This window comes from Neofelis nebulosa, chromosome 8 (genome assembly GCF_028018385.1).
Source record: "Neofelis nebulosa isolate mNeoNeb1 chromosome 8, mNeoNeb1.pri, whole genome shotgun sequence".
Classification (NCBI taxonomy): domain Eukaryota; kingdom Metazoa; phylum Chordata; class Mammalia; order Carnivora; family Felidae; genus Neofelis; species Neofelis nebulosa.
The window spans coordinates 132,183,758-132,760,473 of NC_080789.1; the positions used below are offsets into that span (position 1 = coordinate 132,183,758).

The 576,716-nt window shown below is 44.1% G+C and overlaps 3 protein-coding genes, 4 long non-coding RNA genes and 1 other non-coding gene across 29 annotated transcripts in view; 4 read left to right on the forward strand and 4 right to left on the reverse strand.

Annotated features, from left to right (window-relative positions):
• The first annotated feature begins 396 nt into the window (after positions 1-396).
• USP6NL (USP6 N-terminal like) lies at positions 397-231,748 on the forward strand. Of its 9 annotated transcripts, none has more exons than XM_058681929.1 (15): positions 397-415; positions 69,951-70,037; positions 152,775-152,842; positions 154,835-154,917; positions 166,330-166,369; positions 178,986-179,066; positions 186,671-186,778; positions 192,140-192,249; positions 194,406-194,454; positions 195,980-196,100; positions 199,228-199,322; positions 200,190-200,255; positions 200,350-200,449; positions 203,388-203,540; positions 228,347-231,748. In XM_058681929.1, exons 2-15 carry the CDS (start codon positions 70,034-70,036, stop codon positions 229,726-229,728), a joined length of 2,460 nt encoding a protein of 819 aa, XP_058537912.1. In that variant the 5' UTR covers positions 397-415; positions 69,951-70,033; the 3' UTR covers positions 229,729-231,748. The 9 variants fall into 9 exon arrangements, with proteins under 9 accessions (XP_058537912.1, XP_058537911.1, XP_058537913.1 ...); XM_058681928.1 differs by lacking the exon at positions 397-415 and adding an exon at positions 52,174-52,302; XM_058681930.1 differs by lacking the exon at positions 397-415 and adding an exon at positions 52,449-52,561.
• On the reverse strand, positions 51,851-52,423 carry LOC131483918 (uncharacterized). Its single transcript, XM_058682272.1, has one exon. The coding sequence runs from the start codon at positions 52,421-52,423 to the stop codon at positions 51,851-51,853; it is 573 nt and encodes a 190-aa protein (XP_058538255.1).
• Positions 141,246-141,352, reverse strand: LOC131484166 (U6 spliceosomal RNA). Its single transcript, XR_009248075.1, has one exon. It is a non-coding gene; the product is annotated as a U6 spliceosomal RNA (small nuclear RNA).
• LOC131483603 (uncharacterized) lies at positions 161,591-178,054 on the reverse strand. Its single transcript, XR_009247799.1, has 3 exons — positions 177,966-178,054; positions 177,181-177,280; positions 161,591-161,677 (listed from the first exon to the last, which is right to left on the reverse strand). It is a non-coding gene; the product is annotated as an uncharacterized LOC131483603 (long non-coding RNA).
• A 13,004-nt stretch (positions 231,749-244,752) lies between the features above and the next one.
• LOC131483604 (uncharacterized) lies at positions 244,753-249,564 on the forward strand. Its single transcript, XR_009247800.1, has 3 exons — positions 244,753-244,927; positions 247,064-247,498; positions 247,531-249,564. It is a non-coding gene; the product is annotated as an uncharacterized LOC131483604 (long non-coding RNA).
• Positions 249,565-285,538: 35,974 nt separating this feature from the next.
• Positions 285,539-316,067, forward strand: LOC131483605 (uncharacterized). Its single transcript, XR_009247801.1, has 8 exons — positions 285,539-285,804; positions 289,502-289,691; positions 295,486-295,679; positions 297,446-299,773; positions 299,952-300,139; positions 310,736-310,798; positions 314,239-314,425; positions 315,575-316,067. It is a non-coding gene; the product is annotated as an uncharacterized LOC131483605 (long non-coding RNA).
• Positions 316,068-352,530: 36,463 nt separating this feature from the next.
• Positions 352,531-576,716, reverse strand: part of CELF2 (CUGBP Elav-like family member 2) — an 835,088-nt gene continuing 610,902 nt past the window's right edge. For 6 of the 14 annotated variants that reach the window (XM_058682201.1, XM_058682202.1, XM_058682193.1 and 3 more), the window contains 12 exons: positions 516,055-516,251; positions 465,190-465,272; positions 434,117-434,165; positions 425,861-425,995; positions 417,554-417,633; positions 413,304-413,462; positions 409,149-409,212; positions 397,522-397,656; positions 370,293-370,412; positions 362,860-363,057; positions 358,485-358,628; positions 354,845-355,313 (listed from right to left, as the gene is read on the reverse strand). In XM_058682201.1, coding sequence (XP_058538184.1) covers positions 355,186-355,313; positions 358,485-358,628; positions 362,860-363,057; positions 370,293-370,412; positions 397,522-397,656; positions 409,149-409,212; positions 413,304-413,462; positions 417,554-417,633; positions 425,861-425,995; positions 434,117-434,165; positions 465,190-465,272; positions 516,055-516,232 — 1,473 coding nt within the window. In that variant the 5' untranslated portion in view covers positions 516,233-516,251 and the 3' untranslated portion in view covers positions 354,845-355,185. Of the gene's footprint in view, positions 353,739-354,844; positions 355,314-358,484; positions 358,629-362,859; positions 363,058-370,280; positions 370,413-397,521; positions 397,657-409,148; positions 409,213-413,303; positions 413,463-417,553; positions 417,634-425,860; positions 425,996-434,116; positions 434,166-465,189; positions 465,273-516,054; positions 516,252-516,423; positions 516,625-576,716 lie in introns of those variants that run through there. The other 8 variants (XM_058682192.1, XM_058682200.1, XM_058682195.1 and 5 more) reach the window with 8 other exon arrangements.
• LOC131483782 (uncharacterized) lies at positions 518,417-520,058 on the forward strand. Its single transcript, XR_009247924.1, has 3 exons — positions 518,417-518,634; positions 518,786-518,981; positions 519,678-520,058. It is a non-coding gene; the product is annotated as an uncharacterized LOC131483782 (long non-coding RNA).

Below are 576,716 nucleotides of genomic sequence, written 5' to 3' on the forward strand. Positions count from 1 at the left end.
CTGGAGGCGTGGGTGGGGTCATCAGCAACAGCTGCTCTGTGTTTTGTTTCGCTTGCCGGTGTCCTCTCCACAGCCATCCCAGCCTCTCCGCTCTCTGCGAGCCACACCCTTGCTGCCTGCCCTCTGCGCCTCCTGCTCTGGCCCAGCTGCACCCCAACTTCCTCCCGCCTGCCGACGAGCCAACCCCACAGCCTTCGCTGCACTCCGGGAGACTGACCTGGTATCTTCTACAACACGTGGGCAGTGTCTGCAATTGGTCCCTGGAAACCCGACAGCTGCTCACCCCGGACGCTCTTTCCTGGCCCCCTGCCCACAAATGCTCTGACATTGACCGGGACGATGCTTCAGTGTCCAGTCCATGGTATGCTTCCAATTTACCATCTGCTGTTGCGGTGTCCCGAACCTCTTTGTCCAGGTGAGTGCTAACTACCTTTATGTGATAAGGTCTTTGAAAACGGGACAGACAGACAGACAAGTTCAATGCAGTTCTTTTTATACAGTGCTTAGCCCAAAGCTATAAGCAATTAGGTACTTACTAAACGCTTCCTGGTGGTATAATACTACAGGAAGTTATTTCTTTAATTATGTATTTCTTGGACTTCTCTCTTGTATTGGGTGGAAGGTGGGTGGCTGAGGGGTAGAGTGGTGGTAATTATTTCTGAAAACTTTTTCCAGGGATTCAATGTCTCATTTGCATATATTCCTTAGAGGGTCTGATTTCATGCATAGCTCTGGAGATGTAAATCATATTTACAAAGCCAGGTCACATTTAGTCCCACAAGGAGCTGCCGTGCACAGATCTGAACAAACGTGAGTTGTTACTGCTGTTCTGCCTTGCAGACCCGTCGTCCCAAACCAAATAAAATGGGCAGGAGAAGGCGTCTTGGCCCATCCCGTGCCTCTTAGACTCCCTCAAGGAAGTTTTCCGTGGCCAGGAGATCCTGCTTTATGTCCCATTCTTCTTTTTAATGGTAAATTTCTACAATTTAAGGAATTGTTCAAATTGACACAATTTAAAGAATTTTTTGAAAAGTATGACATTTTGGCGGAGAGGATGTGGACATACATATATATTGTTTTATCTGAAGGCTAAATAAATGTTTTAGAGGAGGTAGGTAGGATTTGGAATCAGAGAAAGCTATCAGTTTTTATTTTGGGTTGTTTGCTTTAGTTTATGAAACTGAACCCTCCTGGGCTCCAGACTTGTCACAGCGGAACACATGTGATAACATTTGGAAGGTGTGAGTAGACTCATACACTGCCTCTTGTAGCTGTTTGTTCTTTCTCACGAGGCATTAGCAGAGCACCGCCCGGATACTCTGCGTCTGGGAACTGGGGTGTTATCTTCCCGGTCCAACCCACTGTCTCACTTTGTGACGTGGAGACCATTAATCTCTCTGTGTAAGTGTGAGTTGTAAGACTGGGAACCGTAACACCAGCAAGGATGACGTCTGCCACCCTAGGCAACCCAGAAAAGCGTTGCTGCGTGAGTGCGGAATAGAAAGTGAGCCATGGGGGTGGCTCAGTCGGTTAAGCGTCTGATTTGGGCTCAGGTCATGACCTCATGGTTTGTGGGTTGGTGAGTTCGAACCCCGCGTGGGGCTGTCTGCTGTCAGGGCAGAGCCCAGTTCGGATCCCCTGTCTCCTCCTCTCTGCACCTCCTCTGCCTCATACATGCTCTCTATCTCTCTCAAAAATAGTAAAAAAAAAAAAAAAATATATATATATATATATATATATATATATATACGTATACATATATATATATATATAGTGAGCCCATGTTTAAAGGGTTTGCCCCCAGATGGCTTGGCAGATCTTTAAAAAAAAAAAAAAAAAAAAGAGCCCAGGACTTCCTGCCTCGTGATCTGGTGCCAGGGCCAGAAGTTTGGAGGGAGAGGAAGCGGAGGGAACCAGCTCCAAGCACGTGTGAGCTCTTGAGGCTGCCGACTGGGGGGACACCAAGGGACTTTCCCGGGGCACTTTGTGAAGATGGTTCCTCCTGGCTCTGCCAGTAACCTGGTGAGGACCCCGGCCGCTGCCGCTCGGGAGCTGGGTGCCGGGGGAAGGTCACCAAGGCCTTCGCCTCTGCTGCCCTCGGTGTGTTCCCAAGGCCCGCGCATCCTGGGCTCCTTCATCAGACCGAGGCAGGCTCCCTGGCCAGAACAGCTCTGGGGGACGGGGTGGCGGGGGGAGTCAGCTTCTGCATGGGAGACAGAGGGAGGGGTGTGTGTGTGTGTGTGTGTGTGTGTGTGTGTGTGTGTGTGAAAATAGAAGAGGCCACGAGAAAGAGAGTGGGCTCTCTGGTCTCATGTAACTTAATTTTTATTTCAAAATTCAAAATGCTTTTCCTGCCGCTTTGTTCTCAGCTGTCTCCTTTGCTCTGTCTCGTGATGTTCTGACCCTTCGCTTTGGTGTGCCTGATTCCGTCGTCGTAAGCTCTGCCTTTTGTTTTCCACTTTTGCTGCATTGATCCAGGCTTTTTTTTTTCTTCTTCCCCTCCTGCTGGTTCCTGCAGTTTCCAGAACATGCTTGAGAGACAACACTCCTCTCAGGCATTAGGTGAAAAGTCGTATTTTTTATAAGAGCATATTTTTTCCTTTCTCTAAAACAAACAAACAAACAAACAAACAAACAAACAAAAAACCCTCTCTTTATCTCCCTCTGATTTCTAAAGTCTCATTGTTCATTTCCTCCTACATCGACTTCCTCCTTTACCCCCTTACCCTCACCGTGAGTTGCTTTTCTGGTAACAGCTTTATTGAGATAGAATTCACATACTGTAGACTGCATCCATTTAAAGGGTACAATTCATTGGTTTTTGGTATAGTCATAGAGTTGTATAGGCGCATGATTGAAATCGTTTTCATCACCTCGAAAAGAAATACTGTGTCCATTGACAGTTACTCCCTGTTCCCCTCCCCCAGCCCCTTGGCAACCGCTGTTCTCTTTTCTGTCTCTATGGACTTGCCTGTTCTAGACATTTCACATAAATGGAATCATCATATAGCATTTGTCTATTGTGCCTGGCTTCTTTCACTTAGCCCTTGTTTTTAAGGTTCCTCCACGCTGTGGCATGCACCGGTACCTTGTTTTTATTGCTGACCTCAGAGGTGCCTTGTGTCTGTATGGCACGGGTTAGGGCGGGGCCAAGAATCAGATGTGATGACAGGAACATACATCACGTGGAAAAGAATGCAAAGTGATAGATTATTGAAACCCAGTGTGGACGATTTGCCAGTGCATTGGCAATCATCTTGTGCCAAAATCATATTGAGGACCGTTAAATATGCCCTGGCAGAAGATATGACAAAATCTCTGAAATGGAGGAGGGGCTCGGTCCAGAAAATTCTTTCCATGCAAATCTCAATGCACCCAACACCCTCCGCTTGTTCCTTTCTCCTTTCCTCCCTCTAGTCTTTCTGGGGAAAGGCGCAGCAGTGTCCTGTTTGGAACGATATGCCCATGAGGTTGTAGGCATGCCTGGGGGTCTCCATTCTAGTCTTGGTCAAGAAGGAGGGAGGCAGTTTCTTGAGAATTTGAAAGGGCCCAAATAAGGAAGCATAGCTAGACTCAAAAATAAAAAAGATGCTATCAAGTCAAGAGGAGATGAAAAAAGGCCCAAGACCCTGGAAGGAGAGAGCTGGAGACCAACTGGCATTGAACCCATCTCCGGCAGTGACTGCCAGCTGGGTCGGCACCTGGGAGTCAACTTTGGTAGGTACGTGTGCTGAGGGAGTCGAGGAAAGGGTGTCTTAGATTTCTTTCATTATCCTGGCAGAGGTCAGAAACCTTCCCAGAGCCTCCGGTGTCTCACTCAGAAACAAAAACAGCTGGCCGCGTTTAAAGTCAAGAATTACAAGCCGTTGGCATTAATGTACACCATAAGCTAAGAAAGGAATGTATGAGCAGGATGGGAAAGTTCTCCTCTTGCAAAAGTGTCTCAAAAATTATATTCATAGCGGGGCGCCTGGGTGGCGCAGTCGGTTAAGCGTCCGACTTCAGCCAGGTCACGATCTCGCGGTCCGTGAGTTCGAGCCCCGCGTCGGGCTCTGGGCTGATGGCTCGGAGCCTGGAGCCTGTTTCCGATTCTGTGTCTCCCTCTCTCTCTGCCCCTCCCCCGTTCATGCTCTGTCTCTCTCTGTCCCAAAAAATGAATAAAAAACGTTGAAAAAAAAATTTTAAAAATTATATTCATAGCTACAAAATCCATTAAAGTTAAGTATAATTAACTTGACTGATGTGGCTCCAAAACGTTAATAGAGGAAGAGAGAAAGGCTGTGTGAAAGCTCTGGGATGGCTGAAATCTAAGATATTTTGAGTTTGGATTGGAAAGAAAGAAGAAAAGTCAGAGTATGATTTACCCCGCCTCACCGTCAGGTGATATGCTGCTGTGAATTCTGAAAATCTGACACTCGGGCTCATTCTGGATAGCTCTCATCTGTCTGTCCTTTTCCTGAAGGTGCTATGTGGCGTCGCTTAATGATCCTGGGGTATTACAGAGTTCAGGCCACAGTTAACTTCATTTACAATCTTCTGTGACTCCAGCAAGCATCTGCAGAGCTAGGAAGGAACCGATCATGCTAGCCACACTATTCTGTATTCCGAATTCATTCATTTATTTAAACATATATACTGCCAGGGTGATTAAACAGGGTGCTGGGGATGAATAAAATATTCATAGCCCTGGCTACACACTGAATATATCCCCTCCACACACAGACACAGACACACACACATACACGCACCCCAAATTCATATGTTGAAGTCCTATCCCCTACTGCAATGGTATTTGGAGGTCAGGACTCTGGGGGTGACTAGGTCATGAGAGGGAAGCCCTGTAAATGGGGTTAGTGCCCTTCCAAAAGAGACTCCAGAGAGCTCCTTCACCTCTTCCCCACGTAAGGATGCAGAGAGAAGACACCAGCTGTGAATCAGGAAGCAGGTCTTCACCAGACACTGGTTCTATGGGCATCTTGATCTTGGACTTCCAGCCCTCAGAGCTGTGAGGAATAAATGCCCGTTGTCCATAAGTCACCCAGTCTGTGGTTCTGTTACAGAAGCCTGGACAAACAGAGACAGCCTGCTCGTGGAGGTGTCCATGCAGAGGCATTAAAACATGGTCCGTGGTGGGGCACCTGGGTGGCTCAGTTAGTTAAGCATCTGACTTCAGCTCAGGTCATGATCTCACTATCCATGAGTTCGAGCCCCATGTCGGGCACTGTGCTGACCGCTCAGAGCCTGGAGCCTGCTTCGGATTCTGTCTCCCTCTCTCTGCCTCTACCCCACTTGTGCTCTGTCTCAGTCTCTCTCTCAAAATAAATAAACATTAAAAAAAACAAAAACAAAAAACAACACAGCATCCGTGGTAATTGCAGGAAACGCTGTAAAGACTAAAGGAGAGCACGTATTACCGGGAATCCTACCTGAACTGGAAATCTGCTCTTGCCCCTCACGATGAGTCTGACTGTGTTTCTGGGTCAGGTACCTGGATCTTTCTGCATTTAAACTACATTCTCAGCCAATAAACTTGCAAATAAGCTTCTCTCAGGCTAGCCCACTGTTTTTCCAGACCTGCCCAAGTATATCCCATCATAGGACACGGTCATAGAAGTCAGGCTGAGATCCCTTTGTGTGTGTGACAGGGATTTTAAAAGTTACCTCTTTCTCCTTTTTTTTTTTTTTATCATGGTAGAAAATCTAGATAACATAAAAGTCACCATCTTAACTATTTCCAAGGCTATCTCCAGACCTTTTCCATCTCTCCACACTGAAACTCTGTACCCCTCCCCTCAGCCCCTGGCAACACCATTCTACTTTCTGTCTATTTGACTATTCTCAGTGCCTCGTGTAAGTGGGATCGTAACAGAATTTGTCCTTTTGTGTCTGGCTTATTGCACTTAGTGTAATGTCTTCATGGTTCATCCATGTCGTAGCAGATGTCAAAAACTTGCACGTGTATGTTAAATTCTAAGCACTTACAAGGCCCCTTCCCCACTATATTTTCAGGGTCCCTGCAGGAATGATTTTAGATATTGACATGGATATGGAACAGAATTTAACAAAGGGACCATTTATAAGAGTGTGGGTTTAAGGAAGCCAACCTTGGGTGGTGAAGCCCCTCAGAACGAGCAACAGTGGGGGGCTGTTACCATTCCAAGGCCTTGGAGGGGCCAGGGGAGGCAATGATTGCCAGAACCTGGAGGGAGAATTGTAGCTGGAGATAAGGCCACCAGATAGCTGGAGATAAGCCTTGGGAAGAGAGAAGAATAGACGCCCCCCCCCCACCCCCCATTCCTCAAGCTTTATAGTATGCAGCCCAACCAGGAGCCAGAGGGCAAGATTGACCTTTCTGGGCACAGGTGCCAAAGGCTGGAGATGGGATCTGGAGGAGCAAATGATTTACCCCTGCACACCCACCTTCTGCAAGGGCTTGAGTGGGGGGTGAGCAAGAGGGATGCGAGGCCAGGGAATCTGAGAACAGAAGTGAGCTGGGTTTCTTGAAGAAGAGAAAGGATGTGGCATATACTCAGAGGGAAAATAGGTCTGGAAGGAGTGGGGGAAGGGCGAGAATGAGGAGAAAGTGGAGTCAACAGTTCCCATGAGGAATGCTGGGTAGAAACCTCAGGAACAAGAGATATCTAAGGAGAACTTACTAGGTGATGACCTCAAACTCCCTTCTCAGTGTCCTCAAGGCATCTTCAGTAAAGATAACACTTTACTGTCCAGGCGTTTATAGAATTGTGAATGTAGCGCCATGTTGGGAACAAGGAAGTCCAGTGGTGCTTGGCGGTAGACAGAGTAACTGGCCCCCAAACACGTCCACGTCCCAATCCTGGAACCTGTGAATGTCAGCTTACATGGAAATGGGGGGTTGCGTTTGCAGATGGAATTAAGGTTGCTAGTCCGCTGACCTTGAACTAAGATTATCCTGGTCATCTGGGTGGGCTCAAGAGTCAGTGTCACATGACTCTGAGTTGAGTGGGGTCAGAATGACTCAACCAGCTGCTGCTGGCTTACACAATGCGAGCAGGCCACCAGCCGGGGATTCCAAGCCTCTGGAAGCTGGAGAAGCCCTCGCAAAACCCCGAATTTAAGCCAGTATGACCCCTTTCAGACTTCCTCCCTCTAGAACTGCCAGATAATATACTGGTGCTGTTTAAGCTGCAAAGCGTGTCGTAACTTGTTACAACAGCGATAGGAGACCGATACGCTGGGCTTTATGAGTTTTGGGCAAAGTTAGCTACATTTGGGATAAAAATACGGAGCTGTTGGGGGTTCCTGGGTGGCTCAGCTCATTAAGCGTTTGTGGCTCAGGTCATGATCTCACGGTTCGTGGGTTCAAGCCCTATGTTGGGCTCTTTTGCTGACAGCTCGGAGCCTGGAGCCTGCTTCGGATTCTGTGTTTCCCTCTCTCTCTACCCCTCCCCTACTCTCTCTCTCTCTTAAAAATAAATAAACATTAAAAATTTTTTTTTTACATATGGAGCTGTTTATAATTACCATAAGTACTGTATTGATAGCTGAACTTGTAAACTTTACCAGCAAAGGTTGTCATTCACTACTAGACTCCCTCGTCCTGGCTAAAGCATCACTCCTGCTTCCAATGCTGCAGGACTTGTGTTGTTCTCGTCACCTGGGTTCTGGTGTAGCTGTTCTCAGCCTGATTCGTTAATCAGCGCGGGGTCTGTGGTTTTCATTTTGCACCTTCATCAGTCTCCTTTGAGAGCCCAGGGCTGTGGCCCCCTTCTGAGCCCCACACTTTAGTTTTAGAGCTCTCCCTGTCCGGTCCATCAGGCAGAGGTTTTGCTGGTTTGGGGAGCCCTTTTTTCTGCCCACATGAACTCTCATTGCAATCTGTTAGACATACAAATACAGCAAACTCATGGTGGAAAGGATTAAGAGACTGGCTCTCTGGCAGTAGACAGTACCTGCAGAGTAAACCCTCCGATCTCCCGTTCCTGAAACAGCTATGCTTCTCGACATCAGTGCCTCCACAGCTGACAGAGGCTCTTTCGGGCACTGGTGGCAAGAGTACAGAGCAGATAAACAATTAAAGATGGGAATGGAGCAATATTTAATAAAACAACATCGAATGGGTCTTGCTGGGCTCGAATCAACGTGTCGGCAGGGCTGCATTCCCTCTGGCCCAGCAACCCAGCTGAGATCATTTTATTCTGAAGAAACATGCTGCAGAATACAAAGCAACATATGAAAAAGGGTTACTGACTGTGGGATTTTGTTACAATAGCAAGTATTGAAAACACAACCAGAGCTCCTGTCCATCAGAGACTGGTTGAATCAGTCATGGAACAGCCAAGGGATGGAGTATCACACAGCCATAAAAAAGACTGGGGATTGGGGCGCCTGGGTGGCACAGTCGGTTAAGCGTCCGACTTCAGCCAGGTCACGATCTCGCGGTCCGTGAGTTCGAGCCCCGCGTCGGGCTCTGGGCTGATGGCTCGGAGCCTGGAGCCTGCTTCCAATTCTGTGTCTCCCTCTCTCTCTGCCCCTCCCCCGTTCATGCTCTGTCTCTCTCTGTCCCAAAGATAAATAAAAAACGTTGAAAAGAAAAAAAAAAAAAGACTGGGGACTCTCCGAAGGGATAGAAAAGGATTTCCAAGCTATATATATTTTTTAAAGAGAGAGAACAGGGGAAGGGCATAGAGAGAGAGGGGGACAGAGGATCTGAAGTGGGTTCTGTGCTGTCAGCACAGAGCCCGATGCTGGGCTTGAACTCACGAACTGTGCGATCATGACCTAAGCCAAAGCCGGACACTCAGCCGACTGAACCACTCAGGCAGCCCATCCAAGCTATATTGTTAAGTGAAGAAAGTAAAGTGGAAAAGAATATATAAAGCACGTTACCATTTCTGTACAAAAAGGTCGGGTAAGAATTGTGTGTGCGCTTGCTCGTTTTCACAAGAATCACTGGAAAGATAAACCAGAAACAAGGGGAAATAGCGTGGAAAGAGGAGGGGTGAGAGGGACAGTGACACTCCTCTGAGGATCTTTTTGTGCAGCTTTGAATTTTGAGCCACGGAAATGTTTTAAGTATTTAAAAAATTAAAGAGAATTGGGGGGGAAAGTCGAACATAAACACAAACAAAGGAAGCTAAGTGGTTTGCAGCAAGCTGATGGCATTAACACCCCATAGAGGAGGATTGTCAGTAACTTTTGAACCCTCTGCTCTGACTACTGGGACATACTCGAAGGGAAAAAAGACTTGCAGGAGGCTTATGCATCCCAGTGAGAGCTAGTAGCAACATTAGCATCATCATACTGACGCTCCTCTGTGTGTGTTGTAAGGTACAGCATCTGAGTTAACACACTGTGTGCGGAAGCCTCGGGCTCTCAAGATCCGAGGAAGGAGGTAACGTGCATGGAGAAATGCTCTGCTTCTGGATGAGAACTGGAAGGATCTCTATGAATTCACCATTTCCCACCTCTAGTCACCGCCAAAGACAAAGCGACACGTTAGTTAACGCGGTGAAAGCAGACTTTATTCAGGACTGACAGCAGGGACAGGAACTGAGTTCCGTTCTGATTTGCACAGAGTAACTGGTGTTTTAAAGGGAGAATAAGGCAGGTGGGAGGGGGACAGAGTGGTGCTCAAGCGATAAATTACAAAAGATTGGTCAGTGTCACTTAGGTCAGCTGCGTCTGCTGGCTGGCAGTGGAGGAAGCCAGCTTCCTCCCAGGGAGACTGGGAGACCAAGGTCAGGTCCTTCCTGCTGACTGCCTTCCAAAGGCATGACTTTCAGAGCCCCAGGGAAGGCATTCCTGAGTTTAGGAGGTACATCTACATCTCAAAGGGTCAGAGGAAGGATTCACAATTATATGCCTGTTTTAGTGAAAAGCTCTGAGACAGGGTGGTCAGAAGCCTGACCTGGAGGCTTGAGCTTTCCAGGCAGGCATTTGGGGAGGGGCTGGAGTCCTCGTAGGGACACAGCCTCCTGCTGCTTGAAGCCATGCTGGAGTTTGGGGTCTCTTAGTGTAGAGGTTTGGATGGGGTCATTATGTTCAGCTCTTCCCACTGAAGATGATTTGAAGCAATGCCACTCCAGGATCAAGGGACACATTCGTCCTCAGATCTTGGTTTCTAAATAACCATTCCCTCTACAAGGAACACCTTGGATAAATTGGCTGATTCCAGATTAAGGACAGGGAAAATGCAATGTGTTTGGAACTTCTTGTGCCCGAAAGCAAGAAGGTGCTCCAAGACCAATGGGCAGGACCAGCTACGTAATTTGCAGGGCCCAGTGCAAAATGAAAATTCAGGCCCCTTGTTGAAAAATTACCGGGAATGTCAAAATAGCAATCGCAGAGCAGTGAATCACACAGGTGGCTTTCCTAAGAACAAGGTCTTGTGCAACTGCCCAGGTCACCCGCCTGCGATCCTGAGCCTGATCGTGGAAGATGTGTGAAAAGTTCAGGGGAGCTTGAAGGGGCTCCTGCTGGTTAATTTTGGGACAATGTGAGAACCAAAAACCAATAAAAATGGCAATGGGCTATAAAACACGAAATTAGAAAAGAATCCATGAGTTTATAGTGATACAAAAACTGTATTGCAAGGGAGGGAAAATTTTATGAAGAATGTCCGCTAATGTAGACAGAACTACAGAATTAGGAAAATTACCATTTTTTTGCAGTCACCAATGCAATAATGATGCTAAACCCATTGTGTTTAAGATTGTAGAGGAGAAGGTTATGCAAACAATTGATGTCTGCCTTTATTACTTATTAATTACAAATTGGAAAAGATGTTTTCGCAATAGATCTGGAAGAAAGCACCCTTAACCAAATGACCAACTTTGCATGATTGACAATGAGACAATCTATCACGTGCCTCCTGATACGAAGCAGTGAAAAGTACACCAGGTAGTATTTTGCCCAAGATGTTTAATTTGAATCTGACCATGAGGAAACAAACAGGGCAACTGGCCTGAACCCTTAAAAAATGAAAGAAAGAAAACAAAAACAACAAACCCAGAGCTGTTCTGGATAAAAGGAGGATAAAGGATAAAGAAACATGAGAACCAAGTGAATCGTATGACGTTTGATGACCTAGAAGGAAAAGGAGCCATGGAAAACTTCCAGGGACGACTCTGGGCGTCGGGATTTTGAACTGCAGATAATAATACCATTACCTCAGTGTTAAGTTTCTTGGATGTGATGGTGGTATTGGTTATGGTCATGTAGAAGAACGTCCTTGTTTTTTGATGATACATGCAAAGGATTTTAGGCTGAAATGCCTTGGCATCTTCAACTTAGTTTCAAATGAAAGGGAGGCTGGAGGGAAGGAAGGGGAAAGGAAGAGAGGAAGTGAGAGAGATTCAGAGACAGTGATGGGGAGAGGGATAGAGAGGGCAAATGTGGCAAAATGTTAATAATGGTTTGAATATGGGTGAAGAGTATGTAGCAATTGTACTGTTTTTTCACTTTGCAATAGGATAGACATTATAAAAAATAAGCTAAGGAAAGAGAGGTTTCCTCGCTAAAGTCACATATCAAGGAGGAACACAGTTCCTGGCACATCAGGGGCACAAAGGCTCTCTAGCTTGATTGGCAGTTCCCCTGAAGCAGCAGACCTGCCACCAGGCCCATCAACATAATTCATGTGTGTCCCCGATCTGTGTGCCCGCACGATGAGTCATGGTGAGCAGGACAGAGCTGACGGCAGACGGCAGTGATGGGCACCTGTCTCCTGAGGACTAGCAAGAGCCGAAACTGGAGTTGGTAGACCAGCGAGCCGGGGGCTACGGTTCCTTCTGCGTTCAGGGGCCAGTACAGGCTCAGACAGCCGTTTTGGGTCTTATTTGAACATTGGTGACAATATGCCTGCTCTGTTAACACAACAGAGATTGAAGAAGATAATGTATGAGACAAACGTTCTTATTTCCCAGATCTATTTTGTAGATGATCCCATGTTTTATAGATTTTATTCTGGAAATACAGATTGTTTAGGAGCTGTTACAGATGTTCTTGCTGTTTGTAGTCTTGTAATAATTTGTGTCCTATAAATACAGAATTCATGATCATTCTATTTCATACGATTACCATCAAAAAATGGGGGCAAAAAAAACCAAGGCAGCGTATCTAAAATAGTAAAATCGTCTCTGCTACATTCCTGAGCACTCCTGACAGGAGAGGATTTCTGTTCTGAGCAGGCTTCCAGCTGCACACTTCAAGCTTGTTTTTCTTTCACTACCTGTATCGTTTCAGGGCTGGGTATAATAGGACATGTTCATATCATGACATGCCTTCTGGGTGAATCAGCCTAATGGGCAGCAGGGATATTTCTGGAAGCCAACCCCACCCCGAGATGGCTAGCAATCACCATACACCCAAGTGATTGTGAGCCATGCAGATCTACCCCGCCAAGCCCTGGCATCCCTGACTCAACTTCTCCTTAACCAGAGTCCAAAATGTCGTGGCCATTTCAGTGGTATCTGTGCAAGGGGAGGTGTGATGGAGAGAAAAATCCCAAGAGGAAAGAGACAATGGTATCAACCAATTATAGTTAAAATATCTTAAAAAAAAAAAAAAAAAAGAGGAGAGCAAGAGACAGGGAGAAAGTTCATCAGTGTTTTTTATGTTATATGGGAGGTAGAGATGTCTGAGGGGGCAGTCAGAAATGCAGGTTTAAAGAGCTGATGGATGGCAGTGTAGAGACTATGGAGTCATTCACAATCAATATGGCTGCGTAAGTGGATGAGCTCCCCCCGAAAGAAAGTGTGTAGAAGAAGAGAAGTTAACCAAGGGCAGAATGTTGGGTGATGCCAAATTCTGTTGTCAGGTGTAGGTGAGGAGACCGCTGTAAAGTCTTGGGCCAAAATGCTGTTTGCAGCCAGGATAAGAGGGCTGTGAAAGATGAGCACAACCAGGTCGGTTTGGATTATTGTCATTTACAATGAAAAGGGTTTTTTTTTGTTTTTTAAATGAAAAGATTTTTGATAATATACACATTTAAATATTTAAAAGAAGATGTAAACGTAGGCTGATAGTCTTATACAATTATAAAATCAAAACATACTAGCAAAACTACAAACTCATAAAGTAAAAATTAAAGTTCAGTATGACAGATGGAATTGTCTTGCTGAAATAAAGTCACTGCTAGTGATGGTAATAGTAGAAAAATCTATATGGTTGAAATTTCACTTGTTGGTTTGGTTATTTTGATTTAAAAAAAATATTTATTTTGAAAGAGAGCGAGCAAGCACAGTGGGGGAGGGGCAGAGAGTGAGAATCCCAAGCAGGCTCTGTGCTGTCAGCAAAGAGGTGGACGTGGGACAAACTCACAAACCATGAGATCATGACCTGAGCTGAGATCAAGAGTCCGACACTTAACTGACCGAGCCAGCCAGGTGTCCCCTAGTTATTTTGATTTTGAGCACACTGCCCATCATTGGAGTGACTGTCATGATCTATGTTGATATTTTTTCTCCTTTTAAAATTTATTTTTTATTATCTCCTTAACAAAGTGGGTTTTACATCCCCTACCTATTATTTAGAATGGACAGTCTAGGGGCGCCTGGCTGTCTCGGTTGTTTGAGTGTCTGAGTCTTGATTTTGGCTCAGGTCATGATCCCAGGCTCGTGTGACTGAGCCTGCATTAGGCTCTGACCGCGCTGAGCATGGAGCCTGCCTGGGAGTGTCTCTTTTTTTTCTCTCTCTCACTCTGCCCCTTTCCCTGTTTGTGTGTGTTCTCTGTCTCTCCCTCTCTCAAATAAATAAATAACACAATGCAATATAATACAATAAAGATGGGACAGTCTAACAGTGCCTCTCAAACGTGATGACAATAGTATCATTTACCGAAGTTTATTCATTGATTGTTCACTGTGCACATTAATGATCTGTGGTAAGGCTGGTGTGGGTCCTCATCACCGGATCCTTACTCCACATGGCTCGCCGTGGAGCTGGATACTGGGACCCACACTTCTGGGTTCTGTGTGCTTTTACCATCATGCATATTTTGAGGATTCAATTCTCCCCCCGTTTTTCTCCTTTCAAGCTACTATAATACCTTCATCTCAATCACCTGGCTTCAAATGGCCTGCAAATACTTAACCATATAAATAAAAGAACTAAAGATATATAGTTAACTAAAATTGGGTGGTGGAGGGAAGCAAGGAAGGGGGGAGAGGAAGGATCCACTAATTCACCATTGCTCTAAGGGCGCCTGGCTGGCTCGGTTGGTTGAGCGTCTGACTTTGGCTCAGATCATGACCTCACAGTTTGTGAGTTCCAGCCTCAGTTCAAGCCCAGCATTGGGCTCACTACTGTCAACGCAGAGCCCGCTTTGGATACTCTGTCCCCTTCTCTCTTTGCCCCTCCCCCTCTCGCTCGCTCTCTCAAAAATAAATAAATATTAAAAAAAAAAAAAAGAATGTGTATGCCAATTTTTCCTTGTCAAAGGCTTAGGTGAGCTATTTAATTACTTGGTTTCCTCATCTGTAGAGTCATGTTACAATGATCAAATGATATCTTGTAGCTAACATGCCTAAAGCTGTGCCTGGTACACAATTGTTGTTCAGTGATAGTAATTATCAAGTTTAGACATTTATTTATTTGTTAAAATTTATTTATTTTGAGAGAGAGAGAGAGAGAGCACACACGCAATTGGGGGAGGGGTAAAGGGAGAGGAAGAGAGAATCCCAAGAAGGCTCCACACTGTCAGCTCAGAGCCTGACTCGGGGCTCGAACTCACAACTGTGAGACCATGACCTGAGCCAAAATCAAGAGTCAGATGCTCAACCAACTGAGCCACCCAGGTGCACCTTGAGTTTAGACATTTAGTAAGACTAGAATAAATGTGGAACTCACAATGCTGGCTGATGAGGTAAGACTCAGAGGTATGATGGGCTTGACCATAGAGAGGGCTGTGTCCAGTCAGACCAACTGAGCAAAGGGCGGGTGTTGGCACCTGGATCTACACAGATTTTATGCATCCAGATCATTGCCAGTTCTGATGTTTGACCTGAAGTTAATGTCTCACTGTACTTGTGGCAAGATAGTTGCACCTGTCCCAGATTGTACAAATCCCGGCGTTCACCACATTTTTTAGTAAGTTTATTATCAATTTGGGAAAATCTTTTGTACACAGTCCATTCCTGTGGATTAAAAATGATTATTTCTTTTGTCTTTGAGGGTTACAATGCTTTTGGTCTTCTTTGGAGCTTCTCTTTTTAGTCTTTCTTCAAGAACTAATTTCTATTCTTTTCTGTTTTTGTTAAAGACTTCAGTCCTGATCATGTCGTAGCAAAGGTTCGGTTCAAGCAGACCTGGCTTCCATGCTGGCTGTCACTTAGATATTATTTGATCTTGAGCATGAGCTTCCTAACCTGGCAGATAAGGAAAAATAATACCCACTTCCTCTGGATTGTTAGGATTAAATTAGACGATGGCTTGAAAACTCTGAGCTCAGCAGCAGCACTAGTAACCTTAGTACCATTGTCCACATCCTCCCAACTCCTCCCACTCCAGTTAAAGTGGAATATTTGCAAGATTAGCAGTGCTTTGGCATATTAAAAAATAGTTTATTTTATTTTATTTTATTTTATTTTATTTTATTTTATTTTATTTTATTTATTTTGTAATCTCTATACCCAACGTGGGGTTCAAACTCACAGTCCCAAGAGCAAGAGTCATACACTCTACTGACTGAGCCAGCCAGGCACCCTTCCCTCCTCCCCATAATCTTTAATTCATGTTGGGAAAATATTAAAAACTATAGTACCAGCCTGAGTCTTACCACATTTGAGAAAAATTAGAGTTTCTAACTGTAAGCTTACTTTATCCAAGATGAAGACATATTAAAATTCCCAGGCAAGGGAAAAATATCTGCCATTAACCAAAATATGTGATTATTATCAGAGTTTCCTTTTTCCCGAGGAAAAAGAATACAGCTAAAATACAAATGATTCCCACAGATTACCCAGAAATGCATTTACTGAGAGCAAGAGAGTGCCGGAGAGTTGCTAATGAGCCATACAATCTAAGCAGTCACTGCCTCTACCTTTCTTCTGTTTCCTCACCATAGGTGAGGTGATTATCCTTAGTTGGGGAGGGGAGGGCAGTTGGGAATATATGTAGGACATTTCTGTTGTCACAGCAGCTACCCTATATGGTGGCCATCTTCTAAGATGGCCCCCAGCGATCCTGCTTTGGGTGGTCACGGTTCGTCGTACCTCCCGTACTGCAGCAAAGTTGGTCTGTGTGATCGACAGAATTCCCACAGAAGCGAAGGTCTGCTACTCCCAAGATAAGGTTAGAAAAGGCAGTGCAGCTTCCCTCTTGGACTCCCCCTCTCTCCACTTGTTTGGTGGAAAGCCTCATCATGAGCACCCCTACGGAGATGCCCATGTGGTGAGCAACTGAAGCCTGCTGCAAAGCAGCCGTGTGAGTGAACTTGGAAGCAGACCCTCCATACCCAGTCAGGTCTCAGATGGCAGCAGCCCCAGCTGACACCTGGACTGCAGGCTGGCGAAGACCCCAAGCCTGAACGACCCAGCTAAGCTGCTCCCAGCTTCCCGACCTATAGAAATGGAGATAATAAATGGTCCTTGTTTTAAGATGCTAAGTTTAATAATATTTTTAAAGTTTATTTCTTTATTTTGAGAGAGACAGAGGCAGCGAAAGTAGGGGAGGGGCAGAGAGAGAGGTAGAGAGAATCCCAAGTAGGCTCCGCACTGTCAGCATGGAGCTTGACGCAGAGCTTGAGACCACGAACCACGACATCATGACCTGAGCCAAAATCAAGAGTTGCACGTTTAACCAATTGAGTGCCCCATTAAGATGCTAAGTTTAAAGTAATTTGTTGTATAGCCAGGTTGCTACTGGCTTTTAATAAGCAGAGTCAAAGATGTTAGATGTCTGGCCGTCTCTGGAACAGCCTTGCTCAATGAAGACTTGTCCTACCTTGCTATAGACTGAATGTTTGTGTCACTGACAAAATTCACATGCTGAAACCTAATCCCCAAGGTGATGGTATTTGGAGGTGAGGGCTTTGTGAAGTGATGAGGTCATGAGTGGGAAAGCCCTCATGAATGGGATTAGTGCCCTTTTAAAAGGACCCTAGAGCACTCCCTTGTCCCTTTTGCCATATGAGGGCACAGTGAGAAGATAGCTGTCTGTGGGCCAGGAAATGGGCTTTCACCAGACCCTGAATCTGCCACTGCCTTGATCTTGGAGTTCCTAGCCTCAGAACTGTGAGAAAGAGATGTTCATTGTTCAGTTCACACAGTCTGTGGTATTTTTATGATAGCCACTTGAATGGACTAAGACACACCCTTGATGTGGAAATCAGGCCTATCCTAACACTGGTATGATCCCTCCCAGTTTGAAATGTGTATGATTGTATTAGGGGGGTTAAAAGCAAAAGATCAAAAAGAAAAGGTAACCATAAATTGTTATGTGACTCTATCCAACTTTTAATGTAGGTATCCAATAGCCCCCAAATTGTTCTTTGAATCTATCTTACAGAAACTCGTATGGATGTGGATAAAATTATGTACAAAAATAACTCTTGCCCTTTTGTTAGCAATAACCAAATGCTGCAAATAACTAAATTATTAGAGGACTAGTCAAATAATTATAGTTTATCTGGGATATTATGTCATGACATAAAGTGGACTCTAAAGGATATTGTTAAATGAAAATCTAATCATAGAATAATACAAATGGCATACCATTAGGGTTTCATGCGTGTGTGTGCATGTGTATAAATGCACAGAAATAGAGAAGGTATGGAATGATTCACCTCAAATTTGACTTTTCATTCTCTGTGCCTCTCTGTATTTGAATTTTTTACAATTAGCATTACTTTTGTGGTTACAGAATACTCTAGATTATTATATTCAGTGATAGGGGTAATGTCCTGCTTACTTTTGGTGCCATCGAGGTTGCTCCAATCTCATTTTATACTCCAAGATGGGTGGAAGTTGCTTACGTTTCTGGTTTGGATCAGATGGAGTTCAGGAATGAAGGGATGGTCGGTAGAGGGTAGAGTACCAGAAACGGGGAAATCAGCATGGAACATAATTCCTGACTGGGCCTCAGGCCTTCAGCTCTGTGGGCTCTGCCCTCCTAAAGGACCCATCATTAGCTGGCCTGGGAACATTACAAGTAGCTCTAAATCCAGAAATGGAATTGGAGACACCTGAACCTAGTAGGTTCTGCAGACCCTTGGGTTCCCCTTGGTTCCTTTAAAAAGGAGGTTGTGCTTTCAACTCAAAAGTGAAGTCAGAGATTTCAAGTAAGAACCAGGACTTGAAATTCCTTAGACTGGAATGCATCCGTTCCTGTACTCAAAGCACACCTCCCCTTGTTCATTGGCTGGCTGCCTTTGTTTGTTTGTTTGTTTGTTTGTTTGTTTTTAAGTATGCTCACACCCAACGTGGAGCTTGAACTCACAGCCCTGAGATCAAGACCTGAGGTCAGTGAGATCAAGAGTGGATGCTCCACGGACTGAACCACCCAGGCGCTCCTGCTGGCTGCATTTTTACCTTTGCAGGTCTTTGCCGGATAAAACATATGGTAATAGAATGGGCCCTGTTCATTATCAACCAAGAAAAGCTTGGAGTTATGTCTCCCAAGTCCAAAAATGCACAATGAAGATGAAAACGAGAGTAGTAAATATGTCTAAGGGAAACTGAAAGTTTTGACTTGTGTGTCAGGATAAGGCAACAAAGATAAGCAGTACAGACATCACAGCAGTGAGGGATAAAAGCCAAGTTGAGAGATGTGGAAACAAAGAAAAAAAGGGTGAAGGAAGAACGTTTTTAAAGATTTGGCTGATCACTTTTTGACTGTCATCTTAAGAGAATATAAAATTGTATATTTTGGGTTGTATGAGAACCCAAACTCCCACGATGCCCTTTAGTCTGGGGTTTGTTACAAACAAGGCTTCTTCAAGAGAGTGAGACGTTGTTCCCCCCCCTCCCCCACAGTCCACAAACACCTCACTCAGGACAGGAAATGTACATTCAGCAAATGACTATGTCTAAAACACAATCCATAAGAGAATGGGTAAAACTTACTTTTTTTCTTTTGTGTGGAATTAAATTGTTGGAAGGAAGCCAAGGAAGTGACACATTTCACCTCCTGTTTCTGGTGGAACAACCCTTAAGCCATTGGTGGTTGTTCATCAAATTGTTTGGGGTCTTAGGTACTGTGGGTTACTGAATTTATTTTCCAGGCAACAAATTTTAATTTTTTCGTATTTCCATAAGGAAATGAGATACAGTGCCTTTACATAGATTGCAAATCTATTCTTTTTTTAAAAAATTTAAATTTTATTTATTTTGAGAGGCAAAGTGGGGCAGGGAGGGAGGGAGAGAGAGAGAGAGAGAGAGAGAGAGAGAAGAGGGGAGGGGAGGAGAGAGAATGAATCCCAAGCAGTCTCCATGCTCAGCACGGACGGAGCCTGATGCCCCGCTTGATCTCACGACCCTGAGATCATGACTTGAGCTGAAATCAAGGGTCAGATGCTTTACTTACTAAGCCACCCAGGTGCCCCAATTGTAAATCTACTTTATTAAAAGTAGTGGGAAAATATCCTTTGTATCATCTACTTTGGTTCCCAGTGTGCACAGGGTGGTGGTGGTTTTTCAAATCTTTAAGTAACTTCTCTCCAACTTAGTCAAGGCAGAGAATAAATCTTATTTCTTTTGTGTTTTTCTGAATGTAGTTGACTTCACTGCCTCTCAGAGTCTTAGTTTCCTCGTCTGTAAAATACAGGCATTTACTTTAAAGGGTCACGTGTATACTTTATATGCTTTATATACATATGCATATAGATCAAAGTACTTTGCCAACAGTAAAGAGAAAAACGCTAATTACTTTGTTTCCAATTGAATTTATGGGACTTGAATAGTTTTTCCTAAATCCAAGATAGGAGAAGTTTGTACATTTAAGACAGCATATCAAACCCAAGTCAGGAGAGTGGGAAGTGAAGACAGTTGAATGTGTGGTTCTTAGGCTCAGGTCAGAGGTCTAAGCTGGAGATGACAGACGGGGGAATGAGCAGCCTGTCTGGGGTGGGTGAAGTCAAAGGTGAGGGTTAGGTCCCACAAGGGAAGTGTATGGAACTAAAAAGGGGGGGGATGAGGGCGCCTGGGTGGCTCAGTCGGTTGAACGTCCAACCCTTGGTTTCAGCTCAGGTTGTGATCTCACTGTTCATGGGTTTGAAACCTGCTTCAGGCTCTGTGCTGACAGTGCAGAGCCTGCCTGCTCAGATTCTTGCTTTCCCTCTCTCTCTGCCCCTCCCCCCCCCGCCAATAAAAAATAAATAAACATTAAAAAAAATAAAAGAGGTGAAGATGACCAGTGACTAAACCCAAACAAATACCAGCTGTTGAAGGCAGAGGTCCTTAACTGGGATAAAACACTCCTTGTGAAGACTTTCTAAGACATTTGCGTACATAGTTGGTTTTTTTTTTTTAATGTTTATTTGTTTATTTTGAGAGAGAAAGTGTGAGCAGAAGAGGGGCAGAGAAAGAGGGAGACAGAGAATCCCAAGCAGGGTCCATGCTGTCAACACAGAGCCTGATGTGGGGCTTGACCTCACAAACTCTGAGATCATGATCCGAGCTGGAATCCAGAGTCAGATGCTCAACCAACTGAGCCACCCAGACGCCTCTGTCTGTAGAGGTGTTTTAAGGGAGTCCATTTCTAGATTTTCGGCTTCAATTTCTTTTCTTTTCTTTTCTTTTCTTTTCTTTTCTTTTCTTTTCTTTTCTTTTCTTTTCTTTTCTTTTCTTTTCTTTTCTTTTCTTTTCTTTTCTTTTCTTTTCTTTTCTTTTCTTTCTTTCTTTCTTTCTTTCTTTCTTTCTTTCTTTCTTTCTTTCTTTCTTTCTTTCTTTTTAGGTTTATTTATTTTTGAGAGAGAGCACAAGTAGGGGAGCCACAGAGAGAGGAGTGAGAACAAATCCCAAGCAGGCTCTGCACAGTCAGCACAAAGCCCAATGCAGGGCTTGAACTCATGAATCCTGAGATCACGACCTGAGCCAAAACCAACTGAGCCACACAGGCGCCCCTAGATCCTCAGCTTTGATTTCCTCATTATATATATTTTAATGTTTATTTATTTTTGAGAGAGAAAAAAAATGAATGAGCAGGGGAGGGGAAGAGAGAGAGGGAGACCCAGAATCCGAAGCAGGCTCCAGGCTCTGAGCTGTCAGCACAGAGCCCGACGCGGGGCTCGAACCCACAAACTGGGAGATCATGACCTGAGCTCTATTTCAGAGCTGACCTGGGATGGGACAGAGGATGGGGGACTGTGTCTCCTTTCTAATCCTCTCACGCTTACCTTTCTTCCGCTTTCCAAAAGGAAGACACACCCTTCATCACGCAACTTGCATTATGCTGGAGGGAAAAACCTCCAGGGCAGCAAACAAAGGGGCAGCTGGAAATACTGGTGCTGGTTCTAAGAGAGCACATGGCTCTGGTGGCCAAGGGGCAGGCCTGCCCGCTGGCGGTCTCCAGCTCTGTACGCGACAGAATTGAAGTTGGACCTTGCTGACCTGTCCCCCGGTAAGCCATCACGAGTGGTCTGTGATCATAGATTGCTCTGATTTGGGGCATAACTCAACAAGAGCTCAGATTTGAGAGCCATTGCTCCAAAAACCAAACCAAATCAAACCAAAACAAAATTTCTTCCTTTTCCATCCATTTATTTGTAAGGTTTCTCAAGGCTCACATCTATAAAAATGAAAAATAGGAATAGAATTGATGGTGAACATTGTCTCATTCCACAGACCAGTAATATTTACTAATAGGTGACTAAACTGGGAAATATATGTAGATAGATATCTATATCTACCGATGTATCTATATCTGTATCTATATCCGTATCTGTATCTCCAGAGTCACAAATTAAGAGATGCATTTCTTAGTCAATTCAGGCTGTTTTAACAAAATACCACGCTGGGTGTTTTATAAACACTAGAAATTTATTTCTCACTGTTCTGGGTGTTGGAAAGTCTGAGATCAAGATGTGGGCAGATTCTGGTCTGGGAAGAGCTTGCTTCCTAGTTCATTGATGGCGTCTTTTCCCTGGATCTTCACCTGGTGGAAGGGGCCAGGTGGCTTCTCTTTGTGAGGCCACTAATCCCCTCACAACCTAATCACCCTAAGGGCCGCACCTCCTAATTCTGTCACATGGAGGATTAGGATTTCAGCATATGAATTTGGAGGAGACAGAAAACTTCAGACCACAGCAGTTTCCAATAAATATTTAAGGCAAAGACTATAGTGACAGAAGGCAGATCTGTGGCAGCCTGGAGTCAGGAACAAGAGTTGAGGACCATCTGCAAAGCTCCAAGAGGGAACTTGTGGAGTCAAGGAAATGTTTTATATCTTAATTTTGACTGTGGTGTTGGTTACATAAGTCAACACGATTGTCCAAATTTATCAGCGTGTACACCTAAAGTGGGTGAATGTTTTTTGGATGTAAATTATATCTTATTAAAACCGGGGCAAAGTTTTCCTTTTCTGTTTAATCATTACTTATCAACTTTATAGTATTTACACTGTTTTGATGAATTACATACCAGTGATCATTGTAATGGCAACTCAACACAGAAGAAATTTTTGAACATTTAGAGGCTTATGGGTATGGGAAACACAGCAAATTGTAATTGGTACTTTTTTCCCAGAGAGGAGAGGGATCAATAAAAGGCTACAAAGTATAAAATATATTAAGATTAGGATCATGTGGGTGGCTCAGTCGGTTGAGCCTCCAACTCAGCTCAGGTCATGATCTTGTAGTTCATGAGTTCGAGCCCCATGTCGGGCTCTGTGCTGACAGCTTGGAGACTGGAGCCTGCTTCGGATTCTGTGTCTCCCTCGCTCTCTGCCCCTCCCCGACTCACACTCTGTGTCTCTGTCTCTGAAAAATGAATAAATGTTTAAAAATTTTTTTTAAAAACTTAAAAAAATATATTAAGATTAAATTCTGCAGGAGGGGAAATATGATATCAAAGGGAAAAAGAAATCATATAAAACGCCAAAGGTTAAAAAAGAGGTTGTTCAAATATTTTAAAATATGGATGATAGTGGGTTATAACCATACCATGCTTTATAGATTCCATTAGATTTATTTAAAAGAATGCTAGAACAGTTTCATTTTAAAATAATACGATTTACAATATACTGGAAAATTCATTCTTTGCAACCATTTAGACTTAGGAGAACATGTCAACTTCTCAATGAACAGGTATGTAATCTTAGGGTACATAATCTTTTCAGGTACTTTTAAGAATAAACAAGGAAAGAAAAAGAAAGGAAAACCATTGATTTAGGGATGAGCAGAACAAAGAGAACTAGAAGGAAAATCACAAAGAAGGGAAACTCAGAGAGAATGTACACAGAATTCAAAGGAGAAGAGACTTTCAATGAGGGGAAATTGTTCTCACCTTTAGAGAGGCTCAAGCAAGGTAGGTACCAAAGCATCACCAACTGAGGCTTTGACTCATGAGGCTTTGACTCATGTGTCGATGGGAGATGTTTTCATCTTTCCTTTGCCCCAGTGGGGATCTTGAGTTTGGAGATCAAGGATTCCATTGGTCCCCCAGGGGCTCCTCAATTGCAAAATTGAGGGCAACTGGGGTGCCTCAGTCAGCAAGAGTGTTCTAAAGGGTAGGGGAATGAACCCAGGCTCATGGACTCGGAGAGCAGTGGGGCCCAAGGCCTTTCCCCTTAGGACTCCCAGGCAGATGCAGGTACAGTGTCTACCTAAGAAGAAACCAGATTTTCCAGTCTAGACAGCATCTGCTGTGTCCAGCCATGAACAGAAGGAAGGGAGCCACTTGTCCCCAGGGGAGGTGGACTGGGCGGGACAAGAAGTATGTCGCTCAGGACTCTTATGAACTAAATACCCCATCCCCAGTGTTCTGGGCTGTCTAAAACCCTCTTGACTCTTGTATGACCCAAGACCTGGGAATCTTAATCATGGCCGCGATTGGGTTTCCTCCCTGCCCAGTGGGAAACGGAGCTTAGAAACATTAATTTTTAGAGTCAGAAACATAAATATCACACTTCTTGAAATCCACCTGCTGTTGCATATTAAAAGCCACTCCATAAGGACCAAATAGCGTTGGGTTGGATTTGGCAGCTTAGGAGGTCAAAATCTCAGTTGCTTAACATGGTAATTAAGTTTTATTTTTCATGAAGGTAAAACCCAGTTGGGTATTCCTACTGGGTGGTCATGTTCTCCGGCAGAGATGCAGGGCCCCAAGCTCATTCTTTCCACGTGATCTTGCACACTTGGCTTCCGGAGCTGCCCCGGAGAGGGAAATTAGCGTAGGGAATTGCCAGTGGGAGGCTTATGTGGGCCAGGGCTGGAAACGGTGGACGTCATCTCTACCCACTTTGAGCAGAACTGCCACGTGACCACATTTAACTGCAAAGGGGCTGGAAAATGCAATGTGGCTACGCATGGCATTAGGAGGTGGGTCTGATGAACGTGCACTAGTCTCTGCCACGTGATTCTGCCCATTCGTTACTATGACCTCCTTAGCCTATATCTTAGCCTTTCAGGACCTCACCCTCGGTTTAGACTGGTATCTTGTCTAAGACACTGCTCACACTGCGGTCCCAACCTATTTCCAGTCTGATACATTCAAGTCTCAGAGTTTCTTATAGAGACTGGAAGGGAGTCATCCCTGCTTGTAAATTACACAACCCTTAAATTCTTGGCTTGGGAAGTATCAGAGGGGAAAGATTAGGGAGTTGAGGTGTGATAGGCAGCAGGACCAAACAATCTCCCATGAAACATGGGCATTTCACTTTTCCCTTGGGGTTCTCTGCTGTGATGCCATTGTTAGCATCATGGCCATAGGACTGTCTTCATGAACATCCTACCCCCCAATATAAATGAAACCCATCTTCCTACAGTTGGAACAAGATGACATTTTCAAAACGACTTTGCTAGGGACGCCTGGCTCAGTCGGTTGAGCCTCTTGACTCTTGATTTCAGCTCAGGTCATGATCCCAGGGTCGTGGGATCGAACCCCATGCTGAGTGTGGAGCCTGCTTGGGATTCTCTTTCTCTCCTCTGCCCCTCTTCCTCCACTCACACTCTCTCTTTCAAAAACAAAACAACAAACAAAAAGACTTTCCTATTTTGAAGGGAGGGCAAATGGAAATAAATAAAAGTATTGTGTGTAAACCAGAGGTCCCTGGTCATACATAGTGGCAGGATTACTCACTACCCACCCTCTTTTGTAAGTGCTGCCCCTCTTGACCAGCATAACTTCTCAGTGTGGACTGTTGGGTTTGGCCTGACTCCAGATCCGCCTCTACTCTTTGATATTTGACCCTTGTACATATTACTGATGAATCACCTTGTTAGTTTTGATGCCTAGTATTAATTTAAAATGAAAATATTAAAATTATAATAGTTTAAACTCTTCTGTCTTCTGTTTCATTACACATTTTTTGCTTGTTAAGAATTTACCTGAGGAGACTAACAGCAATGAGATAATTGTTTGGAGAACATAGAACCTGCATGAAGAGAGTTTAAGGGCTTTTCATGATGATTCATCCAGGCTATGATATGATTTGGAAAATCACTTCCACAAGACTATGTGGTATACCCTTTTCTTGCAGAAATGTTCCCAGAGATGTAGTATTTCCCTTTGATGGGAAAGGTTGAATAATTACAAATTCTTGCCATTTGATCTTTTTTTTTCCCAAAGATTCATGCAGACTTCTACCTTTATATTTTGAGCACTTATTTTCTATACAGTATTAAGTTTAGTTAACTTTTTATTGGTTACATTTAGTCCAATTGAGATGTAGGACATACTCTAAATTTCATAATAATGCTTTGGATAAGATATGAATTTTTTCTTTTTAATTTTTTTATTGAGTCATAACTACAAAATATAAAATCCTCTCTTCTAGAGTAAACAACTTGGAGGTTTTTTAGTATAGTCACAACTACTGTCTAATTCTAGAACATTTTCATCACTTCAAAGAGAGACCACATTCAGGGTGTCTGGGTGGCTCAGCAGGTTAAGCATCTGACTTTGGCCCAGGTCATGATCTCACAGTTCATGGGTTCAAGTCCCGTGTCAGGATCTGTGCTGATGCCTCAGAGCCTGGAGCCTGCTTCGGATTCTCTGTCCTCCTTTCTCTCTGCCCCTCTCCTGCTCATGCTCTGTCTCTCAAAAATAAATAAATGCTAAAAAGAGAGAGAGAGAGAGAGAAACTACATTCAATTAGCAGTCAGTCTTCATTCCCCTGCCCCTAGCTTGTGGCAGCCACTTACTTTCTGTCCTTACGGATTTGCCTATTTTGTATATATTTCATATATGGAATGGAATCCTATAATAGGTAGCCTTTTGCACTTGGCTTCTTTCAATTAGCATAATGTTTTAGGTTTATGTATGTTGTAGCATGCATTATTACTTCATTCCTCTTTGTGGCTGGATAATATTCCATTATATGGATATACCACATTTGGATTATTGGCTCAGTAGTTGATGGGCATTTGGGTCGTTTTGACTTCTAGGCTATTATGAACTATGCCGCTATGAACATTCATGTACAAATTTTTGTGTGAACATTTCTCAGCTCTCTTGAGTATATATCTAAGAGTGTAACTGCTGGGTCATATGATAAATCTGTGTTTAACTTTTTGAGGAACCATCAGAATGTTTTCCAAAGTGGCTGCACGATTTCTCATTTCCACCAGCAGTGCACAAAAGTTCCATTTTCTCCATATCTTCACCAACATTTGTTATTTTTGTAGTTTTGATTGTGGTTTTAATGTGTATTTCCCTAGTGGCTGATGATCTTGAGCATCTTTTCATGCACTTTTTGGCCATTTTAACCATAGGACAAATGTCTATCCAAGTCTTTTGCCCATTTTTAAATTGTCTTTAAAAATTTTCTCATTGTAGTTGTAAGAGTTCTTTATATATATATTTATAATATTAAGTCTTCTATTTCCTTGTGGATCTTATGTCTAGTTAATAATTATTAAAAATGGAGTATTGAGGGACACCTGGGTGGCTCAGGCTCAGTGCCTGACTCTTGGTTTTGGCTCAGGTCATGATCTCATGGTTTGTGGGTTTGAGCCCTGTGTCAGGCTCTGTGCTGGTAGCATGGAGCCCACTTGGGATTCTGTATCTGCCCTTCCCCTGCTCACACACATTCTCTCTCAAAACAAATAAATCAACTTAAAAAGGGCATATTGAAGTCTCCAGCTATCATTGTTGAAGTGTCTGTTTCTCTCTGATTTCTGACAGCTTTTGCTTTGTGTATTTTAGGTCTCCATTGTTAGGTGCATATATACTCATAATTATTATCTTTTCTTGATGTCTTGGCACTTTTATCATTATAAAATGTCCTTTACTGCAAGTAGCTATTTTTTCTTTTTTTAGAGGGAGAGTGAGAGAGTGTGCATGTGAATGGGGGAGGGGAAGAGGGACAAGTAGAGAGAGAATCTTAAGTAGGCTCCATGCCCAGTGTGTAGCTGATGCAGGACTTGATCTCAGAACTGTGAGATCATGACCTGAGCTGAAATCAAATCATGATTGACACTAAACTAACTGAGGGACCCAGGTGCCCCACAAATAACAATTTCTGACCTAAAATCTATTTTGTGGAATATCAGGATAGCCACTGTAGCTTTCTTTTGGTGACTATTTGCATGGTATGTTTTCCATTCTTTAAAAAAAAAAAAATTTAATGTTTATTAAAAACTGAGCCACACTGGTGCCCCTGTTTTTCTATTCTTTTACTTGACACCTATTTGTATCTTTGTATCTAAAAGGTGTGTATTGGGGTGCCTGGGTGACTCAGTTAGTTACATGTCCAGCTCTTGATTTCAGCTCAGGTTGTGGGATCAAAACCTGTGTTGAGCTCCGTGCTGAGCATGGAGTCTGTTTAGGATTCTCTCTCTCCCTCTTGCTCTGCCCCTCCCCCTGCTTGTGCTCTGTCTATCTCAAAATAAATAAACATTTAAAAATAAATAGGAGTGCCTGGTGGCTCAGTTGGTTGAGCGTCCTACTTTGGCTTTGGTCATGATCTCGTGGTCTGTGAGTCCAAGCCTCACATCAAGCTCTGTGCTGACAGCTCAGATCCTGGAGCCTGCTTTGAATTCTGTGTCTCCCTCTTTCTCTGCACCTCCCCTGCTCACACTTTGCCTCTCTGTCTTCTCTCTCTCTCAAAAATAAATAAACATTAAAATTTTTTTAATAAATATATAAATAAACAAATAAATAACAGGTATATCTCTCATAGATAGCATATAGTTGGATCATGTGTTTTTGTTCATTCTCCCAGTCTTTGCCACCTTTTAATTGGAATGTTTAATCCATTTACATTTAATGTAATTATTGGTAAGGTAAGATTTATATCTGCCATTTTACTATTTGCTTTCTCTATGTCTTTTGTCTTTTGTGTTCCTCTATTACTGCCCTCTTTTTTTTTTTTTTTTTTAACATTTCTTTATTTTGAGGTGGGGGGCACAAGCAGGGGAGTGGCAGAGAAAGAGGGAGAGAGAATCCTAAACAGGCCCCACACTGAGTGGAGGGGCTCGACAAGGAACTTGATCTCACAATTATGAGATCATGACCTGAGCCAAATTCAAGAGTTAGATGCTTAACCAACTGAACCGCTCAGGTGCCTCTATTACTGCCTTCATTTTTAGGATGTTTTCTAGTGTAGAATTTAAATTCCCTTGTCATTTCTTTTACTATATTTTTTGAGTTATTTTCTTAACGGTTGACTGGTGGATTTTAATTACATTTTTAATTTATAACAAACTAGTTCAAATAAATAGCAAATTAATTTCAATAGTATATAAAACCTTTACTCTTATGTATCTCTTCTATTCCTCCCCCCCCCTTTGTGCTATTATTTTCTTTTTTTGTAGTATTATTTTCATACAAATTATGTCCTTATATTTTCTGTTCCCATCAACACAGATTTAGAATTATTAGTTTATGTAGTTGCCTTTTAGGTTACATAGGAAGAAAAAGAGGTACAAACAAAATACACATTTATGCTGTCCATTTAGTGATTTTTATTGATGTTCTTTTTTTTTTTTTTTTTAATTTACATCCAAGTTAGTTAGCATATAGTGCAACAATGATTTTAGGGGTTGATATTCTTTATTCATGTGGATTTAATTTACTATCTTGTGTCTGTTTCAGCCTTCCTTTAGTATTTCTTGTATTTCAGGTCTGCTAGTAACAGATTCTCTGTTTTTATTTATTTAGTAATGTATTCTTCATTTTTGAAAAATAATTTTCTGGATATAGAATTCTTGGTCGATATTTTTGTCTTTCAACAACTTTGAGTATATCATCCAATTACCTTCTGGCCTCCATGGTTCTGATGAAATTTAGCTGTTAAGATTTTTGAGGATCACTTGTATGTGATTAATTACTTTTCTCTTGCTGCTTTCAAGATCCTCTCTTTGTATTTTCAACAGTTTGATTATATGGTGTCTAGATGGGGATCTCTTTGAATTTATCCTACTTGGACTTCTTGGATAATAATTTCTCGGATATATAGACTAATGTTTTTCTTCACATTTGGGAAGTTTGGGGTCATTATTTCTTCAAATATTCTTCTTCTTTTTGTTCTTTTTCTGTGACTATCATTATAGTATGTTAGTATGCTTGCTGGTGTCTTACAGGTCTCTGAAGTTGTGAATAGATTCAATTCTCTTCATTCTTTTTTCTTTTTCTCAGACTTGATACTCTCAGTTGATCTATCTTCGTTTATTGATTCTTTCTTCCGTCTGATCAAAACTTCTATTGAGCCTGTCCATAGTCAATTATTTTATTTGTTATTGCACTTTCAATTCTAGAACTTCTATTTGCTTCTTCTTTGTAACCTCCTTTTTATTGATATTCTATACTTGGCAAGACATTGTTTTCATGCCTTCCTTTAGTTCTTTAGACACGATTTCCTATGATTTTTGAACATATTTAAAATAGATGATGTAAAGTCTTTGTCTAGTAAGTCCAGTGTATGGATTTCCTCAGTGATAGTTTCTATTTATTGCCTTTTCCCCTGTGTGAGCCATAGTTTCTTAATTATTTGCATGTTTTGCAATTTTTGCTTATAATTGGATAACTATATTAATATTTTAAAATAATATGGCAATTCCAGAAATCAGATTCTCCCCCTTCCTCAGGGTTTGTTGGTGCTGTTTGTTTTTTACTGTTTTTGTTGTTGATTAGTCTAGTGGCCTTTCTGAACTAATTCTAGAAAGTCTATATTCTTTATCGTGTGTGGTCACCAATGTATCTGCTCACTTAGCTTAGTGGTTAGCCAATGATTAGACAGGGATCTCATTAAACTTCTAGAACCAACAAGCCTCCCAGTCTTTCCCAAAGGACTCTGTGTTTTGGGGCACGCCTTTAACATTCAGTGAGGCAATGGACTAATCTGCTTTTGTGTTCATTTCTTTCTTGTGTTGAATCTCAAAATTAACCACAGGTGATTGTTTAGGTCCTCTCAGGTCTTTCTTGAGCGTGCATGCAGGCCCATGCATGCATGTAACCTTCTAGATTCCCATATGTTGAAGCTTTTCAAAGTCCCTATGGACATCTCATTTCCTAGGTTTTCCTTTTAAGCATTCTGTTAGCCTATTGTTTTCTTTTGATATCTTCATCTTCAACTTCTGGAAACTGCAAAGTTAAACAATGGCCTCTAAATGTTTTTGACAAATTGCCTCAGGGAAAGGGCTTTTCTTACTAGGTGAGCTCTCAGTCAGATTGAAGACAGCCTTGGAAGCAGAGTCTTCCAGACAGGTCAAGTAGTGACATTTCTCTGGTAATGAGGCTTTGAAGGATTTCCAACGCTAGACTGCCTGCTCCAGTGGCTCTCTGACTGCTGGTTTTCACTGTGATTGGGGACTGTTGTGTTTTTTTTTTTTTTTTAAGGCTACCACAAAGCTGTAGAGAGGGGGATTGGAATAGGAAAAGTTAAAACACCCAAGGTCCTCTCTTTTTATCTGGATTAAATGATTTTTCTTGAATAAACGCTCTCAGATTGCTGTAAACCTTTGATTAATCTCCAGAGTCCTGGATGACTCTGTCAGTTTTTCCAATTCTCTCATTGAGTTTTGAAGGGGAGAATTTTCATAGGTCTTAACCCACCACTTCTGCTGACATCTCCCTGTATTTATTCTTATTAGTTTCAAGATCTTTGGAATAAAGTCAAATTTTATTTGGAGCTATTACATACTGCACCTACCATATCACTATACTCATTCAGTCACCCATTCATTCATTTAAGAAAAATTGTTGGGTTCCTGATATTCACCCAAATTTTGTGCGAGGTATTGGAGATGCAACAGTGAACAAGGCAGACATAATTCTGCCTCGATGGTGCTTACATTCCAGTGGGGGCAAAAATTGGATGACAGTGAGGGGGATGAGGATAGAGTGAGAAACATGTAATAGAAAATAAGAATACAGTGTGATAAGTGCTATCAGAAGGATGTACTAGGTTCTGTGGGGTCTCATAGGAGAAGCACCCAACTTGAACTTGTCAGGGAAATCTGAGAAAGTTAAGGAAGCCTTCATGGAAGAAGCGACATCTAATGTGAGACCACAAGAATGAGCTCAACTTCGCCATGTGTGAGGAGGAGGAGGAGGAAGTAGGTTTCAGACAGAGGTAAGGTAAGAACGTGGGAAATTACAGCAACTGAATTCCTAGTTTAGTATGGTTACAATATTGAGTGGGTAGAAATAGATAAGATGCTGGAGGTGTAACCAGAGGCCGATCATAATGGGTCTTTATAGCAGTCTTCTTAGGTCAGTGAGAAGTATCTTCTGGGAATTTCACTGTGGTTTTTGTGTCCACTGTCTCTCCCTTGTTCAAGTAACAGCACTCTCCCTTTAGGGGCATTTGTTCTACCCATCCCGCTTCAACTTTATGGCTCTAGTGAAGCTTCAAATCCCAGAACCCAAATTCTGACCACAGACATGAGCTGAGCCAATCTGAGTCCTTTCTGAGAAGTTTTGTTTTTAACTGGAACTATAGAAAAAGGAGGTGCTCTTTTTGAGTTGTGAAGCCGGGAAGAGACAAATCTGGATGTAAGGGTAAGAGTGCCATGGAAGGTGCAAAATTGTACAGGCAGAGCTGTTGAGAGATCTGGCCTTGCACATGGAGCTAGGTCCAGAGCCAAAAGGAACTTGGGTGCTCCCAGGAAATGTTTCGGCATCTCGGGATTAAAGTTTAGATATTAGAAGAGGTGGAATATGATCTGTGCGTCCTGGAGGGGCTACTTAGGACAGGGATCAGAGGCCTATACTTTGAAAATAATCTTATTTTATAATAGTAATTTATTTATGTATTTTTTATCATTGGAAATCTAATGACAAAGCATCACACAATTCCAAATTGAGGGATCTTTCTATAGAATAACAAGCCTAAAATCTCCCAAAATGTCATTGTCACAAAAGGCAAAGGAAGGCAAAGCAACTATTCCAGATTAAGAAGAGTAAGGAGGAGTGCTTGGCTGGGTCAGCTGGCTGAGCATCCGACTCTTGATTTCAGCTCAGGTCATGATTCCAGGGTCATGGGATCGAGCCCCACTACACGTGGAACCTGCTTAGGATTCTCTCTCTCTCTCTTTTTCCCTCCCTCCCTGCTTGTGCATGTGCTCTCTCTCTCAAATTAACAAAATTTTTAAGAAAACAAAATGAAAAGATTCAGGGACACATCTACTATGTGCAGTGTGTGATGATGGACTGAATCTCCAGGTAGGGAAAAATTTTGTTATGAAAGACATTATTGGGATCATCGGCAAAATTTGAATATGAAATGTATATTCATCAGCATGTTAAGTTTCTTGTTTTTGGTAGTTGTGCTGTGGTTATGTTATAGCATGTCCTTATTCTTGGAAAGTACGTGGTTAAACATTTGAAAATAAAGGAGTATGATGTTTACATATTATTCTCAAAAGGTTCAGAATGTGTGTGGGTATGTGTGTGGGAGGGTGGGTGGGTGTGTGTGAGAGAGAGAAAGAGGGAGGGAGGGAGAGAGAGAGCACACATGAGTGCAAATGTAAAATGTCAATAATTTTAAATCTGAGTAAATCGTTGTAGAAGTTCTCTGTACCACATTTGAAATTTTATCAAAACAAAAAGTTAAAAAAATAATTTTTAGAGAGGACCCATGTTATTCCGGAAATTGTTCTAATTATTAAGGTATAATAACCAAAGAAAACCTCTTGCCATCAAGTAGTTTACATCCTAATGGGGGAGACAGAACGAACTACAGAAGTAAATGATATTGTGTATTGGGAGGCGATAAGTAAAATGAAGACAAATAATCACGATAGGAGGATAAGAAATCCCAGAGCGAGATGTTTGCAATTTTAAACAGGTGGTGAGGTCGACGTCTCTTCTGTCCTCAGATCTCTTCGATGCACACTCTGCTCAGGCTGATGCGGGTAGAACTTGGTAGCACCACCTGCCTCTTCTCTCCCATTCTAGGGCTGCTCTGTTAATGACAAGGTGGGGGACACACCTTTCGGTGCCCATACCTGTGCATGCATGACGCAGAAGTGCAGGTTACTTAATGCTCCTTGTTGGTTTGCAAACTCGTCCCCATGCATGCAGGGCAAGAAGAGGCCAAAGGAAGAGGCAAGGCACTCCAGATTGGTGGGTGGCAGGTTTAATAAGTAAGGGAACTTACCTGTGTGGCTGTCTTGGATGGAGGCGAGATGAGTAGATCTCCACACCTGCCTGCCAAATTTTAAGAGCCTACAGAGGCCTTAACTGGGCTCAGTCACATATACCGTCAGACGCTTTCCACAACACCTTACTCTCTCAAGGCTACGTCTTTGGAATAGCTCTGATGGTGGGAACTGTGGGCAGAGTGTATTTTTTAAGGACAGGGGTGGGGGTAAGGAGCCTCTGATTGCCTAGGTCTCGCTTGAGGTTCAACCAGTGGTCATATCCTCTAGATTACTCTCTCCAGCACCCCCTAGGGCTAACATCTGACCCCTGTGGAACAGGAGTTGATGGATACATGCTTCCTCCTTTCCCCTCCCCACATAAATGGAGGATCCCGAAGGACCTGTTGAAAGACTTCTCAGTTGGTCCTATAGGACCAAGTGACCAGTTGCCAACTTTGTATATGTGCTGCCGAAGCGAGCACGCAGTTGCCAACTTTGTAATGCTACTTTGCATCCTTGTGTTGGCTCTCCCATCTGCCCTGCTTTGCCTCCTTCTCTCTCTCTTCTGATCCCTGAAATCACAATCCCCAATAAAGTACACAAAAGCATCTTTCTCAGATTCTGTTTTTTGGGGGGAACCCAAGCTAAGACAGGCAGGGAAGGGCCCACTGACAAGATACCTTCTTAAATGGGAATTTTTTGAACATTTAAAACAAGTCAGTGATAGAGATTCTATTGTTATCATCTCTTATGTCATTGTTGAGGAAACTGAGGCTTGGGGAGGTGATGTAGCTAGCCCAAGGTCACACAGTGGAGAAATGGTAGAACCCACTTAATCTGTCTCCTGCTCACTCTCTGAGCCTTTGTATTCTGCCGCCTCTTTTCTCCCACTGTGTTTATTCATGTTGTTTTGAAAGTTCCAGTGTTTATCAATGAAGTCAACAGGAACCTAAGAAAGTTTTTGTCGATGTTGGGATCTCAGGGTTAAGGGAAAGTTTGTAATGAGGATCAGGGTGTTAGTGATAGCAGTAATCCTACTGGGTTAGGATAGGCTAGACTTTGCTGCACTGAAAAACAATTCCAAAATTTCAGTGGCTAAAAATAAGATTTCATTTTTATTAATGTCATATTTCTATGGCAGGGCAACTAGGGGTTTCTATTCTGCATTTTGTAATGTAGGCTCATGGAGCGGCCACCATCTGGAGCATTGCTGGTTATTGTAGCAGAGGGAAGGATCGCTGGAGGGTCTCACACCAGCAATTAAATGTTCCACACGGAAGTTACATATGCCACATTCTGTTCACAGCTCACTAGCTGGGATGACTGTACCCAACCCAATGGGGCCAGGAAGCAGTCCTACTGTGTGTTCAGCATTAATAGCATTGAACACTGTTAATGACTATCACACTCATTGAGAAAACCCCAGGGGGAAATGAAACTCAGGCGACAGAGGCAAGTTCTCCATTGTTATCATCTTGTCCTCATAGAGAGCATCTTTTCTCTGAGATGAGAGAGACAGCAGTCCCTTAGATTTGTGTTTTAAAAAATGTATATCCTGGGCGGGGGGCCGACTGGCTCTGTCAGTAGAGCACTTGACTCTTGATCTCTGAGGTATGAGTTCAAGCCCCACATTGGGCATCGAGCTTACTTAAAAAAAAAAAGTAGACCTTGCTTATTTAAAAAATTGTATTTTGGGGCACCTAGGTGGCTCAGTCGGTTAAGGGTTCGACTTTGGCTTGGGTCATGATTTCACAGTTCATGAGTCGTGAGTTTGAGCCCCATGTTGGGCTCTCTGTTCTTGGGCAGAACCTGCCTCAAATCCTCTGTCTCCCTCCCTATTTGCCCCTCCCCCACTCATGAGCATGTGTTCTCTTTCTCTCTCTCTCTGTTTCTGTCTCAAAAATAAGCATTAAAAAATGTATTCCAAGTGTTTTGGTTAAAATGCCTTTTCAGATATTTTTTATTATTAATATTTCGAGGAAGGATAGCAATTACTTCAAAGGTCCACAGGCTTCAATACTGCTGAAATAAACGATGACTTTCCTTTTAACCATTGTGCAACATTGGAGAAGGTGGATCTTAACATTTTCTTTGTTAAAAAGAGTATATTTATTATTCTTAGAGAAATGACTTGACGGCATCACATACAAATCTGCAATTAGCTCTCTTTAGCTGAACTGCATCTTCCCAGCTTCTTGATGATAAAATCACATCAGAATCTTTATTGCAGAGAGTAGATTATATAGATTATAACTATTGCTTCCTCCTTATCAGCATAGCCTGCCACCTCATCCTGGAAAGAAATGAAATTGCTATTACATGGCTTGCACTTTTCCACGTTCTGTTAGATGTTCTTCAACCCTTTCTCCCCCCCACCCCTCTTATTTGGAAATGAATTATTTCATAGTTTATCTTAGCATTTTCCCGGTAGCAAGGCTAAATGCATATGTAATTACCAAAGGTATCTTTTATTTTTCCATGTTAAAATTGCCTTGTTCCAATTTTAGGCACTCTGTTATATACACAAAAATTGTTGTGACCTTGTAATGTGTAAAGTGCTCCCTCTTGAACTTCTTGTGGCATAATGAAAATATGAATGAGTAACACGTAACAAAACTTGGGAACACCTGTTTTGAGTCTGTCCAGAGACCAGATGGTATTAGATTATTATAACAAAGGATGATTAGCCCAAAGTTACCCCAGATTGGGAAGGGGGCTGGCAATCTCGTTCCAAGATAAGTCCTCCCTTTATGTGGTAAGTCAGTTAGTCATTTATTGAATATTTACCTTGCATTTTATTTTGAAGCTCAGAATGGGTGAGAGAATGCCATGGCCAGATTTAAATTTTAGGAAAACTGTGCTGTTAACAGTTTGAAGCATGGCTGTGTACAACAGAGTGAGGAGGAGATTAGAAATAAGAGTTGTAGTTACTCAAACACAAAGCGATGAGAGATTGAATTAAAACAGTGGTGGCAGGGGGCGCCTGGGTGGCGCAGTCGGTTAAGCGTCCGACTTCAGCCAGGTCACGATCTCGCGGTCCGTGAGTTTGAGCCCCGCGTCAGGCTCTGGGCTGACGGCTCGGAGCCTGGAGCCTGTTTCCGATTCTGTGTCTCCCTCTCTCTCTGACCCTCCCCCGTTCATGCTCTGTCTCTCTCTGTCCCAAAAAAAAAAAAAAAAGTTGAAAAAAAAAAAAAAACAGTGGTGGCAGGAATAACGAGGAGAGAATGGATTTCGGAGCTCTCCAAAGAGAGAATCTACACTTGTTGACTTGCTGGATGTGGGGAGAGATGAGAAGGAGCACTAAGGTGGGTGCCCAGGTACTGAGCTTGGCAACTAGGAGCATGGTGGTACCAGTCAGTGAGAGTGAACACCAAAGGAAGAATGGTTGTGTGTGTGTGTGTGTGTGTGTGTGTGTGTGTGTGTGTGTGTTAGTAACAGAGGAGTTTCTGAGAGAGATATGATGAGTTAATTATTTGGGTCTAGAAGCCTGGGGAAAGCTTCATCTATTTAATAAATTTCTATTGTGTGCCTGGGCTCTGGCTGTAAGCGTGCGGACTCCATGAAAGTGGTAGTTAAAACCACAGTGTGGATGAAAGCAGTCAGGACTATGGGTGGAATGAGAAGAGCTCCCTCTCCTCTGTCCCACTACTGGATGCTTCTATCAGCAGTGAAATATGCTCTCTCATATTTCCCACCTTGAAAAACCTTCCCTGTACCTGTCATCTCCTCTATTACTTTTCCCCATCCAGCCCTCTCCAGTCTGGCTTGGCCACTGCTCTGAGCCTGATTTTGCTAAGACAGCAGGGATCTCTTTCTAGGCCGCCACAATGTGAGAAGAATGCAAGTGTTGTGGGCTCGCAATGCCAGGATGGGGAAGCATTCCCATAGACCCTCACTGCTCCTTCCTGCTGCCCTGAATTGAGAGTCACTCTTTGTCCTACTCTGTGTCACCTGCCACATACCCTACTTGAGTAATGTAGTGACACTGGTGTTTTTTTTTTTTTTTTTAATGTTTATTCATTTTTGAAAGAGAGAGAACACAAGCAGGGGTGGGGCAGAGGGAAAGGGGAACACAGAATCTGAAGCAGGCTCCAGGCTCTGAGCTGTTAGCACAGAGCCCGATGAGGGCTTGGACTCACAAACCACAAGATCATGACCTGAGCCGAAGTCGGATACTCAACCGACTGAGCCACCCAGGCTCTGTGTCTCACAGTGACTCCTGGGAAAATATTTCTTCATTCCTTGCTTGCAGCCTATCTTGCCATTAGGTTCAGACCTAGTCTGGGGGCCTGAGCTATAGGTTGGACCCTGGTGTCCTCTTCCTCCTCTTTCCGGACCCTTCCGTGAGCTCATCTCCCCCCGACGACAGAGCGGTACACAAACTGCCTTAGAGGCTATGCCTTCAATGAAAATTCCCTTGCAAATAGTTGTAACACATCTGAATGTGTATTTCACAAAATATAAAGGGTTTTAGAGGGGAGGAGATTTTTTTTTTTTTAAATTTTTTTTTTCAACGTTTTTTATTTATTTTTGGACAGAGAGAGACAGACCATGAACGGGGGAGGGGCAGAGAGAGAGGGAGACACAGAATCGGAAACAGGCTCCAGGCTCGGAGCCATCAGCCCAGAGCCTGACACGGGGCTCGAACTCACGGACCACGAGATCGTGACCTGGCTGAAGTCGGACGCTTAACAGACTGCGCCACCCAGGCGCCCCGAGGGGAGGAGATTTTAAAGGTGTAACACATGCTTGCTGTAGAAATCATTCAGAAGGTATAAAAATTTTTATTACAAATAAAAATTTCTAATATAATTTTCCAGAAATCATCACTGTTAACATTTTCAGTAATTTCCTTCCCTCTCTGTATCTCACATTTATTTTATTTAAAAATAAGATTATACTATATTTGTAGGTATTTTTATATATGTAGTTTAAAAAAGTCATTTAAAGGGCACCTGGATGGCTCAGTTGGTTAAGCTTTGGACTCTTGATTTCAGCTCAGGTCATGATCTCATGGTTGGTGAGTTTGAGCCCCGTGTTATCAGTGTGGAGCCTGCTCGGGATTCTCTCCTTCTCCCTCTCTCTCTGCCCCTCCCCTGCTTGTGTATTCATTCTCTCTCTCTCAAAATAAGTAAACATTAAAAAAAGTAATGGTAAAAAAAAAAAAAAAAAAAAAAAAAAAAAAGTAATGGTAAATAAATTAAAAATCAGTTAAAGGTGTGTTTCTGTTACTAACAAATACAGATGAAATGATTTTTAATGGAATTGCACTTTGCAGGGGGGGGGGGGGCGGGGGTTACTCTATTTTAACCAGTCCATTCCTGACAGGTAGTTAGCTTCCAATTCTTTGTACTATAAACTAGGCTATGCTGAATGGCCTTATACATAGATTTCTGTGGGTTTTCTTGGTGTATATGTATGTGAGTTATTTCCTTAGGAAATACTCCTAGAAAGTAAATCACTAGATCAGACTATTTATACTATAAAATCTAATATATATTGCCAAAATTCCCTTTACTTAAATTCTACCAATTTACACGCCCGCCAGCAATGTATGAGAGTGCCCGCATCACCCTATTTTTTACGTATTCTGGGTGGTTTAAAATTTCCACCAATACAGTAGATGAATAACTACATTCTATTGACCTCAATTCAGATTTATTTGGTTATTTATGGGGTTGAACAGGTGTGTATTGATCATCTGTGTTTCTATTTCTCATAAACTTCCTTGCCACGGGCCTTGGCGGTTTCCTAGTTTTCTATCGGAGTGTTCATATTAAGACTCAATACGTCAAAACAGGACAATGGTGGTTACTGTTATTATTTAGAATGAAATCAACTGCTGAATGACTGGTTCTCAAATCTCCTGCACCAGAACCACTTGACGTGCTTGACAAAGTGTGGCATCTGGGCAAATCCTTAATCTCACAGAATTGGAGGCTCTGGGGATGACACCCAGAAACAGCGTTTTTCAAAAGTTTCAGGTGATGATTACTGGATTTGGGGATGTTTTCTCCCAGGGGCTGCGAGGCCTGGACCCTGTAAACTGGTTGGAATTACCTACCCATCAGCAACCTGCTGGAGGAGGCCTGGGGCTCTCGATTGGAACAGAGACTTATATCATACTATCTGGGAAGGGCAACTCACTGAGCACAATGGCTTCATCTGATGAAAGCATTAATGTAAGTTCTGTGAGGGCAGGAACCGTATGTGTCTTGTGCCTTGTTGGTACTATAGGGCGTCATGCAGTGTGGCATATCTGGGGCGTAGTAAGTGTTATTTGCACTAATAAATCCCCCTTTTGTTCATTGCCTTTTAAAACGGACTTTATATGTTAGAGCAGGTTTAAGTCCACAGCAAAGCTGAGTGGACGGTAGAGAGATTTCCTGTATCCCCACCCCCCGCCCCTGCACAGGCACAGCCGCCTTCATTATCAGTATCCCCACCAGAACCCCATCAGGTTCACAACTGATGAACCTAGGCTGTCACATCATTATCATCATCGCCCAAAGCCCAGAGTTGACATTAGGGCTCACTTTCAGGTCATACCTTCCATGGGTTTGAATGTAGAATGGCACGTATCCACACTTGGTAAAAATCCTTTAAAAACCCTATAACTCCTGCATTCTCTACTTATCCCTCCCACTCCCCAACCCCTGGCAACCGCTGATCCTTTACTGTCTGCATTGTTTTGCCTTTTCCAGGATGTCACAGAGCTGGAATCACACGGTGTGTGGTTTTTCATTGTTTTTTATTGTTATTGTTTGTTTTGTTTTGTTTTGTTTTAAGGAGTTTTCCTTTAAGGATAAGCCTGCCTTCTTATTGCCAGGTGTAAGTTAGGCTGTTTCACTTCTCAGACCAATGTGAAACTACATTTTCTGGGTTGGTGATAAGAACTGTTCTCATCTCAAATGCATCCTTCTGAGCTCAGGTAACACAGGGAGGAAAGGAGTGACTCAGAACAAAAGTTATGGACTTGGGCAGGTAAGAGGCTTTATAGCTGTTCTTCTCCAGCCTTGCCTCTTCAAAAGTACAAGGTAGAGGTTTACTAAAAGAATAGGATGGGGGAAGGGGAGGGGGAGGGGGGGAGAGGAAAGAGGGAAACTTCAAGTACAGTACATTAAGGGTAACTTAATTATCTAGTCTCTGCCTTGATTTTAACTTGACAATATTTAGGTCTACAATTGAGGTAAGCAAAAGTCATCCATTTTGAAGATGGGTGTGTTGAGCTTGAGGCAAATAAAATCTTTGGGTGAAAGAGTGACTTCTCTGAAGTGAAGTATGAACTAGACTTGGAAGGTTCAGAAGAGGAACGGATTACATTGCAAGACACACGGAGATTTCCGTCTGGTTTGTAACCCAGGATGCAAAACTTTCCAAAGGCAGATGAGACATTAGAATCTGAGGCCATGATGACATAGATGATAGGCTTTCCATTGGCCTATAACCTTCACAGGGCCAACAACATTACTATTTTTCACGATTGAACCACCAGCTATCACCAGTATAGTGCTGGACACACATTAGGCACTCAATCAGTATTTGCTGATTGAATGAGTGAACGAATGAATTTCCAAAAGTGAATATATCCTATCAAATACCAAGGTCTAGCATTAAAATGAATTCTTCTAAAGTTCTTACATATATACAGGTTTTTAAATTTTATTTTAATTTTTTAGAGAGCGAGAAAGGGGAAGAGAGGGGTAAGGGAGAGAGGGAGAGCCAGGGCAGAGAGAGAGAGAAAGAGAGAGAGAGAGAGAGGGACAGAGAGAGAGAGAGAGAGAGAGAGAGAGAGAGAGAGAGAGAGAATCTTAAGCAGGCTCCATGCTCAGCATGGAGCCCGATGCAGGACTCAATCCCATGACCCTGGGATCATGACCTGAGCTGAAATCAAGTTAGTGGCTCAACGAACTGAGCCACCCAGGCATCTCTCCCCATACAGTTCTAATTAGAGAATGTTTTCTTTTCTTTTTTTTTTTTTTTCTGAGAGTAAGGTCATTTTCTTTTTGTTGCTTGGGGAATTAAGTCTAAACTCATTAGGCATTTGAAGTCCTCCATTATGATACGCTCTCAAGTTAGCCTCCTAGGATTAGGAGCTTTCACCTGACACCAGTGGTCCAGCTAAAATGGACGATTATTCCCTGTTTTAAAAAAATGAGCCTTCACACTGTCCTGGTGTTTGATTCCCCCTGACCAGGTCAAATCCCATCTCTTCTGCTAAGACTTCTCTGAGATTACCTGTGGTGAACATTGTGACGGCCTCCCCATATCCCTTCCTCTTTTCTTTATCACTTGCCCAATTTCCATTTGAGGGCCATATCTTCATGTGGGAAGAAGCCCAACTCCATTACGTGCTAAACAGCAGTGAGAGCAATTAACATAATCATACGTCCTGGCAGTAAATGTTGATTCAGGAAGGGGTATGTGATTCAGTTCATACCAGAGCCTGAGGCAGAGACAGGTGTTAGCTAGGGGTTGCTCATTTTCTTGGACTGAGGTGAGGAGGCATGGAGCCCTGGAGATTGTTGGCAGCCATCTTAGTTGGATGGAGCAGACATGATGGGAGGTAGAGAAAGAAGCTGGTCCTTGACGATATCATTGAATTCTACAAAGCCCATCTTCTAGTTGGCTTTCAGTGACATAAGCCAATAACTCATCTGTATTATTTAATCCAGTTTGAGTTAAAAACATTTTTTTTAAATGTTTATTTATTTTTGAGAGAGAGAGAGAGAAACAGAGCATGAGCAGGGGAGGGGCAGAGAGAGAGGAAGACACAGAATCTGAAGCAGGCTCCAGACTCTGAGCTGTCAGCACAGAGCCCAACGTGGGGCTCGAACCCATGAATCATGAGATGATGATCTGAGCCAAAGTAGGATGCTCAACTGACTGAGCCACCCAGGAACCCATGAGTTTGTTTGTTTGTTTCTTTGTTTGTTTTTGATTTGCAACATATTACTCCTCATAAATGGCAGTCCAGTCTTTCTTAGCACTTCTGTAACCTTCTATTAGTATGTAAGAATAATATACTATACTAAGAAACAATACGTATACTAATAAGTGTGTGTGTATATATATATATATATATATAGTCTACAGTTACATACAATCTAGTAGAGATTTGTTCATAGTCATGGCTAAATAAACCCATTTACTAAAGAAATGAGTCTTTCAAGGGTGAGTAAATTTCAACAGTTATAGAATTAATCTAGGTCAGTGGATTTACCTTATTTCTATGAAAATTTTATACTGTGATTTAAAAATCATGTATAAACATAAAAGCTAAAACATAAAACTCTTAGAAGAAAGCATAGGGCAAATACCCCTGACCTTGGATTTGGCAATGGATTCATAGATATGACACTAAAAGCAGAACAACAGAATTTAAAAAAAAAAAAAAAAAAAAAAAGAAGGTAAATTGGACTTCATCAAGTTGAAAACTTCTGCTTATCAGAGAACATTACCAATAAAGTAAACAGGAAACCTACAGAATGGGAGTAAGTATTTGCAAATCTCTTATCCGAGAAGGGTCAAGCAAGAATACATAAAGAACTCTTACAGTTCCACAATAAGAAGACAAACAACCCAGTTTTTAAAGTGAGCAAAAAGCGTGAATAAACATTTCATGATACACGAATGGCCAATAAACACATGACAAGATGCTCAGCATCATTAGTCATTAACGAAATGCAAATCAAAACCTCGGGACACCACTTCACACCCACAAGGATGGCCATAATCACAAAAAGCAGAAAATAAGTAGTGTTGGCAAGGATATGGAGAAATTGCAACCCTTGTGCACTGCTGGTCGGGAATGGAAAATGGTTCCTCCCTGATGAAAACGGTTTGGTAGTTCCTCAAGAAGTTAAACGTAATCACCATACAATCCCACAATTCCAATCCTAAGCATACTTCCAAAATAACTGGAAAGCAGACACTGAGGCAGATACGTGTACACGCGTGTTCATAGCACTATTCCCGATAGCCTAAAGTTGGAGGCAACCCAGATGTTCATGCATGGATGGATGAGTAACCAAATGTGGTATATCCATTCAATGCAATGTTATTCAGTCCTAAAATGGAATGAAGTACAGGGACATGCTACAATGTGTATGAACTGCAAAAACCTTAGGCTGAGTGAAAGACGGACACAAAATGTCACATATTATATAATTCCATTTACATGAAACATCCAGGGTGAATCTACAGAGGCAGAAAGCAAGATGGTGCCTGCCAGGGGCTGGGGAGAGAGGAAGTAGAAAGTTAACTGGTTACTGGGTATAGAGTTTCTTTTTGGGGAGATGCGTATGTTTTGGGATAACATAGAGGTGGTAGTTGAACAACCTTGTGAATGTATTAAATGCTACTGAATTGTTCACTTTGAAATGGTGTATTGTATATGATGTGAATTTTACTTCTGCATCAAACAAATCTTACCATGAATGAGTCAGTAGGAGCAAAACACACTGATGTATATTTAACACTGAGCTACCAAGTACTTTCCAAAATTGAACTAATAAATCCTCTGATTGTGAGCTCAACTTTCAAAATTGATACGGCAGGTAGCATTGTTACCTGAAGTGTAGGATGTATTTAGAAGGTAAGATGGCTAAGGCTTTAAATAACATTGCCTCACGTAGTGAGAAATTTAATTTCTTTTCAAGGATTTTAGTCATCTTTTAGACCTTGTGAATATATCAATGAGAGAGTTTCAGTTTGGTCTTAGGTGTTTGCTGTTCGTATGTCTGACATCTAACACACCCCAGTCTCCATTTTCAACAGAGAGCAGGCTTCAGGCTCAGTGCCCTCTGTGGGCAATGCTATTGAAGTGGTCTTCATGCTATTGTGTGGTTTTCTGTGTGTTCATTTTTTTTAATGTTTATTTTTGAGAGAGAGAGAAAACTCAAGTGAGGGAGGGGCAGAGAGGGAGACAAAGGATCTGAAGTGGGTTCTGCACTGACAGCAGAGACAGTGAGAGGTTCCAACTCACGAGCTGAGCCACGACGGTCCTGACCTGAGCCCAAGTGGTCGCTAAACCTACTGAGCCACCCAGGCGCCCCCTGTGTGTTCATTTTTACTTTTATCTTCCATTTATGGTACATGACATCTGCTTTCCACTTCAGTGATTTGCATTATACTTTAGATAGCGATGCAAATTTTCCTATTTAAATTGACTTAAGTAGAAATGTGAGCCACCTTAAAGAGAGACAGTACGTAAATAATACAAATGGTATGAGGACTTGGGGGAAAAAATAGGACTCGGATGAGCATTGGAATAAAGCATCACACTCTAGATTTGGAATATGAGCATCCGAGTGTCTCACTACTCAGCCAACTCTGGACACATCACTGAGCTCTCTGTGCTCAGTTCTTGCTTGCCTCGCAGAACCTTATGGCGGATGCTTTACAAATGTAAATCACTATTATTAAATTATTTGTGTTGGGTATCATCTGTATCACAGGGCCTGCGTTTCCCAGAGTCCTTTGCTAGCACCGTTCTGATAAGGTGTTCTGCCAGTGAGAGGCACGCCTGGGATCTGAATGGCATAGGGAGCCTGACATTGTTCCTCTGACAGCAGTGGCTGACATAAGGGTTTGACAGACATGCATATGTGCCGTGAAGCTAGACTCCAGAGAGTACCCCTGGCAGTTACCAGCTTCTAAGCTGCAAGGCAGCTGTGGCATTGGCAATGATTTCGTGTCATTTCCTGTGACTCCAAATTCTGGGTTCAGCAGCTTCCTGACACCGATCGGGTCCACAACTGCTGTGGAATAACTGAGGACTCAGTGCTGGTCCCCTTCCCCCCCCACTCACCCTTTCCCAAGATTTTTTACCTCTGATTCCCTGTGTTAAATCTCTTCCTGCTGGTAATACCTTGAGTAGTTTCTTTTTTTCTCACGGAGCCCCAAGAGAGATATTAGTTTTGTTGAACATGAAAAAAAGCTTATATGTAATAATAACACAATAAGACTTGACATTTGTTGAGTGTTTACTAACTGCTGGTCATTGGGATAAGCCCTTTGCATGTGTGGCCCCATTTAGTTCTCTAAGAACCCTATGAGGTAATTTTTATTACTGTCTTCATTTTGCAGAGGGGAAAACTGAGGCAGGGGGTTTCTCTAGGTGTCAGAGGTGGCAAACAGTGGAGAGGGGATTTGAATTCAGGCTGTCTGAATCGAGTGTTCAATGACCCCACGTTAATATCGCCCCACCCCTGTGCAAAAAAAAAAAAAAAATGTTACTTCGGGTCTTTAATAAAGTCTACTTCAGGTCTGAAGCTAAAACCGTTTTGGAATTCAGAAGTTTCGGTTTCTAGAAGGGTGACATAGCACATACACTGCATATTACTTGAGGGCAGCATAGGTGGGAGCTGGGCCAGGGCCTTGTCATCAACACACTGATGGTTCTGTAATAGGACGAGTGTTCATATCAAATAAAATAAAGACCATAAACAGCCAAAGGAAAGTCCAGTTGCTACCAAATGAACCTAGGTGCCAAACTTAGGTGGAAAAAAAACAACAACAAAACCCTTTTTGTTTCCAGAGCTTTTTAGATTTCATAAGGGCTGATTAGGAATTATGGGCCTGCAATCTTCATAAAGCATTAGCAAATAGAAAAGAGAAGCTGAGTAGATTAAAAAAAATTTTTTTTTTCCATCTATTGTCTCATTTTAATTGAACCTTGAGTCTGGCTACTTGTGACCGCTCCTTTCCTTTTTTAGCCAAAGCATGTGGGTGGGGACTTACTTCATGTCTGTGTAAGTCACATGTAATTGCAAGTGTATTACTTTGCAGACACGGAAAGGTTAAGGTTGTTATGTTGTTTCATGGTGTCCAGAGAGCCACCCCCCACTCAAGGGAAGAAGCCAGACAACATCAGCCAAGAACAGGCCATGGGATACCTCAGGATCCTTTAGATCTCACCTTGTTCTTCTCGAACTTGACCTTCTTATGCAGCATTTCTGTAATTTTGATGAAGTTATTTATTAAAGTCTTAGCTTACATATAGCTAAATATAGCTTTATCAACTTTATATTTATTTATTTTTTATATGTTTGTTTATTTTTGAGAGAGACAGCAGGAGCTGGGGGGGGGGGGGGGTGGGCGGAGAGAGAGGGAGACACAGAATCCAAAACAGGCTCCAGGCTCTGAGCTGTCAGCACAGGGCCTGACATGGGGCTCGAACATCATGAACTGTGAGATCGTGACCTGAGCCGAAGTTGGACGCTTAACCGACTGAGCCACCTAGGTACCTCTAAGCAACTTTAATTTTTTTATTTTTTATTTTATTTTTTAGCAACTTTATTTTTAATCAACGTATCCCAGTTATCAACATGCAGATAACAAAGCAGCCTGTTTCAGTGACTTACAACAACAATTAATGTTTGCTCTTGTGGTTCCATGGGTTGACTGCGCTCACCTAAGACGTCCTCATTTGGGGTTTCTCACAGGGTTGCAGAGTCGGGGGTCAAGGCATCTGAGGGCTCATCTGTGCTGGATGTGCAGGATTGTCTCACCCGCGTGCCTAGCGGTGGAAGCTGGCTATTGGCTGGGGCTCAGTGAACGTTGCCACTATTGTGGCCTCAACATGGAAGCTGAGGGACGCTGGGTGTTTCAGTCGGTGAAGCGTCTGACTTCCGCTCAGGTCATGATCTCATTGTCTTTGAGTTCGAGCCCCACGTCGGGCTCTGTGCAGACAGTTCAGAGCCTGGAGCCTGCTTCGGACTCTGGATCTCCCTCTCTCTGCCCCTCCCTGCTTGCTTGCTCTCTCTCACAAATAAATAAAAACATTAAAAAAATATTTTAAAAAACCCCAAAAAACCCTGGAAGCTGAGTTCTGGGAGGGGGTGTGCTAAGGGTAAGTATTTCAGAGATCCAGACAAAAGCTGTAAGACTTCTCATCATCTGGTCTTAGAAAATATTCAGTGTCACTTATGCCCTATTCTTTTGGCCAGCTCAGATTCAAGAGGAGGACGATATACAAAGATGTGAACACTGGAGTCATGGTTCACTGGGGGACCATCTTTGAAAATTAGCTACCACACAACTTATATAGATTTGTGTACACAAGGGTTTAAAAGTTAATTAGAGGGGCGCCTGGGTGGCGCAGTCGGTTGAGCGTCCGACTTCAGCCAGGTCACGATCTCGCGGTCCGTGAGTTCGAGCCCCGCGTCAGGCTCTGGGCTGATGGCTCGGAGCCTGGAGCCTGTTTCAGATTCTGTGTCTCCCTCTCTGTCTGCCCCTCCCCCGTTCATGCTCTGTCTCTCTCTGTCCCAAAAATAAATAAAAAATGAAAAAAAAAATTAAAAAAAAAAAAGTTAATTAGAAACCCATACATATAGAGGCAATAGTTTTATCACTCTAAATTGGGGACAAAAATGCCTTGCAATCATACCTCATTTATTTCAATATCTTACAGTTCTTTTTTTTTTTTAATTTTTTTTTAAATGTTTATTTATTTTTGAGACAGAGACAGAGCATGAACGGGGGAGGGTCAGACAGAGAGGGAGACACAGAATCTGAAACAGGCTCCAGGCTCTGAGCCATCAGCACAGAGCCCGATGCGGGGCTCGAACTCACAGACCGTGAGATCATGACCTGAGCCGAAGTCGGACGCTCAACTGACTGAGCCACCCAGGCGCCCCTTACAGTTCTTTTTAATACAACTCTGTTTGATGAGATTTAAAAAATAAAGGGCATGACATCTAAGATGTGGTCAAATGGAGACTTTAAAGTTGAGCAGGCAGAAGCAATTCTCTAAAGCTATAAAAACATAATGAGACACTCTCCAAATGGTATGACATCATCGTAGGCTTCTGGCAAACCATGATAACCATTTTGTTCTGTGAGCAGGGTGGCTGGTGAGCAAAAGGGCAGAGGAGATAATGAGAGGTGGCCTTTGTAGTTGAAAACTGGTCTTTCTTACTTACTTGTGTGTATGTGTCACAGACCCTTCTGAGCATATGATGAAAGTTAGAAGACTTCTGCCCAGAGAAAATGGGTATCTGTGTACCTTTGTTCCTTCCTCTCTCCTTCCCTCCTCCTCTTTCTTCATTCCTTCTACAAGTGTTTATAGTGAGCTGGTCTTGTACCAGACACTGATCTGGACCAAGAGATAGAACAGGGAAGAAGACAGATGGGTTCCCCAATCTGTGGCATGGACGTTCTTACGACAGACAGAAACAACCCCCAAGTATACCGATAAACGGACAAGACAACCCCAGATAGTTGTAAGTAACAAATTGTGGACACAACACCTTGCATACAGTTTTATGGGGTTCACAACCCTTCCGTGAACTTTTTCCTTGCTCTGCATCAGTAAGTTACCTTTTGAACCAAAGGATAACTTTTTCGTATGAGCAGCGTGGACGTGGTTGTTGATCCCCCATTGCTTGTGTACTTACACTGGGTGCACAGATACTGACTGGGCTGGTTTTTTCCCCAATAGTGAAGAACAATTATATGCAGTCTCACTGGAGGTGACTTTCCTAACCAATAGGAGAGCATTGCTTCCTTAGCAAATTTCAGAAAGTATTGCTGCTAGTGAGGATGAGAATGTGCACAGCAGAGTTTGCCTCAGCTTTTTTGTCCCCTTCTTCCTCCCGTCCCTCCTTAGGGACTTATCTGTTACCCCTATTAAAAAGAAATTGAATGGATCAAATAGCCACGGATTCACATTTGAATTCTCAACTTACAGGAGACTCAAAGGACCTATACTTTCATCCGCGTTGTAAAGATGGCAGTGAAGGATGATTTGCTTTGGAGAATTTTTTTTTTCTTCTATGTTCTTATGTTCTCACCTCCAATTGTACTTCTGGCTTCCCAGAAGTTATTATGGCATTCCGTGGGTGCACTCTTACCTTTGTCAACATTTTACCTATTCCCACTGTCCTAACTCCTAGCTTTTGAAAAAAACGAAAGGCCAATATCCATCTATCTTATTTCATTATAGTACACAAAATGTAGTTCTAAACCTTTGGTGTTTGTGAAATATTTTAATTGGTAACGTGAACTGATTCCATACTTTTTTTTTTTTTTTACTTTTTGGTGCTTTATTGGTATCGAGCTTTTACCCTTTGTATTTTAATATCTGGCGTTTCACATTGGAGTGAATAGAAAAATGGAGTGCATCTGACAGAATTCTTTAGGGGTCAGCAAAATATGGCCTTGCGGGTCAAATCCACCTATTTCCGTGAGTTTTTAGTGGAACACAGGCACATTCATCCTGTTGAATATTGTCTACTTTTGCCCTGTTTACTACGTTTCCTCTGTATGAAAAAGTTTGTGCATCCCTGGTTTAGAGGAAAAATGACTCTGTCTTTATTTCCTTGACAATCACTGATGTAAATTCCACGTTTATCACATGCCACAGATAAGTGAATCTGCACGCCTACCCCAGTGTGAAGCCCTACACAGGGGATCTAAAGACAAAAATCTGTGTTTGTCGTTTAACAATACCTCCGAGATGCTTAAATATACAAAAAACTATAGCAATTCCCTGAAATTATACCTAAGAACAAATACTAGTTTTATACTGAAGTGACAGAACTCACAGGTGACACTCTGACTTGGGGAAAAATGTGGGGATTTCTGAACTTGAACTGTACTATAGAGTCAGAGGGCTATTATTGAAGCATAAAATTCAATCAGTGGCGCTCATAATTAGGTCCAAAATAAAGTTAAAAGAACTTACCCATATAAGTTGTGGAAAAACCTATCTGAAATTTCCACTTTATTTTGCCAAATAAGCCTGAGGCCAGGGTTGTTCATTCCCAAATCACATTTACTAGTGACGTGGGGTTCCTGTTGATTTGCAGTGATGTCCCTTGAGTAACATCTCTTGTGTATCTCTGTGGTTCCCAAGGTCTCCTTAAATGATGAGCACTCGGCCATAAACATGGCAATTTAATTCAATTTAATTCAATAAATATTTATTGAGGGCCTACCATGTGCAAACTCCTGGTCCAATACGGGCTACAAAGCTATATGAGCGGTGGGGCTCCTGCCTTTCAGAAATTCAGGTATCTCAGTTTGAGTAATCGCTAATCAGAGCATTCCAGAACTTTTGGAGAAGTGTTTGGGTATTGAAAAAGTTTCCTGCATCCTGCCAACTCTTGACCTGTTTTTACTGCAATTCATGTATCAAACTATTTATGCCAGTTTTGGATCAGGCTTATTAAACACCTGTCTTCACAACCCTGGTTTAAGTGAATAGCCAAAGGGAAGTATAAACCTAAAGAGTGTACGAATAAGATCACAATACTTGTAAGCTACAAGGAACCTTGGAGACTATCCAAGACCCGGTCTTACGCACAGTTATTAAAGTCTGCATCCTTCAGCAGAGTCTGTGACCCCACCTCCTCTGTCCATCCCTCTGTTTCCATATTGCACACAGCACCCAGTTTTTTGGTGTCTGTTTTCACCAGCTGGAAAAGAGATAATAACAATGGTGCAGAGTTGCCAGCTTTAGTAATTCTAGTTCCTGGAATCAAGGACAGGAAGCCTTTGTTATTTGCACACCCTAACTCTTCTAGCTTCTATTGAATAAATCATTTAACTGTCAGCTAATTACAGTGTTGGAAAGTTTACATCATTCACCTTTTTATGGCACCTCTTAATGGAAGACTCTGGAGATTAAAACTCTTGACAGTTTCCATGATATAAAAAAGGAAAGCTGACCTAGAGAAAGATGGGACAAAAGATGAACATTTGGGAAGTTTTAAGCAGCAATGGGATCTGAGACAGCAGCCTATTTAAAGCAGTGCTGATCGGAAGACCTAAAGTTCCTGGAAAATGACAGAAATGTGATTTTTGTTAGAAGCAATACCTTTTTATTGAACGATCATTTTGCACTTACTACCAGGCACTTGCTTGTTCCAGGTGATAACCTTACGAGACAGGTACTACGATTCTGTCACTTTACAGATGAAGAAACTGAGGCACAGAGAAAATTAGAGTGCCCTAGCTCTGACAGCTGGTAAGATGGGCCCGAAACGAAACGCGCGGCAATGTGGCAGCAGAGAACGCGCTCTAGGCCACTACTCTACTGACTTCAGCCCTGAGCTCGCCCATCCCTTGACCTTTCCAATTGGACGGCTTAAGTGGGTCGTTTCCGCGCCGTGCCTCGAAGCCTCGCTCCAGGTCCGGGGTCTGCAGTGCGGCGCGGGTCCTCTCTCCCTTGCCGGCCCGGGGTCAGAGGCGCCGCTTCCAGCCCGGGATCCCGGGGAGCTGCGTCCGCACCCCGCAGCCCTGGAAGCGCGCCCCCGCGGCCGGCGGGAACGCGGGAGCGGCGCGCACGTGCCGCCGGGAAAGGGCCGCCCGGCCGCGCCAAGATGGCGGCGGCCGCGGCCGCAGCGGCGACGGTTGGCGGCGGCCCGTGAGGCGGGCGGGGCCGGCGGCGCGGAGGCGGGGTCCCGGGCGAGCCGCCCTGGGAGGCGGGGGCCGTTTCCATAGCGGCGGCAGGAGGTGTCGCGCCGGGGAACTTCCTGGTTCCCGGGCTCGGCTTCGCCGGGAGCCTCTTGGAAGGGAAACAATGGGGCGGAGGGCACTGCGGTAGCCGCCGCCGCCGCGCCGGGACCTGCTCGGCTGCCCCGACTCCCCGCTCTGCGCCCCGCCACAGCCTCCGCCGACGGGACCGTCCGGAGGTAACTTCATTTCTTCATCTCCCACCGCAGGCAGGCGGCCGGCCGGCGGCGGCGGTGCCGGTCTCCGGGGTTTCCTCCGGGCAGGGACTCGGGTTGGCCCCGGGGAGCCGGACGCCGCCATTCCCGGCCCCGGGGAGGTGGACGGAGCTGCGGCTCCCCGCCTCAGCTCTTGGGGGGGTCAGGCTCGGGGAACCTGTGCGGGGCCGTCCGAGTGCCCCCTGGAACCTCGATCGTGGCGCTCTGCGGGAGTGATTGGCAGGTTGGCGGGCGCCGGTTGGGGGGGGGGGCCCTGGGATGCAGGGGGCGTGCGGGGAGGGTCTGCGGCGGACGCCGCGCGAGGGGACCTGGTGGCGGGTGAAGGGGCCCAGTGGAAAGGACCCGGGTCCTCAGATCCTGGGGGAGGGGAGCCCCGCCGCCTCCCCCTCCCCCTCCCCCCCGGAGCAAGCTTCGGTCCCCGGGAGACGTGTCTGTCTCCCCTGCAAGTTTCACTTGCGTCCTGCGGAGCCCAAGTGGGCAGGACTGAGGCGAACTTCGTTCTTTTAAATTACTGCCTTCGTGCCGCGGAACTTTCTTTCGGCTCCGCAAGCGCAGGATGGGGTGAATGAGGGAACCGGAGAGCCTGGAAATCTGTGCGCCTTTGCAAAGTTTGCAAAGTAGTTTGCAGCTAACAGCCGAGTGACGGTGCGGCATATCCAATGCGTGAGAATGGTTGCTCGCAGGTATTTTAATGCCAGGAAATGCGAGGAGTCTGCGAATCCACATTTCTGTAAATTGGAAGACATTTCTATAAATTGAGAATTGCACTCTCCCCGCCTCCTCCCCTTTCCCCGCATTTTAATCCACAGTTGCTTTTTCGTCAGTAGACTTTGATAGGAGTTAAATGGGTCCCTTATGGGACTGGGGAGGATGTTTGAATTGGGGCACTACCCAGTCACGGGAAATAATGTGACACAAATGGGGGGAAAGAGAGTGGGGACACGATCTTAAATATTTTGCTTGCTGGAAGAAAGTGACTTTAATCCTATACTAATCCATTTATAAATGGAATCAAGTCTCTGGGATACACACTGAATATTTTGTAGCTGCGAAAAGTTGGACAGAACTTTAGAGATCACCGTGGCCGACTCCCTCTATGTGTTGAATCTCTGGGAAGTTCTAATGGAGGGAAGTCAGGGTACTTTTTCCTTTTGTAAAGTCATTTTAATAAGAATTCAGTTAGCCAGCATCACATGAACAGTGGTTTATTTACTTGTATTTCTCTATCAGACCCTCAAATTAAGAAAAAATATTTATGAGTTTGCTGTTTCTGATAATAAAGTTTGTAAACATAGTTTAGGTTTTTACTTAGAGTGGATGTAGATCCTGTGTGGGATTCTACACACGCAATTGACATATGTCAAACGTACATAGGTCAAAATATAACAGAAAAAAATTATGCTAATAGAAGCATAAATTAATTTTTAAAGGAAAACAGGTATCCCGAGTTAACAGATTCCTTTGCTGATTAAAGAATTAGTGAGTTGTCTCAAAGGCATTTGAAGAAGCATCGTTTGCCAAACATTAAGAATTTGGGCCCGAGTCTTGGTGTTTGTGCCTACTTACTGTTTTTCGCTAGCGGTCAGACTCCCCGGTGCACTTGTTTCTGATGAGGGTAGCCCATTTCCAGTTATGACAGTGCTTCGACGTGAAATACCTCCTAGTGAGGACAACTGCCACTGGTTATACAAGCCAGTAAGTGGAAGTGTCAGCTTTGCCACCATCTGTCAACTGGCTGGCCATCCTTGGAGTTGTGGGGAACGAAGACAACTTCCTGGCATGGCGGATTCAATCTGGGCCTCCAGTGCCTGGCAGAGGTTGTACCGGTCCGCCGTGGCCGCCACGTGCACATCTATCTCAAGCTCCTGTTACGTTTTGCAGCCGGTGAACGTGACTGAGAAGGAGGCCAGTAAATGAAAGCTAGTGGCAGATTGAAAACACAGTTAACTTCGGTTAACGTGCACTAGGCATGTTAGTTAAGGCAGTTGGAAGCTGGCAGAAGACCTAGCCACAATACTAAAACTTTGGGAATTGGTGCTTCAGTTCGAGAGAAAGAGACAGGTGATTGCATTCTGGTTTATGTTTGCAATTTCACTTTAACCGTGCTTGACATTGTGCAATGACATTGTTATCAACAGTGTTTTGACCGTTTATTCCCAGAAAGTTTCAGTTTGTCCCTTCAGGGTGATTTTTGAAAGGCATATTGGCATTTAGGTGGGATTCGCTGGTATTTAGAGTCTCTCTCCCCTCCGCCCCCCGTTAAAAAGTATCTCACTTTTTACAGTGGAAGTCAACAAAAGTACTACCAATTTGAAAGAAATCTGTCTTCTGGCACATTTCATTATAGTACCTGGGGGTCACAGCATGGGAATTAGAATTGCAGACACTTGGATTCTCAACCGATCTATGCCATTTCCAGGCTATATCATTTCATGCAAATAACTTAATTTTTGAGGGCTGTTTTCTTTGCAAAACTGGGGAGAATGGTAAATTCAGATTTGTTTGTTCATCCAGCAAGTGTTTCTCCAGTGCCTTCCGTGCCTCAGGTTAGCTACCTTGTTTTCAACGATGACAGGGAGATAGGTTCTTTGAAGTACTGGGAGCTGTAAAACCCAGGAGCAAGGAGCCTAACCTGACTTGGGGGTGGTTGGGCAAGCTTCCCTGAGCCAGGGACTCCTAAGACCTGAAGGAATAGGAGGAGATAGCAGGTGCAGAGGGGAGGTGAGCGGGTGGGACGCTGTGAGGATAAGACCAGAGCATGCGCACGGCCACGGCGCCTGAAGAGACTGCTGTGAAGGTTAGAGAAGAACGCTTGGGTAGGAGTTAGCTCCCCACACGGCTCGTGGGCAGCCGCGTTTGGTGTGTGGAGAAGGCTCTTGGCACCGCGTTCGAGTCCCCTGAACGAAGGGCTTAGTCTTGCTCCTCCGCCCTCGTGGAAAGGGAGTCCGTGTCGTTGACTCTAACGCAGTAGACCTGGACATGCCTCTCTGTACGCTTTGGGGTCTCGTTTTTTAATTCTGGTGCTGTTCACTCTCAGTTTTTAAATCTGAAAGGCTGGAATGAAATAAAAAGATTCTTTGATTTCTTTACAGAGAGAGGCTATACGATATGAATATATGAATATAGTATTTTGATATAATTTTGGTAGCATTGTTTCTTTGCGAGAGCTTAGGCTACCTTACTTAAGATACCTACCTCTCACAAAATGGTAGTAGCAATCTACCCTAAAATCAAAAAATATTTATTAAGGGGCGGGTAGTTTCATTTGCCTATAGGAAGGTCAGGAGTTGACTCTGGAGTTTCATATCTCGTTTGCTTAAGTGTTTTTGGCTCGAAATAGATATTTGATTATTCTCTGACAGAGGTACATGTTGCACCTGTGTCTTGCCGACATTGATGTCAGTGTAGAAAAAGTTATAATTTTATGCTGGAATTTTCCTTTCACTAAATTAGCAATGAATTAAAAATATTAGAGTAATGTTTTTCATGAAAGAAGTGAAAAAATATTGTTTTTGAGTTTCTTAATATATTAATTTCAATAACTTTACATAGATCAGTAATGGCAAATTAATCTTTTATTATGGAACTAATGCAGTATTTATAAGCTAGTTAGCTCTCTGAGCTTTTTTGTTCTTGTTTCTTCTTATTTGGTTTTTGGACATTTTAATGCTTGTTATCATATCTGTGGTGAGAAAAGAGAAAGTGAAATAAGATTTCAAAAAGTCAGTCGCAATAGAAAAGATTGGTCAAAATTTATAAAAGTTGGGCATGTGTGCCAGATATTTTTGTGTATTTTGCTGATGACTATCACAAAAATGAATTGGCACTTAATAACTTTACATTGACATAAATATTTAAAAATTAAAAAAATCTACTTGAATTCCTTGTTTTCCATATTTTTTCCCCTCATTCTACCTTTGTTTTGGATTCTCTTTGTAAAAATAATTATTCCATTTACTCCTTTTTTATTAGCGTGGGATCATGTGTTCTTTTGCTGTTCCTTTAGTGTTGGCCTACGAAATTCTGATAATGTTTTCTCAACTTACCAAAGTATAATGTTGAGACTTCCACTCTTTTTCCTGAGATTGTGAAAGGCCTTTAAAAACATTTAAGTTAATTTTCTTTCTTTCTTCTTTTTTAAACCCATTTCGTTGTCACCATGTTTTAAAACGCATATATATTTTAAACCCCAAAGATATATTTCTATTGTGCGAGCTGGGGAGGAACAGAGAGTGAGGGAGACACAGAATCCAAACCAGGCTCCAGGCTCTGAGCTGTCAGCACAGAGCCCGACGCGGGGCTCAAACTCATGGACTCTGAGATCATGACCTAGCCGAAGTCACACGCTTAGCTGACTGAGCCACCCAGGTGCCCCTATTTGGCTTTGTTTCTATTGAGAAGTCAGTCATAGTTTATTGCTTCTGTCTTGGTAATTGGTTTCTTTCTCAGGCTATTTTTAAGATTTTCTTTTTGGATTTCAAAGAATCCTCCCTTTCTTGCTTGGGGAGTATACCTTCCGATGTCTTTCATCAGTTTTGGATAGCTCTCAGCCATCATCTCTTCCAATATTGCTTCTTCCCCATTCTGTTTCTTGATCTTTCTGCGACTTCAGTTCCACAGTGTTAGACTCACCAAATCCTCTGTGCATTTCACTTGCCTTCTGTATTTTCCATTCTTTTATTTCTTTTCTGTGCTGGATATTTGTGTGTGTGTGTGTGTGTGTGTGTGTGTTCTGTCTTCCAGTTTACTAAGTTAGTCTTCATCTAATATGCTCTTTTTTCTAAGTTGATTTATTTTGAGAGAGGGAGTGCGAGGCTGCACGCCCTTAGGAGGAAGGTGGGGCAGAGAGAGAGAATTCCAAGCAGGCTCTGCACCTTCAGCGCAGAGCCCGGTGTTAGGGCTCAGTCTCGTGACCCGTGAGATGATGACCTGAAGCGAAGTCAAGAGTTGGACTCTTAACTGAACCATCCAGGTGCCCCGCTGTCTAGTATGCTCTTAAATGTTATTCTCTGGGTTCTTAATTTTGGTTAATTGTATTTTTCATTCTAGAATTTCAGTTTGGTTCCTTTTAAGAGGTCATGTCACTTTCATAGTTTCTAATTCCCTATCAAAAATTTCAAGCTCTGTACATATCTCTTTGAACAGGGTGAGCATGGCAACTACCCCCTGGTCGTGCAGATTTTTTCTGTAGTCTTTTATTTCTCGAGGGGTCTTATCTCCTAATGTTCCTGCCTGTCTTTGATTGTGTACTGTTCATTCTATTTGAAAAAATAGGTCTAGAAGTAATTACCGATTTAGGTAAGGCTTTTTCTGTTGCTTTTGCCAGGCACTTGGTCTTAACTTTATTCAAATTAAGTTTTTTTGAATCTCTGCAAGGATCGGTTTAGTTTACTTCTGTGTTATACCTTCTGGGATTCAGCCTTATGCGGTCTTATTCCAAAGTAGGGGATGGCTCCCTTGGAGGATCTTGTACTCTGACACTTTGGCTTCTGAGTCTCCAAGGCCGCCTCCATGCAGTTTAGCCTCTCAGGCATCTCTTGATTAGGCAAATGTTTCCAGGAGGGAAGAAACCCCAATGTGCCACGCATGCTCTGCCCTGTCCTCCTGATTCCTTGTTAGTTCTTTGATCACCATCCTTCCCTACTTTTTAAATTAAGGTATAATATACATATAGTAATGTGCACTAATCTTAAATGTATATCCTGAGGAGTTTTTGTAAATGTATAATCATACTCAGATCAATATATAGAACATTTTTGCCACCCCAGAAAGCCCGTGTCACACTCCTTCCCAATCCATACTACCTATCTTCCTTGCCTTGGGTAACAATTACTCAGTTTTCTAGCACCATAGACTAGTTTTACGTTAAAAAAAACTCATTTATTTTGAGAGAGAGAGGGAGTGACCAAGCGGGGGTGGGGGGTGGGGGGGATGGGGAGGGGCAGAGGAAGAGAACGAATCCCAAGCAGATTCCGTGCTGTCAGCACAGAGCCTGACATGGGGCTCCATCCCGTCTCCCGTGAGATCATGACCTGAGGTGAAATCAAGAGTCCTGCACTCAACCGACTTGAGCCACCCAGGTGCCCCTAGTTTTGCATTGCTTGTTTTTTGTTTTTGTCGAAATAGTATCATACAGTGTACATTCCTCTGTGTCTGATCTGGCTTGTTTCATTCAATACTGTAGTCTGTCAACGAGATTCAGCTATGTTGTTGCGTGTGGCGGTAGTGTTTCTTTTTCATTGCCCTGTACTTGTTCTAGTTACTGGGGCACCTAAATAATTGCCTCAAAACTCAGTGACTTAAACAATGACCTTGATTTCCGTACAAAACTGTAATTTGAGCATTGCTTGTTACAGCTGCATTTGGTGTCAAGAAGGGCTGCTTGAAGGCCGGGCCTAATAGTGTTGGAAGTTTTGCCCACGTGTCTGCCGTTTGCGGACCAGCACTTAAATGTGGCCTGAGTGTGCTCACAGCCTCGTGGCAGTGTTCCAAGTGCTAGCGTCCTCCACACACATGCAGTGGGGAGAGCGGTGGAGATCTTGTGAGCCAGACACATGCTGGATGTCCTCTTATGACTTGGCTTGGAAACTTAATGCAGTTTTACTTCCGCTGCATTGTATTCTTTGAGGCAGTTACGAGCCTGCCTAGGTTTGAAGAGCGGGGGAACAGACTCTGCCTCTTGATGGGGAGAGAGAAGATTCTGCCCTTGATCTTAGCCACAAGGCCGAGGAGCAATGGGAGAGATCAGATTCTAGAAGAGCATGTGAGACCAGAAATGTTGTGGTCGCCATTATTGGAAAATATAGTGTGCCATAGTAGCAGCCTCATACACAAGCCTATCACAATGTATTTATCCATTCTTGTAATACACATGTGAATTATTTCCAGTTTTGGGCTATTGTAATAAAGCTGCTGTGGACATTTTTGTGCGTGTACTTTGTTGGGTTTATGCAGTCCTTTCTTTTGGAAATACCCCTGGGCACGGAACTATTGAGTAATATAGGCAGACACATATTTTGCCCTACTAGTTACTACCAATTTTGTCAGTGTGGTTGTACCAATTTATATCCTCTGATATTTTTAAGAATTAAAGAAATACATATGTTTGTCTAGCTTTTTGATTGTATTTAAAACAAGAGGCTTGGTGTGTAATCTGTGGTCTAGTTTTATTGGAAATGTAAGTTGTATTTGAACGTGTATTCAAATTAGTGCTAAGTATAGTTACCATTAGCAGACTACCTGCATTAATTGCTGAAGAGAAATTTCTGAAATTTCTTTTTAGAACTTGCTTTTTGGAAATATTGAGCTCCATCCCTCAATTTATATCACATTTTGTTTCTCATCAATGCTTATCATGAGTTTGAATTCTAAAGCTCATTCACCAGACTTGCTTGGGAAATATTTTTCTATTACAAAATCTCTTTCCTACAAAGCTGGTAATTTGCCGTCACCAGGGATTGCCAGAAGAATGCTCCAGGTTCTTCCCTTAAACTTTCAGCGTTACTCTTTTGATTACTTCACTACTGATAGTCATTTTAACTTTCTTCTAAGTGTCATTTGAATCTGGCCCCCTCCCACACCCCCTTTTTGTAACCAGCATTTTAGACCAGTTTGTTTCAGCTCATACCTGGTTTTCTGCAATAATTTATTGATTGATCCTACTAATAATGCTTGGGAAGTTAGAATTCTCTTACTCATTGAATTAAGATTAGTTTTTAGGTCCTAAATCTAACAGTGCTAGAAAGAGAACTTAAAAATCATTTCAACTTATTTAAAAATAAGACCTGAAAACAACAACAACAACAACCAAAACTGAATCAGTGCTGGAGTATAGAAGATATTTAGATTACCGAAGCATTTTTTCTGGCGTAATCAGTTGACAGTCTTGAGTGGTAGGTGCGTTGAAAAGTTTAACTCTCATTTTACAGGTAAAGAACGTGAGTCTCAGCTGTGCCTCTTGCATCTAGGACTCCTTGTGTGTTGAGTGATCTTCCTTCAGGGCCCACAACCTACCATCAATTTGCTGAATTCCAATCTTATTGACTACATGAATTTTCCTCTCTTCAACTTGATATATTTGCATCTTATGGCCAATACGTTTACTCATTTTCATTCACTGCAGGGCCTTTGCATGAGCTGATAGTACTTTTGTCCTGAATTTGTTTGGTTAGTGGCAGGATGGCTGGGACCAGGTTTGTCTTGATTTTTTATACCAAGCCCCTTGAGAAGTTTTTGCATATTGTCTAGCTGGATAAGTATTTACTGAAGGGATGGATGGATTCTTGTCTTTAGAATCTGGAGTTTTTAGCTGACTTTTAAAATGATGCCAGGCCTCTTAAAGTCAGATGTCTTGTATCCTTCGTTTTAGCTTTGGTCTGCAGAGCTCGCATTAGGTGCACTTCTCTGATAGTATGTATCAAGTGCATTAGGCAAATATAACCTGAACAAATTATAAGCTGCTTTTTTTTTTTTTTAATGTTTTAAATGTTTCTTTATTCTTTTTTTTTTTTTTCAATATATAAAGTTTATTGTCAAATTGGTTTCCATATAAGCTGCTTTTGAAAGGCCCTGCCTCTATAGCTGTAGGTAAAGAAGCTTGGGAAAGGACATTTGTTTTTCTAAATACATAAAAGTTAGCATGTTCACCAGCGTAAAGCTGCTGGAATTCGATAAGTCCTTCTGGAAACCTAACTCAGATTCTACCTGTAGAAGGGGAAATTAGACCTCATTCTTATATGATGCTTCATTAACATACACATGTAAACAAACCGAGGAAATCCAATGATTTCACATTTTGCCCATCTCATTCTCTGACCTTATTAGCAGGAAGTGCTGTGTTGATGTAGTGAATAGTGGGTAGGAGAAATAGACCTTTCACTCTAGCGCTGACGGAAGATTTGCTTCACTTCTCTTGAGCTGGGAAAATATTGAAAGTTGTTCAAATTTAGCATTGTATTTCAGGGGGTATAAATTGCAGAAAGAGCATTCTTTATAGAAAGCCCAAGAGTTAGGAAAGTATAGTGGTGAGACTTCCTGTGTCAATGAATAGTGACTCTAATATTAACTGAAATTGTTTATCTGGAATGAGAAGATATTACCCAGTATGTATATGTGTGCCCAGCATATGTCTTTGAACCAATGAACTATGAATCTGAATTAAGAAAGGAAGGTACTAGAAATCCTTTAATGTAAGTTCCACGGGGCCAGGATCTTTGTTTTGTTCTTGGCTGTGTCTGCAGGGCCTAGAACACTCCCTGGCTCATAATAGCTGCTCAGTAAATATTTATTGAATGGATAGTCAATTTGTATATTATCTGTTTGTTTTAAATTTAAAAGCCCAACATTAATCATTTAAATATTGCTTTATAATCCTTTGGGAAATAAATTGGTTGAGGCATCATTTCTGATAATTCTTGTTGGACATTTGAGTTGTTTATACATTTTTTTGCTGTCATGAATCAAGCTTCAACAAAGGAAATTTTCTTAAGCTCTTTCTTGGGCTGGTAGTTCAACCCATAGCAATGTTGTAAAACAGGCTCTAGGAATTTCTCCTAGAAAATGAACTTGGCTTGTGCAACTCTGAGGGTGAGATCAGAAGCTTTAGTGATCAGACGTCTGAGATCAGGTAGCACCAATGATACAGCTCTGAGTAGGCCTGCTGCTCTTACACATGTGGATAATGTCTAATCCTCAGTCTTTGCACGTGAAAGCTCTCTTGCAATTTGTAGTGGAACTGCCTATCACTTGACTTTGTCTTTTACTTTTAAAGAATGAATGAGTCACTACAAATATTTCTGCCTCTTAATTATAGTTTAAACATTCTAAATGCATTTAACTCCTTCATACGGATGGGTACACATATTCTGTTATTCTCATTTATCATCATTTCACTTCTGAATGGCTTGGGAAAAATTTTGCTCTTTCATATTAAAGTATTATAAAACTTATTCTACAAAAAGCTCTGTGTAATGTGTGTTACATAGGGTCTAATATAATGGTGTCTATAGTGTCCCCTCCCTCAACTTAAGCAATAGAACATTATCAGCATCCCCTTGAATCACATCTCATTGTTCCTCCTCCTCTGTCCATTACTTGTCCGGGGGAACCGTCAGGTTCAACTTTAGGCTCTAACATTCTCTTGCTTTTCTGTATAGTTACATTGCATATGTATATGTCCCTGAACAACTTATTGTGAATTTTACATATTTTGGAACTTTATGTTAATAGTATCATTGTGTGTGTGTGTGTGTGTGTGTGTGTGTATTCACAAATTTAGTGAGTAAAGCTTTTTTTAGTAAAATTAAAACTCACACATTTCATTTGCATTTAAAGTTAATGTCCTTGCTCTCTGCATTAGTCATCTTTTGCAGTAATTATGCTGTGTAACAAACCACTGCAACATTTCAGGGCTGTGAAAGGACAGACATTTATGTCTAGCTCATAGGTTTGGCAGTCTCTGCTGGGTTTGGCTGGGCTTGTCTATAAGCCTTGGGTTGGGTTCAGTTATGTGCTGGGTGTCTACTCATTCTGGGACCGGCAGCTGTTGGGGTACAAGAGACACGCCAAGCTCAGGGCTCTTAAATCCTCCACTTACAAATGGGATAGTGTCGGTTGTGCCCAGAGTCCAACATGTCATGCCATCAGGCCCCCACATCCATGAGGTGGGGAGTATGTTCCACCCTTAGGGAAGTCACAGTGAGAGCAGTGAGTGAAGGAAGGCATGTGAACAAAAGATAGTATCTGCCATATCTTCCTCTTGAATAACAGCATAAGAAACTTGGAATATTTCCTTTCTTATTACTTCCCTTCTAGATTACATGCTATTGTTCAGTACTTTCTCTCTCTCTCTCTCTTTTGTAACTCCTGATTTAGAAATCATACCTCTAATATTTGTTTGTGTTTACTCATGTTTACAACTTTTATCTCACCATTCTTTTCTGTATTTCAGATCTTCTCTTTGGCATCATTTTCCATATTTGTGAACTACAGTTTTGGAAGCATCTTTAATGAGGATCTGTTTATATTCTCGCAGTTTGTGTCTGAAATTTTCATTATTTTGTCATTTTTCTTGAAAAGTTAGTTTTAACTGTGTTGAGTATATAATTATAGTTAACAGTTTCTTTATTTCAGCTTTGAAGACATTATTCTAGTGTCTTCTGGCTCCCATTGTTGCAGTTGGTAAGTCGGATGTCAAGTCTAATTGTTCCTTCTGTGAGCAATCTGCCTTTGGTTTCTGGTTGCTTTTAAGAACTCTCTGTCATTGATGTTTCACAGTTTCACGATGATATCTCTAGGTGTCAGTTTCCATTTTATTTATACTTTGTGGAATTTGCTGAACCTGAGTCTGTACTTTAGTGTCTTTCATCAGTTCAGGAAAATTCTTGGCTATTGTCTTTTTGCAGATTGTCTCTCCCTCATTCTTGATGTTCTCTTTCGAAAACTCCCAATTAGATATATATATATGTAAAATAGATGTTTTAATCTACTTTTCATATCTCTTAATCTTCCTTTATATTTTTTAATCTGTCTTTGTTGCATCCTGGATGATTTCAGATCTGTCATCTGGTTCATTAATTCTCTCTTTAGCAGCATCCACTTTGCTGAACTTGTCTGTTGAGCTTTAATTTTAGTTATCCTGTTTTTCACTTGATTCTTTTCCAAATTTGTTGCCTTCTTTTTTGCTCATATTTTTCATTTCCTGTTGTTTTTCAAAACATTATTGTCCTTTCCTTTTTGATGTATTTGTGATGAGTCTGCTTATTTCTGTCGAATCTTGCTTATGCATAGTTTTAAATTTTGAGCTAATTTTTCCTGTAACTTTCTGGAAATGCTTATGAGACTTGGCTTAAGAGTGCTTTCTCCCAGAGGGAATTTGCAATTGAGGACAATGTCAAACCAGGGCAACTTAATTTCTAGGTTTGAGATTTTTATAATATACAAGTGTATGGATTTGAACTTGAAACCTGGGTGAAGGTTGGTTTTGGTTACAGATTTCCAGTGAATACTCCCCTCCTGCTCCCCAAACACAAATAAACCTAGACTCAGGAGAGAATTTTCCTTCAATCTTCCTTTGGGGTAGATTTTTTTTCCCCCCTTACTTAGTTAATTATTTTTGTTGAAGATGTAGTGTTTCAGGTGCCAGGCTCTCTGTACTTATCTGTAGTCTGACTTTCCATGTTGTATTGTGTAAAGCTCTAGTTTTGGCCCAAGCATGACTGTCAGCACTGAAAGCCCTTCAGCATTGTCTGGTAGAATTTTCGGGGATCATGGAAATGTCACACACCTCTGCTAATACAGCAGCCACTAGCCACATTTAAAATGTATGAGGTATGACAAAGCAATGGAATTTTAAATTTTACATGGTTTTAATTAATTTAAATTTAAATAGCTACGGGCTGGTGGCTGCAGTATTGGACGGTGCAGCGTGGTTATGGGAGATTGGCAATTGCCTGGAAGGCCCGTTGCTGGCATCAGTGCTTACTTATCACCCTCTCTTTGTGCTCCTGTGTGTTTTTTCGGTCTCTGAGGATTTCTCTCAGTTGCTTATGAGCTTTGCTGTGCATTTAATAGGATAATTATTGTATTTTATCAAGTATTTTTGATGTCATGTAGCAAGAGGGTTCACAAGCTCTTTGGGCACAAGAATCTCAGAAACGGAATTAGCTGACAGCTGTATTTTTAGTTGGAGAGATACTTATCTTGAACGGTAAAAATTGGAAAGTTCACAGTGAAGTAGTGGATGTTCTTCGGAAACTGACCACGAAGTTAGAAATTATGAGGAAGAATTAATTAAATACTTTCTTTGCCATCGTTCTTACTCTACAAAACATTGAAGGATGCTAAAAGATAAAAATGGAGCTGTAACTAAAGTTTTTAAAGTCTTAACACATGGTCTTCAGCTGCTTGGTGTGAGTGTTTTACCAATACAAGAGCACTTGAATGAAAAGGTATATGTATTTATTTAGAGAGAAATATTTTGCAGATGGACAGAAAAAACAAAATGAACTTGAGAGATCATAGGGAACTGTGGTGGTGGAGGGACAGGAAAGGACTTTGACATTCAGTGCTGAAAGTATGTGTTTTGCTTCTGGCTTTCACAGGGCCTGTGTTATTTAATTGGAGGGATTTAAAAATATATAAATAATGAGTCCTAGCTATTTCTCAGGTATACGCTTCTTTTTCCTTCAAAGCCAAATATTTTAGAAACGTGTGGTTGGTTTTGGATATTTATTAATAAAAACACTTAAGACACCTTGTAATAAATTTCTGTTACTTTACGATTTGCTTGCTCTTTTGGAGCCTTAGGTACATTGGATTCTTTTTTTGTTACTTGTATTTTTGTATTGTGGTTAAATACACATGAGACCACCATTTTAACCTTTTTTAAGTGTCCAGTTCAGTGGCATTAACTACATTTACATTAATGTAGGACCATCACCATTCATCTCCAGAACTTTTTTCATCCTCCCAAACTGAAACTCTGTCCCCATTAAACATTAACTTCCTGTCCTCCCCCGCCCCGCCCCGCCCCCCAGCTTCTGGTACCCACCATTCTACTTTCTGTCCCTGAATTTGACTTCTCTACGTACTTCATTCATGTAAGTGGAACAATAGGGTGTTTGTCTTATATATGACTTGCTTATTTCACTTACCATAATGTTCTCAAGATTAAATTTAATTTTCTGAAATTGTAATTTGTGCTAAGAGTAAAAGAATGGAAATCCCATCGGCTGGTAGTGGAGATTGGCATTCTCATGTACTTCTTTCCATAGAAGATCATATACAGTGAAGTGAATTACTGTTAATTTGATCTCCTGAAAGAATATTATAAGAAATAATAGAATGTGATACCATATGTTGTGGTTTATAATTCTGTTAAATTTAAGTTTTAAAATCATTAAAATTGGGCCTGCTGAGCTTGTTCTAAAATATATTATCTGGTGTTATAAAACCCAGAAATCCTTTCCAGTACTTCTAGAGGTTTAAACTGTCTAAAAGCATCAGAAATTATTTTAGGCTGCCTAGTGCCTGCAGTAAAAAAGAGGATATGGTGGAGTTTGTTTTACTTTAAAAAAAAAAAAAATTATTTATTTATTTTAAATGTTTATGTACTTTGTGTGCACATGTGGGGGAGGGGCAGAGAGAGCGGGAGAGAGAGAATCCCAAGTAGGCCGTGCGCTGTCAGCGTGGAGCCTGATGCAGGGCTTGATCTCGTGAACTATAAGATCATGACCTGAGCTGAAATCAAGAGTTGGACGCTTAAGCCACCCACGCGCCCTGCGTTTCCCCTGAGTTCCCTGTCAGGATGGGTTATCCGTAGCCCTGCTTACCATTCGTGCAGATCAGGTTTTGTCACAAAAAGTTGGAGGTGTCACTTGAAAGAATCTATATTAGGTTAGTGTGGGTACACATTCCCATGTGGAGGATAAATAGCATAGCTCATGTTACTAGAAAATAACTTTAAAGGCCAGATTTTACAGAAATACCCCAGTATACCTACTATGTGAAACTGTGGATTTAAAACAAATTATTTTTTTTCCCTCTTGGATGGTGTGAAAACCAAAGTTAGATTTTTTTCTTCTCTTTTTTCTGTGTCCATTGGGAGGGGATAGCATTTAGAGGAGGAGAAAGAGAGTGTGCACATTATTTATTTTGAGAGAGAAAGCAGGAGTGTGAGCGGGGTAGGGGCAAAGAGAGAGATTGGGAGGGAGAATCCCTAGCACGCTCTATGCTGTCAGGACAGAGCCTGATGTGGGGCTCGACCTCACTAACCTTGAGATTATGACCTGAAATTATGAGCTGAAATCAAGAGTCAGACACTTAACCAGCTGAGCCACATGGGCTCCCCTGTGCCCATTTTATCTTACATGCTTCTGAACTGCGTTGCTGCTTAAAAGAATTTGCATGCGACCTACTTTGAAAGTAGACAGGAGGGTCTACATTTCAAAGTTGCGATTATGCTAAAGAGTTTGAACCAGTGAGTTCAGTTACGAGTAATTTCCAAGTATGTTTTTCTAAGAACTACTCTGTGACATTTTACAGTAATTCCAATTCATGCATTGTTTCATATTTGTCAAGTATATTTATCACCTTAGATGGTAAGGTCATAAATCCACTGTTGATAAGTTTTATTATCCTGGTATTTTTGAGGTTACTATTTTTAGCAATAAGAAAACTTGATATGTTAGGAAGTTCAGTTCTTGAATAAGTATTTGTTCAGCATTTTACAATTATGGGTAGGAGGTGCTACTTAGTATAAAATGCTTTCATGTTGCCATTTAGGAATTAAAAATTTTTTTTAGAACATTTATTTATTTTTGAGAGACAGAGAGCGTGAGCAGGGGAGGGGCAGAGAGAGAGGGAGACCCAGAATCCGTAGCACGCTCCAGGCTCCGAGCTATCAGCACAGAGCCTGAAGCGGGGCTTGAACTCACGAATTGCGAGATCATGACCTAGGCAGAAGTTCAGATGCTCAACCGACTGAGCCACCCAGGTGCCCCACCATTTAGGAATTTTAAATTTAAGATCAAAAACTTTGTTATAAACAGCAACAAAGAGAAAAGTCCCTGACCAAAGAGACTAGACTCTACCAGCGTAAGTGAACTATGAGTAAACTCCTAGATCATCTGTGAATGTTTAATCTACCCTGTGTATCTGTAACATGGGATTGCCTTCCTGTGTCGTCATTCACCATGCTCCAGGGCTCAGCATGTTTGACCTCCTAGTTCCCTGGGAGGGAAAACAGATCTAATAGCCTGAGTGAAACACCATCAAAAAACTTTATATTTATATTTATAGTGAGAAACTTCTTGTCACATATTCTGAAACTAACATGTAGATTATGTGTTATTTTAGATTTTTCATACAACTTCTCATTTCCTTTGGGATAATTGGGTTATCTGGAAATGAAAATCATAGCATTTACTGTATAGATAAAGAAGAAAGCCTGTGGGATGGGGGTCAGGTGATTACGTGGCAGTACTATGATTATATGCCATTGCTAATTACAGTCTACAAATCATGCTGTGCATACAGATTTTCATTTTGTAAATTTGTATTTCTCATGTATTTTATATGACATGAGTAAAGTATATAAATGAGACCAACATTATTTCTTCAAAAAATGTTACCCTAACTTTAATCTGTTGCAGAGTCAGTGGTCCTTAGTACTATGCTATGTTCTTAATTGATTTAGAAAATAAAGTAACCGTCACTTTCTGTGATTGCAAAAAGTAGTTTATCAGTTTATGAACAAAGCTGTAAATGAGGAAGCACAGTGTAAATGTTATATCAAACCTTAATCTACCTATGGGATTTTATGTGTTAGATTTGGGGAGGCACTGTGCATCCGTAATTATGTTGAAATATAGTGTTAGTATTACTTTATGCCTCATTTTCTTTAATATATTAATCAAGTAAGGCAGATTTAGTTTGTATTTATACTAATGCAGGGTGATGCTTTATGTTATACTGAAGTGAAAAGAACCAAATACAAAATTTTGTATGTAGTATTTATAAAGTATATTTTAATTTTTTTAAATGTGTATTTATTTTTGTGAGACTGAGAGACAGATGTGAGCGGGGGAGGGGCAGAGAGAAGGAGACACAGAATTCAAAGCAGGTTCCAGGCTCTGAGCTGTCAACACAGACATGGGGCTCGAACCCATGAAACACGAGATCATGACCAGAGCCGAAGTTGGATGCTTAACCGACTGAGCCGCCCAGGCACCCTTATAAAGTGTATTTTGAAGAAATACTTACAAAAAAAATCCCTTGAAAGGAACGTGCCCCACGTAATTGGGTAGGTGTAGTGGCATTTTGTGGTAAGAGAATTTTTCTTTCTATTTTGCTGTTGTTTCCAATTTTTTTAAACAATGAAACCATATTTTATAATGAGGAAAATGCCCATTATTAGAGAAAGTCTATAGCAATACCTTTAGTGGTCTTCATTTGATAGTGTATAAATTATTTATGTGTAATCAAAAATCAATTTAGCAGATGCGATATGCTGTCTTTATCCTAGATGGAGTACTTTCTTTCTAGGACTTACTTATTTGGGAAAGGGGGAGGGAATAAGTTTTTAGTAAGTGAAAACCAAGGACACCTGTTTCTGTGTGATAATAAGTTTCTGTGTGATAATTACTTTGTATGTACTATTTGCTTTGGGGGTAACTTCTTATAGACAAAGGAAAATACAAGTGGAATCATGATGTTTTAAAGATTGGTAATTTTTTATATTTTTAGATGAAGGTTTTATATTCAGAAGGTTCTTTTGGAAATAGAAAATTGTTGAAACCAAATTATTTTCATTTCTTTTTAGAAAATTTTATTTTAGGGGCGCCTGGGTGGCTCAGTCGGTTAAGTGTCCGACTTCGGCTCAGGTCATGATCTCACGGTTTGTGAGTTCGAGCCCCGCGTCGGGCCCTGTGCTGACAGCTCAGAGCCTGGAGCCTGATTCAGATTCTGTGTCTCCCTCTCTCTGCCCCTTCCCCACTCGTACTCTGTCTCTGTCTCTCAAAAATAAATAAACGTTAAAAAAAATTTTTTTAAAAATTTTATTTTAAATGCTGACCTTTAAAAAGATGATTTCTTTCTCTCTGTTTTCTTACTAGGACATGTATTCTTCTGAGAAACCTTGGACAGCAGATTTTGGTTTACTATCTGATTGGGACAGCCTACAGAGATATTTCCAGTCATGAGTAAGTGTCCTGTGTTTCATTTCAGAGGCCTGGGCAGCAGTGTACTGAAAAAATAGAAAAAGTTTATTATTGGACAAACTGGAATTATGTTACTTCATCAGAGACTGGATACTCTGGTCAGCCCAGTACTGTGTACCTATCTGTATTTAAACAAGGAGATACTTTTTGATGCTTGGTTTATTCTGAAAAGTTAGATATGGTGAGGAAATCTGTGTCATTAGTTTCTTGGCTGATTTAATTCTGTTACCTAAAATTTTCTGTTGACTACTCATTGGGAAGTGACTTGTGAAAAATATGAAGAGGGAAACACTCAAATATAGAGGATAGTCTAGTGGTTGCCAGAGGAGAAGTGGGTGGGGGGAAAAAAGGAAAAAGAAAGAAATATTAAGAGGGAAAATTTAAATTGATTGTAATTAGCAGAAGTTTAATTGTATGAGGTTTGATCATTGGGTAACATGGGTGAGTATATAAGCAAAAAAAAAAAAAAATCTATTAATGTCTTTGATGGAATGAAAACCACATCTATCCTGTAGACTTTCCAAATTTGATACAGGTTTTATTTTCTCCCGTAGTGGTTCTGTACATAGTATTTTCTGCCATTCCAGTCTGCTTCCGGCTGTGACTAGGAGAGCTGGGTTTTACGACTTTGTATTAACTGTTTATTTTAGGGAGTGAGGAAAGAATTACGAGTTTTGCCTTGACTGTGATCATATAACAATTTTGATGTATTTTTTAAAAAGTACAGATTTTTTGATTATGGGAACTTTGGAATAGAGCGAGCATTTCCTGCTGGAGTATAATGTTAGAGAGTTGAAACATTTTCACATGTAATTCATATTGATTATCTTAATATGGATAGAGTGTTTTTTTAATTTAATTTACTTTTTTAAAAGATTTTTTTTAAGTTTATTTATTTTGAGAGAGAGAGAGAGCATGCGTGTGTGCGTGAGCAGGGGAGGAGCAGAGAGAGAGAGAGAGAGAGAGAGAGAGAGAGAGAGAGAGAGAGAGAGAGAATCTTAAGCAGCCTCCGCAGGGCTCGAATCTTTGAACCTTGAGATCATGACTTGAGCCGCAATCCAGTCAGTCAGATACTTAACTGACTGAGCCACCCAGTCACCCTGGATAGTTTTTCTTACCATTGATTGCAATAATTAAGCAGTGGTTAAATGAAAACAAGGCTGTTGTTGCTGTGAAATCTTTGAGTGCTTTCTACTAAGAATAATATCGCAAGAAGTACGCTTTGATTTTCGAGGGTTTTCAGTGGGGCACTTTTTCAGTGGTGTCCTTTGAGTAAACCAGCATAGTTGCTACACGAGTTCAAATACAGATTCAAGAAGAAGCAGCTTTTATTATTTCGGCTCCATTCAGATGAAATTTTGTGAGAACATTTATCTAATGTAAAGTGCCAACTCTAGTAAAGATGACCATATGAGTTTATGAAAACTAAGAAATGTCCAGCATTTTAACTTAAAAATGCTTACATTTTGGGCAATTTACATTCTGTTCTACTTTGTAATCTTAGTGTTCTGTTAGCGTCCCTGTTACAGAGTTCTTTGAGGACAGGTACCCAGGGGCTTTCATTTTTTTTTTCTTTTTTTAAATATGAAATTTATTGTCAAATTGGTTTCCATACAACACCCAGTGCTCATCCCAACAGGTGCCCTCCTCAATGCCCATCACCCACTTTCCTCTCCCTCCTACCCCCCATCCACCCTCAGTTTGTTCTCAGTTTTTAAGAGTCTCTTATGTTTTGGCTCCCTCCCTCTCTAACCTCTTTTTTAGGGTCTTTCATTTTTGAATCGCAGTGTCTAACAGGGTCTTGTATACCTGCTGCCTCTAAAAATTCAGAGCCCTGTGGGGACAAAGGCAGAGAGGGTGGGGGTACCTTTAGGCAACTAATAATAAATTATCTGAATGACATACAACTTTTTATTTGTGAATTACAGTGGCTATATTTCATTTCTAAGGTTTTTAATTGGTTCTTTTTTTTAATTATAAATTACACTTTATAAAAATGTTTATTTATTAAAAATATTTATTTATTTTTGAGGCGGGGCAGGGGCAAAGAGAGGGAGACACAGAATCCGAAGTAGGCTCCGGGCTCCGAGCTGTGAACACAGAGCCCGACATTGGGCTCAAACTATGAACTGCGAGATCATGACCTGAGCCCAGGTTGGACACTTAATCGACTGAGCCACCCACGTGCCACAAATTGGTTGTTTTTTATGCCCTTTAATTCTTTTCTTATTTCTGCTTGTTTTTATTTTAAAGATTTGATTTATTATTCTTTTATTTCTTTGTGGAACTTCCATGTGCTCATTTTGAAGTGTTTCTCAGATCACTTGATTATTTTTTAATTTTGTCTCCAGTGAATTTATATTGTAGTTGTTGCTGTTGTTGGTGTTTCATCATATTCTGTAGTTTTGCAGGCATACTCTGATAAAAATTCTTTCTCTTTCTCCTATGGCTGCCTCCTTTTGTGATTTTCCTGCTGGTGTAGCAGATTTGCAGTTGTCTCTGCGTGCCTTTGGAGTTCCCAGATCAGAATCAGGTCTTGTGTTAGTGGATCAGAGCACCAGCCGCATGGTGATGTTGGTGATATCACAGATTCTGTCACGGAGTCAGCTGGCATTAGGTCAGCAGCTTCCTAAGCTGTAGCTTCAGCAAGTTAGCAAAGGCCTTTTTCAGTCCCATTTTATCATCAAGGAGGAGTGCCCCCCCTCCCCCGTCCCTGGTTTTAAGCGAGGAGCCTGGCTACTGACCCTGCTTCACATGAACTCTTATATACAGTTCCCCCCTGGGATTTACTTCCTGCTGCCTTTTCCTGCTTTGGGGCCCACAGCCCAGCAGACCTCCTGGTTTTAGTTTGGCTCATACTTTGTGTTCCTGTTAGATTTTGTTTTATTTTTAATGTTTGTCTATTTTCAGACAGAGAGAGAGAGAGAGAGGGAGAGAGAGAGTCCCGAGCAGGCCGTGTGCTCTCGGCGCAAAGCCCAGGGGCTGGATCTCGCAAACCGTGAGATCATGACCTGAGTGGAAGGCAGGAGTCGCCGGCTTAACCAACTGAGCCACCCCGGTGCCCCCCTGTTAGATTTTTAATCTGGAGATGTTTAATATGTTTTGGGGCATAGGTATGGCATTTTAGTGATTTATTTTTATATTTTATCTGTAATTTCTCTGTTTGTTGTGAAGACAAGCAGCCACAAAGAACGAGCATGCCACTGGTATTCCCATAAAGTCCAAACTGACTGTTTCACATTGAAGAAAAGAAAACCAGTTTCTGCTTAGTTCCCTGGTTCCTAGTGTTCCTCTCTTTGCTTTGCTTGCCAGGTGGCCCCGCCACTCAGCTCTTCACCCTTACACCATGTGCTCCGTAAGATCCTTGAGGGCAAAAGTTTTTACTACGTGCTGAGCACTTTTCCTGGCTCCTAATAGGTGTTTGATAAACAGTGTGTGGATGGGGTGTTCCTAAGTAACTTGTTTTAGTATGGAGTAGCTGTTCCGGGAGTTACTACTTTTAGGTGAAATTTAAGCCGATCCTACATGAAGAAAGATTGAGGGTGGGGCAGGGGGGTAGTGTGTACGTGTGGGTGGGGGGGAGTGTGGCATAGGACAGAGCATTCCAAGGCAGTGGAGCAGTGTGAGAAAGGCATGGAGGTGTGAGTACACATAGGTGTTGCCACGTAGTTGAGCATTTGGGAGCATGGAGATGGGGAATGGAGACCGAGAGAGAGGGAAAGCTGGCGGAGACGCTAACGGGGTCTGGGTCCCAGACGCTCCGGGAAGTTTGGACTTCATCCTGTAGGGCTTGAGGAGCTGTTAAAGAAGGGCAGTTAGGGGAGGGGCGCCCGGGTGTCTTGTCTGACTTCGGCTCAGGGCATGATCTTGCAGTTCGTGAGTTCGAACTGCCACATTGGCTCTTTGGTCTCAGTGCAGTCTGCTTGGGATCCTCTGTCTCCCTCTCTCCCTGCCTCTCTGCCCCACGCACGCTCTCTCTCAAATATAAACAAGTAAACATTAAAAAAAAAAAAAAAAAGAAGTTCAGTTAGGGGAGCAACTGAAGATTTCAGTCTGGAAAAATTACTCTGACAAATAGACATTTTTGTTAGATGTAATTGAAAAGAATCAGTTACAGGCAGTATTTGCCTTTTTCTGGCTTTTTTCTTAGTTTTAAGCTCATACTAGGCTTCCTTTGAAATAGACTGTGAATTACGTTTCTTATGCTTGCCAGTTTGGTGATCTTCTCTCCTGATAGATGCCGTTCTTGAGCAGACCACTGTAACCATAAGTTAGAGAGTGTTACAATGTCAGTGTTATGATGCGGTTGCCGGGGGGTTGTAAGTTTTCAAAAAGGTGGGAACTGAGTATATCAGAGTTCCTGTTTTTGAAAAAATAGTGGAGAATCATGGTATAGGTTACAAAATAGGAAGATGTGTCATTAAAGTCTAGATAGAATTCCCAAACCTGGGTTTGGGTGAGAATGATGGGTGACTAAAGTTTTTTTCAGTATGGCTCTAGCGATTAAGAGGAAGGTTGGTACTTGTTACATCTGGGTGGATTTATCTGTGAAGCATTTGCTAACCCTTGCCATGTCATGGACCACGCGGGACGTGGTAGGAGTTGTACAGCATGTGGGGTGAACTGTTGGGGGCTTGGAGGTGACTGGCTCTCACCAGGCTGTTCTTCGTGCCCAGCTGCTGACGGACCGCTTTCGCCGCACAGCCTGGCACACTCGTTGGGGGTTCCCAGCTCCAGAGCCTAGAGAATTTGTTACATGTTTGAGGTGTTTTTCAGCTTTTAGCCTAGATCTTTATATATTCTGTCGAATTCTGAGGTTAGATACGTACCTTGTGGAAAATGTGATGCTTCTGCGATGTGCATTTCATTGTGGATTGTTAACTTTATCACAATCCACAAAAAGCCTTTTGATTTTCAGTACTGAAATTGTTTTTGTTTTTCTGTATTTGCATATTTTGCAATGTTAAACATTTATCAAGATTTTTTCCCCCAAAATTCTGTCCTATCAGATGGTGCCAAAGATGAAATATTTATATGAAAGTCATTATATTTAAACTGTAGCTGTAGTTTGAAATGAACCTCTTAGAGCTTTAAAGGAGATTGTAACAATAGGAGTAGTTCTTGTAAAAAGCATTGCTGAAACTTTCTAAAGATGATGATTTTGGAGGAATGTGTTAAAAAAAATAAGCCAAAAAACATCAAATCCCAGAAGTGATTATTTAGGGTACTACTTAATTTTATTTGCCCATGTTTTATCTTGAAAAAATAAAGCTTATCTACTCTGTTTTTAAAATTTTAGTCTTACATATTTTATTTAACTTTCTTCAGAAAACTTTTGCTCTATAACTAATTATATGTTTTGTTTGTTTGTTTTTTAAGAGAGGATTTCTGTGTTAATTCTCTTCTGACTTGGCAATCCAGGAGTGATTCTATTATGTTGGAGTGTTTGATCCTGCCCTTTGACCTAAATAAAGGAGTGGGGTTTTTGAGATCACTTCTGGATCTGAAACATTTCTCATTTAACTGAGGAAAAAGTAATGTCAGTGAGTAATTTGAGATGTAGTATATATTTATGGCTTTCTAATAGAGCATATATCTTTATTCCTCTGGAGCAGTAGACATAAGAGTTCATGCTGAAGTGAAAACAATTTGTTTTAACATTTGTTGGAACAGGTAATGTTATAAATAAGTGAGTAGATTACTGAGTCCGTCAGTCTTGGCATGAGGATTCTTCCAAGTCTTATTGAATAGGAAAATCATGCAACAGATAATAGAAGGCTTTCCCTAAGTATTGGCTAAAGTTTCTGTCTAGGATAATTATCTAGATACATATATATCCTGTTTTATGGAATAGCTATGTACCTGAGAAGCTGGGTAGAGGTTAAAGAAAAGAAAATTTAAGTTGAATTGTATTTTGAGTAGTGGGTTATCTGCATTTAATGGAATCGTGAAAGAAATCCTTTTGTAAAGTATAACGAGTGTCTATTTGTTATACTAAGACTCATTTATGTTTGATAAGTTTGGATTTTGGAAGTAAAGTTTTAAATGTTAACCATTCTTAAAATGAATACAAGTTGATCCTCAAACAATATGGGTTTGCATGGTGCGAGCCCACTTGAATACATGGATTTTTTTTTGGTAAATACAGTACATTACTGTGTGGTGACAGATGGAAGGTACACTTGTGAGTACAGCACAACGTATAGAGTTATAGGGTTGTCGGATCCCTGTATTGTACACTTGAAACTAATGTAACATTGTGTGTCAACTATACTTTAAAAGAGTACAGTGCAGTACTCTAAATGTAGTTTCCTTATGATTTTTTAATACTTCGTTTCTCTGGTTACTTTATCGTAGGAACACAGCATACGTATGTTGCACATGACATGAAATATGTGTTAATCAACTCTTTATCTGTAAGGCTTCTATTCAAGAGTACATTATTAGTAGTTAAGTTTTGGGGGAGTCTGAAGTTATAGGCGGATTTTCAATTGTGTGGGGGTTTGGTGTCTCTAACTCCCCCCTTGTTCCAGGGTCAACTGTATAATCATTGATTTTTAATTCGGGGGAGGGGGCTGAATTTGGGAGTGTATGGAGACTTTTGGTCGTTCTAGTTACTGGGGAGACCTACTGGCGTTGAGTGGGCAGGGGCCGTGTACGGAGTGCAGTAGACCCTGTTGAGAGATACCGTGTGTCACCTGTCTGACGTGTGGCAGCCGTACAGTATAGGTGAGGTGATGGAGGATGCCAACAAAAATTGCTTCTCAGGAAATTCGTTAGTTCAGTTTCTTGGTTTAAGGTGCTTCATTGTGTTAAGACGAACCATCGAAAATGGAATATACTTTACTTTTAGCAATTTGTCATCTTTTTGACTGCTACAGAAAAGTAATTCTTAGTTTGATACTATGGGACATTGAACATGAGTTTAATGTAGTATTTCTTATAGAGTATATTCAGTTACAGTATTCAAATACAGTAGAAGGGGACGCCTGAATGGCTCTGTCACTGGAGCATCTTGATTTTGGCTCAGGTCATGATGCCAGGGTCGTGGGATTGAGCCACGCGCTAGGCTCTGTGCTGAGTGTGGAGGCTGCTTGGGATTCTCTTTCTCTCTCTCCCTCTGCCCCTCTCCCCCCGTTTATGTGTACGCACGCTCTCTTGCTCACTCTCAAATTAAAAAGAAAAAGAAGTGTAGTAGAAGTACAATATAGTATTAGGTTTTTGTTAGGAGGTGATTTACATTATTTTGTATCTTGTTTTGATATTTTTTCAAACTTGTAACAAGAAACGTTGTAAACATAGAACCCAAATTCTTCATATACCTTTATCTGATGTACCAGTTGTTTACATTTTGTCCATTTGATTCTCTTTCTTGCACTCCCTCTCTCTGTCACACACACACACACACACACACACACACACACACACACACACACACACATCTATACATACATCTATACATACATATATAGAAGAAATTGATTTGTAGTTAAAACATTTTCTGTGAAAATCGTTTCCTTTTATTAAAAGTCATTTAAATTCTTAGCATAAATGTCACTTATTATAATGTTACAATATAATCTCAGTAAAGCTTCTGAATTACTTTTGCTAGTTAAATCTTAAAATTGCAAACCATTTACCAACTGCTGTCACACTCTCATTGTTTAAACACTGCATTATTTACATGGGTTTTGTAACCTGTGTCATTAGGTTAGTGAAGAATGTCATTAATGTTTTTCTTTTAGATCTACAATATACTGCATAATATAGATAACCTTGGTATATAGGTCAACTTGAATGAAAATGCTTCAGTATAGCACAAAGCAGGATGCTCCAAACCACCTCTTTATAATCGTTTTAAGGTACTCTATTCTGAAGAGAAACTCTTTGAAATCCCATTCTGAGAGAGTAAGTTTTCCGGCGGCAGTCTTCTTTCAAGAGTCGCAGAGACCTGGGTTGGCTTTTTGCTGTTGACCCGCCGGCCACTCACGGCGCCTCCATCCTCCCTACCCCTGCCTCCCCTGTGCCCCTGCCCTTTCCTTGTTTGTCAGCGTGGGGACTGCGCTGCGTTGTCTGGAAGCCTTCTAGCTCTGGAATGTATGATTCTATTAGTGAGAAAATGTGCATTTCCACTTTTGCCTGTAGGAAGGTAACTATTGGATAAAATGAGATTTGTGTCTATTAAGCTAAATTAAGACAACGGAAACATGCAGTTTTCAGGGTTTGGGGCTCCTCGTGTTGCTTCATGTTGGCATTTGTGTTCTGGTTATTTCAGGGGTTCTTTTGTTCCAAGTGTAGGCACGTGTTCTCTGTTCATTCTGCTGCTTCTCTAGGCAAGCAGAGACAGAGGGGAATGTATATTTAAAATTAATAGCCTTAAATATTCATCTTGTTACCTCTCATTAATTTCAGAAAATAGATTGATTTATACAGTTTATCCTTGAATCCATGTTATTCGAAGTGATGTACTGGTTCCATATCTTTTTTACATTAACTTCTCTAAAAAGGAATGTCTACCTGAAAATATTATATGTATGACTTAGTATTTCTCATTTGTTAAAAGACACACAGTGGAAAGCACATCTTAGTGATTTTCATTTTTTTTTTTTTTTTTTTGTAAAGTTGTTTATACAAATTCAACAAAGGTAGAACTGCCTCAGGGAAGGTCTAGGAAAACAACACCTTACAACAATGCACTTCTGAAGGCATAACTTTACAGCTAGGAAATGGCTATGTTGTAAACCTTTACTGAGAACTCAGCTCACTTCAAAGGAGAGGAAAAAGGAAAAGAAAGGCTATGTTGGATCATTTATTCTTCTTGACTTGCTGTATAAATTAGATCTGTATAGAATACAAGAGCTCATGCTGGTGCAAAACTCCCCTGAGTGTAAAGGCTGAAGTCTGAATTTTTAAATTTGGAGATACAGGTGAATTCTATATGGAGGAAAGATGGCAAAGTGTCTTACTTTGACTGTAATTAACACAAGCAAGTGATACTTGTTATGTAGTCTGACTAATAAATCTGCATATATTAACATTCAGTTTTTCGGTTTTTTTTTTTTTTTTTTTTTGATAGTGTCTGGACAGCTATGTATTATCACATTTTGGCTCAAACACAAATAGACATTTTCTATTAAGGGAATTTGAGCCTGTCAGTTTGTATGATGGATGTCATTATACAGTTGTCTCCTCATTTTCCACAAGTGTGAAATTGATATTAAAAATTTCCAGGCCTCTATCTTTCTCCCTCAAAATTGATCTAAAATAGTGTTTTAATATTACAATGCCTTTTTCTCTTTTCGAGATGGACAAGGTGACTATGAAAGTAATTCTTTCTAGCCTCTCTTTAAAGCTGTTGGTTAGAAATGGTCAGGAACAGAGTAAGAATATCTTCCCAGTTCTTCCCCTTTCCCCAGTCTCCCCTCTCCTACTTCAAGCACACTGAGTCATAGGTTAGTTATTAAATTCATGTTCAGAGATAGTGGTCATGTGCAGGCACTTGATTGTAGAGTGCTATTTTTTGCCCTGAATTCAGAAGCTGACTTCTGCTGGCATCACCTAGATACCCTGGAATCAGACCGGTTTTCTTTCCCACTCACACATTTGGAATATTCATGTGTTAATTAAGCTTTAAACAATGGAACGTGAAAAGATTTCTGTAAGACACTAATCTACACTCCTACACGTTTGTATTAAATTGTGGAGTATTGGCAGTCACAGTGTCTTTTAAAAAATAGTTGCCTGTCTCAGATTCTAGAAGAATGGAATAGTAATGGAAGTTACAAGGATGTGTCAGTAAAGATTTCAGCACTCTCCAGTAAAGCACTGTGTTTGATGTTCTCCCTGGTTAACCGTGTTATGTTCTCATGCGGAGTGACGTGGAATAGGTTTGATTGATTGTAACTTAAAAGAAATTTGAGAAAACAAACAGGTACGCATTAAGTTTTTATATAAATTCACAGTAATTGGTCTTGTTTATTTTCTTTAGGTAATAACTTTTTGTTATTTTCTTTTTTTTTTAAGTTTCTTTATTTCTGAGAGAGAGAGAGAGGAGAGAGAGAGAGAGAGCGAGCGAGCGCGCGGGCATGAGCGGGGGAGGAGCAGAGAGAGGGAGACACAGAATCCAAAGCAGGCTCCAGGCTCTGAGATGTCAGCAGAGAGCCCGATGCGGGGCTCGAACTTGCAAACTGGGAGATGTGACCTGAGCCCGAAGTCGGATGCTTAACCGACTGAGCCAGTCACCCAGGTGCCCCTGTTATTTTCTTTATGTAGATGAAGTGTGAAGTGTTCTAGATTAGGAAAGGAGGGGCTAGGTCTTACAGCATTGGAGGAACATTGCAGACTTGTTTGCTTGTGACAGTTATGGTACCACAGATTTTGAATTTGATTTTCAAACCTTCAGTTTGTTGCTTTGACTGCATCAACACGGCTTTATATGCTAAATGATTGATACAGGCTGTTAAATCATGATCACTAAGATGCATTTCATTGGCATGCTTTATTATCAAAAATGTTGTTTTTGATGCTACCATCAGAATAGCCTAGAAGCTATTTAAAAGAGGGTTTCTTTACTGCTAACTAAGGGGAAATCTCGCCACTTAGACTCTCCTGAGGAAACATGCTTTTCCATTGCCGTGGTCTTGGTCCAGGTTGCCCCACATGGAGTCAGTAGGGCCACTGTGATTTTGTTTTTGTTTGTTTGTTTTTTGCCCACATCAGCCTTAAACGGTTTATGGGAACTTTGTACTTACATGTACCTGTAGGTGTGTTTACTGATGTGTGTGGGGAATTCTGTCCAGGACAGGAGAAAGACCCTACTCCACCTTTCTCAGTACCCAAACTGACTTTGTTGAGAGGAACTTAGATCTCAAAGGATTCCTTAGTAGAAGTAACTCTGTACTTAAATTACTTTAAAGTGTTTGATTTGTATTACAAAAGTGAAGTCTTTATTCTTTTCCCCTAAAATGTGTTGTCAGAATTGTTAGCCATCAGAGGTTTTGGTCTCACTGAAGAGACGTGCTTTTCTGACTCAGTGCTGAGCTGGATTCTGGTGGAAAATAACAGTGTTGAGATCGGCAAAGTTTTCCTTCTGATTTCTTCCTTTGATTAGCGTGTATATCTTCTCAAGAGGTGAAATTCTACCTCTCCTTCCCGACTAGCCCAACTTTATTTTTTCATTAAGTTCAATCCTCTATTTTTTTTTTTTTTATTTCTGAAAATATGTTTTATAAAATACATATTGCTTGTTTGTTTTGGAACCATTTGAGAGTAGTTGCATGTATCTCACACTCCTCCACACATTTGTCTTCAGTGTGCAGTTGCGAAGAATAAGAATATTTTCTTTCATAACCACAATGAAATTACCAAGTAGGTAAATTATGTTTACTAGTCTAAAGTTCTTGTTCCACGGTTCTGTTTCCCAGTAATGCCCCGGAGTGCAGATTTGCCCCCAGTTGCAGGGTCCATCTAGGTGTTACCCACCAGCTGCGTTCAGTTATCAGGTCTCCGAGGTCTCCTTGAACCGGGGGCCTCAGGTGTTCTTTATCTTTCATGAGATTGGTGTCTTGAAAAACTGCAGCCCCACTGTTTTGTAGAGTAGCCCCCAGATTCAGGTTGTCGGTGGGTTCCAGTAGTGGAGTCCCTCCTAACGGGTGTGGTGGTTTGGGGACATTCCTCCAGGAAGCTTGTCTGGAAGAGAAAGGAAGACTGCATGGTGATCTCTTTACTTTTTCCTATTTAGCTTTTCAACAGGAAAATATCCCGTTTCTTCCTTAATTGAAATAGGATTCATATCTCTTGCATAAGAACAGGATTTATTGCTCTGGTTTACTGGTTTCTGTTTGGCCTTTATTACGTAGGCTTGAGGAAAAAATGGCATGAGATATTTTCTAGAATGAGGTGACCTTGAAAGGAGACAACATTCAGCTTTTATCAGGAGAGATTTCTTTCTGCCCAATTCCCATTTTAAATTATGTTGACAAAATCTCAAGGTGCTGTGGAACAAATGTTTTTAAGGGATAAGGTATAGCACTATTGGATTTGTGTCCTAGCAATCAACCAGCTGTAGCTCTTTATGTATCAGTTGAGATTGCTTCACTAAGGGTTAGCTTTTCTTAAAAGCTGGTGCCTCTTTGTCTTTGTCCTAATAAACTTCTTTTAGCCAAAAATAGAATAAATGAACATATCAAGACGGATTCTTGTTAGGTTTTAGAGATTTATGGGTTTTATTAGATTTTAATGTGAAATGTCAGGATACTTACCATCTATAGTAATGTCTCTTAAAAGTTTAATAATTGCAAGGTGTAGTGAAAGCTAGAAAATTAATTTGGAATATTGCAAAGTATAAGAGACTCAAATCTCACTTTTTAGGCAACTTTGAGACACATGATGCTATAAGTTGATTTCTTCAAGTATTTTAAAAGTTAGGGTGTTTGAATCTGATTGTAAAACAAATTTTAAGGAAGGGAATGTATTATTTTGAATAATCATTATGTCTTTAGTATTAACAGATACTGATGAGTACCTCCAAGTATACTGCTGCTAGGTTGGTCTTTGGGCACATAGATCAGAACAAGACAAGCATGGCCCTTGGCCTCTCGGAGCACAGAACTAGTGGGAAAGACAGATGTAGCAGTGTTTTTAATACACAAAGGGAAATGTGGGAGTCTGCAGGAACAAGGGGACCGAGCTGCTGGGAGGGCAGGAAGACTGCAGTTAGGAAATCACGTTCCAGCTGAGGTCTGGCTAAGTGAAGAGGGGGAGGGAGGGGTTTCTAAACAGAAGGAACAAAATGGATGAAGGCCTGGAGTTGAGAGGTGGAGATTAAGATTAAGAAATGAAGGAAAATTCAGCATTGGTATAAATAAGTGGTGGGAGGAGGTTAAATTTGTAGTTTTAGCTTAGATAAACACCCCAGTGTTGCCTCCATTTTATTTTTTATTTTACCTAATTTCATCAAAACTGGTCTGTCTTTTTAATCTTTCCAGTCCCTTTTTCCTTATTTTTAAAGTATAATCATAACGTTAAAATGCATACATTTTGGAAATGGGGAGAAAAAGTCGTGGTAACCCCATTACATTAAAGCAGCCATTTGCGTTTTTGCATATGACCCTGTACTCTTGTCCACATAATATACATTCTTGGGGCACCTGGCTGGCTCAGTCAGAAGTGTGTGACTCTGATCTCAGGGTTGTGGGTTTAAGCCGCATGTTGGGTGTAGAGATTACTTTAAAAATAAATAAATAAACTTCTAAAAATGTATGTTTTTATATAACTTGATTCATAATGTATATGCAGTTTTATATTTGGATTTCTAACGTTGAGTTGTGTTTAGGCAGTTATCCTATTTCTGTAATTGTTTTTCATAATTCAAATTTATAATTATCATATTCCTTAAAGGTAATGATGCATAGTAACTTATTTAACCATTTTCCTATTTTTAGGATGGTTCAGTTTTTTAAAAACATTTGCAGAATGAATATCACTGGTGAATTTGACCCTTTTCTTTAATAAAGGGAAGTAGAATGAATTCCTTAGGCTAGATTCATAGACTGAAATCTTTTTGCCTATGTCTGCCTATCTTTTTTTTTTTTTTTTTTGCATGAAATTTTTTGTCAAATTGGTTTCCATACAACACCTAGAACTCATCCCAACAGGTGCCCTCCTCAATGCCCATCAGCCCTCAGTTTATTCTCAGTTTTTAAGAGTGTCTTATGGTTTGCCTCCTTCCCTCTCTGTAACCTTTCTTTTCCCCCCTTCCCCTCCCCCATGGTCTTCTGTTAAGTTTCTTGGGATCCACATAAGAGTGAAAACATATGGTATCTGTCTTTCTCTGTAGGACTTACTTCACTTAGCATCACACTCTCCAGTTCCATCCACATGGTCTGCCTGTCTTTCTTAAAAGACTGTACTTAACTAACTTACAGTTACTCTGGTAGTTGGTATACAGGAATATATTTCACTGTGACCAGTTTAGTAGGCTCAAAATAGCATTATAAGTTGCTTTTAGGGGTGCCTGGGTGGCTCAGTTGGTTAAGCATTCGACTTTGGCTCAGGTCACGATCTCACAGTTCGTGGGTTCAAGCCCCCACTTCAGGCTCTGTGCTGACAGCTCAGAGCCTGGAGCCTGCTTCGGATTCTGTGTCTCCCTCTCTCTCTCTGCCCCGCCTCAACTCATGCTCTCTCTCTCTCTCTCTCTCTCTCTCTCTCTCTCTCTCCCTCCCTCTCCCCCCCCCCCAAATAAACATTAAAAAAAGGTTGCTTTTAGTTGCATATATTTAATTTTTTGACAGGATAGCTTTTTCCCCCAGATTGTGGTAAAATACAGATAACGTAAGATTTACCATCCTAAACCATTTTTGAGTGTCCGGTTCAGTAGCTTTAAGTATATGTTCATTGTTATGCAACCAGTCTCCAGAACCTTTATGTTGAAAAATTCACACTCTGTACTTATTAAGCAACTTCTCATTTCTCTTCCTCTAGCCCTGGGCACCCACCACTCTGTTTTCTGCTTCTATGAATTTAACTTCTCTAGGTGCCTCATGTAATTGGGTTCATGCAGTGTTTGTGTATTTGTGACTGGTCCATTTCACTCAGCATAATGTCGTCACAGTTCACCCATGCTCTAGCAAGTGCCAGAATTTCCTTCCTTTAAAAAAAAAAATGTGTATATATACATATATATATAAATATGTATAAAATATAATATATCTGATAATATATAATATATATGATGATATATAATATATGATAATATATAACAATATGTAATTTATATATTTTTAACATTTGTTTAGGTTTGAGAGAGGGAGAGAAAAGGGGACAGCGAGCGAGAGAACGAATGTGAGCAGGGGAGAGCTAGAGAGAGGAGGACAGAGGATCTGAAGCGGGCTCTGCGCTGACAGCAATGAGCCTGACTGGGGCTCAAACTCACGAACTGTGAGATCATGACCTGAGCCAAAATCGGATGTTCAACCAACTGAGCCACCCAGGTGTCCCAGAATTTCCTTTAAAAGACGGAGTACTGTTTCGTTGTTTGGACGGTACTGGCCAGCTTGGGTTGCTGCCACCTTTTGGCCAGGGTGAGCAGTGCTGCTGCGAACACAGGTGTTGGAGTATCTGTCTGAGAGTCACCTTTCGGTTCTCTTGAGTAGATGCCCAGAAGTGGAATTGCTGGATCGTAGGGTTATTCTGTTCTGTGCTTAATCTTCTGAGGAACTGCCTGTGGTTTTCCACAGCGGCTGCACCATTTTACATTGCTCAAGGGCTCCAGTGCCTCCCCACGTCCTGGTTCACACTTGTTGTTTTCTGTTTTGGTGTGTTTTTTTTGTTTTCGTTTTTGTTTTTGTTTTTTTGATAGCAGCTAAGCCATTCTAATGGGTGTTGAGGTGCTATCTCGTTATTAGGGTAACTTTTTTCACTGTTTACATTTTTTCTTGTATCATATCCTTTTAAAATAGTCCTTTCTTCCAAAATGCTTATTGGAAAACCACAGATTTTAACTTTGGATGATGCTTTTGCATCTCCAAAAATGTATTATGAAGGGATGTAGTTTTTTAATGTATATACAGAAATTTTATATGTTTCTTTTGGGACATGGGTCATTTTGTTATGGGTAGCAGAGAGATAATACATAGTATACATAAAAGGCAGAGGGAGAGGGCTCCTGGGTGGCTCAGTCAGTTGAGCGTCTGACTTCGGCTCAGGTTATGATCTCACGGTTCGTGGGTTCAAGCCCTGCGTCGGGCTCTGTGCTGACAGCTCAGAGCCTGGAGCCTGTTTCAGATTCTGTGTCTCTCTCTCTCTCTGCCCCTCCCCCACTTGCACTCTGTCTCTCTCTGTCTCAAAAGTAAATAAACATAAAAAAAAAAAAAGGCAGAGGGAGAAAAAGGTTTCAGAAAGAGGAAGAGTGGAGAATAAAAGGTATCAAAGATCAATTTTGCCTGATATATTAGTCTGTCAGGGACTCTGTTGGTCTTACTTTCTGTTAAAATTAATGTGTTATGGTGAATTACAGATTTTGTATTATGGAAACTCCAGAAAGATCTTTTTGAATGTTAGAGGGACTTACTTCTATGTTTATATACATAAGCACTTTTGTGAATTTTATGGAAATGTCTATGTCTTTATATTTTGTATATATACGTATGTGTGCATATGGACATTTGATCTTAAATGTGAATATCTATTGAATTGTGATTCATCCAAATTGAATTGACTTACTCCAAGATTTAACTGCTTTTTAATGTATTTTTTATGGTAATGAAATTTTAAAAACTAATGTTATCTGACAGCTTTGTTAGATAGAATCTGGAGTGGGTCAGATTGCTTGGATGCTGTGTTTTCTTTGAGTCCTTGATTTTATTTTATTTTTTTTTTTAATTTTTTTTTCAACGTTTTTTATTTATTTTTGGGACAGAGAGAGACAGAGCATGAACGGGGGAGGGGCAGAGAGAGAGGGAGACACAGAATCGGAAACAGGAAACAGGCTCCAGGCTCCAGGCTCCAGGCTCCGAGCCATCAGCCCAGAGCCCGACGCGGGGCTCGAACTCACGGACCGCGAGATCGTGACCTGGCTGAAGTCGGACGCTCAACCGACTGCGCCACCCAGGCGCCCCGAGTCCTTGATTTTAGAAATAGATTCATATTTAAGTTTCCTCATTATGACTAGAAAGTCTCTTTACTTTCTCTTTTTGTGTGTCCATCTGCATGTGGCTTTGGAAAGCCAGAAGAGTCATTTCTCCATAAAGGGAAGCTTTCTTTAAAAATCACACTGTTGGGGCACTGGGTGGCTCAGTTGGTTGAGTATCTGACTTTGGCTCAGGTCATGATCTCACGGTTCATGGGTTCAAGCCCTGCCTCCGGCTTCCTGCTGTCGGCTCAGAGCCAGCTTTGGATCTTCTGTCCCCCGCCTCTCTCTGCCCCTCCTCTGCTCATACTCTCTCTCTTTCTGTCAAAAAAAAAAATAAGTAAAACATTAAAAAAAAAATTCAAAATGTAATTCAGAAATTGGAATACAACGTTCAGTTATAATGTGTTGTGTATAGCCTTTAATTCCTACCATTTTTCCACTTAAGGACACTCTCCTGTCATCCTGTAACTACTTGCAGGGGTTATTTCAGTTGTAATTCAGTAATTAATTGTGTAATTATGTGTTTAATGTTAATTTCTTTTGGTAGAACTGAAGGAGATGATCACTCTTATAATACCAGCACCTGGCATTGTACCTAGTAGAATGTACGAGGTGTTTAATACTCTGTATGGATGAGCAAAATTTTACTGCCTTTAAAGTGAACTTATGATATAAGTCAGTACGTTAAGAATTTCTAGTGTTGTGAAGATAAGCTGGGGTAATGTGTTTTCATTCCCCATGTTTGTGAATTGTACTTTGCACATATTTATGGCAGTTTCTGCTGAGCCACAGAAAGTACAGAAGCTTCCAGCAAGCTACAGAAGTTTCTTGGCTGCCTGTTACAAGCAAAGTGAATTGCCTTTTGATAAAATAGCTTTAAAACTGGGTTTAAAAGAACTGCTAACTTAATTACATCACAGGTACTTCTGTTTGTAAACAATTACTACCATCTACTGTGCTTTGCATTATGTGGAAGAAGGACACATATTCTGTTGGCTCTTTCCACATTCTGCAAATTCAGGACACTTTACCTTTCTGTCTTTTTTATTTTGTCTAACTTTTTTCTGTGAAAGAAATCTGCAAAGATCACTGATGAGCTTGACATTGTTCATTTTTAAATACCCCGTATGAATTATTAGGAATTACTATAAACACCTGAGCACTATTTGGACAGAAAATATTATCAGTATTTGGTACAGGAAAAGGTATGTGGACAAAAGCCAACAACTTTTATTTTTATAATCGACATACATTTTATTCCATATTGATGAGTTTGTTGAGCTTGCTTTTCAAAATTGTAAAACACAGTGTTTATATCCCCTCCGGCCCATAAAATCTAAATAGAATAACAGAGAAGTGAAGTATCTTAAGTTGATTAACCCAAGAGGAGACCAGTCAGAAATGGGTTTATAGTTTAATATTCAGAAGCTGTTTTCTGTTTGTGGCCAGTTGACATCTTGAATATTTACAGATTGTTTTTGTCACAACAAGCGTGGCCTCTCACATGTTTTTTTTTTTTTCTCATTTATCTACATGTTCTGAAAAAACTGACAGTAGCTTTATTCTAAAATATATTTCCAGGAAAGCCAAAACAGTTTTCTGAAAAGTGCATAGAAAAAAATCTAAATCATTGCCAAGAATGAAAAGATGCTGGCCTGTTATTCATATGATCAAAAAAATTTTTGGACAAAGCACAGTACAAATATCCTTGTCTGTATTTATTTTATAAAAAAGTTGTTGATGAAGTATTTTAAAGTGTGTAAACATCTCCATTCCAAAAATGTATGTATGTTACCTCATTTTTGTAAAATCAAAAAAGTGCATGGGTAGGTCTAAAAGGTTGTTAGCAATGCTCATCTCTGTGTGGTAGGCCTAAGATTTTATTTTCTCTCGGCTTATTTTCATATATTTATTTTCTACAGTGACCATGCATTATTTTTGTAATAAGAAAACTATTAAAGATGTATATTGATAAAGGGAAGGAAATAGAGACTTAAGAAAGTTTTTTAATTTTCTTTATTTTTTAAATGTTAATTTATTTTTGAGAGAGAGAGCGTGTGCACGTACGTGAGAGCAGGGGAGGGACAGAGAGCAAGAATCCCAAGCAGGCTCCACGCTGTCATCGCAGAGCCTGATGTGGGGTTCACACTCATGAATTGTGAGATCATGACCTGAGTTTAAATCAAGAGTTGAATGCTTAACTGACTGAGCCACCCAGGTGCCCCTCACTTTGTATTTTGATGTGGAGAAAGGAAAATGGTGTAAACTGGAGTGTCCCAGTAGATGTGCGGTAGAGTGTGACAGCCCATCGCCCTACTTTGGTGTTATCTTGCTCTGTTTTCTCCCAGGCTTCCTCCCTGTGCCGTACTCTGGGAATGCTTGATTGGGAAGTAATGGGGAAGAAGAGTGAGATTAGTGAGTTTGGCCGTTGATAACAAAAATACAAACAAAGAAAACAAGAATAAAGTAAGAATTTTTCTCTTGAAAAGAACTAGCACACAGGTGTGTGCAGGCAGTCCCTTTGTTTTGTTTTGTTTGTTCCATCCACGTAGTTGCAAATGGCAAGATTTCATTCTTTTTGATTACCAAGTAATACTCCATTGTGTGTGTGTGTGTGTGTGTGTGTGTATACATACATACCACATCTTCTTTATCCATTCATCCATCTGGACATTTGGGCTCTTTCCATATTTTAGCTATTGTTGATAGTACTGCTATAAACATTGGGGTGCATGTGCCCTTTTGAAACAGCATACCTGTATCCCTTGGATAAATACCTAGTAGTGCAGTTGCTGGGTCGTAGGGTGGGTCTATTTTTAATTTTTTGAGGAACCTCCATACTGTTTTCCAGAGTGGCTGCACCAGTTTGCATTCCCTCCAGCAGTGCAAAAGAGATCCTCTTTCTCCACATCCTCATGCAGGCAGTCCATTGTAAGGGCACCTGTTCCATTTGTGGTCTACCAAACCACATTGGATCTCCCACATATAGACAATTACTGTTTTTGTTTTAAGCACTCTCTTCAGTTAAACTCTGTACTTTTTGGATTTATTTTTGTATTATTTCTTTAAAAAAAAAATTTTTTTTTCTTAATGTTTTTATTTATTTTTGAGACAGAGAGAGACAGAGCATGAGCAGGGAAGGGGCAGAGAGAGAGGGAGACACAGAATCGGAAGCAGGCTCCAGGCTCTGAGCCATCAGCACAGAGCCCGATATGGGGCTCGAACTCACAGACTGTGAGATCATAACCTGAGCCGAAGTCGGACGCTCAACCGACTGAGCCACCCAGGCACCCCATTTTTGTATTATTTCAGATAAAGTCTAAAGAGTAGGATATAGATGAAGTATATATTAAATATAGATTTTCTTTATTTTAAAAGACTGTCTTCTATTTATTTTTTTAGAGAGAGTGGGAGAGCACGAATGGGTGAGAGGGGCAGATGGGGAGATAGACTCTTAAACAGGTTCCACACTCAGGGGCCTCAATCCCATGACCCCAGGATCATGACCTGAGCCAAAATCAAGAGTCAGATGCTCAACCAGCTGAACCACCCAGGCTTTCCTAAAAGACTCTTTTAGAATACTTTTAGATTTACAGAAAAGTTGAGTGGAAAGTCCTGGGAGTTCCCTTAAGCCCCCTTAGAATACTCCCACCTTCCTGGTTTCCTGTTATTAACATCTTGCATTTTTGTGGTTCACTTACTGCAGTTGTTGAGCCAATATCAATGCATTATTGTTAACCAAAGTTTACATTAAGGATCACTCTTTGTGTTGTACATATTATGGGTTTTGACAAATGTATAATGACATGTATCTACTGTTACAGTAGCGTATAGAGTAGTTTCACTGCCTTAGAAGTTCCCTGTGCGACTGCCTATTCATCCTTCCCCCTCTCTTCTCAAATCAAAGGATTTGAGGCAGCATAGGATCACTCTGCTGTCTCCATAGGTTTGCCTTTTCCAGAATGGCATATGATTAGAATCTTATACTATGTAGCCTTTTCAGATTGGCTTCCTTTACTTAACATTTAAGGTGCCTCCTTTTTTTTTTTTTTTTTTTTTTTTTTTTTGTGGCTTGATATCTCATTTCCTTTTATTGCTGAACAATATTCTGTAACCTGGATCGGAGCAATTTGTCTATCCATTCATGCACTGAAAAACAAAGGATTGCTTCCAGGCTTTGGCAATTGCAAATAAAACTGTAAACGTTCATGTACAGGTTTTTGTAAGTTTTTAACTCATTTGGGTGAATAACAAGGCATAATACAATTGCAGCATAAAATGGTAAGGGCTTGTTTAGTTTTGTAACAAACCACCAGATTGTTTTTTCCAAGATGGCTGTACCATTTTGCATTCCCACCTTGTGTTCCCACTGGCAGTTAATGAGAGTTCCTGTTGCTCCGTCCATACATCCTTGCCAGCATTTGGTGTTGTCAGCGTTCTGCCTTTTAGCCATTCTAATAGGTGTGTAGGGGTGTCTTGTTATCTTAACTTGAAATTGCCTGAGGACATATGATGTTGAACCTCTTTTCACGTGCTAATGTACCATCTGTGTATCCTTTTTGGTGAGGTGATATGGAATATTTAAAAACCAAAATATAATTCTTTTCTTTTCTTTTTTTTTAAATATATGAGTGAGAGTGCACATGCATGTGCACACACATGCACATTGGAAAGGGGCAGAGGGAGGGAGGCAGAGAATCCCAAGAAGCCTCCATGCTCAGTACGGAGCCTGATGCGGGGCTCAATCCCATGACCCTGGGATCATGACCTAATCCAAATCAAGAGTCAGATGCTCAACCTACTGAGCCACCCAGGCGCCCCAATTCCTTTCTTTAAATAGTTAAATGTATTCTCAGAAAAGTATAGCAAAAAGGAGATAATAAAAATTAATATGTAGCGTCACTTTTCAGAGGAAAAATTGCTGGTAACATTTTGATGTTTTTTTCTTTGTGCATATGTCTTTCTCCGTGTGTGTGTGTATGCATGTGATAAACACACTGAAATAGTGGAATCATAATTTTTGTACGTTTCATGTGTACTTGTACACATTAACTTTTCCTAGGTCATTCTTCTATAACAGTGGTCCTTGAATGTTAGGATTGTTTGAGGGAACCTTTAGAATTTGTGATGCTTATGCTACACTCTTGTACAGTGAAGTCCAAATCCCTGTAGATGGACTCAGAAACCAGATTTTTAAAATTTTTTAAAACTTTTATTTATTTTTTTAAATCTTTTTAACGTTTTGTTGATTGATTGATTGATTGATTGATTTAAGAGGCAGAGTGTGAGCAGGGGAGAGGCAGAGAGAGAGAGGGAGGCACAGGATCCAAAGTAGGCTCACGGCTCTGAGCTGTCAGCACAGAGCCTGAGGCAGGTCTCGAACCCATGAATGCAAGATCATGACCTAAGCTGAAGTTGGACACTCAACTGACTGAGCCACCCAGGCACCCCTTTAAAACTTTTAATTTCAATGTATAGTGAAGATTGAGAACCGCTGGTGTCAATATGTAAGAAAAAATATAATTCCGCAAAGATAACACAAAATATGTGATACCCCAAACAGCAACACAAAGATGTGTGGCGTGTGTGTGTGTGTGTGTGTGTGTGTGTGTGTGTGAGAGAGAGAGAGAGAGAGAGAGAGAGAGAGAGAGAGAGAGGTAATGATAGATGGATAGAGAGATATAAAGGAAATCAAGGGAATGGTTAACTACTGGATTCAGGATGTTTGTTAGTTTGGGATGAAGCAGGGGGATGGGTTGGTGGTTGGGGGGGACTGTAGTTAAATGTAGATTATTGTTAAGGCCCTAGTTTTTGTTTGAGTGGTGCTTTGTGGTGTTTATTATTAAAAAGAAATATTGAGTGAATAAATAAAAGTGGGCCATGGCATGGACCAATGATAAGAACTGAGGTCTGTGATGAAAGGAGTCCTTTGTGCCAGGGGCCCAATGAGGACAATTATTAAAGAAAACGATTACATCCCTCTTATAAGTGTATCTAGTGAGGTTTGAATAACACAGTGGTTTGATACCCAAAGTCATCCATTTAAAAAACGAACAGGCTATTCCTGAGTAGCCAGAGATTGTATCTACTTGTTTTTCTGAAATCATACATCCACTCTGCTTTCCTCACAGAGGCTTATCCTGTGCCATTTGTCAAAATAACAGATATATGATAAATTTTGATGAATAATTATTCACTTTAAATGAGTATTTTATTAGAAATTCCTATCTTAATAAGTGGAATGGGCTGATGTTACTTTGCCCTGATTAAAGGAGTTGTTGGGTTGTATTTCTCTGCCATCTCTCATGTTTTTACCCCTTGAGCACTGTGCTGTAGTAAGATGGATCAGGGCGGACCTTGTTTTTATTTTTTGTTTTCTGTTTTGTAAAGTGGGGTAGAGGTGATTGAGTAAAGGGACGCGGAAATGGAGAACCCCTGCTGCAGGCATCTTCTCAAGCAGGTCAGCTTTAGTGCCAAGTACATATGGAAGTTAAGGGTCTGGAAATTAATTCTCTTAAGACTGCCTGTGCCAGAGTAACCCCACAGGTATGTGTACTTTCACAATTTGCGTTCCAGGATTCAGAATGATCTTTGGGGAGAGGAAGCAAATGTGAGAATGCGTATAAATGTGTGTATGTATGTGTACACATACACAGACAACTGGCACACAGCATATTCACAAATGTGGCATTCTTTTTTACATTGTTAGTCTGGTCCTTTAAAATCCTTTGCTTTATGTGATTGAAACATACCTAAGTACCAATACATATATATTCTTTATAAACAAATAAATACACATGTATTGGGCTATGTAGTCAGAATTTTTTTTGTTTATTTATTTTGAGAGAGAGAGAGCGAGCGAGCAGGGGAGAGGCAGAGCCAGAGGGCAAGAGAGAATTCCAGGCAGGCTCCATGCTGAGTGTGGAGCCCAACGGCGGTGGGGAGTGGGGGGCTTGATCTCAGGAACTGTGAGATGATGTCCTGAGCCCGAATCAAGAGTCAGACGCTTAACCAACTGAACCATGCGGGCACCCCTGTGTAGTCAGAATTTAAGTTTATTTTGAAATAATTTCGGACTCAGGAAAGTGTTGCAAGAATAACACAGACAATTCTCATGTTCTTCTACCTGGATTTCCCAAATGCTAGCGTTGTACCACATTTAGTTTCTCATTCTGTATTCATATTTTTTTTTCCCCTGGACCAGTAAAGGGTACAGTGAAGTATTTACCCCTAAATACTTCAGGGTATATTACTAAAATCCAGGGTGTCCTATTATGTAACTGCAGTATAGTGGTCATAGTTAGGAAATTAACACTAATAACCTATAGATGGTGTTGTTCCCAAATATCATGTATTTCCCCTCATCTCTTTCTGGCCCAGTGTGTAACCTGACATCATGCGTTACATTCTAGTTAACCTGACTCTGGGCTCTCCTCTGATCTGTAATATAATAGTTCCTCTGTCTTTCATGATCTTCACATTTTACAGTGCAGCTCCCTTATATATACTATATTGGAGTATGTGGTCTGATAGGTTTACTGATGCAATATGTGATAAAAATGCGAAGAGAATGAGAGAAACAAGAAAAAGCTGTTGGTTGCTTTGCAGAAGTTAAGGACTGACGGTAGTAAGTCAAACTGATTGCTCCGATTTTCATTTTCAAAACCAATACTGTTATCAGTGAGATGGGGGACGATGCAGATTGAATTTTATGGAAACATGAATATAGAAAGTCTTCTCTTCACTGATCAGATATGGAAGATAGAGCTGACTGAAGATAATGCCCTGTAGATCCCCTTCCTTGTATGGAAAGAGAAAAATACTGGGAGAGAGCAAAGCTAACAGCAAGTACCTTTCAAAAACATAATTTTTTTTCCAGAAGAGTGGAAATGGTTTCTCAGGCGCTGGAAATGCAAAGAATTGGAAATAAACTCAGTATATACCTAATACCTATTTTGTGCTCCGAACTGCCCTAGGAAATGGGGCCAGGGATTGAAAGAACTGGGTGGGGGAACTTGATTTGAGGAGTTCGATTTAGATATTGATGTGTCTCTATCAAGTCTTCAGAGGGAATTGTTAAAGGGCACGGTTTTGATGGGAGGTTGAAAACTTGGTCTTTGACTCATCTGAACTTTTTAATTTAGTTTGCAAGTATAGATATTCTCTTTAAAGAGAACAGGTAGTTAGGATAATTGTCATGTTTTGTCCTCCATTTGCAAGTAGTTTCTCGCTGTCATGGATTTGTAACACTAATGTCTTAAATTACCACCCATATGGAGAATACATTATGGGTGGATATATATGCACATGTTATAGCACCTCTTCTCTGAAGAGCTGAAAACTTCACCCTGAATTTTAAAACTATACATTTTTACAGAAAAGGCGTGATGTCAGAGAAACCAGAAGCCTTTGAGTTTTGGATCCTGTGTTTTACTTCCAGCCCTGGTTGATTGTGCACCTTAGTTGTCCAATTGAAAAATGGGAAAGTGACAAATAAGCCTTTAAGTGTGAGGACAAGGGAACTGCCTTTGATTGGCCCTGAGATCCATTATTTAATGATACATCAAGGATATCAAAAGTAACAAATGGGAAAGAAGAAAAACTGAGGGGACAGTTGGGAGGTACAGTAAGGAGAACACATTGCCGGTGGAGAATCACTCAGTAAATACAACGTTTAACCACATTAGCACCAAATGTCAGTTTTCTCTTTTCATTAACTCTGTAGCCCTTTGAAAAGGGGATGTGTATGGTAAATAGAATATGTAACAAAGGTATTCAATATTAATTGGGCGTTGTTGCAGCTTAGGTGTTGAAAACTGTGAGGCAAAAATGGTGGTTATACCTGATTTGCACAGTCTCTGGCTCATGCCTCTTAGTGGTGAGGCCAACGAATTTCAACCCTTCAGGGATTTCTAGCGGGAAGTGTGAATTTAGACTTCTTTTCATGTACCAGGATGTCAGAGGTGTCTGCATGAGGAGGCGGGCAAGGAATTTATAGGATCCTTTTTGGAGGTTCCTATCTGTTATACAGACCTGGGCGCTTGGAGTTTGCAAGAGTATTATTTTTATCCTCATTTTATCTTCTGTGTTTCAAATATGAGATTTTTGAGAAATTGGGAAAAAAAAGTATTAAGGCTTTGCAGTGCAGGGTATTTTGGTTGACTGCTTCTGAGTGTTTTTAAAAACTTGCACATAGCATCTGTGATCCGCTATATGAGAATTTATAGCATAGCACTTTATTTTTCCTGTCATGACTTTTGTGAGAAAATGTTTTCACTGTGCTTAGTGATTTGCAGAAGATTGCCCACATTACGTTTTGTTTTGTTTTGTTTTGTTTATAACTGGTTAATGCTTTGTAAAGTGATACATTTGGACTTTGAGGATGGTGGTTTTCACAAGTGCTGAAGTCACTTTGTATCAAGAAGATACAGCCTATCCTTTCGTTGTTTCTTATTAACTGCTTCGGAGCCTTCCTGGATAGCTAAGCAAAGCATGTATCTCTCTGTAGTTGAACAGTGTTCGTGCCGAGCTTCCTGAAAGCAGAAACAGCAGTGAGCTCTCGGTGATGAAACCTGTTGGATTTCTGGAGGAAGCAGCGTAGTCTCTGGCTTGTTAACTAGCAATGATTCAGGTCTTGCAGATTGTAAAGGATCTGGTGACACCATCGAGGCAAAAAGCAGCCAAAGTCAAGGAAGGTAGGAACATCGTCAGAATGAACAATCGGAGCACGTAGAGGTTTTTTTTTTTTTTTTTTTTAACAAATATCGACCTAAAAGAACAGCTATAAAAAAGGAGTTTTGAGTTATCACATATGCTTTTGCTCTTCTGATAGATTATGGTAACTGAGAAGGATCAGGTAATGGCATAATTGTTAACATGTCTTATTGTTACTGTTTTTAAATGACAAATTAGAAGCATATCATCTTAGGAAAAGGTATGAAGAGTAAGGAGAGGTTATGACATAGCTATTGCAACAGTTTTTTTCACACTGGAAAGATCCTCTTATGTATTTTGGAGATAGCAGAATAATTTATATAATTCTCTTTTAGTTTTAAAATACAAATGTTCATGGCAGAAATCAGAAAGGAACAAGCTAGGATTCTGCCTGTACCAGGGCAGAATAACTAGATGGTTCCTATTTGTATGGCCAGCTGATCAATTAATAGTTACAAATGTGAATTCAGCAACTGAATGGTAGTTTTCTGTCCTTCTTCAGTGATTAATTACTTGTTTCTGTTTGTGATTATATGCTTAATTAATGCTGTTTATATTTAAAATAGTCCTTTATAGTCTGTGTCCATTTCAGATATGTTGAAATACATTTTCAGAATTTTTCTAAATTGCATCCCTGACTTGCAGATCTTAAAATGAACTATGCAGATACACCTTTGAAGAAATATTCGTGTTTTTTGCTTTTTTAAACATTTGAAACCATAAATCTCCAAAATGACATTAAGGAATCGATTAAAAACATGTAAGTTTATAAACTTAGTTTATAATGCTGGCAATGTCATTAATTTAATCTGTGGTTTAAAATCAGTCAGTTGATAAAATTTGTATATCAGCTTTTCACATGTAAGATATCATACAGCATTTATTTTTGTATGATTTGAATAGCATAAATATATTTCAGATGATATAAAATATAGATTATTATGGATTTTTAAAAAACTCGTTCTGATCTCTAAGTAAAGCTTATAAGATTCCTTAAGTTCTGTGCAAAATTATCTAGAGTGGTGATATGAAATAGTATTGTGACACATAGTATATTCAGCCACATATAAAATAGTACAGCTGAAAGAAACCTTAGATTATCTTGTCTGTTCTCATTTTATGGAATAACATGGTATTTAAATGGGCAAAAATGCATGTCAAAAAGCAGAGAAACTATTGTTACTTACCTTTGAAAATGTGATAGTATTTAGGACACTTTACTCACCTCCTTTTTGCTACTTTATTTCCTCTTCTTTTTCTTCTGTAATAAGAAGGACTGAATTCCTATCTCTGGATGGCAGGATTCTAACTAAGAAAAAAATAAAAAGCTTACTGCTTTTACTATTTCAGGAGAATATAAATTAGTTAATTTAATCTCAATCTGTTTGAAAATGTCAGATTCATACAGTTTAACCTTTACAGATGGAATTTTTTTTATTGGAATGTTTCTGCTAGTTTATATGTTTTCAGTCACAATCATAATTACTTGGGATATACCCAGGGAAAAGAGTAGTAATATTTTTCTTGTTTTTTAAAATGCATACATGAAAAAAAAAATTAAAAAAAATAAAATGCATACATGTCCACAGCCTAATCATATTTGACAGGAATGCCATATGAATATAGAAAATATAGTACTAAGAGATTCTGTATACTAAAGTAGTAGAACAGCTTTTCTTCTTTGATTCTTATGATTTTCAGGCAGAATTTTCTATGACCAGGAAAAACAGAGCATCTTGTAGGCACATTGTTTTTCATAGACACTTCTTTTTTTCATACCTAATCTAATAGTGTTTTTAACCATGTAGCTAATATGTTTATTATTAGTTTTATCCTTAAAATATTATTACATTTTACCAATTTATAATATTGATAAACTGAGAAAAAGTTCTATAGATAAATATAAAACAATGACCTGTAAAAAGAATTTTAAAACTCAGTTCTTTAAATATAACATGAATTTGGATGAATGTAGAGAGAGCCACATTCCAAAGTATTATATTCACATTAATTTTAGTAAATTGTATAGAAGAATTGACTTGTGAGGGGAAGTACCAAAGTTGGAGATGAAACCATTATGATAAGTGTTTTGAGAAATTGTCATAACTTAGTTTTCCTGGGTATGAAGCAGTAAGCAAACTTAATATATCTTGTTATAGGTAGGACTCAAGGGTATGGTGAAGGATTATTTTGAGGAAGGAGGGAAATTGTGCAATATTCATAAATATTTTCTTTAAAATTTTCAAAATATCTGCCAAATCACTGCTTTGTCATTTAGTTGAAGTATTAATCAAGTATCCCAACCTACGTAGCACTTGGTGAAATTACTAAGAGTTCATGTTAATGCTTTGCGCGGAACTTAGAATTTTGCAGCGGTTAGCATTGTAAGAAAGGGAGAGAACTAGTGTTATTTGAAGTATGATTTTAGTGGATCTGTATTTTATATTTTAATAATGCAGTGGGGAGCTGATAGAAATGATTGACATTTGTAAGATGGTCAAAATGAATAGGCATAGATGTTTTGTAATACACCCTCGGGCAAAATAAAGGAAGATTAAGCAAAGGATAATTGGTCTTTGGAAAAGTATCCTTGTCTTCTGGGAAAGAGGGTCAGATACACATGTATATGTTCATTTGTCCATTCATCATTCTCCCATTTATTTATACATAAAGCCCTTGTCAAGTGCCCACTATATGCCAGTCACTGTGTTAGTCACTGAGGGTACAAAGATAAGATCCTTGCCAGTGTCTGGGATATAGTAGGCAATCAGCTATTTGTTGAATGAATGAATGAATGAATGAATGAATGAATGAATGAAAGAAAGAAAGCAAAGAAAGAAAATATACATTTGTCAAGGTAAACTAGTCTAAGAGTTAGAGCAATGTGATCTTGTAGACCAAGGAAAGGGATGGAATGAGTGGTTTTATGCTAAATGGAAACACAAACTGTCACAGTTTTCCTCTCGAATATCCTGGTAAGCCTCCGTCTCTAGGGCCAAATCGATGGAGGAGGTTGGGGAGGCTCCACACTGTTGAGCAGACTGGAAGTAAAACTGTACAATCTGTTCACATGTACAGAAGGCACACGTGTAATCACTGTGGCTGTGTGTCACTGAGCAGCCTGGTTTTCTTCTTTAAAAGCTTCATGTTTATTTGGATAACAATATTTAAAAAATAGTACATGTTTCCCTATCTTGTTAAACAGAAGTCTGATAAATATAAATATGATTCAGGTTCTTTATTCAAAATATTTTTTGTAGGTTGCAAAACCTGATGACCATGTTTATTAAAATTATTCTTAAAGTAAGAGTAGATTTAGAGTGAGACCTTGAAAATCCCTCCTGTTAATAAAGCCTATGAGCTTTGGTATCTGTCCTAACCTTTTTATTCCCACTTTTAAGCCTTAACATCTCTCCCCTAGATCATTAAAGTAGCTTCCTCATTTATTTTATTTGATAAACACTCACTGAACATTTGTGACTTCTTAGATGCAGAGTTTCTCAGCGAACACATATGCAGGTGGTAAGAGACAAAAGCTAATAATTACAATAGTATGATAGGTGTTGTAGTAGACAAGGTGTCATGGGAACCCCATGGGGAACTGGCCCCAGTGTGGTAATTAGGAGAGCAAAGGAATTAGACTCGTTGGCGAAGTGACAGATGCTTTCACTTGAGGTGTCAGAGGATGTATAAAAACCTAGCTGGCTGGGGGTGTGGGGGGAGAGTGTGTAAAAGCATCCTAAGCCAAATAAACAGTGGACGGCAGCCAAGTAGCCAAACATGAAGAGACCTACATACCATGAGAAGAAGTTTAGAAACCTTTAGATGATAGTGGGAGAAGGTGAGAAGACTAGTCATGTGACATTCTGTCATTTAACTGTATTCCATCCTTCCGTTGCTCTCTGAGATCACTTTGTGAAGCAGTCTGTCATGCAACCTCGATTGGGATTTAACCTGTGTTTCTAGTGGTGTTACTAGATCTCTCTGTGTGCTGTCTGTGGAGGCTCAGCAGAGTGCTTGCTGTGTCTCAGACGTGCTGCCCCATCAGGATGGCAGGTCCTTCCTCTCATCAGGTCAGTCTCCAGGGAGCAGTGCCAGCCGTCCAGGGAGCGAGCATTCCCTAACTTTCTCCCCTCAGCCTTCGAGGGCAGAATTAGGCATTCCTTTGTATGTCCTCAGCAGTTTACTTTTGCCTGTTACTATGCCTTTAATATTCTGTATATTATGGTTATATTTGTTAAATTGGTCAATAAATGTTAACTGAAATAGTTGGCTCTTGAATAATGTGGGGGTTAAGGGTGCCAATCCCCACACAGTTTAAAATCCATGTATAACTTGACTCCCCCAAACTTTACTAACAACCTACTGTTGAGTGGAAGCCTTACTGATAATATAAACTGTCGATTGAGACATATTTTGTGTGGCGTGTGTATTACATGCTGTGTTCTTACACTAAAGCTAGAGAAAAGAAAATGTTGTGAAGAAAATCATAAGGGAGAGAAAATACATTTACAGGATAGTACTGTATCGACACTGTAAGTGTATGTCATCAGTTTACAAGATGAATAGTCTGTCAGTACCATTATCAGTATTGTCTTACATGATACAAAACATTGTAGCTGTCAAATTTCTTACTAACACTAGACATCAAAAATGAAAAGATAATGTGAAAAAGAAATTCATACCAGGTCTCATGATTCAGGCATTGATAATGAGAAAGCAGCAATAAGATTGCCTTACGGTAGCCTAGTGTAATCAATTCGATGGCTTCACGGGAGCCTAGCCTGTACACTAATGAGTAAATCATATAAAATTTTTATGCTATACAGTGTCACAGTCATATTCATGATAGCGTATAGGAAACACTGTTAAACTTTTTTTGTTTGTTTGTTTTGTTTTAGAAAAGACACTTATTTTGATGATAGGCTGATACAAAGCTCCTCCAAGCATAATGTACGGTGGTGTAATTCTTTGAAAGCGAAGTTATAAACAGTAAGAAAACTAACACATTATTGATTTTATATTAAATGCCACTCACCTTATGCTTATCTGAGGATAGGCTATCTGCTTCCATGTAGGTCTTGCACAGGACGTTCTCCATGACGAATACTTAAGTGACACTGATGACGCAAAAGCATCTGCTACAGTTCATGCCTACAGTTATTAGATGTTTGCACAAAGACACACATGTACGCAGCCAACATGTATTAACTGTGTGGCATGATGATTGTTTACTGTTTATTAAGTGGAAATGGGATCCTCATCCTTGTTGTCTTCACGTTGCCTAGGCTGCAGAGGAGGAGGAAGCGGGGGTGGTGGCGCCTTCTCAGGGGCAGCGGACGTGGAGGAGGAGGAAGGAGAGGCAGGTGAGGCGGGCACAGTAGGTGAAACTCTATGGAAATACATCATGGTTTCTGTCTGACTCTTTTGCTTTTTCATTTTTCCAAAAACATTCCCATACTTTACCAATCCTTCTTCCACCATTTGCTTTAGTTTCAGTGCCTGTACCGTAGAAGGGTCCATGTTGTTAAAGAAGTCAGAAGCAGTTTTGAATGATGGGACCCCTTCCGCCAGATTATCTGATTTCAATTTGTTTTCTGGCTCTGCTGCTTCTGTGTCTTCCTCATCGTCTGGCACTGGTTCGGAAGCGTTCATTTCCATCAGGTCATCTGTTAACTCCTCTCGTGTGGTATCTGTTATCTCTTGAATTTCTCTAAGATCCATATCTTGAAACCCTTCAAGCCCCCCCCCCCCCCCCCCCCGATCTTTTCTTTGCCATATCCACAATCTCTTTCCTGGTTTCCTTGGTTGGCTGTGTTGTAAATCCTATGAAGTCAGGCATAACATCTGGACACGCTTTTCCCCAGCAGGAGTTTATCGTTTTGGCCTTGATGGCTTTCATGACTTTTTCCGTAACAACATGGCATCTTTAGTAGTGTAATATTTTCAGACTTTCAGAATGTTCTCACTGGCAGAGTTCTCTTCTGTAACGTTAAAAATCCTTTCTGTAGAGTGCCAAGTAATGAGCCTTAAAGGTCCTTATGTCCCCAATCCGAAGGCTGAATTAGAGACGTTGTATTTTGGGGCATGTGGGCCACTTTGACGCCTTCAATGTTGAACTCATGGGGCTCTGTGGCCAGGGACACCGTCCAATATCAAAACGACTTTGAAAAGTAGTCTCATACTGGCAAGATACTTCTTGACTTCAGGGACAAAACATTGATGGAGCCGATCCAAGAAAAGGGTCCTGGTTGTCCAGGCCTTCTTGTTGTACAACCAAAAGGCTGACAGCTGGTGTTTATCTTTTCCCTTCAAAGCCCAGGCTTTCCAGATAAGGACAGTCTGGTTATAAACCTGACTGCATTTGCACAAAATGGTAAAGTTAGCCTGTCCCTTCTTGCCTTAAATCCTCCTGCTTATTTCTCTTCCTTACTAATGTCCTTTGTGGCATTCTTTTTTTTTTTTTTTTCTTTTTCCTCCAGAATAGGGCACTTCATCTGCATTAAAAACCTGGTCAGGCAGATACCTTGTTTTAGTGATTTTCTTAATGGCATCTGGGAACTCGTCTGCTGCCTCTTGGCTGGCAGAGGCTGCTTCTCCTGTTATCTTGATGTTTTTTTAAGCCAAACCTCTTTCTAGAATTATCAAACCATCCTGTGCTGACATTAAATTCTCTGGCTTTAGATCCTTCATCCTCTTTTTGCTTTTAGTTGTCACATCATGACTTCGCTTTTTCTCCAATCATACTAGATTCTGTAGGTATTCCTTTCTTACAGCAATCCTGTACCCACATAAGTACAGCATTTTCAACATGAGATAAAAGGTATTTCATGAAAAGTGTAAGGTTTTCACATCTGCTGGCATGGCTGTGGCGATGGCTTCACAGATTGCCTTTCCCCTTCTGGTTAATTTTATACAGTTGTGATTTAATCTCTACCTTTGTTGACATTTGACTGTGAGTGGTGGCATGCATGGTCTGTAAGTGTGTACATAAGTTTTGATACATTTTAACTTTTTATAATAGATTTGTATATATTTTATGGTAACAGGTGATAAAATAGACTAATGTCTACATATATTTTACACATTCATGACAGACCTTTTACTTAATTTTTTTGATATTTCTAGGCTATGCGATTTGCCTGTGAGTTTTTCCAGATTGTCTCAAATCTCCAAAAAGTTTTCCACTGTGTTTACTGAAAAACATCTGTGTAGGACCTGTACAACTCAAACCCATGTCGTTCAAGGGTCAACGGTACCCTTGGCTCTGAACAATTTTGCTTCCATTCTGTCTTTTAGCTGTGCTTTGGAAGAGTTAAGATTGTCAGAAACTGATCTTTAGTTAAATGAAATATTGTAGCTAATAACGTAACAGTGGACAGAGAAAGGTGGGATTCCTTTTGAGATATTTTGTAGTGTCTGATAGATCATGGTTTGCAGCTGAAAGATCATGGTTTTCGGCTTATATTTAAAGTGGATGTATTTTGCTGCACACATTGACTAAGTTTGAGAAACTGAAGTTACAGCAGGTAGTATTCTTGATTTAGTTTGTTTGAAGTTTTTTTTTTATGATTTACAAAAAGTTTCAAGCTTTTTTTTTTTTTTTTTTTTTTTTTTTTAATGTTTCTGTTTATTTTTGAGACAGAGAGAGACAGAGCATGAGCAGGGGAGGGGCAGAGAGAGAGAGAGGGAGACGCAGAATCTGAAGCAGGCTCCAGGCTCCGAGCTGTCAGCACAGAGCCTGACGCGGGGCTCGTCCTCATGGAGTGTGAGATCATAACCTGAGCTGAAGTCGGATGCTCAGCCGACTGAGCCACCCAGGCGCCCCAAAAAGTTTCAAGCTTTTGACCAAAAAAGAACTAACGAGAAGTTGAGAAATGACTCCTTGTGGCATACACCGTTCATTGCCCACCCAGTATCCTATCTCCTTCAAATCTTTACTAATAACAGGATTTTGATTTTGTTTGGAGTGATACTGTTTGTTAAAAAACAAACCAATTAAACGATGTTCTTCTGCGATGGAAGTAAAAGTCAGCTAGAGATTTCCGGGAAGGTTTTGCTTTCTGAGATAGTTGGTCATCTCTGCTTCCTTGTTACGTCTTTTTTTCTTATCTGGAATGTGAATGTAATTCCTGAAGTTGTAGCAGCCATGATGTGACCGTGAGGACAGAAGCGATATGGTGGAAGAGAAATGTAGAAGTCTGGTCTTTGGTGAAAACACTGGGACCAGTGAGCGTTTGCACCACCTCACTTCCCTCTACACTTCTTGGTTTATTACCTATGGTCAAAGCAGTCCTCACTAATGTGTATCCAAAAGTATATCTTTTAAATAGCAGAATCTCTTAGCATGCAACTCAAGCCCTATCACAGTATATTTTGTTATTGTTGGGGTTGGGTAGTCTTAATGAGGAATAGTCTTAAGCCTGAGTTAAAACACAGGTGTGGCTGTTACAATAGGATGGGAGGGACATTGATGGTTAGGGAATCAGAAGACCTGTGATCTGGTTCTACCGTCATGTGGCAAGTCAGTACATCTCTGCGTGTCATGGTGTTCCCATTTGTTCTGCGATGAGGTGTTCTCTAAGATCTCAGCACTGACATTCATATTCGGTTATTTTTCTTAAAGCCATTTTTGTTTTCTTGTGATGACCTCTTAGATTAAAATATCAGATTCTTAATGCTCACCTGGCTGTCTTCGCTGTTTTCTACACACACACATAGTAAATTGGGTTTCCGAAGTCTTAGAAAGTACAAGCTTAAGTATAAAAACTTTCAGAGAGTTTTTACAGTTTACTGCTATGTCGATATACAGTAATGTGACTTAATCAAGAGAAAGGCAGCACAGAAGAGGCTAATTGAAATCGTGGACTATATTCAGGCAGACTGGGGTCTCAACCGTGTATCTGTTTCTCACTTTTTAGCTGTGTGACCTTTGGCGAGTTACTTACGTCCCTGTGCATCAGATTCTTTTCCTGGAGTAGGGATGACCATGGGACGTACTTTGCAAGAGTGTCGTGAGGATTGAGATCAGGCATATAAAGGGCCTGCACGGTGGCTGGCATGTAGTAAGAGCTCAGCGTTAGCTGCTGTTAATGGTTTCCTTGGTTCTGTTATTTTTATTGTTATTGCCACTGATATTGCACTCCTGATATGTTCGATGACTACTAAACTTGCTGATAAGCGTTTGTGTCCAGGAGAGAAGACAGGGCTCTCTGTGCACAGTGGTCAGACTCAGTATAGTGATGGGTAGTCTTTTGAACAGTTTCATTTCACTTACACTTGGAAAACTTTAAGCAGTGCATTTATTCTTTAAATTGAGAAATGTGATATTTGAAATTGTGTATGTGTTATGGGCAAAGATAATTGATGACAGTTTTATCAGAACATTGTGTTAGGGAAGTATATTTCTGTGTATAGATTTTAATTAGCAAGCTGTTTTAAAATACGTTGTTTTAAAGAAAAATGGGTCCATGTTATTTAGCTCATTGGTCCAGTGTGTCATTGTCTCAACTATGATAAAGAATTATGGAAGTAAGGCAGTAAATTTGGCAATCAGTTTTTGCTTGAAAGTCTAAATTCTTTGAAAAGTTTTCTTTGGATTGTATAAACTTAAAATTGAATGCAGTGGACATCCTGAGTAACCTTCCTTTCTTGCTTGTCAGTAAGGTCGTACTCCATGGTAATTAAGAGCATCGTCTGAACTCTGTCCCTCATGGTACACTAGCCACTAACGCATGGTTATTTACACTTAAACAACTTAAAAAAATAAACTTAAGTAACTTAATAACTTAAATAATTAATATTAAGGAAAATGAAACAATTCAGTTCCAGAGCACCTGGGTGGCTCAGTTGGTTAAGCGTCTGACTTTGGCTCAGGTCACCATCTCATGGTTTGTGGGTTCGAGCCCCGCATCGGGCTCTGTGCTGACAGCTCAGAGCCTGGAGCCTGCTCCAGATTGTGTCTCCCTTTCTCTCTGCCCTGCTCGTGCTCTCTCTCTCTCTCTTAAAAATAAATAACCATTAAAAAAAAAAAAGTAAAAAGTTCAGTTTCTTAGTCATACTAGCCACATGGTAAGTGCCCAGCAGCCACGTTGCAGAAAGTTCTGTTGGACCCTACTGGGCAGACTGTCTAGCCAGACTCCCTGGATTCATATCTTGAATCCACAACCATCTAGTCTTGTGAACTTGGGCAAGTTATTTAATTTCTCTGTGCCTCGGTCTCCTCCTATGTACATTTGGATTAATAACAGCACACAGACGTTCTCATAAGGTTGTTAATGGGGATGAAATGAATCAACATTTGTAAAGTGCTTAGAACAGCACCTGGCACATAGTATCTGTGTGTTTGTTAAGTAAACAAATGTGTGTTGTGTGTTCAGATTTATTACACTTTATAGTTAGTAATGTGTAATGATATTTTTGCCTTTCATGTATTTTTCATTGCCCATTTGAGAAAAAAATTTATGTATACCAACCTGTTTGGATGCATTTTTCATTTTTATATTGGCTCACCATTTAGAACAATGTTTCTGTCATACATTTGAGCTTAAAAATTCATTGTGAGTCCTCACTGCTCTCAGGGTGAAGCATGGTCTCCTTTGATGGGCATTTTGGGAGTTCCGTCCTACCCATCCCAACTCACTTTCCACTACCGTCACTTCTAGCCCTTTGTTCCATTTTTTTTTTAAATCACTGCCTTAGTTGTTAAAAATATTTAATGGTGATGGTTTCCCTCTTGAAATGGTGTAGGAGCTCTCCCAGAATGTGTAGTGTTAGGGTGTGTGCATTTAGTAAATGCTCAGAGTATGCTTGATGAATAAAAAAATCTTCAGATTTTGAAATGCAATCAGTATTTCTATTAATATCAAAACACATTTGTTCAAGTAATTTCTGAAGTAAAGGGAATTCAAAACCCATTCTACCATCTGTGATGTCAGTATCAGAAATGTGCCCCATGCCTCAAGACGCTGTCTATATTTGTCTCAGTGGGGAGGATCTGGGTAATAGTTCTTGTCACTGGAGGTCACAACCCTACAACATGGTGACATGTGGAGCACCCTTTGGTGACACATTTGTTGATTTTCTGAATGGTGCATTCTTTTCTTCCTTCCTTCCTTCCTTCCTTCCTTCCTTCCTTCCTTCCTTCCTTCCTTCCTGAGAGAGAGAGAGTGAGGAGAGTGAGACTGAGTGAGTGTGTGGTGGGGGAGGAGGAAAGAGAGAGAGAAGAGAGAGGGAATCCCAAGCAGGCTCCATTTCCTGACACTGAGAGTGAGACTCTATCTCACGACCCTGAGATCATGACCTGAGCCAAAATCAAGAGTCAGACACTTAACTGACTGAGTCACTCAGGGGCTCCTGGATGATACATTCTTAAAGGATGCTGATTTTATCTTGGTTTCCTCACTTCTCTAAATTGTCTTGCACACTCTTTGGTCTGTCGTTTGTTGCTTCTTTCTGTGTTTTTCCTGATTATACTCAAGGATTTATCACATGGATATAACAAAGGGGAAAAAAAGTCAAATCAAAAGGAAAAAAAGTACCACCTAACAGAACAAGTAGGGCACCTGGGTGGCTTAGTTGGTTAAGCGTTCGACTTCTGCTCGGGTCACGATCTTGTGGTTCATGGGTTCGAGCCCCGCGTTGGGCTCTGTGCTGACAGCTCAGAGCCTGGAGCCTACTTCAGATTCTGTGTCTCCTTCTCTCTCTGCCCCTCCCCCACTCGCATTCTGTCTCTCTCTCAAAAATGAGTAAACATTAAAAAAAGCAAAATGTAGTTTTTATTTTTTTATAGTAATGACATCTGGGTATAATTTAGGTTATTTTTCACTTTAAACAAGTTACTGTCTCAATATGAGGAAAAACGTGTAAAAACTTGAGTGTAAACTTCTGTAGATGGTGTGTGCCTGTGGTATAAGATCTTACGGAATCTCTGTTACTACGTTTTGCTTAATGGAAAAGAATAGCAGTGACAGATCCATAATTATCTGTGGACAGCTGCATTTTGGGTTACGTGTCCTGTCACAAATATATGTGGTGCAAGTTACCTTGTATTATATATTATATGATGGAGAAAAGAGTGGGTATTATAAACCGGTAATGTGAGTCAGATTTATACATGGGCTTGCAGTGTAAGTAGGGATCCTCAGACAGCCTCTCTAAGACATTGATCAACATCCTTTCTTGCTTTCTTAGTTTTCTTAGAGATGGCGTGGGGGGATAGTTGGGAACTGGTAGGACAGAGGTGTACTGAGTTCTACCTGACAGTGATTTAGAGTAACGCTTTGCATCGATCTCTGCTTATTCTCCTATAACACATGTACTTATGCTTACTTTTTAAAAGTGTTGTGCCTTTATTAAGCTGTGACCTTCTTGAGGGCAAGGACCTCATTCGCTCATTCATTATTTTGAAGAAAAGTTAATTCTTTTTTTTAATTTTTAATTTTGAAGAAAAGTTAATTCTGAAGAATGCAGTGGTTCATGAGCTTGCCCGGTATTTGTTTCTCCAAACAAATCTCTTTATCAGCAAAGAGATGAATGCACCTGGATAATAGATAATTGGTATATTTAATCAGTTACCTAATGACTGAGAGGATTTGATTCTCACTCTATATTATTTTATTACTGAAACAGACTGCCCAGTAGATTTTATAAACATTCTCTAGAGAACAATTAGGTTTGCAGTGAGTTGTTTTACTTAGAATGCCACTTGGAATTAAATGTTTATTTGTACCCACTATCTTGATATAATTGGAGTGTAATTTAAAAGTACTGCAGTGTCTGTGGTCACAGAACTTGTTGCCTTTTAAAAAACAGGCTACTTGAGTATTGTTTCTCTTCTATTTGGCAGACACAGATGCAGTAGTTAATAAAGGTCATTTTGCTACCTAGTCATGTGAGCTTTTAATGACTGTTACCTGAACACCTGCTAGTTACATCACTATGGTTACCAAAAACATCCAACACAATATAGATGCGGTACTTTGGAAATCTGACTTGGGCTCATCTAAATTGCTATTTCAGAACATTTTAATATTCCTTTACATTTTTTTTTTTTTAATTTTTTTTTTCAACGTTTTTTATTTATTTTTGGGACAGAGAGAGACAGAGCATGAACGGGGGAGGGGCAGAGAGAGAGGGAGACACAGAATCGGAAGCAGGCTCCAGGCTCCGAGCCATCAGCCCAGAGCCCGACGCGGGGCTCGAACTCACGGACCGCGAGATTGTGACCCGAGCCGAAGTCGGACGCCCAACCGACTGCGCCACCCAGGCGCCCCAATATTCCTTTACATTTTAATATATTTTTTTTTTTTTTAAATTTTTTTTTTCAACGTTTTTTATTTATTTTTGGGACAGAGAGAGACAGAGCATGAACGGGGGAGGGGCAGAGAGAGAGGGAGACACAGAATCGGAAACAGGCTCCAGGCTCCGAGCCATCAGCCCAGAGCCTGACGCGGGGCTCGAACTCACGGACCGCGAGATCGTGACCTGGCTGAAGTCGGACGCTTAACCGACTGCGCCACCCAGGCGCCCCACATTTTAAGTAATTGTGGGAAAGCCCTTATCTTTCTCTAAACAATCACACATGTGAATGAAAACCTTTGGAATGGTTATACTTGATAATCTTGGCATCCTGTGGGCTGATTTCTTGGTGTCTAGGAATTAATTGTCTGTGCAGAATTGGGTGGGGGGAAGCAGTGACTTTCTTATGCATTGATTATCCTCTGAAACCTTGATTGGAAATGTGGGGTTTGGAGTAGAGTTGAAAGGAAGGGAAAAGTTCATTCAGATTCTGCTGGGAGAAATTTGAAGAGTGAGAAAGAGTATATTGATTATGGGTTTTCAAATAGGACCAAGTATTTTTTTTTTCAACTTTTTTTTTTTTAATTTATTTTTTTGGGACAGAGAGAGACAGAGCATGAACGGGGGAGGGTCAGAGAGAGAGGGAGACACAGAATCGGAAACAGGCTCCAGGCTCCGAGCCATCAGCCCAGAGCCTGACGCGGGGCTCGAACTCACGGACCGCGAGATCGTGACCTGGCTGAAGTCGGACGCTTAACCGACTGCGCCACCCAGGCGCCCCTAGGACCAAGTATTTTTAAAATTTTGAAACAATTTCAGAGTCACAGCGGGTTGCAAAACATAGTACTGAGAGGTCACGTGTACCCTTCACCAGTTCCCCCTATGGCAACGTGTTACAGAACTATAGTTAAATATGAAAACCAGGATATTGACATATTGGCAACTTACAGACTTTATTCACATTTCACCAGTTTTATATGCAGTGTGTGTGTGTGTGTGTGTGTGTGTGTGTGTGTGTAGTTTATGCAGTTAGCACATGCGTAGGTTTGTGTAACCACTGTGCTTAAAATCAGGCAGAGTGCCTGGAAGTCCAGGGTGGGCACACTCTGTAGGGCAGTTACAGTGGTGGAGTAAGGGCCTTAAGTAAGCCAGTGCTTTGCATTCTTCTCCTCAGTCACATTCAGTCTTTGTCCTGATGTTTGCAAGAGAGCTGCTTTGTCTCCATCTTTAGGTCCAAGAGCCAGGAGGAAAAGGAGAAGGGGAACTCCAGAATGGGTGTCACCTGGATAAAGAAAGCATCAACACTTCCTTAAACCACCAGCCAGAACTGTATCACATGGCTGCAAGGTGGCCTGAGAAGCAAGTATTTTTTAACTTGAAACATTCTTGCTGAAAAACTGGGGTTCTAGCAGTAAGGGAGATGTAGGAATATGGGATCCACAACTAGCAGTGTTTGTTGGAGAATGCAGATATAAACGGTAATGAAATATCATGTGTGCCTAAGACTAGCTAAAATTCAAAAATATGGATAATATTCAGTGTGATGAAAGAGGTACTAACACATTGTTTGGTATGTTTTTTGGTGGGCAGTTTCGTATTCTTTATCAAAATTAAAAGTCGTGTTTTATCTGGCCCATCATTTCAAAGCTGTGATTCTGTTTTGTAGAACACCCTGTTCCTGCTTATGTGCATAAAGGTCTGTGTGCAGTGTTATTCACATATTATGAAACCACCTGAAATTACTTGGATAACCGTCAGTAGGAGAAAGATTAGTACACAGTGATCTGTCCATTCAGTGGAGCACAGTACAGCCGGCCATTAAAGATAATAAGCTTGATTGATGCGAACAGATCTGGAAAACAGCCATGAAATATATGTGAGGAGAAAATTGCAGAACAGTATGCATAGTATGGTTCTCTTTGCTGCCCTCTCGTACATACGTATGTACGTGTGGATATATGTGTTCTTCTGCATGAGTGCGTCTGTGTCTGTATTTGGTGTGATTTTATCTGTTTTGGAATATGCAGATGAAAAAGACTGGATGGAAACACACTGAAGAACAGTTAACACTGGGAAATGGGTTTGGGAAGGCAGTATGGGGGAAAGAGCTTTCACTTCCTTTACACACATCTGTATTGTTTGAATAGTTTACGAGTGTGTGATAACTGTTCAGTTAGGAAATGAAGTATTCTATAATGTAATTTTTTTGGATGCTTGAAGCACAGACTTTGATGTATCAACTTTCTGGATGAAACTACTTAGAATTTTATTTTGTCATTTTATGCCGTACACTATACTAGATACTTTTTTCTGAGTAACTCAGGGCCTAGGGAGATACTTAGCGCTGCTGAATATACTCCAGGTAGATTTAGATTAAATGCTATTTAAATCTTCCTTATAAATTTTTTAACTTTCTGATTCTTTGGGCGGGCAGTTACTTGTACGTTATCAGTGCATCTGCCTCTAATAGTCTTTCCTAGTCTCATTTTTTGCTTTAATATTCTTTGACTTGGAAGTGAAGCAACTATCAACCTGCTTTTTAAACTACATCTAAAAGTAGTTCTGAATAAAGATGGGATAAATTAGTTCCGAATGAAAGTTGTAAGAGATGTTTTAAGAATGTACATGAACTTTATTATTGTTGGCACACTGATTTTTTTAGAGGTCTTTTCTTCTTCTTTGGTTAGCTGTATTTCAGTTATTTGCTGGGGCTTGATGTGTGAAGTTTGCTAAACCTCTAGGGATCTAGATAGGCCGATAGTGTCCTCTTTCTTTTAGAGAAATTTATTACAGTAGTAAAGAGAGGACACAGGATGTTTTAGGGCAGGGTTGTATAAGAAGAAAAAAAAAACAAAAACAATTTTGCTTTTTGTTCTTTGATGATAAGATAGTTCTTGCCTTTGTTGCCAAATTCATGATTAACCATTGTAATGTGTCTAGAGCGGATAAGTGGGACTGGGGTTTGAATCCCGGCACTGTCATGTACTAGCTGAGTGACTTTTCTGATCCTCAGTTTTCTTACATTTAAAAGCCTATTTTGCTTAACATTAGTACATATTTTACAGTTGCCTAGATGACATACTCAGAGGTAGCTGTGAACATCAAGTGGAGATAGTTTATGGGATGTATCTGGCACACAGTGAGAACTCAGATAGTGACTGTTCTTCTGTGGGATAATAGGAAATTTGAGATTTGCATATTTAATACATTGTGCTTTTGGGGAACAAAACAAGACTTTTTATTTTTTTTATTTCATTTTTATAGAATTATTATCCTTCGTGTCCAAGAAAACTTGGACAACACAGAACACTTGGAAAGATTTTTTTGGACGTCCTCTAATTTCCTTAGGAAAGATCTCTGTTACAATTTATTGTCTACCATTCCGGTCTTTTCCCATGTGCAACTGCTACTGGCTTTATAGACTAGATCCGAAATCCTTAAAACAACCTTGCATGGTATGGTGGTATCTCAGTTTTACAAATAAGGGAAATGAAGCTGAGGGAGGTTAAGATCAAATTGCTGATAAGCGGTAGAGCTGCTGTTCACAATCAAGAAGAATTCGTCACGGGAGCGACACGGGGCTCTCCTCCCCACCTAACTGAAAGCCATCATCTCTCTCTGTAATCAGTTTACATAGGTTTGTATTTATAAGATGTTTAGGATGTACTTTATGATTGCTCAAGAAATCAAAGTAGCTTTGAGCTTAATGCATTATTTTTCCATATATTATTGTAATGTTGCTTAGAGGATATGCATATTTGGAGCTCCATAAATGTTAAGCTGTAGTAATGGAGGTAAAAATGAGACTTTGTACTACCGCAAAGTGATTATAACTCTCTAGGCTTAGAAAGTCTTATACTACGTGCTTGGGATGCACTATGTATACACTTTTAGATGTTGAATTACTGAATGGTTTGGAAAATGATCTTTTTCTGATTTATTTTTTTTAAGTTTATTTTGTGAGAGAGCACGTGAGCGTGGAGGAGGAGCAGAGAAAGAGAGAGAGGGAGAGAGAGAGAGAGAGAGAGAGAGAGAGAGAGAGAGAGAGAGAAAGAGAAAGAATCCTCCACGCTGTCACATTGGAACCCAATTCGGGGCTCAATCTCATGAACCATGAGATCATGACCTGAGCTGAAATCAAGAGTTGGACACTTAACCAACTGAGCCACCCAGGTGCCCCTCAAAAATGATTTTAAAATTGATGTTTTATTGTACTCAAAAAAATGACTAAGCTGTATTCTTATTTTTATGTTGTTTTGAATTCCTGATTTTCCTGTTCATGTGTCTTCAAGGTAAGAAGTAGAAATTATTATTTGGACTAGTAAATATTGCCTTTAATTTAAACAGCCTAAAGTATTTGCACACATTTATAATATTCAGAAACCCCGCTAGTTAGTATACTATGTTGTATGTACTGCCTGCATGGTACTTGAGGTGCACACACTCATACACACACAAATCTGCTTCCTTCACTGGGGACTTCCCTTCATTGCTGCGCTTGGACCTTTAGCTTAGAGAATTCGGCAGTCTCTTATTTCCAGTAGTTTGAAGATTGTACTGTCATTATTATAGAAGTATGTGACCAAGCTTGACTTGATGGCTTGCATTGGTTTTTTATGATTTTTTAAATTCAGAAGTAGGTTTTTTGTTTTGTTTTGTTTTTAAATAATGTTGATTGGAATGTGTTCATCTAGGCAATTACAAAACATGAACTAATATTAAACAAAATAAGCTATGGTTAGTTGTAGAAATTATACTTTGAACTTAGATACTGTCACGAAAACTCCAGAAAAAATTGCTGTATTTATTTGTTTTACGTGTGTAGCAGAGGAGGGCTGGATCTGTTTGAGTTCTTTAGGAACTTCAGTTTGATGTGACTTTCAATATGACCAGGATTAAGTGGGTATAGTTTATATAAAGTTAATGAAGTGAGTTAGATCTAATAATCTGTAGAGCTGTGAGGTTGTGAAAGGACGGGCGTGTTTGGGGAGGTGTAGTGTGTCTTGATGGTGGGTTCCGTGGATGGGGGTGTGTGATGTGTGTTGGGAATTCCACAACCACAAACTGGGAGCAGACTGTCAGGGGTTATTTTTGACACCCTGGGATTTATCCTATAGATATCCAGGTGTAGACATCCTGTAAGCAGCAGGATGTGTCTAGCATTCAGGTGGTATAGGGTAGAGGGACACAGATACAGGATTCATCATCTTGGGACTCACTCATGGGGAAGAAACAAGGTGAGAGAACCTGAGGAGACAGATCCTGGACATGACGATGTTCTCCTGTGCAGGGACCTTAGTGCGTATTCTTGTAGAAGGATTGAGTCAAGGGGATTGAGTCAGGGGGCAGGGGGACGTGGGGAAGAAGAGGGCAAGGCTTCAGAGTCTTTTTGGTAGTGAAACGGACTGGGTGCTTTACAACAGGCTCTTGTCAACTTTGCCTCCACTTTGTACCTGTGCAGCTGGTTGTGGCTGGAGAACACATCACAACATTCTGACTAGTTGTAATTTAAATTCATTATCATGAACTTTAGGTGGGCTTTTCCCTTTTCTCAGACCTTCACCATCTCTTCCCCGTACCCAGTTCTCAGCTGGTTATTGTTCTTCTTTACTGAGAAAGTTGAAGCTTATTGCTTCAGAGGACTAACTAACATGGTCAGAGTTACCCACATCCCATCCCCTGGACCCCTGTGCTGTGCCTGTTCCTACTCTAGGTGAACTCTAGCTCCTTTGTAATGGGGCCCCTCTCCTAGTGCGCTGAATTCTCTGCCCTGTCATCTGCCCGGAAACGAAGCTCACTCAGCTGTCTGTTCTTTCTCTGTGTCATCAGTGTCCCTCCTCTGACGGGTCCTTGCCATCGTTGTGCCATGTGTTGTTATTTCTCTTGTCCAATGAAAAATGACTTCATTTGACTTTGCTCCCTTGCCAGCAGCTATTCCATTTCTTTGTTTCCCTTTGCAGTAAAGCTCCTCCAAGGAGTTGTTTGTACTCAGTTTCTCCTCTTCCATTTTCTTTTTATTTATTTATTTATTTATTTTTTAAATGTTTATTTATTTTTGAGAGACAGAGACAGAGAATGAGCATGGGAAGAACAGAGAGAGAGAGAGAGAGAGAGAGAGAGAGAGACAGACAGACAGACAGACAGACAGAGACAGACAGAATCCGAAGCAGGCTCCAGGCTCTAAGCTGTGAGCACAGAGCCTGAGACGGGGCTCGAACCCACGAACCGTGAGATCATGACCTGAGCTGAAGTTGGATGCTCAACCAACTAAGCCACCCAGGCGCCCCAACTTCCATTTTCTTTTAATCCACTTTAGCCAGACTTTCAGCCCCATGACTCCAATTTCACCTTGGTGATAATCCAATTTAAAATTTGCTTTTAAAATCACAAGTCTTCTTTGGACTAGAGCATTCACACCAGTTTAAATTTCTGTGTTAAGGAGAATAAATTTAGGGAAATGTGTAGACTTTACCATCCATGTATGGTTGCTATGGTTGTATCATAAAGAGGGAAAGTGGAAACTAATTTTCATTGCTGTTGTATTGGGATCATACTGTTGGCTTTGTGATATTGGACTCCATATGTCTCTTCTTGTGACTATTCTTTAAATCTTCCTACTACTGAGAAGTTGTCTAGCTTTGACCAAGCAGATGGTTTCAGGTTTCTCTTTAATAATGTTGAATGAAGTTATAAATGAATAACTGAGCTGAGTGAGCATGAAAATAATTAACATGAAGGAGGGTTAGTACAGAAAGCAAAATATTCAGCAAAGTTAATCTGATGTATAATTAATGATATTCATAACTGATAATGAGTTGCATGTTTGGCTTTTAGTCATCTGTTAAAACTCTTTTGAGGATATGGAGTTGTTTTAGAATTCTTCTAAATTCCTCTGGTTATGACTTGAAAGAAAGTAGTCAATGGGCTTTTTTTCTTTCACAAAAGGAATATAAAATATCCAGGTTATCAGTTGGTGGTACCCCTGAAGTTGAGAGCAAGAGTAATTGACTGAAAATATTGAGTGTAGTTGATTTGTTGTTAAGGAGAGATCTAGAGAGGTCTAAGACTCTTCCTGACCTTTCTGGACAGTAAAATTCCCCACTCTGTGAATTGGTCTTTCTTATTAATTCTGCCAATTTTTGCTGTATATATTTTGAACTTATGTTATTAGGTTCATCCTTATGTCTTCCTCATAGATCGGTTCTTTTGTTGCTGTGAAATGTTCCTTTTTATCTGTAGTAATGATTCTTCCTAAGTCTGCTTTGTCAAGTATGCATACAGTGATACTTTCTTTTGATTTGTGTTTGCATGGTATTTCTCTCCCCATTCTTTTTACTTTCAAACTTCCTGCCTCTACATTTAAGATGTGTTTCTCCTAAGTAGTATATATCTATATGTTTTTTTTTTTTTAAATATCTGATTATTTAAATCTTTTAATTGGAATGGCTCAGTCTGTTTACATATATTACTGTCATATTTGGGTCCAAATCTGACTTTCTGTTTTTCCACCTATTTTAAATTATTTTTCTGTCATTTCTTACCATATTTTACATTATTCAAATAAATTTTATTATCAAGTCTGACACCTATTAATTTGTTAGTTATAAATTCTTTTGCTGCTCTTTGGTGTTATTCTAGATTGCATTATTCATCCTTGACTTACTAGAATATATAAGTTACAGCTGTTCCCCAATTCCCAGAAAAATCTAACAACTTTAAAATACTTTAGCTTCATTTATATCTCATCTGCCTTTAGGCATTATTCATGTATATTTTAATTCTCTCTATATATTTAAGCCCTATATTCTTAATATCGATGTATTTACCTTTCCTGTTGCTCTTTATTTCTTCCTTGATGTCTGTTCTTCCACCAGGGCTCATATTTTTCCACTTGAAAAACTCCCTTTATTATTTTAGTATATGTATGCTGATCATTAAGTATGTCTGTTGTTTGTCTGTAAATGTCTTTATTTTTGGATTCAGTTTTGAAGGATGTTTTAAAAACTGCTTGAGATTCTAAGTTGCTGGTTATTTTCTTTCAGAGTTTCAATTTAGAAATTTGCTAAATTTTAAATTATTGCTGCTCCTTTCTTTGAAGGTTATCTGTTTCTTTTTGTCTCTTGCTTCTTTGAAGATTTCATCTTGTCTTTAGATTTCACAGGTTTTACTCTGATATGTCCAGGTGTTTTTTCCTTTGTATGCATTTTGCTTGGAGTTCATGTTGCCTTTTGAATATGTGGGTTACCATTCTTGCTTATTAGCTCTTTAAAACTGTTTCTGCTCCATTATCTATATCTTCCCTTTTGGGACTCCGATGACATGTATGTTAGAACATTTCCTTACGTCTCCAGTGTTTCCCCTGCTCTTTCATGTATTTTCCATTTTTTTTTTTCTCTTTTTGTTTCAGATGATATATTTTCTACTGATTTGTCTTCTAGATGATTAATCCTCTCTTTAGCTATGTCTAATCTACTGTCAAGCCTGTCTGTTGAGTTTTTAATTTCAGTGATTGTATTTTTCAGGCCTAGAATTCTCATGATTCTTAAAAAAAGGAAAAGATTCCAAATCTTTGGCGAAATTCTCCATCTGGTTACCAGTCTTACTGAACATATTAGTTATAGAATTTAAAAAAAAATATGTCTGATACTGCAGTATCTGTCTTATCTTTTAGCCCCCCCCCCCTTTTTAGAGGGGCTACCATTCAGATGCCTGCAAAGTTTTTATTAAGTGGTAGCTATTATATATGAAAAATCTGTAGAGATTTTGGATAAACTTGTAGCTCCTGACAGGCAATTAGAGAAGAGGCAGAGCAACTTAGTCCATCATATTTGAGGTGTTGTAAGTCTGAATTTTAGGAGTTATAAGGCCTTGTCTGTTTCTAGTTCTTCATGAATCCTAGGGTATGGTCATTCAGTGACTTCGTTTGGAAGTCTGGGGTGCCTACCAGGTTCCTGCCTCATCAATGAGTCCTGAACTCCAGTCTTTGTCTTCTTAAGACTTTGAGACTGACAACAGCTGTTTAGCTTTTTAACTGCCGTTGCTACTCTCTGCTTGGCTTCTCACAGTCTGTGCTGCTTATGAATGGACAAATGCATTGAGCAATTAAGCAGCTTAAATTTTAGGTTGACTTCCCTATGTTTTTTTTGTAGGATCTTGGCCCTCAGGCCCTGACTGTCCTAGGTACCCTGAACTCCAGTGTGAGACTGAGAAATGGTGATTTTCTGCCTACTAGCAGTTTTTATTTGGGGCAGGCAGTATTTTTACTCCGTTCCTCCGGTGCACCCTCCTCCCACTACACACCCAGTCCCCTGTCTTCCTTCATTCTTGCTCTCTGTAAGACAAATATGATGTCTGGAGATCCGGCAACTATCTTTGCATCATGAGGTGACTTTGAGGATATAAGCCTTAAAGAGGATATGGAGAAGAAAGATTGAGGAGCCTGAATTCCTGTTGACTCTATGCAGCATCCTCATATCAGACCTAATGACTTAGTTCTAAAGTTCCTAGACATCAGGAGAGAAATCAACATCTCTTGTGTTAGCCTTGTGATTTTAAGTTTTGTGTTCTATGCAGGCCAATCTAATACCAATTAACAGAGCGAGGGTTTCTTGAATCAATATGAGTATATATTCACAGAACGTACTAAGGGTCACCAATTTCCAGCCTTTTATTTAGTTGTGGCATATATAACAAGTGACATGTACCTGAGTGAATACTCTTACGGACACATTCTTCAATATGTCTGGCATACTTGCCCAAATGCTGTCTGTCACTTTAATTCCCATAGCTGGAAACATGAAAATTCAAGTTCGTGCGAGGAATGTTACTATAGAGAAAGACTTGACAAATTCAAGTTTTGTTAGTTATTGTTATTGGCAGGTTACTTATGACATACCTACCACATTATCCCAGTAGACCACACACAGGGATTACAGTACAGTTACTGTCATAGCACAGTGTTTTCTACAATATGGCTGTAGACTAGTGTGACAGTGGGGGAAATGAAGCAAGGGGTGATTGAAAAAATATTCAGAAATTAGCAAGAAATTACATGTAGAGGGTCAAAGAAAAATATGTTAAAAATGATGCTAAGCTTTTGAACTTAAAGTCTGGCATAGTAATGCCATTGGTAGAAATAAGCAAATTAGGGGAGGGTTCCTTGGAAGGAAATAAATGTTTCATTACTTAAAGTTAAGAATATGTTTAATTTAAGAAACAGTTCTTCCTCTTGGTATATGTGAATTCTTTGCATGATGTGGATTGTATTACACCAACATAAAAGAATTTTCTTTATCTTATTCCCACCCTAAAGGACATTGCAGGACTTTACCTAAACCTAAAGTTGCAGCTTTACCCTCATATATTCCAAAGCTGCTTCTATCCACAGACAGTATTTCAGGAACTAGTCTTCCAACCATTTACGGTCTAACTAATGTAAGGGGAAGAACTATGACTTCCTTGAAAACAGGAATTCAGCATAGAGCAGCATTATTTCCCTCTTATGACAGAGATTATAATTAGCATCTTAGGACTTATGGTAGTATCTGTTTGCATTTTTGAGGTATACACTTAAGAATGACTCACTACCCTGACTCACTTGTTGAAGTTCACTGTCATTCAAAAGCTCTTTCATTCTGCTTTTCTTTTTCTGGCTTTTCTTTCTCCCCCAGTGAATAGAATTATTGTAGTAAGTCTCACATTGCTGAATATAACCTTTGTTTTTTCTTAATTGGTGCGTATGTGCCGCGCCTCTAGGCATATTCAAAGCTTTTACTTATGACAGCTGGCATTTTGCTGTTGGGTCTTGGCAGGAAGTGTAAATAGTGAGAGCTAGTAGTGTGTAAGAATAGGGAGACAGCAAGCTCACTCGTTAATAGAACAAATGTATAAACACTCCATAATTTACTGAAAGTATGCATCTCTCGTTTAGGAATGTTTATAAATTTAGTTGTACCCAATTAAAGCCTAGTCCAGAAAGTATCATCAAGCTCAGGAAATATTTCTGTTTCATAATTGAGCTGGCCCAATTGTTTCAAAGAAGATGTGATCAAACAAAATTCCAGGCAAATAATTTGAATAGTCCTTAGAGTTTATGATAGGATCCAACCAATAACTTGATGCTAGGTGAACAGACCTAAATAGGCCACTGTAGAAATTCAGTGAATTCTGCTACACTGCATATACACATTACCACTTGGTTACATGCATGAGATTTGGAGACATAGATGCCTGTTGCGGTACCACTGCTTAATGGCTATACAATTACCCTCTGATATTAACCTCTCCAAGTCTTAGTTTTCTCATCTCTACAAAGGTACTTGTGTCACTAGAGTTGTGATTGGGATTAAATTAGAAAATTCTTATCCGTTCATGTAATCATACAGTAAGTTTACTGAACCACTGTTATGGGTCAGGCACTGTGCCAGACCCTGGTGTAGAGTGGTAAACAATATGATCCAGACTGATTTGTGGGTCCAGTAGAGAAGGCAGAAACCAAACAAGTAAACAAAGAAAATATTACAAATTGTGGTATTTTCTGTGAAGAAGATATCAAGGTACCCTGAAGAGAACTGGAGAAGACCTCCCTGAAGAGGTAGCTCTCAGGTCGAGATGAGAAGAGTGGTGGGAGTCAGCCATATAAAGAGTGGAGAGAATTCCAGACAGAAGGAATAGAATGTGGGATGGCCTGAAAGAAAAGGAAAACGGGATGCAGTGCTGTTAAGAACTATAAATAAGGCTTGTGTGGTTCAAGTATTATTTGCAAATGGTGAAGAGTAGAATGAATAGTTATTTGTGATCTGTGTGGTGCCTAGACCTGGTACTTGATGTTAGTTGTGACCATTCTTACGCTGAATGATTTCTTTCTTTATTTAGAGGTCATTTAAAAACTTGAAGCAAATCGTTTCCAAAGTAGATGCAACAAAGTCAGTGCATTGAAACTTGTGTTTGCTGTTGAGAGAGACCATTAGGCCCACACTCAGAGCCCATTGGTGATTATTTTTCATATTCACGTAAATTTGATTATTTGATTTTTATAACAGCCTAGAAGTGGCAAATTGAGATTCTCCAAAAACAGCGAAACATTTCAATAATAAAAATAAAACTTAAAGTGGTTAGTGATTGTTAAAAACACGAGATTATGAAATATTTTTTTTAAAAGATTTATTGAAGGGGTGCCTTTGTGGTTCACTTGGCTAAGCGTCCAACTCTTGGAGTTGGCTCAGGTCATGATCTCACGGTTTGTGATTTCAAGCACCGCATTGGACTCTACACTGACAGCATGAAGCCTGCTTGGGATGCTCTCCCTCTCTGTCTGCCTCTTCCTCCCTCCCTCTCTCTTTCTCAAAAAAAAAAAAAAAAAAAAAAAATCCAAAAAACCAAAAACATTTATTGAGATATAATTTGCACACAGTGAAATTCATCCATTTGAAGCACTGAGCTTGATGAATTTTGATAGTTTTATAAAGTCACATCATCACTACCACATCTTGATGTAGAAAAGTTCCATCAAGAATCCTAAAAATTCTTGTTTTCTTGTATCTCTTTACCCTGGTCACTGGCCTCAGGCAGCCCCTAACCTGTTTTCTGTCACTATAATTTTGTGTTTTCTACAATTTGATATAAATGGAGTTAGGCATTGTGAGGCTTTTTGTGTTTTATTTATGTTGCTTCATGTATTAGTAAATTTGTTTGTGTTACTGAATGGTATTCAGTGTAGAGATTAAATATTTGTTTATTTGCCAGTTTATGGCCATTTAGGTTTTGTCTTATCTATAATGAACAATACTTACATTAACATTCACATAAAAATCTTTATGAACATGTTTTCATTTTGGGCACCCAGTGTAATAAAGATTTTCTCCTGTATTTTCTTTTAGAAGTTCTATAGTTTTTGCTCATACATACAAATCTCTTGTTAGAGTAGGCACTTAGTTTCTAACAGCCTACCTGGAGGCCACATAGAGGAAGTCTTGGCCAGCTATAAGGAAAGTCAGAGGCCTGTCCTGGTAGCACTCCAAAAGAAGCCTGCTTGCACCAGACAGGCCCAAGATGGCGGGTGCCATGACCACAAACCCCTGGCCAAATAAGAAAGAAAATGATTGGAAACCCATCCTGCCTCCCCTCCCCTGTAATGAATATTCTACTCCCTAGTTAACAACTGTCAATAAAAGATAGAAACCCAGCCCCCAGGGTGTGCAGCTCTTTCTTTCTCCTCCCATCCATCCCCCCCCCCCCCCTTGCCCAGTCTCACATCACAAGGGTATACTTTTCACTTTAATAAACCTTCCTGCTTGTGTCCCTTGTCTTTTGCGTTGCTTGTCTATCCTTGAATTCTGTCTCATGACAAGACCAAGTGCCTTTGGTGACGCCTTCAGGATGAACCCAGTCAAGACCCTAGGGCCCAGGGTCTCGCCCAGTTCACCTGCCAACACTATGACTTATTTCAAATTAATTTTTTTAAGTTTATTTATTTACTTTGAGAGAGAGAGACAGAAAGAGAGAGAGAGGGAGGGAGGGAGGGAGGGAGGGAGGGAGAGGGAACCCATGCAAGTGAGCATGAGCTGGGAAGGGGCAGGGAGAGACAGAATCCCAAGCAGACTCTGTGCTGTCAGCGCACAGCCTGATGGAGGGCCCCATCTCACTGCTGTGAGATCAGACCTGGGCCGAAATGAAGAGTCAGACACTTAACTGACTAAGCCATCCAGGAGCCCCTCAAGCTAAGTTTTGTGTACTGTGTTAGGTAAGGGTCAAAGTTTTTTTTTTCCCCCCTGTGTAGCTAGCTATCTAGTTATTCCAGCATTATTTATTGAAAAGATGTTTTCTCCATGAATTATTTTGAAACCTTGAAACTCTGAGATCTTGCTGTCATTTGTAACCATTTTCTTTCAATAAGAACTTAAGCCTGACAATAGAGCGTATTCAAATATAAAGAAATCCATCTTGTATATGTAAGTATATATTTTAGGAGGCTGTGGGAATGATGAAAAGAACTGCTTTTTAGGGCTAATTCAAGCTAATAAGAAAGTGCTTGTTGGTAAGTTTCAAGTGCTGGTAACTTCTGAGAATTTGTAAAATTCTAAGGGATGAAATTCTGTGCCTAGTTAGTGATACATGATTATCTATAAGATTTCTTTAAGAAAGGGAATTAGAAGAATATTAAAGGGGGACTTCCTTACATTTGCAGACATTTAAAGGAGACCTGGATCAATTAAAAAAACAAGGGGGAGAAAAAGAATTCTACAGTGGCCACTGATTCTAAGAAGAAAGACAAGATAAAGGAATTCAAATTAAATAAATAAAAAAATATATAAAATTAGTGCCTGGGTGGCTCAGTCTTGTTTTGGGCTCAGGTTGTGATCTCGTTGTTCATGGGTTCCAGTCCCACGTTGGGCTCTGTGCTGACAGAGCACAGATTCTCTCCTTCTTCATCTGCCCCTCCCCTGCTTGGGACCTCTGTCACTCTCTCAAAATAAATAAATGAACATTTATATGTATACACATGTACATATACATATTCACATAAAAGCTGTTTAAGATGTCTTTTGAGTTTGAGGGTTTGAATGAAAGGTGTAAGAAAGGACTTGTAACCTATAATGAATGAAAAAGAGTAGTAAGTACTTTTAAAAATAGTGTCAGGAAGAATCAAGAGTAAATGAATTGACATCTGTGAACAGTATAATAAAAACACTTTAAAAGGCATAGCTTGATTCCTGGAAATCAGTAATGATCACATAGGCCTGCCATTCAGAACAGATCATGTAATGCAAACATGAAAGAGAAAGACTGCGTTCCAGACTTTCACTTCTATCTCCTTTTTGCTTGGTTGGTTTTTTTGTTTTTTGTTTTGTTTTTGTCAAATCAGAATTATCTTCAAACAGAAAAGAGAATTAGTCAAAAAGGAGAGGTATTTGAAGCCCAGGGTAGGTTAGGGGATAACACCCTTTAAATTCAGGTCTTTAGGATTAAATGAGTTACAGACTCAGACTTTTTTGGAATAATTGTGAATAGTAAGAGTAGTAAAATACAGAGAATATATCTGAAGACTGGACTCAAAGGAGCAATGGTAGATTCTGGTAACTAGAAACTATTGAATTTCATGATAATTGTAATCAGAATGCTAGCATGGTTTTATTAATAATGGCTCATGAATAGATTTAAAAGGAAATGATGATCTCTAGGAGCTTTTCTGGGTGTAAGAAGAACAAATTAATGTAAATTCCTTGCTGTCACTGAATAGACATCCCAAGGAAATGTTGCAAATAGGTTTTTGTTTTTGGTTTTACATTTCTTCTTCTTTTTTAAAATTATTTTGGGGGAAAAATTGGTATGTAACGTTACGTAAATTTCAGGTGTACCACATTGTAATTTGACATCTTTATGCCCCGCACAGTGATCAACACTAAAACTCTAGTTACCATCTCTCACCATACATATGACCCCTCTCCCCCATTTCACTCACCACCCCTCCATCCTCCTTCTTCTCTGGTGGCTATCAATCTGTCAAGCTGTTCACTATGAGTTTGTGTTTTGTTTTGTTTGTTAATAGATTCCACATATGAGTGCAAATATATGTATTTTTCTTTATCTGACTTACTTCACTTAGCATAATACCTTCAAGAGTCATCCCTATGTTGTTGCAAATGGCAGGATTTTATTCTTTTTAAGGGCTGAGTAGTAGTCCATTGTGTCTGTATGCCACATCTTCTTTATCTGTTTGTCCATTGAAGGACGCTTAGCCTGTTCTCATTTCTCAGCTATTGTAAATAATGCATTGAAATCAGTGGTGCATATATCTTTCTGAATCAGTGTTTTTGTATTCTTCAGATAATCTCCCAGAAGTGGAATAGCTGGATGAATAGCTGGATCGTATGGTAGTTCTTTTCTTAATTTTTTGAGCAAACTCCCTACTGTTTTCCATAGTGGCTGCACCAGTTTACATTGCCATCAGCAGTGGATAAGGGTTCCCTTTTCTACACATCTTCTCTGTTACTTGTTATTTCTTGTCTTTTTGATAATAGCATTCTATCCAGTGTGATCTAATATCTCATTGAGGTTTTGGTTTGTATTTTCCTAATAATTAGTGATGTTGATCATCATCGCATGTATGTATTGGCCATTTGTATGTCTTCTTTGGAAAAATGTCTGTTCAGACCTTCTTCCCATTTTTAAATTGGATTATTTGTGTTTAAGCTATTCAGTTATATGAGTTCTTAATATATTTTGGATATTAATCCCTTATTGGATATCTGATTTGCAAAAATTTTCTCCCATTCAGTAGGTTCCTTTTCATTTTGATGATTGTTTTCTTTTACTGTGCAGAAGCTTTTTAGTTTGAGGTAATTCCATTTGTTTATTATTGCTTTTGTTTCCCTTGCCTTTGGAGTCACCTCCACAAAAATATTGCTAAGACCAGTGCCAAGGAGCTTACTGTTAGTTTTCTTCTAGGAATTTTATGGTTACAGGTCTTGCATTCAAGTCTTTAATTCATTTTGACAGAATTTTTGTGTGTAGTATAAGAGTGGTCTAGTTTATCATTCTTTTGCACGTGGTTGTCCAGTATTCTCAACACCATTTCTTGAAGAGACTGTCCTTTATTCACTGTATGTTCTTGGGTCCTTTGTCGTAAATTAATTGTCCATGTATGTGCAGGTTTAATTTTGGGCTCTCGATTTTGTTCCATTGATCTGTGTATCTGCTTTTATACAAATACCATACTGTTTTGATAACTGTAACTTTGTAGTGTAGTTTGAAATCAGGGAGCATACTTCTAGCTTTGTTCTTCTACGTCAAGATTGTTTGGCTTCAGGTGGCTGCACACAAATTTTAGAATTATTTGATCTAATTCCATGAAAGATGACATTGGAATTTTGAGAGGTGTTGCATTGAACCTGTAGATTGCATTGGGTAGTGTGGATATTTAAACAATATTAACTCTTCTAATCCATGAGCAAGAATATCTTTTCAATTATTTGCGTCTTCTTCAGTTACTTTCATCAGTGCTCATTGTTTTCAATGTACAGGCTAGATTTTACCTCCTGGGACTGATTTTACCTCAGTCGGTTAAGCGTCTGACTTCAGGTCATGATCTCATAGTTTGTGGGTTTGAGCCCCACGTCGAGCTCTGTGCTGACGGCTCAGAGCCTGGAGCCTGCCAGGAGCCTGCTTCGGATTCTGTGTCTCCATCTCTCTGCCCCTCCCCTGCTTGACTCTGTGTGTGTGTGTGTGTGTGTGTGTGTGTGTGTGTGTGTGTGTAAAGTAAATAAATATTAAAAAAAATTTCACCACCTTGGTTAAATTTATTCCTAGGTATTTTTTTCTTTTTGATGCAGTTATAAATGGGATTGTTTTCTTAATATCACTTTCTGATAATTTATTATTAGTGTATAGGAATGCCATAGATTTTTGTATGTTTATTTTGTATCCTGTTACTTTACTGAATTTATTTATTCTGTGAGTTTTTTGATATCACCTTTAGGGTTTTCTATATATAGTCTTAGGTCATCTGAACATAGTGATAGTTGTGCTTCTTCTGTTCCTACTTGGATGCCTTTTATTTCTTTTTCTTGCCTGATTGTTGTGGGTAGGACTTCCAGTACTCTTTTGAGTAAAAGTGGTGAGAGTGGACCTCCTTGTCTTGTTTTTGATTGTAGGGGAAGAGCTTTTAGCTTTTCACCATTGAGCATGATGTTAGCTGTGGGTTTGTCATATATCCTTTATTTTATTGAGGTCCATTCCCTCTATATCCATTTTGTTGAGAGGTGTTTTTGTTTTTGTTTAGCTTTATTCATTTATTTTGTGGGAGAGAGAGCATGAGCAGGGGAGGGGCAGAGGCAGAGGGAGAGGGAGAGAGAGAATCCCAAGCAGGCTCCACCGTGTGGAGCCTGAAGCAGAGCTCTATCCCACAACCCTGACTCATGACCTGAGGCAAAATCAAGAATCAGATGTTCAAGTGACTGAACCACCCAGGCACCCCTGTGAAATCACTGAAGTGATTATATGGTTGTTATACTTCATTTTGTTAAGGTGGTGTATTATGCTGATTGATTTGTAGATGTTAAACCATCCTTGCATCCTTGGAATAAATTCTGCTTGATTATGGTGTATGATCCTTTTAATGTATTGTTGAATTTGATTTGCTCATTTCGTTGTGGATTTTTGCATCAATGTTCATCAATGCTCTTGGCCTGTAATTTTGTTTTGTTGTGTCCTTATCTAGTTTGGGTATCGGGGTAATGGTTGCCTCATAAAATGAGAAAGTATTCCCTTCTCTTCGGTTTTTTTTTTTTTGGAAGAGTTTGAGAAGGATAAGTATTAAATCTTCTTTGAATGTTTGGTAGAATTTACCAGTGAGGCCATCTGGTCTTGGACTTTTGTTTGGTGGGAGGTTTTTGATTACTGATGCAATCTCCTTACTAGTAATTGGTCTGTTTAGGTTTTCTCTTTCTTCAGGATTCAGTCTTGAAAGATTATGTTTCTAGGAATTTATCCATTTCTTCTATAGTGTCCAGTTTGTCTGTATAATTGTTCCAATAGTCTCTTATTGATCCTTTGAGTTTTTGTGGTGTTACTTGTAAGTTCTCTTTCGAACAAACATTTGTTAGAGAGGGCTCTAATTAATTAATTAGTTTCATTGATTCATTAATTTTTTTTTAAGTTTCTCTTGTATTTATTTCTGCTTTAATCCTTATCATTTTATTCCTTTTACTGACTTTGGGCTTTTTCCCCCTACTAGCTCCTTTACGTGTTAAGTTAGGTTGTTAATTTGAGATTTTTCTTGTTTCTTGAGGTAGGTCTGTATCACTACAATCTTCCTTCTTAGAATCACTTTTGTTGCATTCCATATATTTTAGTGTGTCATATTTCTGTTTTAATTTGTCTCTAGGTGTATTTTTTATTTCTTTGATGACCCATTGGTTGTTCATAACATGTTTAATTTCTACATTTTTGTGTTTTTTCCAGTTTTATTTTCGCAATTGATTTCTAATTTTATACCACTGTGGTTGAAGAAGATGCTTGATATGATTTGAGTCTCCTTGAATTTTTGGAGACTTGTTTTGTAGCCCTACATATTGATCTGTTTTGGAGAATGTCCCATGGCACTTGAGAAGAATGTGTATTCTGTTGCTTTGGGAAGGAATGTTCTGTATATGTCTATAAAGTCCATCTGGTCTAATGTGTCACTTAAGACTGATGTTTCTCTTCTAATTTTTTGTTTTGATGTATCCATTAATGTGAGTGAGGTGTTAAAGTTTGCTACTTTATCAGATTGATGTCAATTTCTCCTTTTAGGTCTGTTAATATTTGCTTTATATATCTTGGTTGCATGTATGTGTGTTGCATGCCTACATACTTATATATGGTATGTCTTCTTGTTGGGTTGATTCCTTTATCATTATGTAATGGCCTTCTTTATCTACTATTACAGTCTTTGTTTTAAAGTCTATTTTTTCTGCTATGAATATAGCTACTCCAGCTTTCTTTTCATTTCCATTTGCATGGAATATCCTTCTTTTTCAGTCTGTGTGTGTTCTTCTGATGTGAGTCTCTTGTAGATAGCATATAGATATTTTTTTAATTCACTCAGCCATTCCATGTCTTTTTATTGGAGAGTTTAATCTATTTATATTCAAAGTAATTATTGATAATTTAAAGTAATTATTGATAGAGATATACTTCTTGCCATTTTGTTCACTGTGTTTTGGCTGTTTTCATACCTCTTGTCTGTTCCTTTCTTTTTCTCTTTCTCTCTTGACCTGTGGTTTGATGGCTTTCTTTAGTGTTATGTTTAGATTCCTTTGTTACTTTCTTTTGTGTATTTACCGTAAGTTTTTGCTTTGTGGTTACTGTGAGGTTCACATATATCTTCTTCCGTATATATGATCTGATTTTAGTTAAATTTGAGTACATTCCAAAACTTTACATGGTTTTCTCCATGCCCTGCGCATCTTCTATTTTTTTGTCCTATTTTACATCTTTTTATGTATCTCTTAACTAATTACTGTAGTTTTAGTTGCTTTTGCTATTTTTGTCTTTTAACCTCCGTATTTGCTCTATAAGTTACTGGTCTACTACCTTTACTATATATTTACCTATTCTATTCTAGTAAGGTTTTTACTTTTGGATGTTTTCTTGTTATTAATCAGTGCCATTTCTTTTTGGTTTAGGGAACTCTCTTTAACATTTCTTGTAAGACCAGCTTAGTGGTAATACTCCTTTAGTTTTTGTTTATGTGGAAAATGCGTGATCTCTCCTTCAATTCTGAAGGATAAGTCTTGCTAGGTAGAGAATTCTTGGAAATTGGAAGTTTTTTCATTTTAGCCTTTGAATATGTCATGCCACTCTCTTCTGGCCTTCTGAGTTTCTGCTGAAAAATCTCCTTTAGCCTCATGGGATTTCCTTTGTGTGTAATTAAGATTCTCTCTTTATCTTTTAACTTTTACCATTTTATTTATTTTTTTTTTTATTAAAAAAATTTTTTTTAATGTTTATTTATTTTTGACAGAGAGACAGAGTACAAGTGGGGGAGGGGCATAGAGAGAGGGAGACACAGAATCCCAAGCAGGCTCCAGGCTCTGAGCTGTCAGCACAGAGCCTGACGCGGGGCTCGAACCCACAGACCATGAGATCATGACCTGAGCCAAAGTCGGATGCTCAACTGACTGAGCCACCCGGGCGCCCCTTTATTATTTTTTTTAATTATTATTATTATTTTTTTTGAGAGAGAGAGAGAGAGAGAGAGAGAGAGAGTGAACAGGGGAGGAGTAGAGAGAGAGGGAGATACAGAATCCAATGCTGTCAGCACAGAGCCCAACACCGGCTTGAAACCCACAAACTGTGAGATCATGACCTGAGCTGAAGTTGGACACTTAACCTACTGAGCCACCTAGGCGTCCCTAACTTTTACCATTTTAATTATAATGTGTCTTAATGTAGATCACTTTGTGTTCATCTTTTTTGGAACTCTCTGGGCTTCCTGGACCTGTATGTCTGTATGTCTGTTTCATTCTTCAGATTAGGAAAGTTTTCAGCTATTTCTTGAAATAGGTTTTCTGGCCCTTTTTCTTGCTCCTCTCCTTCTGGGATCTCTATAATGTGATTGTTAGTCTACTTGATGTTGTCACAAAAGTCCCATAAGTTATCTTTGTTTTATAGAAATTCTTTTTCTTCTTGCTGTTCTTTCTGGATGAGTTCTGTTGCTTTGTTTTCTGGCTCACTGACTCGATCTTTGCTCCATCCTGTCTGCTCTTGAATTCCTCTAGTTTTTTTCAGTTCAGTTATTGTATTCTTCAGCTATGTAACTTCTGTTTGGAACTTTATTATATTTTTTATCTCTTTTTTGAGGATCTCACTGTGTTCATCCATTCTTCTCCTGAGTACGGTAAGCATCTTTATGACCATTACTTTGAAATCCTTTTGGGTAGATTGCTTATCTCCATTTCATTAATGTCTTTGCCTGATGTTTTTTTCTTGTTCTTTCTTTGGGATATATTCCTCTGTCTTTTCATTTTGCTTCTTTGTGCTTGTTTTTATGTATTAGACAAATCAACTGCTTTTCCCAGTCTTGAAGGAATGACCTTGTGTAGGAGATTTGATGGTGGAACCCAGAAGCGCGACCCTGTCTCACCAGCCAAGCTGGACACCCAAGGGGTGTTCCCTGTGTGGGCTGCATGCACTCATCTCATGTGGCATAGGGGTGGACACGGCTGGCACCTGGCCCAGCTGTGGTTTGCTGGATGTGCTGTACGGGTGGATGGGTTTTCAATTGGGTGCCTCACCGGCTCTAACAGGTTAGAGAGATAGTTCCAAGATGGAGCCTGCCGGTGCTGACATTAGCAAGGTAGGATGGGGTTGCAAATATGGCACCCACTAGTGTCTCCATCCCTGAAGAAAATCACAGTGGTTTCCTGCCTGTCTGGCAGGTGCTTTAAAATTGACAAGTGGGTCTCCACATATGATTTAGGCACTTTTCAAACTGGTGTGTTTGCACTGGGTCCTGCGGTGAATGAGTCTATATAAGAGCTCCTTAAGAGTGGGTTCTCCATTCCCTATAGTTTTATTGCTTTCCTGGATATAATCCCTGTTGGTTTTCAAAGCCCAGTGATTAGTGTATCTTCTTTCATTCAGGATCTAAGGGTTGAGTGCCTGATGTGGAGCACAAATCCCTCACTTGTCAGGGAAAAGTTCTGTATTCTTGAAATCCCTTCTGAGTGTGGTTTTTCTTTGCTTTGCCCCCTCCCCTCTCCCGCCCCCCTCCCCCTCTCCCTCTTTCTCTCTTCTCCTTTCCTGCCTTTCCAGTCCTTGATGCTGTCATTTTTGTTCTTTGTTGTGAAGGCTCTTTTCATCCAGTTTTCTGGTCTTTATCAGAGGAAATTATTCCATAAGTAGTTATATATTTGCTGTATCCATGGAAGGGAGGGAGTTCAGGATCTTAATATGCTGCTGTCTTGAGCCAGCCTACCAGAAGATAGGTTTTATTTGGGTGTTAGAAATGTATTTGATAAAGTCTTATTTGATGTCCCCACAGACTACAAGAAAAAAATAGGTTTTGTAAGGATTTATATTTGATTGATGGATCATATTTAAATTAATTCATTTATGTCAGAGTCAAGGTCTTTGCTAATATGTCCTAGGATCTTAACTTATTCAGCAGTTTTTCAGTGGCCAGGGTGAAATTTTCATTGTAATCATTGGGTTTGTGAAGGAAGAAAGAGGGTACAATGTTGATAGAGATAGCAAAAGTAAGGTTATGAAATTAAGTTTTGTCAAGATCTTTTGAGGCTAGAATGATAGACCAAAGTGAAGACTAGATTAAAAATGATAAAATGTCATGTTCTACACTGTGATCAAGATAGCCCCTAAGAGAGGACTGAGGGATTTCAGTGAAGTGTGTGCTAAATACAAGTCTATTAAATGGACTACCAGCCAGGAAAGAAAAGTGAATGATTTAGTTGCAGATCAAGAAGGGTAACAGAGCTGTTATTTTCCTCACATCAGACCTGTTCTTGGATATTTGGGTGTCACATTTCAAGGGGGACTTTAATAAAATGTCATGTGTTGAACAGTGTGAATATCTCAGTGGTTTGTATTTATAGGCTTATCATGTGGAAAAGTCTAATTTTTTTTAGAGCTGAAAGGAAGACATTTCTAATAATAATTAGAACATTTCAAGATGGAATGAGCTGACTTGTGAGCTTGGGAGATTTTCGTCTCTGGAGGCATTAAAGGAGAAATTCTGTGACAACTTATTAAGAACGCTATCAAGGGGATGTTAACATTTGTGGGAAGCTGAGCTAGATACCCTTGAAGATCCTTTACAATTCCTTTAATGTGTGTGTTGTTTTTTTTACATAAAATTTTGCTTTGATACCTCCACAGTCAGTTTTTATCAATCTTGTCCTTAAAACTTTATTAATAATAAATACCCTATTTTACATGGCCCTTAAAGTAATGCTTTTTTGAACCCAGTTAAATGTGAGGTTCACAAGAATTCTACGAGTTGGGCAGGAGATGTCTTGCAGTTTTTAAGCAGCTATATCTTAGTGATTGAGTGTGTGGCTTCTGGATCCCCGAGCATCTGGGCTCTGCCACCTGCCATAAGACCTTTGGAAATATGTGCCCCTCTTTCCTCATCTGGGGTTTGGTGATGCATTATTCTATATATATGGTGCCTACACCATAGGGTTGTTTGAGTTTATGATCATATGATCATATGCTTGAGAATATATGCTTAGAACATTATGATATGCTTGGAACAGTATCTGACATGCAGGAGACATTTAGTAAATGTTAGCTAGTCCTCTTGTCATTTTTTCTATTTTACAGGTGAGGAAACTGGTGCTCACGCAGGTTGTAACTTGCCCAAGTTTACGTCAATAATAAGTGGTAGAATTATTAAGAACTCTGTTGGGGGGCACCTAGGTGCTTAACCGACTGAAGCATTTGACTTCGGCCCAGGTCATGATCTTATACGGTTTGTGGGTTTGAGCCCCACATCAGGCTCTGTGCTGATAGCTCGGAGCCTGGAACGTGCTCTGGATTCTGTGTCTCCCTCTCTCTCTCTGCCCCTCCTCCACTTGCACTCTTTCCCTTTCTCTCAAAAATAAATAAACATTTAAAGGAAAGAATTCTGCTGAACTGAATAAAAACAAAATCAGAAATGGAGTAAAATTACCGATATATGGACTAATTTTGTACTAATTTGTGTAACAGTATTGATTTCATTTTAATTTGTTAAATGAATCATCAGACTGTTGTGAATCTATTACTATAGATTTTGGGGAAAGCTCTGGTTTGCATATGTTTACATATATACACACATTCCAGACATAATACAGTAAGAAAATGCTTTCTAAAGCATATTGTAAATAAAGAAAACTACACTTTCCAAAAGATTTATGGTGCTTGATAGCATTTAAAAGGAAATAGTTAACTTTGGTTTGTGTTGGCATTCCAGTATACTTGCTAAGCGATTTGAGCTTCTTATTTCTATATGTGCTGTTAAGATTTCTAGAGGGATATAAGTCAAACTGAAGGCATCTCCTGGAAGAAAAGTCCAAATTGGCTCTTATTTATAGGGTTGAAATAAACAAAAATGATCTCACTAAAACTGTTCTATCTTTAATCACCTCTTATAATAATTTATTAAATGCTCTGTAGTTTTCTAGTCATGTGAGAGACAGTTTACATGGTATAGTAACATAGTTGTCCTCTGCAGATTGTATGATGTGCTTTAAGAAAGATTATCACTTTTGCCTTTCTCTCCTTGGCTGGCAAGGTCCTGTGGGGAACACATCTCTTATGGTAATGATTCTTTTATTCATTTACAAGGTTGTAAACATCTTGAGGGCAGATATTGTGTCTTAATAATCTATGTTTCTCAGTACTTGCGAAGAGCCTTTGTCTATAGTGAGTTTGTGAAATTGTCAAAGCATTGATGGTTTTATTGGAAACCTAAGAACTCATTAGATTGGCTGTATTACAAATAGTCGGTTAAAGTAATATAAGCCATTTGTCAGCAAGTTTATTAAAGTTATGTTCTTGAAAAGAACTGCTGTAGGCAAAACTGCATTTGACAAATCAGTGTCATGTGGAAAATAAGAGTTTAAAGGAAAAAAATACTCTCTAAAAGGCTTTAAAGGCATTCCAAGAACACTGTAAATGAGAGTTCTATGAGACATCTATTTCAAAAACAACCTAGATTTGTCAGCAGTAAAAATCACATTGAGTAAGTAAGTCAATTGATTAGAAAAGTTGTAGTGTGATCTGCTGAGGCAGATTTTCCTGTAAATTTTATTTGGCTTGTATGCTTTTCTTTTCTTTCTTTCTTTCTTCCTTTTTTTTTTTTTTTTTTTTTTTTTTAAGTAAGCTTTCTGCCCAACATAGGGCTTGAACTCATGATCCTGAAATCAAGAGTTGCACACTCGACCAACTTGGGCAGCCCACTCCCTCTTGTATTTATTTTAAAGTGTTTGAACTAGTCTATAACAGCCTAAAATTTAATGACTTTAGCATTCATATTATCCTTTAATTTTTACAGTTCTCAGTAAAATACTGACTCCTTTACAAATCATTGTGATGGTTAAAGACATGTTTCTCTGGACCTGGTTTTCTATTCATATATTGAGAAGGTGGGATATATATTCTTAATTTCCCCTTTCTGCACCATCACAGCCCCTCTGCCTGGATGGCCTGCTAGAGGAGAAAGTGCTAATTGGTTTTCTTGTGATTATGGGAAAGAAATAGTTATACACTTGGCACAGTTTTCATCTCTTTGAATTTACATTCTTCCTTTCCTTTCTTTAGAGCAGTAAAGAAAACTGGAAGAAATGAAGGCATTCATTTTATCGTAAAAGCTGAGGTGGCCTTGTACTTGACTCTCTTCATGTTTCAGGTCCCTGCAGGCTAGAATGAGGGTGTGGTAGAGAAGGGAACTTTTGCTGTCAAGGGAGCTGTGCTGGAGTAGAATTTAATCTTCAGTCTCCTGAGGAGGGGTTTTTCTCCTAACATTAATTATCTTTACAGTTGTTAAGAATTTTATGCCTGTCTGTCTGTCTGTATGCATGTATGTATTTAAAGTTGGGTCTGGAGCCCAATATGGGGCTTGAACTCACAACCCTGAGATCAAGACCCTAGCTGAAATCAAGAGTTGGGCACTTAATTGACTGAGCCACCCAGGTACCCCTCAGATTTTTACTTTTATGTTTTGATAAGGTGGTACATGTACATAGTAAACAATTCAAGATGCACTAAAGGTTATGGATTGAAAAATAAGTGTCCTTTCCATTCACCTACCTAGTTTTAAGTTCCCCAGGGCAGCCACTGTTAATTTTGTGTATTTCTGTGTATCCCTAACCCCCGACAGGGTGTTATATTCACTATTCTGAACCTTGCTTTTTTCCCCCTACTTACAATATATCTTGGAAATGAATCCAAATCAGTGTGTAATTTTGCCATGTGATTTTTAATAGCCAAATTTATGGACATTTATATTGTTTCCAGTCTTTTTTAGTAGATTATGAAGTTGGTCATGCTTATTTACTTGTAAAAGAGGAATTTGGGTTGCTGTTATAAATGTATTCTGTAACTTCAGATGGTATACTCAATGAGTATGAAGGAGACAGTGCTCTCTAAGAAATGTTTTCCTCAATGAGAAGGGTGGCAGGTCCTTTACAATCAGTCTCCTTGGAGAATGGTGATATTTCATGTGGAGATTGGTATAACTCATCAAGTACAGTATTCTTGAAGAGGCTCCCCCCGCCCCCTTACTCATGTCTTTGAGTTTTACTCATTAACTGCTGTATATAAAAAATTCGTATAGAGTCTGATTGAACCTGCCTATAAGTTTTGGGCCAGGCAGTCAAGTGACGTTGGGATGGGGGTGGGATGTTTAGGTTACAGTAAAAACCTAGGTAGGAATTTTCAAGATATCTAGACAAGGTATTATCTGCAGCTCAGCGGCAGCCCATCCCTTTCTTTCTTGGGTCAGTTGCATCTAAGTTACTGTTTTTTAAAAAAATTCTGACTATAATGGTGCTGTTTTCTTTGGAGATCTACATTCCACGGCTATTTTTCTTAAATATATTCTGTTCTGGGAAAATAATGTAGATGGTGGAATATATACATATTGAAGGGATGTGTATTCAGATGTGCTTAGATTTGTTTTTAAAATTGGCTTTTTGAGCAGAATTTGCATCATTAAAAAAAGGTTTACAGTTGCCATTATCTTAGTCACTTAATTCTGAATGACTCAGGTCTTGATGAATGAATACCCAAGTAATGATGTTATGTTAGTAGTATCAGAACGGAAGATACTAATTTGTACTATGTTTATTTTGCTTTCTTATGGCCTCAAACTAATGTCTCCTTTTGTTATTTTCCTGCACACACCTAACTTTTGCCCACGGAGATTGCCTTCTGCTCCAGTTGTGTGGGTGGGATATTATGAAAAAGAAGAAGGAGAAGGAGAAATGATACAAGTTGGAAGACCTGTCTTTTTTACCCCAACAGTGAATGTGACTGTTGAGGTATGTGCTCTTGAAATAGGTGTACCTGGTGCTGTGGACTATGGCTTTTTATTAACATTCCGTGGCTTTCTGTCCTTGTCCAAATGGTAAGTTTCTACCGTTCTTTTGAGGCCTGGCTAAAATGTTGCTTTGTAGGTGAAGTCTTTTTCTGACTTTGCTTTTTTCCTGTTAACGTCTCTGTGGATTTTAAAAAGACATCTATTAAGGGGAGTTTATTACATATTTAACAGTGGATTCTTTATGTGTCTGATCCCCCTAGGGGACTGTGATCTGTATGAAGAATTGCATTTTGTCCCTATTTATATTCACAGTGGCAGTAAATGGCGTTCAGTAATTTTTGAATTAATGAATATAAGAAAACTTAATCCATCTCATTTTTTCTGAGGGAAAGCTGGTCTTTATATTCTTACTCTGACCTTTACTCACTTACATGACTTATTATTTGGTATTCCAAGTGGAAGTTTTACGTGTTCATAGAGATAGGGGAGGATTATTTTGATGGCTAGATAACTTTCTTCAAAAATTGTTTTATAGCTTTCCATCTAAAACCTCATAAGAGAACTGGGGAGCAAGTTTGTTTTCCAGGCATTGTACTATTTTATTAAAAAGCTTAAGATGTGTTTGGGAAAAATGTTTTTTTTAACTTTCTAACTTATTAATGTCCTCTTTACATTAAAAAAGAGTTCTTATGTTAAAAAAATATTTTAGGGTTGCTTGGGTGGCTCAGTTGTTTGAGCGTCTGACTCTTGATTTCAGCTTGGGTCATGTTCTCACAGTCATGGTCTCATGGTTGTGGGATCGAGCCCTGCATCGGGCTCTGTGCTGAGCATGGAGCCTGCTCTCTCTCCCTCTCTTTCTGCCCCTCTCCCACTCTCATGCACATACACATGCATGCACTCTCTCAGAATAAATGAACATTTAAAAAATACATATATATTTTGTAATAAAAGTAACTTAAGCTTTAGTTAATGACCATTCAGAAAAAAATGTAAAAGTATAAGAAGAAAATATAATTATATGCAGTTCCTCCTGTCAGACTCTCAGAAATTAAAATATTTGTTAACATTTGGTGCATTTCGTTATCTTTTTTTTTTTTTTTTTTTTTTTAAGATTTTAGTTTCAGCTGATCTCCACACCCAGTGTAGACACAACCCCAAGGTCAGTAATTGCATGCGCCATCAACCGAGCCAGCCAGGTGCCCCTCATTGTTGTCTTTTTTCTGTTCATGGATTTTTTTGTTTGTTTGTTTAGTTTTTCACGGCAGTTGATGATTTATTGTTTTCTTGTTTGGCATTGAAGTAACTTTAGTCTTCACGTGGCACACTTCTGGTGAAACGAATCATTTAAGACCTCTGTAGATCACATCTGAGGGGTTGATATTGTGTTACCTTAGCAAATCAGAAATGCTTCCAAAATATTACTCGCTTTCTTTTTGAGGCCATTAAATTTTGTGTTTTGCTTTGGTTTTATTTCACTCCCACATAGGGATTTGGTGTTTGTGAAATGACTAGAGAAAAACAAAGCTACTTTGAAAGACACTAGGGAGGCATCTAGGTGCCCTCATTGACTAGGTAACTCACTTTCGTGCACATAGTCCATGACTCAGATTCATGCCTGAGGAAAACTGCCAGTTGTTACATGTGATGGCCCTTGGGCATGTTGAAACTGATGAAACATTAAAATTTTTCAGATGCCAAGGGTGAGAGCTGGAGTGTTTGTACAACATTATATACTACAAGTTGCCCGTAGTAGATGTGTTGAAAATACTGTTTTTTAAAGTTTGATTACTTTAGAATTAATGAATCTTCACTCTGAAGAACTTATGAGTTATATGTAGGAGAAAAAAAGATATGGTCAAAATGGTTTGAAAAATAATAAATGTAGGACCGGGTTATATTGAATAGAGGGTATGGATCAAAGGCAACTAACAAACATTGGTGGGGAGCCCATGTTTCCCTGTCCCCTGCTCGGGTCTGGTGATTGTTACCTAGTAAAGCATTAAAAAAATAGGTTTAATTGTATCAGTATTTTAGCTGCTCCAATGTAACATTTGGAAACTTTTATTTGCTTGCTTATAAGTATAAATCAGTTCCTAGGTAATTACATTTTGGCAGCTTTGTAGTATCGGTGGATTGAAACTTTGGAAACTTGGGTATGTGAAAGTGCACGGAAATAAGTAATTTTGGGAAGTCATCATTTTCGGATCTTGGAAGAGTTTTGTCTTTATTGGAGGAGGAGATTCACTTGTGGAAACACAGCCAACACATGGAGGGCTGATCACACTGACTCCGGTAACCCACTTCCTGGTTATAGTGCGTTAGTTTCTTGGTAGCTTATACCTTATTAATTTACAGATACACAGATATATTCTGTCTCTCTCTTCTCTTTTGTAACATAATGGGCAAGAGACAGGCTTTGGAGCCTTCCAGATGTGGCTTTGATACTTAATGTAGCCTTGGACAAGTTTCATTTTTCTCACCTATAAACTGAACGGTAATAGGGCTATTTGAACATTCATTGAGATATTGTGTGTGCCTAGCACGGTGCCCGATGGGTAATGAGAGCTCAACAGTGTGAGGTCTTAATAAGCAAATTCTTCTTCCTTCCCCAGCAGTCTTGGTTTTCTCCACAGCTTCTGGCCAGTTTTCTCTTCAAAAACACCTCCGTGGCTTCCTGTTGACTGAAGGGCACTTCCTTGGTCTCTTGCCCTGATTTAATGCTACTTTGAGGATCCCTGTTAGCAGAGTCACTTGACAAATCTTTGTTCATTCGCTTGCCATTTGATGTATCCAAAGATTACGTGGAGTGATTAAGAGCGCGCTGGGGCCTTCTTGCCTTGGTCTGAATGCCACTTCTGTAACTTCAGTGCTGTGTGATCTTTTCAAGTTAATTAACCTAACAATTTTCTTGTCTGCTAAACGAACAATAATGATACCTACCTTATAGTTTTGATGTGAGGTCATTCGACAAAATAACATACAGGAGGTGTTTAGATTGTAGAGAATAAATGCTAGCTGTTGTTAATGAGCCAGGCTCTCTGTTGGTACTTAGGTTATTTAGTCTCCTCCTCATCAGTGACTTTCATATGTGTATAGATAGCACTTTTGATATTTGTTAGGTAAAATAAGTCTTACACAAGGCTCCCCAACACAAAATTATTGGCACAATAATGGTAACCACGTGAAGAATGTGTGCTTCATTAAACATACGTACACATGTGAGATACTCTTACATGATGTTCTCAGGAGTTGTCAGGTGAGATGTGGTGAGTGCAGCTATATGATGAGAATTCCATGGTGCTGGGCTTGGAGATTATGGCACTCTTTTTTTTTTTTTTTTTTTGGTTAAATAATTGAATGAATGACAGCTTCAGCATGATATGAACACTTATATTTATTATTTTCCAAGTTGCTGGCTTTCATTGGCCTTATATTCTGATTTGGACCTAAGGGCCATTCAGGGACCAAATAATACTTGCATTGTTAATACTTTTAAAACATGTATTAAGGTAATTCTGTGTGTTACTCTGTTGTTCTAGGTGATACTGAGTTCTTGTTTTTGTATGCCATGCTGGGTTTGGTTTGTTTTTTGCACATCATTTTTGATTTAAATAGTAGAAAAGTTACCATTGGGTCGAGAAGAGGGTTTGCCAAATTATCTGTGGAATTAGTTATGTACTATTAGGGTGGGCATTCTCTGAACCCTCTTCCGTCGCCTTTGTTGGGTATGTGATCTACGAGAATCTGCTGTAATTGCATCATTTCTTGTTAGCTTCCATTGGGCTGAATTCAGCATGAACTTGTAGTGAACATAACTGCATGCTTACAGTTCTGAATGAGCCGGAAGAGTTGTGAAGGTCAAGTAAATGCATTAGATTCAACAGAATTCTTCCCATAAACATGGAAATTAATTGTGAGGGCCTTTGAGTTAGTATCTACGAAACACCTGAAGTATTTTAGCAGAGTTAACTTTAGTATCCACTTGGTGATTCGTCTGTCAAATATTTGTGCAGGTTTTTTCTTTTCTCTTTTGGAACGCTTCATGAGTTTCATGCATCCTTGTGCAGGGGCCATGCTAAATCTTCTCTGTATTGTTCCAACTTTTAGTCTACATGCTGCCAAAGCGAACACTGCATGTTTCTTGATCGTTTCCTATTATTATCCTAAAGCATACAGCTTAAAATATAATAGAGGAGTACAGTTGCTTAGAGGGGTCACAAAGACTGTTCGTATAAGTGGTTCTTGGATTCTCTATATCATTGGACTCCATTTTGCACAAATAGTAGACAAAGTCAGTTTCGTAAGTTTAGAAGGCTACTAGAAAGCAGAAAGCGACTGTTAAGAATCCACAGGAATCACAAATAGATTTGTTTCTAAGAAAATAAATATAAGGACTAGCAGAAATGAGAAGAAACCTAAAGATGATCCATTTGTGCTTTAGCAAAATAGCTTGGTATTAGAAACAAGGCTTTGAAGTCAGACAGCCTGACTTTGAAGTCCTGCTCTGCCACTTACTTCCCATAGGACCAGAATGACTTAACCTCTCCACACATCAGGCTCTCCTTATGTAAACTGAGAACAGACACACAACTATCAGAGTAGGTTGTCGTGAGGATTATATGAGATTACACATAGTGAATGCTCAACACCGGTCTGGCACATAGTAAACGCTCACTAGACAGGTTATAAAGTGTCCACAAACAGGGAGTCATTACCGATGAGTCTGTGTCATCTATTCAAACAATCATATTGCTGGTAAAGCAGCTAAGGTATAATCCTGAATTTGCCAGCAACTGTAGGCGGATTTAAATGAGTAAAGTGACTCATAGGCTTGTCTTGGTTCTAAGTATGTGTTGTTGGCAATTTTGTCACTCAACCCTGCCCCCAAATGTGGGAGTTACACTCATACTCAACAACTAGTAATTATGCTTCTCATCAGTAGTAATGGTATTTAAATACTGTTACATCACTCCATATCCTTTTTCTCTATGAATCACCTTACACATAAACGTAGGAGTTACTAGTGTGATTTGGGGAGTTCTAGGGAACCAATAGTGATACTGTTTCTTCTCCTTGAGAAGTAAGACACAAGAGACTGACAGATGGAGATCAAAATGGCTTCTGTATTGGTTGATCTAAGGATGTGACATTAGATCCATTAGGTCCAATGGGCCTTATCAGCCCATCTTGACTTAGACTTCCCCACTGGGTGACTAGCATAGCTGAGCAACCACAGACCTCCCCTCAGGACAGGTGCCTTCATGCATGGAGAACAGACCAGATGGCTTGCCCCCCAGGGTGGCTGAGAGAGAGAGAGTGAGAGAGAGAGAGAGCGCAAGGAGCTGAGCCGAGCCAACCTCAAAAGTCCTCCTGCCCCTATAAGAGGGGAAGAGTATGGGGAGAGTTCTGGAGTGTTCATACACGGATTTAAAAGCATGATCTAGTACATTCAGCCAAGTGGGCAGGACCTTCCTGTCAAGAATGTGAGACTACGATTTTGGGAGTAGTTTCTGGGAGTAGACAGGTAGCTAAATCAGGAAGATGTGGGGAGAGGAGTGGGCTTCGTCTTTCTTCGCCTTTTTTTTAAAAAAAATTCCTTCCCTCCTCTCCTTCCCTCCTCTCCTCCCTCCCTCCCTCCCTCCCTCCCTCCCTCCCTCCCTCCTTCCCTCCCTTCCTTCCTTCCTTCCTGGATATGAAGTACTTGTAAATATGCAGAAGTGCTAATCAGAAATAGATGGTGACTTCTCATTTCTGAATTTTAGAATCTTAATAAAATTTTAAATGCTACCTTGAAATAGAATTAAAAAAAAACTGGGGCGCCTGGGTGGCGCAGTCGGTTAAGCGTCCGACTTCAGCCAGGTCACGATCTCGCGGTCCGTGAGTTCGAGCCCCGCGTCAGGCTCTGGGCTGATGGCTCGGAGCCTGGAGCCTGTTTCCGATTCTGTGTCTCCCTCTCTCTCTGCCCCTCCCCCGTTCATGCTCTGTCTCTCTCTGTCCCAAAAATAAATAAATAAAAAATTAAAAAAAAAAAAAAAAAGAATTAAAAAAAACTTAGAATCTTTTGTAAAGGTGTACTTTTTGCAGGGAAAGTATTTCTGAAAAATAGCTTAAAATCTAATTGTTAAACATAAATTGATATGTTAAGTGTTGAGCTGGTTGAATAGTTGACAGTAGTAATAATTCTGAGGAATTCGTTTCATCCTTTTAAGAAATACTTGGTGAGCAGCGACCGTGTGCTAGACCCTCTGATTAGATACAGTGACCACAGGGTGAATGAGAGAACTGTGTTTTGTTCATGGAGCTTACAATTAAATAACACGTCAGTAAATCATATGTCAATAAAATGTTACGGGTTCCTGTTTCGAAGAGAACTCAAACAAAAGAAGCAGTGGCTGGTTCTCCCTTTATGCCAGCAGGTATGGGTGGTTCACCTGGAAGCAGACTGTCATTCCTGATTGCATTTGAGAAAAACTTACCTTCTCAATTACAATAAATCTTTGCCAGTAATCGGCTTTAGGACTTTAAATATTATTTTGTTTCTCCTCTTTCTAGAAAATAGGAAGCAAGTAATAGAAGGCTGCCCAGGAATTACTGCTATGACTACAATTTTAAGCATTTTCTTAGTTATGGAAATATTAAATACCTAGCTGATACTGGGTGCTCCGTGTTTAAAATATTAGAGATGTGCCCTGTTCTTGCTTGCTTGGCCAGGATAGCCTTGCAGGTCTCCATGGGTCACGTGGGTCACTTGGAGGAAAGAGGGAGAGCAGGCCAGGGGAACTTTGCCCCCTCTCTCCTCTACCCGACCTGCCTGCCTGGCTTGGCAGTTGGGCTTCTGTATAAGGATTTTCGGGAAGAAATGTGTTCTGCACATTGAATGGCAAATTTAAAAACTATTCATTTAAAGTATGATATATAATAGGAAATATCAATGTCATGCTGATCGTGATAGAATATAAATATTTTGAATGAAAAGATACAAATCCTGTTTGTAAATCCTGAAGAGCATTTAAGCTTACTTATTTTGAATGTTTTTACGGTATCAGACCATGTGGATTAAGCCAGAGAAATATGAACCTATTATGTGGATACTTGTGTGACTGTTTTGAGAGGAAATCTGGGCGTTTCTGGGGACTTTTGGGTTCTTTCATGTAGTTTGCTTTTAGCCTTTGGCTGTCTCTTCCTTGATCACCATTATTTGTCGTAGTTTTCCCAGTGAACATGGGAAAGAGAGAAGGAAACCAATGATTTTTTCTAAGATTATTACTCAGTTGGGGGAGGAAGAAGGAGATTAGTAGGTGTTGGGGGTTGTGCAGTTTTTGAGGACATTGTTTAACATGGAATTGAGTGAGTCAGGAGAGGGGGAAATAGGACAGGGCTGGGGCGCGAGGGAATATTGGATGATAGATGACCTCCCTGTGGAGGGAAGAGACCCTGGGTTAGTCTTCTCCCAGGACCACCAGGTGGTGCTTTTGGCCTAGACTCCCCTGGGATCCTGGCATGCTGTTTCAGAATCAGCTTTATAGGGGCCAGTAGGGGGAGGCAGGCAGGGATATGTACCTTGTAGGTGCCTGCATTTAACATCATCTCATACGAAACACCCAGTTAAAATCCGTGGTATTTCAGGCTCTTTTGTGACTGGTGCACCTGCCTTTATTTTATTTGTTTGTTTTCAGTTGTGTTTTAATGTTGATCTGTTTAACTCTGTGTATTTCTCCTCTGAGCGTTTCTTCCAGCCTTGAATCTAGAACATGAGAAAATAAATGCTGAAGTTTTCAGCAGTGGTGCCTAATTAAGATTTTACCATTAAAAGAACTCTTATTTTTGATATATCTTAGCCCATAGTGCACTAAGAAAGTGATCACAAGTAGCTGAAACCATTGCTTAGGCACCACTGGTACTTGGGGCCTCTTTTGGTTGAAAGATGAGGTTGAATGAAGGAACTCTGATTATAGACCAGAATAACTTATTCAAATTATTTCAAGGAAAAAAAGCATTATTTGTATTGAGCAGGAAGTGTAAGCCACCAGGAGCTGAAGCATGAAGCAGCTTCTGTCTGTGTTCTTTTAGGCTGAAAGGTCTCTACGATGGTGACTCACTCTGCTCTCTCAGGTCCTGCGTTCCTCTTTGCAACAGCTGCTTTTTCTCAGCTTACTGGTCGTTTCTGCTTCCTCTGTTGTTCTGTTGCCTTTGGTCACCACTGCCTAGTAAGCTCTTTACCTTAGGATGTTTTCTCTTTAACTCCCATTAAAAATGGACTCTCGTTTTTATCCTAGTTCACATTCCTTAGAGAAGACTGGTTGAATAAATTATATTAATGTATTAGGTAGGAAGCTTTCCAGCTACGGAAAAGGTTAAGGTAGATCTGTTGATGTATTGGAGCCAGACTGAACTGTCTGTTCCATGACGGCATGTTGTAGTTTGGCGATTAGCCGCCGTGGTGGGAGAAGAAGTGGCATGGAGGTTCGGAGGTGCCACAACCGGGGCTTGGAGCCCCTGCTTCCTCCCTATAAGAATGGGTCGCTAAGCCTTTATTGGCACACCACTGGGTAGGTCTGCAGATGTGGATATGCACAAGCTCCAAGATGCACTGTTAAATGAAAAAGAGTGAGGTGTAGAGCTATTTATAGAACAATTCTAGTTTCTGAGTAGAAAAGGGAGACTGAAATCTGTGTGCATGCATGCATGTAGATTCTTGTATAGTGTGGAGAATGTTTTTTGCAGGTATTGGTGGCTGCTTTTAGGAAGGGTATTTAGGTTTGGAGTGTGGTGTGTGTGTGTGCAGATCAGAGTTCAGTTTTGGACACTTTGTAGTTGATTATGAACACCAAAAGCCAATAAAATTCTTATATAATCAGAATAATGTCGGTATCATATAATCAAAATAGTGTCAGTGTCATTTATCTAAGTCTCGAATATTATGAGGTGTGTAAAAATAAGTATAATAATCCTAATGTTGAAAGTGTCAAGATCACATGGATTCATTTCTCCTACATGCCATACATGTACAAATGGCCTTTGTACATTTCTTCACGTTTGCCTGTGGCTTTATCACTTTCTGCTTTGCTAGTTCTGAGATTTCAAACAGTCCTCTCGCCCTCTTTTTGGAGTCTTTTATGTGTAAGCTTTTACTGTGTCACTGATAAAATCTATTTTCTTCCTGAAGACACCTTGTATTCCCTATTCTAATGTAGGCTGGCTGCTCTCTAGGCAACTACACATTTGGCATCTGGAAATGTCTAATTTTAGCCTTCTGAGATTTCATGGATCCCGTGTCTGCCTTCTTTTTTATTCTGTTACAGAAAAATTATTCTGGCTCTTGTTAAAACGGCAAAGACGTTGTACACGAGAATTGCAGTTGGGGTCAAGACTGTTGGCAGTAGGGGAGAGAGATCAGGCTCCACTCCAAACACAGGAAGGACAGGTGGAGTTCATAGCCACCAGGCAGACTGAAGGTTTCAGTGCATGGCGCAGAGGGGGTGGTCCTTGCTACGCTGACCGAACAGGATTCTGGATAAAGGCACGCCAGGGTGACTAGCTATCAGGGTGTGGGGGCACTCCTGCTAAACTGACTTAGCAGGATTCTTGCTGCGGCTGGGCCAGGCCAGGCTAGGCAGGCCGAAGATAGGACAAGGCTAGGAGGAGCCTGACTGAAGTTTGGAAAAGGAGAGAGTCTTTGTCAGTTCTTTTTATTGTTGTTTCGTTTTTCTGTAGTGTATTCTCATATTCTTTTTAAAAGAAACATTGGGTAGGCAGTGAACTTTGAATCATGTATTGGTTTTCTGTCCCTGCTGTAACGAATTCCACAAACTTAGTGGCTTAAAACAACATAGATTTATTCTTTTATATTTCTGGAGGCCAGAGTCTGAGCTCAGTTTCACTGGACCATAGTCAACGTGTCAGCTTAGTTGGTTCCTTCTGGAGCCGTTTCTTAGCCAGTTCTGACTTCTGGAGACCACCTTTGTTCTTTGCCTGCCAACCCCTTCCTTCCTCACAAGCGCTCCAACCTCTTCCATCGTCATACTTTCTTGTTTCCCTTCTATAAAGTCTCTTACGGGGCGCCTGGGTGGCTCAGTCGGTTAAGCGTCTGACTTCGGCTCAGGTCATGATCTCACGATTCGTGAGTTCTAGCCCCACATTGGGCTCTGTGCTGACAGCTCAGAGCTTAGGGACTGCTTCAGATTCTGTCTGTCTGTCTGTCTGTCTGTCTCTCTCTCTCTGCCCCTTCCCAACTCACACTCCATCTGTCTCAAAAATAAATAAACATTAAACAATTTTATAAGGTGCTTTATGATTCCGTTGAGCCCATCTGCACGATGCAGGATAATCTCCCCATCTCAGGATCCTAACTTACTACATCTGCAGATACCTTTGCCATATAAGGTACACTCACAGGCTCCAGAGATGAGGATGTGGACATCTTTTAGGGGTGAGGGTCATTTCTTGAGCTTTAGCAGACCTGATAATAGCTAAAAATGTTTTTATTTTTTCTCCATGCTTCATTGATAGTCGGGCTTGGTATAGAATTCCAAGTTCATGATCATTTTTTTTCTCAGAACTTTGGAAATAGAGTTTCATTATCTTTTAGCTGGAAAGAAGTTTGATACCAGTCTGATTCTTATTCCTCGGTGTATGACTTGAAATTTTCCCTCTCTCTAAGCTTCTGAGATCTTTTGCTTATATTAAATACTACAAATGGCTTAAACTGAGTGTAAACTTAACGTGTGAAGTGTCCAGTTAAGTGTGATTAATGTCCGCAAGCATGCCTCCAACATGACTGTTAACGTTTGCAAAGTGGTTTCCAAATTGTAGGTCCCTGAAGAGTAGTAAGAAGGAATAAATAGAATAGGACAGAAAATTTCACAGAGCCGTCCTACAGTAGTTATACACATTGTTCCCCAAAACGTGTTTCACTTGTATATGTGTGGTGTGTTAAAACTTTCCAGAACCTTCCAAAATTTAGCTTGTATTCATTTAGTGTCTGAAATAGAGGCTGACGTTCTCACATTAAAAATTATGTTAAGAATGAAATGTGTTTGAGGGGAACATTCCTACCTAGTTTTAGTTTAATGTTTTCAATAACAATTTTCTTTGTTGCTTTATGACAAAATTTAGGGCGAGTAGTAAGCATGTGGTTAACTTTGCGGCAGGAGGTGAAGGCGTGTTCTAAAGCGGCTTGTCTCAAGCCCCTGTTTGTTGTCAGATGGAAATGCCGGGTGTAGGCTGCTGTGGCTCATACTTGGGATCTGGCCTGAAAGACGTGTTTTTACCCTCAACAAACATCATCTTTGTTAGAATATCTGGAGTCCGTGTAGCCACAGAAAGGTCTTTTCTTCTCCCTTAGAAACGTTTTCTTTCTTGTGCTTGTTTCACAAATAGTTTAACGTAGAGCTGCCTTCCACTTTTCTGTTTCAGTTTGTTGCAAGAATGTATGAGGCACCACCTAACTCGCCTGGTGTGCTTGAGAACTGTAAAATAATAATGAAATCTTGGAGTAGATAAGTTTAATCTATGAGGACTGAAGCCGCCGTTAATTCCCAGGGCCGGACTAACTGTCTAACAAATGGTAAAGTACTTCTTAAGTTGGAATAGGTGATTTGTATATAGTAGTCCTGTCAGAATGTACACTAGGAAGAATGTCCGCTTTGAGGTTTGTTCTGTTGGACTGAATTTGAAATTTAATGACTGTGAATGACTTGTTCATTACGACGTGGGGTTAATTGAGTGAGAGATACTGAGCTACATTGCCTGCTTTTAAAAAATGTCTTTCAGGAGGATGCTTGGTTCTTAGAAGTTCTTGTGTTTAAAGGGAATTAGAAGGCTTCTGGAAATGTTAGAGTTGTCACTTTTTGAAATGCTTCATAAGATGCGATAGCTGTCATTATCTTCCACAAATTTGTGCCCAGATAGGTTTTACTGTATACTTGCGTGTTTAATCCAGTGGCTCTCTATTTTTACTGCTTAAAACATGCCTTTTTTCTTTGAAACATTGTTGCCTTAGATGTGAAGTCAATAAAAATAATTTTATTTCATCTGGCTTGAATAATGTAATAGAGGTTTTTTAAATTAAGTAATGACATGTGATGTAGGTGCCGAATAACACAACTGTCATTGTTTAATAGGTGCCTGGAACTTTGTGTACACTTGCACACAGACACAAGGCAGCTGTTGATAACCCTTTGTCTTCAATGTTTTAGGGCAAATTCTTTGTTCTTGCAATGGAATTTCTAAATAAGCTTTCAGAATGAAATCAAAGGGAGGATTCTAGTGCAATTCTTCATAAACTTCTCAACTATAGATCAGACACTATGATGCATAATTTAACTATAGTGAATTCTGCAGAGGGATATTAACTTCCTACTCTAAAGATGGTTACCTCACAAAGTGGATTATTAAATAATGTCTTTGCACTCCATGTTGGGAACAATTGGCATTTACATTTAGTCTCTTCTAGGAAGCAGGTTTGGCTATATTTTATAAAATTAGTATGCCTTTAAATTCACGCTTTTTTTAGAACACATTTGTCAGCATTACAGAATTTTCTCTCCACAAGGAAATACAAGGACAAGAAAGTTCTAAAGGAATTTAAAGATTTAGAACTTACTTTATTTGGTTTAGAGCCAAGTCAACTACTCTAACCATGTTTAAAGTACATGATTTTTCTCTCCTGAAATTAGGATACAATTTCATCCAATTTCAATATGACCTCTATTACGTGGTTAGGTTTTTTCCTTTTTGGAAATCTCTAGACTGGAGATGATCCCTGGAAAGCTTTATATTTTATAATTTGCCACAATGATGGGTTCTTGGGATACTTTGTATCTTCTCAACTCTGTACTGTTTTCAGTTCTTGCCTTTATACTTTTAAGCCTTTCATTGTTAAGTAGGAAAGACGGTTGAGACTCCTATGACTGTAGCAGCAATGAAGGTCTGATATAGAATACATTCAAAGAAAGCACTCATCCATTGAATTTGGCCTGATCACCGTAGATATTCATGCTTCGTTGTTCTGATAATGGAAGTGGAATTTAGTAAGTGGTCAGCTTTCCTAGTTTGAGTTTAATTTTTTTAAATTTGCTTTCCCTACCCTTTTGGAGAAATGTGAGTGTAATGTTGTAAAACTGGGCAACAGAAGAGGGAAAAGGAATTGACAGAGGTCCCTAAGTCTAGACTAGGGTAATGAATATATAATTGAGTTGATTATCGCAGACTTTTGACTGCATTAGTTCACTGTGAAGATCTAGTCTGCATTTTTGTTATTTTATTGAACCATTCTATTATTTATTCCCATTTCCCCCAGAGGAGAGCGTATTGACAGTCTGAGAAAAGCAGTGACATAAACATTTTTTCCCAAATAAAGTTTTAAAAATTGACAAATTCCCATTTTTTTCCAATTTTTCCTATTATATTGATGATCTCATTGGCCTAAATCCCCAGAGGTGAAATTGTTAGGTAAAGGACCTGCCTGTTTTTAAGATTCTGGGGACATATTATCAAATTGCTTTCCAGAAAGGTAAGTCTCCCCCAGAGTAAGCTACTGCAGATTTCCCCACACTCTTTGTCAACATTGAGTAACATCAGTGCATTTTTTGTCAGTCTGAGATAAGTACAAAGATATTTTAAAACTTGTATTTCTTGAGTTTCTAATAAGTTTGATTTTTTTTTCCATTCCTTGGCTTTTAAATTTAGATTTTATTTTTATCAGAGCTATACTTGGTTTAAAGATTCAGCAGTCTGTATGACTTATTTTGAAAAATAGCTGACTTCCATACTCCTCCCTCCCCACAGCCCACCTCACAGAAGTAACCACCTTTCTCTCCCAGGCTGATTCGTTTTCTGTTTTCTTCTATAGTGCTAGAGAGCAAGCCTGGATTGCCACTTCCTGCTTCCACAGTCGCAGGCAGTATGTGTTGGTTTCCTGCTCTGGAGGGCGAAGATGTGCTTTTCTTCCCCACACCTAACCTCTTCTGTACGCGTGCGCATCCCCTTCGGTCTCAGGGAGTTGACTCCTTTCATCATCACCTTTCTTGGGTCCAACCCCACCCTTCCCTCTCCTCAGGAGCCACCATTTGCTGGGCCTTTGAGGGAGGGGGTTTGAAGAATCCCTGTAGAGTCACTTCAGTGTTTCCAGAGGAATGAATATGAAAGTGTGTGTTGTGTGTGCCATCTTTCACTGCAAGTCCTTTCTTGTGTCTTTATTACTATTTTTCTTTCTTGTGTCTTTAGCGGTCATTTTTATAAAATTATCCTTAAAGTTACGGGCTATGGAGTCATGACTGTCTGGATTTGAGTCCCAGTTTTGCTCTTTAGTAGTTTTGTGACCTTAGACAGTGGGCTAAATCTCCAGGCCTCATATGCTACCTATGGTAGGGTGTCGTGGTGAGACATAAACGGGATAAGGGATGTAAAGAGCTTTTCACAGTACTGCTGCCAGGCAGTATCGTCCTGTCTGCCAGGGAGTTAGTGAGAGCACAGATGCGGTTGTGGCTGTTACTGTTACTCTTGTGAATTTCTTGCTCATGGCCATTGCCCACATTTCCAGTGGAGTGCTTGTCTTTTTCTTCGTGAGAAGAGGTTCCTTTGACATAGCCTGTCCCTAGTCTTTTGTTTTTCTTTATGGTACTTGGGCTGTGTCATCATATGCATGCTATTTCATGTCATGATCTCTACCACTCTTTTCAGATTTGTATTTTTCAGGGATACCTGGTGGTGGTAAGAAAAAAGGGTATGTGTGCAGCAGAATTGGAGATTAGCATAGTAATTGGGGCATTTGATGAGGGAGGACCTCAGGGGCCAAATGAAGGAGTGATTATTTTCATCATGTAGGAGAAATAATTTTTCTAACTCCTGAAGTGTATCTTAACACTGTTTATTTATTTATTTATTTATTTAAAAAAAATTTTTTTTTTTTAACGTTTATTTATTTTTGAGACAGAGAGAGACAGAGCTTGAACGGGGAGGGTCAGAGAGAGGGAGACACAGAATCCAAAACAGGCTCCAGGCTCCAAGCTGTCTGCACAGAGCCCGACGCGGGGCTCGAACTCACGGACTGCGAGATCATGACCTGAGCCGAAGTTGGATGCTTAACCGACTGAGCCACCCAGGAGCCCCTTAACACTGTTTATTTTGTGGACAGATTACCTCAATTTGTAAAAGCATTCTTGAATGTTCTTCTCATCATATACCCAGATGGGTTTCATCTGAAAACTCTGAGCTTTCGGTTTGTTTCAACTTCAACACTTGTTTCTCCGAAATTAGATCCAAAATTGATTCTTGAGGGATAAGATTTATCATCTCCTCTAAGTTAATGCCATGTTAATAAATTTACTTTCTTTTGAATATCATATATACTACTGAAATGGTAGATATGTTGATATTTCAAAGCCGTAGTTATAGATAATTAACTCAGCCTTTTAAGTTTATTTGATTTTGCTAGTTTGTCCTTTTAGGCAATATTGATTTATTGTTTATTTTTTGTTTTATCTTAGGTTTCTAATTAATTAACTTTATGGTTTTTTAAATAACAGTTCATCTAAACTTGTTCTCTCCGCAGATTCGGACCAGGATGTAGCCCTCAAACTTGCCCAGGAGCGAGCCGAAATAGTTGCTAAATATGACAGAGTAAGTATTCAGATTTACTCTTTGAGTCTGTTTTATCAGAAAAAACATATAAATAGAAATGGATTTGTTTTTTGGAGAGCTTGAATTACAGAAGCAGTTTGTTTATTTCATGGGACCTTTGAAGTCATCTTTATTCTCTCTTCTTCCCTCTGCTCCACCCGCCCTGGTCTCTTGCTCTTCTCCCTACACACTGAGCTTTGCGCTGGCCATTTTTTCTGCCCAGAACATTGTATCCTAGATAGTCTCAGACCTCATTGCCTCACCTTTTTCCGATCTTTACCCAGATGCTACCTTCTTAGTGAGATCTTCTCTGACCACACTGTGTAATAGCAAATACCCCCTCCTTCCCCAGCTATCTGGGTCCCTGTTCTCTCCTTTCTCTTTCACCACAGCACTTATGTCAGCATACTTTATATTACACTTACTTTGTTTTTCGTCTACTCTCACTCCTAGAATGTAAATGGAGGGTAAGAATACCTTTTGTTTGATTTACTCTTATATTCTAAATATCTAGAATAGTTTCTGACTCATGCTAGGTATTCAATAAATATTTGAATATGTTAGTATATAAAATTAAATACCCATTTTATTTATAATCTATGTGTGGTATTAAAATTTTAACACGGATCTGAAAATTTGAACTTATACATTATATATAATCTCCATTAGCATTTTATCTCTTGGTTAGTTATGAAATCTGGTTTTTGATACTTTAGAAAATCACAGTTGTTGACAGTTCACATGTCTTCTCATTATTACTTTACCTCTTGAGATCTGTAATGGGTTGTAGGCAGTGATTTATAAATGTCATGTTTTATATTTATATCACTTGCATGTAATTTCATATCTGTTGCTTTTGATTATTTGTGAGAATAACAGGAGCATCAAATTATAGAAAGTCATCTGGACTGTGCCCTGCCCCCAGGGAGGCATACAGGCGGTGCTCAACTTAACAGCTATGTTCCCACAGTTCGTTTTTAAATTGGTTGTTTGGAACAACCTGACACAAATTCCCATTATTGTGAATAGATTTTAGTGTGATCTATGAAAAACCCAATTAATTTATTTAACTGCTTAACTAACTTAAAATCAGTAGAACTGTCATTCATTCATGTTTGTATGAATTTTTTTTCCATGCAGTTAATACTTAGTGACTGGGCTAGCCGTTGTACAGTCAGTGATAAAATGTATGCAGATGGAGGGGTCCACAAGACAGTTGGGTATTGAGTCTGAAATGTGATGGGTTGGTGTAGACATTTGGGGTTCCTACTAATCAGTGCTAGTTCACGGCCTCAGAAGTACAGTGAGAAGAGCAGTGGGCTGAGGGCAGGGCTCTGGGCACACTGAGAGGGATCTGTGAAGACCCATCAAAAGAAGAGTTGGATGGTATGGGGAGAGCCAAGAGAGGCTGGTGTCATGGAGGTTGAGGCATGGGGAATGTGCAACACTGACGGGCACACCGAGCAGAGTCCTCTAGATAAGAACCGAGCAGTGTCCACTGGATTGGACAATGGAAGATCATTTTTGACCTTGGCAAGAATCATGTCCAGGCTGATGTATCTATGAAGTAAAGAAGTAGAGAGACAAGGTGGATAGCTTACTGTTCTGAGAAGTTTGGATGAGAAGGCAAGAACGAGTTTTCTTCCAAGATAGGTCGATTCAAAAACATTGAAGTTTGGCAGTTCCTTCCCAAGTGGCTTTCTTGCCCTTCGTTGCTCCCACGTCCCCAGTTGGCTTCTCACAGGAACCCAGGTCTGATAAGTCAGGGCTTAGCTGCATGTCAGCTCTTGCTGACATATGGGACCTTCTGAAGCCTGTACCTAGGAAATGGTGATTCCATTACCAAAAGTCGTTTTTTTTTAAAGTTAATTTAGGGTGATAATGCCTCATTTCTAGCTCTTTATAAAAAATAACTCTTGTGGCCTTTTTATTCTGAATAATTATTCAGTTTTATAAATTCCCAGTAATACCCTTCTTTGTTCCCTATTACAGGGACGAGAAGGTGCAGAGATTGAACCTTGGGAGGATGCTGATTACCTTGTTTACAAAGTCACGGACAGATTTGGCTTTTTACAGTAAGTTGTATCGATTGAAAGTTAACTTTTTATTATGATGTTTCTATGGTGACCCATTATATTGATTTTCTTTATTTTTAATAGCCCTGCTATGAAGGAGATGCCTGGACTGGTCCTGCAGTGTGCTTTTTGTTATTAAATTCCTAGCATTTTTAACCTCTATGATTAAAATTGAACTACAGTTAAGAATACAATTTTTAATATTTGTTGTATTTTAGTAGGGACATAAAGTGCAATAAATGAGTTGTATCAATAATTTAGCAGAATTAAATGGAAATGAATAACACTTTGTATTTCAGAAATAATTACAAAACATTTCATTTTATGTAAATGCGTTTTAAAAATAATTAGCAATTAGAACTTTAGTGTTATGCAGCCTAAATATGAGCAATGAAAAGAAATGCTGTTGATCTTTCCTATAGTTATAAATGTCTCCATGTTATTGCTTCTCAAAATTAATTCCATTTATCCTGAGTATGTTATGTAAACAGTTGAGGGAGGTCTAGACTACTATAAAGTAAAGTGGCTGAAGTGGTTTTGACTCTTGGAAACATCTCGCTAATGATGAGAATCTGCCTGTTCTGGTTCTGGCATTGTTTAGGCAGATTCCTACAGGCTGGAGACTCCTCGTCATCTCTACAGTTTGTTTGGTTCCATCCTATTTAGTGATTAATTTCTCGTTCAAATTTATTTTTTTCCCACTCTGATTTATTATAAAGAGGAAGAGCCAGGGTTTTTCAATTTATGGTACATGATTACATTTTGGAGAAAAAAATGTAATTTCTTGATAGTTCATAGGAGCAACTTGTAGTCCTCAGACTTTGTTTTCTCCTTCTGTTGAGTTTTCTTGCATTTAGAAAGTATTTTTTTTTGTATCATGTTTTTCTTTAGGTTGAGCAAGCAAACAAATTAACAGAAACATTTCTGGGAGTTGGAGAATGTGCCCTTTCTTGTGGCTTTGCTGCTCTCAGATAACACTTAAAAAAATTTTTTTTTTCAACGTTTTTTATTTATTTTTGGGACAGAGAGAGACAGAGCATGAACGGGGGAGGGGCAGAGACAGAGGGAGACACAGAATCGGAAACAGGCTCCAGGCTCCGAGCCATCAGCCCAGAGCCTGACGCGGGGCTCGAACTCACGGATCGCGAGATCGTGACCTGGCTGAAGTCGGACGCTTAACCGACTGCGCCACCCAGGCGCCCCTCTCAGATAACACTTTAGTGCCTCATCTATAAAGCAGAATCAGTAACTGCTCTGCGTACCTAGAGTATAGTTGAAGCTTTGAAGAAGTGAAATGATAGAGTACTATATAAAGGTGTGGACAAATTTAAGGTGTTATTATTATACCTAATGACATTAGCATAACCAGAGTGTTCTCCTGAGTAGTTATAATTAGAAGACTCTGAACTTCAACAGACTGACAGAGCAATGTTTAACTATGATGAAATACTGTTCTCAAATTAAACCCTCACTTCCACCTTTTTTTTTTTTTTTTTTTTAATAAATCAAACTTAGCCACAAATGTGTCAGGAAATGATTGCATGTTTGTGTGGGTTAGTCTGCAGAACCGAGGTATGTGACTGAAGGATAATTTGCACATTTAGCCCTGTCAGGATCAGTAGGTCCCAAAATTGCCTGCACGTTAGAATCAGCTGGGAATTAAAAATAAATAAATTTCTGGGCTCTATCCCAGATTTTGATTCAGAAGGTGAAATATAACTCAGCTGATTTTGACCTCCTTTGTATATTTTACATATTGTATATACAATATATTGGAAGTGAACCACTGTAAGAGATGTTTGTATCATAAAATGGTCTAATGTAATACTAACTACATATGAAAGAAACTGCATTCCAAAAGGATCTAATAATTACCTAAAACCTCATTTCTCATTGCTTGAAACAACATGTTTAGTCAGTCAATAATTTATCTTAATAATATTAGCCAGTATTCACTGAGCACTTACTGTGTGCCAGGCACTGTTTTAAGCCTTTTACTTGGATAACTCTTTGATTCCTTTCAAAAACTCCTTGGAATAGGTGCTCTTATTTATCCTTTTTTTTTTTTTTAATTTTTTTTTTTTTTTTAACGTTTATTTATTTTTGAGACAGAGAGAGACAGAGCATGAACGGGGGAGGGTCAGAGAGAGGGAGACACAGAATCCGAAACAGGCTCCAGGCTCCGAGCTGTCAGCCCAGAGCCCGACGCGGGGCTTGAACTCACGGACCGTGAGATCATGACCTGAGCCGAAGTCGGCTGCTTAACCGACTGAGCCACCCAGGCGCCCCTTATTTATCCTTTTTTTAGATGAAACTGAAGCAGAAAGAAGTCGGCCAACTGGCCCACGTTGTGTTGACAGTAGGTGTCCAATGAGGGATGTAGTTTTGCAGCAGGGCCTGTCTTCCGGATTGTGCATCACCACCCTCCTGTGTGTTCAGTAAGAGAAACACAGAAGTGCCTTGAGATGCCTAGAAAGAAAATCGAAAGGGGAAAAGAAGGGCCTAAAGAGGACACCGTTGAAAGCGACCGCTTGTATGAAGGTATAGTTGGATAGCTCAGTTCACCACTCCTCGGAAAATGAAGCCAACTGGTACCGGTTCTCATACGATCACGCTCACTTTTTAAATTTATACTGTGATGCAGTTTTGAAGCATCCAGCGCAAATGAAAATAATGAAGCATAGAAATGGATTTTAGTGTAATGTTAGGCTTTATTAAATTTCACCAAAGTCATAGATTTTTTGTTACAACGCCTAATTTAAGTAAGACGCTTTCTCTAGAAGTTGCTGCTGGTGCCTTTCATTGCTTATCACTGTAGCCTGAAGAAGTGTTTTTGCACTATTGAATAAAGTCCCTTGGTCTAGGTATTTAGACACTGCGTTCTGTCACACCTTGATCAAAGTGCATTTCTTTCTGCTGTTTTAGTTCTTTGCCATTTTGATTGGTTCTGCGGTGAATTCAGGTTGTGTCAGTGTCAATACAGTACAATAGCCAGAAGTCACTTTGTAATCTTCTTTGAAGGCTGCTGACTTCATATCTAATCACAGTTTTAGTGACTTAAATTACTTGCTATGATATGTGAAGAAGGCATGTATTTGTATTCACAAGTACAGTATAGGACTAACGTGGTTTTATAATAGATTTCACAATAAATATAAAAACTGTGGCCAAACCAGCCTGGCTCGATGCTGCAACAGGAAGGTCTTTGTTTAGTATTCAGAGATGGGGGTTAGCCCTGGTCTGTGTCCCTGCGACAGGGTTACATCCGGAGAATGGAGAAATCAAGCTTAGTGAAGAGTTAGAGAACTTGCAACATTTGTATCAAAAGTAGTCACCACTCGTCTGTTTAGTGAAGAATGCTTGGAATTTGGACATGATAGATCGAGCTTTTAGGTCATAGTTATTAATAGAATTAGAAGGAAATTGTATCAAAAATAAAGATAAAATTAATGTGAAGCTTTAGATTTTTAACTAATCAAAATGTGTATATAAAGTTTAGCAGATTGTCTGTAGTTTACTATGACTACATAAATATTTGGAAACCAAAATAAAGGTGTTTTTGTTTTCATAGGACATCTGTTTTGATGACAAGAGCTTGAGAACTTTTCTACCCGTCCGATCCTTTTGATTAGAGTAAATCTAAATTTAGACAAAATTTACTTCAAAACAAAATTTAGTCAATATATTTAACTTACAGATTTTAACAAGTGTTAAGTTGCCAAATGAAAGTTTATCTCACAGAAATATGCCAAAAATTACAGTCACATACACTCTAGTTAATAATTCTTTTAAGTTTAAAACAGATGAAAATAGATGCAGTTAAGGCCCCTCTCTTTCCAGGGATGACTGTGTTGTTTTTTGTTTGCTGTGTTTCTATGAGGCATAGCTTCTTGCTGTCAGCTTGGTGTTTTCTTTAAGCAACTTCTGTGTGTCTCATTCATAGAGGACAAACCTTTGTTTTGCTTTGTTTTTAAGTTTGTCTACTTATTTTGAGAGAGGGGGAGAGAGAGCACAGGCGAGCAGGGGAGGGGCAGACGGAAAGGGAGAGAGAATTCCAAGCAGGTTACACCCTCTGCGCCCACCGAGATGCCCACCGAGATGCCCACCGAGATGCGGAGTTCAGTCCCATAGCTGTGGGATCACGACCTGAGCTGATACCAAGAGTCAGACGCTCAACTGACTGAGCCAACTAGGTGCCCCCAAACCTTTGTTTTTAAAAATTTTTTTTTCAACGTTTTTTATTTATTTTTGGGACAGAGAGAGACAGAGCATGAACGGGGGAGGGGCAGAGAGAGAGGGAGACACAGAATCGGAAACAGGCTCCAGGCTCCGAGCCGTCAGCCCAGAGCCCGACGCGGGGCTCGAACTCACGGACCGCGAGATCGCGACCTGGCTGAAGTCGGACGCTCAACCGACTGCGCCACCCAGGCGCCCCCAAACCTTTGTTTTTTAAAGTAGGGGTAGGCAAACATTTTCTGTGAGGAGCCAGGTCGTAAATATTTTTGGCTTTGTGGACCGCACGATCTCTGTCATGACTCTTCAACTCTACTGGCGTGGCATGAAAACAACCACAGACAATGCGTGAATGAGCATATGGCGGTGTTCCGCCGAGCCTTTCTTTTCTCACGAGAGCAGGCCGTGGACCAGATTTGGTCCTGGCGCTGTAGTTTGCTGACTGGAGGAATACTCTGCCCTCATGCACATCTTGGTCTTTCTTCTACTTGCTGGATATTTAGGTGCCAGACAAAGATGCACAGATGCGTGCAGCACGGGGTCGCCGTTTGTTCGTACGCTGACTCAGCAGCGTGTAGTGTACTCCTTCCTTACACCTGCCAGCTGCTGTGCCTGAGGCGGGTGCTGTGACTCACGTCTGTATCCTAGACATTGCGTGTAGCTTTCGGTCCGGCAGCAATCCCCTCCTTGCTGTTTCCTTGGAAGGCGGTGAAAATCAATGCTTGCCGTCACAGGGATTTGAAGAGGAAAAGTTCTGTGGAGATCAGGGCTGTGCACCCAGCAGATTTCGTATCAAAAGTGTCAGGTATGGAGTAATAGCGCAAGAAAATCCATTGTAGGAAAACTTGACCACATTCTTGCTCTTTCGTCCATCTAAGGACTTTCAAGACTGTTTTCACAATTCAGCGTACAGCAGGTATGGGGGGAACGGACCTCGTCATAAATAAAGCCACAGATGACAAACCCACAGCTAACATCATACCCGGTGGTTAGAAGCTGAGGCTTTTCCTGCAGAAACAAGACAGAGATGCCCACTTTTGCCACTTTTATTCACATAGTACTGGAAGTTCTAGTGAGCACAGCTAGACGAGAAAGAGAAATAAAAGGCATCCAACCTGGAACAGAAGAAGTAAAGCTATCTCTTTTTGCAGATGATAGGATCTTATATATAGAAAACCTGAGACTCCACCAAAGAATTGTTGAAACCGATAAGTGAATTCAGTAAAGTTGCAGGATACAAAATCAATATATAAATTAGTTGCACTTTTATTTTTATTTAAAAAAAAATTTTTTAACGTTTTATTTATTTTTGAGACAGGGAGAGACAGAGCATGAACAGGGGAGGGTCAGAGACAGGGAGACACAGAATCTGACACAGGCTCCAGGCTCTGAGCCGTCAGCACAGAGCCTGACGCAGGGCTCGAACTCATGGACCGAGAGATCATGACCTGAAGTCGAAGTCGGCCGCTTAACCGACTGAGCCACCCAGGCACCCCTAGTTGCATTTTTATATATGAGTGCCAGATGAATGCAAATGCAACTAGTTTTTATATACCAGTAAAAACTATCAAAAAGAGAAGAAAATAATCGTGTTTATAAGTGCATAAAAAAATAAGATAGAAGATCTAGGAATCAGTTTAACCAAGGAGAAAAAGAATTACACTCTGAAAACTCTAAGATGTTGATGAAAGAAATGGAAGATGACACAAATAAATGGAAAGAAATTCCGTACTCATGGATTGGAAGAATTAATTTTGTTGAAATATCCATACTAACCAAAGCTATCTACAGATTCAGTATACTGTCTGTCAAAATTCCAGTGGCATGTTTCACAGAAATAGTACATGGACAATCCTAAAACGTGTATGGAGCCACAAAAGACCGAAATAGCTAAAGCAGTCTTGAGAAAGAAGAGCGAAGCTGGAGGCATCACACTTCATGATTTCAAAGTATATGACAAAGCTCTAGTAGTCAAAGCATTATGGTATAGCCACAAAAATAGAGACATAGAGCATTGGAACAGACATGAGAGTCCAGAAAGAAACCTACGCGTGTATGGTCATTTAATTTACTACAGTAGGGAAAGGACAATTTCTTTAATACGTGGCAGTGGGGGCACTGGGCAGCCACAGGCAGCAGAATGAGTGGATTAAAGGCTTGAATGTAAGACCTGAAACCATAAAGCTTCTAGAAGAAAACATAGGCACAAAGCTCCTTGACATTGGTTTTGGCTGTGATTTTGTGGATCTGATACAAATAGCAGAGGCAACAAAAGCAAAAATAAACAAATGGGACTACATCACACCAAAAAGCTTTTGTACAGCATATAAAAAGGCAGCGCACCTGGGACGCCTGGGAAGCTCAGTCGGTTGAGCGTCCGACTTTGGCTCAGGTCGTGATCTTGCGGTTGGTGAGTTCGAACCCCGCGTTGGGCTCTGTGCTGACAGCTCGGAGCCTGGCGCCTGCTTCGGATTCTGTGCCTCCCCTCTCTGTCTGCCCCTCCACCGCTCATGGTCTGTCTCTCTCTCTGTCAAAAATAAATAAACCTTAAAAAAAGAATTTAAAAAAAGGCAATGCACCAAATGGGAGAAAGTATTTTCAAATTAGGTATCTGATAAGGGGTTAATATCCAAAATATATAAAGAACTCCTACAACTAAGTATCAAAACACAGTCAAATTAAATAATGGTCAAAGACCCTGAATAGACATCTTCCCAAAGAAGACATACAGATGGCTAACAGGTGCATGAAAAGATGGTTAACATCACCAATCATCAAGGAAATGCAAATTAAAATCACAATGAGATAATGAGATATCACCTCACACCTCACACCTCACACCTCACACCTCAGTTAGAATAGCTATTATCAAAAAGACAAGAAGTAACAAGTGTTGGCAAGGATGTGGAAAAAAAGGGACCCTTGTGTACTGCTGGTAGGAACGTAAATTGGTGCGGCTACTGTGGAAAACAGTAGGGAGGTTCCTCAAAAAATTAAAAATAGAACTACAGTGTGATCCACCAATTCTACTTCTGGGTATTTATACAAAGGGAAATCACAGTCTCAAAAGGATTTTTGTTTCCTGTGTTCACTGAAACATTATTTGCAATAGCCAAAACATGGAAACAACCTTAGTGTTCATTGATAGATGAATGGATAAAGAAAATGTGTGTGTACACACACACACACACACACACACACACACACACACACAGAGGCATATTATTCAGCCACAAAAAAGAATGGAATTTTATCATTTATGATGACATGGATGGACCTTGAGGACATTAAGTGAAATAAATCAGATCGAGAAAGACAAATACTGTATGTTATCATTTATATGTGGAATTTGAAACAAACAAGCAACAAACAAACGAACTTACAAATACAGAGAACAGGTTGGTGGTTGCCAGAGGCCAGATGGGGGATGGTGGCTGTGGGAGGTAGGCAAATGAGTGAATGTGATCGAAAGGTACAAATTTCCAGTTATAAGGTAGGTAAGTCCTGGGAATGTAGTGCACAGCATGGTGAGGATAGTTAATATTTGTATATTTTAGAATTGCTAAGGGAGTAGATCTTAAAAGTTTTCATCACAAGGAAGAAAGCCAAAAACTTGTAACCGTGTGTGGTGATAGATGTTAACTTAATATAGTAATCATTTTGTAATATATGCATATGTCAAATTGTTGTGCATGAGTTCGAGCCCCGCATCAGCCTCTGTGCTTACAACTCAGACCCTGGAGCTGGCTTCAGATTCTGTGTCTCCCGCTCTCTTCTGCCCTTTTCCTACTTGTGTCTGTCTCTCTCGTTCTCAAAAATAAACATTAAAAAAAGAAAATTAAAAAAAAATCACTATGTTGTACACCTAAAACTAGTGTAATGTTATGGTCAGTTATATCTCAAACAAAAAATTTAAGGAATAAATTTTAAAAATGCATATAAATAAAGGCTTGGTTAGTAGGAGTTCAATAACTATTTGGGGATATGATGGAGGTGCTGCATAGACAATCAGATCCTGGTGGGGTTGTGACAGGGCAAAAGGAAACAATGTAAAACATTGAGGTGGAGGGAGATCCTAGACCAAGTGTGTCTACTTTTGGAGTTTGCCTAAGACTTACTTTGGATATATGTATATATATCCAAATGTATATATATACGTATATATATATCCAAATATATATATATATACATGTATTTATATCCACATATATATAATCCAAATATATATGTATATATCCAAATATATATATGTGTATATATCCACATGTGTGTGTGTATATATATATTTGGATTATATATACGTGTGTGTATATCCATGTGTATATATACATATACTTACACACACACACACACACACACACACACACACACACACACATTCATTCCTGCATGTCTCTGTCCCAGGGGTTTCAGTAGTATGGTTTGATGTTAAGATGGAGTGGGATGCTGAGGGCAGTCCTGTCTCATCTTGAATTTCACCAGTGCATTCTGTAGGACCTGCCCAACATAGGCCACGTAGCCTGAGCCCATACATGGTCCACACCATACTGCAGACAAATACAAAACTTGGTTCTGATTCAGTGTTTAGAATAGGCACAGCAAAATATGTGGGTCTTGTTTAGTAAATAGAAGAACGCCACAGAAATGTACCCGGCACCTTCAGAGAACTCGTCCTTTGGTAGGCAGCCGGAGTTGGCACTTCATTTGCAGTCAGGAAGGTTCAAATAGGCAGTTACCAGGATCTGCTCACATCAGCTGCACGAGAAACTGCTGTTGCCCAGGGCAGCCCGCTCGCTCCAGAAACACCTGTCGTGGTGTGCTCAAAGGGTGCCAGACGTTCCTGTGCTTTCGGGACATCTCTGCTGACCCCTTCACCTAAGAAGTAGATTCCAGTGGCGTTGATAAGCCCTTTTCTGCCAACAGTTGAGGAACGGATGGATGCGCTTTTAAACCAGAAGTTACATGCTGTGCCATTCATACCTCAATGGCTGCAGGGATCAGGGACGTGTAGACTGTGAGCACAATGGAAGACATAAAAAACCCAAGGTGTGGACACTTGACACTTTTTTTTTTTTTCCCAACGTTTTTTATTTATTTTTGGGACAGAGAGAGACAGAGCATGAACGGGGGAGGGGCAGAGAGAAGGAGACACAGAATCGGAAACAGGCTCCAGGCTCCGAGCCATCAGCCCAGAGCCTGACGCGGGGCTCGAACTCACGGACCGCGAGATCGTGACCTGGCTGAAGTCGGACGCTGAACCGACTGCGCCACCCAGGCGCCCCCACTTGACACTTTTTTAAAAAAAGACTTTTCTATTAAATCCTCAGAGGTGTTTTTTCTTTTCTCGAGAGTTGGTTTCTCAGCCTCTTCCTCATCTTCTCCTGCATAATCTGAAGGTCTTGTCCATCTTCGTTTGAACCACAGGGTTCGATAGTTTTGAGCATCTCTGTATTAGGCTGAGTGACTGTGACTTAGTGAAAATGCTGGTTTTCTTATCTCTGAAATGAGGGGTTTGGACTGTCTCTCTACCACCTGTTTCAGCTATTACACTTTTCGTCAGTTCCATTGCTACATATTGGTTTGTGGTTCACCTAAGGACTCTTCAGAGTAGCAAGCCTGCCTTTGGAAATACTAGACTCTTGAATACTAATGTGTTGCGCTCTTAAAAATGGGATTTTGTGGTTCAAGAGAAATGAAGACAAGAATCTATGTATCATTGCCAAGACATCAATACTGCTGAGGTAGCAATTGAAAGCACATAACTTTGTTATAGACAGTGCATTGTCTTTATACTTTGGGCAGTTAATACAAGAGTCTTAGCATGTTTTAGGTTAGGGGTGGTATCACAGAATTACAGTATCAGAAAAGTGAATTTGATCTTTTGTTGTACATTTAAAAATCTCATCCCCATTGAAGTTTTGGCAAGTGAAGCTTTCCTGATTTATAGAGTTAGATTTTTCTTTTCATTTAATTTTTTTTTTTTTAATGCTTCTTTATTTTGGTAGAGGGAGACAAAGTGCGAGCGGGGGAGGGTCAGAGAAAGAGGGAGACACAGAATCCGAAGCAGGCTCCAGGCTCTGAGCTGTCAGCACAGAGCCCAACGCAGGGCTGGAACCCTCAAACTGTGAGATCATGACCTGAGCTGAAGTCGGACACTTGACCGACTGAGCCGCCCAGGTGCCCCTAGGTTTTCCTTTTTAATTCATCAATCTATCGGAGGTAGTTTTGTTTCCTTATACCATTTTTTTTTTTTTTTTTTTTTTTTTTTGCCAATCATTTGTTATAGGCCATGGTTTGAACCAGAGAGTTGAGGAGATGGTATAGAGTAGGGGGTCACCTTCAGCTCACTGCCTGTTTCTGTAAACATTTTGCGGGACTAAAACTGCATGCTGTCTTCATATTGTCTATGTCTGCTCGCACGTTACAGCACCAGAGTTTAATAGTCATGAAAAAGACTGTATGGTCTGCAAAGCCTAATATATTTGCCGTTTAAATGGTTACCTTCACAGAAGAAGGTTCCTGCCCTCCTGTCTACAGCAGTGTTGTCCAGTAGGACTTTTTGGCAATTTTAAGACCATTCTTCCTATATACACACTATTCAAAACAGTAGCCTCTGTCAACATGACTGTCTTGCACTTGTACTGTGGCTGAATTTAACATTTAAGATTAAATAGCTACATGTGGCTAGAAATGACTGTCTTGGACAGTGTACGTCTAGAGATTTAAAGAGAGGGGCCATTGTGGTTACAAAATAGCCAGTTGTTTTATATTGAATTTGGTAGAGTGGAAGCTTATGTAGTTTGATCCGTTCTTGTGATGACAGATAAATGGTCGTATATCATAGATACCTGTAGGTATATAATTTTTAAAAAGTTCACTGTGGAGGGTCCTGGGTGGCTCAGTTGGGTAAGTGTCCACTTTGATTTCAGCTTAGTTCACGATCTCACAGTTCATGGGTTCAAGCCCCACATCAGGCTCTGCACTAACAGCATGGAAACTGCTTGGAATTCTCTCTTTGCCTCTCTCTCTGCACCCCCCCCCCCCCACTCCCTGCTCACCCGTGCAAGCACTCTCTCTTGCTCGCTCTCTCTCTCTCAAATAAGCTTAAAAAATAAATAAATAAAAATAAAAAGCTACTGTGATCTCCACTATTTCACATATACTGTTCTTCCTTTGCAGCGAGGAGGAGCTCCCATATCATAATGCGGCTATGGAACGGGTGAGTCCAGCTCCACATTTATTTATCGTTTCTAGTGAGTTATGTTTATCAGAGGGATAAAATCCACCACCTCTGTGATTTTGAGTGCCGGCTTATATGTAAATGGTACAGGCATTGTTCGAATTTGACCCAGAGTATACCACAGTAAGGAAGTAATTAATGGTGAAATAATTTTAGGAGGTTTTTGGAACTTCTGATAGATAGTTGAGAAAAAAAGAAAGGTAGCAGTCATCAGAGACTTGTATGCTAGACAGTTAGCTCTCAGTCTAGGACTCAGTCCACTTCTCATTCATGCTTTGAATGCAGAGCCCTTTCAGAGCACGGTTGCTGGGACCTTCTTCTGTCTGTTAGGTCAGACTCTCTGGGCAGGAACTCAGGGCATCTGCGGAAAGCTTCTGAAGCGATTCTCAGGCACTCTTTGGCTAATAAAGCACCATTCTAGACCCATAGTTTTTTGTTTCAGAACTGTTCCATGAGGCTGTAATCAAATTTCCTACAAACAACAACAACAAAACTTTGCCTTATTCAAGTAAGTCTTTTAGCTTTTAAGGACTTAGAGAAATCTTATGTATAGTAAACCTGTCACTGTTTTTAAGCTTAGTGTTTCTGCCTTTCTTCATTGTACTTGGTTGGCTAGGGAGTTGGTTCCATAGGTGCATGTGCATGAGAACTAGAGATTGAGTGGTTTTTTTCTTTTTAAATTTTTTACTATCTATTTATTTTTGAGAGAGAGAGAGAGAGAGAGAGAGCGAGCAGGGGGAGGGGTGGGGGGGAGGAGGCACAGAATCCAAAGCAGGCTTCAGGCTCTGAACTGTCAGTACAGAGCCCGACATGGGGCTTGACCCCACAAATTGTGAGATCATGACCTGAGCTGAAGTCGACACTTAACCGACTGAGCCACCCAGGTGCCCAAGATTCAGTGTTTTAAGGTTCATCAGATGTTCCCTCCCCTTCTCTGTTTTTTTCTGTACCAAAAAGTGAATTGCAGAATGAAAGGCAGGCTATTTATTGGGATTATCTTCAGTTTGTGTATGTTTGATGTGGGAAGGAGGCTGGGTTTCAGATAATAGAGGTAAAAATATTGTAATGAGAATTTGAAAAATACTTTAGAAAATCTCTCTAAAATCAAAAAATTCTGAAAAAAAATGAAGCAAACCTTTAAGATGTAGACAAAATTGCCATTGATATATATGAAGATCATTAGAGGTACTTCCTGCAGTTGAATTGTCATGTGACTGCCTCATTCTCTCCCAGTACCATAACCTTGATGTTTTAGCAAATGAGTTTCTTAGTAGATACGTTATTGAGTAGCAACTGTGTATCAAGCCCTGGGGTAGGTACTGCCTAGAATACTAGGGTCAGATAAGACATAGTTTCTGCTTTGAGACACTCACTGTCCATCCAATGACTAGAGGAAGGTCAAGTGAGACAATAGATAGGAGATTATTGATGACTTCTATCAGTCCACCTTGAAAAGGGAACCTGAGGGCTTGTTCCCACTCTCTTGTCTAGTGTCCTGACTTCACTGATCCTTGGAGTCCACTGCTAGAACCACTGTGACATTATCTCTCACCATACTCTTGTCTTCATTCCCCTCTCTTCCCAGCTGAAATCCTACTCTAGGTCACTACAGTCACTCGCACATACCTTTCCCCTCCTTGCCTCTCTTGCTTCCTCTGGACTAAACTCCAGGCCACGTTGAGGCCAGCTTTCTGCCTCTGCAGTGCCTGCTCCTGTCTGGCTCAGTGTAACTGGGAAAAGACTCACAACCATGCTGACTGGTTTCACTTTAAAGTCATGATCACAAACTTCAGTCGAACGTTAATGCTGCCTAGAGATCATGCTGTTCCTAGTGAATTTTTGCTCCATTTTAGCCACTGGAACATTCTTTCCTGCTTAGATTTCCAGTACCTCATCCATGCTCTCAGTTCATGTTCTTACTTCTTACAAGAAAATAGAAGCAATCAGAGAAGAACTTCCACAAACGCCCATAACCATACCTACCTACCTACCTGTTTTCATCTATGCTTACGGGCTCTGATCGCTGTTGCTTGTTCAGGGACATCACTCAGTCTCTTCTTCCCTCTCCCACCTGAATTCATTCTCTTTCTGCTTGATGTTTCCCATCAATGTAAAATGTATTATCTCTCTCAGAAAACAACAACAAGACCACCAATCTTCTTTTTCTTTATTTTTTTTTTATATATGAAATTTATTGTCAAATTGGTTTCCATACAACACCCAGTGCTCATCCCAACAGGTGCCCTCCTCAGTACCCATCACCCACTTTCCCCTCCCCCCAACCCTCAGCAACCCTCAGTTTATTCTCAGTATTTAAGAGTCTCTTATGGTTTGCCTCCTTCCCTCTCTGTAACTTCCCGCCCCTTCCCCTCCCCCGTGGTCTTCTGTTTGAGTTTCTCAGGATCCACATATGAGTGAAAACATGGTATCTGTCTTTCTCTGCCTGACTTATTTTACTTAGCATAATACTCTCCATTTCCATCCACGTTGCTACAAATGGCCAGATTTCATTCTTTCTCATTGCCAAGTAGTATTCCGTTGTACATATAAACCACAATTTCTTTATCCATTCGTCAGTTGATGGACATTTAGGCTCTTTCCATAATTTGGCTATTGTTGAAAGTGCTGCTGTCAACATTGGGGTACAAGTGCTCCTATGCATCAGCACTCCTGTATCCCTTGGGTAAATTCCTAGCAGTGCTATTCCTGGGTCATAAGGTAGATCTATTTTTAATTTTTTGAGGAACCTCCACACTGTTTTCCATAGCGGCTGCACCAGTTTGCATTCCCACCAACAGTGCAAGAGGGTTCCTGTTTCTCCGCATCCTCGCCAGCGTCTATAGTCTCCTGATTTGTTCATTTTGGCCACTCTGACTGACGTGAGGTGGTATCTGAGTGTGGTTTTGATTTGTGTTTCCCTGATGAGGAGCGACGTTGAGCATCTTTTCATGTGCCTGTTGGCCATCCGGATGTCTTCTTTAGAGAAGTGTCTATTCATGTTTTCTGCCCATTTCTTCACTGGGTTATTTGTTTTTCGGGTGTGGAGTTTGGTGAGCTATTTATAGATAGATTTGGTGAATCTATTTATAGATTTTGGATACTAGCCTTTTATCTGATATGTCATTTGCAAATATCTTTTCCCATTCCATCGGTTACCTTTTAATTTTGTTGATTGTTTCCTTTGCAGTGCAGAAGCTTTTTATCTTGATGAGGGTTCAATAGTTCATTGTTGCTTTTAATTCCCTTGCCTTTGGAGATGTGTCAAGTAAGAAATTGCTGCGCCTGAGGTCAGAGAGGTTTTTTCCTGCTTTCTTCTTTAGGGTTTTGATGGTTTCCTGTCTCACATTCAGGTCCTTCATCCATTTTGAGTTTATCTTTGTGACTGGGAGTAAGAAAGTGGTCTAGTTTCATCCTTCTGCATGTTGCTGTCCTGTTCTCTCAGCACCATTTGTTAAAGAGACTGACTTTTTTCCACTGGATATTCTTTCCTGCTTTGTCAAAGATTAGTTGGCCATACATTTGAAGACCACCAATCTTCTTTTGCCCCATTTCCTCCTCAGAACCTCCAGAACTGCCCTGATTCTCTTTTGCTCTTAGAGCAACGCTTCTTGAAAGAGGTGTCTCTACTCTTTCTTCTCCATTTCTTTCCTGCATTTCCTTCTTGCATCCATTCCAATCAGATTTTTCGCTTTTCCCCTTATCCCCACCTCCTTCTGGCCTGTATTACGTTCCCTAATTCCCTTTATGCTGTGATGCAGCCGTCAGTTCCCAGTCTGACTCTTGGTCTGCCTGCAGTGTGTGTTTGAAGCGGTAGGCTGCCGCCTCCTTCCTACACGTTCTCTCTTCCTGGCCCTCCAACCCTCATGCGTTCCGCGTGTTCTTTCCTCACTGGCTGCTCTTTCAAAGTTTCTCTGCTTGTACCTTCTCATCTCCTTGATCTCTGTACTTTGATGTGCCCCAGAGCGAGGCCTTGAACTTCTCTTTCCTATCCGTATTTTTTCCTTGGTCATCTCATCTTGTCTTTGGCTCTAAATGCCAACTGTGTGTTGATGACTTGGCTCCCCAAATCCCAGGCTTGTGTACCCTGGTACATTCATTTAAATGTCTACACTTAGGTGTCTAATGAATGTCCAAACTGGAGCTTCTGTTATTCCCTTTAAATCCATTCTGTCAACAGACTTCCCCTTGTCAGTAAATGGGAACTCTACTCTTCTAGTTGTTCAGCTAAAACTTGTAAGTTATCTTTGACTTTCGTTCATACCCCACATTTCGTCTGTCAGCAATCCTATGAGCTCTGCCTTCAAAATGGGTTCAGAATCTGATGACTTATCATCACCACTTTTGCCCCCCTGTCCACTGTTAATGTCTCTTCTGGAGCTTTCTGTCTTCCTGCTTCTGCTGTTGTACCCCTCTCTCCCCACAGTCTTTCTGTTCACCGAAAGAGATAGATTGAGCCTGTCACGTAAGATTGTGACACTCTGATTGGAACATCGTTTTGGCTTTCAGTTGTATCCACAGTAAAAGGATAAGTCCTCAGAGTGACCTTCATTGCCCTTTATGACCTTGTTTCCGTTAAGTCTCTTGTTTCATTTTCAGTGCCTTCTCTTCTTTACTCACTGTGCTCCTTCATGGATCCAGAGCGCGCCTGCCATATTCCTTCTTTGGCTGCTTCCTCTCCTGGGGTGCCTTCCCCCCTTCGTCCCCATAGCTATAGGACCCATTCCGTTTCCTTTCCTATTCACTCAAATGTCACCTTCACCTTCAGAATAAGACCTTCCCTGGCATGATACCTAAAATTGCAAACTCCCTCCCCCCACCACATCCTAATTATCCCCCTCCTTCCTTTATTTTTCTCCTTAACACTTAACACTATTTCACATTCTATAAATATGTTACTTCTTTGTGTGTGTGTGTGTGTGTGTGTGTGTGTGTGTGTGTGTGTGTGTGTGTGTGTTGCTCTCCAGGATGTAATTTGGCGGGGGGATCTACTTTGTCCTGTATCCCCAGAACACAGAGCATTGCACATAGTCTAGGCTGAGCAAGTGGTGGCTGAATGGATAATCAAATGAATGTAATGGCTGCTTTATAACACTAAATACGGTGACTTAAACACTTGAATGTTACAGTGGCCTTTATTTAAAAAATTAGGGAGAGAAGAATTGGAAGGTATCGTTTAACAAAAGATACCCATAATTGGCAGAATAAAATCTGGTAACTCGGTATAGACTTCTGCCTTCAGTGCCCCCACCTCTCTTTTTCTTTGTTATAATTTTCTGGTCCAGAAAGTCCACAAGTCTGGGAACTGGTGATATAGATGATTCAAGAAGGGTGGCAGCGAACGAAAGAAGAAATACAAGACAGAAACTAGTGGAAGATGCATGCTTGAGGGAGGTTGTTTTTACATTTTTATTTTTTCAGAGTCTTGCCTATGCAATAAAAGACCTACCCAGTGCATTTATACTTATAATTAATTGGTTATTTACTTTAAAGTGTTTAATAGGAAGTCACTCAAAAAATCTATGCATACCTTAATAATTTAACATAAGACATAATTTTATATTCATCTGCCAATCTTTTATGAAGCGAGAGGAAGGATACTGAGGCAGCTCATTGAGATACTGAGGCAGAAGTGGTTCTGCCTTTTGTATGCGTTTTCTATAAAACGGCAAGTGTATTGTATGACCTGCCCTTTATACTTTTGGTTTCTTTTTCGTGGAATGAGAACTTCAGACACATGCAGACGAGCAGTCGGGGACGGTAACCTTTTTAGTTTATCAGAATTTCCCGCAGTTTTTCTGGTTTCAGTTCAGTTCAGGTATTCTTAGTGACTGCCTAGTCCTAATGGCCAAGCCCTGCAGTTTCCAGGAAACTACTAAACAATAGTGCACATATGGCTTCATCGAACAACCTCAGTGGAAACAGTACCATGCCGAATTCTGCACATGTGTGTTAATCTTTACAAAGCATACACTCGAAGTGTGCACTTACTGCCCTTTGGGAGACTTGTACACTAATGCATAGTCGTGTAATCATGGTTTTAGTTCCAGCTTTGCCCATGTGTTATTGTACAGGAAGCAGTTCTCTGCTTAAAACAGGGGTAGTAGTAGGCAGTCTCTCTTAAGAGAATTAGTGCTGATATTTGCAGAGTGCTTTGGATTCCCCTGAACAGGCATTTAAACAAATAAACAATCACACTTATTATATTTACTTGGCAGAGAACAATCTTAATAATGGATTATATTGTTTCTTCGAGCTTATTGATGTTTTTAATAAGGAGAAAAGGATATGTAAAGCTATGAATTTTCACGAATTCAGCTGTTTCTTTATGTAACGCAACATTTTGAATAGCTTATGGAATATTGGAATCTATTCGTATCTTTAAAAACTGTATCTTAATTTTATGTGGTGTGAAATCTTACTCAAAATACATGACCAATAGACTTTTCAGTGCCATTATTCTGTCTAAACAGGGCTCTTTCCTCCCTGTACTTCTTGTCCTCTCCTGACCTCTGCTGGTGAGGTCTAGGTGTGTGGGACTCCAGTCCACTATCCTCAGTCACCCATTCCAATACTCAAATAGGAGAGACAGAAAAGCATCTGAAGATTTGAACTTCAGAAGAGTCCCAAGATTTCTTATTCTAGAAGAGAAGTCCATTTAATATCCGTCCATGCACTATGTATATGTAGGGCCATTACTGTCAGAATTGTTAATCATGTTAATCACCTTAAGACAACTGGGCATCAGATTGCAAACTTCAAACGAAAGGTTTAGTCCTTTTCTGAAAACAGCTCACGGGAAGAAAAGTGCACAACACGGATGGTTTTCATAGTCAGTGAGGTAATAGAGAGCTAGTAGTAGACTTAAAGACTTCGGCATTATTTTCCTTTGGACGGATGTCATTTTGAAGTTCTCAGGGGAATATAATTTTCTTATACTAGGGTCTCCTATATGATTTTAGCAGTTACAACGTTGAGCTCACCTAGTACCCGATTTTTAGCTTTTGAAAACCATTCCCCATTAAAAAGAACCACTGTTTCTTAAAGAAGTGGCTGATCTAGGTTTGGGGTAGAAAAAGTATAAAGTAAAATGAACCTGATTATCTTGTGCCAGATAGGGCATGTCTCAAGGATCCATTTGAAGGGGCAGATCTCCAACCAGATAAGAGGCAGTCCTGCCAAATTTGGGACAGTTTGAGCTTCAAAAGAATAATGATGAGAGTGGATTATAACACATAGAATAAAATATTTCTTTGGGGTGCCTGAGTGTCTTAGTCAGTTAAACCTCCGACTCCATATTCGGCTCAGGTCATGACCTCACAGTTCATGAGTTTGAGCCCCACGTCAGGTTCTACCCTGATAGTGTAGAGCCTGCTTGGGATTCTCTCTCTCTCTCTCTCTCTCTCTCTCTCTCTCTGTGCCTCCCCCACACTCTTGTTCTCTCTCTCAAAACAAATATATAAACATTTGAAAAAAAAATAGTTCTTTATACCATAGTGTTATTTCAAAGGGAAGAGGGGCTAGAAGAGAAAGATTTTTAAATAGAAAAGTGTCAATAGTAGAGAAGGAGTCCTAGAAAAAAACCCTCCACATCATTGTAGAACCACCAGAATCAGAATCTGTTCAGGCAGGGGTTATTTGAGGGTAATAAGACCATTGGATAGAATTGTGAAGGAACAGGATGTCCACTCTCCCTCAAAGCCTACCACACAGATTACAGTTGACCATTGACCATACAGTGGGGGCAGGGGTGCTGACCCCTCGTGCAGTCGAAAATCTACATAGAACTTTTGAGTTCCCCTAATCTTAATTACTAGTAGCCTGCTATTGACTAAAAGCCTTACAGATAACGTGAACAGTCAATTAACATATTTTGAATGCTATATGTATTAGATACTGTATTCTTACAATGAAGTAAGCTGGAGAAAAAATGATGTTAAGAAAATTGTAAGAAAGAGAAAATACATTTAGAGTACTATGCTGTATCAGAAAAAAATCCACATATAAGTGGACTCGCACAGTTCAAACCCATATGTCATTTAAGGGTGAGCTGTATAAATACATGGTGCAGTGTTCTAACTTTTTGCGTGCTCAAAATATTTCAGAATAAAAGTTGGGAGAAGTCAGATGTCTGTGTATGAAGTCAAGAGAGCTTCTGGTAGCAATTTTGTGTAGACTTCTAATATCAGTAGTTCTGCCTTTTGGCGATACTTTGAAAGGTGTTGCCAACATGATGGAATGATAACCGTTTTTACCATTATGTAAGAGATACTATTATAATTTATTTCTGGTTATTTCTATATTACAATGATTGAATTACTTTCGGAAGTATTTATGATCTTGGTTCATCCATTCATATTTTTTCTCTTTCATACCCCTCTACCTCTGGTAGAATGCTATTAATTGTTTCACAGTGCTATTCCCTCATTTTTCTGTATATAAATTGTGTTTAACTTAAAAATATTTAACTCTTTAAATATAACAACCACTCTTCTAGGTGATGAAATTAGAACAGGAATATATGACATGGTTCCTATTGTCAAGGAGTTTCTATGGTAATAATAATGATATGATTTGGCCATTTAGGGCAACTAAAACACAGCTGTTTGGTATTATAATAATCCTAATAATTCTTACTTTGTAGACAAGACAACTAAGATACAGAGAGATTAAGAAACTTGCCCCAAATGAAACAGGTAGGAAGGGGCAAAATTCAAATTTAAACCCAGGCCAGCTGGGTCTTCAGTCCATGCCTTAAAATGCTGAGGAAACAGTTAATTTTGCTTGGACCATGAAGGCATTTGAGAAAGGTTCCAGACCTTTGACATTTAACTGAACGGATATATTTTACCAGATGATGTTGGGGAAGAGCATCATAGGCAGACAAATAGCAACCTTTGCTTAAAGAGTCATGAAAATCTCTTATGTGCTGCGAATGACGAATAGTTCAGAGTGGCCAGATCATACAAGTAGCAGGGAGTGAAACTGGAGGGTGAACGGGGCCATGTGGTGAAGAGCCATCCATGTAGAAGTTTGAACTTTATTTGTAGATAGTGGGTAGCCATTGAGGGGCTTTTAACTGTGATGCATTTAAAAAGATGTGGTAGTGGTGGAGGTGGAGTTGAAGACCACCCCAGCTACCAGTGAGGAGTTAGTGCCTTCATCTAGGAGTTAGGATTGCTGAACCAGGACAGGAGACATGATGGAAGCAAGAGACATGGATGGACCGGCAGAATGTGGATTGGGGAGTGGGAAGGAAGGGAACGGTTTTAGTTTGATAGGCTTAGTAGGTAGTGATGCTGTGAATTCATGTTGGAGAAGAGAAGGGGAATAGTGTGGTCAGGGAATAGTTTGGGATATGTTGAGATTGAGTATCTGCTGAGCTTATAGGTCAAGATTCTCACTTGATGTTATATTCTGTCTAGTTTATCTTGGTGTTACTGAGTCCACGGCAAGAATGGTGTTCGTTAGCCTGTTTTTCTGGAGCATTCAGGTTCACATCTGTCACCTGTGGTTTCAGTTACTTCTTATTTCAGAATAAGTTCTGGAATAGTTAGTTGTACCATGTTTGGCGATAGAGTATATTTTATCCACGAGTTGTAGATTCATGAGTGGGGGGAGGACATTCACTGCGTTCAGCTCAGGTGTAGCTGAATTGATGGCATCACGGAGTTAAAATTTAAACGAGATGGAACTACTAATACATAATTTTTAAATCCTGCAGCATGGGAGCTTTTCCCAAGGTGTGTCTTTTTTTTCCCCCCTGTAGGGGAAAGAAAAGCATACTTAATGGTTTTTAAAATTGTGTTTGTGTGTTTTGTCCTTCCGTGTTAGTGTGTAGCATTTAAAATTACATATATGATAAATATGAGAATACAAGGTATGCCTTAAAAAAAGAATAACTACTTCTTAAAGTGATTCATTGATAATTCATAGTCATAAAAATGAAACAGAGCAAGAGACCTGCTAGGTCTCAGCAGGGTTGTTCCTGGCAAAGTGTATGTTATTATACTCTAGGGTTGGCTTGAATTATTTGGTGTTTTCCTGTTGGTGGAGAAAGGGGTTGTGTTTGAAGAAGTCAGGGGAGGAAGTGCCGAAGAACAAAAAAATACTAAACTTCGATCAATCTTAATTTTTCACAGCTTGGCCTTCTCTAAAGTCACATTTAGCAGAAACATTAATTAGATTTCAGTGCCCCACTGAGCTTTAAAATTAAACATATTTCTGGAACCATCTGTAACATTTTATCACTAATAATATAATGAAGAATATGCTCAGTCTTTTGAAAAATGGGAATTATAACAGTACGTTTTGCTCACGAGTGATCATCTTTTATTATGAACAACCCATCACAATTTCTAGTAAGAGTTAAGTAATTAAAGGGTTTTAAATATATGCCTAAAAATAAAATTCTCTAAAAATATTTGCGTTTTTAGAAATTGAGAATCTTTCCCCAAAATCAGGATTTTCTTTGGGATTTTATGCTTCTTTTAAATCTAAAAATATTGATGGTGGGCATATGCCATCTGCCTGTGAGACTGCACTGAAGACCGTCAGGAAGAGCCATTGCTTTCATCTAAACTATAATTACCTGAACCGAGGACACGTGGGAAGCAAGAGACATAGATGTGGTGGCTAAGCATGTAGGTCCTGAAGCCAAGCTGCCCGGCTTTGGACCTCTCTTCAAACTTGACTTTACCAGATGGGGGAATTTGAAAGTCCTTTAACCCCCTGTACCTTATTTGTAAAACAGGGACGATTATACTTACCTCACAGGGTTGTCATAAGCTTACCGTTTAGAGCATAAAGTATGTCTTCGGAACCGTTTTCTTTCCCGTATGGGCTTTCCTTTCCTTTGCTTTTGCTTCATCCACCTATGACACTGACAGAGGCCTCCAGAAAAGAAAATGTGGGGATTGAGGAGAATTGACAAAATGGCGGAATCTCAGCTCACCAGAAAGGATTACTTTGGATTCCTTTCGTGAGAATGAAATAGTTTGGGACCTACTCTGTGTCCGGCACTGTTCTGGGGACTGGGGAGACTGCAGACACGTCTGCCTTCATGGGGTGCGGAGTCGTTAGGGGAGAATGCACGTTAGGTGCGCAGCAGCAGCGGGCTCCCTGACTCTGAAGCCCGGCAGGAGACGGTCTGACCCGGTTACACAAAGAGGTCCCCACAGACTTTTTGGCTGAGGAGGGTATTTTTCTCTGTCTGAAAGGATGGGGTACAAAAGCGCCTTCCACATTTGTGTCAGGCTTCTGAAGAAAAGGGACGGATGAGCTGTACATGCCTAGTTCTTTGTCTAAATTTACTAATCAGGTAAGTCACTTTACCACCTTAGGAGTTGATAAGAGGTTGGACAACAGGCCCAAATAATTAGGAAGAAACGTCCCTTCTCCTGGAGGCCAGAGAAGGAAGGAAGAAGCATTTTCTCTACCACCCTCCCCATCCCCCAGCTTTGCTCCAAATCCCAATTTGGTGTGACAGCTAAGACCCCTGCCTACGTTTTTGGCCTCATCCCCTGATGCTTCTTTCTTTAGCTCTTTAGAACTACTGTCAGGCACCACGGGCTGTTACCTCAGAGCTACATCTATCCATGCTTCTTAGAATATTCATTCCCACGTTGTGCTTGATAAAAATCCTAATAATGTTTCAGTTCTTCATTTAGGGCTTATCTTCTTTAACATCCCTAGGTGGATTTGACTGCCCCTTCCATTGTGACCTTGCTGTCACCTTTTCTGACCTTATGTTGTCACACAAGTCACAGCACTCTCCCATGTCCGTGACAGTTGCCCCGAGCAGACGCTGACCTTCAGGGGAGCAACTTTACTTACTTTTGGACAAATTTTTCCCTGGCATATTGCTAGTTATATGTTAATCTCTCCACACATAAATACCCGGTTCTCCTTTATTATTTTTTTTTTTTTAATTTTTTTTTTTCAACATTTTTTTAATTTTATTTTTGGGACAGAGAGAGACAGAGCATGAACGGGGGAGGGGCAGAGAGAGAGGGAGACACAGAATCAGAAACAGGCTCCAGGCTCCGAGCCATCAGCCCAGAGCCTGACGCGGGGCTCGAACTCACGGACCGCGAGATCGTGACCTGGCTGAAGTCGGACGCTTAACCGACTGCGCCACCCAGGCGCCCCACCCGGTTCTCCTTTAAAGAATCATCTTGGTCACTGAAAACATTAGTTAGAATTCAGTAAAATGTAACAGAGGAGAATTGAATTTTGAAGGTCTTTTTGTTGTAGTTGTTGTTGTGGCTGCATAAAACATATTGCAAAGTAACTAAAAATGTCCTTTTGGTTTAGTTTTGTAGAATACATAGTATTTTCAGCAATTAATTTAAAAGCATTGGAAAATTTAAACGATTCCTTTCTCTTTACCTGTCTTTAGCTATGGGATACTATTGCTACAACTATAATCAATTATCTAACTTCTTAGAGTTAGAAAGTATATTTGCTATCTAAGAGTTTAACTTTTTTGGTAGTTTTTGTCATTGTTAAGCAGCATTTTTTTTATCTTGTAATTTTTTTGGTAATTTGTAAGTACAGAAGCCTTAAACAGTAACATTGGATTTCAATTTCATTTTAGCAAAAACAACTGGAAATTGAAAGAACGACTAAGTGGTTGAAAATGCTAAAAGGATGGGAAAAATATAAGAACACTGAAAAGGTAATTAAAATAATGTTATTTCTATCTGATACTATACAAATTGAATGTGGATTTTCCTAATAAAAGCTTTTCTTAAATGATAGGAGTATTCATATTCTTGTTAAAAATTTCACTGTAACTTAATTTAGTAAATTAGGAGTATTTATGTTGTAACAGAATGTCTAGTTAAGAGAATGTACTGGACAGTGTAGAGGTAGGATGGTTTCAGGAGTGATTTGCTTCAGACTCTCCATTGCGTTGCCTATGACTTAGTTTCTTTCCCTCTCTCTTCTCTGACTTCTGCACTGTCAGCTTTATCTTGAGGTTGGCTCCCCTGTGTGATCAAAATCATTGCAGTAGTTCCAGGCTTCATATCCACATGTCACACTGCTCAGGAAGAGGGCTGGCCTCGCACAGCTTTCCCTGAAGCAGGAGCAATCTCCTTTTCAAAAGCTTCTAGCAAATCTCCCCTGAAATCTTTTTGCCCTGTATGGTTGGTGCTAAGTTTTAAACCAATTAAAACAACACACACATCTATTTAGTATCACCCCCAGTCTCCTCACAAAAGTCTTTATGCATTGGGAAGCTGTGAAATTCATGGTGGTAGAGAAAAGGGCTCTCTGGTTTTTTAATGAGAAAAGGGCTCTCTGGTTAAATAAAGTTGGGAATATCAGAACGAGCCAAAGTTCAGCAAAGTTAAGTCCTTTATTACAGGACTCCTCAGAGTCTTTATTATAACATGTGGTAGGGGGACCACACCTTGAGGGACCTTAAATTGAGTGAAACTTATTAGATGGTGGAAATCTTTTTGTCATAGGGCATCTCACAGGACTAATGTCCCTTTTCTTTTTGAGCATCCTAAATACCCTTACTTAAAGTCTCTTAGACTCTTTTATTATTTTATTTTCATCAGGTGTAAGTTCATTTTGGGATTGTCGATTTTATTAACTGTTGCTTTAGTATTAGGTTGGAACTCAAAGATGTTTTTTGAGAGGAATCAGTTTAGAGTAGAATGTGAGGTATAACATCTGTGCCCTTGTTCCTTATCATGCTGTCGCTCATACTGGCCCAAAGTTGGCACCTACTTTACCTCATGTCCTTGTGGAAAGATTGCTCAAGTGGTGATGACAGGGTACATGTTGACACACGGCACCTGCCTTTCATCTCCCATTCAGTCCTGCAAAATATTTGTAGAATTATACGGCTTAATGTTCTTCTTTAGTATACATATATCTATGAAAGTATGTAAGCCTGTGTAAAAATAAGCAATTCTACTAGGCTATTATTCTGACAGCAACTCTGGCTAATGTAGTTCCCAGGAAGAGAGATTTTAACAGAACTGTTTCCTTTGATGCGTAATTTTAAAGCCCTTTCCCACAGCTATAATGCTGGAACTATTTGATGATATATATGGTCCAATTTGATGTGAAACAAAATGTACCTTCTTAAAAGAATCGCTGCTTTTAGTTCATACCTAGTTTTAAATTGTACTGAGGCAAAAAAAAAAAAAAAAAAAGCACGTATTTTTCTTCTCTTCCAAGAGGAGGTATACGTTTTCTCTCCACAGATTCCTTACTTATGTAATGGTAATACGAAGAAATTTCTAAAAATATCTTGAAGTAAAAATACAGCTGTGAGGGGCGCCTGGGTGGCGCAGTCGGTTAAGCGTCCGACTTCAGCCAGGTCACGATCTCGCAGTCTGTGAGTTCGAGCCCCGCGTCAGGCTCTGGGCTGATGGCTCGGAGCCTGGAGCCTGTTTCCGATTCTGTGTCTCCCTCTCTCTCTGCCCCTCCCCCGTTCATGCTCTGTCTCTCTCTGTCCCAAAAATAAATAAAAAACGTTGAAAAAAAAATACAGCTGTGATAGAGAATATTGGATGGAGTTGTTAAGAATCCAAGCTTTAATGGAAGACTTTCCATTCAGGTTGTTTGTGTTGCTTGTGTGTTCTCAGCGTGAACACTGTCTCTCTGTTTTCACTGTGCCAGTGTTAAATAGTATTGGGTTTTAAAAATATAGTCTACTAAATGCAGTTATCTCTGGTTTGTTGTTTTTTTTTTTAAGTTTATTTGTTTTGAGAGAGAGCAAGTGAGCATGAGCAGGGGAGGGAGAGAGTGAGAGAGAGAGAGAATCCCAAGCTGAGCAGGGAGTCTGACGTGGGGCTCAATCCCACAACCGCAAGATCAGCCCTGAGCCCGTATCAAGAGTCGGACACCGACTGAGCTACCCAGGTGCCCCAAAGTTATCTCTGTTAAGTGGAGACATTACGATGTAATTAGTTGTGATGTAATTGTGTCTAAGTTGTGTCACAGCTGAGTACCTACGAAAGATACACTTGTTATTTTTTTTTAAAGTCAAATAACTGAATGGACCTTACATTAGCATTTTATTGTACAATGGGAAAATGGAGGCACAAAGTTTATAAATAAATTCCTCAAGGTCACACAGCTTGTTAGTCGCAAGCAGGAGATCCCACGTCCAGACTCAACGGTTCATTTGTTGTATCATCTTCTATGTTGGCTTTCCCTATTGGTGTTTGTCAGCAAAAGGTCCGAGGAAGTAGAACACGGTTATAAGATGCAGTAGGGTCTTGTGTATGGTTTAAAGCTGTTTTAGATCCAGGGGCTCCTGGGTGACTCAGTCGTGTAAGCGCTTGACTCTTGATCTCAGCTCGGGTCGTGGTATCACGGATCGCGCTGCACTGACAGCATAGAACCTGCTTCGGGTTCTCTCTCTCCCTCTATCTACCCCTCCCTCTGTCCCTCTCAAAATCAGTGAATAAACTTAAAAGAAAAACAAATAACTTTTTAGATCCGGACCTGAGGGACTCCTGCCTCTCTGGAGGCAGAGATGAAGGCGCTAATGGAGCAGGGAAGCTGAGAGAAAATGGAGAGGCAGTAAAGAGACCAGCAGAGTGAGCTTCGGTTTCATGGTATACACTTGCGGTTTTGCACGTCCCCCAAACTGAGCCGTGTTTGGTGGGCTGAAAAGTTGACTCACTGGCCGCCATGATGATGTGGATCGGCACATTCATCACTATTTTCAAACCACTAAGGTTAGAAAGAAGTATTGAACATGTTAAGTCAGTTGATGGGTTGTTTTTCAGTTGATGGATTTTTAAGAGGATTTGTGTGACTGAAATAGCCTACTTGATTGTGTTGGCAAGGAAACAAAGATACTGGAAGCAAAAGTAGATTTCAGGGAACCTTACTTTATTTTTTCTTTAAGGTTTGATGTATCATATCCATTAAATAAATTTCTAACAGTTCTAAAGGTAGTACTTTTCAAATTGGAATATTAAAATGTTGTTTACATCCAACATATAGACACTCTAAATCGTGGTTGTTAAAACTGTGGTTTCTGAAGTTGGACTAACTGAATTTCAGTTCTTTAGTTGGTTAGTTGATTAGTTTTAGGACTTAGAGTTAGTTACTTTACTTTTCTGCACCTTAATTTTCTCATCCATGAAACGGGGATGATAATAGTATCTCCCTCTTTAGGAACGTGATAATATTTTAAGAAATAAGTTGATATAGAAACACATATGCTGCCTCCTAATAAATAATCTGAAAATCGTAGCGTGACTTTTATTATTAAAGTTGTTATTGTTATTTGATTGATTATACTCCTCCCCGTCATCTCCACCCACATTTCCCCTTCCTGGCACATCTCTGTGTGTCCTTCAGTATTGATCTTCCTAACTCTGTCATGTACAGTTCATGCCTCCCTTCCTCCGTTACGGTATCTCTGATACAGTCTCAAGATGAGAGCCACTGTTGCGGGACCGATAAGAAGTGACCACCACAGCAGATTCACTGCCCTCACCTCAACACCTTTATTCCTAAACTTTTTCTGGTTTTCCCTTTGACATGAGGACTAACCACCCCTGCATGCCTACCGTTCTCCTTTTCCCACCCTGGCCCCCTCTGAGTCTGTCTCTGTCACAACATCTCCCATCAGGGTGTGACAGCTCTGTAGCAAGTACTAGATGTGACTTTATTCGATAATAAAGGAGTGCCGGCTGGTGCTGTAATTATCTGTTTACATAATTATTTTCACTGCTACACGCTGAGTTCCGAGGAACTTTTTCATGTTCATGGCCATAGTACCTAGTGAGTGCTGGCCACAAAGCAGGCAGTCACTACAAAGTTTCTTTTTAGAATGAACGATACTCATTTATGAATTGGAACGCACAGCTATCACCTTGTGCTGAAGTCTACTACTTAATTGAAAGCTGTGATCTCTTGCGAGGCAGTGTGATTTGCCGGAAGTGGCCTGGAGTAGGAGTAAGAAGATGAAGTTCTTTGACCTCAGCACCCATTTCTCTGGGCCCTGGTCTCCCAGCACTTAAAGGGGAGATGCACTTGCTTTGCCTCCTTTACAGACTGTTAGAGCCAGTACGAGATACTAGTTTGCCAGTTAAAAGATTCTCAACAAATGTGAACTGGGCTACCGTTCTGGAGAATAAGCAAATTTTATTAGTAACTGTTGTACTTGATATAATTCCTACTTTGTTTTACAAAATTTCCAAAATTTCTATGATAGTTGAAAATTTGTGATGAAAAAAATATGTTGCCATAATGTCAGTCTGTGATGTAACAGTGCAAGTATTTGAAAAACAATAAGCACAGTTTATTTATTTTAGGGTCTCATAAGGTAATTTTTCCTGATATATGTGACTTTGTTTACATGCTTTACTTCATTACCTCCTAAAGCTTGAATTCCAGATGCATCCCTTTTTATATTTCTTTTGAGCTTTTTAATTGAAGTGTAGCTGACATACAATGTTAGGTTCGTTTCAGGTGTATGACATGGTGAGGTGAGAACTATGTATGTTATGCTTACCTTTTAAGTACAGTTTCACTATCATCATTTTAATGCTTTCTGCTCTTGGATTTCTTTAATATTTTCTGATCCATGTATCTTAGTAAATTCACTTGAGCGGAACGGTGGCTACTAGCTACATGCATTGTGGTCTTGGAAAGATGGTCTTTGTTTTTTATAAAATGTAAAATCATTATCTTTTGCTAAAAGGCGGTGATATCTTGTGTGTGTCTTGGGCATATTATTTATCTTCTTTGTGATTCACTATCACCACCTAGAAAATTGGGATAATAACAGTTGTTGATGTGATTAAATGGGAGAAACATCTATAAATAACTTAAAATAGTTTCCTGGACATAGTAAATGCTCAGTAAAAGTTGTGCCTCGTTTTTCATTTTAATTCTGGAGTAGCATTGGGATCATTAATTTTTTCTTTCTAACCTGAAGTGTCTCTCTTATTTCTTCTTGATATAATCATCCCTTGATTTTTTTTTTTTTTGTTAGCACATCAAATCATGACCAAATGGGGTTTATCTGAGGAATACAAAGTTAGTTTAGCATCTGAACATCAGTTCAAGTAATTCAACATATATTAAAAAACTAAAACAAAAAAAAAAACACTTCATCTGAATAGGTGTAGAAAAGGCATTTAACAAATCAAATATCCATTCCTGATAAAAACTCTCAGTTAAGTCAGAATGCAAGGAAACTTCTCTGACACGATCAAGGGCGTCTACAAAACTGTTGCTGACATCAGACTGTCATGGTGAAAGAGTAAATTTTTTTCCCCCAAGATCAGTAAGAAGACCTGATATTTACTCTCATCCCTTGCTGTTTAGCATTATACTGGAGAATGTGATCAGTACAATAAGAGAGAAAAGCCATCTGTCTTGAAAGGAAGAAATCAAGCTGTCTTTTTTGTTTTAATTTTAGATTTACTGTAAGATGAAAAATGGACATTTATATATAGTTGTTGAATGAAAACAGTAAAATAATGTCTAAAGTCTTTTCAGGTCACGTAGTTTGAGAAATACATGTAGGAACTCTTATTTTTTTATTCATTGAAAACATCAGCCTAATGGAGATTCGAGTCCACCGAAGTTACTGTTTACCTGCCATCATCTTCCACTTGACTATTGAAATTTTCCTTTTCACATTTGCAGTAATTTCCACACCTTCTGATATTCATACCTGATGCTTACAGTACAGCATCTTCACAAATGTAGCAGATAATTTGAAAATACTTTTAGTGGGTGGTACTCCTTTAAAAAGTGTAATAATACATATTACAGCTTTGGAATGAATGTAGATGGCACACTTTCTTTAGGAAAGTAAATCTTAAATTCACTGTTCTTTTAAACCACACCCAGTTTACAATTAATGGTGGTTAATGTTCAGTACCTGGGAAAGCTCCAAGTAGCAGAGTCTAGTTTACACAAAATCTTTCCATATATATATGCTTGCGGTTAGAGTGACTGTGTGAGTTAACACATGGATGATTCTAGTCACTGTCTGCTGAAATTTCACATTTGAGGCGTAGCGTGTTCATACCAGGAGAACAAAGCTGAAATTACATACGGAATTTGCCTAATGAACCAACTTCATAACATTCGCTGTTTCACAATAAAAGTTCTACAGTGTTACTCATTTTAAACCATGCAATCGGTTTCATAAAGCTACATCATGACTTTGTTACTAAAGCATTAGTTTCCCAAAACTAGGTAGTATGTAGTAGGAGTTGAAACTCTGCTTATTAGTTCATAACTTGTCAGCATTTCAGTTAGAACTTACATCTTATTTTCTTAGCCATACTATTAACATAGATTATTTTGATCGTAAAGGTAATTATGTACCTATTCTTACCTTACTCCTTAAGATTTCTGCCACGATTTGTTTAATCATTTCCTTGTTTGGACATTTACTTTAAAGTTTCAGGTTTTATTATGCACAACTTTGTAATGACCACAATAGATTTGTATGTTATTTTGAATAGTTAGCCTTGAGGAAAAAAAAGAGACAATCTCAAGAAGGTGGCGAAGTGTATACAGTCTTAAGATTCGTAGAGTGATAGAAGTGTACAAGGACCCAAAGAGTTGATGAAACTGATGATTTATTCTTCATTTCGTTCAAAGGTGGTGGCAAGGTATTCCTGAAGAGCTACCAAAATTGAAAAGAGGAGAGGGAAAAGGGAGAGGCAGGGAGGGGGGGTGGTGGGTTGGAGGGGAGAGACAGGGAGGCCAGGAGTCAGGGAGAGAACTGAAGATTGAGGGTGGAGTTAGCCGAAGATAACAGGATATGTTATGTTGACACATTCTGGAGAGCCCCAGAGAGGGGTTGCTGCAGGAAAAGATATTGGGGGTTCCAGTATTTACACGCCATGAAAACACTTGTGGGACAAGGCGACCTTTTTGTTATTTGGAGCCTTTTAGACGAACGGGGGAAAAGGAAGAAAGTACATAACTAGTTAATTATATCAACAGGGAATGTGTAAATCGTGCTCACACCTTAAAAAAGAGCACTGATTATGCTTTCATTTTGTATGAGGGGTGCCTTTGTAATGGCATGAAAATACTGAAATGTACTAGTCCTATTACCACCTTCTTACTTGTGACTTCTTTCTGTGTATGTCTCCATCACTATCCAAAGAGGAGAGATGATAGGATCCAAGTGTGCCATGTCAAAATGTATCATTTGTCATGGATACTTTGAAAACAAAGGACTGACAGATATTAATTAGTTTGATTTGAGGGATCAATCTAAGATTTGGTCATTTGTAACCTTCAATTTATGTTTCTTTTAATAAGTTTCATAGGAGAATTTACAAAGGAATCCCACTCCAGCTCAGAGGTGAAGTCTGGGCTCTACTTCTGGAGATCCCTAAAATGAAAGAAGAAACAAGAGACCTTTATCGTGTGAGTATCTACAGCTAACTTGTTTTGAAATTGAAAAGTAAAACCCATTTCCTTTTGCTTTCAAGGTGATGTAAGATATTCATGTCATTTGAAGTTATATTAAAATTACAGTACATTGAGTTTTCTAAGAACATGTTATTTTCTATATCAGTCGGTCAGTATCAAGTGCTTTTCGTGTACTTGAAATGATCAGTGTTGGGGCATATTCGTGAGGAAAACGGACTAACCCCTCATCGCAGCTGCCCTCTGGCAGTGTGGTGTCACTAAAGAGATCTACGGTTCCCCCTCATGGACATGGTGGGAAGACGGCTGTGGGACTACCGTTATTCAACAGCTGCCTGTGTGTGCTTGACTGTTTGCTTCTGGGCATGAGAAAAAAGTTTGCCTCCAAGATTAGTAGGTATTTCCCAGTTTTGTTATTTATTAATAAAAAGTCCAACTTTTGACTCCGTGATGAGTAACACTTCCCTTAAACTAGCTAATGTGTTAAATTTGTCTAGTCATTCCTTCAATACCCTTTCTAAACCTACCTTTTATATCAGTGTTTGAAAGGAATAGGAAACATACCTAAAAATCACTCTGAAATATATTCCTCAGAAAATGTAAATAAATGGAATAAATTAAAGTAGAATACAATGGCTAACAGGAAAATTATTTATAATTTAAACCCAGTACCAATCATAAAGGGAGCTTCGGAATACTCTTGATACTTTCTTTTCTTTTTCATATAGTGTGTGTGTGTGTGTGTGTGTGAAATTTTATCAAGATGAAAGAAAAAAAAATGGTTAATTTTAAAGAGTTACTTATTTTGTGTGTCTGAAACATTTTTTAAATTTGCTATTTGGGCCCTACCCGGACTATGGGTTTATGTCTTAGGATTTTAGAGTTTCAAATTATTTTAGCCTGTTGATAAGATAATTTGCTTTTAGTACCATAGTTTTAGAGCCAGTATTGAAAGTGATGTCTGAGAAAACATACAGAATGTAACCCCAGCCCCTAGAACAGTGTGCCTGGCTACGTAGTAGTGCTCATTAAATTTTGGTTGAGTTAGTGAGAGAACACGGTTCCTCTTCCTTCGCCCGCTCCATTCGTTTCCTTGGGCTGCCACAGAGTGCCACAAACTGAGTGGCTCAGCACAGCGGCAGTGTCTTCTGTCTCACTTCGGGAGGAGAGAAGTCTGACGTCAGGGTGTTGGTGGGCCCAGGGTTTCTCTTCAGGCTCGGGGACACTCCTTCCTGCCCCCTCCTCGCTGCGGGGATTGCCGGTGCCCCCCGGGCACGCCTGGGCCCGCAGCCACATCCCTCGTCTCCACCTCCTCTTCACGTGGCCTTCTCCCTGTGCACATCTGTGTGTCCCACCTGATAAGGACGCCAGGTACTGGAATTGGGGTCCATCCTAATCCAGGATGGTCTCATCTTAACTTGATGACATTTGCAAAGACCCTAGTCCCCAAATCAGGTCACATTTCCAGGTTCTGGATAGGTGTGAATTTGGGGAGGGGGCCCTGTTCGACCCAGCACAGGTACTGGTAGCAGCACGGTGCTTTCAGTGCTTTTAGACGTTTTCTCTGTGGCATAAAATGATCCGGGCACTGGCTCACACGAGAGATCCATTCAGTACGTGCCAGTTGTACGATAGCAACCACAGAGGAAATGACTGGCCCGTCAGTACTTCCATCCCTTTCGAACACTGCCATCAGTTCCTCTTTTGACTCTGAGTGTTCCCGGCATCATTACTTGATCTTCTTCCTTTCCCATTCCTTCCTACTCTCCCTTCTCCAAAGATGGTGTGAACTGCCCTCTTCAGGTTGGAACTTCACTAGGAGTCGAACTGCTGAGATTTTTCTCAGGTGGGTGAGATGGTCCCTGGCTCCTGAGCTGGCGCTCTTGTCTACCACTTCCTCCTATTCTTTCAGTTGCACCTCAGTGTCATCCGCCTCTCTTGTGTCCGTGATCGGTCTCACGGCCGGCGGTTCAGTCCGTCGCGGTTAACTGCCTCACCTAGGGCCTTCTCAGCCTCACCTACAGGCGTCATAATCTTGTTGGCCCAACACACAGGGATATCCCGAGTTTGCACATAAATGCTTTCTGCCGTTCTTCCACCTTCAGGTTTATAGGGTCATTAGATCCGATTTCTTTGAAATGAAACGTGTGTTTTGTATTATTGTTGACACTCCTGGGTCTCAGCCACCCAGTCCCAGAGATAACCAAGAAGCTGCTTTCCCTCCTTGCACTGAGGTAAGAAATATGCTTGATTTCCTGTATTCTGTACTCTTGTGTGTAAACAGGCAATGACATCATCTTTCTGACCCGTTCCTTTTTTTTACTACTTAACTGGGATTTGCTTCTGTCTTGAGGCCTTTTTATGTTGCATTTCCTTGTCCTATAGAGAAAGTAATACTACAGACATATTTGGGTGTTTTTCTGCCTTTGAACTATTTTATCATGTCCTATCAAACATTTCTTTCTGTCTTTAGACTTCTCAGTTTTTGCCAGGAGGCCTGTAGAATGATAATTGAAACCTCTTTACTTGCCCATTACCTTAAAAAAAAATTAAAGAACAAATATAGACAGATTATCATTTTTGAACTAAATTTTGGTATCAACTTTTATCAGTGATAGTATACAATAACATTTTAGTGGTCGTGTGATTCTAATACAGTACTGTAAGTATCTTCCTCTGTATTTAGGACTTTGAAGTAGACCATGGTTACTCATCATGATTTTAAAAGCTACAGAAACTGCCATTCTCCAAGCTCCTGCCTCAGAACCCAAGAGTACACATAGTCATGAAACACTTAACACATACACTCATATTCCGGATAGCCTACTTCTTTCTACTTTTAGCTGAAGTCGAGAATTAGCAGTTGTGTTTTTATATGTGTTCGTTGGAGTTAAGACAGATATAGATAGATATAGATATATACACCAGTACATGGTAAATGAGTCAGTTATAATAGCGTATGTAGATGCTTAATTATACTTAAGCGTGGTTAAGTATAGATTCGTATAAATTTTAATCTCTTATCTAGTTAAACTTGGGAGATTAAATATATTCACGTAGCTCCCTTCCTCCCTGAAATGCCACTAAATTGACAGCAGTTTTTGAAAAAGCAAGCCCGCAAGGAATATGAAAATGGAAGAGAGAATGCTGCCAATTTTTGGAAACCAGAATTCAGACAAACATTTAATAAACTTAGCAGACCCGGGAAAATGAGATCCTAGGCTGGCTGTGGGAGATGGGAGACGCAACCTGATTTATATCTCAGAGTCTCCAGAAGGCTTGGTAGCTGCCCACTCCAGGTACCTCTGGGAGTGGAAGGGAAGCTGAAAACAGTGGAAGCGGTTCAGAGTCCGGTGGCAGAAGCAGTGAGACCCCCGAGGTCCCTCTGCAGCCCTGGCTCAAGGCTGAGGTCTGCTGTTTGGAGAGAGTGAACCAGAGGCCTCTGGACTGGAGAGGACACACACGTTGCGGAGGGTGGGGCCGCTGTGACCAGGGCACGGAAGAGTGCACGTCCTGCACTGGGGGCGTCCCAGCCTCTCCCCCTGTACTCCCTGAACGTTGGCGGCCACGTGCTTGGCTTCCCGGCGGGAGCCCAGAAGACACTTCTCTGGGGGACCTGCCCAGCCCCAGAAAATACACCCAGACGTACTGGCTTCAGGGGGACCCCCCAGTGGAGCTGCCCAGCCACGTCACTCTACAGTGAGGACACGGTGGTGAAGCCCCGCCTCCGCACACAGAGCTTTCCGTCAGCTTCTAGTGTTGTACTTTTAAATAGAAGCAGACGACGAAATACCTCTGTTCGTTTGAGGAAAGGAGCTAACATGAAAGACAGACGAGAACAAACGGAAAAAAAAACTTGTAAGAAACAGACTATACAGCAAGAAGAAAACTTAAAAAAAACAACAACCCATCACAGATATCTTCAGAGGGATTGAAATAGATGTTACATCCGTAAAGCAAGTACAGGATGCATTAAAAGGAACCTTTGAGAACAACAGAGAGTTATTAATTACAAAAAATCAAAATAGAACTGAAAGATTTTAGGGAAGTTTGAGAATAACAATTGAAGGAGTTTTCCAGAAAGATGATAAAGTCAAAGAGATGGAAAGTAATAGAGAAAATATAAGAAAATTGAATGACAGCCCAGGAGATCCCACACTGTGATAGCAAGAGTTCCAGAAAGAGAAAATGGGAATGCGGCAGGAAGGTTTGAGGAAATCGACACAGGAGTTACTGAAGAAATTACTCAGAACTGAGAGATGGGAGTCCGAGTTGTTAAGATTGAAAAGATCTGTCAAGTGCCCAACCCCGTGGATAAAAATAGATACAAATCAAGCACAGAAATGTAAAGTTTCAGAATGTGGAGAGAAAACTGCTTACAAGCTCCTAGAGAGAAAAAGATTTCATACAAAGACACCAGAATTAGAGTTGCAACACCGGAAGCTCTAGAAGACAGTAAAGGCAGTGCCTTTTGAGCAGAAGTAGTTTCCAGCTTAGAATTCTAAAACAGCCAGACAGTTAAGTAAGGAGGTAGAATTATCAGACATTCAGAGTTTCAAAAAAATTTACCTTCCGTACACCCTCCACAGGAGCTACTGGAGGATGTGCCCCTCCAGGACAAGGGAATAAACCAAGAAAGAAGAAGATGTGAGACCCAGGAAACAGGGGACCCAAGCGAAGGATGGCCCAGCTGAGGGTGAAAGGGACACCCCACACCCCGGCTGTGCAGCACATCCTGAGGTCCGGGAGCCCAAGGCTGGAGCTGGACAGGAGGCTGTGGCAGAACACCCGCAGGAAGTGGAAATGGGAGAGAACCTTTTCCCCGGCAACAGCACCAGAGGAGATCAGTGCGGCTTCAAGTGAGTTTGGGATTGGATTAGCAGCAAGCAAACAGAAAATGAAGCAACTCAAGAAAGAAGGCAATGATTAGCTTGAAGGAAAACAAAAACACTGTGCTGGAAAGCAACAAGAACTCATAATGGACTGCGTGGCCCAGCTGTGAAGTGCTTTTACGTAGTCTGAGCAGTGCAAACTCGGAGAAGTTCTTCCTTCAAAATTAAAATCTGTATGGTTAAGATGAATGAGAGAAGATGGTGGGAAGAGGAGAGGATGGGTGTGAGGGAGACCCGAGTCGGGAGAGGGTGGGGGTGGGTGGGTGGGAGGGAAGCTCTTCATTGTGTGCCTTTTCACATTCATTGGTGAGCCATGGGCTTCGTGGGTGAGCCATGGGCGTGGTCTTCCTAAACGAAAACAGCTTTTAAATGAGAATTATGCTTTGATTTATTATTTTAATGAGAATTATTTTCAACAACTGATTTCCATAAAAACATGCTTTCTTCCCCTCTTTTTTCTCTCCAGAAATTAAAGCACAGAGCACGGGGCTGTTCACCTGACATCAGACAAATAGACCTTGACGTCAACCGCACATTTAGGGACCATATTATGTTTAGAGACCGTTATGGTGTTAAGTAAGTAAAGTTTGAAATATAAATGGCATTTATAAATAGTGTTTATTAAAGTCTTCATTAACTTAAAACATGAGTAAATAGAATGTCTTATATGAACTATAATTTTGATGTATGTCCTAAAAGTTTAAGCTCGTTTGGTCTGTGTTGTATGAAACTTAGGATCTAGGTTAACTGAAATTTTTTAACCTTTGATATAGTAGATGCCATACAGTTGGTAAGGAATCATTTTATGATCCAAGAAGGGTTAAAAATACAGTAGCTACTTTTATTACAATCTTAGTAAAGAAATTTGAGATTGTGTTACTTTTTGAGAACCATGTCAGTGACAAATAGATCCCTATAAATCTGACCCCAAAGCATAGCTGAAACAAAAAAAGAGGAATGGATGAATGAATGAGTACTACCGTTTATGAACGAGAGGGATAGTTTTGTTGACCTCAGGATCAGGTAGAGTTCAACAAAAGAAACCGAAACCTGGTGAGAGGTGTGTATTCAGAGATTTATTGAGAGGAGTTGGTTTATACAGTAGCGGGGGCTGGCGAGGCACGTCCCCTGATGGGGAGGCAGGCCATCAGAAAGGACAAGCTGGCACTCGTGAGCACAAGCCGGGCTGCTTTCCACAGAAAGAGCTGCTCCAGGGAAGCCTCACATCGCTCTTAAAACCTTTCAACCGATTGAATCAGGCCCAGCCAGACTATCTAGGACAATTGCCCCTACTTAAAGTCAGCTGATTATAGATTGTAATCGCATCTACCAAATACCTTCTTTCAATAACACCTAGGTTAGCTTTTGAATAACTGGGAGTTGTAGCCTAACCAAGGTGACACATAAAGCTGACTGTGACCGTGTATCCTTGTCGACTCAGTTTCCGAATACAGATAAATACAAGGCCATACTTTTGCCTAACGCGATTTTGCCTAGGACTGAAACTATGCTAGTCCTTACCCCACAAGAGGATGCAAAGTCTTCGGTGATGGTTACTCTTCTGCTTTGATATTCTAAAACCTAAATATCTAATATAGCTAATACATTAGGTGAAAAGGGAAAAGGAAGGAGGAAAACAAAAGTATTTTAAAATGTATATATTTATGTATACACACACACACACACACACACACACACACACACACACACACACTCATGCCAAAATAAGAAATGCTCAGAACAGTGATAACCGTCATTTCTGTGGCTGGGCACGTGGTGGTGGCTGGGTGCCACTACACATTTCATATTCCCTTTGTCCTCTGCAAGTACCTCAGCTGGTAGTGGTTCTCTACCTGGTGGGATGACCTAACTGTTAATTCTGGACCATTAGCCGTCCTGCCTGAATTAGATTGCTGTATTTTTCCATTGACTTCAATCGCAAGGTTTGGTTATACTAAGAGACCCTCTAAGTATTCTCCTGTGTTCTGGACATAGTCTTCCTTACATCCATTATGTAGTAGCAACTCAGTTTCTCCTTAGTAACCAGGATCAACCCCTCCAACCAGTACAGTCAGCCTCCTTCGCCTGGTGATTCAGAGGCTTGAGGAGCCCAAAGTGGCTGGGTGGCAATCTCAACTACCAGTTCATTGGGATCACTCCTAGACCAGCAGCGCGTAAGGCTGATGGGATGGGAAGCAAACATTTTGCTAGTGGGCTACTAGGGATCATAGTGGGTTGAGCCATCCCCATTTCTGCCGCTTGAATCTTGGAACCTAGTTCCTGGCTGTGGGACAGACAGCACCATGTAGTGGGGGCTTATTGAGAGCACATACAGCTTCCCACGTGATGTGGCCCCAGCCCTGCACGGTATTGTACTGAGCTGGCACTGTAACAGGCTTCGCAAGGCCTCCATAGTTCTATGAAGCTGGCTGCTCCCATGTGGTTGATTTTGTAGTGAGAATAGTTCAGTGAAGGATGGCAACAAGTTTGAGAGATTGTGAAGCCCTTTGTGTTTTTTGGTGTCAATTTTATCAGAATGAATGTCCTCTAACCTTGAATTTAGACTGTATAGATTATCGTTCACATTTGAGCTGGGGGTCATTTCTTTATTACAACAGTGATTTCGTCTGGATTATCTGTTTTGAGGCAAACTGTTTATTTGTTTAAGTTTGTGTTTTTAAAAATAGGTGAAATAAGTAAATTGTGTTTAATATAAATTCTCTTTTCTCTAGGCAACAATCCCTATTCCATGTTCTTGCTGCATATTCTATTTATAACACGGTAAGTTGGAGCACACCCACCCACAGCTCTTTGGGCTGTATTCTGAGGAACTGGAGGAACTCTTGGGGCTCTCCCTGCCTCTGTGGGTCTTTTCAAGGCTCCTCTGGTGACCCTGGGGTCTTAGAACAGAGCCACTTTGAAGTGGGAAAAACCACCGCATGCCAGTGAATCTCTCGTTTTCCCCTCTTTCTCTGGATTGTTTTGTTGTTTTGTGATGTTGTTTGTCTTGTTTTTATTTTACACAGTAGCGCTGAGAATGAGCAGGGCTAGAAGTTTAGGGAGTCAGTGGGCAGATTAATTTTTGCTTGACCCTTGAACATTCCTCACCACCCCTGGGACCGAGGTTGCCTTTCAGGGTATGGACCTACTTGCCAAGCCCAGGAGCAGGCTAAAAGTAAACTTTTTGGTAATGGAACATGTTGTTCTTAACGTATTTATAACTCAGGGGAAGATAATAATTTGGGGAAAGATAAATTAGTGTTGAACCTAGTGTGGATGTTAAATAAATGCTTGTTGACTGGGTTCTAAGGAGGACAACCTTGAACCTTGAGTGTGTAATTTCTATTATAGTAAAGCGTTTCAGTTATGAGAAAGTTCAAGCTAGGACAAGTTAAAGAGTTTATTAAAGGCCATTTCATAGAAATGAAGCAATGGTTGGGCCTCATGGAATTTGGAGCTGGACAGGGAGAGTGAGAAGACTTCACTGAGAAAAGAGCTATACTCTCTGTCTTTTCCACTCTGAGGCCATGTGGTAACTCTGATTACCTCTGTAAACTGTTTGTCCCACTGTCTCTGTCCAGATTCCTTTCTTTGCCTACTTTTCACTTTTCCCATGGCTAAAATAGCACCCACAGAATGGTCGACATGACTATTCTTTCAAATTGCATTCCACCCTCTGATTACAGATCTCCTGGAGAGAGTATGGGATTAGTCAGTGCAGCCAATTAACTGTTCCCCTGGGGTCAGGTGACCTCTTCTACTCCAGCAGCTTTGGTTCATGTGGCACAAACATGAAGCCCTAAGGCCCCATCGTAAGCAGGGAGTATGGGGAGAGTAGGCAATTCTCAGAGAAGGGACAGAGACTGGTTGGGTATCCCAAAATGTGTCTATATAAAGGCCTGGAAATCCAGAGGAAAAGAGACAGCAATCTGGAAACTGTAGGAGGAGAGAAATTTGCCAGCATTTGAACAAAGAGGGGGAGTATTGAACTGAGAATCATACATACAAAGGAAAAATAAACCTAGCACTCTTTACAGAAGGTATAATGGTATTGAATAGGAGATAATAAAAATACATGCAGCTTTAGACTTTGTCCACACTTCTACATTCATTCTTGAATACAAATTTATTCTTTTATAGCATATAGTTCAGTGTTGTAAAAATTGTAGGCTTTATCTGTAGAATTGCCGATTCTTTAATGTGTTTAAGCATTTTCTGATTATTTTGTAGGGCAGGTTTTTATATGTGTATATCCATGTGATTTGATCTTAAAACCCCCAGTTTCTTTGTTCTCATTTGTCTTCAGGAAGTTGGATACTGTCAGGGGATGAGCCAGATCACAGCTTTGCTCCTTATGTATATGAATGAAGAAGATGCCTTCTGGGCCCTGGTCAAACTATTCTCAGGCCCCAAACATGCCATGCATGGTAAGAAAACCCCAGAGTTTACACAAAACAATAAACAGGGAAGGGAGAAAAAGGTAAATTAAAACAAAGTCAAACTTTGGGAAATGCTTGTTAGGGTTAAGGACAAAAAATTAATGTCTGGGAGTTTGTTCAGGTGATTAGTGTTTGTGAGTCATTTCTTATTTCCTCCTTCTTTATTGAACTTTGCTAAACATTTCTGTTCACGTTTATCTCTGTTGTGTTTGCCTCAAGGTATACTGTTGGCATTCTGAAATTCTCTCCTCACTTGCCCCCAGTCAGAAGAAGCTAATTTAGGTTTGGAGGAGTTTAGGAAGAGCTGTGTTACCGGGAGAAATAAAAGATGCCTTTTGACCAGAACTTTCAGACTGTCACGCAGTTCTCATTTCAGTGAGATGTGTGCTTTGCTTCTTGTAGCCATAAAATTGATTCCATTTTACAGTAAAAGGCTGCTGATGACATGCTGCGGGTACTTTGTTATTTAATACCTCAAAACTTGCATGAGTTTTTGGTTCTTAGGTTAGAAGACTGTTTTTAATAACCTTTTTCCTAAATCTGCCAAGCATATACAAGAGATTTTGGAGAGTTTGGATTGCAACTTCTCTTGGAAGTAAAAGTGCCATTTGCCCATATAATGCAAAATTATGTTCCCAGTGCCATCCATGATAATACCAAATTAAAAACATTTTTGACATGAATCCCTCTAAGAAATGGATCATCTAAGTTCCATTTGTGAGTAAGCTTGATGTGGTGAGGAACCTGCCACATGTTGAAAGTGATATTTTAACATTTTCAGAATTATGACTATAGCTTATTAAATCTCACGTTCTTACCATGTGGTTTCTATGGAGGTATTTTGTGGTGTGTGTGTGCGCGCGCGCGTGTGCATGCGGCCATCTCCCTCAGTTTTCCTAGGGAATTTTTTTTTTTTTTTTTTTTTTTTTTTTTTTTTAATGACTACTATTACTACTTCTACTGCTGATAACTATTTCTGGACACTTTGTATCCCATCAGTAGACTCCAAAAGTAAGAGGTAAGATACAGCATTTTGAACTGCCATCCAACACACAGTCATTTGAAAAGGCATCTAGAAGAAAAACAACTGTCCCTTATCCATCTTTATTTTGACTGGCGTTGCTCCTCTGTGCTGAAGTGCAGAGGCATGTGCAGAGGCATACTCAGGAGTATGTAATCACGTGGAAGACTGCCCAAGTTCAGGGAAGTCCTTTCTTTCAAACATACCCGATAGCTTACTTTCAGCAGTTGTCACCAGTCTAATCTGTAAAGTAACATTCTTACTATCCTAACGTTTGCATTTATTGTGCAGCTTAGGTCATTATCGTGGGTAAGTTTATACTTAGAGATATTTGCTTCTAGGTCTGCAGATGGAATTTTATAACTAAAGGTTGCCTCGGTTCTTTGCAAATCCTGTATGATAGTGATGTCACTTAGAAATGTATAGAATAAAGTGAGGGCTGAAGAATATGAGATTTTAAAACACCAAATGCGGGATATCACTAATAAGTGAAGAAATGTTAGCTATCTTAGCATCCTTGAGCTAGTGTTTATTGCTGAGGGGCATTGCCTTTTTCAAAATGAGACCTTTTCTTGAAATTCTTCCAATTCCCATTCTTATCAAATTGACCAGGAAAGTGGCACAGATATAGATTTTTTTTTTTTTATGACCTAATTTCCCTGGAAATTGTTACTATGGGAGGTATAGAATCTCTATCCCTGGAAATTTTTACAAATACCTCAGAAAACTGAAAATTAGTTAAGAAATAGTCCTTCCCCAAAGATTATAAAGCAGTGTTTCCCAAAAGCATGTCTCTTGCGTTCTTGGAGGAACACAGTTTTAATTTTTGGAAACAGATGTTCTCTGGGGGGGGAAAAAAAAAGGTGGACTCTAAGATCAACTAAGTCTGGCAGACAGAGCTAAACAAAGTTTCTTTAGTTTATAAAACATGTTAGTAGCATTAGGAAGCTCTTATGTATCATGAATATGCAACAAGGGTTCCTATAACACAAGGTCCTTCCTCTGGATTCTTTTTTAAAAACAGAGCACAGCTATTAACATCCTTCAAAGTTACAGAAAGCCCAGACTGGAAATAACTAATGGGAGAAATGATGCATCTGTTGAGGATACTTCCTTTCTAATGCATTGTGTAGAATATCTGAAAGGAAACTTGTAAATAAACATACATGTAGGGTTCCATGAGATAAATACACAAAATCAGTACTAATTCACCATTTACGATTTGTTACTTCCTAGAAATCTTACAGATTATATTGTATAATCAGATGGGATAAACTACAACGTTAGATAGAATGTTGATCATATAGTGCCAGAATGTCTTAGATGGTGTCAAATATCACTTACAGAAAGGATTAAAAATGATAAAAACTTTGGAAGCACAATATTAATGAAGTTGTTAGAGTAAGACTGAAAAAAGTAATGTTTGTTATGTAGGATATTGACAGTAAAATAAAATGATAAGTCCTTAAGACTAGAATAACCTATAAAAAAATTTGTACATTTAAACCACAAGGGATGCTTAAATCCAGAGAGCAAACTAAGGGTTCCTCGAGGGGTATCGGGTGGTTGATGGGCTATGTGGGTGAGGGGCTGTAATGAGGGCACTTGTTGGGATGAGCACTGGGTGTTGTATGTAAGTGATGAATCACTAAATTCTACTCCTGAAACCGTTGTTACACCATATGTTAACTAACTTGATTTTACGTAAAATTTAAAAAAAAGAAATTTTTAAAAATTTGCACATTTAAGATATGCTTTAAGATACTTTAAGAGAACAGATAATCCTGATAAATGGCTTCAGTTCATTTTTCATCTTTTCTTAATTTCTAACTTTCCCTTTTAATTCAGAAATATTGTCCTCTTTTATATTTTTACAAGGTTATAAGAGATCTCTGGCAAACAACTACTAGACCACAAGTTTCATTACCCAGAGCTCATACACGATTATTTCCTTGGTGGGGAGGACAAATATCTCACTAACTCCTGGATTTTTGTTGTTGCTGACAGTTAAAAATGGAAACAGTGTGTTGTATTTTAAAAGAGGGTTTTTGTTGTTACTGTTTATGAAAAACTGTTTTTATGTTTGTATTCTAGGCTTTTTTGTTCAAGGTTTTCCTAAACTCTTGAGATTTCAAGAACATCATGAAAAAATACTGAATAAATTTCTATCCAAGCTTAAGCAACACTTGGTAGGTAGATATGACTTTGACTTACACCCACTTACACCAGGAATGAAGCTAGAGGAATTGAGTGCAGCCTTTGGTCCCAATTACTTGATTGATTTGCAGTGTTGTCCAGTTCCTTTCCTATGCACTTGTCATTGCCAGGTGTTTGAAGAGCATGAGATTTGTGAAATTTAATTGTTGTTTATGTTTATTTTTGAAGGAGAGAGAGACAGAGTGTGAGTGGGGGAGGGGAAGAAAGAGAGGGAGACCTAGAATCTGAAGCAGGCTCCAAGCTTTCAGCACAGAGCCCGACACAGGCCTTGAACTCACGAGCCACGAGATCATGACCTGAGCCAAAGTCAGACACTCAACTGACTTGAGCCACCCAAACACCCAACATTTGTGAAATTGAGTACTGATGAACCATCACAGCCCTAACTCATAGAATCAAACCACTTCTTTGCAGATGATATATACAAATAATATAGTTTTTAAAGATATATGATTTCTCTGTAACTTTGGAGGCTTTTTACTTTAAGGCTCATACAGACATCCTTAGTGAGCCATATATATACTCTACTATAAAACACGATGAGTTAGTGAAGCAGAGATAGTTCACGGTAAAATGTGTTCTAGAGAATCAAAATGTATTACAATCCTGTATGCGAAGCATTTATTCGTAAGGTGATTTCCAAACGTGAAATTGAGGGAGAAAGAGAAAGCAAGAAGAGAAAAAAACTAGACATACTCTAGCATGAAAAAGATTTGGAATGAAACGGTTTTATGTTTAGTTTTGACAGCTACCTCCCAACAGCCTTCCTAACTTTTAGTATTAGATTGTCATATTTCATTTGCTGCAATCCAGAAATTTGAAGTCTTTGTTTTTTTCAGGATTCTCAAGAAATCTACACAAGTTTTTACACAATGAAATGGTTTTTTCAATGTTTCCTTGATCGTGTGAGTATTTGTTTACAAAACCCAATCATAAAATTATAAATACCAGATGAGGGGTGAGCTGTTAATCTTATCTCTGTTTTGTTTTTAATTATAGACTCCCTTTACACTAAACCTCAGAATATGGGATATCTACATCTTTGAAGGAGAACGAGTTCTTACCGCTATGTCTTATACAATCTTAAAATTACACAAAAGTAAGAAAATGTTTAAGTATAAGGATTTCACGAAAATCAAGGCTTGATTTAACTCTGATTTCTCATTCCCCACCCAGTTTCAAATTCCTTTTCTTTTTGTGGTGGATTAAAACATTTCTTGAAAGTTCATGAAGAAGTCACGTTTGGTTGGTAATTGGCTTTCCTTGGTTCCGTCACATGACTAGTAGCTGATTACATTACAGAGGTCTTTGATTTGTTTTTCTGTTTCAGTTTCATTTTCACACTGAAGCAGTGGAACACAGTGTCCCGATTTCACTATTAATATTATTCCAACCAAGTTTTGTTCCCTTACCCCTTTCATCAGTCTGAATCTCAGGTTTGTAATCAGAGACGAGAGAGACCAAAGAGACCAGGCCCTTAGTTCAAAGGTCTAGAGAGAGGACATTTTCCATCATTGTTTCTTTCATCCAGGAAAAAAGCCTCCAACTCTAAGCTATAGACCAAAGATGGGGAACCTTCTGCTTATCTGTCTACTTGACCACGTTGTCTCTGGGGCAAGTACAGTCACTGTCTCTAGTTGCACACATGCAACAAGGCTTTAAAAAGTCTTCAGTTGCAGTATTTCAAGGGCTGTATAAATTTGGCATGCTATGCCTTACTTTAGAAATCGAGAAATGAGAGTTTTCTTCATGGATATAAAGAACCTTATTCATCTTTAAGCCTCTGTTCAACCTTTATAGTTATAACTCCTCATAGTAACTTCTCTTGTAACTGCAGAGAAGAGAGTCACTGGAAGCTTTAGAACTTCCCAGAGTGCCTCAAGCCTAGGTCTTAAACATGCATAGTTTCACCTGTTTTGGTCCTTCTACCCTCTTAGGTCATTTTTGAAAGATTCATCTGTTCAGCCTCCCACCTAAACTATAAGCTAATTGAGTACTTGGGGTCATGTTTTGTTAAGTTTTTTCCCCCTGTTGTGCTTGGCATTGTTCTAAGTACATGTTAGGTATTTTAATATAAAATTGTTTGATTGCTTACTTGAAAAACATGACTTCGGATTATCCAAAGTTTAGATACAAATGAGAAGTCCCAATGAAATCAAGTTTGTATTGTTTACTCTGAAAGATAGGGATTCAGAAGTGCTGTGGTTCCTTTCCCTTAAACCCAGTCCTCACTCCTCCAGCTCACACACTGCTGCACTGAGAGAACTGTGTCCCGAGACTCAGGGTCTGTCAGAAAGCCACAGGAAATCAGTCTCTCCTACCCCATCCACCCCCTCCCCATCTCATTCCCTCCCCTCCTCTCCTCTCTGTGTCCTTTCTCTCTCTCTGGATCATGAACTAAGATGTGGAACAAAAGTATACTTTTTATTAAAATTTATATGTATTAGTTTAGTGTTCATTAAACAGCAAGAAAATAGAAACATGGTGTTATATTTCTCCATAGCTCTGTTCACCACCTTAAATTATGTTTTATTTGTATGACTTTTTTTTTTTTTAATGTGTGTGTGTTTTTGAGAGAGAGAGAGAGGGAGAGAGCACAAGCAGGCGAGGGGTAGAAAGAGAAAAGGAGATAGAGAATCTGAAGCAGGCTCCAGGCTCCAGGCTCCACGCTGTCAGTGTAGAGCCTGACACGGGGCTTGAATTCACGAACTGTTAAATCGTGACCTGAGCCGATGTCAGACGCTTAGCCAACTGAGCCACCCAGGCGCCTCTTATTTATTTGACTCTTGCTTCATTTTGGCAAGTGAGAAGTTTCTTTACCCTTGGCAAGTAAACTGGAAGCATAATAATTACTTTATATCCTATCCTATCATTGGACTAAATAGCTATTGGAAAAAACGTGTCTGCTGCTTTATAGTTTTTTATTAGTTAGGAAGACAGAAGCTCCAGGATTCATGTGAAGTCGCTTCACCAGAAAACTTCAAAAACTGTGTCTGGGCACCTGAATTCAGTGACAGCTCCCCTGAGATTTTGTTCTTGTTTTTTTCTTGATTTCCTTAATAATATTTAGAGACATTGTTATGGGATTATGGGAGGTTTATCACACAGTGGTTTTAAATAGTAAAAAAAATGTAATAACCTAACTGTCCAGTGTTAGAACACTAATTATATAGTACTTATATCCAATGGACTCAAAAGTATAATCAGTTTTTTAAATTGATACATGTGTATACACATCTGCTTTTAGGGCAGTGGCTCTTGGGATCCTAGCTGATTTTTGCTTTCTACTTTGTATCTGAAATTTGAATTTTTTTTTAACAAAACTGGTTTCTTACATAGAAATACAAATAAGATTAATCATCTGGATTTTTTGGAAATTCTGATATAGTAAAAATAGAGACTTGAAATGGGTTTGTGTATGGTAGGTAGAGCTCCATAACAATAAAACAGAAAGCCCTCATGGCATCCTAGTTGGTCTGTGTCTCTAACGAGTACTTGCTCTGGGTTAATATTAACGTCTAAGGTATGGGTAGTCTTAAATAAACCAATGAAAAGGTATTTAGCAGAATTTACCTTCTGCTGTCTCCCCAGAGTACCTGCTTTTCTCTGTGACTGCTTTAATGTCAGAAAAAGAAAAATGTTTGTTTGTTAGTTAGTTAGTTAGTTTGTTTGTTTGTTTGTTTGTTTATAGAGAAAGAGAGCATGTGTGGGAGCCTGTGAGTAAAGGGAGGGACAGAGGGAGGGAGAGAGAGAATCCCAAACAGGTACTGCACAGAGCCAGATGCAGGGCTTGATCTCATGAACCATGAGATCATTACCTGAGCCAAAATCAGGAGCCAAATGCTTAACTTACTGAGCCACCCAGGTGCCCCAGAAAATATTTTTATCTTACAGAGTTTCAGTGATTGTTACAACGCTATGTATAAGCTGTATGCTGTGCTCTTTTTGAAAACTACAAGCCCAGAATAGAATGCATTATCTTCTCAACCTGAAACAGCTGTTGATGCAGCATTCGTGTTTCTCTCATTCTTTCTTAGAACACCTAATGAAACTGTCCATGGAAGAACTTGTAGAATTTCTTCAGGAAACCCTGGCAAAGGATTTTTTCTTTGAAGATGACTTTGTAATAGAGCAACTTCAGATTTCTATGGTAGAACTGAAGCGCGCCAAATTAGACCTCCCAGAACCTGGTAAGAAATACTCAAAACACTTTATATCTAAATCATAATTAAAGTTGGGAAACACGGCGCAATGAACACAAGCCATTTCTGTTTCCGAACATAAGCATTATGCGTACTTGTGGATGGCAAGCTGCTTATGGCATTATGCTTATTTTAAGAAAAAGCAAACAAACGCATTAATGAAATCCGCCCCTCCTAGTAAAATAACTGTACTGTCCCTAGTTAAATTTAGAAGGTTTGGGTGGCAAATAATACTGATCAAGAGTAGTAATCATGGTGCTTTAACTGAACATAAACAATGACCTTTACTTTCATCACGTCATGTTGTAAAACCATAAGTAATAGCAGAGAAAGTAAAAGATCCATTTTGTAGAAGAGGAAATTGATACTGAAATGCTTATGTACAGAGCTACAGAACCAGCAGATGGCATTATTGACCCTGGAGTCCAAGTTTTCTGACTGCTGATCCAGGATTCCTTGCATTACATTGCTGTGTGGATAATATATTTATTTGCTTCTTTCTTTTTTAATTTTTTACAAGTTTATTTTTATTTATTTTGAGAGAGAGAGACAGCAAGCAGGGGAGGGACAGAGAGAGGGGGAGGCAGAATACCAAGCAGACTCGGCCCTGTCAGTGCAGAGCCCCATGCGGGGCTCTGACTCAGGAACAGTGAGATCATGACCTGAGCCAAAATCAAGAGTCAGACGCTTCACCGACTGAAATGCCCCTTTATTTATTTTTGAGAGCAAGAGAGACTGAGCACAAGTGGGGGAGGGGTAGAGGGGGAGGGAGAGGTAGACACAGAATCCGAAGCAGGCTCCAGGCTCCAGGCTGTCAGCACAGAGCCCAATGCAGGGCTCAAACCCATGCCATGAGATTATGACCTGAGCCGAAGTCAGATGCACAACCGACCGAGCCACCCAGGCTCCCCTTATTTGCTTATTTCAGTACAGCTTTCAGCACCTCCTATTAGATTATCTGCAGGGTGCTGTGGCAGAGACCCAACAACTGAAGAGAAGGACGTGGTCCTTGTGTCAAGGTGCACACAGGAGAGACAGAATTTATATAACTGATAACAAATGAAGTGTAAATAAATAGGATAAGTGGGGAAGGATCAAAGGAAGGATAGGATGGGAGGCAAGAGAAAAGAAAATGTGGAAATAGGATGGCAGCAAGAGTAACTCAGAGTATTACTTGACAGCGAATGATTTCCTGAGAAAAAGGCATTTTCGCCCATTTCCTTTCTTGCCTTTGTTGCACTGGAGGGTGTGGTAAGGGAGGAGGGAAGCTGAAGAGCCTGCGTGAGATTGAGGAGTTAACTGGGGTCAGGGGTTATGCCCTCAGGTAGAGTCAGACGGAACATTTCCCAGTCTCTGGGGCACATATTTTGGGGTCTTCTGGATATGTCTGTACGGATCAGGCAGACATACATTCGTGGAAGGCACATCCTTCTCCGTTTGGTGAAAACCAAGATGCTCTGCTTTTAGTTACTTAATTTTGAGGGTTCCTGTCAGCATTTCTCCAAGGTTCGTTCTGGGTCATCCAGATTCTCTAGAAAACAAAACGTCACAGCAATGACTGATTGTGGTCAGCAGCCTTGTGAAACAATCACCTTTGCTAAGTGAGGTTACCTTGTGTTCAGCACAATAATGTCCATTCCCCACTAATTCTTTACCTGGAACGGCAATGACTAACTGTATTCTTGCCACTTTAACATTTATTTTATTTTGTTAGTTTTTTAATGTTTATTTATTTTGAGAGTGAGAGAGTGAGCAAGAGAGGGGCAGAGAGAGAGAGAGAGAGAGAGGGAGGGAGGGAGGAAGAGAGAGAATCCCAAGCAGGCTCTGCACTATCAGCACAGAGATCAGCTCACAACTCGTTAATTGTGAGATCATGACCTGAACCAGGTCCAAGAGTCAGACGCTTAACCGACTGAACCGCCCAGGAGCCCCTAACATTTATTTTAAAATATCTTGCATTAGGGGTGCCTGGGTGGTTCAGTCGGTTAAGCATCCAACTTGGGCCCAGGTCATGATCTTGCGGTTCATGGGTACGAGCCCTTGTCAGGCCCTGAGCTGACAACTTGGAGCCTGGAGCCTGCTTCAGATTCTATTTCTCCTTCTCTATCTCTGCCCCGCCCCTGCTCATGCCCGCCCTCTCTCTCTCTCTGTCTCTCTCTGTCTCTCTCTCTCTCTCAAAAATAAACATTAAAAAAATTTTTACAATAAAATATCTTGCATTCTTTTAAAAAGAGTTAAGACAAGTTTTAGTAAAAGACATTTTACTGAATTTGTGCCCTGCAGCCTGCCCAGTGTTATCCTCTCGCAATTACTTCAAGCTCTATATGGAGCATGAAGATGGTTCAGTGATCGCTCTGGCAGGAAACTTTAATCTCCTCTCTGTCATCTTAAAAGGACACATGAGCGTGTTATTTCTTGGTGGCTCCTTTTGTGCTGCCTCCATTTGTAAGTTGTTTTCCCAGACCCACACAACATGCAGCATTTAAAATTGTTAGTTTATCTTTCTAGCTGAATAGAGTTTTCCATTGTTTTGACTTGCATTTCTTTAATTTTGATTGTCTTATTTTTATTGGACATTTTAATTTCTTTTTCTGTAAACTTCCCTGCTCATCTTCTGCTCCCTTTTCTATTGGTGTGTTTGTGCAAATTCTTCGTAAGTAAAGGAAATGGGCCAGTTTATTGTTATTGTGGATACTTTTCATATACAATTTTTAAAAATTTAATCAGTCTTTTTCTTTTAACAATTTTTTTAATGTTTATTTATTTTTGAGAGAGAGAGAGAGAGAGAGAGAGAGCGAGAGCGAGAGCGAGCGAGCAGGGAAGGGGCCGAGAGAGAAAGAGAGGCAGAATCCGAAGTGGGTTCCAGGCTCTGAGCTGTCAGCACAGAGCCTGATGTGGGGCTCGAACCCACAAACCGCAAGATCACAACCTGGGCCCAGGTCATGGATGAAACCCGGATGCTTCACCAGCTGAGCCACCAGGTGCCCCATCAGCCCTTTTCTTTATGGCATCCCACTTCTGTGTTCCACATGCTGAATGAAAAGGTTTTTGTTACCTGTATTTTCTCCTGTGACTTTTATGTCTTTATTTTTTTTCTGATTAAATCTTTAGCCCATCTAGAATTACTTGTGGTTTAAAGGAAGAGTTTTAAGGTGTGTTTTTAATTTCCACAGATTTATGAATTTTCCAATTTTGCTTCTGTTAATTGAATTCTTTCTTCATGCTGTTGTGGTCAGATAAGATACTCTGTACAGCATCTGTCTTTTAAAATCTGTTGAGACTTAATTTGTGACGTAGCATACCCTGTCTCCTAGAGAAGGACTCATACACTTGAGAAGAATGTGGATTCTGTAGTTGTTGGGTGGAGTGTTCCGTAAATATCTGTTAGATCTAGTTGGTTTACTGTGTTGTTTTCGTCCCCTGTGTGCTTACCTTCTCTCTGGTTGTTCTGTCTATTATTGTGGGCCACATATTGAAATCTCCAGCTGTTACTGTGCAACTCTTCCTCCCTTCTGTTCTGTCCGTTTGTGTATCATATTTTTTGATGGTCCATTATTAGGTGCATACGTATTTGCAATTATTGGATCTGCTTGCTGTATTGAACCTGTTATTCACATGCAGTGTCCTTTTTTGTCTTTTGTAACCTTTTTTAGATTTATAGTCTATTTTGTCCGATTGAGTATATCTACCCCTATTCCCTTTTGTTACTGTTTGCATGGAGTATGTTTTTGCATCCTTTCACGTTCAATCTGTTGGTGTCTTTTGATCTAAAGTGAAGTCTCCTGAGGGTAACATATACCTGGATCGTGTGTCTTTATCCATTCTGAAGTCTCTGTCTTTTGATTTAGGAGTTTAAACCATTTAATTACTGATAAGGAAGGACTTCTGCCATTTTGCCATTTGTTTTCTGTATACTTTATAGAATTTTGTCCCTCATTTCTTGGATTACTGTCTTACTTCCCATTTGATGGATTTTTTTAATTGTGAAATGTTTAAATTACTTACTTTCTTTTGTGTATGTTCTATAGCTCGTGTGTGCATGCGTGTGTGTTGGGGTGGGGGGGGTGGCAAAGGGATTACATTTACCATCCTGAAGTTATAATGCCTTAATTTGGACTTGGGGCAACTTTAATAACCTACAAAAGCTCTGCTCCTTTGCAGCCCCACCCCCAGCCCTCTGGTCCATCCCCAGCCCTTCCAGTTGACCTTTTCCACATTGCATCTGTATACGCTCTGTGCCGCAAAACGTAAAGTAGTAATTCTTTTAAGTGCATTGGTCTCTTCAGTCATGGAGAAAACAAAATGTGGAGTTACAAACCGAAGTTAAACAATACTAGCTTTTAGACAAACAAATGTGTTTTTTTAAGTATTATGCTCTTAAATTATGTAGAAAAACAGAATGTGGAGTTACAAATGATTTTTACAATGATAGTAGTTTTTATACTTGCCCCTGTATTTGCCTGTATTGAGATCTTGATTTTCTTTCATGGCTTGGAATTTCTGTGTAGTGCCCTTTCGTTTCACCCTGTGCCCTTGAGCATTTCTTTCTGGGCAAGTCCCAGAAAGCGTTCCCTCCACTTTTGCTTATCTGGGAATGTCTTAATTTTTCCCTCACTTTTGAAGGACAGTTTTGCCAGATACAGGACTCCTGGTTGATAGTTTTTTGTTTGTTTTTTGTTTTCCTTTAATGCTTTGAATATATCGGCCTCCTGCCTTCTGGCCTCCAAAGTTTCTGATAAAACACCTGCTTATAACCTTATAGGGATAACTTGTATGTGACAAGTTGCTTCTCTGTTACTGCTTCAAGATTCTCTCTTTGTCTTTTGAAAGTTTGATTGTAACGTGTCTCGGTGCGGGTTTCTTAGAGTTCATTTTATTCGGAGTTCTTTAAGCTTCTTGCTTGTTTATTTTCATGTCTTTACTCAGATTTGGGAAGTTTTCAGCCATTATTTTGTCAAATATTTATTCTGCCCTTGTCTCCCTCTCTTTCTCCCACAATGCATGTTTGTGTGCTTGATGGTCTCCACAGTCCCTTGGACTTCTGTTCCTTAGACTTCATAATTTCCATTGCCCTGTCTTCAAGTTTGTTTTTTTTAAATATTTATTTATTGTTGAGAGAGAGCAAGAGAGAGACAGAGTGCAAGTAGGGGAGGGGCAGAGAGAGAGGGAGACACAGAATCGGAAGCAGGCTCCAGGCTCTGAGCTGTCAGCACAGAGTCCGACATGGGGCTCGAACTCACAAACCGTGAGATCATGACCTGAACCAAAGTCAGATGCTCAACCGACTGAGCCACCCAGGCTCTCCTTTTTGTATTATTATTATTCAACGTTTTTTTTTTATTTATTTTTTTTTTTTTTATTTATTTTTGGGACAGAGAGAGACAGAGCATGAACGGGGGAGGGGCAGAGAGAGAGAGGGAGACACAGAATCGGAAACAGGCTCCAGGCTCCGAGCCATCAGCCCAGAGCCTGACGCGGGGCTCGAACTCACGGACCGCGAGATCGTGACCTGGCTGAAGTCGGACGCTTAACCGACTGCGCCACCCAGGCGCCCCTGTATTATTATTATTATTATTATTATTATTATTATTATTATTATCGTCGTCGTCATCATCATCATCATCATCATCATCATCCTGTCTTCAAGTTTGCTGATTCTTTCTTCTACCTGCTTAAATCTGCCTTTGAATATCTCTGGTGATTATTTCATTTATTGTACTTTTCAGCTTCAGAATTTCTTTCTGATTTCTTTTTATGTATTCTCTTTATTTATATTTCCATTTTGTTCATACATGATTTTCTTGACTTTCTTCACATCTTCCTTTAGTTCTTTGAGTTTCTTTAAGACAAAGTCTTTGTCCATTTTATTTGCCATTGGTCTTTTTCAGGGACATTTTCTGTTGGTTTAGTTGTTTCCTTTGAATAAGCCATATTTTCCTGTTTCTTTGTGTCTCTTGTGATTTTTTCGTTGAAAACTGGGCATTTGAATCTAATAATGTGGTAACTCTGGAGCTTTCTTCCCTTCCCCCAGGGTTTGCTATTGTTGTTGTTTTGGTTGGTTGTTTGTTTTATTGTGTAAGCTATCTCTTTGCTAAGGGTCAGCCAGAAGAGTAAACTTCAGGTCTTTTCAGGTCTTTTCTGAGCCTTTCTCTGGACTTTCTAATTTTGCCCTTAATATGTTGCAGTTTTTGAATATCCTAGTCTTCAATGTCTGGCCTCATAGAAAGGAAAAAATATATAAATAAGGGGAGAAAAAAGGGACTGGCCCTTTAAAGCCCCTGAAAATCACCTCAGGGTGCTTGCAACAGTGGGGTGAGGGGGAGGTGCAAGGAAAGTGGCCTCTCCCTCTTTTCTGCACCTCTCTGATGGAGGCAGCTATCAGCAGTCAGAGCCAGACCTCCAGTATCTGGAGGACACGTTTTCTTGCCCACCCTCGCTCCCTGAGCCTGGTGCAAACTGCTCTAGGAACAAGGTAAAGCTGCCTGCCCTGTGGCCGGGGCGGGGTAGAGTATGGGGTATTTCTGCAGTGCCCAGAACTGAAAGTGAACAACATTCACTGCCGTTACCTTCCCAGCCTTCTCCTGGCAGTTGCAGGCCTGCAGTGGGCACCAGAGTTCCAAGACGGTTCTGTCAGACACGTTCTGCCGGTGCGGTTGTTGTCCAGGTGGGGGGACAGATTCCTGGTGCTTATTCTGTCACCCTCCCAGCAGCTTTTCCTTGTCTCTGTATTTCTAATGTTGTAGAGCAAAATGGATTCCCTCACATTTTCCAAGATTCTAGATACACAGTTATCATCCAATAATAGTATTTTTCTTCCTCTTAAATACTTTTTATTTATTTTTCACCCCAGAGGGTATCACACTATTACTGTTTTTCAAATTAAGAAAAAAAGTAGATGTTGAGGGTTTTTTTTTTTTCTTAATGCGTTTTAGGCACAAATGAACAAATCTCTGTGTTTTTCTCTTTTTAAGACCTTCTTATATGGTGAATTTTATTAATGTATTTTCTAATTGTGAACCATCATTACACTCCTTGGATAAATTTCACTTGGTTGTGATAAATTATCCTGTTAAAGCTCTGATGTTTTATACTTGCTGATATTTTACTTAACTTTTTTGTTGTTATTCCTATGTGGGATTGCATAGCAATGAACTGAAACTTCTTTGTGTTACCAGGTTATGCTAGTATCATAGTATGGAAAGTTTCCTTCTTCCTCTGTGTTTTGGAAAATTTTATGTAGTATTAAAATTGTTCCTTAAGAGCTCAAAATATACTTATGAAACCGTTTTAAAAAGTCCGATATGCTTGTTTTGTGGGGAATCACTCTTTGATAACTTTATGTTTGCCTGGTTTTTGGTTATTGTTTTGTTACTCATTTTGTCTTCTCAGGCCAGTGTGCATCCTTTATATTTTCTTAGAAAATCGTTCACTTCAGTTTCTAAATGTATTTGTGTAAAGTTTCACAAAAGCTTTTCAAACATGTACAAAAGAAAAAGTGCTGAAGACCCTTCCCACCCCCATGTATCTATCACACAGCTTATTGAATAATTTTATTTTAAAGTTTATTATTTATTCTGAGAGAGAGCATGAGCGGGAGAAGGGCAGAGAGAGAGAGAATCCCGAACAGGCTCCGCGTTGTCAGTGCAGAGGCTGACACGGGTCTCAAACTCCCAAACCGTGAGATCATGACCTGAGCTAAAGTCAAGAGTTGGGACGCTTAAACCGACTGAGCTACCCATTCACCCCTGAATAATTTTTTAGTGAAAATAAAGACCTCATGGTATTTCACCCTAAATAGTTTAGTCTCCGTGTCTCAGAAACAAGGACTTTTTCCTGTCTAAGCATAGTGCCATTATCAAATCTAATTAAATTAACAATATAATTCTCAAATATCATCTAATATCAATTCCATATTAAAAGTTTCCAGTTGGCGGCTTAGTCAGTTAAGCGTCAGACTTCGGCTCAGGTCATGATCTCATGGTTCATGAGTTTGAGCCCCACGTTGAGCTCTGTGCTGTCAGCTCAGAGCCTGGAGCCTGCTTCGGTTTCTGTGTCTGCCTCTCTCTCTGCTCCTCCCCTGCTCTCTCTCTCTCTGTCTCTCTCTTTCTCTCTCTCAAAAATAAATAAAAACATTTAAAAAAAAGTTTTTAGTTGTAGGGTACGTGGGTGGCTCAGTCAGTTAAGTGTCCTTGTGCTGAGAACACGGAGTCTCTTTGGGATTCTCTCTCCCTCTCTTTCTCTATCTCCTCTGCTCATGCTGCTCTCTCTCAAAATAAATAAATAAACTTAAAAAAAAAAAAGAATTTTTTTTTAGTTGCAAAAACTTTTTAATTAGCAAGTGATCTGTGGCATAATGTTTTGCAATTATACAGATATCCACTTTCCTTTTGATCTTTCCCCGATGGTTTCAGCTTCCATTAATAATCCTTGCCGAAAACAAATATTTTATTACACGTCGTAAAGTAGGAATTTTCAAATTCCATTCTTTCTTTTATATTTATCAGCAGATTTTCTTCTGTAACAAAGCATTTTTTCTCCTTTATCAGCTGGGGCTCTTTAGTTACCTTAAGATATATTTTCTCCTGAAAAAACAGAATAAATGCTTAGCTGTTTTCTTTTACCAGTTTTCAGAGTTAGGAGTTGATGTTCTTGATTATCTCCAGTGGCAGAAAATGAGCTTTTGTTTTGGCTTTCTCGTTGTGAATCCATGGAATTTGATATATTCTTAATGTTTCAATGAGATATAATTATTATTGTTTTAATGTTCACATTGTTCTCAGTTTGGCCAGTGGGATCTCCCTTAAACTGATCCTGTGTTCTTCTGACTCAACACTATTAGTCTTTGAATACTTCTTTGCTTTTATGTGCAACAAGATATTTCTATCTTACCCTAAAAAATCCCTTATTCCTCAGTTTTATTACCCGATTTACAAATGTATCCTCATAAGAACTCTAGGTAATCTTTGTGGTATATTGAGTGAAGTATGAAGACTTTCCATTACTTCAGTTTGGGGAATATTCAAGTCCTTTTCCTTTGCTTTTACATAAAAAACTTGTGTTTAAAGCGCATATATTTACATAAACGTGCACAGCTTTTTTGTGGCTGTCTTTTATCGTCAGACATTTCCTTCTCTTCCTAATTTGCGGACACCGTTTATCGTGTGTCCTTGTTGGTGCTGTTAGTCTTCATTTGTTATGAGTATTTCAAGCCTTTTACGTCGCTCATCTGCTTTCCGGCCATTTGTGTCCTATCTTATGTTGTTAATTCTATCATGCCTTTCTTGTTGACCACTGCTAGTAGTAAACGTGTATAAAGTAGTTGGAAAGTTTCAGCTCTCCATCCCTTCATGTGAATCAACTCTGAAGACCCAATTTAAATAAAAGTACATTTAGTTGACACAGTACTGAAATGACATGCATCGCTTCTGGCATACCCCATTGGCTTGCCATCTTGAGGTGGAATTATCCCTTGGATCTCCTCAGCTACCTGTCTTCTGTTCGCATTGGCTAGGATTCTCTCACTTAGGGAGGTTGCTCTGGGTGGAAAGCCTGTGTTGATCCACTGTGACTGCCCGTGTGGCCCGGCTATAGCTTATGACCATACGACCTAGAAGAATCAAGAGCACGTTTTTCTTAGAATAATTGAGAGAACCACTTCTATTTTAGGTATCAGAAAACGTGAAACTTAAGGAACCTTTTTAAGAAAGGAAAGCATTTTGTTGCTTTTAGCTGTGGTACATGTCCTTTTCTGTCCTAGGGCAATTTGGATTATTTTGTTTATAGCAAAACTTTGCCAGTTTCAGAATTGCCATTTCTCTTTTGTATGTTATTTTGTAATGGTAATCAAAATTTTGGGCTGGAATGTAGGAAGGAGATGTTTATTTTTCCCATTTCTCCTGTGTATTTCTGATCATGGTAAAACATTCAACTTTACCCCATCTTCTTCTTTTTTTTATTTTTTTTAATGTTTATTTTTGAGAGAGAGAGAGAGAGAGAGAGAGACAGAGTGCGAGTGGGGGAAGGGCAGAGAGAGGGAGACACTGAATCTGAAGCAGGCTCCAGGCTCTGAGCTGTCAGCACAGAGCCCAGCATGGGACTTGAACCCACGAGCTGTGAGATCATGGCCTGAGCCAAAGTCTGACGCTTAACTGACCGAGCCACCTGGGCGCCCTTTACCCCTCTTCCAAAATCTTCTCTGCATTACCCCAGCTTATTAGCAGTCCATTCACTGTCCGTTCAGACACCAAGTTCTGTGTTTCTTTTGATTCCTCGTCTCTCTCTAGCGTCCCCCTCCTCTCCAGCCTCACTAGCAGGGCTGTGTCGCCCGCCCTGGAAGCCCTGACTCCCATGTTGCTCACCTCCTTGTCTTGCCAGAGTGACTTTGTGAAATGGCCAGCTGTTCAGGGGACACTTCCGTGCTGAAGGAAGAAGATCCAGACTCCTTAGTTTGACCCAAGATACTCTCCCAGTCTGCTTGTTTTTCCTACTTCTATCCTTCCTCCCCTCTGTTACCCCCAGACACTTCTGACATAGTAACAACAAGAGCGGACTTTGGAGTCCCACATGATAGACGCCTTGCAGTATGCTTTCTTTACATACACATGTCAAGTTTTTTTCAACAGCCCGTTGCGATAAGGTACTTATTGATGCAAATTTATTAGTATCCTTCAGGATAACTTTTGGTGCACAGAATTATTTAGGTTCCTAAAATTAGTATTTAATTTCTTACAGTTACAAATCCAGAAACCTAGTTCTTCTTTAGTTTGTTAATTCAGCTTACAAAAGTTAGTAGACGTGGGAAAAATTACCATGCTCTCTCTTTTTTTTAATTTTTTTATGTTTATTTATTTTTGAGAGAGAGAGAGAGAGACAGTGTGAGCAGGGGAGGGGAAGAGAGAGAGGGAGACACAGAATCTGAAGCAGGCACCAGGCCTGTCAGCACAGAGCCCGACACGGAGCTTGAACCCACGAACTGTGAGATTGTGACCTGAGCCGACGTCGGACGCTTAACCGACTGAGCCACCCAGGCACCCCAAATTACCATTCTCTTTTAAAGGGAATGTTAATGTTTGGTTAATGTTAATGTTTGGTACAAATAAACTTCTACAAACGTTTTAAATTGCATTTATAAATTTAATATGTACAATCCCTTAAACATGTCAACTTTTAAATTAAAAACAAAATCTTCCCTAGTTCTTAAATAACTTCTACATCTGATAAATTTAAGAATTTGCTGAACCTTGAGTCCCTTAAAAATTTGTTACACTCCTGTTTATACATTTCAAATCGTAAGTTCGAATCAGTGACTTTCAATTGGCATGAAAAGGCAATACTAAATATGAACAGATTCCTTAATGCAAAAATACAGAATTAATCCTGTGTTTAATTCTCTTCAGTTTTTCTATAGTTAGTTCTAGATCTTTGGGAATTAAAAAATGTATGTCAGATAAATTTGGAAGGTACTTTGTTAGTTGGAATGTAAACCAGGACTCCAACTGAATTCTCGTCAGTGACCGAACTCGCAGGCCAAACCACTTTTTCTTATTGCTGGGTCCACACCCATCAGGTCCTTGGCCACGTAGTCCAGACACCGTGGGTGCCCCTTGTGCACAACCTCGTTCTTTCTTCTCCCTGAGGAAGTCTGCCTTTCCACCCAGGAGGATTGGACTTTGCGTTTTTTTGGTCTTTTATTTTCACCTTGTACCTTTCAAAGGTCTCTGAACATGATAGAACCCCCCCTCTGTTCTTTTGGTTTTTATCTGGAAGGGCCATAATTCTTACATTAAGTGGCACTTGTTTTAATTTTGAAAAGCTTTCATGGTCATTCTGGCATCAGTGTCAGTAGTAGTAACCTAGAGGTGAGGAAATGGGCTACGGGGCGAAGTATTGCCCAGGGTCACATAGCTGGTGACCAGCCTGACTCCAAAGCCAGCACCAGACATCACAGCAGACGCTGCCGCTGATAGTCACGCCGCTGTGTTGTGCGCCCACAGTTCTGTGCCTTAGGACGTGCTACTCCCCAAGAACGCCCAGGACGCTTCCCCAGGTCCCTGTGCCCACATCCATTCCGTTCAGTTTTCACGACTTGGCTTAAGCATCGTCTCCTCCAGAAGCCTTCCCAGCTACCCCCAGCCTCCCAAACCGCACAGCCGGATCAGCGGGATTTTGTGCCAGGAGCACCTCCCCGCCCCGCACTCCACCCCCCTGCGTATGCTTGCAGAGCTGTGCTTCTCCTGTTCCTCTGACATGTGTGTTGGACAGCGAGTTCTAGAGGACAGTGACCACGTCTTCGTGTCACCAGCACACATTTCAGTGCCCGGCATATATGTAATAGGCATTTGGCCAATAATTTTTTTTTTCAACGTTTTTTATTTATTTTTGGGACAGAGAGAGACAGAGCATGAACGGGGGAGGGGCAGAGAGAGAGGGAGACACAGAATCGGAAACAGGCTCCAGGCTCCGAGCCATCAGCCCAGAGCCTGACGCAGGGCTCGAACTCACGGACCGCGAGATCGTGACCTGGCTGAAGTCGGACGCTTAACCGACTGCGCCACCCAGGTGCCCCAATGGCCAATAATTTTTAATGAACAAATGAAGCTTCAATCTATTTTTTAGATAATAAAAGCCTGTCATCTACAAAAGGCTAGCATGAGGCAGTTTTTTGAGGTCCTGGAACTATTTCGTATTCTCATTACATAGACATACACAAACAGGTCCAACTGTGTCGTTTGTCAATTAAAAAAGTAAGAAACTCTTTCCCGCTTTTTGAGCGTTTAGATGGGTTTTCACTTTTGTTTATATAATAGAAACTGATATTGCGCCATTTTTTACTGTGTATATATGAATTGAAACACTAGGAAACAAAAATTATTTCACAAAGATCTATGGAATGTGTGTGGCATTAAATACGTTTATAATGACAAATGTGTTTAAGTAATTCTCTGCCTCACCTCTCTTTCAAATTTTGTCTGATGAGAAAAAAAGTCAAGCCTATGAACCTAATTACCATAATTAAAAAAATATTTTTAAAAAAATTCTCAGCTATAAATTAGAAAGCAAAATACAGCAAAACCTTGGTTTGCGAGCATAATTTGCGAAACATGTTTGTAATCCAAAGCACTTGGGTATCAAAGCGAATTTCCCCATAAGAAATAACGGAAACTCAGAGGATTCGTTCCACCACCCCAAAATACTCATATGAAAATGATTACAGTACTGTCATATAATACAAAATAATATAGAACATACAAACTCTAAAGAAAAATAAATGAACCTGCACTTGGAAAACCTTCGTGGCCAGTGTGAGGGGGGCAAGAGAGGAGGGGGATGGCTTCCACTGTCACCAGTGGAGTCCCTGCTCTCGTTGGCTCAGTGGAACCTTTTTCTGCATGGGAGCCATTGTGTGCACTTGCACAGATGCTCCCCACTGCACAGTAGTAACAAGCCTGTCATACACTGTAATGAGTGGAACCGGTAATAAGGCAGCAGAGGCAGGCAGCCTAACCTGGAATGGAGCAAAGCATTCCTGAGCTCACTCTTGTCTGGAAAAGCAAAAGACTGTCCATAGGTGCTTGGAAGTGACAAGAAATATGCTAGTGCCAATTGTGGGCACCTTCCAACATTCTGAAAAATCACTGATTTCTGCCAAATGCTGCAGCCTGAGGCCAAGCATCCAAGCATAGGAGACGACCACCCACAATCCCAGAGAGAGAGAGAGAGAGAGAGAGAACTGTTGGCTCAGCTGTGATCATGTGACATTCAGGGTCATGTACTACTTGTATTGTAAGACATAGCTTACTTATCAAGTTAAAATTTATTAGAAATGTTTGCTTGTCTTGCAAAACACTCACAGAACAAATTACTCGCAATCCAAGGTTTTCCTGTATTTCTTTGGTCACTTATAGAAGGGGGTATAGAAGGGTTGAAGCCTGTAATAAATAATGCTGGAATTGCATATTTTTCTGGCTAAGGGTACATTAAACAGATATAAAGCCATTTGAATTTTCAGGTATATTTTGAAATCACTGATTTTGTGACCATATTTTCAAACTCGGTTGGACTCAATATTGGATCTGGAGAGGAGTAAGATGACTCTTCCCCAGAATAATTTTCCTGACAACAGCCCCTACCATTTCTTACTGAAAACTGTTAGAACAGTCAGACTGCATATATTCTGTTGTTGAAATTTGTAAGTAGGATATTGTTTACAAGAGAGAGAGCACTTGGGTGCATAGGAGCCTATAATGCCTCTTAGACAATTAATCTGTAAGGCTTGTAGTTGAGTGTGGTGTCCACTGGGTGGCGGCACAGACCTGAGTAAAATCAACAGTGAACAAACCTGAGGGTATTTGAGGGACTCTTCTGTATTTTTTTTTTTTTAAGGGATGGCTAGAGTATTCTTTTTACTTACTTTTTTTTTTTTTAAAGAAAAAGTTAAAAAAAAGCAACTAATAAACTTTTTTGCCTTTACTCTGAAATATATCAAGTTGGTACTGGCATGAAAATACCATTTTTGATGAAATGCTGGTGAAAAATGTTATTAATGTGGTATTTTCATAAAGCTGTCTCACTGTTATATATGATAGGAACTGTGGTGCTTTCCTACCCTTTAAGAATAGGGCAGTAATTCTTTTAAACACCTATGTTTTTAAGAAAAGAAGAATTTAAATTCTAGGCAGGCAGCTATAGTGGGATGAGCACACACAGTATTGTGGCTACTGAAAAGAAGTTCAGAACGAAAGTATGGATAATAAATATTAATACATATTGCCTGTGTATAGCCATCTGCGTTGACATCAGTTATGCTTGAATCTTGTAGTTACACTCCATTGTGTAGGGGTGAAAGGAGACAGGTAAACCAAGCAAAGCCAAGTACAGCAGTGTTAGTGCATATGTGTGTGGCAGGGTTCAAGTCGGTTCAGATGGATCTAAGGAGAGCTTGTGCGAGAATGTTTAATGCTTATTTGAATCGACTTTTGTGGGAAAAGGGCAAGCGTATTTATTAGGATATGAAAATATTCTTGGTGATGGCATTTGTCCTTCCTGACGGGTCTACAGAGATATCTTCAGCTCAGTGAAAGTGGAACAGTTCATCTTCAGAAAAGAATTGCCTTTACAGCAGTGTTCAGTAGAGTTTTCTTCCAGACTCCATAATTACCGAGGTCGGGTCGCCCTGGCACAAAGTCCTTGAGTTTTGGCATTGCCGTTGGAATGGAGAGGCCTCTGCCCTGCCCACTTTTTGTGACACACGAGCAAATCCCCGCCCAGACTTGAGCAGCCCCAGGAAGGGAGCCGCTTCTCGGCGCCTCGGTTCCCTGTGGAACCGTCTCCACCTTCTGCCCCTCTGCTCCGCTTCCTTCTCTTTGTGGCCCTCTCCCTAATTCTGCCTCACGGCGCCCCCCCTCCCCCCTCTCTCCTGCTTTCTTTCCCTCTTTTCTTTTCAGTCACTTCTCCCTGCCCCTTCTCATTCCGGCTGCTCTCTTGAGACACAGCCCTACTCCACAGCCAGTGTCGCCCCGAGGGCCAAGGACCTGCACTGAAATGCAGACCGCGTGTGTACATTTGAGCATCGTTGGGTCACTGAGAATTATACACTGGTCAGAGTGTTTGGTCAGTTATGGGAATAACTTGAACGTGGCCCAGTCCCACAGTGTCCTCAGTCAGCAGGTATTTATTATGGAAGGTAGATGTTGATGCCAGGATCGGGCGCCATGTATTACCTCCACCTGTTGGTCTTTCCTGCCCCCAGGTCACAGATCACTACGGCAAGGAGGTGTGACCGGCCACTGTTTTAAATTAAACATATCCTAGCCTGCTGTTGAGCCCGGCACCTGTGAATATCCAGATCTTCCCTGGTCTTGCTTGTGTTATTGTCTTTAAAATTGGAAGGCATTGGGTTTTCCAAGTGCCTACACTTTGGAAGGCTCCTTCTTATATCGTGTACTTCCTCTTTCCCATTGTTGTACCTTCTTCTGTGCTTACTGGAAATCTCCGATCTCTGTAGGGGGCAAAGAGGCTCTGTCCTCTAAATGTCTTTGTACATTCGAAGCATTCACCCTCTACCTGCTACAAGGCCCTAGTACCTATTGAGAAATTACCGCTTAGGAATTAATTAGATACAGTGTCATTTTGTCTGCACCAGATTTTTTTTCTCTCTAAACCCTGCTACGTCTAATTTCTTAGCTGGTAGATCTTGGGTATTAATAACCATTATGTGCACCAAAAACCGTAAAATACCTAGGAATAAACCTAACCAAAGAGGTGAAAAATCTATACACTGAAAACTATAGAAAGCTCATGAAAGAAATTGAAGAAGGCACAAAAAAATGGAAGAATACTCCATGCTCCTGGATAGGAAGAACAAATACTGTTAAAATGTCGATACTACCCAAAGCAATCTACATATTCAGTGCAATCCCTATCAAAATAACACTACCATTCTTCACAGAGCTAGAACAAACAATCCTAACATTTGTATGGAACCAGAAGAGACCCCGAATAGCCAAAGCAATCCTGAAAAAGAAAACCAAAGCTGGAAGTATCACAATCCCGGACTTCAAGATGTATTACAAAGCTGTAATCATCAAGACAGTATGGTACCGGCACAAAAACAGACACTCAGATCAAGGGAACAGAATAGAAAGCCCAGAAATGGACCCACAAACATATGGCCAACTAATCTTGAACAAAGCAGGAAAGAATATCCAATGGAATAAAGAGTCTCTTCAGCAAGTGGTGCTGGGAAAACTGGACAATGACATGCAGAAAAATGAACATGGACCACTTCCTTACACCATACACAAAAATAAACTCAAAGTGGATGAAAGACCTAAACGTAAGACAGGAAACCATCAAAATCCTAGAGGAGAAAGCAGGCAAAGACTTCTTTGACCTCGGCTGTAGCAACTTCTTACTCAACACGTCTCCAGAGGCAAGGGAAACAAAAGCAAAAATGAAGTATTGGGACCTCGTCAAGATAAAAAGGCTTCTGCACGGCAAAGGAAACAATCAGCAAAACTAAAAGGCAACTGATGGACTCGGAGAAGACATTTGCAAATGACATAGCTGATATAGAGCACCCAAAGTCTATAAAGAACTTACCAAGCTCAACTGATAAATTTAGAATGAGTCCTACTCTTTAGATTGGAGGTTGAATAACTCTAGCCCAAAGGACAAATCTGGCCGGCCACCTGCCTTTTTTTTAATTTATTTATTTATTTATTTATTTAATTTTTACTTTTTATTGACATAGTTGGTCCATACCCTGTTTTTTTTTTTGTTGTTGTTACATGAAATTTATTGTCATATTGGTTTCCATACAACACCCAGTGCTCATCCTAACAGGTACCCTCCTCAATGCCCATCACCCACTTTCCCCTCCCTTCCACCCCCCATCACCTGTCTTTTAAATAAAGTTTTATTGGAAGACAAAAAAAAAAAGTGTCTCTAAAGAAGCCTTAACTTGAAAGTACAAGTGGGTAAACCAAAGCCTGGAAGTCAATGTCTATAAGAGGTTAAATTTTGACCTTGAGATGGGGACATTATTCTGAATTATCCAGGTGTACCTTAAATGCAATTACATGTATCCTTGTGAGAAGGAGGCATTAGAAGGTCTGACACACATAGAGGAGGAGGTGATGTGAAGAGATGGCAGAGAGCTGGTGGAAGATGCTGGCCTTGAAGACTGATGTGGCCACAAGTCAATGAATGCCAGTAACCGCCAGAAGTTGGGAGAATCGAAGAACTGGTTCTACTCTAGAGCCTCTGAAGGGAATGTGGCTCTGTCAACACTTGGATTTTGGCCCAGTGATACTGGGTAAGCTCTTCTGGCCTCCAGAACTGTGAGAGAATAAGGTTCTGATGTTTTAAGCCATGAATGAATGAATGAATGAATGTATGAATGAATTAACCATTATGTATCTGTACTATTTATATGAACGGTATGTCATTACTCTAATTCATATTTATTACATATGAATGAATGGACATTTTGTCAACACCTTACTTGTGATTCCCTTACTATCTTAGATACTAGAGGTATGAATACAAAAGGAGAAGTTACTTTAATTAGGTTATTGTCTACTAGGGGAAAGGGAAATGTGTCGTGGGCTACCATGAAAGAACTTAGAGATGCTAGTTTTTTGACATTTTAGAACAGTTGCAGAAGTTTTTCTCCACTGGGTCTCTTGCCCATTCAGGAAGTGGAACATGTTAAAGTTTTCTTTTACTTCTATGATGTGTAGATATGCAGAATATTAATGTCCCTTCCTTAGAAAACTTTCTGTACTGACTTGAATATAAAGTAGTGTTAAATGTAAGGTGAATACTTTTCTTACCCTTTATATTGAAAAAATTAAATCTCCGACGTATGTATGTAAGACACATACCCTTCCATTTTGTTTCATGCAGGAATTACCACCTTGGTCTCCCCCTTACTTTTGTCTCAATCTTCTTATTCCTTCTCCTGAGAAAAACATGCCTTATATCCATGATCCTACATTTTTACTGTGTGTCCTGTTAGTCTTTACCAATATGTGCCTTTTATGTATCTAAAGGATTTCAGAATGAAAGTCTGTAGATAGTAGAATAGCGGACCGCTGTGTGACACTGCCTTATTTCCCCACAGGTGTTCCATTTTCTCTCATAGTCTTTTCTCCCCACTTTCTTCCTTCCACCTCCCCAAGTTTTGTTTGTTTGTTTGTTTTGTTTTGTTTTGTCTTGTTTTGGTTTTTTTGTTTGTTTTTAAATCTTTCCACTGAACTGGTCCCTTATTAACGCCTTTCCACTCCGGTTCAGTTAGTCCAAATCTGGAATCTTGCTTAAATTCTGGTTAGCACATTTACAAAGATGCCCTTTCGTGTCCATGATTGTCCATAAGTCAATATAGCTAAACGTCTATGGAAAATGCTATGGAAGCCAACCCTACATTGACCATCCCTGGTCAATACATTGGTGACCACAAGACATAGAGAATGGCATATGAGAATCTGCAAAGTAATAGAACTCTCATTACCTTTAATGGATCTGTTATTGCCGGTGTCTGCCTTCCACATTTGTTCAGTTGTCTTTTTGACGTGGTTATGTAAAATAAATTTTAATTACTATCATTGGTTTCATTACATTTTGTCGACATTGAAAATATGCTAGGACCATAAAAGCATAATTATAAATTATAATTTCATTATCATGAAATATGTGATTTTTAACTAGCAGAAAAAGGCAATCCATACAATTTGTGTTTAGTACAGCAAGTCAGTTTGGAGATTGAGGATGTAGACTTAAGGGTAGTATCTTAGCTCGGGCTGCTATAATAGAAATACCACAGACAAAGTGGCTTTAACAACAGAGAAATATTTTCTCATAATTCTGGAGGCTGGGAAGTCCAAGGTTAAAGCGTTGGCAAAGTTGGTTTCTTCTCTCCTTGGCTTTCGCTGGGCGTCTTCCTGCATGGTCTTCCCTACACAGTCTCCCTGTCTGTGTCCGTACATCTCTTCTTATAAGGAGGTCAGTCATATTGTTTGAGAGGCCCACTCCAGTGACCTCATTTAACCTTAATTACCTCTATAAAGTCCTTCTATCCAAATGTCACATTCTGAGGGATTTAGGGGTTAGTTCAACACATGAATCTTGAGGGGACACAATTCAGCCCATAGCAGTGAGGTAGCTTCTAGGCACAGACTTTGCTGAAGGCAAGAACAAGCACAGGCCTGTCCTGTGGTCAGTGAAACCTGGCTCGAGTACCTGGTTCACCTCAGGGGACGTGGAGTGTGCAACTCCTCACTGGGGCTGCCGCGTGCCAGGCACTGCCCAGCGCTTCACACGGGAATCAGGGTCGGCCTTTCCCTCCCTCTAAGGGGCACCAGTCTGGTTGTGTTGGGAGGGTGTGATGACAGAGGGAGAAGTGCTGTCCCCTACCTGGTCCGGAGCTCCCCGCCTGACCACTGCTCCTCTAATAGGGTGTACCTCCCCGCTCTGCCAGGGGCCACTCTTCACTGTTGACCACAACTGGGAGGAACCCATGAGCTGCACTCTTTGTGGTGCGATGCGGTTCCTTTCCTTTCAGAAGCCTTTACAGAGGGAGGTGGGGCTAAAAACAGGGCAGATCACACCTCCCTTTGTGGCCCCGTCCACTGCTCTGCTCTGAAGACAGTGGGGGCACTAATCCCATCAGGTCACCCTCATGACCTAATTTCCTCCCAAACCCCATCTCCAAGTACCGTTACACTAGGGGGTTCCAGCATATGAATTCTGGTGGGGCACAAGCATTCAGTCCATAGCAGTTAGCCAACCTTGGAAAGACCTAATTACAAGTGAATTAAGTTTTCCTAGGTTGTGAATTGATACAGATTGAAACACAGAAAGCAGGATGTGAGCATTCCCAGTCCAGGCAAAGAGAAGCGTTTGAAGCTTTCACCCCTAGATTGATGTTCTAGGGCATCCACCTACGTGCACGTTGCAGCCACTGTTCATTTTGAAATGTGGTGATGGTGGTGTTTAACACTGCCATGGAGAATTTTTTAAACATTTTAAATGATTTCATATGAACTGAAATGTTGGTGGCTCTCTCTCTGCAGGCTGCCGGAAGCCACTCAAGTGGTGGAGAAGGGGGCAGCTTAAAGGGCTCAGTGTAAGAGTCTCTACAACTAATCTGCTTTTGTCCCTGTGACAGCACATTTTGCAGGCATGAATTCACCATTCTCTGGGTGTGCGTTTTCCTGTTCCTTTTAGTGGTTATGTTTTTCATCAGGTTCCTACTCACCAACCTGCAAAGGGTGTTGTGATGATTGGCTGATATTTTTTTCTGATGGCATATCAGCCAGCCACCGAATTAGCCATTCAGGTTCCTATGCTGTGCCCTCAGAAAATTGTCAAAGAAGAGTCTTAAGTTCAGTTTTTCAGTTACATAGGTCTATATATCTTCTTAATAATTTGCTTGTTGGTGTTATCTGTCTATAGGGAAGAAGGAATTCCTACATTTATCTGGGACTAAATGGATACCTATTTGTAGAGCGGGTGAAAGCTTTTGGGCGACTCGGATTGATTTTAGTTTTATTTGTATGGTTAGTTTTTAACTCAATAGGCTAAGTAACTACTTGTGAATATTCTTGACTCGGGCTGCATGTGAGTCCCCTCTCTTACCTTGATTCCAGCTAGTTCCTGTGAGACTAGTCAGATGCTGCACTGGAATTGCCTCAGATGCTTTTACATACAGCATTCAAAGACAAGGACAACTTTTGTCATCGACAAGCATTTCACCGTTTGGGTTATCACTTAAAATGCTGTGTCCGTGTACCGTAAAATGTCATTATTATGGTAAAAAGATATGAGAACAATGCCATTTCTGCCTGGGTTTCCTCCTCTACAGTGAGAGGTCAGAGTAGTGACCTTAGTTATACGCCTGTTCCTAAATGCCATATGTCTTTTTTGAGTAGTATCTGGTGCACGTTAAGTGCTTAATGAGTATTAGCTATTGCTGCTACCATCATTAAGTATTACATACTGTAAGTCTAACCCACCAACGTGAACTTGGTAAGATAGTATCAGATGATGTTATCCTCCTACTGAAAAGGCCCCAGGAGTTGGCAGTTGACTCAGAAAGAATTTTAGAGCCTTTACTATAATCTTCAAGGCCCTGTGTGATGTGACTGCTCTTCCTCAGGCCTCGTCCCCAGCTGGTCTCTGCTTGTCTCCTGCTCCAGGCACAGAGTGCCTCTGTCCTCGCCAGAGCTCTGCCCTGCGCGGTCCTGCCCCACCCCCACTCGCTTCCACTGCCTTCTCTGGTGCTGTCTTCCTGGCTCTGCACAACTAGCGTGTGTGCTCCGTGAGGGTGGGAACTTCTTCCTTGGTGTCCTTCCTGGATTGCCAGCTCCCTGGGCAGTGCCTGGGCCATAGTATTTGCTTGATACATATGTATCTGTTGAATGGATAAATGAATGGAACAAACCCTGATTGCCAATTCTAGTGATTTGTGTGCTTTCAAATGTGCAAAATGAAGAGCTTGCACAAGGATTGTCACAGTAGAGTCCGCTGAACCATCCGCAGTGTCTCTGGAGTTTAATGAATGTGCCACAGTGGCAGAAAGCAGTGAGCTGGGCGTGAAAACATGGGGTCCTGGATCCCATTCCGTGTCTGCCATGAGAGTTCGATCACATGGCTTCTCTGAAGCTCTGTTCCCATCTGTCCAGTGCAGGCAGAACTAGACCTTGAACCCTCGGGCTCTGAGCAGCTGCCCAGTTGAGGGAAGAGGAAAAGGGGTGACTTTCCACTTTTATCAGAGCAGCTGTGTTTATATTTTCCTTATATATTGGGGCCTCATATGAAATTTGGTTTGAAGAAAAAGAGCCTGGTCTTAAAACGTTTAAAAACTCCTGGATTCCAAGATCACAAAGGTTATTTTGGGCTTAACTCTTTAAAGGATCTCGTTTCTCTAGCACTCTCTGCTACCTCCCCCCCAAAGAAAAGCTCACTGAATATATTTTTTTAATATCTCAAAAGTCCCATATGTGGGTGAAGAACAAAGTCATCATCACCCGGAGTCTGTGTACTCGCCTCTGGTGACACATTGCTTAGCCCAGAGCAGAGCTCACTCAGTAAGTCTTGTAGATGGATGGGCGGGAAGATACCTGAAGAGCAACCACATATTTGTAAGTGAGAGTATTATTTTTCAATCTGTGAAAATTTTATTTTAAAGATTTTTTTTTAAGTAATCTCTACACCCAACATAGGGGCTCAAAGTTACAACCCCCAGATCAGGAACCCCATGTCCCGCCAACTGAGCCAAACAGGCGCCTCATGAAAGTCACATTTTAAACCATGGAATTTGTACAAGAGAAGTCTGTTGTCTTTTTTTCAAGATGATACTTATTGGATATCTACATTATAATCATTTTTGGTTTTTCATTTTTTTTAATGTTTTATATTTAAGTTTTGTATTTTAGTTCCAGTAGAGTTAACGTAGCGTTAGATTGGTTTCAGGTGTCGAGTATATACATTTCTCCGTGCTCATCAGGATAAGTGTACAGTTGATCCCCTTCACGCAGCCCCCAACCCACATCCCCTCTGGTTACCAACAGTTTGTTTTGGTTTGTCTCTCCTTTTTTTTTTTTTCCCTGTGCTCATTTGTTTTCTTAAATTCCACATAGGAGTGAAATCATGTAGTATTTGTCTTTCTCTGACTTATTTCACTTACCATTGTACTATTTGGCCCCATCCATGTTGTAGCAAATGGCAAGATATCATCCTTTTTTATGGCTGAATGATATCCCATTGTATATGTATAGCACATCTTCTCTATATATCAGTGGACACTTGGGCTGCTTCCATAGTTTGGCTATTTTAAATAATGCTGCTATAAACATATGAGTCCATGTATCCCTTTGAATCAGTGTTTTTATATTGTTTGGGTAAATACCCAGTAGTGCAGTTACTGGATCTTAGGGTAGTTCTACTTTAACTTTTTGAGGAACCTCCGTACTGTTTTCCACAGCGGCTGCACCAGTTTGCATCCCCACCAGTGGTCTGTGAGGGTTCCTTTTTTCCCCAAATTCTAGCCAACACTTACTGCTTGTCGTGTTTCATTTTCACCATGCTGACAGGCGTCAGGTGATATCTCGTTGTGTTGTGATTTGCATTTCCCTGACGATGAGTGACGTTGAGCATTTTTTGATGTGTCTGTTGGCCATCTGTATGTCTTCTTTGGAGAAATGTCTGTTCATGTCTTCTGTCCATTTTTAATGAGATTATTTGGTTTTTTTTGAGTGTTGAGTTGTAGAAGTTGTTTATATATTTTTGGGTACTAACCCTTTATCTGATACGTTATTTGCAAATATTTTTTGTCATTCAGTACATTGCCTTTTAGTTTTGTTGATTTTTTTCCTTCACTGTGCAGAAGCTTTTTGTTTTGATGTAGTCCCAACAGTTATTTTTGCTTTTGTTATTTTGCTTTTGCCTTTTATTTCCTTTTGTTGTCTGGCTGCTGTGGCTGGGACTTCCAGCACTGTGTTGAATAACTGGTGAATAACGGTGGTGAGAGTGGATGTACTAAACTGTTTACTAAATGCCCAATTTATTGCACCTTCCTTTAATTCTTGATTAATTTTTTGGTGTTAATTATGTAAAATAAAAAACTGAAAGTATCCAATATAATTTTCTTTCTTTTTAAATTTTTTTTTTCTCTTTTGCATTTGAAGTAGGATCCTTTTAGAGGTGTTAACTGTGAGATAGAATACTATTTCTTTCTATCATGAAGTTATACTGTGGCAAGTACTTAAGATAATAATGATAGTAAGCTGTTTGGGAACAACTTTGAGACCACGCTTGGTCATCACCTGCCTTTTCAATTTGGTAGACCTGCTGTAAGTTGATAGAAGTTTGACTGAGATTTTGAAACCACTGTAGTTGAGGCTAACTAAAGTGAAAGTAACAGTAGGACTTTGAACTACTGACCTGCATAAGGGTTGTAATAATGAGAATGAGAGTATCAGCTGTGTGTCCTTGAAGACACATAACAGTATAGCTTAAGAAAACATAAGAATCACCTGTTACATAATTGTATCACCCTTCCTCATAAGTTCATAAAATATTCCCACCTGCACATTGTCTAATAAGATTTTGACTTGTGGTATGTTTTAGTATCAGTCTCCCTAAAAACTGCTTCTCCTAAACCCCCCCAGATTCTGTGGTTTATGTGTATGAGTGCTCAGATGAAAAGTATACCGTTGTTCATCATGTGGTTTTATACTTGATGTTATTTACTGCTGTATTTATGTTATTTATGGATCTGTCTTTCCCTTTAGGTAAAGAGGATGAATACCCACGGAAACCTTTGGGACAGCTTCCACCTGAATCTGCTGGCATCAGTCACCTGAGCAACGGACAAAGAAGCATGGGCAGGTCAAGTCCCCCCCTGAACAGCAGAAGAGAGAGCAACTCTTCACCCCACAAAAAGCATGAGCATTCCCCTCACCATCAAGGTCGAGTTGGCACACCAGAAAGAGTAAGGGCGCTGAGAAAGAAATCCGTGGACGAAGACAGTAAAAAGCTTAAAGACGAAGCAGATTTGCAAAGAAAACTTCCGTCGGGCCCACAAGACAGTTCGAGGCAATATAATCACGCAGCTGCTAACCAGAACAGCAATGCCACTTCAGCTGTCAGGAAGGAATTTGTGCCCAAGTGGAATAAACCGTCAGATACTTCAGCTATTGAAAAAACTGCCAAATATGCCATCGAAGGCAAAAGTAGGTCAGCACACCCCTCGCTCACAGCCACCGTCCCGAGTTCTGCTGATACTCGGATGTCGAACGTGAGGCAAAAGATGAAGGTTTGGGATGTCGATGAAGGGAAACGGGGCTCCAATGCATCCCAGTACGATAACGTGCCTGAGAATGATAACAGCGCGTCGATTGAAGAGGCGCTAGAAAGAGCTTACTGTCACAGTCCCAGGAAGCACGTGGAGCCAGGGTCTAGTCCATCAAGAGCCTCAAACAAGTTTACTTTTAAAGTGCAGCCTGCAGGTTACACAAAATACCCGTCTCCGTTAGACGGGGAAGATCGCAGGACAGTGCACCCGCCCTCCTACAGTAACCCCCCTGTGTACCACGGAAGTTCTCCCAAACACATCCCTGCTGCCGACAGCAGCTTTGCATCTCCACAGTTTACCCATGGGACTCCAGGGAATCCTTCCAGGAGACCTTATGGCTCTACTCTTTCAGTCGATATTTCTCCAGAGAAATCTTACAGCCGCCCTCTTCCTCTTGTCCTGCCATCCAGCCGAATAGAAGTTCTTCCTGTGGGGACCGGTGCCGGGGGGTATTCAGGCAATTCAGAGTCACCAAAGAATGGGAAATTCATCATTCCTCCAGTGGATTATCTGCCGGATAACAGAAAATGGTCAGAAGTTAGTTACACATACAGACCTGAGACTCACGGACAGCTGTGGACTCAAGATGCTAACCGTAGCCACTTGAGCAAGTTACCAAAATATTCCGCCTTTCAGCATGTTCCCTTTCAGGACCATAGCCTCCCAGCAGTCTCAGTAGATAGTCCAGTGCGATACAGAACTTCACCAGGTTTAGAAGATGCCGGTTCCTCTGGGTATCAATATTCAGGGCCCTCGCCTCCAGGATATCACTACAGAAATCGGGATGGACTTTCTATTCAAGAATCAGTATTGCTGTGAGAATTTATCTATACTTGGTAAAGACAAGAGAATAGAAACCATTTGAAACCTACATTGCTATGTTTATAATTGCCAAAGCAGTATTTCCTACTACTGTAAACATCTCGCACAATTCCAGTGTATGCTAGTAATAAGAATATGTAGAAACGTTTCATCCCCATGTAGATGCTGCTTAAGATGAGCAGTTTTTAAATTGCATCATCACTGAATCTGCTCAAAAGAATTTAACATGGAAACATAGCAGTGGTGTTGAGGGATGCACACATGATAATAATTCATCACTCAGTTTCATTTATATCTTTCTCCAAAACCTGAGCATTTTTACTCCATTAGCCTATGCTATTTTGAGAAACATTATAAAGCACTGAAAAACTGCATAGAATAGACATTTTGAAGGCTAGATGTAGTGTACGTATCTTTTAATAGATACCAAAAGGCTCCGTGCACACATTTGAACACAAAACTAAAGAAACGTTAAAAAAACTAATTTTAATATATAGCCATGGGATAATTTACTGTTCTTCCTTTCCTTATCTTCCACTCAAGTTCCTCCCCCACCGCCCCCCCAATCTGTTTTTCACCCAGGTCCTAAAGTGATGTAAGGGTCTGCCCCGACTTGATTCAGCTTCTCTGCCATTGCAGCCATTTTCTTTCCATCTGAAAATTAAAGACACTGGAGAGCAAGGCTCACCACTTAATGGTGCTTAAACATCGGGGCACTCAAAGTAAGTTTATGGCCAAAGGTGCGGCCGCGCTGCCCGTTGCATCCACACACCCTGACACCCAGTGTCAGAGCAGCTTTAGTGCGTTTGGCGCCCTTTGTTCTGGTCTGACTCTTGCAAAGCTCAGAGCAGAATGCTCCTTGCCAGACGCAAAGGAAGTGCCGAGGTCCTGCTCTCCAGTGGATGCCAGCACGAGGAGTTAATGACGAGTGCGCGCTCACGTGGGGCAGCAGAGCAGCCTCCTGTGGAGTTCATGCGAAAGCTGGTCAGCAGTATGGTGACTTCTCACTTCTGCCCCTTCGATTCCTGCAGGCCCAGGGCGTTCATTTACACGATCTTTTCCTGGCACTCTTTCTTTAAGGGCCCTAGTGGGTATCACTGCCCTTGGGCCACTACATTATCACTGTGTAAGATTGTAAACAATGGTCCTAATTATTAATAGGAGTCTTAAGATTTTAGTCTTTTTTAAAAACGAGTGTGACTTTCATACTTTCAAAAGTCTCCTTTTTTTCTTTCTCAGTGAAAAAAATTCAGGTTCATGGTTTAAAAATGAGCAATGTCTTTTAAAATACTCTATTACACTACAATTACCAAAATGCTGGCAAAGTTTTGGGCACTCCCAGAAAGTATGACTTTGTGTTTAACGGGAGAGCTCGTTTTCAGCATACTTGCCTGGTGGTTGAGTAATGAAGAGAGTAGGATAAACCTAACGTCCATGGCTCTTCTTGTCCCAAGTTGGAGCTTTAAACTTTCAAGGTACCGAAGTATATCTTTTCAAATGAGAGTAACATTTGTTTAGCTAGTGAATGTGACAATATTTTTTATGTATATAATGAGTCTAATGTAATTTTAATCAACTCAGTAATGATGTTATTAAATGGCAAAACAAATGCAGTGTGTTAGCAGCTAAGCACTACGCTGGAACACAGACAAAACCCTGCTGTCCCTGGGCTCTTGATTCGGATCATGTGGAGGCTTAGAAAGACATGTATATAACGAAATGCAGCTAAGGATATTAGTTCGAATTTTTAAACCATGATTCTGTGACTTGTAATAAACCAAGCTGTACAATTTAGGGTATGACGGCAGCATCTGAGCTGTTCCAAAATATATATGTCAACAGTGGTAAATACTGTAGATTTATATATATATATATATATACACACATATATATATATATGCAGAATATATATATACACTATTTTCTTATGTCATCTATGACATTTTTATCTGTATACTTTTTTTGATGTGATTGTTTTTAACATGCTAAAAGTAATAAGTATATTTTGTTTTGTGTCTTTCACGTGCTTTTTTCATATGATAAAAGTGCTGCGTCTCTGATGCTTCTGAAGCTAATTTTCTTTTCATTGAGGAGATATACTACTCAGTGTTTGCCTACATGACTATATATATATATATGTATATATATATCACAGTCGTATGTTAAATACTTTATTAATTTCCAGGAGTGCTGTATTTAGAACTACATCACCTTTGCTTTACTTTATCTGCCATTATTAATAGCAATAAGGTATTTCCAGTCTTCCCCACTAAAAAATGTAGCTCTCTCTCCATTAGTTTTTCAAGTAGGAAACTTTAATTTGAAGTTATTTTGCTACCGTAGCATTTTAGTCTTTCATATTTATCTTGTCATAAAAGCTAAATAATGGAATAATGATAAAAGATGAAGTAATATTAGTAAAGTGGGTTAAATATAATCGTGAAACTGTATTTGGTGAGGGTCCTCACAGAGCAGAGGCTGATCCTTATAGCTGCACACGCTGTAAATATCTTGCCATTATCCACTCTTTTCCTTATAGCAGTCTTGCCTCACACAATAAGCACTTTGGTATATTGTTTCAATATCTAGTTTGAAAAGTTAAAGAGACTGGACCCGGAGTCTCAAAGGGTTTTAAAACTTTGACTCTTTCAGTTACTTACACTTCTTATTGGAGTTTTAAAAAATAGACAGCTTTTTAAAGCTAAGAGAGATGTGTATACATAAATGTAAAGTCAGATTTCAAAGTACTAAAGGGGAAGAAAAATTATTTTTTCTTCCACCCTGCCGGGTTCTCCAGCCACAGCCTATACCTTGGTCTGACAGAAGCAGATCAACAAGAGAAAAACAGAAGCGTTCTCACAGGTGCATCCTGCATTCACACGGTGCCCAGTCCTGAGTAACTCAACGGAGGGCTGGACTTGGGGTGTGTGCAGCTAACTTAGCAGGGAGAGGGAGGGAAAAAAGATACTCCCGGGAAGACAAGTGGCCCTGAGAGAAGTGATGGGCGATGGGAAGTGCGTGGTGGTGTCGGGGTGTGGTGCTGGAGAGAGCAGAGTGGCCTGGAGATGGGAGTTGTGACAGTTGAGACTTTTGGGGAGACTCTCGGGCAGATAAGCGACTGCAGGAACTGAGATGCCTCTGGCTCAGAGTTGTTCTTTTGCGAGAGTGGTGTCTTTTGGGGTGACGTGTCCTGATCCCCCTCAGTGGCAATGATAGAGTGTCTCCTGAAAGAACGAAAAGAGATAGAACAGGACGTTTCTGGAGAAGAAAAATAGATGGTGGTGTGATTGCTTTCGCCTTTTTCACTTTAAGGAGATTCTAATACTAAAGTTTATGTCATACTCAGTGTAATCTTAACAGCGAGGTTTCCTTTGTGTCATTTCGGGTCTCTCCCTCAGGGCCCATTGAGGTGCGAGCACAGAAACAGTGCCTTTTCAGTACTTTGCTGGGATTGCTTTCTGGAGAAACACATGCTCTGCCCACAAATAGGGATTTATTCACAGAGGACATACAGCTCCGTCTTCTGGGAATGTTATCATTCTAAGTTGTCTTTTGATTCACCCCTTTTAGTATGCATTTGATTGTGGATTAATTATAATTGCAGTTTGGGGATCTTTGTTTGATTGTCCTTTAATGGATTTTATATGTCCCTCTGTAATATGGATATTAATGCTTATTGATCAAGCGGTTTTAATAAGCCAAACTTTATTTTTTCAGTGACCCAAGGTAGTGAGACTAAAAAGAAAGAATTCCACTAAACATTTAGTTATGAATTGTTCTTTCAGAAGGATTTTCATTTATCTGAAAATCTAAGCCTAATTGCCACCATTTTATCCATAAGAGCACTGAGGCATAAAGGAACAAATTTTAGATTTCATAGGAGTGTATCTTGACCCTTGCTACTCTTTAGAATTATCTGGGGGAACTTAACAAAAAAATGTTCTTCTTGGTTTCTATCCTAGGCCACTTCAATCAGAACCTGGGGTGAAACCCAGGGATCAGGTAACGGTATTTTTCACCCGTTCAGTCAGCTAAGCTCTTTTTTTTTTTTTTTTTTTTTTTAATGTTTATTTATTTGTGAGACCGAGGGAAACAGGGCGCGAGTTGGGGAGGGGCAGAGAGAGAGGGAGACACAGAATCTGAAACAGGCTCCAGGCTCTGAGCTGTCAGCACAGAGCCCAATGTGGGGCTCGAACCCATGAACCTTGAGATCATGACCTGAGCCGAAGTCGGGTGCTTAACCGACTGAGCCACCGAGGCACTCCTCAGCTAAGCTCTTAATAAATAAATAAATAAATAAATAAATAAATAAATAAATAAAACTAATAATAAAAATAAATAAAAATCTCTCTAAATTTGATTGTCTTATATTCTCACCATGAACTGTCTCAAAAGTTCTTAACAGATCGGTTTTAGGGTTTAGAAACTCTGATTTCAGGTAAGTTAGGAAAAATTCTGCTGGAAGGATTAACTTTCCAGCCATCTCTGTAAATTTTGATGAACTACTGGCAGTTGTGGAAAGTATAAATGGCTTCAAATGGAAGGCGGCATGACCCTGGACCTTCTCTCATTATACTTTACAGTAGTTCCTCAAAGTAGGTAGAGTCATAGTAAGGTTTCCATTTTCCTGGACAACCTCTGTCATTTTCCTTAAGTGGACATGCTAAAAATAGGCCTAAGCTCCATTTGCAAACCTAAGTGCATTTTCCCTATGTGAGGAGCTGAGAAAATGTGCACAGTCTGGTCATTCGCTTGGCCAGTCAATATTTTATTGAGCGCCTACAGTGTAGTATTGTCCTCGGGACCATGCTAGGCTCACGCTGCAAGGTAGGAGACATGGTTTTTAATCTCTGTGCCTCCATTCAGTGTGGGAGATGTGCACAGGTGATTAATACAGACGTAGAAAGGCCACGCACGGCTCAGGAGGGTCAGGGGAGGCCAATGGGGGTGGGGTTGCCTCCATTGCTGAACCTGAGGACTAGTAGAGTAGACTTTGCAGAGGGGATATGGCATGAGGGTTACGTGGGGGGCGTCTGACGCCTTGGTGATGTGGGGGGTGGGGTGGAGTGTTCCACAGAGAGACCAGATGATGGGGGCCTTCTATGCCATTGAACTGGATCCTGGAAGCCAGTTTTGCCTTGGGCATATTCATATTTCCTGTGTGGTCTCTAGAGGCTACGTGGCAGTGAGCAAGCGAGCCTGGAGAAGGTTAGGAAGACTGCCCCAAATGGTCAGTCTAAAATAAGTACAGTGTAAGACCAGGGAAGCACTTTCAAAGAAAAGGTGATTGATCTGAGAGCTAATTACCAAGTAAAGTTGGCCAGACTTAATAATTGTCTGAATGTAATTATAATAATCGTAAGAAAACTAGCGCACTTTCCTGAACGCTTGCTGTGTGTCTGGCCCTGTGCTTACGAATTTAACCTGTATTAACCTATATACTTCTCACAATAACTCTGTGAAGTGTGTTCCCTCTAAGTCCCTGTTTACAGATGGGAAAATGAAGGCACAGGGAGTTGACGTAACTTTGCTCCAAGTGACAGCTGGTTCAAGTCACAGAGCCAGGACATGAATCCACGCAGACTGAATCTAGAGCCTGTGCGTACCCCAACTGAACAGTTTTAAGAAGGTGTAACTTTTTTTTTTAAGTGTATTTATTTTGAGAGAGAGAGAGAGAGAGAGAGAGCATGTGCGCACATGAATGGGGGAGGAGCAGAGAGAAAGAATCCCAAATGTGGGATTCAAACTCAAGAACTGTTGGCATCATGACATAAGCTGAAATCAAGAGTTGGCCATTCAACTGACCGAGCCACCCAGGTACCCCAAGAAGGTGTATTTTACCTGCCATAGAATTCACCCATATAAATGTACACATCAAAGGGGTTTTTTTTAGTAAATTTACACAGTTACACAACCACTGAAACAAACACAATTTTAGAACATTTCCATTACCTCAAAAAGATCTCTTGTACCCATTTGCAGTCAGTCTCCATTCCTGCCCCCCCCCTCCCGCCCCCCGCCTCAGGCAACCACTAATCCACTTTCTGGTTTGTCATATAAATGGGATCAGACAATATGTGGCTTTTTGCATAATGATGTGGAGTTTCACCCATGTCATAGCATGTATTAGTGATTCCTTTTTATTGCTGAACAGTAGCCCATTGTGTGACTCTATCACATTTTGTTTACTCACCAGGTGTAGACATTTGCATCGTTTTCATATGCTGCTATGAGCATTTGTGTGCAAATCTTTGTGTGAATAAGTTTCCATTTCCCTTGGGAGTGCTATTGCTGACCTTTGTGGCAAATTTATGTTTAACTTTCTAAGAAAGTGCCAGACTCTTTTCCAGAGTGTTTACACCATTTTAGATTAGCATCAGCATTGTGTGAGGGTTCAAATTTCTCCACATCCTCACCAACACTTGTGGTTTTTTTTTGTTTTTGTTTTTTATTGTAGCCATTCTAGTGATATCTCATTGTGGCTTTGATTTGCATTTCTATAATAGCCAATGATGGTGAACACCTTTTCTTGTGCTTCTGGGCCATTCATATATCTTCTTGGGTGGAATGTCTGTCCAGATCTTTTGCTCACTTTTTGATTGGGTTATTTTCATATTATTGAATAGTAGGAATTCTTAATATATTCTGGATACAAGTCCTTTATAAGACATGATTTGCAGTATTTTTTCCCAGTCTGTCTTATGGTGTCTTTTGTGTTACAAATGCTTTTAATTCGAATGAAGTTCCGTTTTTTCTGTTTTTTTTTTCTTTATGAATCATGCTTTTAGAATTTTATCTGTCTGCCTAACCCAAGGTCACAAAGGATTTTCTCCTTTGTTTTATTCTAGAAGTTTTATAGTTTCAGCTTTTGCATGTGAGTGTATGAGCCATTTTGAATTAAGTTTTGAGTATGGTGTGAGGTAAGGAGCTAAATTCATGTGGCTATCCAGTGGTCTTAGCACTACATGTTAAAAAGACTGCTTTCTCCAGCTGAATTGGGGACCTTGGCACCTCTGTTAGAACTCAACTGACTGTGTGTGTGTGTGTGTGTGTGTGTGTGTGTGTGTGTGTGTGTTTAAGTTTTGAAATCAGAAAGTGTACATCCTTCAACTTTGTTCTTTTTCAAATGCTTTTGGCTATCCTGGGTCCTTTGCATTTCTACATATATTTTAAGATCAGCTTGTCAGTGTCTGCAGAAGACACTTGTTTGTTTTTTTTTAAACCTAGGATTTTTGATAGGTGTTACTTTGAATCTACAGATCAGTTTGGGAAGAAATGCCATCTTAACAATGTTGAGTCACCAGTCCATAAACCTAGATCGTCTCTACATTTATTTTGATCTTCTTTAATTTCTCTTTGGTGACATTTTGCACTATTTTTGTTAAAATTTTTCCTACATGTTTTATTTTTCTTGCTCTTGTGAATGGGTTTTCTTCAGACCCTGTGTGTTTCCACCTCATTCTGTACTGTTGAGGGGAGAGCAAGTGAGAAGGTTGATTCTGCAGTGCAGAAATGGGGGGTAGGGTGGCTGGTGGGGCCGCCATCTGATAGAATTCAGAAGCTGGAGCAGGCTTAGGTTGAGTGAGAAAATGACATGTTTTGACATGTAGAATTGGAGGAATCGGGGGTTGACAGATGGTGTTGTCTGACAGACAGCTGACCGTTCCAGAGAGACTTGGGGCTTGCTTGCCAGCACGTAGGAGGTAAAGCTGTGAGAGAGTACTTGTCTAGGGAGAAGATGAGCAAGCGAAGGATGGGGAGACCCGGGGGTCGCTGACATTTAAGGGTTGCCAGCAAGACAGGAGTGCGCGAAGGACTCTGAGCAGCCGTGGTCTGGTTCTGCGGGAGCTGAATGCCCAGGGACTGGCTGTGGAGCTTTGGAGCCGGACTGGCTCGAGTTTGGACTTTGCATCAGAAATTCTGACGTAATGAAGCAACCAAGTCCTCGATGTCGTGGAGCCGCTGTTCCGATCCAGTCCCTCCTCTGTAAATGAAGACTGGTATTTATTTCACGGAGCTGTGAGTTGAATGGGTTGCTTTGTGTAAAGTGATCGATCAGCACGGCCTCGTCACACAGTAATAATTTCGAATGTCCCCTGGACTCACGTGCCACCACTGTGCAAGGTTTAGTGACAGGAGAGCGTGGGCTTTGAGGTCCCGGAGCTGAGAGTTCGGTGAGGAGCTCAGAGGTTACAGGTGACATAGAAGGGGGAACGCACAAAGGGAGGTGTGAGGAACGGCCACAGCTGGGAGCGGGGTTCCCAGAAGGAAACCGTCGGCAGGACGGCCCCGTGATCGGGAATGAAGAGAACTTGGATCTGACACCGAGGAGTTCCCTGCTGTCCCCCTGCTGTCACTCCTGGAGCGGGAATGAGAGGCGATGCGGCTCTCGGCGGAGCTCACATAAGGGAAGGGTGGTTGCTGAATCAGAGCCAGAGGGACTGGTGGGAAAGGTAGGGGCTGGGGGGCAGGGGGAAATGTCTTTACAGGGAAAAAATAAGCTAATTGGAAATAAGTTCTGACCATTCAGACTCACTCCAGTACTTCTCCAAGGCGGCCCTTGGTTTTATTCCAGCTTGCTACGTAATGTGTTCATGCGTATTGAAATCCCAGCCCTTAAACTTCCTGTAACTCAGAGTTGTCACTTGAATTTGGAGGAAAATCAGCATACTCCATATGAGGCAGGCTGTATCGAGAAAGCTCGAGCACTGCCCATGAAGATCGGTGACTTGGTAGAGCTCACGTGTATGTTGCGCTGTGTCGCAACAGGAGACGTGATGCAGGGGTGGGCACCTGCCGAAGATGGAGAGGTTCGCCTCCTTGTAAGCTCAGTGTGAGTCAGCAGTGAACGTGGCTTCTCCAAAACCACGTCACTGTTGAACGGGCTCATAAGCTCTGCCGTAAATTCACGGTGTGGGAAATTTGGGAAGGTCACGGGTCCTCTCTGGGACTTGGTTTTCTGATCTGTAGACCCTGGAGGTAGGGAAGGGGAGTTTGAAAAAGGTCCTGCCCCGAACTCTAAGGGGAGAGTGCCCGACCCAAGGCCCACCTGCCTGCTTCATGCTGGGCACAGTGACAGTGATCAAGGCCCAGAGACCACTACTCACGGAGCCCATGGTCTTGGGGGGAAGACCCCCTGTGTGGCAACGACCAGGAAGGAGACCCCAGTGCACTGAGGGCCTGTGATCACGAAGGCATAAAGATGATGGCCACGAGGAACCGTGGCTTGAGTTGGACACGTGGAGGAACGCCGGCACACTGCCGTGGACCGTGCCCCTGTTCTCGCGGTGCAGCCTGGGAGTAGGGAAAGCGGAGCAGCAAATACTGAAACAGCCACTAACGTGAGGACAGTTTTATCAGCCATGTCTGCACCCATGAATAACACCCTCTGTGGAGTTACCTTTGAGAAGGAGGGACGACGGGGACCCTGTACATTCACAGTGTGGCAGAAAGGACCGGAGGCCACCAAGTCTGCACCGCAGTCTGGGCTTGCTGCTCATCAGCAGCGTGATCTTAGGTGAGTCCTATTCCCTTTCTGGGCCTCGCTTCCCTCAGCTAGAAAATGGGGGCAGGAACGCTAGAAAGGTGAGTGGAGGTGGCCCGAGACGGTGGAGCCCAGCCATGGCCGCACGTAAGAATGACAGGGAAGCTGCAAGAAAATGATGCCCAGGCCCTCCGGCCCAGAGCCATTGCGTCCCAGCCCCAGAGCAGTGTCCGGGCGGGGCCCAGGGCTCAGGGTTGAACGCCTGCAGCTCCACAACACGACTGCCGAGGATACACAACAAGACGTGTGAAGTTTGACCACAGAGAAAGGAGAGCCCACTCCCTCGCCCCGTGTTTCTTCATTCTTCTAGCTCGCATGTCATTCTACTACCGCTACCAGAAAACCCCCCTGAAAATTACATTGAGGCGTTTTTATTTAGAGGCTTTGAATGGTGCGATGGCTCAACAACACATGTGGAGCCGTGTCAGTGTTTCCACCAGCCTTGCTGGACCCGTCTCGTGAGCAAAATAGGAAAAATGAGGCGTTCCCTACAAGGCTGTTCCAAGGAGCCATTCCGATAAGGCACGCGTCACACGGTGCCTGGAACACAGATGCTTTATAATGCTCTGTGATGACTGTAAGCATTAGTATAGGGAAAGGGCTGATACTCTTATTTATAAAGAGCTTTTCTTTCCTTTTAGACTTGTAAAGTAGCCCCAAATGGAATATGGGCAACGAGTATTAAAAGAACACGTACAGATAAAGAAGTCCAAAGCTTGTAAACATGTTCTGTATCCCCATTAATGAGGGAAATCGAACCTGAAAGGGCGATTGGCAAGGACAGCAGGAAGAATGCCCGTGCCCAGCTAGTGACAGGAAAGTTGCAGCCCCCAAATAGGCCGCTTTCCAGTACCTGCATTTCTATGTTGTATTCTTTGGTCCAGCAATACTACTTCTATGAGCAGAAATACAAGTGGAAATCGTATATGTGAAAGGATTTCACGGTATTTGCAATAGAGAAAAATTGGAAATAACTTGAATGTCCATCAATAAGGGAGAGGTTAAATTGTGGTGTCACCATATGAAAGAATGTTGTTCACCCATCTACGGACATAGACAGGCATCTCTGCTGCAGCTTTACATGCATCGACATGGACACGTGTTTATTGCTCATTGAAAAAAGCTACAGTGTTCACGTACCTTGGTTGGCTTTCCAGCTTCTGGCTTCGCCTCAGATCAGCCTGGCGGTGTTGAAGGCCGTGGGTACGTTGGCAGTGGGGGCTGTTCCCTGTCAGTCTAGGACGGTGGGCTCTTTGGGGGGGCCATGGAGGTTTGGTTTGCATGAAGCCTTCGGGGACTTTTAGGACAAACGGAAGAACTAATGAGCAGGCACCTCGGATGTAAGAAATCAGCCACGTGGAAGCAAGACAGGGAGGTGAGGCGGGCAGACACCGCTGAGAGGGGGAGGGGTTCATCCCAGGTAGGTGGGAATAGGAGATGGGAGCAAAGCAGAACATACACTCCCAGCTGGGGTCACCGTTTCCGCCTTCACCAGAAATGAACATGACGGGGCTTTGGGTGGAATATACTAAGTGCCTGTCCTCAACAGAGAGGCTCTCAGACTGCCGATCCTTCCCTTTGAACACTGTGCGCTCCCGTACTGGTCTTTCAGTGGGGGAGGGGTGAGGAAGGGGAGAAGGAGCGGGGAGAAGACAGGTCCCTGGGGGTAGCCCTGAAAGGCACAGGTGGTCCCAGGCCAGGAAGCCTGCAACCAGAACACTAAGTAGAAGCCGCACCCTGACTGGCTGAGGCTGGTATGGCCCGGGGATGAAAGGGCGCCCTCTTGTTTCCACCTTCAAAGCTGAAGTGATGCCCAGTGAGCAAAACGCAGAAATCTTAGAAGTAAGAAGACCTGGAAATAGGGAGAGAGTCAGATGTCTCCTCTCCTCTTCCTGCTGCATAAGCCAATGTTGGGTTTAAAGGCTTCTATTTAAAAGCCCGTCTTTTCATCCCTGATGGAAACCATGGCAAGTGTCTCAGGAGGATGTGGAGAGGGTTTTCAGCCTGGATGTGTCCCATATTTTAAAATATCACTGGATGCTGCATTAGTCCAGGGTAGGCTATTCCTTTGGCTTCCAGGGGATCAGTAAAATCTTCCCCATGATTTGAGGCACTGCCATAGAGTCGTCCATTGTATTTTTCAAATACGTTTATTAAAAACATGTTAATATTGTAACGCACATGATAAAGTATAAACTCAGAAAAAACGACAGTTCTTCACGTTGAATATACTTACCCTTTTAATATATTGACTTTTTTTTTTTTTAACACCTCATTGCAGGCGGGTGAAAACTCAGTGGCTCAGCTCTGGTGCACACATCAGCATTTAAAGGCCACTGAATTAGTGTTTGTTTCAGTCCCAGATGATATGATTAGATTGTGTGGTTGGTAGAAAATTAAATTCTTTAGCCAAACCAGATGCTAAGCTTCTGCCCAGAATCAATATGCTATTAGAAGTCCCGGAAACTAATAAACATACCATAACTATTAATTTATGGATAGGTTGTTGGCAAATAACCTCAGAGAAGGAATCCAGGCTTGAAACAGCTTTGGGAACACCAGATGGAGTATGCAAGTCTAATCAGAGTCCTGAAAAGGGGTCTGCACAGTGTGTTTTAAAAATCCACTGTGATGTAGGAGTTAAGTCTGAGATATGCTGAGAGAAGCATAGAAAAGTAGAACCTAATTGAAGCTGATACCGGAAATTATAACTCATGCAAAGAAAAGCAGGTGTTCTTTTACAATGAAGTATGTTGGTGACAAGCGGGGACAAGGTACCTAGAATCTGGTCACCTGGCAGCTTTACCTGAGCACAAGAGGCCAACAGGAACCTGGCCTCAGCAAGCAGATGTCCCCCATTTTGAGTGACAAGGCTGAACCCCTGTGCCTGTCAGGGCACCTCTCAGGATGATGGACCACCCCAGTGCCCGGGAGGCCTGTTTATCCCCAGCAGGCTCAAGCCAGGCAACCCCTAAAGCTCTTCCTATTTTGCGTTGGGCAGTTTACAGCTGAAGAAACGAGCCCAGAATCGTCCAGTGGTTTGACCTTGGGCAAAAGACCGGAACTCGCCTTTCCCCAATCCAGCTCCGTCCCACAGCAGAGGGAAGCCGGCACCACTCAAAGGTGGGCTGTGCGTGCCTTGCCTGCTGCCAGAGAGGCCTCAGGCCGACCACGAAGAGGAAGGAAACCCAGTCATGTGTAAAACCAACCAACAAGTCTGGGCACAAATATTCAAGGGACGGTATTTTGGCCCATTGAATCTGGGTGAAAAGATCTTAACAACATTTAAAGCTTAACTGCATTACTATGTAGATTGGTCTGTGTAATCATGTCCTAAGTCACTCTACATTCATTCAATACAATGTTATCGGATGCTGCTGTGTGTCCCTTGGAATAAATGAGTGTCCATTAGAATAAAGTTACATTTTGTTTACTGCACTTCCAATTAAAAAAACAAAAACAGTAACACCCTATTTGAAGTCTTCAGTACATTTGACTGGATTATTGTAATAACTGTCTACTCAACCGCACAATCTCAAATGGTATCTTTCAAGCCCACTTGGATTATGTCCTCCTGCTTTAAGAGGCTCCCCATGACCATCGCCCTGAATATGTGTCCCTCAGCCTGGCCTTCACGGTGGTCCATGACGTGCTGTCAGCTTCCTTTCAGCAGGGTTTTCCTGTCTGTGCCTTCTGGAGCCCCAGACATTCCTGGACAGGACTCACACAGTGGTGGGTTTGGGGAAAGCAAAGTTGGATGTTTGTGTGAGAAGAAGCAAGGGGCCTGGTTGGCATAAGATCAGCGAGGAGGTACACAGCCGGGCTCTTAGCTTCGTGGATTGCTGGTTGGTCAATGCGCCAAACTCCACAGCACCCTGTAGTGGGAAGGCCACCTTCCACGGTGCCCATCACCCACCAGGCTATTGGCGAAATTACAAAGCATGGTCTGCCTTTCATGTCCTCCGCACACTTCCTGTCTATTTTCTAGTGCTTTGTACCCCCTTCCCACGTCAAAGACTCTCACCACCTGGTATCACTTCTCCTGCAAACTTTATCGTATTTATGTTCAAATAAGGGTGTCACATCTCTCAGTCATGGGTATCTAGCCGGTGGCTTAGATTTTTCATAGACCTTGCTTTTCTTACAGTTTCAAGTTAGGAACTTTTTAGGAAAGAATTAGTTTTAACTGGAAGTTGGGCCGCACCATCTATTGCCCAAGCCACTGCTTCTTAAATTTTTAATTTTCACGTGCGTAGAAATCACGTAGGAATCTTGCCAAATGCAGACTTGGTTCTACACTTCTGCAATTTGCTCCGAGGTTCTCTATCCCCGGTGAACTCCCGGATGTTGATGCAGCTAGACTGGGGACCACACTGTAAGGATCAAGGCTTGAAAAGCAGTCAGGAAGACGTTCAAGTTCCTGAGCCCCAACACACCCACCCTGGAGGGCCCAGCATTTTCCCGGGACCAGAGGCAGCTGGCCAGTGTGGCTCTTAAAGTACGTAGTCGTTTGCCTCTGAAGAGCTAATGGACGTAAACAAGATGACTTTATGTCTTCTCTGTGCACGTCTTTGCAAACTTCATTCATTTTACAGAGCAAACCCCTTGGAGGTTCTGGTCTGGCTGTTGGAGATGTTGCTTCTCATCAATAGAAGGCAACTCGGCAAGTTCTTGAGGAGAAGGGGGAAACCGTTGCCTCTTGGGGTTTCCTGGAGGAGCTTCCAGCATGTGGAGGAAGTGCCTGTTGACATTTCCTCCCTTCCACATACATTTTCATCCTTTCATACATACAGATAGGCCAGACCATTTGAGCACAAGTTCTTGGGTATGTGGCAGCCACCCCTCACTTCTATACTTGTGTTTCTATGGAAAAGGAAGATGATAAAATTTAGCTAAACTGAGCTATGGTTGCAAGTTCTAACCTACCTAATTCCTTAATTAAGCTATCAATTAAATCTGTGTCTATGCCACCTGCTATGCCTGGGCCTCGTGCCATGTGGTGGATGCCAACTCCGACAGACCCATCCCTACAGAACCCAGAACTCCTGACATGTTCGTTCCCGGTAAATCTTTAGTCGTTGCTCTCCTGCCTTCCCCCATTGCTTTTTCCTGAAGTGGTTTTGGAAGCTCACCTTGAGGTAGGTTGCCCAACCCATTTGTCACGCATATGGGATTGCAGAATGTTGAACTTTGCCAGCAGGTTTCAGCTGGGCCTTTTTTATTTTTTTTATTTTTTTTATTTATTTTTTTTTTTTATTTTTTTTTTTTCAACGTTTATTTATTTTTGGGACAGAGAGAGACAGAGCATGAACGGGGGGGGGACAGAGAGAGAGGGAGACACAGAATCGGAAACAGGCTCCAGGCTCCGAGCCATCAGCCCAGAGCCTGACGCGGGGCTCGAACTCACGGACCGTGAGATCGTGACCCGGCTGAAGTCGGACGCTTAACCGACTGCGCCACCCAGGCGCCCCTCAGCTGGGCCTTTTGAAGGCTATAGCTTCTGCAACCTTTCTGTTGACCCCTTGGCAGGGAGCCAATCACCTTTCTCGCCGTAGAGGCCCTGAGCTTCACCCCAGGGAAAGGGATGGAGAATACAACTCAGGAGGAAAAAAAAAGAGTCAAAGACACAGAGAAAATGAGGGTCCTCTGAAGGTAAGATCCATTGCAAACTTCTGTAACCTTGATAGATGTTAAATAGGCATTTGCTGAGAGAATAAGTGGGTGAAAATAAAAGCAAGAATGAAAAGGCTGTTGTGCATGAAGCACGGTGGTTTTCCTGTTTTCCCACCAGTTACGTGTACGGCTCTTGTCCTAAACAGCAGGGGGCCTCTGAGACACGTGCGGATGTCTCCTCCTGAGAAGGGAACAATCATAGCTCGGTCCATGGGGTCTTGGCAAGTCCCTCAGCTGTAGGGTCTCCTTCAGGTCATAGAGCTTCTGGATCCGGTCCCTATCAGAGCCTGGACTGAAACCCATAAGCTGTGACCCCCAACTCAACACGCTTCCTGATTTATCGATCTGTTGACACACGCAGGAAATGTTTACTCTACCATGAGTAGTAGCAGTCCTTAACTCCGAGACCTTCCACTGATCTGCCAAAGGGCTTCCCTAAGCACTGGCATCCCAGTAGGAAGATCTGACCTCTACCTCTGTTCTTCACCTTGAGTGAACGTCTTTACCTACAGAGGTTAACTCTGCCCCATATGCAAATGAGCATGATGCCTAAGACCAGCAGGAGTGGGAGCCACACACTAATGGTGACTCCACTGTTACCTGCACCAAGTGAAAGATGAAGACAAAGGTACCCAAGGGGCCACCAACTTTCCCTTGCCTACTGAAGAAGTACAAAAGGTCTTTCTATTTCAGTTTAGAAACCACGCGAGGATCCACATGATCCGCTTGGATTTTTTCCTAGATCACTTGAGAAATGGTATGCTGTATTCCCTCCCCACACCTCCTGCATTGAACATTAATTGAGCATTTGCCATGTGTTAGGCGGTGTTTCCAGGTGCTGGGAACGCAGCAGTGCACCACAGACCACACACCCTCCGGGAGCTTACATTCCATCCCAGGAGGGAAACAAGGCAAAGTCAATACATAGTATGGTAGAGAGTGAGGAAGGCTACGGTGAAAATGAAAGCACGGGGGAGGGATAGAGAGCATTGGGAGGGGTTACAATAGTAATCAGGATGGTTGGCAAAGACCTCCGGGAGAAGTTGACTGAAAGAAGCTGAGGAAGGAAGCTACTGAGATATTCTTTAAGAGTCTCAGACAGAAGCAACGGTGAGTTTGTATGTTCTGAAGAAGGAGCGGGCACGGCATGTCTGAGGAACCAAAGGAAGGCCAGTAAAGCCTTCAATGTTGGAGGCTTCAAATCCAACAATGTTGGAGGGGGTGAGAGGTAGATGGGCTAGAGAAGTCCAGAACAGGGGCCAGATAATTATAATTAGATCCTGAGCTTGTTAGGACTTGGTTTTAATCTGAGAATGATCAGAAACCAGTGGATTTTGGGGCGCCTGGGTGGCGCAGTCGGTTAAGCGTCCGACTTCAGCCAGGTCACAATCTCGCGGTCCGTGAGTTCGAGCCCCGCGTCAGGCTCTGGGCTGATGGCTCGGAGCCTGGAGCCTGTTTCCGATTCTGTGTCTCCCTCTCTCTCTGCCCCTCCCCCGTTCATGCTCTGTCTCTGTCTGTCCCAAAAATAAATAAAAAACATTAAAAAAAAAAAAAAAAAAAAAAAAAAAAAAAGAAACCAGTGGATTTTGAGGGGGAAAAAAAGTTGATGTGACGTCTGTTGAAACACGCTTCTCCCTGCAGCTGGTCAAAAAGCCAGTCAGGCGGGTGCTGAGGGGGGTGAGGGGGTGGCAGCACATCTTGGCCATGAACTAAGGGGAGGTGATGAGAGCTTGGATGAGGTAAGAGCATGCAGTGGTGAGAAGTGGTCAGCTGTGAATCTATTTTGGAGATAGAACCAAAATGCACTGCCATTTGGCTGCGTGCGGAATTTGAAAGAAGGAAAGGGGACAGGATGAAACCTGGTGTTTGGGGTTTTTTTTTTTGCCTAAGTTGAAGGACAGTGTGCCATTAAGCCTGATGGGGAAGACGTGGGAGGTGCTGAGGGAGTGTGAAGAGCTCAGTACTGGGCATGTTAAACTCGAGATCATATGTAATGAGAGTAAGAGAAGCCTACATTTATTGAACTCTTCCTGTGTGTCAGGCACTGGGCGAAGCATCTCACACACATGGTCTGGTTTAATCCTTACGACAGCACTATTATCATCTCTATCTTAGAGAGAAGAAAATTGGTAACCGTGCCCATTCACAGCCTTACAAGACCTCGTGCAACCACCACCACAACAAAGCAGATCTTTTCTGTTTATACTTTCCGTCTCAACTGCACGACGTCCTGGTTGGTATCGGCTCATCACCCCGTTAATGAAGATAAGAGTTTTCTCTCCTTGCTTGTACTGAACAGTGAGAGATCATCAGCTTTGTTCTGCTCCTGGAGGCTCGTGGATGCTGCAGAAACACCAGAGTGAGCGAGCAAGGAAGCATGTGGACCCTGTAGGCACCAGCCAGCCACGCCTGGACCGGCCAGTGCTCCTCGCTTGTGCGGGACGGGGTACATCAGTCCAACAGGTGCATGGCAGGCGCATGAGAGAGCGAAGCTTGACGGGTCAGGGGAACATAGTGTTAAAGTTAGCAACCAAGTGACCATAATTACAGGTGTCTCAAGTAGAGAGGCTTCATAATTACAGGTGTCTCAAGTAGAAAATAGGAGTGAGCACTGAGGAGGGGAGCAGCATGAAGAGAGTGTGTGCAGTGGGGAGGAGCAGTTCAAGGCTAAGTCTGTGAGACCAGGTGTGCTCAGATGTTCCTTTGTCCCTGGGCTCCTCCATCTGGGGGAGTCTTCAACAGGCCAACAGTGTGTGGTGCGGAAAGAGAAGTAGAAAGGGCACCGGTTGTGGCCCAGTCGAGGAGTGTGTTAGTTATCTATGGCCGAGTAGCAAATCACCCCAAACTTCATGGCTTAAAACAACCATGAACGTGTATTATCTCACACAGTTTAGGAACCGCTGAGGGCATCTCAGAGGATTCTTCACTCCCACGTGTGGCACAGGGGAGCTCTGTCTCCTCAGGCATTTCTCTATGTGGTCTCCACTCACGGTCTGTCCAGCATGGTGTCTTCCAGTTAGTGGGACTGCCCATGTGGCAGCTCAGGTGTCCCCAGAGACAGGGACAGCCAGGAGGAAGCTGTACCCCTTTTCTGAGCCGTCTCTCCTGCTGCAGTCTGTCAGGAGCGAGTGCCCCCACCTGGCCCTCATTCACAGGGAGGGAGTCGGCATCCACCTTTTGCTGGGAGGCATAGCTAAGAATCTTCTGGCATGTTTCATAACCACGCAGGAGCCTGCGACGTCATCTGGGGTCTTCCCAATCACGCCAGCGTCAACGAGAAGTCTCTTGCTGTGTGCAGTGGCTGGCCGTTCATGTGTGGAGGGGTGATGTGACACGCGGACAGGTGGCTCAATGTTCTGAGACTAAATACTACGCCTGTGTGGTTACCAGGAAGCCTTCCGTGCCTAGAAACACTTTTCTGTGACTCGGGATGGCTTATATGAGAGTAGATGGTAAAGTGGTGATGCCACAGGGGTACAAGACAGCGTTAGGGGAGCAGGAAACTGAAGAGATTGAGCAGGAGACCAGCAAGGGGCCTTGACTTTGGTGTGCCTTTGATGTGTAATGCCACAGCGGAGAAGTCCTGTCTTTGAAAGACGGCGGTCTGGGTACTAGAATGCTGGCCACCAGTTGTCTCTGTGACTGCTAAAACCGATAGCAGTCGAGTCCCGGCACCACCAGACTCTCATGCTACTGACCCCGGTGTGAGTGGCACTTGGGGTTCCGTGTGCGGAAACTGGACTGTAGATAATTGATTTGTTAGAGGGGGGGGGCTGGGAGGCTTAGCGCATTCCAGTGTGTTTCCAAGCGGTGTTCGAAAGCCTCCTGTAAGGACACTGACTGCACCATGCGATGTTTGCCTGATGCCAGCTAATTAGGAAAACCCATCCTGGGCCTAGCTTGAGTGAGCCCAGGGAAGGATAAACAGTGTCGCTGTAGCTGGTGCGTTGCAGGTCCCCAGCGTAACCCGCAGTCCCTTTACACTTGATCGAGCTTATTCTGTGCACAGACTTTCACTAAAGGCCGACCTGTCCCAATGTGTCAGGCAATTTCCAAAGTGCAGTAGCAGTAACAGCCAGGCTTCTTATCTGCCTCCGCTGAACAATTAAGAGGAACCTGAGTTTCACCAAGAGCAATTCGTTGGACAGTTTGGCATCGTTTGCAAATGGGTCCAGACGTCACCACTGTGGAGTCCCCTTGGGCTGAGATAAAGACTTGCTGACCCCTGGGATCTTCCACTTTGGAGTCCGGCATTCCTGACCCACTTGCCCGAGGCTGGGCCGTTGCTGAGGCCGGACCCCCAGGCAAGTATTTCTTCGCGTGTGATTGGTAGGATGTTGTTAGGCAAATATTGCGTGTGTTATGCGAAAATGAGTTAATCGGTAGACAAATAAAAGGAGAGAGAAAGAAAGTAAGCAAATAAACTTGGAAAACTGGGCTCAATGCAAGTTGTTTTTGCTTCTTTTGAAACAGGATAGGGGCACCTGGGTGGCTCAGTCAGTTAAGCATCCGACTCTTGATTTCAGCTCAGGTCACGATCTCAGTTTGTAGGTTTGAGTCTCACATTGGGCTGCACTGACAGTGACCAGGTGGGCCTCTCTCTCTGCCCCTCCCCCTCCCCCACTCAAAATATGTCAATACACATTTAAAAAGAAACAGGATTTCTCAGAGGCTTTAATATGCCCATTGTGACTGTCCAAAAGGAGATGTAGTATTTTCCACACCTTATTTGACCAGTGGAACTGTCTCCCTGAGATCACCTTGGGTGACACAATATTCCAGCGACGACTTTGGGATATGCTGTCCTGGACCAGAGCTGATGAAAGGATGGGCCCGGACTGCAGTAGGGGAAGTACAGAAATTGAGAGCAAGCTTTTAGAAACTTTTATAGCAAGTGCAGTGAGTAATTTTTATTGTCTGTTGAGCCTAATAACAATGTTGTGGGGTTTACTTTTTGCATTTCTTTCTTTTATTAATTTTATGTTCCTACTAGTTCATTTTTAGGGTATTTTACAGAAAATATCAGTCCTTACCCTCATAATCTGAGAGCATCCCTACCAACATCTAGGTCTTTCTAGCATCAGGTCAAGAGCACAAAGGTTAGCCCAGATGGGCTCTGGACTACCTTCTGGCACCCTCTGCCACTGCAGGGTGGCCGTCCCTGCCTGGTATCATTTCCTCACACCCCTGCAATTTTGGAGTCTCAGGCCCAGGTGCCCAGAGTGGTCCATCCACCCCTTGGCCCAGAACAAGGAACCACAGGTTGTGCCTTGTCTGGAGAGAAGTTGAGGGGACAGAAGGCTACAGCCGTCACCCTGCGTGACCCGCCACATGCAGCCCCGCTCACGTGTGTGTCACCCTCCCACCCCGGGAATACTGCTGACAGCTCTTTGAAAACTTAAGAAAGTATGACAGGCTTTCAGGAACAGTGACTTCCCACCATGGAACAGGAGGCATGGGAGGATTTAAGCAGCTGGCTTTAAACAATGTTTGGCTTTTGTTCTCCCTAATCGTGCTGGTCATGTGGGTTTTTTCCACAGCTTTCTGAAGTGTTCTCCGATAGAGGACTCCGGTCTTTTAAAAACAGTAATTTTGGTAACAATGGTAATTACTTTAATTGGAGTTCTTTAAAGGTAGATCCTTCTCGCCCACCTCGTCTTAAGATGTGAGGCACGCTGTCATCCATTGCGTCACTCCAAGTCAACGCGGTATTATTTCCTCTTCAGACCTATTAAAGGGCATGGTGTGGCCGGGGGGGGGGGGGGGGGGGGGGGAGTCAAAGAAACTTCCGAAACTTGCTATTTTTTAGTCTAGAATAATTACAAGTAATTTCTCCTTGTTTCCAGGTAATGGTAGATAATCAGCTTTATGTGTAGAAAAATACACACATTGCATATGGCTGGGCTCCCCTGGTTAGGCCTTTCACAGAAGATTAGAACTCTTAACGCCCCATGGGGCTCCATTTGGTCACAAAAGCCCTCTCCTACTCTACTTGGCTGACATGTTTCCGGAGGCCTTGTGTGGTTATGCAGTGACATTAGTTAGCCCTACGTAGGGACTTTTATCCCCAAATAGCCACATTCTTTAGAATAGTTGTGTGGGCTGCTTGATATGCCCTCAGGAAGCAGGCCAAATATCATACCCTTCCTGTTCTGTAGGAAGCGGGTGAAGGGCAGAGGCACCGTCCTGAAGGAACCCCATGGCTATGGTGACACTAGCAATGTCCAGCTTCCCTCAGGCCTCTTCTGGACGACTTCCCCTGCATAACGCCTTTCCTGTGACCTACCGGACAGGAATGGGCCGACCCTGTGGCTCTCAGACTTCTGGTTCATGTTGCATTGTGACCTCCTGGTTGGTGTTGGGTGCAACTGCTTTGAAATGTCTCCATCACACACACCTGGGGCAGAGGAAGCCCGGGAAGCTTTGAACTCTGCCTCTGCAACTCCTTCTGGATCATGGGGAGCAAAGCAAGTGATTTGCCTTCTGTGGTTTTCATTTGTTTTCATGTCCTTACTTTTCCCCTTGTCCATATTTTAGGCAGATAATAAATATAAATGTTTCCTCCATAATCTCTTCCCTTTATCTCCCTTCCTTCCTTTTTTCTTTCTTTCTTCCTCTTTCTTTCTTTCTTTCTTTCTTTCTTTCTTTCTTTCTTTCTTTTCTTTCTTTCTCTTTTTCATTTTTTTCATTCTTTCTTCCTTTTTTCCTTTCTTTCTTTCTTTCTTTCTTTCTTTCTTTCTTTCTTTCTTTCTCTTTCTTTCTTTTTTCTTTCTTTCTTTTCTTTCCTTCTTTCTATCATCTATCTATCTATCTATCTATCTATCATCTTTCTATGCATCATATACCTATATCAATACGTACCTATTATAGAGGAGGAAGGATTCTCTTCTACCCTCTTTGGGTCTACAGCTGGGTCTGAGATTTAATTTAAGCTTAATTAAATATTTGCATGTATGGGACACCTGGATAGCTTAGTTGGTTGAGTGTGCAACTTTGGCTCAGGTCATGATCTTGCATTTCAGGAGTTTGAGCCCTGCATCGGGCTCTCTCTGTCAGAGCAAAGCCTACTTCAGATCCTCTGTCCTTGTCTCTCTCTGCCCCTCCCCTGCTTGTATGTGTGCTCTCTCAAAAATAAACATTAAAATATATATATTTGCATGTATGTGGGAACCTTCTCAAGGTAATGAAGACCTAAAGATGTGACCAGAACAGGAAGCGTTCATACCTTTTAGACCAAGAGACAATATATTTTTATTTATCGAAAAGACAAAGGGGTTTGGGCTAGGAGTGATAAATTGTGAAGAAGTGTCTAGGAAGATACGGGTCTGTTTAACAATATTTGAGTGTATAGATCTCTTGGCACCCATTTCCCTGTCTCTGGTGATAAGAATGTTTCTTTCCTCCTGGAACAGGGAGAGCACTTTCATGTGGGCGTTTATCTCTTGCTTTGGGGAAGAAAAAGGAGGGTGCAAGTGTCTTTCTTACACCTGCTGTTTCTTCAGTTCTTTTAACTCAAAATAATCAATGTGCCAAAGTGGCCTCCTTTGCAGTGATCATCTCTGAATTCCTTCACCATCAAGCCTCCACCTGCAGCTCTGTCTGCCTATATCCCCACCCATCCCCCATCCATCCATCCATTCACCCACCCAGCCACCCATCTTCTCCACCTGTAGTTCTGTCTGCCTGCCTGTCCGTCCATCCATCCATCCATCCATCCATCCATCCTCTCTACCTGTAGCTCTGTCTGTTTACCTGTCTATCCATCATCTATCCTTTGTCTCATTCATCAAGTCTCACTCTCACAGTCTGTGACCACATTTCAACCACACTTCATCTTTCTATGAATTCCCCAGCTGCTTGTTAATCTTGTGAATTGTTAGCCTTGGGTCCCCTCCGTGCCCAGGGTCTCAGTCTCCTGAGATCTCTCAGAGGTCTGATTCAGCAGTTGTGGTATAGCATTCATGTTTGTCATTGGGCCAGGCCACGGTCTCTCTCCCTCAGGCTGCTGTCCTTACCAGCACACTAGGTTTGGCACTTGGCACTGAATTTCAGGCACAGGACAGGCTTTTCCCTGAAATGCCTACCCATGACCGAAACCATCCTGTGATGACGAGCTAGAGAGAAAGAGGGGGAAGGAGGTACAGCATGGATAAGGGATAAGCCTCCTGGATGTGGCTACCTTTAGAGTCTCTAGGTGGGTCTGTCCTGGGGTCCTTTACAGGGCTCTCGTACATGGCTTCCAAGTGGTCTTCATGGGAAGGAGGGACCACCTCCCTCCCCTAGGAAAGCTTTGGGCATATTTTTAATTCAAGGGCCAGCCCAGCTGCTCAGAGGCCCGGAAAGAATGGCCATCTCTCCCATCAGAGGCTGGCCTCCCTGATCCTTGTTTCCTGTCTCAAGACCAGACTTTTCCCAGGATGACTGACAACAGAAATGGTCCCTAAGTTTGAGGCATACCCCTTTGGCCTCAGGACTGTTCCCTTGCCTTCTGGTCATTGACAAAACTGGTCCATCAGAACATGATTGTCCAACACGATCCCTCACTGGGCCTTAAAATGAAGCTTAGGGTCACAGCATCCCCAAAGGCTACAAGCCCCACCCAGGTTCCCTGCTCTGGACTTTCTTCCTTCCCTTGTGGGGGAATTCTCCAACTTTGTCTGGCCTTCTGCTGAAACATCACCCCATAGGCTGCAGGTACAGTCACTGCAACCCAATTTCTCAGCCCCTTGCTGACCAATTAAATTCTTTTTTCAGGTGCCATTTACTCTACACAGAAAGTGGAGCTTCTTAGCCTCAACCATGCACATTGAGGACAACAGACTCAACAAGAAGCATGGTGAGTATTTGCTTTATATTTAGTCATCAAAGCTTCATGTTCTGGTTTTGTTGCGGGATTGTAGAACTCAATGGTCAAGAAAGAATTTTTGAGACAGTGTTTGGTGCAACTTAGTAGGTTTATTTAAGTAGCACAGGGACGGGACCCATGGGCAGAAAGGGTGGTACTGCTGCTGTGTGAAGCTGGTGGTTATATGCTTAGTGCTTAGGTGAGTCGGTGGGGTGGGGAGGCATATGGGGAGCATTAGATCATAAATATCTTCTTCAAGTTTCTATTCATAAAACTGATTTTGCAAAATTTCTCTGCTTATCATTCAGCTCGACATTAACTATTGGTGAGATTTACAGACAGTCATGAGACTCTTTAAGAAGGTAGCAAGCAGGGGCACCTGGGTGGCTCAGTTGGTTGGGCGTCCGACTTTGGCTCAGGTCATGATCTCACGGTTCATGAGTTTGAGCCCCACGTCAGGCTCTGTGCTGACAGCTCAGAACTTGAAGCCTGCTTTGGATTCTGTGTCTCCCTTTCTCTCTCTGTCTCTCCCCTGCTCGCATTCTGCCTCTCTCTTTCAAAAATAAACATTAAAAAAAAAAAGATTAAAAAAAAAAAGAAGGTAGCAAGCAGTACATATTTGATCCTTATTGAAATTATGCAGGCTATAGGTCAGCCTTCTGGGCTAAAGGTGAACATTTCCCTGCTTCTATCCCCCATCAGTTTAAGGGGGAATTCATTTAAGGAATTCATTGAATGGTTCCTTTCCAAACAAGGAATCTGTCTGCCCCAACGGGGAATTCACATTTCTTCTTTTTATTGGGTAATTACTGCTTGCATGTTTAACATAATTTTCAAAAGTAACAAACAAAACCCAAAGAATCTCACTTAGGGTACTCTGTGGGCATCCTGCCTTTCCTTTCCTTTCTACCTGTTCTTCTGCCTGCCTTTGATCAGCTAACAAGTCATCTCCCCGCCAGAGCCACTTGGAGACAAGCCTCTGTGTATAGCGCCATGTGGCTTACCCGCAGACGCCCTGACCCCATGCCCTTCTCCGACAGTGTGGGCCCTCTTTGCCAGTTCATTCCTGCCCCCTTCCTCAGTTCCTGGCTCACAGATGCTTGTTAAGAAAAAGTATTGAAAACTCGGAAATGAGACCAAAAAGTGACATTTCAGTGTCCAAGTGAGCATCATTTGATAGGTCTGCCCAAGGATTATTTAATTATGTGAGGCGGTGGTTCCCCACCCTGGGTCCCCCAGGGGACATTGCGACGTCTACAGACATGTTGGATTGTTGTGACTGGCAGGGAGCATGGGGGTGTTACTGACAAGTAGCGGAGAGAGACCTGGATGCTGGTAACTGTCCCACCATGTCCAGTCCAGCCTCTCCCAACAAAGAACTACTCCGCTCCCTGTTTTCTGTTGATTAAAGGTCTCAGAAGTTCTATATGGACTTTAGATTTTTGACTGACACAAATGAAAATAATTTATTTGATGGAAAAGATAACCCAAAGGTGACAGTTCCTTACTCTGTAGGACACGAACCAGTTTCGTATTATTTTGTGTTTAAATTTTTTTTAATGTTTATTTATTTTTGACAGAGAGACAGAGCATGAGCGGGGGAGGGGCAGAGAGAGAGGGAGACAGAGAATCTGAAGCAGGCTCCAGCCCCCGAGCTGTCAGCACAGAGCCCAACATGGGGCTCGAACTCACAGACCTCAAGATAATGACCTGAGCCGAAGTTGGACGCTCAATCGACTGAGCCACCCAGGTGCCCCATCGTATTATTTTGTGTTAACCTAGCACTCAGATTCTAGAGGCTCTTCATTAAATTGCCCGTAAGTATCAAGTTCCTCAAATGCTCTTGGAACTATAGTACTGTCTTCATCATTAGTTAATGAATTGAATGAACTGTTTGATGTGTTTATTTCAATCCTGTAATAGTTGTCTGTTGCTGGGTAGCAAACTACCCCACACCTCAGCGGCTTAAACCAGTAATAAGCATTTATTATTCTACATGGTGCCTGTGGGTCAGGGATTAAAGAGCATTTTAGAAGAATCCCGGGGCTTGGGTTCTCTCACAAGGTTGTATTAAAAAAGTCAGGCGGGGCTGCGACTGTCTGAAGGAGGCCACAGGATCTGCTCCACGGGATGGCTCACGTGCAGGCGAGTCCGTGCTCACTGTCAGCATAGCCCTCGGTTCCTCACCAGTGGGGACTTTGCAGAGGCCTGCTCGCGTGTCCTCGTGGTGTGACCGCTGGCTTCCCCCAGAGAATAAGGGGAAAGCCACGAGGTCAGAGGTGCATTGGAAGTTGTGTACTTGAGTTCTGCGGTTTGCTGTTGGTTCCGCGGGTCACTCCGATTCCCTAAGGAAGGACAGCACAAGCCTGAGAATGTCACAGGTGGGATCATTAAGGGTCATCTTGGAGGCTGGGTGCCACAATCCCCCTCTGTCCCACAGCGATTCGTGGCCTGTCCACGTTGCAAAATGCGCCCAGGCTCTCCCAAGGCCCCCGGAGGCTCATCCTAGTCGAGCATCAGTTTATCCAAACGAGGTCCACACTGATGAGCCTCCCTGAGCCCTCAAATCCAGGTCTTTTGGATCTGAAATTTGTGAACCAGAGACACAAGCTATCTGTCCCCTCCCACACTCAACAACAGACAATGACGGGACAAGCATAGGGTAATGCTGTGGCCCCTCCCGTTCAGCAGGGGTGGAAGGTGGGGATGTGCCGAAGTCACTGATTCGGAAGGAGCGCTTCTGAAACAGGCGGTGCCGGTGGATGGTTCCTGCGGAGAATCTTCCCCGGCTCTTGTGGCCTCTCTTTCTACCTCTGAGTCATCCTTCCTTGTCCTGGGGGCCTCCTTTTCTCAGCCCGCTTTCCACCTGTGCAAGGCTCAGGGTCCAAAGGCATCTTTTCAATGTGTGTTCTCTGTCCCTTTCAGCCCAAGCTGGCCATGTTTCTTCCACTGCACTTTTCTGTAAGACTTTGTGGGTATCCTGCAAATCTTTGTGGGGCTCATTCCATCAGAAAAAAAAAAAACAACAGCTCAACTGTAATATCAGCCCTGCGGAAGACAGAGTTGGCTAAGCCACCCCGTCTGTGGTATTTGCTATTTGTTACAGCTCAAACAGAGACCCAATCACACTCCTGGATTCATCTTTAGACCAGATTTTTCTGGCAGAGCCCTGCACTTGTCTTCGGCCTGGAAGAGCCCTTTCTTCATTTTTAAAAAAATGTTTATTTATTTTATTTTATTTTATTTTATTTTTTTTTTTAATTTTTTTTTTTTCAACGTTTTTTATTTATTTTTGGGACAGAGACAGAGACAGAGCATGAACGGGGGAGGGGCAGAGAGAGAGAGGGAGACACAGAATCGGAAACAGGCTCCAGGCTCTGAGCCATCAGCCCAGAGCCTGACGCGGGGCTCGAACTCACGGACCGCGAGATCGTGACCTGGCTGAAGTCGGACGCTTAACCGACTGCGCCACCCAGGCGCCCCATAAAAAAATGTTTATTTATTTTTGAGAGAGAGAGAGAGAGAGAGAGAGAGAGAGAACGTGAGCGTGGGAGGGGTAGAAAGAGAGGGAGACACAGAGTCTGAAGCAGGGTCCGGGCTCTGAGCTGTCAGCACAGAGCCTGACTCGGGGCTCAAACTCACAGACTGTGAGATCATGACCTGAGCGGAAGTCGGACGCTCAACCGGCTGAGCCACCCAGGCGCCTCGCCCTTTCTTCATTTTAACACCATTTGGCATCCGGAGAGGTGGAGAATCTCCCAAACCAGGACATCTGGCTCCCTTTTGTTTAACGGCCCTCCCTTTAGCTCACTCCTCCCTCTCGCCTCTTCCCAGAGCAGCAAGAAGTCAGACAGTTCAGACTGTCTCCTTGGCCGGATGACCCCGTGTGTAAGGTTCACTTTCTACTTTCCCCATTGCTTCAGGCAACAGTGCTGGTGGACTCCTGCCGTTACTGCATAGCTGTTTCCAATGCGGTTTTTCTCTCTCCTGTAAGCCCTTAGCCAAGGCCCCTCAACGTCCTGTTCCACTATCAGGTTCCAAACCACAGCGAACTCTCCTCGAGTGTCCCCAAACCTCTCTGGAACTTCCACACCAAGGGATGAGGGGTCCTTCTTGGAAAACCTGCTCCTACTCTCTCCCTGAACACCCCCTCCCTTCCCTCCCAATACTCTTCTTTTCATTTTTCTCCTCTCCTCTCCTCTCCTCTCCTCTCCTCTCCTCTCCTCTCCTCCCTCTCTCTCTGTCTGTCTGTCTTTCTCCTTCCTTCATAGGGTGGGGGGTGTGATTCGCTTATCAGATACACATTAGCCTTCTTGTCTTACCCAGAGATGACAGCTCTGAAACTTTTGGCCGAACACTGAAGCCACGGCAGGTCCGTGTCTAATGTGGGGGGGGGGGGGGGTGGTCCCTGACGAGGGGGGTGGAGGAGCATTCTCACCCATGAACGCGTCGCACTGTCATTTAGAGCCCCATCATGCTGCGTACCGTTCCAGGTGCAATTCCATTTCGTTGCTTTAGAGCCGCGTGGAGCAGGTTTGCTGATGAGAATACAGAAAGGTCATGTAATTATCTCAGGGTCACACAGCTTGTGGCAGAGCCAAGATTTGAAAACAAGTCTTTCGCAGAAGTCCGGGATGTTTCTAGCACATCAAGCAGCAGGCTGCCTAAGGGGCCTCTCAGTGTCTGACCAGGGGGTGAGTGGGTTTCTCTCAGCCGGCTCTGCCACATGCCCAGGCTCTGTGGTGGAAACCCCAGGGCGGCTTCAGTTAGACACCAGTAAATGCACACTGCGGTCCTCTGCAGGTGCTCATGATGGAGAAGGTCAGCTCAATGCTAGTGACTTATTGGACCCATCAGGTTGACCAGATGTACACTCGGGGCAGAGGCAGGGGCATACAGGAATCAACTCAGGTGTCCCTTCTGTGTTGCCATCAGAGTATCAGTCCAGGCATTTGCAAGCAACCTGTGACACCCAAAATATAGTGGCTGCTGCCGCCCCAGCCCCAGCCACCATCCTTCCAGTCTATCCTGTGGCCCCTGGGAGTCCCACCGAGGGGTCTGGTGCCACCCCATCATGGCCCCTTGCTGGAAACAGCTTCTCCCCCCTCCTCCTCCCCGCCATTGGCAGGAGGGAGCAGCACCCGCTGTCTGGCCCTGTCACTGACGGCAGCCTCGGCCTGAGAATTTTTTCATTGGCACCCTCTGCTCCTGCCACCGTGGATGGAGACGTGACAGTCGATTATCTATCTATCTAACGTTTATCTATTACTGAGAGAGAGACAGAGTATGAGCTGGGAAGGGGCACACATGGGCTTTGGAGTCGACTAGACCGTGGTTCGCTCTGTGACTTTGGGCAGGTGACTTAACCTCTCGGAGCCTCCACATCCTCATCCACCAAATGGGACACCAGCCACTTGGGGGTATCGTGAGGGTTAAATATCAAAGCATGTGGTGTCGTGTTGGACAAACCGGAGGGGTTCAAAAATATGTTTCCTCACATTGGAATAAGGAGAGAGGCTTTTATTTGGGAAAAAGTGGGGTTTACGAGCGTGAAAAAAATTAGCTTGCCTCAGCGTAATGTAGAAAATGATACCGCAGGACCACAAACTTCCATGCCTCCCCGCTGAAGAACAGGAGGGTCCCTCCTGCCCAGCATCATGTGGTCCCCAGATCGTGTTGCTTGCTTGGTCCATGTGGAGGACAGAACGCTTGTGTCCTCCACCAAATTCCTGTCCGAGGTGATGGAAATAGAAGATGGGGCCTTGAGAGGTGAGTGGTTCGTCAGCGGGGAGCCCTCAGGATGGGATGACTGCCCTCACAGAGACACCGGGGAGAGCCGCCCCGCGCCCCTGTCGTGTGAGGCATGAAGGCAGCCGTCTGTGAACCAGGAAGCAGGCCCTGACCAGACAGAGAATCCGCCTGCGACTTGATCTTGGGCTTGGAGCCTGCAGAACCGTGAGGAGTGAAAGCTTGTTGTTTAAGCCCCCAGACTGTGGTATTCTGTTACTGCAGCCCAAACGGACTAGACGGTCCTCGTGAACTCATTTTGAACTCAGGCAAAAATCAGAGATTTCCTAACTTGATATTCCTGTGATTCAGAAGCAGTCACAGCCTTTATGATTTTTGAGGAGGGGAGGACGGCTACATTTAACTCGTCATCTCTGAGCCTCAGTTTCTTTACCCACAAGGCAGAGGATCAGACCTGTCTTCTGGCCTCTCTGAGGATGAGGGTCCATCACTTGTGGTGCAGGCATGTGGTACACGCCCAGGGAAGCTACAGTGACTCTCATAGGTTTACTTCTTTAAAAAAAAATTTAATGTTTATCTATTACTGAGAGAGAGACAGAGTACGAGCAGGGGAGGGGCAGAAAGAGAGGCAGACACAGAGCCCGGAGCGGGGCTGGAACTCACGAAGGGTGAGATGATGACCTGAGCCGAAGTCGGACGCTTCACCGACTGAGCCACCCAGGCGCCTCTCATAGTTCGTGTCTCCTTCTGCCTCATCTTTCTCATGTCCTTCCGCCACCCAGCGCTGCTGAAACTGAGGCAGAGACTCCTGTGTCCTAAACTCTGCCTCCTTCCAGCGGCTTTCATGGAACCTCTATCCGTCCAGCCACCCCCGGGTCTGGTTTGCCCGCACTGTTTCAGTGCATAGAATAAATGTGTATTTGGGCACTTGAGTGGAAAGGTGCGCTTGCGGGTGAAGATAAGACCCCCTCCCCCACTGCCACCACAGGCGCATGCACACACACACATACACACACACACACACACGCACACACACACACACACACACACAGAAACCCCAAACTTCAACTCTAATTCTATCGCAAATCATCCCTGAAGCTTAACCAAGCTTGTAGCCTTGACATGCAGCCCTGGGAAAGCAGCTAAGTGTCTGTGGTCTGGGTTTCAAGTGTCCTGTCGAGATCCAGCAGGAGGAATGAGTCTTGTTAATTCCGTCTGACTTCAAGGGCCTCGTTGCAATTCTTTACAGTCGCCCGCTCACAAGTCCTCAGGGAAAAGAAGGTTTTTTTTTTTTTAAATCGAGGACAAAACCTCAGTGCAAGCAGGCTGCGGGGTCTTTGTAGCTGGTTCTCAATAGAGAAATCCAGCATTCGATGTCAGACTTGCCCCATGGAGAGCACGCCCCACGAACGCCACTGAGAGCAGAGCCCAGACGAGTGGTTCTCTCTGCCTGAAGCACCTTGTCTGGTGGCTGAATGTGAACTGGCTAACTCAGGGCGTTGTGTGCCTCCATCCCCAGCCGCGGGTCCCTGTCTTCTCCCTCCTCGGAGGACAGCGTCTGGGGGCCCGTGAGTCGCTCAGCGGGGTCGCTATTTGGTGACCCACAGATGGCGTTGGTTTTATGCTGCATCCGGTCTTCCGTGCACAGCTGGATGGGAAGGGCAGACCAGAGGTCGCTCAGGGCTTGGGGGAGCCGGTGCTGGGTGGGCGGCTACCCCCCGGTTCAAGTGCATGCTGTCCGGTGGAGCGGTCCCTGTGTCTCTCCTCTCAGAGTCTGTCCATGTACATCCTTCCAGACTCGGCTGTGTCTCAGCGGCAGCTTTGGGTTTTATTTATTCATGTCTGTGTTCTCACAGCCCTGTGCCATTGCCAAGGTCTTTATGGCCTCTTAAAGTTTCGGAGCCCCTGCTTTTATGGGCACTGTTTGTTGAAGAGAAGTGCTATTTGGGGAAATGACCAGTTTGCCTTCTGACTGGCTGATAGATGAAAGATTAGATTTTCCTCTTTTGTGTTCGGCTCTAACAACCTGGACATATGCTTTCCGTGCCACCAACTCTCCGAAATAGTCTTTACTTCGTGCATTGTGCACACTTTCCACGGGATCTACTCTGTGCCAAATTCATCGCTTAGGCATGTGCTACATCCGTGCGATTTATCACGTTGGATCCTGTGGATCAGAATCCCGCAGAGAGGTTCGGAAGCACTGATGCAATTAGGATGCAAATATATACACTTTCCAAGTAGGACTCAAACCGTCTGTAGCCTGGCCTCCTCAAAGCACAGTTAGACTCAATACGGGTCTGTTGTCTGTTCACGGCGGGTGTACTGGGATCGCCGTGGTGAGGAATCCGGGTGGCTGTCGCAAGCGTTCTTAGCTCCAGGGAGCTGGGAACGTGTGGCCCTGTCTTGGCCCCTTCCTGCCCGGCACGTTTCAAAGGACCGTGAGTCATAAGCAGCGGGAGCGAATGGCGAAGCAGGTACCACTTCTGTGGCAGCGGAGTGAGTATCGTCTCCCTGCGCAGCTCAGAGTCGCGAAGCTGGACCGGATTCTGCAGGAGGCCGCAGCCACAATCTTGAGACGTAGAGTATCGTCACCTTCTACCAAGGGCCTCAGGCAGGAGACCAAAGCAAAGCACACCCAGTACCCCATTACATCAGCAAGGGGGAGAAAAGGACATCACCCTGTCCTGCCAGAGACTGAAAAGAAGGGCACCTGGGTCTGAATGAACAGTGACCTGCAGAGGCAGCCCAGCTCCGGGCGGGGGGGTGGGGAGGGGCAAGAATGCATGTCCCTTCTCCCTGGGAGGGGATAGAGGGAGGCGACCCTGCCTCCTCCTTGTTACTCTGCATCTCCGCGTCCTTGCAGAATCAGTGAAGTGAGAAGGCCAGCTCTTGTCCCCGGAAAGAGATCAGAATGGACGTTAATTAAAGCCAAGAACACATACATTAGGCCTCTAACCCACCGGCCCCACTCGGTGTGCAACCGGCCTTTCCGGAGAGAGACTCCACGGCCACCAGAGACCTCGCCAGACGCCGTGCTAGGGACAGCAGAAACCCCTCCCATTTGTGTTTCATCAGAGAAACTAAGACCCAACAAATGCAGTCCGCCTGTACCACGGGGGCTAGACCCTGTGAGCGTCTGTCCTTGGCCGGCTTCGGGAATGCTACCCTTCCAGCAAGTTCCTTTGGAGCCTCTGGCTGCTTTTCCCTCCAGCCTGGTGTCTCTGAAGGAGCCAGGATCCCACCCACGTTCCCTCGTGTCCTTTCTCCCACTGCCACGACTGGTCCCACCCTTGCTTCTGCCCCTTCCAGATCCCCTCGGGTCCTCATTCAGCCTTTCCATCTTTCTAGGAATATTTCTTTCCCATTCAAATAACCAGGGTGGTCTGTTTCTTCTGCCTGGACCTCGACTGATACTTACCCCTTCCTTTACTGCAGAAAAATGAAAGTCCAAAATAAACCCTCCTTTGTTCCTAATGCTTTAAAGAAATGGCATCCTCAAGGAGAGTGTGGCCCCCAAACTTCTCCTCTCTTGCTTATTGGGTGTGTTTGGAGTAAGCTGATTATTTACACCATAGAGGGTGGGGGTTGTGGAGATGGAATTGGACTTGGTCTTCCTGCTGGGGTCCTGAGCTTGGAGCACTCGTGGCTGGGAATGAAGCTAAGGCACAATACAGCCATCACAGACGAGGTGGCACAGGAATGTTCTATTTCAGTCCATCATTCAGCTGAGCCCCCTTCTTCAACTTCACAGTTGGCTACACGAGCCAGTAAATTCCGCCACCCCCCCCGCCTCCCTGTCTCCTCCCTCCCTCTTCCCTTCCTCCTCCCTCCCTCCTCTCTCCCTCTTCCCTCCCTCCTCCCTCCCTCCTCTCTCCCTCTTCCCTTCCTCCTCCCTCCCTCCTCTCTCCCTCTTCCCTTCCTCCTCCCTCCCTCCATTCTGCCTCCCTCTCTCCTCCATCCTCCCTCCTCTCTCCATCCTCCCTCCTTTCCCTCCCTCCTTCCCTCCTCTTCCCTCCTGATTCCCTCCCTCCTCCCTCCTAACTCCCTCTCTCCCTTCTGCCTCCCTTTCTCCCCCTCTTCCTTCCTTCTCTCCCACCTTCCCTCTCTCCCTCCTCTCTCTCCTCCCTCCCTCCTCTCTCTCTTCCCTTCTCTCCCTCCCTCCCTGCCTCCCTCCTCCTTCCCTCCCTCTCTCCTCCCTCCCTCCTTCCCTCCCTCATCCCTCCTTCCCTCCTGACTCCCTCCCTTCTTCCCTCCAGAGGTAATTAAGGTTAAATTCAGTTATTAGAGTGGGCCTTAATCCTATATGACTGGTGTCTTTCTCTGATGTCTACTGGGACCATGTGATACTGAGGATTTTGCCAGAATAATCCACTTGGCCTTATTCAACTGTGTTCTACTTACACAGTGTACTTCTGGCCTGTGACACTGCCCAGCCGATGACCAGGGCCCTCCCATCCCTGTGATGTGGATAACTGATGGAAAGCTGGTCGGGGCTGCATTCCTGGCCCCTGGGAAGATGGCCCCCACCCAGGATGCAGATGTCCCTGCTTGGAATGAGCTGGTCCTTTAACATCTTCTTTGACAGAAAGTCTAATGACTTTCTTTGGATGTTAGTTCCGTCACCCACTTAACCCATCAGTGATAAAAATCCTTGGATCAAACTGGAAAAGTTCACAGTCTCATCTTCCTGGCTTGAGTTTTTATGAGTTAGTCCTCCACAGGAGAGGTAGCAGAGAGTGGAGGAGGGCACAGACTGTCCTGGAGAGAGCAGACTAAGAGAAGTATGCCAAGTGTGGTGTGTCTTACCCAGAACAGGTGAAGCTGCAGGTAACACAACTTAAATGGCTCGAACATGTGTAGGTTTATTGTTCTCACGTAAGCAGAGGTTCAGACGTGGGCACTGGCTGCCCGGTTCTGCTAATCTGTGATGCTGACCCAGCGTCTGTCTTTGCCTCATGGCTACAAGATAGATGCTACAGCCCCGACATCATGTCTGTTCAGGGCGGAGAAAAGGGAGGGAAAATGTAGAACCAGCCATGTCCGCCCCTTTAACGGGAGAAGTAAAAGTTTTCCCAGAAACGTTCTCAACCTACTTGCATTAAGGTCTCGTTGGCCAGATGTGGGTCATGGAACCAGCCCTAGTTGTAAGCAAAACTGGCAAGTCAGGAAACGGGATCGTCATGATTTATTATCTGGTGCCGGGCATGTGGCCACCGTGGATAAAGGCAAAGAAAGAATGAATGTCATGTAGGCAAGTAACAGGTGGCTTTGTCTCAGCTTATTTTTGAGAGTCACATCTCCACGCAGAGTATTTTAGATTTGAGATCAGTTTACGATACCACCTTCACACCAGCTGTCTTGTGTAGACAAAGTCGTTTCTACAAGTGACATTATTAACGTCCCGGCTGAGTGGCCCTGGGGTTTGACCTTCTCTTGCCGGTTTAGAGGAAACTGCTGAATCCTCTATATTTACCAGCTGTCCTGCTCAAAATATTTGAGTATCTAGAAAGGAAATAAAGCAGATGGGGCTGAGGCTTCAGGAGGAAGTTGAAGGTATAAAGGAGGGAAGTCCTTCATTAACAAAGAAAATCTCTTCAATCCCAGAGGCGTTTGTTAGAGAGCCCAGGGATGAGTGGGGTTGCCCACGGTAACCGAGAGGATCTTTCTTCCCCACCGGCTGACGGGTCAAAAAGAAGGTATGGGCCGCCATGCTTCTATGTTGACTTCTTGTTTAATTACACACGTGGGGAGGAATCAAGGGTGGGGATAAGAGCCCATGGCCGAGAGGTTGTCGCAGAGACAGGCTCCACGGAAGTTCTGTTTATTACCACTCAGGGAGGCAACGGGAGGGAGGCTTCTTTCCCTGGAGGCCACCGGACAGAGATCTAGTACAGGCCACAGTTGCTGATATTTCTAATTCCAAAAAAAGTCAGGAAGATTTTTTTTTTAACATTTTTAAAGTTTTTCTTAAACATTTTTGTAAGTTTGTTTATTTATTTTGAGAGAGAGAGAGAGAGAGAGAGAGAGAGACTCCCAAGCAGACTCTGCACTGTCAGGACAGAGCCCGACGTGGGGCTCGGTCCCACGAACTGCGAGATCATGACCTGAGCCCAAGTCGAATGTTCGAGCCACCCAGGCACCCCGAAAGATTTTTAAACCCAAGACAAAGTTAGGGGGTGGTTTAGGAGAAGTAGAGTTTTTAATGAGTGGACACCACATTGTTCTTATATAAAACCTATGGTAAGTTTAAAATAGTATATGTATTTATTTATTTATATTGAAAAAAAAAGAACTTTTCACAGGGTCATAGGTTTTCCAATCTCTCTGCTTTTCTGGATGGAGAAATACTTTTCCTCAGACCCTACAGACCACTGAGCGGCCAGTACCCACTCTGCAGGGTCCCCCAGTAGCTACTTTGTCCCCTAGGGACAATGCCAAGTACACCTCTTTTGTAGTGTCCAGAAAAGACACAGAAGCTGATTTGTTCCTAGGATTCTGATTTTCGTTTTCCTGATTTCGTCCTCCCGACCTGACTAGACACGGATTCGGATTCGCAGTCTCGTAATCATTTAGCGGGGAGGGAGCAAGCGTCTCTCCCCCGTCGCTGAGGGAATGGCGCTCCAGGAGAAGACGGCGACCTGTAGTTCTTACCTCTCACCGGAGCTCTGAAAGGAGCTGAGGAGGATAAAGCACATCCCAAAAGCTGGGCTTGGGGGACTGGGTCAAAGGAAAAGTCTCGGAGCTGCAGAGGGCAGTTTGTAACACAGCCGTGGGGTGAAGGAGGCAGGTGTCCTCCCGTGGGGGCAGGAGAGGGCCTTACTCCCTCCCTGCAAGGACCAGGGGCAAAGTCACAATTAGGCATTTGTGAAGGAAAGAGAAGCCGGTCATGCCAGAAATTCAGCTCAAGGTGGTGGTGCTGTTACTTTAGGAAGCTGACTGGGTCTTTTTCTCTTCCATCCACTTTGCCTTATTTTGGTAGACCAAGAAGGCGGTATTTTCCTCCTGGCCAGTGTGAATCAGGTCACATTTGCTTCTTCGGATGGAATCACTTCAAAGTGATCAGAAGCAGTTTCCCCGCGGTCCCCGGTGCTGGTGGGGCTCACGGTGGCTGCTGGCTCCGTGCAGGCTCAGCCGGGAGGGAGGTGGTTGTGTGACAACAGGCTTCCTGTTCCCTGCCTCTCGCCCCAACCACAGTGCAAAGTCTGCATGTGAACGTGCGTGGGTAAATATAGACAGAAGTGTGTGTGTGTAAAATTTGCTTGTATTTATAAAAAGTAACGGTAAACCAGAAACTGCAGAGGGGCTGGGGACAGGGAGAAGAGCTGGGTCTCCCTGTCGGGGCCGCCGACTCTGGCCTGCTTCCAGCAGCCTGCCCCACTCCACAGGGCTGGGTGAGGAGGAACTGGAACTCTCCTTTATAGATCATGGCACTTGAATTCCCTGCCTCTGTGGCCCCAAGCCCACTTAGAGAACCCCTCCCGCGTCCCCCCTCCTCTGGGCAAACAGCACCTTGGGGATGCACACCCACCACCTGAGGGCCAACCAGGGGCTGGCCCCCCGCACGTGTGGGTGCAAGGCTTCTGTGGGATGGGAGGGCCCGGGGCCTGGGAGCAGTGGGCGGAGGGATGGGGCAGGCTCTCCCTGGGCCATCCAGTTCCAATCCGGAGCTCCTGGGAGCCAAGTTCTGAGTGGGAAACTGGTCTCCATGTCCATGGGAAGAAGCACTTTCTAGGAGGGGAGGACATATTCTATTTAGGAATTTGGTGGCTCAGTCGGTTAAGTGTCCAACTTTGGCTCGGGTCATGATCTCACAGTTTGTAGGTTTGAGCCCCACCTTGGTCTCTGTGCTGATGGCTGGGGGCCTGGAGTCTGCTCCGGATTCTGTGTCTCCCTCTCTCTCTCTGCCCCTCTCCTGCTCACGCTCACTCTCTCTCTCTCTCTCGAAAACAAACATCAAAAAAAAAAAAAAAAAAAAAAAAGAATTTGGTGGCTTGATGTATAACCTGAAATTATCATGGGATATGGACCCTGTTACCTTTGTGCAAGGACCCACGGGTATTAAGGACACTTGACTAAATTCACCTTGTTTTGTACATTTGACTTTGGAATCATGTGGATAATTTACATAATTATGAATTGAAATGAAATTTTATTAATGAAATTCATTTTATTAAGGTGGGACTTATTAAGATGGGACTATTTGGTATGGAAGGAAGGATGTACAGATATGTACTTAATGAGTTAAATAAAAGAGGAAAAGGAAACCAGGGACCTGGACTGGGTATTGAACCGGTGGCATAAACATTCCAGTGACTGTGGAATGTGATCCTGGAACTCTGCCTCCCAAGCTGGGCTGTATTCTGAGAACAAAAGGACCGTAAAACATTTTTTAAAACTACAGTCACCAATTCTCTTGTTTGTGATAGTGTCAGGCATTTTTATTCTGAGCCTATTGTGTGTATACTGTGGAGTAGAGAATATGAGTTGTTTTGTTGGTGTCATTGAGGATGGGACTATTTTTTTTTTAAAGGATTTTATTTATTTTTGAGAAAGAGAGTGCAAGCAGGGGAGAGGCAGTGAGAGGCAGGGAACAGAGGACCTAAAGCTGGCTCCGGTGCTGACAGCTGAGAGCCTGATGCGGGGCTCGAGTTCACAATGAGATCATGACCTGAGCCGAAGTCCGGTGCTTAACCGACTAAGCCACCCAGGCGCCCCGTGGATGGGACTATTTGGTATGGAAGGAAGGATGTACAGATATCCACCTAATGAGTTAAATAAAAACCCCATAGTCCTGAATCAGAGTTGGAAGTGTTAGTGTGAACTCATGTATTTTATCTTTAAAAAGAGACGTATTTCCTGGTTTTGTCCAATAAAGAGGCTTGGAGACGATGAACGCCACTGGAACCCAAATGGAGTGTCTAAATATCTAAAACTAAATCCTGCCAGGAGGAACCAAGACTTCTAAGTTTGGGATGGGATATGTTCAAGGTCGGCTCAGATATCGTGTCATACCCACGAGCGAGGATGTTAGCACAGATGGTGACACACATGCCCAATGATGGGGTTTGTGAGCAAACAGCTAAGAAAGAATTCTTGAGATGTCTTTGGTGCAAAAAGGTGATTTTATTAAAACCCAGGGACAGGTCCCATGGGCACAAAGAGCTGCCCTGGGGCTGCAAGGAGTGGCTGATTATATACCCTTAAGTTGGCGGGGCGGGGTGGGGGGGGGGAGTTTAGGGAGACCGTAAGTCTCTGAGGAATTTGCAAGCAAGGCTTTCAGGACCTTGAGGGCCAGCTGCTGTTAGAATAAGGTTACTTTTAGTCTTTAGTGAAACAGGAAAAGTAAGGCAGCAAGGCAGCTGTGAGTTTCTCCAGGAAGCTCACGATCTGTGCATTCCAGGTGTCTGTCAGTGGGTTACAAGCGGTAAGGAGATTTGGAGATGTAAGATTTCCCTTGTCTCTGTGTTCCTCATCACCCAAGACGCAGTCGTGAGCCAGACTGAGGAGTCTCCCACTGCCACTGCGGGTGGAGGATCTCAGGGCTTCTTTAGGGAACCAATGATGACACTGTTGCCCCCCACCCCAAACTTAATGACCCCCGTATACTTTCAGTCTGTCTGCTTCCGGTTCATTCCACAGGCAAACAGTCTGTTCAAAAGTCTCTCTTGGACACCACCCTTCAGCTCGCCCCTGGATCCTCTTTTATTGAACGATTTACACTGCCTCTCTTCCTCCTTTTAACATGGCTTTCTTTTCTTTTCTTTTTTTTAATTTTTTAAAATGTTTATTTATTTATTTTGAGACAGAGAGAGAGCACGCAGGAGGGACAGAGAGAGAGAGACAGAGAGAGAGAGAGAATCTGAAGCGGGCTCCATGCTATCAGCATAGAGCCTGACATGGGGCTCGATCACAAACCGTGACATTGTGACCCGAGGTGAAGTCAGATGTTCAACCGACTGAGCCGCCCAGGTGCCCCACACCCATTTTAAGAATTGGTTTTCCTAGAACTCCAGGCTGTCTAGGTGCCTGGTCCACTCTCCGAGTTATTGAAGGCAACTGATTTGCCAAGTATTCCGCCACATAAGTAATGCCGCTCCGCGGCTCTCCAGCCTCAATGTGGCTTTCTCCCTGCCTGCCACCCAAGTGCTAACACGGGGCTGCGTGATTCCTTTTTCACTATGGCGGCACACGACTAGTTAGGACACAGGACAGATGCTGTAACACAAGAGCCCAGACAACAGGGGCTCAAGGAAGGTGAAATCGCAGCTGTCTCCCACACAGAAGCCCAGACGGGACACAGGTACTCAGGGAGCTCTGCTCCACAAGGCCATCAGGGGCTCCAGGGCCTCATCCGCCATCGCTCAACCAGTCCCTGAGCTTGCTGTCTGTGACCGAGGGGTCAAATTTGACTCATTCCATGGCCTCTGCCTTCCAGTCCAGACTAAGCCAGAATAGGAGGAAATGGAGGGCAGAGAACTTCTTTATGACAATAACCTGTCACTTGAACAAATAACTTCTGCCCACAGTCTGTTGGCCAAAATTTAACCCTCCGGTCATAACCACGCGCACGAGAACCTGGGAAATGTAATTTCTAACTGGGATGCCATGTGCGCAGCCAAATTCAAGGGGTTCTGTTATTAGAAGGAGGAAGGGGAAAATGGATACTGGGGCAATTAACTTTTCTGCCCCACCTAGCCAACCCTTGGGGTAAGAGCTCACCCCAGGGTATTTTTCCTTAAATTTCTGCTGTCCAAGAAAGAAGACATTTTTTGTGGCTCAAATCTTATTGTGTAGCTCATGGTTTAAGTCAGATCAGGGATAAGGGCATTAGCTGGAGTGATGTCCCTTCTTCTAGATGGCCATTCCAATCCAGATTCCCAATTGCCCTGCGGTTGGTAATGATAGCAATAATAATAGACAACCACCATTATTGAACAGCCATTTTACAGTGGTTATTTTTTTAAGTGACTCGTGTGCATTTTCTCATTTAGTCTTTGCAAAGCCGACAAAGCAGGTGTTCAAATGGCCATGCTCTACACTAGGAAGCTGTGCCCAAGACTGTAATTGAGAGAGCTTTCTCACTAACCTTCTCGACCCCGGGTCCACATCATAGGGGTCCAACACAGACTCCTGAAAGGAAATGAAAAGCTGGCCATGACATGACAAGAACAACCATGGGTGGACCGAGTCTCGTGCAGGATCAGTATAGCTTAGAAACTAGTGATTTCCGAATTGGGACCCTGCATCTTGCGGTGGGGGTGGGGTCAGGATGGCCCATCGGAATGCAGGAAGACAGTGCCGGAATGTTCATCTGCATTTATTTTTACCTCATCCTGTAGGCATTTCTCTTGGGTGCATGTTTGCTAACGTGGGCACCATCATCAGTGCAGTAGTGAATATATTTAACTTATAAGTAAATATACAATATGGAAGTGCTCACCAGGCATTTGCAAATGGCGGGGTGCTTGATCTACAAAGCTTGGAGACCACTGCTCTCCACTGCTGTCCCCCCAGGTCCCAGATATTCCCACAGAGGAGGAGTAGACAGTGGAGGGATGAGCGTTCTGGGGCAATAATGCTTTTATACGGGCCAGAGTGCGACCGACCAATTACAAACACACACAGAGCCCAGAGAAGGTGCAATCCACTCCTCAAAGCTCTCCTTGGCTTCTTTCCCCCATGCACCACGTGCCTTCCCGGGGCTCCTTCTCACTCCTTCCGTCTGCCTCTCAGAAGTTTCCAGCCCCAACCTCACACCATCCTGTGTAGACAACTGGGGAAGTCCCATTTCTGGACCCAGAATTTTCCAACGAGAGCACCAGCAAGGCCAGCACACCCCTTTCTTGCTAATATTGACCCCCCTCATAGCATAAGTCCTTGTGTTCTGTGTAACAGTGGTGATGGGTCCACTGGTGCCCCTTGTGAGGGACTGAATTGTGCCCTAAGTCCTGTGCCAAAGTCCTAGCCGCCGGGGTACCTCAGATTGTGGCCTGATTTGGAGGTAAGATCTTTACAGAGGTCATCAAGTTAATGTGAGGTCATTAGAGTGAGCCCTAATTCTCCATGACTGATGTCCTTATAAGAATGGTAAAATTGGGAGACAGACATGCACTGGGACCACGCAGGTGGGGACCTGCAGGTCAAGTAACCCCGGGGGGTTGCCAGCACACCACCAGAGACTCTTGGACGGGATTCCCTCCCTGCTCGCAGAGGGACCCAGCCCTGCCCACACCTTGATCTTGGCCTTAGGCTTCCAGAACTGTGAGACTGTAGGTTCCGTGATGAAGCTGGTGCTTTGTTATGGCAGCCTCAGCCGACAAATGTGCCCTGGCGCCTGAGGAACCCCTGCCTTGTTCAGCTCAGTCTCGTCTTCATTAGAAAGCGAGGGCTTCTCTCTGTCCATCTGAGGGTGTCCGGGTCTCCACCCGCTGCTCCGTGAGGTTGATATGGCCCCGGGGGGTGGAGTCAGTGGAGGCAGCGGTGGCCTCCATTCTCTGATCTCGCCTTGGTCTCCCCTCTGTTCCTGCTTAATTTCCAGGAGAGTTTTCTCTCCCCTTCCTCCAGGCCCAGCCTTACCTTCTCCAAGCAGAAAAACTAGCCATAGCCAGGGTTTGTCTCTTTTCTGCTAGAAACTGGCCTAGTCACAGAAAAATCGAGTTGCCCCTGGGATACAGCAGGCCATGTCCCCCAAGTCCAGAATGAGGACGTTATTGCTGAGGTGCGAAGGCGTTTACCTGAAGGGTCACGCAAAAGCATAAAGGCTAACTTACATCTGGTCATTCACTTTACAGTATACATTGAAAAGGGTAGAAAAATATAAAATCAAGACTGTCTTTTTTATTTTTTTTATTAAAATTTTTTAATGTTTATTTTTCGAGAGAGACAGAGAGACAGAGTGTGAGTGGGGGAGGGGCAGAGAGAGAGGGGGAACATAGAATCCAAAACAGGCTCCAGGCTCCAAGCCGTCAGCACAGAGCCCAGTGCAGGGCTCGAACCCACGAACTGCGAGATCATGACCTGAGCCGAAGTCAGACACTCAGCTGACTGAGCCACCCAGGTGCCCCTAAAATCAAGACTATCTTAATAATGAGGTTACAGGGTCCCTGTCCTGCACAGAGTGGGCTGCCCCCCATCTCTCTCTCTATCTCTTCAGGGAGAACTGCCACTCCTTATCTGAGTAGAATCGACAAACATGGCCACAGAACTTTCCAGAATCACTATCTTCTCATTTTGCCTCATGGGATCTGTTTCTAAATTCTCTGAGTCTTTCATGTCCTCTGCCCCAAATTCTATTTTTTCTCTCTCTGTTCTGTCTAGAACTCCCGTACTCACAGACAAAGAAAGTCTGAACAATCACATTTGTCCCATCTTGGGCAGCAGGAGGAGTGGGCAGAGGCATATGGCCAGGCGTGAATTCCACACCAGCCGTGGGCCCTGGAGCAGTGACTTCACCCACGTGTGCCTCGTTCTCGCCTGTCACCCTGCCTGCCCACCGGCTGTTGTGACAGTGAGTGAGTTCTCATAACCCAGGGTTAGTAAATGTTCTCTAACCGCCCATGTCTGTGGCCCAGTTGTTCATAGTAGATATAGTAGATCTGCTCAGTACACATTTGCTGTTTGAATAGACACGTCTCTCACACTATCCTTTCCTTGTGCCCAACTGCAAATTAAAATGCTTCAAAAATAGTGCTTAAAGCATGTGCTTGCTGGGTTTCAGTCTGGGTCCAATCAGGAGATAGAAACCACACAATAATTTGAGCAAGGGAAGTTAGTGATAGAAGAGTAAAGATGGAATGAAGAGGGAGCAAAAACTCTCAAGGGTGTCCTAGGGTTGGGGGAGGCGCCCTAAGAAGGGCTTGGAAGGGGGTTCACCTTTCATTGAACAGGTGTGGTTGGGGATCACCGGATGGTACGGAAATCCACTGGTAGCTCCGGTCAGAGCTGGCCCACGTCCCCAGGTCATCCTCCAGGATGCAGGTGAGCAGGGACTTCTAGGTGGGTGCAGAGGGGCCACTGCTGCCCATGTGAGTCCTGGAGCACACTTCCGGGGGGCCTGTGCACCGGGCTGGAACCCGGCTTCACTCGCTGAATGAGGAAGAGAGGCTGACCTCCTTCTGCAGTGTCCCTCTCACGCCCTCTACTGGCAAAGCTTAACATTACCCTGACTACAAAGGGGAAATGCTGGGGTCTGGCCTGTTACCACAGAGCAGGTACTGCAGGGTGTACTGAAGTACTGACTGACAAGAAATCAGTAACGGGCGTACGGGGTAAAGATTGTGGTATTTATCCACAAGGTAAAATTATATGGAGTAATTTAACATTATGTGGTTTTTAATACTGTTTCTTTATTTTTGAGATTGAGAGAGACAGAGTACGAGCAGGGGAGGGGCAGAGAGGGAGACAAAGAATCCGAGGCAGGTTCCAGGCCCTGAGCCGTCAGCAGAGAGCACAATGCGGGGCTTGAACCCACGGACGGTGAGGTCATGACCTGAGCCAAAGTCGGACGCTCAATCGACTGAGCCACCCGAGTGCCCCTAATATTATGTTTTAAAACACTGTTTTAATTCCTTTTTTAAAAAAGTTTTCAGGGGCGCCTGGGTGGCTCAGTCGGTTGAGCGGCCGACTTCGGCTCAGGTCACGATCTCACGGTCCGTGAGTTCAAGCCCTGCGTCGGGCTCTGTGCTGACAGCTCAGAGCCTGGAGCCTGCTTCAGATTCTGTGCCTCCCTCTCTCTCTGACCCTCCCCCATTCATGCTCTGTCTCTCCCTGTCTCAAAAATAAATAAGCGTTAAAAAAAAAAAAAATTTAAAAAAAATAAATAATAAAGTTTTCACAATACCTTAAGTGAAAAAAACAAGTTACAAAAGCAAATGGTACCGTGGTTTTATTAAAGCGGTACCCTAATTTTATTAAAATGGTACCCTGATTTTATTAAAAGAGAGAGAGAGAGAGAGAGAGAGAAAGAGCAAAGGTGTTCGTTTAACAGAAAAAGATTCCTGAACTTCTTCTCCTTCCTCCTCCTGCCTGTCAACCCCCCCTCCTACCCTTTCCCATTGTTTGGTTAGAATAAGAGAGTGAGAAATTGGCGGGGCCGGGATAGTCACCTCACATACCGAGGGCTTTAGCTCCTTCCCTGTCAGCCGCCTCATCCCTCACCCAGGAGGGGCTGGGAAGAAGGTGTAGCGAAGTTACTGCTGAGCTATGTCGAATCACAGCCGACAAATACTCGTCTGCCATTTTCCTCATCCTTTTTGCTCTCAGGATTCCCCCAGTGGTGCTGGACTGGCCTCCCCTCAGACCCAAAAGGATGAGAAAGGATTTGTACACTGGCTTCAGGAAGGGCGTGAGAAAATACGATTCTCCTTATTTCAGCATGTATCGGCGTTCTTGAGAAAAAAAGTGGCCTGTGGTCGACAGTGCTGGTTAGACCGTGTTTAGCAACCATGTTCCTGGTTCTGGGTTTTGGGGGGGGGGGGGGGTTGCCTCCCTGCTTCTCCCGCTGCACTCTGTAGCACGTCCCAGCTTTTATTTTAAATTAAAAAAAAAATTTTTTTTTTACATGTATTTATTTTTGACAGAGTACAAGTGGGGGAGGAGCAGAGAGAGAATGAGACACAGAATCCGAAGCAGGCTCCGGGCTCCGAGCTGTGAGCACAGAGCCCGACCTGGGGCTCGAACTCACAAACCATGAGATCATGACCTGAGCCAAAGTCAGACACCCAAATGACTGAGCCACCCAGGCACCACCCCCCCTAGCTTTTATTTTAATGCATGCATGCATGCATTTGTTTTGTGGAACACAGTTTGGAAATGCTGCAGGTACAAAAATATGAAAAATGTCTACAAACATTTTTGAAACTTTAGATATTAAAATGTATTTGGTCTCATAAGCCTCTTTTTTTATACTGGTGATTGACTTGTTACAAAGTGTTCATAAAAATACCACTGCATGCATATACATATACACACAGACACATCTGTACGCATATGCACAGATGGACACACATGCTTGTATACAGGCATGTGCACACATACCTGTATACACATAAGCGCACATACAAACACGTACATATACACATATATACGCGATACATCATATACAACATAGGTGTATGTATACACACATGTGCACATGCATATACACCCATACGCGTGCTCAGACACATATACACATGTGCACACACTTACACAGGTGTATACCCACCCTGCATACACATGCGTATATACGTATATAGGCATCGACAAATACTGGAGGACTCTGTGCTAAAGTGGGAGCAGCTCTCACCTTTTGGGGTGAAATCCCAGAGGACTGAATCCATCTGTGCGGTTTTCTCCACCATTTCTATGGTTATTTATTCCTTTTGTATTAAGGCAAAAATAACCGTGAGATGCCTTCTTTTGTTTTTTTACCGTGGCATTTAAGACCGTCTGCTGAGCGCCACTCTGAGGGACAGCTCGCACGTGCCCCCGTCAAGGTGACTGCACAGAGGGTGTCTCCCACGTCAGATTTCTGGATGAGGGAGCGTCAACGCAAATGTCAGCGGGGGAGCTCCTCTGACCCGCTAATGGGCTGTGTCCCGATTCGGCCTTCCTTTCGAGGGTCACTCTGGTGTTTTCTCAGCTGGTGAAGCCCTGACCCGCTCTGACAATTATTACTTCATGTCGAAAGGGCGCCGTGCTGAGCTGTCTAAATCTGACAGGAAAAGATAGAGCGGCCCCCATCAAACTCTGGGCCACGAAGCTCCAGCGGAGGGTTAAAGGTTCTGGAATGTTCTGTGGAAAGACATAACAGCCTTTCCTGCGCTGCCTCCTGCTAGCCTCCTAAATAAGATCTCACCAGCCCGCGGCTTCCCTCTGCGTTGGAGCTGATGCCCTCAGACGGTGGCACCATCTCGGGGCCTGGGTCTGTGCGCAGAAAACGGGCCGAGAGACACGGCCCTGGGGTGCCAGCTGACCACCTTCAGGGAGAATAACCCAAATCTCCTGGAATTTGTTCCGAGGGGAAGCGGAGAGGGCGCTCTCTAGTATGATGAGAAACGACCTATTTAAAACACCAGCTGGGCGCCTGGGTGGCTCAGTTGGTTAAGCCTCCAACTTTGGCTCAGGTCATGATATTGCCGTTTCCGAGTTTGAGCCCTGCGTCAGGCTCTGTGCTGACAGCTTGGAGCCTGGAGCCTGTTTCAGATTCTGTGTCTCCCTCTCTCTCTCCTTCTCCCTTGCTTGTGCTCTCTCTGTCTCTCTCAAAAATGAATACACATTTTTTTTTCATTTAAAAAAATTTAAGTGGATTATTTCACTTAAACCATTCTTTCAACACTTATTTGCACACGCCCGAAGTGCCAGCAAGGTTCTAGGTGCTGCGAGATAGCGGTGGACAAAAGAGACAAAGTCCCATGGAGAATCAAAGGGCGATTTATACACGCAGTGCAATATTATTCAGCCTTAAAGAAGAAGGAAACCCTGTCACGTGCTGCCGCATGGATGGATGCTGGGGACAGACGCTAAATGAAATAATCCAGGCACAAACAGACGAACACTGTATGATCCCACTCACGTGAGGCACTGATAGTCACGTTCACAGAGACAGGTGGCTTCCAGGGGCTTGGGGATGGGAGAACACGGAGTTTGTGTTTAATGGGGGCAGAGTTTCAGTGTGGGAAGATGAGAAACTTCTGGAGATAGATGGTGGTGATGGTGGCACAGCAATGGGAATGTAGTTAATGGTGCTGGACTTCAAAACGGTTAAAATAGTAAATTTTATGTTATGAGTATCTAAACACAATTTTTCTTTTCCTTTTTCTTTTCTTTTCTTTTCTTTTTTTTTTCTCTTTTTAAAAAGAGAGACCAAGTGCCTACTCTTGAGGGGTCCATGTTCTAGAGGAGACGTCTCTAGTCCAGCGGCTGCACCGGACTTGGGGTTCAGAGTGATGATCTCATGCTCTGTACAGCCCTCCTTGCTGAGGCTCCCGCATGGATGAGTGAAGTACGCGCCCATGTTCACCTTGGGCGCCAGCCGGGGGTACACGCTGACACCCTGAGGGGTTCTTGAACTATCACACAGGTGCATTTCCCCCTTAGGCATCTCTCCTTGCCCCCCCCCCGCCCTGCTGTCTCCGCATTCCAGCCTGCTCCTGGGCGTCTGAGTCCCACCCTGTCCTCAGGCTCCTCATCAAGAAGCCCAAGACTAGTGCCTCGGAGGTGTCACCTGGGAGTGGGGCTCTTCAGAGGGGCAGTAGCACCTGGGGTCCTGGTGACACAAGAGCTCCACCCCCTGGTCACAGAGCAGCCCCTTTACCTCACCCTTTCCAGCCTCTCACCCTCTCTCTCTCTCTTACACCCCCCACCTTGACCCTGCCTTCTTTAACCTTCTGTGTCCCAGCCCAGAGGCAGGTCTGGCAGAAACCACATGACAGAAGGCCGGGAACAGTGATCCCACAGGGGTGGACAGGACAGGCCGAGGTGGAGGCCCAGCAGACCCTGGACCCACCACTCTCAACCCATCGCCCTTAGGATCACCTGGGGCTTTAAAAACAGTGGTGCCCAGGACCTTCTTTCTGGGTTGTTTAAAAAAAAAAAAAAAAAAAAAAAAAAGCTCCTCGGTAATTCTGTTGGGCAGGTAGGGCTGAGGACCGTTGATTTACATACAACCTTGACCTCACATTTTAATCACTTGGGGAGCTTTTAAAAAGTACAGCTGGTCTGGGTCCCATCCCGAGGTTCTGACATGCTTTGAGTGCCCTTGGGCTGCGGGGTTTCTAATAGCTGCCCAGAACATTCCGTGTGCCGCTTCAGCTGTAAACCAGACGTGGGGTCCCTGAAGCAGGTGCCACCGGTCTGCTGGGGCTGCAGGATCCGTCAGGCTCAGTGTCTGTGATCCAGGACACCTTCAGGGGCCCCGGATAAGGTTTAATTTTCACTTCTTTTAAAATCAGAAGAAACAGATGAACTTTTAGGTTGAAGAAAATGCTGTCATATATGCTATTCCTGTATTCATCTTTGTACCAACAGTCATAAAATATACTTTTTAATATTAATTTAATATAAATTTTAATATTAATCTTTAATTTAATATTAATGACCACGAAGGTCATCGCGAAGCCCCGCCATCTGCTGTGCTCAATGCAGATCCTCGGGGCCCCCTGTCCGGGGCTTTGCACCCAATGGGCACCGAGTGAAAAGGAAAGGGATGTCTATGAGGAAAATAAAATGCTAACGGCGGGGGGGGGGGGGGGGGGGGGGGTGGTTCATGGAACTCATCCCTCTGACGGAGCCTGAAAAACGAGGGGAGATTAGGCTGAAAAAAATAAGAACCAGGAAGAAATAAGGTTGAAGAGAGCTGCCTAAGAATATAAAGGGCGCCTGGTTCTTTCTGGGGTTCTGTGCACCTGCCCCAGGGTGGGCGGCGGGGGGCAGGCAGTGAGCTCCTAACTGTGAGCTCCATTCCCGTGGATAAGTGCAGAGAAGCAATGCGGGGGTGGGGGTGCGGGGAGCTTTGGCACATTTAAAGAGGACTGAAATAAGAAAGCAAGCTGACAATAAAGAGTTTGCGGGCACCCCAGCAGGAGGGCCCTACGCTGCCGGTTCTGAGCTTGGATTTCCCATGCTGACAGCAGGGAGGAGAGCTCTGAGTCCAGAGCCTCTGGGAGGCCTGGCCCAGGGGTGCCCCCGACTCTTCTCAGTGGCCCCCATCGAACAGCCTGTGTAGGGTGAGCCGTGGGGGGAGAGAGCCTGCGCACATGACCTGCTCCAGAAAGCTGCACCAATAAGCACGTTCTATTTATATGTTAGAAATAGCAGTCACAGGAGGTTCGAAAGGCGCATGCGCCAGCCGCGGCCTCAATCAGGCCGTTCCCAGGAGGGTGGGCGCGGGCAAACCTCCCTGCTCCGAGGGGCACACAGAGCTGGGTGCAGGGCCTCTCGGGGGGGCGCTGGCAGCTGGGGCAGGGCCGCATCGTCACGCCCCCAGATGCTGCTGCTGTGAGGAGCCCATGAAGGGAAGGGGGGCTGCATTTTCAAGCCGATGTTTGATGTTCAGATGCAACCTGGTGCTTTGTGCGCTGCTATTAAATGTGATTATGTGATGGCACGTGGTGATTAGCCGAGCCGTGTCCCTCGCTGGGAACCTCCTCCCCCTGCTCTCCACCCCCACAAAGCCCTGGAAGTGGGGTTGAGATCAGAGCGGGGGCGCACATCAGCCGGCTCCAAAGAGCCTTTACCCCCGCGTGGCTTCCGTTAATCAGTGAACACCTGCGAGCCAAAGTCTGCTGCCCCCCCCCCAGATGACCTCACATGCTCCCCCAGAGTACTGTCGGGAGGGTGACACCGTTCCTTTAACACCCCATAAAACAACCTGAGACCCCATTTACACTCAGTTGGTGGAAAGAGCACACCCCATCCACACTCATTCCAAAGGCCACTTTCTTCCAGAATAATTCGGGGTTGTCTCATTTCTGCTCCAGCCATGCTGCAGCCTGCTTCTCCGATGCTGCTGGGCGCAGAGCTACCAGCCCCAGGGATTCTGCCCACTTCCTTCGTCCCCTGGGGGCACATCAGCCCAGGATGTCTTCCTGATGGCTCCCGGACCACAAGAGGTGGGTTCGGTTCAGAGCGGACAGGTGGCCACTTGAAATGTAGCCATTCCTGTGCTGACGGGCCCCTGCCATCGTTCCAGAAGCCGTCTTCCCGTTGGGATGCTGCCCAACCCCTCTTCATAGTTGTCCCTCCTATCACCCGGGGAAATTCCACTTTTAGTGCTTGTAGGGCTCTTGATTTTTAAAGCTGAGCCTTGAACACTGCTTTGGCTAGATCTCTTTTATCTGAGTGATGCCTTCTGAGGGAAGAAGCAGGAGTTTTAGACCCTGAAGACCCAAGAAAGCCCGGGTGGGGTTTTTCCACTTCCCTTGCAGCTCCGTTTTGTCTCCTGCCCCTACACAGCAGTGATTGCCATCTGCCTGTGGGCACCAGCCTGAGACAGACGCTAGGGTCCCGGGAGGAGGTGGACATCACATGTCATGTAGCCCCCTCCGATTTTGTGGCACATTGGGGCAGTTGGGGTAATCCTGCCTGGGGAGCAGAGGCCATCTCGCCAAGTGTCCTGACTCATCACTGCTCTGTAGGATGGCTCTTTCATGGAAAAGTTCTGCACTGAGATCATCTTTGGTTTGGGACCCGGCTGTCAGGTCTGGACAGGGCAACTTTCCCTAGTCATTTATGGCTGTCTTCCATGTTCCGGATGGGGGTCACATCTGGTTCAGAAAACCAAGTCCCCGAGGAGATCATCACTGGATCTCTGTAATCAGGGTCCAGTTGTCCTCCCACGTCCTGGCTGAAGTCTGAGGGTGGGGCAGAGCCTCCGGGACTCTGAGTGATTCTGAGTCAGAGAGGACAGGCCAGGACACTGGCTTCCTGAAGGGTGTTGGTCACATGTGCACACAGGCACGTGTGTGCACATACTCAGACACACATATATGCCTGTGTACACACAAACACGTGTGCACCCATGTACGCATACGCAACTTAGCGTCTTTGCTATGGTCACAGTCACACACATAGATAATGTGCCCAGGGATCTGTGTGCAGACCAGTTTAGCTGTAGAAAGAACCATTCTTGACGTGTATTCTGTCCAAGTCTGTAGGTGGTGGGTGAAAATGGCTATAATAGATGTAGCCCCCCAGTGAGACTCGTGTGGGCAGGCAGCCTTTCAAGGGTTGGGAAGAATGTGAGGTTTGGAGGGGTTGGGGAAGTAGAGGGATCTGAGCTGGGTCTTCACAGACAGGTAGGATTTGAATAAATGAAAGGGCATGGGGGCATTTAAGATACATGGGGCGCCTGGGTGGCTCCGTCGGTTAAGCGGCCGACTTCGTTCAGGTCATGATCTCGCGGTCCATGAGTTCGAGCCCCGCGTCGGGCTCTGTGCTGACAGCTCAGAGCCTGGAGCCTGTTTCAGATTCTGCGTCTCCCTCTCTCTGACTCTCCCCCGTTCATGCTCTGTCTCTCTCTGTCTCAAAAGTAAATAAATGTGAAAAAAATTAAAAAAAAAAAAAAGATACAGGAGGCCGTGTAAATAAAGGTTGAGGGCATTAGTGGCTCTGGTGAGTGGTGACAGCAGGCTGGTGGGACCAGAATGGCAGGTAGTTGGGGAGAACAGTTGCAGCAACAAGGTCTGGCAGATAAGGCGGGTCAGACTGAAGGGGGCTTGAAGGTCTCCACAATGGGGTGGACATTAGAAGCCGTTGATGTTTCTTGAAAAGGACAAGAAGAAACGGAACGGATGTTGACATGCTTTCTAGTCACCAGATTCTGTGCCAGGTACTTTACGTTTATTTACCCTTCACCAGAGTCCTGTAAGGCAAGAAAATATTATTCCTAGTTTTACCAATGAGGCAATGGAGGCTCAGCTAGATGGTATTACCAGCTCAGGGTGGTGCAGCCGGTAACTGATATGGCCAGTTCCAAACTCACTTTCCCCCAGTTCCGAAGCTCCTGTCTGTTCCCTGTAGCACATTGCCTCCCAAGAACAGCAGCAGAGCTAAAATTAATTTAAGGAAAGATTCATCTAGCTGCAGTGAAGACACAGACAGATTGGAGCCTGGGGTCAGGGGACCTTCTATTGAAATAAGCAGGAGTGAGATGAATGTACAAGATGAGCCTGGAACATGTCACACCAGAAAGCAAGGATACCATCAAAGTGGACACAGGAGCCAAAGTGGTTCCTACCGGCCGAAGACGAGACAATGCAAACATCAATTAGGGTAATAACTGCAGGGGATTGATCGCAATGGATTAAAATACATCAGATATGTTGAACTCCAGGCCTTTGTCACAATGCTAAAAGTAAGACACTCACTGGCCACTTTTGGAGGAGTTCATTCTTTGGGAAACGTGTCTAAGAAAGGAAAATATCCAACATTCTCAAGCATTCCTTCTGCTTTTCCCATATGAAGTTTCTCCTTTTAGAAGCCTTCTAGCTAATAACTGAAGAAGGAGCTGTAGAATTAGAACGTCACTGTGTGCCAGCCTCTCACGGATGAGTGGATCTGGCCCCAGTGCCTAATATCCCAAGAACAGCTAACCAGGTAGATAACCATATACCTCCTCGTGGGAAGAACACCGCCACTTTTGGTGTTTCTGGCCAAAAACAACCATGCTTGAATTGGATGAAGCCTCTAGATCTAAATATGAACTCGCAGGAATTTCAAAGGACAGAGAAACATATTAAGGGACATCTTGGGGATGCGATCAACAAAATCCAGACTGCGGGATCACTGACTGGATATCTGATATTCATCGGGAATTGACATCGTTTTTGAAAGGAACGGTTCTGGTTTTGTGGATTTGTGCTCAAAAAACAAACTCTGGTCTTACTGAGAAACCTTCTGGAGTATTTACGGATGAGATGATACGATGGCTGAGGGGGGAGTTTGGAGGGTGGGGGTAGTTGTAGATACAACAAGGGTGCCTATGAGTTGAAAAGTGTTGCATTCAGGTGGTAGAAAGGCATCGTCTTCTCTACTTTGGCATCTATTAAAAATGTGCCTCGGGGGGGATGCCGCTGTTGCTGCGGTGGCGAAGGGAAGGCAGTGTGTAGCGGGGAGGTTTAGAATGAACCAGAGCTGGATCCGGGGCACCGGGGGAGGGCGAGGCATGGATGCGTCTAAGCCCCTGACCCCCATCAGTGTGCTGGCAGCATATGGTCCAACACCACCCAGCTCCTGACTGCAGACAAGCTCTTCTGCCTTGGAAGTGCTGAGAAGTGTTGCCAGCCCAACCCGGAGGACCGTCTGCCAATTGTTAATGATCTGCCAGAATCCCAGCTCCAAGGCCACCTCAGCTGTGCCGTCTTCTGGAGGCAATCATGCCCCCTCCCGGGCTCCCCTGGTCCTCATTCAGACTGGCCCGGATCACAGTCTCACCTGCATTTTGGTAGGTTGTGTTCGGTCCCTTGTCACCCCCGGTGCATGTCCCCCTGGGGCAGGCAGAACTCACCAGGGAATCCAGAGCGGCTCCACACGGGAGGCATGTAGGACCTGCCTATTGGTTATGAAACGAACAGCCCCCTCGTTCCCCACTGGCAGGCGAGGATAGTTAAGCAGAGGGCGGAGGACTGGACAAGAAGGGACAGTCTTGACATTAGCCAGGAGAGGCTCTGCCAGAATCTAGACCCTCAGCTGTTTCCATGGCCCCGTGGGCAGCTGCTTCTGAATTCCTTCCTCAAAGTCAAGCGCATTGAGGACCTAGGACGAGAATGATCCTGAAGGTGCTCCCCATCAGGTCATGCTCTGGGTCCAGGCACCTCATGTGCCCCACGCTCTGCTCTGGGAGTTCAGAAGGTGCCATTATAGGCAGCCTTGCCCTGGGAACCCGGGGAGAGGGTCCAGCAATAGACCTGGAGGGGAGCGTGAGGGGGAAGGCCTGGGTGCCACATCCCAGGCTCTGCGGAAATGTCTGGGATGGGCTGCTGGCGGTGCCCCCTTCTGCTAGTGCTGAGTCCCCGTGGCCTCCGTGGGAGCGCCACGTCTTGGACCCGTTCCAGGCTGAGTAATTACATTCTGCCTGTTAAACTCCCTCTGCGGTCTCAATTGGATACTGTTGTCATTCAGTTGGCTTTCTCCAATCAGCTTTTCAGGGTGACATCTGCAAGGCTGTGCCACTGGGAACTGTCTCACAAGGTGGAGACGCGGAGCAGAACCCCGGGCCTTGCTTCAGGAACTCCGGTCCCTGTCCCTCCCTGCTGGGGTCTGGGACCCCTAGGGGACAGATGTTGGTGGACGGGGTGAGGAGGTGCTGGGGGCCTTCCTGTCCACTTGTCCTGTTTAGCTCACAAAGGGGCAGAGCAAGGGGGCTGCGGTTCTGAGCGACAGATGCACAGTGTGGGTCCCGCTGGGCAGCCCCCCACCCGGGTCCAGCCTGGCTCAGCCCAGCCCGGCCGTGTGATACGGGGCAGGGTGCACTGTCCGAACAGGAGATACCTCTGTGACGTCTTCTGATTTCAACATGAGGCACTTGGGAGTCACAGAAGTGTTTCAGTCGGTGAAATCGGGTCGCCTCCCTCCAGACCAGCCATTGCCCCCTCCCCCAGGCTCTTTTGGCTTCATGGCAGCCGAATGGGGGTAGAATGAGCAGATCAGGGGCCTCCCGCAGGCACGGCACCCCCAACCCCTGGGTCAGAGGGACCTAGAGAGTATCCAGCCTGATAAATGTCAGACATTGCAGAGCCACAGAATCTTCCTGAAACTCGTGTGTAGCAGAGAGCAAAGTGGGGCTGCTTGATTCCTTCCCCTCCCCCACGCTCTCCTTCCCCACCCTTCAGGGCACTGAGTCTCACGCCCGGTGCAGTTCATGCGGGGTCTCCCCGTCCGGGTAGCGGTGCAATGAGGCAGAATCCTGGCACAGCTTGAACCCACCAACCTGGTCCGACCTCCTCATTCTGCAAGTGGGAAACTGAGGCTTGAGGTCACACACTCTTGATGGGCAGAAGCTCTCCTTATGACCTGCCCAGACTTTTCCCACAGCACAAACAGACCCCCCTCTCTCTCCTCCAGCACCCCTGGATGTGTGAGCAGGGAGATAGGGTACCTATCACCTGCAGCATGGCCCCCTGTCTCAGGCTGGGCCACCCCTCGTGTGGCTGTGGGTCTGGAGACCAGGAGAGGTCAGTGCTCATGTCTGGCTATGTGATGGCACACCCAATCAAGAAAGACAGCATCCAAAAGCAGACACTCTAGTAAATAAACGGGAGGAACCCGGCTTGGCTGGAACAATTCTCCAGAATGTCTCTGGATCCCTGAAGAGTGGGTCAGCATCTGGAACCAGGGACAGCTGCTTCCTGCTGACCTAGCTAGGCATGTGGGTGGAGGCCTGGCCATTCATTCTCCCGGAAGGCTTCTTAACAGTCCTCCCCCTCAAATATCATGGTCTAAACCCTCGGTTTCAAAGAAGACGGGAAACCCACCCGCCAAAATGGTAATGGCAAGTACTTCAAAGCACCCGGGGCCCTGGGAAAGGAATCACAAGAAAGAATGAAGTGGGAGATTAGGAGGAGTCCCCTCACACCCCCACCCACCCCAGTGAGCGACAGGGGACGCCCGTGGTAGCCTGGTGAGGGAGGGCGTGAGGGGGTCCACAGAGGTTCTCTTCCTATCTATCTAGGAGCCCTGTGCAGAATCATCAGTAATGGCTAAGACTTCCGGCTAAGCAGTGCCCTCCTCCTGAGTGTCTGACGTCAGCTCTCAAGTGCTCCTGCGAATTGAGACGAAAAAGGTAGGCGTGAAAGCTCAGAGGCCAGATGGCGGGGTTCAAACGTGCCAGCAGCGAGTTGGGACTGCTTGACTTCTCGGAACCTCAGTCTCGTCATCTGCAAGGTGACGGCAGTGCCTAGGTCACTGGGCTTTCTTGGGCATAGAATGAAGTCATCTGGGAAGGAAAGCAGTGCCCGACCCAAAAATGGTGCCCAGCAAATAGTAGCCTTTCCATATTGTCTTACAGATGATTTATCAATCGGTCACTTCCTCTAAGATGAGTGACGGGGCCCAGGGACTTGGGAGAAGAGGGAGTAGGAGGCCACGGGGACACGGACAGTGTGAGTTGGGGGGCCAGGGTGCAGGAGCGGGAAGTCTTTGCAGAGTTTCCTCTTGGTGACCCCCCTTTCCCTGCCTGGTGGGCTGTAAAGGGGTCTGCTGGGGTGTCTCAGTAGGAGAGCTCTCTGAGTCCCGGGGGCCTCCTGAGCCCTACTTGTGTTTCCTCTGGTTTCCGTGGTGATGCTCTGTGTCCCCCAGCGTACAACAGAGCTGGCCAAGGCCATAGGCTGTGAAACTTCCGTGTCCCACTAGCAGCCCCCACACCCCACACATCCCCTTTCCTCCCTGTGCAGGTTTTGTGATGGATGGGACACTAGGAAGGAGGAGACTGAGCTGGGTCATTGCGTTGCTTGTTCCCCAGACAGGAGCCTGTACCTCAGACCCACAGACCTTCAGGGACTAAAGGGGAACTTGCTCTAGGGGGTCCCCATTCCCTTGCTGACATCACCACCTGCACGAAATGATTCCCAGCCTGGTGGGTCGGGAAGGCCCGCAACCGTGGATCTCTTTGTTTCCATTTGTTTTAGTGTGAGTGACTTTCGAGGGACCAGTTAGAGACGATCCGCTTTATGTGTGTAAGGCACTTGATAACACTTCTCGTTTGTGGTAAGAACCTCTCTGCTGCTGTCCTTTCGGGGAAATCTTGCCAGTCCGCATGCAGTTAGGGGCTGCTCATAGCTTTCTTGGGCCTGGAATTTAATTCCTTTGCTTTATCACTTTCTTAAAATCAGCTGATTTCTAAGCCATGAAACATGATTGGAGGGGGCTGGGGCTCAGGGGCAGACTGGTGGACAATAGGGGGTGTTCCGTTTTCTCATGGCCCCTGGCAGAGGTCATGGTGGAGCCCTGGTTAGCGAGTACTCCAAGCCCAGAACATTCACCACTTTCTAGCAGCTGCAGACGCATAGGAGTCTGTTTGGCACACATGGCTGAATGCTCACAGCATCTTGGTGAACGTCTGTACCCCAGTTACACGGTCACTGTCAAATCCTTCCCCGTCCCTGTAGACAGAGTCCTTGCTCGGACCCTGTGGTTCACGTGGGACAAATCAGCACAAACCAGGCTGTGGCGAGCAGTCTTCCCTTTTCCTGACAAGCAGCCCCCACAGCTTCTAAAAGCCTCTTCTGGCTCCATTGATCGCACGTGTCCCCTCCCTACCCATGAGATTAGCCATGGAACCTTCTGGAATGACAAATTCCAGAACTCTGGCTTAGTCACAAGGATGCACAAATGAATGTCTAGTCTGTTTACAATGACCACGCCCTGGCAAATCCATTCTTCATGCTCCAGATCTCCCATGGTCAGGAGAAAGTTCTTCCAAAACACTAAAAACTTTGAGGCTATAGTCAGTGACCTTTTTCTCTCCGTTTCTCTGTAGTGACATCGTAGAGGGGCTGGTTTCTCTCCTTCACTTCTCATGGGCCATTAGTGGGAGGAGATGTTCCATTATCTGAGCTCTAATGAGCCCAGTAACTGGAGAAGAAGGGCCTACGGGGGAGATTTAATTTGAAACTCAATGGTCTAGTTATTCTAGTGGGCTTTATTCTGGACCCCAGAGCCCACAGGGTAGGGGTGTCCCATTGTAGTCAGATCCAGGACCTGCAAGTGGTGTTGAGGGCAGCCCGAGGCAGGGAGGGAAGGGAGGAGAGGGGAAGAGGGAGGAAAGTGGAGGGAGGGTGGAGGGAGGAGAGAAGACCCGCTCCAAGGAAGTCCTGCCTGTTGTTTTTGCTCATGATAGTGGCCTTTAAAATTATCCAGGCCCAGGCGACAGTTCCTACATGCTCTGTGATTTTGCAGCTTTAGGGACCTAGTCAGCCTCCTCCAGCTTTTATAGTTAGTTCAAAATGTTCTGGAGAAAAAGTTTGGCTTGCTTGTGAGCAGCTCAATGGCCTACTTCTATATGCTAAGGGGATGGTTCCTGTCTGCTGGTCTAGAGACCACATGGCCGTGGATGTACATTCCATCAAGTACATCCCTCATGGATTCATCCATTCCACTTACATTCACGACCTGCATGAAATATCCCTCTACTGCATACACCACCTCGCTGGGGGGCCGTCGCTCTGATTAGAGCTTCCGCTTCCTCCCCTTCCTCCTCCTCCTCTTGTGTTAAAACGGGGCAGCTGGATCTTCTCTTCCCCAAATTCAGTGTTCCCTCTGGCTTCCTTGGGGTCCAAAGGTCCTTCTCTACTGGCTCTTTGCCAACATCATTTAAGTGTGTTGAAAGCTTTTGCCACTCAAAGAATTCCACTGGCGGTGGGGGGGCTCCTGGGTGGCTCACTCATTTAAGCGTCCGATTCCGGCTCAGGTCATGATCTCACGGTTCGTGGGTCCGAGACCCGTGTCGGGCTCTGTGCTGACAGCTTGGAGCCCGGAGCCTGCTTTGGATTCTGTGTCTCCCTCTCTCTCTGCCTCTCCCCAGCTCGCACTCTCTCTTTCTCTCAAAAATAAATAAGCATTTAAAAAAATTCCACTGGGCTCCCTAGCCTCCCGTATGTGACTCTGTCCTTTAGCCTGAACAAGCCAGGAGCATTAGAATAACAGAATAACTAATAATTAGAATAACAATAGGTAATCCTATTATTGTTGTAATGAAAGAGGCGGATAGATTTTCCTTCTTTTCTTTTCTCAAGGGTTGGTTTGTTTGGGTGCAACTGCTGACTTGGGTTCTGGATTTCATGGATATAAATTTTGCAAGATTTTTGGTTGAAATATGGTAAATAGCGTTAATGATTACTGATCAGAGTGATAAATCAAGTTGATGTATCTAGTGGTGGCATATCATTAAGGGGAGATTTGAACTTTCAATCTTTAACTTAAAAGGTTAATGCTTATATAGCCTCTTAATGACTTTATAGTAGACATGGTGATCGTTTTTCGAAATATGTGAACGGAACCAGTTCCAGTACAATAGGTTTGAAGCTGCGATTAGAGCCTCAAATCTCTGACCATTGGCTGTAATATAGTCCAGGTCGTGTGCCCATTAGGGTTGTTTGATTAAGTCGGCCTGGAGTGGCATCAGTTTTGAGGCCTAGGGATGGGACGGCTTGTGAATGTAGCACGTCTCCGATGAGATTAATATACGATATACGTCCTCTTCCTGTGGAATCATGCCTCCAGTCCTACCCTCCCTTGCAACTGCTCTGACCCAGGGCACCGTGGCCCCAAGACAGTTAATAATCCCCACAGCTGCCCTCTGCCCCTACCTGTTTGGCCACCCTCCCTTGCTGACCACCCACTCTGGTCCCTCCCCCCCCCTTCCCCCCCCAGATTGCTCTCGACGTCCTGGTTGGCCCTTGCTGACCTCTCTCTGCAGTCCTGCAAGATCAGTGCTTCCCGGGGCTCTGTTCTGCCTCTTCATCTGTATCTTGTCCTTTCAGCTGGCATTCACGTCCTCGCAGCGACCCAAACCTAGAGTCACCTCCATCTGCCGCCTGGACTGCCGGCAGCATCCACCCTTGTTCCTTTAATTCATTTTCCACCACAGACGGGAAGGATCTTTCTAGCACGCCGTTTGTCACGTCCTTCTTCTGCCTGAAACTCTTCCATGATCTCAGCTTTCCCTTTCAGGTAAGGTCTAAAGAAAACACTTAACCTGACATACTGGATCCTTCGTGATCACACTTGCTCTTCTCCAGCTGCGTTCATTCTGGAACACTTTTTCCAGAATTGGGTACCTGGCCAGCAAGTAATAGGCTCTTAGGGGCTGAACCGTGGGCCCTAACTTCCAGAATGTGACTGTATTTGGAGACAGGGCCTTTAAAGAAGTACTTAAGCTAAAATGAGGTTGTTGGGTGGGCCCTAACCCATTATGACTGGTGTCCTCATAAGAAGAGGCGATGAGGACACAGACACAGATAAGGGAAGACCGTGTGAGGACACAGGGAGAAGGCGGTAATCTACAAGCCAAGGGGAGAGGCCTTGGAAGAGAGCTGCCCTGCCAACTTCTCGTGTCCTTGCAAGTCCTCAGGGTTCTCTGACAGTAGAAACTTGTGTTTGTCCTGGGGCGCCTGGGGGGCTCAGTCGGTTGAGTGTCTGACTTTGGCTCAGGTCATGATCTTGAAGCTCGTGGGCTGGAAGCCCCACATCAGATTCTCTGCTGTCAGCACAGAACCCACTTCAGATCCTCTGTTTCCACTCTCTCTCTCTCTCTCTCTCTCTCTCTCTCTGCCCCTCCCCCACTCATGCTCTTTCTCTCTCAAAAATAAATAAACATTAACATTTTTTTTTTAATTTTTTTTTAAAGAAACTTGTGTTTGTCCTGCTCATGGCTGTATTCAGCATCTAGCACACCATCTGGTATCTAGAAGACGTACCAGTTAGTGTGGGTGAAATGACTGGCTGAATAAACAAGAGCACTGGTTTTAAAGTATTGAAGGGGTGATCCTCCGAGTGGAAAACCAGCTGCTTCATGCAAGCTGATGTGAGCAGGTGTGAGGACAGCAGCGCAGAGCCCTGATTCCTTGGTCTTCTATGTCTGTATCTTTTGCACGCTTTGTTCTGGAGTAAGCTAAATGAAAACAAAATTTTAAGATATTATAGGAGAGAATGGTGGTGTGGAGTTGATAATCAGATCCTACTCACCTCTTGGGTGAGGATCCTAGCTGGAAAAGAACAGTTAGGAGGAGAGTGTTGACGGAAGGGAGGTGGACTTCGGGAGAGCAGCCACAGGGCCGCAGGGTGGGCTTGGGAGCCTGGGGTGGGTGTGGGGAGGAGACTGCCGGAAAGGCAGGTTTTTGCCAGGAAGACACTTCACCCATGACTCATTCTTCGTTAGGGTCTCCCTGGAACAAAGAGGGCATCCAACAGGCTGTTCCTGTTCAGTAGCTATTGAGTGAGACAGATGAGGAGGGAGGGATTCCAGAAGGTTTCGTGACACACACCTCAGCACACGTCCGTGTAGAACAAATTTCCCCTTGCGGTATTTTGTCCTTTCAAACTCGGGTTGGGAGAGGCACCAATCTCTGGTCTTCCTTTCTCATTTTCCACAGCACCCCCTCTCCTCACCTTTAGGGTGATCCCTCTAGCCCAGGAGCCCACCCCTCCCTGAAATCCCTCCCCTCTGGGCTTGGGCTCTGGCCCATATGTGCATCATGTAACCCCTTTCTGCTGGCACTGGACTGAGATGGGCCCAGGGGCCTGGCCAGATTCTCAGCCCCGGGATTCAGAGATGGCCAGCTGGCTTCTGCACACAGACGTCCCCGGTGTGTGGGATATCTGCCTACCACAGGTCATGTCCAGCTGCGTGGGCTGAGAGGTGAGGGCACTGAGCTACAGAGAGAGGGGAACAGAGCAGGAGAAGAGGGTGCAGGAGGAGGGGATGGGAGCAGGAAGAAACGGGGAGGCCTTTGTTTCTGGAGATGTTTGAGGTCTTTGTTTCAGAACTTCCCTTAGGCCTGCCCAAGCACATTTATTTCCATGAATCTCACTCTGTCCCTACAGTCTGTCACTCTTTGTCTCTTAGGCTTGTGTTAACTGGTTTCTCTCCTTGTGACCAAAGGCACCTGCGACCTTTTGCTTTTCTCCCTGCTCTTTGCTTTTTTCTCTCTCCCCTGCTGGCCTCTCTTCCCTCCCCTTCCCCTTCCCCTTCCCCTTCCCCATTGCCATCCCCTTCCCCATTCCCTTCCCTTCCCTTCCCTTCCCCTTCCCTTCCCTTCCCTCCCTTTCTCTTCCCTGCCTCTTCGTTTTCCCTCCCCTCCCCTCCCCTCCCCTTCCCTCCCCTCCCCTCCCCTTCCCTTCTCTTCTCTTCCCTCCCCTTCTCTTCCCTGCCTCTTTGTTTTCTCTTCCCCTTCCCTCCCTTCACTGAGCCTAAGAGAAGGGAAGTATTGGGGAGGAACTAAGGCACTGTGGTCAGTTCTTCTGGGCCTCAGCCGTTTGGAGGGGGCTTCCACACTCCTTTTGCTGGCCTCCCCTAACTCACATCCCCAAATCCAGATCTGCTTTCTTTGAGCTAATAAGTATATTTCTCTTGTGTTCCCAAGTTCAAAGCTGCTACCCTAGCAATGGAAATAAGCACTCATTTTTATATAGTTATAGCTGGGGCCATTTTCATTTATATTTTTATATGTGTTGCTTTTCCCCAGCAGATCCTAAAGAAGATATTAGTTCCCAGGGAGGGTCCTATTGTCCTCATCGGGTAGAAGCGACACAGCATGCGTGTGTATATCTATGTTATATATAGAATAGAATCGCAGCGGTGCGATTTTAATGAAAGAGGGAGGAAATAAAACCCTTTAAAACACTTTGCTTGATCAAAATTTCTCAGCCCTCTATTTCATATTTGTTAATCTTTCTGGAAGAAAAGTACTACAGTAATGACTAAGGCATGCTGGGCTTGGCCTCTTTTTATTGAAAATGTTGTGCTTTTTTAAGGAGTTTAATTTGAGCAGCAGTGTTGGTCAGGCTGGCTTTAATCACCGCCTTCCATCTGAGTGGTGAGCGCACGGAGCTCAGAGTCGCGGAATGGAGTGGTGGCTGGGTGCGAGCAGGGGAAGCCTTCTTCCCCTGGGGGGATCTCGATTCCCTTTATCTAGCTTAGTTTTTCTTTTTTAGTGAACGTACATTTAAAATACAGGGCGAAAATAAAATAAAATAAAATGAAATAAAATAAAATAAAATAAAATAAAATAAAATACAGGGCAAACAGGATTTCCAGAGCACTGAGTGGTGTGAAAGCCTACTATTATTTATTTTTCCATGACAAAACTTCCTTTTGAGTCGTTGTCCCATTGGTTTCCTGCCCTCCCGGTGTCCCTGCTGGCTTGTGGGAATCAAAGACCCCCCCCCCCCCCCCCCCCCCCCCCCCGCCCCCTGCATAGTGGCCCCTGGGTGGCTCAGTCGGTTAAGCGGCAGGCTCTTGGTTTTGGCTCAGGTCATGATCTCACTACTTCATGGGTTTGAGCCCCGCATTGGGCTCTGTGCCATCAGTGCAGAGCCTGCTTGGGATTCTCTTTTTCTGCCCTTCTCTGCCCCTTCCCCACTTATGCTGTCTCTTTCTTTCTCAAAATAAATAAATAAACTTAAAGAAAATGAAACAAAAATAAAATTAAAATGTTAAAAAAAAAAGCAGACCCCCACACGGATAGAACGGGGATACAAGCAGGTGCTGGCATTGGTGGTTTATGTCAGTATGCCTTTGGTTTGTGCCAGCCCTGCCCGAAGGATATCCGTGTCTGCCATAACCTCACATCCATCACCCTGTCTCCTCCCAAGGAATGTCTTCAGGGTCCCTTAGGCTATGTCTCGAATGGGTGACTCCATGGCCCACCTACTGGTGCTAGATATCAGCTGTCCCTTGTCCTCTGGCCCCAGCATTTGTGGGAACAGCCTCTACTTCTGTCTTGCACCAACTTGGGAGCAGAACTCAAAGTGTTTATTCATTCCTTCATATGATAGCGGTAGTTTCCATAGTAGGATTTGCAGGCACCCTCGTAGGGGAGATGGGGGTTTACATCACAGCAAACTATCTAAAGACCTTTGAGATGTTTTGTGGCTCTAAACCTTTTCTCTGAGTGCTTTTTTATCTCCCTGTCCCCAGGAGGCACCTGACCTGGGTGGCTGCCCTCTCCTCATTCACGCAGCGCACAGTGGGTTTGCCCCAGCCTCTACTCCCGAACCTGCCCCAAAACCCTCGCTCCAGGTTTCCAAGGTTAACCAGACCCAATTTCTATAAAAGGGGGTTACATGATGGTCTCTGATGATTATGTCACTCTCCATAAGTGACTTCTCAAAACACTGATTTCAAGGAGATTTCTCTGCCTGAGAGAAATAATTGAAAAAATTTTTTTCATCAATGACTTTTCATTTGGTAGTTGTAAATGATGTGTCACATTTAACACTCATTAGACTCTACCCCTTTGGATTCCCATAAATATCATGCTGTCCATTAATGCGTTCAGGAAATTCTTTTTTTTTTTAATGTTTATTTTTGAGAGAGAGAGTGTGAGCAGGGGAGGGGCAGAGAGAGAGAGCGGTAGAGGATCCGAAGCGGGCTCTGAGCTGAGAGCAACGAGCCCGACATGGGGCTCGAACTCATGAACTGTGAGATCATGACCTGAGCTGAAACCAGACTCTCAACTGACTGAGCCACCCACGCACCCCAGAAAATTCTTTTTCAACACCCTCTCTTTGCCAAGCACTGGTCTGGAAAACTGGCTGGGGACAACTTGGAAGAATGGAGGGGAGGCCATGTGGAGGAGTTGGGGTGGCTACCAGCACATGTTGGTTGTCTAACCAATCCACCAGCCTCCTGCCTGGTTTTGAAGTCTTCCCATTGCTGATGAGGAAAAGCTCACAGCTCTTGACCTGGTGTGCGAGGCCCGCGGCAGTCCGGTACCTCCTACCACACTTCCGCACTTTAGCCAGACTGGTTATTCCCATACAATGCCATTAATTGGGTGTTCTTAATGTGGTTCCTTAAATTATCGGTCTCTTGAGTACTTTAGGATCTTTCAACGGTCCGCGACTAGGGCCTGTTCTCCAAGCCCACATTCCGTCTGTGGATGGCAAATCTTTGGGAGCGGCAGGAGTCTATACTGCCTGGCCCTGCTGCCTGAGACCTTCCCCGCTGGCTGGGTTGAGTTGGAAACTGTGGGCATGAATAGCCAAGGTCAGAAGCCACAGTGTCGCTGGATAGAGATGCAACTATGAGTAATGGCTAACACCTGGGAGGGATGAGCATTTGTCCTAATGACCTGGGCCACTTTGCCAGGCCGGGGTGCGACACAACTTCTCTTACCCTTGTGCCACCTCTGGAATTCGTGGCTCAGCACAGTGTGCTTCGCGGGGCATCTATCCTGAACCTGCATCAGGGGCCGGACTCTCTGGAGTCCCGCAGTGGACCCCGGGGCAAGACACTGCTTGGGGATGACCGGAGAGGGGTGTCAGCATGGGATCTGACATCTGGCATAGCGAGGCATGTCTCCCCCTCTCTGATTTGCACCTGTCTCCCCTCTGGTGCCACCAGCCGGGGAGCTGGGCACAGGAGCCATGGGGGAAGCACTGAGCATCACTGAGGCCTGGTCCAACCTGTCCAACCTGTGACCCTAACTTATCTTCTGACTGACTCACATCTTCCCCAACACCAAGCATATTTCTCAGGCTGTATGTGCCCTGCATATACCCCCTTAATACCCTGCTATCCATATCATAGGAAACCAGAATGGGAGGGTGGTGCCCTGAGTCGGGCCTGGCTCCCTGTCCTAAGAGTGGAGTTTGGAGCTCCCCCACCCCCACTCTGTTTGGGGCAGCTGCTGTCCTCTCTCTCTGTGTGCTATTTCTCTTTTAGTCTCTAAGACCTGAGCTTGTAGCATTTCTCTTTCTTTAAAATACCTGCGGCCTGCTCTGTCTCTCCTCCTCTGCCCAGAATGATCTTAAAGACTCTGGAGGACCCTCAGGCAGTTCATGAAGCCCGAGGCTTGTTGTTAACACTGTGACTGTCTCCAGTGAACTCCTGGCTGGGCCCTGCTGACACTCTCTGCCTCCTTTTCACTGCCTTGTCCGGGAGTCTCTCCAGTCTCATCTCTGACTCTGGGCCCTTCACCCCCTTTCTGCCAGCAGGTAAGAAATTTAACTTGGCTTTTCCCAGGACTCTTTTCTCCGACAGACCTGCCTCCCCTCCTGGAAGATATCTTGGCTTGAAAATGTGGGGTCCGAAGAAGAGGCTCACACTCTAGCTCTGTGGGACCCTCAGCGTGATTCCAACACAGTGGGACCTTGAATCAAAGTTTGGAGAGCCAAGATGGCGGCCTCTCCCACACTTCTCATGGCACTCAAGCTCCTTAGCTCCCAGGATATGAAGCAAAGTGTGGCTAGGAGAGGACCCAGAGGACTTGTTATTTTTTTCAGCCATTAACAATGGCTCATGGCCCATGCTCAAGATGATTCTCTTACTTGGGTTGACTGGAGCTGGGACCTACTCCACACCCTCAGCTGTGACCAACTCGGCCACCATCCCTCTAAAGCAAACATATGTGAGTAGGGGGATACCAAGGATGTTCACATAGATCTTAAGGTCTTTGGTGAGAGATCTAAACTTCAGAGGTGGGAATAGAGGAAAAATCAGGTGTTAGATACCCACCCTCACCCCGAATCCTCCACCCTGGTCTAGAATTCCTGTGCCTTATACCATCAAAGAACGTGGCCATCTTGGCCTAGACCTTTGGGATGACCCCTCATAGACGTCCCCTGGGCCACCCTTTCTGCTTTACTGGCTACTTCTTTACTCTCCACACAGTTTTTCTGCCCCTTTAACTCCTTCCTCTTTCTCCAAGACCCCTTATTCTCCTCTGCCCCGCCCCCCCCCTCCGCCTCCATCAGAATTTGAGGAATTTCAAGTTTTTTCCACTGGCTTGTGAGCTTTCACTGCCTATGGATACAGCCATGAGCCACTTACAGCAACCATTCTACTCCTTGGTGGAATGAAAGGGGGTAGCGGTGGTGATCTTCTGCTCCCAGTGACAGCTGTCTTTTCCTTGTATTTACTTGAAGTTCCTAAAGCCAATCAGATTCATCTCAAATTGCAAGGGGTGATTTCTGCCCCAAGTCCTATCGCTTTCACATTTGAGATTCAGAGCCGCTCTGCTGGCGTAAATGAGCTTATTATGCTGTAGAAAGTCTGCACGATGCACCCCCAGCTCTGCCCCCTGACTTTGGGTTACCTTTGTGAAACCTTCTTCCGTTATTTTGGCACTTCTGAAGGGCCCAGGCCCAACCCCTCTCTGGTCATAGGACAGGGTGAGGGTTGGGGTGGGGCACACTTAAAATTGGAAATTACTCAGAGGTGATCTTCTCTGAGACCTGCCATCTTGTAGACAAGAAGCCTGAGGTTCAGAGAAGTTAAGTGACCTGCCAAATCCCATTGTCAACAGACTGCTGGCAGAACTGGGAGTGGAAGCTGTCCCACTCTACTCTACAACCAAGTGCTCTTTCTGTCCCCTCCACCTTATGCACGGGCACAATTTCTGGGCTGGGTTAGCACCGATGACTTCTAATGAGGCAGAGCCCATCCTTCCAAAGCCCCCGGCATTGGTACCCAGCTTCTCCAGCACCCTCATCGGGGAAATGCCATCTCCTGAGGCAGCCCACACACCTTCGATGAAAATGTCTCTTCTTTACCGAACTGAAATTTGTCTTTTTGGTGCTTGCACCTGGTTCCGCCTCGCAGGATTGTACAGAGTCACTCTGATCCCTCCTGCAGTGACCACACATCTCATAGGAAGCCTGCAGTCTGTCCCTTTGTTTTCTCTTCTTCAAGTGAAACAACCCTGTTTCCTGTCTATGATGCTGAAACTAATGTTGATGTATGTGTGTTTCTCTCCCCACAGCGCCAGTTACCTCAGTTCTGGCGTGGTCTGCTTGCAGAGAGAGCCTCGGGTCCCACAGGTTGAGGGCTGGCTCCTTCAAGACCGCCCCTCCCTCCATGCAAGGTTGTTACTCAGCTTTTCTGACTGGCTATATAGGTCAGAGGTTCTAACAACCCCTGCTTTGGGTTCAATGAACTTGCTGGAGGGGCTCGGAGAACTCAGAGAAACAATCTACTGACTAGATTCCCGGTTTATAATGAAGGATATTAAGGGAACAGCCAGATGGGAGAGAGGCACAGGGCAGAGAATGGAGAAAGGGCTCTGTGCTTCCTCTATGCGTTCACCAACCCAAAAGCTCCCTGAACATGTCCTTTTGCGTTTTTATGAAGGCTTCATTACATAGGCATGATTGATTAGGTCACTGGCCTTTGGCAACTGACTCAATCTCCAGCTCCTCTCCCTGACCCAGAGGTCAGTGGAGGGACTGAAAGTTCCAACCGTCCAATCACACGGTTGGCTCCCTTGGTGACCAGCCTCCAACCTTAGGTGAACTTGGTGCTTTCCAAAAGTCGCCTCATTAACATGACAATGACACCTTTATTGCTTTCACCCCCTAGGAATTTCCAAGGGTTTTAGGAGCTCTGTGCCAGGAACAGGGACAAAGACCAAATTTATATTTATCGATAAATCACGACATCACAGTCTTCCATTGTGGGAAACCTCATTCCTAGGGCTCCTCTTTCCTGTCCATGTGGGGCTGAGATCCAGATATTGTCTGGCAGGTCCGGAGTCCCGACGGTCATCTGCTACCCTGGGTGGCCACGCTGTCCTGCTCTCCCCTTTCAGACCACCCCAGGGCAGCTGAGCCGGAGAGGAGGCCACCGTGTTCTTCTGTCACCTGCCCCCGCGGCTTCCCAAGCTATCCCTCTGCTCTGCGTGGCCAGGAGTGGAGACGGCCGAGGAGCAAGACACCAGATGCTGCTGCTAGGGTTTGGCATTGGAGAGGGTGGCTCACCTCGCCTGGCCCCCGGCGGGGGGAGCGCCGGGGAGGGACCTGCTTCTGAAGAACACAGATAGAAAGGTCCAGCGAGGAACACTCTTCACGCAGCAATTAACAGGCCAGAGTGGCACCGAGTGGATGTTGCAGTCTTGTGGCTGGGGCATGGTGCCATCAGGGCTTGGGCTCCAGAAGGGGCCAGCCGCACGTTCCCACAAAAGGTTGAGCAGCTGGCATTACTGGTGGAAAAGCCAGTTTTCGAAGGGTGATTTCTTGGCTCCTCTAATTAATGAGAAGCAGAGATTTCAGGATGGCAAATAGAACTCCCTCTGGCCGGATGCACAGATTTTTGCTCTTTTGCTTCCTTGTTTTTCATGCCTCTAAGTCTTTGCGAAAGACTAAATAATAATCATAATAATCATAAGTCTTTGGGGAGGCTCCAGTTTTCAAATGGAATAGAAACACACAGGGCTGAACGGAGGGGCTCCGAGAGGCTCCCAGGCCCCACGCCTTGCCCTGGAAAGCACGGAGCCCAGACCCTCTCTCCCTTGGCCTCCCTGCTATAATCTTCCTTAAACACAGACTGGATGTTTTCAGTGCTCTCAGAAATTCCTAAAGAGTCTCCACTTCCCTGTGGAGTAGGATCCAAATGCCCCCCACTGGGATCCAAAAGTCCTCTGTGGTTCCCCATTCTTCCAGGTCAAGCTAAGCCCCGTTTCTAAAAAAAAAAAAAAAAAATTTCCTAGGGGTACACGATGTTCTCATCTTCAAACCCTTTGTGGGCCGGGTGGGGACCCAGGGTGCCGTGTCCCTTCTTGTGCCAGAGTGGAGGGCTCAGCCCAGCCCAGCAGGCAGCCTTGCTCTGGAGCCCCTGGCTCTCCTACCAGAGATCTCAGAGTCAAAGAGTGTCAGAGCTTGGTCTAACCTGGCCACTTTATGAAGGAGATAGTGAGGTCCAGAGAGGGCCAGGGGCAAACTCCACATCACCCAGCCAGCTACTGGCTGTGTCTCCCGCTGCCATGCTGGGAGCCTGGGGTTACTCTCCTAAGTTCCCCTTGGTTGATTATTCTCCCCTGGCTGATTATTCTCCACTGTGTCTGACGGTGGCTTGTAAGGGGAAGTGAATTCAGCGTGAACAGGTATTATTGGAAGAGAGATGCATGGAGAATGGGTGATGGGTTGTTGGTTTTTTGGGTTTCTTTTTTGTTATTTTTTTCCATTTCCTTGGTGACCTGTGCCCCATTCGTTCTCACTGTTTGCAGAGGTGGTCCCATCATCATCCCGAGGCCTGGCTGGGGCTGGATGGGCTGGCCTCCCACGGTGGCCCAGACTGCTGCTCCTCGTGATCTCAGGTGATTGTCCCCCCATAAACGTGATGGATGGCCCCTTACCAGACTGTAAATCCCAAAGTAAGCAGTTTGAACTCACCTGCAAATCAGCTCTTCTCTGTCCTGCCCCCCTGACCCTGTGAACGTGTGATGCAGCAGCCACCGTTCCCGGGATTCATGACTTTAATTACGTTTCTTCCAGGGGTCTGAGTTTATTGTGGAGGCTGCTGGGCTGGTGGATTCCTTCTTCCCTGTGCTCACCCCAGAGGAGTTGCCACAAAGTGCTGATCTTCTGGTCTCATTGAAAGTAACACATTCGCGTGAACGGGGCCCCGGGAGAGCATTTCCACGCCCAAGTCGCCGAAGCGTTTGCGGAAAGCTGCGGGCCAGGTGGGAGTATCTAGGACTGCGCTCTAGTCCCAGATCCGCCACCCGGCCTCCTTTGCCACCTGAGGCTGGTCCTGTGACTTCTGGTCTCACCTTTCTCCTTCGTAAACGGTCTGTGCCCCCACTCCCGGCTCTTCGGGAACTGACACAGTGATGGGGGAGCCCTCGGTCCAAACGGTGCAAATGCTTATTAAGCGAGTGCCCACGTGGGCCAGGCCGCTTCACGCTCACAGAACTCAGTATAACCTGCTTAACACAGGACAAATCCAAAGTTCAGAGGGGTTCAGTGATTTCCCCAAGATCACATAGCTGTGGAGTGCACAAGCAGCATGGAAGCCAGGTCTGTCTGTGTCCACAATCAGCATTCTTAACCGTAGGACTGTGCTGCCTCTTAGAACTTAGAACTTCAGCTCCTCGGTCTCCCAGATCAGTAAAATGGGGCAATGATGTCGGTGTCTACCCTCCCTCACATGGATACTATGGGGCTAAGGGAACTTGAAGGCTCTTTGGAGGAAAATTCCAAATCTGCTCAATTTTACCAGCCCCCTACAACGACTATTCCTCCACCAGCAGATTACCTGGCCTGGACAGAGGTCGCCGGCCCGGGAGGCCTGCCTGGGTCTCTCAGTCATCCCTGCACGCTCTGTGCTAATGGAGGGAAACCCTTAAAATCTCCAGCATCAGATCCTCATGTATGAAATCAGAAGCTTTTCGAATATTTCTATGCCCAGGCCCGCCCCCAGACCGATCTGCCGGGCCCGTGAGTGAATCACATGTGCACATGGCTGAGAACCGCCAGCCCCATGGCCTCCAGGGTCCCTGCCAGCTCCAGATTGCTGTGTTTTTATAATTTAGTGAGTGTCTACTATAATTCCAGCGTCAAATTAATTTATGATCTACCCTTGAACTGAATTAAAACCAGCGCCTAGGGAAGTAGCCCGATTATGAGGGCAGGAGCTTGGAATCAGGTGTTCCCAGTTTTGAGCCTGGCCCCATGCCAGCCCAGTTACTATGAAAACGGAGACACCACTTTCCTCTTTCCCTTCCCCACCCCACTTTCTCTTCTGGCAAATAGGGTGTTGCCTCCTCAGCAAAATTTTCGAGAATGTAAAACCCAGGTGGGATGTCTAGCCGGGCAACGAGGACTGATAGATTAAACCAGCTGTCTCTGCACAGACCAACTTCCTCTGCCCTCAGTTTTGTTAGCACCTTATGGTACGTTATTCCAGGCTGAAATGAACTTCGGTTCTGCAGCAGTTGTCGCTGTTAAAAATCATTCGTGACACCCTGTGAGGAAATTGAAGTCCCCCTGGAATGTCACTGAGTCTGTCCCTTTATTTTCAGCAACAAGGCTGGGCCCTTGGTCACATACCCCCCAGTGGAGGCAAACATTTCACAAGTGGGCAGAAGTGAGACAGTCTAGGGCTCTGGGGTCTAGTGGGCTGGGTCCCATTCCACTCTGCTACTCCTTAGCCATGTGACCTTGAGGCCATTGCTTAAACTTCTGGAGCCTCTGTTTTACTCTCTCTAAAATGGGAATTAAACAGTGGCACTTGCAAGGGTTCTGTGTGAAGATAAAATGATACAATTCCATAAAACGTACCCAGCCTTGACTGGCCAGAAGAGGCAGCATGGGCTCAGTGCCAGCCCTGGGGGAAAAGACAGCTCCAGCTGTGACCTGCAGGTATTTCCTCCTCGCTCTGGGGCATCCTTGGGAGGAAGACACAGCAGGTGTCCTGTCTCAGGCTCACCTTCCTCAAACACAAGGGGCAACATCTTGTTCATTCAGTAGAATGGGAGGGACTACTGGATGAAGCAGGATTAGAACAAAAGTCTCCACGTTGTTTTTGGGGGGGAGGGATGATTTTCATTCATGCATGCATTCAACAGATGTTTTTTGAGAAACTACTTGGGTTTTTTGTTTTTTATTTTAATAATTCTTTTAAGTTTATTTATGTATTTTAAGAGAGAGAGGCAGGGCGGGGCAGAGAGAGAGAGAGAGAGAGAGAGAGAATCCCAAGCAGGCTCTGCACTGTCAGCACAGAGCCTGACATGGGGCTCAAACTCATGAACACCAAGACCATGACCTGAGCTGAAATCAAGAGTCAGCCACTTAACCGACTGAGCCACCCAGGTGTCCCTTGAGAACCCACTTTGTACCAGGCACTCCTCTATGTCCAGGGTTGACAAACTTTCTCTGTAAGGGACGAGACAGTCTTTATGGATTGTGTCATGACTACTTTGCCATGTAATTTGAGAGCAGCCATAGATAATCCATGATCAAATGAGCACATTCAACAAAACAGGCTGCAGGCCAGATTTGACCCGGGCCATAGTTTGCTGGAAACTGGCCATGATGAGGGGCTTTACCCCATGGGAAATTACCCCATGGAAATGAGCGGTGGCTGGGAAACCAGTTGTTGACCATTTGCCAGAGCACCAGTGGTATAAGGAATGGAAAGTGCAGGGGTTCAGCGCCTGAAGGACTGGTTATGGGGAGCCCCAGTGACACTTGAGCCAACACTGGAAGGCTATCTGGGGAGAGAGATTTTTGACATTGAGAAAGTAGCTATGGCAGAACCTGTGTGGCATGCTGGAGGACCAGCAAGGAGGTCAAGGTGGCTGCAGGCAGTCAGCAAGAGGGAAGATGGCAGGAGATCGGGTTTGAGATGGGTAGGCAGAGAGGAAGAGATATAGACTGTGGGCAGCACAGTCAGGAGTGGAAGCTACCACAGAACTCCAGGCGGAAAATATGGCAGCTCTGTTCTCGGGTCACAGTGGACGCATGAGAAGACGTAGTGCCACCATGATATGCTGACAAATCAGATGTTGAATCCAAGGCAAAGAGAGGCGGGAGCCAAGTGCTCAGGCTTTTGGGCTGAGTAACTGCAGAGAGGGAGTTGTGATCAACTGAGGGAAGATCAGATAGAGTTTTGACAATAGTTTGAAAGGTCTATTTGAAGTCGTAAGAAAGATGTTGACGAGACAGTTGGATATTCAAGTTTGTAGTTCAGAAGAGAGATCCCGGCTCCAGAGTGAGAGTGAGAGTTGTCCACATATGGCTGGTATTTAACTCGAGGCCAGCAAATGAGTGAGTATAGATGATCCCTAGGAGAGATTAAGTGATCACGTGTTGGGCACCCCAATGTTTGCAACTTGAGGGCGTGTGAAGAAGATGGAAATGAGTGGCCACTAAAGCAGAAAGAAATTATTTTCTTTTCCAAATAAAAAACTCTGGAAATCATAATTCAAAGTCGGCTCAAATTCGCCCTACCCTGGGCATCTTGCAGAAAGAACCACTCCAGCTCAGCGGACTCTCTCCTCCCATGAGCACCACCAGGAGTTCCTGTACAGGTCACCCATTTGACGCCTCTCCCATGCTGTCTTGGGTCCAGCTCGCTGTCCTAACAGGAGGTTTTGCCATCCACCTGGGGTCTAAACCCCTTGAGGGCAGTGACCATGCCCTGGACCTCTGTGTCCCCACATGGTCTGGTGAGCAACTCTGCACACAGATAAATGCACACTAAGTAATTAGCAGATGGGAGAGGTTAGAGATAGTGACAGGACTCAGACTTACTGAGCAATGTTTACTGGGCACCTAGGACATGCGGGCCACAGGGCATGAGCTCCTAGGAGAACCAAATTGTTTTGAAAAAATCTGTCAGAGGGGCTCCTGGGTGGCTCAGTCGGTTGAGCATCCGACTTCAGCTCAGGTCACGATCTCGCGGTCCGTGAGTTTGAGCCCCGCGTCGGGCTCTGGCCTGATGGCTCAGAGCCTGGAGCCTGCTTCCGATTCTGTGTCTCCCTCTCTCTCTGCCCCTCCCCCGTTCATGCTCTGTCTCTCTCTGTCTCAAAAATAAATAAACTTAAAAAAAAATCTATCAGAATGTCAGATCACAGAAGGGTTCTAGGAGAAAAAAGATCAAAAAAGAATGTCTTTGGCTTCTGGAGGGAAAACCTCAGGGAAGACCCGAGGGTTGGCTGACCCCAATGCCATGCAATCCCAGACTTCCAGACAAGATCCATGAGACTACTGTTCGCTTGCTGGGCAAACCTTGGCCTCCCTTATATTCCTCTGGAAATGCAGGAGGTGGTATCCAACTTTCCTGAGAGACTGTGGGGCACTTTAGCACCAGAACCCAAAGAAAGGTGCCACCAAGCACGTGGCCCAGCCAGGTTTGCACTCGGGACCGCCTGCCTGCTGTCCATGGTGCTGCTCAGGCTACCCTTGCCCGCACCCTTCAGATATTCCCAGGCCCGTGGCCCTCATCGCTCACCCTCAAGATAAGCCGGTCACAGATAAGCCTTCTCCAGGCTGCATCACTGTGAGACCCTCTTAATTCTTCCTTCTGGGAACATGAGATTCATCCTCAAAGTGAACCCTGGGGATACCGAGGAAGAGCCTAGTTAAGTGACCTGACACCTACCACTTGATTTTTTTCTTAACCAGAGATGCTGTTCCCTTCTGTTCTTGAGTGGTCATTTTCATGGAGAGTTCTGGCCTAATTTCACTTTTCTTCTGTGTGATCCCTGCAGCCGAGAGTCTCCCCCACCCCCCCAAAAAATGGCCACCGTGTGGTGTTCTTGGTGCATTTTCCTGTCAGCATCTCTGCCTCTTTGCCTCAGATCTCTGCATCGGTTCTTAGAGGGTTGCTGTCTCCTATTTTTCTGCAAATCTGTGCTCTCTGCATGGGAACCAGGTGACTAATTCCTCTTCAAAGCTCCAAGGACCATGTGCTTAAAACTTGTCCTAGAAGCCAGGGCTTAAAACGGTGCTTGCATACAGTTGAACACAATCGCTATCTGAATGAAGGGATCCTTTGAACATGCCCTTTCGTCACCGCTAGCCTCGGCAGAGGAACAGACCTGGTTGACCACAGCCTTTCCTGTGGAAATGATTCTACCTAGCTCGCAGAGGAGGGCTGACTCTGGGGGCTGGCTTCTCTGGTTTCTGCCTCTCTGTGGTCCGGGTTTGTATAATACTCAGCAGTTTAGCCCCTCACCCAATATGGACCAAGGAAGGTCTGTAGTGGAGAGTGCTGGGCGGACCTGGCCATTTCCCTAGCTGTGGCCCCTGTTCTGGGAAGCACCACATTTTAGCCACAGCACAGCAGAGCAGGGTAAACAAGGACACTCGTGGCAGTTCCAGTGTGTGTGTGTGTGTGCGGCCTGGGGCAACCCCTCTCTTCCAGCCTCAGTTTCCTTATTGAAAGTGAGGATAAGAACCATGGCCCATGAGGTCGGTCAGGTAATGAGGTAAACACCTAGCGTGAGGCCTGCACATGGTCGCCATAGTGGGTCCAACCGTGGCACTCCCGAGTTCGTGTCCACCTGAAACCTCAGAATGTGACCTCACTTGGAAATAGGGTCTCTGCAGATGGAAGTAAGTTAAGAATTGAGATGAGATCCTTCTGGGTTAGGGTGGGTCCTAAGTCCAATGAGAGTGTCCTTACAAGGAGACGAAAAAGCACACACGGACACGGGAGAAGGCCATGTGAAGACGAAGCCCTGGAACTCCAGGAGCCTCCAGATGCTGGAAGAGGCGGGAAAGGACTCTGTCCCAGAGTCTTTGGAAGGAGTGTGGCCCTGCCGACTCCTTGACTTTTGGCTTCTGGCCTCCAGGACTGTGAGAGAGAAATTTCTGTTGTTTTAAGCCACTAAGTCTGTGGTGCTTTGTTATGGCTGCTCTAGGAAACGAATCTGATGTGTTCTCCCTAAGGTGCAGCTAGCTGTTACCTTCTTCCTCTTATAGAAAAGACTGGATGTGTGGATGGGCTTCTTGGGGAGAGGAGCAGGGGCATCCCTGGAGGGAGCCCCCAGAATGCTGGTGGGTGATTGGTGGAGGCTCCCTTGGGGTCCAGCAGGGCCTGGTTAAGGGTGGAACGGGTGGGGGGAGTTAATGCTGCAGAAAGGTCAACGTGTCCCCTTCTTCCTTCCTGCTCTCACCCAGGAAGAATGTGACTCACTCTGGGCTGGGGGTGGGGCCCGGAGCTCCCATAGACAGAGCCAACCATCTGTCAGAGAACCCGGGCCCTCCTGAGCCGGGACTGGAAGATCTTTACCAAGCCTGGACCCACAGTGTCCCCAGGAACAGGAGAAGTGCCCACAGAAGAGGAGGGGCGGGGCTGCAGAGGTCAAAACACACCCCCATGACCAGGGGTCCTTGTAGCCGAGCAGACCGCACTGGGACCTCTGTCAACTTGTGCTCTGTTGTGCCTGAGCCCTAGGGCAGCCCCTCCAGACCCCGCTGCTTGGCCCTCGTCTGTGACAGTCAGGCCGTCCTTGGCCCCGCTCAGCCATGTTTCCCGGGGCTACAGCTCCCCAGGAGGCCAGCATTTTGTGCTGGGGGAGGGGGTGTGTGGGCCAGCCCTTGCTCGCCCCTCTGACTGGACTCAGAAACCGCCTGGACCATGTAGTCCCCCTTCTCGCCCTGCTGTCCACCTGCAGGCAGAAACGCCGGGCACACAGCCTCCTGTCTGTCCGTCCTTTGTGCCCACTCTTCCAGCCTCGTTGTCTGAAGAGCCGTGTCTCCACAAAAGCACCCCCTAACCCAAGGGTCCAAGGAAGAGAGGCAGTGAGGGAGCCAGCCCCCGAACCCCGTGTTGCCCTGACCGCGGGCACACTCCTGACAGGCCCTTCATAGAACCAGGGCAGGGTTCTATGAACCAGGACCTGTCGGTAGGTCACGCAGCACCTCTGTACTGAGAACCTATGACAAGATGTCCCAGAAAGAAAGCAGTGAAGAGTCCTCTGCTCGTGGAACTTTCATTCTGGCGTGGGGACATTGACAGAGGTCCTGGTGGGGAGGAGCTGGGAAAGCAAGGAACCCAGTGCTGGGTCGGTTGGAGAGTCAGGAGCCCCTCCAGGTGAGGGGAGTAGAAGAAGGCTCTGAGGGGAGGAGACCGCTCAGGGGGAGACCAGGGAAGCAGGGACACAGGTGTCAGCCGTGCAGGGGTGACAGCTAGTCAGAAGCAGGTCCTTTTAGGGCGGCACTAGATTTCCTGATGGACGGCTTGCAGAGATGAGGGGAAGAGGGAGTGGCAGTGGATTTAGGGTCTGGGCCATCAGGAGATGCAGGGTGAGGGGGTCACAGGCTGTGATGGGGGTGAAGTCGCCTGCCGTCTGGCCCTCTCTTGCCCGTTCTCACTGTGGCCACTGAGCTCTGGACTGGCCCTAAGCCGAGGTTTGTGAGATGGAACCCGATTATGGGCTCAGCCAAGCGCCTGGCCTACTTGGATAGGTGGGCACATCTCAGCTCACACCAGGCAAGACAAGGAAGCCCCACCCCTCTTAGTCTGGGTGCCACAGGGGTAGCCAGACCCCAGTGGGGTCGGGGGGCACGCCAGGGCCCTGCATTTTCTCCTGAAGCCAGTGCTAAGCCAGTGAATGCCAGGCAGGAAGTAATGGCACCAATGGCCTTAAAAAAATTTTTTAAGGGGCTCCTGGGTGGCTCAGTCGGTTAAGCATCTGACTTCGGTTCAGGTCATGATCTCCTGTTTCGTGAGTTCGCGTTGGGCTCTGTGCTGACAGCTCGGAGCCTGAAACCTACTTCGGATTCTGTGTCTCCCTCTCTCTCTCTCTCTGCCCCTCCCCTGCTCACACTCGGTCTCTCTCTCAGAAGTAAATAAACATTAAAAATAATTTAATTAAAACCCTTTTTAAATTAAAAAAACATTTTATGTAAGTTTATTTTGAGAGGGAGAGAGCACGAGTGGGGGAGGAGCAGAGAGAGAGGGAGAGAGAGAATCCCAGGCAGGCTCTGTGTGTCAGTGCAAAGCCCGACGCGGGGCTCCACGGTAGGATCATGACCCGAGCCGAAATTGAGAGTGAGGCACCTAACCGACTGAGCCAGACAGGCGCCCCTGCCTTTTTAGAAGGCGGTCTAAAGGTTGTGTGGAGAATGGACGGGTGGAGGGCAGAGGCAGGAGGCTGGTGAGGGCCGAGTGGGAAGTCCCCTCCCTGGAGGTGCAGAGAGGTGGGGGGCAGGTGAGAGCTGTCCTCAAAGGTGAACAGGGACCAGAGCCTGTGGGCACTAGGAGTTGCCCGGCACAAGGGTCACACACAGGCCTCGTTCGCTTCTAGATATCAGGGCCGCGTGCCCCCACGACGTGGGCGCCCAGTAAATGCTCGCCCCAGTCCCTCCTGGCTCCCCCCAGCCTCACCTGTGCTCTGGCACTTCCTGCCTTCCCCCTCCCGCCCCCCAGCCTGGGTCTGGGGCCCTGCAGCCACCAGGCTCCCTGTCAGACTTTCTCTCCATCTGAAAACAGATGTCACGGACGGGCCACACAAGTGCCGCGACTGTCTAACTCCACCGAATGTGTAATTATAGCAACACAAGCATCACATTACCAGGGACAAGTAGCTGCAAAGTAATTATATGATTCTTTGTTACTTGGAGGGTGGGGGTTTCCCCCACATTTAAAGCCGCTTCCTTTAAAAGCTCCGGTTCAGTGGGCGGGTGGGGAAAGCAGGTGGCAGATGGGCGGGACCAGAGACCGCTAGGGGGTCCCGCATCCTCGGGGGTGCAGGTTGTGGCGGAGTGGCTGGGGTTGAGGTGAGGGAGAGCGGTGCCCTCTCTTTCTCCTCCAGGGCCCTGCTAAGTGGTATCCTTGCACCGTCCTGGAGAAGAAGAGAGCAGGGTGGGGGACGGCGCCTGGCGCCTGGGGCGCAGAAGGGTCAGAGAGATGGGGGAGGAGTCGTGGGGGAGGAGGCAATGGGGGAGATTGTTCCTGGGGTCTGTGGAACCACCGTGAAGTGGGGTGCAGTGCTATGGCACCACAGTATCATCAAGGTGAACCCCCGGCCCCTCTGTCTTCCCCTACCACATGCTTCCCACTGACCCTCCAGCCTCTGCAAAAGCCCCAGAGGCTGACATGAGAAGGGGACCTTCCTAGGTCACCGAGCCCAGGGAACAGACAGAAGGATGCCCAGTCCGGGCTCTGACTGCCTCCCCCAGCGTACCCGAAGGTGGAGAGGCATGATTCCGCTGCAGCCTTCTGCACGGCCTTCCCGGCCCAGCTCTCCCCATCCGCAGGTGCCTGGTGCTGTTTGTGGCACTGTTGTCCCTGCCTAGCTCCCCGGCCGGCCGGGTGACAGCCCCGCTGTGGCCCCTGCTGGGCTCAGAGCCACCCCTGCCCATACATGCACAGGCGCCAAGCTGCCCCCCTGCGTCTGCCAAGCTTTGAGTGGTGCACTCAGTAGGGGGCCCGCTAGTGTGCAGCGGCTGGAGAGTCGGACCGAAGGGTGACTTGGCCCTCAGCAGCAGGAAATCCAGTGGGAGAGGACCGCAGGGACCATGGCGGGAGATCTGGGTCTCTCCCACAGACTCTCATGCCACCCTTGACATGAAGATGTCTCCCACACACCTCTCATCCACTCATCGGCGCTGTTACTCATTTGCACTCACTTGACATAATGCCTCTGAAGGGTTCGGTCAGCTCCCTGCACCAGTGTGCATGTGGAGCCTTCCTCCTGGATCCTTCTCCCTGCGGTGCCCTCCCCTGGGACCACCCCCCACCCCCACCCCCGGTGCCGAGTCGGGGACCCGTTCGCAGGGAACCGTGCCTGTGGACACCCTCGGGCATGCAGGGCAGCCACTGTCGAAGACTCTCTTGCGCTCACACCCATTATGGTTTAGATTACAGAGCAATTATCCTTCTGAGTGGCTGCGTAATTCACAGGTCACATCCATTCAGCTTGCTAAATGGTGTTCAGCAGACCGCACTTGGGAGAGCCCAGGACGTCGGAAACTGGCGGATGCCTTAGTAGCAGGACGCTCCTTGGTGCTGTAGAGGAGTGCTGGGGATCCCTCCATCCAGACTCCTAGACCCGTGGGGAGGAGGTAGGACTGGGGTCCAAGGGGGGTTTCCCCCCAACCTCATGGGTAGCACACTGCCTGAGCCAGACGTGCTGGGGCAAGGGCATTTGGGCTGGATTCAGGTGTTAGAAGCCCAGCTCTTTGACCCAATTGCTTCTTTGGTTGGCTGTGCTAGAACTCCATGTCTAGGTCTCTAGGAGGCAGAAGCACAGAGGGTCATGCCATCAACGTGGCAGTCCCAGTGGGCTCCCTGACCATGAAGCCGGCTGTCTCTCTCTCTCTCTCTGATAGGGGGGTTGACTGGGGTATTTGGAATTCTAGAGTCATAGATATGTAGAGGATGGTCTCCCAAGGCATTTAACTCTGTTCAATTTAACAAGACTGGAACTTAATTACCCAAAGTGAAGGAAGCAAACACCGTAGTTTTCAACTACTTTTCCCCAGAAGCATGGAGGGAAGAGCGAAAGCCCCTTTTCACCCACAACCCAACCCTACTCTCCCACAACCTCAGGAACAAGCATCGTTAACAGTGTATATACTTCTTTTATATATACACTCATAGGTAGGTAAGTAAATAGATATAAAAATCTATGCGAACATAAAATTTTAAAAATCGCATAAATGGATCAATAGTCCGTATTGTTCTGTCGGTTTGTTTTACCTCACAATATCCTGTAAGATCTCTCCCTGTCTCTATGTACGTGTGTGTTTACACAATTTTGTTAACCACGACATAATGTTCCATAGAGTGGATGGCTCACAATTTATGTCACCACTTCCAGGTCAACTGTTCCCATTTTGTGATACTGCAAGTGACACTTCGGTGTCTGGGAATGCATTTTTCTGTAAGTAATAGATTATAAATATCAATATAAATGTAAATATGTTTCTAATGGTTTAAATAAGAGGGGCACCTGGGTGGCTCAGTCAGTTGAGCGTCTGACTCTTGATTTGGGCTCTAGTCATGATGCCAGAGTCGTGGGACTGAGCCCCACATTGGGCTCTATGCTGAGGGTAGAGCCTGCTTGGGATTCTCTTTTTCTCTCTCTCTCTCTCCTTGCCCCTCTTCCCGGCTCACACACTCTCTCTCTCTCTCAAAAGAAAATCAATCTTAAAAAAACAACAACATGGGATTCTTGCTTCCATCCTTGTGTCTTCCTTCCCTCCTTCCCCCCTTTCTTCCTTCCTTTTCTTAAATGTAAGGAGAAGCCTGGAGGCAGGCAGTCCAGGACTGTCTTCCCGTGTGGCTTTGGTCCTCCTGGTGGAAAGAAGCCTGCAGCGCCCGGGTACGTGCCTGTGATTCAGCCAGGAAGGAAGAAAGTGAAGGTGATACCCAAAGCGTTTCTGCTTTTGAGAAGTTGCCTTTCAGGGTGTCTGTGCTGGGGTGCCACAGGGTCACACGTCCGTGTAAATGGCCAGACACTGTCCCATGGCCTCTTAACATTAAGAGGCTGGAAATGGGTGTGTTTTATCAGCTTGCTTGTAAAGGCAGGCAGGAGGGAGAAGGTGGTTGGGACGGCGTGTCAAGCCATCCTCGCATTCACCTGCCGCAGGATATGTGAGTAGAGCTGTTGGAGAGACTCCCAGAACTGGATTCTTGTACAAGCTGTTTGTCGCCTTTTCTGCTACGTGTCCCCTCTGGCTGAGCACAACCAGTTTCCCGGCTTCTCAGCACCAGGCCACCATGTGCTCTATTACACCCCTGTCTTGGACCCCGCTCTCCTGGAAGGCCCGTGCCACTTCTTCCTGGACCCTGTCCTTCTCTGTGACTCAGTTACAGCTTACCTGTTCCCCAAAGTGGCCGTTGGCCAACTCAGCTGGCAAAAGTCTTCTCTTTCCCAAAAGGACAGTCTGTGTGTTTTTGCTGTCAAATCCCTTTCCTAGGATTATTCCCAAGGGTCTGCTGGCCGAGGAAATAAGGAGGAAAAAAGAATCATTGGGGAAGAGAAGGTCATGCCCCCAGGCTCAATGCTGAGTCAGGACCTGCCATTTGGAGATGGGTAGGAAGTATTTTCTTTTTTTTTTTTTTTAATTTTTTTTAATGTTTATTTTTGAGACAGAGAGAGACAGAGCATGAACAGGGGAGGGGCAGAGAGAGAGGGAGACACAGAACCGGAAGCAGGCTCCAGGCTCCGAGCTGTCAGCACAGAGCCCGACGCGGGGCTCGAACCCACGGACCGCGAGATCATGACCTGGGCCGAAGTCGGATGCTCAACTGACTGAGCCACCCAGGCGCCCCAGCATTTTCAAATAAGGATTTTCAAACTTGCACAGGTATTTATTGAGCACATAGTCATTGAGAGGGAAGGTGTCAGACGGGAATCAGATCCTGGCTTCCCCACTTACTAGGTGGCAATGTTGCATGAACAACTTGCCCTCTGTGTCCCTTGGTTGTCTCATGAAACGGGGGATAACGGTGGGACGTTGGCAGGATTAAATGGCTTACTATATACAAAATGCTTGCATTAGTGACTGGCGCATAGTAAGTGGTAAATAACATTAGCTATTATTATTTAGTGTGGCAGGTGTGGCCGTCGTGCTAAGCGGACATAATTGGCATGATCCCCACCATCACGGGGTCTATAGTTAGTGCTACAAGGTATTCCCTCCATTCATTAGCTAGGTGGATTGTGATGACAAAATATCCCTGCTGTAGTGGTGTGCCAAGTGGCTGAATCCTAGGAAATGCAATTGTAAGTTGACCATCACTTAACACATTTCATGTGTGGCTGACAGACACATTACATTAAAAATTTTTTTTTAATATTTATTACTTTTTGAGAGACAAAGAGCTCAAGTGGGGGTGGGGCAGAGACAGAGGGAGACACAGAATCCAAAGCAGGCTCCAGGCTCCGAGCTTTCAGCACAGAGCCTGATGTGGGGCTCAAACCCATGAACTGTGAGATCACGACCTGAGCCAAAGTCGAACGCTATATGACTGAGCCACCCAGGTACCCAACACGTTACAGTTTTAAATTTATTTTTAAATTTTATTTGAGAGAGAAAGAAAGAGTGTGAGCAGGGGAGAGGGGGAGAGAGAGAGAGAGAGAGAGAGAGAGAGAGAATCTTAAGCAGGCTCCATGCCCAGTGTAGAGTTTGATGATGTGGGGCTTGATCTCATGACCCTTGGGATCATGATCTGAGTCGAAATCAAGAGTCCGACACTCAACTAACTGAGCCACCCAGGCACCCCGAGACACGTTACATTTTTTAAATATTTATTTTTGTGAGAGACCGATAGACAGATTGCGAGCGGTGGAGGAACAGAGAGAGAGAGACAGACAGACAGACAGAATCCAAAGCAGGCTCCAGGCTCTGAGCTGTCAGCACAGAGCCTGATGAGCACGAACCATGAGATCATAACCTGAGCCGAAGTTGGACGCCTAACCTACTGAGTCACCTAGGTGCCCCAACACATTACATGTTTTAGTCAATTTTTTATTTTATCAGAGTAAAGCATGCACATTATCAAACAAGTTAGATGATAACTAAAAATTTTAATCAGACAAAAGAGTCTTCTGGCTCCTATTTCCATCCTATTTTCTTCCTTAAAGGAAACTTTTATTTTTTATTTTTTTATGACTTATTTATTTTGAGAGAGACAGAGCACGAGTGGGGGAGGGGCGGCGAGAGAGAGAGAGAGAGAGAAAGAGAGAGAGAAAGAGAATCCCAAGCAGGCTTTACATTGTCAATGTGCAGAGCCCGACGTGGGGCTTGAACTCAGGAAGCCTTGAGATCATGACCTGAGTTGAAGCTGGACACTTAACCAACTGAGCCACCCAGGCTTCCCTAAATCACAACTTGTATTAGCTCTTTCTTCCATGTTTTCTTTTGTGACTCTGTGAATATTGTTTATTGCTGAGTCAAATGATGTTCCATGACAGTATTTTATTTCTTGTTCAACTTTTATTTTTCTTGGAGTTAGTAACTGCATTAGTCTATTGTCTCTTTAGGTTTTTCCTTATCCATCTGCAGATTTTATTTATAGGTAGGTTTTTTCCCTCAAGTTTTATTCTATTGCTTGAAATTTGTATTTTCCCCAAGTTCTGTCGCTCTGTTTGTTTTGGTATCTCTCTTTCACGTTGAAGACATTCCTCCTATGCCTTGTGACCCTTTGCAGTCCATTCACGTTTAAGAGGGACATAGAAGCAATTGATCGGAGCCCTGTGCACACTTGTGGGGCCGCCTGCCTTGGGAGCTGTACTGGGGGTGGAATGGGTAGCCAGAAGGCTTTCTCCTTGGAGACCCCCATGTGTTATTATCTGTGGGTCTGTCTTTTCTCAAGGGTGTATCAGTTCCTCTAGAGAAGGATCGTCTATCCATTGGCTTGGGATTTCCCCATTTGTGGGCGTTCTGGAGCCAGGAAGGAGCAGAGGGCGAGCTGTCTCACCTGTCAGTATGCAAGCCTTCATTCAATTCCCTTACATCCAGTCCTGGACCCTCCACCACCACCTCCTCAATACCTGCCGACTGTGAGTCCCCCTCTCTGGTTCAAGATCCTGGCATTCCTGGGGGGTGGTGGGGCACATCGCTTGCCAGAATGGGTGGACTTTGGGCCTGGGAGTCTAAGTTCTCCTCCCACAGGCTTTCGAACACACTTTCCGCTTTCATTTCCTCACATTTCCCTGCCTTTCACTGTGCCTGTGCCTCGGGTCCTGGGGGCTTTCTGAGCTTCACTGTAAATCTGCTTTCTTCTAAATCCGACACTTTACTATAGGCCCTTTAGGTATGACCTTCCTGCTCCCAGCTTGGTCATTTCCATCTGCTTTTTTTTTTTTTTTCCCTTCACTTTGTGTCATTCTGGTTACAAAAATCCTTTCATCTCACTGAAGATGAAGTCCATATTTCTGGGTTTTTTTTCCTTTACTATTTGGGATGAACGTGAGAAGAAAAGTTAACAGAAATGTCTTTATGTGATATCTGGAAGCTAGTTGGAAACAATTTGAATAAAGATCACTGAAAGGTACGTGGTCCTTCCATACATCTCAATGATCTAAAAGAATTCTTTGAATTTAGCCAGAGCCTTTGAAAGCTACATACCTGAAGCCTAGTATGTTGTGTTCCCAAGTTGCCGAGTTTCATATTGGTATGAAGCCACAGCCTATGATAAGTCCCAAGGAACTCGTTATTGTGTGTCCCAGAAGGAAGCTTTTGAGGACATTGATCAGTACATTAAATGTTCTTCTCTTGCAAGGATCCTCAAGAGAATTTCTTTGTCTTATCCTTGAGTGGTATCTAATTCTTTTTTATTGAAAGGCTGGTTTGCTTTTATTTTTTGGTTCGGGTAAGCTTCCCTTTTCCGATTGGCTTCTCTATAGCTTAGAGCATGTAGAACTGAATTTTGTGTTCTCATCTCATTTCTCTTGACATTTTATCTCTACTTGTTCATCTTTGCCTTTGTTTCTTCTTTCTCATCCACTCTTGGCTCTTGTTCTCTTATCCTATCGTTTTAAATGCTTTCTTTGATCAAAGAGTTATTGAAATGAATAAGTCAAATGTTGACAATAGGAATTGATAGCTGCATACATATTCATAATTTATATTTTTGGTGTATGCCCACTTGACTCACCAGATTTGGTCATTTCTTACGATAGGTCTAATTTAGTCTTTGCCTTTTACAGGTGAAGAAAGTGAGGTCTGGATAAAGTAAGTGATTTATTCAACAGCTCTTCTGAGAAAATTAGTGGCAGAGCAAGGTCATGTGCCCACAACCACTTTTATGATTCTACTTTACCACTTACTTGGATGTTTTGAGGAACAAAAGATCACCTTTGACCCATACCTGGAACCCTGATCTCTGATCTCCTACTTTTGGAATCAACCCACTTCGAGATGCAGAGCCCAGACTTCTTAAAGTTCTGTGGTCTATGGATTCACCATACTCTAAGTGTTGGTTTCCCACTTCTGTCCCTCCTCTCTGGATACTGACTGCCTCTAGATCCAACCTGGGTATGTATATGGGATATATACCATGATGGATCCTGAAGAAATGTGAAGACATGGGAAGTTGGGAGTGTCTCCCTATAAGACAAATGCTCTTGGATGGATCCAACCAGCAGGCATTTGCTGAAGGCTACCTGCACACACAAAGCTAAAATACATGGTGATACCAAATGCTATTTTTGCTGTGAAAGAAATACCTTGGAATTCCATTTTCAGAGAATTCTTGGGGCGGTCAGATCTCTTTTTCTCAAAGCGAGGCCCTTCTTAGGCAGCCCACAAAGAGGAAGGGCCTCAGACCTCTCTGTCATGGGCCAAGGGTAACAGTTCATTCTATGAGGCCAGAGAAGACAGTATTTTGCCTGAGATTCCTTGTGTCTAGTTGCTGTTTTTCCCTCTAAGGTATGCTTCTACTGTGTCCTGTCATCTGATGTTGATGGCCCAGTGGTGCATGGGCTTAGTCACCAGTTTGTCATTCCATTATCATTTTGAATTATATTTAATTTTTATCTCATCCATCTGACCTTCCCTTCCTCACTGAAGGATTTGGGACTTGACAGGAATTTCACCCAGCAAATTCCCAAGCCAGGTGGTCCTATTACCCGTTAAGGATTGTATTAGTTTCCTTTTGCTGAGGTAATAAATTAACACACATTTAATGGCTTAAACAACACAAATTTATTATCATTAAGTTTTGAGGTAAAAAGCCCAAAATAGGGCTCACTGGGCTAAAATCACGGTGTTGGCAGAGTTGTGTTCCTTTGTGAAGGCTCTAGGGGGGAATCTTTCTCTTCCCTTTTCTAATTTCTACAATCAGTGCATTCCCTGGCTTATGCCCTCCTTCTGTCCTCAGAACCAGCAATGACCGGCGAGTATTTCTCACAATGTACTACTCTGAACACTGAGTGTTCTGCCTTCCACTTCCACATTTAAGGACCTTTGTAATTACATTGGGCCCACCTAGATGATCCAACGTAATCTCCCTACTTAAGATCAGTTGATAATCAACCTTAATTCCGTCTGCAACTTTAATTCCCCTTTGCCGTGTGTAATGTAACATATTTGCAGGTTCCAGGAATTAGGACACTGACATCTTTAGGGAGCTATCACCACAAGGATCTAGTATTCAGTTAACACTAAGTGCCAGGCATTCAGCTGACAGTGTATGACCTGGGAGACAGCTCAAAGTTCATTTGTCCCAACTGATCTACTCACCCCCCACTCACTCCTATTCCCACATTTGTTCCTCTTCTTGGATAATTTTTCTACGTTGTTGACATGAAAATCTGCCCAGTTACCTAGGGAAGAAAATTTGGCATTATCTTCACTTCCCCTCGCTTTCCCTCATTGTCTCACCCCGTCCAGCCTGTCTGCCCATTTCCCTAAGTGCATTTGTGCCCACCCTCTCCTCTGCCCCTCTCCTGCCTCAGTTCAGGTTCAAAGGGCTCAGCTGGGCAACTACAACAGCTTCCCAGCTGGATTTCCTGTCCATATACTGCTTCTTCCAAACTGTACCCCGCACAACATCTAGAGTTATCTTTTTTAAAAATAGAGTTTATATTATATTACATTATATTATATTATATTTTAATTTAATTTTATTTATTTTTAAAGTTTATTTATTTATTTTGAGAACGTGAGAGAGGGAGAGGGACAGAGGGAGAGAGAGAATCCCAAGTGGGTTCCACGCTCAGTGTGGAGCCCAGTGTAGGGCTCGATCCCATGATCTTGGGACCACGACCTGAGCAGAAATGAAGAGTTGGTTGTTCAACTGACTGAGCCATCCAGGTGCCCCTAGAGTTGTCTTTTTTTTTTTTAATTATACTTTTCTTTGTTTTGAGATAATTACAGATTCATCTGCAGTTGTAAGTAATAATATAGAAAGATCTGTATCCCCTTTACCCAGTTCCCCCATTGATAATTTCTTTTTTTTTTTTTAAATGTTTATTTATTTTTGAGACAGAGGGAGACAGAGCATGAATGGGGGAGGGTCAGAGAGAGGGAGACACAGAATCCAAAGCAGGCTCCAGGCTCCGAGCCGTCAGCGCAGAGCCCGATGTGGGGCTCGAACTCACGGACTGTGAGACCATGACCTGAGCCAAAGTCGGATGCTTACCCGACTGAGCCACCCAGGCGTCCCGATAATTTCTTACAAAATAATAATACAAGGTCACACCCAGAATACTGACACTGATAAAGTCCAAGATGTGGAACAGCTCCACTATCACAAGGATCCCTGTGTTGCCTATTTAATTTATTTACTTTAAACAATGGAGCCTGGATGACTCAGTCGGTTAAGCATCCAACTTTGGCTCATGTCATGATCTCACAATTGGTGAGTTTGAGCCCCACACCAGGCTCTGTGCTGACAGCTCACAGCCTGGAGCCTGCCTCGGATTCTGTGTCTCCCTCTCTCTCTGCCCCTCCTCCGCTCATGCTCTCTCTCCCAATCTCTCTCTCTCTCTCTCTCTCTCTCAATCTCTCTCAAAAATAAAATAAAATATAACATTAAAAAAATTGTGGTAAAATACACACAGCATAACATCTATACACTCATAACCCATCTTTTCTCTTGTTGATGGAAAATGAGATTGTTTCTAATTTTTTAGATTGTTTTTAGATTGTTAAATAGATTGTTTCTGCTTTTAACAACATTGGAATGAATAGTCTCTGATGCGTTTCCTTGGAGACATGAGCAAAAGTTCTCTACTCAAGAAGGGAATGCCTGGGCCGCAGATCAGGAGAATGTTCAGCCTTGCTGGATCTTGTCAAGTTTTTATCCAAGGAAGATTCTACCACTTTATTCCCCCCGGTAATTTGGAAGTTCCCTTTTCTCCACACAGAAGAATCAGTTTTTTGTCCTGCAAAGACTACTCTGGTTGTAAAGTAAAGAGTGAGTTGGGTGGGGGCGCAACAGGGGCCCAGGCACATGGGAGTTAAGAGCCAGGTCAGCCAAGTTTCCTCAGCTCAAAACTTGCGGTCAAGAACTTTCTGCAAAGGGAGGCCATATTGTCTGTTCACATTCTCCCTGGTGTCATGGGGCTAGCAAGAACGGAATGATGTGCTTCTCAAGTGTTATCCATCAGATGGCGAATTGTGTGGGCAACCAAACTTCTCTTCTTTATAGAAAATTATTATTTATTTTTTTAGTTAACAAAACTCAAGCCTGAGAGCGTGCTCCATTGTGCCCTTCTGTGTTTTGCGCGTTTTCTCTGCTTTGGCTCAGCCCCGGCTGTTTGTTAATGCGTGTGTTGTATTGCAAATGTGGAACAAATGAAGCTGAGATATCAAATTAATACTGTGATCTGTTTTTCTGTTTTGTTGCCATAACAATCTGTGGCTCTTGAAGCAAAGAGAAAATTAGAATTGTATTAAAGGTGTTTACACCATGTACACTCCATCCTGCATTATTATTTATTGCTATAATAAGTGTATTTAACATTTGCTTAAGGAGGGTTAACTGCTACTGGTTTTTGCTAATGGTTTTTCTGCTCACCTTTCCAACCTGGTTTTGCTTTTGACCTTGACTTGTCCTATAGTTCGCAGCAGGAAGGAATAGGGAGTTTTGGTCAGATGCCTAATGACATCATGACTCCTTATGCTTATTCCTCCCCTCTGCTCCCCAATCTTTTTTTTTTTTAACTTTTTAAAAATGTTTTTATTTATTTTTGAGACAGAGAGAGACAGGGCATGAGCAGGGGAGGGGCAGAGAGAGGGGGAGACACAGAATCCGAAGCAGGCTCCAGGCTCTGAGCTGTCAGCACAGAGCCCGACGCGAGGCTCGAACTCACGGACTGTGAGATCATGACCTGAGCTGAAGTCGCACGCTCAACCGACTGAGCCACCTGGGCGCCCTCCCCACCCCCAATCTTTAGAGCAATTTTAAGTCAGGAGTCTTGGTTAGAAACAAAGCAGGACCTGGAATAAATTTTCCTTCTTTTCTTTGGCCCAGTCCTGTCTTTTAAACCTGAATAAGAGGCCCAACATCCTTTGGGAGAGATGAAGAGAAACTGAGAATTGGGGAAAAGAGAGGTGGAAGAATTTATGCCTTAGAAGCAGTTGTGTGGAAATCGATACGACAAATGGAGAATTGGGGTGACGGTCCCCCGAGGTAGTCCTCCATTTTACCCTATTCCCAAGGTTAGATACTCAGAGCCTTCTTTGACTGAAGTCCTTACTGCCCCAGCCATCGCAGGCCACAATCTGCTGAGTCACAAGGTGACTGAAATGGTGAGGCTGGTGTGGGGGAAACCCCTCTCTCCCACTAACTAAATAAACTTACCCACTTGGCTGCCCGTTGGGGCTGTCTGGTGTTGTAAGCTCTTTGAAGGCAGCTGCTGTTCCCGCTCCTTTTCTCAGCCCACAATCCCTAGAAAAATGTAGGGCAAACATGAGAAACTCCAGAACTTCAGTCGTTCATTGTCTGGGTCATTGTAACATATCTAAAGAACATCCTAGTAGTGCGGGAAGATTGTTTAAAAATGTACAACTCTTGGTGGATTGCGCCCATGTTAGAGTGTCCGTGGTTCCAGAGACGATAGAAGGAAAAGAGATATTTCTGACCCTTCTCACAAGAGTCAGCGCTGCAGATGATCTTTGTCTATTTTCTTCTAGGTTGGGGTAGAACGTGTAGGGAACCTCCACCTAGCGACTGTGTAAGAAGATCAGTGCCGTAGAGGCCCTAGTTCATGACAGATTTAAAACATGTCCTGTGGGCACCTGGGTGGCTCAGTCAGTTAAGCATCTGACCCCGGCTCAGGTCATCTCACAGTTTGTGAGTTCAGGCCCTGCATTGGGCTCACTGCTGTCAGTACAGAGCCCACTTTAGGTCCTCTGTCCCCTCCCTCTCCACCCCTCCCTCACTCTCTCTCTTTCTCTCTCTCAAAAATAAATAAACATTACAAAAGATGTCCTCCTGTTGTCCTTTACTGCCCAGGGGGTCTTGAGTCAAGCCTAAAGGTCAGGGCAGGATGAAAGCCCTTTCTTGGGCGAATCTCTTTTTGGGCACAATAGACACAGACCTAGAGTGAGCCTTGGTTATGTCAGCAATACAGGCCAAAAAAAGCCCATTAGTTCTAAGAAAACCAACCTCTCTCTCAAGGCTAAAGTTATCTTCTTCCTCAGATTCTTGTCCTTGGATGTGCACATGTGTGTGCCCACACACACACACACACACACACACACACTTAAAAAGAAAGGATAAAGAGAAAGAAAATGGGTTTGGAGGTCCAGGTTAGCGCGTGAGCGGTCACAGTATTATCACGCAGGAGGCAGCTGCTTGTGACTATGGCAACTTCAATCCCGAGGGAGAAGTGTGAAATGGAAGGAATATTAATCAGGTCGGGGGAAGGAAGATGCATTCGGAAGGGATGGGAGTGGCAGAGGGGCCCAAGAGGGCTGGGTAGGGCCCGCTCTGGTGCATCTTTGGGAAAAGCCATCATGCACTGTTGGTCTCCCTTGTCTTGCCTCGGGCCCCACCTTTCCACCTGGACGCCCCCATCCCGAGTCTAGGGCAGAGGCCGCCTCTGGAACTAGGTACTAAGAAGCATGAGGCAAGGTGCGGACATTCCCGAACACGGCCTTTTTACTTTTAGGAATAACTGGTTTGAAATGTTCCGTCTAGTCTCATTGTCGCTCACTCAGGCATCTCTGAGAAGGGCGAGTAACCACAGTTAATTCCTTTGTCCTGGTGGATCTACTGTCTGTGCCGCCGGAGCGAGCACTGTCTCCGTGGATCTCAGTTGCTTAGAAAGTGTCACATCCACTACTTGAATTCAGTCACCGATTCTGACTATCGGAGTTCATATCATGGTGTGTTTATTCTCGTGCTGGATCCTTCACCGAGGTGCAGACTTGTGAAGTAACTTGTCCAGGCTCACACAAAGAGTGAACACCGCACTTTAGAGCACTTTGCCATTCTGCTCGCTTAAACAAGCGCCAGCGTGTATGTGTGTGACGAGGGGCCACCGGAGCTCTGCTGAATGTTCTTTGGTTGAATTCCCGGGTGACTACATGGTCTGAATGTCAGCGACTAAAACACAGTTACAAGAGAGCAGCTCTCGGTAACCGTGCTTACGGAAACGTGTGCTTCCTACCTTGCATGATACATGACAGTTTCATTTGTTCCAAATAAATTCCTAACACTATCCAACGCCATGGATTCTGCTGATAAAATGCCCCTATTATGGTTTCTTTTAAAAACATTTAGGAAACGTGTGCATTTTTATTTGTGTGGGTGGGTAATATTGTGAAATATTAACATAATCTCGCACCTCTCAAGGACACACACATTTTGCTCCTCAGTGCTACCCTGATGGAGGGCGTCAGCAAACAGGCCTCCGTTTTCCCAGAGTAGGTTAGGCAGACTTAGCAAATACATATCTAGGATGCTCAGTTCACTCCGAATCAGAAAAATGACAAATAATTTTTAGCATAATTATATCCTATGCAATATTTGGGACGTATACTAACAATTTTTTGTCATTTACCTGAAATTCAAACGTAACTGGGTGACTCGTATTTTCTCTGACAACCCAACCCCAAAGGAGGGTGAAATCAAAGAAGAAAAGTTAACAAATGCTTGGCTTTTTTTTTTTTTTTTTTAATTTTTTTTTTACGTTTACTTATTTTTGAGACAGAAACACAGACCGAGGGGCGGGGTGGGCAGAGAGACAGGGAGACACAGAATCTGAAGCAGGCTCCAGTCTCTCAGCTGTCAACACAGAGCCAGACGCAGGGCTCGAACTCAAGGCGCGAGAGATCATGACCTGAGCGGAAGTTCGACGCTCAACTGACTGAGCCACCCAGGCACCCCACAAACGCTTGGCTTTTAATAAAGTTTAAAAACTGTGATTTAGAGTAAAATAAAAACACTAGGAAGACTGCTTGCCGAGTGTTTTTATTTATCTGCATGAGAGAAAAGAACCGTGGCGTGGGTAAAGGGCAGGGGCTGGAGCCAGAAAAGGAAGAGACGGTGCCGGCTGTAACGGTTCCCCTGCTTTCTCCTTGCTCCCCAAAGAACAATACTTTCCCCAATTACCCTGGAGGATCCCAGAGCAGCCGGGCTTGGGAACCGGGACGGAGGCGTGGCTCGCGGTAGCACCACCCACTCCCGCCCCCCAGTCCCAGAGTGCAGTGCGCAAGGAACGTCCCAGGGTTCCTCGCGGCGCCGCAGATCAGCCCCGCCTTTGGGAGGTCACCCCAGGGCGGGGGACCCACAGGGCTTCAGCCAAGGTCAAGAGCTGGGTCAGTGGCCGACTGCCGGGGAAGCCACCGCAGGACCCGAGGACACAGGAAGCGCCTGCCGCGTGGAGCCTCACTATTGGCCTGCCAGCAGGTAAGCCGACCCCCGACGTGTAGAGCGCGACCTAGAAAACCTGAAACTGACTGGGTTCCAGGTGAAAAACTGAGGCCGAGTGAGTTTGTGAGCAGCGGATAAACACTTAGGGTCCTTGCGCGCCTGAATTGTGGTGGGAGACGTTGGGGCCCGCCTCGTGGAGAGCTGCGGGAGCCCCGTTAGTGGCAGGAGGCCACAAGGACGTGGTCATACATGCCGCGAAGGGTTTCAGCCTCGCAGGCGTGTTGAGGCTGGGGTCCGTGACCCTTAGCGCAGGGGTACCAGGTGCGGGGCGCCGGCCAGCCCTTCCCCTGCGCCGGTGCGGGAGCCGCAGGAGCTGCAGGAGCGTGCACTGTCGCTTTGCATTTGACAGCCGACCGTGCCCCGGAAGCCGCCTGGGCACAACCGGGGGGCGGTGGGAATGAACCACACTTGCTCTCCGGATCTAGGCTTTTTAGCACCTGTGCGCCCTGATGGTTACAGGGAAACCACGTAAGGAAACTTGCGGGGCCGTGTGGGCTCAGACTAACACCTGAAACTCCGCTTGCTTACCTGTAATGTGCTAGGAGAGAACGTAGGAGTCCGGCAGAGAGGGAAGGATTAGGGCCTGAGGTTCCTGGGTGGGGGAAAAACACCTGTTTTGGAACGATGCTGGGAGTGTCCGCAGCAAACCCCGCAGGCATAAGGTTCCTCTCAAGAACGTACCAGACCCCACCTACTCCCTCTCGGGTTTCCCCTCAGGAATTTGACCAAAGACCTAAGTATGGCCATAGACCACCCCTTGTACAATGGACAGGAGCCAATCAGGAATGGACAGCCCAGCACTTAGAGCTATCAAGCCAATAAGGGTAGAACCTGAGAAGGAACCAGGGGGAAGGGGATGAGGAGGGCCGAGCAGAGCCTTATCAAACAAGGACCCCTGTCCTCAGGCAGTTCACTTTCCGATGTCCCCTCTCTGTAAAGGGAGGTTCCCCACTGTTCTTCCTGTCTGGTCTTCGCCTGCTGCTCATTTTGTGTCCCCCTCTTCATCCTTCCAAGTGGTGAGGCAACGAACCCCGGGTATTGCGTTAAAAACCCCTGCAACAGTAATACGGAAACGGTGATGCCCCTTCGTTGGGTCACTCTGAGGACGCATTGAGACCATGGATATAGAGCCAGTCCATAGTGCAATGGCTGGCACATAGCCGAGGTGCCGAAGGTCCCTTGTCTTGGGTGGAAGCAGCTCCCTGACCACATCCTCTCTCCTTTCAGGCTTCTGGGAGAAACCGTTGTTTAACTTCTTCAGGAGCATGGCCTTTTATCTCGTTGTGGGGTGCGAGGCTTCCTGACAAGTGGAGCTTGTCAGGAAGGAAGTTTTTAATTAAGAGCAGGGAGCCCTTCCCTGCTGCGGAAATCCTCGTCGATGGCAGGTGCGGCCTGCGAGGCGCCGGGTCGCACAGGGCTGGGCCCTGCCGCTGGCCGGTGGTGATGCTCCAGTGTGTCCAGCAGTGGGCTGGGAGATGCCTGGGTGCTAGGAGCTGGCGGGCAAAACTGCACCCCGTGACCCTGAAAGTCCACAGGGACTTTACGTTCAGGGTCACCCTGCAGCAGCTGTCTGTTCTTGGCTGGGGCGGTTAGCCTGACAGTGGAAAGTCAGCAGGAGGAGAACGGGGGGCCTTCACGGAGGGAGGGACATGACCGACGTACATTCGGTTCAGTTTGGGCTGCAGGAGAGGGAAGGCAGCTGATTAGACGAGGTGGTACCACCTGGGGATTTCAGCTGATCCAAGTGGGGGTAGAAAGAGTCAGAGCTCCACGTAGGAAATTTTGTTGTGGTGGTTTTGAGACAGTCACTTTGACACAGGCATGGCAACAGGGAAAAAAAGAAACTTTTTTGTTACCGAGGAGGGTGCGTATTCAGACGCTGCTGACCCTTAACGCATCCTGAACTTCGTTCTTACTCCTGAGTGAAGTTCAGGGGTGCACGTAAGCCAAGAGAGGGATGAGGATGTGAAGGGAGTCAGGGACGGGGTGGGGGTTTTTGAGCGTAATAAAATAAATATTGAAAATGAAGGGGCACCTGGGTGCCTCAGTCGGTTAAGCATCTGACTTCGGCTCAGGTCATGATCTCACGGTTTGTGGGTTCAAGCCCCGCGTCGGGCTCTGTGCTGACAGCTCGGAGTCTGGAGGCTGCTTCGGATTCTGTGTCTCCTCCTTTCTCTGCCCCTCCCCCGCTCACGCTCTGTCTCTCTGTCAAAAATAAACATAATAAAAATTTCAGAAAATGAAAATGTATAGGCTTATAAATTTCGCTATGAAAGATTCCTGTGTCAAGCAACCATTTCAGACATAGTTTCACGGATGGTGAGTGTGCTGAGGGAGAAGGGACTAAAACGTTACCCACCTGATAGAAATTCCAGGCTTTTGCCATCAAGTGGGGAGGGGAGGAAGGCCCAGGGAGCAAAATGGGAGTTTGAATGGAAGGTGGCTTGGAGATGTTACATCCCAGCTTTCCCGAGTATCCACACTGATCTCTTTTGGGGAAGGGGAGAGAGAAAGCCCCATCCTGCATCTTACTCAGTACAGGTCCTTTTCCCTCCTGTTGACACTCTTGAAGGGTGAGCCCAACCATTCCTGTAACTCTAATGGCCACCCATTACTCCTGTCTCCCAGCGCTGTTCTGTGCCCCCTCCCCGCTGAGATCAAGACCGGGAGACATTTGGCCCTGACGTGAACCCATTTAATTGCCCATCCCCCCTCTCAGAACATGCATCTACTCTTCTTGCATCCATCTCCAGGACACTTGCTACCACCTTGGACCTTCTCATCCCCCACACCTAGTGTCCTTTTTTGTCTTTTTGCCGTGTCTAAACTTTCTCTAAACGCCATACCTGATATTTTGCTACATTTGAAGTGCCTTTAAACCTGTTTTCCTTGGGTTGCCTGGGTGGCTCAGTCGGTTGGGCGGCCGACTTCGGCTCAGGTCATGATCTCGCAGTCCGTGAGTTCGAGCCCCGTGTCGGGCTCTGTGCTGACAGCTCGGAGCCTGGAGCCTGTTTCAGATTCTGTGTCTCCCTCTTTCTGACCCTCCCCCGTTCATGCTCTGTCTCTCTCTGTCTCAAAAAAAAATAAATAAACGTTAAAAAAAAAAACAACAAAAAAAACAAAGACAGCTAGGGGTTCACCTGCTTAGAAATGGGCACTTTCAGCGCCTCGGTAGCTCAGTCCGCTTACCATCCGACTTCGGCTCAGGTCATGATCTCGCAGTCTGTGAGTTTGAGCCCCGTGTCGGGCTCTGTGCTGACAGCTCGGAGCCTGGAGCCTGTTTCAGATTCTGTGTCTCCCTCTCTCTGACCCTCCCCCGTTCATGCTCTGTCTCTGTCTCAAAAAATAAATAAACGTTAAAAAAAAATAAACCTGTTTTCCTTTTCTCTAGTGTGACTGCTCCTTCCTTCTCTGTTTCCCTGAAGTTTTATAATATCCTTGAGCCTCGTCTTGTCTTCTCACTTCCCACATTGATTCTCTGATCCTTCCTTGGTTGACTGGCTGTCTTTAACGTGTGTGCTCCTTCATGCTTGTAGAAGAAATTCCAAGGTCCCCAGTATGGAATACAGGACCTTTAGCAATCTTAACATCAACCTCATTTTCAGGACATCCCCCATTTTGTAACTTCTGCACTCTAATCAAATCAGGCTCCTCACTGTTTTTCATCCAGACCAACTCTGGGCTCCTGTCGTTGTCTCCTTTTTTGCTTGGTGAAATCCTGCCTCTCAGTTGGCTTCTTTCCTGAAACCTCCCTCACTCTTAGAAATATTCCTTCCCTTCTGTGGGCTCCAAAAGTCCTCACCCGCTCCTTGTTCAGGACTTACCATATTGTGTCATAATTACATACCCTCTCTCCAACTAGTCTGTAATCTTCTCTTAGACAGGAGCCCCAGAACACTAAAGGGTTAGTTTCTCTACCAGTATTTGCCAAAGTGTGTCTTACAACAGTCGTTCTGCTGGATGTTCACATTTATAAAGTGCTCATGGTGTTATAAAAATACTGTTATGAATACTTTGCATGTAGGAGGGTATTGTTACCCTATCCATTTTCTAGATGAAGGAAATAATAGCTACTGAAGGGCAGAGCCATGCAGGGTTGAATAGAGGCAGTATTGTCTTCACCATCACACTACAGGTCTATTGCCCCTTGAGTTGATAGGAATTACGTGATACGAAGTTTGAAGTACAAATGCCCAATTTAATAAACACTGGATTAAGCCAAGTTACATGGGTGGATCTTTGCTGCAGGGTACAGAGAGAGGGTACGTTAAAAAAAATTTTTTTTAATGTTTATTTATTTTTGAGACAGAGTGTGAATAGGGGAGGGACAGAGAGAGAGAGGGAGACACAGAATCTGAAACAGGCTCCAGGCTCCGAGCTGTCAGCACAGAGCCCGACATGGGGCTCGAACCCAAGTACTGTGAGATCATGACCTGAGCTGAAGTGGGATGCTTAACTGACTGAGCCACCCAGGCGCCCCTAGACTTCTCAGAGCTTTTTATGTGTTAATGCACATTGTGAATTTCCAAAGGGAGACTATAGTTAACAGCATTCCTTATACTTTCTTGGCTACCAAACCTTATTTTTTTCCCATAGATTATCTTGCAGGTTAATTATTGTGAAATATAATTTGGAAAACAATGCTTTAGATCACTGTTTCCAAATTCATACCACACTGTATTTAATGAATTATCCAAATTTTAAACTGGACAGTCATGTGTGTGTATATTATATATTTATCACATTCAGTTTTATTGAGATATAATTGACATGTCACTTAAAAGTGTAAGGTGTACAGCTTAATGGTTTGACTTAAATATATTGTGAAATGATGCTACAGTAAGTTTAGTTAGCATCCATCATCTCATTTAGATATAATAAAAAGAAAAATCTAAAAAAAAATAAAGAAAAAGCTGAAAAAAAAGATCTTTGTGAGGAGAATTCAGGATTTACTCTTTTAATAACTTCCTGTATATTATACAGCAGTGTTAGCTATGCTCAACACCTTACATCCTTAGTACTTATTTATCTTATAAATGGAAGTTTGTGACCACTTTCCTCCAATTGCCCTAGTCCCCACCTCCAATCCTCCCACCTCTGGTAACCACAAATCTAGTCTCTTCCATCACTTTGGTTTTTTTTTGATTCTACATGTAAGCAAGATCATACAGTATTTGTCTGATTTACTTAGCATAATGCCCTCAAGGTCCATCTGTGTTGTCACAAAAGGCAGGATTTCCTGTGTGTGTGTGTGTGTGTGTGTGTGTGTGTGTGTGTGTGTTTAATGGCTGAGTAATATTCTGTATATATACACTACAACTTCATCCATTTATCCGTTGTTGGATGCTTAGGTTATTTCTGTGTCTCGCCTCTTGTGAATAATGATGCAGTGAACATAAGGATGCAGCTATCTTTTTGAGTCCGTGTTTTCCTTCCTTTGGATACAGACACTTGACCCTTGAACAATGTAGGGGTTGTGGACGCCGACTCCCTGCAGAGTAAAAAAACCTGTGTAAGTTTTGATTCCCCCGGAACTTAATTGCAAATTGTCTATTGCTGACCAGAAGCCTGACTAATAACATAAACTGTTGATTAACGTATATTTTGCACGTTATGTGTATTATATACTGTATTTTTACAGTACAGTAAGCTAGAGAAAAGAAATGTTAAGAATTATAAGGAAGAGTAAATCCATTTACAGTACTGTGCACATATTTATTGAAACAAGTCCACACATATGGGGACTCACACAGTTCACATCCATGTTGTTCAAGAGGCAGCTGTCTTCCTAGAGGTAGAACTGCTGGACCAAGAGTAGTCCAGTTTTTAAGTTTTTGAGGATTCTCCATACTGTTTTCCGTAGCGACTGTACTAGTTTGGAGTCCCAGTGCGGCACACTGGGCTTCCCTTTTCTCCACATCCTCATTATCTATTGTCTGTTTGATGATGGACATCAAACAGCTGTGACGTGATATCTCATCATGGCCTGTTGGCCATTTATATCGACTTTGGAAAAATGTCTGTTCTTCTGCCCACTTTTTTTTTTTTAAATAAATGAAATATAGTTGACCTATAATACTAGTTTCAGGTGTACAACATAATGATTCAACAATTATAAATGTTATGAAATGCTCATCACATTAAGTGTAGTTACCACCTGTCACCATACAGAGTTATTACAGTATTATTGACTATATATCTTATGCTGTACTTTTAATCCTCATGATGTATTTATTTTATAACTGGAAGTTTGTACTTCTTAGTCCCTTTTACCTACCTCTGGCAACCACCAGCTTATTCTCTATACTTTTGGCTCTGTTTCTGTATTTTTGTGGTTGGTTATTTGTTTTGTTTTTTAGATTCCACAGAGAAGTGGACTCACATGGTGTTTGTTTCTGACTGATTTCACTTAGCCTGATACCCTTAGGTTCATCTATATTGTCATAAATGGCAAGATTTTGTTCTTTTTTATGGCTGGGTAATATTCCATCGTATATGTATATGGCACACCTTTATCCATTCGTCTATTCTTGGACACTTGGGTTGCTTCCATATCTTGGCTATTGTAGGTAATGCTGCAGTAAACATAGGAGTGCGTAGATCTTTTTGAATTAGTATTTACATTGTATTTGGATAAATATGCAGAAGTGGAATTACTGGATCCTGTGATATTTCTATTTTTAATTTGTTGAGGAACTTCTGTTTTCCACAGGGGTCTCACCAGTTTGCATTCCCACCAACAGTGCGCAAGGTTTCCCTTTGCTCCACTTCCTCATCAACACTTCGTTTTTTGTCGTTTTGGTACTACTTCTCGTTAACTGGTGTGAGGTGATATCTCATTGTGGTTTTAATTTTATTTCTTTGATGATTAGTGATGTTGAGCATCTTTTTATGTGTTTGCTGGCCATCTGAATGTCTTCTTTGGAAAAATGTCTATTTGGGTCTTCTGCCCATTTTTCAGATTTTTTTTCCTTTTGTGTTGGCATTAAGTTATATAAGGTCTTTGTATATTTTAGATTTTAATCCCTTATTGGATATATCATTCACAAATACTTTTTCCCATTCAGTAGGTTACCTTTCCATTTTGTTTATGGTTTCCTACACTGTGCAAATGCTTTTTATTTTAGCATAGTCCCATTAGTTTATTTTTGCTTTTGTTTACCTTTTCCTCAGGAGACCTATCCATAAATATGTTGCTAAGGCTGCTGTCCAAGCGATTACTGTTGATGTCGTCTTTTAGAAGTTTTATGGTTTGAGGTCTCACATTTAGGTCTTTATGTCATCAATTTGAGTTTATTTTCCAAGAGATTACTGCCTGTGTTTTCTTTTAGAAGTTTTGTGGTTTGAGGGGTCACATCTATGTATTTATTTAATCCGTTTTGAGTTTATTTTTGTGTATGGTATAAGAAAGTGGTCTAGTTTCATTCTTTTATATGTACTTATCCCATTTTCCTAACACTATTTATTACACAGACTGTCTTTTTCCCATTGTGTATTCTTGCCTTTGTTGTAGACAAATTGACCATATAAGTGTGGGCTTATTTCTGGACTCTCTAATCCTGTTGCATTGGTATATGTACCTGTGTTTGTGCCGGTACATACTGTTTTCATTACTGCTGCTTTGTAGTATAACTTGAAATGTGGGACTGTGCTATCTCCAGCTTTGTTCTGCTTTCTCAAGATTGCTTTGGCTATTTAAGGTCTTTTGTGGTTCCAAACAAATTTTAGGATTATTTGTTCTAGTTCTGTGAAAAATGCTATTGTTATTTTGATAGGGATTGCATTGAATCTGTAGATTGCTTTGGGTGCTGTGGACATTTTAATGATAGTAATTTCTCTGAGCCACGAGCATTGTATGCCTTTCCATTTGTTTGTGTAGTCTTCAGTTTCTTTCATCAGTATCTTACAGTGTTCAGAGTACAGGTCTTTCACCTCCTTGGTTAAATTTTTTCCTAGGTATTTTATTTTTTTGGTGCAATTGTGGATGGGATTGTTTTCTTAATTTCTCTTTCTGCTACTTCATTATTAGTGAATAGAAATGCAGCAGTTTCTGTATATTGATTTTTTAACCTGCAAGTTTACTGAATTCATTTATTAGTTCTAATAGTTTTTCGGTGGAGTCTTTAGGGTTTTCTCTATATAGTATGTCATCTGCAAGTAGTGACAGTTTTGCTTTTTCCTTACCAATTTGGCTACTGCTGAACCGGGTCTTGTGCTGAATGAGACTGTATGCTGGCTCTGTAAGAGAAGAGACTTGGTTTCCTATAGCCCTCCAGTTCTTCTGGAGGTAAGCCCTGTTGATTTTTAAACCTCTGGGAGTTAATACGTACTGATTTTCAAAGCCATATGTCATGGGGACTCATCTTCTCAGTGCACCTCCCCAGGGCTGGAGGGGCCCGTTGTGGAACTTGATCCCCTTGCTCCTCCATGCTTGTGATATCCCTTCCGCTTGTGGGTAGCTGCACTGGTGTTTTGGTTCCTGACCATGTTTCTACTTCTGTCCTTTTCAGTGTGCATTTCTCTTAGTGACTTTAGCTGTCGAAGATCTATTCTGCCAGTCTTCAAGTTGTTTTCAAGGTGAGTTGTAATATATGTTGTTGCCTCGGTGTGTCTGGGAGGTGGTGAGCTCAGGATCCTCCTACTCTGCAATCTTTCCTCTTTCTTCCATTTTGCTGTCTTTTAAATTGGATTATTATTATTTTGTTACTGAATTGTATGAATTTTTTATACATTTTGGATATTAGACCCTTATTATCTATATGCTTTGCAAAGATTTTTTCCCATTCTGTAGATAGTCTTTTTACTTTGTTGATTGTTTTGCTGTGTGCTTTGATGTAGTGCCATTTGTTTATTTTTGATTTTATGGTTTGTGCTTTGGGTGTCATATCCACAACATTGCCAAGACCTATGTCAGGGAGCTTTTTTCCTATGTTTTCTTATAGGAATTTTATGGTTTCAGGTCTCCCATTTAAGTCTCTAATCTATTTTGAGTTAATTTTTTTGAGTGGTCTAGTTTTATTCTTTTCCATGCAAATATCCAGTTTTCCCAGCACCATTTATTCTAGAGATCGACTTTTCTCCATTGAGTATTTGTGGCTCTCTTGTCAAATATTGACCATATATGCTTGGGTTTATTTCTGGACTCTTGATTCAGTTCCATTGTGTATTTTTATGACAGCACATCATACTGTTTTGAGGCTGTGCTTGAAACCAGGAAGTGTGATGCCTTCTGTTGTGTTCTTTTTTTTTTTTTTAAAAAATTTTTTTTTCTCAACGTTTTTTATTTATTTTTGGGACAGAGAGAGACAGAGCATGAACGGGGGAGGGGCAGAGAGAGGGAGACACAGAATCGGAAACAGGCTCCAGGCTCCGAGCCATCAGCCCAGAGCCTGATGCGGGGCCATCAGCCCAGAGCCTGATGCGGGGCTCGAACTCACGGACCGCGAGATCGTGACCTGGCTGAAGTCGGACGCTTAACCGACTGCGCCACCCAGGCGCCCCTGTTGTGTTCTTTCTTAGGATAGCTTTGGCTATTTAGGGTCTTTGGTAGTTCCATGTAAATTTTAGGACTGTTTTTTCATACTTCTCTAAAAAATGCTGTTGTCATCTTGATAGGAATTGCATTGAATCATTGGATAGTTTTGGTGGTATTGACAATTTAACAATATTAATTCTTCCAAACCATGAACATGGGATACCTTACCATTTATTCATGTCTTCTGTGATTTCTATCAACCATTGTCTTGTAGTTTTTAAAGTAGGGATCTTTCATCTTCTAGGTTAGGGTAAGTTTATTACTGAGTGTTTTGTTTTTGATGCTATTGTAAATGGGATTGTTTTATTTCCTTTAGATAATTTTTTTTGTAAATATATAGAAATGCTGTTGATTTTTGTATTTTAATTTGGTATCCTTCAATTTTATTGAATTTGTTGATTAGTTATAATGGTTGTGCGTGTGTGTATGTGTGTGTATAGTCTTTAGGATTTTCTATATGTAAAATCATGTCATCTGCAAACAGGCAGTTTTACTTCTTCCTTTCCTTTGGTGCCTTTTATTTTTCTTGTTTGATTATTCTGGGGAGGACTTTTAGTACTATATTGAATAGGAGTAGTGAGAGTGGGCACCCTTCCATTGTTCCTATCTTAGAGGAAGTGCTTTCGACCATTGAGTATGATGTTAGCTGTGGGCTTATCGTATATGGCCTTTATAGTGTTGAGGTATGTTCCTTCTGTACCTAATTTGTTAACAGTTTTTATCATGAACAGATGCTGAATTTTGTCAGATGCCTTCTTCTGCATCTATTGAGATGATCATCTGATTTTTTTTCTTTCATTCTATTAATGAGATGAACCACTTCACTTGATTTGTACATGCTGAATCATCCTTGCACATCTCAGGTGTAAATCCCACTTGATCATGGTGAATGTGAATGACCCTTTTAATGTGCTGCTGCATTCTGTTTGCTAGTATTTTATTGAGAATTATTGCCTCTATATTTATTGAGGATATTGCTTTGTAGCTTTCTTTTCTGGTAGTGTCCTTTTCTGGCTTTGGTAGTAGCGTAATGCTGGCCTTGTAACATGACTTTGGGAGTGTTCCCTCCTCTTTTATTTTTTTCCCAAGAGTTTGATAAGGATTGACCCCAGTTCTTTAAATGTGTGGTAAAATTCACCATCTGGTCCTGGGCTTTGTTTTTTTGTTTTTGTTTTTGTTTTGTTTTGAGGGGAGAGATTTTTTGATTATTGATACAGTCTGGTAGTACTTACTGTGTTCAGGCTTTGTATTTCTTCCTGATTCAGTCTCAGTAGTTTGCCTTTTTCTAAGAATTTTTCACACTCTTCTAGGTTGTCCAATTTGTTGGCATATAGTTGTTCATAGTAGCGTCTTATGGCTGTATTTCTCTGTTATCACTTGTAATGTCTCCTTTTTCACTTATATTTGTTAATTCGGGTCCTCTCTTTTTTTCTTGGTTAATCTGACTAAAGTTTTGTCAATTTTGTTCATCTTTTCAAAGAACCAACTTTTACTTTGGTTAATCTTTTCTGTTGTTTTCCTCTTCTCTGTTTTGTTTCTTTAGGCTTTAATTTTTATTACTTTCTTCCTTTTGCTTATTTTGAGCTCAGTTTACTCTTCTTTCTCCACTTCTTTAAGGTGTAAAGTTAGGTTGTTTTTTGGAATATTTCTTGCTTCTTAATGTAGGTGTTTATAGGCATATCTTTGAGATACTACAGATTTGGTTCCAAGCCACCAAAATAAAGTGAGTATCTCCATAAAGTGATTCAAATTCATTTTTGCTTTCCCAGAACATATCAAAGCTTTGTTTACATGTACAGTACTGCAGGCTTTTAAGTATGCAGTAGCATTATATTTAAAAATGTAATAAAATTGTTATTTTATCATTATGATTATTTTAATTAAAAAATACTTGATTGCTAACACTGCTAACCATCATCTCAGCTTTTAGGAAGTCATAATCTTTTTGCTGGTGGAGAGTCTTGCTTTGATGTTGATGGTTGCTGACTGATCAGGGTGGTGGTTGCTAATGGTTTGGTTGTCTGTGTCAATTTCTTATTTAATTAACTTAATTAAAAGTTTAATTACACTGTAGTTAACATACAGTGTTATATTAGTTTTAGGTATACAATATAGTGATTCAACAATTCCATATACTACTCAGTACTCATCAAGATAAGTGTACTCTTTATTTACTTATTTATTTAAAAACATTTTTTTTAATTTATTTTTTGAGAGAGCGAGAGAATGAGCAGGGGAGAGGCAGAGAGAGAGGGAGAGAGAGAATCCCAAGCAGGCTCCACACTGTCAGCACGGAGCCCATGAGGGCTTGAACTCATGAACTGTGAGATCATGACCTGAGCCAAAACCAAGAGTCAGACACTTAACTGAGCCACCCAGGTGCCCCAAGATAAGTATACTCTTAATCCTCTTCACCTATTTCACCCATCCCAGCATACACCCCACCCCTGCTGGTAACTATCTGTTTGTTCTCTATAGTTAGGCAATTTCTTTCTTTTTTTTTTTTTAATGTTTATTTATTTTGAGAGAGAAAGAGCTCATCTGTGCAAGTGGGGGAGGGGCAGAGAGAGAGGGAGAGCTAAGAATCCCGAGCAGGTCCTACACTGTCAGCCTAGAACCCAAAGTGGGGCTCGAACCCATGGACTATGAGATCATGACCTGAGCTGAAATCAACAGTTGGACGCATAACCAACTGAGCCACCTAGGATCCTTGAGGCAGTTTCTTAAAATAAGGCAACAGTGAAATTTGCTGCATTGATTGACCCTTCCTTTCATGAATGATTTCTCTGTAGCGTGCCATATTGTTTGATAGCATTTTTCTCCAGTAGAATTTTTTTTGCAATTGGAGTCCGTCCTCTCAAACCCTGCCGCTGCTTTATCAACTAAATTTATGTTATATTCTAAATCCTTTTTTGTATTTTCAACATTTTTCATGACATCTTCACCAGGAGTAGATTCCATCTCAAGAAACCACTTTCTTTGCTCATTCAAAGGAAGCTACTCCTCATCCGTTAAAATTTTTTATCATGAGATTGCAGCAGTTCAGTCACATCTTCAGGCTCCCCTTCTAGTTCTGGTTCTTCTGCTCTTTCTACCACACCTACAGTTTCTTGCTTCACTGGAGTCTTGATACCCTCAGAGTCATCCGTGTGGGTTGGAATCAACTTCTTCCAGCCTCCTGTGAATGTTGATATTTCGACCTCTTTCCATGAATCATGAATGTTCTTTATAGGATCTAGAATGGTGAATCCTTTCTAGAAGATTTTCAATTCACTTTGCCCAGATCCATCAGAGAAATCATTATCTATGGTAGATATGGGCATATGAAATGTATTTCTTAAATAGTAAGACTTGAAAGGTGAAATGATTCCTTGTCCCATGGGCTGCAGAGTGGATGTTGTGTCAGCAGGCATGAAAACAACACTGATCTCATCATACATCTCCATCAGCGCTCTTGGGTGATGAGGTGCATTGTCAATGAGCAGTCATATTTTGAAAAGAGTTTTTTTTGTTTTTTTGTTTTTTTTCTGAGAAGTAGGTCTCAACAATGGGCTTAAAATATTTAGTAAATCATGTTGTAAACATGTGCTGTCATCCAGGCTTTCTTGTTCCATTTGTAGAACACAGGTAGAATAGATTTAGCATAATTCTTAAGGGCCCTAGGGTTTGTTGAATGGTCAGTGACCATTGGCTTCAGCTTAAAGTCACCAGCTGCATTAGCCTTTGACAAAAGAGTCAACCTGTCCTTTGAAGCTTTGAAGCCAGGCACTGACTTCTCTTTAGATATGAAAGGCGTAGATGCCATTTTCTTCCAATAGAAGGCTGTTTTATCTGCATTGAAAATCTGTTGTTTAGTGTGGCCACCGTCATTAATTATCTAGGTAGATCTTCTGGATAACTTGTTGCAGCTTCTACATCTGCACTTGCTACTTCACCTTGCACTTTTATGTTCTGGAGATGGTGTCTTCCTTAAATCTCATGAACCAACCTCTGCTCGCTTCATACTTGTGTAGCTTCCTCATCTCTCTCATCCTTCACAGAATTGATGAGAGCTCGCACCTTGCTCTGGATGAGGCTTTGGCTTAAGGGAATGTTGTGGCTGGTTTGATTTTCTATCTAGACCACTAAAACTTTATATCATCAATAAGGATGTTTTGCTTTCTTATCATTTGTGTGTTCACTGGAGTAGTACTTTTAATTTTCTTCAAGAACTTTTACTTTTGCATTCACAACTTTGTTAACTCTTCAGCACAAGAGACCTAGCTTTCAGTCTGTCTCTGCTTTTGACATGCCTTCCTCATTAAGTTTAATCGTTTCTAGCTTTTGATTTAAAGTGAGCAATGTGCAATTCTTCTTTTCACTTGAACACTTAGAGGCTATTGTAGGGTTATCAATTGGCCTCATTTCAATGTGGTTTTGTCTCAAAGTAGGGAGGCCTGAGGACAGGGAGAGAGATGGGGAACAGCTGGTTGTTGGAGCAGTCAGAATTCACATAACTTGTATCGGTTAAGTGTGTCTTCTTATATGGGTGTGGTTTATGGTGCCCCAGAACAATTATAATAGTAGCATCAAAGATCACTGAAGAGCACAACAAATATAATAATGAATGAAAAAGTTTGAGACGTTGTGAGATTTACCAAAATGTGACACAGAGGCATGAAGTGAATAAATGGTGTTGGAAAACTGGCACTGACAGACTTGCCTGATGCAGTGTTGCCACAGCCCTTCATTTTGTAGAATATCCAGTATCTGTGAAGCACAATAAAATGAAGTGCAATAAAATAAGATATGCTTGTATTCTTACCAAGTTCCTTCTGAGAACCTTTTTGCTTGTTCCATCCATTAAGTTCTGGTATGCTTTGTTTTCATTTTTGTTTCTCAAAATACTTTTTAATTTTTCCTTAACTTCTTCTTTGATCCTTTGTTTAGGAGAGTGTGGCTTAATTTGTATGTGTTTGTGAATTTTCCTGTTTTACTCTAGTTATTGAACTCTAGTTTTGTATCATTGTGGTCAGAGAAGTTGCTTCGTATGATTTCAGTCTTCCTGAATTTGCTAAGACTTGTATTGTGGCTAACATGGACTATCCTAGAAATCGTTCCAAGTGCAATTGAGAAGAATGTGGGTTCTACTGTTGTTGAATTGAATGTTCTCTTATGTCTGTAGGACCATTTGGTCTATATTGTTGTTTCGAATCCATGGCTCTTTATTCTCTTTATTGTCTTTATCCTTTGCCTAGATTATCAACCCATTGTTGAGAGGGGTATTAAAGTCCCCAACTATTATTGTACTCCTGTTTATTTCTCCTTTAGCTCTACTAGTTTTTCTTTATGTATATAGGTACTCTGATGTTGGGTGCACAAATATTTAAATTATTATGGTTTCTTGATGTATTGATATTTTTATGGTATAATGACTTTCTTTGTCTCTTTTAAAACCATTTTTAGTTTAAAGTCTATGTTGTCTGATGTAAGGATAGCTACCACAGTTTTTATTTTTGTTTCTGGTTACCATTTGCTTGAAATAATTTTTCCATCCCTTCACTCTCAGTCTGCATTTGTCTTTAAGACTAAAGTGAATCGTTTGTTGGATCTTGTCTTTTTATCCATTTAGTTATTCTTCATCTTTTGATTGGAGAATTTAACCCATTTACATATAAGTAGTTATTGATAAGTAAGGACTTACTATTGCTATTTTGTTACTTTTTTTTCTGTAGCTCCATTGTTCCTTGTTTCTTATCGCGATGCCTTTTTTTGTGTGTTTGGATGTTTTCTAGTGTTACTGTGCTTTGACTTCTCTATCATTCCTTTTTGTGTAATTACTACAGGTTTTTCCCTTGCCACCATGAAGCTTACATAAAATATCTTAAAATTATGACACCGTTTTAAACTAACAACTTAACTTCCGTATAATTTCTGTGCCTTACACCTTTATTTCTTTTCCCTTTGACATTTTAGGTTATTGGTGTCACACTTCTCATATTTTTTATATTGTATAACTAATAATTATTGTGGTTATGGTTATTTTTACTACATTTTTACTTTTAAACTAGAGTTGTAAGTGAATTACATACCACCATTACCATATTACAGAATCTGACTTTGAGTGTATACCTACCATTATGTTTTACACTAGCTTGTTATGTTTTTATGATGTTACGTACCGTCCTTTTGTTTCTGCTCAAACAACTCCCTTGAGCATTTCTTGTAAGGCAAGTCTAATGGTGATGAATTCCCTCAGCTTTTGTTTGTTTGGGAAAGGCTTTATCCCTCAATTTCTGAAAGACAGCTTCACTGACCATAGTGTTCTTAGTTGACCTTTTTTTTTCTTTTAATATTTTGAAAATATATCAGGTGACTAGCTTGGCCTAAGAAGTTTCTTTTTCTTTTTTTCAAGTTTATTTATTTATTTTGAGAGAGAGAGAGCGGGACATGCATGTGAGTGGGGGAGGAGCAGGGAGAGAAGGAGAGAGAGAATCCCAAGCAAGTTCTGCATTGTCAGTGCACAGCCTGATACAGGGCTCAATCTCATGAACTATGAGATCATGACCTGAGCCAAAATCAAGAGCTGGACACTTAACTGCCTGAGCCACCCAGGTGCCCCTGGCCTGAGAAGTTTTTATTGAGAAATCTGTGAATAGTTTTATGGGCATTCGCCTACATGTAACTCCTCTCTTTTGCTGTTTTAAAAATTCTTCCTTTCTCCTTTGACTTTTTTTTTAAATTTTTTTTTTTTTCTTTTTTTTTCAACGTTTTTTTTTTATTTATTTTTGGGACAGAGAGAGACAGAGCATGAACGGGGGAGGGGCAGAGAGAGGGAGACACAGAATTGGAAACAGGCTCCAGGCTCCGAGCTGTCAGCACAGAGCCCGACGCGGGGCTCGAACTCACGGACCGCGAGATCGTGACCTGGCTGAAGTCGGCCGCTTAACCGACTGCGCCACCCAGGTGCCCCGACTTTGTTTTTAAATGTATGTTTATTTATTTAAGGTTTTTTTTTTTTCTTATTTTGGAGGGAGAGAGTATGAGTCGGGGAGGGGCAGAGAGAGAGGTGGACAGAGGATCCAAAGTGGGCTCTCTGCTGAAAGCGGTGAACCTGATGTCGGGCTCGAACTCATGAACCACAAGATCATGCCCAGAGCTGAAGTCAGATGCTCAACTGGCTGAGCCACCCAGGTGCCCCAATGTTTATTTATTTCTGAGAGAGAGAGAGAGAGAGAGAGAGAGAGAGAGAAAGCAGGGGAGGGGCAGAGAGGAAAGGAGACACAGAATCTGAAGTAGGCTCCAGGCTCTGAGCTGTCAGCACAGAGCCTGATGCGGGGCTTGAACTCAAGAACTACAAGATCATAACCTGAACCAAAGTTGGATGCTTAACCGACTGAGCCACCCAGGTGTGCCCCTTTTCCTCCTTTGACTTTTGACAGTTTAATCATAATGTATTTCTCTGCAGCCCTAATGTGGTTTGTGATATTGTGGTTCACTCTTTTTGGGGTCCTTTGGGATCCTTGGATCTGGATGTCTTTTTTTTTCTGCCAGGTTTGGAAGTTTTCAGTCATTGCCTTGAATGTACTTTCTGTTGCTTTCTCTTTTTCTTCTAGAATTCTCATCATGTGAATATTGTTTTCATTGTGTCTCATAAATCTGATAGGCTTTTATCACTCTTTTTCATTCTTTTTAAATTTCTGGTCCTATGACTGAATAATTTCAAATGTCCTATTTTTCAGGTCACTGATTGTTTCTTCTGTATGGTCGAATCTGCTTTTAAAGTTCTGTGTTGAATTCTTCAATTCAGTTATTGTATGTTTAGCTCTAGGTTTTTTTCTTTTATGGTTTCTGTTTCTTTGTGGAATGGTTTCTATGGTTTCTTTGTTTCTTTGTTCATGCATGCATTGCTTTCCTAGTATTATTTACTTTTCTGTGTCTTTTTTTTTTTTTTTTTTTTTTTTTTTTTTGTAGTTCACTAAACTTCTTAAGGTAACTAGTCTGAATTTTTCACAATACATAGATGTCCAGTTTTTTTAGGGTCAGTTATTAGAGCTTTACTAGTTTCTTTTGGTGGTGTCCTATTTACCTCCTTTTTTGTGACCCTTGATTCCTTCCATTGGTTCCGTCCATCTGAGTAAGTGATCTCTAAGATTTTGCAAGTTTGCTTTGGCAGAGGCAGTCTTCACCCATCAGCTCAGTTTGGATTTCTAGGTGTGTCTGCTGTTAATGTCCTTGGGCAGGTTGGGCCGGCTTTTAGGGTCTATTTTTGGGGGAGGGAACTGTTTGGGTTCTGAGGTCAGAATGGAGGATGGGCCCCTTGCTGAGAATGGCTGGATAGGACTTCTGGCTTGGTTTCCTGCCAAAGTGAGGATGCAGGATGGGTTCCTTGGTTGCCTGGATTCATTGGTTGGGCTTTACTAGAAGGTCTGGGCTGCGTACTGTACTCGGCAGTAGGTGGGACTGTGAATTAGCTCTCTGCTGTTTGGGGACCAGGAGTGTGCACTGAATATCCCGGTTAGGTGAGGCCACTGGTTTTGCTGAGCAGACGGGGAAAGCCATCTGCTGTACTCTCCGTCCCAGTGCCACCGAAAGCAGGGCTTTCGGATGGTCTACTTGCTGGTGAGATTCTTTGTCAGGCAGACTGAAGGCCGTATTCAGCAGGAAGTGGTGTTATAAATTAGTTTTCCTGCTTAGGCCTGGCGGGAGATGCAGCTCCCCGGCCACTGAGGCTTTTTGTGGTCTTGACTCAGGCTGACTTGTGCCCCAGGTTCCTTGGCCAAACAAGACCACTGGCTTTGCTCCGGAGGTAATCAGCTCTGCCCACCTGCCTCCTGGCTCAAGCATTGCCAAGTTATGCAGCAGCTTCAAGGTATATGTGCCAGCTCTTCCTGTCAGATGGGGCGGGGGTCCATACTCTGCAGGAGATGGGGCTGTGACTCAGTTCTCCTGCCTGGGTGAGACTGGGAGGGGAACTCCCCAATTTTCCCTCACAGGCTTTCTGGTTGGGAGCGTCTGGGAGCCATGTTTTCCAGCGGGTGAGGCTGACTCAGCATCTCTGCCTGGGGATGGGTAGACCAGGCTCCAGGGCCAGCAGAACTCCTTACGTGAGCACCTGAGTCAGGCTGACCGGGCTCCTCCTGAGTTCTCTGGTCAGACTGTGCCACCAATTTGGTTTTGCCCGTGAGCAAATCCGCTGGCTGGGCATACTGCTTGGGCTCTACAGGTAGGAACTTGGTCTCCCAAGATCTGAGTGCTGGTTGTTGCAGGACCCTCCCTGCTTCTCTATCACAATCAGATTCCTCGTGATCGAGCCCCACAGAATCCCCTGTATGCCCTATGGGGCGAAACCAGAGTAGGGGCTCCCATGAAGTGACCCACAGTGTTGGGGGTGGGGCTGGATGTCATCCCTGGGCTCTCTTTTCCCACTGGAGGAACCCTATGCTCAGGATAGACTTGTCAGCATCGTGCCTGCTGGCCCGGGGGAGTGTGGTCAGTAGGTAGTGTTCCCCTCACCCTTGAGGTGCCGTCTGGCTTGGTCTCTGTGGTGCCGGTGGGTGCTTCAGCCTCACTCCTGTGTTCTGGGATTCTAGTGGCCTCTTGTCCGTGGATTCTAGTGGATTCCAGTGGCGTCTTGTCCGTGGATTCTAGCGGTGTCTTGTCCGTGGATTCTAGTGGATTCCAGTGGCGTCTTGTCCGTGGATTCTAGCGGTGTCTTGTCCGTGGATTCTAGTGGATTCCAGTGGCGTCTTGTCCATGGATTCTAGTGGCGTCTTGTCCGTGAATAGTTGTTAGTGGTTCTTGTGAAGGGGAGTGAAGCCTCCAGCCTCTGCCCGTCTTGGTGATGTCACTCCTATCACATTCTTTAATGACAGAGTCCTCTCAGTATTTCCTTCTTGGTTGTTAGAGCCAACTTGATGAAAGCCCTTCTCACCTTTCATCCCAGGAACAGGGAAGTCGAATTAGAAATCTCTCTAATCTGAAGCCCGCCCTGCAGAGGGTGGGACACCAGGGAAAGCTGGCAGGTGTCACCAACTTTACTGCGTCTGGGCTGAAGCTGATACTAGCGTTGGGGTGGACCTACTTCCATAGGAGAACTCGGTGAGGCTTCTGGATGGTGGAGCACACACTCACGGTGGGATGGGAAGGTGGGCAGAGTGGGTGGGCAGAACTGGGTGCAGAGCTAGCTTGTGGGGCCTGGGACTTCATACAGGTGGACGGTGACTCCACCGTCAGCTCTGCAGGGTGTCTTGTCATGCCAAGGCTCTGTCTCCCCTCACCAGTCCTCTCCCATCTTCCTTGTACTCCATAATGGGAAGGTTCTCCTTTGTTTCGGGTCATATTGTTTAAAGAGATGAACTTAGTGGATGAACACATTCCGTAGACCGGAAGGAATGTGCCACAGTTGGCCAGTTTGGAAACATGACTCTTGAACACACAGAGCCGCTTCGCTCAGCTCTGTCCTTTGTAGAGACTTTGGTGTATAGAAGACTTTAGAGCCAGCTCCTCTACCCCCATCACCCATGTTATTTCATTCTGAGGACAGACCTTTTAGCTCTAGCCAGGGAGACGTTGTGCCTAGTGGTGCTGAGCCCCGCCAAGGACTAAAATATCTGAAAGAACTGTCATCTGGGTGGAACTCCAGTACGAAGCTTCATGTGTGTGATAACACTGTCTGCGGCGCAGACACGATGTTTTTTTGGGACGGTCCACAGGCTCATTTGAAGGGTTTCTCCTTACCTGGCACATTTGCTAACGATGGCAATTTCCCGGAGGCAAGACCACCTATTACTTGTCTTTGCAGTCCCAGCGCCTGCTAGAGGGCCTCGCATGTGGTAGCTGCTTAATACGTATCTTTGGAATAAATGAACCATTAATTGATTATGCAATATTTCTGTGGTAGCTAACACATCACTGGATGCATTTCCTGGATGCCAGGAGCTAAATGGCATCCCGGTAGCAGCATCAACTTTTTGCCTTTTCGAGGCCGTTCTAATGACTGAGTGGTACCATACTGCCTGGGGCTGGTCTGGGCCCCATCCTGGCACATTGAACAGTAGCTGCAAATGGGAGACGAGGCAAATGGGAGTTGACTTGCTGCTCAGGAATGCCGAAGAATCATATGCCTTTATTCATGGTTTTTTTTGGTATTGATTTGTATTCCTTTCTGTAGCTTTTCTGGTCTCTTAGATGTTAAAAATCTTTCTAGGAATAGTCCTTACATATAAAATATTTCTGAGAGGGTGCAAAATTTAGCCTAAAAGAGATGACAGCATACCGAAGGTGGCTTGACCTGATGGTAGGAATGTCCTTCCATTCAGGACTCAGTGGCTGATTGGCCCTGTGGCAGTAAGGAAAAACCTGCATATTTGGGATCCTCAAGCAGGGAGTGTTCTTCTTTGTCCCCACCTATGTCCCAGGCCTCACATCGTGGCTCCTGACTTTTGCCAAGAGGTGTCCAGTTTCCACCATCGTCAACCATAATCCAGACCATAGCATAATCAGAACTCCCTCCACAGATATTTCTTGAGTTGTCCATTTAATATGGAACTCTCTTCTCTGGTCCCAGCAAGATCACCTGTTACATTGATACATCCATCTATCTATCCCCCCATCTACTCTTCTACCCATCCACCCATCCACCCTTTCTTCCTTCCTTCCTTCCTTCCTTCCTTCCTTCCTTCCTTCCTTCCATCCATCCATCCATCCATCAACCCATCCATCCATCCACCCATCCATCCACTCATCTCCCTCTCTCGCCACCCTTCCATCCACCCAACAGTTTTGAACACTGACTATATGGCAGGTACTGTGTGAGGCACCGAATATACAGTGATGAAGGAGAGACAGGCACCTCCAGAGAGCTCATGTTCTAGCTTAAGGAGACAGACATAAGCAACGTGTAAACAGTGCACAGTAAATAGTGAATGTCGTGATGCATCGCAGACAAAGAACTATGAGAATATAGAAGGGTGGAGAGACGAGAGAGGAAAGGAGAGAATGACTCCAAAGGCAATCAGTATTTGTCACAAGGCTTAGGTATTGATGAGCCTCTCTCTCAGTTATGCTCTTCTAAAACAGTGTTTAAGAAATCTTCATGCTTTTAGTAGGAAAATGGTTTTTCTAAATAAAATCCTACATGAGACAACCAGTAAATAAACAAAAGCAGAGTATCTTTGGTTAAATCGGGGATGGGGTGAAGATGGGGCTGGTGGTCTAGAAAGATCTCTGCTTGGCTACATTCAAGCTGCTGAGCCCTGACCTCTGTTCTTCCCAAGGTGGTCAAAGTTGTATTGATTCTGGTTGTTGCTGTGGACACAGCTTTGCCTTGGAAGGGCAGAGAACCTACAGGCTATTAACAGGCAAATCTCTAGGTGATTTTGACACCCACCTAGGACCCATACTGGATAGCTGGGGTTTTCTTTTGTGGAAGAGACACCTAAATATAATACTTAGAGGTAGGAAGGGGCGGATTAGAGCGAGGAATCAGTTACCCCTTTTGGGATGGAGTTAGTTCTTTGTCTCCCTGGCTCCGGGCAGGACTGTGTGGGTGTGCTAGCCTGTAACGTGTGGTGGGCATGCCTCTGGTTTACAGTTTCTCATGACGGGAGGAGCCTCTTCTGGGTCTTGTTAGTGCAGAGATCTGTACCTGAGGAGCTGTGGCATCTGGTCTCGCCTTGTCCGTGTTTGTCTCAAGAACCCAGGGAGAGCTGTGGGGCTCTCTGGGGTTGGCTGAGAGTACACGTGGGAGGAGAGAGTAACAGACCAGGCCCGCGGAGGGGAGCTTGGCTGGCCGTGTCAGTAAATACTGCCACAGCTACATACTGGTTGACTTTACTGAGCGCTCCCGGTGTGGTGGACCCTGCTCTGAGTGTTTTCTGCGTGTTGGCTTAATTAATCCTCATAAGAAGCCCACGTGGAAGGTACTTTTTCATCCCTGTTTTGCCAGTGAGGGTAAGGCACAGAGAGATTCCGTGGATAATTAGTGGTAGAGCTGGCATCCCAACTGAGGCAGCGTGGCTCACCAGAGAATGCTCCGAAGAGTGTTGCGTACCTTTAACGCCAGCTTCACGTAAGAAAGTTCATTCTGTCTCAGAATTGGGGCTGCTTATTTGGGGCTTTAACTGTAAGTGACCAGTCTTTTACATTTATATATTTCATATGTATGGATTTATGTATTCATTTTTCGTTTTCAAAAACATCCCGCAGATGTAGGCAGGTGTAAGTTGATACCTGCTTTGCTGCCCCGTAGAGAAAGGTAAGAAGTGTAGCTTTCCCCTGAAGCACCTCCCGCCTGACAGACCCGCGAGCCTCATTCTGAGCCAGGTCTCCTACGTCTCCTACTGACGTAGGCCCGGGGTGGCGAGTCAGTAGTGGGGGGACCACTGAATTGGGGCTGAGAGGGAGAGGGCACGCGCTGGTTTTCCTTCTTTCCTGATGGAGCCTCAGAGCTCTCCTACCCATTATCGCCTTGGATAGGTTCTCTTTAAAAAAAAAAAAAAAAAAAGATGCTTCCTAGATATGTGACTGATGCTCAGGGCAAGACTATGAAAAAGTACTTCCTAGGGTACCTCCGTGTGTAAGCACCTGTTCAACACTTGAACCCAGGTCGTTTAGAACTATGGTTCTCAAAATGTTAAAAAAAAAAATTTTTTTTTAAACAGAACTTCTTTCCCCTAACCCAAACTCCATGGCTCCAGCAAGCACAGTCTGTCTAGACCCTTTGATTTTACTACCCTTGGCGATTTCTCGGATCCTTCGCTTTCACTAGAAGTTTTTGTTTTTGTTTTTGTGACAAATTGATGAGTAGGATGTGGGAGGAGGCAGAGACTGGAAGAAGAATTTTGGATTGTCTGTGGATTTTCATTAGCCATGCTGTCTCTGTCCCTCATTATCAGGGATTACAAAGATTTGTTTTATAAGGGATTAGGATGCCTGTGCCATTTTTCAAGTAGAAGTTTAGGAGTTCTTCTTAGACTCAAACATTAATCAAGAAAAACAAATGTAACATAAAACCCCAAAGCAAAAAAATCCAAGACAACGCTCCATTCTGTTCAGACTTGTGGCCTGTAGGAAAAATTTCAAAAGTATTTCTTCAAGGGGCCAAGCAGCAGGACTCCCATTTAAGCTTTGCAGCTGTTATAGGATGTCTCTCTCACATATCGTTTTGAAATGTTACCCTTCTCATCCTGAATGATCAAACGCCCTCTCTCGCTCGCTCTCATTTTGCAGTCCTGAATAGAACTGCCATTGCTCTCCAGCAGGGTATAGTTTTTAGAGTCACAGCATTTTGGGAAAGCATTGACGCAAACCAGCATTATTCTCGGATCTTTCTTTTCTGTCCCCTTTCTTCTGGGCCTGAAGAGATCACATTCAGAAAGGCACTTGGGTTTTCTAGTGTAGGGCCAGTTCTAGATGCTTTCCAGGGGTCTCTGGCATGAAGGGATTGCTCTCTTCTGCCACCCATCGTGCCCTGGGTAGAGATTTGCCATGGTCACCAGTAAGGGGATGGTTTTCCAGATAGACATCTGCTAAAATGTACTCGGAAGAACTTCCCCCCACTCCATTTTGTTTCCAAAGAAAATTTATTGAATAGTAAGTCATAAAGCCAGTGATATAATTTTAATGAAAAATATCCTGTATCACTCAAGACTTAAAAGAACAAAGATACCCCTTAGAAACACTGCCTTGAAAAATAATCACATTAACTTTACACACAACAGAGTCCTTTCTTAAGCTTTATTTAAGAAATCGAGTACTATATAGTTCAATATATATAAGACACATCCAGTATTGTGTTCCTGATAGCAAGTGCATAGATTTTGTTAAGATATCATTTCACTCGATATAAACGTTTTATGGTCACATGAAGATAGTATTCCCAGTGATTCTGCCCAAGCATGAGAGGAGAAAACAGAACACAGCAAAAATAGTGAGCTACAACAGAGATGAAAAACAAAACAGCGAATTAGCAGAACAGTCGATTCCTGATAAGTGAATAAGCTGATTGTTTGGTCACAATGTTTTATTCACTTATCAGGAACGATTCACAGTACATTTATGTTCACTGTGTTTCCTAGCCTGCCAGCTAAGAGTCCCAGCCCACGGATTGTTCTAAGTGCTGTGGGCTGGGCAGACGTGTGTGGCTGCCGTCAGCGTGGTAAATGTTGGCAGTTCTGTAGTTTCCCAAGGTGGCCGTGTGTGGCAAACAGATACGCCTCGCTAACTGACACTGCAGTGGTGGTTTACAGAATCAAAATGAGAAGTATGAATTCAAGCAGGGACCCGCTGTACAATCATGAGCACTTAAGGGAACTAGCAGTTTTGTCCCCTTCTTTGGAGAATTCCTGTTTGTGTTGTTTTTCTAAAACAACAACAGAAGAAACTGGCTTTGTCTTCCCCTTCTTTTACTTCTTAGCATGAGTATTTTGCCTTGTGCCAAATGGTGGAGATATATATATATATATATATATATATATATATATATATATAGTTGTATTACTTACAGATTTTAAAAAGAAACACTTGCATCTCGGAAAGAATCACCCTCCTTACCCCCTTCTCCCTCCCTCCCCCATCCACAAAAGAAAACAAAACACACCCTTAGCCATCTTTCCCCACTGAGGTGAGCCGTGGGTTCTCAGGCAGTCTCATGAAGTGTGAGATTTAAAGCGGAAGTATTGGCTGGAAGTCAGCTCCTGTCCGTGCAGGTTTGGAGCTGGCGAAGTCACTTCACCGAGGTGTTCGGCCTATGGGGGGGAAAGAGCCTCCTTTCCTCTGCCTCACCGGGCCCCTCGGTCGTTGAGCCGACCAGAAGAGACAACCTAGGGGGCAGAGGGGCCGCCGAAACCACAGGGCGAAGGGCTTGAGCACCTGCAGGGAAAACCTCACTGGCAGCCAGAGGCACGCTGCCCGGTGCCGGGTGGCCTGAGTCAGACGGAGTTTGTGCGTCTGAGAGGTTGGAAGGAGAGCTAAGACAGAGGGAGCAAACATCAGTGGAATCTTTTAAGAGCACTTGGAGAGCGGTCAGATTCCTGAGCTTGAGAGATGGGCAGAAAAGGGAGAGGGGCTTGGAGCTTCAGTTTCAGAGGGCATACGAGGAAGAGGTTTTTTTCTTTCGTTTTTTTGGTGACGGGTTGGGGGGATAGTGGGGGGCAAGGTTTTAAAAACCAGGTGTTCGTTCGGGAGGGAGTGTGTGGATGCATATGGCATTCCTGGCTTTCACTTGGAGATGGAGGACAGATTATGAGGATGTGAGCATGAGAACCTTTACCTCCTTCCCCTCCCGCCTCCGAGGACAGCTTCTAGATTGAGCACTTGGAGGGATTTCCTTTGTTTTCTGTTATTTTTAATAATGAAAGCTGCCCCTGGATTCAGTTAGCTCTTAAAAATAAATTACCTTTCTATAAGTAGGTAGTGATTAATAGCAACGCATGAACTTAAGTTGAACCCTTTTCCCATCTTCTGTTCACCAGGTCGGTTGGTTGGTTCTTCCCTTACAGCTCACCTCTTTAAAATACGTGATGAGTTTCTAAGCAGGTTTTGCACCCACGTGCCTTTAGCCTTGTGGGGAGGTGGGAGGAGCCCTGGCTCTGCTGCTCGGACGTTTCTTAAGGTGACACAGCAGAGCGGTTGTGAGGGAGTGTGAGGAGCCGCGTACGCGCACCCGCGAGGGGGACAGGGCGAGAGGACAGAGGGTGAAATGTAACACTGTGCTCACAAGACCGGAAAGGGTCTTGGCAGATCCGACACCGGAGGCAGTTATTTGGGTGAACGATAGCAGTAAGTAGTAGCGGTCTTGGAAGCAGTGGTTAAGATGGGCTATTGTTGTACATAAATCGGAGGTGGCTGGTGTGTGGTTTTCTCTTTCCCCAAATCAGATATTCACTTAGGTGGAATCGACTGTATCTTTTTACACAACATAGAGAAAAAAAACAGATACGTGAAACAGTGAGGTGTGTAGATGCATCACCAACACAGAATGACCACCAACAATACAACACGCAGAGAGAGAAACAAGTATTAGGAAAATGGTTTAATATTGGAGACAGAAGCAAAAAACTGCATCACACAATAACATACGTTACAAAAATAAGTTTGACTGTTTCAACTACACGGTTATGTTCACAATGAGGACAGAAGAATCAGAAAAAACTTTGATCTAAACAGCAAAAAAGCAAACCCCTAAAGTTGTAACTAATACATTTATCCACTTAAAGTGACTGAGTACTTCTAAATCTAATTACCTTATTGTGTAACTGCACAATACAGAATAAAAAGTGAAACTTACCGCTGTATTTTAAGACAAAATTCTAATGCTAGATATAAGCAAAGGGAAAAAAGAAATCAAGCCAAAGTTTTTAATTCTCAAAAGAAAAGCAACTTTCTTTCTATCAACCAGAAATCAAACTTGAAATCAGTCATTGTCAGGGGGCCCACTAGAGTAAGCCACAAAAATTTCCATTTTTTTTTTAATCTCCAGTATAAAAAGTTCCACTGGTACAAAATGCGTAAGTACAATCAGTTGTAGAAATAGGAAAGCCTGCGTATTTTTTTTTTTTTTTTTGGCTCAAATTCCATCAAACAACAAAATCCAAATGCATCAATAAAACAAACAATACTCAAATGGTCTTACAGTTTCCACTAGGTTGCATTAACTTTGGCTTTTCTCAGACAATATTTAAAAACTATTTTGTAATTCTAAACAAAATGATATTATTAATCTACAAACAACAATTCTCACAGCACAAAAAAACACAAATACATTTTTTGTATGACATTATTCAAAAAGGTAATGAAACTACAGGTTTTTTTAAAATTTTATTTCTTGTTAATTAGCACTTAAGATAATAAAAACAAACAGTAAAATGAGTCCAGAGTAGCACAAGCCAAAGAACTGTAACCCCTATGGTGAAAGAAAGATGAACTTGTTACGCCTTTGAGGACGGCCATTTTCTCACAATTCTCGAATTTAGTTTAAAAACGACTATTCTCTACACTTGATTTAAAAAAAAAAAAAAAAACAGTTTCCTGTGTGTTTTTTCTTCTGGCACAGGCCCTTTGCACCCTTGCAGCTTTTTTCCTTTTTATATTAAAAGATAAAGTGAGTAAAAGGACAGTTTGTCTCTGAGGGTTAGCTTTAAGAACAATGCAAACATGCAAAAAACCCCAAAAAACAAAAAACCAAAACAAGAGAAACCCCCAAACTTTGCCCTTCAATGTTTGGCTGCCTGCAAAAGAAGAGACACCCAATGCGAAGTGCCCGTCTTGAGCCTGCGGTCACCGTCACCGGCACTCAGGCTCCTCTTGGGGAGATGCAGGCGGGTGAAAGGAGAGGACAGTCTGAAACTCAGATGGTGTTCTCTTGTGTTCTGTGCATCCACAAGCCACCCTGTGCTGTATGTGAGAGACACGTGCGGTAACTTCTGGTATTAAGCTGATTGCTGCAGGAAGTACAAAATAGCCCTCAAAGGATGAAGGAAGGCCCCAGCAGTAGTAAACACGTGTGAGGATAATACAGATCGTTTCGTTGTAAGTGCATGTGCTGGAAGAAGGAAACTTGTTTTGAGTTTGTGGTTTTGTTTTTTGCATCATTAGAGGCTAGTCCTTTCCATCCCAGGGCTATCCCATCCACACGAAACCAAACAGAGTGGTGAGTGGGAAAAAGGAGGAAGGAAAGGGAGCCAGTAGTTTCTGAACTCCTTTAGAGACTAAGAAGCTTCCAGGGCCTCTTTCAAGAAGGCGGGAGTTTGTGTTGGGGCTTGAGGGATGACCTAGGGGTTTGTCAAGACAGAGAGAGAGCTGTTCAACGTGAAGTCGAAGTCCAAGTACTGTGGCACTTGACAAAGTGGCAGGAGGACCTGGTACTAGGTATTTGGTCAGTAACTGAGATAAAGAACAGAGTTTTACTTCCGTGGTCAGTCCCTTGTACATGATTTCAGTTAATAAAGTGAACCCAAAGGGAAAGGGCTATCAGCTTCTAACCCCAGACACCTTGCTTAATCAGAGGTATCTGCTGGGATCAGAGAATGCTCAGCACAACGGCTGATGAGAAACATCATTAACTTTTTAAGCATGTAAGAAACAAAAATTCCTCAAAATTCTACCTCAACACAAAGTCGCTTAATTGGAAGTGGAATGAAAATATTCTGCACTAGAACAGACTCCTAAACCTGATCTCAAAAGCATACATGAGTTAAGGTTAATGTAAGTGCTGAATCTACCTATCATCCATCCCCCTTTAGAAGGTTTAGCCAATAGAGAAGGAATTTCAGGAGCATACTGATTTTTTTTTAAAATGATGAGAAATAATCAAAACGACAACAAACAAAAATGGTGTAGGGTAAAAAAAATCAGAGAGGGTTAAAGTATATTCTTTTTCCTTCAGATTTGCCTTGCAGAGTTTTTTTCTTTTGGGTCTCAACCAATGGACAAAAAAAGTAGGAAAGACAAAAACAAAACCAAAAAAAGATGTATCTGGGGGGATCCAAATTAGAAACACCCCGGAACAAAGAAAAATGATGACAGTATAAAAAGTTACCCACATTCCAGATAGCTCTGGGTAGAAAGGGTTAAAAGTTCAAAACTTTCTCACCTTAGAGGTTTCCATATATTATGAAGAAAATACATTGTGAGGTTGCTGTCACAGCATTGATGTGCAGAGCGGTTAAAAAAGTGAGACATGGGCACTTATACAATGTCTTACAAAAAACATCATAGAGAAATAACAAACAATAACAATTTCAGGCAACAAGACCACAGGATAGCAAGTTAACAAACTTTTTAACCTCTTTTTTTTTGTTTTTTGTTTTTTAAATATTAGGGATTTATACAAAACACATAATAAAATACCCATGTTATCAAATTACTTCTCACAAGAAACACACTGAAGCTCTAGGAAGGAAGTACCTTTGGAATTTGGCACTATATATTTTCACTTTTTTTCTTTAAAAGAAAAAAAAATCACATTTTGCTGAACACAAACACATCTAAATAGTCCACAATAAAAAAAAAAAAATGACATCAATGCTTTACAAGCCAACACAAAACTTATTCTGGAATAGGTTTTTTTTTTTTTTTTTTCCCCTCACATGAAATTTTTTTTTTTAAGCAAACATTTTTTTTTGAAATTCTTTAAGTAAACCAATTCTAAACTTGTCTTATCAACAGAGAACATTAAGACCGTAAGACTCATGATGAAGCCACAACTTAATTCACAGAAGCACCAACGTAACACAGTTTACAGTAACCTTTCTCCTGTACATTGAAACAGTATAAAATATAGGTAATTTCATGTGCATTAAACCATGGATTGTCTAACTGTGAGTCAGTTCAGCAAAAGGTGACACAAATAGGTAGCATTTGCCCCAAAACAGGGTAAATATTTTTCTTATACTAATCTACAAAAAGTGGTTCTATATATATATCTTAATGAGAAAGTGAGCCACCTAAAATGGCCTTATCAAAAAACTTTACACTGCCTGAAAAATGTAAAAACTATTACAGACCTCTAGAGACTTAAAATCAGACAGTTTTTTTCTCAAACTGTTTTTGGAAGTAGTCTGTTAGAAACCAACATTCTGTGTCCCTGGACACATATTGCTATTGTTACCAGTGACCGGGAAGAATGCCAATCCCTGTATAATACTTTCAAGTCTGTTTTATGAAAAGAAAAAAAATAAGAAAGAAACGTTTTTGCCACAGGTTTTTTCTATAATTAATTTGTCTAATAATAAATTTCAGTCTTGCATGAATGCAGCAATGTTTTTCACATTGACTTCCCAGAATTCAATAGCTAGATGAGGTCACATGCAAATTTCAAAGGTCAAACTAGATCAAAGGTCAGTAGGAGAACCAAATGTGATGTGAGGTCAGAAAGACATCAGAAACAATGACGGGACGATGAAACTTTTTTTTTGAGACGCCACAGGGACATGCTAGGCAAACGGTGAACTAACGGGCATGAAGATGTCTAGGGAGAAAACAAGGGAGAGTAAAAAGTTACACAGAATCTACGCAGCAGCAACAAAATCACTCTTAAGGGTGCAGGAGAAAAACTAATGCAAATCTTAGGTCATTAGGGAGTCTACGAGCCATTCGCGTAATTTGCATTTCTTACAATCTTTATCCACAGCACAATGGAACCCCAAGAGAATCCATCCGGAGGAGGAGAGGGGATGGATTCTGGGTGTTTTGGGATGGGGGCTGGCAAGGGACAAGGGGAGAGGATCCAGTTTCAACGGATGTAACATATGGGGAGAGTCAGACGACTGAGCTGTAAACTAGATAATGGAAGTTACGAACAAAATAATCAGACAGATACGAACAACGAGAGGATAAAGCATGAACTGTAGGCCTAGGGTTCAACGGTGAAAAAAAGCCCATTCCTAGAACGATTCCTCTAGAGACTACTTCAAAAGGATCTAGCTAGCACAGAGAACTGCTCTTTAGGTACCCAATAAGTTAACAATAGGCAATAAATAACTTCCATTATTTCTGAGGCAGTAAAAATTTTGTACAAAAATAGAAATGCTTTTTTTACAAATAAAATTTACAGGCCTGTGGCTTTCTTTTTTATTTATGTATTTATGTATTATTTATTTATTATTAAATTTATCTTTCAAGAAACATCAAGTATTTTCACTCATTTTTATTTTATTTTTAAACCCTGTAGCTTTAAGAAACAGATCTCTAAATCTTTTTTTTTTACATTAATCCTTTCTAAAAACTAAAAATAAAACAACGAAATAGACAACCAGTGTAATAATCTGACCAATAAATGTCATGTTTCTTTGAACCCTAAAATAAAATCCTACTTGTTAAAACAGAACCAAATGTAGTGGAAAGACGTTTGTGTTGTTTTAAGTGCTTCTCCTGGCTTCTCTCTTGCGCTAGGCCACCACCTTAACCTCTAAACGGTTGGCGCCCTCCTCGAGGGTGGGCGCGGACAAGGAGGGGTGAATTCTCCAGGCAGTGCTCTGGGGCACCAGGGGTCTCAGAGTTAGAATTGCACATTAGCCTTTGTTTGCCTTTTAAATTCTCAAGATGTCATTTATTTATGTGTGTTTTTCTTAAAAAAAAAAAAAAAAAAAAAAAAAAAAAAGCAAAACCGAAGAAACAAAAAACGAAAACAAAACAAAGGTAAAAGGAGATTCAAATTGCAAAACAAAGGAGAATACAGTGGCACAACTGGAAGAGGAGTTTACTCAATAGAAACAAGGTAGCCCGAGTTTTAATTATGGCGAACGGGGACGGGGGAGTGGGAAGGGGACATGGAGGCCTTATTGTAAAAATAACCGTCTCTCTTGGTAAAAGTTGGCAATGTGGTCCTCCTCTGCCTTTCCTGTTGAGAACAGGCTGGCTTGTGGGACTTACCCTAAGAAAGCTAAAATAAGAGCAGGGAGCCTCTGGGGTTAGGATCAGTAAGGTTTGCTGTCGTTTTTGGAGCGCTTCAGCTGGACCTTCAAGCGTTTCATGCCAATCTGAAAGCCATTCATAGCCTGGATAGCAGCTTGTGCAGACACCGGATTGTCGTAGCTAACAAAACCTGGAAAACACAAGGGGAAGGAGGGTGGGAATCAACATGGAGAGGGAGCAGGGCGTCACGGGGTGGCTGGAGAGTTAGCAGAAAGTGGTAGGTGATGTGCACGTCCTGTGGGCTCCGTGCAGCTCCACTCAGCTCACTGTGTGCCTACCATGTACGGACACGCAGTGTTTATGGGCAGCACTGGAAATCTCCACTGAGAAGCAGGGAGAAAAGCTGATGCATCACGGCAACAGAACCCGTCTGTGAAAAGCTACATCTCCCAACTCCCGGCCTCTTTTGTTTACCGAACCCTTTTGAGAGAGCCCCGGGTTCCCTGAAGTGGTGCTCATGGGAGCATAGGGATACATACTCCAGGGTTCAAACGGCCCCCCAGAGGCTCACAGGTCCCAACCCAGTGAGGTTTAAAGGCAGGGCTGGTGACGGTGCCCTGCAAAGATCCTGACTTTCATTCCAATTCTCCATCTGTATCCACAGAGCCCATACCCGTTCCTCTGTCGGATGGGGTCAGTTAGTGAATTAACTCTGGAGTAATTTATACTTGGTTTCTAACATTGTGGAGTTATTTCTGGGAGGAACCTAGGGACCCAAGGGAAATGCTGGGCCTTTTTTCCATAGCTCAACTTCCATTTTCAAAGCTCCGCTGAGTTCAACAGACTGGAAATCTCTGCCTTGCAACCTCTAAGAATATTAAGAGTGAACAGCTCAGGGCATAAGAACCACCCTAACAGACTTCCTAGCATCTTTCTCTGTACCAACACTCACCACCAAAATGGCAGGGAGGGCAGGCTTCTGACAAAGAACGAGTGATGCTCTGCAAAGACCCAGAAACAATTCTGATCATATGGTTTGTTCAGACACTGGGGGTGGGGGTGGCAGGGTACACGCAAAACTTTCTTTAGTTAATGCTGGTGTAAAGCTGTCGAGCTTGTACTGTCCCTACTTGGGGTTGAAAGGAAGCCATTATACGGAGTGCATCTTCGCTCTGTTAAGAACGTTCTGTATTAGGCTTCTTCAACGATCTACTATTAAAAGTCTAAAGCTAAAGAGAAAATTCCTTTACAAACTAGAGGAGGAAGACAAGGACATAAAATATACCTTCCGCAGAGTTCTCAGCTGATAAAAATGAGCATATGGTGTAATGCAGCAAAGCTTTTCCTAGGCAGGCTGTATTGCAAAATGGGGGTATAGATTTTTGACTAAATCCAATTCCTGGTATGGGTGATCGTGAATCCAAGATTTTTGCTATGATTTTCTCCTTTCCTTCCAGGTCTTTATCCAGAAGTAGCAAGATAGTTAAAGAATGGAAATGGATCAAGGGTGAAATGGGCAACGAAACCTGGCCACGAGGTTAGTTAGCATGGAAGAATGGGGTACCAGCTTATGACAACTCTGGCCTCCCCTCTCCCCGCCACCATTAGGCTGGCTCACTGAGAAACGTAGGTATGGGATGCTGTAGCTTGTGACAAAAATTGAAAACAGTGCGTAGCATTGCATACAATTGTCTGCTGATATTCATAGGCGTAGGTTGATTACACACTGGTTGAATAGTTTGTGGGCTGATATAATCTCTTTTCAAGGCTGTACATATTTTCTTAAATTCAGACCCTGAAGCACAATCCCTTTCCAATCTCCAGATAAGCCCAGGACATTGTTTAGCAATGAGGAGTATAAAAATCTGGTTCAAAACCTTGTGCAGGGAAGCTCCTAACGGTAAGCTACCCAAGTGCACGCTCACCCCCTACGTAACCACTTACTTTCCACTTCACTCGCTCACGAACCATCACAAGGGGGTTTATGTAGCAGATGCCATAGTGTATTGAGTTCAGGCTGACAGCCTTTCCAGTTGGGTAAAAACAGTGACTTTCAGTGGTTGCCATACTAATTCCCCTAAACACAGAGGCTTCAGGCCTTGCTGGTTGATAGCACAGAAATTAGAAAGGTGTTATATGATAATGGGGTTTTAGAAGCCGAAACATTGTCTTTAGATGAGCTGCCCATTACCAGTGAGACGGATCTTAAGTTTGAGTACCACCCCTCCCACCTCGCTGTTTTTGTTGATACCATTCACTTTCATTTGCGTTTCCACTGGTCTGTATCTATTTCGCTTTGTTTTGTACGGCTACAGCCTACTACCCACATGAATTACTAAACTGGAGGAATGATTCAGGCAAATGTTCTATTAAACTGGGCCACGACTTGTCAAGTGAATAATATATACTCTTAACATTCTGGCCTCTAAGCCACTTTGGGGGCCCAGAAGGGTTCAAAAAGTAAAACACGAAATAGATTTAATGAATGCTGTGCTTTTGCTATAAGACATCAGAGCAAGTAGAGAGCGGGCCTTACTCTCTCAGGGAGGAAACACTGCCCAGGAGGCAGAGTCTGGGCACCTTGAGGAAGGAGGTCAAGCCACCGAGGACCTGAGTTTTCCAGCGTTCTCTGATTCCTGTAAGTCCTGTGCTCTGCCTCCACTCATTCAGTCCCTGCAGATCCTGTCATTGCAAATTCTGGCTCCTGAATCTCAGCACAAGCAGCACTTCACGTGACTGTGAAATACCTCCACGGCCTGCCCCGGGGCTCAAGGCGCTGTGGTGTGGTGGGCAGCGTAGCCCCAGGCCTGCCGTGACGGGATGTGCATTCTCGTGAGGGTTCATGTGAGTGTACGTGGTGCTGAACAGGAGCCTCCCAGTACGACATGCTACCCAAAGCCACAGTGTCTGAATCCTACTGGACCCAGAAGGGCCTGGAAACCGTGGCAAAGGGTCTGTAGTGCCCTTCTGTATCAGGGTAGCCTAAACTACACTACAGTCTGCTAAGTGTATTTCCATCTGCTAAAGCTGGCTTCAGACCTTGGGGCTTAAAGAAATTGCTGCTGCTCTATAGTGAAAGATGATTAGATGTATGGAGCAAGACGCTCTAATAGCACAGGATACAGCAATACCTAATGTATAGGCATTTAATTTCCCAGATCCTTTTTATATAGCCCCTACCTCTGCTTTTGATTACACGACTTTGCCCAGTCTGCTTACATGGATCCAGAAAACCGGGAAACGGCACCACCCAGGGAAGGCCCTATCTGGACGTCTAAATGTTTGCCATTTACATTTTCCTTCCCATGACTCCTCACTTGGGAATGAACTGTGATATTCTGGCTTGGTTTCTTTTGCATACCAAAGCACTTGCTCAGATTGGTCTGTTTGTCAATGAAGACTTTAGCAGAGATAACATTTCCAAAAGGCATGAACATCTGCAGAATGTCCTGGTCTCCAAACTCCTGTGGAAGGTGGTAAATAAAGAGGTTTGCACCCTCTGGACCTAAAGAGGAAAAAGAAATCAGAGTAAGGTATTCTTCGCTTCTTAGTTCCCCAGGCCTCTTCTTAGGACTGCTTTAACAACAGGCTAAGCATGTGCCTTCCTCTCATACTAAAGGGAACAAAACAGATATATACATGTCAAGTGCTGGTATGTCTTTCAAGATGGGAATCACCTTTCAGATGTTCCAATTTCCAGAGACAATGGTCTGTGGCTCATATTTGCTTAGGGCACATAGTTTTAGTCTCTTCTTCGTGGGGATGAGGGCGGCTGCCATAGGGTAGAGCTGGGGAGGAGAATGCAGGTGTGGGGTTTTCCCGGGTGGCTGTGTTTTTGTTGTATGTATATACTGTTTCTCGGGAGTTGAGAGTATCCTGTGTTTTCTAAGCAAATTGCAGCAATTTAGAGTAATGGATATAGCAGTAATGTTGCTTGGATTTCTCAATCATTTACCTAATTATCCATCCAGTTTTGATTTGCCAAATCTCTTAACACACAGTCTAATAATCATTTTTATTAGAAATGACTGGCAATGAGTCAAAGCAGGGAAAAATAGGTAGCTAGAGTTTCACAGGCGTGATAGGAATTATACCACTGGGGATTAGCCTTGGAAATGAACGCGCAAGGTGCCGACTCTAGTCAGAGACTGAACTCATCCAAGCTCCTCACGCTCCACTGTCACTTTCCAGAGAAACAAGAAGCAAGGGCAGAGAAGGGAAGGTCTTCCTAGCTATGCTGGTTAGAAAGGTAGGCTCTTCTAAGTGTCTTCCCGTGCACTCTCCCCTCTCTCTATAGCCACCTGCACAAGAACCATCTGAAGGTTAAAAGGAGCAAAAAAGGAAAAGGAGGGAATCTGAATGACCCGGTGGGAGGTACCCATCTTCTAATATATAACCAGCAAGAACACTTTGTAGGCTGAAGGCTGCCTGCTGTGGTTACAGATCTTCCCCCAGCTGGTTCTCAGAGGCCCCGGGGCTAGATCCCTCTAGGATGTTCCAAGTTCTGGGCCTGGTGTCCCCTGGAACCAGCACTGCCTGTGGGGCGGGGACAATATATCAGTCTACGAAAAGTAAAACTGGGGTAAAAGAACTTTGTGAAAATAAGAGAAACATCTTCATAAAGAAGAGTCAAACCAAGTTTCTTCCCACAAAACAGGAGTGTTCTAATGCGTAGGACTTGTCACAAGGAAGTCTTCTTGAGGCAAATGTCTAAAGCCACACAGGTGAAGCCTTTCTTATTTAAGTGCCAACGTGACCACTTTAATTTTCGGTGTCACAAGTTGCACGGACAAAGCCATGTTCCAGTGCAAGGAGGCAGTCTGTATTTAAAGGGACATGCTTGCAGGACTTAGGGCCCCACATGTTTCCTGGTTTAAAAAAATTCTTAAGCAATCCAAACTTAATATGGATAGATGTAAAACCAAAACAGTAGAAATGGGTGGAGTGGTACTATGCCAGGCACATCTTTTGCAATACGTATATTGGGCAAATCTGGTGCCATCCAGATTTCATATTCCTTCTAGATAAAAGATCCAAGTGTACAAATGAGGATTTAGGGGACCCACTTTGATCTGTGAAGTCATCTCCACTCCTGAAGCCTGGGGAGAAATGCAGTTTAATGTGCTCTGACAGATTTACTGGCCATGCCTGGATAATCCTGGCATTCTAGAACGCTGGACATTCTGACTGTATCTGAGCCAGAGACGGGGACCAAGAAAATACAAAATGGTAATCTAAGGAGGTTTTGTCTTCTTATTCACTATTTTCTCGGGTAAAACTGCCACCAGCATCTCCTAGTGTATGACCCCCCCTCCCTCCCCGTTTTTTCTTTACCCAGCAACAGTTTGATTTTGCAAACTGCCAAAACTGTGAACACTAGAACACTTTGAGGGTTCCCCCTTTGTATCCACCTCTACGTTTAGTAAAAACCTGACAAAGCACATATTCCTTGGAGTTTCCTAGTACACATTATTTTTTACTTCCTAGAGTTGCTTACATGGTTGGCCCCAGCTGGGTGGGTGCTCACATTTTGTATTTCTCATGGGGCACTTGGTCTAGCATGGAGTGCTGGGGTATCTGTGTCAGCCAGCCTACGCCCACCAGCTTTTGCTCAGGCATCCAGAGGCTCTGCCTCTGTGTGTGTGTATAAGCGAGAGACTTGCCTCCTGTAAATCAGGGAGGATGGGAAAGTATAGAGAAGGTCCTTTAGGAGGGACAGGAAAGGTGGTTAGTGTTCCTCATCAGCTTTCAGAAGATTTAGCTGGGCGAAATATCAAACCTACTTTAAAAAACAAAGCCAGCCTGGCTCACTTTCCTCTGGGAAAATATACACTAGGATACATGACTAAACACATCAACTTGATTTTCAACTCTCTTGACTAAAGAACAAAACTATGGAGTAGAAAGGCTAAAAATCTATTCAGTAGTGGAATTCATCTTTTTTCTTCTTCTTCCCCTTTCCAGTATAATGTGCCTTGAAAACAACAATTTAGGTAAAACTAATATTAAGATGGTTTAAATTTCTTGAGCACACATCACTGGGTGAGAAGAAGGTGATCAGAGGAGAGGCAGGAGGAAGTGGGAAATGATTTAAAAACACTCAACAAGCCAAAAAACACCACCAACCACAAAAATCAAGCACTGAACCTTGCTACTGGTAGGCCCGATACCTAAATGTCAATAATCCAGTGGGTGGCCATTCTTCATGTTAATCCCCGAGAGTGAGCTACTGCGCAGGCTATCCTGAAAACTCAAGGCATGGACACTGGGGGCAGTGGAGGAAGTGTTTGGGGCCTAGACTTCACCCTTGCACTGTTACATGCTGAGGCCACCGTGACTCAAGTTTTTCAGCGACAAGGGTTATGTGGCTTGCTGGAAGGCCCCGATGGGACAATGGAGAAGTGACCGGCATTCTCTAAAAATCACGTAGGGACCTGGCTTTTATGTTCTTTTCTGAGAACATTCTTATCTCATATACCCCTCCTACCACCCTTATTTGTCACTATTTGGGTAGTTAGACCCTGGACAAAGGGACCTCAGTGCAGGCTTTTCTTGGGGAAACAAGGCATATATGACGTGCAGTCTCCCCACACCTCAGGAGACACAGTGGACTGAACAGTTGTGCAGCTTTTTAAAAACCTACATTAACAGTCACAGCTGAGAGTAAAGAAACTTTCATCTATCTTTCACTTTTAACGATCTCTTAAGATTAGAAAAAAATCTTTTTTTACACATGAGTCTCTTTAAAGCTGTGTCCCTTTTAAGGTTCACTTTATAAAGTAAAACTATTCTGTTTCTTGTAGAACACCAGATTTCAAGTCGAAGTTTGCACACAAGAATAGTTGGGAACTGTAGGGTGAGGATAAAGAAGGGGAAGAAATTAAAATGTCTTCAGTACTTCCCCACCGTAGCTTCTTCCCCCATACTGTAACAGGTCAGAAAGAGAATAAACATAATGTTGCAGATTTTGCTTTAAAGAAACCAAAAGGGAAAAAGACAAGCTATCCCTCTTCTGGACTGGCTCATGAACTATTTTACAGTTAGCTTTAATTCATTCTTAGTATTAACTTCCTGATACTCAATTTGCCTTATTGGCAGAGGAGCAAGACAATCGGTCACTTAGTTACTTGCTCCGAGGACCCCCGATTAAACACGGACCCAGTCGATCCTAATGGTGGATCTGATCATCGCCCTGGAAAGCCTCGCCTACCGAGAGGCAGGCTTCGCGGTCCCAGGGCTACTGGACGCTGAGAAACCCGGGACGTGCCTGAGAGCGCTTTGCCCACAGGAGACTCTCCGTTCACCCCCTGCACTCACGCGGAGTTGAGGTGTAAGGGGAGAAATCGTAGATGGTCCGCGCCGACTCGGGAAAGGGGGTTCCTGCAGCGTTTTGAGGACAGCAATTCCTAAGTGATTGCGTGTAAGGGTGCAGTGGGGGAGAAATCCATATTGGGAGGTAAATTAAAAGAACGAAAAATTCAAAGATAAACGGACAAGGCTGAACAGGAGGGGAGAGAAGATTCAAACCAATGGTTTAGGCCTGTTAAGTTTCTTAAAAGGAAAAAAAAAAACCAAAAAACCCAAAGACCCGCAAAAAAAGAAAACCACCACAAACCCCAGGAAGAACAGAAGTACGCTAACTGCCCTCTCGTGACGCCGGCCCCATCTAGCTTCTCCGAAGCCCGCCGCCACGGTGGGTGCTGCCCGCCGCGCCCAGGCCCGGGCCGGGCACCTACCTTCCTTCTGGCTGCCCGCGGCGCTCTGCTGCTGCAGCAGGCTCTGGCTGTACAGAGTGGGCAGCGCCGCGGCCGCGTACTGCTGGATCCCTGAGTAGGCCTGCGTGAGGGCGTCCATGGTGCCCGCCGTGCCATTCGTCAAGCCCGTGGCGCCAAGTCCTCCGTTCAGAGCCGCCATACCTGAGAGCATTTGAGCAACTTTACAAAAAACCCAACAATAGAGAAGAGAAACAGCACTTTTCATTAGTGCTTTCCAAAGGAAGTTAGAGAATCATTTGACACACGTACAACAGCAAGTGCATGCAGCCGGCACACCAGTGAAACCGACACGGAAGGAAAAACGCAACGATGCAGGAATACATCAGCATGATGGTAAACAGACCACGCCCCCCAAAGCCCCCTGAGCAATGACACCCTCACTCCCTAAGGCCAGCGATCAAAACTCACAGAGGCACTACCGACAGACAACACGTCTCCATTCCATGCGCTGTGCTACTGGCAAGTCCCGCTATCGTTTTGAAATGAAAGCCTTCTCCTTGGAGCTTAGAAGCGTGGAAAAAAACATTAGTGACAGAGGATTGTAACATCTGTACCCTTCAGTCCACCTCCTGGGCCCTCTGAAGGGCCATGGGAAGGCTCACGGGTTGGAGGAGAAAGGGGTAAAACTGGTGTCCCTAGGCCATCTGACCAGACGGTCCTGGAGGCCAGCTCTGTCCTCCGTGAGCCAGCGTGCAGGCAGTGCCCTTCCGGCTCTACGAAACAGCAGAGGGATGGTGTCAAGGAGGAGGACCTCAGGGAGAATACGCAAGCTGATCAAGAATTAAGGCCAGGGATGGGGCGCCTGGGTGGCGCAGTCGGTTAAGCGTCCGACTTCAGCCAGGTCACGATCTCGCGGTCCGGTCCATGAGTTCGAGCCCCGCGTCAGGCTCCGGGCTGATGGCTCGGAGCCTGGAGCCTGTTTCCGATTCTGTGTCTCCCTCTCTCTCTGCCCCTCCCCCGTTCATGCTCTGTCTCTCTCTGTCCCAAAAATAAAAAACGTTGAAGAAAAAAAAAAAAAGAATTAAGGCGAGGGAAAAAAGGTGGACCCTTACTCTAATTGGAGAGAACCAAAGCTGCTTACGTGGTACCAGGGGCTCAAAAAAGAACGGGGCAATTTTTAGCAGCGAGCAGACGAGTGCACGCGTGCAAGGGTTTATCAGTGCCCACGTAACCGGAGTTTCTACCCACGAAGGAGCTCCAGGTCCTGTTTTTCAGTTAACTGAAGGGATACTCGTGTCTGTAAGCGGGATCTTGGCCAGTAACGGATGGGAACTGGATGCTGTCCAGCACCTTTTTCTTGGATCCTGGCTGCTCTTTTGCTCTGTTATGGTTGCTGACTGTGCCACATTTTCCCTGAATACGGAGTCAAAACAAGCAATACTTTTATAGAGTGTTAACTTTCATATGAACTCAGGAAATGGAAGAGGTGACATCATAATTGTTTTTAGTTCCCTTTGCGACTGAGACATTAAAAAGAAAAGGTTTCTGGGAAGAAATTATTGAAAACATTAATGAAACACTTGAACGGATTAGGCCTATTGATTAGGGCTGTTAAAACACCTGAGTTGACTAACTGAAAAAAAGTGGTAAGAAGTCTAATGAGGATAGAGGACTAAGGATGCTTAGAAATTATACAGAGGAATCCAACACTAGAATCATGTCACCATCCATCAGTGCTCCTGCCTGCCATCCACAGGGGACAGAGCAGGTGGGGAATGTTCTTACTCTCGACACGACTCTGTTATTCTGATAACTTCATCTCTTAGGTTAGAAGGACTACATACAAGATAGGAGTCAGACCATGGCCTCACAGCAGAGGAAACGCGTAGCGCCTCAGGCCTGGTATTCTCCGGGGGGGGGGGGGAGGGGGGGCTTGAGGAGACACAGTGGGCCCTGGGAGCAATTACCAAGCACAGTGTCCTCAGTACAGACACGGCACTGGGCTGGGGTGCTGAGGAGAGTCTGAAGCACAGGAGAATGGAATAATAAGCCTGCAGAGAGGAAGTCCTCACAGGCAGATCTAGCAAATTCAAATTAGGCAAAAAAGGTCTTGGCCAGCAGAGGTCCTGGGGACTGTGCTTGAGGTTTCTTATTGTGAAGGAGTCTGTTCTCTTAATTTTTTTCAGTCATGGAAATAAATACTGTTAAAGAGCTTAGAACTAGTGCGGCCTCCTAATTAATCCCTCAAGACACCAGCTAATCCCATTTACCTCACCCAGGCTTCTCTCTTCCACCCCTGCTATTCTTACGGCTGCCGAAGGGCTGGGGGGTGATTTCTCTTTTCTCCTCTGGTCTAATTTTATCCTCACCTCCCAACATTAGTGTGAATGCAAAGAAACATCGGTGTTTCTTTTCTAGAGAGGTGGGAGGGTGTAAAATAACTCCGGAAGAGCTGGGCACAGTGAAGTGCCCTGTGTTTCATTTCTGTCAGGCTGTTAACAGGTGCTAGGGATACAAATGGTTGTATCCCTCTGGCCCAGCCCTCCAGAAAGCCGGATTCCCGTGTAGGGGGAAATTCTAGTAAGAGTGAGTGGTGACCCTGCGCTCTACCTACACCCTGGGGCAAGGGTGCATCACAGCCCGCAGGGCCGCGTGGAGCACAGCCGAAGACCAGCTCGGCTGCCATCCACGTCTCCGAGTCCCCTTGCCGTCACTGGGAACAGAGCGCTGCCACTTGCTGGTACCCGGTCAGCTAAGGGCCTTAAGAGTTTGCCGGCCCTGCCGCGTAAGAGCCTTCGGAGTGCCTTCCTTCGTAGTTTCCGAGGCCCAGCTTCTCCAAGAGGTGCTCCTTCGCTGCAGTGGTCTTTGGTGCCCCTGACTCCCTCCTTCTGTGGCACGGGATTTTTTTTTTTCTTCTTCTTTCTTTTTAGTCATCCAGGTTAGGAGAATTTTCTTCTCTTTCCCCCTTTTCGCCAATTGTTCCCTCCCCTCTTGAAACACAGAAGCAGAATGAACTTCAGTGCTCCTGAAAGACCGGATGGGTTTCAGGACCAGAAATGTTGTGAGGCTTCCGGCACATCGCCGCTGTTCTGCCTACACTTCACAGTGGTTGACTGTGTTTTTCGACTAGATCTCAGGGCAGATCTGCTTTCTGAAGGGTTGGCTTGCTTCAACTGATTCCATGCACGTGGGAGGTAGCCGTGGCTGGCTTGACCTGCCTGAGGTGGGGAGGGAAACGGTATCGGAGGCATCAAGCAAAGGGGGTGTTGATGTCAAAGAGGGGACTGGCAAGGGCTCTCCGGCTTGGGGCTTTCCTTCTTCATGGTAAAACCACCCTTTTGAGCAAAAAATGTCAAAATTCTGACAGGTACAAGTGCAGTGAGAATATTTAAAACCAAAACTATCCTGGAGATTCTGGGGGTATGTGGTTGTCAAAGACAAGGTACAAGAAGTAATTGATTACCTTGTAGAATTTGAAAAAATCACCCAGGGAAGATTTATATTAAATAATTATTCTGTCAAAGATAACACCTGTCAATTCAGCTGCTGGTATCTGATTACATGTAAAAACTGTGGGCAGTAGAAACACAAGTTTGAAGAAAGTTAAATTGAATAAATGCTTCCCCTTAACAGAGTAGGGATTTTCTTTCAAAAAGCCAAAAGGATCGGTCATTTCATCCCATTTAATCTAAATTCCCACGCATGCTGTCTGGATGAGGAACAAAATGACAGTTGTGGCAACCTCAACAAGGGGAGGTCACTGCGAATGGACAGCAAGGTCTGTGCATACCCTGCCTGTGAGATGCTTTAACTCTCCAAAGGTCCTCAACTGAGGGGGACCTGAGGAGCTGTGAGACGCCTGAGTAAATCTCTGCAAATGACACAGAAGGACCCACCAGTATGAGCAGGAGCACTTTTGGTGGCCACTGAATGCCACCATGGTATTGATGGTACTGAAGGCAGAAGTGCCCCCCCCCCCCCCGCCCCCCCCGCAAAAGGGCAAAAGTGAGGAATGTATTAATATATTCCTGTAGATTTATAATCTATTTCCTGGGATGTTTTCCTTGCTGTAGACAAGATATATATCCTCCTAAGCTGCAAGCTGATGATAAGAAGTGTAAAATGTCTAGAACCATGGTAGAGGAGTATGAATATGCACTTAGTGGCATTTATATATGTGTGTGTGTGTGTGTTATTATGGCCACAAGTGTGTATGAAGTTGTATGTGCCTATATATGTATCTACCTATGTACATTTCACATATTCCAAGAATACAGATTAAGAGAGTGATTTTATAATGCATACTTAAGAGTGACAAGCCAGAATAATATGCCCCAAACATCTTTTCTCTCCTTTACATAACATACGGTTGACTCTTGAACAAGTGGGGGTTCAATTGAAAGTCTCTGTGTGTTAATTTTTCTCCCCCAAAACTTAACTACTGATAACCTACTGTTGACCAGAAGCTCTTACCGCTAACATAAATAACACATATTTTGTACATTATATGTATTATACACCGTATTCTTAAAATTTAAGAAAATCATAAGGAAAATGACTACACATTTGTAGTATCCTAAGTTACTGTATTAATTGACAGAATTCTGCATATAAGTGGACTGCACATTTCAAACCTGTGTGTTCCAGGACCAAGTATTTCCACAAACACTATTCATCAGGTACTTGTGCCTGATTATATTCTAACGATCCTAATTTTAAGGGCTGTATGCTAAGCCATTTGGAAGAACGAGGTTGATTGGAACAAGGAAAAATAAGTGTGTCACCTGACATACATTTAAATAGAGCCGGACACAGACTTTTGGGCAGTTGTGTCTACAAAAAAATATCTTCTTCGTCTTAGCTTAGATCTTAATACACAAAACATGCTTGGAGAACCCTCAGATAATCCAGAAGTGAATCACCCACATTCCTTACTTATGATCTTGACAATTTCTGCTTTTAGCTTTAGGGTTCAACTGTACTTTTTTAGCCCCTCCATTCATGAATGTATGGAGCAAGGAAAGGGACATCAAACTTGAACACTTTAATTTAGCTTCTTTTCTTCGACCCCAAACTTTATTTTAGGAGGAGTGAAGTGAAGTGAAAGGAGTAAAATTTATAGGAAGATGAGTTTGGGAATTAATTGGATTCCGTCTACCTACATTCTCCTGGCTCCCTGGTCCCTGGGAAAGAGGACTCTATTCAGACAGCCAGAGAATTCTTTCAGTACCAAGTAACTGTTCCTGGGATGGAGTAGGGTAGGAAACAGCAATGATATGGAAACTGTGGCCAACTATTTCAGAAGCTGCCTCTATTCCGGTACCCATTTCTTGAGTACCTTCTCTGAGAATTTTCCAGTAGGACAGGTAGCATCATCATGTCTGTTTAGGCAGAATGGTCTGAAAGAGGACACTATATATTTTGGGTTTTCCTTGGTATTTGAAAAGAAACAAATATCTGCTCCAAGCCAACGTTGGGATTGTTAAATAGCTCTGTGCTAGTAACACTTACCGGATCAGAAGGAATGTGGTTTTGTTTGTTCATGGTTTTTGGTTTAATTAAACACTTTTCCTGGTTCACACTGTTTGGTAGGGACTGTTCAAAATGAGACACATTTTTAACTCCCCATGAACTATACATACCTGTATTACTCCAATTGCAAACAATTTAAAAAACAAAATTTAATAAGCCTGTTGTCCTTGCCAGAAGCAACATCTGTATGACATAGACCCCACACAAGAACTAGTCATAGTCTTGGCCATTCAACACAGTCCCTCTATAGTCCCTCATGGTAACGATGGGAAAATACCAGCAAAGCACAAGAGACGAGGATGGAGAGAGGTGGACACACGGACCCGAGGACAACACACAGCAGTCATGAGCACGTGCTGAGGAGGACAGCCATTCCCACTGGCCTGTTACTTTGCAGACCAAGGACAGGACAGGCAGGCGATCAAATCAAAGTCCTTGTTTTAGGGGAACTAGGTCCTGGGGCAAGAGAAGCAGCATGAAGGGATGTGTGTAAACACCCATGTCTGCAACCAAGGGGGAGGAAGTGGGTTGGAGCGTCTGCAGAACAAGGTCAGAAACAGGAGTAAACGTGATGAGGGCTCCTGGGCTGCTGGAAGTGGGCAGCTGGAGGCCCTTTTACTGGAATAAGACATTCTGTTGTCACGTGACTGCCACTTCATATGCTATTTGCTAATCAAGAGCTATCATATCTAGAAAGAACGATCCCCCCCACCTTTTTTTTTTGGCCTATGGTCAGATAAAACTCATTCCCAATTTTTGTTTGTTTTTCCCAGAGCATCTGAACAAAAGTGTTTATTAAAACTTGGAAATTTGATGAGGTCTAGATTTTTTGTTATTGTTTTGCTGAAAAAAAATGGTAGTATCTGATCACCCCTTGAAAACTGTTCACTTGTTGAGTCATGGGGTAAACTAACTTGCCAGGGACCCTTTCTTAAAGCTTGAAGCAGGCAGGTGCTGTGTTGCCTGCACTGCATGGAAGATAACTGGGCCCCCAAATCAGAAATCAGATTTGCTCTGGGCTCTCCTGGGCCTGGCTATTCTTGACTCAGGACTGAACTGAGGGAAAGGCAAACGAGATGTCCCTTCTGTGCATGGAGGGTCAGTTCTCCCCAGTGTAGGAGCCAGTGCCGAGCACAAGCTTAAAACATGACTTTATCCCCCACAGCTCTAACGTGGCAGAAATGGGCAGGCTGTGTGGGACGGAACCTGGAGCTCTCCAGGGAGTCCCTAGGTTTTGGGCTGAAGTACTTCTGGAAGCGAGTTGCCTCACTCTGCCTCAACCTGCCATGGTGACATGAGCCTCTTGAGAGATGAACTGCTGTTGAGTGAGCCCTGTCTGTGAGCACTTAAAGACTCCACACGGTACCACTGCCAGCCGGGGCCTTTTTCACTCAGCCTTATTTCCTCCTTTCCAAGGCCTCGTTCTTCTCTATATAGGTCATCAATCTTTAGAGCAAGAGGGTACCAATAAAATCGTCTAATCCAGAACTTCCAGTTTTCAAATGGGACTCTGAAGCCTGGGGTGGGCGGGCAGTGATTTGCTGAGGTTTCTGCAGGTGCCTGCCGGATTTGGAACTGGACCCACATGTCCACTTTTCTATTAAAACACACTGCCTCTCAGAAGAAGAGAACCAAAGCACGCCCCTGTGAAAGCTGCAACTAGCTGTCAGCCACAGAAACCTACGAGTGAACGAACACACGTTCTGCGGATTAGAAAAAAGCCGGGGCAACGAGGGCTGGGTACCTGTGAGGCAAAATGAATGTAGATCGCATGTGCCTGGCGGGGTATGTGCTCCTCCATCCCAAGCTTTAGTTCTCCCTGTTACGTATCCTTTGCGGTTCAGGGCTGGCTGACCATTTTCTGGGGAGAATTTGGGGGAAGGCTGTCCACCAGAGCAGCAAATACTCACTGTTTATGGTACCTGCTAGTGCATTAATATTATTCAGTCCGACAGTGGCTCCCGCCAGCCCTTGCAGAGTCCCAAGAGAGGTCAGAGAATTCATGGCCGCACCAGCACTGGAGTTGGGGGTTGAAGCAGCCACTGAAAAACAAAACAAGACAGGAAAACGGGGAGACAAAACACAACATGAGTGAAGGCCAAGTGGCCCGGAAAGTCATCGTCCTCTCCACAGCAGCTGGAGCCGGGGGCTGAACTGCGAGCCACGCGTAACGCTTCCCATCGGAGAGACACAAGTGGGGCTGTGCTTGGGGGCAATCCTGGCGGTTAGGTTTGGTGATTCAAGTAAGCCATCACAGCTCTGTTCGGCCAGTAAATATGCTCACTGCCCGTTAGTGGGGGTGAATCGGCAAACAGGAGGCCGTCTTCTGGGTAGGCTGCCCCCCCCACCCCCCACCAGCCACAGGAGGGCAGCCTCAGTCCTGCAGGCCGAGGCCTTCTCCTGTTCACCAGTGACTGGCACAGAAGGGGGTAGGGGGTGGGAGTGAATGGCAGTCCTTGGTTTTCTCACTGTTTCTGCTTCAGACTCGGCATTTTCTTTTCTCACTGAAATTCTGGGGAAAAAAAAAATCCTACATCTTCCTGAATTTGACAGAAGACTTCAGGGCCCAGGCAGTGGTGGTAACAGGGTGAAGAGTGGTAGGAGACAAAACCATTTTGCTCCAAACTCTCTCTTACCCCCCAGCCTTTCAGGTAACAGCTTTACTGACAGATCACTCACATGCCATAAAATTTGGCCCTTGAAGCATGCAAGTCAGTGGTTTTTAGTATGTTCGCAGGTATCCAGCCGCACCACCATCTAACAGAATATTCTTACCCCGAAAAGAAAGCCTTCCTTGTTAGCTATCATTCCCTGTTACCCCCACCACTTCCTGTCTCTATGAATTTGCTTAGTCTGGATATTTCATGGAGGTGGAATCACATAATTTGTGATCTTTTGTGACTGCTTCCTTCCCTTAGCAAGACGTTCTCAAGATCCCTCTGTGTAGGACGGGTCAGGATTTCATAGCAGAGTAATACTCTGCTGCATGAAAACACTGCATTTTGTGTATCCATTCATCAGTTGTGGACATTTTGATAGTTTCAACTTTTGGGCTAGTATGAACAATGATGCTATGAACATCTGTAACACAAGCTTTTGCATAGCCATAAACTTTGATTTTCATTTGAGTACACACACACACACACACACACACCCCACACCCAGGAGCAGGGCAGCTGGGTAAGGTGATAACTTCCTGCTTAACATTTGGAGGACCTGCTGGACTGTTCTCCAGAACAGCTGCACTCTCTGTCCCTTTTACACCATTACATAATGGCGTCTGTAAGTAGTATGTCACGTGTCTTACATTTGTATACACTTGTACAGCTTCACACTCCTCTGACTTTTTCCATGGACATCACTTCGCTTTATCCTGGTGATGGAGGTGAAAGCTGAACTAAACTCTGACCAGCGCTAAAAGCAGCACCTGGTCCTTTTCTAGCTGTGAGATCCAAGACGGCCAGGAACTTCATCCATCTCCTGGAATGTTCCTGCTCAGCGGGAGCTCATCCTTCCTCTGCCTTCAGAAACCACAAACAGCACTGCTTGAAAAGCACCTTGCTTGGGATCCCTTTGGGATGAGGCCAGATCAAATGCCTAAAAAATGAATTCCTCACCTTGTCACATTTCAGTCCATGTAGGCCATTAGCTTCTCACACCTCATAATGCATATCTCTTTTTAAGAGAAAATGATATATAATCCAGTGTCTTTAGTCCTTTTGTTATTATGAAACTTTTCAAATACACAAGAGAAAAACATGACAAACTCCCATGAACTCATAGCCACATTCTAGAATATTTGAGAAGCAATTTAATCTTTTTTTTTAATTTTTAAAAACATTTTATTTATTTTTGAGAGAGAGAGAGTACAAGGGGTGGGAGGGGCCGAGAGAGAGGGAGACATAGAATCTGAAGCAGGCTCCAGGCTCTGAGAGTCAGCACAGAGCCTGATGCGGGGCCTGAACTCGTGAACCGTGAGATCATGACCTGAGCCAAAGTCGGATGCTTAACCGACTGAGCCACCCAGGCGCCCCTTCTCAATCTCTATTTTAAAGCCAATTTCAGACCTTCTGTTGTCTCTCCCCTATATACTTCAGTATGCAACTCTAAAAACTGTGGACATTTTTTTAAAAACTCAAAACCAGTATTACACCTCACAAAAATAACAGTAATTCCTTGGTTTTATTATGTAATAATACCTTGTTTAGGATTTTTTTGTCTGTGTACATGAGTATGATTGGCATTTATTTTCCTTCCTGTGTGTCTTTAGTTTTGCTAATAAGCTTTTGCTAACCTCATCAAATGACTCAGGCAGTGTCTATTTTTGCATTTTCTGGGATAAACTGTAAAAGATGGCAATTATTTCTAACTTCAGTGTTTCATAGAATATGCCAGTAAAAATGATGTGGACTTGATATTTCTTCATGGGATGATTACGTTTCCTTAATAACTAAGATTGTTCAACTTTTCTTGTTCTTCTCTAATCAGTTGTATTCAGTTATAGCTTTCTAGGAACTTATGTATTTAAGTTTTCAAGTTTATATTGGCAAAAATTATTCATAACATGCTCTTAAATAAATGTTTAAAATCAGGAACATTTACAATTAAGTCCTATTTCTTTGTCTGCTTGTGCTGTCCGTTACTGAGAGAAGCATGTGAAAATCTCCCACTGTGGTAATTTCAATTTCTCCGGGTAAATATGGACATTTTTTGGAATACATCTTGAAGCTATGTCACTACTTGTGTAGATGTTTGTAAATTATTGTATCTTGTGGTGCAATCAACTTTTTGTGGCAGCTCTTATTTCTAGTTTCTTCTTGAAGTCTGTTTTGTATGATAAAAAATAAAAGCATCAGATATTTTTGGTTATTTGCATGATGTATCTTTTACCATCGTTTTGCTTTTTTGTCTATTTCTGCTCTATCTCTTATAATCAATATGTAAACAGGTTTTAAAAACTACAGCCTAATAATCTAACAGTCTTTCAGTAAGAAATGTTTAAATTTTGTGTTGTATGTCCTGCCTATATTTTTTCCTCTTCTTTCTTGCCTTCCTTCTTAGGACTATTATTTACTTTTTTTTTCCCCATTCCATTTCCCCCTCTACTACTTTGGAGGTAATGTATATTATTTCTATTCTTTTATATATTACCATAACAATTTTAACAAACATAACTTATGAAAATCAAAGGTAATCATTACCTTTATTTCTTGCCAGAACATTTGCGAGAATGTTTCTCCATCTGTGGACTTTTAAGGACAATTTCTAGAGATTTTAAGTGGTTGACTTTTACAGTTTTTACCAGTAATGGTGGTTTCACGGGGTAAAGGGTTCACAGGTATCCTCACATTACCATTCTAGAAGTATTCCCCTGGTGTCACCTAAAATTGTGTGAAAGTTCTTCAGGCTTTTATTACTGGCTTCGAATCAGAACACACATGAGGGATAGTTTTTACCCCTTACTCACTGGCACAACAGTGTGGGAAGGGCTATTACATGGAGACTGACACTAGATTTAAGTCTCTTTTTCCATGGGAAATAGCCCAGAAAGGAGGACTTCTGTTTCTGGCAGTTTATTGGTCTAGGTGACCAGAGAGACTCAGGGGGGCAGTAAACACCAAAAGAGTAACAAGCACTGTAAAATATCTTTTAAATTATTGCTAATCATATCAATAGTAATGTAAGACAGATTAGGACACGGTGCTGAGGTAAATTAACTGTCAACTTAGAACATCCAACAGGGGCGCCTGGGTGGCGCAGTCGGTTAAGCATCCGACTTCAGTCAGGTCACGATCTCGCGGTCTGTGAGTTCGAGCCCCGCGTCGGGCTCTGGGCTGATGGCTCGGAGCCTGGAGCCTGTTTCCGATTCTGTGTCTCCCTCTCTCTCTGCCCCTCCCCCGTTCATGCTCTGTCTCTCTCTGTCCCAAAAATAAATAAAAAACGTTGAAAAAAAATTTAAAAAAAAAAAAAAAAGAACATCCAACAAAAATATATTTCGGAAACTAGGACAAAATAAATAATTGTCACATAAAAGCTAAGACTTTTTAACCAGTGGACCCTCACTAAATGTTCTGTTGGATAGGATTCAAACTAAAGGAGAAATGATCCCAGATGAAAGAAGGAATAATAAAGCAAAGGAAGTAGTAATTATGCAGGCAGATTTAAATAAATGCTATTTATATAAAGTTACAGTGTACTGGGATGAAACACACTGGAGCTAGAACTGCAATACATGACAATGTGAATACACCACACATGGGTTGGGAGAGAGGCTCTTCTGAATTAAACTAGTTTCTTCTTCTTTAGCCTTCCTTCCTTCCTTCCTTCCTTCCTTCCTTCCTTCCTTCCTTCCTTCCTTCCTTCCTTCCTTCCTTCCTTCCTTCCCTCCCTCCCTCCCTCCCTCCCTCCCTCCCTTCCTTTTTGAGAGCAAGTGGGGGAGGGTCAGAGAGAGAGAGAGAGAATCTCAAGCAGGCACCATGCTCAGTGCAGAGCCTGACTTGGGGGCTTGATCTGATGACTGTGAGATCATGACCTGAGCTGAAATCAAGAGTTGGCTGCTTAACTGACTGAGCTACCCAGGTGCCCTTCAGTTAAAGTATTGTAAGGTCCTTGAAAGAAGAAATTCAGGTAAATCTGCAAAATCTCAGAACGAACAGCAAGAGTCTGTGGCATTTGAGCCACAACCTGCTCCCTCCCTTTCAGCCGCTCCTCTCCCACTTCCCCAAGGTCAGTGTATGTAATGGAAGCTCAACTCCAGGTGGTTGTGGCCAAGGAGCTAAGGGCTTCTTCTCCCCACAGGTCCAAACCTAGGGCTATGGTTTCTCCCAGGGAAGGGCAGGCCACTGGCATTTTTAACCACACCCCTGGCTCTGTCTTATGGAAGCTCTGTTCTGGGCCAGGAAGTGTGGGAGTCCTGTCCTCAAAGTAGCCTCTGCTCACTGAGCAGGCACCAGAAACTGTGTTTGAGAGGGTCCAGATACTGTACTTAGCAGACAAAGACATCAAAACAGGTCCTATAAATATGTTCAAAGAACTAAAGGAAAACATGCTTAACGAAAGGTATGACGACAAAGTTGCATCAAGCAAAGAATACCAATAAAAAGGGAGATATTATAAAAATGAACAAAAGGGAAATTCTAGACTTGAAAGGTAAATTACAGAAATGAAAAATTCACTGTGGGGGCTCAACACTAGATTTGAAAAGGCAGAATAACAAATGAGTTTGGAGAATGATGTAGATCATGCAGTCTGAAAATCAGAGAAAACACAATGAATAAAAAGGAACAGAACGTCAGAGGTGTGGCATGCCATGAGATACAAGAGTATACAGATACTGGGGGTACCACGAGCAGAGAAAAGAATAGAAAAAATAACGACACAAGGACTGAAAAGTTCCTAAACGTGACAAAAAGCATTCATCTATATATCCAAGAAAGTCAACAAACTACAGGTAGGATAATAGAAGAAGATCCACACCCAGACATGTGACAGTAAAAATACTGAAAGCCCAAGATGAAGAAAAAAAAATCTTGCAAGGAGAGAGAGGACAACATGACTCATCATGTATAAGGGGATCCCAAGAAGATTAACACCTGGCTTCTCAGCAGAAACAGTGGGCCAGAAGGTGGCATGGCACACTGCAAATGCTGAAAGGAGTAAAACACTATGAAGTAAGAATTTTATATCCAGCCAAACTATCCTCGGTAAACAAGGGAAAAATAACATTTCTAGATGAACAAAAACAGAATGTGTTGCCAGCAGTCATTGTATTACAAGAAATATGAAAGCAAGTTCTACAGGCTGAAAGCAGATAACCCAAGACAATAATTCAAATCCCTACACACATACACACGCATAACACCAATAAAGGTAATTATGTGGATACTTATAAAAGACTGTATAGTTGCATTTTTCTTTTCTTCTCTTAATTGATTAAAAAATCAACTGCCTAAAGCAGTATGTATATTAATTGTATCATTGAGCCTCTAATATACAGAAATATATTTGACATTTTAGGCACAAAGGAAGTGGGTAGGGGGACAAAGTTGTATTACAGTGAGGAAATTATACCAGACAGTAACCACAAGAAGAGATGAAGAGAACTGGAAATGATAAATAAGGAGGTTATAAACAAACTCTACAGATACATGTATATGCTCTCCTTTTTCTTTCAGTTCATTTAAAATATATAAAGTAATAATTATAACTATAGGTTAAGTTTATAACATACAAAGACATAATATGTATATAAACAGTAGAAAAAAGGGGAGGAAAGGAGAGTTATGTATAGGAGGCATGTTTCTGCATCTCATTGGCATTAGGTTAGTACATATCTGAAGTAGGTTCTGATAAGACAGGATATATGTTGTAAACCCTAGAGCAACCACTAAGAAAAGAAAATTCAAAAATATGGAGGAAAATCACTGAAGAAATTCAAACATTATACTAGAAAATATTCACTTAATGCAAAATAAAGCCACAAAGGAGAAACAAAAACAACTGAAATACACAGAAAGTGAAAAGTAAACTTATGTCACATATAAATGCATCCTGATGATATTAAATGTGAATGAAGTAAACAATCCAATCAAAAGGTAGGGATTGTTAGACTGGCTTAAAAAATTATAAAACAAAACCTAGCTGTCTGTATTGCTTATAGGAGGCACACATTAGATTCCAAGACACAAATAGGTTGAAAGTAAAAGGATGGAAAGATATATACCATGCAAACAACAAACTATACGCTATAATGAGACAGAAGAGTTTTGCATCAGTTTCAGAGAGAAAAAGAAAAGTGGGTCAACTGCTTGCATCGAAAGGACCTTGATACACTTCTCTGAACATCTGTGTCTTTGTCCGGATGAAATACAGCTCATAAGAGAACACTACTACCAGTGGGTACGTCAGAAAAGAGTGCTCATTTTATTCAGCACTCTTTTTCTTTATGCCCTCAGACTCTTCACTGAGATCTTTCAGAAGGGAAAGGGATAGAAAGGAATAGGATAAGGAGAGCAGATATTCCTCAGACGGCACAGGAAATGATGGAGATGTGGAAATGAAGCAAACTGGGATAAGGTGTGGAGGGAGTCAGCCGAGTAATGGATCAGAACAGTCTCTCATTCATCTGAGAAACACAAGCTACCGTTATCAGAAAGGCCTCCAACTCCATTGCTGCACACATCACTGATGAAGCAGAGGTGCCAAAGCACTAAGGTCAATGACCTGGAGAAAGTGCCTATGAGTTAGGGACACCAGCACATTCCTAGAAAGACTTATGACACCAGTCGTCATGCTGCTGTGGAGTATTCACTGTTAGTGCTGGAGAGGAAATACATGACCGGACCTTAATACCTCAGTGTCTGCAACTTACATTTTCCAGACCTTGTTTATAGCACAGACCTCATTAGTGTCTAATTCTTTCTGCTGCTCCCTGGCTCATCACCCTGCATCTCGAGATCTCTGGTGGCAGAAGAGGATCATGCAAGTTGGGTTAGCATAGGCATCCCGGGGAAGGACAGGAGAAAGCTTCCAACATGGCCTCACAGACACCACAAAGTGAGACTACTGCTCTAAGCAACAAACCATTACAATCTCATTACCCCCGTTTACAGACAGAAAACCGGAGTCACAATGGGGCTGTCGTTGAGACTGAGTGCTCTGGACTCAACCTTTCCTCTTCTCCATAAGCTTCCATTTCAGCATTCTTAAATGGGAGAAAAAAGAACACCCAACTTAAAAGGTTGTGAAGATTGAGTAGGGTGATCTAGGTAATGAACCTGGCACAATGGTACCATCTGGGGACTTTCAGATCATAGTCCATTACTGGGTACACACCGAACTGAGGGGACAAACCTACGTAGGACATGTCTTGTAAAACAAGGAAGGAGGTAAGCTTCTCTCCAATCTCTGCCTACACAAATTCAGTTACTGATGACTGGATGGCCATTGGTCCTGTTTCTGCTGGCTCACCCTCCTCTTCCTCACCACCAGTCACAGAGAAAAGCCTGTGTGCAGGGCCCAGGCCCCTCTCCCTCTTCAGCAGCCATGTCAGGGACTACGGGCCGTAGATGCAGCCTGCTTGCACTCACCCAGGGAAACCCAGAGCGGCCACGGGCACACTTGTCTGTCACCTACTTCTAGCTGGAGCTTCACAGGGGGCAAGAAGGGGAAGGGGCCGGGCGACATCAGAACTGGCTGACCTCACACTGTGGGTGATCTTTCACACCCTCCATGTCTGTAAGATGGGCTTAAGCCATTCTCTGCTTTGTTTGGGTAATTCTCAATTACGGTGGTGAGCAGCAAGCTGGAGGGAGTGTACCGTAGATGTAGACAGACACAGACAGACAGACACACACACACACACACACACACACACACAGACACACACACGAGCCATGGACGCATAAGGGGCAGGAGTGAGGTGGGGAGGTGGGAAATTCAGCAGGCCCACTTGTCACTGATAATACAAACAGTATACAAGTTAGAGGTCTCTTTAGGTCTTGGTTTGCTATTTATTTAAAACCGCAGGAAGACTGGATACAGTCAAGTGGGCCTCTTAGTATGTGGTTGAGGGCTAGACCCAGTAGAAGGGTGGGGAGTGGGTGAAGGACACGAGGGACAGGGATCGAGTGTGACAGTAAGACGACTGGACTAATGGGGCGCCTGGGTGGTTCAGTCGGTTAAGCGTCCAACTCTTGATCTCAGCTTAGTTCATGATCCTAGGGTTGTGAGAACAAGCCCCTTGTTGGTCTCTGTGCTGACTGTGGTGCCTGCTTAAGATTCCCTCTCTCCCCTCCTCTGCCCCTCTCCCCTGCTTGTGTGCTCTCAAAAAAAAAAAAAAAAAAATTACAGAAAAAATGCTGAGTGAACTAAGTAACTGACCTTGAAACGAGAAGACCCTGTGTGCCCCACAGCTTCAGACAATACTCTGAAAATTCACCCCAGCTGGAGTCTCATTTGGAAAAGATGGCTCAACTGCGATCTAGCCACCTTTAAGAATCTTTTGAATTCTAGCAAATAACCGCTTTAAAGCAAAAAGCCTCAAGTCTGTCACACAGCCAATCTTAATCATGTGCTCCAACACCAAATATTCAGCAGACACACAATAGAGAAAGAGACCCCAGACACGAAAGACAGAGACAAATTCAATGCCAACAACACACATATTTTCCTATTTCTGTGTTGGCCAACTGGCAAGAGGATTCTGCCGGTCTGAAATTCCCTCTGGTCTCCACCAAGAACTGTATCCTTCACTTTCTCCATTAAACTGTTCATGGCATGCCAAAGGCACATTTTGGGAGAAGGGTGGTAAATAAACCTGCACTCTCCATCGTCCGCGGCACCTCTTTTAGTAGAGGGCTGCTCCATACACGGCAAAGCCCAGAGGCACACAGGCCAGGGGAGCAAAGCTCGGCTCTCCTTGCTCACGCAGCGCAGACGTGTCTTGTCAGAGGTCACATCTTCAGCCTGTCTTACTACTGCTTAGAAACTACCGACGAACCCCAAGAGGTTGTGACTGGCCGGCTAACCAGGAACTAAAATGGCCACGCAATAAACACAAGTCCTGTTTTCATTACCTCATACGGCAGCACAGTTCTGTGCCTTCTTAGGAAAGAATGCGGGAAGGGAACAGGGTTAGAGACTGGGGGGTGGGGGAAAGGAAGACTGGTGGTGAGCATCACAGGGCTTCTCTGCTCTTCTGAGGTTAATTCACTGCTGGGAAGACGCCAAGCTCAACAATTCCCATATGCCTCTCCCAATCTAAGTGAGAGGACGGGTTCTTTCTCCTTGAACTGCACTAGGTCTTGGATCAATAATACACTGAGTAGAGTTTCTTGGCCCAAGTCAAAGCTTCGGGTCATGGATGGCATGCCTAGATCACTAGGTTTCCTTGCCATGCCAAGGTGAAAGGAGGAGGGAGAGAAAGAGAGAAAAGAGTGCTAGACGAGCCGGAGGAATATCCACTGTCCAGTGTCTCCAGGAGAGCCGAGTGCTGGCTCACCTACCCTGGCCAGTGATTTGTTTCTCTCCCTTAATCCCCATCGACAGGGACAGACAGCACTGCCTTGCACAGATGTTCCTTCATTTCAACTTGGATCCTCTGAGGCAATGCATGAACTAGACTGAGAGTCTTCTCCACTTAGAAGATGGAAAGCAGAGGCTGAGTGGACCTGCCCAGGACACACAGCGAGCAGTGGTACAGGACGGGGCCGGTGCTGTAGCTCTGTGGGTGAGTCCTCGGTGAGGAGGCCATTGGGATAGCTAACAGCTGTGGGAGAAGGGCTCTTTGGGAAACTTTTTCGCAAAGCAGCCCAAAAAACAAGCAAGCTGAATCTTACCTAAATTAAAAAAAAAATGCTTCATTTGTTTTATATTTATTTGTTCCAGAGATAAATGCTTATTCTTTCTGAGCTTTCCAGAGAGAAAAGGCCCTTGGCTTCATTTCTCAGGAAAAAGTCACCTTCTCTCTGCCGTGTGGATGAGCCGGACTCCCTCCCTTCCAGCCCCCGCCAGCCTTGATCCCCCTAACGGGAAGCAGGTGACGAATGTAGCTGGAGAGACTGGGAAGGATCTAACATCCATGGGGCCGCCAAATTAAAACACAGGACACCAGTGGGTGCTTGATGAAGGCCTTCCTGCTCTCCATTCTCTTTCTGTTCTAACTTCTGCATTACTGGAGAGGGCAGGTAAGTTCATTTGGGTCCCAGGACTACGTTTGCAGAGGGAGACAAGAATTACTACTACATGCTCTATGGCTCCCCCCAAAGATGCTTGTGTTCTGATTCCTGCAGCCTGTGACACAGGCTTACAGGGTTTATAAGCTGCTCTTCAGAGGACCTTGGGATGAGGAGACTGTCCAGGATTATCTGCCTGGGCCCAGTGTAATCTCAGGGGTCCTGTCAATGGCAGAGGGGCTCGCATGAGCCAGGGAGATGGCAGCGCGACAAGGACTTGGAAGGAGGGGCTGTTTGTCGAGGAAGCCAGCAGCCTCCGCAAGTTGGAGGAACAGGGGAGTGGATTCTTCCCTAGGGCTTGCAGAAAGAACTGCACCCTGCTGATACCCCTGACTATGTGGGGTGTCAGCCCAGTGACTATGCTGGACTTCCGGCCTACAGAGTCGGAAGATAATACACGTGTGTGTTGTTTCAAGCTACTACGTGTGTGGTAATTTGTCACAGCAGCAATGGAAAACGAATACATTTTCCAACTCAGCTTCACCAGGGATACAGCTTAATCATGGCGGTCGCTAGCATTTACCCGGGGGCCGGCCTTTGTTCTAAGTACTTTCTGTGCATCAGCTCTTTTGTTTACAGGTAGCCTATGCGGCTAAGTAACTGGTGGAAGGTCCCACACAGCTGTAGGTTGTAGAGCCAGGACTTCACCTAGCTCTGGCTCCAGAATGTTAACACTATGCGCGTATAAGCTTAAATTCCTGTTTTGCATCTTGTGTCTATCTTGGCTGCTGTTGAGATCTACAGAAGCAATGAACTTGTGGTTACTCATATTCACCCTTAATTTTCAGGCCCTGTCCCTTCCCCCTGTAAGACCTTGGGCAATCCCTCAATTTAGCTGAGGCTCCGAATGATGCTTAAAATGGGAATAATGTGACCCACCCTGAGAACTGACATGATAATCAAACAAATGAGGTGGCAATGATGCCTGACACACAGTAGGTGACTGATAAACATTGCTGACGATGTCTATCCGAAGGATGAGAATCTGGTCATCCTGTCCTCAGATTCATGCAGATTCAGTATTTCCCGGTAGGAGAGATGGAAGGAAGTACACAGATGACCGACAATCCCACGGCCTGTACCACTGGTCTGGCCGTCAGGAATCTCGGTCTATGTGTATCGTTCTGAGAGCCAGGAAGAGGGTGACCAGGCCTGCCAGTCACGCCGGTGAGAGAAACCGTTGATGAAAAGGTCAAATTTAGCCCAGAGAGGAGACAACCAAGGGAAGGGCCAGGGTCAGGTGCTGTCGTCAGAAAGACACTCTGTAGCTCAGGAGACCAAAGTGATGGGTCAATGGGTCAAAGCCGTCAGGGGGCAGGCACAGTATGAAGGGCCGGTTGTGGACTGGAAGTGGCCTCAGAAGCATGTCCTCCCTGTCCGTGGAACTATGAAAGCAAAGGCCGTCAGGTGGTCACGTTTCAGGGGGTTTCTGCAGACCCTGACATATGCCTGATGGCTTTGGAGGTCCAACACTCCAACTCCTGAAAAGTTCTTACTGTCTCTACGAGTACCAAACGCAGGCTGGCCGCCTCTCCTGGCAGGGAAAACCAGGACTCAGAGAAGGCAGAATTCTACTGGTTTAAAGGCAGCACTTTGTGAAGGTTCCAATTTTCACTGCTCACGGTGTAACTGAAGAATGTGAGAACCCAGGGTCTATTTAGAGACCGCAGGGATCTACACCGACAGGAGCCCAGCCAAGCTGCAGACACCAACAGCTTCTACCTTCTTTGCTAGAAGAGCCGCCCCACCCAGCACAGCCATCTTGAATCCTAAATGACCCAGTCACAGAGGAAAGGATGTAAGGAGAGACAAGCCAGACTTTGGGGGTGAAAACTCGCTGACCTGCTCTGCGGGCCACGTGGTGAGGGCTCTTCTGTCTGCTGGAGGCAGGGACCACATTACCCTGTGAGGGTGTGGTATCCATACACACATTAGATGGAGCAAAGTCACTTTTTAAAAATTAGAGTCTAGGCGCTCGGGCATCTCATTCGCCTGGAGGTTACCTCGGACCCTCTGAACCAACATCCGTGGCTGCAGGGCCCAGGACTTGCCCTCCTGGCGTGCCTCTCGCTCAGTGAAGTGTGGGAACCACCGGGCTGAGAGGCCTCCAAGCACAGTGGCACCTCACCCTGTCCGGCTGTGTGTGTGGGGAGTCTGGGGCCTAAGAAGGTAAAGGTTATAGGGGAGGGGAGGGGAGGTTTGGTTTGAGATAAAAAGGGGAACAGATGCCGGGGGGGGGGGGGGTTGGGCAGGAAACCAGGAGTAAAATGTTTCCTGAGTTATGGTTCTATCTTCCCGAGGAAAAAAAAAAATCCCCCCAGCAGATAAGCTTATTAATGAGAAGTTCTGCCTCATTTCCTAGAACCTACAGGAGTAACTAAGACGTAACAGGCACCAAATATTTGCTGAGCGGATGAATAAATGAAAATAATACTGAAGGCTGAGGCAGGTACATTGAATGCCGTATCTAGTTTCTCTTAGGATGAGGCCAATCGAAGGCCTTCAGGAGCCGGGTCAAGGGGATCCCATTGCACCTTATGAGGGCCCCTGAGGACACAGCCGAGCTGCTAAAAAAAAAAAAGACTCTCCTCAGACTGTCCCTTTCTGCTCACAGGCCACGAAGAGTGTGGCTATTTTAAAAAATAGAATGGATGGGGGCGCCTGGATGGCTCAGTCCATTAGGTGTCTAACTTTGGCTCAGGTCATGATCTCACGGTTTGCAGGTTCAAGCCCCACTTCGGGCTCTGTGCTGACTTTTCAGAGCCTGGAGCCTGCTTCAGATTCTGTCTGTCTGTCTCTCTCTCTTCCCTTCCCCCACTTGTGCTGTTTCTCAAAAATAAATAAAAGCTGAAAAAAAAAAATAACAGAATGGACAAAGCCACTTGCTGCCTTGTCACCAAGACAAGAGACACCCTTTGGTCCTGGGACAGAACTCTTACACAGAGGGTAGCAGACGCCCACGCTCACTGTCCCAGCTGGCACTCCCGTGGGGAGTGGCGCCTCTGTGGCGGGGGGCAGGCACGGGCCCGGCTCCACGACCGGCCTCGATACCCACCTTCGCCTGCCGCGGGATCAGAGACACACGGGTAAACGGCGGCTCCTTCCCCTTCCGCACGGAAGGCAGGACAAAGATCCAGAGGTGCGGTCTGAGTGAAGTGACTGCTCAGGGGGAACGCTGCCACCTCTCAGTCCTTCCACAGATTCCAGGCCCAGCAAGGGAAGCAGACAGACGGCCATCGGGGGGGGGGGGGGCCTAGGAGTCTCTCATGCGCCTCACTCCCCGCCGGCAACATTCTCCCTCCCCAAAGGCCGCCCCGCCTCCTGGTCTTTGCAGGGGCAGGAGGAACGACCCACCGTGCTCTCTAGGAACCAAAGGCACCCGCTTCCTCGTGTTAAGCACCCCCTCCTCCCCTGGACAGCACGAGGTTTGTCCCCGAGCTACAACAAACCACCACCGAAGACGGGGAGACTGCCTGCGGTGCGCTCACTGAACATCTGCTCGGAGCCATCGGGCGGTGAAAGCACAGTGGCTTTGCGGCTTAGGAAACAGCAAACCGTCTACACTGCACGAACCTACTGAGGATGCCACCCTGCCTCAAAGGAGCTCGGCCGCGGTCTCTGGCTGGCGCAGGGAAGACTGTGAGGAGGCAGAATTAGGCAATGACACAAGCACTAGCCTTATTAGCTAATCACAACCCCAGGGCATTAGTGAGACACGGAGTGACTCTTCTCCCAGGGGACCAATTATTTCACAGTTACGTCTCCTCCCTTAACTTTCAAGATGTGGGGGTGGGGAGGAATGACAGGGTAGGGGGAGGCTGCTGCTATCAGAAAATGGTGTTAAAAGGGTCTGAGGTGGTCCGATGTCACTACCTGATGGTCTGTGATAGCCATATCCTCCGTCCCATTTTCTTCTCCCAGCACATCGCTTCACCTCAGAAGGACAGGTGCGGCTTCGGGCGACACCGGGCCAGACAGGCCACCCTGGTTCTCCTGGTTCTCCGGAAGATGCGCAGGAAGAACTCTCAGTCTAGAGGGCTGGGTGAAGCAAGCCCCTCATCTGGACCCTGACTGGCTTTTGAGGCATTATTCTAGGAAAGTACATGCTGGAAGGTGAGAAAGTGGTGCAGAAATGGAAGCAGAAATGGTTTCCTTCATTTTAATTCTTTTTTGCAAATGCTTGTTGGGAGTCCTCGCTAGTTGACATTTCTTCACTTTATTTGGAGAGGCACCCATAGAAAAAAAATGTGTGTGCCAGCATGGGGAGGGGCGGAGAGAGGGAGAGAGAGAATCTCAAGCAGACTCCACACTGTCAGTGCAGAGCCCGATGTGGGGCTCGATCCCACAAACCGTGAGATCGTGACCTGAGCCAAAATCAAGAGCTGGATGCTTAACCGACGAAGCCACCCAGGTGCCCCTCATTAGCTGACATTTCTAAGGAAGAAACTGGCTTCATTAGTTGTCAGCAAACTTGGGTACCTCCTTGCCTTGCCTTGTTTGTAGTGTCCTCCCTGGTCCCAAGAAGACAGACACTGAAGAATGAAGGTGTAATTTGGGGCTGCGAGTTTGAAAAAGTCCGTTCATGTAAACTCAGTAAATATGGATCTAATAAGAATGGAGCAGAGAGAAAACAACCTGTCTTCCCTTCCGACGATATTCTGCTAACGATTTACGAAAATACAAGTACTTGGATGGCTCCAGATGTTTGTTTTTACAGATGGTCATCAACACAGATTGAAAAAAACAAGTGTGGATTTCCTCACAAGAGTGAGAACATGTAAGTGGAAAAATCCAGAAACACAATTCCAGTTCTCCCAGAGTTCCCGCTTTTGCATGTTTCGCGGTGTGGCAGGATCGTCGGCACACCTGCTGCTGATCGCCTGTGTTTCCTCAGCAAATCATTAACTAACCCTGCGGGCTTCCGTGTGGATCATGCGTGAGGCACCTGGACAGATTATCCTGAAGACTCCTTGTAACAGTAAAACTTGACGATCTGACCAGGCTCTGCACCCTGGGGAGAGGTCACCTCCGTGGTAACCAGCTGTGTGTCGTTGGCAGGTCGCCGAAAACCTGGCTGAGTCTGGTCTTCAGATCTCCTGGAAAGGGGGCAGTTTGCCCAGAGGGATCGAACGCTCCTTTCTAGTGTTTTCCTTTGGATAAGATGGCACGGTTGCCGAGGGTCAAGTGCTCAGCTAGCAGGGTTCTAGACGAAGAGCTGTGGGCCGCAGGCACGGTCTGAGCGTGCACCTTGGCACGGCGGCTGCCTCTGCGAATGGCCCACCACGAGCACAGACTCAGTCATAACCCCCAGCTCTCCAAGGGCCTCAGTGCGTGACCCTCCATGGTGGCCACTACCCAGAAGTCTTGCCCTGTCACGGTTAGCGGGCACTTTTTTTTTTTTTTTTTTAATTTTTTTTTTCAACGTTTTTAATTTATTTTTGGGACAGAGAGAGACAGAGCATGAACGGGGGAGGGGCAGAGAGAGAGGGAGACGCAGAATCGGAAACAGGCTCCAGGCTCCGAGCCATCAGCCCAGAGCCCGACGCGGGGCTCGAACTCACGGACCGCGAGATCGTGACCTGGCTGAAGTCGGACGCTCAACCGACTGCGCCACCCAGGCGCCCCTAGCGGGCACTCTTGAATCCAACAGTGCCACGTCGTCTTTGGTAAGAAGGGTGTGTTGGTTCCATAACCTGGAGTCACACTCGAAGTACGTGGGAAAGTCACTGACAATTTGTTCAGCTGAGCCCCAAAGCAGAAAGAAGGAAGGAGTGGGTCTACTTCTGCATTTATATGCTGGTATTTTTTAGCAAGGGTGGGGGAGATACTCATTTCCAAAGGTAAAAGGTTCAGAGAAAAATATCACTGATCTTATTCTAGTTTTAACCTAGTTTCCTGTTGTCAACAGGGGAATTTAGGATCATTCCAAAATAATGAAATCATCTTTCTCATAAGATAATTTAACGTTGTCTTCAAATAAAAGCAACAGCGTGCTTTCTATGTATGTATTAACCTCAATATTTCAGTAAAGTGAACAACTCCATTTCCCAACTGAGAAAACTAGATAAAGATTAAATTAAATGGCTTGCTCCAAATCAGTCTTCCAATTCTTGGTCAAGATGTCCACATATTCTAGAAAGGAAACGAAACTGTAACTCCCCTGGTACATTCTTCAGTGTACCTCCTTTTTAAACTTCTGCCCCGAGTATGAACTTTTCTGTTTGTAGCGCTAGATATTTAAATCCTTAGCCTACACGTGATGTAAATACCTCTGTGTCTTAAATTCCTCGCGTCCTCCCCAGTCTTGGCCTCTGTGTGCTCGCGTCTCAGAGGCAAAGAAGGCCTTCCCTCTTTCAAGACTATACAGCCCGTTGCCAGCATTTATTATGGGTTTATGCCCCGTCAGGCACACAGTCACACACATACCATGCTGTGGGACAGCAGGGCAGGGCGCGCCGTCCAGGAGCTCGGTGGCAGGGTCCCCCTCCCAGCTCGTCACAGACCCTCACACGCTGCTCCAGTGCCACAGACGGGCATAAAGGAGGGTTTGGTTCCCTTCCTCTGACCGCCTTCCCACTCAGTCCATCAATCTCCTCTCTCATTGGCCTCTTCCTGTTCTCTCTCCTTCTGGCTCCTTCTCTTTAGCTTAGAAGTACTTTTAAGTTTCCCCGTCTTCATCTCTCTCCTGACCTTGCTATTTCTGTAGACTTTTTAAAAACAAAAACCACTCAATTTCATGAAAATGTCACTTATAAAGATACAATTCTCGCCTCCAGTCCCACATTCCTCCTCTCTCATTGCCTCTACAACTGGGACGTTTACTCCGCCAGTGACCTGGCCATGCAGGGGGTGGGAGGTGGGGCTGCCTAAGTGCTGAATTCAAAGGCCCCTTCTCTGCTCTCCTTGTCACCTTCCTGCGTGGTTCCTGGGTACCACGCTACCACCACGTGGTTCCTCCTGTCTGCCCCACAAATACAGCCATCAGCCAGCGCACTGCGCCCGGTCTCCTTCTCTCTCTGTTTGGTGGTTCTAACTTAAAGGCATCACCCACCCCAAGCTGACATCAGTCCACCTCACTTCCGCCGCCAGTTTGCAACCCACTCTTCTAGTTCCGTGACGAACTCCACGGTCAGATGGCCAACCGTGTGCACGGCGGATATATGTACACAAAAGGCCTGTTCATGTGTGCAGCACAAAATCCAATCTTCGTCTACTACAAACTTTCCCTTCTCCTGCCTCCCCTCTACACCAGTGAAAACACTGGGCCAGCTGTCCCCCAGAGGAAATGTGCTTCTGTCACCTTCAACTCCTTCCTTCTATCCTCACATCCAGTCAGCGCTCCAGTCCCATGGTGGACTCTCTTGTTCTCAAAGTCCTCAGATGTTCCTCACTGCCTGCACGAGGAAGTTCTGGGTCCCTAACCACACCTTTCAGGACCCTCTCTGGTCATTATTTTCCATACATCTCATGGCTGTGAAAAGGAGATGAATTTCCATTTGCTCACCAAATCCTTTTTATTTTTTGCACATTTGACACATTTGTTACATCTCCCATTCCATTTCTATGTCTCAAAACCCTACCTAGTCTTAAAATTTGGGCTTAAATGTCAGCTGTTCTATTCAAAATTTCCCCCGTTTCCTCAAGACACAATCTCTCTGACTTTCCGCCCTTCAACTAGGTTGACCGGGTTGGTGCATTCTGTTTGTTTCTTGAATGTGGCCACTGCATCTGGTTTAAGCAGTTCGTGGGATTAAACCACACGTGAACTCAGTGCTCAGACTTTGTGGCTTTCAGGTCTTAAAACACGGACCTTTGGTCATAAACCTCTGGGAAGCTGTGTCTAGCAACATTTGTTAGCAAAAGTTGGTTGCTTTTCCTCCTTAATATATCATTATGTGATTAATATGGGCTTTCCCCCAGTGCTAGCAGTGATAACATGGCTCTATCAGACAGCAACATCGATGATTCAGTGGGAACAGAAGTACACTGAGTGTGTTGTACAGAAAACACACCTGTGAGCTCATACGTGCGCCACAACGGGATCCGATGTGGGTCTGACACAACATAGACCGTATAGAGCACTGTTTACAACGAATCACTAACGCTTGGCACAGCTCCAACTCCAGAGCCGCTAAAAGCAAACGTGCAAAGAATGACAGCCGGTATCTAAACGTATTAAGAAGCGTACCCAAAGCAAGGCAAGAACAAAGCACTGAGTGGTGAGTGACAGCCCCCAGGACAGCAGGACAAACCGTACTCGGGGCACAGGTAGAATCGGCCACATAGACCTGAGTGCAGGCTCCGAGGAGAAGAGAGGTGATCCAAAAATAGCTCTAGCCCCTCAGCCCGGCAGCTTTACGAAGCTTTAAATGAGCTCAGGACCGTTCAGAGACTGTGGCTCTGCTCCACGTCAAGAGCAGCTCGTCTGCGTGGGCTGCCCATATACTATGCAGAGTCGTTCTGATGCCAGGAGTGGAGAACCCTCTGGCAGCTCAGGACAATGGATGACTTAGGGAATGAGCTGCGGTTTGGACTATGTAGCCCAAAAGACATCCATTTTCCTGATGCCAAGTAAAACTTAAGGTGAATTCTGCATTGAAACACCCAGCACGTGCAGGGGCCAGTGAGACTCCTCTGGGAGGTATTTGCATGTCTTTGGTTTGTAAACCCTATGAGTAGGATGATCAATGCCAAACAAATAAAGAACCACTTACCAAAAAGACAGACCACGGCCAATTACCAGCCCCCCCCGCCCCAAATATGTTCTGAATGCCTAAGAACTTTGGAAGTAATTTGGTTTTCATGAAATGCTTTTTTTTTTTTTTTTTTTATTTATTGAGAGAGAGAATGAATCTTAAGCAGGCTCCATGCTCAGAGAGGAGCCCAATGATCCCACAAGCGTGAGATCATGACCTGAGCCAAAATCGAAAGTCAGACACTTAACTGACGGAGTCACCCAGGTGCCCCTTCACGAAATGCTTCTGTTGAGAAGCCACTCACAGAAGTGTGTGCATTCTTCTTGTTTTGACTTTCATCATTAGACTTTCATCATCAAATTTACTAACTAGTGCATACTATTCTTTTTTTTTTTTTTTAATTTTTTTTTTCAACGTTTTTAATTTATTTTTGGGACAGAGAGAGACAGAGCATGAACGGGGGAGGGGCAGAGAGAGAGGGAGACACAGAATCGGAAACAGGCTCCAGGCTCCGAGCCATCGGCCCAGAGCCTGACGCGGGGCTCGAACTCACGGACCACGAGATCGTGACCTGGCTGAAGTCGGACGCTTAACTGACTGCGCCACCCAGGCGCCCCGACTAGTGCATACTATTCTTAGAGTTTTGCTTCATTCAATGTGCAGAGAAACAGCAAGGCTTACAGAAAGGGAAGAAAGTAGAGAAAGAAGATTCCCCCCCCCCCCCCCCCCATTTCCACTTTGGTCTTTCACAAAATTTTAACATAACATAAGCCAAAAAGTTGGTTACGAAAGGGTTATTTTAAAGGGTGTAGAAGTTATAGCTTATATTTCAATGCTCACCAAGTCATTTGATGATAACAGAAATTTAGTAAAATACGTTTTTTAAAGAGCTAATGCTAGAAATATCAACTACATGAGGGCATGGATTTTTCTCTACTTTGTCCACTGATGTGTTTCAAATGCCTAGAATAGTCCCAGGTACATGGAAGATGCTCAGGAAACATTTGTCAAATGAAAAAATATATCCAGAAATTACAGTCACTATGGTGATATTTTATTTACAGGGCTTTTACATCATGTTCAACTCCATTAACATCAATGAAAATAAAGTGAGCCCTGTAAGTCAGCAGCAAGTCAACACACGGAAACCTTCTAGAAAGATAAAATGTTGAAACTCGCAGGAAATGAGCAAAGAATGGCATTGTCAGTTCTCTTTCTGTAGCAATAGGGTATAAACCTGTCTGATTCAACCCCACAAATAAACAGGTAATTTTAACAGCCTTCTCGACAAAAACACTTAAAAGTATAGCTAATGATGGGGAACACTGACGGTTTTGAGAACTTTCTTTGGTAATAAGCAGTGAAAAAAGATGAATGGAGGAAAATAGGAAGGTCAGAGACGCAGTCAAGGTTGAACAGAGTGTAAGTAAAAACACCCTCGACAGTTGGCTGGGTTCTTGCTGTATCTAACCAACGCCGGCGCACTGGGGGCACGTGGCCTTGGTGAGGCACGCATGATTCACGGGAGTTGTCTGAGGATGATCTTTCAAAAGCCCACACTAGAGTAGATGGCGCTTCTGAAAAATGAATGCCCGTATTTGATAGGAGACTCTCACGTCTATATCGTGACAGGAGAACATTTTGAAAGCCAATCTTTGTAATGACTGCAATAAAAACCACTTTATGTGATTCTGTACTAATATAATTAGTATGATTCATTTTTCAGGAAGCTGTCAGACCTGCGTATTCACCTGTAGGGTGTGGCTATTCTGGGATTACTGAGGAACTGGATCATGGTCCGAGGTGGTGAGTGGACCCTATCATATGTCAGCAGGGCAGAGCCAGGTTCCTTCTTAGAGATGTATGCACTGCACTGGGCTGAACAGATGGCTTTGAGACCCCGTCTTAGAGCACTTGGCTATTGGCTGCTTGGCGACTCCGCTGAACTGAAAACCATTTGAGGGCCTGTGATGTACTTTCCAAAAGCAAGGGGGATTATGGGTAAATAAATTTTTCCTACTCTGAAAGAACTTGCCCTCGAGACAGGGAGAAACAGGGCATGTGTCTAAACAACTATCCCGCAGAGAAAATAGGTGAAGCGTTCTAAGAAAAGGATGAAGAATATACTTGGGTAGCCCAGAAGGGTAGGCGGCATTTCTAGAAGCCTCTTGGCTGCTGTACTTTTCTCTCCGTCTCCACTGGCAAAGTGCATCTAAGGGAGCTCCTTATAAAGGAGTCTGCCTTTAACCCAGGTTTAGAGCTAGTTAAGTATTTATGCTAGAAATGTAATGTGGAGGCTCTTAATTCTTTCTAGGGGGCTTTATGGTGGAGGGGGTATTTGCCCTGGTTCTTAGAAGTACTAGAGAATTTAAAGCAATTTGCATCAATTATTAGCAAATGTTTTTTTTTTTTTTTTTTACTGCAGTTTAACTTATGTAGCATAAACTCTATTTTTTATGATGTGCATTAAGAACACTGAATTTATACCTATACGTTAATCTCCCTAAGCACCAACACTGCAATAAATTAGCGGCAGAAGATTTTCACAGGAGGAAACAGGAGAAGGCACTTCAGGCAGAGAAGCCGCAGAAATAAAGGCCGACAGCGTGTCTGGGGAGGATGAAGACCTGCCTGATCCAGCTGCAGGGGGGCGGTGAGGGGGGGGTCGTGCTGGCAGGGAAGCGTGGAGGCAGACCAGGGAGCGCCTCGAATGCCACGCCAATGCCTCCATCTGCCTTCCTCTCGACCGTGCGTGAACCACGCGGAAAGTGTCCGACGGAGCTGTTTTGTGTCGCCGATGGCGTGCAAAATGGACGGAGGGCGAGCGTGAAGCTGAAGGCCGTTCTGACGGCAGGAAGCGGGCAAAATCGCGGCTTCACCCGGGGTAGCGGGACCATACGATGCTCCCGAGAAGGCTCCAGAACGGCCTGGATGCGCGGCTGATGAGACGCACGACGAACCCAGAGGCTGGTTCAAGGCGGCTGGCCGAGGAGAGGGGAGTGGGATGAGGGAGGGCAGGGGGAGGTCTGGACACGTGGATGACACGGACGGGCAGACCCCTGGGGTTGTGGGATCAGGGTGGCAGCCTCGGCAGACGGCCTCTCCTGGCCCCATCGCCTTAATTCCACCTGTGCTCCTGTCCCCTGTGTGTGACAGCTTGGTGGGCGGAGGGGTGGGGCCCAAACCACCAATGTGGGCTAAATCGGCCTGTGAATCGCACCTCCTCACCTGACATGGGTCCCCCAGGGACACGCGCAGGTACACACACGGGGACAGACACCTCTCATCACCCCGAAAGCCTCTGGAGTGACCCCAAGGATAACTCCTCGTCTCCCACTCGGCTTTTCTCCACTGCTGCCCCGGTGACAGGGGTGTGTGACACTGAAGGTCACCATTCACGGGTCCTTCCCACGTGATGACCCCCGGAAGGGAGGCTCACACGGAAAGACTTCCAGGCTCCGTGAACCTCAAACAGTCCACAAGGAGGTGCCACCGTGTCCTGGGGACTTTGTGTCTGTCACAGCCTTCAAGGAGGCGGGTAACGTCTGGAAGACGTGGGGGATAAAATATTGCTAGAATTTAAGGGGAAAACTATTTGAAAAGCCAACGGTGGAAACGGGGGAAAAAAAATCCTCCTTAGCATTTTAAACTGCCTTATCCTATCAAGAGAAATTATCTATTATCCTGAAGTGTGCACCTGATTGAGTGCACTTACAGAAGCATTTGGAGAATGTGAAAACCTCTTAAAAAAAAAAGAAAACAGAAGAAGGTCAGAGGACTAATGTGGCACACCAACGCAGTATTATGTTTTAGACAGAAAGTGCCAAAGACACGTGCCTGTGTGGTAATTATAATGCTGTCTCCCAAGTTCTCAGAATTGCCAGCCCAAACCAACAAATCCACGAGTTGGGGAGAAGACAAATATTATCATCTCTCTTTAAGACCTTGCCGCACACCCTGGAGATAATGTCTTCTTTATACCAACACAGAGACACATTCCTCAAAAACAAGTTCAAAATTTGGAGAAGAAACGACCGAGGAATTAATTAATGAAAGAGGAGAATGAAGTAAACAAAGGAAAAATTATCATATCAAAATAAAAGACAAGAAACACGATTAAATTAGGCTTCAAAAGACCCCATGAGAAACCCATGAAAGGCATAATATGCATTTACCTGGTTTTTATTCTTTCATGATTTAATTTCTAATTTTATTCACTACCATCTGATAATTGCATGAAACACTTATTCTAACCATGGGCAATTTAAACTATTTTAATTTTTATTTCAAGGCCATGAGACAAAGGGAACCTATTTATTGCCTAAGGGGATTTTTTTAACAAAAATTAAAGCTTAATCTTTCATGTTTAAAGCACAGACTGTTTAAAATCATTTATAATAATGCTGTAGGGAGACCGTGCCTGGGTATGCAAAATTAAAATGATAAATTTACAATTATTAAAAAAATTAATAGTTTGGGGGATTGAATTGTCCCTTTCCCTTCGAGATGGATTGGTCGGAAGTGTAGGGGACATCTTTAAAAACGGTAAAACCAGGGTCTGTGTGGGAGCTGAGTGATGGGGCATCAATGCGTTTCACAGTTGGACTGGTCTTGCTAGAGGTACAACGATGGTAAGTCCTATTTTTTATTATTTAAAAGATAAATAATGGCATCGGCCTTGGGAACTACCGTGTACCCCTTTTATTTCACAGGAAATTGCTTTGATGGAGTGGAGGGTCGTGAATTCTACCAACTACATTTTCTGTGACTTTGAAAAAGTCCCTGATGGAAATTAGACAAATAATTTACTTCCACTTAAATGTCAGATTTTTTTTTTAGTTACGCTTAAGAAAAATAATTGAAATGTAGATTTAAATCATTTCGGCTGCTACACTTCAGGATTCTAATGAAATACTTTCAGCTATTATGCAAAGCATTGCTCAACAGAGACGAGAAAAACCACGTTCGGTGGTCTGGCACCTCAGCAGAATTAATGGAAGGGCGGAATGTTTCTTTGAGAGCAAAGGTAAGGACACTCCGCTTTGGAGAGAAGAAGGAAAGCAGATCTCAGGACACAATTTCCCTTTCACTAAGAGCTCAGGAAAAACCTGAAAGTGGTCAAATATGTTTAAAATTTCTTAAGTATGTAGGCCATCTTCCTCGGCTGTCTGAGTAACCCCCCATTTGAAACAGGTTACATTATTTGAGTTTCCGACCCTACTGGCTGGACTGCATGTGGATCCGGGGACACGGCCATCCCCCACCCCTCCCCGCCCAGCAGGTGCCATCTCCCTCCTACCTTCACACTTGCTCCTGCCTCACCGGAATGCCCTTGCCCCGGATACCCCCATGGCCTCCCCCCAACGCCCTTCACTCTCCACCGTACTCTGGTGCGTCCTTACAACACCGCCTGGCACCTACAGGGCACGCGCACTCGCTCGCTATCAGACGCCCTGACCAAGTGGAGGACACGAGGGCAGGGGCAGGTCTGTGCCGCGCCCGGGGCCGGTGCCTGACACCGGACAGCCACTCGGACAGCTGTTAGGTATCAACTCCGTTGTCTACACCGACCAACTTACATCCCACTTGCACTTGACTTCGTAAACTAACCAGTCTTCTTTTTGTTCAAATATTAATTCCGATTCCCTGCGGCCAAGGCACATTCCAGCCCAAATATCACAACGGGAGAACATAGTTCAACAAAGTCAAATGAACCCTCACAAGCAAATAATAGGCCACATACCCTTAACCAAAATGTCCACTTATGATAATGGTCTGTTCATCTCTGGAAAGGCAGGACAATTTTAACGTCATTACAATACTGAATATATCAAAGTTAAAGCCCTGAAAGGCCGGTGGTCCAAGCTGCGGGCTTTGTGGCTCCTTGCCATTTAAGGAAAAGTTTTCTTGTTTTTCCTCCAGTTTACTACCAATGATTTGGTTAGTTTCTGCTAGGAAGACAAGATGAAGGCCAAGGTTGGGAAAACTATAATAATATACTTTTGCTAAATAAAGGTAAAGTGTGTTTTAAAAAACACAGCTATCTTTATTTTTATATAAGCAAATAAAGGAGCATACAGGTTGTAAATGACTTAGTTTTTTTCTCTCCAAATAAGTTATAGTTAAAAACACGAGCTTCTAACTAAACACACAATAAAATGTGTGTATGACAAATACTTTGCGCTGTTTTAACGTAGTCACTTCATTGTCCTCGTGGACAGGAAAAGCATTCTTATTTATGAAAATACTTAAAAAAATTTTTTTAATACTTATTTTTGAGAGAGAGCGTGCGCGCACGAGTAGGGGAGGGGCAGAGAGAGGGAAACACAGAATCGAAGCAAGCTCCAGGGTCCGAGCTGTCAGCACAGAGCCCGACGCGGGGCTCGAACTCACGAACTGCAAGATTACGACCTGAGCCGAAGTCGGACGCTCAACCGACTGAGCCACCCAGGCATCCCAAGAAATTACTTTTCAATCTGATTTATAAAACAGGTAAACTGGTGAGGTCAAATTTTTAATTTGCTTTTAAGAAAAATCACTATTATTTTTACAGGGGGAGTTTCTGTCAAAACGTCTATTGCTTAACAAGGGTCACTTAAGGATTTGTATAAGTAACAGGTTTACGTATTGCATTAGATTTATAACTTAGTTTGTTGGGGAAAAAAGGGCCTCAAGTTGATTTTTCGGAAATGCCATCTATTGCCCCAAATGAGGCCCCCATGGGGTAACGGACACGTTTGAAGGCATTCTAGAAAACGGAGTCCACGCACCCCTGTGCTGCTAGGAGAGCACCGTGCCTGAGGATGCCCTCTCCACCCCCAGCCCCCAACCTCGCCTAAGTGTCTCTGAGGTTCCCTGCAGACGGTCCTCATGGGGAGACAGATTAGACACCCAGCGTTTCAGCAACGAACCACGGGCCGTGGCTTCTGGCTGTCGCACGGGCTCACCGCTTCCTGCCCCCAAAAGCCTTAAGAAAGCCGTGTTTTCATCTTGTGTTTTCCCGAAAGAGAGCCCCGCACGAGCACACGCAAGCTCGGTCACCAAGCAGCTCATCTTTGGGGCACAGGCGGCAGAGGGTATGGGATCTGCAGAGGCGGGGGTGGGGAAGGGAGCTCATCCAGCAAGGTCTCGAAAATTCAGAGGGGAAGAAAAGCCAGCAAAACATTTTTTTAAGACACAAATGCTGGTATCTAAGCAACCGCGTTATGTCTGGCTCGTATGAAAAGGAAAACGGCATCTGCTTTTGAATAAGGCGACAACATTTCCGAGCAGAAAGACTTGAAATTACAGAGCCCGGGACGCGACCGGGAGGCGATGGCAAGGACGGTCCCCTCCGGACCGTGGGTTTTAAGAGCCAGCGGGAAGCATGGAGCTGGTGTGAAACAGAACCCTGGAATCATTAGGGATTTTGAGATTCAACAGAGGACCCTCGAACCGCTAACAAGCAGAGCGAACACCAGGAAGCGAGGGAGGCTCCTCCCACACCCACACCGGGTGCCAGCTTGAGCAGCGTGACCGACAGCACGGCCACCAAGCACGGTGAAGGCCGGAGACCCACCGGCTCGGTGGGTTCTCTCTGGGAAAACCCTCCTCTTTGTCTTCGTGGGAAAATCAAACACACGTGCGTTCGAACTTGGTGTCTTTAAGAAACTCTCCAGGGATCCGGCCCCACCCCGGGCGCCATCCCCACCGCGTCCCGGGAAGGAGAGCAGCCGCCTTACCCGGACTTGTGAGGGCTCCCAGGGCGCTGCTCGTGGTGGACAGAGGGTTTGCATTGGTGGTGGTGGCTGAGGTCTGGGCCGCGGCCGCGGCGGCTGCCAGCGTCGCCAGGTTCTGTAGCTGCAGAGCATTCATGCCTGTGGAGGGAGAGAAACGCCACTTTAGCAAGAGGCCCGCGCGGCCCGGCTCCAAGCGTGAGGGCGGGTGACAGGATCAGAGGCCCCGGGCAGCGGGCCCTGGGATGGCGCGCTCTGTGCCGCTGCCCCGGTGACCCGTGAGTCACCACACCTGCCAGTGGAGCCGCCCGCCGTGTGAGGCGCTGCCTGTCCTAACCCAGGACGTGTCCCAACCACCCTGTCCTGGCGCTTCAGAGAGCTCGAGGAAAGAGCAGGACGGTTCTGTGCAGACTGGCCACACTGGAGCCTTCTACCACGACAGGGCAGCAGTACAGAACTCGTGAGACTGGGGCCCCGTGGCTGGAGGAAGGGCTCCTGGGAAGCCCGTCAGCTGCATGGAGAAGAAGGAATTCCAGAGGAAGCAGTACTTCGCTCCTGCTCTGAACCTGAACTGCTATGATGGCTTCCAGGCTCTGCCACTGTACCAGCCCTGTGACCCTGGGCCAATGACTTACCCTCTTTCTTGCTTGCTAAGTGAGCGGCACCACTAACTGCGCCTTGCCTCCAAGGGCAGTGTGCAGATTTAAAGAGATGATGGATGCAAGCCACTCAGCACAGTGTAAACACCCGATGAGAGTTAGGGACCCTCATGGTGGTTATCGCCACTGACATCCTCTCTCCAGACTTATTTTAAATGTGAAGTCTAAATGGGACCCTAGTAGGGACTCAAATAACATCTCATGAATAAAAAGAAAATGGGTAAATAAAAATGGCATCGTGGTTATAGTTTTATTTGTAATGTGCTTGTATTTGCATTTTAAAGGCATCTATTTTTTAAAGAAGGATCATGTTTACCCAGGACAAATCTCTGGCTACTGAAAATTAAGAAAAGAACAGCAGAGAGAAGTGAAACTTTACAAGAACGTGAGGGTGGGATCGGCTGAGGCCTCTTCCATTTTTATTTCTCAATCCAAGGGTCTCTGAGTCTTTCTCCACTTCACACTAATGTACCTTTAAGAAGCAGGACACAATGGTTCTCTCCCTGTACAGAGAAATTTTATACAGACAAACACTAGAGTTAAGTAATCAGCTTAATTTCACCTTCTTCTCATGTCTCAAATCCAGGTACTTAATAAATGCCTACCGAGCAATTTAATCTGCCTTAGAGAGACTGGCCAGATCACAGCGTCCTTATTCATTGGGGGTGGTGGTGGGTGGAATGGTGAGAGAATGTTCTAGCAACACATCCGTGAAAGCTACCAGCCATGGGTGTGGAGCCCTCCACCTAAGCACCGCTCACAGCATGGCAGCTAGGCTCGCTTATCTGCTCCTCCGTCCTGGCTGCCTCCATCTTCTTTCTGCTCAGAGAAGAGTTCCTGATGCCTCTGCTGCAAGAGGGCTCCTTATTTTGCTGAGAACAATGCTCTGTCCTCTTCCAGGAGATGCCCAGCCTTCTTGGCTGAGGGTGAAAGCCAACCGCCAAACACCTGTTTTTCAAAATCCACTTAGGTCCTGGGGATGCTCTGAGGCAGGACACAAGTACTTGAGGGATCCTGTCAACTTCTGCAAGAAGAGTGTAGACTTTGCAACCTTGTTTTCTCCTGTCAGTGCAACTCGGAACAAGGCTCTCCCTCCTTCCCTCTGAACAAGGGTCAGACAGGGTCCTATCTATAAGAACGTGTGACTTGAGAAAGCACTGGTCTTATTCTTCTGGGGTGCTTGAGGAAAATGGGGGAAGCACAGGAGCTGCACAGCCTCAGTGCAGAGCCACCCGGACACAGCCAGGGGCTCAGCTCTGGACAGGGGCTCGAACGTGCTTCACACCTGAGCGACGCTGAGAGGACTGAGGTACATTTGTTCTGACCCGTCTGTCCTCTCTTGGCCTTCTTGTGACTGACGGTCCCTCTAAAGCTGTAATGATGTAAACCACGTGACCGACTGTGTCACTGACCGAGAGCTGTGCTGACAAGGGGATGGTTTAGGACCGAAACGAAAATCTGCAGCACACGCCTGGCATCAGTTAATGGTGAGCAGAACCACTCTCCCGGTGAGCTCAGGGGGCCCTCCAAGACATCGCCCCTGACCCGCCCCAAGTGTGGGCCACAGCACTGGCACGGAGGAAATTCCAGAGCTGGAGGGAACTTATTAGCTCACTACTAAGTGGTCAGGGACTCAGGTCCTGGGCCGAGGCATCAGGGCAAATGGTGGTGGACTCCCCAAGTCTGGGGCATTGATCCTGCCACACCTCCCAGCCTCCCTCAGAAGAAGACTGAGAGTCTGCCTTCAACACACACCCCTTCTTTGTGTCAGCTGCAAACTCACTTGTCCTGGTGTTTATAACCCCGTGGCAGTCACCACATCTTACCTTGATCTTATGCATATGTATCTCTTACCTTCTGAACTAAATACTGAGCTCTTTGAGGACAAACAGCCTGTCTGATTTTCAAGTCTACCTAAACAGACAGACATACACACTCACAGCTGTACACATGGTGGGTGACGGGTGAATCTACACAGAATGAATGGACGGGGCATCGAACAGGATGAAATTTTCATTAACGGCAGGTAAGAGTACCATCCATAGACCCAACCAAGTCTTCATTTTCTCCGCTGTTAGTCCTTCAGTATTTATAACAGCTTTACCTACTGTTTCCCTCAGTTGTTCATTAATCCATTTTACAAGTATTTATCAGAACTATGCGTGTTCCTGATCTCACCCGCTGGCATTCTTGAGAGCCCAGCTGACAACACTGGGTTCTGTATTTCACTGTCCTCTTTGTTTGGAAACCCAGGGCTGAAGCCTGGTGTGTCCTCCACAGTGTCCCCTCTACCTTTGTTCCCACACATTGCCACCCGAGAGTGTCTGCAATCCTATCTGGCCTTTCCCTGCCTCCATCTGGCAAACTAGAGAGGGGACTGCAGCTCTGGGGCGCCACAGTGTGTGTGGGGCCAACTGTGTTCAATGGTCACACTGCAAGGGAAAGGAAAATATGGGCCAAGGGAAGCAGAGACCAAGAGTGGAAAGGAGTGGTCATGGTGATGGGCAGCATCTGAGGGATTTGGGGAAAAAAGAAGATGAGAAGGATGAGATGGAGAGAGGCAGCAAGCAGGAGGACCTGTGTGTGTCTGCCAGCTCATCCATCTGTCTGTCCGTTCGCCCACGTTCTTGTCATCCATCCATCTATGTATCCATTTATCCATTCATTTGTCCATCCATCCATCATCTGTCCATCCGTCCACCCACCATCTGTCTATCCGTCCCTCTACCCATCCATCTGCCTATCTATCCACCCACCTCCCCACCTATCCAACCATCCACCCATCTGTCTGTCTGTCCGTCGTCCATCCATCTGCCCGTCCACTCACCCACCTATCTATCCACCCACCCATCTATCCAACCATCCATCTATCCATGCAACCATCATCCATCCATCCACTAGGCAGTTATGGAGAGGCCACCTTAGGCCAGACCCTAGGCACAGTAGGAAGGATTACGGGGAAAACCAGACAGCGCCTGCCCCCAGAAAGGCTGCTCTGTATCAGAGCAAGAAGACAGGGACTGGAGGGTGATCTTACTTCATCTGTTTCTGGAAAGAGGCCCAGACTCAGGAGCTCATTCTCCGTAGTCTTTGATGGGGAGGAGCGCCGCACTGGGTAGCTGAGGCGGCAGGGGCTTCCCAGTGGAGGACCACGCCAATCCTTCCACTCTAGGCCTTTTGTGGTCCTGTGTGCTGACCCTGCAAAGCTCTCACGACACCCCCGACCCCTGAGAAATAAGCGCTGAGCATGTGAGCGGTGGCCGACAGGGCAGCTTCCTTGCCAACTTTGTGGAGTGAGGACCAGTTCCCAGCCCTGACCCCCATATTTCTGCTTCTCCTAATGCAGAGGCAGGCATCCCTTCCTTCACCCTGTCCTGTGCTGCTAGGGCTGGGATCACACAGCATCCTCTGCTGGGGACAGGAGCCACATTAGAGCCGGTGCAGGCTGGTCACCGAGAGCGCGGGCCCTGCTCTCAGACCCCTGGGTTTAAATCCTGGCTTCACCCCACCTCCCGACAACCTCTGTCACCTTGAGCAAACTGGCCCAGCTGTATGCTCCTCAGATTCTCTAAGCGTGTGGTGGGACCAAAACACGACACCCCTCTGGAGGGTTGAGAGATTAAAGTCTTCGATACACGCAAAGCTCAGAGAACAATGCCAAGTGCAGAGGAAGCCAACAGCCCAGGCTCTTTTAGCCAGGTACAAAAATGCAGCGACATCGCCTCAGCCCCGATGATGATGGCGCTAAGAATAAAGCATGTGCCAGGCATGTTCCTCACGCTACATGTGCGCCCTTGCTCAGCACTGGTAACAAACGCACGTGACCCAGTCACTACTGACACTGTACACACTGCGCAGAGAGAACGCGGAGGCCCGGAGAGGAGAGGGGCGTCGTGCCTTCTCTCACGGCAAGCCTGGCCTCTGCCTGCCACCCGGCCTCCCCACGCGTGCTCCTTGTTCTTCTGGTTCTACCTGGAGCTCGTCCCTCCTCCTCCTCCTGGTGCTCGGGCTCCGCTTCCCTCAACGTGGCACCCTTAGGTTTAGGGGGATGGGCGAGGGGTGCTGGGCCATACCTGTGTCCTACGTCTTGTTCTCTAAACTACAGACTCGATCCTTTAACTGCTTAACGTGGTTTCCTTTTCCAGCCATTACCAGAATCCCTGACACCACAGACCACTGGTTTCAGTTTCCTCAGGGAACAGATGGGCCGTGACCTCCTTCAAAGCCCCAAGCGTGTCGCACGACTGTGTCCCTCCCGCACGTCCATCACCTTAACTCAGCGTCCCTAACCGCAGGCCACCGGGGGGGACGCACGGGGGCTGCGAACTCCCCAAGATCACGCATGAAGGTGTGTGTGGCCCAGCATGCGCCTGTTTCTGGTGACAGATCCTAGGGACCAAGAACTTCCCGCCTACCACGTGGCAGGTGAGAGGCGGGAGTCTCGGGGGAATAGCGGGTAGGGGGAGGCCCCGGCCCAAGCAGTGGCTATGATGGAGAATCGGAGGAAACCAAGGCATGGGAGTGCCTGCCGGGGAGAGAAACTGAGGACAGAAACAGCTCTAGCTCAAGTGAAGGAAGCCAGAGACTCTCCAAGAACTTCTGGGCTGAGGCAGCAGGACAGCCCCCCCGCCCCCTACCGTGGGTCTCACCGGTCAGGCTGCGGGGCAGCGAGGCACCCGCTCCCCTCCCTGTGACCTTCTGTCCGATGTGGCAGAGGGCCGAGGCTCATCCTCCTGTGCACCCCTCCAGGAAGATAGCCTCCCATGAGCGGCGAGGTCCTTCTAGGTGCTACTGTTGTGCCACCCTGGCCACAGGGCCCGTCCTGGGTGGGTGGAGAGTCCCAGACATTCCCCCAGGACACACGGATCTGGACCCTTCACTGCCCACAGCACACAAGCCTGGAAGCGGATGTATTGGCTCTTCTGGGCCCCGGTGCTCCTGTGACCAGTGTGGACATCCCACGTGTGCTATGTCCTAATGAGGGTAGGGCACCGGGGGCCATGCTGTTCTGGAAAAGGCACCTGCCCCGTTTAGGGAAAGCAACCCAGAAGCTACGTGAGGCCAGCCTTCCTCTCCCTTGGAACCACATGGGACGGTCCGCGGGCTCTCTGACCTCCAGACGCTTGCACACTGGCCTGCTCGGGAGGCGCGGGTCCTCTCCTCCATAGACTTGCTCCCTCCCTGGGCCCAGACAACACTGGCGGCCCCTGCCTGCCAGCCTTCTTTTGGGGCCCTCTGCGTTCCTGTTTGTCCTTTCCGGTCGCTTTCTTGTCTATTTGGGGTATGTGAGCCACCCTGTTCCTTCCTCTCTCCCCTGAGTCATGGACCCTCCTGGTTGTCTGCCTGCGGGTGGCTCTCTCGGTCACACCCACACAGAGATAGGAAGGGGAGACCAGACGGGGCAGCCTCACCATGAAGCGGGCTGGGGCCTGGCACGTGGCGATATCGCAACCATTTTTAACCTCACCTGGCACTCTGCTCAGAGGGGCACCCTGCAAACTAGGGGCAATAATCTGGGTGACTAGAAATAGAAAACGTTTAAATACATTTTATGAAATCCCACAGTGTGCCAGGATCAAGGTGGTAAAAAAAAACAAAAAACAAAAACTGGGGAAATACAGGCATCCAACTTTTCATTCACTACTTGGGAAAAGAAAACTCCTTCCCAAAACGAAGAAATGATGTACGAAACAGATGTGCAATATGCCTACTTGAAATTTAAGATTTAAAAAAATTATTTATAAGGAGAAGGGCATGAAAATTTAATTTAATGTTCACCTTAGGTAATTTTGTGTCTTATTGTTCGTAGCAATTACCATAAATCTGCATATCAATAAGCGAGAACAGATGTCAGTTGTTACAAGTGCTTGCCAATCAGGTCTGTTAAAAAGTGACAGATGGGTGGTTATGGAATGTTCTCATAAGGCCCATTAGCACATTCGCAGGAAGCGTCTGCGGTGAGAGGGTGGGAGGCTCCGCTCCAGGAAGGCCAGGCCATCTTCGCGAATCCAAAATGCGCACCCCACAACTCGGGGGTCCTCCAGCGCGAGCCCCTTGGCCCTCCCGTGTACAGGCCACTACAAAAGTCTCCCTTCTGCTCCCCTCGTCACAGACGGTCTGGGATGGTCTTCTCTGGAGAGAGGATGGCAAACTGATGAAAGGAGACCTGTTTTGTTGTTGGAAGCCAACATTTGCACCGTACAATTTCAGTGTTACTTTATTAAAAAAAATTTTGTTTTGAAGTTTATTTGAAAGAGAGCGCATGCGGATGACAATGGGAGAGGGGCAGAGGAGGAGGGAGAGAGAGAGAGAGAGAGGGTCCCAAGCAGGCTCCACACTGCCAGTGCAGAGACCCACTTGAGGCTCGAACCCATGAACAGTGAGATCGTGACCTGAGCCGACATCAAGAGTCAGATGCTCAAGCTGCTGAGCCGCCCAGGCACCCCCTCATTGTTACTTTTAAAACCGAGATCAGATATTCCGGGAGAGAATTACTGCCAGCTTCACTGAATATGGGAAATACAGCAGTCCTCTCTCGCGTATCAACAGATAAACTCTTCCTTGTAGCTCCGTAGTAAAGTCTCTAACTTCTCTGATAACACTTCCTCACGCTGGGAAAAGGAAACAACTGCCCTAACAAAAAACAGCCCAAGGCTCGTGAAATGCGTTCCAGAATGAAGCGAGGCACTCTTCCTGTTACTGTCTCTGAATCTCTTCCTTTCGCACAGTTCTGGACTGCTCTCTGCATCACTGATCCAGGGCTTGGATTTGTTACTTGGCCTGTTAAACCTTTTGCAGAGGAAAGTCGCCACAGCCCGCGCTGATGCAAATGTATCTGCATTTGCTGAGACACCGAGCGCCGCCGTTTCAGGCTTCTGGGCAGTAGGGAGCTGAGTGAGGGTTTGGATGTATTTGCAATCTGGACCTGCCACTTACTGGCACAGTGACTCTGGGCAAGTTTGTTAATGACCCTCTCAGCCTCGTGCTATCTGGGAACCCATACTATGCCCCTTACTGGACTTGTGGGCCCACGCAGTCATTTAACCTTTACATACTTCATTTTCCCAACTGCAACGTAGTAACAAAGTGCAGGTTTTGTGCTTGGCCCGCTGTGAGGATAAACTACATGATTATTCCAAGGAGCTCTTTTCAAAACAAAATCGTAAAATATTACCCTTGTTTATGTACCACGATGCTCTTTGGAGATGGTAGCTGTTATAAAGAAATGAATGACTGAAAAGTCACTTTTCCCTTGTTCCTTTTTCTTCAGGAAAAAGAAAAAAAAAATCCAGACTCTTAGCTCAAGTTTCTGAGATTACAGAAATTCATGGGACAAAGATTACAGTTGAGGGAGGAATGGGCAAGTTTTTCTGAGAGGTTTTCTTAGAGGGAAAATAGTATCAATCAAGGATGCTTCAAAAGTGTAAGTGAATGCATTCAGCTTCTAAAGATTTGATCCTAATCTAGCTTCTGCTTTTATTTTTAAAAAATTTTTAATGTTTATTTTTTGAGAGAGAGAGAGAGAGAGAGAGAGAGAGAGAGAGAGAGAGAAAGGGAGGGAGGGAGAGAATATGAACAGGCGAGGGGCAGAGACAGGAGGAGACAGAATCCCAAGCAAGCTCCAGGCGTCGAGCTGTCAGCACAGAGTCCAACATGGGGCTCAAACTCACGAACTGTGAGATCATGACCTGGGCCTAACTGACTGAGCCACCTGGGCCGCCCCAGCTTCTGCTTTTCAATTCCATATTCACTAAAGGCCCCCTTCTATAAAATCATGAAACACATGTGAAGTTATTTTTAGCTTGAAAGGAAAATGGGAAATTATTTTGGGGAAAAAAGCATAGTTGATGTCTCATTCGATTCTACTGACACAAATACTTAGTGACTTGTCATCCAAACTTTCTTTTTCTTCTTTTCTTTTCTTTCTTTCTTCTTCTTTTTTTTGGCTTTATTTTCTCCTTAAGCAGACAGTGTTTTAGTCATTGAAATGAGACATTTTAGATTCTAGTGATAAACCTTAATCTCCTGAAGGATAGACCATTCTATTTTGAGAGTTGTTCACAAAAAAATATTATTGGTTTCTGAAATGACGTTTCTTTCTCTTTGGGGACAGCGTTCCAAGCTGGACTGAGTTTTACAAGTGGGTTTATTATGTGGCTCCGTAAGACATAGAGACGGCATGTGAACTGTGGAGGTGCCCAGCTGGGCCGTGCCACATCCTCAGCCCTCCACGAGCATCTTAACCTAGGTGGGATTTGGGATAAATGGGCTCTTGGATTTCTTCGTATCGTTTCTACCGGATGTCACGTCCACGCACTTGGTAACATGTTTGATATTGCACCGACTACTGCCAAATCCTCGCCAGCTCACCCGTGAAGATACTGCCATTAGTTGATATAATGTTTTCTGGGCTCCGGTGTAAGGCTAAAGTCAAATTTCTTAAATTGAAAAAAAACAGGGCATTTAAGTTAAGCTCCCCCGGGAATGTATCCAAAATACAAATGTGCGTTTGTCGATTTATAAATTTATTCACACATCCACTCAGAAATAGTCAGTAGCACGTCTCTGCTGAGTTGGCTGAGTTCCTCAGCCCAGGCCATTCCAGTCTTGGGGCCTGGTGACTTGGAGGTGGGGGAGGAGAGTGAGGAAGGAAGGGGCATTAGGGTGCCCCACCCGCCTGTGGGGAGTCAGGGAAGCCTCCTTCAGAGAGGTACTTCTATTCCCAGCCCCCCAGCTCACTTTAGAATACTGGTCTGGGTCACTGGCAAACACAAAAGTTAAGTCCTACTTCAGGAGAAAACAAAAGAGCAGGAGGCCGTACAACTTGATTTTATATATATACAAAAAACCCTCCAACTACAGAGCTTCAAATACTCAGGAGGATAAGACCTGATTATCCCTATGAAGGGAGAAACCCCCTTTCTGGAATTCACCAAGCAGATGGAGCCTTGACATTTACATCCTTGATACTCTAAACACTCAAGGCGATGTTAAGGCAGCTAATGGACCCCTCAGCATTTGATTTCACAGCCTGTACGGACTAAGTGTGCTGAATTTTCTATGTGGAAGGTTCAAGAAGGTTCAAGAATGGGGTATTCTGGAAGGCCCAGAGCATTTACAGACTGCTTTAAATTAGCCATCTGCTCATGCGCCTTCCAAGGTCACTCCCAGATACCCTTAGTTTTTAAATGAGCACGCAGAGCATGTAAACGCTAACATCCTGACCTGCAGTGGTCAAGGCAGAGGAGCACAGAGTCTAATGACAAATGACAGGGCGCTGTGTCCACCCGGGAAGACGCGCTTGGTAGTAGCCTCAGGACCCAGTGACCTTCTCTGCATAATTCAAGTGCCGCAGTGAAAGAGCCGGAGGCTTCCTCGAAGGAAAGACCCTAATTTCGGATTTGGGTGGGTCCATACTATTAGGAGGAAGAATAAATGTTGCACTGGCTGAAAATATGACAAATCTTCACATTTATTTTAGAGCTTGCAATCTGGAGGTTTTCTCTTCAAAACGCAGAAAACTCCCTGAATATTTTACTTATGACTCTCTGAGACCCTTCACAGAACGAAAAATTAACCCTTGAATGGGATTCCTCGCTCTAAAGCCAGCTTCCCAAACTGTGTTCATAAAGATACTGCTGAATGATTTAATTTACCATTTTAACATATATTTTTTCCTAATAAGTAAAAAGTAGTATTATACAAAAAAAAAACCCCCCACCAAAAAAAAAAAAAAAAAAAAAAAAAAAGCTGGCAGTGCGAGAAGATTTAAAGCCCGATGAGTAAGTCGGCAGTTTTGTATTTTTCCCCCTACAGGTCAATACAGCCCATCAGACAACAGGTTCCCATGAGCCTGTGGGGCCGCAGGGGAAGGCTGGGCTGACGATCACAGAACCCATGTGAGGAGGAAGTCCTTCCAGATCCATTCAAAGTGAAACAAACAAAACCAAGGATATTTATTTGGGGAGCAAAAAAAAAAAAAAAAAGGAAAAAAAACGAGAAAAAAGGAGTTTCGTAGTGACAGCAAAAGAAATCTGGCTTTTATTCTGCACATTCAGGTTTCATTTCATTGACTCAGGGTGTCTGTCCTTCATTAAAAACAAATGGTGCTTGATTCTAATGTGCCAAAAATCTGTTCTTCTCCTTGCCCTCTCTCCCCCATCTTTCTGGAATCAAACAAGGGAAGAGGCTTCTCGCTGTTCCTCACGGCAGGTTAATGGCACCTGTGTTCTGATTTATTGCGTGGGCCGCCTTCCCTGGCCCCGTGTAAGTTAGGATATCAGCCTGGAAGGTGACACGGTAGGAGTGACCTTTCTTCACTAATCACTGCACCTCAGTTACTACTGACACAGCTCATTATAAAAAGAAATCCTTTACGAGCCAGCTTTCAAATCCAGCCCCACTTTGATTTTCTTAAGAACAAAGATTATACTTCCACATAAGCACAAAGCTTCTGATGCACAATTCTGTCAACCGGGGTACTGAAGTAAAAAAAAAAGGCACCCTGTTAATTGGCTGTGGTTATCAAGGGATGGCAAACTGTATCAAAGATAGGCCTGCGATCCTGGCTTTCATTATGGCGGTCAGAATATTTATTGACTGCTTCTTATTGAAATTTTAGAAGGACGTCAATCATGGTGGCTGCCCCCCGGATAGAGGAACCTTGTTGGAGATTCCCCCGCAATCAATCCCATTAAAAACCAAAACCAAAACCAAAACGCAACACTTGAGGATGCTACGCAGGGCTTCTCGGCCTCTCTGGCTCCCACCCACCGCTGGAGAAGCCCAAGGTGGGAGAGTGACTCCCGAGTGACTCCCCAGCGGCGGACTCTCATGTTTACACCCAGGTCAGAAAGTGAACAGGGCTGCTAATCGCTGTCTGTTCGTCTTCCCCGCTGGCGTTCTCTGCCTCTGAACCCACCCCGAATGCAGACAGCAGCATGCTCAACAGCAAAGGCACGTGTCAGGACTTACCAGCCATCTGCTGAATGCCACTGAACGCACCCAGGTTGCTGGAGGAGGTGGCCTGCTGCAGGAGCTGCAGAGAGAAAAGCGGACCGTCAGACCAAGGCAGGGACAGGACAGGGCCACGCCAAGCCACGTGGGGGCCCGCCCGCTCTCCCTCGCGCGGACCCAGCCGCTTGCTGCGACTATTCACGGACAGAAGGCTCCCAGAGTCGGGGCTGTAAATCCATACTAATGTCCAATCTCTATTAAGAAACACAGACACTGGGGAAACTCAGTAACACTGCTGCCTGCCTTAAAACAATCAATTTAGTCTTTTTAACAACCAGGTGTTAAATCTACAGAAACCAACGCGGCGTGACTAATGCTCTCTCTGTAGCCTAGCGGTTACCACCACTCATCTCTGCCAATCAAAGCCCATCCCTCGCTCTCCCACTTGCCTTCCCGGCTCGGTGTCCTTCATGAGAAGCACACGGAACTCAAAGACTCTTGGGCCGACAGAGACATCACCACGGTAACTATGGACATAAACATAGGTAGGCACAGCTACGCCGGTGACCACACGACCAAGACAACGGTCACAATTTTAAGGTGGTCTTCACCGGCAGAGAGGAACATACTAGTTGTCAAAACTTACAAGTATCTGGTGTGATGTGCAATGACGCTGGGCAGATGCGTCGTCATCTTTTAAAGCCCAAGTTAAAATCAGGATCTCTGAGCTTTTCCTTAGAGCTTTCAAAAACACCCCCCTCCCGTCCCACCCTCAGTCAGTGGGTATCACAAGGTAAAGGCAGGTGGCTGCTGTCCTCAAGGGCTCCTTTATCTGTCTGATTCAGCTGAATTATAGATTAACTTCCGTCCTATACCATTAACCTGGATTTACTGATACTCTTTTGGATAAGGTAGATCAACAAAGACATAGGAACAAGCACGTAGTTCTATACGCAAATGTACGTGGATACCAAATTCATCAAATTTATTACTGAGAGATGTGATGATACTATATGCTCAGGAGGAACAGGACCAATTCATGACTTCAAAAACACCTTTCAGAATTTATTTGGAGTGCTGCAGAAGCACACAGCACTGTCCTTGCTCTGGGTAAGGGTAGATTTTTTTTTTCAGTTCAGTGCAAAACCAGGCCTACAATAGGGTAGGATTCAAAACTGAGCATCTCTCCATGGACTTAAAATCACCAAGTGGAGTGGAGTGTCAGTGGCTGATTCAACCCGAGTCTCAATTACAATGATATTACGGGGATTAACAGTGACAGGTAACCAAAAACGCCAGCGATGTTCACTCATCCCTCCTGACTTGTTGAGATAGACTGTCTAGGGGTTACACACAGACCCAGAGACACACACGAGGAGGAAGAAGTTAGAGATGAACCGCTCTGATAGAAATCCTTTATCTTGGTCTGGTATCTTGGGTTTCCCATTCTCTTGCGATTGTGAGCCCTCACTCCCTTTCCTATTAGGTATGCTTAAAAATTAAAGGGAAGTAAAATTGAATTAGCTTTGAGGCCATTTTAAGGAATTAATAATGCCAACCGAGGTGCGTGGAACTCGTGGGAAGTGTCCTTAAACGATTGCCAAGGGTTCCACCCACTGATAACCATCCTCGGGTGGGACAGAGTCGGAATCTACCCCTCAACACAGAAGGAGGGAAGGCCTGAGAGGCCAACGGCCCTTCCGAAGAAACGGGACTTCCAACTGAAAGGGGCAGAACCGATATGGCAGAGAAAGAATGGAAAGCTGTGGCAGAAACACACATAGTTAAGAGCATATGAAAGTGTGTTTTTGCGAGGCTGAGATGAATTCTCTTTCAGGGTACAGAACTAATCTGCAGATGCAATCAAAGAAACGTGCCACAGACTTTTGTAAGCCGCGGGGCATGGGAGATGTGCCAGGAGACCGGGGACAGGCACAGGTGTCTTGGTTTTTAGAAATGACGGAGTAGGAAGCTGGTTTCTTAGGAATCACAAGAAGGGGAGCCTGACATCGATCTCTGATACCAATTCTGGTACATGCAATTAAACAGGTGTCCCGTGAACGACCGAAAAGCACAAGTTCGGGAAAACCGAATCACCGTTAAGCTGGACTCATTTCTTGTTTTGTACGAGTTTAGGTGGCGAGACCAAGAAGACGATGCGGCACGGCATATACGGATCTTGGCAAGACATCTGAGGAGATCTCTCATGGTGCCTTTGTGGCTATGACAGAGAAATGGCTAGAAGGCGCCTAGTCAACTCAGGCCACGCTTTTGTTAACGGCTCAGATGAAGACGGGAGGGGAGCGCGCCTCGCTCGGTGAGCAAACACGTATCGAGTAGCTATCACAGCCAGACCCCGCCGGGCAGCGGGCAGGGTGGGCCGGGAGAGGGCCAAGAGCCACAGCCGCAGCCAGCTGCACAGAGAGCACACGGAGGACTGAGGTGCCACTTGCCCGCCGGCAGCTCAGTCTTGGAAACGCTGCGGAGCCCCTCTGAGCCTCTCCGTCTGCACCGGTACCGGCAGGCTCTTACCTTCCAAGATCACAGGGAGGACTGCTGTACGGGAGTGCACGGGCTGTTACAAGGTGAGGCTAACGGACCACGCGATCCCGAGGGGGACAGTTACCGTGTCAAGTAACAGGATCGGGACAGAACACACGTGGAGCACGCACGCGCACACTCACACCCACACGTGCGCGCTGAGAGAGGCCAGCACACGCCACCCAGACTCAAGAGGGGAAGTTATATTAATCAAGGTGAAGTCCCGCGTTCAGGTGCCAACGTGGAAAAAGGGGCCGGAGCACCATGGTTCGGCAGTAGTTCGAGTAAAAACCAATGACAACCCAGACCAGCGTTAGCCGCCTTCTGCCTCACGTGCGACATGGTTAGTACAAGGGCCGCTGTGAGGCTGCATTAAGACAGTTTCTTTAGAGAACAGTGTGGAGGTTCCTCAAAAAATTAAAAACAGACCTACCCTGTGACCTGAGCACTGCTAGGAATTCACCCAAGGGATACAGGAGTGCTGATGCATAGGGGCACTCGTACCCCAACGTTTATAGCAGCACTCTCAACAATAGCCAAATGATGGAAAGAGCCTAAATGTCCATCCACTGACGAATGGATAAAGAAATTGTGGTTTATATACACAATGGAGTACTACGTGGCAATGAGAAAGAATGAACTATGGCCCTTTGTAGCAACGTGGATGGAACTGGAGAGCGTGATGCTAAGTGAAATAAGCCATACGGAGAAAGACAGATACCATATGTTTTCACTCTTATGTGGATCCTGAGAAACTTAACAGAAACCCATGGGGGAGGGGAGGGAAAAAAAAAAAAGAGGTTCGAGTGGGAGAGAGCCAAAGCATAGGAGACTCTTAACAACTGAGAACAAACTGAGGGTTGATGGGGGGTGGGAGGGAGGGCAGGGTGGGTGATGGGTATTGAGGTGGGCACCTTTTGGGATGAGCACTGGGTGTTGTATGGAAACCAATTTGACGATAAATTTCATATAATAATAATAATAATAATAATAATAATAATAATAATAAAAAGACAGTTTCAAGTCCACACTAGGGGCCACTGCTCTGTGCTGTTTAGATCTCACCGGGGGAATTGTCTTAGATTCTGGTCGCTGTATTTTACTCCAGATATTGACAGAAACGGGGAGCACGAGGAATGGCAGGAAAATGAAAGTTTAAACCGATGTAACCATGGTCGAGGGAACTGGGTTTATTCGTCCTGAAGGAGGATCTAATTTGGGGGTTTCAACTACAGGAAGAAACATCTGATCTTGTCGACACAGCTCCACAGGGAAGAGCCGAGACGGCCGAGTCAAAGCGTGAACGGGGTCCCGCCGGTCCCCACGTGGCCCGCACTAACCTCTCTTCAGCGACACGCCCGCCTCAGTGTCGCCGTGACCGGCAAGCGCGCCGCGCCCCCTTCTCAGGCAAGGCCGCGAGCGGTCTGCCACACGGGTCAGAAATTTCACCCCGTGGGACTCCGCGGCCTGGGCCAGGCCAGAGTTAAACGAGTCACACCCCGAAGCTGATCGATTTAACTTGGAGAAAGGAAGGGCCGTCAGCGCCGGCTTCACTCGCGTCCCGGGACTCGAAGAGCCCCGGACGAGCTCTTTCTGAACTGGGGGGGGGAGCGGCCCGGGCCCAGCACTTACCGCCAGGTACTGCGGGGTGAGCCCGCCCAGGCCCGTCAGGTTCCCCCAGGTGGCAGTGTTGAGCTGCTGCATCTGTTGTGCCAGCTGCTGCTGGAGGCGCCTTTGCTCTTTGTCCTTCTGAGTGTCCGCGAACTTGACGACGATGGGTGAGGAGCAGCCCTGTGGTCAGACACAGCGGAAAGTGAAGAGGGGGTTACCGCCCGGCGGAAGCCTCTCGTGACACTCAGCACCGGGCCCAGCTTTCTCCACTATCGTGGAGCACGCGGAACGGTCTGGAATGGTTCTAAAACGGTTTGCTACTCCTTCTTCTTCTCTGACCAGGACCACCAACAGAAAATTCCAGATACTGTCACTGGTTTCTCTGGGGCTCTGGTGGTCGGTGCGGCCATTTGCTTTCTTGCTCTGATTATTAAACTGCCTCTCCTCCTCTCTCCGTGTGTCTTCCTCCAACCTTTCCGGGACCTCCTCAGAGACAAGACACCTTATCAACGTTCTTTAATTAAGCTTCGTGCTCCGCTCGTCTGACAGACAGAGTCGTCTGTGTGTCTGCCTGTTTCCACACGTGAGCAGGGGACAAAGAAGGAGAGATGCCATAATGGGGACGAAAACGTCCCTCGCTCATGTCTCTTGTTCACTCTTTCCCATTTTCAGTGATGCATTTTTGAACTCAGGAGCGCGGGGAATCTCCCCGACTGGGCACTATCGGTGGGGAGAAGTGGGTTGTTTTAGGAATGTGGATGAGGGAAGGAGAGAGAGAACGCAGGCCCCGACCAACCTAACTGTGGTGTTTGCAGACGGGCCTCCCTTCCTTCTCTGACGCGTCTCCTCTCTCCACCCTGCCTGGGGCTACCACAAACCACCAGCCTCAGAAGCATATTCTAGCAAGAGGAGCTGGATCTGAAATGGCAGGAGGCGCCGACTTGGCTTTTTGTCTCACTGGACATCACCATTCTAGACGCTTTTCAGTTTTCATTGCCTTTAAAAGGCAAGGAGTAGGGGCAGTGCGTGAGGGAATGGCTCAGGGTTCTAGAATAGGATGAATTCATGTCATGTTTGAAGTGGATAAGATCATTTGGGAAAATAATGGCCTCCAGCATGAAGACTTCCTTCCCAGAACACCTCTGAGACTTTGGCCACCATTCTGCAGAGACACGAGCTCCTCCCTCCCTCCCTCTCCCTCTTACCATGGCTTGCCTACACGTCTCCTCACATTAAAGTCCTTTACACTTTGCTGAGATAAAAAGAAATAATTCTACCCAGCTGATTTAAAAAAAAAAAAAACTTTTGTTGAAACTCAGCATGATAACAGACTTCTTTCTCCCCTCTCAGAAATTCTATATTCCCATTTAAACGAGCTCTTTCCCTTTCCTTTGGGTCATTTTTCTCTCTCCTCGAAAACAAACCTGTGTGCCTTCCCCCCCCCCCCCCCTTTATAACCTTGGGTAGTTACTGAGGGTGTAGCTGTGAAGGTGGGAGGCTAGCGGGTCTGGTATTACCAAAACAATGTGAGAAAAAGGAGGTGGCTGTTTCAGTGGTGAACCTCCAGCGAGCGTATCGGTCTTCAGCTCTTGAGCCACGGTCACAGGACACAATGTTAAATGTCAACCACACAAAAATAATATTTCCACCTTAAAAAAAAAATCTATACTTCATATTTCTTCTTCTGCTCCATATTTCAGTACTTCCACTTTAAAGTGAGCAAAATACTCTGAAGATGGAGATTATACAGAGGGAGGGTTTTGTATGGAAAGTGTTGTTACTGCTGTATCAAATTTGTTCCATAACAAATGACAGCATCTCCTCCTAACAGTACATTTACTGTTGTGTTTTTCTTCCTTAAATACAAAAAAAAAATTATATAAAAGCAAAAAATTAGGCTCAAAAGAACTTGTTTAAACCATGAAAAGGAAAAATGGGCTGGGCATAGATCAGAGGAAAGTGGAAAAATAGAAGGTACGATATAAAAATTATTCTTAAGAACATGTTCGTTTACACCTTAACATTCAAATCATTTTGAATTCAAATTTCTTAGGTCACACATCTTTGGTTACAGATGTGAGCCAGAGTCCTGAAAATAACAAAATTAGTTAAAAAAAAAAAAAAACAAAAAACCAAACAAAAAAAACCCCTGATGAACTTCAGTTGGACAACTATAACGTGACTGCATAATATATAATCTTCTATTTCAGTATTTTTCAATTCAACAAGACATTTAAATGTCTGAGGCCCCTCTGTTTGAGCATGGGTGTTCAGAATGAAAAACAAATGTACCAAATTTGATTTTAAATTGTAATAGAGACGTTAATAACCAAAGGATCAAGGATTTCTTAGAAAGAATATGCCCCATTCTCTATAGCAGATTCTTTTCATTCTGAGCCTATTCTTCCTTAGTTTAGGTTCATACCCAGGTCTGAGCTACGTTCCCGAACTTTCTCCCTGTAGGAACACAGGAGAACACAGACCAGCATCCTCTGTAGCTGTACTCAGGGGCCCAGATGAAGGCACTTGGGTTAGAGCTGAAAGAATGTAGGTTAAAAAAATCATCTAAGGTACAAATCACTAAGTTACAGGAAATAAAATAATTATGAATGAAGCACATGTATGGAAGATAATAAATACAGGTGAAGACTTTTTTTTTTCCCTAATGGTACTTTCATTTTTCTCTCCAAACTGAAATGTAGCTGGGATTCAGACTGATCCCCAATAATGGAACAGCCGAAGAGAAAGTGGGGGACAAACACAGCATCAACCTGTGACTGCGTGTCGTACAAGACTGCATCCCTAGGAATTTCAAAGTCCTGCTAATTATCTCCTATTGTGGCCGATTTTCACCTGAGCTTGCCTTCAGGTAGGGGGGTGTGAGTATCTTAAAAATGCATTGCACTGAAAGGAAAACACAGTGATTATATAAAATATGTTAGGAATATCAAAGTCAAAATGAAGCTCGAAAAAGACAATAGGCTTTGCAATGCTGATATCAAAACTCAGAAAAGTACAGTGAACACTTAATGACAAGGCCATGCACACTCTTGCCCCCCTTGTCCACCCACCTTTCGGCTCACTATAAAAAAAGTTGCCCACAAAACATGACGCAGAATGATCACTTAGCTCCCAGCATGCTTTGGGAGATGCAGCATTGCAAAAAACGAACAAAACAAACAAATAAAAAATAACCCCTCCCCCAAAAATGGAGGTAAAAAAGAAGCGCAAACAATCCATAAAGAAATTTTTGCACATTAAATCAAATCGAAAATATTCTGCTTTTCGGAAGGTGAAAACGTAACTTCAGGTAACGCCACAGGGCCACCTCTGGAACAGATCACCCATACACAGAGGCACGGTATACAAGTACGGCAGAACATGCATTCCCAAATGGTTCTATCAGACAATACCGAGTAAGTAACAGCATATCACTCTTGGAATGCTTTTGTGCAAAGTTCTGAAAGGCCAGACTCAAATCACAGGCTAGACAGAGCCGTCTCTCTACGGTTGTGGGTGAACACCCGCATCAGCGTATTTATCTTCCCCCAAAGCCACTATCTCTCATTAGGAGACCAAATTTGAGCCTTTATGTTTCTTTTACTGCACATTTTTTAGTAAAAAGACAAATCTCGTTTTTCAAGGAATTCTCAAACGTTAATATTTTCTGGTTAAACAATGTAGGAGAAGTATTAATTTTCTCCCAACATTCTTGATGCAAAAACACAATTCTGTTGGACTGAAGAGAACTTGACCCCATATTTAAAAAAAGAAAAAAGAAAAAAAAGAGAGAGAGAGGAAAAAAAAAAAGAACCCTGTGACGGACACAGGGCAGGCTGCAATTTGGAGTGAGGGCTGTTAAGGTTTACTCCATACCAACCCTGGACCAGGAACAGATTCGATCCTTTAGAGATCGAGAATGATTCTTGGTTTAAATTGCATCGTGACACTACGTTGCAGGGCCTGGGCCACCGCAATAAAAGGCTCAAAAAATAATGTACAGCAAGTGGAAGGTTTTACTAAATGCATTTCAAGTCATTAGGGGAAAAATTCAGAGAGAGAGAGAAGAGAGCGAGAGAGGATGAGAGCGAGAGAGAGAGAGAGAGAGCGAGAGAGAGAGAGAGAGAGAGAGGATGAATATGAATGAATGAAGAGATAGTGCAAGTGTCAATCCGTGATTGTCACGTGAACAATCCGCGCAGGAGAGAGCTGCTTTATCATTCCCCATCATTTGCACAAAGAAAACAAAGAAAGGGCAGATGATACAGTACCTCCATGGTCTGAGACTGATGCATGGCTTTGATTGCATTCTGTGCCATTGCCCTTGTAGAAAATGTGACAAACGCACAGCCTGTGGGGAACAAGGGGACAGGGAGCAGGAAAGACAAAAAACAACAAGACAAAAGGGTTGGACGCTTGTTAAACCAACACAGTCTACGAGAACTGCCACAGGACGACACTGTTCTCAGTAGTACATAAAAATCAACAACTTCTCTCTTGGCTTTATCTTAGTTGGCTTTTTACTCACAGTGCGGACTTGCTAATCTGACCGAAGCAGAAAGATTTATTTATTGACTAGTTTCTTTTTTAAAATGGAGATGAGGGGAAAGTAGTTAGGTACTTTTATTTTTCCTTTTTTTCTTTCTTTTTTTTTTTTTTTAGCCACGGGGGGCGGGGGGGGCGTTGAAATTAGCAAGATCTAGTTTGCATTTTCTAAAATAAAAAGTTGCTATTTTACATTTTCTCCTTGGCTGATTATCTTTACTTAGGGCATCCACACATTTGGGCTTTGGATTTCAAATTTTAGCGTTGATTTTTAAGCAGCAAATAATAAAATCCTCACACCAAGGGCAAATTAGCAAATAAATTCCAAGAGCTGGAAATGTGAGCAAATAAATAGATCTAATCTCTTCTGGGTTGTTAAAACATATATATGTATACATATACATTGATGCTATTTAAATGCAAAGAAATACACCACATCCTGCACAAACTTGTAATTATTGATTACGAACAAAAACAAATGCTCTATTACTCTGAGTGTATTCAACAGTGCATATAAGGCAAACCTTTATCTGCATTGGGTTTCTGAGTCGTATAAAATCTTTATGACTTTTCCAAGTTGTGATTTCAGAGATGCATCAGAGATCTGGCCTAACGTCTCACGTACACAAGACAACGTACAGTTCTCTGAATGCTTCCTGGGAGACCCATTCAACTTTCCGTGGCTCTTTATTTCTCATGCTGGAAAATAACCAGAATCTATATTGCCTGCTCCTTGTACAAGTGCTGGCCACCATGCAGGTCACTGCTCCAACTACATGGCCCATTGCCCTTTTCACCAATAAAAACACGGCCTTCTGAAATTTACATTTTATTCATCATGCACCCTTGGGCTTCTTCGAGAAAAAGACTGTGAAATTAATGCAGATTCAGGCTGATTTTATAATAATAGCACAGCACACTAAAAGCTTAGCTAAAGCAGTGCAGACTTATTTCACTTATGATCTCTAATGACTTTAAAAGTGCATTGATTTTCAGCTTCTTTAGCTTTGCACAGTTTGAACTTAGGTATCAGAGAATAATTTAGTGTTCCACTCAATTTCTTCAAAACATTATTATTACTACTACTTAAAAGATTTCCAAATGAGGCAGATCTAAACACTGAGTGGCTGAAGCCTGTTGTCATTTCGGAGTGAATGCGCGGGAAGTGGGATTCTGGCTCTTGCCCTGTGGCCAGTAAGCCAAATAGGTTGTTCCGCATCCAAACAGCCAGCGGACCGTTTGGTTTATGTAAGTCAATTTCTGAGCCATCAAATAGATTTTCTTCGTTTGCTCTGCATGTGTACCTGGTGAGATTATCAAGTCAATACTGCATTAGCACCTTTTAATCAAACAGCAATAAGAGAAAGCAACACCTGTCCATTTTCCCCAAAGCACAAAAACATCCAGTCATGAAAATAAGTCAATGCATTTTTTTTTTTGCATCATGCTGTAATTTTTAATACAACAAAACTCTTAATGCATGGGATATTCATCTCTCATTCACCTCCCCGTCCAGCTGGCTTTATGAAGCCTGAAGTCTAGCTTGCTATGAATGCCGAGCTGTTTAATATACTTCTCTGACATTATAGCAGCTAGTGAAACTCACTACTGAAGCACACTGTCTGCACCTCCACTGGCTGTAGCTTGTCATCAGTAAAGCTATCTGGAGCCTTCTCTAAGGCATCTAGAAGATGTGGGTAAGAGTGTGGGACATAGGATACCACCTCTACTTGGCTTCTGTATTCCAACTCAGCTCTACAATTAGCCCCAAATTTACCATCCACCTCAAAGTAATACCCTTTTTCAAGAACATTGTGAATATCACCGACATCATTAACAGAAAGAAGTAACACTAAGAATTTTCTTTTTCCATTTCTTGAGACTACAATGGGGGCAAATGCAATTAATCTAATGGAGAGATTCTGGACATCGTGTGAAGCCTGGGCTAACTCTGCCTTTAACAGTCATGGAGATTGTGTCATTCACTTCGCTTGCTCTTATTATCCAGGAACATGTGCCAAACTGACAGTTTCCAAATGGAGGTTAAGAATGCATAAAAAAAAAAAACCAACACATGTAAAATGTCAACAGAAATCAATAAGGCACAGTTGATGCATTTACCACAATTTCAGAACAAGCAGAACTTTTTAAAGTAACTTAGTGAGAAAGAAATGGCAATTAGCTGGTCTCAGAAGGATTAGCAATAGAACGATAAAATTCCATCTCTATAAACTCGAACCATTGCTCTTTCCTTTCTGAAACCTGCAATTAAAAGCTCGACTGATGCTTCTAATTATACAACCCTTACTGCATCCAGAAAAATGATCTGACAAATCTGATGACTTCTTTAACCTTTTTACTCTATTGGCAGTGGTGCAGTAAGAGAGAACCCGTCTCCTCAGGGGCTCTGTCAACTTTGGTACCGTGTGCTGTGTTCAATTACTTAGGAGAGACAATTACTGTCGTTTATAAAGTGAGAGCACATGTCGAAAATTCCCCTCTCTATGCCATTCTGGATGAAGTTCCACAACTTTAGGACTGAATGTTTCATGGTTTGGTAGCTTGTGAACCTTTGTGGCTTCTGTTAAAACAGGAGGCTGTATTAGTCCTATGGCTGGATTTTAATTTTTCTTTTCTACGTGGCTTTAGGATTAGGCCTCGGATCCGTGGCTTTTCAAGAATATAGGGTCATAGAAGCTCCTTGCATCAAGACTGGCTGCTAGCTTCTTCTACAAGCCAAAGGACTGGCCTTCCACTGGACAAAAGTAACTTAGGTCAACTGGCCCCTTTTTATGAAAAACAAGATTTTGGGTACAATGGAGCCCACTGGGTCTTGACAGAATTAACTGCTCTGACCTTACAGGGCCAGCCCTCCTCTGTTCTAGATTACTGGATGTACTGTCTCAGTAGTAAGTTCTCTGGCTACTGACCAAAATGCAGGAAACACTACAACAGAGAAAAAGACACAGGTACCAAGGAAATGAAGGGTTTTTGTTGTTGTTAGGTAAGATAGCCTGTATATTATTGTCTTAAAGCCTCTCCAAAAACATAATAGCGGGGGGGGGGGGGGGGAAGGAAAAGAAAAATTCCCTCCTTAAATGTGGCCAACCCGTAATTTACCTTACAATTATTTATGCTCTCCACTTTCAGAATGTCACAGATTGCTAACAGAAATGAAAGGAGCTGAACTCCTCCCTGTTCGGTGAGGTTTTGCCTTCTTGCTGCTAAAACAGATAAATGATTGACTGGGGAAAGGTTTCTCCAAGTAATTTCCTCCTACAGACAGGATCTAAGGAAATCACGTGGCCCTGTCACAGAGAAGATTCTGGAACACATCTATTACACTTGTCATCTCAACTGAAAAGCTGTCTTCACTCAGGTGTTCTACCTTTTCTCTCAGCTGCAAGAGAATTTTGAGAGAACTTGATGAATTCTTGGTCTGCAGAAAGAGAGAGAGAACGGGCACTTTTAAGGCACATACAATGCCAGGGCCTCCTGCTTTTCTGCTGCTTCTTTGCAAGGGAAGCAGCAGCCTGCTATGTTTCAACTGAGGGAAGCATAATGTAAAATAACTTGTGCAGCATGAAGGAGCTTTCAGCCTATGGAAAACTTGTTTGTAAATTCCCAAAGAAAGTTCTCAATGCAGCCAATTTTCCTTGCTGTATCTTTTTAGCAGTGGCACGATTTATTAAAGCATACGTTACCAGTATAATAAGAGAGCATCAAAACTAACACTCCAATGCACTGTCCCTGATGTTGGGTTAGTTTATTTAAAATTGGCATGGAGAGATCACTCGTTTATGGCACCTGAGGCTGAGGGCAGAGCAGGACTTAAGAGTTTACAAAATTTCACCCCTAAGATGAGATTTGAAGATTGTATTCAGAATAAGATGACAGAATGCAGTTAATAACCCAGGGGCATTTGATACGAGTTTCCACATATGTGTAGATACTACGTTGTGGGCAAGCCTACAACGTCGTGATCAAAACGGAGTCTGCTCTGTGTACATGTTTTTAAAGTCAAAAGCCCGATCCTAATATTCTGATCAGATATAACAGAAACAAATGAGGATTTAATGGCTACAACCAGTCTGTGCTCGCCAACATCCCCGAAAATATTGCCAATTCATTTGTCAAGGGTTTTGGCAGGAGAATGTTGGAACACCATAAACACAGCTGGAATATTCTTAAACAAGCAGAAAGTTACCTTAAATGGCAGTGAAGATTTGACTATACTTTATGGGAAAGAAAAATGAAATAAACTCTTTCATTGTCTCCAAGTTACAGATAATCGTTGCCATGGTGCAGAAAACCCTGTAGACTGTACCCAAATAGTCCATTCTGACTGTGGGATTATGGGTAAGTGAGAACATGTGTATTTTAGGAAATCAACATGCTAAGGGGACGCTGACAACTAACTGCACTGGCTTGGATGACGTGAGCTTTGCTTCTGAGAGCAAACATCCCATGTGACTTCCCACGCATGGACTCCGTGGCCTCCTGCTCACTTTCTCAAACAAGGTTCATACGGCAAGCCTGGGGGTTGGCCTGCCACTGCAGAGGGATCAGAGTGTTGTGAAGGGGCCTGAAAGCAGCCCAAACCAGGTTTTCCAAATTAGAAGAGATGGCAGAACGGGTCACTGCCCCCCAAAAGGGGAAAATGTGCACTTAGATGCGGGCATACCGTGTCAAGAGAGTCAAGACTCCTGACATCTGCTGAGTGCTGGTCTCAGTGTGCCTGGCAGATGATGGCTGCGGTCCGTGGACAGTCACGACAATTCCTGGGGGGGGGGGGGGTGGAGACATGGCACAAATCTGGACGCTGGGGAGCACTGATGGGACTCTGTAAATAGCCCTTCTTGCCAACATGGAGATGAGGAGTTTTGTTTAAAAGATGGTGATTCTAAGTATCGCAGAGCCGTGGGTCCTGGCTACCCGCACTCCGAATCAGTGGGGCGGAGAAGCTTCCACTTCATAGCCTGCGGGGAGGGGCAGAAACTACTGAAGTAGCAGAGAAGAGATGACAGGAGACACCCGCAGGGGAGCTAGCGCCACTCACTAACTGCCTCTCTTGTCTGCGTTCCCGCAGCCGGACTGGGCAAGGGCAAAGGCAAAGCCAGAGAGGTGAACCACTTCTCTGTCCCTCTCCCTGATGATCGGATGGTTTGATTCGAAAACTTTTTTACTGACTAGTTCAATACTCGGTTTAGTATTAGAAAGTGCTTTTCAGAGCAGCCAAGCTTTCCCTTTCACTTATTTATGTATTTATTTACATCTTCAGTGGCCGAGCCGGCAACAGGCCTTGAGAACAGAAACGCTGAGCCCCCTTTATCTGCAGAGCCACTAACGGGAGACACTTATTAATATTTGATTGAAAACTGCAATTCTTTAATGAAAGCAAAATAGTAGCACGAAAGAGAATTGTTCTTTTAACAAATACACTGATTCAGGAGCAGTCCCCTGTACCCAGGAGTCCCCGGGTCTCGCTAATTGAAAAACCTACCACTGTCTGCCTTTGTATTTCAGAACAAACGGTTATAAATGAGTACTTTCCTTTTTGCCACAGGGAATCCTCATCAGTTCACCAGAAATTACTTTTCTGTTAAGAAGAAGAAGAAGAAGAAGAAAAAGGGCAGGGAGGAGCATCTGACTCTTCACACCGGGCCGGCATCCGCATAAAATACGGATGAGGCTGCTCCCATAACTTGTCTTAGAAATCAAGCTGCTCCGGGTGTCCAATGCTGGCTCATCAACCACACGGCAGATCAAATGAGCCAAGCGCTCTTGTCGAGTACTGCGTCCTGCTCTTTCCTGCGAAAGCTGGGGCTGCTTTAAAATCTTATCTGCAGAAATCCCTCCCGGACGCTGAAGGAGCTCTACACACCGCAGGCACAGCGCTCTTCATTACGGGCTGCGCTGGCCGGACAGAGAGAGTGCGTAGCGTGCCCCCTCCGGCAGAGGGAGAGCAGCGGTCACGGTGTCGCTAGGCCCTGGGGATCGTCCGCTTAGACAGGACATCTCTCACACCTGGGAGCTAGCGACGCCCGAGGAGGTGAGCGGGGCGCGTGTGGTGACTACTGCCATCTGCAAAGGGGGAGACTGAGGGGCGGAGACACGGAAACGAACTGACTCTGGTTACAGTTCATGTCAGAAGTCCTGGGACTGGACGTCGGGGGTCACTGACCTCTAAGCCACTATAAATGTCACTGGGATTTCCTCAGGGGCCTGCCTTTCTGTTCCTTCCCCGCGCTGCATGCCTGGGTGCATGAAAAGCTGCCAACATGGAAGTGTGACGGTGAATAAGGACAGGCGGGGGACGGTGGTTCTGACCGCTACAAGGGCAGCGGGAAAGGACCATGAAAATGCGATCTCGCGTTGCCTCCCTACTTTATTCTGTCTAGCCGCACTGCCGCTCCCCGGGGCCTCTCCCCCCGGCTGGCCCGCCTGAGTGGGCACGAATCTATCACGACTGCGGCACAATCAGATGATCCGACGTGACTGGAAGCTCTCACGGAGTCCACGTGCTGCGGTGGCACAGAGGGCCCCGGGACCGAGGTCCCCCCGCGTCCCCTTGCACCGGAGGTTGTGCGGTCGCTGGCACGGGGCGTGGCTGTGGGTGCCGCCGGCGACAGCGTGGGTGCTATGCTATGGCTCGGCCCCGGGCACCGCATCTGTGCGGGTCCTGTTCAGCTTTCAGAGCGGCACGCGTTTTCCGTGCGGCGAGTGACAACCTTCGGAGCGATCAGGGAACGCTCCAGCCGTCATTCCCAAGCCACCTTCGGAGGAAAGCACAGGGACCGCAGGCTCGTGGCTTCCTCCTCCTGTCCCCCTAGGCTACCTCCTTGTGGGGCTCTGCAGGTGGACGTGGGCGGAAAACTCCGGTTCTCTGCGCCTGCGGTTCCTGCAGCTGACACCGGGAAGTGTCACGTCTCTAAGTCAAAAGAACCAATGTTCTTCCTCACATGGTGCTGAATTTAGCTAAAATGAGGGAGATGGGTGGAAATTAGCGCTTTGGGACTCAAGGGCCAACCTTTGCTTTCAGCATGTGGTTCGAGATGGCAGTGCTGTCCCAGAACCTGAGACCAGGAATGAAAAGAAGTTTCTAATTAGCCCCATGGAAACTGTATCGATAAGCACATTAAGAGAATGAAATGCTCTTTGTCTGCAAACATACGGAGCTCTTAGAAGAACTGGAGGATATGTTTTACAGATACACTCTGACTCAGGCCTCCTGGGCTGTCTCGGGAAACACGGTCAGATGAGGGTGAATGCTGGAGCGCTTGCGAGCGGTGGAGGGAAGGGTCTGTGTGGCGCTGTCCAAGGGGAGGCAAACATGGAAAGAAGACAGTTAGCTCCAGCTGCCGTGGATGGCTGCTGGCAAAAATACTGGTTTTCCTCAATGCTCGAAGCCACAGTGGCCGGTTCTGTCACGGTGACAAAGAGGAACCTGCCATCTCCTGGACCGCGTCATCTCTGCCACTTCATGGACTTCCTGCGCTCAGGCCTCCAGGAGTTCTGCTCTTTGAAATCAAAGCCTGAGACCCCAGGACAGGCCCAGTTATTATTCTGAGTCCCTACCTGCTCTGCGCTACGGGGGACCACTGACGTTTGTCCTCGGTTTCTATCGCCATCAAGCGGCCTGTCCCCTCCCCATTTCTCTCGGGCATGGGCAGAAAGCTGGAGACTCGGGTGAAAACAACAAATATTCTCTCTCCTCCTCCCCATCTCTCCCTCACCCGCCAACATCTACTTCAGTGTGAGATGGAAAGGGATGTGAACGACAGGACAGCCTGTCGGCCTCCGGGCTGGCCGGGACAGCCTGAGCTAATAAGTTGGCATCGAGACCTTGTCGACCTGAGAAATACAAGGTGATCACTTCGACTACGGTGAAAAGTTCAGGTTGGACAACTTGATCACACGGGACGCATTACAGGGTGACCTCTTGCTGTGTGCGGTGGCTACATCTACCTTGATGGTGACACAGAGTTCCAATTAGCACTTGAGGGAAGAGACTTTGCAGACAGCACACTCACCTCGACTCAGCCCGTCGGGTCCCCGGAGAATCCGGCATTCTTCTATCTGGCCAAATGGAGAAAACATCACCCTGATATCATTCTCATTACATTTCTTCGAAACCATTCCTATGAACAATTTTCGGTCTTCCACGGCTAGGAGATAAAAATAATGAATGAGCAAAGGCCATTTTATCCCGTTTCTTGTAATCACGCTTCATTACCACATCAAACCGGGTCCCGGCCATGTGAGACCCAGCGTGGGCCGAAGGCCAGCTCTTTCGCCTTCCAGGCTGCCTTCCCTTCTCTACCTCCCCCTCCCCCCCGCCCACCGTCCTGCCTCTGCTCTCCCTTCCTGAACACTGCCTCTTTCTGGGGATTGTTCTTACCAACATGACATCTTCAGAGGACACGGAACACTGTGAGGTCCTCTCTTCCCAACCCTGTTTGGAAACTCGGTTTTCCCTAATTTGTTCAAGCTCCGTGGAGTTGCTCAAATACCACCATTCCATAGAGATACTTTAGAATACAGGCTAAAAACATTTTTTTTTTTTTGGTAGATATTCTTTTAACTTGAAGAATGGCAGAGAAAGAAAAAGGTCAGGGAAAGAAAGGAACAGAGGGAGTGGGATAGGAAACAGAACTTTTAATAAAGCATTCAGTGGGGAAAACCTTCTCCCCCAACTTCAAATAGCTTTGGATCCATGGATCCAGACAGTAAGAAGAGATAAGGCAGATGCTCATCTCTCTGGAGAGCCAGTAAAGACCTTCCATGGCTGTCTGTCTGTCCGTTGCACTGGCTGTGCAGCTCTAAGCAGGACAACACAGGGTTTGCAAGTGAAGAGGACGGCAATTCCAAGGAAAGAATGGGACTGGGGCTACCTGAGGATCGCACCAGGATGACCCCATCGGGAACCCATAACAAAAAAGAACAAGGAGGGAATAATACTGTTCTACACACCCAGAGGCAGGACTCCTGATGAGCAAAAATACATTTTGGGTATCATGACAACAAGAAACCAATTCCATCCTGGAACCTGCCAGGAGGTACAGACTAGGGAAGGTTTACCTCTTATGACCTGGGAGATTTTCCTCAAAATCTACAAGCTTGTGCTCAGGATAACTGGCCTACATTTAGCCTCAAAGGCACAATTATAACTGATTTCAGGACAGTGTTTGCAGCCCTCTTTAGGAAAGAGAAAAGACAAAAAACAAAAAACAAAACCAAACCTGCCCCTGCCTCCATTTTACAATGAAAACAAAACAGAACAAAACAAAAAACCCACCCTACGTGCCCATGGGGAGTTTTATTTCCCATGTTGCATTTTAACCCATTTCTTGAAATTTAAAGGAAGGACAGCCAGCTGCACCAGCACCTGAGAGGCAGTCCTGGTTTCGGGAGGGGCCCTGCCATCCATCCCTGTGTAGGAACCCTTGCTGTCGTAGCTGTACCATAACCTCATCACTGCCATCTAACTGGCTTTTATCTCTCGGTTATTCTTTCCCTGGAGAGTCAGTGTCTCATTTCCACTTAACCGACAAGACTGTGTTGTAGAATTTCCAGGGCCAGGTGCTTTTGGTGCCTGAGTCAAGCCGGCCCGGGCCCCCGGGGAGCTGGGAGAGAGCCGCTGGTGATGCTGGGGCATCATGACACAGGGAGGTTTGCTCTGGAGCAGAGAGCCTGGGAGGACCCGCCAGGAAGGGAACCGCTCCGTCTCGGATGTCCGCTGCAGTAGCTAAAGCCATGTGAGCACCTGGAACCTGGCTAGTGTGACTGAGGAACTGAACTGTTACTGTGACTTAATTTTAATCTAATTTTAAAAAGCCACATGTGACACTATATTGGATGGAGCAGCTCCGAGGGGCCTCAGTGAGGCAGCTAAATGCTCTCCCCACAGAGCCCCAGACCGGAAGGAAGACACGAAAGACGTGGTTCTCGTTGGCTCTGAAGCGGGGCAGTGAAGGAACTTGCCCCGGGGCCGCACCTGATGCCCTACTCCCAGCCCTTCCCTACGAGAGCAGAGGAGGGTGAGGTGGGCTCCAGAGGAGCGTGGGGCGGGGGCGGGAGACTTGCCTGGTCCCAGCGCTGCCGTCACGCTGATGTGTGACCTTGGGGAGTGAGCGAGTGGACTTCTGTGGACCTCAGTCTTGTCACCCACAGAATGAGGTTTAAAGTCTTCTCTTTCCTCGCTGTCTCTCCTCAGTAACAGAGAGAAGGCGGCCCAGCTGCATGCTTGGGGCAGGAGAACGCCAGAGCCCAGGATCCCACCTGCCAGCCACCCTCTGCACTTGGCAGCTCCTGAGACCCGGCAGGAAAACAAGGGCTCCGAGGGACGCCAGCGGAGACCACGATGCCACAGGACTGTGAGCGGCGGAGCATGCACCAAGAGCTCGAGAAAGGTTTGACGGGCGGAGAACGTGGCATTTAAGGTGGACTTTAAAGAGCTTGGGGAGAGCCTGGCGGAAGGATGGGGGCAGCGATTCCGGCGGCTTCTGCAGGGTGGCTCAAGGTATGAGGGAAGGAAAACTCGGTCCACGGCCGCTGCCTGCGTTGAGCCTCAGCAAGGTGGACGTGGGCAATGGCGTCACTGACTTCCCTCCTGCAGATGAACGATTTCACGCCTCAGAAGCTCTTCTCTCTCCCGTCGGAGCAGGTGAGCCACCAGTGCGGTACTGGGAAGCGGTGCAAGTGCGTTAAGCATCCGTGCTCACCAACACCAGGGTGACCAGGAGTACACCGTGGCCCCAAGGGAACGAGGCATCCCCGCGATGCGCAGGATGGGACTGAAGCCTAGCAGAGCAGGCAGTGGGAAACTTCCAGTCGCAGCCTTAACACCCCCCCCCCCCCCCCGCCCATCTCTAGGACTCCTACTTGAGGAAGCTATGGCTGATAGCTTCTTGAGTGTTAAAAAAAAAACAAACCTCAAAAAACAAATCCTGTTGAATTTCTTCTTGTCCTGAAGAATCCAGCTTTAGTTCTTTCCAACAAAAGCCAATGACAAATCCCCAGTGAGTCCCTGGTTTCACTGGTAAACCTATCACGGTGGTACGCAGCTGAAGCATGTTGCCGGTTTTGAGCTTCGGGGTGACGCCGGAGCAGACTAAATGGGCAGCTCGTGACTAAGCTAAAAAATAATTTTTAACCCAAGATGAAGAGTACAAACTGCTGGAAATCACCAGTAAACAAGCCCCGGCTTCCCGGGCATCACGACGGGCCAAATCTGGGCGGGGTGATGGAGGCGAACTCTTTCTCCACTAACAAGCAGCCGCTGAGGAAATAAAGTGGAAACCTACACGATCCACAGGCTTTCCAAAAAGCGGATTTCCTCCTGCGCATCCGCCGCGTCAGAGAAGCCGGATGTTCACAGTCGTGTTAGCGGAAGTCCTCTGTGGTTTTTAGCAGAGGGCTCCCCGTGCTTTAGTGGCGAATGGGGATAACTACCCAGTGCCAGCTTTAACCTCCTTCAAGTTTTCCCAGTGGAAATTTATTTGTGAGACTCATTCTTGGGATTCCCACTCGGAGGACCCCTAAACAGCTCTGTCACCATTTTACATAAACATAATTATCTTGCCATTTCACTTAACTTTTTTCATCAATTTCTGATGAATTTCTTGGTGGGGCTTTTCGTCAGTACTCCTAGGCAGTCAGTGTCTGTGTTCTATCCCCGGGAATGCAGACTGCTGAAATATACCTACTGTGTTTATAGTATTAAGTGCCTTACGGAAATTAAAAAAAAAAAAAAAAAAAAAAGAAAAGGAAAGGTCTCTGCCTTCCAGGAGGAAAGTCTACTTTCCTTCAGGATAACCCATGAATGAGTAAAGGCAGATACTTTGTGTAGAGAACTCTGTGCAGGTGTCGGGTAAGTGCCATCGCTAACAACCACAGAGCCGAAAAGGTGTTCCATACCGGCGACCGTTGCAAGTTCTCCTCCGGTGGTAGGAGAGAGGGTTAATATTTTAAGTTTTTAAGGGGGGATTTTTCAGTTTGGGGAACAGAAACTTTCATTTAAAAAAAAATCCCTAATTGTAAGTCTGCGCTAACACCCCGGTGTATAATCTGTCAAAGTCACACCTGGATTCAGGGCGGCCTGAATTAATTAACAACTTTTCAATGTGTTAGTGCTAACATATGGCATTTAATTACTGCCTCCAAATCCGTGAGTCTCTCTGCTTTGAATTTCAAAATTATTTCTTCCTCTTCCAGTGAGTCAGAAAGTGACCGGATGGGAACACCCTGTGAATCCCATTTTCACTGGAGGCTTGCAGGCCTGCACCTCCCAGACAACATTTAGTTATCTCGACCCTGCGAGCTCTGAACTTGACACAGGGACACCAGGGGTTTTCGGAGGCCTTGAGAAAAGAGAAAGGGCTGACGTGGCATTTCTGGATGTGAGGTTTAAGGACCCCTGACAAGTTGGGAGGTTGGAGTTAAGGTTAAAGCAGAATAAATTTATGCTCTGTCCACAGAGTGAAAAAAGAAAGAAACAAAACAAAACAAACCCCTCTCAACCAGGAGCACGACAGAAGAGTGAACGCTGGTTGGTCGCTGAGACCCCCAGCACAGAACCAAAGGCAACCTCTACGCTTTTCTTAGCACTTACTGCTAGACAAACTGCAGACCTCGCAACGGCGCTTACCTTTGAATTGTGCGCAGCTGGTACCTTTTTCTGCCTCGCAAAGAGAGCTGGAAAAGCAGCCCTCTCAAGGTAGACAGAATGAAAGACGGTAACTGTGTTTGTGCCAGGGTAAGCTGTGACCTGGAATCCACACCTCCTCAAGCCTCCTCCCCTGCCATGACTCAACCGGATGCAATGGAATAACAAGACAACTTGGATTCTGTGGAAATCTGGGTATTTATTCAATGTGTGTGTTCTTCTTAAAGGCCCCAATATTTTACTGCTGATCCGGAATGGATTTTTTTTTTTTTTTTTTTGACACCTGGCACAGTTAGAAACACCAGGGCAGAAGTATAATGCTGTGAGTTTGCAGAAATGTGCTAGAGGCTGCAGCTTAAATCAGAGCCAATTAAGAGGGCAGGCTATAGGAAGCCTGGAGATTTGGAGAGCCCGTTCATTCGGCAAAATACCGAAGGGCAGGGCAGATCTATGAGCAGCCTAACATTTCTGGGCTCACCATGGCAGTTCCCTTTGTCAGAATCTCTAGATGGACAAAGGCTTCAAAGAGTGATTGCTTTCTGGAATTCATTTGTCCATCACTAATTAATCTGTGATTAGCAGCCCTTTCTTGCTGAGCAAATACAAAGTTTCCGAAAGCCGAACATACTGATAATGAAGACGGTAACTGTCTAACTGTGATGAGTCCTTTGTGCAATCCATAAATGTCAGCAAACTCAATAAAGGTGCAATTAGACCTCGTTATTCTTCTTTCACAACTACTGAGAGCATCTGAGCCAAAGAAATCTTTGTGCTCTAGGAGCTTTGGAAACTATGCTTACCTGTCAAAACTGCCATGTGCAATCAGAAAGGGCTTGTGGCTTTTATCACTTGTTTTCGAAAATGATACATTTCTCCTGACTCCTCAATCAGGTCCAAGGAGAACCCTGAAGCCGGTTCAGTCTATGCAAGGTGAGGCACAGACTTTGCACCTCCATAAAGACACATGATTTAAAAGGAGCTGCTTCAGTCCACTTATATTTTTTGACTTTTTTTTTTTTCCTGAGAACTCAGAAAATGAAGATCAATCTACAAAGCAGAGGAGGAGCTGGCCCAACGAGAAGGTATGCGGGAGTGAATTTTCCCTTGTGTATACAGATCTGTGCTTTGGTATGAAAACCCAAGGCTGGAAGTGCCGGCCTCTGCTGCTCAGAACGCACTAAACCGGCTGCCTCGGGAGGCCACAAATGCGCCGACGACAGAGTGAATACCTTGGCAGGTATTATGCTAAGTTCTTTGTAGATGTTAACTTATGTGCTCCTTGAACAACCCTGTAAGGTGGGCCATACAGGAAGTTTTCAGACTGCAGACCACGGCAGCCTCCTCTTATAGCTGGAGATACGGGGACAGCTGAGGTCACGGGACATGCCCACGGACACAGCTAATGTATGCAGGGTCAGGGGTCAAGTCTGGACTCCCCCAGAGAGCTTTTAACTGCCACCCTGAGTTGCTTCTTGGACAATGGCATTTTTAGGGATGCTCTCGTCTTAGTAAAACGGTGTCTAATCCTGCTTGGCACCTGAGATCGTGCCCTGCTGGGCTCGCCAATGGCACATCCACTCTGTTGCTGTGGTTCTAGACCCAGAGCAAAGATCACCCTCAGTGTCCGGATCTGCCACTGGAAACAAGGGCGACCAGCACTCTGGAGACCTCCAGGTGGCCAGCCTACAGGATGGGTTCTCTAAGTCAGGTCTGTGCCCACACAGCAGCAAATGCTAAAGAAGAAACCCTTTCATGGTCCCACTACTTGGGTATTTCAGGTCAAGTATTTTCAGTTCAATTCTCCAATTCATCTTGTTTTAACAACCGCGACTTAAGGTTCAGAAATAAGACAAACGTTCCTCCGTGGCCCTTGTCCTGACACAGTTGAGAGAATTAGGAGTCCAAAGGAAAGAGAGCATCTCTTGGTGGCCAGAAGCTCCAAGATGACCTTCACGGGCAGCGTTCATCCCAAATACATGAGTCCTCTTTCCACGAGGAATAGAACAGACCAGACTGTAAGTGGGTACTTCTGGAGCAAAAAGGCTCAGGAACCGGCATGGGTACCTGGCCTTCTTCCTGTAGACACTCTCAGTGCAGAGCTCTCTGAGGCCGTGGAAAAATCTGGGTCATAACGATAATCTGCATTTTACAGAAGTGGTGCTCTATCCTTTGCAAAGCATTGTTATGAAGATCCTATATGAATCTAAAAAAAAAAAAAAAAAGCCAACCTACACGAGGCAGCTACATTTATTCCCATTTCATGAACGAGGAGATTAAAGTTCAGTCTTTAAGTGACCACTGGTCGGGAAGTTCCAAGGGTCAGGTCAGTGTCTCTGTGTAGCTGTCGTCATCTTCAGATTCACTGCGGCAGCCCCAGCCCCTGGCAATGCGCCTGGTGCACAGCGGTCACCAATGAGTAACTGCTGAATAAAGGACCCAAGAGACCTGCCCGAGGTCCCGGGGGACTTCAGACCCTCTGACGCTGGATGCCGTGTTCGTGGTTAAGGTAGTAGGGGTAGGGGATGGGAAGACACCCTAGGGCAGGGGTGCGGCAGGTGAGAAGGCAGTGGGCAGGGCGCAGAAGCCTACTCCCTTACAGACAAACTGGGTGCTACTAACGCCACGCTCCCACCTGGCCTTTTCTTCAAAACTTCCTACCTCGTCTGTGAAGAAGCCAGAAAATGGGATGCACTACAATCAGCCAAAAAAACCCAAAAAACAAAAAACAAAACAAAACAAAAAAAAAACCCCTGAGTACCTTGTGGAGAGCCTTAGACCCCAATCATCATTTACATTTGCAGATATGCCGCTCTCCAAGCGCAGGGCTTCTGCCCTGATTACTAATTAATGAGGTGCAGACCTGCTCCTGGAGGCAAACACTGCTGATTGTGTCAGTCTTGTGGGGCGGAGCCGCGCCCAGGTCTGAGAAGGTAGAGGGTTCCTTCAACATGCACTTCAGGAAAGTCAAAGAACAAAACCGGGACAGAGGTGGGTGTAAACGGAAGCAGAAACTTAGGAGAGCGAAATGTGGCTATCAGCCCTCCCCTGTGTCGGAGAGCTAAATCTCAATTACTTCCCGGACCTCATCACATGCATATTTTAGTACTGAGCATCCGTTTATTTAATCAGCCCACTGAATTCTGAATGAATTCGGATGCAAATGCATCGGTACAACTGAGAGAAAAGAGTGCCATTGAGGAACACGCCAGAGGGAGAAAAGAGACAGCCGGCCGATCCACAGCGGGTGAGCCCTTTCCAGCTCATCTGCTCCACACACTGTGAGGTCCCTCCTCCCCATCGGGTGTCCTGGGTTGCTCTGTGCCAGGAGATCAACAAGATGCAAAGGCCACAGAGCCACCACACGGAGCAAGCCTCAAACGGAAGGACCCCGAAAACCACTTCTTGTAACGTCTTCACAGATCTTGACACCAGAGGTGAACTGAGGCAGGGGAGCGGCTCCTGCGGTGCTCCAGCTAAGACACCTGCAGGGCAAGTTCCCTGCAGCAGCTCTCGCCTCCTCCCCCAGAGCCGAAGCAAGTGGGGCTGCCGCCTCCCTCCCCCACCTGACTTCTTAATTGAAAGAAACAGACAGTATTAAATGAGACAGTTGGTCACCACCTACCGTTTGACTTTTCACTATCGGCAGGTTTCATCTGAATGGGATGATGCATCTAAAAATACAAAAGTGAGAAAGTAAAGGCAGATTGAACAAGTGTATGAACGGCCTCAGAAATCCCACGCTGTTCACCTTGAGCACGGATACTGTCATGAGGACACAGAACCAAAAACAGGCTCTCTCCATGAACAGCAGCGCCGTTAGGAGGCAAGCCTGCAGTTACATTCAGGAACAGGATTCTTTGGAGTCACTGGGCATCGAGGCACAGTATTTAAAAGGTTGGGCTTTGCAGTCAGACTGCAGTTTACACCTGGTTTTGCCACTCGGTAAAGAGTTTCTGCCTGTATCTTATAGGTAATTCTCGCTCTGCCGGTCATCATCGCCACTGATCTTGGGCAAGTGTCTCAACTTCTCTGAGCCTCAGTTTCCTTATCTGTGAACCCTGAGTATGAAATAAGGAAACGCACGTGAAGGGCTTAGTTAAGAGGGCACGGGACCTGCTGAGAAAAATGATCTATAGTTACTTTGTAACTCTTACAAATCTAAACACAAGACTGTCTTCGTTTTTCTTGGGGCCATTCTGATGGATTTTCCCTAGATCTCATTGTCATTTGAAGGCCTCTCATCTAGATTGACTTAGGCACCATTATGTAATTTTTATTAAACACAGAGTATGAAATAGGAATGCGGACCCAGGAAAGGAAGGAGGAGAAGGGAACTGGGGAGGGAGGGCGGGAGGCATGGACCTCATGATCCTGTCCCCTCTGTAGGCGTGCAGGAGCGGAAGGAACCCGAGACAGAGTGGGGCCAAGGTCCTGAGCTCCTCTGTGGCTCTTTACACAAAGCCCGTTCACCCCCGTGCGTGGTCCGTAGAGTTCACTCCAAGCGCAAGAACGCTACCACCATTTCCAATTAAAATAAATTCCTCCAACCACTTTCAAAGGTCCTCTGGCTTCGTATTTCAGCATACCCCAAGGAACCTCGGAGCCACAGTGTCGATGGAATCACTGGCCGCGCAAATGCTCTCATTATAATGGGTCCCGTTCTCTCTGAACCTTTAACTCGCCCAGTGGACTTCCATCACTTGCAAGCCACAGCCCTGGGTTTTATCTAATTTAAAGGAGAGGGGAATGGTACTTGGCTCTGGCCCTTAAATGACGGGCAATTATCAGGCAGGCTGGCCCACGTGCAGCTGACGCCTGCCAGGGTCTTCACAAGAGGGATGAGGGAGTGCTATCAGGGGACAAGAGGCTACATAATGCAGAGCTGCTCCGTTTATTCTAAAAGGCAAGGCGCTCTTACTCCCTGAACGTAGACCCTGACGTGTGGGGTCTACTCGGGTCTCCACTCCATTAACATATTCAATTTGTGAAGGAGAGACTAGGAAGAGAGCGGGATGTTCGGGGGTCAGGAAGTAGACCAGTCTTTTTGGAAAAGCCTGGAACACGTCCCTCAAAAAGCAGGCAGAAGTGAACGGTGCAAAGCCCTGGTCTGGGCTAGGAGTGTGGGCTCTCCCCTACAGGTGATGCCTGGGGAAGACGGGCCGAGTCCCTGAGCGGCATGTGAAGCTCCCAATGTGTGCCAGGCTCTGGGCGGAGAGCTGGGGAACAAGGCCAAGTGAAGAAGCTCTGACGCTTCAGGGGCTCACTGTGTATGGGGGGGGGGGCTGACCTGTAAACAGCCCCTCGAGCACGTCAAGTGCCATGGCAGACACGAGGACAGGGTGCGGCAGGACCTGGGCAGAGCAGGCACCTCCTTCTGCCCGGGCAGCAAGGTGAAGGCTTCTTTTTTTTTTTTTTTTTTTTTAATTTTTGGGACAGAGAGAGACAGAGCATGAACGGGGGAGGGGCAGAGAGAGAGGGAGACACAGAATCAGAAACAGGCTCCAGGCTCCGAGCCATCAGCCCAGAGCCTGACGCGGGGCTCGAACTCACGGACCGCGAGATCGTGACCTGGCTGAAGTCGGACGCTTAACCGACTGCGCCACCCAGGCGCCCCAAGGTGAAGGCTTCTTAGCAAAAGGGGCAAGTGGTTCGAGTCCTAAAGGCCAAGCTGGACTTGCTGGCAGGACAGGGAGAAATGGTATCCAAACGACAGAGTGTCCTGGGCCAGGCCCAGTGGTGAGAAGGAGCACACCTGTCCCTGACAAGGAGGCCAGCGCACGTTGCGGGGGAAGGACACCAGGGGAGCTGCGGACGCAGTGGGCGCCTGGGTCTCAGACGATCCTGCACGCTAAGGAACAGAAGTTGTGTCTAACAGTCAAGTTAGGCACAGAAGATTCGAGTAGCAAGGGCCACAAGGTCAAATCTGAATTCTAGAAAAGTCCTTTCTGGCTACAATGTGGTGGATGGATTATACAAGAGGGATATGGAGGGAGACAGCTAAGAGGCTGCAAGCGTCCGTGTGAAACTGCCGAAGGCCTAAACCTCAGAGGCAACTGGCTGGTTGTGGGGGTGAGGGGGAGAGACCACCATTGTGGGACCAGGGCCCCAGTAGAAGAAACACGAGAAAGCAATTTGCGGGGAGACTGATGAGCCCAGGTCTGGATACGCCCCACTCAACGTGACTGGGGCTGGAGAGCAGTTGCGGGAGTGGTTTTCAGGCTGCAGCGACAGCTCTGGGGGGCGCCCCCCGCAGCGGGAGCCACAGGCATGCATGGAACTGTCCAGGAGGGGATGTAAGTGGAAAGAGCCAAGAGCCCAGGAGAGCACCACAGAGAATAGCAAGAAAGAGGAATCTAAGAGGGACAGGGCAGAGGGCGGTCAGAGGCAGGGCCTCATGGGAGAGCTTGAAGAACAAGGCACTTCTAGCCGCGACGATGCAAACGCCCCAGGATCCTTCTGGATTCGACAATAAGATATTCTGGAAACATCTCCAAAGCAGTTTTTGTGGGGCGGTGGGGCCAGAATGCCACACTGTGGGTGGCGGGGGCGTGACAGGGGGGACAGCGGCAGGAGACAGGAGAAATGCACGTGGCTTTCTCAAGATGAGCCACCAGGGTGGGTGGGAATATAAAAAGCTCCGTGGAGTCAGGGCCAGAGGTGGGGAGGTGGAGTCCGTCTTCCCCAGACAGCAAAGACGTACAGGTGAAAGTGCAGAGAAGATTCAGAGGAGAGTCACAGGTCAAGGCAAGGAGAGGGGTATGTGTGCCGACACCACGTACGGACACAAACGCGAACGAATAGCCTTCTGCCCACAGCAAGCTTACGATCCATCACAGTGTTTGGTACGGACACGTATGAAGAAGAATAAACGGTGGTCAACCTGAGAACAGGAGCCCAGACGGAGCGCTGCAGGCGGTGAGACCGACCTCTGAAGTGCAGGAGTTCTGGAAGCTTTCATTCTGCAAGAAAGCCTTCTACTCCAAGGCGGTAAGAGGCCCAGGGAGCATTCAGTCCAATGCTCTCCATTTATCGGTCTGAAGGGAATAAGGACTTCACTAAGGACACACACAATTTTTGCGATCAAACAACCTAAGCTCTCTCTTCTTAATCCAGAGCCGATTCCCCCAGATCACGCTGCTTCTCCACAAAATGCCCAACCTGGGGCCTGGACTTACGAGCCTACGATGAAGGACTACAGGCCCTGCCCACCGAAGCCACTGTAATAACCTGTCAAGTCTGCGCCCACCCCCCCCCCCCCCCCACCAGGCCACTTCATGTAGCTTTATGACAGGCATTACTCTAAGACTTGACTCTTGCTTTCCTGCCACTGCTGAATTAGCTCCGTTTCTGACCTGACACTACCCAGAAGGTTCTGGAATGTAACAGTGGCGGTCAGAACACAGCTACTGCCACTGCAGACCTGAACTCGGTTCTGGTCTTTCCAGGGCCCAGAGAGGCAAAAAGTCAACTTCACGTAGTTGGATGGTCAGAGCACGGCAAATTCTGAACGGGTGGTCGCCCTCCTTCGTGTGTATTCTGGACTGCTCAGATCATGTGTGCACAGCACTGTGACCTTCGGGGAGAGAGGTGTTCCATCAGTCCTGTGTTAAGAATGGCTCATCATCACAAACAGTTCGTTTGAGTTACAAATTTCTGATCAGATATGGGACGTAAATGTCAAGGAAGACAAACAAAAAAAAGGTTTGTAGGAGTTGTTCTCATAGTGTTGTTTTACTGCCTCAAAATCTCATGATTCTTAAGAACTTGGGGAGGTTTGTTGAGTGGAACGGGGAAATTACTGGAAAGGAGAAGGCATTCCAGTGTTGAGTTTCAAGGTGTAATAAAGGGATTCCTTTCCTGTAACAGGAAATGCTTTCAAAGATTTGACCCAGTATGACCAGGACCATATGCATTCATTCACCTATGTCTGTGTTTTCCAGATGCCCTATTAGTTACACGCTAGGAACACACAATGCAAGAGTCTGGTCCCAGTGGAGCTTGTAATGGGACAGTTGCGAGGGACACGCCGGTGCCATGTGCCGTGCTGAGACACGCAGTGTGAGGACCGAGAGGTGGCCAGTACAGACGAAGGGAGGGCAAGCCGGAGAAGGCGTCTCAGCTGGAGCGGTGTTTGAGTTCAATCCTGAAGGAATCCTAACGCTAACCAGGGCCTGAGGGAAGGACATTTCAGAGTAGAGGACACGTTCCAAGGCACAGAGTAAGGAAGAGGCCATGTGCTACTGAAGAATGATGTGACGACCTTCTCACCGAGACAGGAAGCAAGAGAAGTCACTGACGATCATTCACTAAATACGGAATACCTAAAGCACAAGACTGATAGTGAGGGACATGCTCATAGACTGGAGAATTTCAAGATGAAAACAACGCAAATCTACTCAAGCTTGAGTTAAAACTGGGAGCCGGATGGGTGGCCAGCAACAACCACACCCTGACCGCCTCCACGAAAACTAGAGATGAACTCCAGGGTGTCCGAACTGCTGCTTTTAGCTCTAGACTCTGGGGAAGCTGGCTGGACCGCCCCCAGAGCTGGATGGGTGGATGGGGCGGGGAGCCCGTGCTGTGTCTGTACCTGGAGGTCCCAGGTGACAGCAGCAGACCAGAGGAAGGGCCGGGGAACCTGGCAGTCCCTCTTCCAGTTTCCTAACACCTCACCTGTCGCAAGGCCATCTCAGAGTTAAGGCTGAGGCTAGTTCCCTAGGGGAGGGTGATCTTCAAGAATTTTTGCAAGGAGTCTTCATTTGCACTAATGAAGTTGAATCCGCATCTCCCTAAGCATCCAGGGTCAGCTGTGTCTGAAAAAGTCTTGAGTTGGTCTGTACTGTCATGATATGTCTACACTGTTGGAGGAGTCCACGAATGTCATAAACACCAGCCTGTGACATCCACAGGGCGGTTTTCCCCAGGCATGAGGGAAACAGGAGTAGTGAGTCTATTATTGGTGTTCAAGCCAGCTGTCCTTGGAGCAAACCTAACGACAGGGCTCCCTGTTGGCAGAGCGCTTGTCCCGGGGAAATGCCAAGATCAATCGTTTTGGAAATGGATCCTGTTCACGGCAGTGAATGTGACTTAACATATTTCATCAAGTTTGCATTTCTATGAAGAAAGACTTCCAAATCTATTTCCTTGAAGACTTCTTTGCACATGAATTTTTCATTTTATTGTAGAACAACATTTTGCCTCAAGTGACACATCAAGGTGCAGGTCAACTTCTCGGTCTCTATCTAGCCCTGTTTGTTTAAAAACAAATGAATTCCAACAAAAGGGGAAATTTTAAGAGCTCCTTCCCTCCTGGCAGGGGTGGGGGAGAGGATTGGTTAATTTCAGTTCCATCTGCGGATTTAGCGTTCCATCCCACTTAGGAAGGTGGAGACTCCCAGAGAAGAAGACAGTTACTGCGGTTCAGGGGCCATTTCTTGGGGACCTGATCAGGCTTCCAGGGTGTTGGAGCCTCTTGAGGTTCAGGACTGAATCTCATGCCCGATCTGAGCAATGGCGTCAACAGCAACCCAGAGCCGGCTCCCCTCTGACTCAGGGACAGCTGCTATCCCACACCTGCAACTCTCCTGGGAAGCTGTGGGTCGGCGTTGGGGCACGCCAGCCTTGCGATCTAAAGCCTCCCCCTTTATCCCACATCCTAACGAGGGAGCAGCACGTGGCCTTCCCTCCTCTCATCCCCCCACATACACAAAGGGCCCCAGAACTGGGTTTCCCAACCCCCGGTCTTCGGAATTGCAGATCTCTTGATAGGGCCCGACGACCCTCACTCCTGAATGTGCTGACCTTCAAATCGTCACAGGAGTGCCCAGCTGTGGCTCATGAAAATGATAATGAGGACACAACGTTGGAGCAAAGCCATTACGCCAAGTCCGCGGAGGGCGGGGGGGGGGGGGGGGGGGGGTGTCCCTGCACGTACAGGGTCCTGCCATGTCACAGTGGCAGAGATGGGCTGGGCCAGAGCGCACTAGCATTCGTGGGCCGCAATCTCTAGAGCTCCCATTATATCCAAAGTCTGGCGTGATTTCTCCAAACCTCTCTGCCCTGGTCCTGTGATGAGTCACAGGGAGCTTCTGAGTTGCAGCAGCCAATGTTTAACACAGGCCGAGTCTGGGAGCTGGAGGGCCTGGGGGAGAGAGACACTGGGTTCCCGCACAGAGTCAGAACTCGTGTAGAAACTTGTCTAACCCCAGCCATCACCGATTGATGAGTTAACCACCTTTAACACGAGATTCAATAAAACATGCCATTTTTAACCTGAAGTGGGCTTTACAGAGTCACTCTCCTGTATCTCATTATTAAGCCTGTCCTGACCCCTGAGGGAACAGCCGTGATAGTACATATTATAAGCTCACTGCCCATAAAATATTTAAAGGAAGAAAAGGGGAGGGGGGAGACGTGACTTCACACAAAAGCCACGCACCAAATGAGAAAACGACAGGATCCCGGCCCTTCAAGACAAAGCAGAGCTCTCGCGCTCTGTGGCATTGCCGATATAGCTCAAGTGGAGTACCTCCCCTCTCACTGTATAGGAGGCCGTGAAATACCTACAGCACCTGTACTTTCTGCATCTGTCTCGAAAAGCCTTTATAAACGGCAAAAATAAGTTTCAAAAGATTTGCCTCCTCTTGGAGGCATGCCGTGGCCCCAGATGTTAGACTGTGTGTATGGTTAAGGGTCTTCTGTGACAGTTAGGCGCCCCGAAGCCGTGAAGGCTGGCCCGCCTCCCCAGGCAGCAGCTCACTGTGCCATTTCGGTCACGGTTCCACTCGGCGTGAGGGGGGTGGGGAGAAACAAAGGTAGCTTTAGGAATGTGGACTTATCCCCACTGAGTAAGAACTTTAGTAACAGTATGACAGACACCTCTGCAAGAAATCGATGACACAAATCGTGTTGCATCAGCCACAACCAGCCCGTGGCTATACCTGCTAAGTGGAGAATTCAGGCAATTTTGGGGAACTGTTTTTGTGAGAAACAGAGGAAATCTTTTCTTCTCAATATTCCTGTGCCAAATGTTGTTGTATAGGCTCCATACATATCTTAACTGTCCCAGTAACCCTGAGACAGGTCCATACGGGGAGCCAGCGGGGAGAGGGGAGCGAGAGAGGGAGGTGTAAGTAACCTGGGCCAAGCCAGACAGCAAGTCAGTAGTGGAGGAGGGATTCACACTCAGGACTGTCTCACGGGAGCCTAAGTCCCCGACTACTCCTTCCCCTAGCATGTAACCGGACACCTGTTCTGCAAGTGAATTTCGGGTTTCTAAGAACCAATAAAATCACCAGAATTTCCCTTGTCCTTACTAAACACAAAGGTTGTCTAAATTTCTTCCCACTTAGAATCGTGTGCGAATGTGTGCAGTGTGTGTGTGTGTGTGCGCGCGCGCGTGTGCATAGATGTCTGGGACTATGTATATTTCACACGTCCATAAAAACATTTTAAGTGAGCTTCAGAACAAGAGTTACTGTCTGTTTTCACCATGAAAAAGGGCAGGAAAGACAACCCCAAAGGCTGTAATGGAGAGGGGAAAAAAACCGTAGCCTTGTGGCCATGGCGGGGAAGGGCTACCGTGGCCAATGTGCCATTTGACTGTGGAGGGGCTATGCATCCTAATCCAGGGGTTCAGGGCTCATTCTTCCACGACCCCCTCATCAGCCCCTCCTCAACAAGATACACACGACAGAATCAGACTCAGAGGTGTGTTCCATGGGCCAAGCTATCTGAAACGTTCCCCACTTCCATCGATGATAAATGGACTGATGAGGAACAAGATTAGCTACCAGTTATCCTCAGGAAAATAATTTTGAATCCCTGACATTAATTGAGCCTACACTTTGCGTTTTCCTTCCAAACGGATGGGGCAAGAAAGTACACTAGAATCCATAAAATCAGTCTGTGTGGACCACTTGGTTTTTTGTTTAATGTTTACTTATTCTTGAGGGAGAGAACGTGTGCACAAGTGGGGGAGGTGCAGAGAGTGGGGGTGGACAGAATCTGAAGCAGGCTCTGAGCTGTCAGCAGGGCTCCTACCCACGAACCGTGAGATCATGGCCTGAGCTGAAGTCGGACCCTTAACCGACTGGGCCATCCAGGCGCCCTAGCAGTGTGGACCACTTGTTGTTGGAAAAGCCATCATTCACACCAGAAGAGCCTGGCATTTGACTTTCTGTTAACTGACTGGACTGTACGATGCCTGTGTATTTGAATAAGCTTTGGAAATCCTGGAGAAAACAGAGTGCATAACTGCCCTCTGAAGATGGAACTTCTTGGTGGGAAGAGAGTGCGTGGGATTCGTCTACACTTGGGGAGTCCCAGGGCTACTACAAATTGTTGTTGTGCATTCCCACCAGTTAGGTTAACACAAGCAGGTGCGTAGAAAACTTTCAACCAATATTTGCTAACCACAGTTTTTATAAAAGTGATCTCAGCCAAGGAAAAAAGTGGTTTTGAACATGGTAACAGTAAGGAAACCGAAGTTACCTTTTCTCTTCCCATGGCAAATCACAACCAGGGGAGAAAATTCAGAGTGGAAACAACTATTTCTTCCTGACAGTCACTGACTGATACGCGTGAAATGCTTACAGCACTGAGTGCTTAGGCGCTGAAAGAAGTCATCACTACCATTACGATTTTACAAAAGCGTAAGGGTTTCCCTCGAGGGGTGGGGGGGAAGGTCCCATTCAAAAGCCAAGATAACATACTGGAAGGGAACAGCTTCTCTCGCTCACCTGGGAGGTATGCAGCTAGGTTCATTCAACTCTCAGCTTTTTTTTTACAATCCAGTGATGGAGAAAAACCTAGAGAACCCGAATTATAGATCTGCGTTTGGCCCGTTGAGTTGTAGGGAAGCTCGTTTAGCTACAATGGCTTACATTTCTCCTACAATCGTGTGCTATACCAGAGGGGGAAAAACAAGCAATATAGCCATTTAGTCCTGGAAAAAAAATTTTTTTTTAAAAATAAAATCAATAAAACAAAATATGGCGGGAAAATTAGATTACCTTGGGTGGAATTCTAGGAGGGAATGTGGAGTCTGTTATGGTGATTAAGTCATCATTTCTGACAGATTACTCTAATTGGCTGTCAAGTAACATTCCGCAACCCCATCTGTAACTTGGCGTCCTAGTTACTCAGCCAGTGTTACCTTCTGGACATACATAACACATACAAACAAGAGGAGGTACAGCCCGGCACTTACTATACTCATTAGCTGTGATTAGGTTCTGTGTTTTCAGATTAAGTAATAACGCAAGCTTCCGTTGTGCTTTATTTATTCTTAAAATTACAAGAAAAATGCATGGGCTCAAAGTAGGAGGCAGGGGATGTGAATGAAAAAGAATTGTTACACCAACACGGGAGTGTAACGCTCTCCGGAGCACGGCTATTCACGAAGAATGTTCACCTTTTTCATAGTTTGATTTTTCTCGGAGCTCTTACAGTACGTTACCTGGAGAGGTTAACCTAGGTCTCTTTGTAACCCCTCCAGTCCTTCAACTTTGGTACCTCATTAGCTGTTATTTCTGCACAAGGCACTGCTATTGTGTTTCGCAACATTCTCGTGAACAGAAAGCCCTTTCTTTGATAACATTTCAGTCCTCACGTCTCGGTCACTGCATCTTTGGAATATAATGAGCAATTCATCCGATCAGTTGAGCTCCCAAATAAATTTGGTGAAAAGTAGTACAGCAAAATGAGTTACAACTGTAAGGCTGCAGGCACACCTTACTTTTGTCTCGATTCTTGAGATCCATATGCTTTAATGACGAGAAAACTGGAGGGCATAAAAAGTTTCGGAAACAAAGGCAAACGGGAAGACTCAATGTAACAAAAGGCTTGTAGGATTACAGCGCTGTTGAGGCGATACTTGGGACAGCCCCGAGAACCGCAGAAGACCGCACGAGGACTTTGTGTGACAGCTGGGAGTACAATCACCGCTGATTAATGAGCCAAAATTAGCAGAAAGGTAATAATTTGCCCTTATTACTAAATGGGAAATGTACAGATATCCTTTCTAATCATGATTTCCTTTTGATTGTGGAATTGTCTTCCAAAACCAGTGATGGATGCTCCGAGAGTCATTCTTCCAGATGTTACCCAGATGCTAAATTAGACATGCTGCCTAACTGAGCCATGCAAAATACACACTGAAATAATAACGCCTGGCCAGGCCAACCATTAAGGGGTGGTTTAATGACCTGGGTAGTTCATTTATATTTCCAATACTATGACTCCACGTGCCACAAACTCAGCATAATCTCATATTTTCAGACAAATGAGTCTGCTTTAAAAATAAATTGTCCTTTTGACATTAGCCTCTGCCTGTAATGGCCATCTTTGGGCTCGGCTCTGTCAAAGCCTTGGGATAAAGGAGAACCCAGCCTGCCAGGCTCATGGGGGCTCCTTCCCCAACACCAGCTGTTTTGAGGTCATTCGCCACTCCCCACGTGTCATCACCCCATGAACGGGGACGAGCTGGGCCCTGTGCACTGGGGAGTGGATCGCTGTGCCTCCCTTGTTCACCTTCACTCTGTGTGGGGATGCCTGCTGCTTGACCTGGTCCTTGTGCACCTGGTTCACTCTGTGCAAACCCAGCCCCCAGTCCTGGCCAAGCCAGGAGCGCACCTGCCGCCCGGGGCTCGACCCAGTTACTGGCAATCCCTGGTACTGCTTCCCAGAACCCTCTCACTCAGCTGCTTTCAGCCACACCCCTGCCGCATCCCCGCCGGAAACACCCTTTGGACAGTGCAACCTGCCAGCCTGCACTTGAATATCCAACCCCGGCTGGAAACCTGCACGCTGGAAGAGACAGCTGGCGGGTCTGTTTTCCCAGCCCCTCACCGGACCGACGCTCTGGCTTGGGCCTAAATTTGCTGATTTTTCTTCCCCTTCAATTCCCAGTTTAGAATTTCCGCTCAGTTTTTCTTCTCTACACTACCCCTTGCTGTTTCCACTGGTGCTACCTTGTTAGCTCCTGATTCCTGGTCCCTCAGATTCCGGAAGTGGCCCCCTCTCTACTTCTGGTCCTTGCCTTCCAAGCATCTCATACACCGCTGCCTTTTTAATCTGCCTGAAACTCTGCTCTAGTAATTTCTGTCCCTTGCCCCAAAACTTTCCATGATCTGCCAAATTAAATTCCAGCTCTTTGGCCTTTCACGCAACTCCAAGCTTTGACCCCGAATTACCCTTCCAGGCTTCTTTCTCCTGATTGCTCAACACTTGTCTTCAACTCTAGTCAAACTGGACAACTCCCTCTTACTGGGACCTCATCCATATGCTTCTCCACAAAAAGGCACAACGACCTTTCTCACATATAAACACAGTACTTCCTTCACTAATATAACCGCTGTATATGTCACATAGGAACACCTATATGCTATTCGGCTGAATCATGTGAAATTCCCATTTTGTAGATTGTGAATAGCTGAAGGGTGACGATTTCATAGGATACAACCTCGTACACTGCACAGCAACAGAACTGCATTATTTTCTTTTCGGGTGACGTGTGAAAAGCTCCCCGAGTTCAAGTCATGTAGGTTTTTCTCCTTTGTAAGGTTTGGAGAGCTTTCCAGCAATTCGTCTGCAATATTTACCAGGGTATGAGCTCAATTACACGTGAACTTGACGACACAAAGCAAAACCACCCCCTACACCAGGCGCAGAATCGATGGGTGATCCATGTGCAGTGCTGGACTCCCTTCACCCACTCTCTGCGGCTTCAACGCTGCTGAGATTAGTGATGCTTTATCCAGTAATCTCGGGTTTCCTTTCAACTTCAAGGCAGACTAAAGCCCCCACAAGGATACCCCTCTATCAAGCAAATCTTTAAAACCTCTGGTTCAAAACTAACTTGGAAAACTTAAGCCAACCGTATCTTCCCTTGAACCTTCTGACAGGGTACCGACGTCTCATCAAATCCATGGAAAAGCCCCGCTGAATTTCGTATTCTACTGATCCTTCCCTAGCTTAGCGTCAGAGTCCTGACTTGTTTGAGTTGCTTTGCCAGCCACGTTTATTAATTAGTGTCTAACATTTCCATCTCTGCAAGTTGCAACCTCTCATAAAAAATGCATGGTTTGATTGGCTTAGCAATGACAACTTCATTTACAACAGACAAATAAATACCGTACCTCGCACAGTGATCTTTCTCCATTTATTTATTTAGCTACCTCCATGGCCTTTGGGATTTATACTAAGCGAATGAGAGCAGATAACTAGTGTAATTTTCCTCTCTTAATCATATTTAGGCAAAAATGATTAAGTACCTTTTTTTTTTTAAACAAATGAAGCTGGTTTCTAAAAAATTATTCCCTATACTAAAAATAGTCGGCAAGTTTGAAAAAAATATGCCTTAAGGGCGATTTCATATTAGCCATGTTTAAAATGCAAATCCATTAAACATCTGAGCAAGACATCTGATATTGTTTTTAGCAACTCTATTATTCATCTCCTTTTCCACAACAGTACTAAACTTTGGTTGATATTTTGCCAAATGAAGAACTCCCCTCCAGTGCCGCTATTTCTTTATGAGTTCGAGTTTAATTTTACTGTCTCATTTTGATTTCTACCTTCTACTCTCATGTGTGAGATCGTTTACCAACTTTGGAAATTACTTGTTGGCAGAGCTCAGGGAAATTATGACGGTTCAATTGTTCTATAAATACCCTTACCCTGAAGCTCAGTCTTCTAGAGATCGGATTCAGGTTTAGGCCTTCATATACACAGCACTGTCACCAAAATTCAAATGGCAGAGATAAACTCAGATAGGGGATACATTAAGAATACGGGAGACGTTTAGGGTGCCTGGGTGGCTCAGTCGGTTAAGCGTCCGACTCTTGATGTTGGCTCAAATCAGGATCTCACGGTTCGTGAGTTCGAGCCCCTTGGACTCTGCTGACAGTGTGGAGCCTGCCTGGGATATTCTCTCTCTCTCCCCCTCGCTCTTTGCCCCTCCCCTACTCATGCTCTCTCTCTCTCAAAAAATAAATTAAAAAAATGAATATGGGAGACATCTTAAATTAAGGCAATAAGGTAACAACTCTTTATTGACAATGCTTGATCGGCAGTGGCTCATCTATTTTGATGGTTTCTTCTACGAAAGAGGTCTTGGGAAATTTGGCCAGCCTTACTTGTTCTGTAGTGGAAAGAATATCACACTTACAATCACAAGGTCTGGGTTTGAGACTTGGCTTTGCCAACTCCCAGTACTTAACGGTCAAGCCACTTGACCTCTTTAAGCCTTGGTAAGGTCTTAGTTTCTTAACTGACGCAGGTGTTACTAGAGTAGAAAAATGCTTTGTGATCATCCATGCTTGTGTCTCACCTTGTGCTTGTAGTTTGTGGAGGAGGCGTCTAACCTGACTAAAAGGACTGCAATGGAAAATCAAAGTACTGAGGACGCTCTCCCATCTCCCTCTTGCACCCCCCGCCCTCGGTTTGTCAACAACTCTTGAGATATTTTATAGTCAGAGAGTGTCGATGAATAAAAGCTTTTCCTGAGAGCTCATTTATTCAACACACATTTGTTGGGCAGCATCTACGGTATGAGGCTGGGCTCTGAGAACCTTCTCTCTCTTTGAGGCATTTGGAGCTTAACCCAGGAGAGACTAAGAGGTAAATAACCGGGGGGAGTAAAATTCAGCATGACAGGATGAAATCACCACCCCACTACGGTGGATTCACATGAAGGAATATTCGATTCTACCTTCACAGAAGTGAAACAACACCTGTGTGTGATCCTACGGCTGGACTATAGTGTGTGAGCAAGAGTGTCATAGACGCTGGAGAGAAAGTCAGGGACACAGCGTGGAGGTCGAATCTCACCCTTAGGACCCAGCAGGTGTCCATTTTTTTCTGCCACAAGACACAACACAAGCATATTCACACACTCCTGCAGTGCGCTGGGGGTGATGTGCAATTCCAGGGTCCTAATTCCACTCCATCCTCTCCGACTCAAGGGAGCACCTGGGAGATGAGTGAGATCGCAGTTATGACAGGGATAACTTCAAAAATCTCCTAACCCCTTCCGTGCTTTTCCTAGCTGTGGGGACAACCATAGTCCCAAATGATAAAGAGGGCAGAATTCCAGAGATGCTAAGGGAGAACGCAGGATTTCCTCGCTGATCACAAATGGGGTACTGAGATGAGGCAGTAGGGGAGAAGGAAAGGCTGAGGATGACTCCTGGCTTTTGGTCTCGGGTGGTGCACCCGTCCACGTGGACAGGTAACCATACTTGAAGAGGGCCTGGGTACCGGTCAGAAGAGGACTTTAGTATTGCAACTGCCTGGGGACCAACTGCATGCAACTTTGCAGTAACAGCTATCGGACATCTAGGTTTGGGGCCTGGCAGAGAAGTCTGACTTTCAAGATCAAGGTTTGGGAGGCAGCAGGTCCCGGGAGGCAGAGGAAGACAGGAGGATGATTGACAGAAATCGTGCAGTGAGAACGAAGGGGTAAAAACGGAACCCGGGGGTGGGGGGCACATTCGTGGTTAAGGCCTAGTTCTCTGCCCGCCATCCTTATGAGAAACAGCACATTCCTTTTTATTGGGAGAAAAGTCGACTGTCTGTCACTGTGCTGTGTAAGGAAGGCGCCTGGAAGGCTTATGGCCTGAGACGTCTTTAAAGGTTCTCTTTTGCACTTGGCTCTGCTTTAATCCAGTGTCTTCAGCATTTCAAGCTTTAGGCCAGACCCAACCTTCCCTTTCATAAATCAACACCATGCCTAGCCAGCTGGTGTATTTATTCTTTTTCATTATTTGGAATTTTGTTAAAGTCTAAGCTAAATTTTTGTTTTCCCATTAAGGCCTTTGAAAGTTACCATGGGAAATATTTATTGTCCGCATTGCCATAAAACTGAAGGGCATATCATGTTTAGAGAAGAGAGTCAAGATAAAATGCCTACGAACACACCCAAGGAATCCCAACTACGACATCTGTCCAACCAAATGCTGTCAAAGAGACTGAAGGTCATGGTCCATATGAGGCTATTTTGGGAACCAGGCACTGTATACAGATGTCTTTGAGAGACTTGCCTCCCAAGAGGCCCCTGCCTTGCAAGTAAAGTGCTCTTCCATTTTCCTTTTCCCACCCACGAACCTGAGTGGCTACCTTCCGTGAGGCGAATCACATGGAAAAAGAACACGGGTGTGCCCTTAAAAACCAGCACAACACCCTTCTTCTTAGCCAACATCACCAACGCGCCTTCAGGAGGCGTTACCAAAGATGGCCACGCAGACCGAAACATCCTCGCCGTGGCTCACTCCCTCCTTTTCAAGCGGTAACGAGATTTCATGGTTAGTCAACTGGGTTGAGAGCCTAGAGCTCATTTCCACTAACGAGCTGATGTGCTGACCACGGTCACGGCAGCCTGCAATCACTGACTCGTGATTCTTCCCAAGACCAAGGGTGAGGGGCTTGGCACATGTGACTCAGAGGCGCAGTGAGGGAAAAGCACGGTTTGTGCCTCTCCAAAAATGCATAATTAGGAAGGAGAAGCTCCTTTGCAGCCCCGATCTATTAATTCAGCTCTAATCAGTGAAATACAGAAGTGGGGAGGGCGACTTGAAGTCCAAGGACAGCACCTGACATACAGCCCTGCCCTCACGTGTATTTCAGGATCTCCCCCATCAAGAGGTGGAGGCTGGGCTGGGGATTATACCGTGAGCTGACAGAAGCCTGCGAGAGAGGTGTGGCCTGACTTTGAGGTGACGTCAGCAAAGAGCAAGGCTGAGGATGTTTTAGTCCTGGGGGCCGCATGCACTCTGCCGCGGGCTCGTCCTCACGAGTCAGCCAGTCGGTTCTGCTGAGTGAAATAAACACGGGTGTCTGCCTGTAAGTTCCAGGGAAGGCCTGGTAATTTTACTCTTGCCTTCTATGTGCCTTTCCTGGTCCCCTATTCCATGCAGATCTAACCCACCATCAGCAGGTATTACACCCCGAATGTGTCCTCCTCCTGGGACGGGGCACTGATCTCTTGTCCTGCCCCTTTGGCCTCCTTTCCCAGCTGGCTCCTCTGTTCACCTTCTGCTTCCTACTCAGTTAACCAGCCGCAGCTCACGCTTTGATGCTGGTCTGACAGACAACGGTGTGACTCAGGCAAACGGTGGCCATGTAGGTTTTAGTGTTTTTGTGGCAACAAACGACTCTGTGCTTAGAGACTGCTGCCTGGGGTGCCTGTTGTATTTCAAGTGATCGTGAACCACCCAACACGTGAAACACGTCTCCCGATCCACGAGAAGTAGGGATGGAATGCCAGAACCCACTCCAGAGGAATCTCACAACTATTTAGGACAGGTGACATCCTTCTTAGCCCTCCCAAATTAACACACGTATTATATGTGTTTATAAAGTACCTCTTCTCAGGAGGCAGGGCATTCTACCCTCGCATGCCTGTGGCAGTGAAATCTTCTTTGTCAGCCAGAGTCTCTCAAGCGGTGGCTATGGAGAGGGACAGGATAAGAAGTGCTTTGCTTCCCTAGGAAGGAAGCGCAGGTCCGTGGAGGATGAACCAGCAGGGACTCCACACGCCCACCGTTTCTGCAAGGTGGGACCCGGCTGCCGAGTATTACAGATGAACTCTGTGTGGCAGAAAATTGCTCCTCTCTAGAATTAGCTTCTTCTGGCCAGAAAAAAACTGTGCTAAAAATAGCACTAACTCCATTCATCCTCTTACAGCCCGGGACATATTAATTCTACGTAAGTCTCACTCATGTGAGATTTTCTGGCAGGTCTTTGAGAGCTGATGGGACGGAAAACACGCAGTTGCCCACACAAAGATACTGGCGAACAAAAGACCTCCTCATATGCCGTTTGCAGACTTACCTCCCTCCCGACCTGTCCCAGATGCTCAGGTCACCCAGATCCCTTTTAGAATGTCTGCAAGGAAATCTGGGAGGGTGGCAGCGTCTGCAGTGACAGAGGAGCTCCGCCCTCTCGAGCACCGAGGAAGGAAACCTATCGATTCCGCTGCGGGAGGCAGGTGTGCACACACAGGCAGTGTGGTCTTTAAAGAGAACTGTGATCGATTCCCAGGATGGCGGTACTGGTGAGGACTGTTCCCACCAGCACACAGGCATCACACTGTGCTGTGCACGCACAGTCCCCGGGATCTGGTGCAAATCCAGGTACAGGGAGAGGCCCGAGAGTCAGCACGAGGAACACAGTCCTGACGGTTCCGGGGCTGCTAGCCACGGACCAGGCTCTGAACAGCAAGGCTACCTGTACTTGCGGGAGGGTCATCAGCAGCTGCGAGGGCTCCCGCACAGCCAGATGAGCAGGAGGAAACAGGTTAATCGCCACCACCTTACTCTTGGGGCTGATGGCGGTCATTCTCCAATAGTGGTTCTCGAACCTGAACACTGGGATCACCTGGAAAGCTTTAAAAATACCCTGAGAGATTCTTCTTTAATCTGCCTGAGGCATGGCCTGGACACGTGTCATTTCAAAAGCTCCCCAGTCGGGGCTACTAATCACAGAACTAGCTCTAGATGCAAACAGACTCAAACTTAGGACCACTTTGGTTTTTTCTTCATCCCTTCTGTAAAAATTTGTCTGGTTCATGTGTCATTTTAGGTAAATGGCCAGGAAGAATATTATGACTATCAGAGTCTTTTCTCAGAGGGTAGAAATGAGAAAAGGAATCACCACGCTCAGTGGCCTCACATCATACAGTGTAATGTCACCGACAGATGGGTCGTAGGGGCCCTGAACCGCTGCTTCTTTAAGTGACGTGTTTGGAATAATCCCGTACAGAAATCGCGGGGGCCTGAGACACTGGCAAGACCAAGAGGCTGGGAGTCGGCAGATCAATGTTGCTGTTCCATCCCGACCTCGCCACCGAACTGTTCTGGGCTTTTGCTTCCTCATCTGTCATCTGAAGCGCAGCAGGACCGTCTCCAAAAAAAACTTTTAGCTTCCACAGTCCATGACCTCTGATGAAATAGGGTCTATTTTCCTCAGCATGCCCTCCCTTCCTCTGCTGACCCAGAGAACCACATTCAACTAGGCAGAAATCTACTGAGATTAGCCCCAGGATTTCCTAGGTCTGGGACTCTGATCTTCCTTACTGATGATATTTAGTTTTGGTTAATGACCTCCAGGGGTTTTACATTTGGGCAATGCTGACTCAGGGACAGGCTGGGCAACACAGTGATTAGGATTCTCTAATAAATGCCTCAGAGGCACGTAATGACTTTTTGTAGGAGTTGTGATTATAGTTAATGCCTTCCATGAGCTGCCGAAGAAATGTTAAGATACAACTCATCCAAATCTAGGCTGAAGCGCCTCTTCCTATTTAAATGATGGCTTATAAATATTAGTAAACCATCAGACACTCATAACGGAGTAGGATTACAGGGGAAGTTAAGCTGAATTTGAGGGCGGTTGTCTATCACATCTTGTATCTGGATGGAAGAGGCCAATTATTAGCCGTAAGCGACACTCGGTGACTTGTTAGAGAATTTTTCCTCTAATAGCCAAAAGCATGCCCTTAAATTTGGAATGACAGACTTCTCACTGAAAAGGCAACCAGAGTGGGAAAACAAATTATGACTCTCTGTTTTATTATTTATCTAGCCTTTTATTATTTTCTTGAGCTCAGGCGTATATAAAAACCCTTGGCATGGTGCCCAAGACGCAGTAGGTGCTCGGTACACGTTAACTATTACAATTAGTTTTATTAATCAAACATCTATTGCTATTCCGTTAAAGTTATCTAAATTCCAAAAGTCACTGAAAAATACCAGTCACGTAGAGAGACCATTTACGAAACCCAAACTTGCCGGAAAGATACTTCTGGAGTTCTGGAACTACTGTTCCGAATTTACACCCGCCTGCAGTAATATGGGCAATGACAGCAATTGGCTTTCTATTTCCTGGTCTACATGACTTGCTGACAGCCGGTCTGCTTACACTGGACCTCACGTACCACTCAGCACAAAGCATCTGGCACAGTTTCCTGGTTTGCATTTAAATATATGCTTTTCTAGAGAAATTAAAAACCATGTATGTGTGGGCAAGCTCACAAAGCGTGGAATTTGACAGACTGAAACATACCCTAGTGGCCTGCGGTCACCCAAGTTTAGTCTTCAGGGTGGAGGTGAGCTTCCAGGGAACCTGTTCTTCACTTTGACTTGGGCCTTCTGGCCCCTGAGGGAGGACTTGGTGGCCCAGAGATCACAGAACTCTCGGTCTAACCCCACGTGCTGTCACACGGCATCCCGGCTCTTGCTCCCAAGACCAGGCCAGTGGGGGATGGGGGGGATGTACCACCAAGTCTCCACAACATGTCCACATATCTACACTCACATCAACACAGCAATGACAGCACGACGACCGGACAGAATTAACCACATGGTTTACCCTAAATGTCTTAGTCAACACTGAGCCTTTGGTCCTAACTCACCTCCTGACCAAGGGAGAGGACAGAGCAGGTGGGTGGCTGGGGACGGAGAGAGAAGGGCACCCGAGCTCCCAGGACACGAGGAAAAACGCTGCGCTGACCCAGTGTCCTTGCCCCTGACTTTGCCAAGGCAGAGAGCACGTGGCTGAGAGTGCGGCCGTGGGGCTGCTGAGGGGGCCGTGTAGACCCCATGTGTGGCGCTCACTGGTTTCCTGGTGCCCTCGTCTGTGGTGCGGGGTCTGCCCCCCCCCGTCTGCCCCCCCCCCCCCCCCCCCCCAGTTCCAGAAGCAGAGATAAGGGGGTAGGGCTCAGCTGTTCTTGAAAGCCGTCAGGGCTCCTGGGGCAGCAAGGCGCGATGATGGAGGGCGGAGAACTCCTATTTATCTCCCAGTCCTCGTGCCCAGCCACAGCCTGCTGGCTGTCCTGCCGCTTCCTGCTTGGTGTGCTGAGTAACAGGGTTCGTGCCTGATCTTCCAGGATGAGCCGGGCCCCGCTCTGCCCTTCCCCTACGGAAGGACACAGAGCCAAGAGATGGGGGGCGGGGAGGCCAGCTGGACAGAGCGGGGCATTAGGATGCAGATTGGGGACTGGGACCGAAAGCCTGGGGATGCAGATAAAGCAAGGCGCCCTAATAACATGAATGTTAATGAGATGGTGTTGGTAAAGCTGCACTCCTCTGAAGAAAGGTGTTGCATTTATAATCATTTTTGCAAAGCAGTTCCTCTTACAGGAGTGACTGCCTTTGATCTGTAGCTCCTTCCTGGAGAGCCTGGGGCCAGGAGCCTCCAGCCCAAGACAGGAGCAAATGCCTGGCCACACCCGCCCAGCGACGTCAGTGGTCTCCGGCTGGGCAAGAGGGCCGGGCTCCGCATCTCTGGCAAAGCTGCACAGCACAGTGCCCGGGCCCCATGTGGCATCAGGACCGGCTCTGGGCACCAGCTGCCTTCTGGGGAGGCCTGCTTAGCGAAGCACCAGGACCCGGGCGCCCTGCCTCCCGGGTGAGCGCATCGTGAGACGCCGCTAGTTGTAGGAGTAAAAGAGCTGAGGATTTAGATTGATTTCAGGACAGCTCCAAAGGGAGCAAACGTGGGCATCCCGAGCTTAACCATGCGGCGGTGGGAGTGCCGAGAGAGAACACCTGCTCCTGGGGGTCTCCAACGGTGGGGCCCTTGGCGTCTGAGGTCAGACTCACAGTCACCAGCTGTCTGACCCCAGACAGGTCACTCTTGAGTTTTAGTTTCCTCACCAGCCAACAGGGCCATATGACACAGACCTTGTGGAGGTGCTGTGACAATGCAAAGAAATATAGTCACAGAGCCCTCACGTGGTGCCTGATACGTGGGCCATCAATAGACAGTCACTTTTGCAGTGATTTGCATTGTAGTGCTGTGCTGGTGACCCAGGTCCCACTCCCTACCCCCTAAGACGTGGTGAACATCATGCCTGATCCAGGGGCAGGGCCAGGGGCAGGCGGCCATGCTACTGGGGAGTTTTAGCAACGGTGGCTTCTAATTCTAGTGCTGTCACTGTTGGCTAGGGGAGGTCAGAGGAGTTAATTTAATCTCCCGGTGCCCCAGTGTCCTCTGTATAACAAGGTGAACACTGTCAATACAGCACCTGACATATTTCTAGAAGGGACGACAAAGAATACCATAAAGCCATCTACAAACACAGGCGATTCACTCATCCATGTGAACTGGGGACAGGAATCAAACAGATGCAAGAAATCCACCAAAAATCCCGAAACCTCATTAGGTTAGACACCCTTACTTATCAAACCAAGGCTGTAAGCAAGGAATTAGATGGACTTGTTAAGCCTTCATCGCCTCTCCCTCCTTCTTTGTTCCTTGGGGGAAAAAAAAATTACGAGTGCTCAGCTCCCTGTTGGTTCTCAGCCAGAGGGGAGTGGGAAGCAGATGTCCAGAGAACCTCAAAGTGGGAAGCCAAGCCCCGAACGGGCCAGATGAGTCTATGTAAGGTACAGATGGCTCTTGGACAATGCGAGGGTTGGCGTGCTAACCCCTGTGTGGTCAAAAATCTGTATATAACTTTGGACTCCCCCAAAACTTAACTACTAATAGCCTACTGCTGACCAGAAGCCTCACCCATAGCATCAACAGACAGTCCATTAACATATATTTTGTATGTTCTCTGCATTATATGTTATATTCTTACAATCCAGTAAGCTGGAGGGAAAAAAGGGCCAGTGAGAAAATCATAAGGAAGAGAAACTACATGTTACAGTTTTGCTTTTCTAAAAGATAAATCCACCTGTAAGTGGACCCACGCAGTTCAAATCTGTGTTGTTCAAGGGTCAAGTGTAACTCTACTAACAGATACCTGAAGCGAGTCAAGTCCTAGCTGTCTGCCTGGCTACCTACTTGGATAAACAGGCAGAGAGATAGATGTACAGAGAGATGTTTCTCCTTAAACAGGACATTACCGTAGACAACGCACGGGAGGAAGACTGGTCCTACGAGACTGCAAAGGACTCTGAGAACCACTGAGTCCGACCATTTCGTTTTTGCGGATGAAGACAGGAAGGGCTTTCAAGAGTTCTTAATGACAGGTGGGGAAGGGGATGACAGGACAAATCTGCGTTTTGACTACTGGTGGGAAGAAATGACAGTCAGGAACAATAAAAAACGTGAAAGAGAACATCTGTCGTGGTGGTGTCCCTTTTCTGCAATCTCCCACAGGCACTGTTTATTGTTTATCTTTTCATCTTGGAGACTTTGGGTCGGGAGAGCCGTAACGATATGGTCCTGAGGTACCGCTTTATTACCAAAACAACTTTAATAGCTTATGTCACAATACTAATGAGACTTCCTGAGCACCTGTGCACGGTCACAGTCTATGGCTCAAATGAGCGAAGGATACATGAAACTTCTTTCCCTCCTTGCCTCCTGGTGGCCGTGGCCAGCCTGCTTCCCTTGCGCTCACCAACCTAGATGTGGCCCAGGCGGGGTTTCCAAGACTCCCTCTGATCCTCGTGTCCCTTCCCCCAGCTCAGCCATTCTCCGTGTCTTGGTGGGTGGGTAAGGACCTCGGGGCTCCTGGGAGAGCTCTCTCCATACCCACCCTCGTCACATACTTTTTCATGGCCTGGAGCCTGAGACTGAAGAACTGGACAGCCCACCTCTACTGGACACAGTCCCCTAGCTGTGCCCACCCCACATGTGACAGATTCACGGTCTGTCCGGCACAACAGTAATATTTTCAGGTGATGAATTCTCCTGGGGACTGCATACTCTGCGGGCAAAATCTGGACTACTTTCCAACTTTAAAAAAAACACAAAAACATTTCTCCTGGTGTTGTAAGCTCGAGCCCCATGTTGGGTGTAGAGATTACTTAAAAACAAAATCTTTGAAAAAAGTTTTCCCCTTTCATTTGATTGTCACAAGTCCTTTCCTATGCAATTCCATCCAGAACTTTAATCGAATTCATGGATTTTCCCTACAATCTTCTTTTGAAAGCTTATCAACCTCTAATAGAACTGAGATCTAATAAGTGAACTTAATATTCCCAATGTAGTCCTGGGATATCAGAGAGAAATGAGTACCTCTGAAAACCGACTCCTGTTTCTTTCTGCCACTGTGCTATCCTACTGTGGCCCCATACGTTACCAATGAGACCACAGTGCTGCTCAATGACACGGGGCAACTGTGCACCCCTGGCTGGGCCCCTGGGCTATGTAGGTTGCACGTATGCTTTCCTGAGCCCTCACAACAGTCCTGGTAACGAGGTAATGCAGTTGAGCCTCTGCATGGCATTCCACGGAAACCTCATTATCAAAAACTGGTGTAACTGCTCCCTGTTTTAACCCCATGCTACCTGGGCTGCTCAGCTCAGTCACTTTCAACATTTCACCACTAAGGACCCCTCATTAATTTTCTCCCACAGATTTCCTTGTATCGAGCGGGCCCTATTTTAAAAGTCACTGGTTTTGGGGGTGCCTGGGTGGCTCAGTCAGTTGAGCATCTGACTCTCGATCTTGGCTCATGTCGTGATCTCAGGGTTTGTGGGTTCAAGCCCCACCTTGGGCTCTGTGCTGATGACAATGGCACAGAGCCTACTAGGGATTCTGTCTCTCCTTCTCTCTGCCCCTCCCCAACTTGCGCACGTGTTCTCTCTCTCCCTCTCTCTCTCAAAATAAATAAAACTAACTAGCTTTTTATTACAGTTAAAATCAAAGCCATAGGTCAATAACTGCCAATCAAAGCTACTGACCCGACTGGCTGCCAGCCTAAAGCAAAAGAAGCCTTGCTGAGGTGGCATGTAAAATGTTACGGTGGGTGAAACATTACTTCCAGTGGCCTTTTGTGAAATATTAAAATATGCTTTCCCAGACCCCTTGCGATTGGCCTCCGGACTGGGAACCACTGGGCCTGGAGTTTCTTTCACCCTCTGGCTTTCTTTCTTTCTTTTTCATTTTGAGAGAGACAGACAGAGAGTGAGCAGGGGAGGAACAGAGAGAGGGAGACGGAATCCCAAACAGGCTCCACACTGCCAGCACACAGCCCAACGTAGGGTTTGAACTCATGAACCATGAGATCATGACCGAAATTAAGAGTCGGATGCTTCACCGACTGAGCCAGCCAGGCGCCCCTCATCCTCCAACTTTCTGTCTCAGGCCCAAAGCAATGAGCAGCCCAGCACCCCTGCCATGCCTGCCTGAATCCCATGTGGGCCTGATTCTGCAGCTTGAGCACTTCTCCTCCACACTGGCTTAGCTCCAGTTGGTGGCTACAGCCCTGGGGAGCTGCCCTCTAGGCACAACATGGCACTCTCCATCATAGTCCCTTACAAGGTCATCTTAAAAAAAAAAAGTTCTGGGGCATCTGGGTGACTCAGTCGGTTAAGCATCTGACTCCTGATCTCAGCTCAGGTCTTGATCTCAGGGTCGTGAGTTCAAGCTCCGTGTTGGGCTTTGCTCTGGGCATGAAGCCTACTTAAAAAAAAAAGAAAAAGGTCCTCACTTTTTGTTTAGCTTTCATTTCGGCAGGACGTAGTGTTCTGCTAAAATAGCACCAACAGCAGGGGAATAGTTGCTTTGGGAAAGTCCTGGAAGGCCAAACGTTTCAGCCCAGGCCCAGTCCCGCAAATGCAAATCTGAAGAATGCACACCAAATGTCCCGATTTACACACTCCACAGCACACACATTTTATATGTTGGGTTGCGACCCCAGAAGAGTTCACACCTACAGAATCTGTCAAGTAGAAACAATGTCTTCTAAGCACATTTCTTCAGGGGCTCAGAAAGCTTTACATACATTATCTCATTCGGCGCCTACTCTTCTGTTAAGAAGGTGGAAGGCAGGGATTATCACCATTAAATGGTGGTTCTCAAGTACCCTCGCACATGCACTATGAATTAGCCATGATCCTGATTCAAAGCAAAAACCAACAAACAGACAAACATGAGAATTACACAGTTCACGAAGCCCAATATAAGAAAGGTGACTGCAAAGTAGTTAAGAATATGTTGGCAGGCCAAAAAAAAAAGGGGGGGGGGATTTTAAGCTCTATCTTCCTGGTTTTATTTGGCTGAATTAATACTCACATATGGATGTGTGTGAATATATGCCCATCTTAAGTATATAGAGACATACATACGGGTCTGTGTAGAGGATACAAATTCTATCTCTCACACACACACACACACACACACACACACACACACACACACACACGAGTGCACAACACAGCAAATCTACATTCACCCTCTATTTTGGAGTACTTGGAAGACGTGTGGGCAAAGGTGCCATTTTGGGGAACAAAAGTGGACTCCTTGGGAAACACTTTATGAAAGTAGTTCATCTGGGCATGAAATATCCAAGAGCTAGTTATGAAACCTTAACCAAGTACAGGCATGGTGGCTGGCTTTGTTTTTGGGTGATTCAGTTATAAACAGCACGGTTGCTACTGTATTCCCTGGTACCCAGAACGGTTCCTGGCAAACAATAAAAATTCAGTAAATACTGGGACACCTGGGTGGCTCAGTCGGTTAAGTGTCCGACTTCAGCTCAGGTCATGATCTTGCGGTTCATGAATCTGAGCCCCGCATCAGGCTCTGTGCTGACAGCTCGGAGCCTGGAGCCTGCTTCGGATTCTGTGTCTCCCTCTCTCTCTGCCCCTCCTCACTCATACTCTGTCTCTCTCTCTCTCTCTCTCTCAAAAATAAATAAAAACATTTAAAATTAAAAAAATTTCAGTAGATATTTGATGAATGAGTGTATGAATGCTCTGTTCTACATGATAACATGCTTTTGAAGACTTAACTCTGCTTATGTAGACATTTTGGCGGTGTCTTCCTGTTCTAAATAAATGGCATCTGAGAAAAAACTTTATCTAGCCTGGTCTAGTTAGGCTTGGATTCAAATGAGATGGTTTGGTGGGGGGCGCGATTTCCATGATATGATGAGATGGGGTTGGAGGGATTTTACGACAGAAATAATGACGATGATGGTAATGATAAAATAATCATCATGGCTCTGAGCACAAAGGCATTAAATACATATTAATAATTAGAAGAGGTGGTTCAAAGAAAATGAGTACCTCAAAAATGCATTACAATAGGCAAATTGAATTTGGTCCCAGTGAGAGCCAAGCTGTTCTGCTGGCAGAATATTAAACCCCAGCATTCTGCTCTTAAAGGACACAGGGGGACAATTCTATGGAGAATTGTGTGGAAGGCCGCCTGGCAGGAAGGAGAGTGCCTGCCCGCGTAGGTAAATGATCCCTTCCAGGGAAGCCAAGAAGGGGCTCATTCACTTCATGTGGGTGAACACACCCGTCCCAAGAGGCAGTTTTATTCACAGCTCCTTCCTACTGGATCAGCCTCATTTGTTTTTATACCTCCAATCTACGTGGAGCCCTCGCTCACACTCCAAGTGTTCTTATAAAACACCTTTCGGTAAGCCACCGCTGAAATGGAATGCTCTCAACAAATGTTCTCTTAGGGCAGTAACACCTTAATATAGACTGCATTTAATAAAACTGGTAGTGATTCTAAAAAGAAAGGAAGGAGGAAGGCATAGGCAGAGAAAATGTCTGGAAGAAATTTGCAATTAATATTTTACAAGACATTTAGATTCTGATTCCTCCTTGCTGTTGAAATTTAAGAGCTTTTCCAAAACTGTATTCCTCTCTGTTATTACATCCTTAATTAAGTTAATTTATACAGTGAATGCCCTAATGATACTGCTGTAGGTTTTCAATCAGAAAGCCTTACTGCGAGAGTCAGTATGTTTTAAGACCTTGAGAAAAGAACAACGTAAGGCCCAGTGCTGTCACTGGCAGGGGGATATTTGGTCCTGGACATGTGACTATTGAAAAGATCGTGGTAGTTTTTCTGTGTTTCGATTAAGGTCTTCACTTTAGTTTTTAATTAAGCTAAATTAGGTCAGTGAACACAAAATGAATCTCTCAAGTTGCCTCTACAAGGATTTTTCTCTCTGGGCAATACAATGGCAGACGATGACATTTCTATTGACTAACTCTACCAGTTAGGATGTGCCGTCCGAAACAAAAGAAGCTATGGGTTAGCCCGACGTGCCAAACTTGCCAAGGCAGAGGCAACCAAAATCTGTCCGGGAACACCAATGGCTCAGCTGTAGAAAAAGTCAGGCTAACCGTTCTGCAGGAAACACACAGGTTCCCCAAGAAGCTCTGCCTGTGCAGACACACGGAAGGTCTTCTCTTCAGGTGATGAAAGTCTTACTCACTAGGCATCTCAAGGGCTGGCAGACAGGCATGCAGGCATGAACTGCCACAGCTTAGTGCCTGCAGCTTACTGCATACAGTAGGCACTCAATAATTATTAGTGTTTTGTTAATCTAATGAGAGGTCAGGAATAAATAAGGCAGCGTGCCTGAGATGTGATCTGTTGCCTAAGCGTCAAGCCTCCATTTCTAGAGGAGAGCTGGTCACGCCAGGGAAATGCCATCCAGAGGCTCAGTCTTTGCTCCTCCCTGTGCTGAGCTGTTGAATTTGCTCCCTATTCCCAATACTGTATTTCTAGGTTTATGACGAGCATTTCTTCCTTAGTCACATGGCGTGAAAAATGTGTCCTCAGTGACTCTGCACTGTTGAGTAAGACCCTGGTCCTTTAACTCATCACCCGTCCTCTATGGAAAAGGTCTCTACGACCTGTACACGGCACGAAGGAAGGGTGCCTTCCAATAGAAATCTAAGAGCAAACACATTCAACTCAATAACAGATGGTCCCATCAGCACTTTGTCCTCTGCCATACTGAGTTCTTTGTTTCTCTCAAGACCCAAAGATGGTCCCTAAATATCAATCAAGTTTGGTTGCATGATAAAAGTTCCCTATGATACATAACATCAACTGCAGAAGAAAATGAAACAGGAGGGGTGGGGGGGGGGCGCGGAAGCCTCAGTGCTATTTGATCTTGTTTTCAATTGAAAGTTTTGGATACTTTAGAAAAAAAAAAAGGCATCAAGTGCCTTTTTAATGGACTTTATCCGCAGGAAAAATGATTACAACCAGAAAAGCTTTAAAGTGTCAGCTGGTGATGCATTTTTCTTTATCCCTTTTATTTTTATTCAGAGAGAAATTGAAGGCATATGGCAAAGTGCATCATTAATTTCTTATTAATTTCATAATATGAAGGCAACCAGTTAAAATAGTAGTGCTACAACTTTAAATTACCGAACTCACTTGGTATTTAATGAGAGATTTAGCACAGCAGGGTTTCTGTTAAATTAAGTTGTGCCTTCACATCACAGTGGGAAAACAGGTGTATATTGGTTTAGAATTATGGAAATGTTGACTAATTCCAAGGCTTGTAATCAAACAGCAAGGCACCCTGTAATATTTTTTCCCCTAAAATAAGCATTAATCTTTCATGTCTGGTCCCCCTGCCTCCTGTCCACCAAAAGCTCACAGCTGAAAGGAAACTACTTTCAGGTTTTGCCTATAGCTGTTCAGGGTGATGTTTATCAGATAAAGATATACATAAATGCAAGATGTGAAACCCTGTTCCCAGTTACCTAATTTGAAGCGTCAAATGTAGCTACAGTGTGTGCACTGTGAAGGCTATCAGCCCACAAATCAGACCTGTCTTCTCAAAATTTCCACTTAACCCGCCCAAAGTCACTGGGCAAATGAAACTGAACTGGATTAAAGAAAACCAAAACAATCCCCAAACCATCTTTTCCAACTCCAGAGTTCTTGCCCTTAATAACATGTCTCCAGCATCACCAGTCGTGACTTTTGCATGTAGAATTTTTAAGAAGAGAAAAACAGATAGATGCACCAAATTTTTTTTTTTTTTTTTAATACAGAAGATGCTACTTGTTTGCTAAGAAAGGGTCAGAATAAGATGTCCCCAACAGAGGCAGACTTAGTCCCTCGTATGTTTTTCAACATGGCTCACTCATCATATTGACTCTGGGTTTCTTGAGAGTGTCTTCACCCATAAGGATGGCATACAGGTAGCTGTGTAAGTTTCAGTGGAGCAGATGAATTCATATTACCCACGCTTTGCATTAGTTTAAAACAGAATGCGATTTGGCATCAATATACCCTAAATGCTAAATAAATTCATCATCTCAAGTATTTTTTTTAAACATACCTAGAACGGATTTTGTGTACGGATTACTGTAAAGTATTTCTTTTTAAAAGTGGGAATACAAAGTAGCCTTTGGGTTTGATCAGGAGACTGAGAAATTTAAACAAGAATATCCTACAGTTGGCCGAACCAGTCAATATTTGCCTTGGTTGCTTCATTTGAAAATGTGACCAAACACTGTAACCTCCTAGAATTTCCATTGGAGAAAATATTTCCACTTATAAGCAAAATAAATACTTAAATAATAAAATTATTTCAAATAATACTTAGGGGGGCCTGGGTGGCTCAGTTGGTTGAGTGTCTGACTTCAAGCTCAGGTCATGATCTCGCCGTTCACGGGCTTGACAGCTCACAGCCTGGAGCCTGCTTTGGATTCTGTCTCCCTCATGCTATTTCCCTCTCTCTCAAAAATAAACATTTAAAAAGATTTTTTTTTTTTTTAAATAATACTTAAAAGTCATGGAGCAAAGCACTGAGATGTACTAAAAGCTGCCTTACTAAATAAAACCACTTAAAGGGTTTGAGGAAGAAGTCGTGAAACGGGGACAGAGAATTCTGGTATCACATGCTTGCTTTTTTGAATCTTCCACTATTTGATTTGCTCTAAGGAAAAGGGAGAAGCCACAGTGGTGTGACTGAAGACCAGGGTTCATAATTTAGTACTTTCGGGTGACTAATGTTTTGAAAACGTTTTCTTGAGTATCTTGCCGTGACAAATCCCATGAAATTTTCAATGGATCTAAGGTAGCTAAGCAAATGCGTGTGTGTGAGCTTGTGTGTTCGTGTGTGTCTACAGAGACAACAAAACGACAGCTAGAATTATGCCCTGGAAACATCGGGAACACTGGGTTATCTTTCTTTTCTTTTGATCAAAACAGAGTTCAATAAAATCATTGTTCTGCTCACCACACCTTCTTCATTATAACCAACGCACATTGTCATGACATTGAAAGAACTCATCACTGATATTTGGGTCAGTGGGGAAAACACCAAACAGCCCAGGAACTTTATACCAGCATGCGATAAGTAACACTGCCATGAAACCCCAGAAATAATGTATTCTGATGAAGCAGCTAAACACAACATCAGTTCGTTTCTTGTCAATTGTACTAATCGTCCAATATTAGCAGGAAGGAAATGGCAAAAAATTGTGAAGCTTTGTATTTTCCGTTCTCTATCAACACGAACTCACAAATTAGGCATTAAAACATTGACTTTGTTGTTAACCGCCACTGACTGTTGAGAAACCATGAGGAGGTTTAGTATTATGGCCATACAGGGTACATTTTGCCCTTTCAAAGGAAAATCTAAGACTAAATTTCAAAAGGGGTTCCTGGTGAGTAAAAGCTTTTCCTTTTCCATCTGCTTCTGTCGTGTGTATCGGGTTTTTTTTTTTTTTCCCCCTTTTAAAATCTCAGCCCACCCAATACTCTTTGGCAGCCGCTGCTGCGCAGTGGGGTCACTCTGATTTTCTAACCAGGGGACATACTATTTGAGAACTCTTTCCATCAGCATTAATGCCAATGCTCCTTTATGGGTCGGCCAGGTGCTTTGGCTACTGCAGGGGAACAGAAGGGTTAGCACACACTCCTCAAAAGACCAAAGTCATTTTTGCCACTAGAACCTTCAGTTGAAAGGACCATTTTCAAGCAATAAAGTGATTTTGGTACAAAAGTAAACCGACTCACCCCAGGTAAAGTTTTAATATTGTGCAGTGCATTCTGGGCCTCAAGTGCAGCTTTTCTTGTATAAAATGTTACGAAACAACAACCTACAGAGAGAAATGAAAAGGTTTTAGAAATTTCTGTGAGTGCTTTGCTTAGATATAATGGAGACTACAGCGAACAAATAATCTACTTAAAAGGATGCACAATTTAAAAATAATCAAGTGCATGAGAACAGTAATAACATCTAAAGCATTTACCAATGCCTTTCACCCAAACCACATTTATGAGCTTTACCCACGTTGGAGATCAATTCATAACTCTATGCACCAACTACCTGGAACACAGCTCTTCAGGAATGAGGGCAGAAGTGGTGGGTGACGTGTTAATGGGGCGTGTGTAGCGAGTACAGATGGAGAAGTGTTTAAGCACAGTGACAAAGGCAGAAACTTACAGCAACTATAATTTCCTGAAGGGATATTCTAGAACGTCACACTTTTGAAACACTCTCTTAAACCCAATAGTTTAGACCACTGGCTTATAAGGTTCTTAAAAGCTAAAAGAGTGCTTTATTCCTTATCTACACCATGGTATCATAATGCAAAGGTCCATATGAGAGATACTTAGTTTTTGTCGGCCAAAATGAAAGACTATTTTAACCAGTTTGGAAATTTAGTTACAGGACGGTGGTCACGTCTCCAAACATCTGTTTGGACACACTGTCCCATGTATTGTTAGATACGGCTATAGCGCATCAACGGGCAACCTTCTGATTCCTTATTTCCAAGAGCTGATGGGAGTCCAGGCTGAATGCCGCCCCCCGCCCCCCCTCCCCCGGAGAGGCCAGCAAAACCCCTCTTCCTAACCAATGTCCTCTACCAAAGAAAATGGTGTGGAAGCCTTAGACCATCACTTCTGTCTTCTGAAGGATGGCTGACCTCCAACCTGTAGCTAAAGATACTGGTTAAGGTAGCTGCTTAAATCGGATAAAGAAACCAGTTAAGGATCTGTTCATTAGCATACAGTTTCTTGGCACAATTAGGCTCAGGAAAAGGGAGTGGACAAAATCTTTAAAAATTTAACGTGGATGGAACTGGAAGCTGTTATGCTGAGTGAAATGAGTCAGTCAGAGAAAGACAGATACCGTATGTTTTCACTCACAGGTGGAGGGGGGAGGGAAGAGGAAAAAAAAGTTACAGAGAGGGAGGGAGGCAAACCGTAAGAGACTCTTGGATATGGAGAATGGACTGAGGGTGGATGGGGGGTGGGGGAGAGAGGAAAGTGGGTGATGGGCATCGAGGAAGGCACTCGTTGGGATGAGCACTGGGTGCTGTATGGAAACCAGTTTGTCAATAAATCATGTTAAAAAAATAAAAATAAAAATCGAAAGAAAAAAGATGCTGCCTCTGAGCTGTCTTTGTAAGCTGGATGGAGGAAAAAAAAAGTGGGGAGACGCACTCACGAAGACTGTAAATATTTCAGCCTGACTGTACTGAAGGGTCCTCAAGCACGGAGCCACAGAGTTGGGGCGGGCTTTGGGGGGTCCTCGTACACCAAGCAGAGCAAGGAGCATGGAAGAAATGCGTAACTGAGGCATCGACCTCGGTTCTGTTTTGGGGACTGAAGGGGGTATGGCAAGGAGCTGGAAAACATAGCACAGCTGAGAACAGGGGGTTGGCATCATAAGCCAGCAGAAGTGCAGAATCATAAATTGGCATTCTGGTTTTTCAAAATAAAACCTCATTCAAAATGGACAGAAGACATGAATAGACATTTTCGAAAGAAGACATCCAGATGGCTCATAGACACAGGAAAAGATGCTGAACATCACTCCTCATCAGGGAAATCCAAATCAAAACCACAATGAGATACCACCTCACACTGGTCAGAAGGGGTAAAATTAACACCACAAGAAACAACAGGTGTCAGCAAGGATGCAGAGAAAGGGGCACTCCGTTGCACTGTTGGTGGAAATGCAGACTGGTGCAGCCGATCTGGAAAACAGTAAGGAGGTTCCTCAAAAAGTTAAAAACAGAACTACCCTATGATCTGGCAACTGCACTACTAGGTACTTACCCCAACGATACAAAAATACAGATTTGAAGGGGCACATGCACCCTGATGTTTACAACAGCATTGTCAACGATAGTCAAGCTATAGCAAGAGCCTAAATGGTAAATTGACTGATGAATGGATAAAGAAGATGTGGCACACAACGGAAAATTACTCAGCCGTCAAAAAGAATGAGATCTTGCCATTTGCAATGACGTGGACAGAGCTAGAGTGTATTAGGCTAAGCAAGATAAATCAGAGAAAGACAAACACCATATGATTTCACTCATGTGGAATTTAAGGAGCAAAACAGATGGATGTATGGGAGGGGGATAAAAGAGAGAGAGGAGGAAACAAACCATAAGAGACTCTTAACTACAGACTCTTTAAAAGCACAAACTGAGGGTTGATGAGGGGGGGAGGTGGGTGGGGGATGGGCATTAAGGAGGGCACCTGTTGTGAGAGCACTGCATGTTGTATGTAAGGGATGAATCTCTGAATTCCACTCCTGAAACCAATATTGCACTGTATGTTAGCTAGAATTTAAATACAAATTTGAAAAGAAAACTTACTCAAAAACGTAGGGGAAAATAAAGTGCAGTTCCATTCCTTCAGCCTTCCTAAATACATCTATGATGCTTCCTCCTCGTTCGGAAAAGAAATTTGGGAACTTGTTGTAGATTTGATTTTGTTTCAGTCTACTGAGATTAAATATACAAAACCTCACCTTCTAGAGAAAGCAGAAAACAATCATAGCTTCCTGGCACTCATACCACATGCATCCAAGGATTAGGAACTCCTAAAATGTAGGCATTCATTGGCACAATGGAAGAAAGTGAACATTATGCAGTTTCTTGAAAGAATCACAGACAGGGGTGCCTGGGTGGCTCAGCTGGTTAAGTGTCCGACTTCGGCTCAGGTCATGATTTCACAGCTTGTGAGTTCGAGCCCTGCATCGGGCTCTGTGCTGACAGCTCAGAGCCTGGAGCCTCTTCAGACACTGTGTCTGTCTGTCTGTCTGTCTGTCTGTCTCTCTCTCTCTCTCTCTCTCTCTCTGCCCCTCCCCAGCTCACACTCTGTCTCTCTGTCTCTCAAAAATAAACATTAAAAAAATTAAAATCACAGATGGACAGACTGACCATTTTTATTTTTAGCGTGCTTTTCGCTTCAGCTATTCTGACTTCTTTGCCCAGAGTTATGTGACCTGATGGTAGATTTTTTTTTTTTAACAAAACTTTTTCAAATTAATGAGTGGCTTTGGCTTCAGTGGCATAAAGTGAACCCAAGATGAGCTATAGGATGTGCTTAGGATCTAGGAGTAAACTTTTTTTTGTAATTTTTCTTCAATGTTTATTTTTCAGGGCCGGGGAAAGGGGCAGAGAGAGAGAGAGACACAGAATCCGAAGCAGGCTCCAGGCTCTGAGCTGTCAGCACAGAGCCCGACGTGGGGTTCAAACTCATGAATGGTGAGATCATGAACTGAGTGGAAGTCAGATGCTTAACCGACTGAGCCATCCAGGCGCCCTGGATCCAGGAGTAACTTTAAACAGGGAAGTCAAATCCCAGCTTCCAGCAACCCACTATAAACACCCTAAGGAGGAAAAAAAAAAAAATACCAACTATGCTTCACTGGGCTTGCTAGAGTAAGAAAAGCACAGAGAGACATAACCTCTGCTTTCTGAAAGCTCCTAAGAGAACCTCGGTAACGCCTCCCCCTCTCCCTCTCCCCGTCTCACGGGCTTACAACGTTGGCTGCCGGAGAAGGGGCAATGGGGGAGGCCCCTGACTTCAGCCTTGGTCACCAGAGCTTCAAAACTGAGGCAGAGTCTGATGCTCTCAAGCAGACAGGTTTTGGGAGTGGGACACTTAGGAAAAAGACTGAGGGGTAGAGTGGAAGGTGTGAGGCTGTAAGGCTCGCCAGGAAAGAAGGCAATTCACAAGCCGAGGAACACAGGCCAGCGTGGCCAGGCTCAGAGCTGAGAACGGAGTTCATTCTGGCCCACGGGGACCGTGGAAGGGCAGGGGCCCCGAACACAGACAGCTGAAGACAGTAAGATGAAAGCAGCGTGAAGCACGATGATCCAAGTGAGTGAACCCCACGTGTGGGGACAAAGGGAAGAGCTCAGACCAATGCGCGATGGATGCTCTTGGGAATAAAGAAAGCTCTCCTGCCTTTAACCCTGCAACAGAATCCCTACGCCTTCTCACTGCCTGACATCCACCAGGAAGGTGCAGTTCATTTCCTACTTAAGTATTAAAATGCTGCCCTTGGGGATGGAAACATCTAATCGCTCCCAGCTATTTACATGTTAGTATGAATCTGGTTACAGCGCTTTCCTTCTGAACGACGTTCTTAGTGAGCACAAGGTGTTTGTGGGTGTGGGTGTCACTGTGTGTGTAGGAAGGGCAAGTCTGAAGCTGATGTCAGAGTGACGGGAGACAGAGGGGAAAGGAATGGGGAAAGGAGCCTCATGTCCAAAAGGGGAGATGGGAAGACACCCCAGACCTCAAACACTTTCCAATCTCACCCAGGGCCCACCCTGCCTGTACAACTGCTATGGTGAAATCAGGGTCACCTCAACAGACCCCCTTCAAATTGTGCATAGCTCGCGCCTCCCTGACTCTATACCCGTTTAGACGAGAGTTTTTAGAGATTACACCAAGATAAGCTATGCTTCTCGTTGTAACGCACAGAAGAATATTCTGGCTAACATGGTGACATTTCCCGACCCCAACCCAACAGCGCAGGCCCCTCAGACTCCACTAACAGACTTGGCACCTGGGGAAAAGGTATCCCATCTCCAGATGGGCACAGCCCCTTGCCATGGCCCAAGGCCTGGTGAGCGGGGTCCGGGCTGAATTTCTGCCTCTACCTGTGGTCTCAGCTGGGCACCCGCATGCAATGAACAATTTGCACCATCGTGGGGGTTCCGGGGGGAAGACATTAGGATTGGGAATATCATCCTAAGATTCTACTTTTGGTTTCACACATTTGGGTTCCCGAGTGACTTAGACAGAAACATCTTACTTCCTCTGTACCTTAGTTAGTTTCATTACCTCTCAATCAGTGAATAAAAACCAGGTCTGCCTCAACTCCTTCTCAAAACAACATGGCTGTAGAGCCGAAGTGTTCCATTCACAACACATTTTTTTTTTTAAGTCCAAATTATTCTTTGCTTGCACTTCATTCAGCATGCATACTAATTCACTGAATAAAAACAGTGTTTGATTAAAGTTATCTTAAAATTTACGGTATGTGGAACTACAGATTTAAGTAGCCACCTTAGATACAGCAATGTGTGGTTATTCCCCTTAAGAGACACTAGTCTGTATTAATCCAGAGTAGAAACGTGCTTGAAAGACTCTCATTTCTGGGAGTACCCTCCTAGCTAACAACCATAGTCTTTTTTCCTCCATCCACCACTTGACATGCCCACCTGAAATCTTAGATGCATTAACCTGCACAGATTATTTCAACCAAGGAAGGGAGAGATAGATTATTTGCCCCGATGTGGTCATTATCATGGCAAAAGGGCCGGGGGCTACTAAAGATCCCAGGAAATCCATGAAGGTTCAACAGAGTTGGAATTTTCTTTCTTGCCTACCCTAACTGGATGTACAGCTGTTAAGGGAACCACCTGTCTCTTAGATTTCCCTATGCCAGCTGTAACTCAGGTCTGAAATTTACTGGATTCATTTTCAGGTCAGCTGCAGCACCAGATGGCTTAGCAATCCGATTCGGGGGATGGACCTCCCCCCTTTAGCCCATTTCTTTTTCAAACACCCTTGTAAGGTGGGCAGTTAAACACCAACAACGGCCACAGATGCCCTTCAATGGTCAGCGGCTGTGGCAGGCACCAGGGCGGACGACCCCTCAGGGGTCAGCATCACTCTGGAATGCCCCTCTCTCCCTGCCACCGGTGGCGGTACCAAAGGTTCTGTTCCGTTTCAGAGATGGGAAGTGACCTGGCAGGTGCCTCTGGGGGATTAGCAGAGACTAACGCAGTTTGATGAGCCGGGTGCTTTGGCCACGTCTCCGCCCTCCGGCTTCTACTCAACGCCGTTGAGTTGTGCTGTTTCCCACGTTTCTTCCTTGTCCATTTCACACAGTCTCACACACACGTGGACTGTACAACTCTCGCCACCTTTATCCACCCATTCAGGGGGTCTCTGCCCGTAGCAGAAATTTTGAAAAGATAAACATGATGTTCTCCCCATAGATTAATTTATGGTTGTCCCATGGTAACAGGGTTTTTTTTTTTTCTTTTTGACAATTCATTGTATCAGTTAAGAGCTCTGGATTTAAGAGCCCCCCGCCCCCCAAATAATAACCCACTTTCCATGGCTCTATTTATCAACACCTCCCCATTGCTCCTCACCACGGCTTTTTAAATTCACGGCTGCCGATAGGTTCGGTGGTAAAACTTGGGAAGAGGTTCCAGAGCCAAATACCAGCGTGTCAGGCCCACACAGAGCCTAACACGTCCACCATTGAGGACTCCTCTACTGATCGTGAAGAGATGCTGAGGAGTCTGTGCACATCTTGGGGAAGGGTAACGCAGTAAAGCTCACTGGCCACTCACATCTCCCGAGGAATTCACTCTGCTGCTTCACTTTGGAACATCCAGGAAAGCTCCCAGGAAGGCAACATAAGATTAGCTTTGATGGGCGAGAAGGTCTAGAAAGATCTTGGGGTGCCGAGTGCCGTCTATGAAGGGTGACCAGCGCAAACCTCATGGTGAGCCTCTGTGGGTGGTCAGTGAGCCCCAAGTGGACACTGGGCCCCGAAGGAGTGAGTCAGGGGAACTAGGGGCCTTTGGCCGCCCCGATTCCCACAAGTTGACAAGGCTAGCAATCTGATGGCATGTGTTCGACGTGTGAAGCAATGTGCAATCAGCATTATAATTGTGCAATATGATTAGGCATCTTGTCTCGGAAGGTGCGGGAGGCAATTCCCACAGAGGCTAAGTGCATATACTCCAGACAGAGTAGTTGCTGTCTATAACTCTTCACAAATAGTTTCTGCTGTCACCCAGAGTTCCCTCAGGTATATTGCCAGCTTAATTGCAGACTAACTTGAGACACTGTGAGGAGGTTTTTGTTGTTTCCAAAGATAAAGCCCCAAGAAAGACAGGCCAATGGTATCTACACACACACACACACACACACACACACACACACACACACACACACACACGTAGTGTATTTAAAATCATAAAGACACTCAACTCTACTGAAAGACTTTAATTTTAAATGATCAAGTAGATTTATCCTCAAAGAAACCATCTGGATTATCACAAATCTTTTCAAACCACAGCTGTTTCTCTTGAAAATCTTTACTTGGAAACTCTTGGTAATAATACTCACTGGGAAAAAAAAAAATGCATTGCTTATGTAGACATAACCACTTTATATCATGGCTTGCCCTGAGTGAAACAGCACTGTATTTATATTCTTCAGTGTGGAGGGCAGTGTAGACACAGCCCTTGGGGAATGATACCAAAAACCAGATTAAAAAAAATTTTTTAAATTATTTACTTGAGAGAGAGAGAGAGAGAGAGAGAGAGAGAGAGAGAGAGAAAACGTGAGTGGGGGAGGGGGGCACAGAATCCAAAGCAGGCTCCAGGCTCTGAGCTGTCAGACAGAGCCCAATGTGGGGCTCGAACTCACAAACTATGAGATCATGACCTGAGCTAAAGTTGGATGCTTAACCAACTGAGCCACTGAGGTGCCCCCAAAACCAGATTTTAAAACCAGTTCTGCCCTTAGGAAAATCGACAACATACTCACTAAAGAAATTTCCTCTGAGTTTTCTGAACCTTTCCACATGAGGGGGAATGACTAAGGGTTAATGCTGTAGAGATGCCATTTTAAAAAGGCAGCGTTATCTTTTACTCTAAAGTATGGATGATAAGGCAGTTTTTACTATAGAACCCAGGCTTAAAGATGGGAGGTCAGTGACTTGAATGGTCTTCAATTATTGAAATAGTCACTTGTCAACCCTAGGGTTGAAGTCTCAGACCCCAGGCCCACAATTTACACTCACCATGGCACAGGGGCCAGCCCTCTGAGAAGCCCCTCATGACTCTCCTGGAGCCACCAGTCTCCTGGACTGAGGAAAATGCTCCTTGAAAGGCACTCTCATAAATGGGAGAAAGGGCCTTTCTGGAATGTTCTAGTCCTAACTGTTGATTCTTTTTTTGATGCTATTCTTTAGTAACATCTTAATATGGAAAATTGTGGAACATTTTCTGAAATACATAACTCTTTCATATTGTTATTATTACTGAAGAGTGGAATCATGATGGAAGAAAGAAGGCAAGGAAAAAAGTAATTTCCCACAACTCTGGCTAAGCTGATAAAATAAAAGTATTTCATGTGTGGAGCTTAAGGTGTTGTGCACTGAACAACTGTCTCCCCACGTGAACTCCATCCGTGGGGTAAAGAGCAGGGGTTGTCCACACCTCCAAGGCCATTCAACATATCAAACTTACAAAATTTATCTTTCTAAATCTAAGCAAATAAACCCTTGAAGACAACTAGAGAATGATCACCTGATGACTGAACACTATACTTATTTCTTTTAAAAACAAAGTTCACAGTTCTGGCAGACAAATTTAGCTCAAGATATATTCGAATTCAGGACATCGACAAAGCCATCATGTTGTGAATTGAGAACTCTTTTAAAGGCTGCCTTTGAATTCTGAGGTGCCCACAGATCAAGGGACCAAAGGCCCTGGAAGGCTAAATTAGTGAACCCGCTATGTTTTTTTCCCCCTTTCTGTGAATGAAGCTCTCTTTTGTACACACATTTGTAAGCAAAACAGGTGCCCGCTCTACACAAGTCCCCTCAATTGGGATCTTGGCTTCTGGTCAAGTCGGTAGCACACGATCCAGTTTAAGTCAAAAGAGGACATAGTCCCCATACTTGATTCCACGGGTAATCTATTTTCTTCCTCAATTTTAGCTTCTATAGAGAGAATTTAATACTTTTTTTTCAGAGTCCAAAGGTTGTTGATCTAAGTGGTACATTTTGTGCTCAAGTAAGTGTTCCACGTGCAGGAGGTTTAGATTCTCAATCATTGGCCTCACCTTTGCCAAGACCCCCGACTTTCAGTTTCTACAAAGCAGTTAAAGGTTCAAAAAGCCCCATCAAAAATCCCCTGAATTAAAATTTTTAAAACTTAGCAATGACCTTAAAAAAAAAAAGACAGAGAGAGAGAGAGAGAGAGAGAGAAGTAATTTTCCTGTGGCTGGAAGGTTGACATTTCGCATCTTGAGGAAACAGACAATGACAGAATGTCATTCTTCAAACGTAAGCAGACTTGAACCAGTACCCTGGAGAGGCAGGCATGTAGCCCTTTCCTCAGCTGGAAGCCCACCCACCAAGAAACAAGTCCCCAATCAAATGCAACATTGTTAACTCATGGCCTCCAAGGTCCTAGCTGTTTGTTCCCTCTCAGGCCTCAAAATCTGGCTTGCGTTAGGGGAGCTCAAGATAGGACCAAACCATTAATGCTCTAATTTCACCAGCTACGTTGAAAACCCAGCCCCCTCGCCGAGCACGTTTACGTGCTCCTGTGTGCGAATTCCTTATGGCAGCTCTTCTGGACGTGGGTGTTGAACCAGGCTGGCTGCAAGGACAGAATGAGAGACATGAAGTAAAGGAATAAAAAAAGCAGCAATATGGGGCGCCGGGGTGGCTCTGTCGGTTAAGCGTCTGACTTCGGCTCAGGTCATGATCTCGCGGTCCGTGAGTTCGAGCCCCGCGTCGGACTCTGCGCTGACAGCTCGGAGCCTGGAGCCCGCTTCGGATTCTGTGTCTCCCTCTCTGCCCCTCCCCCGCTCATGCTCGATCTCTGTGTCTCAGCAATGAATAAACGTTAAAGAAAAAAATTAAAAAAAAAAAAAAAAAAAAAGCAGCCATCAAAGCAAACATTAGGTAGCTATGGGAAAGACCTGCAAGAAAAGACATGAGTTTTGTTTCGCACTCCCCTCCTTTTCTGCCTTAAACTCAAAACTAAGGGGAAAAAAAATCAGAGGACGTTAAGGGGGCACAGCTTTCTCTGGGCTTCGGTACTGTCTCCTCACGGAACTTTACAACCAGTTAATGCTAGTAACTTCCTCTCCGTCACCCCCAGAGGTAGTTAACAGAGTACCCACAAGGGGCTAAGAGCAAAGGCATAACCATCTCAGTCACTGGGGACTGACCGCACTCTGCGGTGTCCACGCTGATCATCAGGGTATGCCGTCAACCACCTGACGGGCTCTGCCTTCCTCTGAGACCCCCAGAACTGCCGCAGCCCGCTTTCACGGAGCCAGAAATACCTTTTTATAACCTAAACCTTCTGTCTGAAACTTCAGCCAGCCTCCCGAGACCAACTTTTCACCCCCGTCTATCTAAGAGCGGGACTTCCCTAGCTACCCAGCGCAAACGCCACATCCTGTAGCAATCAGCTTTTAACGGAACCGCATCCAATCAGCTTTGCTTTACGGAGTTTGAGCGAACCGGTGCCCTGATGTGGAAAAAAAAGGCTTACCACCTGGCCATTACCTAGGAAGCAGGGGGACACCGCTGCCGTTCTGCTCTCGGGGGGGAGGGGGGGGGACCCTACCGCTTGGATCGCCAGGCGCAATCCCGAGGGAATCCCCTGGGAACCTCAGGGACAAAACGGGGACAAAGCATGGCCGGGTGCCTGGGGCGTGGATTCTGCGTTCCTCCGAGAAGCGAGAAGCGTGACTCACGTCCCCAGCAGGGTTACTTGCCCTACAACAACTCGAGCCGGCCGTTCAACCCGAGGACAGAGAACGTATGTCACCCACTCCGCACAACCCCGCCCCGCTGCCCTCAGACCCTGCACCTGACCCGCCGTGACCACTTTCTGTTAATTGGCCACAAGATCTAGGCCACCCCCAGCCTCCTGCTGTCCTGGGGACCTCACCTGGAGGATCTGTCTCCTGGTACCCCTAGGAGTACTCTCTAAATCTTCTGCCAAGAAAATGGAGGGTTCTACCGCATTTTTAAGCCTTTTGGGAAAACAACTGAGGAATGTGCACAGCTTTGTGTGCATTGCAACGCTTCCTCACCATTATTATGTAAATCCCAGCAAGAGCACTGCAGAGACAGAAAAGACATCAAGGGCAAAGTTTCTGGAATCGGCTCTCTCTCCCTGTCCCCGGGCCTCTGAAAAAAAAAACCCACTTGTGTTAGACCACTTCAAATGTGTAACAGCTGCAAAGGTATCTGAAGAATTTTAATGTCACCTTTCCCCCAGATAGGCCCATCACTGCATTTAGCCGTTTCGCGACCGCTCCCACGCTAGGCAAGGGAAGGCCAGATGCCTCGGTGCACGTGCTTGTCAACGAGCCATGGCGGACAGGGCGGAGCAAGCAAGCAGCTTCCTTTGTGGGAGAATGTCATTAGATCTTGGGGATGCAAGGTAAGAGGCAAACTGCAGATTTGGCTGCGTTTTCATTTTGAAAAGACAAATTCTGGACTTAGAAGGAGGACTGTAATTTTTCTCTGAAGGTAAGAAAAAAATAACTTTAGGTTGAGTCTGATAAGCCAACTGGAAGGCCACGTGGGAGGAGTCTCCCTAAAACCCGTGTGACTGGCCGGGCAGGCCTCCTCAGAGTTTTGAGGCAGCGATGGGTCCCCGTGGGGACGCCGTGGGTCTGTCGTGGGGACGGCAGGAACTGTTCCTTCTCCCGGGGCCCAACGAACAGACGTAACTTCACACGAGGAAGGCATCCCAGGGTTAAATGTGGTAGAAGGTAGTTCTAGCTTGAATCCAATTAAAAAGGATTTAGGTTCTAAAGTACTGAGAGACCTCATTAAAAGGAAGTTTCTAATATAAGTTTATTTCGTAGGATGCATTCTCTGGAGGACAGGATGGCATTGTAATTAGGAGCCTAGTGGCAATGAGAGTAAGTTAGAATCATGTCTGTTTTCCTAGGATTCTTTTTTTTTTTTTTTTAATTTTTTTTTTCAACGTTTTTTATTTATTTTTGGGACAGAGAGAGACAGAGCATGAACGGGGGAGGGGCAGAGAGAGAGGGAGACACAGAATCGGAAACAGGGTCCAGGCTCCAGGCTCCGAGCCATCAGCCCAGAGCCTGACGTGGGGCTCGAACTCACGGACCGCGAGATCGTGACCTGGCTGAAGTCGGACGCTTAACCGACTGCGCCACCCAGGCGCCCCAGTTTTCCTAGGATTCTTGACTCAGCACGCTGGGCTACACGATGCTTTGTGGCCAGACCAGCCTCCCAAGCGTCAGCTGCATGATCCTGCCTCAAGTGCGCTCACGGACACCTCGAGCACAGGCCCCTTGTCGTTAGCCTGAGTCAGATCAAGCGCGGCTCAGTTTAGCACTCATCTGCAACATCGCCGTATCCTAACGTTTCACGGGCCTGTGTGAGGACTTGTCTCAATCTGAGGTAGAACCCAGGTGTTTTGTCTGGAATCGGAATGTGGAGAGTCGTATCTCCTGCCTTACTCTGGTCTTTATGGTCACGTTGAAGTGGAGACGCATAAAACTGCGTGCCGGCTAAAGTGAAGATTTGAAATGATTTTAGTGCTTTCCTGTGGTACAGGACTCTGAAGAGCCGATATTTATGGCCATGATAACTGTCTCTCTCACTCCCATGACAACTGAGTCATCCTTCATGTGCATGGAGATCAGGGAGGGAGATATTTTTACAAATTGCCTCGAACAGCGAAACTCAGAGGAGAAACGCGCTTTTGTGGCCAAGTATAAATTGATGTTCCAGGGATAAAAGGCAAGTATCCTTGGGCCCAGAGTTCTCACAGCAGAGAGAGACTATGTCAGTTTTCAAAGTGACACGGATTTTTCTGTCCTTCATTCATAAAGCTTCCCAGGAAGGGACGCAGTCCCCCCTAAATAGATTTTTCAGACTGACTGGGTGTTTGACAAATGTCTTTAAACCTCTGCTTATTTATAAAATGGGATGAGTTAACAGCAGCTACACGACAGGGCTACTGTATTAAAAAGATAATTTATGAAAATGTGTAACACAGCTCTTGACTTATACCTCAGAGTGCTCAGTAAGTGGTAGAGATTACCACCTTAAATTGGACATGTTCCTCCATAAAGCCCCAAGCCCAGAGAGACAGGGGAGGGACGAGACGGCATCAGCCCAACATTACGCCAGAGGAAACCGAGGTACCGGAAGGCAGCATCGATACACGTGTCAAAATCTCACGCTGCTCCCTGCGGTGTCTGGGTAGAAGGGGGACGAGCGGGCGTCTTCGGTAAGCGATGACCATTCACCCTTTAATAGGGTTTGGAATTGATTTTGTTGTCTTGCTTTCTGAAGTAATTACTTGGAACTAGCCAAGTTCACCCATTTGCATGGCCTTTGAGTCTTGTGAACACCCATTTTGGTGGCCTCTACAGTGCCAATCAATTTTAATGGAATCATTTTGATGACTTACCTATTCAGGGTACGACAGTATTTCTGCCAAGCTGAACACTTGATGGCACTTCCCCAAGAGGCAAAAATTCCCTAAAACAGTTTGTTATTTGAAATAAAACCTGTTGCATCTAATGGGCACGCCCGGGTTTCACTGTTATCAAAGGAGTTTAACCACAGACTTATCACTTCCCTTTATCTCAGCAACAACAGAGGAGGGAAAACAACAGAGACACTAGGCTGCATACAAGGAGGGGGCACTCTAAACGCCCAGGATCAGGGGAGGAAAGGAAGGAAAACGTCAGGAAGAGAATAGGGTACATGTGTCCAGAGCGTGTTTAGGCACCTCCGGAAAAGGGGATCCCAGGGGCTGGACGGCATTTTGAGAGTTACCATTACAACGAAAAGACACGAGAAGAAGATCACTGACCGCCTGATAAACTGTCTCTTATCACAGTCAGGTGTGGCTGCATTATCATGCCACCGGAGGTCCCTCAAAGCTCTAGGAGGGCAGGGGGGACATGTCGTGAATTTCCTCGGTCCCCTTCACAAGGCATAGCACAGTGTCGGGCATCAGGTACTTTTTAAATACTTCTTGATTGATTGTCCTGGGGCCATCTTCCCATCTGCCCGCCCCACAGCAGCATGGCTTCCTTTTAGACTTTGTGTTACGAGCCTTTCCAACTGGGGCAACCTGAGATAAAAACTGTCCATGCAACACTCGGTTCGTTCCGGAGAAAGGACTCTGGTTTAGTTGACCAATGTCTGAGCTGAGATAGGTGTGGTCTACTGGTTGGGTCAGACAGATTTTGTTCTATCCATTTAGCAAGATACTGTCTACAGAGCACATAGAGCTCATGGAAAAAATTAGCGGCTTTTCTTCCTTCTACTGTAGGGTGGCACTGTAGGGGTACCAGGAAGCTTCCTCTACATCTAGGGTGACTGGAAGATCTATCCCAGTGGGGACAGTTTGGAAGGCGGAAGGGGGTAATTTAGGGGTTATCCTGCAACAGCAGAGAAGAACGGGGGCTACCGCAGACACAACTCTCCCCGCTGGCCCTCACTTTCCATCCTGGGGCCTGAATCCAAGGACATACCGATTTGTGTCCAAGACCACCGTGCTTTGTGGTTCTAAATCTCAACCCATACATCTACCAGGCGCGGCCTTCCATTTTTCAGCAAACTAAGTAAGTGTAACAGATTATGGATATAAGAAAAATATAATACAGTCCGTGTACTTGATGTATTTAATATTTAGCTGTGGAGTTAACTGCTCATTCTTTAGCAGGTGGAGAGAAGATTCATCTTCTTTGCCTACAGAATCTCTCCCTAGAAAACCTGAGGGAAATGTGAAATATTTCCCTGGTTTCAAGATTATAGCAAACTACATGCCACACACTGATCAGCAGCCTTTTGGTTTCACTCAAGAAGAACATGCCATCGATCAGCCTTCCCCACGCTGCACACACAGCGAAGTGGTGTTTGATCTAAAAACTTTCATTTCTCTCGATCACTGCCAATGACACTTAAATTCTTCTGCGAAATCTTTAGAGGAAAGAGAAGAGGAATATCCAGCAGCCTCCCATTCCATCCTGAGATGGCTGGATGGAAATGGATTTCCAAGCGTGTAGTTCTTTTGGACCTAAGGGCCCTGCTTGTTTGGATTTTGCACACACTATTATTAAGATGGGGATCCGAGGCAGGGTGTGTTACAAAAGCCCCTGCAGTGAGCTAAAAGGCTCTGGGTACCGTAGATGAGTTACACGGCCAAGCCTCTGCCTTACACTACTGCTTCCTAATTGTGCAGATAATAAATGATAATGATACTTCTTTGCAGTGAGATCTTCTCTCACCACGAAGGGTTGCACTGTTAGTTCTAAATGTGATTCAATCTCCAGGAGATGAAGCATTCAGGAACTCCCTGACAGTGGATATTACAGATATCCTTTGGTTTGTCCTCAAGTGCTTTTTAGGTTAGCCTCTCCAGAGGAAGGGTTACCTTCTTGCGTTTGACTGTCTTGGGCTAATATTAAAGTTGGTCTGAATTTTCTGAGCCCACTCCGATCTGTTGAGAGGGACGTGGTCCACGCAACTGCTGAGTAGCACAGAGAAAGTGGTCCGGGATTCTGGTGTGCCATGGGGGTAACAAACAGAATTCCTCATGTCTCGTGTCATTCTCCTGGCATGTTCAGAAGGCTGGGTGGAGAGCTTTCTGTCCTTCGTGTTTGGACTGAGGTCACTGATAGATAATTCAACCACTCTTCATCTAATACAGTTATGCTTTTAATTCCTATGGTAGTACGTTTCTAAAGGATTCAATGTTATGACAGGAGGGAAAGCGAACACCTAAGATTTTGTTCCTAGTCAATCTTATACACTGGCCTAAGTGTTAAGAGCTGTCCTAAGCAGATATGTTCCAAGTATCTGACATAAACCATAAAATAACCGTATGTCAAGATGACTGCTAAATACGCTCAACTAAATGAAGCAATCAGCTAATTCAAAGAAAAATTCGGGTTTGGACAGATGTAATGGTGTTCCATGTTGGAGTCAGAGCATAACCTTGTCTACACAATGAGGCCTGGAGCCATACTCTGAGGCTAAAGAGAGTTAAGCAAGGGTGCCAGGGTTTAGACTTTGTTCATCTGGTCTACCACCATTCCTTATCACATAGGATTTCCAGCCCAAGACTGCAAAAATGCACAAAATACCTTTTTACAATCTAATTATATCTTGTAACAGTGTTTGTCAAACTTTCCTGAAGATGATCATCACCTGGAGTATGGATATTAAACCAGATTCCTGGAACCAACCCAAGGTCCTATCGGATACGGATGTCCAGGGAAAAGGCCTGGGAATCCGTATAACAGTGTTCCCAGTGATGCTTATCCTCTAAGAAGTCTGGGAAGCACTGCAGGAAAACACACCAGCTGCCTCCCCAAGCCCACCTCCCCCCCCCCCCCTCCCCGAGCCAGGACCGTCCCAGAGCACATGGGCGGAAGCACATTTGCTAGCATCTTGCCATGTGACTCTATGCAGTCTTAGAGAATGTGAGTGGAAGTGATACTTGCTGCTTCAGGGCCAAAGCTTTTAATAGATCAGATAGAACTCTTCCGTATTTTCCTTCCTTTTCTTCTCGATGGATCAGATAGGGGAAAGAAAAGGCCCTGGGGGGAGGTGGGGGAGGCAGGCAGGGGCGGGGGGAGGGAGGCAGAGCGGGAAGAAGAGGGCTGGATCCCTACACCTGCATGCGGAGGAAAGGCGGTTCCACTACCAAGAATTCCTAGAGACGGTTACTGCCATGAGCAAGAAAGAGACTCCTGCTGTGTCTGAAGCCCTCACACATTTTTGTTTCTATCACAGGATCTTAGCGTACCCTGGTTAACTGTAACACATAGTAGAAAAAAAAAAAAATATATATATATATATAGAGAGAGAGAGACAGAAAGGGAGAGGGAGGGAGAGAGAAGAAATAATGACAAACGGGCCACGGATATGGGTATATATATATATATATATATATATATATATATAGAGAGAGAGAGAGAGAGAGAGAGAGAGAGAGAGAGAGGGAGAGAGAGAGGTGGGGAGGGAGGAGAAACAATGACAAACATGTCAGGACACTCCACCCTCACCTTCAGCACATCTGGCAACGTGGCTATGATACAAACACACCAGAAGGTCGAAGTGAGTATGTTTCAGAAAATCAGGAGGTGGAGGATGACTCTAGAGAAATCAGGTAGATGAAGTGCGTTATGCATTGAAATCAGCTTCATGGTTTTTTGTTTTTTTTTTTTGAACAGACCACTTGGTAAAATTGGCTACACTGCGAGGAGGAATGGCATACTGCTATTACATGTCTATTACATGTCTACTATTTCAGTCCTCAGTGATGAGCGATTCTTAATTTCATTCGTTTAAATGGTGACATCTGATCCACAATGAGAACTTCTTCTTTGTCTTCTCCAGTAGCACTTTTTCAAAGCACAAACCCAGTAATTCAGGCTCACCTACGACTCCCCAACCCTAACCCTTTAACCCATCAGCGTTCTCGAGTGGGTGCCATGCCGGTGGGCGTGCCGTGACCTGGAGAGGTCTCAGGGGGTCTGGACCGGGCAAAGGAGAGGGGCATTATCCTGGGCCGTCTTCCTGGGGTGAGATATGAGCTAGCAAGTGGTGTCTTCCAGCCCTTTTAGTACCTAGGTAACGCTGTGGTTGTTTTAAATCCCTCTCAGGAATTCATGAAAAAATCAGCACGTGCCCAAACATAACAGAGATACGAGATATCAAGGTGTATGCTATGAACATCTAGGTAACAGGCACGACAAAAATTTTAATACATCCACCTCTTTTCTTTATCCTCCTTAGTTGGGATTTAATGTACACCTAAGCAACTGGGGGTGCCTGGGTGGCTCAGTTGGTTAAGCATCCGACTTCGGCCCATGTCATGATCTCACAGTTCGTGGGTTAGAGCCCCGCATCGGGCTCTGTGCTGACGGCTCAGAGCCTGGAGCCTGCTTCAGATTCTGTGTCCCTCTCTCTCTGCCCCTCCCCTGCTTGCACTCAGTCTCTCACTCTCTCTCTCAAAAATAAACATTAAAAAAAATTAAAAATAAAAAAAAACAATTGTACAGAAATACTAATAAGTCTTTGCTCTAAGAAGAGGCTTTGAGGCTTTTTGTGTTGTGATACAGGAACAAAGCAAAATGACTATTTTGAAAGGAGGTAAGGGTGAGGTTGAACATGAGACAGATAGCTATGCATAAACGTGACCCCTGAACAAGTTTATAGGCAGAATGGAAATCTAACAGGCTAACTGGTTCTTGCAAACTATCTACAAAGCTCCTTTAGGGGCCCGGGAGAGTAAATCTCCTCCCTCAAACCCCTCACAGGAGCATTTCTTTAATGCTGGAAAGTTTAGGTGAACTGGAACACCGTTCATTCTCTCCAAATGCGACGAGAAATCTGGAAGGCCTGTCAAAATCTGTCGCTGGAAAATCTGCCCTCAAATATATTCTCCGGAACGCACCGCACCTCCCATGACCCAGTTTCGTGACATCCACGCTGGGGCATCTCTGGGTGCTGGCTGCTCCGGAAAGCTCCCAGGTGGGAAATTCAGGCCACGCAATCAGGACACATCTAGGTTACCTGACGCCTGAAGACTCTGATTGGTTTGATCTCATTAGTCTTCATTATGCCCCCTGTTCTATGGTAAGCCTTCCTCAGTACTGCTGTAGGGGTGTAATGAATAGATGTCGTAGAGAGTTTAAAAAAAAAAAAAAAAAAAAAATCTAAGTTTCCAGGCATCAGGGCTAACTTCTTGCCTTTCAGCAGCTTTTAAAATATTGATGGCTTTTTCCTCATAACAGACAAGCTGAGTGGAGTCTGGAGGGCCTGCTCTAAACTGTGACTAGAAATCACATGTAATTGATGACTCCATGTAATTAAATATATATTTCAAGAGAAGGCATGTTCAGAAAGGGGAGTGGGGGGCAGCATCCATCAATCCCCCTTCCTAGGCCCGATGTCTCCCATCCAGACTCTAAACAGTGCAGTAATCTGTACAAAGTAATCACACTATTGTACATCAGACTCCTCCGTGGAGGAGAAACCCTTGTCCATAAGGTAACCTCGGTTGCCCAACAGATAGGCGAGTCTTGGTCCACAAGATGAGAACTGCCTCAGGATAGATTCCATTGTATTCTTCTCTCCTCTGAACAGAAAAACTTACATCCTACTTCCGATTCAAAGACAGGTCGTATAATCTAATCAATAGACCTTTATACAGAAGATTTTATTCCAAGTCTTGGATCTTCCTTGAAACCTCAGTAAGTTGTCTGTGGACTACTCCTAACGTCTTGGTAAACAGAAATAAATATCCCTCGAGACTTCACAGTTTATGGGGAAAAAAACCTCCAAAAAACCTACGGTGCTTTTCCTTCCGATGGGCTTTGTAGAAGAGGCGAGATCTGAAGCAGACCAAACAAATGACCTCTCTCTCAGGTCTTCAATAGCTGGCTGTGAAAGTAGAATGTTAAAGGGTAGATACTGGTCTAGGATCTTTTTTTTCAGATTCCCATAACTTTAGGTATCTTTTGATTGCTTTCAGAACAAAAGAAACCTCTAAGCATTAGCATCCTTACTTCCAAGGGCCCTATCTAGGTCTAGAGGAGGGAATGAAAGTCTAGTCTAATCAAGTTTATCTAAAACAAAAGATCAAAGGTAGGAAAAGACACTGGCAACAGATTAAGTGTTCTGTCCGCCAGGCCTTGCCCTAAGCTTTCAGGCTCCTAGGAGGTCTGACCATCATAACCCACTTGTTCCCTCTAAGAAGATAACAAAACAGAATGACCCAATTCAGGAAAGGACTTGGTGGATGCATTCTTTTCTTTCTTTCTCTTTTCTTTCTTTTTTTTTCTTTTATCAGCTCCCGAATTCGGCTCCCATGTTTTAACTACAGCAGAGTAATTATTTTTGAGATTGTGTGCTGCCATACGGACTAAGCTGTAACACAGGGAGATACCAGGCTGATTACACAGTCATCTTTTGCACATTTCATCAGTCTTAGAACAGCAGATAAACAACTATTTCATGGGTACCAGCAGGTTCCAGATTAACCCCGCAGAGTTAAAAACTGTGGAACCAAATATCAGCTGATTCCAATTTAAAGCAATAAATCACCGGCAATGTTGACATAGTCAGACGGCGTCTGCTTACCAGGTGACAGTTACTGTACGTTTGAGCCCAACTTCTTGTATTAAAAAGGAGGACCCTGCAACCGCCTCCGAGCTGCCACAGCATGTTTTTAAAAGGGTTCTTTTAAAACGTAAAAGAAATATCCCTAATGAAACTGTCAGCATCAAGAGAGATACAGAAGATCCCTCATAAACACGTGAATTAAAATCAGCAGTAAATACAGACCCGTATACGTGGCATGAAGGGACTGGAACGGATGTGGTCTACATGCACCCAAGTATCAGGACACCTTTCGGGAAGGAAGATTTCGGAGGTGTTTCCCTCCTCCCCCTGCCACGGACTCTGCAGGTCAGACAGGAGGGAGAGTCTCTTCAGGGGACGGAGCCCGGCAGTCCGGAGGCCGGTCTGTGTCCCCGCCACCGGGCACCGTTTAACCGAAAGTGGCTCACGGAGAAATGGCCAGTAAACACCACTGCTGCGTTCCATGGAGGAACCCAGACACGGAACTGTATCCTGGAGAGCACGGAAGATGATTTCTGTCTTCTTTTTCCCCAGTTGCAGTTGATAAGGAAGCCTGTGCTCCCCTGGCACCTGCTGATTCTATGGGATGCGAAAGCAGAGATGCCAACGGCGGTGACTGAGGCCAGAGGGCCTTTTAATATATGTGACCAGGTAGGCGAGGACAGGTGTCACTCCACCATGCAAGGGACGACCCTGGGTTTTGCGGTGTCGCCTAGGATAACAGCTAGGGCGCGGGCCCGAGTCCCACGTGGTGGTTTGAGCCCCAAATGTCCTAACGCGGCCAACTCACCGTCCTCCCCTCAACCACAGATCCCTGTTCTGGGTCAAGTGAAGATGTGAACCCCACCCTGCCTCCTCTCAGGGCCGCGATGTGGAAACGCCCTACGACCAGGAGTCTACACAGCTGGGGGTTATTACCAAACAGGCTACCAAAGCTCTCTCGTTTCAGAGCTGAGCAGCTCTGGGCCAAATTACTCTCCATTTCTCCTCTTCCTTTACAAAGAGCCCAGCCTCGCTCGTGTGCTGCACTGGGGGACCAGGAGTGACTGGTCTAAATGCCTCTAAATTACATATTCACAGCGTTATATGATAATACAGCCGCGGACCAATAAAAATAGCCCAATTATGAATTCAAGCTACGTGAATGTGTAAAGAGGAAAGTCATTTTCAAGGGGCTCATTTTTTCTCGCGAGGTGCGGGTGTGCCACAGACATGGACAAAAGAGGTTTAAACTTAAGAAGGTTCTGTTCTGCCATGTTTAAGGAAGAGCATTAATACCTTGTGTGACTGCATCTGTGAATGAAGACATTCAGAAAGCCATTATGTTTTCAACATAGGTTAATAATAAGGCTATTTTTTCCACCCACTCTTTGGCACAGCTGTAATGTGCTTGGCCTCGAGTGGGAGGCAACGTTGAACAAGGAATCAGAAGACAAATGATACACAGCAGAGCAGGGCCAGTTCATATAAAATATTGCCAGGTTGGAAATGGCTGTTTATTATCTTAGTAACTGTGGTTCCCCCCACCCCGCCCCCCTTTCTGGCGAGCACAGGGCTGTGGTGACGAGGTCTGCTGATAGAGGGTATAATGGTACGTTAATTTTTGTCCTCATTCCAGTCAGATGCCAGTCAACACTTTGAACACAACGCATCTTCCGTCTTTTCTCTGGTGATGCTGCTTTCTGCGGAGCCACAGAGGGTGGTATGGGTGAAGGCAGCAGGTGTACAACTGAGTGTGATCATCAGGGAAGAGTAAGAGATAAAAAGAAATGATTTTGAGGCGCCCGGGTGGCTCAGTCGGTGAAGCGTCCGACTTCGGCTCAGGTCATGATCTCGCCGTTCTGGAGTTCAAGCCCTGCATCGGGCTCTGTGCTCACAGCTCGGAGGCTGGAGCCCATTTCGGATTCTGCATCTCCCTCTCTCTCTGTCCCTCCCCTGATCACACTCGGTCTCTCTCTCTCTCTCTCTCTCTCTCTCTCTCAAAAATAAACATTAAGAAAAATTTAAAAAAGAAATGATTCTGAAGCGTGGCTCTCAGACCTGGTGACCCAGCACAGACCGACCGCAGGGGCAGGGGACGCCAGATTTGACTCACTGCTTGGTTGGAACCGCCTACTTAACACACACTAAGTATCCTCTTGGTGTCTGGTGGGTTTCTGTTGTCTCCATGGCAGAAAAATGAGCCAAACAGCAGTTAACACTCTTGGAAAGCGCTCTGGGGATATTCTAGGAAAAGGACAGTAAAAGTGCCAAGTGTGACTTTACTCTGTGGTAACAGAATGAGAAATAGTATCACACCTAGAGGTGTGATAGGAGGTGAGCCTAAGTTCAGAGTGGAACACTGACGATAAGCATCGTGTGTTTCTATAGCTTCCAAAAGGGCACTTCAAAAGCTCCTTCTCAACTACGGGAGGGAAGGACACTGTTGTCCCCCAACTACCCTAGGATGGGACTAGTGCCACAGTAGTCCACTGAAAATGGTAATTCAGACAGAGGCCACTGAGATCAAAGCTCACCTCCATCCCTTCCTGAGATTATGGCTTGTCCGGCATAGAGCCACGAGTATTTTTATAACCAATGTGGCATTATAAAACATGACAGTCTATTGTTTTCTGTAAAACAGACAGCAAATAAAAACGGAGTTGAACTCCTCCACGGCAAGTAATACCTACAGCTGTTTGGAACCATGTAAGTTTCTTCCAGATTCAGAAAGTGACTCTGCATCTACTGAAACTTAACCGTTGTCTTAGAGTTTACTTTACAGATTCAGGTGGCTTCTCTTAATCCAGCCTCCTGTGCTTTTTTCCCCCCTACCCTTCTGTGATCAGTCTTTGGACCTGGAATGTTTCAGGGTACGCTGTGCAGAAAGCTTGATTCTAAAGGCCTGGAAGAATGAATGTCAAAGTGGACTTGAGTTACTAGGTAAACGCCAATTTTCCCACTTCAAAATTTGTGATTTTCTCTTTTTTTCATTTAGAAATGAAAACAATAGAACAATCTTTCCTTTTTTTTTATTTGAGAGAGAGCAAGAGAGCACAAGTGTGGGAGAGGGGCAGAGGGAGGGAGAGAGTGAGAAAAGAAAGAGAGAGAGAGAGAGAGAGAGAGAGAGAGAGAGAGAGAGAGAGAGAAGGAGAGAGAATATATCTCAAGCAGGCTCCACAATCAGCACACAGCCTGACACAAGGCTTGATCCCATGACCATGGGATCATGACCTAAGCAGAAATCAAGAGTTGGACGCTCAACTGACTGAGCCTCCCAGGTGCCCTGAAAAAGCTTTACTTTAAAGCTCAAAGTTTAAAAAAATGTGAAAAGTTATAAAACAGGAAAAGCACCAAACAAGAGCCCTAAGAGCATGAGTCTGGTCCCCAGGGGACCACATCCCTAGCTTTGTGACTGTTATTTAAACTGTAAATTGCCATCTGCTCATCCACAAAATGAGGATGAATCCACTCTCCAGCCTCCTTCCCAGGGTTCCACGGAGAATTCATACCACATCAATCTGTGATGTAGAGCCCCATAAGCACATGTGTTCCAGCTTTTCTTGGGAAAGCTATTCTATTAACGAAGTAATACAAACATGTGTCAAATGACACAGTGCCTTTAAAGATCAGACTTTAGGTTAAGTGGGCATTATTTTTTTTCTCGCAGCGAAAACTGTACTGGACCCTCAGAAGGTGTTCTCTTGTGCTCAAAATCCACTACTGGGAAGGTCTGATTTCACCCTCTCGGTCCTTGCATGGTGCAAACAGGAGGCTGTGCTGAGTGACAGCACCAGTGGGCAGGGCATTAGCAGGAGCAGGGATCTCAACATTAATTCAATTAGACTTCCTGGTAGAAAACCTTTCTTAGTTAATGCAGTCCCTGGTGAAATTTTCTTCTGTAGTCTTTGAAACATAATTGCTGCACTTATCTTGTCATGGTGAAACTTTTGAGTTGTTCTCTCCCTTCACGTAAACCTGTGATTGCTTGCAGACCCTTTAGCTGTAAGATCTGGACACCGAAACTAACTGCCTTATCCATCAGAACCATTTCCCTACCCGGGTACCAGGCACCCTGTCCCCGAAGGAGCGCTACAGGACTCTGGTCAGGACACGATCACTGCTGCCTGGAGCGGCCAGTCTTGCTTCTGAGTCCGTGGTGGGGCCATGTCCCCCCCAGGGAAAGGCTAGTAGGACACTCCAGGGAACGGTCCCGCATGCTTACTGAGAGGCTCATTTGTGCTCGGGGCGGTGAACTACCACGCCTAATTCTCACCAAAAAAAGGCCTGGGGTGGGTGTTGGAAGCAACGTTAAAGAAACAGAACAGAACCAGGTCACGACCACATTACCTTTACATCGGGTTGAAATCCTGGGGATCGCCAGAGTGAAAAATGTGATGACTGGAATGCCCAACTGGATTCAGGCAGCGCCTTCCCCTTCCTCAAACCGTCCCCGCCTCATCTGTCCAGGTCCTTCTCAAGTCTGGCTGCACATCTGAATCACCTGAATTTTTCTGGATGCTGCCTGGCCCCTTCTGCAGAGGAATTCAACCCCAACTCCTGAGGGGTAGGGTCCAGGCACTGGTATTTTTGTTGCTTACATTCTCTAGGTGATTCCAACATACAGACAGACTTACATCTCATCTGAATCTCGTACCATCGTTGTGAAAAGCGCCCTGAGAATGTATACGACCTACTCCAGGCCACACACGAGAGTGTTCTAAGTCTGGATCAGAGCTCAAAGTCCCTGACTCCTCCCAAGTAACACACTCACTTCCGTTATAACAGACTATCACAGGGGTGGTTGTGATGGCGGGGGGGGGGGGCGGGGGGGTGGTGGTCGATGGAACACCAGCTCCTCCAAAATCTAGTCTGTCGGTATTAGCAGCTGACACAGCTTCCCTCTGCCGGTCAGTCACGGCTGTGGGGGCGCATTCTGCCTCTGGGCTACTAGCACGTGAGAAACCGCGTGCCGGTGATCAAGACAGCAGGTGCCCCCTAATGCTACCAGAATAAAGGGGGCAGCGTGGTTGGCACTTCTAAGGACCTGCATCGTGTGCTCTCACTTTCAGTGTCACTGGGACAAAGCGGGGGTCCTCCCTCAGGGGGCAGGGGCGCAGTGGCCATGCGCTGGAGGAGCCCCATCCGAACCACGAAGCAGGCTCTCATATCCTGCTCAGTGCGAGTGGTTTTGGCGAGATCATAGCCCAAGGGGCCACACAGCTGTGCTCGTGGGACAGCTGGCTCCTTAAAATTGACGGATGGGCTTCCACGGAGGCACGTGAGGCCAGAGAGATGAACAGATGACGATTCCTCTCTACTAACTGGCTCCTCTGGGCAAACAGCGGTAACTCATAAAACAGTGCTGCCTCTACACCTCCATGGGAAAATTCACTGGGCGGTCAAGTTTCTCAGTGAAAGCAAAAGAGACTGGGAATCTGCATGTGAGGGCAGGGGTGGAGGGGGGAGGGCAGCAGGATAAACCCGAGAAATAGCATTTGCACACACACACACATCCCCTCCCTCCCTATTTCAGATGTCCCTACATTCAGACTGTGGATAATCACTTTGCTTGGGAATCTAAACACTAATGAAATAACCACTTACTATTTTTTATTTACAAAAGAAGCCTGGTGATTTGGAAAAGATCTAAGCTTTGAAAATGAGGACGCTTGAGGGTATATATTGCTGGGGAGTCCGCACTTAATGAAAAGCAAGGATAGGCAGAGGATGTTAGCTTAGAAGCTCTTATTTCTTCCAGCTGTTCAGGGGCTGCAGATTTTGAGGTGGTGTCCCCATTTCGTGCCCCCCCCCTCCCCCGAAGGGTCATTTTCCTGAGACTACTACGTTGGGAGCTGGTCCCATGGCAAGTCCTGGTCCAGAGGGGACTCCCCTACGATAGCATGAAAAACTGGCACACTTGTGAGAGTCTCCCTGTCTGGGGACACCCCCAGGCTGAACCCAGGGTTCTTGTGGTTCAGCCTCTTATCAACATGAAGACAGTTTGAGCTTAACTAAACCTTGCCCCTTCCCAAGCCACTGGTCTTGCCTCATTTCCTCTGCAAGTTAGAGGTACCTGGGCAGGATTTTTGAAGAAGACATTCACTCTAAAGCTGAACATGGAGGAATACAATGAATGTTTGTGAGTGCCCACTATGTTACAGGCACCTCGAACTCAATACATCAGGCCCCACTTGTAGATGAGAACCCAGATTCAGAGCAGGTAAGCAGCTCGCCCAGTCCTCACACAGCCAGCAAGTACTGGAACTGGACTTTAAACTCAGATTTACCTACTATCTTTCCATAAACATGACCAGGACTTTGATGACATGATTTTTTTATCATGGGAAAATACGTGTAACTTATACTTTACCACTGTAACCATTTTTTAAAGTGTATTTATTTATTTTGAGAGAGAGAGGATGGGAATGTGAGCGGGGGAGGGGCAGACAGAGAGGAAGAGAGAGAATCCCAAGCAGGCCACATGCTGTCAGCACAGAGCCCGACTCAGGGGCTCCCTATCATGAGCCGTGAGATCATGACCTCAGCCGAGACCAAGAGTCAGATGCTCAACCAGCTGAGCCACCCAGCCACCCCTACCACTGTAACCATTTTTAAATGTACTGTTCAGTGGCATTCAGTACATTCACAGTGCTGTGCAACCATCCACCCCCAGGAGTTCTTCATCTTCCCTAACCGAAACTCTGCGCCCATAAACAACCCTTCCTCTTTCCCTCTCCCAGTGCTTGGCGCCCGCCATTTTGCTCTCCCGTTCTCAAAATCTGACTACTCTAGGTACCTCAAAGAAGTGGAATCATTCCAATGGATTTTAAAAGAGAGGCAGAAAATCCGAAGAGTCAGAATTCAGTTTTGTGCTTTCTCCTTTCCTGAATGCTTCCAGTATTTCAGACAGATTTTGGAAGACAAAAAAAGCTCTCCTTCCCACATCCGTGGACCAGTCCACTTTGTGGAATTTTTTTATTTTAAAGAACAATTCTATTGAGAGGACATCCCACTGAGAGTCACTGCTGTGATCAGAGGGCTATTTCCTGAACCAGGTACAGCACTGGGCGGAGGGAAGACAAAGAGAGCAACACAAAAATCCCCACCGTCAGAGACATTCTTTAAAGGGACAATGTCAATGCTCATCTTCAAACTGAGACCCAGGGAAGAAAGAGGAGCGACAGTAGCTCAGGGAGGAGTGGGACTGAAGCATCCTGTAGACAATCAAATCTCCCCGCTTACTTTTTAGCCTAGAATATTCTTTATCAATGGGCTAAAATCTCATCAATACCTTTTCAGAGTTGATTCCAAGTAAGTATGTGTTGACTAGACATGAAAAGATCACTTTACATTGGATACCTCATATATTTCTAAGAGCCTCCGAATGAGACATGAATCCCACCCTCAAACGATTTATAGATACCGAGAGGAGCTAAGAGCTGTGCATAAGTAAGTTAATACACAGTGGAAGGTGACAGTGAATGCAAGAGACACACGTAAGTCTTTAAAGGAGTAGGAGAAAGAGGTTATTTTGAACCCAGAGATTTTATACAACTTTGTTGGAAATGGTAGGTTCTGAAAAAAGGGCAGGCTACGGAGAGAAGGAGCCGGAGTCCAGGCATTCTGTCTTATAAAGAATCGATCTGGAGGAATGAAGATAATGAGGGCAATTAGGAAAAACAGTGGGGGCTACATTAGGGAAGATCTGAAAAACATGGCCAAGGACTCTGGGCTTTACTGACTAGGCAACAGGGTGCCACCAAATGCTCATGTACTGTTACCCATATTGTGACTCCTCTGGATAAAAAGCACTGTGAGAAAAGAATCGGGATGAAGAAATCTAATCCCGAAGAACACACCTCTGCTTCTGGTCTAGACGGATAACCTTCCAGCCTGTTAACAGCTGACTGCTCTACAGAGTTTCCAGGCCACAGAGCAGGGAGCAGAAAGCCAGGCGGAATCTGGGCAGACATCCTGAGTTGAGAATTTGGATTTGAGAGTCTGGGGAGGACAGACACAACTCACAGAAAGAATACTGGAGAGGACAATGCGACACAGACAGAACCCCAGGGATCTGCAGACGGTCCCGCCCGCCGGAGGATTCAGGAGCAGGCCGATCAGTGCACGTGTATCAAGAAACTACCAAAGATGGTGTGTGTGGGGGCACCCAAAAGGATTAAAAACCAAGAATAGTGCCGTTCCCACCAGCCAGGCTAGAAAAAACTACTTCAAGGAACACTGGGTAGAGAACTCAGAAAGGCCTGACCTCAGAAGTAGGAAATCAGGAGCCGTAGGCTGGGTAGATCTGCCTAATACATCCCAAAAGCAAGATTCAAAACAATCAAATTGCTTGTAAGTATCCCAACTGCACTGCAGAACAGAGCTCAACATTTTTTAGAGGAAAACAAAAATACCCAGAACGTAGTAAGGTGAAATTCGTGTCCAGTATCTTGGCAATCCAAGATTTCTAGGCATGCGAAGGAGGAGGAAGACATGGTCCATAGTGACAAAAAGCAACGAACTGAAACCATGCAGAAGTGCTACAGATGTTAGAATTAACAGACAAGGACATTAAAATGACTTTTATATCCCTGGATTTGTAGATTTCAAAAGCTAAGTAGAAACTGGAAAATATCAAAAGGACCCAAAATGGACTTCTGGAGATTAAAAACTATAATGTCTGAGATAAACGAGACAGTGGATGGGATGAAAGGCTGATTAAACATTTAAGAAAAGATTAGCAAACTATGTTTCAAAATGAAATATAGAGAGAAGAATTAAGAAGAGGAAGAGGAGGATGAGCAGATTAGTGAGCCATAGGTGACTTCAAGTGGCCAAATATGTGAGTAACTGGAGTCCCTGAAAGAATGGAGAAAGGGGACAGGAAAAAAATGAACAAAGTAAGGACTGAAAAATTTCCAGTTACAGTGAATACTATAAGCTCCCAGATCCAGGAAGCTCACCAAAGCCCAAGAAATATGAAGAAAACTCAATCAAGACACTTTATAGTGAAATTGCTTCAAAGCAGTAATAAAAAAAAGTCTCAAAAGCAAACTAAAGAAAAAAGAGTCATTAATGGAAAAACAAAGGTAAGGATGACCTCTAATTTCTTGTCAGGAACAATACAAGTGGGAAGACTGTGAATCTTTAGAAACTGAAAGACAAACTCACAGATACAGAGATCAGACTGTGGTTGCCAGAGTCAGGGGCTGGGGGCTGGGGGATGGGGGAAATGGCTGAAGGTGGCCAAAGGTACAAACTGCCAGTTATAAGAGAAGATCTGGGGGCGTAACATACAGCATGGTGACTAAAGTTAACAATACTGTACTTCGTATTCAAAAGTTGTTAAGAAAGGAGATCTTGAAAGTTCTCCTTACAAGAAAAAAAGTTTGTACCTATGTGAAGTGACAGAAGTTCACTAAAGTTTCTGTGGTGATCATTTTGCAATATAGACCTAAACCAAATCATCATGTTGTACACCTAAAACTAACAGCATGCTGCATGTCAATTAATTCTCAAAAGAACTGGAAAGAATAAAAAATAAAACACTGACCGTAAAATACCTGTCAACCTAGAATTCTATACTCAGTGAAAATATGTTTAAAAAAAGAAAAAAGGCAAAATAAATGTGTTTAGACATACAAAAGGTGAAAGAATTTACCAAGAGATGAACTATCCAATAATATGTGTTGACTAAAGTCCTTCATCAAAAGGAAAATGATACCAGAAGGAAATAGGGGTTCACACAAAGGAATGGAAAGAACTAGAAAAAATAACAACATGGGTAAATATATAAGAAATTTTTCTTATTTAAGTCTCTTTAAAAGAAGACTGACTACCTAAATAACTATGTACTGAGAGGTTTATAATGTATGTCAAAGTTACATGTACGATAATAGTATAAAGTCTGGGAGGTAAAAAAAAAAAATGGAAGAAGTATGTTACTCTAAGATTCTCAAATTATATGTCAAGCTGTATACTATCCTTTGAAGGTAAATTGCAATAATGTAAAGATATATATTATAAACCACAAGGCAACTCCTAAAATAACAAAGAGTTTTACAGCTCATAAAGAAGATAAAATAATCTTAAGAGGAGGCAGAAAATGATGAAAGAATAAAGGAGAAATAAAAAGCAAACCATGAAATGGTAGAATGACACCCAATTTTATCAACAATCAAAATTAATGTTCATTAAGCAAATACTTTAATTAAAAGGTAGAACTTGTTACAGATATTAAAAAAAAAAAAAGTAATACCCAACTGTTGGCTATCCACAAGAAATTCACTTTGAATATAAAGATACAAATAGGTTAAAAGCAAAAGAATGAAAAAAGAAAAACCATTACAACATTCATTAAAAGTAAGTGGCTATATTGGTATCTACCAAAGTTGATTTCAAAGCAAAGAAGAATACTAGAAATCAAGATTATTTCAAAATAATAAAGAGGTCAATTCATCAAGAAGACATAAAAATTCTAAACATCTATGCACTGAATAAGAGGACTTGCAAATACATAAAGCAAAAAATGACAGGACTGAAAGGATAAACAAAATATCCACAATAATATTTGGAGATTTCAATAGATTTTTATTATTTGTTATTATTATTTTTTAAGTGTTAATATTTATTTTTTGAGAGAGAGAGACACACACACACACACACACACAGAGTGTGAGCAAGGAAAGGGCAGAGAAAGGGAGACACAGAATCCAAAGCAGGCTCCAGGCTGTAAGCTGTCAGCCCAGAGCCCAACCAGGGCTTGAACCCACGAACTTCAAGATCATGACCTGAGCCGAAGCTGGACGCTCAACAGACTCAGCCAGCCAGCACCCCTCAAAAGCTTTTTAAATTAATTGATAGAATAAAGATACAGAGAGTAAGGATATAGAAGATTTGCACAACAGTATCAACCAAACTGACATTTGTTAGAACATTCAGTCCAATAACAGTATGATATATATTTTCAATCACACATGGAACACGTACCAAGACAGGCCATATTACGGGGCATCAAATAATTCTCAAGAAATTTCTAAGTCTTCAAGCCCTTCAAGGTACGTTAGGTTCTCTGACCACAATGAAGCAATTATAAATCAGTAATAGAATAATCTCTGAAAAATTTTCAAATGTTACCAATTAAATGACATGCTTTGAACAACCACAGGTCAAAGAAGAAATAAAACAGGAAACTAGACATTTAGAAGTGAATGAAAATGAAACCACAATGCATCAAAATTTGTGGGATGTAGGCAGGGCAGTTCTTAGGAGAGAAGTATTAAGTGTTCATTAGAATAGGAGAATGATTTCAAATTTATGACCTCAGCTTCCACCTTAAAAAAACCCCAGAAAAATTAGCAAATTAAACCCAAAGCAAACCAACAAAGAATAAAAATCTAAGTGGAAATCAATAAAATAGAGCAAACACAAAGAAAATCAAGAAAACCAAAGGCTAGTTCTTTGAACAGACAAAATTGAGACACGTTTAGCCAGATGAAGCACAATATATCAATATCAGGAAATGAGAGAGATGACATCACTATAGATTCTACAGATATTAAAGGGATAAAAGAACATTATATTCAGCTTTAGGCCAATAAATTTGACTATTGTGATGAGACAGACATATTCACTGAAGGAGGGAAACTCAACAGGAAACAATCTGAAGAGACTTATAGGTACGTACAAATATATATATACACACAATATACGTACATATACATATATGTGTACATATATATGTTTATGTACATGTATACATACACATTTAGTACATATAGATCTATATACACTAAAGAAATTAAATTTGTACTTAAAAACCTTTTCAAAAAGAAAACCTGAACCCCAGATGACTTTCGCATCAACTCTACCAAACATTTAAGAAGATAATAATACAACTCAACATAAACTTTTCCAGGAAAATGAAAAGGAGGGAATACTTCCCAACTCACTCATGAGACCAGGATTACATCAAACCAAAATCAGCCAAAGAAATTAGAAGGAAACTACTTAATGATATTCCTTCCTGAACACAGATGCAAAAATTCTGAATAAAATTTGAATTTCATAAGGGCTGCACATCACGGTAAAGTGGGGTTTATCTCCCAGCCATGCAAGGTGACTTTAACATCAAAAATCCATCCGTGCGGTTCACCAAATGTATGAACTAAAAAAGAAAGCCACAGGATCAGTTCAACAGACGCAGAAGAAGCATTTGACAAAGCCCAATATCCATTCCTGATAATAGTTTTCAGTGAAATAGGAACAGAGGGAAATGTCCTCAACCTGATAAAGGGCATCTATAAAAAACCTACAGCTCCTATCACCCTTAATGCCAAAAGACAGAATGATATTCTCCTAAGATCAAAAACACGATAATGACGTCCACTCTCACCACTTCTACTCAACTCTGTCCTGGAGATTTTAGCCAGGGCAAGCACGCAAGGAGGAAACAAACAAACAAACAAGACACCTATACTGGAAAAGAAGTACAAGGGATTTTTTTGTGTGTGCATGTAACTGTGAGCTAGATTTTCTTTGACACGAAAGCAAAAGCATAATCAGTAAAGGAACAAATTAATAAGACTTCATCAAAATGAAAAACTTCTGCTTTTAAAAAGAAGCCATTGAGAGATTGGAAAGACAAGTCAGATCGGCAGTACGTATTTGTAAAAACCTGGATCTGGTGAAGGCCTTGGATGGAGAGTTGGTCGGTAATTCTCAAAATTCCACAGTAAGCAAACCCAATTAAAAAGCTGGCAAAACATCTGAATAGACACTTCACCAAGAAGAAATACAAGTGTCCGATGAGCACATGAAGGGATGATTAATGTCTTTAGCCCAATGGAAGCTAAAACACAGTGACATACACCCAACACAATCTATTCAAATGTTTAAAGTTAGAAATACTGATTATACCAAGTGTTGGCAAGGATATGGAAGGGCTGGGACCCCTTTACTACAGGTGAGAATGTAAAACGGTACAAGAGCTTAAGAAAACAGTTTGCTAGTTTCTGGAAAAGTTAGATACACGCCCACTATAGGGTTCAGCCCTTCTACTCCTACATGTTTAGCCAAGATAAACAGGAGCATACAAACACTTGTACATAAGTGTTCGCGGCAGCCGTACTTGTGAATAGTAAAAACCTGGAAACCACCCAACGCCCCTTCACAGGAGAACTCACAAACGGTGGTTTGTCCATTCAACAAAATGCTACTCAGCACTAAGAAGAAATAAAGTACTGACAGACGTGAACTATTGCTACTGAATCTTGAAATAATTATGCTGAGCGAGAGACATCAGGCCAGGAAAAGGCACATGCAGTAGGACTGTAGTTCCATGAAATTCCAGGAAAGAGAAACTTACAAGCTACGGAAAGCATCACTGGCTGCCTGGGGCTGGGGGTGGGGGTAAGGAAGGGATTTCCACAGAAGAGGAAGTTGCTGGGGGCGGTGAACATGTTACTTTCCTTGTGGTGATGGCTTCAGAGGCCCACACACCTTAAAACTTAACCAGATTTTGCCCTTGCAGTCGTGTCAATTTAGTGCCTGTCTATTACGCCTCCAGAAGGCTGTTGGCTGCACACAATACCCCAAGATGGCGGTACAGATGGCAGTGGGGGGAGGAATAGAACAAGCGGCTGGAAGAACACCACAGACTCAGGTTCCCAAGATACGGAGCCTGGCTGATAGGAAGGGAGGTGACACCATCAACAGCAACAGGGACAAACAGCAGAACAGCAGGCAGGTTCAAGCTGCAGGCACGGCGCCTGCCGGTGGGACATTGCATTCCAAAGGAAAGTTTAAAACCTCGGGCCAGAAATCAGAGGCAGGAGACAGCCTTGGGACGCTCCGGGTCCTTTTCTTCACTTCACACCCCTCCCTCATCCCTCCTGGGTGGATATATTTTCTGCTGTGTTATAATCCGAGTCCAGGAGGGAAGAAAACCTCACTTTGGAAGGGTTCCATTTACCTACGTGTGACCCTCAGGGAATTTCTCGGCTCGCAACCAGAAGTAAAACCCACCAGGTCTTCATCTCACAGAGTTCCAGAAACGCACTCAGCCAAGCAGAGCTTTTACGGCCTCCTAAAAGGGCTGGAGGCGTTGGCGAAATGCGAATCAAGTGACGTACGGAAAGGCAAAGGGAGCGGGTGATGTGCATCCCAGGACCTGAGAAACGAGCAACAACGGGTGAGACCTATGAAGTCATTGCTCTGTTTGCTGCCCCACCCCCCGTGACATCAGTCCCTGCCAGAAGGGAATTGCTCCCGAGGACTGCAATGTGGCGCTCCGTGCCGGAGCCAAAGGAAACATCTGTAAGTCTGGCGGGGTTTCAGGTGAGCGAGCCGCTCAGAGGGCTCCCAGCCTGTGCCGGCAGGAGACTCCGGCTCCAGAGTGAACTGCTTTTCTCCTTCCTGATTTTATTTTAAATGTCAAAACTTTTCACACTACGGTGACACCCTAAAATGATTCTCTTACTTCCGTTGCTTCAGTTGAAACAATATTTTTTTCATGCTCCATAGAGTGTCCGCCAGCGGATTCAAAACCAGGGATGTAATGGGGCACTCTATTCCAACGTGCCGTGAGAAAGAAAAAGGAGGGGAAAAAAAGCCAGGTGGAACAGCTGGGGAGAAAAAAGTATCCCTTTCTCTTGAACGTTCCACATTCACTCACTCAACTGATGTCTACGACAGGCATTTTTTTTTTTTTAATGTTTACTTTTGAGAGAGACAGAGAGAGAGAGAGCGCGCGTGAAGGGGAAGGGCAGAGGGAGGAGACACAGAATCTGAAGCAGGCTCCAGGCTCTGAGCTGTCAGCACAGAGCTGGACGCGGGGCTCGAACCCAGGAACTGTAAGATCATGGCCCCAGTTGAAGTCGGGATGCTTAAGCGACTGAGCCACCCAGGCGCCCCTGTCCAGGACAGGTATCAAGGCCCTGTGTGAAGTTCTGCGAGGTTCCATCAGATGCACCAACTGACTAAAGTAACCCCCAACTGCCGGAAGCTTCCAGTTCAAGTAGACCAGTGCACACCCAACTGGAGCATGACACAGAAAGCTATGTGCACGAAGGAGCTTTTATGGATGAAGTGGCACGTCACGAGAAAGGCCAGCATACAAACCATCAGAATTGGAAAGAAGAAAAAGAAGTAACACCTCTAGGTAGAGGCAATGGATGGGACTCAAGGCACGGAGGCCGACATCCAAGGAATGCTATTCGATACCGTTCAACAAACATTAGTAAGCACCTGTTGGTTGCCTGCTGCTGTGCCAAGCGGTAGGCACAGAGAGGCGTCAGAGGCAACGCCACTCCAGAGAAGTATGCGTTTCGAAGTGAAATGGATCATTTCGGCGTCATAACCGATACCAAGAACGGAGACACACACACCCAGGGGCTACAGGAACCCCTGAGGCAGGTGGTTAGGAGCATGGATTCTCAGGATGAACCTCTTAGGTCTGAATTCCTCACCTGCCCCTTCATTAGACGCATTTGTTTTCCTAGTCTCCATTTTCTCAGCTGTAGCATGGGCTCAAGAGAGAGTATTTGCCTCAGGGGAATACTGTGAGGCTGCGCGCTACGGGAAGATACTGCGGTATTAAGCCCTGAGTACAGGACCTGGCACACAGCATGTCCTCTGCAGAGTATCAGCTGTGACTGCTGACCCTACCGAGAACCGATCCTGCTTTTGCAGAAAGGCCGGCGTGTTCCGACTGCCCGCGGGCTGACGCGTCGCTGGCAGAAAAAGGCCGCTGGCTCACCTAACTTCTCTGAACTCGAGTCTTCTCACCTCGAGCCGACGGGGAATGGGAACAGCTCGCTACGCGCCCCCTTGCTCTGAGCGCGCTACACAGATGATCTCAGCGGAGCCGCATCGCAATCGTACCCGCTTTGCAGATGAAGAAACCGAGGCATGGAGCTGTCACGTCACTTGCTCTAGGTCACAAAGTGGACTGCACGGGTGGGTCAGAAACTAGCCCTTGACCACCAGGGCCCCCGTTCTTCATCGCGGCGCCACGCTGCCTTTCCGGCGGTACCCCTGTTCAGTTCCAGCAGGTGTTTGATGGGAAGCTGGCGTTTCATTTGGTAGGAAAAGAAAGGGGAAACAAAGCTACACGTGGCATGGGCGTTAACCTGCGCCAGGGATGGCACACACCTCAACATCACACCTCACGTTTGTACAGAGTTTTACAATTCATGCGACTCTTTCACTGGCTTCTTTTTTTTCCTCCCTTGTGACACTACATTCCTGAGGGCCACCAGGAGCCTAACAAATACAGCCTCGGGTGAGGGACACCTCAGCCCTGTGGTTTTGGGGGTGCTGACAGAGGTGACTTGTGGGGACAGTCACCCCTGGGGCCATGGTGAATGATTTCTGTTTCAGCACCCCTGGGCACCCTGTGGACACGGGCCACACCTCCTGTCTCTGCATCCCCAGGACACTGCACACTGCCTGGTACACAAGGCTCTTAAGACACGTTCTAAGAAAGAATAAAGGCCTCTCTCCGCTTCCCAGGAGCACCTCTGTACAAATGGGTCAAGTTGATATTGGACGGGACGGATGAAGAGTTCGCCTCATTCAATCTGCAGCTAATTCTGAGTGACCATTTCATGCCAGGCACTGAGCCAGGCACAGCGGCTCCAGGGATTAAAAAAAAAGACACAGACTTCTCACAAGCAAATTTAAGCTAGTTGCACGAGAGATACTTATGAAAATAAGTACTGTGCATTCTCAAAGATTTTCAAAGTGTGCCTGGGGCTTTGATTTATACGAAGCAGTATTATGTGCCTATTTTTATTTGAATGAATGCCAGGAAAGTAAATGGGAGACTGAATTGTCTTTTGAACTCCACACAGAATATTAAGGCTTAGATGTGAGGTCATATGGAACGCACACGGTCTAGGTAAGAGAAGCGGCAGCATTATAAAAATTACTCCGAAGGATGTGTTCGATTTTAAGACCAGATCAGCAATTTTCCCAGGCATTATCAGCCTTGCTCAAAATATCGCTTAATCTCCTGTCTCAGGTTCCTCTTTTACAAAATGGGGGTGGATCTGCCTGGGGCAGCGGGAGAAGTGGCTGGAGGGCAAGAGAGGATGCGATAGGGCTTAACGGTTTCCTCACTTTGAAGTGTTCTAAAAATAAAGCGGTTTTGTCGCGAACGCGGAACGGTATATGTGTCAACACGGCATCTCGTGTTGCTAGGGCAGGCCGACCAATGATTTCACAAATCCTTATAGCTCGGCAGCTCACGCAGGCGGCGAGCAAGCCACAGAGGGGCAGGCAGGCCTTTCTCTGACCTTCTGAGCACTGCGGGCCTGGCGTCCTGGAGAGAGGAGGCGGGCCTTCCGACCACGCATCGGTCCAGGTTCAACAAGCAGACTCTGCCACTTGACGCGGACTCTTCCTGTTGCCCCCGAAGCTGTCACAGTTGTCTGTGCCTTGGGGTTTAATCTGTAGCGAAAAAGCCTGACACGTCCCACTTAAGAACTGTTCTCCTAAGTACAGATTAGTCAACAATGAGGTCGCGAGGAAAACCCCAAAGACCTGATTTTTTAAAATGTGGCTTTAATTTATTCATTACCTTTCCTAAGTCTTCCTTCGGAGAGATTAGAGCCAAGCCCGGGCTCCTGGAGGCACTGCGTCAGTAGGGACGCGGGCTCGGTGGCCGGGCCCCCTCCGTTTCCTACCTCCAGGGTGGCGAACCACCCCTATTGGATTTGCAAAACAGCTAAGCCCCGCCACCATCTGGCAGCTGTACGGTGGCCTGTGTAAAATGAACTGGTGGTCACAATCCAGTTCCCATTAGACAGATGTCCACTTCACAAAGAGAGCACCACACTCAGCAGCGGGCTTGGCAGAGAGGAGAGAGGCCTGGGCGTGGAAATGGCATTTCCTGGTTCCGCCGCACGGAAGCGAGCCAGGGGGATGATGGCAGGTAGGATATGGCGGGGGCTCTGGGAAGGCTGCTTGGTGCTCAGTGATCCATCTAACTCCTGAGAAAACACCTCAAAACACTTCTCACTCACCCTACTGAGAAGCGACCTTTTCCAAAACTAGGTTTTGTCTTATTGAGCCGCACAGTGGCTGCGGTCCCCGAGGACCATCACCAGGGTGTATGGACCTCACTCAGGGACTGATGGAGATCCCAACTGCTATGACACTCTGGCCAGCTTCCACCCCTGTCCTAGGGAGACGGTGCGGGGCAGGCCAGGCAGAGAAAGGGCCCTGGTCAACCTTTCCGGGGCTAATCATTAGCATTCTCGCCCCCCCAAATGAACAGGTTTTTGTTGAACCCTAAAGAGAAAGGGCAAAAATAGTGGTCCTTCATCTCAAAAAGTCCCATCTGCCTGGACAGCTGAGACAGCTCATGAACATCTTCCAGAGGACTTAAGAAACTAAAGCTCCGCTTGCTGCTTTGCCGTTGATGTTAACGGTTTAATCTGAAGAGTGAAACTAAGCGGATCTGTTCTCCCTCCACCCCAACCAGCCGAACGGAAGTGGGAGGCGTGAAGGAGAGACAGGTCTCTAGCATGGCAGGAGCGTACAAATTGGGCAATGCTGTTCCCTGATTTTTCTTAACATATGCGAACAGTTTGGTTCACATCCTCTTTGAGTAGCCAAAAATTCTTTACAAGATATTCACACGAACGTAAACAAAAACCACTCAGCTAAAACAAACACCCAACTCACCTGACTTGAAGGAGAATCTTTTTTTCTTTTTAATGTTTATTTTATTTGAGAGAGAGAGAGAGAGAGAGAGAGAGAGAGAGAGACAGAGACAGAGACAGTGGGAGTAGTGAAGGGGCAGAGAGACAGAGGGAGACACAGAATCCGAAACAGCCTCCAGGTTCTGAGCCGTCAGCAGAGTCCGATGTGGGGCTCAAACTCACGAACCGCGAGCTCATGACCTGAGCTGAACTTGGACACTTAACCAACTGAGCCACCCAGGAGCCCCAAAGGACAATCTTTAAGAAACAATCCAGGCAGCGAACAATAAGAGCTTTACCACTCTACCGGGCTGCATTAACTCTGCACTAGGCTAGTGTCGATCACTACAACGTGTCTCAATATTAAACGCAGTCCAATGTGCCGAGCAATGTGACGTAAGGCCTGCAGTCATTATCCAAAGTCCGTGGAAATTTGGGCCAAAGCAAGATAATCAGACACAATTGTTCTGAAAGAGCCTGTTGTCCTTGAGGCCAGGACATGAGGATCAAGAACTGGGAATAATTACTTAGGTTTGGAAATCTATAGGAGGCCCTCTACAGAGTTTCCAATATTTGTTTTGCCAACATTTATAATCTCTCCCCAGAGACCACTGGTTTTTACTGAGGAGCCTGCCCCCCCTCCTCCTCCTACCATGTCCTTCTCCTTCCCCATAAAACGCCGATTTAAATCAGGCATAGTATGTTCTAGCAGACTAGTTGAGAAAGAAGCATTAGGTTTCTTTGCACAAAAAATTACAAAAACAAAAACACATGGCTTACAAAATCTAGACGCCGTGATTTTTTTTTTTCCATCCTCGTCGTCTTCTACTCGACCTACCATACACTACTTACTATCTTTTATTCATATCCCGCCATATGTCAGGCACTGTATAAAGCCACTGACGTTCAATATTCTATGAATAATTTACTCCTCAGAGGTCTACTGTGTAGGCAGGAACACACCCATTTGAAGAAATGGCGTTCAAAGAAATGATCTTTGCATCACCACAAAGTTTAAAACAAACGTGTGTTGTATATGTGTGCAAACACAAGTTCACACACACGACCTACGGAGGATAAGGCTGTTCATGTCTCTTCGGTATCACCTGGATGGTAGGGCCGTCAGGTAGGGCCAGGCATTGTTCTAAAGGGTGTTACACAGAAAGGGGCTACTGAAGGCCTGCCGACGCATCACACATGTCTGCGTGATAGTGCGGGATGGCACCAAACCGCAAACCCTTGCATTTTACGGAGAACCCTCCGAAAGGCTCATTTAGTGAACGCTTTAGCCTCTTCTCGTCCTCAACTCCCTACAGGGAGAGGAGGAAGGAGGAAGGAAACCAAAGATGAAGACAAAGGGGAGAGAGGACATACAGGGTGTGTAGCTGGAAGCCAAAAGGCCTCCCTGTCACGTGACCCTGGGTTCCGCTAACTCTGTCACTTCACCTTTACTATGTGAACAGCACAGGACCACACACGGGGCAACCTCAGGGCAATTTCCAAAAGAAACCACGCACCCATGCACACAATGGACGCTGCTTAACCCCAAGCTGACTCTCCATTTCCAAAGAATGGATGGTCATCCTGTCTTTGACCTGTCCGATTCCTTCTTTCCTTTTGAGGCCAAGACCATGGCCCGTTCTTCGTATTTATACGTATATTCCTAGCACTAAGTATGATGCCTTGCACACAGTAGGCGCCAGTAAATGTTTATGCCCACACGGCGGTACTCAGGTAAACATCTCATTAGCTTTCTGGGCCACCTCTTTATCGTTTTGCTTCTACATGAAAAAGGACCCAGGGCTTTCAAGGCTCCAAATCCCTGCTACAAAAGAGCTGGGCACGAAGCCTCAGGAGACCGCCGGCCAGAGGTCCGCTCCTGGGGGCTGTGAGTTAGCGGGCTCGCCATGTCTGTAACTTTCATCATGTTCTAAGTTCACCACCTCTTCTGGGTCAAAGTTTGGCTCAAACTCTATACTTTGCTGCTGTGCCAACATTTTCAGTCTAAGCAGCGGAATCCAGGGGTTTAGCATTAATTGAAAGAGCTTATCTATATATAGCCTCACTCTGCACGTTAGCATCTTCAAAACTTCAATCATATTCTTTTTTTTTCTTCTCCATTTTTTTTTTTTTTTTTTTTTTTTGAGAGCACAATCCCTCTTTTTATGTTTTGCTACAGGCTTCCTCCCTTTTCATTTTTGTGACTCAATGCTCTCAGGCCTTTTAAGTTAACCTCCTGGACCTTTCCATATGGGCTCACCTTTCCAGACCTCGGTGATTCATGCTGTTCTCCTTTGGAAGGCCTCCACCTCCTTGATGCACCTTCAATAACATTTCCTGATATCGGGCACAGTGGCCTATATAGGAGCGAAAAAACTCTTTGTGCAAAGTGGTGGATTACCTGTTCCTTAACACTTGGTGTCTGCTCTGTTCATTTGTAACGTTTAGGTTTCGGGGGCCATTTTGACCATGAACTTGTCGAAGGCATGGTTTCTTGCACCCCTCACCCTCCCTATCGTGACGCCCCTCTACGTGTCTCTGATACAGTTTCCATTAAACCATAGGAATTTATAAAGCAATTTTTTTTCCACCTAAAACTAAAAAGAAATCAATAAGGGAACAACAATCGATGGGCCTAGCTGGCAAGAGACTCTGAACACTCCAGACGACACTAAAGGTTACTACGGAGAGGCAGGTCTTGAGCCAAATACGTATTCCGCTATGGGACTCGTCCTCCATAGACTTGAGGCCTTAACACACTCCAAAATATTTTATAATGATCAGAATCTGGGTCAATTAAAGAGTGCGATGAGTGGATACTCCCTTTCGATCCTTCAATTCATTTCTCTGATACCAATTCATGATCCTCCTAATGGAAGTGGAGAAATTACGTTTCTTTGTTCTTCAAACTGATCACTGTCCAAAGTATACTTCTCCAACCAGGTTTCTCCAATCTGAATTAACGCCAGAACGTGGAAACTGGATTAGGGGCATCTTTCTCAGTAATTTACATAGAGAGTGAAAGAATATTGATCCTAATAGCTATTCCTGTGGCGTCTCAATTGCCATCCACATTCTCCCAGAGCCATTAGTTTTTACCATTATAACCTGGCCCTGTTCAGAGAACTAGCTCTTTTTTCCATCTACAGCAAAACCTGCTTCTGTGCTGCTACCTACGCGTCTGTCTACGTGACTCAGCGGAAAAGAGGCCTGGAGAAATCCACGTACCTCCCAGTCCATCAGGCCCCATATGCCTTTATTCTGTGCTCCCTTCCCCCCCACATGTGTGCATCAAAGCAGACTGGAAAATAAACTCAAGACATTGGAAGGCCCTAGTTCTTTAATACATATAATTGGTCTAGTTCACTGCAAATTCCTCTAGTGTGATACTTAATGTATCACTGAGGTGCCTAATGTCTGCCTTTCCACCGAATTTCACAGTAGGGGTCAGAACATTTCCAATTCTCTTGACCAGGTGTCCTGAAAGCCAGTGTACCATCATCTGGCATTTCTGTTACCAGAATATAAAAACCCGAATCAATCTGTTGCTAAATCATATTATTTTAGTCTAGCTTCTACTTTTTCCCATTTGGCCAATTCTCTTTTCATCCCTTTTTAGTTTCCAGTGGTTTTGAAGGTCATATGATTGTTGTGCATTTATTCATAGTGGCACATTCTGGCATGCTTATGTCTGAAGGGTCTCGTAAGAGGTTTGGGCTAGCTAGCCAATATGAGAAAAGGAAGCATGTGAATGGATGATCTCAGGATCAGTGAAGTTTGGACAAGGAACAAAGAACCCGAGACCTCATGCCTAAATCTTGTTAGCATCTGGGGCCATATGTCCAAGAAGAAAATTCCGTCTTTTAAGAATCCATGAACACAAGAAAAAGGATAGTCATGGTGCTAAGACCATGGTTGGAATCATTAAAGACCAGAAACTTTCTCACAAGGTATGTAATGACTTTATTTATATTTACAACACTAGCATTCTAAACACTTCTAAATCTAACTCAACTACGGTCAACGGTAAGTTTTCATTAGAAGCAAAGACTGAAGGAGGAAGAGAGAAAACATTTCAACCTGATTGCCTGATCATCTGGGGTCTTTGGAGTGGAAGCAGTAAGGGAGGGCAGGTCGTGCTACGCCACGCCAACTCATAGGCCACGCACGTGTGTGTCAGAGCAACGGGCAGCTCTACCCTACAGGAAGCACTCTCCTTCTGCTTGGGAAACTGGACTTCTCATTTCCAAAGACCGGTTTCATAATGACCCTCGGTATCGTAAACCAGGGTGGTTCACTTGTGTAACTGATGGGAGAGCATTTCTAACATGGAAAAATCTCGTTGGGGGCAAATGAAAAGGCAAATAAGACCTCTGGGCAGGCAAACTATAAATGTACTCAATGGGAAATGCAAATTGTGAGATCTAAATTTAGCTGTTTCAGTAAACCTGTAGACATGTGTGGGAGGGATCCCAACAGACCTAGGCCATGAGGCCCTGGGTTTACTTTTCATGTAAATTTCTGCCAAAAAAAAAAAAAAATCCATTCTCCTTTCATCCATATCCTGTTTCCTTTATTCCTTCGCTACGTTAATTCCAGAAAGGCAAATCGACCAGGGACAAGATGGCTGGGGACCAGCTGATGTCCCAGACAGAGGAGGAGAAAACAAAATGGTCAGTAGCAGCCTTAAGTAATTTATTTTCTTCTTTGATATTGGCTCTGTGTGTCCTCTGCGTTTCCCTCCTTCCTTTTCTTCCTCTTTTTCTCTCCAGAGATATAAGGATCAAAATATGCCCAGGACAGATATTATCTGCCAGGGGAGAAGCTACCCTTTGATAAAAGCAACAGAAATTCAGGGCTGGGCTAGACAGGCACAATCCAGTCTCAGCTCCGGAGTAGGGGGCATTTAACAGGATTCCTTCTCGCTGTAACTTAACAGAGGCTAATTTAACAATTCTCTGATTCATCTCAATCGGTGCTTGTGGATGCAGTCTGTATAAGTCAAAATAGTTTTAAACTCCACGAAAACCATGAATTGTTAAATCTTTAACAGAGCCATATGATAAAACTACTGAACCCACCTCTCCCAGGGATGCGATAAGGATCCCCGCCTGCATGAATATAAAAATTCTGACTGCATTTTACATTTATCCTGCAGGACTCAGTCAGCCAAACAATGAAAAGATGTCACAGGAAGTTACACAGTGATTTCTGTTAACGTAAAATTAATTCAGGATGAGAGATCCTTCCTGTGGGCCACTGAGACAGCACTGTCAAAACTGGGGCTGTCCCAGAAAATCTAGGGCAGCAACCCTGGATTCCAAGAGATTGAGGGCAGAAATCCTATCCCTACTTGCGTGTGTTGAAATGTAAAATTGGTTCATCTTCCTGCATTTTGAATTCTTTCTCAATTATGGATTTCAAGATGCCATCGCTTCAATAAACCGGTTCCACGCCCATTTCTGTTACTTAAGGGAAGCTTCTGACAAGAGTCCTTTCAGGAAGAAAGGAAAGGCGTGAAACATGGAAACGCTCCCACCCCAGTCCTCCAATGGGATTCCTTTAATAAAAAGGTCGAAGGTGTTCTCTGCGAACCTTTCACATTTTAAGGATTATGGGTCAATAAGACAGCACCTCTCTTTGGACTCTTCCAGCAACATATGACGCCGCTCCGTCAGGGCTGAAGACACCGAGACGCGCTCCCTGAACGAGCTGGTGATGACGAAATAGCGCTAAGTCTCTTGTAAGCCCTGGGGCCTGCTCTCCTCCCACCCTACCACGGGAGAATGTTCTGGATGCAGGGCTTCCTCTCGTCAAAGTCTGAAATGAGGAACATTAGGTACTGGTGCCTTGCACCCTTCTCCTAGGGATTAGGACCAACTTAGAGTTTATGAACGAATTCCTGCAGACTAAAGTAGGGGCTTTCAGAAGGGAAGGAGCGACTCCGAGTCCAAGACCGAGCAGGAGGGGACGAGGGTCACATCAGCCATGGCGCGGGCCACCCCAACTGCGGCCGGACCATCAAGAAGATGAAAAGGCGCCGGCACCACAGCCGCTCCAAGAACTGCTCTTTTGAAACGTTAATAACTCTTCCCAGAGGAGCCTTGAATGTACTTTTTGTTCCACCCAGAATGTTCTGGGCTCTAGAACTGGAGGAGCTACAGCTGCAGAGAAGCTCTACCACGACCTGACCTCGGAGCACATTTCAAGAAAAAAGGAAGTTTTGTTCTTCAGGCCTGTGGCACACAGAGAGAGTCTACGCAAGCCACTTCCCGTTTCTAGCTCTCTTTTGGCTGAGAAATCGCAGGGGTGGGGTGGAGGGAGGGAGAGAGACAGGGAGGGAGAGGGAGAGAAATGTGATCACTGAGGCATTAGGTTCGGACCCAGGGCTTGGTCCGATCCTGTACTTTCAAACGTTCAATGATTTCTTTCTAGTTACTTAGCACAGACCCCTCAGTTTTCCTTCCTGTAAAATCAGAACAAGCATGTAACTTAACAAGATTAAATAGGAATATTTAACACCTGAGGTTAGAAAAATGTAACTCGCCTTCATTCTACAGTAGACTTTTTTAGGGTGCTATGGTCCTGGGTTATAATTTTGACAAGAACAGAAATATCGAGAGAGCAAGGATCCAAGGAGCCCAACTTACCAACATGGGGAGGCTCTGGGGGAGTCTGGGTTCCATGAACCCCACGCCCGCACCTGCCACGTCCTCCACGTACGTCCTTTTCAACCACCAACCGGAGGCCAGAGGCCACCCCTCTGCCTTGCCCGGCTTCCCTATCTTAGGTCTCAGAGAACATTCTGACGCACACCCAACACCCTTCCTGACCCTTTCCAGAAACAGGTGATTCCACCTCCCTGCTCGCTCCCAGAAGCACAACTCTCAGCACCCTACTCTCAACAGCCGCACGATCCCAGTGTCAGGAGGAGCCGCCCTGCTCTCCAGCAATCCTGCCCTTCGTTCCCACCAGCTCTTCCAAAGCAGTCGTTTTCGACCTTTTCCGTTCTCCTTATGTCTTCTGCTCCGCCGGCCTCCTCAGGAACGGGCCGTCTCCAGAGAAGACGGAGGGCATCTGTGCTGTCTACTTCCCTCCATTAGACCGAAATTTGATCTGCTGTTACTTCCTTCTAACTCCCTTGCTGTCTCAGATGAGGGCCCCTTGTCCCCTGTTTCATTGTTCTTCGGCCACTCTTTTGTCTCCTCAAAGACCCCGATTCCTGTCTTCCTTATGCTTTCAGTATGTCCGTTGGCTTCAGCTCCTTATTGTTTGCTTAACACAAAAATGGCCAGGCTCCTAGAAAGGGTGGCCTCACATGTAAATCTACACAGTCCGTGACTGCTACCCTTCTCAAATGCTGTCACATACCCCCAAACACCCGAGCCGGTGGCTTTCCTTGGCCCACACACATCCTTGTTGACTCTTCTGTGATACCTCAGACTCAACACACGGTCCAACCTGGACTCCATGTTCCTCCCCTTCCCCTTCTCTTCACTGTCGACTGCTTTTCCACTCCTCCCAGTGAGGCCAAAGTCCTCCTGTTCATCCCTGCCTCGATTTAGTTATCAAGTCCCCTTCTTTCCAACACTCTCAGGTCTGTGTCACTCGGGACCCCCTTGCCCATGGCCACGGCCAGCAGCGTCTCTGATCAGGCCCCACGTGCTTCAGCCTCCTGGTCTCTGTTCCCTGTGCTGACAAAGCCTTCACTGACCCTCAACTATTTAGGCAATAAAATTCTAATATTTAAGCCTGAGAATTAAGGCCTTCTAAGAACTGGCCCTAGCTTCTATTTCCAGATGTCTGACCTCCTCCCCTTCCATTTCATTTCATGGACTTCACGTTTCTTTCCATCTCTGGCAGGATTCACAGTTCCCAGGACCTGCCCTGCATTTCTCACCCCACGCCTACAATCAGGCCAGTCCATCCACTTGCAATGTTCAACACTGTCTTTACTTATTGAAATCCAATTTTTCTTTTTCAGGATTTGGTGAAGTTGCCATGTCTCCCTATCTCCACAGCTGCCAATTATTCATCACCCGCCCCCCGCCTAACACTGAACTTCCAGAGTTCAGATAGGCTCCTCCCCTTCCTGCCCTTATCCCGTGGTCTTCAATAGTTCCATTACCTGTGCACTGGCCTCACTGTCCCTATTAGATTTCAAGTTCTTGGGGACAGTGATGATAATAGCAATTATAACAGTAACCATCACCACACAAGCTCCTACTATCTCCCAGCTTTGGGCAAACAAAGCATGTAACTTCATCTGGGTGACCCTACTGGACAGTCTCCACCCTCAGATGAGATTAAGAAACATGCACAAGGCCGACACCCAGGAAGTGGTCGAGCCAGAAATTGAATTTTGGCTTGTCTGACTTCAAAACCGATGCTCTTAACTACTGGGGGGTATGTCTCAGCACCCACAGACTTGACCGGTAACTACTGAATAAAACATCATCTCCATGAGTCCTAGTAGGTAGGACAGCCAGCTTCCGCAGCTTGCGGACTTTGCCTAGTCAACACATATGCTAATAGGGAGAAGGCACGAACAGCTTAGGCTCTAATTCTTAAAGGATGATTAAAACAAAACAAAACAAAACAAAACAAAACACCCAAAAAACAAAAACAAAGTTTTTATGCCTTGAGACTTAAACAGAACATCAGGTGCAAAGCGAGAGAAAAACCTAATTCACCTGGATTACGGAATAACCGGATTTTGTCTCTGTCCTTGGAACTATCAATGTCATTGAGGCAATGAATCATGGCCACTCCAAAAGCCCTACTTAGACTGTGTTCAGATAGAGCTCCAAAATTCTGATTTCTGAGGATGTGACACCAGCCCGGGAACATACGACAACTATACTCTGCTGACAGGACCAACGTAAATGTGAGGTCCTACTGTACGTGTGCACAGGAAAATACCATAGGGCGCACACAGGCATCGGTGGAAAAGTGGTGGTGGTTGCTCTCTATATGGAAGCGGCTAAGGGCTGTAATCCTCAGAGGGGAATGTCATTATACAGCTCAAATCCCATCACTACAAATACTGTTAAAACAGAGGTATCTGTATAACAAAAATCCTTTCAAGCTTCGGCTGACAGTCCACATACTTCAAGCAATATTTGATGTGAGCCTTGGAGTTCACAGTAATGGGAAATGACCTATATTTCCAAAGGTAAGATTTGAATGATTTCATCTGTAACTGTAAAAAAAAAAAAAAAAAAAAAAAAAAAATTTTTTTTTTTAACATTTATTTATTTTTGAGAGACAGAACGTGAGCAGGGGAGGGGCAGAGAGAGAGGGAGACACAGAGTCAGAAGCAGGCTCCAGGATCCGAGCCGGCAGCACAGAGCCCGACACGGGACTCGAACCCACGAACCGTGAGATCATGACCTGAGCCGAAGTCGGACACTTAACCGACTGAGCCACCCAGGCGCCCCTTCATCTGTAACTTTTATCCCATGATAGAATGGGAATGATGTACAATCTAAACCCATGAGCATCGAAACTAAATAAACACAAAGGCAGGAACCAAATCAACCTTGTTCGTAAAGGGCAGAATTCCCTCCTTTCATTTGGGGGAGCATTTAGGTAAAGGAGAAGGCCCCCGGCCCACACCCTGAAATGGAGCAGAACAAGGTTGGTTTGAGGCCTCATCTGAGTGAAGTGAACACATGGAGGTCAAGTACATGAAGACGGACTGTGCCCAAATTCCTACTCTGCTACTTACTAGCTGGGTCAAATGAGTTTTGCTTCTTTTTTTTTTTTTTTTTTTTTTTTTTTTTTTTTTTTTTTTTACAGAGCCTCGATGTTCTCATCTGTAAAACGTGATGAACAGCGCCTACTTTCAGGATTTTGGCAAGAAGGAAATGAAAGAACTCCTAAAACAGGGCCTGGTGCATAGCGTATGTGCTTAAAAAAGTTTGCTCCTTCATCGCGTCTCCTCCTCCCTCCAAGACTCTGGGCTTATGCAAACTATTTAAAGGAAGTTAGTTGCAAGACATCGTGAATGAAGTTAACAAAATGTATAGTCTCAAATGTAGCCTCTTCAAGACAGTGCTCAGAGGAACACTGAGGAAAAGAGAAAATGGAAGAAAAACTAGACCATGCATACTTTCTTGATGGAAAGAAGGTCTTTTTGGCTAAGGCAAGACATGTGTTAAAGCTAAAATGCAAGTAATCAGACAATAGTAAATGAGGTTTGATCACTATGTCAAAGGTCATTCTGAAAAATGCTGAGAAACTGAAATCTGGAGGCACATTTTCCTGGACAAGGATGAACTCATGGTTACTGTTCTAAAAGACTAGTTTACTGCCCCGGCCTAGTTTTCTGCAGGTGCCGTTCTAGATGGTGGGATGGCCCTTCTGGTGACTCTCTGCTCCAGTCTGGTGCACTGAAGTTTCTTTCCTCAGTAGGATACTATAGAAATTAATAATGAAAACAAATTCTAGTCTTCTACATTTGGGACACATGTGGGTAAATAATTTGGAAATATGATCCACAAACATCTCAACATCGCCCATCTGTGATGTCTTAACTCCTATCGAATTTCAGATATTTGATATTTTTTTCTAATAATGGGACAACCAAATTTGTGGTGAGAAAATTCCCCCTAAGTTATTTTGAAAACACCCTTGGTGTTACATGGTCTGAGACAGAGAACAGGAGTCTTAGGAACTTAATCTGAAGGCACGTCTGCTCGGCTTTATAAAACGAGTATTGGCCTTAACATTCTTTCAAAGGTTTCCGAACGTGCTATCAGACCTCAGCAACTACAGAGAACAAGAAATGGCCCAGCATTTCTCAGAGTCACAGAGCATCAGTCTTAATGATTATTTAGTCCTGTCCCTTCACCTTCATAGTAAGAAAGAGGCTCAGAAAAGTGTGTGCTAACATTCACGGGTTCAACTAAAGTATACATACGAGCCACACAATGAGTTTGCAGGACCTCTCATGAGAGGCGACACAGAAACAAAATAATAGGGCAGACAGAAATTCCAAGGTGCAGAGAAAAAGAAAGAGCAAGATCTACTGAAAGACAGAGGGGCCCTAGTTCGACAGCCCAAGAAATCAAGAACAGAGAAAGAACAAAAATACTAAAGCCAGGTTAAAACATCGACAAAGACCAAAAGGGAGCAGCGCAGAAGGTATTTTAAATTTAGTTTGCATGGAGCTTACAGGGGAGGACCCCAAAACACAGAAGCTTCAACCACCCGGTAAAGAGGTTTCTCGTCTCTATTTTAACAAGCGACACCCCCCGCCCCCCATCACCCTCGTCTTAAAATGGAGGCAGTAAAAACCACCAGGTTGTATACACTTGAATCCTACCACTGGTAAGGGCGGAAACCACAAGCGTTTTGAAGGTGTGCTAACTATTTCAGGCCGCTAGGGTGCTTCTTCCCGCCCGAAAAGGCACATTTCACTCAATGATCCCCGTTTAAACCCCAAGAATTGATGTCCCCCTTAAAAGTGTACCCTTTATTCCTGACCCCAGTGGTATTACAGCAACTGTTCCGAAGGCATTTCAGGGTCCCCACAGGCTACGGAAAAGTAAAATGCCATCGTAATTGCACGGGCAATAACGGGAAGGCAGGGGTAGAAAGAGTTCGCTTAGGAAACGCAAGGCTGAGAAACACGGTTCCTTAGAGAGGCAGCTACTCCACCCCAGAGGAGCCTGCGCTGCCTAGAAAGTGACCTCGGGAGAGCAATCACGCGCCTGCACAGAGGCGCGGCCGCGGGCTCCCGCCGCTCCTCCCTCCCGCCGCTCCTCCCTCCCGCGTCCCGGGCAGGCTCGGTCCACCTGTCCGGCGGGGAGGAGCCCGCCTGGCCGGAGCACCCGGGCGGCGGCGGCGGCTTGCTCCCCCTCGCGATCCTCCCTCCCGCGGGCGCAGGGCAGCCCCGCCGGCCCCGCGCCCCCGGTGCCCCTGACCGTGCACCCTGCCCCCCACCGCGCGCCCTGCCCCCTCCCCACCGCGTGCTTTCCCCACGGTCTGTACCTTTACTCTGGGGAGGGTTCTGACTCCGGTCCCGGAGGACGTTGATCTGGTAGACGGCTCCGTAAGGCTCAAAAAGTTCTTTCAGCTCCTTTTCTGACCAGGACCGGGGGATTTGTCCGACAAACATCTTAATGGCATCTGGGTCTGGTTGGTCTGAGTGATCCAAAGCGCCGTTCATCTTGTTGGCTGTGCCGTTACTGTCAAAAAGGGAACCGGGAGCCAGAGTTAGGGCTGCACGGTGAGGGACAGGAAGAAAAAAAATGGGGGTGGGGGTGGGGGCGGGGAGGCGGAAGGAGGAGGAAGAGGAGCACGGGGCAAAGTGCCTAATGAGTCGGAGAAATTTGATGAACTAAAACAAAGCACAGGCACCATTAGGTTGCTCCGCGGCGGCAGCGGCTGCGGGCTCTCACTGCAGGCTGCTGTTCAGCATCGCCGCCCGAGCACAGGGCAGCGCCCCGCCGGCTGTCACCCGGGGCGTGGACATCTTGAAGCCCGGCTCGGGAGGCAGCTGCAAGTTAAGTGCAGGTCTCGCTCTGCAAGGCTGCCACCAACACATCCGCAGCGTTATCAGCCCCACATTGGCTCTCGTGTGCAAAGAAGGGCAGGGCTGGATTTCTGCTGGATTCTCCCCCTCCGTCCCCCCCCCCCCACCCCCCCCCCCGCCCTCCCTCCGGCCCCGCCTTTTGGAGGTTTTTGGAAGAGAGGAGAGAGGTGGTAATAATAAAGTCACATGAAAAGAAAATGAAACACTTGGCAGCCCATCAGATGACTAATGCAAGATGCTGGTGATGAATTTGCAGAGTGCGCGAGGCATCCATGTGTGCATCAAATTAGTACGTTGTTGCTGCTCAGAATGGAAAGTGCTCCAGCAATGCGGCTGGGCGCAGCTGATTGGCTGCCCACACTGGAGAAAAGGGCCGGGGCGGGGAGGGGGCTCCCATTTAAAAAGCACATTGTTTATGGGATCCAGGCACAAAGGGTTTAATTCAGAGAGGCAAAAGCGATCTCAGAAATGCCTGCTTTGTGCTGGGGGGGTGGGGGGGGGGAAATGCAGCCCCAGAAAGTTGAGTTCCCACTAAAGGACACTGAATATTTCAAATCTTTCACACTCCATAAATTGCTCTCTGTATATCTGACTTCCAGATGTTGCACTTGAGTTCTAAACAATCACACGTTTGGGAGAGAAAAGAGGAAAGTCTGCCTTTTCTTCTCCTAGCTTCAGTAAATATTTGGGGCTGATACAAAGAGCAAGACCATAAGCTTTTACATATCAATCTTCTTTAATGCTGTTTTCCAAAACCCTCATTTGGAAGAAAGAATGCCTGTTTAGAATTCTGCAACTCTAGTCAACATCATGTAATGCGATGATGAAGGCATTCATTTTGTATCTGGATCCCTATTTGAGCTGCAGTAAATAATAAAGCAAAATCCCCTACCTCATCTACCACCCTCCTCCTTGCCGGCTAAACCCACCTACCCTGCCAAGTGACAAGGCTGAATGCTCTAAGCAGCCTTCATTTGCAGTACTGTGCCCTTGGTTTAGCATCTCATCCTGTGAAAACAAAACGCGCCCAAACAAGTGCACAGCCGCCGGACGAAGTACCTGCAGAGCCATGTCCGTGAGGGTCCGCCAGCCCCCAGCCCAGGAGGCAGAAAGGTCAAACGGGCCACATGGGCGAAAACCTCAGTGCAAATGGCAGGTGTCATTTCAGGGTGGCTTGGGGGTAATAATTTAGAAGACAGTCGAGGATCTCAAGCAGGGTTTCTTATTAGGTTAAAACAAACAATCCAAGACCACCAGTGTACCTTACATCTGCTGCGGACCTAGGCTAGTCCGGAGCCCTGGATAAAAAAGACCCCTGATGGCTAAAGAACAAACAAAAAGGCTGTGGAAAGCGCGAATCCTGAATTTAATTTAATCCCGAGAGGAAAAAGATGGCAAAGACTCTTCACTAGGGTCCTGGCTTCAATTTCTACTTCTTCTTATTCCCTCTATTTTACCACTTAATTTTTTTGTTTAATCCTTGAGACAAACAATCAGACTAACTCTTGAAGCACTTTCCAGAGCTTTCTCTAATCAACCTTATTGTTACAAAAAAATGTCCTGCTGAATAAAATATTGAGCGCAAAATCTTCTTTCAACAATTTAGGTGCAATGTAATGGTCGTTTATATTAGAGGTTGATCGTTTATCTTGTTCCTGGGCACCTATACTTCACAAATCACCCTTTGAGAAGTCAGTCGGCACCGTAACCCCAGGGGAGGGAGGTGGATCGGCTCACTGGAGGTGGCGAGGCCCCAGAACATGGTGCAGAACAGAATATGGTGCTCACAGCTCGTTGAGAGACGAGAGTGTGGTAAGATGTAGTGCTGGGACAGGAAGGGCTGTGGTTACCGCTGCTGACAATCAGCTAGGATGAAAAGAGGAAGGCATTGCCACAGGTCTCCGCTAACAGGGACCGGAAGTTCCCAAAATGGGGCTGTTGCATCCTGTCTGTCAAGAGCACGGTGAATACAATGGAGGAGTTAGGTGCCGGGATATTAGTCCTAATGTCTAGAGTTAGGCCAGAGCAAGCATTCCGTAAGTGCCCTCCCAATGAGGGGCCATTTTCATTTCCTCCAAAAATACTCACGGAGGCACATAAAGGGAGGGAAGCGGACAAGAGGGCCTGTACCTTACGCCTTTGCTCTTTATATCGGTAAGTGCGAATTTACAACCCTTCTCCTATCAGCCGTCCTGCAGGGATGCCTTCAGAGCTCTGATCATCCTGAGGCGGCAGGCTGTCAGGGCTCAGGGCACGGGCTCTGAATCCTCGCACCAGCACTTCCTAACTGGGCCACTCTGGGCCTTCAACTCTTCATCTGTAAAATGGGAGCAACAGACGTCACCTCACAGAGTCAGGTGTTCATTACAGAACACGGTCCACAGTAAGTGTCTCCGAAGTGTTAGCTTTTTCTGCCTTTAAGTCTCTTCTTCTTTGCACTTGTGATACACTAGAGTGAGTGACCATTACAAGCCTTCTTTTCCATTCCATTTTTTTTTTTTTTTTAGCAGAGACTCAAACACAATTCCTACCCTAAATAATAATAATGTATCTTTTAGTGAGGATTTACATGCCAGGTATGGTGTCAGGGTGTTTGCTTTCATTATTAGTAATCTCTATAACAATCCTATCAGAAAGTAGTATTTTCTAGATGCAAATATTGAAGAAGTTCCTTTCCTAAGATTACTGGCTTACATATTGTGAGAGGAGAATTCAAACCTAGGCCCAGTGGACTCCAGAGCACAAAATATTTCTAATCCATCATGTGGCCAAACACTGTGTCAGGTCTCCCGTGGGCTGAGAGTGAATGGCTCAGGGTAAATCTCAGAGAAGACAAGGCCAAGAGCAAATCCCATTAGGTCCCTGGAATCATACTGCCGAATAAAAGGCAACACACACACACACACACACACACACACACACACACACACACACACACACACACACACCTTTCAACCATCTGTGAAAAGGAGGGGGCCAATGAACTTGACAGTCCATTAAGACTATGTTAAAAGCCGCATTTTCTCAATAATAACTTAATGTCTCCATTTCCACACCCCCTTCCTCTCTATCACCACAGGGTCACTTCCATGAACGCCTCTCAGACACATCTACACATCATTTCTCAACTACTTGCCATTTTGCAAACAACTGTTCCAAAGATCACCATCAAATGCTAAGAGCATGAAAAGCATGGAAGTCAATCTAATAATGACTAATTATCCTACGAACCGCTGCAAGAGCAGAGCTTCTCAATCAAATGCTTGTGTGTAGGACAGGTGGTCCTAGCCCCACAGACCCCATGTTGCTGGATTCCACACCTGAATCCTAATGGTACTACCACAGACTGGTTAACTTGGCTCGAACGCACGCAAGCTCCTCCTCCTTTGTTTATCTGGACTTTAAAAAAAAATGTTTATTTATTTTGAGAGAGAGAGAGAGAGAGAGAGAGAGAGCGAGCGAGGGAGCATGAGCAGGAGAGGGACAGAGTGAGAGGAAGACACAGAATCCGAAGCAGGCTCCAGGCTCTGAGCTGTCAGCACAGAGCCTGATGTGGGGCTCGAACTCACAGATGGTGAGATCATGACCTGAGCTGAAGTCAGATGCTCAACCGACTGAGCCCTCCCAGGCCCCCCTTTAGCTCTTCCTCCTTTGGACTCCCAGCTTTCTTTTGGCTGACGCTCATTCTTAGAAGTCAGAGACTTACTGACTTCTTTTGTCCTCATGAGGCTGAACGTGTTGACACCTCTAAGGAAGCCAGAAATTATGTGTCCAACAGTTAAACTTTCGGGGGTACTTGCCAGAGGCCACGGAGAGCCTGGGCACTCTTCACATAGGGGTAATTACGGGAGCAGATAACACAAACCTCAGGAGGATCTTCTATTTACTAGAATCTGACTTGGGGCTTAGGAAGTCAGACTAGCTCACTTCTGTGTATTCCTTAGACATCCTCAGCACCCAGGACAATGCAGGAATTAACTGCAAATTCAAATGTTTATCGAGAGCTTACTCTCGGCCAGAAAACTTTGCCAGGTACGTGACATAAAATACCGCCACAGCCCCGCAAAGCTGACATTTTCATCCCTGTTGTGCAAATGACGCAACTGCAAGTCATGAAGATAGAGTGGCTTTATCCGATGTCCCACCCCAGAGAAGAGGTCTGTGCAGAGCCTGGACACAGACGTAAAGACCACCTGTGGTTGCTTAGTATTCCATAAACAGGGCTGCTCTAGGGTGAGGCTTCCTGTAGACTCCGTGGCCACTTCCAGGCCCTCGACAGAACCACACGGATCTCTGTTGGCACCTCACCTACAAACTACAAGACGCTGGACGCCAATTCTGCTTTTGCTCTCGGCGAGGAGCCAAATGTAAGGCTCCTCTAGGACAGATGCCATATGGAATCGGACCACAAGTTAGAGAGCACCAAGCCAGCGGGCATTGGTGGTATCAGTCTCAGAGCCAAGATGAAAATATAATGATGTTTGGGGGGAAAAAATGAGAGTACTTGCTTTTTGCTTTTAGCACAGGCACTGACCTACTTCCCTACTCTATTTTTGCGTAAAGAAAACTAGATCAACAGAGGATATGCAAAATCTTCTGAGGTTCCTCTAAGCAGTAAAATATTACAAAAATTATAATAATTCATTCGACATATTATTGTCATTAACTCCAAGACAATAAGCTTTTATATGGTCCAGTGAATTGCAAGTTTCCTTCTAGAGAGTGGTAACAAAAGAATTGATAGTCCTATTCTTTCATCTTGTGGCTTGGAAAGCAACTTTCTGCACTCTATCTCCTTTAATCTATAGGAAAGGAAGAATGACAAACTTACAAAATGAGTATAAGAAGAGATAAGGAGCTGTAAGCAATTGTATCAGTGCTGAAAAAAAGAGAAGACATAAAATGCCCCCTTCAGGATATAGATCAACCCCAAAACAACACAAAAGGGATGCCTTGTCTTGGACAAATTTTGTGTAAAGACAGCTAATTTCCCTGAGGGTTTATCAACAATCTTACTATTCCTATCCTTTTTACCCATCTTATTTTGGTTTTTTGGTCTTTTTTTTTTTTTTTTTTTTAGAATGTCTTGTGTCCACACTGCCCAACTCTGGACCGTGGTGGAAATGCTCTGTAACTGCACAATCCAACATGGTAGCCAATGGTTACAAGTGGCTACACCTGAAATTATCGCAGCTGACAAACAATTTTTAACTTTATCTGTAATTAAATACCTTTAACTGCAAATACACTTAAAAAAACTAAGTAGAGTTGAGATTACTAAAATATTATCTCCTCAGGAGGTTTTGGGAAAACCAGAATAAGGGGCCAGGAAAATGACACCAATGCCGGGGGCACCTGATAGCAAGTCTGTGGGCTGGTGGGCCGGATGGTCCTGGGTTCTCATCCCGGCTCAGCGTGAATGTAACTGTGGGATTCCAATAAACCATGGACCCAGCCTGTGCCTCAGTTTCCTCAGTTGAAAAACAAAGAGAAATAATTCTCATCTGGCTCTTCATTTCTGTAAGTCTGCGACTGTGGGTTGGGCCCGGATGATGATGTATGGAGAAGATAATTTAGGTAATATGACCAGCTGCCTAAAGCCTGGGGGTGATTCCCCATCTGTGTCTGATGCAGTCCCCTGGGGCTCACAGGTGACTAAGGCACAGGCTGGGGAGCTGACAAGGTGTCACCGACACTGTGCACAGCAGCCTGCAGGCTCAGATGGGGCTGCTACCAGAGCATCATCTCTCTTAATTTGCTCCAATTTTTCCTAATATCCCAACTGTGGTCCCATCATTTCAGTCAGCTGACAGGCTGCTCTTTCAAAGGGCTCAGGAATCGTGGTGTGTGTGTGTGTGTGTGTTTATCACTTGTACTTAAGTAATAGCACATGAAGAAAAGGCTTTTTGGTGATCACAGGAAATTGTCCAAGACTGAGCCGCATAAGGCAAAGGCAGAAGGAAGCTGGCCACGAGCCTGCTGCCTTCCAGTGGGCATGGGCTACAGGATGGTCATGGAAGTCAGTACTACTAACGATCTTCTACGTTGTCCATGCTGTTGTTGCTTAGTAATTTTAAAACGGAATTCTCTCCTCCATTGACTGGCAATGTGGCAGCCAGAGTCCAGCAGCAACAGTTTCCTACACTGCATTGTGTTCGACCCAGTGGAGATGTGGACGCGGCCACGTTCAGAAGGCACAATCCTCTATTCTAAACCTTCCCAGCCTCTCACTTTGGGGAAAGGAATCAGCTGTCCTACAACCTCAAGTTCTGGAAATTTCATGTCCTTCTGCAAATGCACCGTTTCAGGGTTACCATGAAGAAAACCTCCATCTTCTACAGTTGCCTTTCAAAGGAGCACCTTTGCCATTGGACTGACACAGCTACTTTTTTTTTTTTTTAACGTTTATTTATATTTGAGAGACAGAGCACAAGAGGGGGAGGGAGGGGTAAAGAGAGAGAGGGAGACACAGAATCTGAAGCAGGCTCCAGGCTCTGAGCTGTCAGCACAGAGCCCGATGTGGGGTTCGAACCCATGAACCGTGAGATCAGGACGTGAGCCAGAGTTGGATGCTTAACTGACTGAGCCACCCTGGCGCCCTGCAGCTATATCTTAATTGTATCGGGATTCTGAGTTGCTGAATGGTTTTGGTAAACTTCGCAAAACTCTGGGTATCTGTTGTCTCACTAACAGGATGAAACCAATGACATTCTTGTATTTACCTGGAAGGTACTGTTACCATTTGCCACCAAAACTTTGTGTGCCCAGGCCACACCAAGTACAGGATGGGACCCCAAATCTCTGAAGTGAGACATCTGGAGGTTGGCTGGTGAATTCGCAGCATATTAACTGGAGCACACAATACCCTAAGTGGCTGAAGAGGACAAAGCCTTTCTCTAAATGGTCCAATTGTAAAGTAAATTAGTTTGTGTTCCTCTAGAACAAAGTTCAAGTTCCCTGTGAGTACATATACATGTACTATGTTTATCCCTGTGCTTTGACAAGGTGAAAAAATACATACTTTATTAAGAACATGTAGCACATCAATTTCATTCACAGATGACCCCTGTGATAGGCATCCTCCCTCTGGATTGCTGGAATTAAGGCTGGATTATATTTGGACGGAGGTCTCAAAGTGATCTGTTTGTTTACCAGGGTGAAATGTAAGCCTGACTCGTAGGAAATGATTCCTGCAGGAAAGGCCACACGACACAGGCATCTGGACTCACCGAGCAAAAGGGAAACCTTATTATCTTCTCTCAACTTGACTGCTAGTAAAAAGCAGATAGCTGGAAAACCCCCACAAAGAAGTAAATTTGGAGGCATCCAGGGGGTACCTGGAGTCTGAACATACAATAACCCTTGCTGGGAAGGCAGTGAGGCATCGGCTCTGGATGGCCCCTGCCCAGGAACTCACTTCGTTCAGTGATTTATCAGAACTAGTTCAGTGGACTTCAGACAGGAGCAGGAGGCATTTGCATAGGGAGAGGTTTTTTAGATGAACTTTTAGAAATGGCAACAGGGAAATAATAGTCACATATAAGATTTATATCGGGCTTCACATTTTCAAAGTCCTCCAGGAGTTCACATTAATTAATTGTCCCCCCACCCCAAGGCTGAGGTCAGGATTCCTGCTCCCACTTTGTAGATGAGAAAACGGAGGGGGGGGCACCCTGGCTCTGGGCGCACGCCCCCTCTAGGTGCCCTCCCGGTCGGATTCACCTGCCCCTGGCTCAGTGGTGCAGAATGCACCTGTCTGCTTGGGCAAGCAACTGTACGTGGTCCTTCTAGATGATGGGAAAACACTGGTGTGGTGCCATTGAGTAAATGAAATGGGAATCATCAAGAAGTGAAGACCAATGTGGGGGAACCCCCCCACACTGAACGCTCATTTTCACCTAGAGTGTCCCCCATATTCACCTGCTGGCAGCAAACGATGTAAATAAGGGGCACCCTGTCTGGTGCCCTGTCCATCGGTCCTATCCCCCCACGCCTCTTGAGACCAGTAACTCCTGCTTCCGCCACTGGTGACAACATTTTTCCAGGAGTTACCTGTGCAGCAAGAGGGAGCTACCAGGGCGGACTGACAACACTGGCCACTCGCTTGAAAACACACCGGTGGTGAAAGCGGACGGCTGTCCTTGGCAGGCTGACGTCAAACCCACCTCAAGTTTACTCTCCCACAAAAATCTGTTTCTCTCCTGCAAATTACACAGTTACGGAAGGCTTGCTTTATGTCAGGCACCGTGCTAGGCTTGAAGGAGAGAGTTGAAAAATAGGTCGCTTATGCCCCGGAGCCGCTCCGGGCCAATGAAAAGAGAGTGCACGACGTGAGATCAAAATACAGAGCGCCCATGCCCAGAAGAGAGCCGTCCGTACGTGAGGGGCTGCGGTAAGCCCGCAACAAGTGATTGATCTGGCCGTGGGAACCGCCACGCGGCATTCCAAACGACGCTTCATCCCTGTGGTCAAAGCTTTAAAGGGAATACAAACAAAATCAGAGGGGAAGGAAGAGGAGGCGTGCGTACCGTTTCACGGAGTCGGCGATGAGATTCAAAGACAGAAGGCTAGAAAAGGAGACTAACACTTGGCAGAGCGCAGGCCCGGTGCCCCTGCCTCCCACGGAGCTTGCATTTTGACACCGGGGATTGAGCCACGCCGAGGGACCCAAGGCTGGGACGGCCACCGCTGCACTGCGCCCTCAGGCTGCATGGCACAGCCCTGTCCACCACCTGCACTCGCAGTGCCGTGGGGGGGCCCTGCGCTTACTCTCTTTGCCAGCACTCTGCACTAAGTCCCGCGAGGCTCCCTGCCACTCCCAGCCACGTGTGGGGGGGATCCTTTCCCTCCTGGGTCCACTCAACCTCCCCCCGTCTGCTCTCCCACGGCCGCGGCCAACAGAAAGCTCTCGGCACCGCCTCGACCCCAGCACATCTAACAAGAATCCTTTCCTGTCGGCTTTGCCTCCAGTTTGGTTTCATGTTCGACTTCCCTGTTTTTCTCACCGGCTCCGACGGCCTCCCACCCTGCCCCAAATCTGGGATCAGGAAGAACGTCTTCCACAGACCAGCAGGCTGATCGCCTGCCCGCCCAGACCTTCCTTCCTTCTCTCACAGCTGAACCTACAGAAACGATAATTAACTGAGCCCCCAGGCAGGTGCGCAGTGAGACTGTGGAGTCCTCGATGACAGCGATGTCTTGCTCCATCATTCATTCCATGGGTATTTATAAAGTGACCCCACGATCCAGGCATTATTCAAGGTGCTGGAGAGACGGCGGTGAATACAAGGAGGTAGAAGTGCCTTTTGTGGAGCTTATTTCTACAAGGGGGCGTAAAATGGCAAAATAAGCAAGTCTTCCAAGAGATTAGAGATCATCTCAATGGAGAAAAATAAAGCAGAGGATGGAGATAGGGAGTGTGGGGGAAGGGGTACAATTCTGAATAAACATTCAGGGAGGGTTTCATTCGGAAGGTGAGTATGGTACCTACACAGTGCCCGTGTACCCTCAATTTAATAGAGAAGAAGCCTTCGAAGCAGTAAAACTGAAGTCACGCGCTATGCAGAGCGGAACCATGATGATAACGAAGCAGGCGATTCCACCTGACACTCCTCTATTGAATCCAAGGGTCGATACGCCATTTACCGACGAGTTAACGACTCATGCCCATTTTTCTCTAAATGCCCGCTGGGTCCACTTGCCCCAGCAAAGCCACTGTCCCGATTCTGGCTATTCTGGTGATAAAACCATCGCAAAATCCATTCGGGGGGTCTCCTACTTTGGATGAAAGGACAAAGATGTCACTGACCTCTGTCCTTGGCCTTGTACTTAGAACTCTATCTACCCTTCCGTTAAATATTGATCATCTGTCCATCCATTATTCATTTTAGCATTTATCAATGGCAAAATTGAATCTCAGGCTGGTCTCTCCTCAACCTGCATTTGGCCTGCCTTCCTCGGTCATAAATGACATGTAATCAAGATGTGCAAGTTAAAATGAATGCCGGCCTGAGGGGTGCAGCCAGCAGCGTGAGGCTTTATATAAATGCACCAGACATCAGCGATGCCACTGTTTCCTTCCACTGATCTGGAAAATCTAAAGCTGACAGCATATATAGGATCTAATTACGTCATATTAATGACAGTTGAGATCACCAAACAGCATCCATTTGTGAAGGAAGACATGTATTTCTATAGAGTAACAGTTTATTTGATTCAGATGTATTTTTTTTTTTAAATAATGCCTTCAAACTCCTACGTTCATGCAATGCCAGCAAGAGAATCAAGACAGAAAGGACCTCAGAGTGGTCAAAATGTATGTCACAAAGTTCCTGCCCTGATGTTTATGCCCTTTAAATCCTTTGGGGGAGCTTCTCAATCCATTCCTCAAAGATTTCTTATACTTTCTGTTGGTTTTTCACAGCCTTGATCATCTGCCTTTCAAACCCACAGGAGACTGAAGTAGCAAATGAGAGGGTTTGCAGTAGGTGGCCCATGGGGTGACAGCCGACAGACAGGCGATTCTGATGGGGCATGGCGGTGGAAAGCCTGCTCTGAGCTGGGGCTGAATTCTATTCTCCAGGAGTTCCCAAGGACAGCAGCACAGCAGAATAATTAATTTGTATAATGGTGATCTTGTCTCATCGAAAGGGTCAAAATTATGCTCAATAACTATGTTTAAGGAGGCAGGGAAATATGTAATTCACTCTTAAGAAGGATTCCTTCAAAATGAGACAATAAAGAGCCTGTGCCTTACGGGATACGCTTTCAACTCTCCTGCAAACTTGGCTAACAAGGCTGACTCATCCCCCAGGGGCTCCAGGTATCTGAGACATTACTCTCGCATTCTAACACACCGTGAGCATCAACATTCCAGATTTGGGGACCGTCTAATTTGCTGTCGTTGGATGCAGCGACCAGTTCTGCCAAGACGGTTCGGCTTTTGGGGGTTCATTTTCCTCAGTCATCTGCTCTATTTTTACCAGCTCGCTATTACGGTTCTTGTTGCGTTGGGGCCGGGACAAGTGAGGGAAGTGGGTGGGAGTCTGGGGGGGAGAGAGGAATTGCTCCCTTTGGGGATTTTGTTTTTCTAAAGTAAATTATGTTTGTTCACTGACTAAGAAGTAAACGTTAATTCTTTCTCTTTACGACATCACAAAAGATGAGGTTTGTGGTTTGAAAATTGGAAATAAAAGGCCCATAACAGGTGCCTATGTACCGTTCAAGGCACTAATCATGAATTTTCTAGAATCTTTCTGTCCCAGCATAAAAAAAAGGCAACAAGAGGCCCGACGGAGATTGCATGGGATTCCTAGATAGCAATCCACAACGTTCGCCTCTCTGATGGTCTGCTTGAAGACATTGGTAAAAGTAATGGAAAAACAGGGCCATGTCTGTATCACTACTCAGTGAAGACTTCCGGAATTGTATGCATGGGAGCTCAATGGGTATGTCTCCCTATGAGACAAAATACCAGTGGCCATGCTACAAAACCATGTATCAAGGGGCAAAGTCCAAATGGCATGCCGCTTGGCTAGTTTTTGAGTCCTGACATCACATCTGAAGAGATCAATACCAAATACCACACTTTGATTCAGAAATCTCTAACACCCCCTTCTCTCCCTCAGCATGTCATAAATTCCATTTAGCCTCTTCAATCACCAATTAAAATAGGTTTTGACATTTAATTTGCTTATTTCTTTAAAAACACACCATCAGATCTAACCCTCTAAACAAATAAGAATGAAAATAGGATTATGTGCTAAATTATAATAGCTGTTATTCTAAGAGGCTGAATATCATTATATCAAAATTCCCCATAGCTGATTTTTTTTAAAGCCATTTCTTCATTTTTTGACACTACATCTGGCACAATGAATACAGATGATCATTTGTTTATGTATCTGTCTAACTGCCTCTCCCAAACACAGCCAGATGGAGTCTTTCAGAATCAAATTAATTTCAGATTAATTCACTCTGGACTCACTCCAGTCTCATGACTCTTTGCTTTGAGGCATCAACCAAATTGATGTGAAGTCATGAACTTAAAAGAGCACAGGTTCCTTGAGATCAAGGGGGAGAAAGCAGTACAAGTCAGTGGTTGCCCCCATGCCTGGAAAGAAATCCATCCTAAGTCCTGACCAACATCTCGCTGGGTCAGAATCATCCAGGAAGAATTTCCTTTTGGATCCAAACAGAATCATGGCTAATTTCACATCCAATATTCGCAATGCCTTGAGATGATTCCAGTAGAAATGAGCGACCTAATTACTAACATCAGGACCCACAATGTTAGGGTAAACTTGCCATATACGGGGAGTCAGGTAGGACACTCGTGAAGCCAGAGAGGTAATTCTAAACACCCAAAGTGCACATTCCCCCTCTCTAGCTGTAGCCACTGAAGCTACTATCAACAAATGTAACCAGGCTTTGCATGCTGTCAATCTCCGTGGATGCCTTTATTACTGTACTTGTTTCAATTGCAATTTGGGTTTCCATGGAGACCCAACAGTCAGCTCTAGAAAATTATAAGATAAATGTCAGGTGGCGATAACAGTGTTAATGAAGCTTCAGTGACAAGAAGCTCTGGGCTTCAAATAATAAGCTTATTTCCATTAGCATATGTATAACCTGTCAAAAAATCTGGAAGAGAGTATTAAAAATTAAATATCTACCTATGTATATTTAAGAGGAGAGGGGAGAGACCCCCCTGGAGTGGCTTAAATTGGGTGGGTCAATCTGAATGAGAGAAAAAAAAAAAAGTAATTGCTGGTTTCTTGGGAAAATTAGGTACCAGTCATGGGTCCCAAGGTGGCTTTAGCTGTCACGAAGAAATGCCTTACTTCGCCCAGTAATGGATGGAACTTTTTTCTTCGAAGGTGGTGAATCTCTTTTGTTTCTGGAAGCGAAGAGCTCAGCTCGCTAAGTCTGACCACGGCAGATTGGGAGCTTCGGAGAAATAAATGCTACAAGCAGCCTCATGGCAGCAGGATTGAGCCTGCCGCCTCCCCCTCTCTCCAGGTTGTTGGATGACTATAATTAGATTGCTAGAATCCAGAATCCAAAACCACCCTCGAGTAGCCTACAGCCAAACACGGGCCACTGAAAATTCTCCCAGGAAGGCTCGGTCAGGTCAAAAAAAATTGACAACAGCGGACTGAAGTAAGTTTGATGCATTTTGAACATACAGGTTCAGACTGTGCAAGTGTGAACGGCAGCTCCGTTCAAGGACACATTTTACAAAAAGGAACCGAAGGAAAAATAACTTTCCTTTTGTTTGGAAAAGATGATTCAGACATGGAACACGTTTTTTTTATATTCTCGTCAGGAACGCCCTTCAAGACCCGGAAGTGTTAAAAGGGTGATCATCCTGCAAATCAGAGACAAAAAGACAACCTGTGCGTGGTAACTGCTCACGATTCAGACTCTCTGACCTTGCCACAGCATCCACTAGGACTTCTTTCATTGCACCACATGTTTTCCTTCATTTAGTTAACAACTGTGTATGGAGTGCCAGGCACCGCCGCATGTCACAACACAATGATGAGTAGGACACCGTCACTGCCCTTACGTTTCTCATGGTTTCAGGGCAGCCGAACAGCCAAAGTTTTGAACAAAGTATTACAATATATAGATATCTATTCTGCCCTTGTTTGGTCCTTGTTGAAGTAACTCCGTGACTGGGGCAAAGCAACTCTATTTGCACTAGTCTACCCTGGGAACAGTTCAACCCCTCCTCTATCCATTGTATCTCTGTCTGGACTGCTCTAACAAAAATGCCACAAACTGGGTGGCTTATAGACAACAGGTATCTATCGTTCACAGTTCTGGAAGCTTTAAGTCTAGGATCCATGCACTGGCAGGTTTGGGGGCTGATGAGAGCCCACTTGCTGGTTCATAGATGGTTGTGTTTTTGCTGGGTTCTCATGTGGTGAAAGGGGTGAAGGCATTATCTTTTATAAGGGCACTAACCGCATTAGGAGGGTTCCACCCTCATGACCTAATCATCTCCCAAAGGCCCCCATATGTCTCTCGATACCATCACCCTGGGCATTAGGTCTCAACATTTGAATTTTGGGGAGACACGAACATTCAGTCCAAAGGACACCATTACTACTCTGGACTCCCTTCCTTCCACTCCACTTTCCAGGAGGAAGATGAACGGGGTCAAACCCAAGGTTCAGGATGTGAACTGTAACCAGCTGTGGTGCTATGGCAGAAACTTGTGGTGCAGCTTTTGAAGAAGTTACAATTTACTGTTTCCCCATCAAGCATTTTCTTTTCCTCTTTAGAAGGCCCCCTGGTAACTCCATATGGCTGGTGTACCGTGTAGGAGGGCTGTCTCCAGGCTCCGAGAGGCAGGGACCTCTCCTAGCTTTGCGAGATCTAGCATGACAGAGTGAGGTCCAGGGGGAAGTGGGCAGAGAATGAATGGCTCAGGCTAGATGCTCTGGTTATGAGGAGAAAACCCTTACTACTTTTCCTAACAGCCTGTCCCTACAATCTTTCCTCCCTGACCGAAACAGCCTTGGACTTCCTTTTCACGGAAGCCTTAGCTCACAAAACATAAAGATCTTTTGGCTCTCTTGTGGCTAAGCTGGATCTCCAGACACAGGGGTCCCACGCCATGGCCTGTGGCCACACACAGTGTCCCCTGTGCATATATGATGGTACATGCGTAGGAGTAGTGAAGCCAATACAAGACTCCAGGGTTCAAAATCCTCTCCGTGTCCCTCGACCGTAAGGAATGATCTCCAAGCAAAACAAACCATACAAAACAAACCAAAAACTATCAGTAACAACAATAAAAGCCTATAGCATCAGCATCATCACACGCTCTCATGCTCCCTCATTTCCCTTCCTGTTAACCCACCCACGGAAAAGGTATGAAAGGAAAAGTAACTCAAGAGCACATAAAACCCAAGATGCTAGCAAAAGGATTCTTTCATAGGGCCACTTCTGAATCTGGAGAATACAACGGGGAAGTCATAACGTTTAAATTTAATAACTCAACGTGAACTACGGGGCTTGAGACTGAAAACTTTTCAGTTGCGGATCAAGGAACATAATACGATGGTACTAAAAACTGGATGAGGAAGCATCTGTGGTCATGGAAACAAAAAGACTGTCAACAGCATGCCTTTGACCAATCAGTTAAATATCCTCAACCTCTTAGAAGCTTACTTTGGACTAGCACCCCTAATTTCCTTTTGTTCCTGTTAGAACCTTTCACAGTTTCCCATCAATCTTAAAAGGCTTTGGAGAGTCCAATCTTGAGACTAGGAAGTCACCTGCAATGATTATTGTTGGTATTTAAAAATCACTGAAATAATTACTGTTATCTTTAATAACAACACCACAAAGCATATTACAATAGTTCTTCAATATTAAAGTGATAGCTCTAAACTGGGGCAACCAAAATTACGATCATAATTTTCCGGAACTGACAATATTTGCTAAATAGACTCCTTGAAGAGACGAAGGGTACACGCGTGGGAAATAAATAGGAGATTATAATTTAGCGGCAGAACTTTAACAGTGAGTTCAAAAGTGAAAGCAGGAAAAAAATTGCTGCCTAGGTTTTTTTTTTGTTTGTTTGTTTTCTTCTCATTGTTGCTTAACGTTGAGAGGCTTGACTACATTCAGGCGGCCCAGCTTAAAATGACATGCAGGCAGGGGACAGGTGCCCACCGTGACCAGCAGAGCCCCACCGTCTGCTTTGAAAGGTATCACAAACAGCTGTCCAATTTTGTGTGTTAGTTTTTATAGACAATGTGACAAGGACAATCAACTCAAAAAACTGAAGAGGTATCAAGCCATTAAAAACTACCATGAAAGAGGTCTTTCCAAGATAACGTGGAATAGATCGGAAATTCCTCCGGGACCCGGGGTTATAGGGTTCGTGCTTATACGAAAATGGGACACACTTATTACAGAAATAGTACTGCAGTCAGTAACTATGCCAAAAAAAAAGCATGAGGATTTTGAGCCACGGAAAGCATGTGATACCTATGGTCTTGCCTTTGGCTCTGGACTTACTTTGAAAACCATGAGCTGTTTGCTTTCCTAGAAGACTGATGGAAGGAAAGCGAAACTACCTGGAGAGATTCGTGTCTTCTGTTACCGAAAACAACAAGCAAAGAGAAACACGATGGACTCTGAAAGCTGAAAACTCATCGGGGACAGGATGACACAGGAATTTTAAAAACCACCACCCAAAACACTATGAGAATGATTTTAATTCCCCTCCCAAGGTCATATGGCACCAATTCTGGAAACCACACTTCCCCTGGGAAATAGAACTGTGTGAGGGCTCCTGTGTCCACAGTATCAGGAACACAGTTCACAGCGCCAAGTCGCTGGGATGACTCATTCTGGCAATGAGCTGACTCCACAGAGTGCACCTGAAGGCGTGAACACCTGAGGACAGAGCGCTTTCCTATCGGGGGAGAATCCAAGATGGTGAGGTCACTTCCTAATCACGTACCGATGACTACACAGGTGCTTTGAGATCGGTTTGTTTTTGAGGCCCCCATGCAGAGGTGTCTCTAGAAACGTAAGACATCAGGATCTCCGCGGACAGCTTAGCAACCTTGCACCTCAGCACACAGGGACTGTGAGCATAAAGCACGGGAAGATCTAGAAGGAACAGAACACTAGATGTGTCCTGAAGCTATGCTCAGGAAGAGCAAACCCTGCATGTTTACTTCAGACACTGCTTCTGGAAATCCCGCCCCCTTTGGCCACGAGGCTTACAGTCACATGCACAGCATTTACGACAAGGATGTGTTCTTTGGGAATTTTCATCTACAGGACATCGAACCTAAAAATCGGTGGCTTCAGCTGTGTGGGGAAAGTCAAAACACATCAGGTGACGAAGGCAGGGGATCTCCTTAATATGGACATTAATAATTTAGGTGTGCGAAGGAGGCGTTGGGCGTAAATCAGTCGAAGGTTCCCTGGTAAATGGGTTACTTGTGATAAATGGGTTCTAGCTAGGAGGCAGTTCACCTGTGAGTCTGGAATGCTATTTGCTCAGGCAATTTGTAATTCACTAACTGGACATCATTGACAGGCTCCAAGGGTAGTTTTTGGTTTGTTTTTGGGACGACAATCGACAACGAGGGCAGCTCACTTGGCCGACCGGAGGGAGATACTGTCCTTTTTTCTTTTTTTTCTCCTTAATTAACAACAACATTCAAGACCCTGACAGAGAATAATGGTGAAATAAATTATGGAACCACTTATGTATGAAACCATACATTATTAAAACTACTCTAAATGGGTCCTTAATCTAAATAAAGATGGTCATTTTAGGAAGCCAAGCATCTCAAGAATTAGAAAGGACACAATGTTATTCTGACCCAAAATATAAAAGGCGTGTCACTTTGCCAGTCGGCCAAAGTATCAACTGTCCTTGACTTTTATTATGATTCATGTATGTCTCTAGCACTCCATGAGTCTCAGCTTCATTTAGTCACAGCCCTGTATTTCTGTTGGCTAAAGACAGGAGAAAGAAGCAATCAGGGAAAATTTCACTTCCACTATTTACACTTTGCGTATCCCAACCAGTCAGCAAAAGCAAGTCCATCCTTTCTATATGGTGTCAACGAGCCTGCGGACCACCTCTGGCAAAGCATCAGTGATGCACGATGATGCATCCCAGCGTAGGATTCTCTTTGTAGCTAAAAATACTGACTTTAGGATGGTTAGAATACCTTTCACTCCACTCTAGAACCCCTTTCGTGTAACTTTTATTTTAACCTAACATATGTATACTATCTCTGACACCATTAGGCCTATGGCCATTCTGATGTGTGGCTCTCCACGGGGGAGAACCTTCTTTACGTGACCTCTGCCCCTGCTGAGAGGGAGGAAGTCTCACTACGTGGGGAGCTCAGAGAATGGGAACGACTCTGCTTGGCCACTTTACATACTTGTGGTCAGGTGTTTGTAAAAACGAGTTTTCAAGGGACACAGTAGCTTGCGATCTCCGGTCTACGCCATGGAGATAGATATGATGAGAGCAGTTTCCTCCCAATAAAAGCAGTCAACGGTGATTATATACACTCCTGTAAATACAGTCCACATTCAACGCAAGAGAAATTCACTTGCCTCACATCTATTGCCACGTGATTATGAAACACTGAGCTCAAACGTTTTAACAGGCTTACCCTACTTAACAAAGACATCCTGGTTTGTATGCATGGGGGCCACGCTCAAAAAGGCTTATGGGGACAAGCTTTGCACAAGCATTTTATTTTTTAATGACTGTAGAAGCTCTTGGGGCTCATCATATTAAAAGAAACAAAAAGGGAGGGAAGTAGCATTGGTTTTTAATTACTTCTACCTCTGAAGCTAACATCCTAAAATAAGGATTCTTTAAACACTCAGAAACCAACCCAAGTGCAGACTTTCTGACTTGGCCGGCCGTCAGTGTTCTGCTCGTACCCACTGCTGCAGGCATGAGAAGATTTCTCACTGACGGGACAAGGCAGAAACTAATAAAAAGTTGAAATTCCTCTCTCCAAGGAATCCTCCTTTGCGAAAAACAAAAACCTGAAAATCTCAAGAAGTGGTTTCTCTTCAACCCATTGCTTCCTGTTCATTTCTATGTCATCATCCCCTAAGCAGAGGGCCTGTTACATACAAGGGATGGATGGATGGATGGATGGATGGATGGATGGATGGATGGATGAGACAAATAATCGGTCTCTTCAGGTCCTGATCTAAAATCCTAATGACTCCTTGTGACTTTCATTAAGGCACCATTTGATCTGAATCCAAATTTGTAAAACTATATCTACCATTTTGGCTCCGCCCTTTTCTTTTCAATAAACATCCACTCTGATCCAGTTCTGTCTTCAATGTGCTATGGTTTTGGGCTGGCTGCTAAAGTGCCTTAGGTTTTTCACCTAAGACAGACATTGGAGATCAGGCAAAGATAAAGCTACGTGGGTAAGTACACTTAGGGACGTGGCTGTGGCTTGTAAATGGAAAATGAGCTATTTAATGACATGGACAGTCAAAGGGCCTCTGGATTCAGAAGCAAAGAATCCGGAAAAGACCTCTCAGATTGTAGGAAAGATTCCATTTGTAGGAACGTGAATGGCACCAATTCACACATGGAGCACTTAGGCACGTGGTCCCCAGGGACTGATAGAATGTGGTTCGGTGACTCAACAATATACTTGTCCAATGTGTTTTGTGTGTAAGTTTCTTCAGCCAGCTAAGGAAAAAGAGCAGACACCAAGGCCACACAAGGGGCAGGAGGCACTAAGGCAAAGAGGGAAAACAAAGTTTCTTATTTGCATTGTAAGAAAAACGTTTCCTCCCTTTATCATGAAAGTTTGACTGTTTAAATTGTCACCTTGTACACCTTAAACTCACACAACGTTATGAGCCAAGGATATGTCAATAAAGCCAGAAGAAAAATCCAAGAGTCTGATCATTCAGACCCGAAACGTAGCTGTGTTTATTATTTTATCCACTTAATTTTTTTTTACAACATGTGCAGAGACCCAGACACGTTTGTCATGTTAAAGGAAGATCCCTTAGCGAAAAGCTTCATCAATTACACATGGAGCCTTTTTGGAAAAATTCATATGAATGCATGTAAAACACCAAGATGCCATTGGTTGAAGCATTCATTCACTCATTCATTCGATATTTACTGAGTGTCTACACAATACTATGGACTCTTTCTCAAGGTGTGATGAATGGGAAAGAGGGAGGGTGCTGATGCTAGCCAGGCCCCAGCTGACATCCCAGTGGTGCAGCTACCCTGCTACCTAATCCTGGGGCAGTTACTCTGAGTCCCAACACCTTTAGCCAGAGAATGAGTATGAGGACACCTGTCTCTGTGCTGTGGTCAGGATTAAATGAGATACGGTACCTGGAAAGAGTACAGGTGCTCTCAGAACGTTCTTTAATTTTTTTAGTGAAGTCGTTACTGGAAATCCAAACAAGTGCATACATCAGTAAGGAGTAATCGTTTCTCATGCAGGGTAAGCAGCAGTAGATACAAGCCACATTGCATTTTTAAAAAAATTTTTAAATTCAGTTTTGAGAGAGGGAATGAGCAAGGGGCAGAGAGAGGGAGAGAGAAGTGGGGTTCATGCTCACCAGATGTGGGGCTCGAACTCATGAACTGTGAGCTCATGACCTAAGCTGAAGTCAGATGCTTAACTGGCTGAGCCACCCAGGTGCCCCTAAAAGCCACGTGAAAAAAAAAAATTTTTTTTGTCAATCTTTACTTACTTTTGAAAAAGAGAGGGAGAGACAGAGCGTGAGCAGGGGAGGGGCGGAGAGAGAGGGAGACACAGAATCCGAAGCGGGCTCCAGGCTCCGAGCTGTCAGCACAGAGCCCGACGCGGGGCTCGAACTCACGGACCATGAGATCACGACCCGAGCCAAAGTTGGATGTTTAACTGACCGAGCCACCCAGGCACCCCTAAAAGCCACATTTTAAATGGAAGCCGCATCCTCAAACAGAATCCCAAGCACCCAAGATGCTCAATGAAACTTAGCATTGAAGATGATGCCAAAGGAGGAAGAAAAAAGCCCCTTCTTCTCTGCTAGAGAGGCCAGGCTGGATTGTTCGAACCCTGCTCGGTTGGCTGTGCCACACAGGCTTGAAGGGAGTTCACGGCCATGCTCTCTCTGGGCAGTGCCCAGGCATCTCCCCGCAGCTCACTTCCTCTCTGTGCTTCCTGCCTCAGCATCACCACCTTTCCTCAGCAGCTGATGTGAGAATATAGATTTCCCAGAGCAATTCCACCCTTTAATATCTCCACCCACCAAACGGTTCTGGGCGAGCAACCTTACCTGATTCTCATATTAAATGTAATCACTCACCAGGCAATCACGCTTTCGAACGTGGGAGCCCCACATACAACCTGCTATTATTTGCTTGGTCAGCACAAAACGCCATCTCAGAGCGGCTTAGGAATCCTGATGCCCCTGGAAACCTATCTGAAGCGCAGCCAGCTCTGACAGGGATACATAAAAGTATCTCTGCCACACAGATGCCTGAGACTCATTTGTAGACCAATTAGGAGACTGGAGCAGCAGCACTGTTTTACATTTGTTCGGTTTTGTATTTTTAGCCCCGGCTTTTTCCTTTCGTGGATTATGGTAAATACAACATTTGCTTCCAGAATGTGGGACTTGCTAGGATCATAAAGGAAAGTGCCTAACAAGCAGATTACCTCTGGCTATTGCATTATAGGGATGCAGGCAGTTACACTAAGTGGCTTCCTTTAGCCATATTCCAATTCTGTTGAGCCGCCTTGCTTGGAAACACAGAGATAAACAAGGGAGCCTCAGTGCATCGTGCGTTCTCAACTCCTGCCCCCCCACCCCCACCCCGTTGGCACATCCCTGGGGGGGGCTTCACTCTGGAGGAGGAGGGAGAAGGGTCTTTAAAACAAAAAAAGTCTAGTTTTCTGTAAATTTGTTCCTCAAGTTTCTTTCTTCCTTTACCACTGTGTAATCCGCTTTCTCAACATCAAGCTAACAAAGGAGTCTGGAGAACCAAGTAAAAGCAGCATTCTAACTCTCCTGGAAACTACATACTTACCCACTTCATAGAGCCAAACATTAAACATTTCCTATGTTGGGCTGTGTTTTGTCCTGAGCGGATGACATTCCTTGGGGCTCCAACTCCCATGACTACAGCTATTAATACCACATCAAACTACAATTTGTGGACTTTGCCTAATTGCCCAACTCCACAAATCACTGTGAGCAGAAGGGACACATTTTCTTCTTCTCCTCTTCCTCCCAAGCCTGCTGCTTTTCTGACCTTGCCATAAATTAGCGAGGTACTGAGTTGTAAATGCAGAGCCGCGGATGTCTTTCAGAGGCAATTACACTGAAACTTTGTTCCGACATTATGAAATGTGGCATTTTCACTAGATAATGTCCATATTAAATGCACCAACCAGAGGCCTAGAGAGCGAGCCTGAAAATGAAAAGGAGATGGGCCACGTGGCCGAGCATTAACTGTGGAAATGCGGCAAGGGGCTCTCGGGCCACATGGTGATGCCACTGAATCCACTGAATATATTCAAGAGTGGTCACCTGCAAGTCTGTGCATTTTATTGAACAGTTCCCCTCCTCTTTTCTTTCTGTTTTTTTTTTTTTTTTTTGAAGAATAAGATAAAGACATTTCACCACTCTGAAAATTAAAAAAAAGTCAGGAGGTAGCCTTTGAAGAGAAATATATTTTAATAAAAGATGACAATAAAAGCAAAGAGGCTTCCTACTGTAAAGAGGGGGTCCAAAGAGCACTGCTATGGTTGATGCAGGGTTCTGGCTAAGACTGCTGCCTTGGTAAGGATTTTGGAATGGGGAATAAACAGCATAACATATTGCGGGGCATATTAAACTGTGTGTGGGGCTGAGGTCACCGACATGAGGCAGGCAAGAGATGGGGCCAGGAGGGGGAAAACATGATACGCGTATTAGAAAACGTCCAACTAACTCACCTGGGGTGAAGACCGCTCCAAACACAGGTATTCTAAATGCTGATGAAGGTAGGTAGATAATAACAGCAAGAAATATCTGGTGTGAGGGTGCATTAGCCGGGCCAAAGTGTGGCCTCAAGCGAACGGAAAACCAAGCACAGAAATCTTAAGCTGTGCTGGCAGAGTTCCCAGGACCTGGAGAAAGGTGCACTCCAGCATTTCAAGAGGTGGAAGATTTTCAAATATAGAGGAATCATGATTTGTCCTCTTATTTGAGAGAGAGAGAGAAAGGGGAGAAGAGTGTGGGGGAGGAGAGACAGAGATAGTGACGACAGACAGAGAGAATCCCAAGCAGGCTCCATGCTCAGCACGGAGTCCGATGTGGGGCTCGACCCCAGGACCCTGGGATCATGACCAGACCCGAAATCAGAGTCGGAGGCTCAGCCAACGGAGCCACCCATGCGCCCTAGAATCATGATTATTAAACAAGAACAAAATACTGGATTGAACTGGGTGTCAGGATCAAGAGACAGAAACAGAAAGAAGATCCTCAGGAATTGGTGGGCCAAGGACACCACTGGCATCTCAAATATCTAAGTGATGTGGAATCCAAGAGTGACAGCTGGAGCGCTCCACAGAGAACAGGAAAAAGGGAAGGAAGGAGGAACGCAGAAGTTCTCATGCAGAGGAGGGCACACCTTGGCTTTGTTGTAACTCCTTCCTAACCGACTTGACCTTAAATCTCTCTTGCCCGTTCATTCTACGCTTGGTTGCTGAGTTCTCTTTGTCGAACATGTATTTCTAAGTCTCTGTTACCACCTTCTCTTCAGGATGGCCGATATACCTTTAAAATTTTTTGTTGATGTTTATTTTTATTTTTGAGAGAGAGAGAGAGCGAGTCAAGAAGGGGCAGAGGGAGAGAGAGGGAGACACAGAATCCAAAGCAGGCTCTAGGCTGTCAGCACAGGGCCCGACACGGGGCTCGAACCCACAAACCGCAAGATCATGACCCGAGCCGAAGTTGGATGCTTAACAGACTGAGCCACCCAGGTGCCCCAGGACAGCCTATGTACTCTTAATCTTGACATTCAGATGATTCACCCTTGGATCCAAGTGGTAATACCAGTTCTTTCCCTATTTCCCCTCCAAGAACCCTCAGGCACAAGCTTTTATATCCTGTTGTCTGCCTTTGCACATTTCTTCATTCATTTCTGTACTCTAGAATTAGCTTCCTACTCCATCAAGAAGCAAATTACCATTCAAGATATAGAGAGTGATTAATTCTTCTTCAAACTAACCATACAGTTCTTGTCTACATAAGCCATCTGATGGGTAATCACATTTTACGTAATCTCGTATATTTTCATCTTATAACCTAATCATAGTTACCTAATCATTGTATTATTTAACAAATGGGCCTGTGTGGTATAGTGGCAAGATCCCATGCTACAACAAAGACCTTGGCTGGAGTTAAAACTCTGCTTATAAACAGGGCCATAGAGCACAGATAAATCTGGGGTACAGTCTTTCATTAATAAAATGTCGCTGTAAAAATGTGATACATCACTGTTGCTTTAAGGATCAAAGGAGATACTGTGTGTGAAAGAACTTTTCCAACTACGAAATATTATACAGCTGACCCCTGAACAACACAGGTTGGAACTAAACGGGTCCACTTATACACAGATTTTTCCCCCTATAAATACAATACAGTCCTGTCAATGCATTTTCTCTTCCTCATGATTTTTCTTAGTAACATTTTCTTTTCTCTAGCTTACTTTATTGTAATGATATAGAAAATAATACACAGAGCATACGAAGTATGTGTTAATTGACCGTGTTATTGGCCAGGCTTCCCGTCAACAGTAGGCTATTAGTAAAGTTTCTGGGGAAGTCAAAAGTTAATGTGCCTTTCTGACTGCATGGGGGCCGCTGCCGCAAACCCGCAGACTGTTCGAGGGCAAACCGTATACTATTCTCTGGGTATTCACTTTTTCCCCATCTAGACTCTCAATGTCTTGAGGGCAGGAACCAGGTCTAACAGTCCTTGGGATTCTCGACTTCATCTATCAAGGCACATCAGGATCTAAATAAATGCATCAGGAATTGAATAAATATGCAATGATGCGCTATTTTGCACTACAAAGTCTACAGCAAAAGGCCCGAGGAACCAAGGCCTGTTGCTTCTGTATCCCCTACGCTCCAGGGTTGCCTGGTCTACACCACACTAACTCATCTTCCACTTGGCTCTCATGGGGAATCTTTTGACAACGCAAACCTGCCTCTTGTTCCAGTTCCTTTTGATTATCTTCAAACTCTTCAGAATGATCAAAACCTTTTAGGATCTGGTTTGTGACTAATTCCATAGTCTCTCCATTACCGCTTTGCACACCCCTCAAAGTATGCTCCAGATCGACTGGATCCGGTAGATGGAACTCCTCTTCCGCTGCCCTACAGTGTGAGGCTGCCTCAGCTCCATTCATCTGGTCAAATCCTATTTGACCCTGAAGCACTCTTCAGGGAACTCTTCTCTCTCACTCCAGTCCCGACTCCAGAAAAGGTTAGGGAGCTCTATACTTAGTACCCCAGCACCGGATCTAGGACTTTGGCTTCCTGACAAACGGGGCATGCCTTCAAATATTCATCCCCAGAGCTCAGCACAATGCCTGGCAAAGGGCAAGGGCTTAAATTTGAATAAATGACCCTATGGATGAATTTTTTTATATTAAGTTAGCAACTCTATTTTTTTAAAAAAATGTTTTGAACATTTATTTATTTTTGAGAGACAGAGCATGAGTGGGGGTGGGACAGAGAGAGAGGGAGACACAGAATCTGGAGCAGGCTCCAGGCTCCAAGCTGTCAGCACAAAGCCCGTTGCAGGGCTTGAACTCATGAACCGCAAGATCATGACCTGAGCCAAAGTCAGTCGCTTAACTGACTGAGCCACCCAGGTGCCCTGCTACTCTATTTTTAATGCAAATAAGTGATGGACATTATTTCAAAAAATTACAATTTAACAAATGTGAAGATATTACATCTCAAAGCACTAAATTTATGTGATAAACAGAATTCAGTATTCTGTAATTTTTTCAACGTATCAAAACATTTTTTTTACGATCAAAAATATGTTCTTATAAAATGAAAGGAGCCTTGTCAAAGCACATGCAAGCAATGAAGAGAGTTGCCTGAGGCTAAAAGGTAGACCAGGGAAGAATGGAAGATGATTCTGTGTCCACAGTATTGCACAGAAAAGCATGCTACACAGACGGAACAGGCCATTTAAACATCAAGGGATGAAGTCTGAAGTGTAATTCCTGTTCTTTTGGGTACCTATGCACGGGGAAGCATAAAAACCTACCAACCAGATTTAAGGCAAGTTAAGTTACTGTTCAGTATTTCTGATTAGCTGATTTAGCAGTAAGGCTATCGTCTAAGACAGGATGTCGAGTTCACCATCCCCTAAAAACTGGAAGAGTCCATTTTCACCTCTACTTGAAGTGAAATCCCAAGAAACCGTCCCCGGGTTAAACTCCTAGGAAATAACGCAGATGGGAAAATGAAGGTGGCTTAGTCTAGAGGTGTAACAGTGGTGACGGAGGGAGAGGATCAAGCAGGGAAGGCAGTAAGGAGGATTTATTGAGGCTGGTGTCTGTGCCTTGAGGGAGTATTTGTTGATAAGACATAACTGAACGATGAGGCCTAATTTAGGATGCTGGGTATGGAAAGGGCCAGGCGTACAGAATAGGTATTTGTAGAACTAGGATTTATAGGATAAGTCAAGTAACTAGATGGGGGGGGGGGGTGGGGAGAAGAGGAAAGAGGTAAAGATTTGATAGGTTTTATAACCTAGAAGACTCCAGAGGATTCCTCTTAGCTTTCTGACAATCATGGTACCCCAAAGGAGGGACCAGAATAATAACAGAGAAACGTATGTATTAATCGCACTGAAATGGCGCAAAAATTGTTGATAGTAACTTCTTCCCTGTAGGTTTTGCGTTTTCATAAAAATTACATAATCTGCGTGCAAGTTTCATCTCAAAAAGTAACTGAAATATTTATAAGGAAACAGTAATATGGCCCCTTTTAGCACATAATGCTATTAATATTCATGTCGGGTTTTTTAGTTATTTAAAAACATTCCTCAAAAAAAGTAGATCAATGGTTCAAAAATCATCCTGAATTTTAACAGGATTTTTCTCATTCTTTTAAAGCTGTTTTTTTTTTTTTTAATTTTTTTTTTCAACGTTTTTTTATTTATTTTTGGGACAGAGAGAGACAGAGCATGAACGGGGGAGGGGCAGAGAGAGAGGGAGACACAGAATCGGAAACAGGCTCCAGGCTCCGAGCCCTCAGCCCAGAGCCTGACGCAGGGCTCGAACTCACGGACCGCGAGATCGTGACCTGGCTGAAGTCGGACGCTTAACCGACTGCGCCATCCAGGCGCCCCTAAAGCTGTTTTAAACTATATTTTTGCAAAGATAAGCCTTCCTCAAATGTAATGTTTATAATTTAAAAATTTACAGTTACAGCTAAAGTATGAAGATTCATAAAACATAATAAAAGGATTTACAGATACTGGCAAGCTACAAAATTCTGGTAATCTTTCTCCCCATTGTTTAAAATTGTACCGATTTCAATACAAACGCAGCATTTGTTCATTTTGGTTTCTTTACAAGAAATAGTCTCAGAAGCATCGCTGTTTCTGTGGATATTCTCTAGATGGGGTGGTTGTGAAATTCTCAACGTGATGATGGTAATTCATTTTCATGACTTAAGTAATTGAGCCTATCTTTAGAGTTATTAATTATAATTACATTATACTGTATTTCCAAAGGAAAATAGAATAAATAGAATATAATCACTCCAACCATACTGTAAAAAAACAGTAATTACATATTAACTCCCATCAGTTTCGTTACATACCACTGCACTTAATTCCTTCAAATACACTCAAGGCTCAAGTTAACATGATACGCATGGACTTTGCCTCTTTTCCAACCAAGGTCCCATCTTAAATCATACATTGTTTAGGAGGGAGAGAATGTGGCTCTGTTTAACACGCTCAAGAGATGGTTTCCTAATGAACACCTGCCATTCATTTTAGCATCCTAGCTTCCTAAAGGAGAATAAGGCTTGACATACATTCAACCAAAGCGGTTCATCATACCGGCCCAGATCTTTCTACCATAGAAATCCGGCAGCACATATTCAGGCTAATCTCTTCTGTTAGATTATAAATTCTTTGAGGGTTAGCTTCATTTTGGTAACCACCATGGCATTCTGTACCATCCTGCACATTCTATGCTCTTAGAACTTGTGTCTGTGGAGTGAATAAAGTTTCTAAAGGAAACGACGCAGGACAAGCATGTAAGAGCTGTGTTACCTTCAAAGGCATGGGACACTCACGAGTTCCCTGTGAGTCAGCTGAAAGCTGGGCCTGGGTGGTCAAGACCTGTTGAATGGAGCACCAAGTGTCATCCAGCATGGCCCAGTCCCCTCTGGGGCCTTAGGCCTTAGCCTTAGGGCAAAGGTAATTCTATTCTGCATCTCAGTTCTTTTTTTTTATAGAAACATTCTAATATTTAAAAGGTACACAGCTCCAAACAGCAACAGCTAGTGCGAAGTGAAAATCCCATGATTCCTACTGTCAATATTTCCATGCTTCTTTTATGGGAACTGCCATAAAATTTGCTTCAGTACAGCTTTGCAGTGAGCTAGCTTTGTTCAAATTATCGTCACCAGCCAAAATGGAGCATATGTACTGGTTGGTGGATCCACTAGTAAACAATGCATTTGTAAATTCCTATCATCCTTCGGGTATATATTACAATGAGACACATTTGAATTTTCCCAGATTACAGATACATCAAAGAAAATGGGTAATTCTATTACAAAAAACTCACCTGCTTGTTGCAATACATGTAGAAATAGTTGTTGAAAAAGGTCGTTGTTTTGTAGAACTTAATTTGCCTTACTTTTCTGGGGGAAAGGTGAATAAATAAATATATACTGGGTGCTTCTACCTAACAATAAATAGTGGCAAGGATAATCAGAGCTAATATTAATTGAGAGCTTATTTTATGTCAGGCCTTTGGGTAAGTGTTTAACATCTATTAACTTACTTAATGTATCCTACAGAGCTACTAGGCAGGTATTATTTTGAGGCCGTCTTATACTTGAGAAATACGAACCTAAAAATGAAGTCTAACGGCCACAGAGTGAAGTGAGAGAGCCATGACGTGAACACAGAACTGTCTGACCCTAAAAACAATGCACAGCATCGTACTTACGCACAGCTCTGTACTGATCTGATGTGGCCTCTACCCTTTGGGATTTATAAGCATCCAACCCCTGAAGAAGGCACCTTACGTTCAGAGTCCTTAAGTCACAAAAAGGCAATCCCCGGAGACCTACCGAGGCACATCACATAGGACATTTCTAACTCACTCTAATCTACCGACTTCTTTAAAATTCCCAAGAGAGGATGTTCTGGTATCCTCGGCAGCACAAACCTGTAGCAATCTCTAATACCTCAAATGATCAAAAAAAGCTCCTATATCATAACTTTTATTTGAATTGATATATTCTGGAATCACATATTTTCCAAACGTGCCTTCGTTCTCCTTGGATTTTTCTTATGTCTGTATGTGTGTACATGTGCGTAACACACACACACATATTCATTCAAACTAGGGAGCATTTAGAGAACCAAAATGCTGATTTTATCTGAATATACCCTTACATAATTAGGTGATTGACCCTTCCTTTATGGCTGGATAACACGAAGGCAGCGGAATGATATGCTGTCTGAAGCAGAGGTGGCCTCAGTTTCAAAAAATTCCAAATAACCTATAGTGTAATATGGAACATTTTAAATGCTACTTAATATTATCCACTAACTTTTATTAAACAACTCATCCAGTAGGATGGACTCAGCATGGGGAAAAATCCAGATAAAAGGAGAAGAGCTAACGTCCCAAAATTTGATGGTTACTTAAGTTAGTACCACTCACAATTAACCATGTACTTGACCGTGGTTTCTTTGTTACGGTATTTAACTATTTGACTACTATTAACTTTCATACACGCTGTTCTCCCAAGCAGACTGTAAAGTTCCTGGAGCCTAGGAGCCATGTTATACTCTCTATTAGCTCAAGTGCTTGGCACAGTGCCTCTCTCTGAGCAACAGAATAAACATTGGTTAACTGGCTGATTGGTTCGAAATGTCAGCTCCAGGTTTTCAGGCATCTCTCTGAACCTTACCATCCAAAGCCGAGTCACATTTCTAAACAAGTGCAGAGCAACACATTCAGGCTCCACATCTGCTTCTGGGCATTTCTCTATTCCCAGCATCTAGCGAAGTGCCTGGTACACGCGAGACTGTAATAAATATTTACTCAACGGATGCAACTGTTCTCAAAGGGCCAAAAATCACCTAGAAGCTTAGAAGTCCAAGATCACAGGCCTCACCCCCGAGAGTCTGATTCTGGTGGTCTAGGGAGAGATCCTAGAATCTGCACCAATGTCCCCAGGGATGCTGATGTTTACAGAACTCATACCAGTACCAACCTTATCCATCTGCTACCAGGATTCTGAGAAAGGTGTTTGGTCAGAGCAGCCTACGCTATGTGGTCAAGATGTGCGGGAGAAATGCTGGCCGATTTCATAAAGGGAAGACCAATGAGCAAGGTTGTAAGTGCAGAGCAGCTGAGAGGACCCCTGCTCTGTGATCCTGTTTTGTTATCTCTTGAGAAAGAAGAAAAAAATGTGGACATTTAGAATATTTCTTAGAAAGGCAAGGGTCCTCTTTTAGCTTAAGTCACAGGCACTGACACAATCATTTTCCTTTTCAGAAAGTCTGCTCACTAAATAATGAACTGTAGCAGGGACAAGTTGGAAGAAATGTGTCTTTCAAAGACGCAAGTTCAATTTTTTTTTGACGAACCAAAAGAGACACAATGTACAAGCTGTGTACTTGGTCCGGGCTCCTGACCTCTGCAATTTCATGTCATGCACCAGAAATAAACAAAAAAACAAAGAAAAAAACCAAGTTGGGGAAGGGAGAAATTGCTAAAAAGCGGTGTGCAGGTTAATATATGCATATTAACGCATATGCATAAAATGCATAGGAATGATTTTTAAACAGGCACGGAAATATGGATGGCACGGGGGGGTGGGGGGGGTGGAACTAGGCAGTATTTTAAGCTAAGACGGCATAAAATGTCACAGTACATTGTAGCAGAACTGGACGGTGCAGGTCATGTGACTTCTTGGGAGAAAATGTGCATCAGAGCCGGGACCAGGGACCCTGCCTTAGTCTTGGGATCACTCAACTCAAAGCATCAGTCAGTACGGACGCTTGCTTTTTACGAACTCTGGAAAGCTGCAGAAATTCCATTTCAGGATCATATGAGAACCTCATGTGATCTGGGTTTTAACCACTCAAGCCAGAGTGCATTCACATTCAGTTTTTTTAAAAGGAAAGGGTTTCAATTCCTATCTGTGGACACACGTCCCTTAGGTTTTCCAGTTCTGCCCATCTCCTCCGACCAGGAGGGGCTCTCTGCGCACGGTGGAGGGTGTAGGCAAGGCAAGTTATCCAAGTATTCCCGGCTCTCTTCCTCTTGCCCTACTTTTCAGATCCCCCCCACCAATGGAAGATACAATTATTACAAAAAGCTTTCGTTGCAAAGGTTTGTGATTCAGGAGGCACGCTCATCAAGGTGCCGGGATGGTGGTGACGTGGAGACACACAGCCGCTGCCCTCATTGAACAAGCCTAGCGTGGAGGGCCGGCTCACCCATGGGTAAGTACGAGAAAGAGGACTGCAGAAAGGAAAGGCCCATGATGCCTCGGGAGACCCTAACAAGGATGCCCAAACAAACCCAAGTCCCACGCCTTCGGTCAGGTTGAGAACTGGTTCTAAGGAAAGCCTTCCTATGGCTGTCTCAAATTCCCAAGAGGCACATCTTCTCAGGTGACACCTGACTACTGCCTCTGTCATCACTGGTGTTTTCGGAGCACCCGAGAGCAAGTCTGTCGTACCTTTTCACTATGAATAAGCAGAACTGTGGGGTCTAAACACCGCTCTTGCAACAGCAATGGGGAACAGCTCACGGGGAAGTGGGAGAGTGCAGTTCTCCTTGTAGTGGAATCCACGGTTTCCTGACGCTCAAATATTTGGCTTTATTGCAACATGTCCTTCATTCAGGCAGGAGACGGGGAGGAGAGTAGTATTCACCTCTTTAAAGGAGTATAATAACATCCTTAGTAAGACACGTGCAAGTATCATTATGCCCATGACTCTACACCCTACAGAAAATAGCCAATGACATAAATATCTAACCAAAAAAACCCAAACCCCAAGAACCTATGTGTGTCAGAAAAGGCAACTGTGAAGCCATGACAAGCTTTGCTGCACAAGTGTTTCGTTCTTCAGTCTTTGCCTCGCGCTCGCTCACCTGGGACAGAGGCATCTCTAAAGATTTCAAAATTCTTTGCAGGTTCAGTCCTGAGGAATGGTGACTTCTCTTCAGCAAGGCAGCTGTGTCTTCCCCAAGGAAGAGGCTGGGTCAGGGAAGGCTAGGAAGTCAGGCAAGAAGTACAGATGCTCCAGCATGGGCCTGAGGGTGCAGCACAGAGGCTAATCGGCCCTTTTCACGTTCAGATCTCCTCTACAAAGCAGAGACTGCTTCAAGGAGCATCACAACCAATTTGGATACTTACTGGATCAAACACGGGGATACACATACGAGTGGGAGTGGCCTCATGGACATTATTCCCCTTTTGTTTTGAAGAAACAGGAGGTTGGCTCTTATGTCTAGAGGTTAGCATAATCTGCGCCTTCACGTGTGTGTACAAGACTTCTTCACAATCATCATTATTGTGACCACCGTAAATTGCATAATAATCACAGAAGCCTCTACACTGTAAAACGTGAAGAACCTTGTACTTTTATTGCTGTTCTGGGTACCAGAGCAGATGCTGTTGGATCAAAGAACCAGTATTTTGATGGAGATAAAGGTCAACATGTGAATAAAGGGGCCAGCATTTCATTGGTGGAGAATGAGTATTTGAACCAGGAGACCCATATCTGAATGGGGTACACTTAATGGCTCTAGCTTTCCAGATGCTACCTGTTTAAAGAATTCTGATGATCAAAGGTAAGAAATCTAGGTTCTTGACACCTGTCGACTCGGGGTTCCAAAACACTGCTATTTTTACTGGCTGCCCTTTTCCTTAATGGCTCCTTACGCACTCAAGAATCTCCTTAGGAGAAATAAGATATAGCCATCTGCCTTCCTTGACTTTTGGGTCTCCTACCGAACGACAGAAAGCTCACGGGAATTCTAGGGTAGAGTGTACACGTAGCCTTGCTGTGTCCATCAAGCTACTTATAGTGTTCCACCTTCAAACGTAACAGCACTAATTAATGGCGTCTTCGACAGTCACATGTGGGCCAACATTTCTGCCGTCCCTTGTAATAACACTGTGGCTTGTATAACCACCGGTACCAGAATCCTTAGGTTATTCAGGATCTTTATCTGGCCTGTTTTGGGGCTGAGAAACTTTAGCTGGTGCCTGAACAGGGCAAATTTCACTGTACAAATGACCAGTGTTTTGGATGCACGATTAACAGAGGCCCCCGGGTCCACTTGGTGGCCCTGTTCTTCTGTGTTCTAGGACACCCTTTGGACATGGGATTAGTTAACACTCTGTCCATTTTTCTCCTAGGCAGGCATTTAGCATTGCTTTTCATTTAAGTCTTTTGCCGCTGGAGTGATTTTGCTGCCGTCAGACTGTATTATGGATATTAGGTCTTGAATGAGCTGTAACTTTCTGCAATTGAAAATTTATAACACAAAGACAATTTCATTGGGCTCTGTCACTGTTTAACACACAGTCCCTTGAGTACTCAGGATCATGTGGGTTTCTACGACATTACCTCTACTGCCCACATTTGCTGAATTACAAAGTTGGTTTATTTTCATTCCTTGGCTATGCTCTCGAGCCATTTCAGCTTCGCTGTGGTAAGAGTATGTCTGTATTTCCCCCTCCCCTTGAAATTCTACCCTCATGTAAACCAGGCTTTTGCGCGTGTCAAAGTATAACCTGCTTGTAAAAACTGGTGCGAATGGACACTAAGGTAACGATAATTAAAACTGGCCTAGAAACTTATTTTAGATAAGAGATCTGTGGCCAAAAGCAAATCTTTTACAAGAACATGAATGATTTTTCTCTTCCTTGTAACAGACTACACGCTGGCGGACGTGTGAATGGCAGCGAAATTGTTAAAAACAAAGCAGGAAGGACTGACACGGGGGACGTGGATAAAGCAGGAAGATCTGAGGGTAACTCAACTGGGCCCACATTTACACACAGACATAAACTGTACGTTCTGTTCAAAGAAATGTATAATAATCACATCTTCCACTTTTTTAAAAAAAAATTAGTTTTATCATTATTGCAAGATTTAAAACTCAATAGCCATCCATATTATTACTCAAAATCTGTTATGAATTCTTCTGTGAATTGGCGTTAGAAAACTGGTTGCTGGCTTTTATGTCAAACCAGCTGCGAAACCAAAATCCTGGGCAACCCTTCAAATGATCTCTCTCTTTGCCATGCAATCCTTTCTTTCCCTGAAGAAATCACCAAGACCAATTTACTACTGAGCTACAACCAGCTACAAAGTATATCACGTGGGGAACATTTTGTTCTCCCCATTCATTACAAGTCAGCAAGCATGACATAGCTGAGAATGGGTCATCCTGGTTGACGGATCCATATGAGCAAAGTACGTAGACAATGCTGGGGAGGTAGCCGGAGTCTGAGGAACAGTGGAAGATTCGTTATCCACAAAAATCGTGGTGGTTATTTGTTATCTTTGGATTTCACAAACCGTTACAAAGACTGGTATCTAAGTCAGCTTTCAGATAACTTACCAGCAGTTAACTGGAGCCTTTCTCAGCTAGGAGGATGCATCTCCGAGCTTAAAATTTAACAACCCAAGTCCTGCAAAGACAGCAGGGCATTTTTTTGCTAAGTGACCAAGCATACGAGGCCCATAATGAACCCCCCAGGGGTTCTCATGCCTCTTGGTACAGTGTATCCCTCCACGAAACCGAACCTATGAGAACTGGCTTCCTTTAGGACATACTTAAAGGTACTGTGATCTTTGAAACTGTCTTCTTGTCCTTAGGCTTCTACACATTCACTGCAATCCCAATCAAAATTGCACCGGCATTCTTCTCAAAGCTACAACAAACAATCCTAAAATTTGTATGGAACCATGAAAGACCCAAGAAGCCAAAGTTATGTTGAAAAAGAAAACCAAAGCGGGAGGCATCACGATCCAGGACTTTAGCCTCTATTAAGGCATCATGACCCTAACTCACTTACCGTCCTGCCAAGTTTTTGAAAAAGTCACATAGTCAAACTATCAAGCTGTTTTACTGTGAACTGTTGTCAGTGGAACTGAAATTTGATGCAAGTTATTTTGTTGTACAAAACTTTTTCATTAAAAACCGTAACTTAACACATAACAACAGCTGAGACTGTCTTGGGACATTCAGTGAATATCTCTTTGTGAGTAAGTCAATGCACTAAACCATAGTCTTAGGGGTTTCTCATATTTCTAATGTCGGATCCCCTTTCTCCATGTTTCAACATCTAGTCGTGACTATACCAGTAGTGAAAAGGTAGAGCAGAAAAGAGAAAGGAACTGACATTTAGTACACTAATAACAGACTAGGTTTCATTAATACTTATTCACCCAACAATTACTTGTTTAGTATTTACAAATATAAATATATATGTACAAGCACACCTAAAAGTACGCAGGCATAAACAAATACACATATGCAAATGCACACATACAATGCATACACATACAGATGTTAAAGAATAAGCTAGTGGCACTTTGAGGAATAAAAAAAAATACACTGTACTTCCCAAAATAGTAATCTTGTTAGAAATATGAAAAAACATTCTTACTTCAGGACTCAGGGCCATTAATACAAATGTATTACATATATATATATTACATGACTGCAGAGCAAGCATGGTCCATAGGGTCTGTACTAAACTGTAAAGTCAAACACTCAGATTACTACACGGCTGTAGGAAATATAAAATGTTAACCACTAACAACATGTACATCATAAAACTGGCCACAGATAGGACTGTTTCTATTCTCTTACTGACACACTGCATTTCATGTCTCCACACTGACTGAGACACAACTCTGTGAACGTAAATATTAGCTGCAACCAAAGCTAACCAGGGGAAAGGCAATTTTTTTATACACATCGTTCATGTTTCGATGTGTTTTTTTTTTTTTTTTCTTCCAGAAAACGGTCGAAAAGCTGACACCTGTATTCTGGGATAACTACAAAGACACACATGGGTATGTGTATCTACTTGTACGTATAATGCTATCTTGCAAACTTCTGGAGCTATGTCAGACTCCTCTCTTACTCCTACTTTGCTTACTACTCGAATCTAATCTGCAGGGGCTATATGGATATTCTCGTAAGTACACTAGTCCCTCGTTGGGATCTTGAAACCTATGAGCAGTCACACGTCGGCGAGCGCTTCACAGGTGCAGGGGATGACACGGGGTTCTGTAAGGGTTCAAGACTCCTCGGTTATTACAAAGGAATAATAATCATTAATAATATTATTATACATTATCGTACAGACTACAATAATAAAAAGGTGATGGAAATTAATACAGGACACAGAACTGGAAACTCAGGTACAGGTATTTCTCTCCTCGAAGACACTGGCCATCGTCAGTGAATTCTTGACACCTGGTCGTGGTTTTCTACACAGCACATTCTAGCTACTCAAGGGAGGGGAAGACAGCTCTAGCTGCCAGCATCACATGAAAAACAGTTAACTTTTTTTTTTGTTTGGTCAAGGGGAGACAAAGATCTTATTCTGAGTGATGGCAAGAAGATTTGAGGAAATATACTGAAAATTATAAGCGGATGTTGACAGAAGAGTAAGACGAACAGTTTACGCGGGTAGAAGCCACACGAACCCAAAGGCTGCGAGTTTAAAAACAGGAAATTCGAGTGAGCACAGGGCATTACTCTGCTTGAAAAACAGCAGACGTATAAATTAAGTTGCCAAGGAAGACATCAAAAACAAACAGTATAAATGAGTTTTAGGAGACAAGTAGACACTTTAATGGGGGCAGCAGGGATTTAAGGCTATAGTGACAAAGGAAGGAGGTGGGACAGAGACACCGAGAGGTGACAGGCAGTGTGACAAAACGCCACCATCACTATTTTAATAGCATCAACTCTGGACCACTGTGCCATTTTAGAGTAACTGGAAATGAAGAAGCCAGGTTATTGGATAATAGATCATTGGTTTATTAAAAACAGGAGCAAAAGGAGGCACTCAATCCCTCACAGGAGGAGTATTTTCAAAATTTAGTCAAGAAGGGTGAGTTATTTTTTCTGAGTGATGCGGTTGCTTGTGTGAGACTCTCATTTTTTAGCGAATTACCCATCCTACACCTGTCTCTCCGCATCAGTGTATCATACCCGGAGGCCCTTTCCCTGTGGCCACATCACGAAGAACACAAGTCTGAATAATCCCAATTCCTGGCCCACACGAGTGCAGATGGATATCCAAGCAGGTTAATGGTACAGATGGCAAGAGAAAGGACTGTCCTTCCCGAGCCAAGGGTAGGACGCTCAGGAGCCCATCTGGGCAAGTTCTGGCCATTTCCACCGCTGATCAGGTCAGTTTGGAGAGAGAGGGAGCCTGTTGAACCTGAAACCATCATCCTTAACGGTCCATCTAAGTGGGTCCCATTAGAAAGCGAGTCACTTAGATGGAAGCTATTTGCCAAACAATGTTCTGCAGTCTGAGGGCAAATTCTGCCCTCAGCCTGTTTGTCATCTACTTGTCGGTCGGGGAGAGAATTTCAGTTAGCGGTTTCCTTCTCCCTCCTGGTCTACAAGAAACCACCTCATGCTTTTCTTTCAAATGAGCACAAGTGAATCAGAGGAAAATGTTATGTTGTCCACAAGCTACAGAAAGTAATTATTAGAGGAATTCCAGAATATATACATTTTTGAAATATATATCAAAGGGCTTTTGAATCCATTGAGCATCTTTTGAAATTTCACATGTGATGGCAGACTGTAAGCTCCGTGAGAGGAACCAAAAAGACTGAACCAAGAAGAACCACTACATGCCCTGAACTTCTCGCACTGCTGGGCACAAAGCGGGCATCAACGAATAGGTGTTCGACAAATAAATGAATGAGTGACAACGCTTTACTAAGTGCTGCATCAGTTTCTGTTTTGGATACGAAGACACCAAGTGAATTACGTGCATTATTTGTATTGCGATTTATTTTCAACTGAGCAACATTTACCCCAACCCATTTCCATCTTTATTACGTGATATTATCCTTTCCTCGAACGGGCACAAAAACAGCTGGAGCCAATCTCATTTCACAGGGAAGGTCACCGAGAAGAGAGTAATAACCACGGCCACGTTAACGTATAGAGATCTAAATCTCATCTTTCAGCATCGAGAGACAGAGACAAGGTGGGGGACGGAGGGAGGGAGGAAGGGGCAACCAAGAGAGAGCGAAGAGAGAGGACACACAGCCTTATGTTCCTGCCTATATTAGTTCCCGCGTATATTAGCTTTACAATTGTTTCCATTCTCACGGCTTTGTTAGAGGCTCTCCGCCAGAGGTGCAGATCTGGCAGAAGTACGTCCAGACTGTGACCGGTCAGCATCCTCCTAACTGCAGAAGGCTGGCCACTGTCCTTCCTGCCAGTCCTTCTCCAGGAAGACCAAGTTTTCTCAATATTGAGCAACTGCCCCAATTCTTTCCCCAGCAGCAGAAGCCTTGCTAACATTACAGAGTGCCATCACCAAATGCTTCTCGCTTCTCCCCGGCCCCCTCTGTCTCAGACAGCCCCGGGCGGTTTCTAGAGTCATGGCTGAGTGTTCTCACACCCATGATTCTCGATTCCTTTTCAGAGTTTTTGTTTTCATTTCATTTAAGCGGAGTAGTGTCAGAAATGGTAACCACAAAGGGCTCATCAGAAAATGCCTGAAACGGGGCACCTGGGTGGCTCAGTCCGTTAAGCGTCCAACTTCAGCTCAGGTCATGATCTTGTGGTTCGTGGGGTCAGGCTCTGTGCTGACAGTTTGGTGCCCAGAGCCTGCTTCAGGTTCTCTGTCTCCCTCCTTGCTCTCTCAAAAAATAAACAAATGGAAGGAAGGAAGGAAGGAAGGAAGGAAGGAAGGAAGGAAGGAAGGAAGGAAGGAAGGAAGGAAGGAAGGAAGGGAGGAAGGAAGGAAAGGAGGAAGGAAGGAAGGAAAGGAGGAAGGAAAGGAGGAAGGAAGGAAGGAAGGAAGGAAAGGAGGAAGGAAGGAAGGAAAGGAGGAGGGGAGGAAGGAAGGAAGGAAGGAAAGGAGGAAGGAAGGAAGGAAAGGAGGAAGGAAGGAAGGAAGGAAGGAAGGAAGGAAGGAAGGAAGGAAGGAAGGAAAGGAGGAAGGGAGGAAGGAAGGGAGAAAAAGAAAATTCCTGCAGATAGAAAGCACAGCACACAAGCTTTGACAACGTGCACAGTAGTGTGTGGCTTCAGAAACTGCCTTGTCACGTATCTGAGGGTGGCCTTTCAGAACGTCACAAAGACAAGGGTGCGCTGGAGACCACTGGTCTTCCTGGTTGTGGAAGATGCCTCCTCCCTTTACTTCTGTGGCTTTCATTCTACAAATTGGCAACTGAGCAGAGGGACCTGGAGAATGTGGGGAACTCCAAAGGCCAAGTTTATCTGCCCTTATTTTTCTTCTTTTACTTGGCCACTTGAGCAAGACTGACACTCAAAGTTGTACATTTTGGTGCCAGACGTTGCAACTGTAAGACAAATCCTTAGGACAGACAGATGCCTTCCCTCCTCCTCCGGGAAGCTTCCCTCTGTCTCACCCCCAGCCTACACTGGGATCAGCTGCTCCCAGCAACCATACGCCAGCTATTTATTTCACGACAGCAATTTCAGGGTCTGCAACAGCTTCCTGTATTTGTGTCCAAGACTGTATGTTTCCGGAGGACAAAAATCCTGTTTTGTTAGGCACTGAGCTTGGCCACCATCAGTTCTTGACATGTGTCCATAAAGCCTGAATAGATCTGCAGGAGACCACTTTTTTTTCACGACTTCTTGTTTTGAAGAGGCCCGTTCCTCCTGGTTTTAAATGAGCAAATGTAACAGAAGGGGGAAAGGGGGCTCCACTCCTTCCAGTATCAAGTTAGGAAGGTTCTGGAATATTATCTATGAAGGGATTACTTTCTGAAGATGTCTTGAATGAGCAGAAATCGGTGACTTTCTGCAGTTACGGTTTGAAGGGTACAGCTGGTTGGAGACGGGCACAGAGAGTCAGTTGATTGTATCATCGGGTTTTTTGACTTTGTCTAACAGGCAATTTCTGAACGTCATAAACGCCGTCTTAATTTGGCTCTGTATTGTGTAAAGCAGATGTCCTTGGTTACTAAACTGATCAGTAAGTGGTTTATATTATTCTAATGGTTACCATCGCTATTGCAAAAAAAAAAAAAATAGTTGAGTAAGGCTACAGAGCAAGAATGTTCTGCACAGTATTGGGCTGTCAGGATGTCATATTCAGAAAGGATCCAGGTATAGAGCCCGGGTCTTGTTGCAGAGATCCATTTTCAAAAAAACACTGCTCCCAATGCTGAACAGTGTGATGATGCATTTTAAAAATAAATGTTCCATTCAGTGGCTGCTTAAAAAATATGAAGGGAGGCAGGATAGAAACCGAAGATAGTTCCCAGAGATGCCCAAACCACCGGGGGTATCCCAGCTGGATGTGAAGCCCACCAGACCCTTTAACAGAGGATCACATACCGCCATCATTCTAGGCTATATGGTTACATGGCAAATATAGATAAAATAATATCTGTATGACACCAACCTGTAAGAGCCCTTCCTTGAGGAACCAATTTCCTCTGTAAAAGCCCTAATGAGTTCCATGAAAGATGTAAAAATCTCCACTCTCTCCTGTCTTCAGACCACTTGTCTCAGCACACTAGGCTCTAGAACAAGACCGTGTACCCAATACAAGACCTCCCAAAAGACCGTCTGCAGATAAGCCCCGGGTGGGGGTGCTCTGCATTCAGACACAGACCCAGAGCCAAAACCATTGTCTTCTTCAGGTCAAAGGCAGCAAAGACTCTAGCCTTTCAGCAGCAGGCACGGTTTCTCCATTCCCCTAATCAGAGTTTTTAACGCGTGCCTAGTTTTGTGACTGTTGGGCTAACACCTGCCTCCTCGATGTGACCATAAGCTCCACGAGAGCACGACCTGGCTTTGTGTTTGTTGATTACTGTTTCCCCAGCATAACATGGAGTCTGGCACTTAGTAGGGTCTCAATGTTTGTGAGGAGGAGGAGGAGAGAGAGGGAGAACAGCAGAGAGGAAGGAGAGAAAGGGGTACTGCAAAAGAGAAAGTGCTGCTTCACAGTTTGGCGTCAGAGAAATTTGCCTACTTCATTTCATGCCAATAGTCCAGACCTACAAATACTCAGATGCCTTCCACGTGCTGTATATTCAAAGCCCGCAGAGGGCGGCTAGCCTCAGAAAACACGAAGATGGGTCTGAAAACTTTATACCAACCATGTAATTGGACCCATCAAGGGAGAAATTGGTTTGCTATGCCTGGAAATTGGTGGGAATTTCATTATTTCTGAATTTGCAAAATAGCATTTGGTTGAAAGGTCCAATTGTGTAGACTTATCAACTTCCAGGGCCACACGCGGTCGAAGTCGGTGACTCCTGTACCTGACAGGAACCCGCCCTGGGGTCTACGTCACGGAAACTGTAGACAGTGAGCTATTTACAGGCTGCACGTCTACCTGCAAAGCCCCGGCGCCTCTACAAACGGACACGCTACGAGCCATTGACTTGAGAGGCACTGGCGGGCCAACCCGTGCACTGTTTGATCCACACCTGCAGTCATTTTGCACTTCAAGGACGGCAGGCTTCAGACAGGAGCACCAGTGAAGTATCTGTAAGAGCCCGAGTGCTATCTCTAGTGCTACCGCAGCTCTTGCCATGGCCCTTTCCCAGGTAGTAATCTAGGAAATCAAGGGCCCTACCACCAGAGCAGATGGAGGGGTCAGAAGCACTGGGTGGGGGTGGGGGTGGAGGGTGAATCAAGAGGCCCCAGAGGCTGGAGGGGGATCAGCACAGGCTCTTCCAGAGTCTCGAGGCCGAGTGGAGTGCTCCCATTTTCCTTCGCTTTCTAAAGAGCCAGAGTGCTCCCTGAGTGCAAGCTGGTGTTTGGAGGTGGGTCTTTGGAGATGCTTCATATTTACAGGAATTTCAGCTTCAAAGACGGTGGGGGTTAGTATGTCTTTAAATGATCTCAAGTAAGCTTGAAGTTTGATTTTCTCTTGGTAAATTTCCTCTTTTTCAACGACGGAAATGAAATCCTGTTAACACATTAAGAACCTATGAATGAAGCCCAACAAAGTTTTTCCTTCTGCTTCTTTTTTTTTTTTTTTTTCAACGTTTTTTATTTATTTTTGGGACAGAGAGAGACAGAGCATGAACGGGGGAGGGGCAGAGAGAGAGGGAGACACAGAATCGGAAACAGGCTCCAGGCTCCGAGCCATCGGCCCAGAGCCCGACGCGGGGCTCGAACTCACGGACCGCGAGATCGTGACCTGGCTGAAGTCGGACGCTTAACCGACTGCGCCACCCAGGCGCCCCTTTCCTTCTGCTTCTTGAAGGCAGGAGCGCAGGGAATGTGGACAGTTTTGCCATTTAGTAGACTAGTTATTCAAGACATCATTCTCTCCAGTACTAGAAGCAGACATCCTGTTTTCCTTCACTGTCTATGCAAACGAACAGCTAAATGTGTACACTCTCTATCTGCAACTGCTTGTACTTCCTGGTACGCAAACTCAGCGAAGTCAGTATTCCCTGCCCCCGGTGAACGTGCCGGTCACACGGCAGATGCTCCAAGAATGTTTGCTGACTTGGATGAACCTCTGCCTTCACCTGTAGAATTAGCACTGTACCTGCCTCCCATCCAATTCTGTTAGGTCAGGAAAATTAAGTGTTGGGGAACCGAAGGATGAAGGAGGAACAAAATGGACTGTGGTAGTGTTACAGGACTATGTAGGATCACCAAAATGTATCGGCTGTACAATCAGAGTGAATTCTACTGTATGTAAAAGGTGGGGGGTGCGGTGGGGATCCAACAGCCAAGTACACAGTGCAGCCAGGATCTGGATGGAGATCTAGCCATCCTCTTGACCATGAAGTGTTCCAGTGCCTGTGATCGACTGCAGAGTGAGGCTGAAGGTATTTGCACGCGCCTGTTAGCAATCTGTGTTTCTTCTGTGAAAAGCCTATTTCCATCTCTTGCCCATTTCTTTATTGGGTTTTTGAATTCTAAGATATAATTTATAAAAGATTTTTAAATATTAAAACGTTAACTTTGTCAATGAAAAGAAACTGAAGATTTATAGCGCAAACATGACATTTCTGAAGAAGATATTTCTCCTAGAATTGATAGAATAATTAATAGACTATGTTAGAGGGAACCATAAATTTGATTCATGTTGCAATAGAATTTTTTTCTCTTAATTATTTTAAATGCTAGGGAAAGGTCCATGAGAGTGCTTGTCACACGCCGTCACGAAAAGTTATGTTTGCTGTCTTGAGTCACAGGAATTTTTCTAGCTTTCTCTGGGGTAGCTGGATGACACTGATCGCTCAAGAAATATGGGGGATGGTAAAGGGAAATCTGAATTTTTAGGGAGCACATCTACTGAATTCCACCAACTCAATTTAACTGCTCTGTTGTATCAAATCCTCTTAAATTGATCGTTCCAGTTTACAGAAGAAATCTAAAGTTTCAGGGAAAAAATACATATCTGGACCATCATACCTTCATTGTTAATACAGGGAGACAGCAGGTGTCAAGGTTACACTGCCTTTCTGGTGCGTCTGCTTCTCGAAAGATGATTAGTCCCCATCTAGCTTCAGCTTTGTTTATGCATCTGGTCAAATGGCTGGTGGCTCAGCAAAGTGCCTTCAGCAGCCAGCCCCCTCTGCAGAGCGTCTCTGCTCACCTTTCCTTATGAAGTCACCCTCTCAGACAGGCAGGAGACCACAGCACCTCCATCGTCATTTTATAGAGAGTGACAGAGGAGTTAAGTGACTTGAGAAAGGTCAAACCAACAGTCACTGGTCAGGACCAAAATAGAATCGGGGTTTGCTGACCTCCTTGTCTCCTGTTCAAATGCCTCAAGGACAAGAAAAGTGACTCCTGAGCTGTAAAAACAAAACAAAACAAACCAAAACCCCCAAAAAACCAAAACAAAACAAAAAAATGCTACAGGCTTTTGATTTTCTCATCCTTGAAAAAAATGAACTGGGGCACCTGTTTGGCTTAACGTTTTTCATGGACACCCAAATGTGAGGTGGTTGAAATTTGGGGAACACCAAAGGCCGAGAATCCAAAAATTAGTAACATCAGCTTCTCCACGGACTAGCTATAACCTTAGGCAAAAAAGTGAGGCCACTGTGCCTCAAGTTTTCCATGAAATGGGGATGTTCTGAACCACATACTGAATATACTAACCTTTTAACATAAGTAACGCATCTTTGAGTACCGGTATTCAAAGATGTGGGGAACACAAGGTTTCTGAGCATCCTCCTTATGACGAAAACCAGAATCAAGAGAGGGTGACATTCTGAAATCACTACTCTGCATGTTGACTTAGGATTATGGAGAACAGGGATGGGGAATAAACGCACACTTAACTGGGTGTTCCTTATCACGCAATTGGGCTAGGAGCCCTGAGTTCCGGCGCTCTTAAAAATAGATCACCTTTTTCTGTGAAAATCAGGCCTGACACAGGGCCTTATTTAATTCACAGACATGCTTATACTTCTGCAAAACTGGAAAAAAAAAAAAAGCTTTTAATTACTATTTGTGGAGCATCTAAGACAATTAAATGCTTCTGATTACCCTTTTGTTGTTTAAAAACATAGACGTAGAGAGTAAACATTTCTACACAGCCATTAGAGCAAAATGCCTTTTAAGGGAGAATGCTTTGAATACATTCTGCCTTATAAAAAAAGTGTATAAGAGGACAGCACAGAAAAGGGCTGTGAGGCGTGACATGGCCTATCATGTTGTGCATGCATGAGTTAGCTCTTACAAGATCAGAACGAGAAGTTAAGATGAATTCTATTCAACCTAAGCCTGATGCTTTGGAAGTTCAGTATCACATCATCTGGGGTCAGTGACAGGGCCACTCAAAGGTATCTTCTCTGGAGAGCCAGAGAATTTAAAAATATCTGGGCAAATGTACCGTTTGTCACCTAAAGCGGAGACTCTGTTCTAGGAATCGTGTTCATGTTCCGACTCCATCTTATCTGCAATCTTTGTTTCTATCATAAATACTAAACAGTCTAACAAATAACCCCCATAGGTTGTCCAGCATTGGCTTCAAGTTAGACCCAGGTCTAGAGGTGACCTCCAGAGCACAGAGTAACGGGTAAGCTGGAGCCACAGGAAGAAGGCGAGGCCCTTCAGGGACTTCTCAACGTCACAAAAACACTGGTCTTTTTGAATGATGCCTCACCCATTTCTACAGTGCTTTACATTTTAAAGAACACTGACTTTGTGATGGCCACAGGATTTATAGCATTCTACCTGTTTGGCAATGAAAGTGACTCAGAACAGCGACTCTTCCAAAGCCCCACAGGTAGTCAACGTCAGAATTCAAGCAGGTCTTCGAAACTAGCACGCTTCCCACTTAACATCTCTTAATGGTCTTTCTAAAAGATACAAGTGGAGAGAGACAGGATATCAAGGGGTAAAATACATCAGGTGAGAGGAACTATCACTGAATTAGTACTTCTGAATTAGTTTTTGTTTTCTTCTGACAAATACCGATCAGTGGAATCACAAGATCATATGGCATTTCTATTTTTAATTTTTTTGAGGAGCCTCCATACTGTTTTCCATAATAGTTGCACCAATTTACATTCTTAACAGTGCACGAGGGTTCCCTGTTCTCCACATCCTCAACACCTATTTCTTGTCTTTTTGATACTAGACGTTCTGACTGGTGGGAGGTCATATCTCAGTGGGGTTTAGTGATGTTAAGTGTCTTTTCATGTGTCTGTTGGCCATCTGTATGTCTTTTTTGGAAAAAGGTCTATTCAGGTCTTCTATTTTTTAACTGGATTATTTGGGGTTTTGGTGTTGAGCTGTATAAATTCTTTATATATTTTGGGTATTAACTCTCCTATCTGATATATCATTTGCCAGTATCTTCTCTCACTTGGTAGGCTGCTTTGTCATTTTGTTGATCATTTCCTTCACTGTGTATAAGCTTTTTATCTTTGTGTAGTTCCAACAGTTTATTTTTGCTTTTGTTTTCCTTGCCTAAGGAGATACACCTAAGGCCGATGTCCAAGAGATTACTGCCTATGTTTTCTTTTAGGAGTTTTATGGTTTCACGTCTCACATTTAGGTCTTTAATCAGTTTTGAATTATTTTTCCATATGGTGTAAGAAAGTGGGTGTTTTCCTAGCATCATTTATTGAATAGATGATCTCTTCCCAGTTGTATATTCTTGCCTCCTCCATCATAGATGAATTGACCATATAAGTGTGGGTTTATTTCTGGACTCTCTATTCTGTTCTACTGATCTACATGTCTAATTTTTGTGCCAATACCACGCTGGTTTGATTACTACAGCTTTGTACTATTTCTTGAAATCTGGGATTTGACACCTCCAGCTTTGTTCTTTCTCAAGATTGCTTTGGCTAGTTAGGGTCTTTGTGGTCCCATACAAATTTTAAGATTCGTTGCTCTAGCTCTTTGAAAAATACTATTGGTATTTTGATAGTGATTGCACTGAACGTGTAGATTGCTTTGGGTAGTACAGACATTTTAATAATATTAATTCTTCCAATCCATGAACATGGTGTATCTTTCCATTTGTTTGTGTCATCTTCAATCTCTTTCATCAGTGTCTCACAGTTTTCAGAATACACGTCTTTCCCCGCCTTGGTTAAATATATTCCTAGGTATCTACTCTTTATGGTGTAAATGGTGGGATTGTTTTCTTAATTTCTCTTCTGACTACTTCATTTTTAGTGTACAGAAACACAATCTTGTAACCTGTAAGTTTACTGAATTCATGACTAGTTCTAATCGCTTTTGGTGGAATCTTTAGAGTTTTCCATTCACAGCATCATGTCATCCATAAACAGTGACAATTTTACTTCTTCCTTACCACTTTGGATGCTTTTTATTTCTTTCCTTGTCTGATTGCTGCAGCTAGGACCTCCAATATTATGTTGAATCAAAGTGGTGAGTATCAACATCTTTGCCTTGTTCCTGATCTTACAGGAAATATTTCAGCTTTTCACCATGAAGTATGTGAATTTCCTTATATTTAAAATGAGAGCAATAAGAGAATCTCCAGGAACAGAGGGCCTCTTTCCTCATAGACTTTATTTAAAAAAGTTTTTTTATTGGTGGAACTCAATTTTTTAAGAACACTTTTTGTTTTGGTTTGGTTTTTTACAGTTTTTTTTTTTTTTTTAATTCCAGTTAATATCCAGTGTAATAGGGGTGCCTGAGTGCCTCACCTGGTTAAACGTCTGACTTTGGTTCAGGTCATGATCTCACGGTTTATGAGTTTGAGCCCTGTGCTGGGCTCTGTACTGACAGCTCAGAGCCTGGAGCCTGCTTCGGATCTGTGTCTCCCTCTCTGTTTGCCCCTTCCCCACTCATGCTCAGTTTCTCTCTCTCAAAAATAAACATTAAAATTTTTTAAAAAATACAGTTAGTTTCAGGTATATAATATAGTGATTCAACACTTCCAAATACCACCAGGTGCTCATCACAAGTGCATTTTTTTTTTTTACATAAAGTTTATTTACTTTTGAGAGAGAGAGAGAGGTGCGCACACAAGTGGGGTAGGACCGGGGGGTGGGGGGCAGAATCCCAAGCAGGCTTTGCACTGTCAGTGCAAAGTCCAATGCAGGGCTCAAACTCACGAACCATGAGATCATAACCTGAGCTGAAGTAGGATGCTTAACCTACTGAGCCACCCAGGCGCCCCACAACAAGTGCACTCCTTCATCTCCACCACTTATTAAAAAAAAGTTTTTTTAACATTTATTTATTATTGTGAGACAGAGAGGACACAAAGCATGAGCAGGGGAGGGGAAGAGTGAGGGGAAGACACAGAATCCAAAGCAGGCTCCAGTCTCTGAGCTGTCAGCACAGAGCCCGAAGAGCAGCTCAAACTCACCAGCCGTGAGATCATGACCTGAGCCAAAGTCGGACGCTTAACCGACCGAGCCACTCAGGCACCCCCCCCGCCACCACCACCACTCATTTAACCCATCCCCCATCTCCCCTCTGGTAACCATCAGTTTGTTCGCACTACTTGACATCCAACCCATTTCCTTAGGCTCATGAGGATCACTCTTCTCTCAATAGCGTGGTAAACCAAGGACTAATTTTACCAAATAGTTACTTCGGTTGATCCCAGAAAGAAGTCTGTTCAGTCCAAGTGGTCACCACGGCTCCCTGTAACACTAGTATCTCATGGCTTGAGGCGTGCAGCCCTGCCAGTTTGGTTAAGCCCCTGAGACCTCACGTGTACAGCGTATCGGGGAATAAAAGACTTCACGTGAAACAAGCCTATCAGATTCATCAGAGAAATCTCTGCATCTTAAAAATCAGTCTCAAAAACTATGTCAAAGATGGAGTGCTGAGAATGATCTATTTGGATGAGACCTGGCCATTTACTGCTAGTTAAAAGTGCATACGGCTTGGTCTTTTGATCTTCTGAAGGATTATCTGTAACTTTCTGTGGTCGAGAGTTCTCGCAGAGAAGCAATTCAAATGCATTATAGTATCGAAAGGATTTTACCTTAGAAATTACTAATACCAGCCCACAGGATTATGGCTATTTAAAAAATCATTCCCTATTTTCCTGCATTTATCATTCAAAAACCAGAATAACCTAGCACCATGCTGGCTGCTACAGGGAGAGGGGTCCTTCATGCGTTGTCTTCACGTAACAGTTGTCAAAGCATAAATGTCAGACGGGTTTCAAAGGAGAGGGGTATACGATGTGAAAAATCAACCAATTTTTCACTCTACGATAGAATGAAGAGACATTCACAAAATCGATTCCTATGAAAATTCTATTTTTCATACCACTGACAACTAGCAGCACCAAACTGGATTAACGATGGTGATGAGTAACTGGAATCTACGTATATTTTCATCACCCATTTCAGTACTTTGTTTCTTAGGGCTATTGTTTTTCCTCTGCCGCTCAGTCAAGTGTCAGCTGTGACTTTTTGAGTAGCTTTGAGTAATGGGATCAGCTAATGTTCTGTACATGAAGAAATTCCGTATCATTTGCTTCTCTAAAAATACTGCTGCCTGCCACCGGAGCCAATCAACAGTGATAAATAGCCAAAGAGACAAGTAGGTCTCTAAATTTACTTCGTATCTGACAGCCCTTCAGCAGATAGGGATAATGGATCCCTATGACTCACGAATGCAACTCCCTCCTACTACAAGCAAGCCCTTTCTTTCCCAGACGAGAAAGGGCAAGGATTCTTCATGACCCAATACGTTCTCCCCTTCCCCTTTGCAACAACCCGACAAAAATTTGTTAAATGCCTGCGTGTACTATCAGGTTCTATAAAGCTTCTGGGCTGGATCTAAGAAGCTGAAAAAGACACACATCCTTTTCACCATTAAAAGTCTGTTCTTATGTGGCTTAGGAGTCTATCTGAATTAATGTTACCAATCAAAATGAAGCTGACAGATCATGAATTCGTGTGTATCCACATCTCAGTGCTCCACCTCAATGCCCTCCAGATACTCAAGTGGCTAATCTGCATATTGGACAATTTGGAATATGCAGATCTCCACACATTTATGCGGAATTACCTTTATTCTCTAGGTGTGCCATTTGGATTCACCCATTCAAAAACGTTTATTAAGCCCTCAATACGTGCCAGACACCCTACACTACATGCTGGGAACTCACTGGTGATACAAAATGGACAGAATTACATCAACTTATTTACCCACTGAACTGATGACCTTAAAAAAATGTAATTTTGATGTGTTGGTTGTATGTTTTGGCCGATCGGAGCTTATAAATACATGCTTCTAGGATTACTGCATTTTCTGCCGTGGGTGATTCGACAAGGAATCAGTCTTGCCAGAGTATAAACATTTTTGTGAGGTCCAAGATGATAGGAATACATTTAAGTTTCTCAGGTCAAAAGAATTAAAGGGCCTTTGCCAACCCATGACAACTAGACAATGGCTTAATAAACTTTTCCTCTCAAAACCCACCCCACCATCCACTTACTCAAGCTCATGCAAAGAGCAGCGTTCAACTGCACGGAAATCCCACCCACGTGTCTTAACCTCACCTACTCCTCTGATTACGACAGAGAGTAGAGCTAAGTGGCCATGTTAGCTACTTTTAAATAGCTGCAAGTGACTTATGTCAAATCCAAATTTGGTGTTATCAAAAGATTTGATGTAACATCTGTAACGGTCAAGTTCTCCTCAACATACTATATATTTACTGACACTGTCAGTTTTTTCTCACTAACATTCCTTCACATCCATTTTGTCCTGGTATTTTACATAAATATAATTGGTCTCTAATGCTGTGGATATTAAGAAGTTATTATTTTTGCATTCAAAACCTTTTTAGAGGACTTTTTGATCATTATTCACTCTCATATCTCATTTTTTACTCTCAGTATGTTCTGTGCACCAGGCCCTTTGCTAGGCACCAGGACTAGAAAGACAAATGAGACACGGAGCATCTTTAATTGAGCTATTCTATCACGTTAAAAAAAATTAAGCAGGAGAAATAGGGAGGAACATAATAATCAAAGCATAGAAGCATTTCCCAGAATTGGATTTGTTATGAGCTGTTTTTGCCCAATTACTACTTTAATTGAACCATCTATAATTCCTTCCACTTATATTTTTAGTCTAGAGGAAGCCAGACATAAGATGTTACACATGAAACCAGAAGCCAGCACATTTCTGACAGCAGAAACTCCCTCAAGTCTATTAAAATCACCAAAAGGAAGAGGAAATCAACATGTGATGGTTCTGAAAATGATATCTGACAAATCCAGAACCATGAGTTTGTTTATGGTCCTGGGCTGGCTGCAGGGAGGTGGGGGGACAAGGCAGGACCCCAACTGGGACAACTCTGCACATGGGGACCTAGGTGAAGACAGCCTTCCATGTTTTGTAAGGATTCTCAAGATCCAGCCCTACCAGGACAGCAGAGGCCCTTCCCAAGTCTGATTAACACAACACTTGCTTCTGCTACAGGACATTTATGACATGTAAGCATGGTCTCCCTACTTTAGTATGCTGTGCGTGGGTACAGGTGCACATATGAAGACCCCCTCTCCTGCCATGGCTATCCCCACCACTCTGTCTTTAGCATAATTTTAATTAATGAGAAAAGTCCATAGAATGTTATCATCCCCTTCTTCCACCTTCGGATACATTTCTATATTCCCTTACCAGCCAATTAGTGATAGCGTACAGGAGAGTGAATCCTCTAACATTCAGTGCCCCCCAATTCCCCACGCACCATCTAGTAGTGATGATAATTATATTAATAGCAATGATGATGGCTGATGATTGTATTCTCAATGAATTTTAAAAACACCTAAAAGGGCCATTTTAACAGTGAGTGGAAAATAATCTTGAATTTTCCTTTTGGAAACATTTCCCAAGAAACGAACTGCTCGTGTTACCTTGAGAAGAATCACCAAGGTCTCTAGGTTAGAATGCAAGGTAAAGCCATCTATATTTTAAAATAAGAAGATATTGATTCACTGAGCAATTGAAAATTGCATTTCCCTGTTCACTGGCTTTCCAAATACTAGTAGTAAGACAATAAGGTGTATTTGAAGTCAGGGCACAGCCTTCAGCTATGGGCTCCATGTGTGAAAACGCAATGCTCTTACTTATTAAGTCTCAGTTTCAAAACTACCCTCCATCATCATTTCATTTCACTTGCCATATCTTTGTCTGTTAAGTCATTTTTGTTGACCGAACCTTTCTTGCCTTACAGATGCCTATGTTAGAGCTGATTATTACTAGTGCTTTCCCCTGAATAAGTCTTGTTGTTGACTTTATTGCCACTTGAATTCCTTCTCCTTAAATAAACATAAAGGCATTTCTCTGGCTATTCACCACATGTACTTCTTCCTTTGCTATTAAAAATATAGAAAGCAACAATAACAAAAAGCCAGAAGTATAGTCCATTTTGAATCTTACACTTCGATTACCAGTTGGAAAATTGAGGAACCAGTAGTACCTTAACCAACAGCTCTAGTCCCTCCAGGTAAGTGTGTGTGTGTGTGTGTGTGTGTGTGTGTGTGTGTGTGTATACACAAAATCAGAGTTAGAGATACACACACACACACACACACACACTTCATTAGAAGTATCAATCTGGCCTCATCTCTCTTCAACTTCTATAGAACAGAATAATCCATAACCTCACATTTTATTTGTATCCCTAGTTACTGATCTCTGGCAAATGCTTTTCATTTCCTGTGTGAGCCTGGGTGGCTCAGTTGGTTAAGCATCCGACTTTGGCTCAAGTCATGCTCTTGTGGTTCGTGAGTTCGAGCCCCACGATGGGCTCTGCGCTGACAGCTCAGCCATGTTTTTTCTGTCTCTCTCTTGCTCTCAAAAGAAAAAAAAAAAACCATTAAAAAAAAAAGACAAGACATTAACGTCCAATAAAAATACGGTATGGAGCAGAGCATCAGCTTAGAACCTGTACTGATACAGGACGTTTTCAAAATTCTGCTGTTGTATTCCATGTACATTTGAAGGTATAAATATGAAAAGTCCCCTTGAAAGCCAAAAATTCACATAAGAAATAAATAAGTAGGTCTAAAGAAAAAAGCTACCCTGGGGTATCCCCCAAATACTTAGTGTGTTTGCTTTACAAAAACCAGGTCTATCACACAGGTTGCATGAACTATTGTCAGAGAACTGGTCTCTCCTACCCAAAACATTTGATTATTATAAGTCAACCAAATTCATAGGATGCAGCTTCTGCTTTATATGAGAAGTCTTCTTCTAAAATGTATTACTGTTTGAATTATTGATTTGTTCTCAAATTGCTTGTGGAAACACACTGAGTTTCAATGTATCCGCCACAAACTCAGGGCATTTTGCCTGTACTCCAGACACAGCAGAAGAAGATTCATTTATATGATTTCAATCAGTTTTCATCTATAACCTCTATGACATAAGGGCAAGTTGCTTAGTGAAAGAGAGAACGTGTTCACATCCAACAGACGAGCACTTACGATGGTCTTCAATCCAGAAACCAAGAACAGTTTCCCATTTAAAGAAAAAGAAAAAGAAATCCTCTTTATAATTGAAAATAGCCTTCCTCTACAACTCTGTTAGGCTTTGCTGGGAAGAGAAACATTTCTTAGTTTACAAGGGAGGTTGCACTGAATGTGGATCATAGAAAAACTAAGCTTATTCTTCTTATGAATCAGTCTTAACTATGCTGACAAACGTTCATCATTTACAAAAGCATCAAGGCACTGCATCTAATCTCTGTGGCTGTTTTCTTTCTAGAGATCACTAGAGGACCTACCCAGCAGATAGGTAAGTGGTTCAGTAGTTTCTGCTTGGTTAACAGAGAAACTCAAGAGATAACACACCCAACGGCAAGATGAAGATTAACATGAGGAGCCCCAGAGTGGAAAAACGTCCACTAATGCTACAAATTAGTATTTCACCAAAGGATTTCAAATCCCTCGCAGACGTCAGCTCCCACTGCAGGGGCAGACAAGAGAGTAGCAACTGAAGAGCCCATCCTAAACACATGTTCCACAGCGTGGGTACCTTCTGATCTGCCAGCCCCGTCTCCCGACACGGCTCGCTACACATCCATGGAGCTGTGCAGCGTTGAACCCGTGGATACGGTAAAACATGTGCTGTGGGGCCTTATGCCTTGTGCCTCCTTCGTCACGGCCACGGTGGCCAAACCCTTAGGCGTTACATGACAGAGTGCTTAAAGTCAGGCTTGCACGCTGGATGAGACTCTTCCTTTTGGCACGCTGTACTCCACTATTCTAGAAGAAGTGGCCCTTTGTTGCTGCGCTGATGAGGCAACCTCTTCAAGATCACCCTGGCTGCTTTCCTGCCTTCCCGCTCAGCGAACAGCAGACAGAAGTGACCAGGCCGCCCGCCTTAGCTCTCGTCTCTGAGGCTCTCCCTCAGGAGGCTACCTCCGACGCATGTTCTTCTGGTTCTACATCTACTTCATGAATTAGCGTATTTACAAACACCCCAGCGTCCAGACCGAGCAAAGCAATGATGCAGGAACCCAGCCTTGGGCAAAAGATGGGGCAAAATGCAAGAGGGAGAGTGGTTTAAAACATCATTCTGTTCCACGACATTTTTTCCTGTTCCGCTCAGTGAGACAGAGACAGTCTCTTTCTCGCTTGCTCTCATATGGAGAAACAGATCTTTGCAATGTCTCCAAAGACAGCGCATCAGGGAAGGAATAACAGGTTAATTTTTCTGAGCCACATATTAAAAGACAAAGCATCCAGATGACAATCCTGTCATCTTCTCTTTCCAGCCTGTCTGGACTCCCATGTGCTTCCTAGACTTGTACCAACAACTCACCTTTGCTAGGAAGGGAGGGAGGGAGAAAAAAAGGACAGAGTAGAAAATTACAGCACATCGCCACCCAGTAGTTATGAAAAATAATAGGCCTGAAGAGCAAAAAAAAGCCGATCACTAAACAAAATCATTAGAAACTGATCCAAGTGACAGGACGAAGTAGAAATTGAGGCTGAAAACCAACCTTCTTTGCTCCCGAAGAGGGAGGCAGCCTGGGGTCCTTCAGGGAATGTGTGTTACTCTGAGGCACACCTGAGGCACAGCCCTGCACCTGCCACATGCCTGCATGTGACTCTAAGTTTCAGACTCTTCATATAAAGATGACAGCATGAAGCAGCTTTAAAGGTGCCTTCACAGCTTTAATAACTCTGGACGGAAACTCCTCGAGTCCATGCTTGGGGTTTGTGAGGGTCCAGGAGTTCCTGGACCCTCAGAGGCCCAAGTGTGTCTGCTGTTCTAGAAACAGAATCAGGGTCCTACCGGAGATCCATGTGTATGTGGCAACTTGTTTTATGACTGGGCAACAGGAATTGGCGGGAAATAGATGGGTTATTTAGGAGATGGTGTTGTAAAGACTAGCTTTCTACAGAGAGAAAATGTTGGGTCGATACCTCACCACCATAAAAGCAAAGCCCCCCAAAGCCCCCCCCTCCGCCCAACCCCCTCCAAATGCCGTAAAGGTGAAGCACAACCATGAACCCACCAGAAATAGCTACCGGAAGGTATTCCTGATAACTGGGGATGAAAAAGGATCTTAAGCATGACTTTTTTCTAAGTCACAAAGGAATATATCGATGCATCTGCCTTCAACAAAACATACCAGCCAAAATCAACAGAAGATACGGGCCATCTCTAAAAATGGACAAAGGATTGATATCTAGACCATACAGGAGGTCCCCAAGGAAGAAAAAAACCAATGGAAAAATTTACATAAGATGTGGAACAGGCAGTTCAGAGAAGGAAAAGCCCAAATGGCAAAGAATCATATAAAGAGAAGTTCGAGCTCACTCATCATCAGAGAAATGCAAATTTAAATGACCAGGATGCAGCCAGCAGCAGATCTGAACTGGACAGAGAGCGCCACATGGCAGTGTGGGGAAGCGGCCAGGCTCCTTCACAGCTGTGGGAGGACGGGCTGGCTCTGCCATTCTGGAGAGCAGTCCTCTGCGCCCGGTGAGACCAAGTGTGCTTTTGCCCCATGATCCTGAGAGTGCAACCCACACAGGCTTTCCCACAAAACCAGAAGAAAACACGGTCGCGCATCCCGGTGCTGTCCCGGGAGACCCAGGAATTGGAGGCGGCCAAGAGGACACAACTACTGAAGTGAATGAAATGTGGAGGGTTTCTGCAACAGTGTGCCATGCAGTAGCCACCAGGAAGGAGTAAGGAGTAAGAGGCACATCCAGCGACATAAGCAGGTCCAAGCTCTAAAAGCAGTGCTGACCAAAAAAAAAAAAAAAAAAAAAAAAAAAAGAAAAAAAGAACCAGAATCTAGAATATCATTTATATAGACTGTAAAATTCATTCACCCAAGGATGTATTTTCCAAGGACACATATGCACCTAATGCAACATTAACTATATGATAGCAGTGACCTCTGAAGGGCATGGGAATGGGGATGGGGGCTGAGGAGGGAGAGAAAGGCACGGCCTGATCAGGGTGATGTGCCGAGAATTCAGGACGATGACTCTATCAACAACCTCTGGACACCTGAACGGGGCGGGGGAAGGGGGGAAACTGGAGGGCAGCTTGCTTGCTTCTCTTGAAAACTGGAGTGTGGACAGAACCAAGGGGTTAAGATGCTAAAACGCTGGCCTGAAGAACTTGAAAAGAGGATTCATCAAAGAAGTGAGGTATCGTAACTTCTAGAAATACGCGTTTGGTCAAAACACAGCATGGCATTCGATGAGTAAGTATCAATCGATTTTTTTTTTTAAGTTTATTTATTTTTGAGAGAGAGAGAAGGGGAGGGGCAGAAAAGGAGAGAGAATCCCAAGCAGGCTCCGTGCTGTCAGCATAGAGCCCCAAAGCAGGGCTTGAACTCGTGAACTGTGAGATCATGACCTGAGCCAAAGTCGGGCACTGAGCTGACTGAGCCCCAATCAAATACTGATAACGTATTTGCCAAGTACTCACGACTGTGGTAGGTGTAGATTCAAACTAAAGAGCAGGTGGGATGGGATTCCCACAGTCCTCTGCAGCCTAGCTGCCTAAGCTCCCAAATCCACAGGACTCACTGTGCGAGTCGCATGACGACCTGGGATACTTGCAGTCAGTGTGAAACCGGGGTGAAGGGAAAGGTCTGTTTCCAAGAATAAAGGTCGCAGGCCGGTGGACCAGGGGTCACATCCAGCTTAGGTGACACCACTGAATTAGCTGCCAATATTGACATTTTGCGTGAAGAACAGTTTCCCGGTCCACGGAGCACTGGAGAAATCCAGGACAGTGGGTCGCACGCCTGCTAAAGCCGCCTTCCTATGACAGGAGCGCACCCTCAGGTCTGTGACACGGCCCGCCCAGAGGGCCTCGGCGGGCCCGCACTCCCCTGGGCCCCAAGGATGTCTGCGCCGGTGATGCTGTGGCTCCCAGTTACTCACTGCCAGACGTGACAGGCGACTCTGCAGCCTGGAGCCACAGAGGAAGCTGGGCGTTAGAGTGGAGCGGTCACTAACGGAAACGACAGAAGTCTTAGCTTCCAACAAGCATAAGCCCATTTCCAGTGGGACATCTGGAAGGGCTTTACTCCCTCCGGAATGCACCAGAATTAGTGGAGGAAATGGGGCAGGGAAAGCAAAGAGGTCCAGTTCTCCTGCGTTTAGAAGGTATTCGAGCAGATGGGGTTCCCTAATGACCTTTCGGAAGGGACACGAGAGCAAGTCTAGACGGAGAAGATGCCTGCGCTCTGGCTATTCCCATCCCCGAGGGGGCTGGCACCCCCTTTACAGTAAATTTAACTACAGATCCTGTTTCCTAGTCAGGTATTAATTAGCTCCATGCATCAAGATGACAGAAACACCAACAATGACTGTTTTGCTCCATACACCAGTCACTGTTTAAATTGTTTTTATTTTCTCATTCTTGCTTAACACATTGCCTCCAAATGCCCTGAGGGTGCTGGAACCTTGCCCCCTGTTACGGAAGTTGCGTGGAAACGAAAGCATTTTTTATGTTTTAAGATTAGTATGACACGTGCCAAGATGACCAAATTGAAACACACTTTTTTTGCTTTGGACGGTCTTTAGAGTGGCTAGTATCTTCTTAAAATGACCAGGCATATGTGATAAGGTGCACGTAAGGGATCGACAAGGACCTGGCGTCAATTCTTTGAAATAGAAAGCCCTGGTACCAGCAGCAATGCTCTATCAAAACGGTAGAGGCACGACTTACATATGCTTTGCTCTGATCTGTGTCCCGTCAGAGACCATTTGTAAGTGCAAAACACGCTACAGTTAGGTAACCGTAAGGGCAATAAAGAAATCTCGACAAGTAGATGCTAGCGTGTCACTGGGGTGCAATATTGTAGTGAGTGGTCTGCAGTCAAGTGAGAGGGCCTCCAACCTGGGTGGCGATCTGGGGAATAGCAGACCCGAGGCTCCAGAGCAGAGGTATGCAGGGAGGCAGTCGTGAGAAGCGGAACGAGCGGGAGACACGGGGAGCATGAGAAGAAGGGAAGGCTTCCTGTGAGGTGGGGCAAGGAGAGAATGTCCACCAGAGAGGTGTCAAACAGCACCCCAAAAGGAAACTAAGACTTGACCTGTAGTGGGTAGATGGACAACGCACTGGATGTCAAAATATGGCAGGGGCTGAAGACGCTCCAGTGTTTTGGAGACAAACGAAGTCATGGCTGACTCATCCTGACAGAGGCCAGCAGCAGCTCACTCCAGGCACCACCGCGTTTTACCAACACGGTCTCCTCAACACCCCCTTGAAGGGCCTTCATCATTCCACTTCATGGATGAGGACACACAACTTCAAGAAGCAAACCTACTGCTTCAAGGTCACAACTAGAAACCTGCAAAGCCAGATACAAACCCAGACAGTCCGGCTACGGGGCCCTGACCCTTCATCACTCACGTAGACTCTCGAAGGATGACTTTTATTTTTCACCCAGTGAAAATGTGGCAACGTCTTGATCAACCTGGGTTGTGGAGAGTTTTTCTTTCCCATCACATAACCCAACTGAGTGTGCATTTGGATCACTGTTGCAATTCAGCCAATCACGTAATCATAGGATCGGAAAGAAGAGACGGTGTCTTGGTCGACCAGGGTTTTCATTCTCTGCCTGAGACCTTCAGAGAAGGTGACCATACACCTCAAAGATGCAGTGTGCTGCAGTGTCTCACATCCCACATTATTCACCAAGTCACCTATGCCTGCCATGTGCCACGAGCCAGCCACACACCAACTATACACGTTAGAAACATCCCACGGTTTCCCCTGAAGACTCCCACACCCACCAACTCCAAAGAGCATTATTAGAAAATGAACTATAACTTGTTTCTAATGATTTTCTTTTTCTTAGTCCATGTAGAGGACTTTTTTTTTTTCTTAGTTCAAGGATATTTTTCACTACTCCTGGGTAAATACGTTAAGTTCAAAAAGTAAGCCACATCAGAACATTTTATGTTTCCTAGAAGATGAAACCCAATTTTTTTTTATATCAAGATTGCAGAACTTGATCATCTGAAAGAAAATTGTAATAGTTTATAGCACACAGCAAAATGCAAGCAAGTAAGTTAGAAACACTAGCATAGGATTCTAAGAATTCTTTTCCTCCAAATGCATGGAATTGTATATGCTGATGTAACTTATGGTCTATTAGTGGTGGCATGATATGAAGAGCAGTCCACACCAGTGACAGATCAGTGCTGGAGACGAAGGGCCAAGAGCAAAATTCAGGTGTGAGTCTGTATATCTTTGTCCAAGTACTTCTTGTGCGTGGCCGAACGAAAACAGAAATTATTCAATGTTGCTCACCTAATTTAAGAATACCCAGTAATCTATCCTTCTGGTCCTAACAACACTATAACTTAGATCTCTGGGACCACGAAACTACATGCACAGGTGAATTCGCCTACTGGTTATCTATTCATTGGGTATTTATTGGACCAATATTGGAACCTGCAATCTTGAAGAGAATGACCATACAAATAAATATGTAGCACATACAGTGTTTAATGTGCCAAGTGCTTTGCCAAGTTTATAGAGGTAATTAGAATGACCCTGTACAAAAGGTATATGCTGTGATCCCCACTTTACAGAGGAGAAGAATGAGGTTCAGAGAAGTCAAATAAATGGAGTGTTATAGTCCATGGTAAAATCGGGTTTCAAGTTCAGGTTTATGTGGTTAAAAAACTGTGTACCTTTAAAAAGGCACTAGGCTGGGGGCGCCTGGGTGGCGCAGTCGGTTAAGCGTCCGACTTCAGCCAGGTCACGATCTCGCGGTCCGTGAGTTCGAGCCCCGCGTCAGGCTCTGGGCTGATGGCTCGGAGCCTGGAGCCTGTTTCCGATTCTGTGTCTCCCTCTCTCTCTGCCCCTCCCCCGTTCATGCTCTGTCTCTCTCTGTCCCAAAAATAAATAAAAAACATTAAAAAAAAATTTAAAAAGGCACTAGGCTATATGGTCTCTTGTAAAATATTAAAATGTACAAAAAAATGTATTCAGCTATATACTTATCATGAAAACAGATAAAAGGGGGAAAATCTAGCCCTGAATGTACAGGAAGTCATCAGGGCAACACTTCATCTGAGTTGAATCTTAAATGATGAATAGAAACTCAAAGATGAAAGCACGCTGTGGGGTTGCTGTGAGAAGGCAGACATTTTTTCAAAAACCGATAAATAGTTTTGTGTAGCTGGGTCA

Coding starts and splice junctions, on each gene's coding strand:
- LOC131483918 (XM_058682272.1), bottom strand. CDS start 52,423: ATGGCGGCGTCCGGCTCCCCGGGGCCAACCCGAGTCCCTGCCCGGAGG.
- USP6NL (XM_058681934.1), top strand. CDS start 136,941: ATGACTCAGGTCTTGATGAATGAATACCCAAGTAATGATGTTATGTTA. Junction 137,222..143,572: donor ACAGTGAATGTGACTGTTGA/GGTATGTGCTCT, acceptor TAAAATGTTACG/GGTTCCTGTTTCGAAGAGAA. Junction 143,638..152,774: donor TTCTCCCTTTATGCCAGCAG/GTATGGGTGGTT, acceptor TTCTCTCCGCAG/ATTCGGACCAGGATGTAGCC.